The 576,716-nt window shown below is 37.8% G+C and overlaps 2 protein-coding genes and 1 long non-coding RNA gene across 4 annotated transcripts; all 3 read right to left on the reverse strand.

The window, feature by feature from the left end:
* Positions 1–38,859: 38,859 nt before the first annotated feature.
* On the reverse strand, positions 38,860–316,884 carry MYO16 (myosin XVI). The gene is made up of 35 exons (XM_059465978.1): positions 316,751–316,884; positions 296,069–296,332; positions 272,384–272,454; positions 268,615–268,758; positions 246,445–246,553; positions 233,455–233,579; positions 229,556–229,681; positions 216,308–216,383; positions 214,828–214,981; positions 207,899–208,049; positions 202,081–202,191; positions 199,307–199,372; positions 196,437–196,564; positions 191,525–191,630; positions 189,567–189,684; positions 181,982–182,129; positions 157,319–157,430; positions 153,311–153,428; positions 152,466–152,537; positions 151,706–151,847; positions 142,578–142,650; positions 132,947–133,099; positions 132,171–132,371; positions 123,578–123,653; positions 120,799–120,974; positions 116,462–116,542; positions 116,007–116,212; positions 98,889–98,991; positions 86,450–86,546; positions 80,746–80,992; positions 78,586–78,893; positions 75,581–76,780; positions 58,344–58,502; positions 55,096–55,187; positions 38,860–39,774 (listed from the first exon to the last, which is right to left on the reverse strand). The coding sequence occupies exons 1-35, from the start codon at positions 316,776–316,778 to the stop codon at positions 39,541–39,543; spliced, it is 5,775 nt and encodes a 1,924-aa protein (XP_059321961.1). The 5' UTR covers positions 316,779–316,884; the 3' UTR covers positions 38,860–39,540.
* An 83,004-nt stretch (positions 316,885–399,888) lies between these two features.
* Positions 399,889–403,713, reverse strand: LOC132070177 (uncharacterized). The gene is made up of 2 exons (XR_009417898.1): positions 403,617–403,713; positions 399,889–400,101 (listed from the first exon to the last, which is right to left on the reverse strand). It is a non-coding gene; the product is annotated as an uncharacterized LOC132070177 (long non-coding RNA).
* Positions 403,714–539,463: 135,750 nt separating this feature from the next.
* On the reverse strand, positions 539,464–558,521 carry MXRA5 (matrix remodeling associated 5). 2 transcript variants are annotated; one of them, XM_059493210.1, is made up of 7 exons: positions 558,206–558,521; positions 555,849–556,064; positions 553,430–553,559; positions 552,703–553,093; positions 545,191–550,164; positions 543,654–544,554; positions 539,464–542,132 (listed from the first exon to the last, which is right to left on the reverse strand). In XM_059493210.1, exons 1-7 carry the CDS (start codon positions 558,388–558,390, stop codon positions 540,221–540,223), a joined length of 8,709 nt encoding a protein of 2,902 aa, XP_059349193.1. In that variant the 5' UTR covers positions 558,391–558,521; the 3' UTR covers positions 539,464–540,220. The 2 variants fall into 2 exon arrangements, with proteins under 2 accessions (XP_059349193.1, XP_059349195.1); XM_059493212.1 differs by lacking the exon at positions 555,849–556,064 and having other exon boundaries at positions 553,430–553,518; positions 558,206–558,349.
* Between the last annotated feature and the right edge of the window lie 18,195 nt (positions 558,522–576,716).

Consider the following 576,716-nt stretch of genomic DNA (forward strand, 5'->3'; position numbering starts at 1 on the left):
GAGATTCTCAAATTAACGTTACAGACTCAAAATATTTGCCTTATGATGCTCATTCCAACTTGCCTGAATCTACCCTTTGCATAAGAATCAGCTTAACTTGAACTCTATGAACTCTATTGGCAAAACTTCTAAGGCATAAAAATATCAATAACAATCATATAAAGAAAGAAAGGAGTTAGCTCAAGAACATTTTAATAAAGCTATTTATTTTAAAAGAGAGTGATAGATTTTTAAGAAATAAAAGAAATAAAAAATGAACTTATGTAAGAGTAAAAAAAATCCTTTCAAACCGGCAAGAAAAAAATATTTCAGCAAAAGATCAAAAGTTTGTTCAGGAACAAAAACACAGCATGCACATTATACTTTTATACTTACCTTTCCATCTTTTTGTCCTAAGGGATGGGTGGGAGGATAAGTGTGTGATTTTATGGGCTGTTTACTTGGATAAAATGGATCCCTATAAGCAAGACAAGTGTGCTGTGATAACTACAGATTAATTACTTGGCCAAGTCTATCCAATAATTATGTTTTGGACTGACATTCCCTCTCCAGGTCCCCATCTCTAGGAAGCAAGCCAATCGCATCATTCATGGTACAGTGGCATTGTCACAATATATAAAAACTCTTGCACTCCTAAGGCTTAATTACAGTACTCCTCCAGGAGAGGTTTTATACTCAGTGGTTGCACAAAGATGGAACATGCTTTCTATTCATCTTAGGTCATATTAAAAATGTATTGTTAAATCACAGCACTGTCCTTTAAAATATCCTAATCATATTTCTGAAAAGGCAAACAACAAGGCTAAGTGTTATGATTAGAGAAATGTTATTGGAATTCTCCAGTATTGAAACAATGAAAAATATATCTCATGAGAAGACCAAAAATTACATCATATTGAGTATAGATAATGCAAAAATAAAATTAAAAAGAAAAGAGAGAGAGAAGAATCATATCTCGAGATTAAAATCCCTAAAATTTCCTGATAAATAGGTCAAACATGGGAATAGAAATAGATTTTTTTTTTTATTTTGCAGAGGGCCTATATCGCAGTAGCTATATCCCTAAGTATGTAGCAAATAAAAGGAGTGAAAGTAATACCATTTATTTTTAATACACTTGTGTGCCAGTTCTGCCATTACACTAATTCTGCCATGCACTGATTCTGTCTCTAATTTAAATCAGTAGAATGGCACTTCTAACACTTCATCTTATTATTAAAACCCTCTAACATTCTCTATTTCCAACCCCTTTTAGGTCTGAATCAGCCTGCCAAGGAATCAACAACAACAACAACAAAAAAGTATCTATCCTTATGTATGGTACACTTACAAGGTCAAAAACTATTTAATTACTTGTCTTATTGAATTGCTCCTGTACAGCTGAGCTGTGGTAACTGGCAAAGTGCATACCCTAGTAGAATCCATTTGGTGAGTAAAGCCATTAGCTTAAACCACTAAGAAACTGTGCATAAGAAAGTCACCATCAAGGAGTTGTGGTTTAACTGGTGGTTTGATTTAATGTGTTTCACTTATCACAGCTTGGCAGAGAAGCAGTTGCTTGTTTAGCCACAATAACATGATAGCTTCCATTCTACAGCCATTTCCTTATACATTTTCCATTAACTTCATCAAAGAAGGGCCTGGTTCTACCTGACTTACATTAAAAGGATGCTATTTTTAAATAGGCATGACAGAAGAGCACCCACACACAATTTCTTTCCCTAGCATCTTTAATTGAGAGCAAAATAATCTTGCCTTTCAAGCTCTGAAGAACCCTGGAAATAATACAGACTGTTAGGTGGGTTTAAAATGGCAGATATGTCAGGTTCAGAGGGTAATAATCAATGGTTTGGTGTTTGCTGGGGATCAGCAACTAGTAGAGTACACCATAAGTTGATACTGGGGCCCTTATTATTTAACCATAGTCATTAAAGACCTGGATGATTTTGAAATGTACCCTCAGCAAATTTAAATCAGAGGGTAAGATTATCATAACAAAGAGTAGGTCCTGATAAACTGGAGAATAGGACCAGCTCAAAACTCATGAAATTCAGCAAGGAAAAGCATCAAGTTTTGCATGCCAGGTCATACAGCTCTGTGCAGTATTATGGTCTGGCAGCCAGGTGATCAAGAAAGAGTCCCACTGAAAGGGAACCTGAGCCAAGTCGGATCACTGTCATCATGAGGAAGGCAAAATGTGTGCTGAGCTGATGTATGGTCAATGAACAATAATCTGATCTGTAGATCTTGTCCTCTGCTTGCTGTTGGTGAGGTTTCATCTGGAATGTTTTCTCTAGTTTTGCACCTCCCTGTTGAGGTGAGGCAAAACTGAAGAGAGTCTAACTAAAGGCTGGGAAGTAGGACATGATGTAGAGAGAATGAGAGAGATTGGCTTCTTTATCCTGGTGAAAATGAGTTAAGATGATCTAAAGGAATTAATTTTACATAAATGTAGAGTAGCTTCAAAGATGAGAGATGAGGTACTCCGTAGTACCAGGTGATACAGTAGGTGCAACCACAAGAGAGGTTCAGGTTACCCAAACAATTTGTGAAGCAGACATCACTAGAGAGCTTCGTAACTTGGCTGAAAAAAGTTGTGGCTGACCTGACCTGATTGCTTCCTACTTTGACTGTGACTTTTGAGTAGAATCTCCATAAGTCCCTTCTACCCAGCATTTCAATGTTTCCTATGAACACTATGAATCTATTACAAATCTGGCAGAGGAACTATGTATGATTCAGATAAATATTTTGGAGTTTAGTATCAGTAATACAACCCTTTTCAGTGCACACAAAACTCATGACATCAAATGTCCAACAGCAACTGGTAGAAGCACAACCAAAAGGAATTTGGTCATATACTCCATGGTATATAGATAAGAATAGTTCTGTGGTTCAAATATAAGAATACCCCTCCCAAAATTAGCCTTTTATGTATTAAGTATAAAAATTTTAAAATTAAGAAAAAAAAAGAAAAACCACAAATATCTTCTTGGATTTATTTCCTGTGATGTTAAAAACAAGCACGCAAACCCTTCATTAGATTTTCTGTTATCTAAAGATACTCACTTTCTTCTCTGTCCTAAAAATCAGTGTGGATTTTTAGGATAGGAAAAACCAGTTCTGGGAATTTGCAAGAAAATTTGATCTAATTGCACACCAAATAGCTAAAAATCTATGTTGCTTTTAAGTAGAATGTGACTATAAAAGGATGTTTAAATATCTTCATGGTTTTGGACTGTACTTGTCACAGTAATATTTTTCCTCTCTAGTTCCTGTTTTTTAAGTGTAAATAAGTTGATAAGTTTTTATAATAGAGTCTTTGAATGGTTTGCTTCAGAAAGGACCTTTAAAGACCATTCTGTTCAACCTAGATTGTCTAGTCCAACTCTATGTTCTGTTTTAATATGTCTTGTGAAGTGTTTTAGCTTTAACTTTTTCTTGTCTTTTCTTGTCTCTTGTCTTTCTCTTGTCTTTGCCAGTTGGTTGCTTCCCCGGTTGGAGTTTGCTCTGATTTCTTTTCCCAACACTGCACAGAGAAGCAATGGTTAAGAAGTGCTTATGGAAACACCAAAATCTGGTGCTTGTGGAAACACCAAAACCTGGGGAAAAAAATCATTAAAAAAAGATATCTTATTATGCCAGCCTGTGGGAAGTATTGGTGGAGATGGGAGGGAGGGGAACCTCACCTTCCTTCAGCCTGCTCCCCATGGTGTATCATGTTATACTATTCTCCTGTTATATTGTTCTCCACTGCTGATGTGAGAAGGGTTTATTGCATAGTACGTGGGTCACTTTCCTACTCCTCTCTTTTGCTAACCAGTTCAAAGTCAGCTGCATTCCATACCCTGGCCTCTCTTTCTTTCCACACAGGCTATTTGAAGCCTTCATGATGCAATGTTTTGCCAAAATTTTTAGTCATCTGGATAATTATATGCAAAAATGTAAGCTTCTCTAAAAATTGTTGAGACCCTACAAACAATTTTTTTATTGTTACAGATGTTGTGGCTCAGGGACAAAGCTAATCTTCATAAAAATAATTAGGGAAATGTCAGCTTTAAAAAAATATTTTGAAATTTGGAAGATTTTGAGAAAAAAACAGTTTTTATTGAAAAGCCATCACTTCTTATCAGAGGTAAGATGTAAAGATTTCAATATCCAGATATGATTAGAAAGCAAGCCCAATGTTTTCTATGGTTCAAGCCCTTCTGTAGTGAGTGTTTTGTCCCTTACAATAGAAGCTCTTAGCACTTCACAGAGAAATGGCCAGAATCCTGCTGTAATTCTTGGCCTCAAAACATGGTATGGATTTAGAATCATTAAAATAAAAATGAAAAAAAGCCCATCCAACCAACTTATACTGTAAAGTAAAGCAAACACAAAAGATCCCTTTGAAATACTTTTTCAAAAGCAAAAGTAATGATCTGGGTTCCTAGCACATGGACATGTTCAACAAGAAACAAAAGAATGTTCGTGTGTATAGTTGTACAGGCAAGCATGGCAAACAGCTTTATGTGACTGTTTGCTCAGGGTTTGTTGCCTTTTCAGCCTCACTTTTTCTCTTTTTGTTCTCATTTTCAAAAAAAAAGTATGGATTGTTAACATACATCTTGGCCTTGAGGCTGCAAGAGTAATTATTAGCAAAACTACTTGACGCATGAGAATTTGTGAATTCTTCTAATCTGAGAACAGAAACAACACCATATGACTTGTGTGACCAGTCGCAACTAATCAACACAATGAGAAAAACAAATATCAGGAATTGAATAAACACAGAAAACTGTTCACAAGAAGTCTCAACATTAGTGTTGCATAACAAGCACTTATGATCAGCTCATAGATTGTTCAGTATTACAAAGAAGGAGCCTTACGATGATGACAAACAGAAATACTTACTTTCTGGTTTTCTTTTTGATTTTGAACATATATACCCTTAAAGGAAAATTGCCTCCTTCATGAAGTCTTCTCCATTAGAAAAATAACAATTCTAAAAGAAGCTTTGTGCTAAACTTTTGATTTAATATTGATTAAATCAAACATTCCTTGTGCTGAAGATCACCTTGCTGAATTCCTAAGTCTGGTTCTTACCTTGCTCACATTCTGTTTTGATGCACATAACTGTGTATTCACAATACATGTAAGTCAGGAAACCACTTTTGGTATAATACAGTAGAGCCACAGCTTTGCCCTGTCAATGCAGGGAGTTCGCTTTTTGAAAAAGTGGTTTCTCCTAAGTACTCTAAAATCCCCACACTTCCACGAGTCTTGCTCTTGGAGGCAGTGAAAGGTGTGGATAGAAAACCGAAGATAAGAATATCTGAGAAAGAGTGACAAGGTAAATAAAGCTATTTTAATGAATTGTGGATTTTCTTTTTTCTTTTCTTTGGTTTGCTTTGACTTTCTGTTTAGATATTACTGTGCTATAATGATTGTTCTTAAAATGGCCTCACTTGCTGAATATGTGCCTCATGCTTGGCATAAGTTGAACCATTGGAGAAATCTCTAAGAAAATTGTACTCAGACACATATTTTTCCACTAAAGGAAGTCTAAAGCTAACTCTTATGAACCAGATATTCACCTCAGAACAAAACTGCCCTCTTCTCAAATTCTCTTCCCTTTTGAATTGGGTGTATCTCCTGTGGCTTGGGAACTGAGGACCACATATGAAATGAGGTAGATTACTCACCTGTATTAATCTAGGATCTGGAAAATAACACCAATGACCTACATTTTGAAACGAACATGGGCAGATGCTTGGAAGGCTGGAGAGAGCCTCCCTCTGCAGGCTTTGCAGCGTTAGAGTTCACTGTTCAGCAAGGAAAGGTGCTTGTTATTTCCCCCTTTCCTCAATGTCTGTGTGAAGTATTTTTACAGTGCTCCTGATTGTCTTCCCAGACAGGGGGAAAATACCATGACAAGAAGTCAAGTGTCTGTTACTTTTTACAAGCAAAAAATAAGCATAATTGCTGATTCAGAGCTGTTTTCAGTCCAGGGAGCTGTCAGTACCACGTTATCATTAAATATATCTAATATGACCTGTCAGTAACAGGATGCTGAATTTCCCCTTCCGCAGCACATCTCTCATATTCTACTTCTTTGTACTCTCAAATCCAGTTGGACAAATTGCAATTTCCTCTTTTATGGGAGAAGGTTGCACCTTTTCAGGCACACATAACTCAGCCCTTGGAGCGTCTCCAACAGATGAAAGAAGCTGACAACCAGCTCAGGGGGACTCAAAAGTCAGCAGACAGGAACCAGTGTGAAAGAGCTTGCCTGCTTGTACGTCTGTCCATCACCATGAATCTGTGAGGACAAAAACATTGAAGCTTAAGTTTTCAATGTGGAACTCACCTAAGTCTTTGGCATTTACATTTAGGGCTGCTACAAATGTGACCATCTTGTTTAACTTTCCCTGTATGTTTACTTGGAATTCAAAATCTACATATCCCTGTATATGGGTTTTCTCATGTGCCTGGTCCTATAGACAAACTCAGATGGTGCCTAGCAATTCTAACATGACTAATTAAAAACAGGTGCTTTGATCTGAAAACAGAGCGTTCGCTTCCCCACATTTTTGATAAAACAGTCATTAGGGCACTCCTCAATAGAAAGCTTTGGTCAGAGAAAAATAATTCCTCTGCTTGTTATTTACAATAAGCCCCAAGCTAAAGAGTGCTAACCATATGCAGCCAAAACCATAAAGGCCATGATGTCATCTGGGAGGCCAGGAAGCCTTTGTAACCTTTGGTTGCACATAAAGCTCAAGGCCTGCTGTTATAGTCACACTTGCATATCTGGATCTACTAATTGATGTAATTTAGAAAGAAAACCATAAATGTGGGAAAATTGCTATGGTATGTGCCCTCTTCCTAAAATATCTTTTTGTCATTTACCTAAAATTTTTTAACTCTGACAATTTCAATCAATTTTAATCTTTTTTAATATTTGCTATAGCTCAAATGAATTCTATAAAACAAAATATATCTCAAGCACATGTCAGTTAATGAAGTGTTATCAAAACCCCATTTTAAAGTAAACAAAGAATTTAATTTTGAGATAATTATTCAAAGTTTCTTAAAAAAATAGATTTGTTTCTAGTGAATCAGTATATGAACAATAACCCATATTTTCAGAATTTTGCATGTTGATTTACACTTCCTTTGTCAGAACTGGTTCAAGACAGTTTCACTTGTCTCTGGTGTTACATGGATATTTCTTGAACAGTTCACATAGAAAAATATAAGGTTTGTCATCACACTGACTGTAAAATTTATTCCCACTGGTGCTTCCACTCACTCCTTTGATTTGAATGGTTTAGCACAAGTAGCTTTGGTTTCAATTTGACAAAACATTTTGCTCATAGGATATCTGGCAAAGCTACCTGAGTGAATGGAAATAACCTTATTCTCCCTGTCTGACCTGATTCTCCAGTCTTGAAGCAGCAAATAGCAGGAAAAGTCTGTTCAATATTAATATTGTGATCTCAGGGACCTGGGGTAAACATAGTGAGGAGATCAGATGTACAAGGAGTTGCTGTTTTTGCATATCCACTGTCAGAGCAGAACAGGACTTCAGCAACTTTAAACAAAGCGTTCACAACATCTTTGTGAATGCTTGGCATTCACAGCAAGCTTGACTCACAGAATATACTGTGCATTGAATTGAAAGACACCCATCTAAAGAATAATTAGTAGGCAATCCATCTTTGAAAAAAATGAATGAATAAAGGGTACCATAATACATTTATTTGAAGTGTGTAACAACTAGATCTAGGGATAATTTCTAATTGCTTGTTTACAAAAAATTTAGTTTAATGAATACATTTTGAAATGGGCTATTAATGTCACTACATATGTGTCACCTATAAAAACTGGTTGAATGCAACTATGTCCACTCATTATCTCTAGAAAAAAAAAATAGTGTTATAATTTATCCATTTAGATGCTAGCGCACAAAATATTTGCTGACTGTTCCTGCAGTTCATTTAGTCCATTATTTAAGAGAACTTAGCTGTGCACACTTCTTGTGCCTCTTGGGTAGAAGAGAGCAAGTGTTCTACTAGGAAAGAGAAGCTTCTTATACCTACCAACCTCATCATTAATACACTGCAGCAGTATTTGTTTCTCCTTCGTGTACCAAAAAGTTTAGCACTTCATGATGAAAAAAATCATTACTATCACTGAAAGCAAACATGCATTTCTAAACTACACCTAAACCTACAAAAACACTAGGTATAGCTTTAAACATCAGTAAACCTCTTTTCTGTGCTGCCATGCAGACAGTACTATAAGCCAAAGACTGGGATCTCTAATGGCCAGATCAGCAAAAGTGTTTAAGTCCCTGCAGGAGGGCCCAGGAACAAATTCCCAGAGATCACCATGGAGTGTGTATTTAGGCTTCAGAAAAAGGCTTTGAACCCCATTTGGGTAAGAGAAAGATATGATACTCACCACTTAGTCAAAGGCATTCGATAAAGTAGGGTCTTGGCAAGAAAGCAAGGGAGAAAGAAAATTCCCTTTTTCTCTCAATCTCTTCTTCCTCTCTAATTTCCCTTGCTTCTTTCTGTCTTTCTGCATGATTGGTGTGCTCAGCTTTGTCATTCTCTCCATGTTTCTCTTGTTCAGTCAATAACATTCCTGACCATCTAGATAGCACTGGCATTTCTGTGGGCCTAATTACCACAGACTGCAAGACAATGCCCAGAAAGCTTGTGTCAGTCCTCCTCAGATGCTGCAATCTAATGAAGTCCAAGGTGGAGCTTTCAAAAAGACCTGCTTAGGTGCCATTATAAATGGAGATGTGTCTAGTTTGGTTAGCACCCTGCTGCGGTCATTAACACCTTCCTTGATTGCACTGTGTTTTCCTACAGCCACAAGTGTCTGGATATGTGGAGTTAGGCATACAGCTTCCTTTGAGGGTGCTGGTCTGAGTTCTCTTCCTCTATTAACTGTTTTAAAAAGTCTTTTCAGCCCTGGGCAGTGGGCAGGATATTACATTCTCAAAGAGCCAGAAGGGAGTTTCTATGCATGGATTGTTCACAGGGTGTAGAAGCTGCCTACATTTTTTTTCTGCTCTTGAACAAAGATTTTTTCCTGTCATGTTCTCTATATGGTATAACTGGCTTACTATATATATATAAATATATATATATATATATATATATATATATATACAAGTTGCTGTACTGTTATCTCTTGCTCTCTTTTTTCCCCTCTTTAGGATAACTGTATGCCTTTATCTTGATATTTTCACTGAGTATATTTTAACTAATTTTGGTATGATGTAGCAGTTGTTAGTGCCAAAGGCCCACTGGGTATGTAACTTGATTTCTTGATTTGAACTGTAGCAAGCCTAGAGCAGAATTGATATGCTGCATGTGTTAACATATAGAACACAACTCTATGGAAAAAGGTAATTCTCTAGTTAGCTTAGGTCTTAGCTGGGATATTACCATGCTGTGAAAAAGAACATCTTTCCACATTTAATAGTTCTGAAAGCCTTTTTTCTTTTCCATTCTGGAATGGAATAACAAAAATGGAAATCGTTATAGAATCATTCTCTGAAAATAGCTGAAGTAATAACATGGAGATGAATTCAAGTTCCATAGCAGGATAAACAAACAAAATCCCCAGGAAGCTAAACCTGACAAACACTAGTAACGTTGCAGTACTTGCTGTTACTATTAAAGCTTTCTCTATGTGTTATTACCTGAGCTATGTGATTCACTGTTTAATTAGGCATACACAGAGCAGCAGATTATATTGTGTCTCCCATGAAAACTTTGAAATTTCAAAATATTTTCTGTTCCACATCAGCATAAAAGCTACAACCTTTTGACAATTCTCGTTTAGGAAACAGCATACCACCTCAGTGAGCACTCACACTGAGATGAAGGCACAAATCACCTCGCTTATTTAGGCTGACTTATCAGCTTTCAACTTAAAGACCCACAAAAGTGCTCCAGGCATGAGGCTCTGCAATGTTCTTGAATGGCAAGCCAGCAGACATACTCTTTCCTTTCCACTGCCATCCCTAGCTGGGATTTTCTCATTAATGTGTTTGTTTACATATAAACATATATATGTATTTAAATTTTGACTAGCTATAAGAGCATATTTTCAAAAGGCTTCTTTAGGTTTTGTGATCTATTTTTTAGCTGGGGCTGTGTGAGGCAAAGTTTGCTTCAGCAGAGTTTTTTGCCAAGGACTGTTGGAGATGACATTCTAGCAATATTAAATTAAGGTTTTCTTTGTTTTGTTGTTATTGTTTTTGTTGCATTCATCTTTCTTACATAGCCATCCTGGCACATTGAATTTCTTGTATATAAACATTTAGATTCAATTAGCCACAAGTAGATATTATTTCTAAAGGTCTTGGTTTCACAGTACAAAAACATTTCCACCTTTGGATATAATGATGATAATGAGAGGTCAAGTCAATGAGGAAACTTCATTTTGAACTTCTGCTTTTAAATAGTTTGAGATTATTTATTTGGGGATTTTAAAAATAATTTTCTGGTGTTTTTGTCTATATTAAACTTTCAGATCAATCACACAGCATTTTGGAATATACCTAATTTATGTACACAGTAAAAATATGTGTCTTTTTAAGAACCACATCAAAAAAGCCTGCATGCAAAGTAATCTGTAATTTACCTGTGTAAAACATAACACCTGTGGCAATCTTGCATTCTCCAGTTTCCGTACAGAGGCACTAAAGTAGATTTCTGTTGTATGTCTCACTTGTCACAAGATAAATTTGTATTTGTATTAATTTAAGACACTGGAAAACAGTCTTTCCCCATGTATCTATTTCAGTTGTTTTGATTTGGTGCTCTTTTCCATGAAAGGAAGAAACACTTAGGGAGAACTGGTGAAGAGGAAACCTGAGTGATCTACACAGAAAAGTCATATGTTCCTGTGTTTGTGCAAACAAGCTCATAAAGTATCTGACAGTGAAAAGTCGGGGTAGTTTGCCACATACCAACCTGTCTTCAACTTCTACTGACGTGGCTCAAATAGCAAATAAACAAATCCAATATCATTCTTCTGAAAATAAAAACCGCTTAAACTGCTTTATCATCTTTCAGGAGGACGTCTATGATTACCAATCATGAGAGCTGAATAAAAAAATAGAGTAAAATACCTATGATATTATTAACATAGAGTGGCTACAGGGCTTGTTTTCCCAGAACAACCCACTGTTTTGTGCATTTCAAGCAGTTGCTTGCAAAGTCCAGCTTAGTAATTAGGATAAAAGAGAAGTGCAGATTTCTGAAAATATCAGTAGCAGTAAAGGCAAGAAAATTATAATAATAATAATTATGATGATGATGATAATAATAATAAATATACATAAGAATAACAACAATAAGCATCCTGACTAACTATAACTATAACTATAACTATAACTATAACTATAACTATAACTATAACTAACTATAACTATAACTATAACTATAACTATAACTATAACTAACTATAACTATAACTATAGTGAGTAAAATTAATAAAAATAATAATCAGCTTGACCAAAAAAGCCCCAAAAAACCCCATTAATAAAATTATTCAGAAATGGTATGAGATTGATCACATGAGTGAATTCAGAATGGTTCTGTGGTATCAAGACTACATCCATGCTGGAAATGTTCTAGAGCACTTGTTTGTCTCGTTTACATTCATTTTATCTCTGAATAGTTTTACCAGCTTTAACAGTTGTACTGGGTCTGGCTGGGATGAACTTACCCTTCTTCACAGCAGCCTGTGTGGTGCTGTGCTTTGCCTTTCAGGAATTCCATGACTGTTAACACCCCAAAGTTTTGCTTGCACAGCATCGGGGTTTCCACTCTTCCCATGCACAGCCAGCAGTGAGTAGGCTGAGGGATAGGAAAGAGAGGGGACAGCGCAGCAGACCCACAGGCAGACTCAAAGTGACCACAAAGTGCTTCATACCATGTCGTGCCACTCTCAGGAAGAAAAGCTCAGGGCAGGGAGGAGGAAAGAAAGATAATTGTGGTGATGGAGCTCATCTTCCTGAGCAAGCATTACATGTGCTGAGGCCCTGCTTGCCAGGAATTGGCTTCACATCTGCTTGCTCATGAGAAATAGTGAACTAATCCCATATTTTGCTTGGCTCGTGACCACAGCTTTTGCTTTCCCTATTAAATGGTTATTATCTAGATACACGAGTCCTCTTGCTTTTATTCATTTTTGCCCTGTCTTGTGAGAGAGGGAGGTGAGCAAGCAGCTGGGTGGGTGTTTGGCTGGGCTCAACCCACCATAACAATATTTCCAACACTATACAGACTCTGAGGGAGTAGAAATAGAGAGCAAACATTTAAATCACCCCCTGTTTTAGATGCAAAACATGGATATCCTTTAAGACCTATTTTGAGCTGAGAAAAATAAAAAATATTTATCATCTCAAGTCACATTACTATGTAATTTTATCATATGAAAAGATGAGAGGCTTTTGTGAACATGTCTTTTCTAAAACACCTTTAATTAAAAATATGGTTGGTTATATGGGTCTTACCAAAATTATTTTTTGCTGTTGATCCAAAACTGAGCCTGGCTTTATGATTATTGTGGCTGTGGAATATCAAAGCTGTCCTTAATTCTGGCAGTGTGCATACACAATTGCATCTGAACTGGAGTAGGTGTGGGCAGGCTCACCTCCGATCGGACTCCCATGGGTTCAAGGGCAGAGTTGGCATCCTGCCCTAAAATTCTCATCAGCATAGTATGGCTGTTTCTGTACCTCAGGTAATTTGTTTAAAACTGGTTTTGGAACATTTATGCGTAGGAATTTTGTATTGAACACCAAATATACCAGTGACAAAATGATTGTGAATCAAAAAAATAAGAACAATATTTACTCAGTGTAGATATGCTCAAAGTGTGTCTCACTAGAACAAAAATGATTCATTTAGATTCCAGAAAGATAATGAAATTTCCCCTTTGTTCTACAAGGTAATGGCATATTGTCTGACTTAGAGTTAACAATATGTACACTCATAGTTAATCATTGACTACTGAGATGCAACAAAGAAAAGAGAAGCTGTCACATAAGCAAGACTGAATTTTGCTGTCTAATGATGTCAGAAGGCCTTTTTGTTGTAGCAGATGGTAAAAAAGTTTGAATTTGAGCTCAATCAGAACTCAGTGCTTTTGAGTCCTTTCAATATTACCCACTGGTTATTTTTGTCTCGCCAAATAATCTTATTACTTACTGTCCATCCATGCTCTACCTGTTTTTTCTGTGTAAGAAAATATATATATTCTGTCTACTGTCAGGAGTGGGGAATTAGAGACATATAAATTTACCTCTTTTCATGTAGATGTGGGTATTCGTTTTCTCAGATTCCAAAACTCAGAGATTAATTTTGTCTCTTGAGCAAATGATATGATTCTCTCTTCCTAAGCTGCTCATAAGAATTTTTGGCTTAGATAATCAAATCCATACTTAACCACCCTGACAGTTTGCCTGGAATTCCTCAGTCTGCCAAAAAAATGTCAAATAGCATTGAGTGGTGAGGGGCTCTGAGATCCATCTACTCATTCCTCTTCTGAACCTGAAGGCAATACTGAGAGAATTGACTCTTCATTTGGTGCTGTTTGCTCTGTAATGGCATCTATGGTGCTCTGAAAATAGTAAGCCAATTTTGGCTTCTGTAGATACAAAGAGACCCATAAGTCTGTTTTTATAGGTTTTTACTCTGATCCAGAACCTTGAGATCTTTTAGAAAGCACAGGTTGTTCTTTACCTTTCAGCACAGGTATCTGAACTGGTGTTCATGTCAATGTTTATTTGAATTGTATTTCACCTGGCATGGTTACTGCTATTCATCCTGAGGTTCTTTTCATCTTTTGTGAACCAAATGGACGTTTAGTACTAGTACCAAAGATATTATCAGATACACAGCTGACATGAATCACTCTATGGAGCTGCTCAATTACTTCTGTCAAAGTTAAGATCTGAAACTTGTTGACAGCTTCCTTCTGCTCTGTGTCAATATCTACATAAAAAACCTATTTCCTGCTGCTGTTCCATGGAGGATCCTGTAACCAAACATAATCCCCTCGGCAGCAACTAATCACAAAAGCTTCTTCACCATGGCATGGAGTCTTCCTTTGTTGGTGTCTAGATGTCAAACTGAAACAGAGATTTTTTGACTGATGGGCTCTGCTGTATGATGAGGAAGAGTTTAGATAAGCCTGTTAATGTGGATATGTTTATCTAGGAGTTTCTGTTAACTCGCCCACAAGCTTCTGAAAGTAGAATGTAATAGAAGGAACCACTGCAAAAGGTATTCATTTTTGTGGGTAAATGGAAGTCAATGTTATGTCATGGAATTCCTATGTACAGCTTTGAATCCTTCTAATGCACAAACAGATATTTGCATAGAGTATGAGGGGAAAAGCAGAGCTCCAGCTTGTCTTGCAAATTCTCTCAGTCTGTGACTGGGGAAGAAAAAGGACCCCTCAAAGATATTCCTTCTCCCAGCTGCTTCCTAATCAGGCAAACCAGCCATGCACACTTTATTTATCATTAGTTTTCAGTTAATAAGGTTTTGCTCTCTCCAAATTGTTCAGAGCATCCCTAGAAAAACCAAATAGAGCAGCAGGTTTTTATTTTAATTCAGTGTTTGTTATTAGTAACCAGGGCTTCACATCCAATTGCTCTATTTTTCCTTAAATGATACTTGTAAGATTCCAATTTAAATGTTTACACAAGTTACAAGCACACTGTAGTGATAGCTCTTTATCTCAAAATTATACCTTAGGACCTTCAACAGCTGGCAGTGAAGTTTAAAGATGCATCTAAACTGGAAAAAAAAATCAGAGATACTTGTTGGTTGTAAGTAATTATGAATGCTGTAACTGCAATATTTAGGGAATACTGTGCCTGGATATGTCTCCTTTGTTCTATAGCTTGTGAAGAACTTTGTATTGCTCTGGCTGGAACATTTTCCTTCATGAGCAACTATTTTAAATGGAGCTCCAACTTTTTGATGCTTTTTCATTGATAGCAGTAGTTGCACCACAGAAATATTCAAGGGGTCCGCAGTGGCCCATTCACAACTCTAAAGGGATGAGCAGCTCATCACAAATATTGCCCCTGCTCTGAAGGACTGCTTTTGTAGCAGAAGGCCACCTCTAGCAGAGTGAAAATATTTAATAGAAATAGATCATCGTCATACCAGCTCCTACTCACAGTGACCCTAGCTGCTTTCTATTAGAGGTTTGATCTTCTTAAGGGGACCTTCAGGACACTGCAAGAAGTATTGCTCCTGCTGCTTTCACTTTCCAATGGTAATTTCAGCCATTTGGTGTCACAGAGCTGAAAGAGACTTATCTAAGGTCCAAGTACAATCTGCTTGGTGCTGTGGCAGATGAGGTGACTGTACTTCAGTCACCTTCCTTGTGTGACTGTACTTCACATCTTCCTTGTGTGTTTTAGCTACACTGATGTTGACTGGAGTTCTGGCTTCTTGCATTTCTATATTCTTTGGTCCAGCTTGATGAGCTAACTGTATCCAGGATCCTAGAACAGCAATTAATGTAAAAGGTTTCCTATCTTCAGCCCAGCTGGATTCAAAACTGGGTGAATAGAAGGATAGATCTACTCTTTACTAAGGACTGTGGACTTGCTCTGAGTGTGCATTGTTATTTTGTGGACAAAAATGCCCACAGGCTTTCAACAACAACAACAACAGATGGTCCTAGGGGCACTAGCCACTTGAGGGTGTTTGCAACAGGTAATTGTATGTTGAATAAGGCACAAGTATTTTCTGCTCTCCTTTAATTGCTCATGTCCCTGCTTTATCCGCCTCCAAATCATGGCAGCAGGTCAAAAGAGGCACAAGTTCTCAGGGTTTTGTGTGAAGAGTGCTTTGCTACTTGAATGTTTCTTTTGTTTTGTCCTTTTTTTTTCTTCATCAGGCCAGCTTGGGAGAGATTACCATTTCAGTCTTTTCTGCTCTGCCCTTGGGAGTGTTCTGAGCTCTCCTTTCCTCTTGATAGAAGGGGAACTGTTGAAGTGGGGTAGTGTTTATAAACAAGACATAAATGGAGGTATGTTTCAATTCAAGTACGTTTCCTGGGAATATGAAATAAGTCTATTAAATGGAAGTAAAAATTTTTGATACCTCAGACTGTGCTTTTCAGGCTTAATTACATACATTTATTTGACATGTTTGTAATGTCTGCTCCTGTGTGAGCTCTAGGAGTCTACATAATTCTTTCACAGTCTGTCACCTCTGTGTGATCTGCGTAACTTCTGTCAGGAATGCTGACCTTGTGCTGTCCTCATGCGTCTCTGTCTGCCCAGGTCCATGGTGACCCTTTGCTTTCACATGGAGAGAAACAGAGTGATAAGGAAATCTATGACATATCCATCCTACTTAAAAATGTCAACAAATAATAAGAATTTACTTATCAATAAATAAATTATAAGCAATTTTTTCCTAAGATAGTGCAGCACATACTGGGCTAGGAGACTGCATGGTGTGTTCCATGGCTATATTTTTTGAGAAGCATTGCTTTTGGATTCCTTTCTAATTATTAAGATGTCAAGAATAGCAAATCCAAAAGGTCTCCTTCCAAAGCCATGGAATCAATGCTTTCTCCCTCCCTTTACTTCCTTACAGAATTACAATGAACTGGTCATGGATCTATTAATATATTTGCATCTTGTTTGAATATGTTGAATATTTGTTTCACATTTACTGAGTAGTCCAGTGCTGTAAATTCTGCTAAGTCAGGAACAAATGAACTAATACATCTATCTAGAAAACAAACATGTCCAAATGAACATTCCAACCAGTATCCTTGACAACTGGCTGAATATTCAGACATTTAATTTAGCCCCTTTCTACCTGCTTGTGGTAGGCACCAGGAACACAGTGCCTTCTGCCTTATGGACTCCTACCCAGCACCAAATTTGCTTCTCTGCTTCAGACAAAATCATGTCTGAGCATCTTGCCAGCCCATTAATGCTCAATGCAATATTTGCTGGACTACAAAATAAGATTTCTGAACACTCTCTGGAAATGATTTTATGAAAAATCTAGCCCAAAATGTCAAAACAGTTTGACAAAAAAAATCTTTATAGCTAGAACTCTCATAAGAAGCTTATATCTGAGCATAAAACCTTATGTTTTCAGGTATCTTGCTATAACAATAATATTAACAGGAAAAAAGTGTTTTCGGTATCCTTTCTATACATTTCTAGAATTTATGAAAAAACAAACTACTCTTGGGGTTATCCAGTAGAATGAGTGAGGCTATGGGGGCTGTTTTCAATAGTGTGTTTGCACTACCTTAAAAATGGCTAAGGAAGCTTCAGAACAGCTTGCTCAGGTAGGGGAATCCATCTATCGCAGGCTCAAAGGCAGAGGAGCTCAGATTCCTGCAGGAAATGCTTGGCACAGCATGCCTGCGCTGCAGCTCCAGCACTCCAGGTCCCCAGAGGGCTCCCAGGGAGGGTGTCCCCGCACGGCCCTGTGGCTCCGCAGCAGGGCGGGTGCCCGGGCATGAGGGCAGCAGGCACCGCGCCTCCGCCTCCAGCACAGCTTTGGCAGGGCTGCAGCCCCAGGTTCCACACTCACATACAGCCCTGCTGCCTCAGGACCCAAACCAATGTTTGTGCGAGGAGTATCTGAGACATCCAGAACTACTGGAGCAGGACTGGCTCCATTTGTGACACACCAATGCACAGCCAGGCTGAGCAGGTACAGCGCCTGTCTGGGTGCTCTTGGAGGCAAATCAGGCTCACAAGCTACATGCAACTGCATGCTGTCAGTCAGCCCAGATGTTACCTGGGGACTGGATGTAGCATTTTGCCTCCCTGGTTTTCTCTTTTTAAATTAGGTTTTAATTTTAAATTAGTGAAAGAAAACAATTCAGACAGTATGGGTAAAGCAGTGCCTCCTATTTATAGCCTGTGCTTGGAGGTCACTTTTCACCTCTTGGATAAGTCAGCCTTTCCCTGTGTCCTTCTGGAGCTCAGGTGTACCTAATGATGGACAATTGCATCTGGAGGGGAGGTCCTTGGCTGGCCATTGAGGCATTCCCTGGCTACACTGGGGAAGTTGGGAAGGTGCCCATAGAAAACCCCTAAGGAAAGAATTTTCAGAGACACCTGTAGTATGCGAAGCATGTGTAGTTGTGTATTGAGAAGAAACTTTGCCTTATTAAGGTAATCTTTTGACATTAACACTTTTTCTATAGTAATTGCTTGTGCATATTCTGCTAAACATTAGGAAAATTGTTTTCACTATGTTGTGGTTTCCTTTTCTGTTTTTCTTTTACTTTCCATCCTCTCTTGCTACTTTTTTTTTTTTTTTTAAGCTCACTAAAATAGCTAAAATAGCTCATACATTGTTTTGGAACTTGTAGTACTTCTGTTATGCAGCAACTTGCCTTTAAAAAAGGAAGCTTGACTGGCCCAGCCTTCGAGGAGCTGGAAAATAAGGACTTCTGCAGTGCAGCATAAAAAAAGAGATCCAGACTCAGCCTCGTAAAGAAAAACATCTAAACATTTATGTGATTACCAGGAACAGCGTATTCTCCTGCACCCATGTGCTTCTGGAAGCATTCCAGGATATTAATAGCAGTAGTGGCAGGGCTGTACATTATATTGTTATTTCCTCCTTGGAGAGAACAGAATGTTAGACTGTGAGAATATGACATGGAAACTATGTGAGTTGGCTGCCCTCTTCTACTTTATTTACTCCTTCTTAGATCTTTCTGACTTTGGGGCTTTTGCAGTCACTTGAAAAGGGATTCGCTTTTTGTCCAGGAAGATTTCTGGAACTGCTACTCTGGATCAGATGATGGATATTAACCCTGGTTTCTGTCTCTATCTCTTGGAAACAGAACAGACCTGAGTTGTCAATAAGGTGTCAGACAAAGGCAAGATCTTAAATTTACTTCCCTCTTGAGTTACAGTAGTGATCAACACATGTCAATAGGTAAAATATCTATATGCTTCATTATTTTTCATCCTATTTGTACAGAAGTAAACATTACACCTTCCAGTAAATGTCCTTTCATTTTATCGCCTGTCTCACTGAACTATTCAATGACATTTTGTCTTCCATGAGATTGATCTAGGACTCAGGTAAGAGCAGGCCAAATACTGCAAAGAGACAGGCTTAAGAAGCCAGGCAGAGAATAGTAATTTACTTTTTATCATTGTTAGAGCAATGGCTGTCCTCTTCCTGAAAATCTGCCGTTCTGTTGCTAAATGGGAACCCGCGTGTCTGTTGAATTGCCTTAATCTGGATGGTGTGTAGCTTCATTTTCCAAGATTAGGTTTTCAAATTTGTGGTTTTCCCAGCACCCCAAAGAGGAGGCAATGCTCCTGTCAATTGCAACTTCCTCTTTTCTGCACCTTCTTTGCTTTCCCATGTTTTCCTGCCCTTTGCACCGTGCCGGCTCTGGCACCAAAACAATCATCTGCATGGTGTCGTGAGAAGGCAGATCAGGGAATTGATCCAGTTTGAAACTAGTGTTAAGAGAGCTCAAGCCTGTTTCCTGCTGCTTTTCACCACTCAGTCACACCAGTTTGCACTGCTTGGGTGCACAGGGTGGAAGTGAGGAGGGTGAGGGAAGGGAGGAGGACAGAACTGCATCTACCTGCAGCACTACAGATTTATGCCTTTTAAAGTTTTTTTTATAGGTATGTGATTTGACATTGTCAAAATTGCATTTATTGACAGAAATTTTTTTTTGCCTGGAGAGGACAGATTTTTTACCATTTCATGCCCCTAGTCCCTCCAGGTTTAGGAAAAAAAAATCCATGTATCTCAAGACAGACAAGTTTAGGATATGTATATTCTCTGTGATTGGTAGCCAATGTAAGCTTAGAGGATGTGTTAAAGCTAAAGTAAAATTACTTCAAACTAAAGGCAATGAGGAAGGGTTAAAGGACGTTGACAAATTGTAGATGTATGGTAATAGCTGATAAATTTATTTCTACCCCAAACTAAAGGATTGTTTCTCTTGATTGCAAGAGAAATCTGCAGATTAAGACAATAGCACCTGTTAAATGTTGAAATAACACTGCATATCAGGGGATATGCATTCAGTAATCCACATAGTACCTCTCAGTTTTCCAGGCAATGCTATCTGTTACAAGACAGTGACACTTTGAAGGGCAGATGCTGTCTCACCATAAATTAGCAATGGGGTGGCAGGAAAGATGCAAACATTTGATTTTCATTTCTCTCTGATATAGATAGGGAGCAATCAGCAGCTCCCATTCTCTGAAGACTGTGTGGCTTGTTCACCAAGGGACAGATGGTACAAGAAAAGTCTTCCCACACCGTTTAACAGAAGTTGTTTCCCATGGAAAGATTTTGCTATGGATAGAATCAAATTGTGTAGCCCACTGGCAGAACGTGTAAGGCACCAAGTTTCATACAGTTGTGTTTACACAGCTTATTGGAGGTGATGTTGGCATAACCTATCCCCTCACTCCCTGACCTGTCATCACCATTCTAGATTTAGAAGCCTAGAAAAAATTGCCTATGTTGGTCTATCTGACTCTAAAATACTTCTATATTTTGATTTAGAAGCTGAAGATGCTCATTTTTTGTTTCTAGCAGAAAGTACTACAGATGCAAAACTTTTGCTTTCTGAAAGCAATCAACTTTTTCTTATCAATATTTCATTTTCTCTTGGTGTGAAATCAGAGAGTCCTACTCATTATTTGTGTGATAAAACAGTGCTTCTGTGTTGCCTTTAAGATTGTTCTGTTAGAAGCACTTTATTTTTCTGCTTGAATGAAAAAATGCCTGAAGACAATTGGATCCAAGCTCTCCAATGCAGTTTCTCAAGGGATCTTGCTTCAGGTTTCTTTGCAAAAGCTGGTCCAAGACCAGAAGTTGAGTTCTGCATTGCTGCTGAAACAATTCAGATGCTTGGTACTACAGGGCAGTTTTGAAAATAGCAACTGATGTGTGGGTTTAACACCTCATGATGTCTGTCTCAGAGTGCCAGGAACTATAGAGCTGATGTACAGGCTCTTGCCAATGGAACAGAAAAAGGAATCCCAGGCATTTATGTGTTTCAAATCTTGCTGATGAAGGTGCCCATTGAGAAGATCAACCTCAAAAAGCCAGACTTTCTCTGAAGATATTAAAGGAACTTAATTTCCTCATAAATCAAAGAAGGTCATCAAGAAGATTTGTGAAATGATGATACAAGATTTAGTCTTGTTCATGGCATTGTGCAATAAATTTTATTGCCTTTTTTACCCTTTTGCCACTCTTCACAGTGTCTGACAGCAAGGGAAATGAGGTGGCATATATGTGGGACAGTAAAGCCACTTAATGAAGAGTATGTATTTCCAGTTTGTTTGTTTTAGAGGCTCTTTATTTTTATTTTAAGTGAAGTAATATACTCAAAATACATTTTTAATCTCTAATTGTCATGGTACCTTCACAGATTTTGCTGTGGTATCTTCCAGCAAATAAAGACAAAGTGTCACCCTTGCACAGTGACCTCATCAGAAAGTTACTTTTGGAGCAGCAGCTGCAGTAAGTGTTAATCTAGAGAATTGTCAAGGAAATAAGGGGGACTAACTCACTTTCCTGGAGTGTCATTTAGGATTATATTAAATATTCTAATAATGTGCAGACCCCAGCATTCAGAAGCTGTCACAGGAGTATCACAGGAATCAGGGTTTGCATAACAACGGGAGGGGATATCCTTGCTATGTTTCCTCTTGTTCTCTTGTTCCCAGCCCTCCCTGTGACTGGAATGTAAATGCTGAAGCAGGGCAGCAAGCCAGCCCTCAGCAGGCAGCTGGCAGGTGGGCACAAGTGGTCAGGCAGCAGAGAGCACCAGCACATGCTCTGCCCAGCACTCAGCACAGCTCGTTGGGTGTTCCAGAGCACACTCTGTACAGGGCACCACGGCTCAGGTGTCCGGGCACACGAAGAGTGAACATGCAATCTTGTGTCTGCACATCACTCTGCTCTCCTGGAGACTCGGGTTTTGAGTACTTACAGATCTGTTCAGTCAAGCGAAGCCTCAACTTACAAGGTGTTTCTTCTTTTTGCATGGAAACGGAATGTTCATTAAAGACACTTCTGTGATGGTGTTGTGGCCAAAGTGATTTTCATCTGCACAGTTCATTCATATGAATTCACCACATAACCTTGTTTGACCTTAGATGGTCCTTTTGAGGGAGAGGGGATACTGCCTGCCCAGTAACCAGTCTAGTGCTCTGCAGAATTAATTGTGTTTATAAGGTAAGATAAAATATTGTGTCTGTGATTACTATTTTTTTAAGTAAAAAGAATTTAGAAGCAGCTAAATGGGAAGAAGCCAAAAATCATGAAGAAAATAATATCCAAAAAGCTTGAGACATGCTAGAAAACCAGCAATCAAACAGGAACAATAACAAAAAAAATCAATAGGAAGAAAAAGGACATATACTGAATCCAATTAACTTTGAATTGATTATAGAGAGAAAAACAAAACCAAATTTTAATCCTTTCTCTAATATTTGATCCTGAGAGCAGTGCACTTATTTAAAACATCCTCATAATCAGTTTCCTTTATACTGTGCTTTTTCCTCTGAGAATGTGCATTACACCACATTTGACATTTATGTCAGAACAAAATAAAAATAAAAACAAGAAGCTGGTAGTTTCAGTTTTGAGAACTAAAATAACAAAAGCACAATCAAAGGACTGAAACGATAATTAGTAACAATGAATACAAAAATGGCAGCTTAAAAGCTCTTTCATATTTAGCAATATGTCAGAGCAGGGCTAAGGAAGCAGAGACAATGAGAAGAATGTTTCTTCTCAACAGAGTGGAGGACAAATTCAGACCACAGCTACGGGCCTAACCAATATTTCAGTCAAAATTCTTGAGGTTAGAGCCTAACACTGAGTATAAAGAGGCACTTTTATTTATTCACCTAACTGCTTACTTTGCTATTGAACCTTTCCAGGTGATCAAATTGCTCTGACTGCTGTACAACTTTTACATCAAGAAAAAGGTCCATATAAAAACCGGGATCAGTCAAGGGGGTAAAAAAGTAAAAAAATAAGGCAGTGTCCAGACCTTTTAGGACTTTAAATTTCACAAGCAAGATAATTAAAACCACTTAATGACAGACAACAATTGGCTAGAATGATGAAAACATCTGTTCTACCTTTGACTTCTTATGTTACTGGTCTTGAAGATTCATTGACTTTCTAGGCCGAATGAAGAAGATGTCGTATTAAAAGTAAGTATCAGAAAATGAGTAAATTTAGGATGTGCAGTAGTACATCCTAAATCTCAGTGATATTTAGCAGAGAGAGCTCTGAGAATGCTGTTCTTTTGTTTCTTATCAGTTGTGAGGTGTCTATTATTAAATTAAATTAACATACAAAAAACATATTAAATTAAATATGTATTAAATAATACATATTATTTCTATTAACTTACTGGGCTGAGGTTAATCTCTTCTCACATCTAAAAGCTGAAAGTTGAGTACAATCTAAGCTTGTTGTCCAATGTGATTCAGTTGTGAACAGAAAATATTGCATGCCTAAGGTGTGTATCCAAGAAAGTGAAATAAATTGTCCTTTAAATGTGCTTGCTTCTCAGCCAGTGTAAAAAGCTTGACGTGTCATCTCCCTATTAGACAGTTAAACTTAAATAAGAGGAATCACAACCTGACATCCAAATCTGCAAAGGCATCTGTTGGTGTAAGCAGTATTACATTGAGAGATCTGACCTCAAAACGCTGCAGTTCATAAACTCAGTGGCTTTGGACACTGTGATAAAACATGCAAATCCATGAACATTTCTTGCAAGACACATTCCTGAAATATCTCCTCTCTTGGGTTTATTTCTTTTTTGTGTCTCCATCCTCTCACTCAAATCATGTTTCACCATGATAACATATGCATATAAAGGCAAAAATAAGCAATGAACCTGTGTAGTCACGAGGGAAAGCGTGAAGAAATTACCTTCATTATAAAAAAAAAATATTTTGTGCACCAGAAAGACATTCTTACTTGCTAGAAGTATAAAGGGAAACTGGAAGAAAAGGAATATAGGAAAGGAAACTGGAGTTGTAGGAGTGTATAACATACTAGTTGTGTGTAACAACAGGTCCTGCTCTCCTCTGCACTGGTGTGGCCTTACTCTGAATATTGTGTGCAGTTTTGGGCTGAGATCACTTGATTTGTTCAGCCTGCAGGAGACAGAGGGGAGACCTCATTGCGGTCTTCAATATCCTCATGAGGAAAGTGGAGGACAGGCACCAATCTCTTCACTCTCATGACCAGTGACAGGACTTGAGGAAATTGCATGAAGCGGAGTTAGGGGAGGTTTTGGTTGGATTTCAGCAAAAGTTGTTTCACCTAGAGGGTGGCTGGATGCTGAAACAGACTCCCCAGGGAAATGGTCACAGCACCAAGCCTGACAGAGTTCAAGAAGTGCTTGGAAAATGTTTTCAGGCACATGGTGCTATACCTGGTGTTGTTCTGTAAAGGGCCAGGAGTTGACTTGGATGATCTTTGTAGGTGCATTCCAATCAGGCATATTCCATGATTCTGTGATTCCATGATTCTATTTCCTGTCAGTGAAAACCTCCAGAGAGTAGATCTTACTGGTCCTGACTCAGTACATGAAAGGATCATTTGGCATTTGGCTTGCTGACCTCCAACATCCTATTTCTTGCAATATTTTGAAAGGTCTTTGCATTTGAAAGAACTCTGAGCTTGCAGAGGACACATATTAAAAGGTCCAGCCATATTTTATAAATCTCTGTCAGTACTGCAGAATAGAGACTGTCTTATTTCCATCTGCCAAGACTTGAGGAGGGCTGTGCATGAACTGAGGTGTTACTCAATGTATTTGGAAAACTTTAAACTGAAATATTGAAATGGAGTTTAGCAAAATTTGAACAGCTGAGCAGGATCACAGCTTTAGCCTTGGGTGTCTGTGTGTTCTGTGCAAGTCCCAGTTTTGGTAAGTCCCTTTGGCTCTGCTGAAGCTGTGGGATGTGAAAGTGCCTGCCAGCTTCTGCATCCCTGAAACTGAATCTAGTCACATACCATCTGCCTTTCCTCCTCAGGCTGTGGTCTTCAGCCAAAGCATATTAAGACATACAAGAACACAGTGACAGCAACAAATCCCCTGAATGGATGGGGGGTTCAGGACTGGGTAAAGGAGGGCGCCATGAAGGATATCCAGCATGGAATAAGAGGTCCCTCAGGCCATATATGAGTGGAGACAATATATTCATTGTTACTCTGCAAGCCAGAAGTGGATATTGAAAGAGGGACACCCTCCCTGCCTTTTGGTGTAGGCATGATCTCTCTGAATCTTGCACAGCCAGCTGTCCAAAATTAAATATGCAAGTAAGTAAAGCTTCTGCCCAAAATTAAATATGCAAGTAAGTAAAGCTTCTGAGGAGAAGAAATGTTTTCTAATCAATTTCCATTAGATAGAAAGATGTTATGGATAATTAAGTGGTAAGATTTTCTGCCAGTGAATTAATACATCTATGTCATGACCATCAATTGTTGTCAGAAATGTGTGCGTGGTCTGGAAGACTTTTCACAAATTGGCAGTGACTGGTCAGGCTGACAACAGGTGTATCTATTTGAATCTATCCTGACCTTTGGTTCATGGCATATGCTCATGTCATGTCACATTACCTCATCATATCACAAAAGCTAAATGTCATGCAGTGTCACATCTTAAGCTAAGGCAGCTCATCAGCCCCACTGGTGTCACACCATGTACAATAGAACAAAAGCACAGTTAATACAACACCCTGTGTATTGTTTTAGCAGTTATCTGTCACATAAGAAGTTGAATGCAATATTAATATAAATGGAAAGATACAGCATAATTTCTTTGGAAACTTTTTGGGGCTTATTTGCTGTTATTCCCATAAATAATTTTGCTGTGTTTTTTGAACAATTCTTTTCAATACTCAGAACTGCATGCCCTTGGAAATCTGCTGTTTAGGACTCCCTGAATTATTATCATGTTTAAGGTGAAAATTGCACCAGAGGGCAACTGCCTAATAAACCTGTCCTTGTCTTCTGCTTGTGGGATTGCCCTTCTTATCATGCTCCTACTTTTGTCAGCCTATGGCTCAAAGCCTGGTAACTTAATCAAGCTTGTGTTTATAAGGTTTATGTAATCTGAGTAGGAAACAGAAGCAATCCTTTGTAACTTAGGGCACAGTCACTTGCTTCCAAAAATGACTGACTGTGGAGCTTGACTGCCAGGACGCAGTCTGTTTAGATGAATGGCTAACAAAAAACTGAGTGATGCACAAGTTTGCATAGATTATCATCAGCCTATGGGAAGCTCATAAACTGGGAAAGAAGTCAGGCAAAGGATACATTCATGTTACAAACTGGTTAAGCCATCTCTCCAGGCATACACAGCCCATGAAATGCTAGTGTGTCACATTAGGTTGCATGTGGTCAAACCAGTAAAGGTTTAATCCTCTAAGGACAGGTAGTTGCATGCAGCTGCAAAATGACACCTGGTGGCCTTTTGGGAGAGTGGCTGTCATGCTTTCTCAAGACAAGGGCACAGGGGTGGGCAGGTGCAGCTGCTTTCAGAAGACCTTTGCTTCTGGGGACAGATAAGTTGTGGAGATTGAGACACAGCAAGTTTCAGAGTAAATGCTCGTGACTGTTCATCTGACTACTCACACCTAGCTACCTGTGAGTGCAGGCAAATGCCCTTATAATGACCATGATTTTGTCAGGCTGCATGACACAGCTTCATTTCTTTCTCCCCTTCTCTTCCCACTCCATGCTGGGCATGTAAGGAAGGAGGGAAGGAACCAGCAGGATTGTGTCCTTCCTGCTAGCCTGTGTGCTAAGATATTCCCTTTTCTTGTCCCTTCTGTGCTCATGCCTTGCCAGCTGTCTCACACAGAGAATCACAGACTCATCAAGGCTGGGAAAGACCTCCAAGACCACTGAGTCCAGCCTCTGACCAAACACAGCCTTGCCAACTAAGTGCCATGTGCTGATGTTTCTTGCACACTCCCAGGGATGGTGGCTCTACCACCTCCCTGGGCAACTAGCTGCTAGGTCTGACCACCTTGTGATGGGAGACAGGGGCTATGGAAACAGGAAATGAGAGATGGGATTCAACAAGGGAATGAGGATTTATGAGGTAGCAGCCTTAAGGACCAGCTCCCTTACATATCAGATCCTTCTGTGGGAAATGCAAAGCATCTGTGGGCTCCTCAGCAGCCCAAGAAACAAAAAGGATTTGTCAAAGACTCCTTGGAGATACTCAATTTCTTTCTAGACTACAGTTCCCCCATCACTCCCTCATTTTGCTTTCTTGTTCCTCCTTTAGTTGAAATGTCTGATACTAACTAAATCATTAACTGAATCAAGCATTTTAATAGACTAACTAATTATAACCCGTGGCCATAATAAATGATATGGAGAGGGGGAGTTTCAATTAAGAGATATTTTCCCACCCCTGTGTTGCAGATGACCTTCAATGTATAGGCCATATTTCTCACTCATTCTGCCACCCTGAGGGAACTGCTTCCCTTTATGTATATATTAAAAAAATTGTTAATGGTGCACTTGTAATCACATGGCTGCATTCAAACTAATCTCATTCCAGACTTTCCCTGGAGGGTTTAATTATTCTGGTTTGTGTAGAATTACACCCAGTTTTAATTCTGTGTTTCTGACTGCAGCTGCTGGCTCATTTGAGCATCCATTCTCCAAACGAAGTGCACAAAGAAGTGTGATGCAGCAATCAAACAAACAGCTTAATGAACAACTGTAAGCTGAACCTGTCAAACAACAGCTATATGTACCTTTCTGCAGAATTGCAGGTCATAATTCTGAGCTATCCCTTCAATGTGGGAAAAAAACCCCATGGTGTCAGTTATTTTCATTATGCATATTAATTAAGCATTTTCTTTTTTGTCACAGACATTTAAAAAAATCAAAAATTGAAAAGCAGTTCCTTCCCTGATATCCTCTCATTAAAGGACTGGGTCAACAACTGACATCTGCTACCTTTCTATAAATCTAGAGATGATACCTGGAGTCCAGCAGAGCAGTTCAGGATTTATACCAACTTCAGTGAGAGCTAATTTGGCCTTCTAAATATATAATTGTTCTTAGAAAAAAAAAAAATCTATTAATCCCTCAGAGCAGTCAGTGATTGTGGGATTTTAACAGTAACAGCCAGCATGATGGAGTGTTTTCTGTGCTTACTGACAGATGGTCATTGTGTTACAAAACAGCCTCCAATAAATAATGATCATATCCACATGAGAGGTGGAAAATAGTTCTCTGTTGTCAATAGAGAACCTTTTTTGCTGCACATAATGAAGCAGAAATGTTTCTTCAATTCCACTATATTCTGATACTGAAAATCAAAACCTTCCATTTGAATGAAAAGTGATAAGAATTTGAAAGCAGAAACATTTCAAGTTGTTTGCATTTGTTTGCTTACCCAGTTTTTTGCATCTAATAAACTTTTTGGTTAATGTTATTCAATCCTTATTTCATAGTATACATTTCCCTTCAGGTGCCAGTGAAGCTTCTCATAAATACACACTAGTAAGCTCAAAATGAAGATATTGTTTTATATTCACAATATGATGGGTTTGAAACATTCCTCATAACATGATGAGCATGAGTGCACAGTACTCTGGATGGCTGGGAAAGAGGTTTCATTCTAATCACAATGCTTCAGAACATAATGTGTACTAACAATTTATGTCAATCACAGAGCTGTGAATTTACTGCTGTTACTAATGATTTTACAGAAGTTACGACTCTTATATTGTAAAATAATCTGAAGCATCAAGTGTGTTCAATAGGTACCTCAAACATATTTACTGCATGTCCTGTTGTGCACTAGGAACAGCACAGTAGAAGTGTGATTATTTCTGACTGGGTAGGAGGTGAGAGTCAAATGAGGGGAACAAGTTGTCTTGTATCAGATTGCTGATGAACAAAAGGAGTATTTTTTCACAAGCACCAAGACTGGCTTACTGAACAATGCAGACTTCAATTTTTGAGAATAAATTGTTGATCAGTAGTTATCCTGATTTGCACTGCAAAAAGTGTCAATGATACAACCGAGCTGAAGTAGAATGATGAAGCACAACTAGAAAAATGTTACCTGTTCAGGAGTCCTAAAAGTAGCTAAACTGTTTTTTTTCTTTTGTCTTGAAAAGAGCAGGTAAAGCTAAACATATGGAATGAAGCAAGAAGGATTCCTGTCAGCTCTCAGAACCAAGCTTTCCTTCAATAGTAATTTTCAGCCACTTCTTGTACAAACTACAACAAAAACACTGATGACTTCCAAATCTTTATCTGTGTGGGACCTGCTTGTTCACCTCTTCACATTTGCACTTGACTACGTTTGAGGTTTTAATCTGGATTATTTTACTGACTCTTACTTTGCAATCAGGGGAAAAAGTAAAACTTAAAAAAACACAAGCATCTTGCCTACAAAAGTTTTCAGGGCACACTTTGCATAAAGTTCACTGCTGTGGAGGCCAATGATCAGATTGAAATCAGAAACTTCTATGTGTCTAAATGACCCCTTCCAAGGGCAAGTGCTCTTGGGTCATAACCCATGGGCTTTATATCCCTCTATGTGTTTACATGTGTTTAAATTAGGAATTGTCTGAACTAGGTTCTACAATTAGAAACAAGGAGCTGTGCTTTTATTAGAAGCCATAATGAGTTCTCAGAGCTAGCCACTTGACCCCAACAAGGTGTGGGAAAGATTTTCTATGGTGGTTCCCACTTGTTTCTGATAATGATGTAGCCCTTCAAGACCAACTAATCTCAGTAAAGGTGACAGACATTCTCATATCTATTAAGTAACAATTTATAATTCAGAAGAACATTTATGAAAGCAGCAGAATGTCTTTTGTCTTCTATATATAGGGCAACATTCAATGTTTAAACTAAGTGAGCACTTTTGCAACAACTTGTTGGCAGTTTGAAATCCTGTGGGGAAATGAGTTCATGGCTTCATCACCTGCTAGAGAACTATCACAGCTCACCCATAGCCAGCAATCTCATTAACCTTGAAAGCTGAATGATTATAGAGATTTTCCTTATTATATTGGAAAGGCGGTTTCTTAGAATCACATAATGGTTTGGTGTGGAAGATCACCTAATTCCAACCCCCCTGTCATGGGTAGGGATGCCTTACACTAGGCAAGGAGCACAAATACTCTATCTAACCTGGCCTTGAATACTTCCAGGGATGGAGCATCCACAGTATCTCTGGGAAAACTGTTCCAGTATCTCAACAATCCTCACAGTAGAAATTTTCCTAATATCTAATTTAAACTTGCCCTCTATCAGTTTAAAGCCATTACCCCTGTCACTATAGCCTTTGTAAAAGTCCTTCTTCAGCTCTCTTGTAGCCCCCTTTAGGTACTGGAGGGTGCTATAAGGTCACCCCTCTCCAGGCTGAACAACCCAACTGTCTCAGCCTGTTCACACAGGAGAGGAGCTCCAGCCATCTGACCATCCTGCTCTGGACTCACTCCAGCAGCTCCGTGTCCTTCCTGTGCTGGGGACCCCGGCGCTGGATGCAGCACTGCAGGTGGAGACACAAGGGCAGAGTAGGGGGAGAGGAGCACTTGCATCCATCTGCTGCCCAGAATAGGATGGGCCTTCTGGGCTTTCAGTGCACATTGCTGGGTCATATTGAGTTTCTTGTTAACCAACATCCCCAAGTCCTTCTCCTCAGGGCTGCTCTTGATCTTATCTTCATGTGCTTTCATGTCAAGGCTGCAACAAAGCAAAATGGATCTTGTAATAGCAGTATCTGGGTAAAAAGATGACTCCTGGCTCTTGGCAGTCTCAAGATGTTTTTTCTTAGGTCTTTTCCAGCCTAAAGAATTCTATGATTCTAAGATTCTTTGTCATATTTTAAGTTATTCTTTGTAAGTTGAATGTATGAAAAAATGTATGAAAATACCTAGCCACAAGGAGAGAGATAAAATCACTTCCTTCCTAATTTTCAACTGTCATGATTTTATGAAACTACTTTCCTGTTCAGTGGTACCTTTGATACGTTCTCTGATTGCAACCACACAGAGTTAAATCTTGCTTTATCTTCTTACAGAACTCTCACCCACCAATTATTTCCATGTATGAAAAGGAGAGGGAGACATAGGAAGTATTATTTCTCCAAATAAAAGGATTTGGAGCTATCATGGACTGTACAGTGAAAGGAAAACATTTCTAACATGTGAAGACATATACTGGAATAGAATTTGCAGAGTTTTTGTGAAGTTTGAATTGTGAATCCCAGTGTTCCTATAAGGGATTTATTTGTAGTAACACCTAAGGAGAACATGTTAAGTTTACAGACAGCAGACACATGTGCACACACATTCATGAAGTGAATCTCATGCAATGCCACACCTATGACAATACAGTTTGCTTCATGCCAAGTGCTGTGTGCCATAGATAGCTGTCTCAGCACAGTACTCACAGACTCCACCAGACTATGCTCAGTTCCTAGACATGCTCTTCCAAAACTGATTTTTCCTCTCTCTAGAGAGCTTTAAGCCTTGAAGCCCTGTCATGTCTCATATTGTGGGCATGCTTTTCTCCACTGAGGGCTAAATGAGCATCTCTTACATTCCCACACTGTGGGAGAACGTTTGGCAATTTTTCATTATAATTTTAAATTCTGACCCAGAATTCTTAGAAGCTTATTTGAGTTTGGTGCCATCCTTAGTTTTACAAGTTCTTCAAATAACAAATATTTGAGCTCTCAGATGACTCTTAAGAGCTCTAATGTGGAATCTCTGCTTCCTGCCAGTTTGCCAATGATTACTTTCTTGGAACTTATTTTCAGCCATCTCTTTCTTTACTTTATTGTGAACCAAAGTTGTTGTCTATGAGAGCAGCCTACACTCTAACTAATGAGATATGACTCAAGTAGGTGGACTTCATGTTTGGTCACAAATTAGTTGGACCACCTGGTTCAAAGTGTATTACAACAGCATAAAGTCGAGCTGCCAGCCACATAATAGCTTTCCTTCAGGGTTAACACTGAGGAAGATAGTATCTTTATTAATGAGCTGTACAATCAATACATTTGTGCATAATACACAGCCAATTCTGTGTATGCAGCAGGATGAAGAGGAGTCAATGCTTCAGTTAATCTCTGGAGGACAGGGCTGGTGTGTCAGGGGATGCTGGCAGCCTGAAGGAATGGCCTGGCAGAACATTAACATTGTTCAAAAACAAATTAAAATTTTGGATCCCCAGTGGAAAACCCCTGTGTAACAGAACAGATTGGGGACTGATTGGACATTGAACAGGAAGCAGCTTTACCCACGGGGGCAAGAAGTTTCAATAGCCTGCCTCGGCAGTAAAGGAATCCAACCTAATCACCCTCTCCAAGTCCCTGGAATGAAGTTGTAGTGAGGTCTCTTCTCACAAGTAACAATCAGTGTTAGGATGAGAGGAAATGGCCTCAAGATGTGCCAGGGAGATTTAGACTGGGGGTATTTAAAAGACTTGTAGATGTGACATTTAGGGACATGGTTTAGTGATGGACTTGGCAGTGTCTGGTTAACTGTCAGACTCGATGTTGGAGGTCTTTTCCAACCTAGACAAATCCATGATTCTCCTTTTCTCTCCTGAATGCAGTGTCTCTTTCATGATCAGAATTTAGAGTCAGATGGAGTCAGGAACTGGAAGCCCAGAACAGCCAATATGGAAACCCAGTTTAGTCCTGCCTACCTCTCCAGAAACAAGGCACCTAAAAGGCAGGTGTTGTGAAATTTCCTTATAGGAACTGAATCCTCACCAGATCTGGATTTTTATTCCTCTACAGGGATTACATAAAATATTAGACAAATACATTCCCTTTTTTCTTTTTTTTAATTGGAATAACTTATTGGAATGTTTCGCAGGATTCTTGTACATACATAGGATAAGTAAATCATCTGTGGGCCACAAAAATCAGCTGGGGTCAAATCTTGAGCTTAACTGAAGATCTTTGTAAAATCATGGACTTAAACTAGACCCACATCCCCCAGCTACAAATCAACCTCTCTGTTGAGAAAATAAGCCTGCTACAGAGTGTTATATCTTTTCCAGAAAAGCAAGCACACTTATACAAGACATTTGATAGGAATCATCCATCATTGTGCCTTTGATCAACTAAATAAAATGTCTTTCCCACCTCAGAGAAGCTGAAGTCTGGGCGTTTGCCTCCCCCAGGAAACAAACTCTTTCCAGGCTGCATGATGTCTGACTTTGGTAACTGCTCATGCCTGGTGAGAACTCAGGGATTACATAGGACAGGAGCTTAAGGCAGAAAGAAGTCTTTAAACTTTGAGAGCTACTTTTGGGACACTGTCTTGATCTTTGATGATATTGAATCTACCATGTTACTTATTATAATTCTAAAGCTTGTTTCAAATCCACTAATTTCCATATTGTCTCTTTTTTTTTTTTTTTACCTTTTCCCTCTTCTAACTGCTCAATTAATATTACAGACATGGCAGCTATGTTAGTAAAAGCTGGACGTGAACAAATACTTTCAGTCATCATGTTACTAAAGTAAAAATTTAGATGAGTAGAGAAGTAATTCATAGTCAAGATATTTTTAACTGCATTGACTGATTGTGACTACATTTTTAGGCAAGAATTTAGACCAACGCTATATTCAGGCTACTGGTCAGAACCATGAGGAAGGTCATGATATCTGGAAAATTCCAAGGCATTTACCCAAACTTACCCATCCACTGAAGAATGTTTTCCTATCTTAGTCCTGTCAAATCTGGGAGCTCCTTACCTGACTGTCTGATTTGTAAGGCTCTGACAACTCTTTTAGGGAAGGTCTTCACTAAAATCAGATAGAGTTGGTTTTAATTCAAACAAACCACATGGAGTTGCCTTCCCAAAAGGATTCATAGTCCCCTAGTTTTCTGACCACCAAGTTGTACTATGCTGTAAGACAGAGGAGCTATATCTGCATAAACACTAATTTGATAGGTCTGGTTGTTTCATTGCCACAACTCTCTAAGCTAGTGGGATGGCTAAGTTAGTCATACTTGGACAGTGGCAAAGTTGCATTCCAATGCTCATTTTTGGAAACATGGAAGTAATTTATATTAAGCTGTAATTAGAGAGAGTCTGCAACACATTTCTCCCCTTTCTCTGAGAGTATATGACAGATTCAGCACTTTTCTTTCTGTACTCTAATGAGTATCAGGAGACAGGTGACTACACATCCAGGTAGACTGAGAAGGGGCTAGAGCCCAAATAAAACACAGTGAGGGCACAAGCATTAGCTAATAACTATCACATGAACATTGCTATGGCAGCAACATACTCATGCTTCTCAAATTTTCCCTGTTGGTACTTCAAAAGACATCAGCAATTCTCCTGCACTTCACAACAATTATCCATTAGTGTGTTTTTTTGAGAGAAGAGTGGATTTATGGAAATTTATGTTTGTGGAGAGTTGAAATTATGTGTAAATTCAGACTGGATCCAAGACATAATTTCAGCTAGAAAAGGTGAAAAACATGTTGAAATACTGAAGTATTCTATTTCAGTCTTTTAAAATATTTTTTTTCAAAATAGAATCATAAAGGTTATGCTGTAATTTCATTTAACATTTTCTTTTTTATCATAAAAGTCTGATTAAAAATTAGGCTAAACATATATGAGAACTAAACCAAGTTAATTAAGGTCGAAATAAATACGTCTAATTAATTCAAGAGGGGGTTGTTTTGTTTAGTGTAATAAATCAAAAGTCCTCAAAAAGTCAAATCATGACTTGATTGAACTTTTCTATGACACTTCACAGCAAAATGCATGATTTGACCAGATCCGGCATACATTCATGGGTTGGTGACAAGGCCAAACCACAGTGAGGAGAACAGACAGTCTTTGCTAATGATCTAATTCTCACAGCCACAGTATAAGCCAGCACTGAGATTTATTTATTTCTTCTTAAAAGGCAAGTCCTGAGTATACAGAGAACAGCAGAACTGGAAGAAAAGCATTTTCTTATATTTTGTTCAGCTATTGTCAAATAGTTATGCTCAGGTGGTGTTTTCTTTTTAAAAATTATATATTTAAATCACAAAGCCATGAAATGTTTAACACCATTCTGGAAAACTGATTTGTACAGAGTTTAGTTACATTTATTATTTAACAAGTGAATGGCAAAACTTACTTAAAGTTTCTCCGAGCATTTCAGATATTAGCAGGCTTTATAGAGATAAGAATAACAGGATTACTAGGGACGCTAATACTATACAGCAGAATTAAAAGCTACATCTAATATGGCTATTACTATCACTTTAGAACTATCCTACAATCTATTATGCTTTCTTAGCAAGTTAATGAAATTCTTTGTCCCACACACAAAGGATCTGCAGTATAATAAAGTTATTAATGAAAGTAATTAAACCTGTTAGAATAAAAAAGGATCACTGGCAAAAAATAAAAAGGTAAATGCAATTCACTTACTCAACAATCATACTATTGTTTTGTAAACAATGCAAATTTTTAAAAGGCTTATCACTTCATGCTGTACACAGATCATTTGAAAAATATCGGTGCATGTATTTCTTTGAACATCTAAATCAGTGTTTAAAAACAAGGTTTTGCTTAAAAACTGCAGCAGGAATGTAACTACAGCAACTAAAAAAACACCAAGTGCTATTTCAGAAGTAACAAGTAAGGTATACAAGCTTTAAGAAATTTCTCCTACCAATAGTTGTTTTCCTTTTATTGTGGCTTAATATGGTTCATAATTTCCTTGGCTTTAAGACCAATGACTTTTTAAAGTGTAAAATGTATCTGATTATTCTTACCTTATGCTGAAGGATAGATTGATTTGTTAGGCATTTCGGTTTTTCACATATTAAAAATTAAGCAATAAGGCACAATGTGGAGGAGTGATTATCTGATGATAATCCCAGCATCCTGAAATTGCTTTATTGCAAATATAAATATATTTTAGATTTTTCACTGGATATTAAGGACATTAGCATGCCCATAGAGTTTAATCTTCCCCTTCAGAATATTAAATTCATAAGGCTTTTTTTATTTCTAAGCTATTTTTAATGCGCAAGACAGGACTTCATATACTCAAGAAATACTGTAATTGGCTGGTGCACACTCCACTGGGGAGATAAATTTACAAGCACTGTACAGTTCTGCTAAAACTACTTCTCAACCTTTCAAAATGTCAATAGTATATTTTCCCAGCCCTGTAAACACATTTTGATACACAATATAAACTTTAATGGTAGTTTTAAGACGTCTCTGGGGGTATGGTTATTTAAGCAATAAGACACAGTGGGGTGTGAATTATGGTATAATAATTCCTTACCAACTGCATTGTTAGGCTCAAGGCCAAAGGCCAAGAGACCAATGAACACACTAGTTGTGAATTATGACTTCATAAGTCACACTCTAGAGTGTTTTACTGACATTAGAAAAATATTTAAAACATGTTTTAGAGCAAGTACTTTACTCCTATGGTACTGTATGTTAATGGAATATCATGAAAAAATCTTTCCAAGTAAAAAGTTAGCCATTATGTAACCTGGAATTAAAAAAAATTTAAAAAATTGAAACAAATAAAAAAAAATCTTCTACCTTTGTCTGTGCACTGTGGTGACATGCTTTAAAGAACAACCCCAGAAAAGATATCTTACCCAAGTTTGCAAAAAATAGCATGAAGGCCTTCTGCACAGGGGATCATAATCTGCTTTGCTTATTGTCTGTAGAATCAGACTGCCAGAATCAGGGATGTACTGGCTTCTCCCATGTAATTATGTGCTGAAACTGCTAGAAAATCTACACACTTCTTTTTCCATGCTTGTCCATACCACTGTAATAGGGCACAATGTGGACTTTGAACAAGAAGCAAAAAAGTTCCTTAAGACCTCATTTGAACTCCTGCAGTTGAGTTCCTGAGGCTGCTCACAGTTCTAACACAACTTTTAGCAAGGACTGCAAGTAGGATAATGTATATTTATACTGTTTCCCATTTTAAACTCCCTTTGACAAATGCCTTTTCTCCCCTCTGGGTACTCCTGCGTTCCAAGTGCAGCAATGACAACGGTGTCATCCAGAGATCCAGAAGCTCACCTTACAAACAGCTCAGTGACTTGGGAGCAAGCTCACTGCAGCAGCAGGGATTCTGGCATCATCTAAACTGGCTCCTCAGTCAGTTTTACAGCTTGTCTTAAACTTCCAGGCTGCTGTGGATTGATTGCTACCAGTGGCTGAGCCAGCTAGGGAGCATTAGGGTTAGCAATAGTATAGAGTTTATGGGAGGGCTGCTTGCCAGGCCCATTTGGGGAGTGATAAGCCTCAGGGCATGTCTGCACGTCTCAGTGCACTGAGGTGCTCAGCGCTGCGAGGCTGCCTGGGGAGAGGCTCTTGTGGCTATGGATAGGGATGCTGTGCCATGTCGGGATAACAACCTGCATCCTGGAGGCAAAATAGCTGCAAGGTCAGGTTAATTAGCTATTCTGCATCCAGTTCTGGAGCTGTTGCATTTTGCAGTCACACTCTCTGTGTGTCCCTGGTTATCTGAGCAAAACCCAGAACCCTCAGTTCTTCAAGGCACAGCCTCATTGTGACATACTTTACTAGCAGGTGAGAGGGTGAGAGTTGTTTTCTGCATAACCTCTCTCACAGGGGTTACCTGCCCCTCCTGTATAAAGGCATTGTCTGTGGCCATTTACATCAGTCAAAGGTAAGGTTTGGACTATAGAGTTCCTCATTCTCCATGAAATAGAAATGGATAATCTTACACAGAGGACTTCTCTGAAGCTAACAGTGGTAACAAGGTAGAATTCTGAGCTAACTTGGTGTCTTCCCTCCGTTGTCCACTCAAAATGTCTGTTTTAATCTCCAGCAAGAGAAGGTGCTTAATTCTGCTACATGGGAACAATTTGAGTTTTGCTGCTTCCTTGTATAAACAATCAAAGAAGCATGTGGTTGCTTTTTACTATTCAGCCTGATTGAAATTTTGTCAAACATGATGGAAAAACCTACACCTCTATGGATTTTTTCCTTTTCCCACAACTTCCAACAAGAATGAGTGCACCTTTTTAGACCTAGCTTATATTTGAAAATATTTGTTTTATATCCACTTGCAAAACTGGTAACACTTTTTCCTCCATCTCAATAGGAATGGGACAAGCAACCAAGAAAAGAGTTCCACACTGGCTCTACATACTCCAAGAACTTAAAATAAGTAGCCCAGAAAAGTACCTTTAAATATAAATTACACCTTTTAGTGGCAAAACAGTATTTGAAAGACTGCTAGGTAATAACTGACAAGTTCCCAGCAGCATGTTTTCCATAAATTAACATTACTGCTCAGAACTCATCTACACTAACTAGAATGCTGCAATTTCTGAAACCATTTCATTACATGAAATTGGAGGTATAAATGCATCACTGTGCTACCATAATAAGGACATAATACTTTGATATACCCATCTCTGCAAAGCCTTCTGGCCTGTAACAGTAAATCACAGACCTATTTTCATACCTCATTACCACTATGTATCTTTCCACTGACACCTGACCTTATGCATAATCAGTTATGAATTTCAAACCACACTTATAATCTAAATGAATGCCTCATTATTTTACATAACCCAGAATGGAATAAGACTTGAGATGTAATTTCAAATTCACAGTTCACACATTCAGAAATGCAGGTCCATCAAAGAGAAGTAATGGTCTCTAATTCATGACTGTGAACAGCACCAAATCACTCCTGCACATAGGAGCTTTGCAAGAATTTAAGGATTGGATTTTAGAAAGGATATTGCCAGTTCTGAAAAAAATAACACAGTGTTGAAACTGTTTGGTATGTTGTTAAAGATAATCTATAAAAGAAAAATGCAAGTACTGAATTTATTACCTGTATTTTGAAGAAAGAACGACAGCACCAATTGCATGAAGTTATAAAACACCAGAAAAAAATGTAAATAATCTCCATGAAACACAGACATCTACAAAGAAATATATATATATATATATGTATACATGTAAGATAATAAACCCATTCATTAGGGAACAAGAAACATATTTTTGTACTGTATAAAACAGCTGTACAGTGTGCACACAGACTTTCCTGATCTCTACAAAATGTCTGTCAGTCACTTCTCCCCATCATCATTTGCTTAACATATTTTCTTCATTGTCCATGGGAGAACTCCAAGTGACTGTTTTGTACTTTTAAGATAGTGCAGTTTGTCTCCATACATATATACACATGCATACATATATATACTTGCTGGTGCACACATATATGTATACATGTATATATATGAAAAGAACAAACACACACATGTACACACACACACACGACAGACCTAAACAACTCCTCCAGCCTGTGCTATTGAATTAGTGCTTGTAAAAAATCCCTGCACGTTTTGTGAAGGGAAGGAAACTTGCTGATTGTGCAGATTGAAGTCATTAGATGGTTCCATTCCTAACAGTCTGCAAACACACATCTGACTCATATGGTGGTATCCCATATGCCTGAAGAGAGTCTGTTGCAGGAGGTATCTTCTACCTTCTTCAGCAGCGTCGGCTTCTTACAAGGGGGTGGAGGTGGGGCTGAGATTCTCTGCTCAGTATTGTGCAATATCTGCTGCCAGTCTTCTCTCTCTTCACACAGCTTTCTCCTCCAATCTAGAAGCTCTTGTAGAGCCACGCTCTCATTTTCGGAAAGTCTAAGCTGATGAATTACCTGTGAGAAGAAAATAATAATAATAACAGTAACAATAATAATAAAAGTGGGTAAGGAAAACAGATCAAGTAAGCCTGTGAATAATTTGAAGCAAACTTGTCCTCCAAAAAGGTTTTAAATTTTTACACTGAAAATAAAGAACATTAGTGATTTAGAATTACTTTATTGCAATCTCATGGCTGAAAATCACAGAGTCTGAAGTCACAATGTCTGAAGTTGTATGAAGCAACTGCCAAAAATGAAATGAACAGAAAAAACTTCCCTGTTTCATCAAGAGTACGTGAACACAATTCTTTAAAACACAAAAAGCAGACTGCCTACAGCTGCTGCAGGAGTTGCAAGATTTTTCCTCTAAATGTAAATACCCAAATAACCATAACCAAGAAACAATAACCTTTGTTGCATATTAGAATCAGTAAAGCTACTTGTCTGAGGCAGGTGCCATCCTCAGCACCAGGGGCCAGTCCCTGTATATATGAAAAACTTTAACTGTAGTTTCAGTTGGCCTGAATCTACTTATAAATTCATTCTGAAGTAGTCACAGTTCTGTACTGGATTCATAATCCACTTACAAGAAAATGTTCCCTTCCATTTAACTCTTCTATTACAGTGATTATTTATTTTGTTCAAGTCAGTTTGAAGCCCTCATGGTAGCACAAGTCCATGAAGCAATGAAGTCCATCTCACCATCCTTTAAGACTTACGCGACACCTATGTAGTATAGCAGCCCCTAGAGCAAGGATTGAGATCTATTGTATTGGGAGCATTCTGCAGCAGCAAAGGCTTAACTGGAAAATATGAAACAAGTCCATCATAACATCTAATAGTCCACAAGCCTTATCCTGTTACCTTCTTTCTTATGAGCCCCAGAGGAGCATCTGTAAGAGGCACCCGTGGCATGACTAAAATGCCCACATTTCACCTCATACAATGGGCTCACACTGAGGCTGCATTTCTACTTGTCATAATGAGGGATGGCTGCATGTTGGTCATGAGAAAGGAAAGGATGTGCAGTGCTCATGAGACACCCCCCACAGGATTAGTTCCAGTTGCAAGGAAAGCTGAGTGACACAAAGGGCATTTTTGTCACTGATAGACAATGAGGTTCCTGGGGCAGAAGAACTACCTGTGGCCTCTTCCTGCGGCGCCTGCTCTTGCCTCATGGAATGGCAAGTGGCTGGGTACAGAGTTTTACACTGCTATTTCAAATGTGTCCTGTGCAATTCAGATCTTTCAGATGCACGTGGTGTCAGAGAAGGAATGAGTCCTTACATGGATGTGCCTGAATATGTACAGGGAATTTGCTTAATTTCTGGTAGGTTGATACTTCAAAGAGAAATGCATTAACATATAGCATACCTGTCTTAATAACAGGTATAATAAAAACAGTTTAAAATTCAGAATTTTTTTCTAAGGATGAAAAAATGAAAATGTTTGAAAGACTTAAAGTGTATCTCAATTGCATATCACTATAAAATTAAAAACCCTCTTTGCACAAAATGCAACAGGGCATCTCAGCAACTCATATAAAAATTAAATGTTTCCCATATATTGCTAGAGGGACATCAGAGACAAAACATACTACCTTTTTTTTTTTTTTTCAGCAGTATATAGAGGATTACAAGACAAAAGTTTGCACTTGGAAATAACTTATCAAGAAAGGCTGGGTGTCTTTATCCTATAGAACAGTTGGGTAGTTTGTGAGTCACCATGGCTTACTCAGTTCTGGCCATTTTCTGTAGTTTTTTGTGGATTTAAACTATGAGCATAATCCATTTTAGAACATACATGGATTGGAATACAGTCTTCCCAATTTGGACACCTTATTTGTCCCAAAATTTTAGACATTTCATGAATCTGCACTAGAGATGCTTCTTAGAGAGGTGCTGGAACACACAAGAACCAAGTTTTGTTAGACTGTCATTGCAAGAGTTTCATATGAAAGAGTTTCAGAGATAATTAGTCAAAGACATGCCTGAACAATGGAGGATAAATATAGTTATAAAAAATAGATATTTTGAAATTGTGTAATTGGATGTGCTTGTGCTCTGGTGACAAACGTTTGAAAGCATGACTAACGAAGTCTGGAAGAATTTTCAGACTTAGAGATGGACAGAGTATTTGACAAGAGACAGTGCTAGTGCCATTCCAAGGAACCCAAAGGCACATAGGTGCAGGTGAGCAGTGAGTACATTTTGCCTGGGCATGGAATTGACAAATGTATCCTGCTTATACCTTATAGGCATTGAAGAAGCTTTTTTATACTGGCCCTGCTCATGCAAGCTGTAAATTAATATTAGCTTATCAGTTAGAGCTCATTTTCCAATGTATAGTGGAAAAAAGTTGGTCCAGTTCACAAATAAGTGTACATATTTTATCTCATTTTCTACAACAAGGATGGAAAAATATATTAAACATTTATTCACAGTGAAACTGATCTGGTAAATAAACTGGAAAACAGCCTGGATGAAAGACATGAAATGAAACTGCAGTCAAAATGAAATGGGTGAAAATGCATGAAAAGTGGCAGAGCTCTAAATGAACCAATTAATTTAATTAGATCTATTTGAATAACATGATATCTTTTCTCTTTTCCATTTATGATTAGACCCATGACAAGCTAAATATCTACTATACATATTCATTATAGAAAAGGTTGGCTGAATAATTTTACATGAAGCACAAGGTAAAACAGTAAGCTATGTGTCTTCATTATTATTCCATAACCTGAGCAGGTATTTTGTGAAAGGTGAATGATTTGTGTAGGAATTAATTATTTTAAGAGTACAGATATTTTAATGGACACTCAACAAACAACTTCCACCACCTGTTTTAGCAACTGTAGACCGGGATTTTTGTACTGAAAGCCAAAGGTCAGTCAGACATGGTAAACAGCATTTGGGTTAGACCCACAAAACATACATTGGCATTAACAGCTCTGCCATTGGGTGGAAACACCATCCCTGCATTTAGTATCCAGAGTTCTTTATGAGGAAACAAGAAAAGCTAAAGTGTCTAAGTCACACACAAAAGAAGAACTTTTCTGTGGAGTTACCACAGCTATAAATTGGAAACTGCAATGGATTGAAGGATTTACACCAGATCCATATTTTTCACTGCAAAATATGGCAAGATGGACAAAATAAATTTGTAATGAGCAGGCCAAGGAGGAGCTTTCAGGATTAATTCTTTCCACTTCACAGCCCAAACTCTCAGGCTGTAAAATCAAATTCTCTCTTACTGGCATCAGGGATTTTGGTTGGCGACAGAACACCAATGACTCAGTTCCATCACAAGATGTATGGAAGAAGTTTCATCATTCTTTAGAAGTTAGAGCATATTGGAAAATTAGAAGATATGGATTCAGCTTCTCTGTGTCAGTCCTAGGTGGGATGAAAATAATTTTCCTCTTTGCATTGGGAGCTAGAAGAGAGCTGATAGCACTCCAGGGTTTTGGCTGCTGCTGAGCAGCACTGGCACAGCCTCAGTGCTGTCTCCAACATTTCCGCCTGACCAGTAGTCTGGGGATGGGCAACATTTTGGGAGGGGACATAAGTAGGCCAGCCTACCCAAAATGACCAAAGGGATATTCCATACATTATGAGATCTACACACCTAAAAGAAAAAGGATGGGCAAGGGGGAACATTAATTATTTACAAAGTTTGTTTTCCAGAACAACCTTCACATATGCAGAAACCCTGCTTCTCAGGAAGTAGCCAGACATTGCTTGCTGATCAGAAGTAGAAGAATAAAAACTTTCCGTTTTCTTTTCTTTTTACTTTACTGCTTGCACATGCACAACCTTCACTTTTGTTTTAGTAAACTGCCTGTATCTTGACCCATGAATTTTTTCATCCTGTTTTTTCCCCCTGTCCTGTTGCAGGTGGGCGATAGAGCAGCTTGGTGGGTACTTGGTGTTCAGGCAGGGCCAAGCCACCACAGTTCTTTCAGGTTAAGGAAGAGAGCAAGTTCCCACATGGTGCAATACAAGGGGTGGACTCCGAGTGCAGAGCAGAAGGACTCTGACTCCTGTGCTCTGTGCAGTCAGATAAGTGTGCTAAAGAGAGAGTCCTTTGTGGTTCTAACGCGCAAAAAAACCATTGGAGACAAAGCACTTTGGTCACATGCTGGCAGTCATGTAAGTCTTAGAGCACAATTTTGCCTATACACATTTGAGTATTGCATAGCCATTGGAGAATGAGGCTCTGAACTGCCTTTTGGATTTAGGCTTGTAAATTCTGCCTAGATTTGACTTTGCAGCCTAAAGAAGACATACTGGATTTCAACTTTGTCTTAGAAACAAGATGAGTTGCTATAAGGTAAGTCAATAAATTATTTTAATGACAGTCTATTTCATATGCAAGTTAAAAATTCAGCAAGTTTTTAATTATAGAAAGTAAAAGGTTTCATATTTTAAATAATTTGTGACAAAAAAGTATGCCATATAAAGTGATTAACTGGCACATTTAAAATTAACTTTGAGTTATTTAGAGATTTTGCTCTAGAATTTCAAGAAATTCATTCTGCATTAAAAGATCAAACACTGTAACTTTATAGAGGATGTTTTGTAACATTCAGAAGCAGAGAACTTACATTCTCTGTTTGTGTGTCAAATGCAACAGTCTTAATCATCAGCCTATGACTAAAGGGCTCATTACACAGTCTGACAAACAGAGATTTATTATTGGTAGATTCTTTTCAGTATTGTACCTCAGTTTGCTCCCTCACTGATGAAATGTAGAGTTTATCTTTCAAAAAATATGTGTATAGTACTCCAGAAAATTTTTCATTTGTGAGTGCATTGTTTTTACCAATATCCACCAGAAATGAAGTATTTAATTACATATGCTAATTACGTATTATTTAAAACGTACAAATAATTTTCTGTGTGAAAAATGTAGCACTTCATGTTTTATTACTAAACTACCAGAACTACCAACTAAAAACAGTTGCTTCCTTAAGTTCTAGTAAGGTTCCTGCTTATAGACATATAAGCACAACAGAGAATTACAGAGCAATGTAAGGACCTGCAAAGCATATAAACCTGTGTTCCTGAGACATTTGCATTTTGTGGCTGGTTCATATTTTTAACTTGGAGAAATAATGTCAGTTGTTTTCTTCAATAGATTTATCAATGTTGGTGCTTTGAAGTAAATGCTGTCAGTAAATGCTCACAGTTAATTATTACATCATTAATTTTTCTCTTCCATTAGTGAAATTGAGTTCCCATCACAAAGTCCATGGGAAGACTGAATTCAGGAGAGCAATGATTATATCTTTTTAAACTTTTATCAGGATCTAAACTGAATTATGCAATAAATGTATATTTCTGATAAAATTATCATAACAATTTCAGAAACTGCCTTGACAAAACCCCTGTTTACAATCTCTTTCGGTTTGTAGCCTGCCTAAATATGAAAACCAAATAAATTTCAGCCATGAGGTGAAGCACAGTCAACCTTATTACAGTCCTCAAAAGCAGCTCACAGACCCCACTAGATCTTCTGTGGATCCCCAGTTTTAAAGCAATAATGATAAGGACCTATTGTTTCAAAATTAAACACCATTTCATTCAGTAATTCAGAAAATAATTCTTAATGCATGCAATTATTAGCAAGAGCAACATATTTTGATTCAACTTGTATGCAACTCTCACAAAAATGTTTCTAACTCATTTTAATGGCTTTATTTTTTTTTTAAATCTGACAAGCCCCTACACTGACTCTTTCCAAACATGAATGTCACAACTTTATTTCCAAACTGCAGAACAGGCACACTGCAACCTCTCCAAAAATCCTAACCCTTCAGGTACCAACAGATATATTTGGGGTTTTCTTTTATGTTAAGAAAAGAGCAGAAAGCAGGAAAGGGTTGCTTTTCCACCAACTACTGAATCAAGAAAAATTAAAAATTTGATAGTCTACATGTTTTTTATCAATAAAATACTCATTTAAATATATAAGGGGAAAGCACACAGTAAACCAAGGGTGTGTTAAGAAGCCTAGGTAAGCGTTCAACATAAATCAAATCAATATGTAAATTTCTTTTTGGTTGGAAACCCTACATTGATCATGAATGACCCCAGCACGGAGCAGAGAGCAGCTATGATAAATGAGCTTACATGCTTCAATGTTCCAATTAAAATCCTCAAATAGAAACATAACACTGGGATCCAAACTGATTCATGTGATTGTCATGTGAGTGCTGGGATAGCAGACCCACTGACTGTAATACCTTAATATGCGATATACAAAAATAAAGTGATTTTAGTTAATTATTTTTTTTAACTGCTGATGGCATTTCTTTGTGTTGAAGCAACTTTACAGTGTCCAAAAAACAAATGGATGAATGGATTTCAAATGGGTTCATTGGAAAAGAAAAAATGGCAAAGAAGACAGGTACTCTGTCTGGTGCAAATCTAAAATTTCTCTGGAGGAGGTATGCCAGCAAAACATTAGTGTAACTGAAAATGCAATGCATTTGCTTTTTTCTAAACATGAAAATACTTTTTTCTCTCTCAGTTAAAATTTCTAATTAAATCAAAAGAATTAACTTCTTTTAGAAGAAATGTTGTTATATAGATGATATACCAAAGGAAGTAATAACTTGGCTGACCTATAAAAAATTTGGGATAATCTTAAAAGGAACTTCGTACTTAAAATGAAATTTTGAAAGAACAACATTTACTAACAAAAATGCATTGTCACGTGATTCAGGCAGAAATGTCTTCTCTTCTGAAGAAATTTATGGCTATCTCTTGGACAGTTTTTTCAAGGGCAAGATTCAATTTTCTTCCGAACACCAGCTGTGGAACGATTCTAGAAACGGGATGGTCTCATGTCAGAGATCATGCAGACACAAGTGTCTTTATCTTTGATTGCCCAGTCCAGCCTCTGCTATCACATGGCACTTGGAAAGCTCTCAAACCTCATCCTAAAAAATTAAATCCACTATTTGCCTTAGTTTCACTTTCTGATGGGATTTTCCAGAAGAATGAATGAAAGAAAAATGTACTAAGGATAATTATCTACTAAATGAACTCTGCTTCCTCACAGACCACTGGAAACTGAGAGATCACTCTTGCAAAAGGGACATCTCGTATCCCTGACTACCCTGGGTAGCAGAGGCTTCTTGTTTTTATGAGAAAGAGAATCTTGGGTTACACACACCTATACTGTGCCTCAGGCAGGATATTTTACATTCCTCATCTAACTGCAATTCTATTTTGGGTGGAAGTTGTTTGATTTTCTGCCATACTGTTGTGGTTTCCCGTAGGGGTTTTTTGTTTGTTTTGGATTTTGTTTGTTTTTGTTGTTTTATTTGTTTGCTTATTTGGTTTTTGTTTTAGTTTTTGTTTTGTTTAAGGACGAGAGATGGTTGTTTGGTTTGGGGTGATTTTTATAATTATTATTATTTTTTGAAATAATAGATTTTAGTTACAAAACAGGACCTGTCTTCCATAATTTTGCACCTTTTAGTGAAGTAGTTATATCAATATTATTAAAATGTATCAATAGTAGTATCACAGTACTTCCAATAAATTTTGTTAGTCATCTTCCTTACAGACTGGAAGTATCTCAGCAATCAAACAAAGACAACATATCTTTGTGAAAAAAAATCAGCACACAAATCTTGAGTACAACTGTAATTTGCAATCTGGTAGAAAATATTAGTACAAGGTAGGCAATGTTCAATAATATATGACAGTAACATCAGGCACACTGATTACCATAGCTGGGAGTAGAGTTGGAAAAGTCTATACATTCAAACAGGAGTGTACTTTCTTTATTTGGATCTTGTGGCTTTCAATTTTTCTTTTTTTTTTTTTTTGGCTGAGTGTTTTTCAACTCTAGATTTCAGATGTCAACAAAAAGGTGACACATTCCTAGAGTGACTAAAGCATCAACCATCAATAAATATTGAATTTGATTTTTTTTTCTTTAAGGTAATATTTATCTCCAGATAAACAAATTATGCAATGCTCTCTAAAACCTTCAAGACATCCTCCCAATTTGCCTCTAATGCTTGAGAAAAGAATATGTTCAGACAGAAACTGTCTTTCTCAATATGAGTTCTGAAAACAAATCATTTATCACAGAGGTTTTTTTGGAACAGCTCACCTAACAATGCTAATACTGCTTTTCACCTAATCTAACAAAAAATATATGACAAACTAAGTCATGTTGCTACTTAATTAATCTCTGCCTTTTCATGACATTAATGGAGATATTTTATTTGCCTATATACAGACTATGTTTGCCACAAAGCTTTCAAAGCAATTACAGAAACAATCAACTTATATTTGCTGTAGTTGGTTATCATCCTTTGTTGTATCAAAACACTGCACTTATGGTCAAACAATGTTAGAAGAAAACATCATTTAATTTACGGTCTGTTAGCAATCCAAATCTCTGCTATCTGCATGCAGCAGCGTGTGCCAGCAGGAGAACGAAGGGCAGAGGAACCAATTTATTCCCTCTCACACCCAGCACTCCTAAGTGCAAAGTGCAGTCACTGTCCACAGTGGGGTGGTGGACCCCACTGCCCGTGAGCTCAAACTGGAAGCAGCCTTTTAGGGGGAGCCACTGGCCAAGAGGGATAATTACACCCTCTAGCCAAACACCAGAGCTCAGGGAGGCCATGGGGATGCTCAGGAGGCTTCTCTTCTACAATCTCATTTACCAGGGCAAATGCAGTGAGGATGAAGCCCTGGAGACAGAAAAGGGGCCTGGAGTGTGTAGGGAACTGGCTGTGACATGCACTGGTTCAACGAGGAGGATCTGTGCTCTCACCTGTGGAGGTCACAGCAGTCAGATCTGGGATAGAGCTGCTTAGCAGAGGGGCATCAGCCCTCCCAGAGCCCTTCAACACGAACACAAGATAGTGTATTTACTGATGAATTTACTCTATGCCTTACCTCACAGCATTTAATCTATAAGGCACATACTTTTGGTTTTAAGTCTTCTAAAAATAAAGCCACAATGCTTTATTTATCTAAAAATAAAGCCACAATGCATTATAGGTCCTGATTTTCATTGCTGAGTGTGACATTACAAAGAATATTCTTTGTGCTACTGTCAAAGCAATGAACAAAACACAATGCAGGGGGGTATACTGATTCACATCAATAATAAGCATGTTCTATGTCTTCTCTTGGATGCTACATGTTTACAAAGGTGTTACTGGTTTTCTACTCCACCAGACCTGTTTGATGGCCACTTTTTGCTTCAAAGATGATCAAAGATTACTTCCAGCTAATGGGCAAACATGATGGACAGTAACAATGAAAGTCAGAGCTCAGTGTTTAGAACTGTGACAAAAGGTGGGGGATAGCAACACATTGCAACACATTCTTGACTATTCATTTTTTAAACTTTTGAATAGCCAACAAAAGAAGTGATTGGCAACAAATATTAAATCAAGTAGGAACAAAGAAGACCTTTGAAACCATAACGAATATGCAGCTCTTTCTGAGGGAAGAGACTGCTGAAAGCAATGAGATTTCATGAAATAAGAGCTATGGCTTAAGCTGTAATGAAACAATAAATACATACTTCACAAATATGAAAAGACACTTCCAATTTAACATTGTTAGATGTTGGCTTCTATATTACTGCAATCTGCCAATCTGCACCATGGGGTTTAAACAAAATAGAAGAGATAAGACTGTGGATTTTCTAATATAGCCATATGTGAAAAAGTAACCAGGATTTTTTATCTCACCTCTTTGAACACAAGGCAGATAAAACACATTTCAGAAGTGGGTAACCAAAATCCTACACCAGGGTATGTCATATGTCTGATATTACTTAACCTACCAGAATGGAAAGCTGCTTATTTGTGCTCTTGTTCTTTCTATAGGATTGAATGCATGTAATCATCCGATTACAAATAAGCAAATATGCAGCCATTCAAAGCTAAACTGGACAGAGGCTTTGCATCTATCAACAGAAATTTTTACACCTTTCTTCTGGTACAACTGAATCATCAGGAGACTATGGTTAAGACCTAACTTGCACAGAATGCAACCCCTATAAATGTAGGCAATCATTATAATTATTTTTATTTTATCATACATAAAAGATCACATTGATATATGTATGGATATGAATATCAAATCCAGAATATCACATAGGCTTTCGACTTTTTTCGTCCTTAGTCCCTCTTTTTTTTACTGTACTACCCTCTGCTCTGTTCTTGGTTCTTTCCCTCCTGTTCTTATCTTCCTTTTAATTTTTTTTCATCACTTCAGGTTGATTCCTTCTCTCTAGCTCTTCTATTTTTCGTCTTTCCAAATCCCTTGTTCCATTTTATTATTTACCTTCTCTCTCAGTTATTTTTATTCTTTTCCAGACTTCTTAGAACCATCCATTATCTGTGCCTGGTTCACTCCCCGCTCCTGCTCCCCACGCATGCTTATTATCACTCTAATCTTGAATGTGTCCCTCACCTCCCATCTGTTCATTATCTTCAGGTGTCCATCTCATCCTGTTACAGACAGACCATATTGCTTCTTGCTGCCCACATAAGAAAAAAAGGAATCTTTTAGCTGGCTGGCTTTTCTTGATTCCACTATATCTTTCTCACACCACTTCCCACTTCATAGTGAATGGCAATACCAACTTTAAAGTATCATTGAAAAAAAAAAAAAAAAAAAAAACCCAAACCCAATCCACAAAAAAACCTCACAGTCCTGGATCTGTGAAAAAAAGACATGGCCACATAGCTTTTGTGAGAGGTAAAAAATATAGAGGTTTGCTTTTACTGACTCTATTTCATCTTGCTGCCATTGCTGACATTACAAAGAATTTATATATTTTGATGGTCTTTATGCCCTTTTAAACATAGACACTCATAGCAGCTGTTGAGAGCAGAGGAATCACTAAAAACAGTCTGGAGAGAGCCTATTGGATTGGTTAAGGAACTGAAAAATACTTTGTGTAAAAGAAAAAGAGCACAGGATCAATATTTTAGCTTTTTTATTTTAGAGGAGGTTTTGGGTTTTCTTCTAAGCAATTTCAACATTTGTGGAACAGCCAATATGCTTTGGGGTCACTTCCTAGAGTGTGACTGAATAGAAATGACTCTTAGTCATATCAGAATTTCCTACCTAAGCAAGTTTATGGCAAAAATGACCAGAAGAAGCATCTCTTTCATTTTGGTGGGGTTTTTTTACCTCTGGAAGGAAATCACGGCATATGAATTTGAGGCTACAGATCCAGGCACACTTGGAACTGCCAGAGTGTTTAGACAAACCACTGAAGCAATTTGAAATAATAATAATTTAAATAATTTTAAATCTGTAATTTAAAATCAAGCTTGCAAAAGGAATATTCCTAGTTTTCTGCTGTTTGGGGAGCCAATGGCTACCATAACACTTTCTGTTCAAATTGAGTTAGAGGCATCGCTGCTAAGAGTAAAGTTTTCTTGTAAGGTTAGGTTAGGATATTGCTTCTTGCAGGACCATTGTACTGTAGATTTTTGGTTTTCAATTTTGAAAATTTCCTTGGATAGAATGTTTTGGTTTACAAGAAAAGCAGAAAACACAGGAAAGCTATTGTGCTGGGTTGGGGAGGATCTACTGTCTGAACAAACGAAAGCACATGAAACTTTTCAATAACTGGTTACACCCCCAAATTCATGCTTCAACTTTCATCTTCACAGAGAATGAAGATGAAGTTACAGTGCAATATTAGATGTTAGGTTCTTTATGTTTTTATATGATATTTTACAACTCATTGATAAAAAACACTTGGAAATCTATAGCTGTAACATCACAAAACAATCTGAAGAAAAAGGTAGTAGTTTAAAAACCCCAGAGTTTGTTGTTCTTTTGACATGCAAAACTCTTATTTTGTTTTGACATATGTTCTTTCATTCCTGAGGAGACAAAAATTAAACCTTAATATTTCTCCACTTTTTCTAAAAGAATAAAGTAGAATTTTTTTCCATTACTTTCCAATGAGAAATATTTTGTTAGTATCTGAATTTTCCAATTTTTATTCTTTTTCATTCAGGAAAAACTGTAACCACTGCCCTAGAAAATTAGCATTTATGGCCAACAGTAAACATTTTTATTATTTTTTTTTCCAGCAGACTTCATTTTAGGATGATCATCTGGATGATGCTTTACGCTTGGTAACTACTGTCAAAGAAGTTTACTAAAAGATTGATCCATATGCTGCAGGTTGACAGACACTGACCTGAAGAATTGTCTCTGGAGTGTGTAGATTTGCAGTGTGCAGAACTGTCAGGCAGTGATGCAGGTAATTAGCACCTGATGTGACAACACAATGGTACCATAGCCACAATGTCTCAGCTTAATGGAATGGATATTCACCTTGCGATCCTGTGACACAAATGCAATGAACTAACCCTCACTGTCACTTCAGTAAGGAACTAGCAGGGAGATATTTAAAAATCCATAAATGTTGGAAGCTCCTGAAAGCTAGAGAACAAGTTTCCTTTAGCTGAAGTGACAGTGGCTGCCAAGATATTCAAGGAACTAAATTTTTCTCTTTAGAGCAATTAGTCAATCATGGACCTGTGAAAAAATATGTCCCACTTCATACAGCTGTGCAGGAATTATTTTAAGTGATAAGGTTACTACAGTGAAGCCTGGCAAGGATTTTACAATCAGCTTGTACGCTGTAAGAGTCTCTAGCAGCATGCTAAGAAATGTCAACAGTAATTAAACCCAGTCATTTTCAAATATATGCCATGCTTTGGCAATGCTGAGGAAGGCTTTTCACAGTAAGAATTCTCAGCCCTGTGAGCATAGATTTTTTTTAAGATTTTTTTTTCTTTTTATGGGAAGAAGAACATTTTTCTCGTTTTCTTTTGGCAACACCATTTTGGAAGATGTTTATTCATTAAAGGAATTGTAACAAAAATCACAGAACTACAGGTTTCTTCTCTCAATTTGTCACAGTTCTTACTGAGCTTGAATTTACGGATTGTCCCTGTGTGCAATTCCAAGTACATTGCATGGAATTTATTTTAAAAATTTGTGAAACACTTTGGCAAAAGATCTGAAAATTTACGGAAAAGTGGCATTTCAAAATACTGGAAAAAAGTTGTGTTCAGGTTTTGGCAAGTACTTTTGGAAAAATAAAAAGCACAAATTTGCAAATTGTTAACAATTTGCTCCAAAAATAAAACATTTAAATGTTGTTTCCATTTGCAAAGGATTGAAGAAGAGGACAGTGGCTCCCCTATATCCAGTTCATTTAACTTTTTGTACTGTACTGATGCAGCAATTTAAACATGACCATCTTGACCCAGGTAAGCTCATTAGCAACAGAGGTGTGAGGTGCTGCAGGACAAAAGCCTCTCACTGTGTGAGGTTTGTAACTGAAGCAGTGTCAGAGACTTGGACTTTTCATTCGCTAGAAAGGTCTCTTTGGCCACTCTCATAAGTAATAAGTACTTGGTTGATGTAATAAAAATGTAACAGAGACAACTGGAAACACCCTCATCCAGAATACTCCTCTGGAGACAGAAGAAAGGATTTTCTTTCACAATAGGGTCAAAGACCATTTTTGAGAGTCTGAGAGGTATGGTGAGGTGTGGTGTGCAAGATGGATTTGTTCCCATCTATGCTCCAGTAAGATTTAGCCAGCCTTACTCAAGGGATAAGTGTAGTGCTGAGTGCTGTCTTGGCACAATTTTTCAGCTCAGAATAGGCCCTGTAGTTACACGCTTCTGACAGTAAGGCAGAAAAACAAAAAATGAAAGCTTTTGTACTGGTTGGCTCACATATTTATCCAGTTGAAACCTATTGTTTTTCAGAGCTGCATTAACACCGAGTATGATGTTGAAGGTTGAATCTTGCTCCTGCTGGAGTCAAAGGCCAAACATTCATTTAACTTGGCTAAGGCCAGTGTTTTGTTGTTATGAAATGTCAGCTGTCCCCCACAAACAACAAGTGATAAAGCACTTCTCTTACCTTCTGGTAAAATAGTTTGGAAATGGTAAAATTGGTGAATGAGAGGTTTCTGTTGAGAAAAGTCCTCTTAGCTCCAACTTGTTTTCTATTTGGACAATATTTAGCTTTACTGTAGACTTCTTACAATCATCTCAAATAAAAAAAAAAAAGACTTGGGACTACCCATTTAGAAAAGTGCACTGAAGACATAATGACAATAGGAGTATACACTAATGCTGTTTAAGTGAAGTAATATAATAATAAAATTTTTGAATCCTCCCATGCCAGAATTTGCTACTTAGAAGGTAAAGTGATTAACATTAGATACAAAATATTGAAGAAAGAACTTTAAAAAAATCTTATGAAAAAGTTTATCCCTTACTGTATTTGGGTTGCTCCCAGACAAAGGAAGGAAGGATGAATCTGACTCCATGTTCTCAGAAGGCTAATTTATTATTTTATGATGCTATATCATATTAAAGAATGCTATACTAAACTACACTAAAGAATACAGGAAGGATACTTACAGAAGGCTAAAAAGATAATAATGAAAACTCATAACTCTCTCTCCAGAGTCCTGACACAGCTTGACCCTGATTGGCCAATAAGTCAAAATAATTCACAGCAGAAACCAATGAAACAATCACCTGCTGGATAAACAATCTCCAAACACATTCCAAAGGAACATAACACAGGAGAAGCAAATCAGATAACTATTGTTTTCCTTTTTCTTTGAGGCTTCTCAGGTTCCCAGGAGAAAAATCCTGGGTGAAGGGATTTTTCAGAAAATGTGAATGCCACAATGCCTTTTTGTTCATTTAATGCACATCAGAATTAATCTATGTTGCAATTTTAAAATTACTTTAGCTCATTAGAAATGTTAAGAAAACCAATGCAAGTGTCACATTACCTTAATACCTGCTGCTGTTTTAATTGATAGATATTTTGATTTCATTACTTATTGGTATTTGTACAAAAATTGTGAAGAGCATTTTTTAAGTCTTCATTGTTTTTAAATTAAAGGTATGATACAATTATGCATTTAATTCTACCAGGTTCATGCAGGTATTTCTGGTATGAATGAATCAGTACCTTGAGAGAGATAATATCTTGGTTCTCTCAGGGTTAAAAGACATATTTCTTGCCTGGAAATAGCATCCTCACAACCAGCAACAATATGTTTCATAAATTTTGAGCTCACTATAAAAACCGTTCAGTGGAAAAAAAAGGTAGTAAATTCATTATTGTCTTTAGCTCAATACAAACCTGTTAAAGAAGTCTGCATTTTTCAATGTCAATACCCAAATCTGAATCAAGAGAAAGCTTTCAACATGTGCCTACTATGATCTTTTTCTCTTTTAGTGATTTAGCAGGCTATCAATGAAATATTTACCTGACTAGTGTGGCTCTCCCTGTGCCTTTGAATCGATGAGCCTGCTGTAGTGCTGGCAGACAGTCTGGAAAAGTCATTTTCCTCTGGTAATCCTAAAGCAGAAAAATACTAAATTATAATCTGAGATTTATGCACTGGTTGACTTCAAAATGAGGTTCAAAAGACCTTGATATGTTTTACTAAAAAAGAAACAAAAAAACCCCCCAAATCACATATTTCCTGAATATTTACTATTTCCATGCTTACTGAAACAGAAAAGTTCTTTTTTGCCATGTAGGGATAGTATAATAGGTATGCATGCTGGTTGACAAGAAGGAGCAATTGAAACTAAAAAGCCTGCAAATATCACTTTACCTATACACTGGCCAGGGATTCCTCCTGCAATGCAGAAATCCCTGGTTCCTCTTCCCCTGGCTTGTTTTCATGGCAGAAGCAATGCAAAGGGGAAAAACCATGTCTGAAGCATTCTGCTCTCAAATTATATCTCTGTCACACAGGAACTCAATATTAGGTCCAGGATTCAAAACTTCATCCCCTCAGTATAAAACATGTTTTTTGGAAGTCTTGTAACTATAATGCACTCTCGATGTGGGAATTAGCTGTCCAAAATTTATCTGTGTAAAAACCAGTTACCCAGTGTAAAACAGCCCGGTAATCTCCTTTCCAAGAGAAACAAACACCTCTGCAAAGCTGATCCTATCGTGAGGCTCACAGCTTGTGCTTCCCCATCACTTCTGCAGCAGTGGGAATGGCATTCACTCAGCACTGCAGGAGATCTGAAAGGTGGGATGAGGGGAAGCAAAGGCAGAAGCAGAAACAAAGGGAATCCATGATGGGCAATATTGAGGACCTCACAGACCAGAATCACAGACACCATGGTAGGTCTGTGTGTTGGGCTAGCAGAGCTGGAGATCATTTTTCCCACAGCAGCCCTCATAGTGCTGTTCTTGTGGTGGGTTGACCCTGGATGGATGCCAAGTGCCCACCCAAGCAGCTCCATCACTCCCCTCCTCAGCTGGACAGGGGGAGAAAAGATAACAAAGGCTTGTGGGTCGAGATAAGGACAGGAGAGATCACTCACTGGTTGCTGTCATGGGAAAAACTGACTCAGCATGGGGAATTGAACTGAATTTATTACCAATCAAAATCAGAGTAGGAAAATGAGAATTAAAACAAAGCTTAAAACCCCTTAAAGCCTCTCTATCCTCCTTTTAGTTTCCCCCTTATAACAGTCCCTTCCCACAACTTTGTAACTAGGGACAACAGTTTTTAAATTTTCTTTGTTTTTCTGAATAAAGCTCATGTAAGATATTCATAAATATGGATCTTTTTCTACATCATCTGGACTTCCTCTGAACACACAGACAGTGAAGAAGGCAAATCCCTTATTTGAAGCTCAGAACCTCGTTTGAACCAGGTCAAATCTGAGAGAGTCCAGCATTTCAGTTCTTTACTGCTTGCTGCAAAGGGAATCTGACCCAGGCCTCTCAGTAATTGGAATTATGTGTTGTTTTGAGGTGAGATTACACTTTTTGAAGCTGGGAAATTATATATTAGGTATGTACAGGGGAAAGGTGTGACATCCAAGGTCTCTAGTGTACTGCTAGTCTTGTAAATTATATGTCAGGTACCACTATTGCATTCTTGTCTACATTAAATTCTCTGTACTCCAGGTAAAAATTCTCCCTTTGTAAGATCACGATTTTTGGTTGAGTGAAAGGCTTGAAATAAATTTCTGTCTAAAAGATCTCAGTTTTTTGTGAATGCAAAACAACCCCCTTTTTCAAATAATTTCCTGAACTAAAAATTTATTTACATGGATTCAGTTTGGATCCATGTCAAATAAAGTAGTAAAAAATTACCAAAATTTTAATGCAAAGTACCTTCTAAAAGTAGGTGCTATTCACTTAATTCAAATAAAAGGTAAAATGTAAAATATTTTCATAATTCTAGACCACCACAAATGAATAAAGATACTTTTCTAAGCCAAACAGCAAGTTCTGAAAAATATATTGATTTTGTACTATGTTAATACACTTTAGAATTGACTGCCTAGGACAGCCTTGAGCTAAGAATCAAGTTATCAATGATTTTCTGTTTATTTCTGTAAAAAGCACTTTGATAACTGGCCTTATCAAATAAGTAAAGTTTCCATGTACAGCAACAGCATGTTGTCACAGACATGGCAAGCAGAGGCTTGGTAGAGCTTGGAAAGACAAATGGAGCTGTTGATTACATCCTAAGAGCTTTCCTTTACGTACACCCAAGTAAATATTAGATATCACAGTTGTGCATTGAGTAATACCTTGTTTAATTCAGTCCAAGGTTGGCAGCATCAGTTTAGCTGGGCCAGAGGCAAAATTACAAGAATGTAAGTTAGGCACGGGTGCAGTCTGGAGTACAAACTAAACCATCTGGATTGGTCTTTTCTGCAACTACTCTCAAGTTACCAAAAGTAAGTTGAATTTGGCTTTTTTTTTTTTCTTTGTTTTGGTTCAAAATTAAGTTTTTTATACATTATTGCTGCAATTATACATGGCACTGTTTTGGGTGATGTAGGATCACAACTTTCAGCATTGTAATGCAATGTAAAAGGTTATTTCAGGCTGTTTGATTACTTTGTCTATTTGGCAAAGAGCTCTTTCTTTCAGACCAAGAATTCTGCTAAGTATGGAAGATTTGTGGTGAAATCACTGTTTTATAGCACAGAGATGTAGAAAGTTGCTACTCCTGTCAAAAAAGAAGTAAAAAATAAGAGCAATTAAATTCATTACACAAAATGAAAAAGTAACTTCTATGAAAAATCTGAAATCAGAGAAGTGTTATTTCCTGAGGATTAGTGCTTTTAGAACCTTGAAACATATTCTGTCACTGCTCTTGTACCATTTTGTATTGCAATAATAATAAGCATTTCATTCACTCGTAAGGCACCTACAGCAAAGGGAGATCATGATTTCCTATTTTCTGTCCCATTTTTGTTGATATAGGATCAGAATCTCAAACCTCAGACCTCCATACCTTAGGCTGCTTATAGACTTGGAGCTGAAGGAATTACAAATTCCTCAAAAGAGGCTGTTTTATGTTCTTCACATTCAGCTTTTATTGGAGAGGGACTTATCAGTTCACACATACAAAGTTAAGCCAGTTCCAGAAAGAGATATTTCACAACTCAGAAGATTCCAGCCTCATTCAAGGAAATACTTCAGCAATTTTATGTTAGAAGAATTTTGGGATTAAAAACTACTTACCATTTGATACTGAATTTCCATTTTCAGCAGTCACAGAACTGGACAATGGATTAGATGACTGAGTTCCATGATTATTTGCATTTTTATCCTGTGTTTCTGATCCAGGATCTGATGTATTTGGATCTTCCCTGCTCCTCAAGTTCAGATTAGTTTCAGCACCTGACAGAAACAGAAAATATGATTGTTAGCTTCCTATTAACTAGTGCCTTCCACATGTAATTAAATTAAAACTAAACTAAAACAGAGAGACCAAGTTACTTTATTAAATTAATCACTAAATTCACAAGTCCAGTGATAAAAGTGAAAGGTTTAAATCAGTGATTTTTGCAAGTTTGGCTTTTTTTTTGGTTGGTTGATTTTTGTTGTTTTTTTTTTGTTACTGCTACACTTGAAGCTTTTTAAAGTTTAAGGGAGTAAAAGGCATTACAAAATTTCATTTGTATTGTTTCTTCCCACAGAAGTATCAGTGGATATAGTTTACCAAGTGTTTGTATTGTTTCTATTTTTAAGATTCTATTTCACTTGAGCTTGCATAGCACTGTCATCATTGCAACGTCTTTCATCATTGCACTAAATAATACTAGAACAGATATAATGTGATCTTATCCTTTTCTTTTACCACCTACCACAAGAAACAAACTGGCTTTTGAGATTAAACCATAGTAGCAATATTCCTCCCAGCAGATCCTCCCTGTGGCCATTGTTTACCAGCCTCAGGGCTCTCCAGCCATCAGTTGTCATTTTCTATAAAGTGCCAGCTATTCAAGACAGAGCCTTTTAGCTAAATTTCCTCAAGACATCAAGAGGAGGTCTGATCCTGTAGGAGTTCCAAAGCTTTTTAGCATTTGTTCAAAGAGAAGGGCAAAACAAAGCCCTTATCTTTTCTGCCTCTGACTGAGTGCACGTCCAGGAGAATCAGAACAGCTCACAGCAAAGTGCCTGGAGCTGCCTCTGAGCTTGCCTGGCTCTGTCAGCCCAGGGCTCCACAAGAAACAGCCTCAAGCCACTGGCTGTGCCCGAGTGGGGCTCCCACTGGAGCTCAGGGCCAGGGACACGTTCAGAGCTGCAAGAAAAGATGGATGGGGACAGCAGCAGGGTCCCCACTGCGGTACCTGTGTCCCTGTATCCCCACTCCTTTCCAGTGTGACAGGGCTGATGAAATGCTGCACTGGCAAGGTTATGCATTTTCTTAAGGATTTATCTCTCTTTTCCATGTTTTTTTTTGGTTGTTTGTTTGTTTTTATTTTGTTTTTGATTGGTGGGTTTTCTGTTTGTTTGTTTTTCTTTTGCATTTTTGGGGGGTTTTGTGTGTGTTGAAGATATATACATATTCTTTCCTCGCCACAGTCGGGTTTGATTCATATAAGACAAAACTGAATTTGGTGCTTTCTCCATTTCAGTCTTCCAAACTATTTCTGCTCCCTCTGAGGCCTGGCCTTTGCTGCAGGGCCGATGTGTTATGGTGACCCTGGTGCAAAGGTCCTCCTGTAACACTCTAAAATAAAAATGTTCTTTCTGTGACAACTCTGAGAGAGTTATTCCTTGATTTTAGTTGTCATAATTATAGCAAGAACCAAGAGAGGTCAAAAGGCTAGCAATTAAAACCAACATTTGAGCATTCTTCCATACTTCCAAAAACATCCTCAGCTCTCCCAAACATATGATATATTCTTATAAATCTCAAGCACATGAAAATTTTTCAAGGGGAAGGAAAAGGATTTTTTTTCACCAGGAAAGAGATGCTTAACCTGAAGATTTTACAGCCCAATGTTAAGAGTTCTGTCAATTTTTCATTTCTATGACTAAATTAAAAAAAAAAAATCCAACTGACTGGGAAGCCCCAACATTAAAAACTTAATTAATGAAATGGAAGCTTTAAATCCATTCTGGTTCCCTCAAAATATTTAATTTAATTGAAAAAGTATTTCCTATTTTTGTTTAGCTTTTAGTTATCTAACACTGAATTGTTCTTAATATTTCCTTGTCTAAAAAAAAATCTGTCTTAAAAAGTCAAAAAGTTAATTTTCAAACTGTCAGACAAAAGATTTCCATGTTAGTTTGATTTTTGTCCCTTCCTCTCTTGCCCTCTTTCCTTGATCATTATTTTTTGTGAGATCTGATTGGATTGTTTCCGTGACACTGAAACATAAAATAAAACATTTCATCAAATGGATCTTCAGGCAAATGTGCTTTTTATTGCAAAAATTAGGCCAGCTCCACCCACAGTAACTGACTTGGGAGAGGCTGAGATGGAAAGTCTGAGATGGAAAATGCATACGGTACAATTATAAGAGCACGCCTGATTTAGCTTTTGTACAAGCAAGTTGACTGCAAAATGTATCTTTGCCGCTCATTTTAAATTTGTCTGAAAAGGAAATGTCACTTTTACATGTTACTAGTCAGTGCACTTGCCTATAGATCATAATCCACCTACATAATTATTGTGCCACTTTTTACATAAAGCTTCTTGTGGAAGTGGCTGGGATCTTTATTTTTCTTGATATTCGAAAGATTTATTGATTTGCCTGACATGTGTAATTCATTTGAGAATGAACAAGTAGAAAGAATTTTTCTTGTATTGGTGTTTGCAGAAGCCTTTTGTTTCATAGGTGCATTGATATTTTTTCAGGGCATTCACAAAGGGCTCTTGGAAAAAAGAATCTTTTCTTCTTTGTATCTGTAAAAGGAAATACTACAAAGAATTGTGGATAGCTACTATGAAGCTAGAATATCATAATAAATTGGCAGAAATAAGTAGTGGAATATATGAAGCATATCTTTGGGGACAAATATCTAGACAGAAATTTGTTATCCCATTTGCTATATTCAATCATGGTAAGAAATTCACCCTGTTAGTTTCTGAACAGAAAACTATATAGAGAAAATATATTTCATAGTCCCTTATTTAGCTGATCTTGGGGGGTGGGAAAGAACCCTATATTTTATTTCAAAATAATCTGGGTTATATAAAGGTACTTGAACTAATTTCCTATATATAGGCACCTTCAGCTCCTCACTGGAGGAGATTCATGTAAGCCTACAGAACAAGTTTAACCGTGTACAGCAAACTTCAACCAGAGGTCAGGAGAGCGCCCCTGAAATCAGCTCTGCCCCACTGGACAAGCTCCCCCTGGCCCAGCCTCTGCTCACAGGACACGCTCCAGCCCTGAACATGCACTGTGTCCAGTTCTGGGCTCCTCAGCACAAGACAGACAAGCTACTGGAGAGGGTCAGTGCAGGGCCACAAAGATGATGAGGAGTTTGGAGCATTTCTCTTATGAGAACACACTGCAGGAGCTGGGCCTCTTTAGTCTGGAGAAGGCTGGGAGGGGATCTCATCAATACATATAAATAAATATTTCAGTGGTGGATGTCAAGAGGATGCCAGGATCTTTTTGGTGGAGCTCAGTGGCAAGGAGCGGTAGCTATAAACTAAAACACAGGAAATTTCATCTTCCACCTTCTGAGGAAGGACTCTACATTGAGAATGGCAGAGCACTGAACAGGCTGCCCAGGGGTCCTGTGGAGTCTCCATCTCTGGAGACACTAAAAACCCATCTGGACATGCTCCCGTTGTAGTGACCCTGTTTTGCCATGGGGTTGGACTGGGTGATGTCCAAAGGTCAATTCCAACCCTAACAATTCTATGATTCTGTGATTCTGTGATGCTGGAGTAAACTTGCTCCAGGTTCTCAGCATCTTTCTGCAGTGAGAGGCACAACCGGGTATAGTCTAACAATGGAGGAATGACTGACACAGCCCTGGATGCAGCTGGCTGCCTCTGCTGCCAAGGCTCACTGCCAGCTCGGGTCCAGCTCCCAGGGCCCCCAGCACCCTTTTCCCAGGGCTGCTTCCCCCAATCCCTATGTCATTGTACTTTTCAAGGTGCAGCACTTTGCATTTGCTTTTTCATTAAATGTGCCAGAAGATCCTGACTTTATCTTCTGTGCTGAGGTATCCCTCTCTGTCCTGCCTCCATACTATTCAAAATGTCCCTGAGCATAACAAAGGTGTACCCTGACACGTCATCACATTATTTCTATTTAAAATTCCTACTGATTCCTATTTTATCTGTCAAGTATTGGTCTGAAAAGCACTTTCCCCTCATGTTTTCTTAGTCACTTAACAAAGAAGTTTGGACTTTTCTCCACATGGATGCCGATGTGCTCCTGCTGCCATCACACCCTGCAGGTACAAGTATGCAGTGCTCTCTCATCCCTTATCAACATTCTAAAACTATCAGAAATATTTTAAGACACAGGAAAAAACCCCTTATGGTTCCTACATTTTAACATCTTCACCAACATGACAAATCTTTTTTTTTTCAGACTTGTGCTCTGCTGTTCTCACTAGATGGATGGATTACCTACCATTACCTATTTCAATATGTTTTTTTTAAGTAATGACATCTTTAATAGTTTTCAGCTGCTAATAAATGCTATTTGTAGAGACATCCATGCCTACTTGCAAGAGACTAGCTACAAAGACATATCAGCTGTAGAGCATGGTGGAAGTTCATGATTATAAGAGGAATACAAGCTTAAAGTGAAAAATCTAGAGTCTGCAAAAGTGAACACTGTTTGGATTATTATTTCAGTAAACTGACTTTGCCAAAAAGGTATCTCTGACTCAGTAAAGTCCCGCTCTGACTTATCTTGCAGCTAATGAGGATGTATGGACTAAAAGCAAGCTCCATATTCCGAAAAATCCACAATTAATCACATCAGCATTACTTGAAAAGTGCAAGAGGAACAGTATGCAAAAGAGGCAGCTCATGAAACCCACAGTTGCTCATTATTAGTGGTCTTGGAAGAGACTGAATTTAAAACTCAAGATAAAATCATAAGGCACAGGATGGACAGAATTGCACTTATTTTGTAAAAAAAAAATTCAGAGTATGGCAATGATGGAAATTAATGTATTTGCTTCCCCCCATTTTTTAGTCACTGTCTCACTTTTAAAAGAAACCAATACACTGAAAGTCTACATGCTAAAATTTTTGTCAAAAAATTGACTTAAAGTCTTGATTGAGCTATGACTTCCAAATATACTATTTTAAAACTCTTTTTTCTCAAACAAAAAATGTATGACCCTAAGCATCATAGTTATTTCATAAGTAGTATTTAGCCTGAACTAATAATTTATCACCAAATTAGAAAATGAGTCAGTATTAGCTCTATTCATATGACGGATTCAAGTACAAAACCGAAATATTTTGAGAGATTATTAGTTTTCTAAGGAAATCATATACTTAGCCTATTTTATAAAGACAAAATATACATTGATGACTAATATCAGAATTTAGGTGGAATCGTCACAGACTCGTTGTACAGCAAGATATGAAAACCAGTATGTTATTAAAGGTCCAGCCGTAATTCACCTGAGAGGGTTGCATTTTTCTTTTCTGTCAAATCCCTTATTTTGCTCTCCTTTCTTTAAATGTAGGTATATCCATAATGTATATGGATACGTTTGTCCCCATATGTTCTTTTTCAAATACTTCTCCATTTAACATTTAGTGCTCATTTACAGTCTAACTGAGAGCTCATTAATAACAGAAGGCTTGACTGCTTTCAGCAGGTTTTGGATCCCATTCATGCTTACCTTGGATGCTCTGTGCAGCACTGCTTGCTTTGTCTACCCTGGTTATTCAAATGTGATCACAACTGTTCTCTGGCCCTGAGGCAAATGGTAAGAGACCCATATCAGTACTACTACCCTTTCCTTGCTTTCCACGGCAGAGAGGAATCCAAATCATCTACTGGGAATAGTCCCTGGAGCTGTGTCTTTCCCTGAACCACTCCCAGATCTGTCTGGAAGGGAGCCAGCCTGTCAGATCCCAAGAAAGGCTGGGGATTGCTCTGCACTTCGGCTGTGCCATTCCAGGGACATTCCCTGGCATTGGCTCACTCAGTAAAACAGATACAGCCCTTCACTTTGACAGCACTAGTTACCACAACCAAAAATCAGTGGTCAGTATTAATCTATCTCAGAAAAAAAAGGGAAAAATATGGAAGAAAAACTGCCTCAAAATCATATGGAGCTTGTGGAGCACTGAACTGTTGCACAGCTTCTACTGAAGCCACATGTAAAGGTTTCATTGTGACTGTACAGGGAGAGCAGATTCTCCCTGTTCTGCTCTGGTATAAATGAAGCCATACATTCCTCTCAGTATGATTTGACATGACCATTATTTCAAGGCACACATTTTTTTTCCAGAGAAATAATGATGAGTTTCCAGCTCAGGAAATTCACACTCACAAGCTAGGCAGGACATATCTCAGTCCTAAAGCTGAAACAATCTCAGTATAAAATCAAACATTATTTCCTCACTCATGGAAAACATGACTTTCTATAACTAATTATCAATACACAGTTTTAGGTATCAAGATCCACAGTTATACATTCCGTATCAGCAACTATGAAAACAGGAAAATACATAAATTCTAGGAGATAAATTCATGTAGTACAGAAGGAGAAGCTTTTTGTACCTGTGCTACCATGGAATGTAAAAGCTAAATAGCTCAATTTCCTTAAAATTTACAGCTGGTATCCAGCAAAATGCAAATTTCAAATCAAGCAGCTTGTTGTTAAACATGTTAATAAGAGAGAACTGATGGATCCTATTAACCAGCATCTGAAAGTCAAGACTTTGCAGACAGAAGGGATTTCTAATCTGTGCTCACACTCTTTCCTGGGAAAGTTAGGAATACACTGAATCCTAATGGCTGACCCTGGATATTTTTTTACATTTACAAGTGGATGTTGTTAAGTGAGGGGAAAAAATAAAATATGGTGATCTCAGAAAATTTGCAGATATTATTTGATGAAAGAAAGGGAGAAGTTTAAATAAGAACAGGCCATTTGATTTTGAGTCAAATGTTTACCCCTGTGTTTTCTTGTACCTTTTCAATTACACTTGGTGTTTCCTGTTTTGCTCTGACTTACTGTTGAGACATTCTTTGTCTGTGGCATTTGCTAGCTACCGTCAGCACAGGTTGTCTGGGGTGTCCTTTTGCTGGATAAATGTATATTGCCTCAGAGTAATTCAGTTTACTCACACAGAATTCCACCGTGACCCTCTGTAACATCACTGTTTACTTTGTCTGCTGAGAGCCGGAGGCAAACAGCTGCATCTTATTTGCTGAAAGAAATGGAGCAGGCTGAAAACTGTCAAGACAGGATTCCCCCAGCCTATTAGCATGTGCTGCCTGTCTCACCCTTTTAGCTGTGCTGCTGGCTGCCACTGCCATCAGAGGCAATAATTATTCCTTGGTTTAGTTCACCTCACAAAGCCTACCCATACAGCAGCAATTGCCTAGGATTCTCCCCCCACCAGTGATGCTCCTGGGAGGGCAGCAGTGAATTTGTACTGTCACTTCCAGCACCCTTTCTCTCTGAGCTGTGTAAGGGGAGCTATCAGACGGTGTTATTCCAGAAGCCACATACACATGGTATTTACCATGGAGCAGGTAAATACAGAAACAGGCCACTTATTTTGTCAGGAAAGCTGCATTTGTGGAAGCTTTGTGTAAACACTGGGAGCAAAGAGAGGAGACACAGGCCATGGAGAATATCAAGAGACAGAACTCACTCTGCTTGAGGAAAAAAGCTCCTCTGAAGAATTTTGTGTTAGTGTGATACCAGTCAGCCAAATTTCAGAGGAAGAGGCTGGTAGTAAGAAGGAGGTTGCAGAACCAGCTGCGGAATTCCTAGGTCTGGTTCAGACCTTAAGAGCCATCAGCTCAATTATAATCTGGAAAGAAGAGAACAAGAACAAGAAGGTTTCTTCTGCTTTCTTCTCTGATGCATTTGTGCTGATAGAAAGACAGTGCTCTTATTTTACATTTATTTCAGTGTCAATCATTACAAGCTACAAACCTTTCCCTCTTTCCTAGAAGCAATGTCAGGGACATCCCTGGATCAGGTAAACTCTCAGAGCTGGTGTGGGAGGGACAACATTCAGACTTTTTTTTTCCCTGTCTGAAGGACTCTGGCTTGTTTGAATTATTTTTTTTTTCCCAGCACGAGACTAAGAATACCATTCTGAAATGGAGAAAAAAGCCTTCTCCTACAGTGGTAAAGGATGAAGAATATCTGGATAGGCTGCCATCTCTCCTGCCTAGTAGTATCTGAGCAAGAACTTGGAACACCTTTTCAGTGCAGCGAGTTGGACTCCAGACAGTGCACATGTTTCAGAGACTGGGGACTTCATTCATCACATCTTCTCTAGGAAGTGATCTCTGAAGGCCATTCTGAGATCCATAACAAACCACACAGGGCAGGAAGCAGGACAGTCCTTGTCCCACTGCCTGGGACAATATTCTGCCTGAGAAGAAACATTTGTTCCCCCCATGTCCCCATGTTCCCCATATTTTCAAGTCTAATATGGAAAAGAAGTAGTTGACTTTACTCTGTTAATAGCTTTATTTACTACTAGGTGTGTTGATTGGCTGACCAGAGCCTACTTTTTGTATTTGCACATTTAAAACCTGCTGGTGCGCTGGAAAAGGCAGAGGCAATTTGCTAAGAAACACAGCTTCCCTTTTTTAAACTGCTGTCTTCAAGTTTGTGTGGATACAGCAGTTCTTCTTGAACATTTAAGTCTGCTTAAGTCTCCGTGTGGTATCTCAGTTGTAGAACAGCCTTTACTGCTGGGCTTTAGCTGCTGTTGAAAGAATCTATGTGATGAGACGCTGTCTCAACCTTCCTCCCCTCAAACATAGTTTCAAATATTGTAAAAATAAACCTACAAAACCCCCAAAAAAACCAAACCAAAACAAACAAACAAACAAACAAACAGGGGTTTGATACTCCCAGAAGCATCACATCAGTTCTAATTACTGTTCTCAGAATGCTTCTACAGATATTTTTCAGGATTTCTCATACCAACTCCGGCAGTGACTGCAACTCAGAAGTCTTGGCATAAGTGACTGCACTGGACTGAGCAGATAAATTGTTTGAGCTGCTCCTGAGGAGCAATCCAAGAAATATTTTTGGTTCACCTGTACCATAATCCTGCCCACAAAATAGGGATAGCTGTTCTGGAAAACTTCTCAGAAAACATTCATATTTTGCTTTCCAAGTGAGCTTCTAAGAACAATGAATGAATTTAGATATCTATTTAGTTTGTTTTTAAGTTCATTTTGAAAGGATAGAGTGATGGTCAATGACACTGTCACTAACCTCAAAGCAAGAACATATGGCTATTCCAGATGCAGTGTGATAAACATCCATACTGTGCACAAATACAGATAATCAGTGGCTAAAAACTGTCACTAAATGCGACTACGTCAGAATTGTTCTGCAATCAGCCCCTAAGGAAAGAGCTAAGAGAAATAATGAAATGTAAAACTTCAGGCCTAATTTAATATGTTTTTTGTTTTAAAATTTTCACCATACAAAGGTGTGAAAAAAACTAATTTTCATGCCTTTCATTTTTAATGAGAATGAAAGCTCAAGCCAAAAGAGCCCTGAATTTAAGGTTTCTACATTTTCACTAATGGTGCCAGGAGGAAGGCAGATGTCCCTTACTGCTTTAAATGCTACTCCTGCCTCCAGTACTCCACTTCAAAGCACTTGACTACTCTCTCACATCAGAGTGTAGCAGTGTGGAGACAGCATGAGAGTCAGGGTACCCTCACATTTACGATCAAGTCTTTTTATGAGTCTCTTTCAAATTGTCTTCTCTTGCTTCTCCATCCAGCGCCACAAAATTCCAGTGCTGGAACTAGAACTTATTCCACACATCCAGGTCTGTAGAGTTGCAGAGTTTCATGATGAGCTGCATGGGTCCTGCCAATAACTCTGGGTCATCCTGAGGGGCTGGACTTTGCACAGCTCTTGGATACCTGAGCCAAGGAGTTTGGAAGTAGCTTGGCTTGTTTACAATACAGTCATTCCCCTAAATGCCAGTCCTTGAAATGACTACTATTGAACTTATCTAGGTCTAGAAAAAGGTCAACACATTTAGCTGCTAACATTTGCAGTAAGAAGCATTTTACTTTACTTCAGTAAGAAGCATTTTTGCCATCTTTGAGGCAGACTGTTTCAGTACTTTACAAACATTTTTGGAAGCCTGGACATGAAAGAATATTTACTTCTGCACAGAATTTTGGAAAGCTTGATTTTCATTTAAGCCTAAAACAAATATAAATGTCACAATCTTGACATTTTCTGTGAAATGGAATTATTGTTCTCTACTGAGGTTCTTCACCAAAGATAATTTAATGCTGAGATGGATGTAAAGAAGTTAAAAATATCTGAAGAGATTTCTCACTCAAGCTGAGAATTTAATTAGAGACCTTCACTAAAATGTATGTCCATATTTCATTCTTCATTATGTTTCTAATGCTGGAATTCCTGTAAAATGAAGTGACATGACATTTACTGCCAAAAATCCAAATTCTTCTTTGGTGTCAGGAACATAAATGTGGTACAAATAATTTTTTTCTCTTAGATATGGCCAATTTATCACAATTGGGTTACAATTAATGATGTAGTGGTTCCTTAACAAACTAATTTGTGATTCTGCATTGTGAATTACAAATAAAATTCTTAAGGTGTTAAAGAAAAGATGTTGAAGAAAAGACATTGCTATGAAAATAAAAATCCTGTAAATGTCTACCTGATTTATCCAAGTCACAATTAAAAGTGGGATATTATTAAAAACTTTGGGTCTGAAATGCACTAATATGAACCAGTATGGTGTAGTTATTGTACTCAAGTATCAGACAGGATGAAGAGGACACAAAGCAAAGCCAGCTCAATGGAGAGGATCCAAAATAGAGTAATTAATTTAAAAGAAATGCCTGCAGTTCTCAGAAATGGACGATATAAAAGGAAAAGTCAGTGCAATTACTTTTCCTCAGTGCCCCTCCTCTTCAGCAGTGACTTGGTGTCAATATGAGAGAGTCTACAGTAGGTCTGACCAAGGTGCTGCCTACTCTAGGATTCCTTTCTACTAGCCATAAATAGATACAGTGTAAGGTCATTGGAAATCAAAAAGTGCAGTGATATTTTCCTCTGTGGTCAATACAAGTACTTAAAATGCAAAATAAATATGAATTTTTATGATAATACCCCTTTTTTTTCCACTTGAAAATTAGACTTAATTTGTTCTTCTAATAATCTTTGGATTAAAATTATTTATGGTAATCACACACAAAGCCTCTTTCACATGTTGGAACAGATAACCAAATAAAATTCCATATTATTTGGTTTTAGGCTGTAACAGCAAACGATGAAGTCAACCAGAAATTGAAATGCTTTGGTGAAAAAAACCTCAGAACAGAAACCCGGAACAGTCTTCAGCAGCAAAATATACCAGTTTTCAGACGTTCTGAAATGGAAAATTATTCTTGGGACATTGTGTTTATCCAGAAACAACAGGTCTTTTCTGTGATACATTATCCAGATAATGGCAGACATCTAGATCAGGAGAAGACTGTCAATTAAGGTGGTATTTTTACAGGCTATATAGATATTCTGAAAATAGGAATCAAGTGTACTTTCTCTAGACTCTTCTAACCTTTATCTGCTGCAATAATAGAAACCACAATTATTTCCTTGGAAAATCACCTAGCATGGGCTGAATGGCAACTGTATTGCCAGCAGTTCTGCCTCCTCCTGTGTAATTTTCTGTATAGGGCATCTGTGGCTAGCCAAGAAAGGGCGTTTTTGTAATGAGTTGCATTGAACTCTTACTAGCAGCGCTTCTTCCCACTTTGCACCTACAGCAAGAGATTCAGATTGAGAGTTGCAAGTAGTCTGTAGTGAAAGTGTATATTTGCCACTGACACTAAACTGGCAAGAGCTGTTGACTCCCTTGAGGGCACAGAGGCCCTGCAGAGAGATGGACAATCAACAATTCTATGAAGTTTAACAAGTGTTGTATTCTGCACCTGGGATGGAGCAACACTGGACGTGCAGACAGACTGGGGAACAAGAAGCTGCAGAGCAGTGCCCCAGAAAGGGACCTGTGGTTCCTGGCCATTGGCAAGCTGATCATGAGTCAGCAGTGCCCTGACAGCCAGGAGGGACATCCCTGTCAGGGACAGCATGGCCAGCTGGGCAAGGGAGGGGATTGTGTATCAGGAAAAGCTCTCTTACCCAGGGTTGGGCACCAGAACAGGCTCCCCCGGGAAGTGATCACAGCACCAAGCCTGTTTTCACTTTGAGTGTTTGGAGAACAGCCCCAGGCACACGGTGTGATTCTTGGGGTGTCCTGCACAGGGCATGGAATCAGACTTCATGATCCTGACAGGTCCCTTCCAACTCCACATATTCTATCAGAGGTTGATGACTCTCCTGTGTTTAGAGATCTGATCTGAAAATTAGTCACAGAAAGTCACCCTCACTCCCTATTAATTAAGGCAATTATGTAAAATATATTAATCTCGTTCTGAGAAGTGTGCTGAAGCTTAATTGACTAAGTTTTAATGAATTGAGAATTTTACTTTAAAGATATAGAAGTTTTATGCCTTATGCACTCATTCCTCCAGCATCTACAGGTAAAAGATAAAAAGTTGAAAGCACAGATTTTTGTATTACTCATGCTTTGTAAGTTTTTTGCTTTTGTCAAAAAGAAAGTATATCTATTTTGTTGTACAAATAGGAAGGAGATGGAGATATGATTATTATCTTTATTAAGTTGCTTAAGACAAAAAGCTGAGTTGCTTAGAGAGAAAAGGCCTGGGATTTCATCACAGAAGCGCAAGTAGGGATTTAATTTGCAATCCACAGTTGAGATGTTAGCTGTGCCATAGCCTGCTCTACCTGATGATAAGGGAAAATTATTTACTAGATATCAAAGGAACACCTGCCTTTGACAGGACAGTACTTTTCATACATATACATTACATTTTGTTTTTCTCCAAGTTTGAGTCAATCTCAATAGAGGGTATTTGGCAAGCTTTAGTCCCAAGGTACATCTAAGTATTTGTATTATTTGTCAGTTGTAACTATCTTCCTGTGACTTTCAATGCTTAAACTGGAGAATGTGGGATAAGACACTGATATGTGAAGCTACCTGCTTCACAAATAATATTGAAAATATGTCACTTAGGAAGTAAATGAAGAAAGTGGTCACATAATGAACAGATATCAAGGGTTCCGGACAAATGATAACAGTATTGGTAACAATAAATTGTTAACAATCTAAAGTTTCCACATCTTTGCTGTTTTTACCAAACCATTTGGAAAGGAATCGGTCACTGAAGAATGGGTAGATTTGAATATAGATACTTACTTGTACTGAAACACTAACATTATTTTACAAAACTTGATGCCTATACATTGGGGACATATATAAAGGAAATATCTTCGTCATTTTTCTTCTTAAGCACCTAGATGTGGGGTTGCAAACTTGTGTATTTTCTTTTTCTCAGACATAGAAGTTGTTTATGTCAATTTTTCCTCAACAAGTGGGAAAAATAGGAAACATTGTGCCTTCATCTCAATGGACTAAAGGTAAAAAATTCACCTTTAGTGAATTAAAGTAAAGGTAAGGTAAAATCACACCTCCTTGGAAGGAGCATACTTCCCCTTCAAAATCCACATGAATACTCTGCCAATCTAAGCATGGGTGATTGGTTAGGATTTATTCTACCTTTTGTTCTGAAGGTGAAATGATTCCCCTTTGCGTGGAATAATTTAATATCAACTATACCAATTAAGAGAAATAATATCACGACCTAGCAAAATCTGAGTATCATTCCTCAACGCTGATGAACAGAAAATTCTGTCCTTGCTCATGAATATTTAATATGAAATGCTTAAACATGTAATTGTCTCTTCCTTTTATAAGGAATGTCTTATATGTTGAATAGTCAAAAATATTTGGATATCCTGCTAAGGAGTGCTGTTTTGTGATTAAAGGATTGAATTCGGTATCAAATCTAAGGTCTTGCCTATTTGACAGAGCAGGGGCTCTGCAGATGACCATTCAGTTTCAGTCTGTCTTGCAGACTAAAATTTTCACGTCCAGAAATCACAGAGAACAAAAAAGACTTATGTGTCTGTGTATTATCACTTATCTGCTCTCAACTCTCATTTTATATGGTGTAAAAACAAATCCCTGTGTAACAATACAACTGCAGTTTCAATGACAACTCTTCCCAACCTTCGAGAAATCACCTTACCTAGGTTCTCACCTGTTACCGCTTTGCAGAGCAAAAAACTTCTCTTGTTACATGTGAAGTATTTTTCATGAAATTGAATACTATATGATCTGGATCACTGTTTGAACCAGCAGGGGCTAGTGATGTATTTTAAAAAAAGGACAGGCTCAACCACCAAGAAAAGAAAGTTGTTGCCATTTGATTTTTTTTTGTTGCCCTTGTGAAAGACAATGCTCTCAGTTCAGTTCACAATAACTCTTCAGCACATCAGAAAACCACAAATGTGTTCTACTGTAATTCTGGATGAGTTTTTCTCACAAAGAGGTCAGGAGCCAAAAGGACATAAGTGTTCTCAGGCCTTGGAATTACTCCTCCAGGCGAGAGGGAGGCATGCTGGGGGACCTGTCTGCATTGCTTTTATATTGCCAAGGAGGCTTTCCTCTCCAAGGCTGATGATCCCATACAGAAACTCCCTGATTCTCAGAAGTAACTCTTCCTGACTTCAAAATGGCCCACAATTTTACTTTCTAGTTTTAGTTAAGATTGTCAATGGGTTATAACTTCTGAAAATGAAGGAAACTGCACATGATAGAGTGCTGTTCTAGGCCATGTCTTCAACTGTCATGAAATTTTATTTTGGTTTTTCTTCACCATATAATTGCCAATAAATAAAATACTAAAAATTATAAAAAGAAAAGGAGGATTCTTCTAGGAACTTAATATGCATTAGGCAAGAGGTGGTAAAAATATCAGAAGTAGCACATGACAACTTCTAGTTTTACACAACTTGTAGGGAGTCATCTCTGATGACTGCCATGTTACTACTTTGCATGAAAGGTTAAATAAATTTTTGCCAGCTGCTACCCTAGAAAATAGATGAACACTTGAAGTATGTGAAAAAAGGCAAATTGTAAAAACACACACATATGTTCACTCGTATTTCTCAGCTACTTTCAATCCATCTACTTATCCCTGAACTATTCATATATAACTGCACTTAGTATACACTAGCTTCCTTGCTCATAAAATATTGATTCAGGTTTTTTATCGTATATCTTTCTTGAACTTTGATCTTTCATACTTACTGCTCCCTTGATGAAATATTTAGAAGTACATTTTCCATGTGAAAGGTAAATTTAGAGGTTTTTTATGGTATCCTCTGTTAATGCACTAGCTTCAACCCACATGAGACCCAAGCTGAACTCTATCTTGGTCACATTTAGTTGATCATTGCATTTGCAAAAATCTTCCATTCCAAAGCAACTTTTATTTTAAGGTAAAGGTTTTCTTTTTTTTTTTTACCTGGTGGGAGTGGTTTACAACACTTTCTCACCAGGTACATTGAGAGAGACTTGAGAAGATACATCCAAAGAACTAACTTTAATAGTTACTTCCCAGCAGATAAAAATGTACAAGCTTTATGATAAAACAACACTCCTAACTTAAAAAACCAACCAACCAACCAAAATCAACCACAAAACCATCAAAAAACCCCATAAAACATTCTACATATATTTATAGACAGTGAATGTTATTAATTTTGTCAAAGTAAGCAAACTACTGTAATAACTCCTTTACCAATTTCATCAATTTGAACACTTAGCATAAGAAAAAAACATTCTCTTGAGGTAGAGAACTGATGAAATCTCAGTTCATAGCTCATTCAACATACAGAATTGAATTTGGCATACAAGAACAAGCATGGTCCAGCTAAAGCTTTTCAAGGGTCTGGAGGACTCAAGGGTTCTGTCCACCATAGTTTCTCTCATACCTGAATGTTTCTTGTCTCAACCTAGACACTAACTTTCATAAAGCTTGTAGAAACTCCCTTAATTTTGAGACCTTCATCTCCTTGTTTTATTTTGGCTGAGGGCTGACAAGGTTATAAGGAACAGAGACATAGGGTGGCACACAGACATACATGTATATAGAGGAAGAACAAACACCTGCTTCTGTTATAGTGTAGCTGTGTAAATTAGAATATGATACTAAAATCAGTGGAGCAGTAGGTACTTAAGAAAATGGACAATGAATAATAAGAGAATGCATCCTGTTCTCCACAGGATTGTTTTGTATTTCAAATGTACGACTTGGGATTCTTCCCAAAGAGGTGGCACATCAATAGGCCAATGGAAGTTCATCCACACCAAGGCATGTAGCATGGGCAACAAACAGGAGGAGCTAGAAACTGTGCAGTTGGAAAACTATGATTTGTTGAAGTTATGAAAAGTGTTGGTTTTGCAGCTGGACTCAATGATCTTAATGTTCTTTTCAAACCTAAGGAATCCTATGATCATGTGTTGCTTGTTTTGAATATGCTGCTTACAGTTCTTGATTAAGACAAGCTGTTTGGACAGATAGAAGTGAAGAAGCAGAGAAAACAGTATAGAGATTTTCTCACTCCAAATTTTAAATTCACAAAATTCTGTGTTTAGGAGATATTACTATGGGGAGAAATTTCCATATAAAGTGTACGGAATAATTTCAATAGGAAACTTCTTTTTATTATAATTAGAAAAATAATGGAGTACTCCAAAAGTATTGGAGTTGGTGCTGTTATTGAGGTGCAGAACCAGGATTTAGTTTAATTTTTTAAATATTGTTCACTGTATGACTCTCTGTCCAAGCACTATTTAGGGGAATAATAAAGACTTTATTCCCAAATACAGAATTTCATGGAAATGAAATGATCAAATTTTAAAAGACAGTCTTCAAAGTAAAGCACATCTACCAGCTACATATTTAATTCAAAGCATTTTTATAGTTTGATAACATAAACTCAGTTTTCACACAATGTAACATCTGTGTTTATTTTACTGAGACAGCTGGAATGTTAAAAGAACTATTAAACTTGTGTCAAACAAACATTTTGGTAGAAGAAAAGTTGATATCTCAGACAACACCTGAAGACTTTTATCTCAGACAAGTCTTATCTCAGACAAAACCTGAAGTTTTTATATGTCATTTATATTATATATGAGTTTTTAATGACCTTTAAAAAAACCCCAAACCAAACAAGGTTTTCATTCTGCATTTTTGCTCACTTTATCAGTGTCCAAGGTAAGAAAGTTTTGATGCAGAAAAATTACAATACAGAAGCACAGAGAACTATCTTACCTTCTGGCTCCCTGATCTTGCGTCCTGCTGCAGATTTTCGTAGCACACTCCTTCCTGAGTTGAACAAGCTAGTTAACTCATCAAGGGGACTGGTCAATGACCTTGAGTTTGTAGGGCTGTATGAAAACGAAGACGAATTTGAGTTCAATTTCCTGTGCTCTGCTCTTGCCACCTTTGGGGAGTAAGGCAGTTTGGAAAATGGAGAAGACGAGCCTCCAAGCTGAGCAGGAGTGGTTCTCTGAGGTACTTTTGGCAGATCTGAATTTGTACCTGTTTTCCCCGCACTAATCAGAAAACTAGCACAAGTCTCTGGAGGAGATGCAAAATGTATGGAAGCCCTGTAGGAAGCAGGAGGTGGTACAGGAGGAGGGGGTGGTGGCAGTGGAGGAGGTGGTGTGGAAGGAGGAGTCACTTTGGTGGAAACACTGAACACAATCAGGCCTGGAGATACTGGTCTGTCACTCTCCCCTTTCTGGCCTTTGGAGTACTGGGGTGATAATGGACTTGAACCTTCTGACTGCACAGGGTATTTTAGGTTGGTTTCCAAAACAGGAAGCTTTTTGACCTCCAGTGGTGTTAAAGGTGATTCATCAGAGGCTGGTGAACATGTGACAGGGGTTGGAGGGAATACAAGAAGTGGTGGTCTGTGGGGGAGCAAGTTAGGGAAAGGGGCTGGAATGTCACATGAGTCTTTATAGATCAAAGCTGCTTGACTGTTTCCATCCAATGTTCCGTCTTCAATGTTAATTTTTTTTTTGCTTTCAAACAACAGAGGAGGAGATCCAGTCACTACTGGAATTATTCCATTACCATTGCTGCCTTCTTCTGGTAGAAAATACTTCATTTCTTCATATACAGACTCTCCTTGTTCTGGACTCTCCACTTCAGCAGAACTGCTTTTCACTGCATTCCCTACCATTTCAATATAGACAGGCTCATTTTCCTCCTCTTCTTGTGACATAAAGAGATTCAACACGCCGTGTTGTGGTCCTTCAGTAGAAGCTGTTCTCTGTACTGTCACAGTGTCGTAGACACTTGGTTTAACTACTGTGCTTGATTTTTTTACATCCCCAGGCTTTTGGCCAGGTATTTCTTCATAAGAACCACTAAGTTTTGTATTTGGACTTCGCTTTGGTTTTCTGGGAGGTATTTTTTTCATGGTACTATAGTCATCACTGTGTGGTCTTGGACGGGTCAGTACTAGGAAAGTGAAAAAGGTCTGTGTTATTAACAAGTTAGTCAGTTTTTTACACTGGTCTAGTACTTTAAGCCCTCAAATGTTGCCCATTTAGTTCTACAATGATCATCAGTCACAAATACAGGACTCTAAGCAAAAGTGTAAATACTTCTAGGAATAAAATGCAGAATTTTCAGCTGGCCTTTGTTACCTGGGCATATAATCTCCTTTGGTAAACTCTACTGCCACTTAAAGATGAGAACTCACACCTGAGGAAGTATATTTTGAATCCAAAATATACTTGTGCACTGCAAGATCTGTAACACATGGGAATATGAGCTTGTTTCTCCTGTTGCTCCAAGGGAGAGGGGCATGCTTTCAACTAGGAGTCAGCACAGTGCTACTTTGACATATATGTGACTGCCAGTAACTGAAATACCCCTCTTTTGCGTAATATCTCTAAATCTCTAATTATGGGATGATATTATGTCTCTCTTTTCTTTGGTACTGCAGGTGTGGAAATAATTTATAACTTTAGGGAATACCATAGCCTAAGGGCAAATCCCCAAGTGAGTACACATTTAACTAAACTAGATGTCTCTTTATAGCCTCCAAGCATGTATGTAGTGAAGAGACTAGATACGTAGAAGAGTGGTCTTTCAAGACCAAATTTAAATGGTATAAATCAGAGCTGGTTTTGGACAAAAATAAAACTGATATAATTCTTGGAAAATTAGTATACGGCAGAGAAACTTGCCCTATTGTTTCATACATATAAGAGCTCTAAAATTGTTTTGTGAGTATATGTAAGCAGCATTGTTAAGACCACACATACATAAATAAATTTTTATTCTTTCAAAACACCTCTGCTAGAACTTCTTGGTTAAATCTCTTGCAGATTTGTACACAGAAAGATTAAATTACTACAGACCTCCTTAAACCATCCTAGTTTAAAAGCATATTGGGCATAGTTCATGTCTCCTTACATAGAGCTTGAAGGAAGAGTTAAAGAAAATGGACTTTCACCTAATGAACTGGACACGAGAACAGTAATTATTGTGAGAGACGGAGCTCTGAAGATTTCTATCCACTGTATGCAGGACTAGGGAGTTACAGAGAGCTTTAAACCCAGCCTGAAGGATCTTCCTTGATAAAACTTGGGGATCATTTACACACAACATGACAAGTCAGGTTTATCAAGGAAAGCAGAATGCATTTCTTTCCTTCATCTTCTACCCATTGATTTCAAAGCTAAAGGAGACTAGAACAAGTGAACTCAAAACCATGCTATGTTCACCATAATACTTCTGGGATACTTCTGGACACTTGCAGCACTTTTCTTCTAAACAAAAATCACTATAACCAAATTATGGTCAAAAAATCCACAACAACCTAAACAAACAAACACTGAATGCATAAATTATTCATGTGAGCATAGACACAATGTAGGAGAAAGTTTAATGTTTAAGTCTGTGAAATTCAAGATTCTAGCATTTCTTTAGTGATGCAAGATATTCTAACAATTTAAAAGGTGAAATAAAATGGTCAGTGGGGTAGAATAGCTCGTGTTGACACATTACTAGTTTCTAGAGAGATTTCTCCAAAGAGGTTTTGATTGTCGTCAAACTGGACAATTAGAACACATGAATATTATTTGCTGATTTGGGAACAAATGACAAATTGGCTCATTTTATTTACTGCCACTGAAATATTTCAAGGAAGCAGGACCTCTCAAAGGCATTTGACTGTGTTTAAAAGGATCAAAGTGAGGAGAATAAATCAATAACCCAGAGTAACATTTGCGACTGTCTCTGCCTTTATGTCTAACCTTCATTAGCGGTTTCCTTAGAAGCTGCCGACAAGCAAGCACTAACAGCCTCGTAGGAGGCACTCAGTCGTGTGTTGGGGTCCCTCTTTGGCTTGGGAGGAGGCTGTTTCCTTGGAGATGGCAGGCTATTGCTGTCGTCCATGCTGAAAACAGAGTGCAGGGAGGGGGATCTGATGGATGACCCGGCGGCAGAATGCACCAAGCCATCCACTGCCATGGGGACAGGCACGGAGCTGGAGTGAAAGTGCTTAGAGGTTCGACAGCCGGCAAAGCTGTCCTCAGAGACCTTCCCACCCTTGTCTTCAGCTCTGAAAACACAGAAAAGAGGCCCAGATGCATTATTCAAGCAATAACAATGAACCTGTTCATGCAAATGTAACAACAGCTTTTTGGTAAACAATCTCACAACTCCCCTGCCGCGCCGAGGGGATGTGGGTAGTAATCTTCTGACAAACAAATCCAGATCAAGCTGCTAGCTTTCTTCCATTTCCTGTTTCATGATAAATCAGGACACCGGCCCTTTTTCACACAAATGCAGCCTTGCTTAAGCAGTCTCATATTGTTGACCAGACATTCACTGAATGAATTGTTCACACTTTGATTGCTACACACAATCAAAAGCTGGGTTTTTAATCTGAATGATAATTTCTGGGAAATCCATTTTAATAGAAAGTTACTGAGGCAGCAAATGCTGAGTCTTTATCATTATTTTCTAAAAAGACAACTATAATTTCTATTTAGATAATGCAAATCTTTAAAATATTAGATGGCCTTTTTAACCAGCTACATTGGCAGCTTGAGCAATTCCACCCAGATATCCCTATATCTTCCAGTTTAAACTTAATTATTAGTTATTACTTTTAATAATAATTTTTGTTATTATGTTATGTTATGTTATGTTTAGTTGTTTCAATTACAATCCAGTTTTTCAATTTTTCCCTTTTTTTTTTTTTTTTGCTATTTGAATACATATTGAGAAATAACCTTCCAGCTGCTTCTGACAAATTGATTTTTAACAAAAATTCTTCTAACATTTTATTCCTCCAAGAATCAAAACATTGAGACCCTTTTAACTTAGAGTAGTAATGTAATAGATAGAAGATTTCTATACTGACATTTTACAAACAAATCCTCAAGCATTTGTTTTTTTAAATTGTATTTCTGCATGGCAAATCACCAGCAGAGCTGAAATTCATACACAGGATATAGCCAGCTGCCCATGAAGCAAATGAAATAGCAAAAGATGAAAGCACGGTGCTCAGTGGATAATTTGTTTTCACTGCAATGTTTAATTACAGTCTTTCCTACAAAGGCATTTCCTCCAATATGTAATCACTGGGATATTTGAAGCTAATTAAGCAGATGCACTGCCATTTTCACTTTTATTAAAGTCACTGACAAAAGCAATGATAGCAAAGGGACCTGTTCTGGATGAAAATTAAGTTCCTATGGAAAAATAAACATTTATATGTCCAGCAAGTTATAGATGAATTATTTCTATTGACACATATGGATTAACTGCAAATGCTAATTCTGAGATAGAGCTGACTATCTCAGCTAAGAGAGAAATCAGAGACTCAGTTCCTAGAGAATGGCTCTCCAGCATTTACTGGGCTTGTAAAATAGGTACTCCTGAAAATTCTGACAAGAGTTAAAAAAACGTAATTTGCCCATTTTTAAATAAAAGCATCCTCCTCACAATCAATCTGCTTGTTTCAGTGAGAAATCGTATTTATTAGTGTGGACTTTACTGTATTTTAACACTTTCCTATCTGTTTTTCATTACCTTGGCAATTTCTCAGTGTTGGTATTTTAAGTCAGAGGAATTTTTCTTTTGCTTGTTTGGTCTGGTGAAGTTAAACTATAATCTATTTATCATAGAATTAGAAGTATTTCTGTAAAAAATAAGTGTATCAGAGACTTGAATAAGTTCCTCTAAGCTCAGTGCCCCTTGAATAGGATATGGTGGTCTTAACTTTCTTGACTTAATTACCTGATATACAGGAAAAAAATATGATCTAATATTGATTTGGGTTGAGCATGTACTTGAGAATCCTCTCGCAATCCTTTTGTCATTTCTATTGTTTTCTAAACAGGGAAGGAATTCACAAAAACTGAAGAGACTCAATAATTCTTCACAGCAGGTGTTTCTCATCCTACCTTTTCTGGCCTTCTTCTGCCCTGTTTCTAGCCTCTCCCTTTTCCCTGTGGTGAGCAGCGTTCATCTCGTTGCGGAGCCGGTCATTTTCCCGAGCAATGTCAGAGGCATTCTGGATCACCAAGTTATCATATGTTTTCAATCCCATATCCTCAGCATTCTGCAAGAAGCTTTTGATTGAGGTGACCTCTTGCTGTTTGATGCTCATCTTCTGTAGCAAGCGCTGGCGAGCTAGAAATCCTCTTATAACTACCATAGTGGAAGGAGAAAATATGGATCAGTGAAAGACAACTAGTTGGGAAACTAACTTAATATTAGTGTGAGTTCTGTTTAAACATGAGCAAGCCAAGTTCAGTCAATATCCTATACATATTAGGAAAGAAATCTGATGGCATATAAATAACATAGTAAAACTCTTAGTGGAGCAAAACTAAGATTCCTCTTGGTAGAGTAAAACTCATCATTGAACTCTTTCTATTTTCTACTGCCAGTGCTTAAAACAATGTAGTGACAGTAAATTATTAAATATGAGCTATCAGAACTCAAAATGTTTATTTTCACTGAATGCTATTTTTTATTACATTACAACACAGATGTAATAAAATGTATACATCTTGCATATGCATGATGTAAGATGTATACATAGATGTGTACTACACATTGTGAAAGCATACATTTACACTGCAAAGGTCAAAAGATTGTTTCAAAATAAAAGCCTGGATAAATGAATTACAGTGAATGCAGTAGGAATTAAATGATTGCTGTTGTTCTGCTGTAAAAAATGCTGTAAGCATTTCAATGTACCTAATACCCCAACAAAATCATACCAAGTACAAGGGGGTTTTGTTTGACTTAAAGATCTTTTACTGCTCATTTTCTTTCAGCTAAAACAATTAGGTTAATTTAATGCAAATTTCTCAAATCTATCTGTCACATCATATCTCCATTTCTCAGTTACAAGTTTTCATCTACATTGCATCAGCTTTATCTATTAGACTTTTTCTTCACACTCTTTGTCAGCTTTATGCTGGGAAAAGATTTTAGTCCATCTCCTGTAATAGCTTTTTCTATCTCTTTGCTATATAAGTACATTCATTACAAAAAAACTACCCAAAGACCACTCAGTCTTCTGGATTTTCTGAAGTACAGTTGATCAGAAACACGAGGCACAGGGGCCACTGTGGCCATAATAAATTGGACACCATTTTAATCCCAGTGCCTGCAACAGGTGGTGTCATTATTCTTTGAACCTATGTTTTGACTTAGAAGGCAGAAAGATGCTGACTGAAAGTACAAAGTACTGTGTTTGTGTGTGTGTGGTTTTTTTTTTTTTTTTTTTTTTTTTTTAATTCCACAAGATCATGTTTCCTTCCAGATGTCGAACCATGCTCTGTATCTCATAGGCAAAAACCTGGTTTAGAATTATTTGTCTGTTGCCCTAAATACTCTTGGTTTTCATCAATTTATATGTATCAAAACCAAGTCAAACTTCATCACTGCTTCTTATGGTTACTCTTTTTCTGGTCAATTGAAAGTTTTTCATCAGTGAAGTTAGGAGACAATAGCCTGGGTAAGAGTTTTGTTTGAATTTGGAGGAAGTTACCAAGAATGTTGATTGCAGGATAAAAAAGTTGAAATGCATTAGGTATTTACAATAACAAAGTTAAATTTCAGATTTAGGATTACTGCAAAACAACATTAAATGATGAAGAGTCAAGCTGAAATAATATAAAGGGAAAATGTCAACAGAGAAAAATACAGTTAGTCTTCTATGATTATAAAATGTTATTGAATAAAATAAACAGCTAAAGCATAGGGTAATGTAAGGTACATTCTATCATCTTCTAGTGCCTTGTTTAGACACTAAAAAAAATTTCTTTTATAGAGATGCTCAGTGCCTAGCTGACAAGATGTAAGAAAGGCTAAAATTAATAATAATAATGTAATACTGCTTCTATCCAAAATTCACTGCATTTGAAAACCTTCAAATTCAGGTAACTTGAAATAATTTCTGATACTAATTTATGATAGACAGCTTTGAAGGTTTATACTTTTATAATCACATCCAATCAATGCCTTTAATTACATTCCATAAAATCTGACTTCTTTAAACTCTGAAACATTATTGCACATACCCAATTTACTTGAAAAGGAAATTAATAGTACAGTTATTGTTGACAATTTTATGAGAGTATTCATAATAAAGATGCTATTGAGTCTGAATCTAAGGGTTACTGTTGCAAAAAGAATGAATACATGCATAGAATATTATCAGAGTTCACTGCTCACAAATATAAAATTTTTGAAAGAGCTTTAGATGAAACAAATGCTTTTTCCTGAAATATTCTCTTTAGATCTATCTTCTGCAGAGCAAAAATAAGCATCAAATCCTGGGTGACTTTGGAAAAAAATCTGAATTTTAAAATAACATTTTTACAATGGTCTGTGTATCTGTTTGTGCTTTTAACTTGAGAAAAAAAAATCTAACAAAAAAAAAGATTGTTAACACCACCAAGGTTGGTTAAAATAAAGAAATTAAGAGATCAGGTCTCTGACAGGATTGTTAGCAGGCATGAATGAGTAGCTTAGAGTAGCCTGCTAGAATGGTCCAATAAAATGAGATCCAGTAGAGCTAATTGTAACATTGAGAGACTGTACAGCTACTCTGAATTATGCACTTTCACTAAAATGAAGAAGAAACTTTCAACACAGCTTTATTAGGAAGGGTTGGCAGATAGACATCCCTTTTTTGCCCACATTTTGATGAACTGAGTAGTTCAGGTTTTTCATTAAATGATATACATTTCTTCACACTTTTTTCTCTATGAGAACATTTGAAAGGTTTTGGTTTTGTTTAAACAGAGCAATTTTACAATCTAAAAACTGCCGTGAAATTAAACTCTCAGATCCTAGAATTTTACTGCTCAGTTTCATCTACTACTGTTGAGTACTGGGTACTATGATTGCCTTGTGAATTTGCTCCTCATTTATGTAGATCTAAAATAATTCTCATTATGCAAATTAAAATAATTGAGGTTAGCACCCCCAGGGCCAAAAAATATCTAGCGTTTTAGAGTTCATGTAAGGATGAGGATTGGAATAACCAAAATTCCAGTAGACAATGGATCTGGGTTATGTCAGGAATTTATTAACTATTGTGTATACAATGTATTCAAGTTAATTCCTCATCTACATTAACTCTAATGGAAGAACTTTCAGCATGATTGCCCTTCCTATGGATACAAACAATTTTCACAGTGATTCAGGTCAAAATGTATCATATGTAGCTCTCATACCTGCAGAAAAAAATATGACAAAGTCTCTAAACTCACAGATACATTTTTAAGCAAAAGTGTTTCAACACAAGCTTTCACTTTAGTTTGACCCCTTTCTTTGCTTGTGTAAGATAAGTTTCAGGATACCAGGAAGGACTTATATGGTTTGCTTTGTTTTGGGTTTTTTCCCCCAAATCTAGAAGAAGGGATTGCTAGTTAGGCTTGAAGTAAAAAGAATTAATAGGATTTTGGAGCAAGACTTGCTTTCCCTTAAATCTAAGTTCTTATCTAGGTATATGATGTTACATTTAAAGCCTGATACAGAAATTAGAATCATAGAATCAGAATATTCTGAATTGGAAGGCATCCACAAAGTGCCTTTGGATCATCAAAGTCCAACTCTTGGCCCTGCACAGGACACCCCGAGTATCACACCTGATAGCATTGTCCAAACATTTCCTGAGCTCTGTCAGGCTTGGTGCTGTGGCCACTTCCCTGGGGAGCCTGTTCCAGTGCCCAACAAACCTCAAAATTTCACTGTGATCCCCTGGGTCCTGTCACTGGTCACGACTGAGCAGAGATCAGTGTCCTCAACTCCTCCTCAAGAGAAAGCTGTAGGCTGCTGTGAGGTCTTCTCCCAGTCTCCCCTTCTCCAGACTAAACAGACCAAGTGACTTCAGCCACTGCTTGTACAGCTTCCCCTCAGGGCCTTTCACCATTCATAGCCCTCCTCTGGATGTTTTTAAACAGATTTAGTTTTTGTTATATTGTGATTATTGACTAGTTTGGCTACTATTTAACATGTTTTCAGGAGACATATAGGTTCCAAAGTCCCCTGCATGTAAAGGGTGAGGGGACAGAAGTGCATTGGGACTGACACCATTACTCAGTAAGCATGACTATGTCAGTGTAAAGTATTTGGATACCAATTTTAGGATCATATAAGAACAATGTACGGGTACTCTATTCTGTTCTAAATTTGCCAGAGCCCTTTGGCATGCTAAATTCTACAAGTTTACAATTGCACCTGTTTGCAAAAGGCAGCTTCTTTCATGAGCTAATGACACGAGGTTGATGTCTAACTACTGCTTACTCATCCAAGTTCCTGATTTTCTCAGGTTTCCCAGATCATAAAAAGCATGCAGATGAGACTTAGCTGTAAAAACACTTTCGGCAGAAATTACTTTTCAAGTTACCCTCATTAAGGAGGATAGAAGCAAAACCAAGAAAAATATTTTGTAATGAGCCAAGAAACCCAATTATCTTCATTCTTTGTGGAGGCTTTGGTGATCTGTTCTCTTACTTCTGCAAAACATACACATATCTGACGAGGTTTTAAGTTTTGGTGGAGGGTTATATTGAAGCATTCTGTTTGCACATTGGATTCTGAAAGTAAATATTTCCTTTCTTTTATAAGTCAGCATAACAAGGGAAAGAGCATAAACTATTACTGCTTTTCAAAATGCATTAGTGCAATAGGGTAATTTGCAGTAAAAAATCACACCCAAGTATAAACTCAGCTGAACTGCAGTGTCTGTTACCTGTCCTTCTCCATGTTCATTTCTGAACTGTTACCATTTGGATTTCACTTGCTTCAGATTTTCTCCTGACTTCCTCTTTTTCACTACATGCTTACAGTGATGAACAGATAATTAAAATAAAAGGGGTTTATATTTCTTAAGTCTGCAATATTGTGTGTCTGATAAAAAAAAAAGATAAGATTTTGTATTTTTAATTCCCTTTAAAGAGGTGAAAATTGGAATTGTTGCAGACATCAGCCAATTAGGTAAATAATGAATGGTGTGAAGGAAGCTTCTTCAAACAAAGCAATATTCATATTTTCAGCAGTTATTTGAGACTGATAGAAAATGGAGCATAAGCAACAGGAAATCAGGAGGTAGTGGATAGTACCTCCTTTTAAAAATATGTTTAAAAGTGCAGTGACCTTAGGAAAAATGCAGGAGTAAAATGGGGAAAAATAAACATAAAATATAAAACAATAAAAAACTAGCAGTCAAATAAGAAAGTAGTAAGAAAAGGGGGAAAATAAGTATGACTAAACACACTCACGTATTAGCATTAGTTTTTAGTGTTGATATATTTGAAACTATTCCAATTTTGTATCACTGTTACCATATTTTATGTGAAAAAGAAAGTAAAAGTGATATTAATGCCTTGAAAAATCACTGAACTTACTCTAAAAAGAAAAATATTCAAGATTTTACCAGTTTTAATTACATTCAAGACTGCTATAAAATTATGTTTGACCAACAGAAAGTGCAATGCTATTATCTCAAAAAATCTGTGTATATCTGTAGGGAAATGTATAAAATACAGCAACTGTTCAAGGTGGAGAAAATCTCTTTGCTATGCAATGTTCTGCTCCATGTACAAAGCAACAGCTCAGGAGTACTTGCTCTGTAATTGTTACCTTTTTGGCAGGTTATAATTTTCTTCTGAAGCTGAAGGCACAAATCGTTGAGATGGTCAGCTTGCCAGTACTTAAGAAACACTTTTCGAACTCCTATCTAGAATACAAACAGCAGAGAAATCATCAACAAATAAGGCCAAAACAAAGACAGGTAAATAGAGATTGTACGTTAACAATCCAGCAAAGGGTTGAAATAATATCTGCAATTTAGGAACAGTACAATGCCAATTCTGTTACAGAAATGCAGTCATCACTTGGTTGAAAAAAAGATGTATTTGTAAAGGATGAACAAGCTGTCAGACAGATAGTTCCACTTCAGTTCCAAAAATATCCAGAACAAATAGTACAATCTTCAAGTTAAATACAAGTTGGGGAAAAAAGCATTCTGAATTTAATGTGTTAGACAACATAATAGAAAATAAGGTTTAGGTCTTATAAAGCAGAAGGCTGTGTGCATGGGGAAAGGTGACAAGTCAAACCCATGTAGAACAGAAAATGGTGAGATAGCTGCCATACGTGGAACAGGAAGAACTTAAATGAAGTTGGAGGATGGGAGAAACTCACTGTCATTAGTGAAAATGACTCCTAACATCCAGTAAAGTTATGAATCCTAGTTCCCAGCCTTGCTTACTGAAGCTGTGCTTTGGGTCTCCTTTCAGGATCAAAGTAAGAGACAGAGGGACTGATTTGTGAAAAATAATCTACTAAGTATTGATTCTGGTGTTGTGTAGTATCTTGGTTTAATAATCTAATTCTTGAAGGACAATCATTAGATGTTCTCACTCCTCTAGAGGCAAGTTTATCTAGTTAGACCAAAAGAAAACACCTTTCTTTTGATACCTTCTGAACAAGCTGGAACAGTCCTATAAAATTCTTTGTATCATCTTCAAAAGCATTCCTTTCTAATAGACTTTAAAAACCACACAACCTAGCAACTCTAAAACCGGCAAGTAACTGGAAAAAAACCCCAATCAATAAACCAATCATTTTTCTCAGGAATTTTGCAGAAGTAACTTTCTTGACTTCATAAAAATAAAAGCAGCAGTGCCAGAAAACTGTGCTATCCTCAAAGAGTCTAGCTTTTGCCTAACTATTAATTTTTTTATGGCTAATAGGCATACTCATTATTTCATACAAGTCTGGCTAAAATTACAGAAATTCTTTCCAACTCTTGTTTGTCTCCAGCTTACAAGCTCACTCTCTTCTTACTGAACCATCCTGTTCCACTGGTGTTTTTTACTTTAGATCTGGGAGACAGGTATCTGGAGGGTTAATTGCACACTCTTCCAAATTGTTTTTGATCCAAACATTGTTAGATGTACATCCTTGTAGGGTTGGATGACAGAAAGCCAGGATATATATTTCACGGCTAAACTCCATTAACTAAATCAGAAATTATTGTGGCAAAGTTTTGTCCCTTGGCTTCACCTCTCTCTACTGTAGAGAGCAACTTATTTGAATCAAAAGTTTTAAAAAGTCTTTAATCCTGAAATTTGAGCTAACAATGATGGTGCAGTTGTTAGTCTTTTAATTAAAATCAGATGCACTCAAATGGTAAAACTAGAATGCTTCCTAATTTTTTTTTCATTAGTCTCTCTATTCCCTATAAAATAGTCACTTCGGAATTATAACTAGGTGTGTGGAAGTAGGTGACTAAAATGACGTGTTACTTGTCTTGCCATTATAGAGTCAGAAATAGAGAAGAGGCTCTCTTTGTGGGGTGGTGAATCTGAGGCAATCTCCCTGAGATCCAATTGTGCACTCACGCTGCTCTTAGGGCCACATTCTCACCTTCATTTTTTTGACTTCCAATAAAATTTTTTTACTTTTCTTCCTCAGCTTTCAAAATTCTCTATTCACTTGGTTATCTTAACTCTTTGCTTATTGAACAGGTTTTTTCCAATCCATCTTGTCAAACCACATTCTGAACTTGAATTGTCACTAGTTTTGGCTACTAATACCTTCATAGTCTTGCTTACATTGTCTTGAATACAGAATTCTCTCAAAAAATAACTGAATTATTATTCATATAGTTAACTGTAATTAAATTATTGTGTGGTTATTATAATTACCATTCCATCTGAGCAGCTCTCAGAAAAAGCCTGAGAACAAATACTTAATAAAATTATATTCCTCTACTCTGATTAAATTTTCTCTTTATACTCCACCTTTCCACAAAGCCTCTACATCACACATGTTTTTTTGTCCTGTCTCAGGCCTATGCCAAATCATCCAATTTTTCCTTATTTCTGTCCTTTGTCCTTAATTACTCAGAGTTCTAGTTTCTCCCCTTACTAGAGCAATACTGATACTCTGACAGTAGAAAAGGGGAAGGAAATTTACTCTTTAAAACCTTAAAAAAGCTCTTATTAAGAGCTTATTAAGCTTTAAAAAGCTCTAGCAGTGCCCATGGCAAAATTAACAACCCCATTCTCAATCAGTCTCGTTATTGACACGCTGGTTGGTCACATTTAGCTATATTTCAAAAGTGTAACAACTAACTGAGTTGCAATTTATTGTGCAGTATGCAGTCACAAAATCGCAGTCAAGACAATTGCTGAAGCTTATGTTGGTTTAGCTACAAGTGTCTGACACTGCAGTCACAAAGCTATCCAGGGGACATGCAAAGCCTTATTGCTCTTTCTTTTCATCCTACACCCTAGGAACAATATAAATGGAGTTATTGTGGCATCACTTATGCTATGAACTTCATTAGTAGGAGCCTGCTACAATTTTTAAGTGAATGAAGAAATACAAAATGTCAATACAAATCCATTTTTACATTCAGATAAAAGCTATTTATAGATTTTTACATCATATGACAGGTCTACAGAGAGCAGAGCTCTAGACTGAAGCATGTATAGCAGAAACTACTATTACATGTTTGATTATGTTAGTACAGATAGAAATCTCTGTTGCCTAGTCTTTGAATTAAATCTGAGAGCCTCTAAGGATGACCAAGAGAACAAGATAGTCTCACTGCCCTTTTTATTGTTCTGGTGTTCAGTGAAAGCAATAATGCTGAAAAATGTTGGAATTTCACATGTCACATATCAAAACAGCTTTTGAGGTTGCCACCTGTCTTCATTCTGGTCTCTTTAATCACAAAATGTTTCCTGCTTGCCTAGGGGAAAAATGGTTCAAATGTTCTTCCATCTTCCATCTTCTCACTTTTCAGTATTTTTTCTGGACAACAAAGTGCTCTCATCTGAGTCTAAAATTTTAATGTCATTCAGACTCCTGTAAAAGTAAACCATCTGTGAATTACAGTCATAGTTATTTTAATTAGGAAAGCATTAGGGTTTAAAATGTTGTTTTTCAAAATGATACATTTTTTAAAGACTACGTAAAATTGTTGTTGATGGCTACCAAAGATTCAATTGCTGCTGTGGGCCAGCTGGTTTTTTTTTTTTTTTTTTTTTTGAGGGAACTGTTCTTTCTCTTTCTTCTTATTTTTATTTATTTTTAAAATATTTTTTAATTTCTTATTTTTTAATTTTATAGAAAAGGTGTAGGATGTAGAAGTGCAGACATTCAAAACTATGGAATGGATGCTGAGATCGTGTGTAGGTGGCATGGAGGCAGTATTAGCTCATACTTAATAGGTGTCAAGGGAATCTGTAAAGCTGTTCTTTAGTTTAAAAAAGGCAATTTGTGGGAGTGCTGTGTGTTTCTGGCAGTACTTTGAAAATAGCTACCTACAAAAGACAGAGAACTATAGTCTAATGATATTTTACACAATGACACACATTTTCACAGAGCATTAATGAAATTTAGAAAAAAGCCTTAATACAATTGTAAAATGTGTCTTCTTGCAGTGTGCATGTCTACAAAGATATTATTATGACAAACACAGGGCACTGATTTTTAAGGACTGAGATTTTATTTTTAAAGGTTTACTCTCTCTGCTTTGCTTTGTACATTTTGATAGCCCTTCTTCATAAACTAGTAACAATGCACTGTGGTACATACTGAATAAACCTACATTTTAGCATACTTTATTTGTGACCTTAATATAAAGTATGTGAGTAATCTGGTATTCAAGCAAGTGACATCAGGCATTTATATACATTATTGTCAGAAGCTGGAGTTGAGGGAGAAAACCTGTCACTCAGGTCTCTGGGAAAGGGCAGAATAATGGTCACTCCTTTTCCCTAAACTGTACAAACCTCACAGCTCTTCATACCTGTGAGGCAACATGAAGAAGTGCCTTAGAGAACAGGAAAGAAGTGATTAGGAAATGTAAGATACATGTAAGAAACACTCAGTAAGGGAAACCCTACACCAGTTTTACCCCATGGGATCTTGGTATTTACCAGACTTATTATTCCAGTTTTCAGAATTTTAGAAACAGACACAGCACCAAAATGTGGTGGTACATCCTCCTCCACACCCCCTCCTCAGGCCTGCTCTATGATCTCACTGCTAACCTGAGCCAAACCACTCATTCACAACTCAGAATAAACAATGTGAAAGGGTCTCTTGGCATGAATGAGAAATACAGGACACAGGTGACAGGGAGAGCAGTGGCACTGAGAGCAAACCCTAAGGCAGGAGACCGGAAAATGAATCACAGACAAATAAGGCATGAAGAGTGGGACCAAATATGAAGCAAAGTATCTAGAAAAGTGTCAAAAAGGAGAAGTGCAAGGGGAGAGATGAAGAGGAAGACATGGAATCCAGATCTGAGATGAAAAAGATAGCATAAAGAAAATTGAGTTAGCAAGACTAGTGATCCTAAGAAAGACCTGAAAGATAGATAAACGGAGGGAGGAATATATTCCACAGGAAGAAAAATAATTTTTCATAGAAATATGAACTAATTTTTTTTTTTTCATAGAAATAGGAACTAAAAACAACAAAACCATGCTTTGTCTTAAAAGAGTGAGAGCTTGTGAGCATTTTGAGCTCAAAATCAACCATCTGTCCTATTCTCTGGCTGAAGGGAATCATGAGTTTGACCAGTGTGGCACAAAGTCACTGAGTAAATTTGGGGGCAGTGTCTGGCCCAGGCCAGTCTTTTGGTAATATTGGTGAGGTAGAAAGTCACTCACTGGTGGTTTCTGCAACCAGCAAATTATTTCCAGTATATAATGGAGTGACAAGATGAAACAAAAATATAATGGGACAATATCACTTTAATAATCCAAAGTATGAGGGAAAAATAGATGCTTAGGTTTTAATAATTTCTGTTAGTATGACCCCACACCCTCCCCCCTCCACCCCCCACTCCCAGAATTTTGGTTTTTAATTGCCTAAAAGAAAATTGACTTTCAAAGTAAGATATTCAAAACAAACAGGAAATTGACTTGAGTTAAAATTACTAAATAACAAATGAATGAACTGTTATAGAATTTATGAAGCCTAAAGTTTTCTTACTTGAGGGAAATAAAAAAGTTAAGAATTCCTTATATATTAGATTGGTTGCAAAGTACTCCAGTACTTCAGCGTATCAGGTAGAAAGCAATTTGTGTAGCATGACCACTTTAATTTTAAGCCAAAATAAACAATTCTGTTTAAAAAATAATTTAAAACTAAGCATGAAATTTACATATGTATGATATCATACACTTCTGCTCATTCCTCTGATTTAAGCATATGCCACTTATGTTCTACATTCTGCTATTTAATCATAAATATATATTTTTTCCCAAAAAGGATCACAGTATGCTAATATTATATACTGGTACATTGAAATTTAACAGTACTTAAGGACAGATCTATCAAATCCAATAAATGAAACACTCATAGAATAGCAATAAAATATGATTTTTTCTCTGACTGGTAAGAGCTGTGGATCAGACTTGTTTTCCCTTTGCAGTTCTAGAAGTGTTAGAAGAATTTAAAATCTCTAAATGGACTTCTGGGATTTCTCTATATTGAGGACTTATGCTCTGTCTTAACACTCCTGACTGCAAGTTTGATAATACAGCTCCTCACTGGCAAAGATAATATCTCCACAGACACTGCTGGCTCCTGAAACAGCTTCAGCAACATTTGTAGTTGTGAAAGTGTGAACTGGCACCACCGCAGCATCTATCTCAAGCAGTTACCTCATTTGGAGCTTCATTAAAACCTTCCAACCAACTCTCCTGTACTGCTTATTTCATACCTGGGGAGTCTTTGGATCATCCCATTTGAAACTTAAGACTCAGTCTTTGACAAATTTGTGATCTCAAAGCTCCTGATAAGAAGGAATCATTGTGGATTAGAGGAAGCAGGCTAAATATTGGAAAGATAAAGACAAAGCTTTTATTAGAAGTTTTTAAGGATTGCCATCTTTTAACCAGATAAGCATTTCTAGCAGTCAATGGCTAAAATATTCAATTTCAGTGAAGTCTGACCTTTGCAGTGCTTGTATTTAGCAGATGCACTTTATAGTAAAAGCAAATTAAATGGATGTTTTCTTTTTCTTCTGGTATGGCACTAGTTTGCATTTCAGCAAGCTCCATCTGAAGTAACTCAGAAGGGTTAATTGCAGACTACTGATCTTAGATAAACAAAATGTAGAGCTACACGTTTTGATGAGAAAGCTCAGTAAGCTATGAGCTAACAGCTAACTCTTTTTTATTGAATTTATATTTGCAGCTTTACAGTGTGAGGAATGATAATCCAAACAAATGAAAGTTTCCTTATGTCAGTTAAAAGAGCCAAGGACTGTTTGTGCCCATACTTTTCCAAAAGCATGATAATGTTTGCAAATTAAGTCATGCCATTGGGATGGTAGGTTTTGCTCAGCTAATGCATCACTGTATTACAATAAATGAGCACAGCACTGAAAATGGGGACTTCCTAGTATAAAGACCTTAACATATTCTGGAGGACAGGAGATTCTTCTGCTTTACATGGACCAGCCAGTACTTCTGCTCAATTTAACTCTAAAGTTACTAAATATCACCTCACTGACTTCTCCAGGGGCTAAACAAGTCTATTACTTTCTCTTTGCCTGGAGTAGAAATGGTTTGTTTTGATTTAGCAATCTAATTTTCTCTTACATCAGATGTGCTTAAAAGTCACAGCAAGTAGCTAAGCTTGTAGTGATCAAGTATATATTGAAGCTGAAAGAATACCTTATCAAGACTGCACACAGAGTCAGGATGCAAAAATTGCCTTTCATTAGTAGCTCTGCACTTTCATAATTCCAGTGCTTAGGTGCATGACTGAAACTGCATGGTATGTCAGCTTCAATGAAACCACTATTTTATTGTCCTAGTTTAGTTATCTCCAGCTCAGTTTACTCAAGGAACAGCAACATTTCATAAAGCTATCAACACTTCCGTCCCTATGTGACAAAAGACAAGTCAGCAGGGAAGACCAGCCTGGCTGAATAGGGAGCTTTCACTGGAACTCAGGGAAAAAAAGAGAGTTTACAACCTTTGGAAGAAGGGCCAGGTAACTTAGGAAGAGTACAAGGACGTCAGTGGGTCATGTAGAAAGCAAAAACTCAGCTTGAACTCAATCTGGCCACACTGGGAATGATAATAAAAATCATTTCTATAAATACATTAGCAAGGAAAACAGGCCCAAGGAAAATCTCCATCCTTTTTTGGATGCAAAGAGGAAAAGGTATTTAATGCCTTCCTTGCCTCAGTCTTCAGCAGAAAAACTAGGTGTTTTCAAAGCAACCAGACTCCTGAGCTGGAAGACAGAGCCAGGGAACAGAACAGACTCCCTGTAACCCAAGAAAAAATAGTGATCTGTTGTCCCACTCAGATTCTCAGAGGGCACTGGATGAGGTCCATATGGGGGTACTGAAGAAGCTGGTGGAAATGTTTGCTAAGGTGTTCTCCATGATCTATCATCAGTACTGGCTAAACAGAGAGGTCCAGACAATGGGAGCTTGGCCAATGTGATGCCCATCTGCAAGAAGGGCCTGAAGGATGATTTGGGAAACTACAGGCCTGTCAGCCTGATCTCAGTGCCAGGGAAGATTATGGAACTGATCATCTTGAGTGCCACCAAGTGCAGCACTTACAGGACAATCAGTGGATCAGCAGCCAGCAGGGATTTAGAAAAGGCAGGTCCTGCCTGACCAACTTGGCCTCCTTTCATGACCAGGTGACCTGTCTAGTGGACGAGGGAAATGCTGTTAGTCTACCTGGACTTCAATAAAACCTTTGATACTGTCTCCTACAACATTCTCCTGGAAAAGCTGTCAGGTCATGGCTTGGACAGGTGCACTTTTTGTTAGGTTAAGAACTGGCTGGATGGCTGGGTCCAAAGTGTGGTGGTGAATGTGGCTGGTCCCATATCCAGTTGTTGGCCAGTCACTAGTGAGGTTCCCCAAGGCACAGTATTGAGACCAGTCCTGTTTAACATCTTTATCAATGGTTTGGATTGAGTTACCCCCAGAAAGTTTGCAGACAACATCAAGGTGGGTTGGAGTGTTGATCTACTAGGAGGCTGGATCGCTCTGCAGAGCCTTCTACAGGCTGGATCAACAGACCAAGACCAATGATATAACATTCAATAAAGCCAATTGTCAGGCACACTTTGCCCACCACAACCCCAGACAGCCTTTCAGGCTTGGGTCAGAATGGCTGGAAAGCAGCCCAGCAGAAAAGAGTCTGGGGATGCTGGTTGACAGCTGGTTGAACATGGGCCAGCAGTGCCCAGATGGCCAGGAAGGCCAATAGCAGCCTGGCCTGTATGAGCAATAGTGTGGCCAGCAAGGCCAGGGAAGTGATCATCCCCCTTACTCAGCACTGGTGAAGCCACACCTCGAATTCTGTGTCCAGTTCTGGGACCATGACTCCAACAGAGAAACTGATGTTCTGGAGCATGCCCATCCCAGAGAGGGGCAGTGGAGCTGGTGAAGGATCTGAATGAGCAGCTGAGAGAGTTTCCATTGTTTAGCCTGGAAAAAAGGAGGCTCAGGGAGGACCTTCTCACTCTACAGCTATAATGAAAGGAGGTTGTATCAAGGTGAGGGTCTGCCTCTCCCCCAGACAACTGGTGACAGGACAAGAGGAAATGGCCTCAAGCTGTGCTAGAGGAGATTACATATTAGGAAGAATTTTTCCACTGTAGGCGTGATGAAGTATTGGAGCAGGTTGCTTAGGGAGATGTTGAGGTCACCATCCCTGGCAGTGTTCAAGGAACAATTTCACATGCCACTTAGTGCTATGGTGGTGGTGTTCAAAGGTTGAATTCAGTGATCCTGGAGATCCTTTCCAGCCCTAATTATTCTATGATAATAAATACTTGCTTCTAACACATAAGCTGGTGAAGCAAGCATAAGACATTGGCCAACTAATAGTGTTTGCTCTTATGCTCTGCTAAACAGTAGAAAATAAACCAAAATTGGACCCTAGTATTGGATCTTCTGCACTTTTTGTCTACTTGAAAACAGACTGCAGTATTTATAAGAGAATAAAGAACATGTTCTGTGAGTAAGGTCTGAGCTTTGTTGCTTTGTGTGTTAATAAAACGCTCTTCAAACACAGCTTGTGTAAGAAGGAACAGAGAAATTGTGAGGCAGGAAATAAATACAAAGATACCATGTTCTTTACTCATTTTCAGGGATTTTAATTTAGAACACTTTTCCATCCCCAAGGTTAATATCACCTTTCTCAAAATGGGATGGTGAGGTACATTATCAGAAGAAAGCTTAAAGCATCATCCAGGTTCACTCAGATAAAAAGTCCAGATCTTTATTTTTCCCCCTCTGCTTTTGAGCCTATTGGAAACTTCATCTACTGATGATGACATATGAGGTGGAGTTTGATTTCTGATCTGTGTTGCTTTCTCCTAAATATTGTCATCCTTGATGAGGGTATTTTAGTTATCTTTTTTGTTCATTTTTCTACCTGAACTTGCAACAGCTCTTCAGGGAAGTGCATGTAACATTTTGGGGAAGACAATTTTTGATATATTCATGAACTCCTGCAACAAATAGATTTTCAGTTCCAGCAGTGACTCATTTGAAGTAGTTACTGCTGGCAACAGTGGCTGAATAAATATATATGTGTAACCCCCTGCTTTTTTGGATGATTTTTAGTAATGCACTACAGATGACTCCTTTCTTCTGACTTTGCTGCCTGACATCATCCTTGCTTCCTAATTCCTTTTTTCCTTTCCTTTCCTCCTCCCTCTTTCTACCTTTTAAATATTTTCCTTTTTCAGAGTCCTCTACTGTAAAAGCATAGAGGAGAGTATCCATGACAAATGCAGATTGTGTAAGCTTCTTCATTTAGATTGTTATTTAAAGTTCAACTTTCATGATTAGTCAAATGAATCAAAAAGATAATTGAGAGAGAGATTATGTGACACAGACATTAGTCATTACTGCTGATAGTTGGGTATGTGATTTTGTATCACCTATACAAAATAAGTTGGTACCAAGCTGTTATTCACTGGACATTTAAAACATTTGACTTGGAGTGAATTTTCTTTTTAAACTTTCTTCTACACTTTTCACCTTTCCATTTGTTTTTGTACCTCTCTGTGCCTTGAAAAAGGTGTATGGAGAAGGTCACCCATTTTTTCAAACCTTGTTCCTTGCAGCTTAGTCTGTTGCCATGTGCTTCTTAGTCACTGAGTGACAATGGTATCGCTCTCACCCCCAAACTCTCCTATTGCATTTAACTTATCAGTGTCTCTGAAGAGTTTGTGCCTTTCTGGTCTGAGGGATAATGGATTATGCACTGCTGTAGTTTTGCACACCTGACTTCTCCTGGAGTTAATGAGATTCTGAAATTCTGGATTCAGAACTTCTAAAATCTGTTTGAGATCACAAGCTTCAGTCCTCTGCATGATGGAAAGTTTCTGTTTTGCGATTTCCTTTTAAAATTTTTGTCCTCCTAGGTTTCAGTCCTGTTAACAAATGTCTATCACTACAGAATCACTAATCTTGAGCTCTAGGCTTTCACTGATGACCAGCTGCTTTTTTCCTGTGCTGTAACAACGGTTCTTCTCCAGGGAAATAAATTTGATAGGCATCCTGCTCTGTGTTTCTTGACTGGAGCACACGGTGCAATTACTGTTGCACAGCTTTTGTCAAATGTTAAGCTTGTAACCCCACATAAGTTCTAAAAATGAGCGATTCTCTCATTTCCAGGTACTTGTAAGTGAAGGTACAGTTTCTTGTTATTAATGATTGGGATTTTTTTAATAGGGAACCTTGTGGCAATGATGCAGAACATACATCAGAACAAACTTACAAAACCTGGGTAGGAAAAGCAAGTCCAGTTTAATATTGTTATCTTTTCCAGTCTTTTGGTCTTTTCTATTGGGGGAGAGGGGAGCTATATGGGCCTTCTACTTTGCTTGGTGACTAAGCTGAGGCTTTAAACAGTATTTTGATTAAAGAAAAATTTTCTTATATGTCTGAGTGCAGGTGATCATGCATGTATGCTTCCAGCCTAGTGGGGGCCTATTTTTGTTCCTGTTGATACTAAGGAATCTGGGCCACTGAGAAATATCTATAGCACACATTCTGACTTAGTCCTTGGCCTTTATAAACAGCTTGCAGAAACTTTTCTGGGCATCTTAATATTCAGAGGTCATACATTAATTAGAAAACCTCATCCTTTAAACAGAAGAGGCCTATAGGAGTGCCCTAACCACTGTCCAGTCCCTTAACTTCACAGCTGTCTGTGAAACTGGTCTGGATGCTCTCTTGTGTAACATATTTCAGTCCTGCTAGGCTGGAAAAAGGCCTGAATCTGCAGCTCACACTGCCTGCAGGAATGCTCTGTATGTGAAGCCTCCGAAAGCTTCATTTCTATTCAATAGATTCTATACTATGCAAAGAAAAACATTTTTCTTTTTAAAATGCACATATTAAAGAAATCAGTCCTACTCAATTACAAAGCTATCCAAAGCAGATAACTGAATACTCTGGACAAATGCAGACATCCACCTTGCAGTCTTCATACTGTTGAGACTTATACAATATAAGTAGAATAGGGAGAAAGGATAGGGAGTTGACAGTTTCCTGTTTAGTGCTTGGTACTTTTTTTTAATTTACTTGATGTATGGCAGCCTCAGGTTCTCTGGTGGATCTGTGGATCAGCATGCTGGCACCTACAAATGCACTGACTACCTGGGAAATCCTAATTAGCTGTTTTCAGTCTGCCCTCTTATGATAGTAGATAGAGCATTTAGCATAGGATTTTAAAGAAATAAAATAGGTTATTCAGGAACCATTCAACCACTAAAATATACATATCAAATACCTTCAAAAATCTTGAAAAAAATTACATAGTGTGCATGGTTAATTGAATCTTTTTCTTCCCACAAGTATACAATGATTTTTTTGACACAATGATCACAGCTACTCATAGAACTCTGAAAATCAGTTTGATAATTTACCAAAGCATATATTAAATGGCAAAAAATACACCACTGCAAAGTATGTGGTGGCTTGTCACCAATGGAAATGACTCAGCTAGCTTGTTTAAAGAATGATATTTTAATTGCTTTGTAGATCACAAACCTGCCAGCCTTGTAATTTACACTGCTGAAGAACAAGACGACATCTCTCCTTGGCACTCAACTTCTTCTTGTCTCCTGCTGCTGTATCAGCCAAATCTTTATACCTAGAAAAATCAGCAGAAGTAGAGTTACTCTAATGTTGGCCTGGTTGATGACTTTGTAGAAATTGTCAGTTTTCCTTTGACTCTCAAATCTTTGATATCCAAACTGGAAGCTTGGGATTCTGATCAGGTTGAAGAAAACAAGAAGGCAAATCACTCAAAATCTTGTATATTGTTAGACATGACCTTGGTTAATAACAAGTGATGCCTAAAACCCGAATTTGCTTCTTGTCTGTTCTTTGGATGCCTCACTGAAAATCAATGCCAAAGGAATGAAAAGCTTCCCCTGCAACTGAACTGGGTCATTGAAAGGAGGAAAATATGTTTTCAGTATGTGTCATACAACTTATGCTTCTTAAGGCATAATTCACAGAAAGAGACATTGACAGAAATTATTTTCATCAATCTGAGATAAATTCTCATTTTGAACAGAAAGTCCTGTAGCAAAGAGACTTCCAAAAACTGGATCAGTTTTCACTACTGGAAAGAAGTTCAAGAGGAGACTTGATTGAAGCACTGAGTACCTTCAAAGACAGAAAATGCTGAATATTAAAGGGTTCTTTGATGTACCAGATAAAAATATCTAGGGAGGAAACTTAAGTAATACAAAGTCCAATAAAGTATAAAATTCAAAGTTTATTATGGACTTATTAAATTTATTGTAACTTATTGCTAAAGAAATGGAATTTTATACATCTTAATGCTACATAATATTACTATACTTTCCTGGAGGTATTCCTTTGTCTAGATTTGACTGCATGTAATGAGTCAGAATGCTTTTTCATTACAGAAAGCCAGGCTTTGGAAAGGATATACACTTTGTAGACATGTCACTTTTGATTAAACTCCCAGTGAAATTGATAAGTTTTGAAGTTTGCAAGCTAATTACATTTCCTGACATTTTATTTATTTATTTATTTATTTAACAGCTGAATTCACCCAAATCTCTCCTTCAAGCCAAAACTATGCTGATTTGTTGTCTTTCACACAACATGGTAGCCAAGGCTGCGGTGCTGGAATGAGTCCAGGGCCCTCAATTGTATCCAAAGCTGCGGCAAGTCTGGAGCAACATCTGCAGGTAAACTGCTATAGGACCAAATTTCATCTAGACTTCTTGTTTCCTGTAGCTGCACAGACCCTTGGGTTCCTCAGCTCCTGCAGTCTGGAAATATTCCCTTGTCTGGGAGCAGTCCTGCTGAGGACCCCATGGCTAAGTCTACGTTAGTAAATGCAAAGTGAGAGGGACTGTTTCCCTGGCATAGAAACCATCTGGCAAAACCCTAGTCTGATGATTTATTTATGCATTTAATATTATGCAATCTGTTCTGTTCTATTAAGCTCTGTCCCCTTCCAACAGAGAGTAACCATGTCTAAGCTGCCTTGTTTGACAGGTCACCAGCCTGTCCTAGTTCCCAAGTTGTGCCCAGGAACCGTTTGGAGGAATGATGGTAAGAAGGGCCCAAACCTTCACCACAGCTCCTTCTATTTAGTCTCACACTCCAGATTAGCATTAGAAAACTGGGGATAGCACTTTCCCAGTATTCCACTAGCTGCATGGTCACAAGGACATTTATTTTACAGGTTTCTATTAAGGCCGGGGTCACCTTGTTTCCCTACTTGTATCAACAGTTTTTTCTTAGAAGTCATGGGAAATCAGAGGTGTTAGAGAAACAGCTGCTGGAAAGCTTAGCAACTGCTGACTGGAGCGAAGATTCATGACTAAGCATTGACTCACAATGCATGAAGAAGTATCTGCAAAAGTGGTCAGCCTGAAACTCCCTTACAGCAGAAACCCAAAGAAACATATTTCTCTCTTGAAAAAAAGACAAACTAAAATTGAAAAGGTTGAAGTTCTATATTTGGCTCAAGTTTTATTTAAAGACATGCAAATGAAAGAATTCAAGGATAGCCAAATGTTCCTTACAATCTATTTTATACAGAATGCCAGACAAAAATGATCCACCATTTTCATCCAGCTTTTAAAGTCTCTGAAATTCCATCACATTATCCTGGAAGTCTAATCACAGTTCACAGTCCTCTTCTATCTGTCAAAGCAAGCGCTAACTTAGAAAAGGAGGATGGCTTATGGTAATAGAGAAAGAGGAAGCTATGGAAATTTAAGTCTGCCATAAACTTCCTCTGTGAACACAGCAGGACATTTGGAAGATGATCTACTTTCCCTATGTTAGACACTGAAAAGCTGTGCTCCTAGCCTGAGTTAGTCACCTTGTTCTCAAAACAGTCTGGGAAGGGAGGTATTTTCCACAGGGTGACATGTTCTATGCATTCTAGATGCTTTTGAAAAAATGAGAAGATATTGCCCTCTGGAGGTGCCTTTCTCCACTGGCCACAGATGGACTCTGAGGAGAAGTCCAGACTGTATGCTTTCATTTGGGTGCCTGAGAGAAAGCTCACCTTTATGCCTACTTGTCTGACTGAGCTACTCATCCTGCAGAGTAACTAACAGAGGGTCTGAGAGACCTTCCTTATTTGACCTGTCACTGGTCCAAATCTACTGGTTAAGCACCCAAAATGAGAAAGTACCTTTATGTCCTGTGTAATCATCGGTTACTAACCATTTTAATCTTGTATAAAGATAAAAAGAACAAAACAACAAAGTCTGCAGCTATTTTTCAGCCACAATGGTGCCCCAATTTGGTTCTCAGTCCAGTTGTGCATATACAAATTTCAATGCCAGGGAATTAATGGAAGTTCCTGAATGCATGGAACAAGAGGACTACACCTGTTGGTGGGAGCCAAGATTTCTTCTGAACAGAAGGGATGGTTTAACCATAAACTTACATAATTTCTTCTGTACTTAGTTTTAAATGAGTGAAAAAACTAAAACCTTTTTCTTTAAACTGACAATGAGCTAAAATATAAAGAAAGAAATAAAAACTTACAAGTGTGACATTATTATCAAAATGCCAAATATTTTTTGGGTATCAGATACTTTTTACTGTGGATTGACCTTATGTTTCCATGCAGACACAACAATTTAATATCATCTTAAATTTAATCATGCTCAGGATGAACAAAATAACTTTTTTTTTTTTCAGAATTTATTCTATCACAGAAATTAGTAATAAGAATACTGAAATTATGGTGCAGGTTTTTATAAATAAACTTGAATTAGTTGCGACAATGGGGCTTGCTTCTGGGGAAATGCAAACTGGGGAGTCTTTGAAACTTTCCCTTACAGAGAAATTTCCCCCTAGCACTCCAGCCTTGGTTTACTCTGAAGTGAATGAACACACCCAATTAAGTACCAGGCTTCTCCCCACCTGACAGGTCACACATTTTGCCCCCAGTAGATAATGCAGAATGTTTGGAGACGATCCTAAGGAATTCAGAAAGCATACTCAGTGCTTCCTTGCTAAAAAAGTGAAATACATTTCAGCTAAACTTGGATTGACAAGTCACTTGGCTAGACTTTCTTAAGATTCAGTAGAATAGAGTATTCTGGTGTCATATTCCTAACTGTAATATTGGTGTTTGCAATAGCTCATATGAACTGTGCACCGTCATGTCTTTCCACTGAGTGTAAGCATGCTCTTGCCTCCAGCCTGGACATCTAATATCAGACAAAGTGAATCTCCTTCATAGCCAGGAAGCAAAGAAAACCCCATTATTTTATGGCTAGCCAGAGCAACTCATTCACTAAGGGATCCAAAATAAAATACAAAACAGGGAGGTCTAAAGGGCTAATTTGAATCAACACCACTCCACTGCTATGCCAAGACTAATGTACTGTTGATTAGGAAGGAAATTCAAAACGTCTTCTAGTTACAAGTTGAGACAGTGAACACCACTATCAGGGTGAAGGAGAGTCTCCCCAGCACCATCCACATGACATCAGTGTGAGAGAAGATCCATTTTCCCCAGCTTTTTCCTTTAGCACCCTCCTTGTCCTAACTTGTCATTTTCAGAAGCATAAACAGAAGAAAGACATTCTGGCTAGACAGGCTCACACTGTGAGCATGTACAGACTGGCCAGGATTCTCTGGTGTTGCAGAAATGTGCTCTGACCTCTCTTCCTTTGCTTCTGAAAGATGTGCTCTATCAGGGAAATTTTTTGTTTGTTTGGAGTAGAAACTGCTGCCAATAGCTTGTGAATAGGGAAAACTCGATTCTTGTGGGTCTTCACAGATAAGGATGTTATCTAATCATTTTCTCCCTCACCTCCCTAAGTGCACAGCTGACAAGATCCAGCAGGCTGTTTTTCCGCAAGACAGAATATTCTGCAGCTCAGGTTGTGGCACAGTAACCCACAGCAATATTCTAAGGCTCAGCACGCTCTTTGATTTACACAGAGTGTGCACAAACGGGCTGCAGGGCTGTACTCCCAGTTCTGTGTGCACAGCAAATCTTTAAGCATTGGAATAAACATGACTCAATTTCAATAGCACAACGTGACAGAAGACACTAAAGCAAAAACACACGGCGAGTACAAAGGGCAGAAAAACAAGCAGCTCCAAATCAATAGCTTGAAAAAAGATGTCTTTGAACTGGAGCCACAGAACCACTTTTGTTGGTAGGTGGTTTGGCTGCTCTTATTCTCAGGTCTCTCTCTTGCCTAATTAAGAAAGAAACACCAAAAAAAAATAAAGTTAGAGGTAGCTACTGACTGCAATCCAGTGTTCTCCCTAAGAGGATAGTTTGTAATTCCACAAGTCCTATCTTTTCTGAAGGAAGATCCTTCTTTCCATATCTTTGTCTTGCTGCTTAAAAAATAAAAATCACATATGGCTGGCATGTAACTGCTTTAAAAGAGTGATAAGTTATGCACTTTTAAGTTCTAAATATCCAAACACAACTTATGTAAGGAAAAATGAGTGACACACTTGTCAGTATAATTCATTATGTTGTAGCCTAATTTTCTCTTTTTTTTGCTTACTACAATGTACTCTGTTTGCCAAGGTAAACTGGTATGACCTAAAAAGATCTATTCAAAAGATAGTGAATAAAAGGCAGCAATCAAAATTAAATTACGTCCTATATTTCTACAAGAAGTGAAAAAAATGCCATCATAATGGTTCAGGTTTTGCTGTCTCAGGAAATTGTCTCTTTTCCCCTTTCTATATTCATTTTCTCTTTGACAATCATTAATTATTGACATCTGAAATATGTGAAAGAAATGGACTTTGTTTGCCAAACTTGTCACTGTGTGCTTATAAGTCAGGATTTTTAGTTTTCTTTGTTTGGATTTGGGGAGGATGGGAAGAGTGGGTTAGGTAAGGTTTTATTTGAAAAGTCCATCAAGTGAAAGCTGACACATCCAGAGAGCCTATCTACTGAAGAGGGATTGCCTGAAAAATTTTCAGTAGAAAACTTATAAAATCAGTGAGTAGCAAAGAATAGGATGGATTTTTTATTAATGTTACCTTTATGTAAAGAATAAATATTAATTCATTCATGCATTCCTTTTCCCTCTGTTATATTCTTTTTGTCTTGAAGGAATAACCTAATTATTTTTGAAATATGAGGAACATGGGAAATTCCAGATAATTAGAAAAGAGGAAATAGATTATTGTAATTTCCAAGGAAAAAAAAGGCAATTCTGTCAATCTGTGTACAATATATATGATATAAATATCTTATTATAGAGCATAAATATTAAGAACCAAGGCACATATACAAATTTTTTTGGAGAATAAATCTTTGGATGTGAAGAAGAAAATAATGCTTGTAGAAATAACAGATTACATCAGACAAACTGCATTTGGGACTTCTTTTGTAGAACTTCAAAAATTCAGTATAAGATTATAAGGTTCACATTAAATGAAAAATTTTGCACCAAGGCTGCTTCACAGAGACTTACAGAAATAATTCAGAATATTATAAATGTGAGCATGAAGTGCAAAGTACCTGAAACAATTAGTAATATATATGGCAATGAACCAAAACTTCAAAGCACCTGCCTGCAATAGTTTTTTTAATATCTTAATTGATATCAAGAAACAGTCTTAAATGACTATATATGCAGACCAATAAGAATAAGGTGAAAAAAATAAAAGTACAGCGATTTTGGAAAATAACTAATGCTAAAAGTGATCTTACAACAAACCGACCAGTTACCATACATTTATCTGGTTTCTATATATGCCTCTAGATTTTTTTCTGGTAAAATATACTGATTTTTTTACTTCAACAATTAAAAATTCACTTCCTATACAAGGAGTAATAGGGAAATATGCAGCATGCTTCAATGTGTCTGTGGAAAAAGGAAAATATACTCAAGAGTGACAATAAATGACACGTAACTGAGATAAAAGAGCAAAATTTAGGACTAAGAAATAAAACTGGAAGAATACTCAGAAAATCCTCAAAACAAAATTTTAGAGTGGCTTAAATGTGAGTCAGCCACTGGGCCAGTGTAGAGCTCAGTACAGACTTTTGAGGAGGGTCATGGCTATGAAATCCACTGAATCAAAACACCTTTGCAGAAGTGACCATTTGGGATGTTTTAATTTAAACTGAATAAAAATTAAGACAAATTTCTCAGATAAATATACTACCTTATGACAGATGATAAAGAAATTAATTGGAAGAATTAATTTTTCCTGAGTTTTATGGGGTTTTCTGCATTAGGCTTTGAAACCCTTAATCTTTTCTAGACATCTGGATTTCAGTTTCTGAAGAAAAGAAGTAATGAAGATATGTGTGTCTTAGTCCTGGATTATTTATTCATATACTTCCTGTAATTAAGCAGAGCTTCCTCATCTCAGACAATGTGGCAGCAGAATAGTGAGTAGAATATAAATTATAGTTCAGCTCTTGGGATTAGTGGATTCAACTATGCAAATACAACATATGAATTCGCAACATCTACTAAAGATTTGCTAAAGATTTACAATACTTTTGCACCATCTTACTTAAAGCTGACATTCCCATTTCATCTTGACAAAGCAATGTAAAACATATTTACTTTAAAAATTGTCAAAAATCACACATTGTCTCAGAAACATGCTAGCACTGAGCAAACAAACAGCTCTATTATATCTACAAACATATTCATCTGACTCTACTTCAGCAAATGTTTACCTTTAGCTCTTGCTAGGTAGGTCTTTCCCACAGCTAACCACCTCTCCATGCTTGGGCATCCCACCAACATGCACAGGGGCCACAAAATGCTTCACTGTACACAGAATATATGGGCTATGTAATACATTTAAATGTCTTTGTTAACCTGCTAATTTGATTCTGTTGAACACAAAGATGTGTGACTGGCATCCACTGAAGCTCCTCTTCTTTCTCTGCAGACACAGCCATATGATAATAGGGCATCAAAATCAAAATTTCAATTGAAACACTGAAGTGGGCTTGTACAACTTTCCTGCTTGGTTTCCTGGTGACATTGCCACTTCACTGTTTGCCAAGAAGGCACTGCCCAGCTCATTGGGAAATATACTGAGAAATATTTATGTTGCAGAAGCAGAAAGTAAAACCAGACTCAAACATAAATTGTGATATTAAAGAGAAATAGGATTAGATTTGCTGTTCCACCTAGATAATGCTTTATTTCTTCATTTCTTTTGGTGTTTTTTTTTTCTCCTGTGTAACCAGTACTCAGCCAAAGAGGAATAGGAACATATAAAACCCTTCCCACAACACTCACTAGTAGCTTAGACAATGTTTATTGGGATTATGGGGAAGGATTTTTGGACCTTTTTAAATCATACAGGAAAATAGCTTCTCTGTGAGATCATTTCTGCTTCTGCTCTCTTCTGTGGGAGCTTCCCTTGTGCCTCTGAACCCTGTGAGTACTATCAGTCTGGGTAACAGGGATTCTCCTGGCTCTGGATTGCATAATAGTTAGACAAACCACACAAAAGCATCATTTTTCAAGATATACTAAGGTCATGTGCCAAGAGTGGACCAGATTCTCCTCTCATTAAGAGTGCAATACAGCTGGAGCAACTCTGCTGAAACAGATGATGGGAAATTAACACCACATTGGTCTAAACAAGAAAGCAAAGTAAGAGCCAGTGATTGAGATGCATGAAAGGATTTTATGTGCATGCTTGCATAGGATTTTGTGTTTGCTCTCAGATATCACCAGGATAAATTGCCTATTACTATTCAGCCTGACTAGGAAATCTAGCTTTAGGAAGTGTCATTCCAGGTTCTGCTCCTGAAGATTAAATGGTTGTAAAGAATATAAAGACACAGATCAGGAGAAAAAGGGTGCCCTGAATATCTGAGTTGAGTGGAAAGAATTTAACAGCTGCATAGTCATGGAAAGAAGAAAAAGCAGGAGGGTCACAGTTGTTTTTGAGTGTGAGGCAGCTGGACTGCATCTATACGAGTCCTATGACCTATACAAGTCCTACGACCATAAAGAAGCAGCGCTTAAGATCAACTAATATTTTTCTAAACAGTGAAACCACACAGACATATTTAATTAAGCAATAAATAACACAGAATTATTTAAAACTGTACTGTAAAATTTATCTATGTGACAATTTGCACCTTAATCTGATAATTCAAAGTTCCTGCATAAAAACTAATGTGTTACACACTTACTTCTTTAAAATATTTACTTTAAATATATGCTGTATTAATTTAAGAGGTCAGTAATTCTAATAAGCATTTCTTTAGAAGAGTTGCAATGTATAAAGATTAGTGAGAATATTAGTGGTTGATAATATTTTAAAAGGTTTATTTCTATGGCAGACATTTAACTGAATTTCTTACTACCACACATAAATCTATGTCCATTATCTTTGTCATTATGTGATGTCAGAAAATTATGAAGCACTCAATAAAGATTTTTGTTGGAACCTTAAGGTTCTGAAATAAAGTTATTAGCTGCCTGTTATATGCCTGTTATACACTATCACATTGAACTCAGTTTGTGAGATATGGGTTAAGAACTTTCATTACACTTATTTGTGTAAAAATATAATTCTATTTATTTTTATAATCTATGCTTTTAGAGAAAATCTAGTGATGTGGTAGGTATTTCAGCACCTTGTGACAGCATTTCTCCATGTTTAGAAATAGCACAAGCTTTAAAATTCACAGATGTAAAACAGGCATAGCTTTTTATAAGGATTGTAAGGGTTATTTAGTGATCTAATAAACATTTTGTTAAATCTGATGGATTAGAAATGTCAAGAGCTAGTGGAAAGCAGAGGTACCAAGGGTGGCACTTTAATCTAGAAATTAAATAAACATTTTAAAACTTCACAGATATTGAAGTTAAAATAAAAAAACCCCACAAGAACTGCTGAAACAGTTCAGTCAAAATTATACTTGTGTGTGCCCAACAGATCTATGATTGCCTAAAGAAATTAATGTAGTTGTATGCACCTAATAGTGGAGGGAGAACAATACAATGACATTCTCACTGAAACAGCCCAAAAACTGGGATATTCTCTATTGCACAAAACAACAGACTCTGCAAAAACTTCATTCAATTTTATGCATTCTATACTAAATGTAATATACATAATGCTGAAGGTTATTCAGATTGCACATCAAACATTTGAAAGTTAGGAGCCATCAGACTTAACTGGCCATGTCATCTGTATTTCCCCGTATCTGGCTATTTAATGACCTAATTACATCCTCCTGCTCAAGGGACCTCTTTTCTTGTCAATCTTGTAGAAACGTTAAGTGTATGACAGATATGAATAATTCAACTGACTTCAATTGTTTACACACATTTACACATTTGTAATTGCTTTAGCAAATGAGGGTTGCATTGTAAGCTTCTGAAGATGCCTGAGCAAACAATGCTGATATTTATTTTTGCCTTCAAAATATAGCTAGATGTCTTCTAAATAAAGTCAGGTGTCTAGCCTTCCACTGAAAACTCCAGTCAAAAAAGAAATTCTATTCTCTTATAGTCAGTCATTTGTGCACTCTCACTAAGCCCGAGAAACACCAGCAGCTTTACCATCCTCACAGTCCAAACTCTGTGACATGTAATGTAAGCACTGATACTTTGTATTTACAAGATGAATTCTGTGGGCAAGAGAACTGATGATGCCACGGTATAGCTTCAAAAACTGCATCTGTCTTGTCTCCAAAATGTTGTTCTCTGATTTTTTTAGAGCCTGTTACAAAGCATTAATTCATTCCCTTGCCATAGAATGGAGTTACACTGATTCTGGAAAATAGCTGCAAAAATGGATAAGCCTAAGAGTAATCAGTTGAATCCCATCCCAAAAGTGATCACTTTTCTTTACACCCTACAAATTAAGTCGTAGTTAATTAGGCAAGTCACCACGGGCATATGAAGTTACCTTGTGCATTTCTTGTTTTTAAAATATCAAAAAGGATCTAATGGGCATAATGGGGCAAACAAGCTAAATGGACACAAAGAAACAACTCCAAAGGGGTAAAACAGAAGATTCCATCAACAGTCAGACTGTGTGGAAAGAGCTATTTTGTTTTTCCATAATATGAGTAGCTTGTAACTCTCACTACACTATCACATTGTACAAGTAGATTTGAAACGGTCTGCAGCCCTTAAGACAGTCTCAAATATCTAGTTACACCTCAGAAATTCCCCAGGGTGATTTACTCCAATTCTAGGCTTGTCAGGGAGACTGCCAGAGCATTCTGGGTTCTGGTCATCTACAGTATAATCAATCCCTACCAGTAAGGTTTAATGAGGAATTAGTAATTTATAGTAACTCTGCATGCTGTAAATTATCCTAAACTGGGTTTCCCTATCCAAAGGGTTGGTGAAAGGAAAAGAACAAATAAAAGCTGAGGGTAGAAAAAGGTAGAAGGGACTTTCAGAGTGATGGTGTTTGTCTTCCCAAGTCACCAGTATTAATGATTAAATACTTTCCTGTCTGCCAATGGGAAGTAGAAAATGAGTTCCTTATTTTTAATTTGTTAGTTTCTCTATTCAATTATATTTATTTCAACAAAGGAGTTTTCTGACTTGTCTCCTAATTGTCTCCCCCACCCTACTGAGGAAGGAATGAGCTAGTAGCCACGAGGGGTTGAGCTGCCAGCTGGGGTTAACCAATGACACTTCTTTATCCAAGTGCTTTATTTGGGTGATGGTGGATGAGAGGCTGGCAATGTGCATTTGTAGTCCAGAAAGCCAACAGTATCCTGGGTTGCATCAAAAAAACTCTGACCAGCAGGTCAAGGGAAGTGATCCTGCCCCTCTACTCTGCCCTTGTGATTCCCCTTCTGGGGTGCTGTGTCCAGCTCTGGGGTCCTCAGAACAAGCCAGACGTTGACCTATTGGAACAAGTCCTGAGGAGAGCCAGGAAGATATTCAGAGAGCTGGAGCACCTCTTCTGTGGAAACAGGCTGAGGGAGTTGGGTTTGCTCACCCTGGAGAGGAAAAGGCTCTGGAGTGATCTTACTGTGGCCTCCCAGTACCTAAAGGTGGCCTACAGGAAATCCAGAGGGGGACTTTTGAAAAGGCCAGGAGATTAAAGCACAAGGGTGAATTGCTTTAAACTGAAATAAGACAGGTTTAAATTAGATATTAGGATGAAATTCTTTGCTGTGGCATTGGAAAGGCACCGGAACAGGTTGCTCAGAGAAGCTGTGGATGCCTTATGCCTGGAAGTGTCCAAGGCCAGGTTAGATGTGGCTCTGAGCAACCTTGCATCGTGGAAGGTGTCCATGACAGGTCATTTGGAGCAACACGATCTTTAAGATCCCTTCCAATCCAAACCATTCTATGATTCTATAGTAATTACCAAAATTGCCAAGGACACAGACACTTAATCACAGATACATAAATCACAGTTTTAAATTTCAAGGATGACCTTCACTCCTCATGAGAAGCTGTTCATTATCAGGTTTATGAATTTGTTTAAAGTGCCCTCAAAACTGATGACTTTAAGATACTTCATTTACTCACCTTTGCTTGCATTCTGAAAGACAGACAAATAAAAATGATTACCCTCAATCAGAAATATCACTTCCAGATCTAGGTCTGAAGGAACAAACTCCACAGTGGCAAGACTGCCATTTGATATAAATTGACATCATTACATCTACTTTAATGAAATACTGCTTTTGTAGCAGCAGCCAGATTGCCTCTTGCTCTCCTTGCAAAGATTTAAGGTATCATGGCACATATCAATGTAGTGCTCTATGAGATTACTGATGCTGCACAGCAGACAATAAAGCTGAAAGGGCCAGTGTGATGATGGCCCATCACTTTGCAATCTGCTTTGTACATCATTCTCACTAATGCCCTAACTTACTCATGGGACTCGGAAATATTCTGCTGACTTTTTAAATTCAAAAGTTATATATTATAAAATATTATAGCTTCCCTGCTTTCAAGAGGAAGAAAAAGGGAGAGGGGGAAAGAAAGAGAAAAAAAGTCAACAAAATGCTTCTGGACGAAGGGAGTATAGATATACAATGATGACTCATGCATAGGATTTTACAAACATAAACAACACATCTGTGCAACATGTCATCAGTTAATAGCATAAATTTGGTGAAAATATTACAACAGCTATTAAAAAGGGCTTCATAGGAAAAAGACAGACAGTACTTGACAAAGCAATGATATCAGCATTAACATAAACTTTCCTGAGAAAACAAGATACCTCTTCAGAATGATCTCTTAGCAAAGTCAGTTATTTGAAAGAGTTAATAATAATTTAGTACTCTGAAGCACTAAAGTTTTGATGTAAAGACCAATATTGGAGCATTTAATTATCAATGAATGCTGCCCTGACTAGAAGAACAGAATTCAGGATCTGCAGTTTAGTGCAGCTTGAAGAAAAAATTAAGAACTTCATACCAAAATCAGAGGAAAACCTGTAATTAGAACAATCTTTGAACATACTTGTTTCACCCTTGTTTCATTTGCTATGATTACCATAAGAATCCACTATCATTGTGTTTCATATTTTTCCTTCCTAATATCGCCTATTAAAATGGATGTTTTGCCATCTTTTGAAGTTACTTTAAAACAAAAAAATCATCAGAATGTTAACTCTTTATTTCCTTTTTATTATAAACTTACAGATTTTGATATTTTTACCTTACTCATATAGGAGAGCGAGGTTAGATTACAAAAAGAGGAAGAAGAAGGAGAAAAAGAGAAGACGGGAAAGAAGGGGGAAGGGAAAAGAGGACAAGGAGGAGGAGGACGAGAGAGAAGGAGCCATGATATTGTACCTCCAATACAGCATCTGGCACTGTTTAACAGGATAAATAACTACTTATAAAGCTTCATAGCTGCATTAGCCTATGTAAAACTAAAGATTAGATTGGTGTAATTTAAGAAATTTTAAAAGATTATTAGAAATAGTAAATCATAATATCTAGTGACTTATCTCTTCTTGCCACCATACTGCAAGGAATGTCTCTACATACAGCCTTCATGTTCTCTTTCAGACTATGAAATTTTCTCTGCTCTTTCTTGAGCAGCAACAGAAGGCAGGATGGGACCTCCATGATGGAAAACACAAGGATAAATTGATAGAATTAAACCCAGGAAAGACCCTCTAGAAACCTGAGAGACAGTAATGAAATTCCAAGAAACACCCCAAAAGTGCAGAAATGAATGCAAGGAACAGGACACTAGAATTTGGGCTTTCTGAACAACAGGATTTTTGCCAAAGAAATCCTGCTGTTCTTATTTGTTAAGTGAAAAGCTCAAATTTCTTATCAGTTCCAATAATCCACAGAGGTTATCCTGAGCTTCAACAGCTCTGAGTGTTTCCTGTAAACTGGCAGGGAAGGCTCATTTGAGGACCTGTATAATAACACAGATGCCTCATTTAAGGACCTGAGAAACTGGACCTTGCAGTCTCCACATGTCCCAGACACAAGAAACCAGGGCCATGTGAACCTCAGTTTCTGAGTTACTAGTGCATAAATTCTTCCTTGGGCAAGGAAACTGAAATACAGACAGAGAAAAAAATTTTGTATAGTTTAGAAACTCAGTGAGCAACATTAAAGTAGGAAGGAATTATTTTAATTTCTATTTCAATTTAGAGAACATGGAGTATTTGCAGAGGAGGATGCTGCCAAAATAATATTTTTCAGAGAGAGTGAAATAAAGCCTCTTAGTACCTCATTTTTACCTGAACATCCCTGAACAGCTGTATTCTTGTATTTTGCTGAGGTCACCTCATGGGTCTTTGATCCCTATAGTTACTTTAAAAATTTATATTCTAAATGGCTTTTGCATGTCCTCCTTGAGCACCACGTGTGGTGAATGACACAAAAGTCAGCCAGGATCTATTTTATTAATTGATGCAAAGAGATTAGATTCTAGATATTAACCTTGTATAACGAGGCTCTGTCTGTGCCCCAGAGTTTCTGAGCCCTATTGTTCGGCACTGGAAACAGTGCAGACACTTGATACTTTTTCTGTTCCATGGCACCAACTACAAAAACCAAAATAAATTACTGTTTCTACTAACAGGCTTTTTGTATATCTTATTCTAAATTAGATATATTTTAAATGAGAATTATTTTAAATCAGAAATAATTTTAAATAAGATATCAAAACACTGGAAAGAAACAGCAATGTTGCTAATTCCATGGCTATTTTACTATTTTCTTTCTTTCAAGAAAAAATATATTTGAGGATACTTTACCTATGTGTACAATCTATACTGCAAATTGGAAACATTCAACCCTTTAATATTTTGTTTGTGCCACTGCCTTGACTTAAAAAGCAATGCTAGAATTTAGAACAATAGTCCACTGAGAACCATTCTGAAGATAATAAGCAAAATATATGTATGGGCAAACTTTTCCAGAAGTGTAAAATGTGTGTTACTCAAGGCTTTTTGTTTTTAAGTTGAAGTAAAAACTGATCCCTGTCTCTCTGCTCACAGAGCTTTAGAAATTGAGCCAACGCTGCAGGTAAATTCAGCAGAAACACTGCATCTGAAGTTGATAAATCTGCTGAAATCACGTATATGATTTCTTCATTATCCTACTTTAACAGGATTTAATAGCATCTGATGTTATGAATTCTCATTTTATTATATATTCATTGAGAAGAAGTGTCACAGCTTCCATTTAAAAATGAGAAATTCCACTTATTAAATGAGAATATTCTCCACTTAAATGAGAAGATTTCTCTTCTGATCAGCAAACTTTGATGATTGAGGGGCTCACCTCACAGCTGGCAACTTTTACTTTGATAAGACAGAAGCAGAACCAGTAAATCCAAAAAGACAGCAACAGAAAAAATGATTAAGCTTGGTAGCCCAGGAAGATATAGTCTTGCAAAATATGACACTTCTTTATCTACCTCTCTCTTAAGCCATTGTAGGAGTTCAAATGGAACTCATAAATAGGTTAAATACAAGTCTATTAATCCCTAATTAGATAGCAGTAGAAATTTATTCAAATTCATCCAATTAAGAAGGAACTGCTACTGCCTGATTGGTGATAGAAAATAGGTTTTCCAACATTCCATTCCTTTGCCACAAAGTCTCCTACTTCAAACATACTTTCTTCTTGTAAGAATGGAGAAAAAAAAGTGTTTTAATTTTTAAATAACAGCTATTTTGAATTCTGACCCCATTACCTATATGATAAGGAAGATCCAAAAAGTAAATGCAGGGATGGTGAGGGAGGATAGAATTTCCTATCTTTTGGGAATTCAGGTTGGGATTAGGGCCACAAATTCTCTTTAGAATACTAGAAATACCAGTTTGACAGCGAAGGAAATAAGAATTTGAAAGGTGAAAAACTCCATCAGGTTCAGGTGTACAAGCCTATATGGAAGTATGACAAAATCATTTCTCATTCCAGTCAATGAATAGTACGACAAGACCAGAGTATGGCTGAACAGCCAACAAAACCAATACAGTTAACAAAAAAATCACCAAAACTAATTATCTGGTTTCTAAAAACATCCTGTTCAGTTACCAAGGCAATATAGAGATGTAGCACAAATGAAGATTTTTAGGAAACATTTTGAAAAGGTAACTCATAAACTCTGAAAGCATAATTTCTTTCTTACCTGCAGTCTATTGGCTGAAAAAAAACATACAGCAGAGATTGCCCATACAAACTCAGAACATGAAAGCTTTCCCAAATCTCCCATTATGTACATCTTCTCCTCAACCAGCCTGCCCAGCTTGATTCACATTTGAGGATTGTAGTAGGGCACAGATGGTTTATTTGTGAAAGAGATAGAATTATAAACTCCTATATTCCTCACTGTTTGAGTATTATCAGAGAAAAAACTTGCTGCCCAAGCAGTAATTTAATATCCACAACTTTTTCCAAGACAACTCAAACTTATGCGTAAGCAGCTAATGCTGTTTTTCAGAAGTAAAATAATAAAGGGCAGATCATGACTGGTTGATATACATCAATCAAGGGGATTGGAACTTGTCTTGAGTGCATGAGGCTGCCAAACAAACAGTTCTTGGGCAAGACAATCCTCTTTCTTTCCTGAATCTTTTAAGAATTAAGTGACCCAAAACCCCAATACTGAACTGGGAATGGGGAACAAAAGTTTGCCTTCTAACAGAAGCAGACCTTTTTGTCTTTTCACATTAATTCTATATGTCACTGATTTCTAACTATAACAAAAATGGAGTTGTGTTTATGAGCATTAGTACCTCATGACCAGGCGTAAACAAATCATAGCCTATGAAATACAAAAATTGAACCCATGACATCGACACCTAGAAAGCTGAAAAATTAGACTATTCTCCTTCTCCTTTTTAATTATCTGCACACAATATACAATATTTCATATATCTTAAATCATACTAATAGAATAAATTGTAAAAAAAGGCCTCCTTTCTGAGGTCATACTTTTAAGACTTAACTTTTTCGATGATATTTATAAATATATTTCTACATATCAATATAAATTTTATAAATTTATCAATTTATAAATATATTTCCAAATTTCATTATTTGTTCAATTAAAAAGTAACAGGCCTATACCCCTTGCAGTCAGGCAAGATTTTCTCTGAAAAAAGTCTGAAAGACACATAAGCAAAACAACATGGCAAGCCCTACCAGAACATGACAGAAGGCTTTGTAGTGTAGGTAAGAAAGGTTTTATGAAACTTGAAAGAATTTACCTTGACAAGAAGTCTGCGAAAGAGAGACGTACTGGATACCCATGTCGGATAATTTTGATCATGTCTAGGACACCAATATACTGCAGCTGAGCAGACACATAAAAATGATCAAAAGTATCTGGCAACTTGGAGTTATTAGGCTTTATACAATGAACACAATGTGGTGTGCAATTCTGCAGCTTCCCAATAATATCTGCAAGTGATTTCTGGAGAAAAAAACAAACCAACAAAACAGCAATTATCAATCCTTCTTATGAAGCTAAGACAATTGTTCAATACATATGCTCTTCCTAACTTTTTAACATTATTTTCTCAAAAGGGTTGACCAGGTCATGCAAGTTGCTCCTTCAAACATAAGATTTTTCTTTCTTCTGTTGCAATCTGCAGAGGGTGATCCTGCTTTTAAAACACCTGGAGATTCTTTTGCAAATTCTGCCCATAAGACGTTCACTGACCCTGAGCTGTACTGCCACAGTGGTTGGGCCCCCTCGTTCCAGTCTCTGGAGAAATGAGGATGTTCCTTTCTTTTTCAACAGCTGTGGAAGAGAAAAGCACACACTCAACAGTTTTATCTCAAGATGGGCAGTAGACCTTTATTGTCATTGTTGCAGTTGACTAATGAAGGCAAAAATTTGTACAAACGCTGTGTCATAGACAAGGACTGAGTTTCAGAAAGAAATGGGAAGTGGATAAATATCCTCAGGTATTTGCTGAGCCGTGATTGGTAAGTTTTGATTTCAAAAGCAACTACATACATTATAATGATAATACACCTTTTACAAATAACTGGGCAAATCAATATGTTTCAGAAGTCTGTGGCAGAAGTAGGACTTGTGCACTTAGTATCCCATAGAGTCTAGAAGCAGCCTAATTCTGTAAATCTGTAAGAAGGTGTCTTATGCCTTTGGCAGGTGTTTAAGTCAGTAAATCTAAGAGTACAGATCATTTAAAACAATCTCAACAGCAAAATAATAATACTAGTATTTAAAAAAAATCTTCTAATTTCTTCTTGCACATGTAAACACAGTTAAACTTCTCTTTGCTAACACATTTTCACCAATTTGAGACATAAATTATTAACAACTTCCTATCTCATTAGAACCAATGTTGCCCCATACACCAGAATTGGGAGGGGAAAATTAATTAATTTTTCGCTGCTCTACTTCCTATCTTTGAGACTGAAATGGAAATAATCATACCAAAAGTGATCCCAGAACTTAGGGTCTTTTGTTAAACTTTCTACAGAAAGGCTGGAAAAATTATTGCATTCCAGGGTTTGGCAAAGCTGTGAGATTTAAACCCCCTTATCAATGACAACCTTTTCACCTCTGAGTCTCCATTGCCTTTCTTCAGTCCACTTACCCCATAAAAATCCCTTTCTATTGAGTCAGCATATTCTGGCCTACTGCTTTTTCCAGTTTTATCAAAAAAGCTTACATCTTCTAAGCTTGGCCCACTCAAGCCAAATGCCATTAAAAATATTGTATTGCAAGCAATTTTCTACTCACCATGCTAAACTTTGGAGCTCTTTTTTATTTCACTTACTAGGATGCAATAAGATTTTAAAGGCAAATTCCCCCTCAACTTCAAAACTAAAAAGTAAAAAAGATCTGCTTGTTCCAGTTTCTCTCATAAAAAGGACCACTAGCATGCCAATGACACTTTTCAGTAAAGTTTAAAAATAATTGTGGAATATAACCAAAATAGAATTTTCTCCACCTTATGGATAATGCTGTCACCCCTTCCTCCCAATATTTAAATCAATAGTTCAAGATTGTTTCTTGACTTAGTGGGAGATCTAAGAACAACACTTCCTACTTGCTCTCCCATGTTACATATGAGTTTCCATGGGAAAGAAAAATTTGTTTCAGAATGAGAAAGAGAAAACAAATGAAAAATGAAAAAAAAGACGAAAGAAAAAAATAAATTTAATTCAAACTGTCAAAACTTGGACATCTTTAATCTTCAGCTATGGGCTAAGGAAAAAGGCTATATCACACAAGCTGTACCTCTCTATTGCCCTGTAATATACAGCTTTACATTGGAATATCTTGTACCTCTAATCTATAGAAAAAACCTCCACATACATATATATTTGAAATCTCTCTTAAGAAGCTAAAAATCTCCTCCTAAAAATATCTAAAGACTTTTGCTGTATAAACTGTGAAACATACCAATTCTTCCAAAGTAAGTCAGGAGAAGACAACAGAGCCAAAATATGCACCAGGAAAAAAGATTAGAGAAAACAAGGGAGCAAGAGTTGATGTGAGCAAGAGTCATGAGAGTGTCAATGAAGGTATCTTTTATTTGAAAAGGCCACATGATCTTCATAAGTCACAGAGGCTTGAGCTGGCATCCCCAGATTCCTATGACTCTTTATGTGCCCCAAACTCCTAGCCAGTTAAAAGATCTGTTCATGTGCGCCTTAGAATGGATGCATTGTTGTCTTGGATCCTACCACACTAGCATTAGCTCAAAGAGGTGTCCTTACCTGTGCCAGCATGCTCAGCATCAAGAGTCATGTATGGAAAGGTAAACAGATATATATGTATCAGATGGCCACATGGAGAGAAATTTATAATTATATAAACAAGCACTTAGCTAGGATTGCAGTGACAAGATGAAAGAGGAGGAGACTCACAACAAAATCCTATTTGACTTTAACATTCTCTAATTCCCTTTCAGGGATATGGTGGAGCCTAGGTTACTGCCCATACACAGCACCATATGTACCTCCCATTTCAAGATTCCTACTGCCTACAGTATGATGTATGTTGTGACTCAAACTCCAGATATAAATAAATGTCAGTCTCTGGTTGATAATTTTTGCCTTAATGTCCCTCCTTCTCTCTCTCCTCTATTCTATTTTTTTTCTTCTCTTTATTGCCATTAACCTCTGAACAAACTCCAATTAAAATTCAGTGGTTATGATTTTCCAACTCATAATAATTTAAATTTTAAGCTGACAAGAAAAAGCCCCTTACATTGCATTTGCAATTGCAGTAAAAAAAAAACCAAACCCAATATTATTTCAGTCCACCACAGCATATTTTCAAGGCTATATTGAAGAAGGGAAGGAATTATTTGGGACTGCACAGTTACAGATGTGGGCTTGATCCACAACAGAATTTAACAATTTACCTACTTCCAGCTCCTGCAACAAGTGCCTATTCCAAAAAAAAAAAAAGTGTTGCTTTTTGCCAATGGAACAGCTTAGATTCCTAAAGTTCTGCTCCAGTCCTGCAGGGCAGTATACCTTGCTCAAATTCAGCCAACTTAGTATTGACAAAGAGCTCTGTCTCACCTGCACAGCTGCTCTCAAAGCCTGTGTCTGAGAAGCAAAGCCATCCTTGTCTCTGCAGACAGATGAAGGATGAAGTTCTTCCCACCTTCCAACTAATGCCTAAAGGTTTACAGCATTTTCACTGAATCTGAAATTTCTGACTTCAGATATCATGCTTCCCAAGGGAATTGAATGTCTTCTGTCTCTCAAGAGAGTAACTAAAGGTTAAAAGCAATTCTGGACATGTCAAAACCAGCATAATTTCAGAGGTCTCAACTGCGCAGTGTTTTGCCCTGGTTTTTAACTCACAAATGCTTTTCATACTTCCTCCCATGTATGGGACTAGGATCTTTGTCACATCCTTAGGAAACTTCCTTTAGGAAGCTGTTACTACAGTGGAAAGGCACCTAAAGGCACCTTGCAAGGCCTCAGCTGTTTGCTAAATATAGCCTTAAACCAACACCATTCACTTCAATCTAAGTTTTTCCACAGAGATTACTGACAAGAACAGTAGTCAGGAATTATGCTGTTATCAGCACAGGGACTATAAGGAAAGTCCCATTGCTAAAGCCTTCCACAATGACACATGAGTACAGGCTCCTTAATCCCATGACAGAATCAATTTTATGCAGCTGTAAACCAAAAATAGAGTTGTAAGATTCAAGAAACCTGGTGAGGCAGCTGATGTATTGTGAGAAGTGTGTGCTTCTTTTCTAAAAGGATAAATTCCTAAGCTCTGTCATGAATTAACTCACTAAATCACATTATTTCTTTTCAAGAGAGATGTTCCATGTGACATGAGCAATTAATTTTCTGATAATCTTCAAAGTTTCTCTCCCGCTCCTCTCTTTTTTTGCTTTTGTTTGTGGTTTATGGATAATGTTTGTTTGGGTTTTTCTTTTCACTTTTTTGTCTGACTTAGCGGGAAAATAAGTAAGTTTAGAAATAAGGCATATTTGATCTGATTTAAAATTGACTGGAAAAATTTACTATAAAACACCATTTAAAATAACAATGGTGGCCAAAATTTACATCTGATCTTCATATGAAACCAGAAATCTTCTCATTATGACATAATAAGAACATTAAGATTTTACTTTTACACTTCCTATGTCTGAATTTACTCAACTATTCACCATAAAGCCTTTCAAGGAGAAAAAAATGAAGAAGTGCTCCTATACAACCAAAAATTGGTAAGACTGCATTGAGTCCTAGTAAGCCCGGGAACCAGGCAATCCTGGAATGATTCAGACTTGAAGGACCTTATCATCTTGTTTGACCTTCTGCTCAAAGAGTCCAAGAAAGAGATTTCTGGACCAGAATTATTAGTGTTCATAAATTATAACCTTTTCTCACTTTTGCTGCTTTGGTGTTGGGATTAAGTACTAAATTATTTTAATAACGCAATGACTACAGAGAATGAAGCAGAGAACAAGATGATCGCAGAAATGACAAAATAGCAGAAAAATCTTCAAGGAGCCACCAGCGGAAAGAATCCTTAATTCTTACCTTGCTGAGTTCCATATACTTCTTTGCTTCTCCACTTGCACAGGTTACAGATGGTTTTTTACTGAGCAAAGCTGCTTTACACCCTTTGATTTTAAGGGAATGATAAGGAGGAACAAGTGATCCTGTTTGTGTCAGTTTGGACTGGAACAATTGATTGATGACAACATTTTCACTAGCTGGAAATAAAAAAAGAGAAAGAAATGCATGACGATAAAATATAAGTTAAAAAATTATATTTATGATGTTTGTCAGTAAAAATACACACAATAGAAGAGAAATAAATAAGTAAACCTAAAACAAATGGAAAAATCAAAAAATGAGCATTATCAAAGTTATCAAAGACATTCAATGTCTGAAAATAGTAACACTATTTTGAACATATGCAGGTCCTGCGCTGAACCAATAGAGGGCATAAACCAAAACCCTTCAGACTGATCTGTCTAAACTTAATTACTTATGGGATCATCACCTCTGAATTTTGTTCCATTACAGATTCCCAATTTATCCATCTATTAAAGCAATGTAAGAGATGAGTTCTGCACAATTTCCTAAGATGTAGTATTTAGAAACAATCAAGGCACTTGACAGAAATAAATTATACACACTCATTGCACTGAATTATATATACACAAAACATGAGCAGGGATATAAAAAAGGTAATGCAAAGAACAGACTGTAGAAAATTTGGTTTCTCTATATCAAGATCACACTTAAAAACATTTACAGAAAAAAGACAATGGCATACAGATGTACATATGCTTCCAGGAGGTGCTTTTAAACAAAAAAAAAAAAAAAAAAAAAAAAAAAAAAAATTTAAGACAGATAGTATACTTTCTCCAAATTTCATTTTAATAATCCTTTATGGCCACAGGCTTTTTAAGCTGAACATGATAATTACATGCTGCTTGTACTGCCACAGCATCAATAAGTGTTAAGAACCCATTGGATGATACATCCTTAACCATGCTGAATTCCAGTTAATGTATTTTAACAACTAGCAAACTGGCATTGTGATCACATACATCATATGAACAAACAAAAAACACAGAAAGACGAATGGGATAAGCATCATAAACAATAGCTTAGCAGGCAAAAATCTTCAATTTTCTCTTTAATAAATGCTTACAGGTTTCTTACTATACGATAAATACAATAGATTTGTTTCTCTTTTTCTGTGGAGGTTGCTATTCCTTACTTAACAAGAACATTAAATTTATGAGGAAGATATGGAAACAGATAATTGAAATTATTTCAGCACAATCAGTGGGCATAATATGTTTAAAATGTAATAAGCAGGATTAGGACATGCATAGAAATTATGTCTTTCAAATTAAAACAGATACATCCTATGTCAAAAGTCTCTTCTGATATTTTTCAGGCAGGTATGTTTCACATTCCTACACATATATACAAATTACTTTAATGTAATTATAGTTAAAAGTTTTGATTGAGGAAATGAAATCAATGAAAACCAAAGGAAGAATGCACTTAAGTTAGACATTAAACAACTTTTGAAACTGAGTCCAAAGAAAATATGTCACTGACAATCAACAGGTTTTAAGCCTAAGTCACTAAAAAAGAAGGCACTTAGCCCTTAAATGACTTACATGTTTTTAAATATTCTAGCAGAATTTATTGTTATTATTATTATTACTCCTTAGCTGTGTATATACTCACCCTCACCATATGAAACTTTTGATATCCAATCTCTTTATATCCATCCCCCATTCTTGCTTTTTAACAGTTACATAGCTGATTACACAAAACAGCAATGAAAGTGCAAAAAGGGATTATGTGAGAGAATGGAAGAATGCTCTCTCATCAAACATACTGGAAGTTATCATACCTGCTCTTTGGCAGAATATCATCTATGTTCCAAGTAGTGAGAACTTTAATATCTCTAAAACTACAATCAATGGGCTTATATTCAAGGTAATTTCTTTCATTTCTTTCTTGATTTGGAATGTACATTTTTACATCTAAAATGCATCAATAATTTTACTAGGGTGCTTGCCTAATTTTACAGAAAAATTGCTAAAATGAAATAAATTTTAACAAGAGGCCTCTATTTCTAAGGAAAGAACTAGAAGTATATAATACATTAAGTGAAAAACCCTACAGTGGTTGGAGAGATGACAAATGACATCTCAGGGTGACACAGGTATTTCCCTGAGGAAAATGTTTTGTTTTTTCCTCTCCAGAAAGGGGAAATGATAGAGGTTTTCATTAATCATATTATGAATCATTAATTATGATTAATTAATTCATTATTTGGTTGCATTATTATTATTAAGCATAATTATGCAACATGCACACTGAAAGGCATTTAATTTTGCATTTCAATGGACATTTATATCTATTCACTGAAAAACCATAAGAACGCCCACAAGTTACTGCTTTTAGAAAGGTGCTCAAGCAGTGGAGTACATCCCACTGCTGCCTCTATGATTTTGGGAGCCCAATTTCCTTCCCCTGTTTTCTGAGTTTTATTTGTGCTGTAGTTCATACTCATTGTCTTCTGTAAGTCATTCTCACCCATCATATTACATCTTCTTTTTCTTTACATCACATGATAAAGATGCTCTATGTTCATGAATTTAAAAGCTTTTAAATTAGAGCAAATATCAAACAATACTGTATGCAAATACTTGATAAAGACAGGGGTGTTTTTTTTTTACTGGAAATAAAATATATATAAATATCTCTTAAAACTAAAATGAAAATTAAAGTCATAATATCTTGATTTCTAACAACAGTAGCCACAAAAGCATTTACTTACTTTTCATTACAAATATGAGATTTTGTGAAAGGGAATCTTTATTTTTTTCTATCGCACCAGCAATTTCATATGTAACCTATAATAAAATATTGCAACATCATTAGTAATGACCAATGCATCTTTTAAAAATCTTACAGCAGTAGAAATGAAGCTATGGGTTTTTTTCACTCAACAGTTAAAGGCTGGCACCAGGTAGTACCTTTTGGCATTTTCTAAGTGCCTACAATGCTGACCAGAAGAACTGGTGTTGAACATTATGCGCCTCTGTAGCTATACAGACATTTCATTGGACTGATTTAAAAACATTCCCACAATAAAAGGCTTTGAATCAAATATGTACTGTAAAGCAAGAAACACTGACCTAAACAATGCTTTCCCTGTAGGATGAACAAATCACTCCCAGCTCACAGAACTCCTTGTCAATGGGAAACTGTCCTCACCAACCATCACAAAACAATCTGAGTCCAAATTCACACTCAGGACAAATTCCAACCATTGATGCATCCTTTGGAGGTAAGTTCAGTCAATAGGTTATACACAAATCCCATTTCCATTTCCAATAACTACGCCCATGAGGATTTTGGGTCACCTCAGTTGCCTGATGTTGTGATTTCAATAATGGACAGCTGGATTGTCCCTGCATCTGTCATCTGACTGCAGATAAATTCTAACACATGTACTAGACACTCTAAAAATTGAGCAAAATCTGAGTTCTAGCCAGAACTGAGGGTACATCCAAAATAAAGAAATACAACCAAATGTCTCTTTTAATATTGAGTATATCCCTGAAGACACTGTATAGGAAAGGACCACTAAGACAAGAAAGCAGTTTTGTGGTTTTTGGTTTTTTTTTTTTTGTTTTTTTTTTTTTTTAACTTTGTATGGGGATGGATGAAAAACAACGAGTTAATTTACAGAAGCTATGGCTTGCATTGTAGTAGAATCCAAAGAGAATTTTTAAGTCAAAAAGAAAGAAAATTATAGATTTCAGCATTTGCAAGATTAGGCAGGTATTAATGGGAACTTAGAATACAGTTCAGTTTTATTTACCTTGGGACCACGTTTCTATCTAAAACCTTCTTTAATTTTTTTATTGGATCGATATCCTAAACCCCTTAGGTGTTTGGGGAAATTTTATCCTTGTACATTTAATAAAGCTGTATATATATAATTAAGATTAGTAACACTAATCTGTTCATTAATTTTCCATGGGGTCACTTGACAATTATGCAATGCTATCTTGCTCACAAAAGAAATTACGTGTATTGGAAGTGTATAATCTGTTAGAGTGAGTAATTGTCAAATTATGTAATTACTATGGCATCTGACATGAACAAGGTATAACAAGAGAATTATGGTTCTTTTCCATGACAGATCCAATGTTATGTATTTTCTAATTGCATTTCCTAAGAACATACAACACAGTTAGCAAACTATTAGTGTTCTTTAAGTATACTATTAAATGCTTTTAGTGTACTCTACATAAATGTTGTGCTGTCTTGGTCCATAAAGGGTAATTAACAGAACTTATATGACAAATCCATAATGCCAGTTCCTAATTGAGTGTCTTGGGCTTTCACTAAATTAGAAGAAGAGAATTAGTATTGGTGGGAAGAGTAGGTAAGTATAGCAGTGGGAGATACTGTATCATGATAAACTGCCTAGATTAAAACAGTATTAATGCTGGTATAATACATCACAAACTTCTGGAACTACATTCATAAGACATATTTAATATCACATAAAACAGATTAAAGTTAGGGGGATTCCCTTTTATGAAGAAATTGCTAACACTCTAAACAATTTTTCCATAGACTTGATAAGTTAATTCGCTGCCTAAAGACATGAGAACTGACTCAATGAAATGACACTCTAGGGTTCCATAGTCATTGCCAGTCCCACAAAATAGAAAAAGAAATAGGTCCTCTTCCAGCTGTCAGTTTTGTTGATTTAATCTTGCCCTCATCAGAGATGGCAAAATACATGCTACCTAAAGAACATCTATTTCCCTCGTTTTCTTCCATTGTGTTTGTAAAACAAACCTGGCCCAAACTTTGCACTGGCTGGCACTCAAGCACAGTGGGTAGTTATTCTGAGGAAAAAAAGCAAGCAAATATTGTATGCTCTAGACAGGAAATGTGCCCTCAGATAATGGGTCCAGTATTATAAAACATACTACTTATTGTCACTTCTATTTATCACAACTTGCTTTCTCTTGCTTTATATGATGACTTTTTAGGGTAGACAGTGTGCAAACCTATATGCCTGTGTTAGCCAAAGGAAACAAGACTTGTAAATAGTATCTGAATAGCTGAAATATTTTTTATTTAAAAAAATATTGTTCCACACTATGTTTTATTTGATTACAAGAGATTAAAACAAAATTAAGCTGGATTTGCTTTCCTTCTAAGTTTAAGTTCATAAAGAAAGAGAGCTTAACATAAGCCATAATGGGTATGGCCAAATATTCATCTAGTCCTGAATATTTCGGGAAAACTATTGAGGAGTATTTCCACTCTACCAGCACCAGTTCCCTTCTCAGCTTTCAGGGCTCTGCCCATGAAGGAGCTCTTGTCCTGCAGGCTGAATCTCACCTTTGAGTTTAGCATCTCTTGACTCTCATTTCCTCCTCAAATCTGTGTTTCCAGATCTCACTAATAAGACTCTGTGTCAAGGAGTTTCAATAATTACTAAGTTTTTAAAAAACCCAAAAAACCCTAAGTTTATTTGTTTTGAACCTGTTTTCTGTTTGATTAAGTTAGCATAGCTGGTTTTAATATTATAAGAACTACCAGATACAATCAAGAGCTAAAACACCCAAAGAACAGGAGACTCAGCAGATATGCACAGATCTGACTTTGGGAACTGAGTATTTCTCTTATATTTTCACATATTCTTGCCTCTTTGCTTCATTATCCTCATGCCAGAAAATCACAAGACTGTGTATATTTTCTTCTGAATAAAAATATCTTCTCTCATAACATCTGACTTGCTTAAGGGATTTTCTGCAAGTTTATTGGATATCCCAATATACTTTATAAACAGGACTCCCTTTACACATAGTTTTCATCAATTCTTTAAAATACTCTTTTTTTTCTAAATAATTTTCATATCTTGCGATAGGCCAAAAAAGCTCGTGGTTAATGGCAGATTTGGCAGGAACCCTAAAACAAGCTAGGAAAACACCACCTCGAATATTAGGAACAATTTGGCTGCATTCCCAGTTAAAAATGGGAATTTTATTATTTTAATAGCAAAATATAGCTGAGAAATTCAGTTTTGCCTGTGTTGTAAATTTTAGGTTATAAGACAATGTAGCAAAGGAGAAATTTTTGAGAACATGTCCAAGGACAATTTGGTGCACAGGGAGACACTTGTAGTTGCTAATTTTCTGCCAGTACTTGAATGTGAGTGATATGCTTGCATGTACCATTTTTTAAGTATCACTGGGTTTATAAACCTTCCAAAACAAGTCTTGTTAAGCAATGAGTGAGTTAAATAATTTTATAGTCTGCAAGCCTTATTCTAACACTGTGATAGAATAGCATTTTGAAAGAAGGAAGTATTTTGCAACAAAATACATGGGTGGGGGAAAGCATTTTATAATTTTCTCCAGAAAGTGAAAATCCCAAATCAAGACTACTTAAAGAAAGCAAGAGAGAGAGAAAGGAAGAAAAAGCAAGACTGTCTCGTCTATGTAAAAACCAGAATCTGTGTCAAATTGCCTTTATATGCCTTGGTACAGTTTAGATTAGATTGATTTGATTGTTCTGTCTGGGGATTCAGCCTGGGGAAAAATAGTGAAAATGAAAGCATCCTTATTGATTAATCCACCTCCTTTTGTCTTTTGATTTAGAGGTTCAGTTTCAGAGTCTGCCTGGGACATACAAGGCATTTGAGAGAAGACTGCCTTGGTGAAGGTGAGCTGACAGCTGAGAGGTATTTTTGATATGCAGGTAGCTGAGAAATGAAAGATCTACACTCAAAGGAACATTGAGAAATGAAAGATCTACACTCAAAGGAACATTAAGTGCACTGATTTATAGAGCAAAGTTGTTGATCTTTAGGTCCGCTCAGTTTATTACAGTACAAGAAGTCAAAACAGTGGCAATGCAAACAGTGACAAGGGGTTTATTTAATCTGTAAATTCAAGTTTAATTTAAACAGCATAAAGTTTAAATTATGATGATGTATTATTCAGATCACATGAATAATGAGGCAAATACCATTATCTTAAATACGACTATTAGGTAAAGCTGTGTTTCTTGGCACTTACTAAGACAATATATTTCTTATTTACTTGGTGGTATATTAATTCTTCCATAAAATTTAAAAAAAATAAAGAACTTTGAGTCCTTGAGAAAGTTCAATGATGGAAATGTTATTCTTCAAAAATCACAGCTACAGATATGCCTAACAGTTCAAAGATATAATTAATGTGAAGCCCTTCCTTAAGTGAGAGCCCACAATGTAAATATTAATGTTATCAATAAATGAACCTAGAGATTCAGTATTACAGATTCTTAGGATAGTTTCAGCTGAGGGTCAGGTGCACCCATAAAACTCTTTGCTACATCAAGGCAAGTTTGCAAGGTGCTGTGTGTGCCTCTTCCCCCACAGACAGTGTCTGTGAGAAGCACCTCAGGATACCCACAGTCATACCAGGCACCAGAAACAAAGCAATGCCCTAGATGAGCAAAAATTTTCTGGAAGAAATTAGACTGCCAGTATTTAGAGAAATGTGTTAAACAACCTCCAGATAAAGCCGTTCACTAGAATCAATTTTTTTTTAGTTATAAAACACTTAAATCATTCTCTTCTACCTTCTGCCTGAGCAAAACAGATAAGCTTTTTGTCTTACAGCACTCAGATACCAAGACGTTAAACAGCTCTTAGAAAAGACTTACAATGTGTCAAGGCATTGTGGGATTCTGTTCAGCTGTAAAATTAAAACTAGGAGATAAAGTAAAATACTTGATATGATAAAGTACTGATGCTCACAGTGGCCTTTGCTAAGCATGTGTTCATGTGTGTTCACAAGCAATATATCATATTGCCCATGCAGAAAAAGACAGATTTAATCTTGTTCAGGAATAATAGCAAAATTCAAAAGAAATGAGGCAAAATCCATTTTCTCTCTTCCACTGGATCATTCTGTCACATTTGTGTAAAACCATATTCACTCTCAGATTCCAATAAAATATCTGAGCCCTGTGCTGATTTCTTCCATGTGCAGAAGTTAATTTGTGCATATTGTTCCTCTTTCTTCCCTCCAAAACAGACAAGAAAATAAATTAAAAAAAAAAATAATCTGAGGTTTCTCAGAAGGGTATCATACACGCAGACTTCCATGAAATATTGATTCAGCCAGAAAATTAAGCAAGGATTCCAAATTATTTGGATTTCTTTTCCCCCTTACTTTGAGCCTCTTCTGTGTTCTTTGTCTCAATTCAACATTGTGCTGTCTTTCTTTAACTTCTGACCCGTTCTGTCTGCTCTTTTTCACTCAGTACTGCTTTTTCTGGGATAGTTTAATGCTCATTATGCTTGGATCAATAATATGACATATTTAGTCTTAAGAAAAGTTGCTGAGCATGAAACTTAAGGGAATGCACAATGTCTCCCAGTTAATGACACAAATTCATTCAACTAAAAAACTTGATAGTAGAGGAAAAGATAATTTTTCTACCTTTATCCTGACACAAAATTTCACCAAATAAGAACATATTAGAGAGGCCTTTAAAATTGCATGGACACATCTGTATCAGCTGTAATTATCTCAGAATATAAAGCTGGATATAACACTTTTGTTCACAAAACTTTGTCTGTCAATCTCAGTTAAATATACAAAAGTAGGTCTTTTCAGTGAGGAAGTATTTTTAATAACTGCATTTTCCAGTTTAACTGCACTTCTGACTTGCTAAAATAGCTACTGCAAGTGTCTGAGAAAAGAAATGAACCTAATTCATTCTGGACTTTGACCTACAACCATACACTACCGTTGAAAAGAAGCCCAAATTATAAGGTCAAAAGTGGTTCATACCAAGGGCCAACACAGAATATTAGCTTTCTTTTTTCATTTTTTTCTAATGATTCAGAGTAGCCTTTTAACACTGGCTATGAAGTACACTGCAGTCACAACAGTTACCTAGAGAAATCAGGATGTGTGCCTTCACACAGAGCCTGCTGCATCCAGTGTGGCTTCCTCCCCAACTGCCAGCCTGGACACATCACCTGAGCATCAATGATTAATGCCAGAAATGAAGACTTTTCTGTTTGATTACCTGTCACAATTTACTGGTAATTCTTTCTCTACCCTCTGGGTCTGATTGATTTCCAGTTACACTCATGTAAATACAGAGAAGCCTTACCAAGTTAAAGGAGAAAAATCAGTGAAAAATTGTGGTGAGAACAAAATTGGTTTAAATTGGGAGATCTCTGAAGGCAACAATCAAGGGTAAGATTGCTTTATACTTCACTCATGTTAGACCCATTTAATTGATATCAGACTATAAAAATGGGTCTCAAAATCTGCCAAACTATATTGATACTTTATATATTAAATTCTTATTTTTGAGTGCCAATAAATCCTGATATACTTAAAACATCCTTTAACAATTTTCATAAAGCATATATCACCAATGACCTCTATAAAGAGCTACTAAATGTAGTAATAGTGCAATATAAAGAAAGCATCAGCAGTTTTAAAATCTGAGTTTTTATATTCAGGTTCTCAACATATGAAGATGCACTAGTCTCAGAATAAACTCAATTTGTGTCATTTAGTACAGTCACACTACAATAAAAGTTTTATATAAATACATATCATGAAATGCTGTCAATTTAAGTCTATGATAGCTAGATAATAGTCCCACAAGACACCAAAAATGCAAGTGTCTTTAAGGATTTAACTCTATTACTATTAAAGCGAGCAGAGTTAAGAAGTTGCAAGAGACCTTTTCTGTTTTGGCAGGGCTAAGTATTTTACTGATGTAAGGATGCAAGGAACAACCTGACTGGAATAGTTCCTTGGCCAATGTAAATCAGAGGATCTCCACTGACTTCAAAAGAATGTGTGGATTTACATTTCTTCGAGAGCTGTCTATTTGTTCATGCTTTTAGATTAAATGTCATTACTATTATTAGGAAAAGGTCAAACCAAATGTCTATGTTATGAAACAAAAAATCTAAACAACCATGCAAGACTAAAACACATGTTAATGAAAAGTGTCCTCTTTACCACGCACAGTTTAACTTTCAGAACGTGAAATATTGGTCTTTACAAATCTTCTGATTGCTTCTTCAGAAAATAAGACAAAAAAAATTTCTTCCATTTTGAAGAAATTTGCTTATTATTCTGATTGTGATTTTAATGTAGATGCCTTGATGCTGCTGCCATGTCAAGTTTTGGGGTGTGGAACCTTTTTGAGCTCTTATTACAAAATAGTATAAGCAGAACAGCATTAAAAATACTTGTGTAATAAGTGTTAAAAAAGTTTATAAATTAAAGTAGACATCTGAAGTTCATGGTCAATTCTTTATTCCATCACTTGAAGTACTAGTAAGTTTCACAAAATCTTGGTTGTACTGTTATCTAATCTCTGTGTGCCCACATTCCTACTGACAAGTCCCAGTAGTGGAGGTATTCAAACCACTTAACTTTGGCAAAAAATTTGATTCTAAGTAGAAGGGTTTGTGATGAAAGAAGAACCTACAGAGAGTTATTCAGAGTATTTGGGTCAGGAACTTAAGCAATACTCAAATAGTCCTTTCCATAATGACCACATTTCTGTCATTGGGCAGGAACAAATTTTGCAACTCCAGACACCCCTCAGCTTAATTTCCAAATGAGAGGCCACAAAGTAGATCTGTCCCTATTTATACCACTGTCAGATTATTTAAAAAAAGAAAAGAGAACCACACCAAAAAACTATCCCTTTAAAAACATATCTAACTTGCTTGCTTTGAGTTTTATGTGATTGTGGGGACAATATGAAAACGAAGTATTGGAAAGGAAAGTGTAAGAAGTCTAAAAGAACTGATTACACTATTCCTGTGAACATTGCAGGCAAGGGAATAAAAAAAATATTAATCTAATTTTACAGTCATGCTGAAAGACATTAAGCATGTTCTGGGGTTTTTGTGGGAAAAAAAAAAATATTATGACTACTAACAGAAAAAGTGGGGGGCGTTTGTTTTTGATTGTTTTACCAGACTGATGCTGGTAACCCAGCTATCTACATATACAACACAGCAGCTTCAGGGAACCTGTACTGTTCTGGAACCACATCTGTATGCAAAATGGAGCCAGCTAGAGCAGCATTAAACATCTGTGCTGAGGGATCTGAATCACCTCCTTCTACAAGGAAGACTGAACCAGAGCCAGAACTAGGTAGCCCATATCCTGCATGTTGAGATGTAAGCTACACATCTTATACACTAGATATGCCATTGAGATTCTAAGCTGTCCTCTGAAAATTTAGCACTTGACAGTGAAATCCTATTTATGGCCAGGAGTTGGAGAAGCCAAGTAAAATTTTGTTGTGTTAACTTTTTTCATTAACTGCATGTAAATGACATTCAAACAACTTACCCTCCCAGCATAGTGCATAACAGTGAAGGTAGAGCCCAGATCCTTTGGGGCAAGGTTACCATTTCCATCTTTTGTAGAAGAATAAACTGTATTTGTATCTGATGTATCCAGGTAAGACTGAATGCGTTTAGAAAGACTCTGTTCCACTGACCAAATAGATTGACTTTCTTCATCCAGCATTGACAAAAAGCCTGATGGTTTCTGAAATGAAAAATAGATTTTTCTCATTTTATACAGGAGAAATAGAATTTCAGTTGTTCCTTGTAGCATAACACAGCTTGTAATTTAGTAAACAGAAACATATATCACCTCAAAAACCAGGAAAAATAGAAAAATATTGAAATATTTTGGTAAGTGTCCAAGGCTGGTCCTTCTATAAGAAATGTAGGGAACAGTATTTCTGTTACCAAAAATGGTCACTATTGATGATCTGTTAGAAAGTGATTGTGTTACTTGCTTCTTAGCAGTTGTCCAGAAAGAAGCTTCAGGCACTAAAGAAGCTGCCAGGCTCAGGACAGAGCCTCGTCAGCCCTAGGGCAGCACAGTCACAGTGCCAAAACACACACAGAGGTGACACGGAATTGGTACAGGCAGGGAGAGGCTGCTGCATCCTCCTCAGCCCTGCTCTCTTAGTGAGCCCTGTGAGCCACTGAGCCACGGCCTCTTTGACCCACAGCCTTGCCACAAATTGGAAAATGCAAGCAGAAGTTTTTATTAGCCTAACATGCACAGAGTGTGTATAAATATACATGGTGTAAAACGGATCTGGAAAGTACCTGAAAGAAAAAATCCAAGACTGTGGTATGGTTACCAGGAGAATACACTGTTTCCATGGCAACTCCCTCTTGTACACATTCTGCTTGCTCTTGTAGGAAAAGCACTTCATTGATGTACTGGTGTATCTTCTCATTGGTCATGTTGACACACAGCTGTTGTAAAATGAAGAAAAAATTAATATTGGATGTTTACTGGATAATTCATCGATGTAGGTTTTACTGCATGTCTGATATTGAATTTGAAGAAATGTCAATCCACAATATGGTATCTCTTGGTAGACTACAAATTTAGGAAGACCCTAGGGAAATTTAGATTTTAACAACCATTATTGTTAAATTGGGAATACATAATTTTCTGCCTGCACAGTTCATTGTGAACTCCACATAAGAGTTATCAAATATAAGCATTATCAATACAGTATAAATCTACACGCATTCCATTGAATGAAGAAGGATAACTCTATATATTATTGGCATATTTAATATTCTTCTGCATTTCATATTCAGGAAGGTTATGCAAATACAATGTGCTTTTAGAAAAAAAAAACAAAAGCAACAAAAAAAACACCCTACATATTTGTTTAAGATCCTGAGTCTGTAGTTAGTTCAGTGCTAGCAAAAATAGAACTCTGTTTCCACATACAATGTCACAGAAGTCTGAAGTCTCTTAAGAGCTCATTGTGTTTTACCAAAACATATAAAACACCCAGAGACATTCTGTTAGATACTGCTCTCCATTTTATACATATTCTAAAGGAAGGCTGGGGAGAAAATGGTCTTCAATAGAAAAGTTCAACGTTTGGGGACATAAATAGAGTAGACACTTCTAAAATATTTTTTTTTGATTGCCTTATAGGATATAAAACTAAACAGATTCACAGAGATATGATTTTCAGTTAAAAACAGATGGGATTTGTACCAGCTTATTTCTATGTTTTTGTATTTTATTCAAAGCCTGCCTGCTAAAATAGGTAAGTATTTAATAACCTTGTGGAATAAATGTTTAAACTGTTTTTTTTTGACATTAAAGTGGAAATTTTAGTTGAAAATTTTAAAACCTCCTCCAATGCTACATTAACTATGACTAGGAATTAAGAAAAAAGAAACTCCTAAAAGGGTGTAAGAACACTTCATATGAAGAATGATACAAGGAATGCCTGCATGCATTTTCTTTTCAGTCTAAACTATTCACATATTTGTGTTGGCCAGTCATAAACTATATCTCCCATGAATAAAGTGTGTAAAGCAATTCTCCCAGGAAGTCATATTAAAAGGTATGAAATATTTAGATCAATCCTAAAATTACATGGCGTAACATCCAGATGAGGGAAGAGAACCCAAGTAATATGTAAGAGTTGCCTGAATTTTCCATTAACATCTCCTGTTAGCACAGCCAACTTGTACTCACTACACAATAAAATGGACTAGTGTGAAAAACAGCAAGAAGAAATGAGACAAAGCTCATTTTACAACCAAATGTCTATTAACTGCTTTTACTAATGCATGACAGTGCAGACAAAAGACAGCCTCAAATAAAAGCAATATTTCTTTAAAGTGGGATTTATAAACATTCAGATTGTTATCTTAGCAATAGAAGAATGCAATTGACTTCCAGTTACATACTTCAATTGTTATTTTATGCAAAGACAGCTTTTTTAACTCTGTGGCAGGCAAAATGTGCTTTACTGATCACTTCTGGAATTCTAATTACAAAATTTTTCCAGAAGCTTGTTAACATTATTTTATAAGGCAGACAAGCTTACACTTTGCAGAATATGGTAAAGCCTTAAAATTATGCATGCTGTATATATCTTTATTTGCAGATGACCTATTTACAGAACCAGGTCATTCAACTTTACAAAGGTGTATTCTATAATAAGAAAAGCTGTCAAAATTCCCATAAAGCTTACTTTTAATCATGAGCCAATCTCTTAAAATGCATTAAAAAAACTATTTGAGAGCCTGACTGTGCAGCAAAACTATTGAACTACACAATTTGAGACAAAGGAAAGATTGTCTTAGACATGTCTTACAAAGATCTGATAAACAGCAATGGTTTTAAGTAGCAAAATAAAAGGAATAGTATTTTATTAAAATATTCATGATGGTAAAGAAAAAACCAATTTTTTAAATTTTACCAACCAGTGCATTATGGCATACACTGGGGTGCTTCTTAGCAACAAAAGCAACATCGTGACCCAGACTGGCAGACCTGCCACAGCAGCACCAAGGTTCTGCAGACCAGGGCAGAAAGCAGCTCAAGCCCTTGTGCAAAGTGCAAACTGCAAACCCAAAGCTGCTCTCTGGAGCAGTGGCTGAGAGAACAGCTCTGCAGAACGAGAACCAGGAGAACAGCCAAGGGCTGCTGGAAAGCAACGCATTCTGATCCGTTCTTTCTCCATTTCAGCATTTTATACAACCTGCTGGGAAGAGGTAATGAAAGGAATGTTTCAAATTAAAAGCTTGGCACAGGTCGACAGAATAGCTAAAGCAGCTGAAATGAAGAAATGGGATGGATATGAACTAAACTAGCTTTGCAAACCCTAATTCTTTTGCTTCAAATCTTCTAAGTATTACATAAAGCAATTATATACTTTCTGTCTAAAGATTTGAAAAGTTCATAGAATCACATTTTTAAACATGTATTTACCTGTACTCATGTAAATTAGATTGAAATATAACAGTTATTAAAAACAAACAAACAAACAAACAAACCAAAACCAAAACATTTAAATAGATTTTTAAGTAAATTTGGGAAATGCCTTTAAGAACTATATTTGCTTTAACTAGCAGCATTACTCAGCATTACCTATGGTACTTTTTGACATTAAACATTGTTAAACTGTTCTTGATATGCATCTCATGGACTCCATATTATGTCTTCTAAGTAGTTCTCTTTCTACCAATCTTTTTTACATTAACTCACTATCTCATCTCAGTGAAAATAAATACACCATGTATTTGTTTCTCTTCTCCAAAAAGTCCTGTCAGAATATTATTAGAAGAAAAAATATGCTTGTTCAAGTATTTAAAAAACAAAAACAAAACGAAAAACCCAAACAAAAACAATCATAACTTGCAGCACCACCCAAACTTTAGATTTTGGAAAATAATAAAATGGCATTTAGTAAAAGCAATAAGTATTCATCACATTAGACTAAGTGCCCTTCAAATTAAAATTTAGGTAGAATACCAAAATTGTGCTGTGCCCTGAAGACAGAAAAGCACCCATGACTAATGAAATTTTCCTGCTCTTTATTCAATTTTCAGGCTCTTATGCCTATTTGAAAAAGGCATTACAAAAGAAGGAAATTTGTGGAAAGCAAACTTGGTGACTGTCAATCAGTGAAAGAAAGATGGATGCAAAGACCCTTTGGAAAACTCATTTACATCCTTTGTTCATGCAGAAGGATTAACCCTCCCAAGGAATGTGTATTCAGAACATGGAGTAAAGCTAACAGCTGTCATTTCAACATATCCATCAGGCCCTAATTTATGGGTTGAGATGATGAAGTTACAATGTCAAATTTCACCTGCAAGAAACTGCCCTAGCGTTTCTCAAAAACATAATTTCTAAGATAATGAAACACAGAATCATCTTTTTTCTAAGGTTGGACTCAGAAAATATTTTTAAATCTAAGCTTGACACTTATTTTACAGAAGTATCTTGAATGCTGTTCCCCTTTGTGTCTGCTACCCAAACATTTCAACATCCTTTTCTGTATGTATAGTACCCATCAGAATATTTCTGAGGAATTGATAATAAAACCAGGACCATTACATTTCTTCCTTTGCCTTCTAGGGCTAACAGAATCTAACACAGATTTCTTGTTCTCCATGCAGCTCCAACACAAATTCAGACATAGTCCTACCTCTGTCAGAAGATCTTTAATTCACTGGGACTCTGTCATCTCTGGGATCAGTTGCCATTAGCTGATTTGTGTTTCTCAAATAATGTAAAAGAGAGCCTGGTGCTATATTTAAACTTTGCTACAAGTAGCTGTCACCTGAGAAGTTTTCCACAAAGGAGGGTCTGAAATGCCCCTCAAAAAAGGGACAATTTCAATACAAAGTGGAATAGTCCCCCACTAACTTTTCGGAGGTATGAAAGTATTAAACAACCAAACTAAGAAAAAAAACATGGTAACAACAATCTTTCCTTGAAAGAGTTTGGAATTGTTCTGAAACTGAAACAGTTCTAATTATTTTTTCACTTGTAATGCTGGCCAGAAACTAAGTACTATGGGATAAAAAGGGTGCTACTGTGGAAAAGTAAGTATGTATGTAAGTTCAATGTTGTTGTACAGTATTTCACCACTCATAAACTGGGGATCTCAATTTGAGATAGATTATTTTATTTTTGGCTACAAAAAATCTACTGTAAAAGAATTTTAAAAAATTATTTCAATGTCATTCATGATAAACCAGCTTTAAAGTCAAGTAACACTGGTTTTTCAGTGGTTGACTGGAACACTGGAAAGATAATAGTGCCCTGCATAAAGAGAAAGAAATGTGTGCGCTGGGAAGAAGAAGACCAAAGAGTCTAAGAGGGAAGAGGGAGGAGTACACCCTGACAAAGGCCATGAAGAGTATAAGATCTTCTGGAGCTGGACTAAGAAAGTAAAACACAGGATTGCCAGGCCCCTGAGGGAAGAAATAGGCTATTACAGCCCTGCTCAGCTTTCCCTGGGGCCCCCACCCACTCCTTGCTGATGGGCCCAGACCCAGGTGGTGCCTTGGCAGTGCCAGCTTCCAGCTCTTTCTCCAGCTGCCTGTGACAGGGTCCCAGCTCCATCTGGCTGCTTGCCATGTCAGGGGTGCTGATGGGCACTGCTCTGTCCCCCAAGCTCCAGGGATGCTGCCCTGCAGGGAGGGCACGGCCATCCTCTGGCTCCTCCTCTTGCCTGGCTCCCTGGTGCCAAGGATCACCTGGGCTTCACTGCTCCACAACAAGGTTGTTAAAACCTTCCTGTGTATGGAGGCCAGCAAAACTCTGACTTAAAAATATCACGTCATATTTCCTTTTTAAAAACTGAATTAACGTAGTAAGCACTTTCCATCATCCTACAGGGAGTAAGGAATACTCCAGCACTGGGAACTGCATGGAAGGTTCTGCATTAAGTCCCTACACAGTAATAGAGCTCCGTGTGCACCAGCAGCTGCCTATTCCACAGAGGCACACAGCAACCTCCACCTATGCTCTGCATAGACAAAACCAAAGAAGGTTGATTTCTTCTGCACAAAACAAAATCTTTAAATGCTCCTTCAGACTGTCCAAATGTAAAAACCTGTGTGTGACCTCTCCTCTACTGTCACTGAGGCAGCAATGACTGTAGAAAAGTTACATCATGTAACTTTTGTCTATTCATACCCTCCACTTCAAAATAGACATCATGACCTCACATTTAGACAGCTAGAAACAATCTAATGGCTGAGACAATGCAATTTAACATAAAATAATCTGTTATGGTTGTTCTGGCTAGGAAATATGTGACAAAAATGTAGTGTCAACTGAGTTAACCATAGAAATAACATGCTGAAAAATTAAAATCTATCACACCTAATAATAAACATAGGTGAAAATTCCAACACAAATGGATTCTATGACCTCTTCTGCTTCACCACAGTGACTGGAGTAGAGTCCTGAGTAGGGCAGGCAATGCTCTCTGCTCTCAGAGCCAGGTGGTTTCTTTTGCAGGAGGTGTGCTGCACAGACCTGCCATAGAAGCTGTGCCTCTCCCAGGGCTCTACTGCATCACACAGATAATGTGCATGTACTTTAACGGCCACGGAGCTGAATGGGAGTCAAGAGACACTTGGCTGTTGCACTGACCTGCAGTACTAATTTAGACAAATCATTTTATTTCCTATAGAAAGAATAATATGTAGATACTTTCTACCGCAAAACTTGAGAGGCCTACAGACATAAAATACCATGCAAGAGATAAACACAGAATTTACCAAGAGCTAAATACTTTTTTCAGTTTCTCATTTGAATTCTATATTGGACAGGAAAGACTGCTAGCATTGTCCATTTAACTTTCTTGCATTATTGTTCTTTTTGGTGAATCTACAGGTCCAGACTTCCATTTCTGTAGAAAGACCTGACTTTCTGCAGGGGGAAGAAAAACTACTCTTTCTCCTCCACTTTCTGGTTCTTCCTCTATAATACATTTTTCTTAGATACAGCTGGGGGAAATTGGTTCAGGCCACTATCAATCTGCTTATTGCTTCTTATATTCACTGCTTATGAGTTTGTGGTCAAAAATATCCTATCATAAGTATGAAGGTTGTAGCCTTCCTTGACTGTACTATTTGGATTAGTGCTGTGAAGGAGCCATGAATAAGATCTCATTTAGTTTTAAATTCTACTAGAAGAGGACATCTTCTAGTTTTAAAGGGGTACAGAATAAACTGGAAACAAATACAGCCCCTCTCAAATAGGAAGCCTGAGAAAACATTGAATTAACACTGGAAACTGCCATTGGTATTTTTGGTAGAGAACTCATATTTCCTGAAATGACCACAAAACAAAGGCCATTTACAGAATAGGAAAGAGAAATTCTGCTCACTTCTGACCATGTTCCAGTGTGGTTGTATACAAAGCTCTTCTGGCACAGCAGGTATGCAGCTGCTCCAGGAAAATGCTGCTCCCAAGCTAATGATCACTGCTAGGAAGTGATTGTAAATTGTTATTAGGGTGAGCTCAAAGTGTACTGTAGTCATTTACCATAGCTCAGCTGATGAGCAGTAAAAGCAGTAACTCACTGGGTCCTGGTGATTCAGAAGCTTTCAGTCTTTATTGAGCAATGACTCCTTCAGATTGTGCCTTCTAAAAACAGTGTTCCCTGCCTTTCAGCTTTTAAATTTCATACCAAAAATCAAAACTCCCCTCACTATTGCTTATTCCACACACTTATTTGCTTTTATTTAAGTATTACATGTCCAATTTTTGCTCTTATATCACACGTTCTATGCAATAAAGGCTTACCAATACTCACCCAATAAAAGGGAAACAATTATTAATGATTTTAACTTCTAACGCCTCTTTGTTTACAATGGCCTATAAAAGTTTTCTCTCTACAAGCTGTCAGTCACATCTTTTTGCCTGTAAAATTTATTAGATCTTGGTGTAGGCATAATTCATCTTACTTTTCTAGTCCCTTGACAGATGTCTTCCTTTGCATTGTGCATGAGTTGTTCCTAGACCAATTCTTCATTTGACTTTGATATTTCAATACTCTAATGCCTTGTCATTCCAAAACATACACTGGAGTAAACAAGTTATTCTACCTAGTTTATCCATCTCTGTTTGCCTGAAGCATCATCAAACACAGTTTATTAAAACTGACGTGTGATTTACTATCTTATTACTCTCTTAATTATGATATTACACTGTCTATCTACCAGCCTGATATAAAGCTCCAGGAAGATTCACACAGCTACTTTGAATGTCCCCAGTTTTGGGCAATCAGGAGATTTTAATTTTTATTGAAAACAGTCATAATTTTTTCCAAGAAACAAGGAAAACAGATATTAGAAAGAATGCCCTATTATACACTAACATGAAAAAAATTAATTTTCCCTAAAATTAATTTTCTAATGACATTTTCAAATATGCTAATCTAAATGTGATTAAAAAATAATTTTTATGGCTCCAATACAGTCTGTTTGAAACATTTAATGCTAACATTCCGCAATCACAGCCCTTGACTCTGGGCATGTTTGCAGACATGATGCAATGTTCTGCATGAGGACCCCATCTGGGCTAACAAGACTGTTTATTGTTAGGGTTAATAAGCCCAGGCAGAACTCTGAACTAGACTACATTGCTGGAGAGCTCCAGCTTTGAAGTTCAGGCTGTCAGGGGTAAGTCTGCATGATTAGCATGTACTACATGGAGATACAAACTGCTTCTCTTCACTGATACTAGAACCCACCACTTCAGGAATCAGATACGTTAACTGCATTATAGAGTTCATATAAAAAACTCTCACTTCTCTTTGTCTTTTCAGGAATGCAGTTAAATAGATTCTGAGATGACTCAGATTATTAGTTCATATTATTCAACAAAATGAATTCAGTACAGGTGGAGGGACAGTAAGCGTCTCTTGAAATATATTTATTTAGGAAAAAATGAAATAGAAATTCAAATATGACTTTGAAATTATCATGTTTGCCACACAGAAATAATAAAATTAAGTCCTTTTCGCTAATTTTTCTTAGATCTTGTATTTTCACTTCAAGTATCCTTTGCAGATATTAAACAGAAAATTACTTACCCCAGAAAATTGAATAAATGGTATTTCATGATGTCAGTTGCAGATCTTTTATGAGTTTCAAGACAAAAAATACAATGCAGAACAGGATCAAAGGAAAATAACCAAAAAGTCCCAAGATGAACCTCTCTCTTTTGAGAAGTATTCAAATTGCATAGAATACTTCATACTTATTAATCAGGAGGCTTATGAATTTTTTTTTTCATACATTCAATCTCTTTTTTTTTTTAATTTTTCACTTTATATTTCCCCCTGAAGGTGGCATTCACAATGAGTAAATACTAGGAATATTGGTACACAGGAAGACTCCTTAATCCAGAATAAAGTTCAAGCAAGGTAGAACTGTAACAGCAAAAAGAATTTTGTGAGAGGGAAACTGGAATTTATTTTATTGCCTTCTTACATGCGCCTTTGATGTACAAGTTAACCTTTTTTGTGCTTTCAAACATTTGGAAATTGGGTAGCAATGTAAACATGTTGTACAAGCTGAACTGATGTGGCTCTATGATTTCTATTTCACTACAAGGAGGAAGCTGAGCCACAAAAGAATGGACTGACTGGGAAAAAGGGGCAAATCCCAATTTCAAACAATAACAAGTCCTTTGTTGCTGCTGATGCCTTCTCAATTCTTTTCTCTGCTTTGAGTTTTGTTCTATGCTTCAATTTTCTTCCTCTGCATCACAGAATGAATGAAAAACTGAACAACAACTTAAAGACCTCTTTGAGTGTGTTGTGTAGAGTCACCAATGCTTTCTGAAATATGTAATTTCCAAGAGCTCTGGTGTTCAGTGATTAATGCTGAAGGTAGGCAAACCTCTTAAAGAAAGTTTGATATTTAAAAGGATTTTAAAGCATTAAGTGACATAAATTTCAATTTCTTTTCCATGGATGCAATTCAATTTTTTGAAAAGTCACATGTTGTGAAGTCACACAGAGGTGAATTTGCCAATAATGGCACTTAGCATAATGCAGGATTTTAATTTTATTTTTTCTCTAAGGTATCTGAAGATCTTTTGATCTTTCTTCCAATTCAGTATATTGTCCTTCTATGCATTGATCTAGTTGAAGTATAAATACCACAAGAATGTAAACAAACAACACCATTTCCCTCAGATTGTTTTTCAGAGCTAATACTACCCCTCTTCAAAATCACAATAGACATTTACTATATAATTTTAAATTGTCAACAACTGTACAAAACCCAGGATATAATGCATATACATATAGGTATAATGGAAAAAATATTTTAAGAGAAAATGTTCACCTTCATGTGTGTTTGTATTCTGATCAAAACTAGTTAATTAGAGAAATAACAACAGGTACATTAAATTCAGCAAAGCATCCACACTTGCCTGTTCAAAAGTATTCTTTTGAAATTCTTCAAATCCAAAAATATCTAATACTCCAATTTCAAACACCTGGTCACTGGGGAAAAAAAAGATATTACAGATAATAAGAATTCAAGCAAGTGAATAATACATCTGTTGTTTTTGACAGAAGTATTTCTGTTCTAGGACAAAAGCAGTCTGTATTTCAAAAACATGGATGAAATACACAAGCAGACCATGTACAGAATAGAATCAAAATTCTACTCAAAACCTATTATACGGAACAGAAATAAAAAAGCAGGGTTCAAGATTGCTTTAGCAGCTATGCTAAAAACTTAATTTGTAAGAGAAGGAAAAAAACTTCCTAAAGTCCGGTTTCTAAGAATATAGGTACTCATTTTCTGATATCAAGGAAAACCATTTCAGGGAAGTTTCAAAAATGCCTGGTTACAATCAGTTATCCTTTCCCATTTATATTTCTTTACAGTCAGGATTGCTTCTACAGAATGTACTTCAAGGGAAACCTGTTAAGCACAAGTCCTCTCTGTGTCAGCATCAAGTGAATTTCTGGGCTCAGGCTGCCCAAGAGGTTACAAGTCCCAGGGGAAAGAAAGTCGGGGGTCAGGCCTGAAGAAAGCAGATGTTCCTTCTCTGTATAAATAAAAGAGTAGCTGCTGATGTTGCATCTGATTTGTTGTCTGTCACTGCATGCATTCAGGGAAGGGATTTTATTGTGGACAGGAGTGGAAGGATCAGGGTAGAGCAGTCACCTAGAATTTGGACAGAAGAAATGGGATAAGGACAGAGGTATTACTATTCTGTACTTGGGACTGAGTCATTGTAAGCCTGATTTGGAGGAGAAACTCAATTCACTCAGTGAGCAAATTGAATATTTTGGGTATTCTGTTGCCTACTTTGCAACAATAATACGGCAGACTGCTTGTTGTGAGATCCTTCCGTATTTTTTTTCTCCATATTCCACGTTTCCTTGATGTCTAAAGCTCTGTGCATATCAGGCTACAGATGTAAGGGAGAAAAAAGTGAACCACTGTTGAAAGACATAAATATGTTTCCATTGCAGTCATTGTAACCCCCTACCATGCCATTAGATGAGGATCCAGCCCTAAAAATAAATTCCTGTAGAGCAAACAAACAAAGTAAAATCATTTGAAAAAACCGCATAATTTAAAACAAGCTGGGAAAAACAATCCTCAGGGGCAAGCAGAGCCTTTATCAGAAATCATGCCCAAGAAGTTTGTCTTCATTTCAAAAGCACACTAGTTCAATGCACTACTGATTGTCACAGGACTGGCTGTGTGCATAAATGTCAGACATGGATTGTTACATAATAAATCTAGTCCAGAATGGCTTTGCTGGGCAGGGGAGGTTATCGGGAGGTCGATTAGCCTCCAAGGGAATTTCTACAAGAAAAAGCATAAAGCTGTATCACCACATCCATCTCTAGCAATGAATGCAATTTAAATTGGGTTTTAAAATGTAAGCCACATTCACAACTGCTCCTGATTAGAGGGGGGGTGTACATTCCTTGTCAGAACAAGTTTTCAACAAAATCTGTCCATTTATAGAAAGAAAAATTAATTTTTAAAAAACAAACTGCTTCAGAGAATGAATATTGAAAATCCAATTGTTATTTAAATTTGTTTTGGGGAAAAAAGAGAAGCTTGAAATTTTAGAATACTTTATGGGTTTTCACCCTCTTTTTTTTTATTTTCTTTTCTTTTTTCCCATTTGTATGTAGCCTTCCTTGTAGGAAGGCAAACCACAAACTGCTGTGTAGCATTGTACAACAGCTGAAATATTGCATTATATTTCACAATTTTTGAGAACTACTTAATGCAGACAAAACAGCTTATCACTTCTCTGACTGAATTCAATTCATAATTTGAGACTGAATTGTTTACATCCCTGTTGAGTCTGGGACTGTTATTTTGTCAAATTAGTCTCTATTACTTTCCCTCAAGGAATATATAAACATTTGCATTAGGAAAAGACCAATACAAACTGACTTAATGAATTATTAAAAGTCAGGCAAAATGGGAACCTGATCCTAGCTTCCAAAACTGGGTAGAAGCCTTAGTGCATTCCTTATCAAAACTCTGATATTTGTGACAAATGTACAGGCTTGCAAATATACTGGAGATGCATTTGTTGACAGAAAAACATGTAGTCTCAGTGTTTTCATGAACTTCTCTTGATAATTTTGGTCTAGTATTATTAGGAGATGCACACACCACATTAAAAGAGCTGGAGGTTTTACATAATTAATATCTTGCCTACGGGGTAAGCACAGAACACTAGGCTCTGTATCCTCTACAACACGGACATTTTACTATTACAATGTGCTTTTTATGTGCAAAATCTCTTCAACCATGATAGCAATTTTCTGTATTAAATTATGGCTCAGATTTTGAAAACTAAATAACAACTGACAATACAACATCCAAATTAAAAGCATTGCTTTATATGTGGTTGCAAATTACTTTGTTCTTTTAATCTTTCTTCTTGTCTTCCTCTTTTTCATATCACTTTTCTTGCCAGAAGGAGGGGCCATATATCTTTCTACTGGTTAGCTGTCAATCATGTTAATTCCAGCAAAATTACTTTCCTTAAATAATCATAGCAGAGATTCCCAAGGCAAAATAAAGCATGAATGATTGCATGTTAACAAATGAAAGGACACGTCACCAGGGTCTAAGAGAACAAATATTAGAAAAAGGCACTTTTTGTTCTGAAAGATTTTCTTATTTTATGGTTACTAATAATCACTGACATATTTCTTCATTGTATTTCAGATATTAACATTACTATGTATAACTAAAAGAACTCTGGTTTTAATGGGGACTGAGACTTTGATTTCAAGTTTGAAAATATTTCCCAGAATATAAAGTAGAAAAAAAGAATTTGCTGATGTTTGAAAAACATTTTATCTCTTATATCAGCACACAGGTGTAAATACTTTTAAAAAAGCATGGATGTTCACTATAGGTAATTTTGGTTTTCTGATACACAAAAGAGCGTTTCAGCTTACAATATTTTGCAATGTCTCCAGCTTTGCCTTTTTTCCTCACAACATCTCTGTAAAGATATCCTTATGGACTAGAAATATCTTTTTAGTTTTGTAGACCTAACAACTATATTATAAAGAAACTATATAAAAATTCCCTGCAACTCCTAAAAACAACACATGTACAGAAGATATCCTGTCAGATAACCTCTACCTTGGCAGACATCTTGTCATTCATCAAGAGATGCTCTCAAACCATTTGCCATTCTTGGCAAGGTGAACAAAACTCCCTTTACAGTACATCTGACCCAGTGCTTCAGACAAACCTACAGAATGTTATTTGTTCACTTTTATTTCATTGCAAATGGTACTTAGCTCCAAAAACCATAGGGTCCATTCCTTTTGTTATCCTTTGCCATCTGCCAGCATAGAGCAGTGAGATGAATCTGTTGGGGGAGGGAAACGCACCTTTTCATCCGCCCAAGACACAACAGCTCTTGCTCTTCCTCCAACTGCTGCCAGTAATGAGGAAGGCTTATGTCTGATCTGGATATACTGGAAGTGATACCGATTAATGAGGAAATATTTCTCTGATTAGAGGAAGTATATAGCCTAGTCTTCAAATGAGGTCCTTCAGAATCCTAATTAAAAAGCCCTTGGTTTTCCCAGGGGAACAGATTATGCCTGTTGTCACAAACACAGTGCTTGAAGGGAACAGGCTGAATACTTCCAGTTGGATAGGTTCCTCTTCATCTCAAACAATTATAAAAAAAAATTAATTTCTGAAATGTTTGAGGGAGATTTTTCAGTAGTCTGAAAATTTTGCTGAGATTTGATGACATTGCCATGTCTCTCAGATATCTTGCTCAACAAGTGTAATTTTTATTTTAATATTAACTTACCCAGGTATGAGTGGTGCATACAGAGAAGGTGGCTGCACACAACAGAAGGAAACACTGGCTCCATATCTGACAGACATTTTTTTGAGTGGCTTGACAGTTATGGCAGGAAAGAAGAAGTATATTTGCCAGTGGACTCATGATCTATAGCTCTTTCATTAGTAGCACATACTCTTCCTCAGCTCTTTTAAGTGAAATTTGTTCTGTGCTTTTAAAAATGGCATTATCTAGTTAAATGAAACACTCGAAATTATCCAGAACTAAGCAGATTTCAAATTATGATATTATGCACCTAATTATATTACATGCTTTCAGTTTGTTTTAAAGACTTCTTTACCTCCAGATATAGAAACAATTCTCATGATGCTGTGGGTTAAGGCTTTGAACAGGAAGTTCCTTTCCCTCCTTCCTGCACTCCCAGCAAGCTTCTACTGAGTTTTGTAATAGATAAATAAATGTTTTAAGGTTTATTTTCTGAGTTTTTTTTTTTCTGAAGTTAGGAAGATTTCTATTCCAGAGTATCATGTTCTATAAATCAGATAATGTATTAAGAATTTTGTAAATGAGACATCTGAGGTCCTTTCTTCACCCAAATAAGTGTTCCTATTGCTACTCTTTGACACTACTTGAATTTTGATGGATATGAGTATACAGTCAGAATATAAAAGCTTTAAGAAACTACCTCTTTAGAAATGATCTGTATGCTCTGTGTACAACAGAAATCTTTGGCTGACCTGGTGGTACAGACAGAAAGCACGACTGAATGCCAGCTTTCTTTGTTTGCCTGCAATGCTGTCACATAAGAATCTCAGAATGGGTCAGGTTGGAAGTGACCACAGTGGGGTCATCTGGTCCAACCGTCCTGCTCAAGCAGGGCCATCCCAGAGCACATGGCACAGAACTGCATTCAGATGGCTTTTGAATATCTCCAGTGAAGGAGATTCCACAGCCTCCCTGGGCAGCCTGTTGCAGTGCACGGTCACCCACACAGTTAAAAAGTTGTTCCCAATGTTCAGGTGGAACTGCCTGTGCATTAGGTTCTGCCCAGTGCCTCTTGCAATGCTGAGCAGAGCCTGGCTCCATCCTCTGACACTGTTCCTTTAGATTTTATAGACTGAGATGAGGTTCCCCTCTCAATTGTCTTTTCCCAAGACTAACAGGCCCAACTCTCTCAGCTTTTTCCTCATAAGAGAGATGCTCCAGTCTCTGAATCACCTCTGCAGCCTTCCATTGAACTTGTTTAAGGAGCTCCACGTCTTTCTTCTGCTGAGGAATCCAGAGTTGGATACAGCATTCCCAATGTGGCCTCAGCAGGGCTGAGCAGAGGGACAGGATCACCCCCCTCGAGCTGCTGGCACTGCTCTTCCTGATGCACCCCAGGACGCCATCAGCCCACCTGGCCACAAGGACACACTGCTGGCTCACAGACAGCTTGTTGTCCACCTGTACCCTGAGGTCCTGCTGCCCAGAGCTGCTTTCCAGCAGGTCAGCCCCCAGCCTGTCCTGGCACAGAGGGCTGCTCTTCCCCAGGTGCAGGACCCTGCCTTTGCTGAATTCCAGGCAGTTCTCCCCTGCCCATCTCTGCACCCTGCTGAGGTCCTTCTGAAGGGCTGCACAGCACCCTGGGGTATCAGCCACTCCTCACAGCTTTGTGCCCTCAGTGAACCTGCCGAGGAGACATCTATCCCATCATCCAGGTCAGGTATGAATATGTTAAACAATACTGGCCCAGTAATGGACCCTGAGGGTGATTGCAAGTGAGAGGTCTCCAGCTAAACTCAGGCCCTCTGGGACCTGCTGTTCAGCCAGACTTTATCTACAAAATATTTATCAGCGTTTAACTGGTCTTATCTACAAATAGAGACAAGCTTTTCTAACTAGCTGATAAAAAAACATGCCTTAAACTTACTAGCAGGCAAGAAACACAGTATCAAGATTTTCTCAGGGATATATACCTAATCAGCTTGTTTTCCATGAGAAATGGAAATCAATACATCACAAGAATCCACACACATTCTTAAATCTCCATAAAGAAAAAGCCCTCTTGCAGAATGAGTCAGGAACTGTTAAAATATTACCTTAAATAATTTAATTACTCATTTGGATCACCAGATCCAACTTCGCCAACATGCAATCAATTACATTGAAATGCCACATTAAGGCAACCATGAATCTACAAAACTGAAAATCAGCATACTTGTCTGAGTAAACTTTGAAGAGTTAGGAGTCTTAAGAAGAAATTCACTGAGACTATCTTGATAATAATAACATCAGTAGAATGGGAAATCCTTATATAGATGAGTGAAGATAAATATCAATAATTAAAAAAATAATTATAAGCACCTGTGAGAAATGTTATTAGCTTTCTTCTAATCCCAGTCTAGGGGCCAATTATGGCAAAATAATTTCTCCACAATAGATTTTTAAAAAATATTATCAGAATGAATAAAGTAAACAAATTTCAGATCTCACAACCAGTCTAAACTAAAATCCTAAAATGTAGGATTTTAATTTAGTTAAAACTTGACAAAATTATAAGTTTTTGTGAAAGAGAACAATGTTTATAAAGGTACATTATCTTACTTAACAGAAACATTAAAATTCTTGTTTTATACCTATTGAGTAGTATTTCAAAGTAATTAATTTGCTGGATTCTGGCAACACTTTTTATTTGCTGTACTTCATACCTTTAGAGCTCGGTCTTTGAAGTTTTTCACAGAATCATCTACCCTTTGCTTAGACCTAATGATAATAATTCCTTTTATTTTGCCTAAAACCTGTAACAAGCTTTTCCTTAGTAAATATAAATCAACATTTGAGACCAAAATCAAGTATTTCAACCATAAAAGTTAAACATGGATAACCAGCTTCCTCAAAAATGCCAATAAGAAATGCTTCTTTTGGAGTTACTAAGCCAAGAAATCTAATTTTATTGCTTCATGAATTCTCACTGGTGTGATGGAAGTACAGCTAAGCTGCCTCACAACAGAACAGGAGAACTGAGTTAGAAACTTTATTCCAGGTTTCTGATGAAGGCTTCATCCCATCTGATAAGTAGCAATTTTGTCAGTTTCCAACGGAGGAATAGTGTGGCCTGGAATCTATCAGAGTTATGTAGTCACATAGGTAAATGTTGCGGTGCATCTTTCAGCTGCACCAAACTGGAGATATATTGCTGCTAATTGATAGCTGCTCAGATGTATTTGAAGTAAATCTGACCCAATAATCACAAATTCATTGCAGTAGTCCAACTTGCATCTAGAACTATTCTATGCCTTGATTTACTCCTCCAGTTTAAACAATATGATTAGGCTGGACTAAAACAAAAAAAGAAAAAAAAGCTGCATGTGAGGTACTTTAACTGAGGTTGAAATATCAGCAAAGGATGATAAACCTTATTTCCACTTAAAATAAGCTACTTAGCTTCAAGTTTGGAAAGGGAATGAAGCTGGTTTTGGCCTGATAAAACTAGCATACCTTGTCAGTACTGCCAATTAATCCTGAGCTGGTTAGCTTTCTATACCCAGCCTAATTGAAGAACTCTCCTTTTTCAAGCATAGATCTAATGTGTGGCCAGAGGAGACCATTGCAAATTCCTCATTTCTGATATATCAAGCTGGTTTTAGCTGGACTTAGAACCTCACACAGTCTTCAAGTTACCTCATAGGTAGAAATAGTTTCACTGAGAAATATTTTCATAAGATAGATGTCACCTCTTCTACCTAGGGATTGCACTAAAAGGAGACTTCAAGGTAGACAATGTACAAACAACTTTGACTTTCATTATCTGAAGATCCTATGATATCTAAAAATATAGGTTTATATTAACAACAGAAGTACACAACACCCTACTCTGAAAGAATGTAAAATATCAAATTGTAAAATTACACACTGAAAAGTAATTTCAAATAATTTTAATATTTTAAATATATCAATTCTAAATTTCTTTCTCAACAATCACTACAAAAAAGCTCGCTGTAATTAGAAATGCCTGAGCTGGATTGTTGTCCGTCACAGACATGCAGTGATCTAAGCCTCTGTTCCATAAATCCCAGGAATGAATGAGGAAGAATTGTGGCCTCATGCTACTGCCCTTCCTTGCTATATAGAGAGTATGTCAAATTAGGCCATGAACTGGAAAATTGCCCTAACTTAGTGTCACAAAGAGATAAGAAAAATCATTCCATGTTACTTCTGTTTGTTGTCAGCAGCAAGTGAGATACTTCTGGTGGTGTGTATATAATGACAGATAGATTTAAGGTGCAGAAAGGTGAGTTACTCATGCATGGTACCTTTTTCTCTTAGCTACACTTATAGAAGAGAAGAGATTTGCCACTAATTGGTCTATGAATAGGAATAAAAATAAGATTGTGAAATCGTCAAACTCTAAAAGAGGGTACCTTGTCCTATGCAGCCATTGAGAGATGATATAAAGAAAACATACTTAAGAAAGTTCCACAACAGCCATTAGTGGATTACCATTTACCAATAATTCCAAGCCACTTGTATTTTATGTTCATAAGAAAACTCAGCTGAGCATTTGAGCTGCTGAACTTTGATTAAGTCACATACATATGATCATCTAATTAGGTCTACTGTCTTAGTTTGTTGTTTTGATTCCACTGAGATTTCAGGTTTTTTGTTCCTTTAATTTGTTTCTTGACTGCTCCACTGATGCACATTAATTAGCATTCATTTTTCCAAGAAGCCATGCTGGATAGCAACAGCATCAAATTTAGAAGATGTCAACCTAGGGAACATTCTTAGAACATTTCAATCAGTTAAGTTTAAACATTCATTTGAAGACCTTTGAACAATATTCTGGTTTTAATACCCTGTGCTAAGGTCGCTTGACTTGGGAAGAAAGAACAAGTATGTTCTGCATTAAAAAAACACCAAGCAACATTTTTCATGTTGAAAGACTTAGCTTATTCTGTATTGTCAAATCCTAAAAGGCCATTAATTGTAACCACCAATCTAGATTACCACATGAAGTACCATGGCCCCCTACATAAGCAAACAAATAAACAAATATGTTACAGTAGAAGCAGTTAGAAGGAATAGCCAACGCTTTAAAGATTCAAGCATTACTGTCATGCTAATTTAAAGTTCTTTAAAACTTTATCAGGGTGCATTAAATTCCACCATTTAAAGGAATCATGTTTCTTTTAGGGTTCTGAGTTTGAACAGACAATGGAACACCTAATAGTTTCCAATGACTCTCCTACCTGCCACTCTCATCTTGATTTTGAAGGTAGCAGTTGATTGTGTTGACTAAAAAGCTAAATAAACGACCATAGAGAGATTTTGCCAAGAGATCCCGGTAAAATTCTGCAATCTCTATAGTGTGCCTCCGAACAATCGTGTCTCCTAAGAGAAAGAGCAGAAGATGGAGATGAAAGTGTGCTGTAAACTTTGCCTTAAGTAATTTTAGTCACAGTAAATTTAGCTACAATTGCTTCTCCTTTGCCAAACATTTACATGGTGTTAGCTTTTTTTTCTGAAGCCTCCAGTGCAAGATGAGAAGACTGTCAACACTTTAAAGATTTAAAGTTTGGAAATACATGCCTTTATACTTTGTTCAAAAGAAATGTGTATGAGTACTACACAGAACTAATATTTTACTGAAAATATTTTTTTCAGATTTTTTTCCCTAAGACACTCCTGTTGATTACAGTTCTTACTAATATTTTCTATTGATATCTAATCTGTTATCTTGACACACTTTTGTAACATTAATCAAGTTAGGAGCCCATCAGCATCACAGTGTGAAACTGTTTTGTTCCATATTACAAAGGCATTTCTAATTTAGTGGCCCAGTCTGATTTACTGCATGGCAGATAAGCCTACATATTCCTCAGAGGAAATATTTACAGGACCATACAAGAAGTAAGAAACAAAAAAATTGACAGCTTTTAAATTTTAAATCAGGAGGCTCAAAATGCCACCAGGCCTGATCTATGAGAATGTAAGCTTGGAAAAGATTACCTTTAAAATACTGAACATCAGTTGTTAAGGCTGAAGCAAGCTCATCTGGTGAAACCTGCAGCATCCCTGCCACTGAAAGGAAAAGAAAATGTAAAGAAAGACTGATTTATGGCATACTGCATATTTCATTTTTTTACAACAGGTTTGCTTCTGCAGATTTCTTTTTGAACAGTGAAAGAATTCAAACATTAAAGAAAAGGGTGCTGTCACAGGAGTAATCAAAATCAATGGACACATAAAATAGGATTACTATAATCACTATTTTGTGAAGTATTAATGTAACTCTATATTACATTACAACTTTCTTTCCCCTTCAAAGACTACTCCAGACATTCCCCAGGGTTTGGCAGACTTTCTGTGGTATTAGAGTGAAGGTATGCTACTCATTGACATTCTGTATCCATAAGCCACTTGAAGGAGATTTGTTAGTGACCAAGAGGGCAAACTTTAAAGCACAGAAACAAGAGTCCCTTTTCAGACATTGATTTTGAATGTAAGGAATTCAATTCAAGGCAAATTGTTCAGCTGTTGACAAGCAGCGCAAAAGCATTTCAAAACAAGACTGCACAAAGTGCACCGTACAATTTCTTTTGGCAAACGATAGCATTAAATATGACATTTAATTAGCTAATTTGCAATACTGGCATTTTATTTCATCCCATAAAAATCTGTAATTTATAAAACACCCAAGTCAATTGGATACTGTCTTCCCACAGTAACTTATGAATTTTCAGAAGCCATTTCTTTTTGTCTCCCTGGAGCTGTGTTTCCATCTGTCGGTGGAACAGTGCAATTTCCCTGCAGCGGGAGCAGCGGGCGACGCTCCGGGGTTGTGTCCCACTGACCTTGCTCCAGGAGCTGCAGGTCTGACACGAACGCTGTCTCAGCATCTGTCAGGGCTGTGAAGCGAATGTCTCCAAGATGCAGAATTGCTGACAGAATCACAAACAGGTTCTCCACCTCCTGCACATTTTTTTTTCAGAATTAAAGATAAAGAAAAGATCTGTTGGACACACCAGTGAAAGGCAATGCTTTATATAAATATAAATTCTGTTAGTTTGGATCATTAGCATTTGATAAGTTGAAAAGCATTCACATTTGAATTATTAACAGGAAATTTGAAAACAAACTGGAACCTAGCTAGGACATGAACCAACAAAATTACTTTTTATTTCCTTGTTTTGATGTCACATTAACCACTGGTTTAAGAAAGTTTTTCCCAATGTTATAAAAATACTGAAATATCTTTCATGGATGCACTGTTTCTGCAAGAAAAAAAACATATCTTGTCCATAGAGAATTTTCATTGAGACAATTTCTGTATCTGGGAACAGCAAGGGTTTTTTTGCCTCAGCCAACTGAATTCACAGTGTCCAGCTCTATAGGTTCCTGGTATTAAAAGCTGTAATTAAGGTCCAAAAGAAACAAAAACAACTTTCCTTACCCTCACACTTTCCCTCTGAGATTGCACACTCTTCTGCGATGTCTCAGATTGGGAAGCAGTTATCTTTAAGGGTAGATTTCTTCTGACCTCATTTTTATCACAGCAAGAAGAGAACTAACTGTCTTCAGTTGTTTTGGTTGGTTAATTATATTTAAAATATTTTTAAATTCAAGGAAAAATATGCTCTGTGGAATATGAACCTTAAATCCTAAAATATGGAAAGCATTGTGTGTTTTTGGAAGTTTTTTATTTTAAGGTCAGTTATATAACAATGGTGCTTCTTAAAACAGGAAACCTGATATCCACTATAACATTACATGGTATTATGTACAACAAAATTAATTGATAGTTCTTGAAATATTTTTTTTAAATAATATTTAGAGCCTGATTCTGCTGAAACTGCAGAAGTAACAGTGAGAAATTTCACTTATCAGAATTTGAAGACTAAGATTATACATACTCTACTAATGAAATACTTCGTTAATACATCCTCTTTTTTTTTTTTTCACGTTTTCTTCTTCATTTCTTCTTTCCCTGATAAATATGCTAGTCATCAAAGGACATTAGAAAAGCTTAAAGTCTTTCTGGGATATATTACAGCACCTCCAGTCCTGTTTAAGCAAGTTTGCTTTCTAAAATACACTTTAAGACAAGAATGTCAGTCTCTTACTGTATGAGAGAGGTGTCAATAGTGCAACAGTGTATTTTAGTATTACATGGTACCAAAGCTGAAGATTCAAAATATCCAATATATACAGAGAAAGTCTGAACAAGATAACTCTTAAAATAGAAGCAGTCATGCTAATATAGCATTCAAACTAGGGTGCTATACTCTGCTTCTTGGGATGTATCTCAGGCAAGATGAAGTGGCACACTGGCAGTGCACACTCCTTGTTTGTAGGTTAACTCTTTCAGAACTGGTTTGGGGGTTCGTGCGCAGCACTGAACAACAATGGGCTGGGACAGCTTCTGATTGTGGTGATTTTGGTAAGGTCTCGGGTATATTTCACATTCCAGATTATCAAACACTTTATCATTGTGTAAGATGCATGCTTCCCCACCTTTAAATCAGTAGCTGGTTTTAATAAACACTAATATTCTTTGGAAGATAGCATTAATGACTGCTAAGGAATTTTTATGTAGTTCTTAAAAAAAAATTATCTACTCTATCATTAAATTTGGCTAGGTAGTCAAAGAATGATACATACAGATGTCTCCCTGTACCTCAGAAGTAATGGGTAGAAATTTTAGGAATGTGTTTTATCTACATATTGCCCTCTAACATTCAGCACAGGAGATCAGCCTGCAGTACTTGAGAGTTTCACAGATTTCTTGTCCCCTAAATATTATTCTAATACTGCCTAAATACAGACCAGGTTTTAAGATGTTGACACTTTTCTGAGAGGTAACTTCTTTTCCAGAATTTTGAGGGAAATAAATTATAGGACTCAAAAGAATACTGTGTATGAAGCATTCTCAGAAAGCTACTGCAGGCTTATAAATCATGATTCATTTAGCATTCATTTATTTGGTTATGGGCTGAACCTTATCGATTTCTGGATTTCTGGGCCACACACTGGGCCCCTCCCTGGGGGTTCCCCTGTCAAGGGAAACCCTCCTGGAGTGGTTTGGTGTCAGGAAAAGGAGAAGCACAGGACTTTTTCAGCCTTCAGCTTCTTGTTTATTGTTATCTTATCTAGAGTTTTGCATGCTGTCTATACCAGACTCTGTGTGCTGGAAGAGCACAGCAAAAATGGCTAGTAGTCTCTTGTTACAAGGTCTTTTAAGACTAAACTATCCAATTAAGAACTGACATCAAGGTTATTTTCCCTTCTAACCCAATGACTGATCCCTTGAATCCCACAATGTGGACTTTTCTGTCCAATTACAGAACATCACCCAAACCATGAAGAAGAAGGAAGAAGAAGCAGCTCAGGACGACACCCTATATCCTCCATCTTGTTCCCACCTACAACATACTAAAAATCCCAAAACCTAAATTTCTCACCCAAGTGACACACTACACTACTCTCTATAATCTATTTCACACTTTTGTGGACTCTAGTCTATCTTGAAGTTTTGGAACCTTTCTCCATGAATGAGGGTCAAAGTCAGTGTTTCTCTGGGGATCAGAACCTCTCAGAGCAGACAGAGAAATATTCCCTGTGCTCTTGCTTTCCACAGAACCCCTTCCTCAACAGAACAGAAACATTCATGAAAGAGCAAGAGAGATCCAACAAACTGAACACTGGGCTTAATCCAGAAGTGTCTGTACCTTTTGTTATTGAAATTTGCTAGTACAGATCCGCTAAAAGTAAGGAATAATATTGTCATATATAGCCATGTGTGTTCAATTTTGTACATGGCCTCATGAACATTCATGAAAATAAACCCTACTCTTCCTTACATTGAAAGGTGACACTTTTTACTCCCTTAACTAAGAATGCCAAACAGCTCCATGGTGTACCACTACAACCACAGAAGTCTAAATTTCCCACCTAAAGAACAGCTTCAGCAGATTCACAAAATTTTTGCTGATCCTTTTTTATTACAACTGCTGCCCGTCTGTCATTTTTTATGAAGTTTTAACTTAGAGTTACATTAACTTTTGGTCCTCTTCTTTCTAATGATATTGTACAGGAGTAAGTTCTTACCTCCTTCTAAAACTACTGTTGCAGAAGTGCTCCAGCTACAGTGTGCAAGGTAGCATCCACATTTGTAAGAAAAATGGGGAGTTTGTTAAGCACTGCAGTATCCTGAAGGGATGCACAGTTTACATGAATTCTTATATTCATCCCTCTATTTCTTCTGATTTCTGTCACACCTCTCTCCTCTAAAACCTCTTCTTGATTAATTTTCCAAATTATCGTCTTTAGTTTCATAGAATTAAAGACAAACAGCAGGCCTATCTTCTTGTTGCTTTTGGGGAATTAAGTCAGCTCTTTCAAGTTACCTGGCTCTAATTTTGTTTCCTAAATAGGTATTTACTTCTTTTCAGGTGCTGTTAGCATATGTGTGTTTCATGAAATTAATAAGGATGGGAGATAATAAGGAAGAGGAAAAAATTTCCGTGGCTTTTATGAGGTGTCATATGGGATTTGATTGCTTCTTTTTATCTATGTAATTTAATTGTTCAGAGTATTGTACCTTGAAGCTGTTTTGTGAATCTTTAAAAACGAAAAAGATTTACATTGTTGGTTCTGTGTCTAATTAAAAGTGATTACAGTAATTTCCCTGGAGTGAACTAGTGCTGTATTTGTTTCAATGTCTTAACTAACAGGAAAAAAAAAAAAAAAAGACAGAAAGGAGCTTCTTCTAGCCACAAAAGGTTATCTGTGAGTTACTTATGACCTGATTTCAACTAATATGGTTATTTTAGCCAAAAATAACATATGGTCATGTAACTTACCAGGCTATTGAATCCCAGAGCACCTAGAGCTTGCTTTAGTATGGTTAATTTCTCCCTGTTTTGAGGGTTGGCTGCTAACATCATCTCTTCTAATGCAGTCTGGCTTAGATACCTGCACAGAGGAAAAACAGCATATCTGGTATTTACAAGGTGGTACATGATCAAACTTTTGAAGTTAAAGTCCAGCTTTACATTTCTAGCCAGAGGTTTATTGCAGATTTTTCTCAGCCTTTGGAAGGAGCAGTACCAGTGACAGAATGTTCTGTATTTCCTAAACTTTTGCTTAAGACTCCCTCCAATCCCAGCTTTTGCCCTACATGGCAGCTGAAATTTCAAACTGGGTTTATACCACTGCCAGTTTGGCCACTCTTGCACTACCAGAGATTCCCCTTCAGAAGGCAGATTTGAGGAGAACCTCTGATAGCTCTGACTGCTCTAAATTCCCCTCTTGCTGACGAGGGAATAGATCAGCCCTTAACTGCCATGATGATCATTCCCTCCCCCAGCAGCTGCATGGGTGATAGGTGCACTCAACCTCTCTCAAAATGAAGCAGTAACCAAGTACACAGAGTGGTAACTGTACAGCCCTTAAGCTGTACTGCTTTGCACACTGCAAAGCAAAAGGAAATTTTATGTACCTACCCAAAAACAATGATTAGCAGAGAAAGAGACACTAGTGCAGCAGCTAACTCAGGAAAGGAGAAAATGTAAGCAACATAAAGAGTAATAATACAAAACAGATTAATCACAAACTGTAGCAGAACAGATTATTGAAAAGTGCAGCAATCTAGCCTTTACAACCATTCATTTTGATCCTCTTGAAGTAAGTCCACATTTTTAAAAGTATTCAGGCATCTTCATAGAGCTGAAATCACTAAGAATGAGGTGTCTGAACATCTTACAGGATTGGACTTCTAATTACACAATGCTGAGAATGTAAGATATTTTCTTTTATTGTTTGCATTAAATTATCATAATCATCAAAATGCACATTCATCACACAATCTGCAATCTTCCAAATGTCACTTAAATAAAAAATTCTCCACACCTTAATCCAAATAACAGTATCACTACACCAACAAAGGTAGACAATTTACACACATTTCAGCCCTCACCCTTCACCACAATTACAACAAAAATTCCCCACAATTATTCTGCTCTCTACTGATGTTCAGATTACGATCCGTCACTTAAATATGGGAAACAATACTGGTTTAGTTTTTTACAATTCTTGTGTACAATCATGTTCTCATACCACTACAGAGACATAGTTCCAAAATAAACTCCTATTACCACAGAAGGTCTGGCAACACTCGAGTAGGGGTGGTAGTTCTTATAAGGATGCCCTTTTACATGAACGTGTGTAGGAAGAATTATTTAGTATTTGCACTTTTCCAACAGATGAGGTTTAAATAGGACCCACAATGAAACATAAAAGGCATTTTTAGTGAATCTGTATCAGATTTATCAGTGTGGATTCCCCTTGCAGTGATAATGGCATAATTTACCACAGCAGGTGGCCAGAAGAAGAATGATGGAGTTAAAAATGTGTGCCTGGGAACATGAGTGCCTTTTGCACCCACAGGAGGCCTAACTCAGCAGTTATCTCAAGTATGAACAAGCCTCTTAACTCAGTGGATAAAGCTGGTGGTTCACAAACCATCGAGGACATGTGAGCATCCCTGCCAGAGCTCAGCACTGGCTCCTCAAGGTTACTAAAACAATAATTTTGTCAGACTGAGGTAGGTACAAATGATAGCACAGCTGTCAAATCAACTAGAGCAGATGATACAAAGTATAGCCAGCTTTATGTTTTGTGGGGTTTTTTTCCTTTTTTTTTCCCTGAAGTTTTTTACATTGCCTGTAGGTTCAAAGGGAGCCTAGAATACATCTAATACTGAATCTGGCATAGAACCTTGTGGTGTAAAGGTTAATCCATCAGAAAAAATTCCACTCTTCTGAACTGCTGCATGAGCTTATGCCAGTAACATGCTATGCATCATAAGCTGGTGGCACTTTTGCTCCATAATTAGGAGATTTACAGCAGCAGCCACTCTGCTGTCAAAATATTCTATTGTCGAATGTTGTGGGAGTTGGAAGCATATGGCCATTTCTGCAAAAAAAGCCTCCTCCTCAATGGTTTTGTCCCTAAATAACTCTTTGTCTCTCCCTGTGCTGAGCAGGGAGTAATCTTTCCTGTTCTGTGAAGAGAATACTCCACACTCCTTTTTAAGGCACCCCATTTAAGCAGCACTTTTTAGCACAGCTGAAGTGCTGGTGGGTTCTGCTGCTGCAGGAAGCTATGTGAGCACTAGAGCCCCTCTGCAAGCAGGCTGCAGCACAGCAAGGCGGTGCAGAGCCCCCACTCCCCGAGAGGGAAGGGCTGAGCTGAAAGCACATGTGCCAGTTCTTGCCTTCAGCACAGCAATGCTGATTCAGCAGGGGGCAAACTGGGAACCTGCCAAACCAGGTGCCACGGCTCCACAAACCATCCACAAACTGCAGCATCTGCTGGGACGTGCCTCTTGGAAGAGAATCTGACTTTCCCAGCTACACACATCCTGAAGACTTAATCAGCAGATGTGCTGGTGCTCTTGGAAAGAGATGCAGTTGGACATTTTCTAAGGTGCACTTCAATTTAGTTTCCCCAGTCTAAGAGCAATTAAATTATTTTATAACATTTCATGAGGCCCACTCATTTTTCCAAACGATTTAAGGACTAATGAAATATGAAACATTGCTTTGAAGAGTTGCACATTTGACTGTTATACATTTATAATATAGAGTATACTCACATTAAGGACAGATTAATTGTATAGAGCACTTAGAACTGCTGATAGGTATCATACAACCCTCACAAAATGTAAGAAATATACAGTGTAACATAATATAATGTAGCCATACAATGAAACATATTTTCCTAATTATTAAGTACGGTCTACCTCAAAAACACAGAAACATTTGGATAGAATCTTATTTTTCTTTTAAAACAGCTCCCTGGCAGCTCATTCTTTCCACCTTAAAGATGCTGAGGACTAAAAGGGTTTGGGACATGATTTGTGTCAATATTACTATTGTAACTTATTTCTACTGCAGAACTAGAGTTCAGAACAAATCTTAAATTGTCCCCTCTTCTACAAAATTAAAGAAAGGGGAAAGAGATGTGTCACAGTGCAAAAGTCCTTAATAATAATAAACATCCCTTGGTAGAAGACACATCATTTTTCCATGAAATGTAAACTTTTTTCTAGGATGTGTATCTTTCCTCACATTTATAGTGCATTTTTGTCTTTTGACATTCAAGTGGCCTGGGCAAAATGGTATTACTGGTGATGAAGAGGAACTAAACTGCTTAAAATTTATATTTTGAGCCTACCATGGAGATATTTATTTAAATTTATTATTTTTACTTAGATTTTTGTCATTGTGAACTATACCCATGAAAACCCACAATATTATTTGAGTGTGTGCAATGTTCCTATAAGTTTCCAATAAAACAGTCTGTGTTCATATGTAAACCAGATCTGGTGACTCCTGAGCTCTTTGTTGCTGATGATTTTAGTAAAATAGGTATTACTTCTATACAATCCAGAGCCGATGTTCCATAATATCTCACACACACAGGCTGAGCACCAGTTTCATTCTTACTTAGTTCAGTTTTACTAGCCTTACTGTCATACCTCTGTGTGCAAATTCATTCTGCAAATGTACCGGCAAATTAGTTTACTGAAGATTTAGAAAAAGATTCTCAGATTTTGGATGAAGTTGAGCCTCTTAACTGAAGATAGCTACTCAGAAAAATGATATTTATATTTCTTGCAGAAGTCACAAACCAAAGAGTTTATGCAGTTGTAGTGATTAATCCCTTTCTGCTGACTGTTTAACTATTTGTTTAAATGATACCCCATGCTGACATTGGCATCAGACTAATTCTTTTAACAGTGTATCAGCACACAAAATATTTTTAAAGACATGGTCAGTGATTTTCATTTAAAAGAGAAGAAACTGACTGAGTCACAAAACTTCTTTTCCTAAAGAAGATAAACTAATTGAATTGCAGTACAGTCACTTTCAGAAAAGCACAACGCTATATTAGACAGACAATTTCTTGAGAAATGCAAGGGACTATCTAGTTTTCTTTTTGATTTTTTGTCTAACAGTTCTAATTTGCAGCACTGTAGCAATCTCACCTATTCTAGTCTCTAAAAGAAAAAAAAAAGTACTATTTAGAAGAAAAAGTCAACGGATGTAATTTTTTAGTATTTTTTAGTAAATTGTTTATCATAATATACAATTTTTGAACCATCATTAGAATGACACCATAGATCACATTTTCAGGTAGGGGAGTGACTAGTACAACCAAGAGAAAAAAAATGTCCCTTAGTGTGACATTCAATTCTTAAACATTATTGACCCATCTAATTCCATAGTTACCTTATCTGTTTACCTTATCATTCTCATTATAATGGTTACACAGCATCATAATTATTCAACTCATATATATGGTACACAGATGTCAAATATGAAGAAGAAATATGTATGTCAGCTTACCTGAACAACACTGAACTTTTGTGACATAAGCATATTTCAAAATTTCCTATATAACCCCAGCAGTTAAAAACTTTGTTCAAGTAATTAATCCTCTGCTCAGTTGATTAAAAAAAATAATGAGACTAAAGCTACAACTAGCTAAGACAAGTAAAGATTAAAAAGAAAAGTTTTGATTATTAGTTTGCCACTGACAGAAATTCAGCATGATAATACCTGATTTACATTAATTTCTTTTCTTTTGAACCGTAACCCAAGATCATTTAGTATCAAAATGATCTGCCTCATTCAACATAAACAATTCATATAATTTCTGTTTATTCTTAGAACTGCTACATTTACATAAGATCTGTGAAAAGACAAAAAATAAATTTGATCATAAACTTTGATATTTCACTAACAAAGTAAAACATTACCACAACACGATCCTAACCACTTTGCATTTGTAGAATCTGATATCTGAAATGTTCATGTATTCTGTGAGAGTAGCCATTTTAAGCTATGCACAATATTACATATTGCTCTGTAAGGTACAGAAATAGCTACTTCATTGCAGTCATGAAACAGTCTGAAAGAGATTCCTAAGCTGCAACCAGTTCCCAGAAATTCCCTTTTGTCAGGACTGTAAGAATTGAGTTTCAACTGAACCATGGATTTGCCAGATGGACACTGCTTTTCTGAGGGATTTCCTGAAGTAAATACATCTTTTAGTGAATAATTAAAAGAACTCTTGGTAGGATTATATCCTTAAGTGGTTCTAAGTCACTGTAAAATTTTAGGATAAAGCTCTAAGATTTAAAAAAGGGGGTCGGAGTTTTTTTTTAAGCTAGCATTCAGCTGCTTCCCACTTGACTCCTTTCCTGATGGAAGATGAGTGATGACACACCTCAGTTTTGTTCTACAGCTTTCTGGGCTCTACCAGGTTTCATATAAAGGAAACAGTACAAAATCAGTACAAAACATCTTGAAACTTTATTACAGAAAATAGTGAAGTAAATGCTGCTTCTGGTAATAAGGATTTCACCAACCACAGTCAAGATCTGTAGTAAAAAATCCCCTCAGGTTACAGGCAAAAAGCTTCATTTTCTGATTGTTTATACTCAGAACAATCTGATTAGATTAGAAACAGAGGACATATCTTTAGTACCAAAAAACACCAGAAAAACAACCCAACTAAAACCTAACAACCAAAACCTCACAGAAAAGCAAGGGGGTCAATAAGGGTATCCTGCTTTATTGGTCAGAAAAAGTGATAGAGATCAGATGAAAGCACATTTTGTCCAGGAATTAGGCCAAAAAAAAAATGGATATTAAAAAGATACAATTCAACAGCAAACAATTACAGAATAAGACAAGAGGATAATTGAAAGTACAAATTCAAGGCGGGTAAGGCTGATTAGACAGTGGAGCATCATAACAGCATCTAGTATAAACTAAAGGAGAGTAAAGTATGCCTTGATAATGCAAAATATTAATCATCATATACAACAGCCTTATTTGTATAGCACAACATAGAAGCCATAAAATACTTAGCATGGTTAAAGCTTGAACTGGACTACTCTGTGTGATTTGGGGCATCCCATTTCAGAAAAATCAGGATCAGGTAAGTGAAAATCCAGGGGAAAGCAGCAGCAAAAATGTATCAGAAAATAGACTTAGGAGCAAAACAGTTCATTAAATATCACCTACAGAAGACTGAGAAAGATATTACAAAGACAAAAAATTCCCAGTCTGGAAGAATATACCAGAAGGTCTTCAGGATTTGACAAAGCTTTAAATAACCTGATTTCATCTACCAGCTGGTCCTGCTTGGAGCAGACAGTACAGTAGAGACTCCCTGAATTATTATTACCAAAATGAATTATTCTGTGATCCTATGAAAGACATTAAATTTATTTCTCAGATAAGTTGGGATCTCTTGTTTTGGTTTATTTTGTGTTTTGGTGTTTTTTAAAATCTCATTTAATATCAGTAATTTTGGCCCCAGAGTCCCTAAAATGTAAAAAATCACTACAGGTGTTAGAGACATAAGATATCTGAGGATGAGTAAAATTTGATCAGAAATTTATATTGTTCAATATCTGAAGAGATAACAATGTTCTAAAATCAGATCAGTCTTAAACACCAGACTCCTACCAAAGGATGAGTAAAAAAGGAAGATAATATTTCTGCTCTTCTGCTCAGGTGAGCAACACTTTCCACTAGTCTAGCTAGTAGTTAAAGAAAAAGCACTGCATTATTATTTTATGAGGAGGAAAATTTCTTCTGATCTTGAAAACAAATATTTTGACACCAGCTTCTAAATCATCTTTCTTTTTTAAAATTTTAGAAAACTAAAATTTTATAGAAATTTACCTCAAATTTTAAGAAAAAATGATATGCCCATTTTTTTATCAGGAAATTTCCAGACACTTTAATTACCTTTTATGAGCTAGAAACCAAATAAAACCTCTTTTAAGATTTTTTTAAAATACCTTCAAAATACCTGGACTTTTTTTTTAAAGACTGGGGGCACACGACCAAACTCTTGGAATTGATGAAAATATTCAATGGAAGCTGGACTAAAATAACTGCCACGACACATGCTATGACCAACACATCTCCAAGCAAATAAAAGCTTAGCTTGATTTTGTATCTAGACAGTAAATGGTTTGTGTCTTCCACATGAAATTAGTTATTAATAAGGCTACCAGGATGGCTGAATAAGAATCCTTTCTTGCACATAATCACTCAGGAAGGATAAGATCTTTATTCTTCTGGGCTCTTGGGTAGAGGTGTACAGTAAATGAACTCAAACTTTATTTAGACTTTAGTTCTTATGCTTTTTTTTTACTTATGAAGTGAAAAAAAATATAGGGCTGGAAGTCAGAACAGAAACTTTGCTTATTCCAAAAACCATCCTGAGGCAGAAAATCACAAGTTTCAAGATCTGGGAATGATAGAATCGTGGTCCTGATAAGAACTGGGAACATGAATGTGAACCCTGATGAAACTGCTCTGGCTCACAAATCAGTTGTATTTTCTTTCTTTTGTGCTGCTGAGGCAATAGATTTTCAAAGGGCCACTCTGTTTGCACAGTAGATCCTGTCTTGATACAAAGGCTTGGACCTTTGTACACCAGATCTCTGGAGGCCTTTTTTAAACCAAGAGCAAAGGAAAATATTATTTTTCTCTGTTTATATTCCTTTAGTTGGTTAAAGAAAAAAAATAAAAAAAAAAAAATGCATGAGAAGAGCTGAATGTCACAATCTATTCTTTTTTGAGACACTTGGCCACCTGGTTCCTGTGAGGAATTAAAACTTCCCTGGTGTGCTTTCTTCTGCTGATCCACTTGCCTGCATGCCATTTCTCTGCTATTAGTAGGATACCTCTATAACTAACCCAGAGAGAAAGAGAATAGTATCAACTCCTACTCTAGCACAATTGAACACAAAATACAGTATATTTTGCTTGCTAAAAGGAGTTTAAAAATATTGGGTAAAGAATTTACATGGAAGGAGCAAAGAATAAATACTTAAGATAAACTACTCACTAAACACAGGACTCTCTATCAATACTTAATTAGGTAGTACAAGCCTCTGCAGATCATGCTATGAATCAGAAATTCTGGATTTTGTTTATAAAGTCCTTATTTCTTTTACAAAGATGACATACAAATAAAAGCCTTGATATTCTTTCACCAATTAAAATATTAAAAATATTTTTAAAACATATAAAATATTAAAAAAAAGAAAAATTTTAAAACTGAGATTCTGATACTTAATATCTATTTATCCAACCCAGAAGGTTTTTGTTCCAACTTTTAGGACAAAAACTCCATGTTTTGGGTTTTTTTTTTCTGTTGTTGATTTTTTGTTTTTTGGTTTGTTTGGTTTTTTTGTTTGTTTGTGGTTTCTTTTTTTTTTTTTTGTTTAGTTTTTTTGGTTTGGTTTTTTTTTTTTTGTTTTTGTTTGTTAGTTTTTTTAATATATCATGCTGTAAGCCTATGGAAACCTGTCATGCAGTAGTTCTCCAAAACCATTATGTGCTGTCCAGTTAAAGAAATTTAGAAGAGGTGACTGAAACCAGGCATTTCAAAACGTCACCTTCATCCTGGATATGATTTCCTGCATATATCTCCCCTCACACAGAGGTGTCCAAATTCTTTCTCATCATGATGATAAGCAGGATATAGAACTGACTTGTCACTTGCTATGCATGAGCCTCTCCATCAGTCAGCTTTATAGGCAGCTGCTGGGAAACACTGTGCCCATAGCTCAGAGAAGAGCACATCAGTCAGGTGGAATGGATTCAGAAATACCTACTGGAAACATTAATTTTCTTTGAATGCTGTAAAGGCTTTTCTTACAGCTTGACCTTAACTAAAATGTGTCATTAAAAAGCACACACAAGTGTGCTCTCAGTGCCAGCTTCTATAAAATGCTGCACTGGTTGTTCCAAAAACATACACAGACCATGCCCGTCATGGCACCAGATACAGTGATTTTAGGCCACTGGGAAAACAAGAAGCTGGTTTCTCTTCTTGCCAGGTTTACAAGCACTATGAAATAGAATAATGAATGATTTCACCACTGTGCATTGTCTCAATTCAGCAAAACACTTCTGCCTAACTTCAACCATGTGCTTTGTCCCACTGATTTCAGTTGAATCTTAGTATCAAAATACATATCAATAAGTGGAGGTGAACACCCTCTGCTCAGCTCTGGTTCCCTGAGAAAGAAGGTAAGGCAGACTAAGGTGTGTGAGTCTGGAGGAAATAAGTAGTACTGGCATCCTAGACTTTAACCTGTCCCAGGCATTGCTTACATAATTATTAGGCCTTAATACCACATGATCTTACACTTATTTATACTCTATGCAATGGAGATTCCAAAGATACACAAACATTCCTGAACTGTAACTGTACAACCTAGTCATAGTGCAGAAAACACAGCATTTAGCTATTTAGCTTAGATGAACCTGCCCCAACACAACCATTTTTGCTCAGCACCCTCTGGGGAGTCTGATACACTTCACAAAGAGCCACACAGACTTATCTTTCAGCTCTACTTGTCGTTATATAAAGTCTAAACCACAGCATTATTACAAAGTCTTCATTAGTTGATGCTTTGTTGCTTGAAAACTCCCAAGAAAGCCAATGTCACAGGAGGATGGAGCAGCATTTCATAATCAGGTTCCAGCTCCAACACAATCGATATGCATGTTATGGGTGTCATTTAATGTGACATTGTATTCAGCGGCATGGATTAACAAGCTAAATCCCTTCCTTCCCCTGATTAGTGCTGCCCAATGAACCATGCACTTGCACAATCATGTGAAAGGCACATGGCTTTTTCCTCTGCAGTCCCCATTCCTCCTTCCCATCCAGTTCAGGGTACTAGCCCTAAATAAGCACAATGGTATCAGTAAAAAATCAACATCAGCAGATAAGTTTTTTTTTACTTTAACTTCACACAGAAATCATAACATCTCAGATATGGGTTAGTTACAGAAAAATTATAAGCATTTAAAAACCAGTTTTCTTACAACTAGGTCAGTTTACTGCTCTCATGTTAAATATTTGTGAAGTATTTCTATGAAATACTTTAAATTATTGTAAGAGTTTAGCTATTCCTGTGACTACTTACTAAATCCCAAGATGCAATTTAGGTGTAAAGGATTGTTTGGCCTGACTGAAAATTAATGACTTCATAGTTATACATATGTTTTAAAAAATGATTCTACAACTGTTGGGATGAAGGGTATTGAGCATTAAAGCAAGGCATTATCTTTCAAAAATAAATTCCAATAATCTCTACCATACTTAAAAACTCACAGAGTAAGAAATTTCAACAAACATTGTTATTTCCTTAAATATCTCATATGAATATGGGAGGGCAATGTATTCTGCTTAGTGAGGAAAAGCTGCTTTGCACTTAGCACTGTTTGATATGTAAACAGGAATGAGATAAAGACAAAGCAAAACAATTGACATCAATGAAGTAAATGACATTTCCAGAACATGATAATGAATAGCTTCTGGCTTTTTTTTCTCTCAGGGAAAAAGGGCATGCATTATTACTTTTTTTTCCCCTTTGTCCCCAGTTTTTAAACGTATTCGAATCTGAACAAATTTTATATCCTTTGAACTTCGTTACCCTGTAGCACTGAGCTGGAGTTACTGCTTATCATTTAAGTGCACATATTTCTGTTCATAACTTGTGCAATAAAGTACCAAAAGCAGCTCTTAAAAAATGTGAATAGCTTTGTTAATGTCAAGAGATAAGGTATCAGCATAATATTAATCAACTAAACACTGCAGACAGATTTGATGACAGGCATAACACAGCTTTTATTTTTAGTTTTCTAAACTAACAAAATGACAAGTTATGTATGTGTTTTGTAAACTGGTTTTAGCACAGAAAGCTTATATTAGCCCATGTGTTATCCAGTAAGTAGTTTTGCCTTGATATTTTATAAAATTAAATTTCAAATAATTCTGTAAGAAAGACTATGTGTACTATGAAGTACAGAAGTTTTACAGACAGTGGATATACTGAAAAGGAAAGCAAAGAAATACATATTGGTCTTTAGCCTCAAAACGCTAAATGTTGTAAAGGACTTTTTTTCCTAATTATATCAATACTGCTGTGGACTGGGTTGAAATCAGAGACTCAAGTATTCTGTTCCTAAAACTACACAAAAAAAATAATTTAGAATTATTCCATTAAAAAGAAAAATGAATGTGCAACAGGAGTGACTCAAAATAGAAATTTTCACATGTCTGACGGTAATACAAGAATTAATACAGACAGTATACATTGAACTGTTTGTCTGACTCATGATGCAGATATTTCACAGGACAGAATAATGAAATCTGTGAACTACCACTCTAAAAGTATAATTTTTAAGCTTAATATACATAAAATAAGAAGCATAATGCTGATGGCGATGAAAAGTAGCAAATAATAGGCATTGTTGAAGATACAGAAACAGTAAGCCAGTCTGCATGCAAGCGCAAACTTGTCCAATCTGCTTCCTGAAATGCTCCAAAAATTGTTTGAACTTTGCTCCTACAACTAAAAGCAATTTTGTATTTCTGTGTTCAGACTTTGGCATTGTTTACCAGGAAGATGTCATGAAGTTTATGAGCCTCAAAGGCATTTCTCCACCAGCACTTGCTACTTTTAAAATGCTGATTCATTAAATAAAGCTGACTGTGTTAAGAGCCACAGTATCTGATCTAAACTACAAAAAGTGCTTAGGAAACCTGCTTATAACTTTCACCAGGATCCAGTTAAAATACTGTTGATATGCTTCAAAATTATTTCTTATAACACTGGTCATAGCTCATTAATCAGTTTCAGATAAGCTGATTTACAAGAGGAACTCTTCTTCCTGTATATGCAGGTATGACCAAGTGTATTCAAGTGTGTATATTAAACAAATAACAGTAAAATCCATTAAAAGCACTTTTAATTTGGTCAAAAATAAAAGGTAAGGTCCCCACAAGACACTAGGAAACTTTTGAAATACTGGGAAATATATATATATATATTTATAAAATTATACATATAATTTACTTAAGAATGAAATTTCTTTTTAAAAGTATTAATATAATTAATTATTCAATAATGATTATTCACCTTTCATGAGCTAAGAAAGTATCATACACTACACAAATATGATTTGGTGCAGTACCAAACTTTATTGTCCTTACTTTTTTTTTCTAAAAAGCAAGAATATTCTTATATAAAAGGAACAAATTCATGTGTTTTTGCATATGCTATCTATTTAGAAATCAACAATTCACAATCAACTGTTGCCACTCCTTTAGTGTAAGAAGAGTGTTCTGCTTTTCACAGAGCCACCAAGCTACATGATGCTGGGCACAGGGCTCAGTAATGGAGAACTGCCATCTGCTCTCCCATGCTCAGCAAGACCAGCTTTGCTCCCCTGCCTCAGGGCCCATTTTTGTCCCAAATGCATTCCAGGACAGTCTAAAATGTGAACAGTGTGGATGTATGTGCCTGTTTCTCTCACATCTTTTCAGCCCTCACAATAAAATCGTGCTGGATGAGAGGTCACAAATGAAATACTTCTGACATGAAATCCCCTTCAGTCTTCCTTTGCCTCTCACAAGGCACCAAGGACACAGAAGCTCAGCAAACCTGAAGTTAACAAACCTCAGAGGTTGCACACCAAGATCTCAGTTGGTGGGGTGTATCTAAGGCACATATGAAGATTTACAGTACTTTCATGGTTTGTGTGTCAAAATAGGACAAAGAGACTCCCTACTAGGTCTTAGTGCTAAAATCCACACTACATAGGGATTGCAAAGCTAGGTTTTATTCAAATACATTGCTTTCTAACAATAAAAACAAATCCCATTTTAAAAGGTAACAAAAATAAACAGAGAAAAAAGATGAACACAGAATAAATTATGCTTTAAACTAGTCCTCTCCTTCCTAAAATATATGGGAAGCAGGAATGGGAATAGATTGGAGTGGATTGCAATTGCATGTTTAAACAGGCTCCAGAATAAACTACATCACCAAAGAATTCGAGATGTTCCCATTTGTTCCAGTTTTGTCTTAGAGGCCAACCTAATTCCATAACATATCCATTGAAGTTCAGTTCATCATAGGACATATTTTAATACATGCTGCTCCACTCCTCTTAATTGCTACCTGATTTAAGAGCCCTGTTTAAACAGGAGATTAGGTCTGAAATGTGGAAAATATACATAATGGAGCTGAAAATATACTGGGAAAGGAATGTCAAAGAGCATGATGAAAATGGGGAAGGACTGCAGCTACAGGGAAGTACAGATGCATCTCTGATAGCGAATTCTGATTTCTTTAAAACCAAAGACGAGTTATGAGTTATACAGAAGCAAACACAAAGAAATACTCAGAATACTAGGACAATCTCTAGCAGTGCCAGTGTTAACACAACTCTATTTGAGACAGAAAAGTGATTAAAAAAATTAAAGTGAACAATTATTTACATAGAAAAATACATAGAATCATCATCACTATTGAAAGGCTTGGGCTGGAAGGGACCTTAAAAACCATCTAGTTTCAACTCCCCTGCTATGGGCAAGGATGCCACCCACTAGATCAGAGTGGCAATATTTATAACAAAGAAGGGTCATACAGATTTTTCTGGGTTTTATTCAATGCTGGAAAATTCTAATGACATAGGATAATCTCCAATTGTTTTTCAACAAAATTATTCTATGAAATGACTTATTTTCCTATTTCAATTATTTACAGTGAAAGGCCACAGATTTATTTTTACCTGTGGTTAGTTAGTTCTTTTCTTAGTCTTCATAATTCTCTTCTTGGTTGCAAACAAAACACAAAACTGGTGTCAGTGTACCAGCATCAAAATAAATACTGCAATGTGTAGGTTTAATACTAAGCTGTAATGCCAGCCTGGTAAATTGATTTCTATCAATTTAGTGATTTGATTTGGTTAAAATTCCACAAAGGTTAAAGTAGAAATTAGAAAGTGCCAGCAGTTGTCAGAAGCCATACATTACACTTCTCAACAATTATGATTACAAATACAGTTTGCTTGTCAAATGGTATTTCAACATTGTTTCAGTGCCTCTTTCCATCATTTCAGTCAGTAGAAAATTCATACTAAGTTTTTTATTTCAGAATGCTTTCTTGATTTGCATCTCTCTTTGTGCAAACTGCATCTGTTCTAATAATTTTTCTCACCCATATTAATACTGTTCAAGAAATGTTTAAACTTACAATCAGAAAAACATAGGGCTTATTATCACAGACAGGCCACAGATCAGAGAATCTTTAATCATTAGGCTGGAAAACATATTTTAGATCATTGAGTCCAAAATCCAGAAACTTGAAACACACTGGAGCTATTCAGCTCTCCTAGCCTGTTTCCTTGTCTGATCCAGAGCTCCATTTACTCAAGTCTGGTAAAAAACCAGATTTCCCTGGTTCAATAGGCTAATTTTTGTGTGAATTTTATATATATACACAAATACACACACACACACATACATATATATACACATATACATACACTCTGTGCCATGGCACTCTGTGCCAGGTGAAATGAGAAGTGTCATAAGCTAACTGGATACAGACAAGACCTATTCACAGAATTTAAAAGATCCAAAGATCATCTGGGTAATGGGTGATTCATTGAAGGAAATTCACACACCATTCTGTCCCTCATTATATTGCATAAAATAAATTCAGAAGCCAGACTGATAGAGTTGCCATTCTTAGGAGCTGTATGAAACTAAGATACTGACATCCTCTGGTCATTAGCAATCAACTAGCCTATTCGGAAAATTTTAATTAGTTACTTATTGGCTTTAGAAAAAACTCAGTTTCAGTAACTAACTTTGGAAAATACTGTGGAAATCCAGTAAATGGAGACTGTAAATGGCACTAATCTCACACAATCAGGTTTAACCTCAGAGCAGTGCTAATTTTGAATTACGATTAACAAAAGAACTAGAGGCAGAAAACTATGCTATACTTTGAGTTGACCTTGCCTGAATTTCCTAGAGAGAGCTGGCTACCAGGGCAATGAAAAATACACGGCAGCACAGGGAGCTGAGTGAAGGCAGCAGGTTCAAACAACAGTGAAGGGTATCAGCTCCACCAGATCTGACACTGAGATGAGCTGGGTTCAGTGACTGGGGTTCTGTATGTCAATAACAATTCCAGAAACACCCAGTCCTGACTGGAAATTCATCTACAATAATTGTATCAAAACGATTCTAAGAGTGATATTTGAAACATAAATTGCAGAACTGTGTTATCACACTAGATTTATGTAATGTAATAGCTAAGTGGTTTCAGGAGCTGAATCCACTGAATCTCCCTCCACAGATGAGATGAGTAGCAACCTAGTAAAGTGCAGAGACATATTTTGTACTTAAAGTAAAAGCCAAATTAACTTTTCTACCATTTATGTGAGTAATCACATCTACTTTCAAGCAAGGGTTTCTTTGCCAATTTCACCTCTCAGAGCTACATCCATTTTCTGTCTGATGTGAAACACTGGTGGGCTGCTTAAACAGTCAGGACTTAATTTCTTTAACACGGGATCAAATTTAACCTGAAATATATGTATATCAACTATATCTATATCAAATTTTCATAACTCTCTGGAGATATCCATCCCTTTTTTCTAACAAAAGGTTGAACTTGGCCCAAAAACATTAAGGTATAAGATACTCATCAACAGAATTCACAACAAATTGGAGAATCATCTGGAACATGTTATGTTTATTTTTGCACTTGCTTTGCCCATTTAAAGCAATTTATTCTCAACAATGTTTTATTGTATGTATAGTTTTCTGCTAAAATTAAGACAGATGTGTTCAGTAGACTCTAAAGATCCCACTGCTCTTAATTACCAAGTTTGTTTGTTTCTTTTGAATTAAACAGATTTCAGTTTTTTCTTGCCTCCTATTCTTCATCTTTCATGCCATGCCATACCACGGACATGAAAGACAGAGTATTCTTCTATTTTCTGCACCTGTTTCTATATCATACCAAAGAAGACAAGAAAGACAAAGCTCTCTAAATCAAAAAAATACCAAATGGTATCAATGGTAGTCAAATGATGTAAATGCAAATTTGTGGAATAAAACTAAACATGCAAAAGTAAACTGACTAAAGCAATAAAGAGGCAAAATACAGAGCACTTTTGTATGGTCTGATACAATTTTTTCTATTCCAAACTGACGCCAAGGGAATGTAACTTACCAAATATTACCAGATATCCGAGTTCATTTAGGAAAACACAGAAATACAAAGAAGCATGCTTTGGCTTTACTCTACCACTATAAATGTAAAATTCATTCCTGAGAAAACATGATGTGTTCATTTACACATAGTTTTACAGGTTCAGCTTGTTAGAATTATGACGGAGAGAAAAAAAAGTTGTTGAAACGAGAAGTAATCAAAATGAATGATTTCTCTGCCTCTCAGAGTCTGCCAATGGGGGACTGAACAACCTCTGCCACTAGTCAATCAATATGTATGAAGAATAATACAATGAAGAGGGGATTGTTAACATCAAATGAAAGAAAATACCCAGAGGAATATGAGTTTCAGATTTGCACTCCTGAACAAAGCAGAATTTCTACAGCATTTATTCCAAAAGCCAGACAAATAACAATTACACTTGGGACCTCAGACAAAGACCCTGAGCTGTCTCAGAGCAATTTTACTACCTTTACCTTGCTAAATAAAAATTCTCTTTGAATTTCAAGTAAGTTAATGATTGTTAAACATCACTGGAGGTGTAATTTTTTAAAGTATCCTTTGGGAATAAAGCAGTAATATTAAAAACTGCTAATGTCAAAACTGGAATAAATAAATTATCATTAAAATCCAAAGCTCAGTTCTTTCTGCTTTCAAGAAGAAAAATGCTTTGGATATCTTGACATGCAATTATAATGCAAGTGTGTAGGTGTGTATGTAACTAACCCTGAATTCAGGATGAACCACTCAAAACAACTGCACAGCCAGATACTCAAAACAAATATAGTGAAATAGAATTAATAATACAGAGGTATACCTTATGTATGAGGTGTAGGTATCTGATAATAGAAAAATAAATACTTAATTTGCAAAATAAAGCAGACAAATAGCATTTCAGTTTTGTTTCGAAAACCTAAGATGTGATCCTGATTATATATTCTGTAATTGCAATGCCAACCTCCTAGTAATGTATTTTGTAGGACACAACTATCCACAAATGTCTCACAGAAAGGGAGTTTAAGATAGAGGAAATGTAGTCAATTTTCAGAAATAAACTGTATATCAACTTCAACACTGACATTATTGTCAGGTACTTCCTGAATATTAACATGCACAGTGATGATCTTAAGGAAGAAGATTGAGTCTATGTGGTTCACTCATCATATTTCCCCTGCTAAAAAACACCAAAAAAACTCTTAGCTACTGTACACTAACAGGCTTCTGTGGTTTCTATCTAGTTTTCATTAAAATATGGCAGTCTCAGCCTAAAACATGAGACTAAGCCTAAAAGCTAGTTGAAGAGAAGTGCAGCACACAAATAAGGAAAATGAGATGGATTAGACCACAGAGGAAAAAAATCAATACTTTTGAATATTCTTTTTTGGAAATCAGTATTAAATGAAAAAAATTTCCCAAACTTACACTCTGCTCTATTTTTTTAATCTCAGATATATCTGAAAATAAGTATTGTGAAATGTTACATTAGAATTAGATAAAATTAGTTCCAGTCAATCAATATCACTTTGAAACATGAAGTTGCATCTTAATACAACATATAACCTAGTTTCTGGTGTCCATCCTCAATAAAACTGAGTTCATCATGATGATTATAACAAATCACACACATCACTCATTTGTTGGTGTTTTCACACACCTCCTTCTCTGAAGTGCAAAGATCAACACTGACACTTGAAGATCATGGTACAAGAGATTAATGGAGCCTGACCTTCAAAGAAAGAATAAGAGAAGAAAAAGAGCCTAAGAACTTGACAAAACCATAAAAATTCCTTTTGGTTCAATTTCTACTAACATAAAGCATAGACCAAGTTTAATAAACTCATGAGCATTATTTGCTCAGAAAACATGTATGAATGAGAAAAATAAAGGAAAATTGAAGAAGGTAAGAGCATTGGGATAAAGACTATTATCTATTGAAATAAATGGGAACTGGAAGCTGAAGTTATAAGAGGATAGGGAAAAACATTAAAGAGAACAATGTGAAAGCACATTTTGTTGGAATATGCATATGTCCTACACGCAGTAAAGGTGATTCAATCTCAAAAAAGAAATAATTTTTAAAGTTCAGACATCAGTAAATACAGTGTAAATAGGAAAAGAACAAATAGTAAGCAGCAAAAGTAAACAAGCAAAGCACAAAAGACAACAGAAAAAATTTAGATAATACTTTTGACATTGAAAATATTCCAGATTACATAGGTATTAAACTCTCTGAAACTGAAGTTTAAATCTGCTCCAGAATCTCAAATACATCTGCTTTATATCTCTCCCCATTACCTTCCTGATAACTAGCCTGGTTTAGTTTAGCTGTCAGACCTCACTGGAACCTAAGTAAATGGAATTGCCTCATTACATTCAGAATGCACAAATCTTGCCCTTAAAATAGTACTACTCATTGTAAATCAGATTTTCATGGTAGCATTGCATGAAGATAGTAAAGAAATAAATGTTCACATTTAAAGCTGTTCACTAGAGAGCTGAAATAAAAGTAAATCATATCAGGAAGATTTAAACTGATGGAAGTATACAAATTTTTTTACTATTTGCTACCATAGTTTACAATTTTTTTACTATTTGCTACCATAGTTAATACTTAGTTAAAAAAAAGCAACAAAAAAAAAAAACCCAAAAAACCCAACAGACAACACAAACTATCTTCTATTTTATTTAGGATTTCAACTACCCATATTCTCTAATCATACTGAAACAAATTCCAGCAAAAATAACTTAGACTTCATTTTCTTGTTTTTGAAATCTTCCATGTGTTTGAAGCTGTATCTTCATGCTATCACGTTATTTAGAAAGATTGTCAAGTGTGCTCCAAAAGTCTTTATATCCTTTGCTCTCTAGGCATGCTACTCTACACAGCCGGATCTACTATTATCCATGCATTGTTTTATAAATGCTAATGTACTTAAAATGCAAGATTTTTGGAGAAAAGGAACGTACTGCATATAATCAAGTTAGGACAGGAAAACCTGTAGAAAACAACTGTGCTGAGCCTGCCCATAATGCAAAAGTGGAATACAGCAGAGGAACCTCTGAGTATGATCTTTACCCTGCTCCTAAAATTAAATACAATTAATTCCAGTTTCCTGATAGCCTAGAGCTTTATTTTCTGTCAGCAGGACTTTAAAACTAAGTTGATCCTCAACAGTGAAGTTCAGGGATTATCAACACCAGGCTTTATTTGGGGGAGACTCGAAATTTTCTCATGCTGAGAAAATACCTCATGCTGAGTTTCACCACACAACGTCTAACAGCAGTTTGATAAAGTGCTGTAACTTGGCACTTCATACTGAAATTATGATTCCAGCAGGATGGGAAAATCTGATGTAACTCTTACAGATCTAGCTGTTTCATTCACAACACTTAAACCCACCTAATTTTGTAACTCAAGTCTAATGCTTGGATTTTCTCTAGTCCTCATACACAGATATCAGCATCAAGCAAATTGCGAAGCAAAGGGATCAGAATGGTCCTGCATGATCACCTCTGTGAACTGAGCTTTTGGCCATACTGAGAGTTTAAAAAAAGTCAATGTGCACAGGAAAAAAATATCTATTAGGCTTGAACACAAGGAAAGAGCATGGAAATATCAGAGGACTGCAACATTCCTAAAATGCCTATTTTTCTAATTATGTCGGGAAAATGTAAAAATAACAAAACCCAAATCACACACAAACAAAAACAAATAGCCATCAACAAAACAAAACAAACAAACCTCTCCAAACAAAAAAACAAGCTCCAAAATAAAACAAACACCCCCACACAACAACAAAAAAAAACCCAAAAAAACAAAACCAAAAAAAAAACCCGAAAAACAAAACACAAACCCCTACTTTTCTCTGTGAATTTACTGTTAGACTAACACAGCAAGGTTTGTAGACAAATAGCACAGGTATGAAAAACTGGTAGTTTCAAGATACAATTTCTTTCTGTTGCACTTTAAATGAGAATCTAATTAAAGGGATGGAAAAAAAAAAGGCATCCAAAGACACAAGGAAAGAAAAGGAAGAGAAAAGGCATGGAAATGTGCAGTGCCTTCACGGTCCATATCTACAAGAGTTAGAAAATAGACAGGCTGCCACCTGAGTCTATTGAAAAGAGGAAATCTGTGGTCACAGACTACTCATAGTCTTAAAAATTCACATCTTGGACTCCTATATGTAAGGGAAAGGATGAGTGGGGATGTTACTAGAATAATCATTATTTTTAACACATTGTATTAGTGCTTGCTAGAAAAGATGATGACTGGAAACATGAAAAAAAATCATGCATAAGGCTCTCTTTACTGGGATCTTTTCTATTTCATTCACTTTACCACACTAATTTTTAAACCTTTTTTTTTTTTTTGAAGAGCAGCCTTATAATTTAGAATGGGAAATTATTTCACGGGTAATCAAGATTCAGATTAGTTCAGACTTTAACAAAAAAATCAATCGCTTTACTGAAATTACTCCTTCATATATTAAGTTCAAGTTTTCTTAATGAGAGTGAAGAGGGTGCCTGCACTGAAAAAGTGAAAAAGAAGGTACATCAGTTACATGAAGATGTAGATGTTCCATCTACATCTGTTGGAGCAGAAGAGTTTTACTGCTTTTTAAAGGCTGTGAGAAACAACACAGACAGAGAGAACACACAGTGCAGAGCACACCATTTTTCTAGGGGAGAAAGGAAAGTTTTACACATGTGGGAACAGCAGTTTGATAATGCAAATACAAGAAGTGCATGCCCTGACCACAGTTCAGCTCAAAGTTATCACTCGTTTTTACAATACAATGAATTAGGAGAAATAGGAACCTTTTGTAAACTGAAAATGGTGACATCAAGTTGAACAGCTCTCAAAACTACCATCTTTTCTGAAATAATTTTCTACAGTTTAGTGGCCTTAAGCTATATTTTTAAATATAAATATACACATGTAAAGACATGATTTTTAATAACAGTATGTTTGAGTATCTTACATATACATATTACACAATGACATTCTTACATTGTTCTATATGGCACAGCTTTGAAATAGAAATACTAATATGAAGCAATTGGCCCAAAGCAACAAAAGCAGGACTTTCTACTTATTTTCTGGAATATTTTTCCAAAATACTTTCTTTCCTATCGCTATTGTTTCCTATCCTTCCTTCCTTAGCACTGAAGATCATTTACAAATCAATCTATCACCACTGTCACTTCTCTCACTGTTCTCTGTTTCACCTTGGTTGCAAAATTTGCACCTACTGTAACTATGAGGCAAAACTAAATGTGCTGGAAAACTAGTAAATGTTTTTTGTGTGAGGCTAAACTTCAGAGACCACAAAAGTACTGCTTACAGTCATGGACTGCAATCGGCACCCAGAAAAAAAACTGTAACCCAGAGCAAATCAAGAGCAAATTGAGAATATAATTTCAAATTGCTAATGTCTCTGTATTACACATGATTATCATCATCAAGATAAAGAAGTTCTTTGAAACAAGATAGAGTTCTTTGAAACACAGTAAATTAATAGAAATTTTGGAATTTTTTAATCAACCATATGCTGATAAAAACCAGTTTCCAAATATAATAAACACACAGGAGTAGCTGTCAATCAAAAAGCTTTGACTTGCCCTTAAAGCCTCTCTCTTCATTTCTGACATACTTCCCTTGCTCAGTCTTGAAAAATGATCTTACCTTTCAGCAATTTCTTCTGTCTTTATCCATCATGATCCACATGCAGATACGATGGGAGATGCATTCATTCAGATCCTTCCCTATGTAGATCAAACCCTTGCTACTTTAAGATCTTAGTTGTGTCTAGGCTCAATGAAAAGTGTGCAGCTATTTGTCCTGACATGATGCCTCAGCAATTACAATGCTTGCAAGAACACATATTGAAGTTTCTGAGCTCCATCTCCCTCTCAAAAGAGCACCAAACAGCAGAGGTTTAGAGACAAACAACTTTCCCTACCCAGCCTTACAGAGATTCTCAGTGATTCCAAAAGGGAGGGATTTCCCCTTTAAGCAATTTACATGAACTCTCAGCCCAGGGTTATATATTACATAAAACACTATCTAAATCTCATCTTTCACAGCATCATATCGACAAAATTACTTTAAATCTTTGAGGTACTTTTATCTAAAATAAGAATAGAAAAACCCATGCTACATCTTATTTCTTACATTGCAATAGCTTAAGAAAGCAATTTTTAAATAGGGGTACTTTGTGATCTTAATAGCCATTATTTAATAAGATTGTTAAATCTTCTACATAAAAGTACAATATTAAACAATTCAAAGAGAAAGCGAAAAATTATGAAAAAAACAACTGGGCAGAAACAACCTGCCGCCAAAGGTTTTAAAAAGCCTATTATCTAGTTAATTTTACTATTTGAATCAAGATTACACTTCTTCAAAGAAAACATTAAAAAATCACTTATGGATGTTACCAGAATAATGTGATCTCATCAAAACTTGACTAAGCCAGAAATAATGAGCTTATAAAAGAGGTCAGATCCTGCCTTCCTGATTCATGAGTGAGTTTGATGCAGTAGAAATTCATCCCTAATTTAACTTTATCAGCTGAGAAAGATCTAGCTCACTGAAGTACTGCACTCTGGAGTTTAAGGTAAGAAAAAATTGGCCCAAACACTCTCAATAATTTAAGATACAATCTACTGTACATAGGCAAAGCAAAGCTTTATTGATTAAAGCAGGCTTATGCAAATATTCAGCTATAAATTACTTCTAAAGCTTGGTACTGCAATGTTCAGACATCTATTTAGAAGTACCATTTTGTTTTTTGGATGATTATCAGATATCAGATAAAGCTTTGTTCATTGAATCTAATTATTCAGGTTTACATTAGGTTCTTTCCTGTCTGAGCTTCTTGCAAAGGGACTTTAAACTGTTTCATTTTCTGAAAAAACTGTGTGCTTCCAAACAACTTATGCTAGAAGAGGAATAAAACAATCATCAGGAACTTAGACTATTTTTGGTCTTCAAAGTCATCAAATAATTTAAAATATAGAAGTTAATTCTTCTTCTCCCTGCTTTGAAGTGAATAATTTCTAGCAAAGGAATTTAGCCTGAGGTTTCTGCAGAGCTAGTGTTGTATGACATCCTGTATAATACAGAAATAGTAACAGCTCAAAACATTACCAATGTTAGTCAGAAGACTTCTGTCTAAGAAAAAACTCATAATCAATGAAGCTTTCTCTGCAAAAATTAATGTGGTGTCTTTCTATTTACAGGTTCTGTATCTAGAACTGCTATTCTATTCAACTAACTAGCCAGAGAGGAAAACGAAAAAGTTGAGAAAAGAAAAAAATCCATGGGAAAAAGGCTTAGATGTATAAACCTGAAATATTCTTCTTACACAATTTTAATTACTATTGGTCTTTTTACAGTTACTCACTATACCCATTTTAAAGTTAGTTCATTTAAGAGAAGATCATTAAATCACTAAATAGCCTACTCTCATTTCAGTGGCACTTAGGAAAGACTGAAGAGTAAAATGCAAATTAACTGAGGAATATTTTTTCATTCTAAAATAGTCAGAATGAATAAATTCTGAGATAATCACAACATTTACTGAAAAAACCCCAAAACCTTCTCCTATAGTAAACATTTGGAATATATTAAGCCTTAGACATGCTACATTTGGGTGTCTATATTCAGCTCTTTATATTTAACCTCTCTCTATTAAAAGCAACGTGATCAGCACAGTTTATGAAGACAAACACAGCTCTGTGCTTTGGGTGAACTGAACCACATTTATAAGTCACTATACAGCTGAGCAGGAACTCAACCTCCTTTGATTGCAAATGGGAGCCAAGACAACCAGCTCCTGTGGAGTCATACAGAAAAACATAATTTTAGGTGCTGGGTGTTGAATCCTTTCCTTGTGTTCAAAACAGTCAAAACTTTTGTTTCTGTTTTTCTCACTAATTTGATATAAAGTAAGTATCAAAATGAAAATTGAGATATCAGGTTACATTTAGTGACATTTCATCAAAATCAACATATTCCATAAGAAAGTTACTAATAAATCAAATAGTTTTTACCTTAAGAAACAACTTTTCACATGGGAAAAAAACCCAAAAACAATAGACCTACTCTAGTCCACAAAAGACAGAAAAAGAGCTAATACATTTCTTTCTCCTTTAAGGCAACAATATAAATGGATATAAAACTCTTGTTAAGTGGCTATATATGTACTTCAGAACTAAATACTCATGAGCAAGTACTCCATAATAAATAATTTCAGAAATCATTGAAAAGTTAGAAAATTTTTAAGTATTAGAAGAAGGACCTCAACAGCAGAGAGGCATTAATATAAGAAAAGTATTAATACTAAATATGAAGTTGTTTTCCTACCTGTGTGCAGATAAATTACTGAGATACAGGGTGTATTTTTCTTCAGCAGACAATCCATCCATCATCAAGTAAAAAACATGAAAATTACTCTGGTTGAGAGGTTGGATAACAACACGAGACTTCTCCAACATGTACGTATAAATCCTAGCTGATTAAGAAACAAACACATAAATTCATAATTACACTGATTGTTCTAAACTTAAATGTCTTAAACCATTCGCCATTGCAACAGTTCAGAATAAATCATGTTTCTTACAAAATGATCTGAGCGGAGCATATAAAATACAGTATTACCATTTATACTCCATGGTTTTCTATACAAATCACATACAAAACCCCAATTCCATTAGAATTGGTAGAACTAACATAGTACCATACTTATTACTGTTTGACATTACCATCAAAATTACTTAGTTTTGAAGATACTGATGTTGATTTGTATAAGTTGCTGTATTTGACAAGATTTTTCTAAGAGACAAGCTATTAGTCATCGCACCGAAATGGAGCTATCTGACCACTAGCATCTATTCTATCCTCCTCGTAAACAGAAAGATGGGAGAGAGATTCAAGACCTCTTGAAAAAACACACTTGGAAGCATTTCTTCTTTCTCTGCTGGTAATCAGACCCAGCCAGCACGGATTTAGGAGGGGTAGGTCATGTTTGACCAACCTGGTCACCTTTTATGACCAGGTAACCCAGCTAGTGGATGCAGAGAAGGCTGTAGATGTTGTTTACTTGGATTTCAGCAAGGCCTTTGACACTGTCTCCCATAGCATACTCCTAGACAAACTCGCAGGCCGTGGCTTGGACAGCAGCACTCTTTGCTGGGTTCAGAACTGGCTGCATGGCCGGGCCCAGAGAGTGGTGGTGAATGGTGCTGCATCCAGCTGGCAACCAGTCACCAGTGGTGTCCCTCAGGGGTCTGTGCTGGGGCCAGTTCTGTTTAATATTTTTATTGATGACATGGATGAGGGTTTAGAGTCCTTTATTAGCAAATTTGCAGACAACACTAAGCTGGGAATGTGTGTTGATCTGTTAGAGGGACAGAGGGCTTTGCAGAGGGACTTGGAACGGTTGGATGGATGGGCAGAATCCAATGGGATGAAGTTCAATAAGTCCAAGTGCCGAGTCCTGCACTTTGGCCACAATAACCCTCTGCAATGATACAAGCTGGGGACGGTGTGGCTGGACAGTGCTCAGGTGGAAAGGGACCTGGGGGTGCTGGTTGACAGTTGGCTGAACATGAGCCAGCAGTGTGCCCAGGTGGCCAAGAAGGCCAATGGCATCCTGGCCAGTATCAGGAACGGTGTGGCCAGCAGGAGCAGGGAGGTCATTCTTCCCCTGTACTCAGCACTGGTGAGGCCTCACCTGGAGTATTGCGTCCAGTTCTGGGTCCCTCACTTTAGGAGGGACGTTGAGATGCTTGAGCGTGTCCAAAGGAGAGCAACGAGGCTGGTGAGGGGCTTGGAACACAAGCCATATGAAGAACGACTGAGGGAGCTGGGGGTGTTCAGCCTGGAGAAAAGGAGACTCAGGGGTGACCTTATCACTCTCTACAACTTCCTGAAGGGTGGCTGTGGTGAGCTGGGGTCGGTCTCTTTCTCCGGGCAACAACAGACAGAACAAGAGGACACAGTCTCAAGCTGCACCAAGGGAGATACTGGCTAGAATTAAGGAGGAAGTATTTTACAGAAAGAGTGGTCAAATACTGGAATCATCTACCAAGGGAGGTGGTAGAGTCACCATCCCTCAAGGAGTTTAAAAGAAGATTGGATGTGGCACTTGGTGCCATGATCTAGTTGAGGTGTTAGAACATGGGTTGGACTCGATGATCTTAAAGGTCTCTTCCAACCTAGAATTTCTGTGATTCTGTAATCAGGAACAGAGAGATTAATAGTTTTGATTAACCACCTAGCTTCTAGATGGCTACAAAGAGGCAAATCCTCTGCAGAACAGGTTATCAACAGGCTCACTGACCTGAGCCAGGGGGAACATGGGCTAAGATGACCTGAATAAATGAGACACCACGTGAATCAGAAGTCTGGGGGAGAAGGTGAAGGAGGATGAATCTGAGTGAGATTTGCCTACAGAAAAACAGCTTACAGGATCATACATAACCTCAGTCTCATAAAGATTCTGAAAGAGGCAAAGCACAGATGCAAAGGAATTATTGAGCCTCAGACTGATTTACCTTTTTGCAAGATAAAAGACATTTTAGAGATACATATGAAGAGACAGGGATATTCACTGTTTCGGACAGGCTTCTCTTAAGCTCTGCCCTGGGAGTACACCACAATGTGGTTCCAGATGCAAGAGACTAAGAGAACAAGGCAATGTCCAACTGCAGCTAGAGGGCAGGGCCTTTCTGGTAAATGGGAATCTAATGCCAGTTCCCACTTACCCAGCTGCTGGCATAAATTCTCTCAATATTTAAACACCAGCTGTGGTACAAAGACCAGAAGCACTTCTCTTCACACATAACTGATCACCTGTACCATATGGACATGGTCCATGCTGCAGCTCTAGTCTTTTCAGTATCTGGAGAATGGCAGAGCTTTCACAGAGTCTTTGCAAGCATCCTCACCCTGGGCTCAATCAAAGGCTCTTGAATTTAGAGCATAAAGTGCAACAGAGGACCTATATTTTTGAACCCAGTAAGCAGATGAGAATATTAAACTATAGCCTGGCTTTCACCCAACTTATTCAGGACTCCTTTCTTCATGAACTGGAGGTAGTTCTTGAACATATAGTCACTGTAAATATTGGTGCATGCATTCTGCAGCATGGATGCTGCAGGAAGTATGCTCTCTAAATGCATACCACTCGCACCTTTTTAGAATTTTTCTCATTTTTTACTTTTTTGAAGCTGGCTGGGATTAAAGCAATATTTTCAGAACCAGTTCTGGACTCACAGCTGTTGCCCAATGCAAAGTGAAACACTTTGTTGAATGACAGTGTGTATCAGAGGTAGTTGCACCAGCCTAATGAGGCATTAGGCCAGCAGGCAGAATGTCAGTTCCTGTCACCATACAATTGCTAATGTCCACTGCTAGGTTATTGCTGTATCATCTGTATCTGTCTGGTCATTTCATTTTAAATTCCACTTATCTTTTGAAGTTCTTTAAGTTTCTGTTTATACTGTTGAAATAAACACAGCAAACCTGAGGTTACTCGAACTAGTGTGTATAAGAACACAGCCTTTGAGAATACTGCTGAAACACAGCATAGATGGGAGAGAAACGAAATGGGTGAATCCTGAACATATTGTTTTGAGAAAGGCCTCAGCAGCTAAATACTGTCAATGAACTAAATACAACTATGCAGGGTCTCAAAGAACCACTCTGCACAGGCCAAACCATCCTGGACACATCCCAGTTAAGGAGTGCAGAAGGTCAGTGGTACATCAGCCAGGGACATCCTCTATGCTCTCACAGCACAGACATGTCCTGACATTTGCTGGCAACCAAAACCGTGCCTGGGAGTCTGGCTGAGAGACAGCAGGACTGACAGACAGGAGCTGTACCTCTGACTTGCTGAAGCAAGGAAACATGATCTGGCCCATTTAATCATCCTACAAAATGTAGTAGTGAGCTGCTATTATGGAATCAATATGATGAGAAATTGTGTATCATCCATCTAATCCTCTGCTGCCACACTATAGAAAAAACTAAAAAACCCAAACTTGTATGGGAAGTAGAAAGGCACACTTGGGAAATCATGTATGTTTCTGGCTCCAGTAACTTTGCCACACATTATAAATTGAAGCAATGTAATCATGGCAGGACTGGCCCAGACACACACTTTAATCAGAATCAATCATTACCTGGCTGTCATTTCTACAGGGTAAAACAGAATAGATGAACCTGAAGGATGATTTCCATCTTTTATTGTGCTTGTAACTTATTTCACAGTAAAACCAATCCAACCATCAATTAATTTGAAGAGAGTTCACTGCAAATCTTTAATCACATTTTTGTGTGCAATATTATTCACTAAGGCTTTTATAACTACCATTTCAGGTGTTTTTAACATTCATTGATTAATACAAGCAGGAAAAATGTTACTAAAGGTCATCTATCATTTAACTTTAATGATGAGCAACATCACTTATTCAGATGACACAAATTAATTCAGCCTTTTCCAAGTACTTCAAGTCACCTGCACTTTAATAAGGCTAAATACATTCCATCTCAACTAGCATCTCCAGCAGTGGGAAGAGGTGTTAAGAAAAGCCAAGCTTCCAATCAGCAAGAATCAAACACAGCATCATCTTAATGGTGCTAAGAGTCATAAAGAAAATGATCATGGTAGTATGCTTTTCTACAAAGTGAAATATGCTTGTTAATCTATGTGCGAAATAAAAGGGAGAAAATTTATAAAGTTCCAAAGCAGTGTCTGTCATTTTTGTGCAATGGTAATTGTGCCTCCAGGCACAAACAAATTTTTACTTCCTTTAACAGCTCACTTGATCTACTCAGCAGCTACACAGCCAGCAAGCAGATTCTGTATTCAAAGTGTGGCCAGTGAAATCTGTCTTTCAGCTATGCTTTCCTAGAAACTACATTGCTCCTTCTCAAAAACCATGCTGTCCGAAACACAGCTATTTGTAAAGACAAGAAAATGTTTGTTTGTCCATTTCAATGTAACTAAAAAAAAAAAATTTAAAAAAAAAAATCTGTCCTTGGTTTTCAAAAAGTGAAGACTGAGAAAATCAATGCCTGAAAAGCAAAGCAGAAAATCTGGAGAATAAATTTTTCAGACTTTATTTTTTCTTCCTAAGTTTCTTTCTGAGTCATTTAAGGAAATGTATAGAGGCATTCATTTTCACCTTAGGAATTATATCAACTTACCTGAAAGACCATTCTGAGGAAAAAAAAAATCAGTCTTCTATAATTATGTTGTGGGAGTTAGAAATTCACTAGGAATTTTTTTTTCTTTTGCCAGAAGATCAATCTTTGATTTCTTAATTTATTTTAAAAACTTAATGAAATCACAGGCCTGCAGTTTATTCTAAGTGTTTGTTCTAAAATAAAACTTTGTGTTATATAAAACCTCTTCAGATATATGTACTGGCTTTGAGTAGAGCTACACTAAAACTCTCCATCCTTATTTTCAAAACATCATGGCAGAAATGCAGTTTGTGCTAAAGAACAAATCGAATTTAATGATGAAAATTATGGGGAACATTTAATTAATTTCATTTCATTTATTTAGGAACATTGTACTTTCTGCCAGAAGAATAATAATGTGATAAAAGTCAGAGCATTTCCAGGGTCTAGAAGAACTTCAGCATGAATAAGAAGTTGTCACAAACTTCACTGGTGTCCCCTCAAAACACAAGGAGTGCCACCTTGGGCTTGCTCTCTGTAATAAAAGTGTGCACACGTACTTTGCATGTCCCTGCCTTAGTAAATTGTTCCAGATCTCCACCTGTAATATCTGTCTGTGGAGCAGTTTAAACCACCTAAACCCTTTGATGGAGGCAGCCTTGTGCCACTTGGGTTTTTGTTTACAAATCAGACATATTTAGCCCCATTAGTATCAATGACTTATAAATTCAGGGCTCAGCAAAATCAGATGTTCTGCATACTTAAATTATTCATTTATGTTTAAACAGTGCAGGACAGTAAATACTGCTGCAAATGATCGTGCAAATAAATACAGAGTATGCCTGGGTGGAATTGAAACCTACCAAAGACAATATGCATTATTCTTTTCTCATTTATGGTGGTCTAAAGCTGGGACAATTTCACTCAGATGTGATGCTTAGCAGTGGCCAAGAAATGGCAACATCCACTATGCAAATCAAACAGCAGGAACAATTACCAATTTCAGAAATATACAACACATTTCTACTGCTGTAGCAAGGCATGTCTCTCTTGACCGTAAATTATGTAACTTTAAGCTACCTTAGAGTTGGCAAAAATAATTAATTCCTAAATAATTGGGGAATAGCAGGGTAGATAAGTAATTTGTTTACATTTGTTAATTGACCTGTTTACCTTTACATTTTCTCATTTGATGCCTATGGCTTGAAAATCATAAAACCACAGAATCAGTGTATCATAAAACTGACACAAGAACCTGTATAACTGATCCTGTCATAGGCAGTGGCTGTGAATTAAACTGTCAGTTCTGAGTAAAGCTGTCCATAAACCCATGTCTCTATAGACACAACATACTAAAATTAAATAGGTACAATACAAAGGGTCCATAACATTTTAGCTTTAGAGATGGAGGTTTATTTTTACAAACTGAACTGAGATGCTCTTCAGTCCATGTTAATGTATATTTAAATTTGCATTCCTCCCACAAGAGCTTATAAATGAAAAACAAAATCGCACATTTTTAGTTTTGAATTTCCTTTGCAATTATCCTACACTCATTATAAAACAAACCAGAAAAAAGTGTTGGCAAATTCCCATGCATGACATTTCCCATGAAGGAACTACCATATTTTCTAGAGTATAGTGAACTGTCTCAAGAAAATGTAATTGGAAAGATTTCCAAAGAAATTTTTTAGGAAACTCTTCAGAAAGCACAAACACATTTAAAATTACACAAAAAAAAAAACCAAAAAAAACACAAGGGAGTAGATTTGGAAATGCTTATCTAACAGAATCTAATTTACTTGGACCAAAAGTGTGTCTTGCCATACAGCTTCTGCATCCAGGAACAGTGCAAGTAGGAAACTGTGTGTAGTTGTTTCTGCAGACATACCTTGCTTTGACAGTGAGTAGCTTTATGATGACCTATGTGGACCAGAAAGGAAAGCTCTCTCTGACTGCTTTTGAAGAGAGAGTTTTCAGACTCAAACTGAAAGTTTGCTCAATTTCCTTGTTTTTCTTTCTTTTTTTTTTTTTTTTTTGGAGGTTTTTGTTTTTGTCTCTTTTTTTTTTTTTTAAAGTAAGGAATTCTTACTATGGATCAGAAGACTCACACTCTGAAAGCAGGAATGAATTTCACACTATCTTGCCTCTAAGAAGAATAAACAACAATATGGTTCCTAATTGTTTTAAAAGAAGCTCTAAGTTGAAATAAATTACTTCTAATTTCAGTATTACAGAATATACTTGTTGTAGGCTTGTTTGGTTTTTTGTTTTTGTTAGTGGTTTTGTTTGTTTTTGTGGTGTTTTTTTTACTAAACAGATTATATTACTAACTAATTTAAAGGATACTTAAAATACCCAATACAATACTAGGCACAAAAGCACAACTTAACAACTTAATCCATTTTTCACTCTTATTTCACAGTGTTGCACTACACAGCTCTCTCAGTTTGTTGATCTGTGAAATAAAACAAAACGTGACCTCCTGGGAAATATAAGGAATTGCTGTTGTCCATTTGTTTCTTGTCTTTTCCTGCCACCTTGTGGTTGCTTAGGACAGGGCACTGCTCACTCCCGACGAGTGATCAATTCACAGGCTGTGAAATCTGTTCCTCTGACACTCCCGAACCCCCCGGGCCTCTTTCTTGCACCTTGAACCCCCCTTGCTGTCCAATTCTGTGCATGGCACACTGGGATCTCTCATCTGACACTCTGTGTGTGTGACATCAAAATTTACAGATTAAGTGATACTTACCGGCAATTAATGTTTTTTTTCTCTCACAAAACTGTAGTTCAAAATACTTTATAAAACAGCTGGACAAAGCATTCAAAGGTGTCTTAGCATGTCCAAAGGCCTCCAAGATACAGTTTACCTGCAAAATAATATAAAAGAAGCAAAAAGAGAGGAAATAAACGGGAAGATATTTCAAGAAGCATCTGTAAGGTTTGCTTGTGATTAATAAATTGGGGGAAAAAAAGAAGATAATTTTTAATCTTGGAATTTAAAAAATACTTGGCAGGTTTCTTTCCAAAATAGAAATTTAAGTGAGACAGGTCAAAATAAACATATTCCAAAAAATCAATGTCAGAATAGTGGAAGTTTTAAGTGAAAGGTTCACATATGAACCTAGGAGGTTCACTACAGTGTTCCTACAAGTATTTTGGATACTAGTGACTGGAGTCATATTCCTGGAGCTGGCATACTTCGCAAAAATATTAAAATCTTTGAAAGCTTGTGAAGCAACAGTCAGTCAATACTAATAACCCAACAAAGGAATTTACAAGTTTTATATAATGTCAGAAATGGCATAAATTATTGATTTCAAATAGAATTATTTTAGTATTATACTAGTGAAAAATGCAGGGGAAAGTAGATTCAGACATTTTTTATGGTATGGCTCACTAATGCATTTGCATGTTAGGCTTTCATGGTCACAGCCATTGTATTTAGCTTTTTTTGTGTATAATTAGTTGCTTGCACCCTGACAGATTCCCTTCAGAACTTTCCTCTGTGCATCCTTGAAGCTGATTGCAATGTGGTGCATATACACTGTTGTTCTGACATCACTCTTTTCATGAAGGTGGATGAACAAGCTGAGAAGGAAAAAAGGGTGATGGAGTGGTACAGAAGCTCTAAAAATTAAACCATTCACAATTATTAATTAAACCAGATGTCTGTGCAGTAGGTGGCAGCAGAAAACTAGCCAGCCAAGTTTTGGTTCCAGTCCCACTCCAGTAGTGCTGTTTAGTATGTGTTTGCTTTTAGGCTAATTCAGCACTTGCTTTAACCTCTGTAACTTTATTAATTTAATGTGCTATGCATAACTGCAGCACGAATGAATCCAGACAACTGTGTTCATTAGGGCACCTTACAAGGTAACAAAATTAGAATCTCTACTCTATTCCCTATAGATGAGATCCAATACCTTTACCATCTAAAGTCAGATATCCCATCTAAGCTAGATTTAAAGGGTCTTTCTATACCCAAAATTTGATAATGCTCTTCCACCTCCATAAAGACCCATTGATAGCTGTCTCTGAGTTGGTATCTCAGATGAAAAGTTTCATCAGGAAAGGTAATTTCTTTAAAAAATTTGAATTGGCAATCCAGGGTTCAGCATAATTTAAAATTTCAGAGTGAACCTTTCTAAGGAATTAAATATGGGTATATATTTTGGAAATTAATTATGACTGAAAAAATATTCAGAACTCTTATCTAGTTCTTAAATATATTTAGTACACAGATATGGAGCCATATGACTTCATTCAATCCTTGTAGTTCTCCTGCAAGTTTATAGTTTCTGTCCTGCATACTGTTACTTCAGATGTCTCAACTTATACTGTCCATAAAATACCATACAGGCAAATTTATTTATTTACTGAAGGCAATTAATTTCATGTATAAGAAACAGTTCCTTATCACGGAAATTTTTCCTATTCACTGCAACACTGATTTTCAAAGTCACCAAAACTTAGAAACAAAACTATCTCCACTTTGAAGATGCTTCTTATCAGACCAATGTGAGCTTAATCCCAATACCATTTCCATTCATGGAAAAAAAAAAACAACTTTGTTTGACTTCAAAGGTGAAAACAAGCCATTTATGAATTTCTACAGAGCTGACACCTTTTTCCATACAATTCAAATATCTCTGTCTATCCAAGAGGCCAAGGTTTTGCTTCATTCCACTCAGTGGTCAGAATGCTACTTACATGTTTTATCTTTGTATCAAAGGCATTTCTGCTGCAGCTGGCTCTGCAAGTGAGGTGTTTCACTATCTGTTTGCAGGCTTCAGTCTTCCCAGAACCACTTTCTCCACTGCAAGAAGACAGGCAAGGGAGAGAGGGAGGAATCAGGGCTAGCTACACGACTGAAATGCTATTTATATTCTCTGCTGGCTTTGTTTGAATGGATTGAAGGTACCTCCATCAAGCCTTTATTTCAAATAACAGAAGGTTTATAGATGACAAAGAGCACAACACAGGAGACAGACTGACTGACTGTGTATATACATGAAGGCTGTCAGAGCTGTCAAGACACCTTGTCTTGTACCACAGGTCAAACCAAACAAATCTAATGCTTTCAAGTCTTTTTGAAGGTACTTACAGCACAGATTTTATGTTTTCCTTTATCTTTCATCCAGTAAAGGAGCTCACTAATGCTGCCTGGTTCTCTTTGCAGATGGGAAATTACTGTTGTGGTAATGATGGGGAATCAGAAGACATTGAAAGTGAAGAATACAATAGGAAGAATGGAAAGAAAGTACAAAAGGAACAGGAAGGAAAATAAAAAGTTGATTGATTTTACAACCTGCCCGCTTTCTGCAGTACATTCTGACTTTAGTGATTCTATCTAGATTGCTGTGATTTCTGGTTTGTGGTGTAGAATAAATATTCAAAAGAATGAGAATTTCTGCCAGGGAAAGTGTATAGGGTGAGTAAATAGGGTGAAAGGCAATAGAATGACCAATGTTGAAAGAAACAATAGAAAAGTGGTGGCATGGAGGAAATAAGCAAAATCCCCTGCAGGGAAGCCAAAGTGGGACTCTTAGTCACGAACTGTAGTGACAGGACAAGGAATAATGGTACAAACTGAAAGAGGGGAAATTTTGGTGAGACTTCAGGAAGAAACATGAAGTTTAGTTAGTTAGGAAGGAAGTTGATGAAGTTTTCTCACCTTTCCTCCTCTGGCTTTCTAGCTTTTCTTTGTAACTACCTGCTGGAGGGCCTGTTTCCTACTATTGCTTTATAAATATTTTGTTAATACAGCCTTAATTACAGCTCAAAACTTCTTTCTTCAAATACTACGAATAATTAAAAAAATAAGTTCTGTTTCGAAATTAAGAAAAAAAATTAAAATCTAAATTTGTTAGGAAAAAGACCAATTGAAAGTGTGAAAATACAAAGTCATGTGAAGCAAAGAAGATGACCCATTATACACCCAGGGGAATTAAAGAAGCTACAACTGTCAAATCTGCAGCATTTGGATTATCATCCATTATCATATATATTGCATAGAGGGGGACTTTTGCATAGACATAGCCATCACATGGAAACAATTAATCAAGGAAGCCCAGATAAAAGAGTCAGAAAGCAGCCAACCCCAGGCACTTTTTAAGAATTACTTTCTGCAAGTACTGAGAAGTACTTGCTTACCCCCAGTTTCTACATCTTAGGCATCTTTGTCTATACCTTTATGATTTCAGAACAGTGGATCATGACTGGATCATTACTGTTAGATAAACAACAACTCCATTGTAAAGAAATTCTATAAATCATCTATTTAGGGAAAATATGACAAAATACAGAACTTGTAAGGAGCAATATATCTGTCATTTCAGATGTTATAAATGGCAGGGTTTTATTTTTTGTGCTTCATTTTCAATTCTGACCAACGATACCACACTCATACCATACTTAACAAAAAAAAAAACCCTTACTCCTGCAGTACTTTAACTATAATCAGAAGTGATGGAAAACTGCTGACAGAATGTGTCATATAAGATTTCCACCAGATTTAAAAAAAACTAGGTGTGCTGTTCTACATCGACTTTTGAAACAAATCTCTTATTGTACTACAGGAAGCATTACTACTCCAAATTCCCATTAATATAGTAAGGTACATCCAGGGAAGAGTGACTAAGTTTACACACTTTTGGGGGTCAGAACAATTTATTTCTTCTCCATTTTCAGAGTAGGTAAGTGAGACACTGAGTCTTGCTCCCAGTGACTGAAGTTTCTAGATTTGAAACAAATATGTGCAAGCAAAACTGTTAAATAAAAAAGAATGAGTCTTGTATTATCAGCAATGTTATCTGTAACTGATCAATCTTTCATTTTAGTTGGAAATTATATTTCTAAAATTAAGCTGAATTGGTCAGTGTATTTATAAACAATGTTTCAATACAAATATGTAACTGTACTGCAGGAGCCCATTGCATTTAAAACACATGGAATTATACTTAAAAAGTTAAATTGAACAGAATACTTTTAGTGATGCTAAACTGAGGAAATCCAAAGCTTTCAATGAATTCCATTGTAAAACACAAGGACTTCTCCCCATTCCAGATTATTTGGCTTAAATATGTGATTTTGTCACAACAGTATCATTGGATATTGACACTCCTGACTGTTAACAAGCTAGACCATTTCATTTTATGTATTCATTATGACTTTTTGACTCACAAAATTAGCAATCAGCATGCCATAAATCTTTGGTTTGATTTATTAAGGATCCTTAGCTCTTAACAGGGCTATATTTAGGCTCCCTGGACAGCTCTTTACTTCTCTTGTCAGTGCTTAATGTATTTTCATATCCTGAAAAGCAGGAGCAAAATGCAGTCAGAAAGAAGCTAATAATGAAAAGTCCACCTACTGGCTATTTAACAGCATAACTAATAATATAATTTTATTCCATAATTTCCATTAGAAGTTTACACAAAGACAGTTCTTGGTGTTAAGCATACATGAATAAAGCTGGCTTGCTACAAACCGAAAATAATTGCAAATAATAGATAGTAGGTGCTTCAGTGATTTGGCTAAATGCTTTCCTGTTGTAAAATGCTGTATTTCAATGAGTGAGCTTTTGATCAGATGTGAATTGACTGGGGGAAAAAAATGTAAAAGGGTAACAAATCTGGCTGCTCCTCAAGTCCCATGTCCAGTTCTGGTCTCCTCACTTCATGAATATAAATTCAAGTGCTGGAGGCAGTCCAGAGAAGGGCAATGGAGCTGCTCAAGAGTTTGGAGCACCAAGTCCTAGGCAGAATGGCTGAGGGAACTGGGGGTGTTTAGCCTGGAGAAAAGGAGGCTTGGGAGAGACCTGATCGCTCTCTACAGCTGCTTGAAAGGAGGATGTAGGTGGGGATTGGCCTCTTCTCCCAGGCAACCAGTGACAAAACAGTGAGAAAATAGCCTCAAGCTGCACTAGGGGAGGTTTAGGTGCCCTAGACTGACTTTATGATGCCCATATCCCCATTTGTTTGTTTAGCCCAGAAATAAGTTTTACACCTTTAAGGCTGGTTCCAAGAGGGAAGGTGGGAGTTTGTAGTCAGGGACTGCACTTGCTCCCCTGTATCTTTCTCCTGGACTGTGTTATCGGCAGCACAGGCAGACGGTGGGACAGAGCTCTCCTTTGCTTTTGGTTAGTTTTAGCTAGCTGAGGCAGAGAAGCTCCCTAGACTGTTGTTTTTTCTTTTCTTGGAACTGTTTGAACCTGCTCTGGGCTGAACACCAGCAGAGCACCGGCAGCTGCACCTGTGGCCCACCGGGCCGGGCCTGGGCTGCGGCATTTCCAGCACTGAGGGACTGACCAGAGACTGAGTGAGCTGAGCACAGCCCACCAAGGGGACTTTCTGAGTTTGTCATCTTTTCAGAGTGGCAAGAGGTTTTATTGTTTTATATTATTCACATTTTGTGCTAGTGAATGCTTTACCTGTTAAACAATTTAACAAAAATAAACTTTTTTTTCCACTTTTCTCCAAAGAAATCTTTTCTCAAACCAGTTGGGGGGAGTGTCCACTTAAACTTACTTTCAAGAAGAACCCCTTTAGAAGTTTTCTCCCAAATTTACCCTAAAGCAGGACAGTTGGACATCAGGTCTTTGCAGGTGGGGTGATTAGACATTAGAATGGGCTGCTCAGGGAGGTGGTGGAGTCACCATCCCTGGAGCTATTCAAGAAATGACTGGAACTGCACTCAGTGACATGGTCTAGTTGACAAGGTGGTGTTCAGTCAAAGGTTGGGCTCGATGATTTCAAAGGTCTTTTAAAATCTCATTGAGTCTCTAATCCCAAGGAGGATGTTAAGATTAAAGATTGACAAGATATGAAAGTATGTAAAGAGTGAAAAGATTGAAAAGGGATGAGACTGAGCAACACATTTCTTTGACTGAGTACATCAAATTCACCAGACTCACTGTTTTCTCACTGTTTTCAAAGAGTTTGAGAAAAGGATTGGAATTATTAAAAGGATTTATTATAAGGATTTATTTATTAAAAGGATTAATAGATTTGGCGATTTGTTTAAAACATTCCAGGTGAATGCCAAATTTCCTCATTATAAAACCAGAATATTTGGATGAAACTTTTTTCACAGATTACTAATACAATTACTCACAATCTTGAAATATTTTATCATTGAAACAACACTGTGAGTAAGGGTTAAAGTCCATTTTAAAGTCTATTTTGAGCTTGGAGAGCTAAAGAACAAACTCACGGTCACACAAACAGAGGCAGATTGCATGCTCCAATGCAGGCGCCTCACCACAGAGGTTTATAATTTAGTCAAGGACTTATCATTTTATTGTCAATAGATTCTGTTTTTAATCCTGATTCATGTAATATCAGCAAACACACACAGCAGTTTTGAATTCTTTACCATTAACTCTTGTTCCTAATTAGATGCAGCTGCATGGAGGGGCAATCGCCCAAGAGAATTTATGAACTTGAGATGTAATTAAACCTTTTTCATTTCTATTTTGCTCTAATGTATGATACAGAGATCAGTACACAGAAAAAAAATCAGTTAGAGAAAAAATAAAATGGAAATCTCAACTGCTGAGGCCCAAGGGAAACTGCTGAAAGGCAGGAGGTACAAATTAATTAATAGAAAGATAAATTTTCACCTGAGGATAAAGCACTGGGGACGCTGCTCCTGGAATAGCATGTGGTAAGCTCTTTCAGCACAGGAATATATGTGTGGGGGAAGTGAGGAACACAGTTTTCCAGAGTTACTTAAATAAAGCTGAGTGACCTGAAAAATTGCAGAAAATTAAAATGATAAATGCATTTCAAAACAGTTATGTTTCACCCCTTTAATCCTGGATCTTCTGCAAAGCTTTCTAAGCATTATGAACAGAACTTCTCCATGTACAGAAGCGATACCTTTACAACAGCTATGAAAATCTTAATTACAGAAAATAGATCTTTAAACACAGAAGGTCTAATTAAGATACAAAATGAAACGTAACTAGAGGACTTAACAGTGCTGCTTTGTCCATTAAGTAAAAGAAAACCTAGTAAGCTACTTTTTAATGCCTTACATTTATAGTTTTTCAATGTCTTGACTTGAAAATTTACAAAATTAAATATGAACATCCCATGAAAAGTTAAAGGAATAAGTTATAAACTAATAATTTATTACATGGCAGAGCAGTCTCCTACGAATAGGCTCTCTGCAATATAGAATAACTCCTGACACACATAGCTGGCAAAGTGTACTACCCTTGAAGCCTGAGTAAATCCAATTATCTGTTATAGAAACCACTTCTTTTTTTTTTTCTTTTTTTTTTTTTCTGAGGATATCCTGATATGTCACCCCTTTCTGCCCCTTTCTGTCCCATGCTGTCTTATTTAATTAGATACTAAACTATTTAATCCTGGTGTATCTACAACAGTGAAGCTGAATGAATCCTCCATGGTATCTTCTCAGTCAGGCCTTAAGGGCTACCAGACAAAAAGGATTAAATCCACACCAATTCTCCAGGAATCATTTCAGAATGTCACAAAGTACAAAGAAAAACCCTCACACAAGTATGCTCAATGCAAAATGTGGCAAATTTATGTATTTTTCTAACATGAACTTCAAGAATATATTTGTCTTAATTGGGCACAAGTAAATTCTGCAGGAATGTAACAAAGCAGCAAGACTACAGCTCAAGCATTTCTACAGTCACTATGATACCTTCAAAATTGTACTTGCATGTTCCTTGTATAATGCTATTGTAATGTGCAGTGTAGTTGTACAGTGTATTTCTATGTAGAAAAGCAGTAATTTTGTCATCTTGCAATTACATGGAATTTCATGAGGAGCAAAGTACATCAGTGTCCATTAATGTGTGATTCTTTATGTCATCTCAGAGTGAATGATTTCTTATAAAATATTTATTTTGGTAGTATTCTATTGGAAGAAAGTGTGGGCAATCACTGCACAATAACAGAATTTTCTGTCAAAAAGTTATATATATTATTTTTTAAAAAAAGAAGGAAACATAAAATGTGGTTCTTATTAAAAGATATAGATTATAATATTTTCATTGCTTCATCCTTGTTCCAAAAATAGTATCATGCTCAATACATGTTTGCATTCCTTTTCTTTTTGACAGCTAACAAACTACATACCTGAAAAAAAAATGCTAACTAATGAGCCACATCATATAGCATGTCAGCATTTAGTGAGGAATCGAGCTCATCACTTTTTATTACTTTAATACATAGACCATCTAACAGAGACTTTAATACAACATCAGCTAAGCTGCTGCACTATACTATAGCATTTCAAAAACAAAGTGGTTTTACAGCCATGGTTTCTTGATCATGTGGGAAATAGCTGCACAATTGTCTGCAGATTACAAAGATGAAGTGAAAGCAATTATTATCCAAGGTGACCCAAACAATTACAGGACAAAAAAGTGTCTCATGATGAATTTAATTAAATAGATCTATCACAGAGAAGTAAAGATGCAGCAAACATTCAGGAAACATTTTAATATGTAAACTCTTCCTCTTTACAGTTCTCTCTTGGTGCACAAGATCATGTATCCAATATAAAATACACAGTGCCAGGAAGAAATACCATCATCTAAAACCTTGGGGATGATGGATGATTTCCATTTCTAGAAATAAATTCAGACGCCCTACTTAGAATCTGCTGCTTCTGCCATGAACATCACTGTGTTTCTTTCTCTCAGATTTACTAGTTACACACCAAGCCACATGATGCAGCAAACAGCCATAAATTACAATTTGCTTCCCAAATTTTTAACCCTTTATAATTCCTGTAGGTTAAATAGACATATTTGGACACTCTCTGTCAGGGAGGCTGAGTTCTGTGATCTCTGTGCATCAATGAGAAGATAAGAGGGGAGGATAAATTAAGTTACACCAACGCTGTATCTCTAAAATGTCTGGGTGAAGATGAAGGAGAAATCAAAACACTTGGATGTTTTCACATGGCTCAATCCCCCTTGCCCAAACGCTGCCTGTGCCTGGCACAATCCCCTTCCCTGTGCCCGACCCAGGGCAGTGCTCAGCTGGTGCTCAGCGTTTTGATCTCCAAAGTGCCCAAGATGAGGAGCCTGGTGTGGAGCACAGACAGACATTTTGAGCCTTTGTGCACCATCCAAGGTTGTTATCTCCATAATCATGCTTTGAGCAAGGGGTGTGAACTCAAACAACCACTGTATGAAGTATGCATCTTTTTCTATAAGTTTGACAGCAGCAGAAACCACCAAGGTCATCAGGAACTATTTTTAAACAAGCAAAAGAGGTCCTGCTCATTCACAGTGTTATCAAAATGGCTGTCTTACCAGAAAGATACAGAAAAAATAGTCGTATCTTGGAAGAAATTTTTGAGGTTTTGCTAAAATATTAAAACTGAGATGCCCCCCTTATAAAATGTGCATATACATTAATTAATTTTAGGGGTTTGACCGGTCAAATGAACTATATGAATTGTGAAAAAATATCTGCAAACTTTTTAAAAGAGAATGCTTACCATGGTGGAATAAATAGGAAGTTCTTTAAACGGGTTAACAAGTAACAGTATATCACCAATGTAGGTCTGAAAAAAACAAGGCATAATTGCTTTATTAAATAACAAATTAATTTTTTCAGGAGGTTAATGGCTTTCTTCCAAAAAGAACTCTCAACAAAGCCTCATAAATCTAGCTAACAACATGCTAAACATAATTCATGAATTCTGAGCTTTTAACTCCACAGTTTGAATTTGAAATCTAAATTTACATTTTGAACAGAATTAATTAGTATTTTTTGTAATAAAATTGAATTCTTCATAACTGAAAATTATGCAGAGAAAAATTGCACTACATATATTATTGGTAGATTATTTGAAAGTTAATTTGTAGCTTACCACTTGCTAAACTAAAAAAAAAAAATGTCAGAGAATCCCAGAAGCTGCTGAATTGGAAGGGACTCTCAAGGATCATCGAGTCTAACTCCTGGCATGCCTACCACATAAAAAAGCTCCTCAAGTGATTTTTATGGAATAGACGACATAATTTAAAAATGCTTCACTGGTTATCCAGAGCCAATACATTAAAATATGTTGCTTGTGGGGTAAAATGGAGCAATTGATACACATGCAAGTCTTTATGCAAGTGTATGTGTATAGGAACTTATGAGCATGAATCTAGGAAAGCTATCCTGACCATATCAGAAAGAGTAAATCATCTAATGATTGCATGTTTGCAAGATTTTTCTATTTCATATTGGGGCTATTGATGGATGAGAGGCTGGACATGAGCCAGCAGTGTGCTCTTGCCGCCCAGAAAGCCAATTGTGGCCTGGGCTGCACCACAAGCACTGTGAGAGGGGATTCTGCCCCTCTGCTCTGGTGAGAGCCCACCTGCAGCACTACATCCAGCTCTGGGTCCCAGCACAGCAAAGACATGGACCTGCTAGGGCAAAATGAGGGCCACAAAGATGATCAGAGGCCTGGAGCACTTCTGCTGTGAAGATAGGCTGAGAAAGTTGAGACAGAAGGCTCCAGGGAGAAATACTACAGGAAAGATAGGGAGGGACTCTTTATCAGGGATTGTAGGGACAGAATGAGGAGAAATGGATTTAAGCTGAAAGAGAAAGAATTATATTAGCTACTAGGAAAAAAAAATCTTAACTGTGACAATTCTGAGGCACTAGAAGAGGTTGCCCAGAGGATGCCTCATGCCTGGAAATGTTCAAGGATAGGCTGGATGGGGCTCTGAGTTTAACATCTTCTACTGGAAGATGTCTCTGGCCATGGCAGGGGGGTTGGAACCAGATGATCCTTAAAGGTCCTTTCCAACTCAAACCATTCTACAATTCTGTCCACTTAAGTGTAAGACTGTAGGCCAATCTTGCTGCTATACTTTTCACTCCACATAAATAGCTACTGCTATTAGAATGCAGAAATTGCCAGACTTCTGTTTCTGAGGAGCTCAGACAGCAAAGCATCACGTGAACAGTTCCAGCCACGTTGTCTTTTTCAAGATGAATCATTGTGATTTGGGGAGGTGGAAAATATTGTCTTTCATAGTAAATGCACTGGCTTTCTTCTAAAATGCATCAATTTCTTTCCCTTCTCTCACCAACCTTGAGTTCACTGTTGGGTTTTCTGGCAGAATGAAACTTTATAAAGCTAAAAAAGAAGATGAAGCAGGAAGTGTTTAGTGGTAATGAGGACTTTGGCTGGGACTTTTCCTTCTAAGTCTAAGAACCAAGTCAAGATGCAAGCATCTTCAGCACTGGAGCTGACACTACCAAAGCACAGTGGCTGCTGTTGAGCAGAACACTAGTGATTGCTGCCTACAAATTCTATTAAGCTAAGAGAATTCCAGAGTACAAGATCCTTTCAGGTGAAATCTTCAGCATCTTAAAATAAAAGACTTCCTCTGTGGATCTTCATTAATTCAGATTAAGTTATCTGGTATATTTGAAAGTGAGATAAAGAAAAATAAATACTCATAAAATGAGTATATTTAGCATTTGATCCATGACTCCAAACCCCAGGATTTTTTTTACCATTGAATGTCATAACACCTAAAACTGAAGTTCCCATCACAGCAACATAACAGTTCCCCATATTCCCTTAGTCTAAATAGTGTAATCAACTTATAAATTTAAACATAATATACTCGTTTCACATTTGCATTACACTCAGCTGTTTAGTAAGTTAGTAATAAGTTATGGGTAAGGTATGGACAGGGATACAAAAATTTCTTTTGGTATCTAGATGATTAACACTACAATATAATTATTTCTCTGATGCTAGAAGAAACGAATAATTAACTCTCCCATGCAGAATTCTAAGCTCTTTAGATCCTAGTTTCTTTTACATTTCCAGTACTCATGCTCTATTAAATTAACATAGCATTGAAAATGGAAGGCTCTTTTGGTGGTGTGAGAAGGAAGATTATAAATCATGGTGGTGCATTCCCACCCCACCACACTGTGATTGGAGTGACCTTAAAACACCCATTCATGACAAATGCATTCACCAATGTTTACCAACTTACTTCCTCCATGAAATAAACACACATAAATTCTATTCAAACCTGTCTGAAGTGATACTCTATTTTTTATTTCTCCTTTTCCTACACAATCTTGAGGAATTGCAGGGCTAACACACACATACATGCCCTCATCCTTTTAAAACTAAGCATGAGTTTGGAGCAGGTTACTGTCCAGTAAATATGTTAGCAATCCTATTTCTCCTGTTCTCTCTTTGGTCTTTTTTGAAAGCTTACTATTGATAGGTGAATAGCAACTCACATATATCTGATTGTTGTTGAAACGCTTCTGAATCTCGTAAAGCAGGCTGCTGTCTGTTAGCTCACTCAGAGAGGCCAGGTCATCATTTGGAGCTGGAGGCATTAGCTTGATCTAGAAAACAAAAATTAGAGACATAAAGTAACTTCACAGTGAATCATTCTGTACCATAATGTTCTAACTCTACAGTATAAACCAAGACCACTAGAATTTATGGGAAAAAATGCATTAGGAAACTGATAAGCTGTGACTCCCAATAAATCCACATCATTAATGAAGAGAAGAATATAAAAATTAATGTCAATGTTATGGTGTATAACTGCATGAGTCTGATGGGCTCTTTAGAAGATACCAGAGCACAATTTTCAGTTCTTAAACTCATAAAGATTCTTGGATCAAATGCAATTTTCCTGCTCTCTTCATTAAATGTTTATAGCAGAAGAAATCAAGAAATTAGCTACTGGACTTGTAAAGTATTTCTTGCAGTATTTAACGAAGCTCTCAGACCACTCTTTATCATATGGGATTTGAAATTGTACTTGAATTTTTCTTGCAGAAGAGAAGCAAGTTAGTAAGAAATTAGAAATGTGTTGTTAGGGAAACCAGAAGATAATCAGAAGAGTCCACTTTAGCCAAAACTCGTGAGTGAAATTGTTTAACACTTCTGCGATTAGGGTGAATAATAAAAACTCTGAAAGGGTAAATAAAAACCTAATGAAACAAAAAAGATCCAAAAGACTGAGACAGGAGACAGAAGAAGAAAGAATCAGTGATAATGGAAATTTGATTAAAGACAAAATCAACACTGACACACTAAGCAGTGTGCTTATAAATAATGGTCTATGCTTCAAATGTAGTTTGATTCATTTTTTATGGCAGCAAAATACCCAGAAACAGAAAATTCTCACATGAATGGCAGTAGAATTAAGTTGTTTGTTCAGAGTTTACTATAATAACTTAGGGTCTATTTTGAGAATGGACAAATAAGATGATACTTCTTTCTTCTATTGCTCTGCTTAAAGTGAAGGCTCAAGAGAAAAGCAGGCACTGCCCTGTTTTGATGAACACCTCAGCACCTTCAGCTTTTGTCAGTAACAGGAGATCAGAGACAGAAGCAGACTGGGAGATACTGGAGAGATCATGGAGCTTGCTTCTACCATGGGGAAGAGCCCAAAGACAATGGATACTTGTGTTCAGTACTGGAGATCTGACACAGAACTTCCAAGCTGCAGCTCAGTTGCCATAGGTTTAAGGTCACGTTCAGAAAACCTGATACTCAGATTTCACTACCTGTGCCTTTCAGGTGTAAGGCACCCATTGTCTACCTATTGAAGAGGTTTGTTCCTCATCCCATTGAAGTGAATGAAGATCCCTCTGTCACATAGAAAATGGCATTTCTTGCCCTTTTTTGTTTTTAATTATGGCAGTTGGACGTACAGCTGACTAGAAAACAAGAATTCTACTTGGCAAAACAAAAAATTAAATTGCATTTTGGAATTTGTCTTTGATGATGTATATTGGAATAGAGAAAAAAAAATAACCAAAGAATTCCAAGAATATTTTTAAGTGTTGTAGAGAGAGAGCAGAGAGACAAATCTGTGGCATTCTTTCTTTAATAGTGTGCTTACCTGGCATGAAAGAACAAAACAGGCAGTGGCATTCACTGCACCCCCTTGTGTGCTATCAAAACTCAGAACACCTGTGCCATAGAATGAGCTTCTTTTAAACTATCCCTACAAAGATTAAACCTCTGCTAGGTATTTGTAAATAAAAGCAAGGCTTGGATAAAAGTACTGCCCTGGGATTCTTCATGTTTTTGAACTTTTTAGCACACTTCCTTGTACCTTCCTGGTTCCTATCAGCTAGCACTCATGCAGATGAAACCTGGGTATCATTCAAGTCAAATGAAAATAATCTTTTTCCATAGGTCATTTGGACATGGCCCCATCTCTGGAGGGAGAAACATTTTTCCTTACAGATGTCTATGGAGTCATCCCACACAGCCCTAGGCCAGGAACAGGCACTGGCTGGCATTTATTTCATAATCTAGGCATGGCCAAAAATGCTCATTCAGTAAGTAAGGTTAGAAATGTGAAGTGCTCAGTAAAACTCCAGGTAAGGAAATCAAAATCTTTTCAACATTTTTCTACAAAATTAGGATTTGGAGTTTCAGCATTTTCTACCTGAATGATTGCATCCAATTCCATTGTTCAACAAGCAAATAATCACATAGAAATACGAAACTCTAAATCCCTTAAACTAATCACTGATTTGCCTTAACACTAAATGATATTTTTAATATCTTATTTATGGGCACCTTAAGCGTCCATTCTCATCCACTTTTCTGAGCATACAGATGTGTTTTTTAGCTCAATGCATCTATCTGGCTGTCATTTTAATTGCATCATGTATATGTTATGAGACATAAAATAAAAATAGCCATACATACAGCAGAAGTTCCAACATAACCATGCCTCTGAGAGTGATTCCTTTTTAAATTTTTGTAATGCTTACAAAGAAGATTTCTATTTACTCTATTCAATTACATACTTAACAACGTTCAGAATCTGCTCATAGATTAGTTATATCTAGTTACATAGTTATATATATTATTTAGTTAAATATATTTTTTACATACTTGTGTCACTGAAATATATTTATAAATCCCAGCTCTTATGTGTAATATTGTATTATTCACAGCTGAGCCTTGTCTGTGTCATAATTCATATGGGAACAATCAAAAGGGCATCGGGGATACTCTATCACACATTTCACATGGCCAACAATACATAAACAAGAACCAAAGGACAATTTTACTTTTTTAAAGACGACTCAATTACGAGAAATAAAATATTTCATTTATATTTATTTGCAGCATGAAGCATGTAATTCAATTCCAAGCTATTAACTTGAATCTGTTATCAAAAACTATCTTTCCCAGATGAGAGGAAGAGAAATTGAGAATATGATAAAATTCTGAAAATTATTCATACTGCTTTCTTTGTTTGGCAGCACAGATCTTGACATTACTGATGATCAAAGAACACCTTTTAAATAAGAAAAAAACAAAAGCTAATACAAGCCAAGAAAGGTCCAAAAGGCTTTATTGAAGTAGTCACTTCATCACCATCTCCTATACTTCAAATAATAAAAATCTATCTAGGAAATAATATTTTCTTAAGGCTATTTTTCAACATTTTTACAATTAAAGAAATCTGAAGTGATACATAAATTTGAATAGTTATTTCTTTCCAAACCAAAAAACTTAAAGGCTTTTTCTATTAAAAATGCATGCCTGAAATGTGCTAGGATCAATTTTTTCTTTTTGACCTCCCAATAAAGGCCTAATCTGCATGCCAGATTGCCTAAGAATGTGTGGTGTTTCTGACATAAAGCATACAAAATATCATCCTGATATATTTCAATAATATATGAACATAAAATCCAAGTAATGACTCCACATATCCTACTGAAAAATTAAACAGAACATGATTACTTTGAGTGTACTTTGAATGCAACTAGTAAGAATAAAAGACAACTCATTAGACAATCCTTAAGATTAGGATACCCAAAAGGCAGGAACAGCAGGAAGGGATTGTTCAAAGATTTCCTTTGTTATCAGCACTAAAACAAAGCTTTATTTCCCAAGTTGTGAAATTAAAAAATAATAATAATAAAAAGTGTTAAATGGAAAAATTTTGTCTTTGAAAACTGAGATCTAAATATTATTAAGACAAATACAGATATGATACACATATACCTACAGCTCATAAAGCATGGCAAGTAGTAGAGAATACAAACCCTCTACTTCCAGGATCACAATTACATCAAAAGAAAAAATATTACATATTTTAATTTGACAAAATCTAGAGGCTCTTTACTTCCTTCACAAGAGCTAAAGCTCATTAAGCTCTTGCCAACTGAAGAGTTTTATTAATTCTTTTCTAATGCAACCAGTCATTTTAAAACTCACTAAAATAGCACTATTTTTAACCTATCCCCTTCTAATGACAATTTCTCAGACAGGCCTCTTCCTATCCATGCACTTCTCCAAATTCAGCAACTAGAGATATTTTCTAGTTTACTCTGCTCTTAAAAAAACATAGGATACACACTCTTAGCTAGATTAGAGTAGAATTTCAGACTGTTTCCTGCAGCAATTTCTCAAATAAGAGTTAAAACAGTTTCAGCTTTAAGTCTGCTCTCTTGTCTTTGAATTGTAATTATTGTGGGAGGTTCCACTGTAGTAAGCAGTGAAACAACAGGAGTGCTTTTGAAAATCTGCCCTGAGACCCTGAAGAGACTCAAGATCGTGGTGGGCAATGAAACTATCAGCATAAAAACTTCTGTTTGTTCATTTTCATCTGAAAGACTGAAAATTAATCTGTTAATCTTATCACTTTCTGCGCATGTTTTAGTGCACAAACTATAAAGCAAAAGTTTAGCTTAGCAATAATGAAAACCTGAATAATTTTGACGAGGTTTACATCAAAATTATTCAGACGCAAAAAAAGTATTTGTGTTCTTGTACACACTTCTGTTGAACATCTAGAAGCAAGCAATAGTCTTGGCAAGACTGTAAGCAAAATACTCCCCTCTCTTTTCCTGCAATTATAGGAGGATTCCTCCTTAAAGGGTTGCAAGCATTCACTTTTCTGACAAGCAGCGCTTGTCCCTTTGGAAAGGCAGTTTCTACCAAATCACATCAGTCAGCAACATCAGAAACTGCACGACATGAAAACAAGATGTAAGCCAAGTGCAAAACATGCTGTGGTATCCGCTGACTGGGTAGGGAACCAGCACTCCACAGGATTCCAAAGCTGAAGTTCTTTCACAGATTGACTCATATCATTTACATATGGATGCACTGATTGATCTCGTATGATCAAGCCATTCCTCTGAAACACATCCAAATAAAAAGCAGAGGAGCATGCATTCTTCTGCCAAGACAGAGATGCAGTTTCTTTGAACCAAACGTGGCTTAAATCAAACCAATATCTTGCTCCTTTGTTATGCTTCAAATTCAAATTAAATTATTTTTAATGGAAATGCTACCCTCCCCCATCCCTTGTTCCTAAAGTAGCTTTTTCTTAAATGGCTAAATATTTCTGGAATATGTGTTTCCCAAACGCCTGTAACAGGAAAAAAACCAAACTCTTTGTATCATAAACAAATCCAAAGAAAACAAAACCCAAAACAAACGCAAAGAACAACCCAAAAAATTAAGTCCTAAACATTCAAACCTGGGACATGCTAGATTTATAAGCAATAGATAATTGTCTCCTTTTGCATCCATCCTATCTAATGAATGAGATTGTCCTCCTGTTGAGAAAACTGTAAAGTGTATCCAAATAATCAGTGCTGATGATCTAATACATTATCACAAGTAAGGAAGTTAACACTGCAGCTGTAAATCCGGCAATTCCTAGCTTTGAATTACAGTCACTTACTGCAACTTGATATTCCTTAGACATTTATTTGTTTTTTCAGTCTCCCAGGCTGTGTTTCTTTTGTAACTCGAAGTCTGAGACAAGCACACACTCTGGGCAGCACCAACAGTTGTCCCCCCCCTGTTGTCACCCATGAATAGAATTTGAGGGGCTCGGAGCCCTCCCCACAGCCCCTGACCAGCAGCTGGCAGGAAGCAGCTGTTCCATTTGCAGAGGAAACAGACAGACTGCAGGGAGTGGTCAAGGCTCCATAATGCAAATGATAGTGCTCTATGGTGAGGGAATAAAGTACTATGGTCTTCAGCTTCATTAAGTTTACAACCTCCAGATCTAAGCACTAATGAAAATTTCAAGACACAGCATACTGATACCTGCTCAAGTTTGGTTGTGGTGTTCACAGTGATATTTTCAGATGCACTGTCTTGAGATTGCTGCTTACACAAGCCTTTAGCTGCATCTTTGAACATGGTATCTTTCTCCAGCAAACTGTCTTGCTTGGCAATTGGTAATGCCAGGGGATTGCTACAAAGAGAATCAATAAAGCAATTAGACTCCTACTGAAGATGACAGACAATCAAATTGTGGGTGGCACAAGCACAGAACTGAGACACAGCTCAGGACTCAAACACAAGCTCCTGGTCCAAGTACTGAAAACAAATTGGTGAGAAATAAACTGTTCACATAGGCTGGTCTGTTCCCAAAGACACAGAGCAACATACTTTGATTAAAAATTCACCTTTATGCATGTCTTCCTGAAGCAGAATTGAGCAAGCCAAAGTGAATATGCATGAGTCTGCTTTTGACACCACTAGGCTGGCAAATCAATAGCCAATTTTGCAACTGAATTTAAAAAGCACAATTAAACTACACAATACTATTTTGAAAAATAGCGTGTTTAAATGTAACAATACATATATCACCATTGCAGTTATCAAAATTAAATTCCATCACTTTTTAGCTCACCTTTAGTCTGGCAATATTGAAGATGCATTTTATCTAGCTGCTCTGAAATTGTGCTAAGGTAAAAATAACCAAACAAACAAGAAATCAAACAGCAGACTCCTGAAATTACTTGAACAATGTGCATTACTTTTCATCTACATAAGAGTTAAAACTATTTCTATTATACACATGGACTTGTTTTCCCTACTGGCAGTTCAGACAATATGACACTTCTGAAAACAAAACAATGCCAAAATCTTGGATAATTTTTCTAAGTTGTACATCCAAGGAATTAGCAAGGAATCAGCTGCATGAGCTGAGAATACAAGTATCTTAAAAAATATTAGTCTGGATTCTGACTGCAAATGAGACAATCTCATGCAGTGTACATCAGCTCCTTGCCAAAATGTGTACATAATCTCTTTGAAAGCAAATGTGGACTTAATATGGGAATGTGAGAATAAAGCCCAAACTTAGTTAAAATAAATCTTATATTTACTCTAAGTAACTTGAGTTTAATCACTGATTATTAAAAAAACATGATTACACAGTTAACTCAAATGAATAATCATAGCTAACATTGATAGCAACTCAGGATAAGAGTTGCTCTTGGAAACAGAACTGAAATACACCCATCATTTTAGAAATAAAGTTTACAACATCTTCTAGACAGAATTAATTGAAAAACAAGACAAAGTCATTTGCCACAGAATAAAAGATGGACAAACAAAGCCTTTCATGAAACTGTAAGTCTGCAAATATTGAAAGAATTAGTTTAAACATCATATAGTGAAATATAAATTATTTTTGCCTCAAGATGTTTTGCTTCAGACATGTAAATGTAAAATATTTAGAGGAACATAGGTAAAAATAAAAATTTCTATTTGCTGCTTAGATTTACCATAGATAATTGTGTGACAAATTTACCAAATATCACATGGACAAAAGATATACCCTCTTTTTATTCAGTTTGAACTGCAGAGCAGAACTTGGCAATTAGAATAAGATATATTAGTGATTAGACTGTAGAAGAAATTAAACACCTGTGACACAAACATGAATGACAAATATTAATTCACATTTTACCCAGATTCAGAATTGAGCAAAACACAATTAAATATGAAGTCTTCTTTCTGAGTAGCCCTATGCTACTGTCCAAAACTGCTCAAATTTCTTTAATTACATACAAAGGAAAGATTTTAAGAAAAGTGTAAGCAAAATTCAAGTATCAAAAACCAAAGCACTGCCACTTATATCTTTCTTAATATTAATTTGACATTTCTTTTAAATTGTGACGATCCAGGATTTTTTTGCTGTGAAGTTGAACCTTACCCATTCAGTCTTGCCCTTTTGTGGTAACTACACAACACACATTAGAAAATTCAGCTTCTTAAATCTTAAAATTCAGCTATAAACTCCTCACAACAAAATTAACCTTTCAGGTGTCTCAGAAGCAGGTTGTAAATCAAAGAAAACTGTGGGGGTAAAGGAGTGTCTACTGTTTTGACAGATGCATTTTGAACTTAAGAGGACAAAAATAACCTCATTTCTCAGGCACTTTTCATGTAATGATGTACACAAGAATAGCCTTTGTATTATGTACATTTATGAGATATTAATAGGACTTCATGTGATGGAAAGGATGACATACAATTCATATTAAAACAAAAAAGTGAATGATTCTGTGAAAGAAAAAAAACATATTAAAATTACTCTAACAGTTCATTATAACTCAGGTTCAAGAAGACAGTATGAAAAATAAAACAAAATGTTTCCAGAAAACACTGGCTTTTTCGAAAAGTATTTCTACTAGTTAAAAGGTTAAGTCAAGCAATGCCTCTGAAAGCTCAACTATAGAACAGAGCAAGGAAAGATTGTATGTTAATATAGGCAAGTAGATTAGCATGAACTGTCTTCTTTTATGAAAATTAATGGATAATTAATAAATAATTAACCACAAAGGAAGACTTATGCCAAAATAATGTTGCACAGTAGATAAGAAGTGTCATCTAGGATAATATTATTTGAACATGGTAGGACTTTCTACCTGCCTAACTGACTGGAAAAAAATATTCAATGTTATATGGAGGAACAGTGATTTTAATTTTTATGCCAAGAAGACTTCATGTATGGAATTAATTTGAAATATAGTGTATTTTTTATTGGACATTTTTTAAGATAAAGTGAGATGTTTTTCTATAAGTTGCCATCCTCTACCATGTCATTTAAAAAGAAAAAAAGAAAGAAATAACATGAAACATAAGAGCTGACAATCAAAAAATTGGAAGTTTTGTCATCAATATTGGAAGCACTTGGACAACTTCTAATTTGATAAAAGAATTATATCAAGGAAGAATCTGCAGTAATATTGTCATAGGCCCTTTGAGCTTATAGCTTTTGTTGGAGAAAATTTCTGTAATCTTCCACAGGCAATTCTGAGATACTTCAAACAATTTCTAGGCCAGCTGACACCTGTAAAGTGCATAATCGCTGAAATTTCAGTCTAAAAACTTCTTAAAGTTGCATAAAAGAACCTTCAGAAGAGATTAAACATTAGACGGGTGTTTGAAAACACTAGAATAATTGAAAGGCGAGTGCTAAATAAATGGTTACATAGAAAAAAATAACTGAAATGTAAAAACAATTGAATCTCTTTTCTGTTCTACTGTCTTGAAAACATCTATTTCAATTTTATTTCACATTCTTGTGCTGATTTTGAAACACATCATTACTAAAATTAATATTTACTTAAACATGCATTGGAAAATATACAATGTGATTAAGTTAGCATTACTTTGTGACTAAGTTCTTAATTTTTTGGTAATTATCACTACCAAGATGAGTGCACTATCTGTGCTCTACAGGCAGATGTACTGGAGTAGAAGTACAGCAAACATTGTGACCATAGCATGAGCGTAAAGTCTCTTTTAAACAGATATGGCCAATTTAATGTTCTGAACTGTAAGCTATGTCAACTAATGTATTCTGTGCTGGTATTTTTGCCAGTGGAGTAACAAATTTTCTTTTGAATGTACCATTAGAATTAAGACTGGCTAAACTTTCCAGCATAGACCTTAGGTTTGCTGCAATGGTCAACCTTCAAATAACTTCATGACATTACTAAAATTCTGTCCTTCAGCTAATTTACTTGGTCAATTATGACCAAAGAACTATGCTGAAGCAGGTAGGGCCTCAAAGGTGTTGCAGCTTTTGGAGGGCCTGTGCAAAGCACAAGAAAAGAGCAAGACAAGAGGAGTGACAAAGAGAAATAACTGCAACCCTGCCCCGTGCCACCCACACCTCACTGATGAGATTGAGTGCAATGCAGAAAGCCAGGTTTGCTTGGTAACAGCATACTTCAAATATACTGACTACTAAATTTTGTTTCCTCTCCTAACTTCAATTCACCTCTTTACAATGTTATCCCAGAAATCAATGCTGTAATTTAAATTTCAACCAGCAAAACTAGATTTGCTGACAGAACACATGCTATTTATAATTGTTTGTTCATCATTTTTGAGTCTGCTTTTGAATACTGTTTTCTTCTGAGACATGGCCATAAAGCAATATGGCCACAGTATAGAATTACTAGGAACTACTGCAAAACTTTCCACCTCAGACTGCTTTTTTGCATCGAGAGAGTTGATGAAGAATGGATGCAATGTATACTAAAGCAAAGGTATATGTGGATTATTATTGTGCACTCCTCTTCACCACTAAAAAATTGGTTTGGTACACAAGAAGAGCACAGATATTTATCTTCAAACTAGCACAGTACACATTTTTCTAAAGACTGTTAACAGAGCATGAAGGATGAAACTCTGTTTTCAACATTAGCCATTAAAAAAAAAAAAAAAATTGAAACCAGGCATCTAGGCTGCCTCTCCAAAATGCAGCATGGTGTCACTCTGGAGGATAATTCACTATATCTTAAGAATATGTGTACTATCATTTGGAATAATACCTCTCTGCAAAGGTTTTAGGCTTCACAATTATAAGCATGATACTGTAGAGCTTACTATGAGATGACACCTGATTTTCAGCCACTATAAATTAAGGTTAGAGGATTTATAAGTAACATGCAAGTCTGTGGGGTATGGTTCACCAAAAATTTTACATATTCAGTGGTGATAGCTGAGACATGCATGAGAAAAATACATAAATAATTTTGCCTTCCGAGAATGCTCCAATGTCAGAAGGGCCAGCTGATACATCACTGCACTGACAGCAGAACTGATAGATGGATACTGCAAAGCTCTGGCTGAGGAAGTCTAAACCTAAGACTGCTAAAAGTCTCAAGAATGTGCCAAAGTGTCATTACTTCAAGCTTGCTGTATCCTAATAATGGCCCCCTATGGGTATGTGCAAAGGATCACTGCCAGAGTCAGTGCACAGAGCTGAGCAGGGCTTTGGCTTCACCTGGTGCTGCATTCTCATGCAAGCACCACAGACTACATGCAGTCCCACACTGGGATACATTGGCAATAGAAGCTAAACTCATCCAATCCCACACATACATTGATTTTCTATGATTTTCTCTTCAGTGGGCTTTGCTTTCTCAAAACTTCCAGTGAAGGTTTTTACACATCAGGTCGCATTACTGTCATATAAAGAGTCACTATATGGAAAACTGTCAAAAATCAGCTATCTTAATCTATGCATTACAGGAAGGAAAGAGTAGAGAAAAAAATATTTTCACACCACTTAAAATATGTGTAGATCATGTCTTCCAGAGGTTAATGGGTGTTAGCACTGAAACCAGTTTTCAGTACAATATGTGCACTGCAGTACAAACTTCTAGAATATAAAACACATGGAAATGCATCACCTAGATCACTTAGTCATCACAAGAATGATGACTGTTCTCAAAGTCTCTAAAACCTCTATGAATAACTTTTGCTAGGCATCATTACATAGGTACAAGAGTGACCTACCCTCTACTTCTAGTATTAAAACATATCAATAATTAAAAATAAATTTTTTAGTTACATTTCAGAATCTAAAGGCCTCAAGTGATGCCTCAAGATTAATTTTTTTTCATTTAAAAGACAGTTGAAGGCCACATAAATTGGAGGAGTATGATTTATGCTATTGAAACAGTGGGTCAGACTAGAGGACTGATTATTTTGTAAGGAATTATCAAGCAGGAAAAATTTTTAATTTCATAAACAGTAGTATCATATATTCAGCATGTATTAATGACTACAAATGACGAAGCAACACACTGTGTTTACCATCCATTAAATATTAAATCTTTACTAAATATCAATGTATCCCACAGAGTTCTGAGTTTAACAGATTGATCATTTCATGACAGTTGCTCACCTCTTCCAAATTTTATGAAATGGAAGCATATATGCTTTATCTGTCTCTCTATGGGAGGTTATTGTCTTCTCCACACACTATTCAGTGATTACTACAGAAAAATTATTGTCAATGTTTTGCAAGATTATGCAACTAACAAATATATACTTTCAACATATGGCAACTGCACACTGTATAAATGCATTACTTGTAACTTTTAAAATTCCCTGGATCACAGTATCTGGAAAGAAGAATTTGAAATATCAGTATGTCTTGTACTACCATAACACAGCCATTTATGCTTCATACCTATTGTACATCTCTTTTTACATACCCATGGCAATCTTTTTTTAAGGTTGACAAAAAAATACAAAAGTACCAACATTTCAATTTAAGACAAAAAATTGACTCTTCAATATTGAGTTTTAAGTCCTCACTGCTAAATGCTACTTGATTCCACTTGAATTTTAAGCAGTACAAATCTAAATATAAACTTGTAAATATAATTTTGACCAGTATAAATTCATCTGCAATCATGTATCTGATTTTTCTCTTTTCAGGATTTTTCCTTGCTTCTCTCATAGGCAATGATAGTTTTACTCACACTATACCCATCTACCTTAAGAAAAGGGTGTTCAAGTCTACAGTATTAACCTCTAATAATTCTGCTAAGGCAACTCCAGGTAATTTCTGCTGGCAATTATAATATTTTATTATTCATAATCTATAACTATAAAACAAAGGCTGACAAAAAGATATGAGAGATACAAATGCAAAAGATTATTCAGGAGATTTCAAAAAGGAAAGTTACTTGATCCATCAAATCACACAGAATCACAGAATGGCTGGGGGTGGAAAGGACTTCCTAGAGCGCACCTGGTCCATTCATCCTGCTCAGGCAGGGACATGCAAAGACAGCTGCCCAGGACCATGTCCAGCTGGGATTTAAACATCTCCAAGCACATTCAGCTAGGATTCACAGATTGACAGATATGGTTCAAAGGATAATATGACTGCAGGGAATTGCTCTATAACACCACCAGCACTTACTTACAGTTTATTGGAAATTGTGGGCAAATCATGGACGATCTCTTCATATGGCTCTTCTTGAGATAAAGAAGAAGCAGCTAAAGGGTCTTTCATTTTTTCCTCCCAAACAATTTCAGCCTTCAGAAGCATTTCCTCAATAAAATCAGAAGCTGCAACATCTAAGACATTGGAACAACAGCATTTCAGACAAGAAAATGGTGCAGAAAAGCTCCTTTGAATTAAAATCTCTACATTAGATTAAGACTAAACATGAGGCTAGACAACCCAAAAGGAATTGCTCAGATATCAACCATAAAATAATACTTGAAATTACTGGGAAAACAAAGGCAAAGTAAATTCAGTACAGACTTAAGTTGTCATATGCAAAACCTCAAAACTATTCTTGCTGTGTAGCAAACCAAAGTATTCAATAATTTACAGGACTTCAGGAAAAACAATACAACTCTTTTCAACTTTATTCCTGTGAAAACATGCACTTAAATTCTTTTAAAATGTTTTTACATTTCTACAAGCTAGATTTATATGCTTTATACATACAGAAGTGCTGAAAACAGTTCTGCTTGCAGACCAGGAAGACAGTTAACTCAACTGTATTAAATACCTACTGAATATGGTTAGCTAACTGCATAACAAGGCAGTTGTTATTATAACTCAGATTATCTGAGTTTAGTTCACAGCCTTTTTTACAAATGAAATCTCTATCTAACCACAGACAACACTGCTAAGGTTAGTATCATGAAGTTCCCTGTGTTTGTAGGCAGTACAGCACTTGAAGCATAACATATTTTGCTTTATTATGCAAGGGAAGTTTCACCCATAACCTGACAGGAAGTTCCTATTATCTACATTACTGAGTTGCATCTTCATCCTAGGCACAGAATGTAGAACAGCCATGTGTTTCTTCTTCTCCACACTGCTAACTAGCATTGCTGACATCAGCTCTGCTTTGATGTCTGTGCTAGACCAATTGATCTGAAGTCCCTTCCAACCTAACAGAGTCTACAACTCTATTACCTTTACAGCCAGCGCTTCAGCTCCCTGTTGCTCTGTGGTTTAAGAAGGTGTCATCTGCAGTAAGCAATGGCAGCTACACTTCAAAACAAGGTGTTGAATTTGTTTTCAGACAATAGCTATAGATATCCCAACTCAAGAGGCCATGTACTACAAGCAGTTGAGAAAGGACCTCAGTGGGAAGTCACCAAAATGTGTAAATGCAGCTACCACCAAGGCCCAGAAGAACTCTCAAGTAAGAAACATAGCTAAAGATAAACAGGGAATGAAACAAGTGGAAGGACATGCTGTCATTTGATATGATATCCTGTGTTACCATGACCAGCAGTTTTCAGCAATGTGTTTAAGAAGGTACACATGTGTATGTGTATATAACTCTACACACTAAATAAACAATAGCTAAGAAAACACGAAGGAAAGAAAATGTGTCACAATAGCTAATACATACACCATGTACATGGATTTTCACTTACCTGAAGGCTTTTCATTATTGCAGTTAAGAAGATTGGGATTTGCCTGGTGCATCAAAAGCAGCTTCACAAGATTGGTCTAAAATGGGCAAAACCAGAGGTGTTTGAAATGAGAGAAGCAGGACAGGTGCCTGTCACTCAGTTTATTCCTTCCTTCCTGCACTATCTGAAATCATATGATAAACCACACCCACCCCCACCCACCTTCTCAAGCCCACTTTCTTCAGCTACTAAAAACATTTCTGTAAATGTGGCAGAGTAAAATTCAATTCTTCTACAATTTCTGAATAACCTTGGCAAAACTCCACCCCCAAATCACCTTTTACACATGTGCAAACAAATTCACAAAGGAAAAAACCTACCACCTATTACCACCTGTTAAGACTTAGATCACAAAAATTTCTTTGTATCTAACTAATTCAACAATGGTGTGCCAGCACTGTCAAAGGGCTCTGACTCACAGCCACCATCACAGAAGTAAATCTGTTCTCAGTCAGTTGTCGAAATTGGCACATTTATCTTATGTTTACCAAAATCATCTAATCTAGCACAGTAGGGGAGGGTAAAGTAACATATAATGAAAAAGCCTAAAACATATTTTTCAATTCCTACAAGGAACTGGTTTTAGTGAGTTCTTCTATGGCTGCACCTAAGTCTCTAGAGATGCTTTCCCATCAAAGGCTGTAGCAATGTCTATCCTGACAAACTGGTCAGAAATAAGTGAAAGGCTGCAGAAGGAACAAAAAATACTTTTAGAATATGAATTTACAGCCCAACTAAATGATAGAACTATATGTATTTTTGAATATATTTTAAAGAAAATAGAATGTATAATGCAAGTGCAACCGACAGGAGAGACGAGGATGAGCACAGGGGGAAAAATGCTGTGAAGGAAAGAAAAGATTCTTCAGAGAAGAACAACACATCTAGAGATAAATGAGACCTGACCTGGAAGTCAGCTAAGCGAAAGCTGGCATAAACACAAGCAATAAATAAATAAATAGGAAAAATTCATTGCAATAAAAAAATCAGTTTGGATTCAGTACACAGGAGGAAAATTACAGAAAACACCATGATAATGAGGAATCCATTAAATGCAAAGAAAACTCCAAGCTTCAAATCATAGAAAAGCAGAAAAATATTGTTGCAAATGTCTATAAAATAAAAAGATCTTGCTCTCTTCAGATTTCTAATGCTGGTTTTCTTTTCTTGCAGTAACAGCAGAAAATTCAGCAAATTCCAAGAAGTGGGGAAGCCATAACATGTTTATTTCCAAATCCAATTAGCCCTGCTTTCCACTGAGAAATCGCAAGTCATGTAAAAATATACACATGTATATGTCTTTCTTTATTAGGAAAAAAAGGAACATGCTTAGTTATGGAGCCATTGAATAATCTCTGAAAAGTGATAGTAGCTGTATTAGAGGAAGGAGGCTTTGAATGCATTTTCAGTATAATAACAATACACAGCTTTTAGGATTACCAAAGGTTTGGATTTATTTCACAAGAAATACCATGCTCCAATATCAGTGCTTCCTGCTGCCAATGAAATATTTCCAGCTGGGATTCCTTGATGCATGTCACCAAGACTAAGGTATTTGGGTCACCAACAATTTCAATAACCTGCTTTTGGATACACAACTCTCCTGTGCTGGAATTTAACTCATTCACTAATGCTTTAGAAGGAGTATTTTAAAATACAATTTAGGTTGTAATGTAAAAATACATATCTTCAGAACTGTGTCTAACAGAAGAAATATTTGTAGAATAATTACAGGAAATTACCACTAAGCAGAAGTATTTCAAATGCAGAGTTACAAATAAAATATATATGAGTACGTCAAGAAATAACATAAATACCTAATGAATTATTGTAGAACCTATGAATAAAATTAGTGTGCAGTATATATATATGTATATTCCTTTTTTCCCAGTGTAGTATTTGCAAATTCATGTCAATTAAAAAAAAAAATAGACAGAGTCATGACTTACTATACATAAAATGCCACAATAATGGCAGTTATTTAAAATGTCTGCTTATAAAATAACATTTGTCTTGCTTCTCCTTTTTTACCCTTAACTATTTATTCAGTACCTTTAGAAAGAGCACCAGGAAACATCTCAGACTTTAATTTTCTCCTTCCAGATCTTATCTCTGAATATCCTCCTTCGCAAAATACAAAATTAGTTAATTTCTGTATTCATAAAGCATGACTGTCTTTCTTTTCCTGGTATTCTGCTCGAATTGAAACGAACCATCAGGTCATCTGTTCACTAGGACGGATCCTGACACCAGTACATGCCGAAGGCTACCCAACTGGAAAGGAGCTTTGCAGAAAAGCACTTGGGGGTTCTGGTAAATACCTTGCTGCACAAGAGTGAGCAATGTGCTTTGGCTAGGCAGAAAGCCAATGGCTCCCTGAACAGCATTAGGAAGAGTGTTGCCCATACCTGACCTATGGTGAGCTTTGCTCACTACTCAGTGCAGGTGAGGTTACACCTGCAGTGCTGTGCCCATTTCTGAACTTCTCAATACAAAAGAGACATAGAAGAGTCTAGAAAAAGGGCACTACACTAATTAAGAGACTGGAGAACCTCACATATGAGGAAAAAACAGGAGAGCTGGAATTATCCAACCTGGAGAAACAAAGGTTAAGGGGAATGCCATCCATGTGGGTAAATACCAGAAGGGAGGGTATAAATATGACAGAGACAAGCTTTTTTCTTAGTGTTGCTTAGTGACAGGTAAGTAGGGTACTGAGGTATCTCCCTTGCACAGATGGATTGAGGGAGTTGGGCCTGTTCAGTCTGAAGATGGGATGACTGGGAGGGGACCACATCATTCTCTGTCAGCATCTGAAGGCAAGGCATCAAGAGGATAGAGCCAGGCTCCATGGTTCTGAGCAACAGGACAAGAGAAAATGGGCAGAAAATTATTCACAAGAAGTTTCACCTGAACACGAGCAATAACTTCTTTATATGCAGGTGACCATGAAGCAATCACCCACAGAGGTTGTGGAGTCTCCCTCACTGGAAATACTCAGTGTGTCTGGACATAATCCTGTGCCCTGGGATGATCCTGCTTGAGCAGCAGGTTTAGACCATGTGGCCCACTGTGGTCCCTTCCAGTCTTATCCCTTCTGTGGTTCTGTGACATAAGGCAGCATAAATAAATTTACTGCAATACACATTATAAAGCCTCCAAATACAATTGCCCTGTACTGAAAAAGAGGCTAAGTTTTACCACACATTAAATGCCAGTGAAAAAAAACAACAAAACAATTCTGAGTTTCATTTAAAAAAGGCTCAGGAGCACCATTGTTGGCAAGACTGCAAGGCTTCTTGCCACAGATAAGTAACTGCAGTGACAGAGTAGGAAATATGGGGCATGAAGGAGTAACAGATTTTTCAAGAATCTCCCCATGCACTTGAGGCTGCCAAGGCATCTCCAAACTGCTCTCAAACCATGCTATTTTTTACTGGTAATTAATTAACTGTAGAGCAGAACCAGTATTCCTGAAAAGTGTCTTCCTTTGTTCCTTGTCTGGTCAGATACTTTTCCTCTGAAGCCATGTACAGGACATTAGATGTGTATGAGCACCTGCAAAGGATAAACTGCTGGCCCTGCCTGAGCTTTTTTAGCTCTTATTATCCAAGTCCCAGTCCCAGAGCCACTAACTCAGATCATTTATTCTCTTTTCTTTATCATCAGAGGGATACCTGCTTAAATCCTAAATTCAAAAAGCTGGAGGTTTTATGCAAATGTCCTCATGTGCTGTTTTGCACAGCAATGAATATGCATTATCCAATTTGCATGAACCCCCAACAGTAAATTCCTTCAGTCTTTCATTTTCTTCCCTATCATCACCAAAATTTCTCTCCACTTCTCCACTCCTCTCTGTTTCAACATTGGAAATATTCTGTAATCTCTAAGGGACCTGGTTCACCACCAACCTTTTGGTTCCTAACCTCCTTCTCCATTTTTTGTTCTCCATGCACTTCTTCATATCCACTCCTCTGTTCTCTCAGGCTAAGGCCTCACCACCTTCTTTTGGCAATTTTGTTCTACTTCTTGACCCTTCTCAGTTTATCACTGGATGTGGTCCCCACCATGTGCTCATCCACAGTGAGGCAAAGACATACGATAAGAAATTAGTGGAACAATCTTAAATCAAAATCAGTATTTTTTTTGGCCATCAATCTCATACTATTGTGTAAAATACAGTAAAATCTCCAAACATATCTAAGGTGTATGTTCATGAAACACAGCAAAACCTCTAGACAGAACACAAGAAATATCACTGGTTACACCATTATACTCTGCAGTCTTCACCACTGAGCAAGATGATCTCTGTACTCCTAAGGTCCAGTTTTCTATTGCTCATATGAGTAAAATTTAACTTGCTAGGTTGAAAAGTGCATGTTTAGCTGTGTAATTTTTTGTTAGGAAGTTGCTAGGACTGCTGCCTGTGAATGCTTATGATTTTTCAGGTTTTTTTGTTTTGTTTTTTTTTTTGTTTGTTTTGTTTGCTTGTTTGTTTTTTGTTTTCTTTGGGTTTTTTGTGTTTTTTTTTTTTTAATTAGACAGGAAAAGTAACTAAAAATTAAGCCCTTCTGATGGCCTGGTGTGGAAAAATATTTTACTTATCCTTGTGAGCTCCTGTGTTTGTATGATTTGAAGACTTTTCTTAGGTAGAAAATGAATTCCATAGGCTGAGAATATTTTGTTGTTGTTGTTGCCTGCTTGGAAAATCATCAAAACTTAGCCAGGTTTCAAAACTTTAAAAAAATCAGCTACCCAATTTTTTTTTTTTTTAAGACAGTTTTTTAATTATAATGGATAAATCAGGGAGCCCCCTTTTTCTAGTACAGTCCACTAAAGGCCTACATGTTAACAGAACCAGTAACAGCTGCTCTATTTAAATATACAGTTGGATGTTCAAAATATTTGCAATAAAAAGAATAAAAAATCAGGAAAGTAGTTGCTATTTTTATTACTTCTGTTATTATTGTAATTACTAAGCTTCTGTGACAGAAGTGCTGTAGTTTAATGCTAACCATATATTCCATAGACTGAATAAATAAGATCAGATAAGTCATGGAGCAATATAACTCCTTAGAATAATACTGGGGACTATTCAACTAATTAATGGGGTGATAACAGGCCCTTTACCAAGCATCAAGGACATAAAAAAGAAAAAATGTAGGTTAGGAACCTTACTCCTGGGGAGTGAAACAAATTCCAAGACAGAGACTCCCAACATTAGAGAGTTAAGATAGCTATTAAGCCACTGGAGTTCCTGTGAACTGAGCTTCTAAGATCACGTATTTGTTCTCTATTACATAATGGCATGCCTTAGATAACTGCGACTGTTACAGACAAAATTTCATAGGTAAAGCCCTAAAAAAGAGCAATCGTGTTCAGAGGCTAAATAGAATTTCCTCTGCAATTGGAAGTCTGATCCACAATACTGTTCTAAACACAGGAAATTAAGTCTGCAACTCATTACAGATCTCTATTCTTAACAGAATATAGATTAGGAAGATTTTTTTGTTTTCTATTTGAGTGCAGAGAAAAGGGGACCATAACTAACCGTGGTCAGCAAAGAGGAACAGATCAGGAAAAGTAGGTTGTGGGAATAAGACTAGCAGCAGGGTAGAAAGCATTGAGGGGGAGCGTGTGGAATGGAAGAAGGCATAGATAAAAAGCTGGAATCTGGAACTAACAGCGTGAAATAAATGAAGTGAAAGGGAAGAAGAGAAATGTGGCAAGGAGCCAGGAGGTAGGTAGAGACAGACTAATCAGAAAAATGAAAGAAGAAAGTGACATGCGAGGAAAAAAACACTGAGATTGAACAAGGGAGATTAGGACTGTAAGCAAGTGGGACAGAAGGGCAGGAAGGTTGGCATGAAGTCAAAGTAGAAAAAAAAATGAAAGCTTGGATGAGAACCAGGGAATGGAGGAGGGGCAGAAGCTGACTGTGCAAGGAATCAGGATTCAGACAAAACTTGTAAGGAAAGGACACGAAGCCAGGCAAATGAATCAGACAATAAGGCAATAGAATAAGGACAAGAATGGAACAGACTGGAGGCAATGTCAGGGAGGAATGAACCGTAAACACTGCGGCTGTTCAGGCACAGAGCCTGGAAGGGAACCCAGGCTCCCCAAGTGCCACCACCACTACCTTTCTGCAGTCAGCAAGTTTAACCTATATGCTTTAAGAAGATGCCTCCTGAACCTCTGGAACAGTTCCAGCAAAAAAAAGGGAAGCCTAATGCTGTTTTCAGCCGTTAAAGCAAGTGACAAAGGTCATATAAATGGTTTTCTACAGCTGATGTAAAAACTGCATCAGTCTTTACTTGAAGACTGATAACCTACATTTCTATTTTTCAATACACCAGGAATTTAGACAGAGAAAAATAAAATAAATCAGGGAAAATATTATGTGATCTTGTGATTAACGATGCTTGTAAGTTATGGTCCTACAAGTTATATATTTATATTACAGAGATCAGAAATCCACTTCCCAAAGTTTGTGCCTGAAAAGCCTTGTAAGACCTCTTTTTTCATACTTGCCTCTCATATATGAAGGTCACTATAAATGGTATTTTAAGGAAAATGAAATTTATATTGATCAGAGAGATCCTGCAATAACCAAGTATATTGTGCAGACTATGCACACCTCAGCTTTAAAAGCACACATGTAAACACTGAGAATTTTGTAGTAATTTTGTAAATTGAGATTTTTCCTAGTCTGTAAATGAAATTCAAACTCTTTTCTTATCATTTGGTATTGTGTGAATCTAGGATTCCTTATATTCTCTGCCCACAATTAGCATTTGAATCATCTATAGAAATCTTGTGAATATATTGAGAGTGAAAAAAAGATATCACAAGCAGAAATCCCAAAGTGAGCTCTGTTTGAGGAAACTGAGTGTAATTTGATCTGAAGGGAAATAAAGCTTTTCTACCTGAGTACAATCAGATATGCCAAATATCTGAAAAAGACTAAAGAAAAGAGAGTGAGACATGTCTGGATAAAACATGCTCTAGAGGATTTTCTGACCATAAATTAAAGACTCCAACTACTTGGCAGGGAAAATATTTATTCCCTGTGTGACAAAAATTATAATCTATTCTTTTTGAAACAAGCACCTAAATAAGCACCTCCTTCTTTAGGCTCTTCTCACTGAAAGCATTTGTGGTTGCAGAAGCTCAGATACTCCATTCAAGGGAACTCCTGTAGCAATGGCCAAACTTCATGGGATTAAGTAACATTTCCCACAATGGGTTCACATATTCATCTATACTGAAGTAAATTCTAGCAACAGATGTGGATTTTTTTGTTGTTGTTGTTGCTTCAAGTGCAAGATGCACTTAAAGAAAAAAAAAAGAATCTACAGGTCATAGTTGAGTAAAATTACTAATTTTTTTTGGTAACGATGAGCAAATTAGTTCCCAATGTAAGAGAGTATATAATCTGAATTTAAGCAAGGAGCAGAGTCCTTTTATAATCTGAAACAAATGTTGTGTTTGGATGAACTAAGTAATCAGAGGGGTATGATTCAGGTCAACCAAATGTGTGTAAGGGAGAATATACTTACAGAATGACAATTTCACACATTTGAAAATGACACAGGATGTATATAATTTGTTAAGAAACATGAGGTAGGCCTGATGACATCTATAAGTTTGAGGTTTTTTATGTGAAATATTCCCAGTTTATATTGGAAGACATCCTTGCTAGTACAGGAGTTACTCTTGCAGAGATTCAGTCAGCAGTTGAACAAATATCTTATCAAGTTTTTTTTACATCATGAAACCCTTTAAACCTCAAAGCCAGAGGCTAAATCTGTTTTACTAAGCAGGAGAGTGCAATGGAGCAAGCTTAAGTATCCCTTATAATCCACACTGCTGAACTGTTAGCTCTCCCCCTGACTCTCCTTTGGACCACTCCAACCAGCTCCCTACAAACATGACTAATCTCCTATAGAGGAAACTAGCTTTAAACAATATTAAACAATATGAATGTGGGCCAGGCTGTTGCCTGGCCTAATTCCTAGTCCTCTTTTATTTAGTGATTTAACAGTTTAGACATAGGCATCATCCCCCAAGGATGAAATTTTGGGAGAGGTAGCGCTTCAGCTACTGCGGAGTCAGCTCTGACCTGCATGTCTCCGATAGCTGTTTGAAAGGTGACATTTCTGTGATAAACAGCAAAGAAACAGCTTGTGCCTGGGAATTGTGCCAAAGTACCCAAGGCAAATGTCAGAGCTGCAGCCTATTCCCACCATGGGGAGGGCGAGTGTGCGCTCTCCTGATCACAGCAGCTGGAAGATGTCCAGCAGGAACAGCACTACCAATGCCAGATTACTAGCTGTCCACAAAGTAAATTCAAATTAAGGGGCCGGCCTGAGAAACACAAGTCACCCTTCTGCAGCTGGCACCAGTGCCAGCAGGGGCAGGGGGGCACCCAAGGGACAAGGACGTGTGCCCTGCGCTGGTGTGCACAGACAGCAACCACAAACACACCAGCACTGCCCCTGCTGCCTGACAGGGACACAAAGGGCTCCAGCTGCCATCCAAAACAGGGTTAAACTCGTCTGTGTCCAAAAGGCCCTGGTAAATTTACATAGGCAATTCTGAGATATTCTAATCTCTTGAGGCTAGCTTTGTTGCCTTAATAATCTTATTTTGAAGAGGTTTTTGTGTGTCGCAGGCGCAAATTTGGATGTGTATTGTAGAGGTTATTATTTTCCATCATTTTTTTTAGAGTAAAATGATTAAGGTAAGTAACTCTGATCTTAATACCTCATTAATATAAATATTTTGTTATAATGTTAATATGCATTAAAAACACAAATTGCCTTTACCCTTAATGCTTATATGGGAGGGAGGGAGAAAATTAAAGCAGGAACTGTCATTTCTAGGAACTAGAAATGGACATTAATGCATTAAAAATACAAAATTGCCTTTACCCTTAATGATTATATGGGGGGAGGAAATGACAGCAGGAACTGTCATTCCTAGGAACTCAGAATAACATTGTTTAAAAATAGGTCTATTTTTTAATGCTTGCAGACTAGTAGTGTTTCAATTAATAGTCTATTACACTCATTAATAACCTAATCTGTTTCTGTAAAGCAGATTCTTGTCTTACAGAGACTGACCTTCAGGCAGTGGCTTCAGCTGCCCTATTCTGTACTCAGTAGCCATATCCTGTACACAACTCTCAAACTCACCAGCTATATCCTGTACTCCTATGCAAGAAAAATATTCTACTCTGGATCTACACTTTCTGTCACTTACAGGACAATTCATTTATCCTTCACCCATGCTCTGTTTTAATAGTCATAATGGCAAATTTATCCATTAAACTGGTTTTCTTTACAAATATTTGTAAAGATAAACATAGATAATATTTTTTTAACATCAGATAATATGTACTGACACTTAAAACTCTTAATTATTCTCTCTATGGAGACAATACAACAGGATTCTGCTATGTTTTGCTTGTGATCAGATTGGTTTTGTTTTAAATATCTAACTCTACTCCTCCTCCAGGGTTCCCTCTGTACAACCTTACGTTTTCTAAATAAAAGGCATCAACTCCATGCCCCCTTCATGGTAACTGGGGAGACCCAGAACACCAGTGGGCAGCTGCCCCATCCTTTAGCCTCACACTTTGATCTGGATCCCTCATGAAGGATTTAAAGACGTTCAGATTACACCTCTGACATATGCTAGCTGCCCATGACTTCTATAACCAAGGAGGGTCAGACCTACAAGCAATGAATCATCATCCTTATTTTAAATGCATCCCCTAGAATTCTCTGAGTTGTCTTCTAAAGGTAATTCTTCCCATTAGATAAGAAAAAGCTTTGATTATGCCCTTAAGTTTAATTGGCTAAATTTAGTTGAGAGGAACCCCATCTGAAATAAAAATGGATTTGTCATTACCAAGGAATCTCTATGAGCCAGGTTTATTAAAAGGTGTGGATGCAATGTCTTTCACATGATTAGTTCACTCAGACTGATGTATCTTTCACCAGTAATTGTACATATAAATTACTGTGCAAGATGGAGCAGTAAGATTTTTATAATCCACTTCATTCACAACTTGAGATTTGTAAGAAGAAGCTTACAGTGCCTTTATTATTTACAAGTTTCCTCCTGTGCAGAAGCAAATTAAATTTTCTCACTATAAATTTAAAACTTACACGGTTCCTTGGGTGTTTTTTTTGGGGTTGTTTTTTCTTTTTTTTTTTCCTCCGAGTAATGTAAATTAGTACTATTTTCATTATTGCTATGCTCTTGCAAATAGCCAATGTGTGGGGTTTTTCCCATTTTGTGGATTTAAAAATACAGAACAGTATATGTAGAGAGCTGAAGTGCTTCAACTTAGTCTGGATGTTACTCTAAAATAGAGTAACAATTGCTTCATATCACAACTTCTTTTTGGTAAGATAATATGTAAAATATACATATGTAAGGAAGGTATGTACCATAAAATAGCTCAAAAACTAAATCTGTAATTTGTATAACTAATTTAATAGCATTTTATTAAGGTGAGAAGCTTCTCCACATGAAAAATACATCTGCAGCTATTTTATAAACAGGAAAAACTATCAGTCCTTAAGACTCCTGGAATATAACATTTTTCCAATATTGCATGGGGTTTGGTTGCAGGCAATGCAGAACCAGTGCTAGAAACCTATTCAATGACAATGATTTACAACAGGTTTTCTGAAATTTCTGTGACCACTCATTAAAGGATCATTGCTTAGTAGACAAGCCCTAAGACAAGTAAAGGTTATTTTGCTGTTTAAATACATTTCTGGAAGGACAAAAGTCCTCCCAAGAACTTAAAAGGACATCAAACTAAAGCAAAACAGACTTTATGACAGTCTTCCAGTACAAGATATTTATCACTGTAGCAAGTTTTTAAAGTGTGACTTTTAAAAAAAACATGCCACAAATATGTGTTAGAAGAGTGTGAAAATGTAAGGGATCAAGTCCAGAATTTATATTAATTGCTTTTTCAGGGAACATTAAAATTTTCAGCTAAAAAATAACTATTTCCTCATAAATATACTTTAATTTAAAAGAGACTATCCAATTCATGTCTTGTCTAAGGTTATTTCCTTTCTGCCAAACTACTTATACCAAAAATAGGAACAATGCTCATATTAGTCTATAATTAATTACTCAAAATGGAATTATAAATACGGTATGCATGTGAATTCATTCTAAGGCTAAAAGATATTTCAAAATTATCATAAGACAGGAAATTTTAAAAACACCCTGATAGTGTAGTTACCAGAAAGAAGTAGAAGATATGCAATAAATCCCTTTAATAAAAGAATTTACATTATTTACTTGTTTCTTACAAACAGAATCACACAAAAGCTGTATTTATCTGCTTAATAACATTGGCAAATTATATATAATGCTAATTGGATATTTCTAAACTTTATTATTTACTAACACTACAAAAGGAAAATATTTGGCCTGTATTTAGCTAATTTTAGTGAAGAAGAGCACAATGTCCTTTCATAGTCTTTGTCTGCGTGTGCCTATACTGCTGTATAGAGACTAGAGCAGCTGGTCCCTGACTCCTCACTGAAAACTCCTGAAATAGTAAGAATTAACACCATTGTCATCTGGGATATAAGGGAGATGCAGTCCAACAAAAGTGCCAACAAAAAGAATAATTTCAAAAATAGCAATCTGAGCTCTTAGAATTCTTCAAAAGGAAAGACATTTTTTTTCCATTAGCCACTTTCAACTACAAACTTTACACGTACAGGCCTGTTTCTAAAAGAAAAACACCTATCTTCACAAGAAAAAGACTATTTCAAGTCATCCAGAGTTAGTGGTGCAAACACATGCATGCTACACCTATATAAGGAAAGGTAAGTCCTTTCCCAGCCCTTTCAAGTCCTCTTCAATTAAACTCAGGTTTAGCTTTACAAGAGAAGAAATGCCCAGCTGTAGTAGAATCACATTGTTGCAGTACAAAGCCCTAACTCGTAAGCCATCCTAAAATGTGAGAATAAGAAGCTCAAGCTCAAGACTGCATCACTACTATCCCTTATTTCTGAATAAAAGCTTTCCTGCCCTACTGAAGTCTGAACAGGCAGAGTGAGAGCAGAGGGATCAGTGAGAGCAGTAGAACTGAAGCAGAATTACAGAACAACACAGGGTAAGACAGGATGGGAAAATTAAATCTACAATAAATTCAAGAGATCCCTGATACCTCACTTGCTAACAAAATTTTGGTTCAGCATATCTCTGTGTGAAATTTTTCTCTGTAAATTTAAACTACCTGAAGTTATTGAGGATACACTTCAGGCCACATATATGTATTTTTAATATATATATATATATATATATATATAAAAACCACTATCTTAATTTGTTATGAAAATATGCAGATCTTTGACATTCTATAAAAGAGCACGCACAGGGTATCTCAATAGGAGAAATCTATTACCCAGCAGAACTAATTTACCTAAATAAACATATCTACTTTTACTATTTTACTATAACTTTTGCTCCATTTTTACTTTTTTCTTGTTATAAAGTGGATTCTTTATTTTCTGAGATGTATCACAGAGGTTTTTATAAGACACCTATGGGTAAGTGGTGATTTGTGAGCCCTGAGGTGGATGGAGAGCTGTGAAGAATTCTCCTAAAATGGTCAAACTGTAAAAAGACTCACTGAACATGTCAGGGGAGACCTAGGATGAAGTAGAACTGAAAAGGTAATAAAACTGAAAACTGAAAAAGTATTAAGAGGGGCAAGTCATGTTTAGGCATGGCCCCTAAATCCCAAACCCAGGACACCCTCCCAGAACTCAGTGAATGGAAACTTTGAACACAGCTGCTAGATGAATCCTGGACATTTATTCACAGAAATACACACAGCAAAAATCTAAATAAGCTTTGATATTAGACTGTAAAAAATATCAGACAAAGTATTTATTTTGTCTTCCTTTCAAATGTCAGTGCAAACCTAGTTTTTGCTGCAGACAAACTGTTGCTGGTGTTAATAGCTGTTTTGGGTTAATAGCTTTACAAGCTTCAGTCTCAAATGGTCTCTGTTATTTCAGATGCCAATCTGTACCACATGAATGAGGAAGTTTTTTGCATTAAAGTAAGAATAGTCTCCCAGACTTGAAAGCATTTGCTATTGCTACAGAAGACTACCACAAAGGCAAGAGAAGCAGGTGAAAAATCATGCTTTACCTGTCCATACTTTGCAGCCAAATGTAGGGGTGTCCAGTACTGATTATCCACTGCATTGAGATCAGCCCCATGATCCAGTATCAGAGATGCAACATTCTTGTATCCGTTAGCACAGGCCACATGCAGCTGCAAAATACAAGGTAAATTTTGCATATAGTAACAGTTCAAAGAACTCATCCATGGTGTACTACTTCATATCTTTTCTAAATCACAGTTACAGCAAACACAAAATGTGCATGTGATTACTACAGGTTAGAAAACATCAGCAGAATCTTTTTTAGCATTTATAAACAAGATGCACATGAAAAAAATAATTCTAGCTTTTTGTGAGCTACTAACCAATCTAGTCTATCATTTTCATATAACTTCAAGCAAACATGCTTTCAAACACATTCAAAGACTTCACAAGCCAAGGTGGAATCACAGATTTCAACAGAGCTTGAGCTCTCTTCAAGCCTAGAACTTTGTTTTCTAGCAGTTCAAGTATCCCAGATTTTAGCTGACACTACTCCAGAATGAATTCATTAGCACATAATCAAACCAAGCACATTGACACTGCAGCACGAAATTAGACAAAAAATACTTTCTCAGGCTTAAACCACAAAGATTTTATTTTCTATACTTGCATTGCTTACCTAGATATTTTTTTTTTTTTTGTAATTGTTTAAACAATTTTAGTTGATTTTCTGTATCTCTAAACTTCATTTAAGAGTCAAAATGAAACTGGAGGATGGTGCAAAATGCAGTAACAGAGTGACTAAAACTTAGGTCAGCAGGAACCTCAGGAGGTCAAGTAGAGCAACTTGCTGCTAAAACAGGGATAACTTCAAAGGTGGCTGTGTTTGATCAGGGCTTGTCACTCTGAGCAGCAAATAGTGTAAGAATGATAAAGTGTGAAAACTGTAATGGCAAGAAAAGGAAAAAAGAAATTTAAAAAATATCTTTGAGGAGATTTGAGGAGCTAGACATTATATTTTGCAATGTATTATTATTTAAGACTCTGTATGTGTTTGGCATTTATATCAGCAATCAGTTCCACCATATGCTATTTATAGATTTAGATTTTTTAATATAAAAAATGCCAACAGCCATGTGGGGTTTCATTTAAAACAAATAGGAAGTGTGCGAAATAAATATAAAAACAATATAATAGCAAACAGGTCTTGTGAACAGAGAAAAAGGGAAAGATATAATAGGGCAATAAAATTATTTTCTCTTATAATAATCAAGTAGAAGAAGAAAATACAATAAGGAATCCTATATCAGGGAAAACATGTAATTTGCAGGTTTTGGTGGAAATTTTTTTATATGTGGTGAATAACTGTTGAGGCATGTATTTCATATGATGAGATTGACCCAGGCTACAGTTCAGTTGTCTTTACTTTCTCACAGTCCTCTGTTGTAATTTCAAACATTCCCTTCAGTTCTAGGAATGCGGGGGACAAGGCCTGAATTTGGAATTCGGTAAAATAGCACTGATCATCCCCAGTCAGAAGAACTTAATACTCACACTGGTCAGTAAGAATAGGGCATAGGAATATGGCAGAAATTGAGAAGTCAGATTATAGTTGGTCCCTGTATCCCCAAACCCCACAGCCCCCTGCGTGACTTTTTCTCCTCAAAGCACTGTTAGCAGAAGATATTCTTTTTCTGGTGATTGAAATAGATCAATAATGGCAATAAAAAAGTTCTTGCAATAAACCTGTTACTACAACTGTGTATTCCAAAGTCACTGTAAGAATAGGAGAACCTAAAATGAGATTTCAGGATATAATTTCCCTTACCTGCTGTTTCTGGTTCAGCTGCAGACACAGAGCATACATAAAGTTTTCACTATGAACATGATTGATGCAGAGGGAAAAAATACAGTCATTCAAAATCTTCCCCTGGAAAGGGTGCAAAACTCCCCTGGGGACAGAACTTTGATTCTGCATGCTATGATTTCCAATGTACAAAACCCTCAAATCTTTCCTGTAATTTGACACAACTTCATGGTAGAGGGAGGACGTGTTTTAACAGAAGAAACTATAGTTTCTATCCAGACATCAACTTGACAAGTGCTATTTTCAAGCAATGTAAGAGCTCCTAGGAAATATTTTATGGCTGAAATCTTCAAAGAAAAACTATTAGAGGAGAATACAGCAGAAAAAAAATTCAGTGTCTGTTGGTACCACATGTGCACAAATGTAGTTGTTATGAGCCAAGGAGAATGTGTCTATTTATATTTACATTTAAAACAACTTCTTGCTCAATTCATCTTAATTTACTCATGGATATATATATATATTCTGTCAAGAGAAATTTGAGATTTAAGAATTAAAAAATTGGATTTGAGACTTAAAACAAATGTATTTGTCTTTTTTGTAGAGATAGACGTAGAGGAACAAAACCTTATTTCCAGAACCCTCTGATATCCATACAACATTCACAGAGTGGGTGACTCAACACCCATGAATACAAAGATAATTGTTAAAGAAATTCTGGATGTTCCACCAATTTGTCAAACAATAGTTTCACATAATAGAAATCTCAAAGAAAAGTAAAGTTACCTACTTTGTGTCTATTTCCTGAAAAAATCAGATTTCAGCATAAAAACTTTTATGCAAAAAGTATCCCTTTTGTCAACATTCTACTAAGTAAACAGCAAAAATCCCAAAGTACCCACAATGTTATTCTCCTAGTATTTGCAATTCTTTTAAACATCTTTCAGAAATGTATTTCAACTATTCCAGCTAACTACAGGAAAGTGTTTATACAGTTGGATTTATTTAAGTTCATAACTCAGTTTAACTCAGACAATTCTGACTAAAATAGCAATAGAAGTTAAGTACAATGGCTATGTGATTTAGCAGCTTAGATAAAAATATCAGGAAACTGGAGGGTAAATTAATGCTTTTATGAAATAAACTAAAACTTGTGCTGTTTCTTCCCACCCTTCCCTGCTGTCCTGTTTATAAATTAACTGCCTTGGGGTTGTCACCCCAGAAGTCATAGTGTTCTGTTCCTAGAGAAAGCCTGTGGCTGGATTCAATCCAGGGATGAGGCTGATCACTTTTTCAGTTATAGCTTAAACACTCCACAGATATTAAAATATACAATGACTTAGTATATTAATTCAGTATCGGGCAATGTAATTCAATGCAAATGCAGAAATTATAGTAATAATTATTAGTGCTCTAATTATAGTTGTACACTATTTGCAAAAAACAAACCAAGGAACTCTTAAAAATGTTTTCAATATATTAATGCTGCTGATTTACCATTTATTGATTGATAATAGTGTTGAAGATTTCATATGCAAAGGGAACATTCCACATACATGCTATGGAACTACACATGAAATTAGAATTATTTGACAGCTGAAGAAATTGAAATACTGACAAAACAAATGGATAGAAGATCTATTTGAAGAAGAAAGTATAGTAAAATCCAGTGACCATAAATAACATGCAAATTTGTGAGTAGGAGTACTTTTCCATGTATATAGTGAATGCTTCAGTACACTGAATCAAGATTGGATTGCTACAGGAAACAGTGTTTTAGTAGGGCTCAGCCAGAAGATACAAGCCAAAACCAGGGATCACTGAGTGAAGTTTCAGCCCCTCTCTCACACAGAATGTCAGACACCACATCTATCTCCTGCAGCTTTAAACTAAGGTGCTAATAGTTTTGCTATTAAATTTAATGTTGCATATTTGTTGGCTGGGAGAAAAAAAGTTGTCATTGAGATGTTGCACTACCTTATTTTAAAATTCATATTATGCATGGAATTAACACATATCTATTTTCAAAACAACAGGTAGAACCAAAACCCTCTTAAGAGAATTGCCTTGCAAACATGCTGAACTTGTTGCAACACATGCATATTCCCAGGGTGATGATTCCATGCTGCCACTCACCAGGGTAACTCCTTCATCATTCTTCTGGTTCACACTCCCTCCACTCGAGATGAGCTGTCGAACGTCTGTAAGCATTGTCATAGCTCTCTGAATCTTCATTTGGCGTAAGGAATTCAGCTCTACACCTGGAAAAAGAAAAGGATAAAATTCTGCTGTTTTATTCATCAATAAAGAGCAGATATATGATTTTGTGGTCTGGGTTTTTAAAAGCTTAACCAACGTTTAAATAGACTTAAGTATGTAATTTTGAGTATTACTTATCTACCATTACCAGAAAGTCTACTCCTATATTTATCAGTCAATGCATGGATGATTTAAGTCAGTGAGCAATATCCAATAAACCACCCTGATCTCCTACTGACTGCAAGAGCAGTTGCAGGTAAAGGAGCTGCAATATCATGAAACCCACTGAGAATGTGAAATAGCTGTGATTGGGAAAAGAATTAAAAAATCTAAGGAAGATACTCAAGTATTTAGGACTTATTTAATTTTTTGTCGTTGTTGTTGCATTCTTTCAGGCCTGCAAATACATCATAGTATCCAGACCAGTCCCCCAAATTTGGTGGCTGAACTGCTTGAGAGGTTGTGAGTCAAGAAAATGACATTAAAACTCAACACTTTTTTATGTGCCTGGGTTATTTTTAACTGAGAGTAGCTCTCCAGTTGAGCCTAGACGATTTCAAGGCCCCATAAACCAAGAGGAAATGTGGTGTGGCAAGATAGGAGGGGATGAGAGGAATGAAGGCTATGGGATTGCTTGTGTCAGCATTGCTCCTGAAAGAATAATTGTCGAAGAACAGTATCAAAAAGAAGATAAGCAAGGCAGTCTATAACCAAAAGAAAGCACAGTCACCAGTCTGAAGAGGTTTAAAATAAGAACCAGGATACAACAATAATGTGAAGTGATTAAATTAGCAACCAGCTGTGGTTAGATTGGAACAAATAACCTTAATTTGCGACTTCATTATTTTGCTTCTAGTTCATGTGATTATTTAAATAAATATATAGAAAATGCAATTTGAGTAAAAATTTTTCTATTCTGGAAGAAATGATTTTTTATTTCTCTTCCATATTTGTCACTAAGTTTAAAAATGACAAACTATAAATAAATTTAATGAATATGTATTTAATAATGTTTTACCTTCAACAGTTCTTAAAGTTCTTTACATTACTAAAAAACTGAAGCATGTTTCAGGATAAAATCATATTTTGAGTTTCTTTGTTTTAATCTGCCCAGTAGAAATGGGTGCAAATATGTAGTTCACCAAAGAATTCCAGTTTTTTCCAACATGCCACTGTATGTACAGCTTTATGTTCTGTTGCCTGCAACACTTGTAAGAGTTTCAGCTCTGAAGTGAAATGTTCAGTGTGAGCACTGTCTTCCTATTATCTTATTTTTAGAACTAAATGATTTTTTTTATCTGGATCAACCCCATAATCTTTCACATGAATGTAATTTAGACAAACACATACATACATACATATATATATGTATGTATATATATGATACTGATGGATTAAATTGGACAATGTCCCCAAAGGACAATGTGTCTAACATCCTACTGCCTGAAAGTTGCTAGACCAGAACACAATGCCAATTTCACAGTATGTCCTCAGTGTCTCCTAACAAACAATTTTTTTGTCAGAACTAAAGCTTTTATGCCTTCATCACATTTCAGATTAATAATTCGAAAATACCTGATGTCGTTTACAGACTGACAATGTTGCATAATGTCAATGAATTTTTTTTCCTTTCTGTTTCTACCTGTTTCCTGCTTTTTGCAACAGTAAATTAATGGTTTAACACTTTTGTGCCAGTGACAGAACTCTCCCAAATACTTAAGGGCAATATGCACCCAAAATTAATCATCGTTTGCAGTGTTGACATTTTAAACACTCAACATTGAAGACTGAGCAGACAAAATTAAACTTCACTGGTTCAGATGGAGTTTTTTCTAATGTTCTCAGGTAAGGAAGATTAAAGTTTAAAAATAGATGAAACATTTGCCTGATGAAGACAGGCATGCTTAAGTACTGCTGACAGAACTCATGTCAATTTTTTCTTTCTCTTAATATATCAGGTAAACAATAAGAAAAGGTTTTGGGTTTCAAGTAGAGAGAAATTGGGTGGAAATTATTTTACTACCTCTTTCTCTGAGAATAAAAAATGAAAACTAAGTTCACAATTCACAAACTGGAAATACATTTTCTGATTTTCCCAGGAAGAAAAAATGACAAAAAAAAACCACTGAGAGTGAAACACAGCTATTATGAGTTTGTTTCCTTCATCATGTTTAACATAAATTACAGTAATGCCTACAAGTTGAGGGCAGAGGCCAGCTGAGTCTACTCAGCCTTTTCTAGCAAGTTACTACTGACTTACACCCAACATAGTCAGAGAATTAACATATCCGTACACTGTGATATTAATGGTGAAATATTGATCCTTACTCCCTGTAAATTGCCTTTTATAGAAACTTGGTATGACTTAGTTGGGGCTACAAAAAACCCTAGCCATTGAAAGATTAACTCTGGTCATATTTAAGGGAAAATCAAGAAAGGCATTCAGTTGTATTAATTGCTGCTTAATAATTATTTTCTCTCATAAATGTAATGCAGCCATGAGCTCAGAGAAAACACATAAACCACAGAGCAATAAAAGTCACAGTCTGTGTGAATATAAAACCTATTCAAGACAGCTTTACTAGCTTCAAACTAATACTTGCATAAATGAATGATACATATTTCAATAAACAAACAGAAGTAAATCAGCCCAACAAGAGAGGCAACAAAGTGACATGCTTCCACAGACTTCACTTTTTAAATATTCAGAGTAGGTTTGAAAATGCTAGAGAAACAATAGTTTCTCTTTCTCTACCTTTACAAAAAATATAATGAATACACGCAAAAATAATCTGTTTCAGTTTTAGAAACATAGTTTTGAATTCCAAGAACTCAGGAGCTATTTAGCTTCAAGCAAAGATTTCTCTGCTGGGGAGCTGGGAAGCAGATTTGTCAAACATGCACATGTACATTCTGTGAGGCTCAAACAAGGAGACCTTGTCAATAAGTGCTTTCCCTTAATCAAGTTCATAATTCTGGGGAGTTCGCTCTCCCTCCCCAGGGTGCGATACTTTCCAGGAATTTAGATGGAACAAAAAATGCTACTCATACAGTATGTAACTCTCACTGCCTGAATTAAAGAATGACCTTCACGTTGCTTTTCAAAGGCAAAATGTGCTTTAGATATTCAGCTGAAATGGGACAACAGCCAGCATGAATAAAAAGAGGAAGAAAAACACACTGGCATCTACTATGGGAATGGATTCACATTTCAATAAGTGGAAAGTAAAAGAAATAAAAAAGGCATATAATGGAAAAAACACTCAAAAAATCCTGTAAAATCAGAAGAGCTACACAGTCAAGAATTCTGCAGGAGATAAGATGGAGAAGGAACAGTTATAACATCAGCGACCCTGCAGGGCACACATTTGGTGATGAGTATCAGCACTGGTGTCAGGCAGGAACACACCTGACAAGGCTGCTTCATGTACTTTGGCTCTCTCACCTTCTCTGGCACATGGTTATACAAGTGACAACCAAAAGGAATAGAAAAACCTCAGATAAATAATGCATTAGTAACTTTCCAAAAATGTCAGTGATAAAGAAATACAAGGCAAACAGAACTGAGGGTTGCTATTAAACACCTTTCTCTCACAAATGTCCAGTACAAAGAAGCGTGCATTGTTCAATAGCCCTTGTGCGTATCACTTGGCATTATGTGAGTCTGATTTTCAAAGGTCAGCATATAAACAAATACACACCAGCAACATTTACTATGCAAGAAGGGAAGCCAAAATTTTCAGATTCTGCAAAAGAACATATATTTGTAAAACTACTGAATCCCATAGCTCTAACTCACTGCAGCAGTACTGACTGATTGTTGCTGGAGGGTTTTTTCTGTCTGCCTTTAAATATATCATTACATATGTTTAGTGAAGCATCTTCAGTACCATAGACTGACTTGGGTTGGAATGAGCCTTAAAGATAATGTAGTTCAATCACTCTGCTATGGGCAGGGTGACTGAACTAGAAAAAAACCTTTCACTAGACCACATTGCTCAGAGTCCCATCCAACCTGGCCTTGAGCACTCCCATGGATAAGGCATCCACAGCTTCTCTGGACAACCTGTTCCTGTGCCTCACCATCCTCACAGTAAGGAATTTCTTCCTAATATCTAAGCTAAACTTACTCTTTCAGTTTAATACTGTCCCTGTCCTGTCACTACAGGTCCACGTAAACAGCCTCTGTCCATCTTTCCTATAGGCTCCCCTCAGGTACTGGAAGGCTGCAATGAGGTCACAGCAAACCCTCTTTTCCAGGCTGAACAAGCACAATTCTCTCAGCCTTTCCTCACACGAGAGATTTTCCATCCCTCCAATTATCTTGGTGGCCTCCTCTGTACCCATGGAGAAAGCTCTGTGTCCTTCCTGTGCGGGGAACCCAGGAGCTGATGCAGCACTGCAGGTGGGGCATCACAGAGTGGAGCAGAGGGACAGAATCACTTCCCTTGACCTGCTGCCCACACTGCTTTGGATGCTGTCCAAGGCACAGTTGGCTTTCTGGGCTGATTAGGTTTATCTCCTCCTAGTCTGAATATGCTATCAGAAGTGAAGTTCCCACCTCCTCCTCATGTAGATATCAGAGTGACAATTCTCCCACTCTAGTGAACATGCTTTTATTCCTCTCTCTTCTACAATAAGGACATTGATGATCCTTTCAGCTAAAATTAGTTAAGTGAACTGTCTCTTAACTTTCATGGAAACAAAAATATTTTTTGCAATTTATTTTAAAAGGCTGACACAATTTCAAGGCTTAATATTAATGCATTCATTTGTGGATATGTAATGCATGTTTATTATTATTTTATTTTTATATTAATACTAGAACATAGAAGCAAAATAAGTATATCACGGTCTCTGGCTACTTCTGGTACATATCATGTCTGAAATGAGATCATCACAGACGGTATTTCTACACTACAGATTTTACTGTAAGGTTTTAATATGCTATAGTTAATTTTTTGTGAAAGAGCAGTAAAAGCAGGCTACTCAACAAATGCAAGGCAGGCAGGAGCTGAGGGTGAACACAGGCCAGGCAGGTCGCCATCCTTGCAGGGCACAGCCCCACAATACCCAAAAAAGAAAATCAAGCAGGTCTGGTGATGGGAATCAGAGCTAACAGAAGTTCTGTGGCTGCCAGAAAAACCTCCAGTGACAAATCCAAGTAAATCAGATGAAGCAAGGAGTCAAGTCAGTGGTCCAGGTTTGGGGTCAGCGAGGATCATGGCTGGGCACAGGACTGCCTCAAGCAAGGACCTGAGACTAAATGTGGCTCCAGAGACAAAGGATGGGTGAAAGATTACGACAGTGCTGCTCCCAGCTTTGCCTCCCAGCTCAGCTCCTTCCCATCCAACAGCTCCCAGGTCACAAGGCCGCCACAGCCGGCCTTGAGCTCCGGCAGCCAAGGCCCTGGGAGAAGGGGCAGAGGTCACAGGGCCTGGGCATGCACTGTGGGCACTGACATTTTTTCCATCTTGATTAAGTTTATAGCTTTAGGAATTCTATAAATAGTGAAAATATGGTTCTCATGGCAATGAAATTATTTATTGTTAAGTTGTTTAAAAGGACACTGAAAGCACATCCCTGTTTCCTGATGTTCTTAACAATCTTTTTTCAAATCTTAGCAAAGTCTATTGGTCAAGGAGATGCCTGTCTTCCTTCTAGCATCTGTTAGAAAACTAGATCATAAAGTACTGGCTATAAATTTAAATGTTAATTTCAGTGTCAAAAATTGACTGCAAAGTGAATTTAAAGGTTTTCCTTTTGATAAAAACATATGGATGACATGCTGGAAACACAAAAATATTAAGAAGAATCTAAGACTTCAAAGCCCCCAAGAGCTATAAAAAATTAAAAATTATGGTAGCTCATTCACGCTTATATTGGAAAATATAACGGCCAAAGGAAAATAAACATTGTCAACTATGAAACTTTCCAATGTGCCACATTTTCCATGTGCTTCATTTTTTGAAAGGACCTACTGAAACATTTCATTTATTCCTCTGTTCTCGCTGGCAACACCAACACCTAACCCCTCCCTTCAATTAATCAGGTTCTCAGAAAATAGATTTTTTGTGTGTGATGATCTTATGGGTAGGTGGTTCCCAATCAACAATAATCAAAGGGAAAAAACTTTGAGCTACCCTAAGGCTGTTTTGTTTTAATTGCCTATTTTTCTGTCAACCTACTGCATCAATACTGTTGAAAGAAAATTTGTGAGCATAAATCAAGACCATGGTACATATGGTTCTGAAACAGAAAATATATTAGGGAATTTAGTTTTAGTCAAAGCTTGCTGATCTTTAGTGCTAACAATCTGTATGTGTTGGCATTTTAGTGAGTTTTTACTGGAGTATATTAGCAATAATTCCTTAGTATCGGTGAAATAGTTTGGAATATTAAAGTCTAGACCAGTATTTTGCTGAAATAATATTGATTTATATCCCTTTATTTTCTTAACTGCACTGAAGAAAACCTAAGAGTTTTTCTCCCCTCACTGGATTACTAGGTCTGTTCAAGGGTTTCTGCACCACAACCTCAACACTGAAACATTTTGGTGTACACATTCATTCTTTTTAACTAACAACAAATAATCCAAATGTAAAATGCACACAACTAGGATCTTAATTTTGATCTTATTCTCACAAAAAGTGCCAGAGTACTGAGAAACACACAAGGAGATGTACAGCGCAGGTGTCGGCAGTTGTGGGGCTGCAGGGATGGGGTGTGTGGGGAGAGGCAGGGGCTGTCCCATCAGCTCTAACAGACCCCCAGCAGCACACAGCTGAGCCTGCAGCCAGTGTGGCAAAGCAGACAGACACTCCTAAAGGAGCTCCACACCTGAAAGGAAAACCCAGAATGGAGCAGAGGAAAGCGTGAAGAAGAAAAGGGGCAGAGAGGGAGACTGCCAGGTACCAAATCCCCAGCTCCATGTGCTGCTTGTGATGGTAGAAGAGTTTGGAGTGAAGAAGTGAAGCCTGAAAAGAGGGGAGGAAAAGTGTTGTTCTAATGTTTGTCTTTCTATTTTTCTCTACCTGAGCCTATTCCAGTTGAAAAAATTCCACCAAGTTGAATCTATTTAGCCTGTGACAGTAACTGGTGAGCAATCTTGCTGTCCTTGTCAGGAAGGGAATGGGTGAGCAGCTTTGTGGGAGCTTTTACTGCAACCACACCAGATTTTATGGATAACTTCAAATTACTTACAGTTTAATTTTGGTATATCTTCCTATCACATTCTAGGTTACTGTAAAGTGTCAGGTTTGCAGTAAATTTTTCCTTAATCCTTGCCCACTACTTTTCTAAATTAGATTTTTCTGCACATGTCATATGTCCCATATGTTGTTAACTGTTGGCTTCAGGGAAATTCTCCTTATTGTAGTAATTGACAAGTTGGCTATTTCTGGCTAATGTTAAAAGCTGTCTTCTGTGTAGGAATCTGTACTAACATTTAGCTTCATTTTTATTTTCTACCTACTGCTGCAAGGCAGTAAAATAAATTTATGTCTTCTATTTTGCAGCTGAAGAGTAAGGCTTAATTCCCTTGCTAGTAAAAATTTAACAAACAATGGTCTATATTTGCAAAATCTGCACAATATTTTAACTGATTTAAACCATACAAAGCCACTTAAATGGATGGGGCTTGCACATGATTTTTGCTCTATATGCAGTTTTCTGAGACACCTGAATATGATCCTTTTAATATTCAGGGAACAAGCCAGACCTATTATTCCCCCAGCTTGGAATAGCATAATAGATTTTGCTTAACTGCATGAAGTCTCTGTTACCATCAAAGGTCAATAACCTTTAACCAGCTCTTTTAAATTCATTTGTCCCCACAGAAATGGAATAATACTGTGTAAAATACTTTGCAGAAAAGCAATACTCATTTTTTCTCCTGTACCTGTGTCACAGTAGAAAAAGGAGTACCATCTGTATCTTTGGATAGATATGTTATTTAAATATAGTTAATCTTCAAAACATAAAATCAAGACAGACCGTTTTCTATTGCTTAATTATCTGCTACTGCATGAAACTCTCACTACACAACAGACAAGAGAGCCATTAAATTTGCTTTGAGATCCCTGCAATATGTAGACAGTTCTTTAAAAAAAATGTAAACGTCCAAATATTCTTTTCTCAGATTCAACAATAAGGCTGATGTTCTTGGGATGCACAGTTATCTTACTGAAAACTGAAGCCTGAGATCTTGGAGGACAAAAGAGAATATTTTCTTTGGAAATGAATTACAGTGAATGTGTCACCTCCTATGACTTGGCAAATACAGAATCAAGAACTATCTGTCAGTCAGTTTTAGTTTATAGCTGAGTAATGCAATCCACTATACAACTAAATACCAAGTAACAAAATAAAAAAAATGCTGCCTCAAAGTATTAAATATTTTAAACAGCCTAGTGGAAAAGGAAGAAACAAGGATCAGAGTTTCACTGACAGTTCTACAATAGAACATTCTGCCTCCAGAAACACTGGTAGTCATTCAAAGTTTGATTGTTTTAAAATGCCATAAATGACTCAATAGGTTTGCCTTAAAATTAAAGCTGTAATTAATCAAAACAAAAGTTATGGAAGGTGCTGGGTGGACTTTCTTGATGATTTCAATTATCAATCAGGTAGGTTTAGAATAAAGCAGGACAAATAGTGAAAAAACTATCACCTTTTGACATTATGTCCTAGGGTGACTTTATGATGCTGGTATCCCCAATTGTCTGCTCTGTTTATGCTGGATATTAAGTTCTGCACCTTAAGACTGGTTCCAAGAGAGAACAGGGAAGCACAGAGTTTGTTATCAGGAACTGCACTTGTGCCCCCACATCCTACTCCTGGACTGTGTTGTCTGCAGCAGGCAGTGGGAGGGAGCTCTTCTGTGGTTTTTTGTAAGTTTTTTTAACTAGCCAAGACAGAGAAGTTTCCTGGATTTTTTTTTCTTTTTCTTAGAACTGATCAGCCCTGCTCTGGACTGAAAACCCAGAAGAACACCAGGAGCTCACACCTGTGGCTCATCAGGGCCTGGGACAAGCAAGAAGTTTTCCAGTGCTGGAGGGATAAGAGACTGAGTAAGCCAAGCTACACCCCATGACAAGGACTTTCTGAATTTGCCATCTCTTTAGAACAGCGAGAGGTTTTATTGTTTAATATTACTCATTTCATATGTCTCTGAATACTTTGCTTGTTAAATAAAGAGGTTTTTTTCACTTTTGTCCAAGGAATGTTTTCCCAAATGAGTTGGGGGAGGAGGGCTGCTTGAATCTGCTTTCTGAAGGGACCCTTTAGAAGTTTCCTCCCAAATTTGCCCTAAACCAGGACACATTATTATTTTCATTTCACCTCTGAAGGGAGACACTTCCTGAAAGTAAACAGTGAATGGATTTGAAGCTGAAGGTGTAAGAGGCAACAAAGAAAACTTCAAATGAAAAGAAATTACATAAAGATGGGTTAGCACTGGAATGGGAGCCCAGAGAGAAGCAGAATCTCCAGTCCCACCTGGCCTCCGTTGGCCTTGCCTCAGCAGATATTGAAATCCTTAAATAAGTCATGACTTTATTTTCATAGCAAAACAGGAACACCAGTAACATGGAAAACCAATGACATCTTGGCACAGAACAAATATAACAGCTTTTACTGGTGCTCTCCTTGTAGCTGGTCAAATTAACAACTCTTCCCTTCTCTACAGTCAGCATTTCCTAGAACTGCACTGTTGTTAATAGTAGTATAGACTACTGAATAGGGATCTACACAGAGACCTGTAAATTTAAATATCCTAAAAGTCATCCTACACAGCAGACTGCTGTGTCCCAGCTGGCCATTCTGGGCTCCCTCCATAGCACATGGAAAGAAGTAGGCAGTTCAGATCCTAATTCATGTGCCTCATTACAGATGCCTACCTTCAAAGCATCGCTTTTGCTCTAAAAAGGTTTGCTATAGAGTGGCTACCAGATATTAGATTTAGATAAATCAATCCAAATGGAGTCCTTGAGCTCATGAGCCCACCAGGCTTCTGAATGCCCCTTGGACATAACCTAATATGATACAGTTAAGCTGTTCCACACACTTTCCTAAGCATAAAGTAGGCTGCTGTATTTCCCTTCCACCCTCAATTAGAGATATCTTAAATGAAACTAACAACATGCCAGTTATTACCCAACAGAAACAATGCTCTTAATATACAGAGAATGTGTACCTCAAATTGTGTTCTTAGGTAACTCAAGTCTGCTAATTCCTTTCTTCAGTCAATAAATACTTAATACAACATAACATTATTTAGATAATGTAATATAATAGCAGAGGAAACTAATTTCTGTACAGGAAAACAGAATATTTTAATGAAATAGTATTAATTTCATTAGACTTCAGTAATAAAATCTCCACAAAACATCCTTATATGTTATATTCCATAATAGTAAAGTACATATCAAAGCTTTCGGGCAGTTGCTAGATGATTACAGTATTTTGTACTTGTGGTACTCCTGTGCCCTAACAGATCATTTACAAGCAGAAATCAAAGAACTAACTCCAGTAACTGTTTTAAAACATATAAATCATTAAAGGTATCCAAGGCTATTGTTATCACTTATGGCTCCAGGCCGTCCACAGAGTAAATTAAATTACTTCAAACAATGAAGAGCAGTTGAGTCACTAAGATCTGTAGTAAAATTAAACAGATACAGTGAACTACCACAGTAGTAAAATCTGTAAGAAGTCGTATAAACACTAGACTTCTAGAACTCTGATGTTTCCAATTAACAATGTTTTCTGTGGCTTCAAAGTTACTTGTTCCAATCTTTGTTTCATCAACATAAATTGATAGCTTCTGCTTTTCTCATTAGCTAAGCTATAAGGCACCTAATTTTACTTTGTGATCTCTGCAATTAGAGGCAATGATTAAAGTATAGTCTACTCTACACACAAATCTCTTAATATTGTAAACCAGGATGCACAACTGAAAGGAGAATTGAAACATGAAAATGAAATTGAACCATTTTAGGAATGTAGGGAAGTTCAGAGAATAAGGAAATATTCCTTATACATTGTATTTAAAGGCTGAGACTTTGGTTGGGTGTTTCTCAATACTACAGGCAGAAGGTGGTATTTAATACAGGATCAGCTAATCTTGTATAAACAGGCTTGGTCCTGACCTTGCTCTGTGTTGAGGTATTCATTTGCAGGTGTGCATGGGGATTGCTGCCATGAGGAGAACTTCACCAAAACAATGCACAGAGAAACATTGAGGCTGGGAAATTCAAAGTAATTCATACTTATTCATACAGCTTAATTTCCTTCAAGAATCTCCTCCTCAGTTACTATTGATCTTGGTAGGCTATACAAAATTTCATAGGTACTAAATAAATTTCAAAAGTCAAGTGCAAAATAAGGATACTTTGAGCTGCCTATTGTTCCAAGAATAATACCAGCACACCAAGCAAAGTTGATGAGCATTTTGACACTGATCACCCCAAGGCCAGCTCTTCATGCACAACAGCAGTTAAGGGGTAGGATTGATCTATCCTAGCAATCTAACCCTAAAACTTGTCAAATTAAGTTCTTATTAGTCAGCAGAAAGAAACAATCCTGGAAGCCAGTTCTCCTCACCTAGCCAAGTTAGAAAGAGATGAAACAATGCATACATTTCCTCTTTCCCTCTATTGATCTAAAGGTCTGGATGATTAACTTAAGCTTGTCTACCTAAAGTCAGTAGAGGTAGATATCACCTTCAAAATAATTAAGTTTTTTAATTTGGTAACTTCCAACATTCACAGAATCACTATTTAATTAGGAATAGTGCCTCTCTTACCTACTGTAAAAGAGATACCACTATAAGCAGACTACATCTTGTACACTACAGGAATTTTGCATGTTACCTGTTAAATGCAAGTCAAAATATTTGGAACATTTAGACAACAAATATCTGTATTTTTCAAGGCAATCAAGCTTTTAGAAGCTAATAGCTGCTTTGCCATTAGAAGAATCCAAAACCAGAGCTGTGAAGACACTGCCACACACCGAGGAAACAAAATTATAAAACATGTAATACAATGGATGCATGCAGTATAGGACCTGACACTGTGATTTCCTTGACATTTAACTTAGTTTATGTTAAAAAAGATTCCTTATGTAGAAAAAATGTTGAAAACACAAATTTTTACATTATTGCTCATTATATTTACTTAATGCCCTTTTCTCAGTGTTAGAATGAGCCACACACAATATTAAGACAACACCTCATAGCCAAAAACAATGCTAGAAATCTCACTTCAGCTCATATCTAAGTTTGGAACTGATGAGCAACAAATCCAGTTTTTCACTACAAGTCCTGTCATCTATAACATATTAAGCATAATTCATAATAGAAACCTCACTAAAGTACTTTCACAATTTAAAAAACCCTAAACCAACACTAATATTCCTGAATGAGAGATTAAGTATCATATGCATTTTCATTCAAATCATTTGCAATGATTTATTTATTTAGCAGTCTGTCACTTGAAAAAAAATATTGAGACTATAGATGGGAAACGAAACAAAATGTAAAACCTAGTCCTTGAATAGTTAAATTAACTGTTTTAAAAGCTTCTGTATTGCTGCAGTTTCTCTACTTTGAATTTAACTTCTAACATCTCCATACAAAAGGTCAAAAGCAGTTTTGACAACGACAACTGCCATTAACCTTTGTTAGTTGTTCCAATTTAAACGCACTGAAAACATTTGTGGTTCCAAATCATCTTCCTCCCCTTCATCCCCAAACTGATATAGTTCAATTGGCTTTGGCATGACTTCCATCAGATCAATACACATCCTTATTATTTTTATGACATGTTCAATAAAAGCATTCCAAAAGCTAAAGAGCTGACTTACCATTTTCTTCCAAGTACATCAGAAGGATGCTGCTAGATTCAGTCCCTTCTACAGCATAATCAAGTGCAATATTTCCATTAACATCTTGCAGAAGCACATTTGCTCCAGCCTACAGACAAAAATTAAAAACACTTTAGTTTTTTTGCACTGAAATCTCAAAACACAACTGGGGTTCTTACATGATCCTATTCAAAAACACTTCAAAGCTGGGGTTCTTAGGCAGCAGGCTGATTATAACCTGAAACAAAACCAAACACACAAAAAGGCAGAGACAAATGAATGACTCATGATTGTCAAAAAGGCTGCCTTTGTTTGAGACAGCTGACACTGTTACCACACTATCTGTCCAGTCTGGCTTTGCTACACAGATGTCTGAGTTGCTCATCGGTGAGTTTTGGAACCACCACCATTTGCAGCAAAACACTTTAAAGTCAGCTGTCACTGACTGCAGTCTGCCTTAAAACACTCCACCAGTAGCCAGCAGTGGCCAAGAGCTGCCAGACAAGCAGCACAGACACCCTGCAGCAGGGATGGGCAGACAGCTGGCCTGGGTAACCCTGTCAGCTGGCCTGACCTCCAAAGGCCTCATCCATCAATCCAACCTCAAAGAGAACCATCCACTTCTAAATGAAATTGCCATTTGTCACCAACTGGAGACAATGAAAATGAGATTGATAATTTCAATTGTAGTCTCTAAGAAGCCAGGCTGAAATTTCTCTAAGTTTCATTCAAAATTCAATATAAATGAGTGACAACTAAGAAGAGCCCTTGGGGTTGAGGGGTGGTAAAATGAACAGATTCATGAGAAGCTTGATTGTATTTTCTATATTAAAGATTGTTAATGTAAGAATCTGTAGGAAAATACATTTTTTTAAGTAAAAAAGCTGTCATTCTTGAAAATATCATACATGTCTGGTGGACATAGAAGCTTACATTACTAGTGTTACAGCATTAGAAGTTACATGACTAGTGAACTGCCACGTATCTTCTTTAAAAAGGGTTGTAACATTAATTAATTTCAAATTTCTCTCTATGGCTTTTAATGGCAAGTAATTATGAAATAAGTGTGACCTCAGGTAAATTTAATTAATTTTCTTAACAGCTTGTATGATAAAGAGTTTAATAAAAATGAGAAATGCCAAGGACTGCCTTTCTTAAAAACACATCAGCAGAGGTCAAATGCAATATCAAATTATTAATAGAAGACATGACTGCTTTTTTCAGGAGCTTTTTTTGTAAGTATTGTATCAAAGAAAATCTTGCAGTAGGCTCAGCTTCTGGCTCAGCTGGTAATATGATACAAAAAATGAACAAATTCATGTTAGCTTTAGGTTATCAAACTTGAAGCTGAACTGTTAGTCTGAGGTGATCTGAGTTTCCAACACAGTGGCCAGGGGACAGACAGGCATCAAAAATTACTCACCTCAGCTGTCTCAACCATCTTACATCCTATTAGACCACATTCTATGCAGCAAAATAACCTGTCCTCCTACAAAACACACTACTTTCTTCTGGCCTTATCTTGTTGCACTGACTGCAAGGGGAGCCCAGAGAGCAAATTTAGATTAGATGTATTTCTTCGGAATTTTTAAATGAAATTAGATGAGAGGATTTGTCTTTCATGCTTAATGAAAAGGAATGAAAGGAGACTTAAGTGTAAAATCTTACATTCATTATAGTGCTATGAAAATAAATTTCTACTGTCTGTCCTGCCAGATAAAATCAAAAAGATGGTAGGAAATCAAAGGGTGAATTTGAAGATCATAGTATCTTTAGGGGATAGCTTAACAATTATTTATTGCACTTGTTCCACTACTAGGAAGTATGATTTTTGTTTTGCTTTCTACTCACTGACCCATGAGAGTTTGTTGGTGAAGGTAGAATTATGAAAGCAAAACAATTTCGTATCTCATTACTTTGCATATAACAAAAACCCACAAAATCTTTCAGGTATAGATTCTTCCTTGCACATAGATAATCTCCAGGTAATGCCGAAAGAGCATTTTATTCCTTGTTAAGAAACCAAAAGACCTTTGACATACCAAACTCAGGAAAAGTAGAATAATTACTTAGGTCAGCAGCACACTTTTAATTCATTTCTAAGATGTAATATCACAGAAGGAAGGATGCAATATGGAATTACTCATCTGCAAGTAATCTTTATTGGATATTTCTATATTAATTTCTTGAGAAATGCTTGGAATGCTCCCAAACAGTTAATTTTAAGGGTTTAATAATAGGCATGTTTAATATGGTGTATTATCATCCCTGCCTCCCAGCTCTGCACCATCTGTGATCTTACTGGGGCTGTGCTCTCACTGCCCACACCAGGAATGAAGGCCTTGAACAGGACCAGACCCCTACTAGCTAGGGCTACACCACTAGTGTGGAACACATTGCAAACATCACAGATTTTGTACCTTGGTTTAGATTCAAATGGCCAGAACTGTGCTAATGAACTTGAGTGCTCTGTTACATATACAACCTTGTAGGTCAGACAGTAAGAAACCCAGATGTGACTAGAGACAATTCAGATTATCCAAGTGTAGTCCTACTTTGTTTCTGCTCACAGCTCTTGAAGGAAACATGAGGAAAACTGTCCCCATGCTGCTGATTTTACTTTCCAAATTTACATGCATACCTTATTTATACTCTAAATGCTATTCCATATTTATTCCATTTCAATACAACCCACTTGAATTATGATGTGGCACTCAATGTACATAAAAAGCTTACTGGCTTAATTATTCTCAACACATCCTCATTCTCAAGTCATTTCTCAATAAAAATGATAAATATTTTGTAAAATTTATATATGGCACTATATGCCATATATACAAAAATATTTTTGAGATAATTATTTGTCTGCAATGATACATTGTTTCTATTTTAATAAGACTACAGCAGGAACATCTTTAAATACCTTAAGGTGTTTCTAAAGAGACCAGGTTAAATAACACCAAATGCAAAATGCAACTGAAGTGCATCTGTGCTATGCAGAGTGACATCAATGTGTAGATACAGCAAGAAAGATTGAACTCTGGTGATTAATAATAACTGAGTAGACTTCACATATTTACATAATATCCCCCCATTATCAGAAATCTAAGCCTGCTGCGAAAGAGAAAATGACTTTAGCTAGTGAAAGGACAAAAGATTTCCTTTCTAGCTCCAGCAAGGATGATTGAAAAATACTTCATCTTTTATTAGGATCACACTAGTTTGTATTTTTTAATTCTGTTTTAATTTCTGTCTATTTACCGACCTGTAGAATCTCTGATGTTTTCAATGTGTTCATTTCAGAAAACCAGAGTAGAACAGATAATTTCCAAATAAAGTGCTGTTCCTTTAAGATTAGCTAGAGAGCTCAGGAGCAATGTTGTTGAAGTTAGATGTGCACAGTTCCACAGTACTCATTTATGTGCATACCCACATTTTTTACCAACATGATGCAGTTTAAGATGGTTTCCCACTCAGTGGAAGAGAGACGAGCAACTTCAGACTCAGTGTAGAGTACATGACACAATGTACATCTCCACTGCAACTTAAACCATGATCACATCTTTGTGTAAATAAACTTGGAGCTAATGTAAGATAGTACAAAGAACACTGATTTTGCTTAACAGGATGCTCTAGGAGCTGAACTCTTCCTCCCCAAATCATGTTCCAGAAGATGGGGAAAGAACCAAATAGCTTCTGAAGTCTAGTCACTAGTGGAAGTTTTGATTTGCAAGAATTTACAAGAGCTAGCAACTGCATGGCATCATCACATGTGAACAGTCCTCTACAGTGCTCTGTCCCTATATAAGCTCCCTTTGCCCCTTGGGACACACATCCAGGTATAAATGCAGCCACAAACTCTCAAGACTGTGTTGCTGCAGCTGTATCCAGTGGATCAATGTCCAAACTCCCACTGCTAAGCTAAAAGTTGAGTTTAGTCCACATTCTATGGTTAGGAAGCCTAATTAGTGATATTGTTAACTCAGAGGCAATCAATAAACAATCTCTCAACCTGTTTTTTTTTTAATAATTAACTGATTCTAAAAATCAATTTGTCATGCACAGGGGTAGTTTTTTCATTCAGCATTTAATTTTTTAGAAAGTCTTAAAACTTCGTTTTGTACTATTTATTATCTGGCCAATATTACTTCCTACTATTTCTTATTTCTAGTGCTGTGATGCAACTTATTATTCCCAAATGAAAAACCAAATCCCACAAATCTAGCTGGGTCCTCTTTGTGGCTGCTATTAGACTTGTTGAATCTCATTCCTTAACAAAGCAAAAGGAATAAAGTTTCTCTACACAGTGTTGTGGTTTAGGTCATTAGCACTGGATACCACATTACACAAATCCACAATGCTGAACAGATGAGGAATAGTTCTCAAGGCAAAGCTAGGAAAAAAAAAAAAGCTGAAGACTTCACATTAGGAAACCACAGACAAAGAAATAAAAAATTAAGTGAGATTGAGCAGCTGCTCTCAGTTCAAAAGCATGTCTTCCTTCCAACTCATTTCAACAACAGATTTTCTGCAGGCAGAAAATTATTTCACAGAAATCACAATACAGCTACTAAAGAGCTGGGGAAAAAAGTGATTACAATTATAGATCCTCCACTGACAGTTCCCCTACCTGCTGCCATCATAATTGAGTTTTGCCTACTTAGTAAGAAGAAAACTGACAGACACAAGCTGAGTAACCTCTTCTATATTCTCTTTATGAGCACAAAACAATCAAGAAAATATTTCGCTAAATCTAAATATTATCTCTCAGAATACTGATTGTAGACTCAATACTTTGATTTTAACTTTTCTCCACATAAACCTTTAAGGAAGACCCTTCCCCATGACATCACAGATTATGAAGATATTTGGGAGATAGATAACCAGTATCTACACACTCCAGAGTAAATAAAAGATTCCTGTTCCGGAACAAAACATCAAAAGAAATCCTGATTCAGGACTAGAAATTTACCACGAAGGAAATCTATTTCTAAATATTTACTTTTACTCTTCCACCCCCTAGTCTTGACAAAGAAATGGAAAGGGATCACAAACATTTACAAGCTATCTACAAAGACATGGAAGTTCAGTACAGCCCATGGCAAACATTACAGCCACCTCAAAGCTGTTCTAGCTGCAGCTTTGGCTTTTTGACCCTTAATATAGCTTGCCAGAAGTAAAAAAAAAAAAAAAAAAAAAAAGACAGCATACTTCCCCTGCAGAAGACAAGAGCGCATCTGATGGAAAATCATTCTCCAAATAGGAATATCTTCTACACAGCTAACCCTAGTAGCCTCCTTCCTTTCGTACAACTTGAAGAAAAGCAAGGAAGTGGAAATTTCACCTTACAAAAGCAATCCTTTAAAACCCCTTTCTTCATCCTTCATCAGGCAATTTCCATCACTGTAGTCTGTGGGGAACACAGCTGATATTTTATTAAATGGGAATTTCAGTAACTCCAGACTGATGACTTGATCTTCAAAGTATTATGTTTTACAAATAATAACCCATATCTTCTCTTGGGCAGTTATGTTACCTGCAGTTAGTTAATGTTGTCATTATAATACAAAGATTCTATTGCCATTACATTGCACGGGTACCATATTGCTAGAGTTTTGTACCTCCTTGATAGTTCTTGCAGGCAGCTCCTCTAGGCACTGACTCCTCCTCATCCTCACAGCAGCCAACTGACTCCAGTTCCCACCAATCCACTCTTTTATAATACTCTTCTGATAGGCTACAGCTGCAACCTGTTAACATCAGGCCTGCTCCTAATCTTTAGTAATTGGTTCAGCTGCAACTCTTTAGGGGATAAGATTACATTCTACACCATCTTCATTCACCCCTACTATATCTCCCTACAAGTTAAGTTCCACATCAAAACACCACTAGCCCTCAACCATAAAGTATGCCATAACTTTTCTAAAATAAAAGGTTTTCATCAACAAATTCTTATGCATTGAAGCCTGAATTCTAAAAGCATTGAAGAAATGCAAACAGGGACCTCATTAAGTCTGAAAATATTTTCTTCCTTTCTTTACAGAGCGTCTCTTAGTAAAGTAACTACGACACAAACTCCATATCTATACATATAAATTCAGAAGTAAAATCTGTGGATTACAAATCTAACAACTGTTAGGTGCACTAACAAATGTTTCATGCATGCCTTACTTGGGCTTGTGTAGCTATAGAGAAAATGCAGGGAACAAATCCTCCTGCTCAGCTGATTTCCTCCATAGTAGGGAATCATATTGAGGTGTACTCATGAAAACAAAATCTCCCTTAATACAAATAGAAAAGCCTCTCACTTCCTTTTACATGGACTTGCAGAGGGCACAGCTCTGCAAACTGAGCTGACCCAGCACACCATTTACAGGACTTCTTCCATTACCTTGAATCAATGCTTAGATGCAGCAGGAATTTCCACCTCTCACACAGGAAAGGCTGCAATATTGCTGTCTGCAATATTTGCTCTATTTCAGGGCTTTCAACTTTGTAAGAGTTGCTACTGTCTATAAATCCATGCTTGTCACATTACCAAAACTTTTCTTTCACAGGGAGTAGGAACTGTCTGCCATCTGGATGAGCTTAACTTGTGATATAATAAAGGTCTGAATTCATTTTCAGCATGCCTGATCCCACCCACATCATAAAAACACAAACACAAAGCTCAATCCCTTATGTCTGTGACAACGCAGCCTACAGAATCAAAGCTGAATTCAGAGCTGTATAAGTGCCCTCCAGACATATAAAATAAACTAAAAAGGATAAAACACATATCTCCAAAAAAACACTCTCAATAAATCAGGAGAGAATGCAGCGCTGAAAATTTTATGCTAACACTTTTATGTAAATGCTAAAATAGATGCATTTTTATTAACACAAATTTATGTTATGCCACTATTACTCACTTATTTCTATCATAGGTACATGCTAAACCAGTTAAGGAATGATCATATAAATCTAGTTTGATATTCACTCATCCTTGTATAAGTAAAATATTTCAGCTGCACTGAGGATAAAATTTCTTTAATTCATGGCTCTTCTGGGTTCCATGTTACAAAAATGGGCACCAAAATCTGAATACACAACTTAACTGCTCATCAAAACAGACTTACTTTCCTGTTATAGTCTAGAAATTAAGATTTATGGGAGCATGCCAGTGTGCATAATGAACATCATAGTGTTCCAAAATTCCCAGGCGTGTATCTCTATGACATGCTGGGTAAAAGGGGATAGAAGTATGTGCCAATACAGTATCTGTTCATAAAAAAAACATCCTGTAGTTGTACATATAGGATCACCGATGCCTGCAAAAATCCCCAATTTTATTTGAAAATGTGCTTCTTGATTGTTGCATTACTCCACAAAATAGTAAAAAAGTAGTACTTTAAAATTGTCCAAGTTCCACTACCATTTTGGCAACCATTTAGTTCATGAATAAAGCATTTTCCTCCTTAAACTAATAGAATGTAGGCAATGTCAGTTCAGAGAAAAGATTTTCAGTAGAGTTAAAAAAAAAAATAAAACAAGGCTGTCATGGCACATATTACAGATTGCTTGACAGGCATAGTCTGTTTGACTAATGCATGCAGAAGATAAAAGAATTAGCACTGATGACTGAAAATGAAAGACCAACATTTTCCCATCTGTTTGTGCACCATGGGGACTTAAATTCCGCCCATCAGCTGGAAGGCATGAAAAAGGCAAAGAAAATCCCACTCAGTTCCAGTGCTGAACACTTCTGAAAACACTCTAGAAGTGTAGCATGCTTGCAACAGCATCTTTCAAAGTAAAACACAACTAAGCACGCAGTTCCAAAATAAAAAGTTAAAACCTACTTATCCAGAAATGGTCAAATAAAAAGTAATGTACATTTCTCAAGTTACCACTATTGCCGTGTCCTAGAACTACAAAATTCATGAGGATTGGGGAACACTCTATTAATTCTAAAGGCATACAGATTTGTACTTGGATCTTAATCAGACAGCAAATTGTCTTTCATGGTGGTTCTTCAAATTCTGAATCCTAATACAAACCCCCAAGGTTTCTTGGAATTTAAGGTCTTAATTTCTAAGCTAAATATAATCTGATTTCCTTGACTTAGCTTTGCCTCAAGCAATTATTCTTATTTTCTCTCTTCTCCCACACAAATATCTGGAAACGCTGAGTACCATCCAGCTAGTTTGACTAGAATTGCAAGAACAAAATTATTTTTGTTATATCCATTTCTGTTTCTTAACTTCCATACTTTATTCTGAAGTTTTTTAACAACTTCAACTGATCATTCTTAATGTCATGAAAATCTCCACCTCAAATGCATGACTGAATTTTGCCATACAATTTGAACACTAATTGCCTCAGCCTCAGTGTGTCTTCATATGTAATCACTGCTGGTTTTATATCTGTGAGGAAACAGGCCCTAAAACCAATACTTTTTCTCTTGCTTTTATTGGCTAGATGGGCATTCAGGCATGAGACAGTTTAGCCACAGTGTAGGGCAAATGAATCTACACTTTCTGGTGTGACAGGCCATGGGCAGGACACTTTCAGTTCTAGGGCTCTCACATAAGTACAAGTTTAAACATCCAATTCTCCAGTCTCTGCTCATATGCTTTATTCAAACAGAAATTACAGGAACCAATCTTACTCTCAAGATATGCACTTGTCTTCATACAATATCAATATTTCAATATTTTATCTGCCAAAAATTTTCCTTCCATTGAAAAAAAGAACAGTTACACTAAAGAGCAGCTAATGAAGAATTATATATTTATGATTTTCATCTCCAAAGCCAAGTATGACAAAAAAGAAAACAATAATGGTGTTTCTTTTTACTTTCCTACTTTATGAAGGCACCTCTTGGTTCAAAATACATGTTGCACATTTTCAGTAAGGGCTTCTCAGAAGAGAGACGAAAAGATGAAGCATTAGGGTATCAGAAGGTCTCTAAGAGCATGAAGACACTCCTTTTAGCTTAGTATGCAAAAAAAGAATTTTATTTTGAAAAATTACATGAATTCAATGTACCTGTTTGAATGTCACAAAAATAAGTTGATATACTTTTAACTCTTTTAAAACCATTTTATCTGAAAGTCTGAAAAAAAGAGAAAAATTTTCAGAATGTATTTTCTCACTGAAATTTTGTATTTTTATTGAAAGTGGAGGTAGACTGAAGAATTGAAGAAATTATAAAAAACTCAACTTGCATGTTATATATCACAAAAAAAGGTTCTTTTTGCCTGGAATAGCATTCCCATTCTGTTCTATTATTAAGACGCTGCAGCAAAAATCCAAAAGATCAGAATGAGGTCAAGAAAAGGATAGTTGAAGTACAGAAGGAGGGGTATTTGACTTGATATTGCCAGCACTCAAATTATTTGGCAAGAAAAGGGAATTAGAAAGGAAACTTCAAAGAGCATTGATGACTAAAGACTAAAATTTCCCCATCTGTTTCTGCACATGGGACCTGCAAACTTCCCATCAGTAGCAGAGCTCATGAAAAAAAAGAAATTATTCAAGCACTGAATGTCTCTGATAACAGTATAGAAGCACACTTTCTTCTAATTTTACTTTAATTGTAATTGTTAAAAATTATGACAGGCATACAGAAAAATTATCAGTTCCTGTCTTATATAATACTCCAGCAAAAGGTCACTTTTTGAAATTATTGCCTTTTATTTTTAGAACAAATAGAAAGAAAATCTCCTTCACAAAGCAGGGAATGAGCCTTTGGAATTGTATGTCAAAAAGTCTTTTAATCTGACACCACAGTTAGAGTTAAGAGTTACTTTATAGCCACTAAGCAAGACTGTAATTACATAAGGTCAAAAAAATCTCATACTTTAGGAATTAAAAAGATCATTCCCTGGGGTTAGCAAGAGCAGTCACCTGTGTACAAAGCTGGACAGTTAGCAAGGGACAGCTTTATTGTAGGCAAAATGGAGATAAGAAGCATCCTCTGATGATCCACTGCTGTACTGATAAGTACAAATAAAATATGTGATAACAAGGTTCACGTTTGACTAGTACATTTCCTTACGAAGTTCTATGTGTTTGTATGTTTGTACATGTATATATGCATGCATATATATGGGAGAGTAGTCAGACACACACAAATAGATAGATAGATAGATAGATAGATAGATAGATAGATAGACAGACAGACAGACAGACAGACATATATATTTACACACACATACACTCCAAACAAAACTGCAGGAGAAAGTTCTGCCTGGCAGCTTCACTCAAAAGTGTTTCCACTCCTGGCACACCACAGAAGAGGGCAGAACAAAAAAAAAAAAACAAAAAAACAACTACAGTATGGCTGCAAAGAAAGGAAGTTGATTTTGATGGCTCAGTACAGATTGAAAGTTGTTTTTTGAAGAGCTTGTAGTTAACATGTTCAGTGTAAATAACATAAATGTAGAAAATCTAACTAACCTTGAGGGGCAAACCTCAAGGCCCTGTTTAACCTGATGGTCTTCTCCTCAATCCTCACATTTTGGGGGAATTTTTCCCTTCCTGTCTATGCACACTGCCATATCCATGTCTATGTATTTATGTTACTGGGGAAATCCAGATGCTGAATGTTTTATATTTCGTTCTCCAGTCCATTTTAAGGTTACATGCACACATGTGTGTATGTGCATAATGTGTATATATGTGTGTGTAGGTGTGTGCCTGTGTGTGTGTGTAAATTAAATACACTTGAACTGGCACAAATGAATAAATAGCACTACTTCAGGTGTGACATCAGATCTTACAATTTTATTAATGCAGAGAAAAAAGAGCCCACATTAACGTATATAGGCACTCAGAGTAAAAAGAAAGAAAATCTGTGTTACATGTCTCTGGTGTAAAAAGCAGGAGATTAAACAGCATGCAATAAACAGTAGCTGTGTACAGCATAGAGTTTCTGCAAAGATAAATGCATCATGCAAGGAAGTAAGAGTACAAAACTGCTATTTTAACTCAGTTAATTTGCATTCTTGTTATGAGAGATTAATTGTGTTGATTGATAACATCAACGTGTTCCCAAGTGTACAGGGAAGGGACTGTACAGCAGCTTAACCTGCACTCAGGGTGATGCTGTCTTGCTGGTTAGTAATTAAATCTAGATCTTCTAGAAACAAATCATCATGTGAAATACCAAACCAATTTAGGGAGTTTAGTATGCCAGTCACCTTAACACAAACCTGGCTTCTCAGAACATCAGCATATAATTAGAGAACTCACCAGAACAGCAGAAAATTCCATTATTTTCTTGTGCTTGGGTAATGAATAAAGTGCCGTAGACAAGAAAATCTTCCAGTCATAGTCAATAGTAACTTGCTGTGTGGGACTGCAGCAAGTTAGTCCCTAATATAGCTGTGGGGAAAATATGTGCTCCATGCCAGACTTTGAAATTGATTATATGAAAAGAAAAACATATAAATCCTAGCAATAGAAGTATAACCACAGCTAACATTTATATATTAACCAAACATAAGACTCCAGGTCTATTTGCAATAATTGGTCTCTGTGGATTATTATATATATATATTTGGAAAAATAATGAAACTTTACACAAAATTGAAATAAATACTTCAAAGAAATAATGGTGTGCCATCCAAGGACTTGTCTATATGTTTTATCAGACATATTTTTTCCTCATGTCCATAAAGTGTAATATTAGCAGTCAATGTTGAAGTAATAGGCATTAATCTATCAACTGCCTATCACCTTGCAAATAAACAATTGTCCATCCCTTACAATTATCTGGTCTTCATTCCAGAAAATAAATTTTTCCACCTCCCAGTACTGTCATAATTTTAAGGAACATCCTTCTTCTCAAAGAATGCAAGTTGGCAATCTTGCAGTATTCACTAATTCAACAAATACTTTCCATTATTTAACGTTTGGAAAAAATAATATTTAGTGTGTTTTAAAAATTTACGATATATCACAGTTTCTAATGGGAGTAATTTGAAATTTAAGAAAAGGCTGATTTCATAAACTTCAACTTCAAATAGCTGAAGATACAGCTGTCATTTAGAAATAATTTAAAGGCTAGTTTTCTCCTGTGCTTTCATAAGCTGGCTTTTATACATTTTCAAACATCTCTTTAGCCTTTCATCCTTACAAGCAGCAACCACATCTTGCTCAAACTCATTATCAAACCAGAAAAAAATAAAGTACATCCAACTTTCCATTATTTTTCTTTTCATGGCTTTAACTCCTACACTTCACTATCCAACCCAGTCTCATTACTTTATATTGTTCTATACTGAACTGAATTACCTAGTTTTTCCACACATAGTCCACATCAATTATTCTAGATTTGGAAAATCAATGCTTTTGCTCCACCTTTGCTATTCTAACTGAAAAGTCTTCAAACTCATGTGCAAACCTGAGTCTCTTAATGACCTTCGTGCCACCTCATTTATTAGCCCCACTAACCCTGCACTGTTACAATTTACCTAAACCATCTGCTTTCAATGTATAAGCCAGCTTTTCCTGCAGCAGTTTTCTTTCCAATGACTTTGCACATCAATCTTTATGGCGGCATATCAAGGTAAATTGTCCTTGAACTTTTGATAAATTGTATCAGCGCTGCAATTTCCCCTACTGGCTCACTCACAAATTCAAGAATTCATGGACGTTCATCTGGTGGCTCTTTTTTCACTGGTTCATGCTCCCAAGCCCTTCTAAATTATGCATTACAAACTATGCCATAGTAATATTTCATTCCAGTATTTCTGAAATGAAAACACATAAAAAGCCATATACAGCTGGGAGGAGGCGGCTGGTTTGAGTGGTTTGGGAATTTTTTTTAGCATTCAGGGAGAGCTCTTATTGAAATAAATAATATATTAAATAATATAATAAAATATTTTTTACTTTATTCATGAATGGTGCAAACTTTTAAAAATTATTATATTTTTAATGAGAAAAATTTGGTTGAATACTTCATTAAAAAAAAATGTTTAAATCCTAATGACATGGTGATTCAAGGTCTGGTTCTAAGTTCAGATTGCTTCAATACTTGATGTCAAAATCTGTCACAGTTGGAAAACATTGCTCACAAAGATATATATCTAAATTAAAGAAGTGCATTGTTGTCATGATTACTAAATTATACTGGCTTTCCAATCCTACATACAAATTAAACACATGCTTTTTATTTAAATTTGGCTAGGAAATTTCCATCTTCCCTGATGACAGTATTTCCTAGCATTTTAAAAAATAATAAAACATTCTTCTTCCCACTGAAAATCCAGAATTCTGGTTTTTAAATAGTAAGTACTTCTGAGGAACACAATTAATTACTGACCTAAATGCCATTCTCAGCTTGTTTCAAGAGACTAAACATCTAGCTTTTCTGGCCTTGGAGATTCTTTTCTTGAGGAAAAAAAAAAGGCTTTTTCTTTTTCCTTTGATTTCATGCTATTTAACCATTATGTATTTTGCTTTTGAATATGTGGAAACAGTATTGAAAAAAACAAACAGAAATATTTCAAATGCTTGAAAAATTGTATGTTTGCCCAGTACTTAACTTTTCTTTCTGAATTGTGTTCTTCCATGAATTTTTCTCCTGGCTCTTTTTGGGCTACAGAAATTTAGCATAGTCTGACAGGCATCAAAAATCTACTATATAACTTTACTTGTTATTTATTTTTCACAATATTATGTTTTTAATATCCTCTGTATGTTACTTTATTGTCTTAAGAACACAATGAGAATAATTATATCCACACCTTCTGAACAGCTGTTCATGAGGAAATAAAATACTAGAATGGATCTCCTGAAGCATCACTTTGGTAATGCAGGTAACACATAACACATAATCTCATTGATGACTTTAAGATCAATTTTAAAGCCAATTAGGGATCAGGTTTGGGGTTTTTTAATCCCTATTACTCCTGCATGGAATGCTGCTTTCCAACATATGTCTCCTAGCATTAAGAATGCTTAGTTTCATTCTGTCTTAACTTTATTGTTGGACACCTTTGCAATCACTTGCTTTCATGCTAGCAGTAACTTCAGGTTTTAAAAGCTTCTTCTTACTTCTTCCTCTATCCTGATAAATTTACAGAAATTTTTATAACCTCCCTGATTTGATTTTTTTAAGTACAACATATTATTTTTACTCCCTTTTCTTAAGATAAGCTTTTTACTCCCTTGCTTATCCTTGCAGGTTTCCTTGGTACAATTTCCCACTCCTGAAAGTGGCTGTAGATAGCAAACTGCAGGCTGTCATTACTTGGACAGCAGCAAAACCACTCTTCCCTTTCTCCTGGCAACATCTTCATTCTGACAAATCCAAGAATCTGGTTTTCCCCAGCTGCAGTTACATGTTTGCAGCAAACAATTGTCTTAAAATTGACTGAAGCTCTGAGGTCTTTTTCCAGATTTCCAGCTGATGGTTCTTGAGAATATCACAGAAATGTCTGTTGCTCAGAGCATGACCTTGTATTTGTACACTGAAATTTCAAGCCATTTTAATTACTTAAGTTGTCAAAGATACCTTAGGATTTCTCTGTGACATTAGAATCCTCACCCCAATAGAGAAGACATTGCAGCATTGTCTTCAACATATTTCATTATCATACCTCTATTTTTCTTCTCAAGGTTATCGCTGAAAACTCTAAATTAAATAATGTCACAGGACCAATCCTAATGAAACCTCAGCAACTCTCAGGCCCATTTCTCTATTAATAGCTAGGCTGTTGTCTTGTTATCAAGTTCTTCACTACCAAGCAGCTTTTCACCTCTGCAATTTAACTAAGAGTTTTCCTCAATTCCCCAGCTACTCTATGAGCAGCTCTCAGAATAATTATGTCAGTGATTCAAGTAGAGGCCACTTGGCATGAAGAATGAATTTCACCTTCTACAAACATCCCCCCGTGGTGGAACATCCCCAGACCATCTTCTTCGTAGCACAAAAGTATGCTTACTGAAGATCAAAGCCAGATGTTGATTTTCATTATTTTGTCATTCCTTGATCCTCTTTCTCTGGGGAAAAAGAGAATATGAATGAAGTTGATCCAAAATTCCCCATTTTTGTGCTTGTTGTCCATCTCTCAGCATACTTTTTCCTGATCTGCTCCAGCCAAAACTAGGGTTGATATTTTTTCCAGCAGGTCTAACTCTCTTTTACCTCCAGGAGCTTTTGTTTTCTGGAAATGCTCTAAGAACTCGAGTATACAGATCTGCTACTTAATAGCCATAGTCTGTGTCCTAAGTCTCATCCCCAACCACAAATGTTTTCCACCTGAACAGAGGAGGGAGAATGAAAGGGGTGGAGGGACGAAGGGAGGCAGAGAGGGAAAGTGTCTCTGTTTGTGGGTGAGATTTTTAGACATCAAAGGAGTATTTACAGACTTTTACATCATACTTTCTGTGTCTACTTCCCATGTAAAAAGGCTTTGATTTCTGCCATGATTTAATGGCTTTTATACAGTGAACTGCAGATTCTATTTCACTGGCTATTTCTCCTGTCAACTGAAGTTCAATGCTACATCTTTTCTCTTTATATTATTCTCATTTCTTCTCTAGGCTATCTCATTACTTTCATGACAGTGCTCAAAGTTAAATGCTTTGACCATTTTGCTGTATCCAGTTAAGTTCCTGTTCTTATGTCTCCTTAAATAACCACCTTTAGTGCTGCATGACTAGCTAGCTTCATCACTTTTTGCCAGCCTTTAATGGAGAAGGACTAATATTTCTACAGTTTCCCATGAGTGTTGCCATCTGGTGTTCAGCAACTCATTAAAAGGCATCACCTAGATTAGTTAATTAGTGGCCTTCATCTAGGTTAATTTTATGTTATCTCAGCTAGGAATGATGAAAGGCTATAAGCCAGTAGTACACACTCTCTGGAAGTTCCCTCCTACACTTCTCACACATTCACCAGCCTCTGCAAACTGAGTGAATTCAAATAGATACCCACAGCTTTCACAGAAAAAATGCTATTTAAATTTCCTTACTACAAATATTGGTAACAATATATTCCGCCTCTAGGAATACAGAAGAATCATTTTTCTTTTGGGCTACATGATCATTTATACTGTAAACTGTTAGCCACTGTCTCCTCATGACCTCTAACCACTCTTCATTCTTTCCCCTTCCCTGCTTCCTCCCATATTGACTCAAAGGAGGAAGTCATACTGAGCAAGATTGAGTGGGAGGGCAGACTTGCTCCCTCTGAGGAAGTAATTGTTTCTGGAACTATGAAATAGAAAGACCTTTCTTTAAGTTTAAAGATAATGGCATTTTGATAATTCATCCCTGCTTGCTAACACAGCCTGACTCAGTTGCAAAGAACAAGGGCAAAATAACTATGTAACTGCTGCCTGATTACATGACTTCAGATATGTGCCATTCTCAACTGCATGGGGGAGCAGAAAACAGAGTTACAGCCCCACAAAGACTTCCTTTCTGCTCCCACCAGGAAGTCAGTTCATGTAATTTTTTTTTCCAGTACAAATATATCTGGTTTTGGAAAGGGGATTTTACACCAAAATCAAAAGTGGATTACACATACAGTGGATAGTATTATCTACCTGACATTGCTCATCTATTCTTGCTGTAAATCTAATGAATGATTTTATGGTAACTCCTTTTTGCACACTGCCAAGCACAGATTTCCCTAAGTTCTTAAATAGGGGAGTGAAAAAATACTCAGCCTCTTTTTTTATTTTTTTTTTTAATTTGTACTTTTAGCCTTCTTTGCCAGATTTGCATTTTGTGCTTCAATTCTAGGTTTCAAAAAGTACACGACGAAACATTTAATTAGTTAGCAGACAGAAGGTACACTTACTTTTCCTGGTAAGGTCAGTTAAAAAAAATGTTTTAAGAATGTTCTGAGGATGTAGTACTGCTCTCTGCTTTTCTAATTAATTAAGTGCCAGGTTTATCACAGTAATGCTATCAGTTCTATGAAAGAATAAATAATAAGTCTCTACTGTGCCACATATTGTACAAACACCAAAATACCACCTCCACCTTCCTAGTTTCATTTGAAAGATCTGCCTTGAAGATGGTGAAACTCTAACATTCATGTTGCCCACTAAAAGGTGTCTCCTGAACATAGTAAAATGAAGTGAAGTACACTATAAAAACACAATCTCATCAACTTTCTCTGCTGCTCTCAGCCTCAGGTCAGTCCACATCAAAAGATTTCATGATTCTCTGGGAGTGCAAGGAAGGAAAAACTACCCTCAAAACCAAAATCAAAGTACAGTAGAAAAGAAAAATCATAGTTATCAACCTGTAATGTGCGAGCCAAACTGTACAGCTTCATAATGATTACCTGTGCTATGCTCTGAAATTAGTGTAATAAATAGCAAGTCATAAAGAAGCCTGTGGTTTGCAACACAGCCACAGTTATCTTGAAAAAAGAACCAAATGTAGGAGCTCAATATGACTGTGAACCAGTGCTGATCCTCTAAAACACAGAATTCATGATGAAAAATAATGAAGAGTAAACAAAAATAATAAAAAAACCAAAGTATAAGGTTCTAAAAAGTGGTATTTTTAACTACCTACCCTACTGCCTGAGTAGCCAAGGTTAATATACAAAACTGCAACAGTATCAATGTTTATTCCACCACATGTGTGCAGTTTCTGGCTGGGATTGAGTAATTTTCCTCCCAGTACCCAGCGTGTGTTTTGGATTTGTGTTGAAGTGGGTGTTGATAACCCCGGGATGTTTTAACTATTGCTGAGCAGCACTCACACAGATCCAAGGCCATTTCTGTTCCTCACCCCACCGCTGCAGGCTGGGGGTGCAAAGGAGCCGGGACAGCTGGCCCCAGCCCTTCAGAGGGATATCCCACACCATATGGCCTCATGCTCAGCACATAAAGCCAGGGAAAGGAGGAGGGTGCTCAGAGTGATGGCATTTGTCTTCCCACTGCACTGTTACATGTGGTGGAGCCATCTCAGCTTCCCTGGAGATGGCTGAACACCTGCCTGCTGATAGGACAGCGTGAGTCAATTTTTCTTTTGCTTTGCTTATGTGCGCAGCTTTTGCTTTCCCTATTAAACTGCCTTTATCTCAACCCACTTTTTCCCCTTGTGATCCTGACCTGGGGCGAGTGATCGAGAAACTGTGTGGGGCTGAGCTGTCATGACAAGAAGGTAGTTTGAACAGTGCACAAGTAAAGTGAAGGCTACCCACTCTTATGTACCAGTTAAAAGTATTTGAAGCTAAAAATTGTTTTTTGTGGAGGAACACTTAGACTGCAAGAGATGGGTACAAGTTTAAAGCTGTAGCCATTTAAAGGACAGTGAGATGATTAAACACCTGCTACAGCTAACAAAGCAGGAGCAGCAGCTAATATGCTGGTGCTTAGACATTCTGCAACTCTGGTACCATGGGACAAAGAACTAACGTAAAAATCTTGGCTAGTGTTTCAATTCAATATAGAACAAGTGTAGGGATTAATTAAAAATACAATGTTGCAATGCACCCAAAATGACAAAAAGACCACACCCCCACCAGACAGAACTGCTGTCAGCGCATCCACTCTTGAGCCTTCAAAAGGCAGTGAGACAAAACAGAGCAGATCCCTCCAATAAATCTGATTGCTCTTCACACTCTTAAGAAATTTTATGCGGGCACAAATGTGTATAAGCCTACACATCTTTGTTCTTAAATAAAAGACACTTCAGCATTCTCTTAACCTGCAACAGGAGCCTCTTTCACCCAAAATCCACAAGGAGCAATTCCCTGTGCCACAGGGAGAGCACACAACGCTGCTGGGACCGAGCAGTGACTGATGAAGGTGACCTGTCCCCCATCATTGCCCATGGATCACCTCTGATCCCTGCACACACCAGCGGCACCCCAGGCCAAGCTCCTCACTGACCGACTGTTCTGCCCAGCACACACGGGCTGGCTCTCCTGGCTGCTCAGTCCAGGGCCCCCCTCCCCTGCTGACAGCTCCAACACTGAGGAGACATAAATACATCCCTGGAAAGCTGTGCCACCCAGGGTAAAATGTTGGGAACTATGGAAAGAAATAGCTTCAAGCATTTCATTCTGCATCCATTTCAAAACCAGTATCTACAATTCCAATAGCCTTGCAGCAGGACACGACAGATTACCACATAGCAAACAGCTACAGCCCCTCCTAGTTTGCAGTGAATGAGCTTGGATTTTGTCATTGCTATCCACCAGAGCAAAGAAATTGTGAGTCACCACAGTTTAGGTGATGAATAACAAGTCACTGCATTCATCTGAGTCTCTTGTCTCAGCCAGAGAAAAATGAAGACCACTAAAAGTGGGGTGAAGTCAGAAACTGGGGGTGTTTAAGCAAATCTTCTTTGATAGCCTTCTGGGATCTACATAGGCTTTTTTTTCCTACTTTCCCCTCAAGAAATGTTTTAAGTTCTTAATGAGCAAATCTCCACTGGCTTCTGTGACAGTTCTCCAGAAATCTGAATTGAGCAATTAAAGGATCATGCTGTTACATTTTAAATCACATCTTTAAAACAGAAAATATGGTGTTGTCTGGGCTATAAATTCAGTCCAGAAGAAATATTTATTTAAAAGTAATTCCTGAGGTTACAAGAAGTATTATTTTTTCTTCCAATGAAAAACTGTGGCATAATAGAAGCTGACTGTAGCTCATATTGGCATTATCAAGGTTCATGATACACATTAGACATGGTCCATGAAACACTAACCTCAAGGCAAAGTAATTTCTAATATGAATTGCTCACGCAAAGGCAATTCAGAATTGTGAAAAATAAGTCTCTCCAACCTCAATTTTCATCTTCACATTGTCAAATATTATCAAAGAGAGCATTAATGTGATGTTTCAAAACCTAGAGTTTACCGAAGAATATTTTCCTTCCTCTGCCATCTCTTTAAAAATCTTTAAATCACAAAAGTTTAAAACCTTTATTTTGAATCTAGAAGGGAGAGTCTAAAGATATTATTTATCTAGTCAAGGAAACTCTGCCTTTAGAAGTTCTGACCCCCTAAATGTGGGCAGATTTACTGGAAGTTATCAGAAATAATATGGACAATTCAAACTTTATCTGCAAAAATCCACGTGTACCTCTTTATTGGAATTTTAATGTATTAGGTAACCAAGTTATCAGAAAATAATTAGAACCTTCAGATGAAGGCAGCTTGTAACAAACAGGGACCAAGTCAAAAACATTCAAATGATAGGCACAAGAAAATTATTTTGGATATAATCCTGTACAGCAACACTTGAAGCTTAATTAGATTGAGCTTCTTGAAAAAATGGTCAAGGAAAATTTTACAAATGCCCTCTATAACCTAAACTGTTCCCATTGATGACAACAGCACTGTAATCAGAATTTCTGAAAAATCCCCCCATTACAAGAGTTTCTCCACAGTAAAAGAGCTTTTTATAAATAATCTGCTCTGTTCTAGTTTGTTTATCACTCTAGGAGTACATGCAGAATGCAAAGGATACATAGGCTTCAGAGATATCTACACTGGACAGATTGAGGTAATACAAGAGATAAAACATGACTGGAAATTTTATCCTTTATTTGCCAGGAGTAATGACAATGTTCAAAACCAGATGTATCTGATCTTTTTTTGTTGTTTTGGTTTGTTGGTTTTTTGGGTTTTTTTTTACTGTGCAGGTTGCCCAGTGAGTTTGTGGACTTTCCATCCTTGAAGATTTGGGCAGGCTGGTGTGCCTAGCTCTTGTCTAGCAGAGGGAATGGACTAAATAATCTCCCAAAGAGATTTCATGAAATGTATTATCAAGTATACAGTTTAAAAATATATCTCTCTTACCTTTACATGTAACAATGAAATAGAATTATAAGCATGACAAGAAACTCTGACCTTGCAATGACCTATTTAAAACAAAAACATTTAAAAACTCTATAAACAGACTAAAAAGCTTTAAGTCAGACTGTGAACTGTTTCTGCACTACTGTTTTAAAGAGCAAGATCACATTAACTGAGAGAAAGAGCTGCATTATTACCATTATATAAAACTAGAGGTATTGGTCCTAGGAAAGGAAGCACAAAACATAACCAGAGAATCATTTAGGTTGGAAAGGGCATTTCAGATCATCGAGTCCAACCATAAACACATCACAGCCAATTCCACCACTAAACCATGTCCACATTTGTCACATCTGCACACCTTTTCAATACTTCCAGGGGTGTTGACTCTGCCACTTCTATAGGCAGCCTATTCCAATGTTGACTACTATTTCAGCACAGAAAGTTTTTCCAAGTATGCAATCTAAACTTCTCCTGGTGCAACTTGAGGCCATTTCTTCTTGTCCTGTTGCTTGCTACGTGGCAGGAGAGGCCAACCCCCACCTTGCTACAGCCTTCTTTCAGGTTTTCTCTGGGCCTTTTCTCCATCCTGTACAACCCCAACTCTCTCAGTTGCTCCTCATAGGACTTGTGCTCCAGACCCTTCCCCAGCTCCATTACTCTTCCCTGGATTCTCTCCAGCCCCTCAGTGTCTTCCTTGTAGTGAGGGGCCCAAACCTGAACACAGAATTTGAGGTGTGGCCTCACCAATGCCGAGTACAGGAGGACAATCACTGTCCTGGTCCTGCTGGCCACACTACTGCTGATACAGGCCAGGATGCCTTTGGCCTTCTTGGCCACCTGGCACACTGCTGCTCTTGAAAAAGGCTGAATGCCAAATGTATTACTCTATTGTGCAAAATGAGCATTAAAATGTCAGTTGTTTATATAAATATTGAATTTGTCTCATTTTGACCATGCCCACAAACATTTTGTTTATGACTTTTAACACTTTTTAGATACTGAGTGTAAGTGAGCCAATACTTGCTTTTCAGAGGAAGCTTTTAATAAGATTGTCTGAAAAGCGAATCCTTAACAGAAAGTGACAAGGAGAAAAGAGAAGAAATTCTCTGAATATCCCATTTGGGACTGAGTGCTTATCAGAGATATAAGCTCGGGACCACAGAGGAGAAATAGGAGACACTTGACATTGATGTTTGCAATTTATTCTCATTGAAGTCCTAAAAAAGCCTTCTAAAATTCCTGAGCACCAATGCAATGTCAAGAAAAACCAAACACTGTACATGTTTCACTGATATGATTAGCAGCAATATGTTACATTCACACAGCAGTTTCAGACCTTAGGGTGCTCCATTCTGTCTCCTTCTCAAGCCCACAATGCATTGGCTTGCTTTACTTACTAGTAGCAGTAGCAGGACAATATCAGGATTATCACAGGCACAGGCTACATGCATTGATGTCCAAAAATCCTCATCTTGATGATTTACATTCACTCCTCTGTCAATTAGAATTTCTGCAGCAAATGCATTATCATAGCGAGCACACTGGAAGAAAAACAGAGCAGATTAGGGATGGTGTTTTCCTCGGTGTACAACTAAATTTGTTGCACACGATTTAAATTGGGCAGATGACACATTGTAGTTAAGCTACTGTGTTTGTAGGGAACAGCAGCTGAGGAATCTATAGAAATAATTGTGTGGAGATTTCCAGTTCCACGTGCATGGCTCACAGAATCCCCTATTTCCTTATGAAATCTGCTGAATCTACTATAAGGATGAGGCTTTTTTCCTGTTTAATACTGCCATTCCAAATCAGTGCACAGGCATCTGTGCAGGATCATGAGTAGTGGTATCTAAGTATATGTGCGCCCACACATACATATGTCCATGCATACATGAATTTCTGCCTTTTATGCAGTTCAGAGTAATATACACCCCTCTTCATACCTCACTTCTATTTCCAATCCACTAACTATACTGATTCCTGTCTGAATCTCTTTGCCAGATGAATACTCTGCACACTGAGAGTGTTATTGTGGGATGGAGGGATGCAGGTGTGTGTACATGCATGCATGTGTGCATGTTTCTATACCTTGGTCATGGTCACAATTTTGGTAGAGAAGAAGAAAATAGCCTAGAAATTGTGTTGACCTTACTCCTCTGTCATATCTATGACTTTTTATGCATAAGGTTATGGATAATACCTTTAAAGGCAATCAGGGCACCTCAAGTTAAGATCCTGACTCTGGCCTCACATACAGTCTCAGTAACTCTTTAGAGAAGGAACCCATCTCTTTCCCCATGGGGGAGAGGTGATGGGGAGACTAATTTTAATCTGGCATGGAAGCCAGGATACAAAAGGAAGTGAGGAAGAAGGAAAAGTGTGACTGGATTTTACTGTCAAGATATAGTTGAGATCTTCAGCAGGGTGCTGCAGCTGCATGTACCCCTGCAATCATAAATATAGATAACCCAGAAGATTAATATTAAATTCTATCAGGATAAAAACCAGTCCCACCTAAATGATTTCCAAATACACCAACCATTAAATTATAGAACAGAAATTAAATTCTGATGTATTTCTTTTAGCTCGTGTAACTTATCCAGCAGCTCTAGTAACAGTTTTGTTTTGTTGCATTGGTATCATTCATTGTATCAGTACAACTGAAATTGATGTGTTCTGTGCTGAAATGTAACAAATCAGAGGTAAGACATTTTATATTGCAGATCAGCATAATGTAACACCAACCACATTTTCAAGACATTGTTAAGCAAAAAAGAAAAAAACCACCACCAAAAAAAAACCCCAAAACCAACCAGTTCTAGAGATGACAGGTATCACTGAGCCATTTTGTGTATTAATAATAGACACAGAGCCTTTGGTGATTAGTTGCAGCTATGATTTGTTGCTGCTCCTTGATTCTTGTTTAATAGATTTTGTGAAATAATTGTCCAAGCTCAGTTAAGGCTCCAGAATAAAACTGTGACACCCATACTTTGTTATAAGGGTGGGAGTGTGCGACTGCCTGTGTGAAGTGACCTGACACCATGTGCTTTGCACTGCACAGGCAGCTCAGGCACCTACTCCCTTTTTATTGTACTTCTCCTCTCATGGAACCTAAAGAGAGTTCAGTGAATATTTCTGAAGTGCCCACAGCTTGCCTAGATTAAACCATATTGGGATACTCTCTACACAGACAAAACCAGAACCTTTATCAAGTGTCACATTTGGTTTTTTTTTTAGAATAATATCACATTTTGATATGAAAAAAGAAAAACAGAATTTTATAAAGAATCAGATTTTAAGAAGAATGTCAAGATATATATATATATATTTTCCACCCATTCTGACACAAAAACATTTAGCCTACAAGTGGAAAGAATAAATACCAAGCTCCCCTTTGGACCAAGCAATCTCACAGTTGTAAAACTAACACTTAAAATGGATCTGAGTGGGCTTTAAGAATATAACACAGGTGCATGTTAATTAATAGTTTCAATTCTTGCTGAAAAATAAATTTGGCTTATCTTGTTTCCCTGTATCATGATTCTCCTCTCCTGTCTGTACTGCTCCCAAATCAGGGTCAAATCCAAATTTCATTGAATTCAGGTTTGCCTCTATCTCCAGTAGGATGAACATTCCTGTAAATGAATTATGAGTGCTTGCAAGTACCTCTGACTAAACTCAGGCAGTAGGTTACACATGGCTCTCTAATGCAAATTTCTTATTGCAAAAAGCTTTCCTTTCTTTGGAAGCATATGTGTGCCTGTGAAGCAGCAGGCACCAGTTGAGAGATGATGATTGTGACAGTGAATTTGGGCGTGATGCAGATCAAGAAACCTAAAAAGGCACAGCTCAGCTGCAGATTTTATCAGCAGTTAAAAACTGTTCATCAGCTAAACTAGATAAAGCAACTTAAAATCCCTGAAGATGAATTTTTCTGTCTTTTATTTCAAAATGCCTGACACTTATGTCAAATCACCCACACTGAAGATAAAGATTGTCTCCTAGGGCTTTTGGAATGGTGTAAGATTAGGGATGCCTCTGTTTTGGGAATCCCAAAAATAACATTTCATTTCAAGTGCATTTTTAAAGAGTGGTTGAGCATTTTTACAGCAGACAAATAGCTGGAGAAAAGATAATTAAAATTTTCTCTCTTCCAAATCAGTACTGCACTTTACTTTGGCCTCTATTTCCTAAAGTCCTTGGTTAAATAGCATGGCTGTGGAGGATGGAAAACAAAGACAAATTACATAACAAAAATGCTGTATCTTGCAAGACCATGGCCACAGGTGTACTGGAGTCCGGTAATATTACAGGGGCTCTTTCTCATCAAGAGCTTTTGCACATAGTATGTATTTTGCACACATACTATGAGAAATGTAATCCAACTGTTATAAAATGAAACACTCTCCCAGCAGACTTTTCGTTACTTTGCTCAGTTGCATTTCTTTCAGCCACAGTGTGCAGCAAAGTTGGATCCAAGTGTCTTAAAATAGTTTCAAAGAGAGCATGTCTGCAACTGAAGCATCACAGACCAGGATGATAAGATGCAGGAATTATTTATGAGTTTTTCTACTGGCTTCAGCAATGCCAAAATTCTACTCCTATGGTATTTTCTGTTTGCCTGTCATGTCCTTACCTCTTGTTTTTACTTTCATTAGTATATACAAACTGTTTTTCTTTTATCTTCTTGTTACTTAATCTGAATTGCTATGCAAATAATGATAAATTAAATGTAGATAATGTGTTAAATATCCACACGTAGGAAACTGGTGCAAGAAAGTATTACAAAAAAAAAAAAGGAAAAATGCTAAATCATGGGGTTTTTTTCATACTGGATCTGTGAACCTTTGAGCCATATAATTCTGTATTTGGAATCAAGCAGTCTTTCCTTTGCTGTTTCTTGCTGCACAGATAATTTATAAATAAAACAATTCTCCTTTGTTAGCTACCATTCTACCACTATGACATGATCCATTCTTTTGTAAGCAATTTGAAAATGACCATTTATTTAAAATGAATAGCTGGACGTAATCACAGCCATGGTAGAGCTCAATACAGATTAAATAAAACTGCTAAGCCTTTCTTTTTTGGATGAAAATCTGCCACTCACTTTCCCACCTTGTTTATCGACAGTCACTAACAATAATCTTCAATCACTCTTACCAGATGGAGCAAGGAGCCTCCTGAGGAAAGAAGCATGTGAGGATCAGCACCATCCTTCAACAGTCGTAGCACTGAAATATCAAAGAAAAGAGGAACAAGAGTTAATATATCTAATATAACGGCAGTACACTTAATTCTGAACTCTTAATAGGCTGATTCTTAATAATCTCCATCAGGGGATTTAATAATACATTAAAATCTCTTATGCAACTGCAAAACTATCTTGTCAGCATTTGCAATCTCACCTGTTTTAATAGCTAAGCCTGTAAAGCAAAAGACCTTTGATAATGAACAGTAAATATCAACAGTACCAAGGACTTTTCAAGTGTACAGATGAGCCTGTCAGTTTTGTACATATGAGAGGGGAGGGCTGGAGGAAAGAGTCATGTCAAGGTCACAATCGCCTTAGTTTATTTGGGAGCAAAATCACAGTTAACTGCTTCTACTTTACTTTTTAAAGATCCCATGCAATATACTGGCTTTTTCAGTAAATACTTGAAACTAGTATTCATAACTAAGAGCACTCAAAATTAATCATCATACCAAAGCTAAATGATCTGCACTCAGTTTAACCTTTCCAGTGCATTGTCAGATCACTGATGCAGCATAATCTTTAAAGCGATATTTGGAGCCACACTCTACTCTGAGTTACATGTATCAAACCCCTTTGAAATGAAAACAGGCTTATAGGTGCGGGCAAACCCACAGCCCTTCACATTGGTGCTCATTCAAGTGTGTAAATTCAGCACTTTTCCCCATAGTCTTTATTGCCTTTATAACCTTTTCAGTCTGAATCAAAGCACTGACTAACTCACAGTGCTCATTCCTTGAGCAGACCTGCCCAGCAGCAATGCCTGGCAGAACCTGGGGACTCCACACCAGCACTGCAACCCTGCCTTCAGCAAAATGGCATGAAAAACCCTTTTAAAAGGCCTCTCTCCATGAGAATGGCTGCCAATATTATTTCCTGAGTAGGAGCACAGGTGGCCCTGTCTTCATCATCTGGAAATCTTGAGCTTAATTCCTAGTTAAGATCTGGGATGGACTTGTGCAAGCAAAGGCAAAGAAATTTTAAGTTGTGAATGGCTTCCACTGAGATGTCTGTCCTACAGGAAGGACAGAGATTTGTCTCAAGGCTCTTCTGTGAATCTGTCAACAGTCTCATGACCACCACCTCTTTCCTTTCTATACATTTTCTGTATCTGTTTTCTTTCTCCCAAGGATATATTGAAATTCCATCATACTGAAGCACACACTTGTCATCATCCAAAAAGGCCATTAAAAACAGAGGCTCAGAAGTACGAACCTTTTTTTTTAATACCTAAATTTCTGACCAAATATGGAGATACTCTCTCTACTTCAGGTTTAAAGTGAGTAAAGACTTATAAATCCTCCTTCCTTAAATAGGCATGCAACTACATCTTCCTCAAGGATTAATATTTCTAATATCCCTATGTTACGCCATTTCTTTAGTAGGGCAGAAAGTATTATTTCCATATCACAGAATATTTCTTAAGGCTCTGAAAAGAATTTCATTCTCCCAATCCCATCAGAATTTCACCTGAAGAAATTAGCACTCCAAAGTGTTCCCTTTCCTCCATCCCCTGTTTTCCAGGGAAAAAAAAAAAATCACACATCATGTGGTGGCAGGGCAAGCACACTGTGGGTTAGTGGCAGAAGTCTTATATTGAATAGGACTGATATGAAACAGCATCCTCAGTCTGTGTTTCTGCTGGGATGCTGTTTGTGTTTCCATCCTCAGTCTGTGTTTCTGCTGTTTCTGCTGGATGGGATAAGACAGGTAAGGCGTTAACCAAAGGAGTCTGTTCCTTTCCCCCATTCACTAAGGAACTTACACACCTTTACCTCTGGCTAAATAACACCATCAAAAATCAAATGTGGAATTTCTTGTTGAGTTACTGAGATGAACTCCATCATTTTGAGCCTTGGGATCACCAAAAGAGGCTTTAGGATAGGCTCTTCTATGCAAAGACAGAGGATGAAAACTTCTCTCTTTTGGCAGAAGGAGGACACATGGAAAGTCAGTGGGTTGGGAAACTGCATTTCTAACAGTATTACACAAGAATTTCATCTGGAGCCTAAAATAGTAAGCAAGAGACAGAAAGAAACTCTAGCTACTCAGGTATTAAAAATATGGGCAATTTTTTGGATATCTTCCTCCCTCCAACGTCCAAAGACTTGGTTCTCATAGAGAAGCTGTGCAAAGTAATGCCTTTCCAGATCCATTTTGGAACTCCTTGCAGTTGAAACCAAAAGAACATCAGACCATTTCTAGATCTGAGTTTGAAATCCATTAGAATTAATTGGTTTGTCTTGATTTTTTTTCCTAGCAGCAGAAATGCAGACCAAGATTACAGCATAAAGAATTAATATGTTAACTCTGATCTTCAAATAGAGTATTAACTAATTGTGACCATAAACAAGTTACTGAGTCAAATACAAAAACATTAGAGAATGTGGATAAAAGATTAGTAGCTTTTTTTCTTTTTTTTGGGTCTGGTGCCTTTTTCCTCGTTATTGCTTGATCAGTTCTTCATGAAATTCCCATCACACAGACTAGCAGGGCAAGATATGCGAACTCTCCTTTCAGCTGGGCAAAAGTTTGTGTCTTAAATCAGGATTATGTGCTACATGCCCCTGTATTTAAAAATAAGTAAAAGAAATACATACTTTCCTTGAATTTATCCCCTTTGCAAAACACAATTAAAAAAGAAAATCAAGAAAAGAAGATCACAAAAACAAATCCCCTTCCTACTAGACAACTCACTTAGATCATTTACTTAAGTCTTGTTCATATTGTCCTTTTGATAGAACTACTACCTAGAAGTAGTTAGATAGTAAATATACTAGCTGCTGCTAGTAGTTTGGGATTTAATGCCCTAATGAGGACAGAAAGTAATATAAAACTCTATTAAAGAAATGCTGAATATCTCTTAATTAATGCAATTTTAAGGAAACTTCCACAAGACTTTCTTTTAAAACTTGTTTTACTTGCAATCTTTCATGTAAGGAAAGTTTACAGGAAAGATGAAAAGCTGAGACTAAAAACTGGCTTAAAAGCAGGAAGCTGACATTTACCTAGAAAAAAAAATCAACCATCAACCCCAGAGTAAAAAACTTTCAGCAAACTCTGAAGCCCTTCTTGTGTGTGTATAAACAGGTCCATCCATTCTTTGACATCTTTTAGAATTGACACACAAAATTATTTACAACTTAGAATTTCATACCTAATTTCACATCTAATAAAGATGTTTTAAAAGCATTGGATGCATTGAAGTCTCATCAGAAAAGAAAGGTAATAATCAATGGAGCTTTTTACGTATCCTCAATGTTGTAATTTTAACAAAATTATTCCAGAGAGCTGAATACCTTTTCACTTGCCATTGATTTTATTGACTAGATTATGACATATAATATAGCCTTACAATGCAGTACAGTCATTACTGCTGTGCTGTTACCACGCACAGGTCTTGTACTAACTTTGCCTGTGGAAATAGGGCTGTAAGGCTTTACTTTCTCTGGGCTTGTCTTGGCTTGCTTTGAGCTTTTAGTTGTTATAGCAACTGGTTGATGACAAGGTGACAATAACCTAACAGAGTTTTGTTTAGCTTTTTTGTAACTGTGGTGCATAATGCATTAAGGATTTTGATATACATGGCAGCAACCAGCATTTACACTGCACTGTGGTTATAATCCAGCTATGCTGGCATAAAGAGGTATCTGTGACTTTATGTCTGCTGCAGACAAAAGGAATACTGATCTGAAGTTACAGATCAGAATTTCAGAGCCTGAAAGGTGAATGAATTCAGAGGGCTCAGGGCTATCAGTATCTCACCAGGGATCTGCTACTGATGGCAACACAAACTTGGGCATTGGGCACTCTTGCATTCACAGCAAACTCAGCTTTAGAAGTAACAGAACAGACAAAAATAAAGGCACCTAACATATGTAAAACCTAACATTTGGTCATCTATTGTACTCTATATAGAGTACCAGTGTATGGTCCTATTAACAGTTCCTCTGGGGAATAGCAGCCACCAAGTGTAGACTTTGTTTCTGTTAACATCTATTTTTGCTCTCTTTAGTTTAGCAGGAATAACTCCATCTGGAAAGCTTTACTTGTTCATGATGTGCATAAACATGACTTACTGCTGCAGAAGCATAGCTAAAATGCTGCTGATTCTGGAATGGACTGTCACATTCTCCTCCTATCCCAGGCTGCATGTTTTTGTCACTTGGCACACAGCAAAGATTAGTTTCTCAGCTAGACCAAGGATCAGGGAACATGGCACTGGGTGATGGGTATGAACAGGGAGAATGGTGTAGCCACCACTTTCCATCAACAGCTGAGAGAAGTTTGGGCATAAACTGACCATGAAATTGAATCACAACAGAAGTGATACTGAAAGATGTAATAGCATCCTTCCACTCCATCCTCCACTAGTCAAGAGTCATGTTTTTCCCATTATTTCAGTCAGATATTTGGCCCACAGATGGTATCTTATACTCTGTACAGATTAATCACAGAATCCTCTCCACATTCATACCTCTTTAGTTCTCTTTTCTCACTCCTCAGCAGTCACTCTATACTTTTTAGCTTGTACCAAAGGTGTTTATGAGAAACCTGCTACACAATTCAGCTACATGTGAGAACACATGAATCCTAGTCTCTGGTAATTTCTTAATCATAGCATCAAATGAAATAATGCAAGATGTCATAAATGTTTGGTTAATGTAGTAGAAAAAATATTTTCCTCTTGCCTTTGCTATGAGTAGTTAAAAATAAAGTTTTTTAATCCAAGTACCAGTATTAGTAATTTTATAATTCTTTTATGGTGTCTTGTTTACCTAACAAGGACATTTGCTATCACTAGTGCAATGTCTCAGGCTTTCCTTCAGAGCAAGCTTATCAGTTGACAGTGTTTATTCAGAGCAGTCATGCCCTTAATGAGCTTTGCAAACAACTGATTTGTAACCCTATTGCTTTTTACATGAAATACATTCAGAACTCATTAGCAACATCTGTCAGACTTGTTCAGATCTCCTAATTTTCAGGAGAACTCTTGGAAATAAATTCCCATCTTTGCTGCACAAAGATTAAAGGCAGCAAACCATAAACAAAATATTCACATTTGGGCAGATAAGTGTGCCATTCACAGACTTCAGAAACTAAGAGAGGGAAATTACTCTTTCCATACTGGTGAAATTTGAGAGTGCTAACCTTGCATATCCATGCTATAATTCCCACTGCTAGAACAGAGCACTGCTAAGGACAGGGCTGACATTTCCATCCTTCCTGTCGGAGTTCCCCCAGTTGATAATTGTTTTTTCAGGTAGCCAGGAATCATAACACCATGACCCCAAAGCAAATGGGTCATTGATTCTCTTCTGAAATTAAAAGCATGTGGTGAAACATCAGGCTGCTTTCTGTGCTCCACTGGACAAATATTACCTTTAAAAGAAACAAACCAAGCCACCAATGAAAGAGACTGACCAAGGCAGTCCTAGAGCCCATCTCAGCATCTCTCCCAGCTTTAATGCCAGAAGATCAAAACACATGGTAGTTCTTTCCCATATTCTCTTTGTGGAGAAATCAGTCAGAACCCAGCCTTGGAAACAGCTGAGGGGCTTGATTACTCAGTGTGGGAGCGAACTTCCAGCAGCACAGGTCAGCATGTGACAAGCCCCTTTTTGGCCTATTCTTGTGTGGCTTTCCCACCAAGACACAGCAAGAATAATTTATGAGTTAGGGACTTCTTTATCCAAGAACTGCTACATTTAAAACTTCTCCTTCAGGCAAATTCCCCCTCTTTCCTTTCTGTGTACATTAAGTTTAATGTAGTCTGTGTCTCCACTGGAAAATATTAAGTCCACAAACCCAATGGTTTAAAAACCCTAGTGTGTGCCTCTTACAATGCCCAAGCAGTGACAAATTAACCCATCTCCTTACACAAAAGTGACAATGGGCAGCAGTCAAATGTAAAATGTTTGAGTTAAGTTGTGATGTCGAAGGCAGAGCAGTGGTGTAAATCAGTAATTTTGAGAAGACTGGAAGTAGCCATTCAGTTCTGTGGCCCAAAGATATTGCTGCAAGGGGCACACCCAGGATCAAAAAGCAATCATGGTGACCCATGATTTGCCTCTGTTTAGAGCTCTGGCCAGGCCAGAGGCAGAGCATTGCTGTGGTAAGGTCTTAATTGCTAATAAAACTGTGATTTTATTTCACTGCACCTAGAATGTTACTAGAATCATTCAACACCAGCTTACAAAATAACACATGTTTAGCTAAAAATACTGGGTCTATCATCACAGCTAATAAAACAGCCAGGGTTTGCCAGGACAGCTACTTCTGACGACTAAATAGCTATGTCAACAAAACCTGGTAGCACAGACCTGACTGAATCCAGAATGTCTGTTAGTGACATAAAATTACAATAAAACAAAGCTTTGTTTACTGGAAGTTGAACAGTCTGAAATTCACCTTAGGGAAAAGTAGCTTATCATAGAGTAAACTTAAACATAGCTTTTCTTAAAACTTTCACTTCCAGCTAGTTAATGAGATTTAGTTATTTCAAGGTTATGGGGAAAAAAAGGAATTAAATATTTTAGCATTTAGGTCATGTATTTAAATTTTTTCACATATTTTATCTGTTTCCCATGTATGGATTCTCCTGGAGTTCCTGACAAAGGTGACTGAAATTAATAAGAACTTTATCATCAAGCTCCAGTCAAGTATTGAAAAAGCTCACAACCCACTAGGTTCACCTTAGAGATATGTTTGAAAGCTCTTTAAATTACTAGAATAATTTTTAGGCCAACTTTTCAGCTACAGAAATACCTGTTTGTACATTCAAATGTTTGTAGAATTGAGTAAAAACCTCATATCTTACAGCATTTTATTAAGAAAGTTAAATTTACTTCAGAATTTGCAAATTTCCAGTTCTATAGTCATTAAATTATAAACATTAAAACACACATCAGCAAAATAACTCATTCTGTGGTCAGTACCTTAAATTGGAAACCATTGTCATACCCATGCTTTTTCTTTGTTGTAGCAGTTACAGAATTTGCATACAATACAAATTTCCATCTGAACAGACTGTACACCCCCTCTGTTTTACCAACATTTATGTTGATCCTATGCCAACGCTACTTAATTGGCATAAATCAGATTACTGCTGACTTTTATTCCTTATGAAGCAAAAGTCAGTCCCTCTTTAACTCCCGCAACATGCAGAGCAAGTTTATGCCAGCTGGCTTAGAAGCCTCCTAAGGAACTCATTACAATTTGCATTAGAGATCTTCAAGGGTAACAGACTACTCTCCTGCTCAGCAGCTGCTAAATGGTACCAATTACCAGCTGTGGAGCACTGGCTGCTGCATCCCGTGTGTCTCCTGGAATTCCCAGGGCGTGCAGTGCACAAGCAAGCAAACTTGAACCAGGCAGTATAAAGCAAACTAGGGGCATTGTGACAGTGTTCACAAGGGTTCTTGGACGAGGGAAGAGATGAGAATGTTGACTCCATGTTTAGAAGGCTTGATTTATTATTTTATGATATATATATATTACATTAAAACTATACTAAAAAGAACTAGAAAGAAAAGGTTTCCTCTGAAAGCTAGCTAAGAATAGAAAAGAATGAATAACAAAGATCTGTGGCTCAGAGAGTCTGAGCTATCTGGTCTGTGGTTGGCCATTAATTGTAAACATTCAAGATGGCCCAATCACAGACAAACCTTATGCATTCTACAGCAGCAGATAACCATTGTTTACATTTTGTTTCTGAGGCCTCAGCTTCTTAGAAGGGAAAATCCTAAAGAAAAGGATTTTCACAAAAAGATGTCTGCAACAGGGCATTACCAATCCATGCATTTATCCAGAATAGTTGTGTGTGTGGCATATGAGTGACCAAAATGATGAAGAAAATGTGTAGCTCCAGGAATATCTCACCACTAGACATCTGTGGCTCAGGCACCACCTTTCACAGCATATGAAAACCAGAGCTGCTTCCCTCTTGCTCATGCATTAATTCACACACTCCTGCCTTGATCTTTGCATAGCAGTGCCGCATGTCATGCTGCTGGGATGGAGAGTTAAACCAGCTGCAGACCAACCTTATGAAAGGCAGTTTCCAGATGGTTCATCTCCCTGCCTCATTCCAAAATCAGCATAAAGATGGGAGGACAAAAGGGTGGGACAGAAGCAGAGCCAGACAGAAAGGAGAGCAGCCAATGGCAGCCTCAATTTTCGCTTAGTTTCAAACTGTGTTAGAAACACACTTTTTAAGTGTCATTTGGTATAAGAAATATCCTCAGAGAATCATTAAAATCAAGTCAGTGTTTCCAAGACATCTGAATGTTACTTCTTTTTCTCTGCATCAGCCTCATCAGCTGTGCACCAGGACAGTGAACTGGTTCAGAGAGGTGACACAGAATTTAGCTGTCGATTCTAGGGGGTGATGCACTTTCTTTGGGATCAGTTTGCTGAACTGACTCACTCTGCAGCCACACAATTACTAAATCTGAAACAAAGAGCCTGCAGGAAAAATGGTGGTAGGAACAGCATCATAAAATCATGAATGAAATGTTTTGAATTAGAAAAATATAACATTGACATAACATCCAGCTGGGGCAGTGGGACAGGCCCCAGCTGCCTGACCCTGTCCAGCTGCCCTGGGGTGGCCTCCGTGCTCCCAGTGGCTCACACAGCATCTGGGGGCAGCTGGCCCTCACAGTGCCCTTACAGCATTTACCTGTACTTAATAAATTTTGAACAAAATATCACCTCCAGAAGGATTTCAAGTCCCTTCCACACTTCCATAGGTTTCACAGGAGCAGAGACAAATCTCAGCTGTTTTACCTTGGCACTTTGAATGTCCACATAATTTAGTTTTTCTGACTAAAATCCTCTATCTATATATGTCATTTTACAGCACATTAAAACTGGTGTGCTGTGAAGCAATTTCTGTTTGAGACACATCCTGCTGTATGGTAAACCCTGAACTATCAACACACTTCAAACTACTGATACCAGCATCCTCTGTCAGACGTCTCAGAGGTGGTCAAGAGATGTGAAGAGCAATGGAGATACCCCACGCACAAATGAAATCATTCCCCTCTTCACTTTTACAGAGTTTTAAGATAGACAGAAAGCAATTGGATTTTGGTGTGTTCATGTCACACATTTTTCAATAATATCAGCATTCAGTCACATTCTTTTATGGTTTGCCAAAACCAATGGAGAATGACATATTAAACTTCTTAATGGTCCTTTTCTACTTCACATCCTCACCTCTCAATTTCTTTTTCTTTTCCTAACACAATTCATGAGGTTTGTAAAGACTTATGACTCTTTGCACATATGGACAGAATGACACCTCCTACTGGAGGTGATGGAATAGGATTGGCATTCTTTGTCTACTCAGAGATGGAATCACCACATCCAGGAAACTGAGCTTCTGGAGAGGCAGTGTGAAGCTCCTCCTACTCTGCTAAGAATTTGTGACTGAGAAACTGTACAAGAGGTCTGGAGAGATTATCTGTGCTGTTCAGTCATGATCACTGCAGGAAAGCAGCATATGGGGTCCTGTCATGAGTCTCCCATGTAAACATGAACATAAAAAGCGTGCATGCTGCACAAATGTTTCAGTTTGGGTAAACTCATCAAATATTACCTTACAATTCTATTCAGCACTTACTGAACTGATTGCAACATGAGGTTACCAAGTCCTTCTCTTAACCTGTGCACTACATACAGTAGATATGAACATTTTCGCATATTGGTTACATGAAAGGCTTGTGCCACAAGTCTTCAAAGAAAATAACTATGCCTGTGTACCTAGCTCAAAGATGATTTCATTTCTCATTACTTGTTCTCCAGAATTTGATTTGGCTGAATTGCTGCCAAATTCTTTGAAATTAATTATATTTTCACTAAAGGTATTTCAAGCTGATATACCCGCTGATGTCCAAGTCTTCAGTCTTTTCTAATTTTTCACCTCTTCCCATGATATGAAGGGTCTGACAGTTATAGCTAGAACTTCTCTTACGTTTTGTCTCCCATCCTGCAAGGAATTCTTTCACACGTGGCAAAGGGCAAACTTGAAACATTTCAAAATATAACACAACAATGTTTTTAGTTCTCGTTCATTTCTGACAAGGGGCCCAAATAATAACTTTCACACTTGCCTGCTGTGTATTCTTTGTTCAGTCTAGAAGTCTTCTGTCAGAAGTGACCACAACAAAGATGCAACCAAAAGACAACTGTTAAGTGTTCTCATATCACTAAGGGACTAAGGGTCATGTTTTAACTAAATTTGTTTTAATAAATTCTGGAATCATTATTATTCTCCCTGATAACTGATGGGTGGCCTGGAGGTCCAGCAGGGAGAGCAAATTGCCCACAGACAAGTCCAGACAGGAGACATAATCTCTTCCACTCAGGGCTGCTCTGACTGTACAAGCACAGCCTCCTGGAAATCTTCCTGCTTCCACTCCCTCACATCCCACAGCTGTTTCTGGAGGCTTCCAACTCCAGTGCATTCTGGCTAACACCTTCATTTTCCCACACCAGTAACAGCTACAACCACCACTACCAATATGCCAACAACAAAAAACAGTTGAAAAATAAGCAATGAATACATTATCACCCCAGGAACAACAGATCATGTGTATAAAGCCAGCACAGAAGAAAAGAGCTATCAAACTAGAAAACTGTGGCTCACACTTAAACCACCTCAGAATACCAAAGGAAAACATCTCCTTGTATCTGCTTTGAGATAAGGCTGTCAGACTTGGGCAGCTGAAGATTGCAGTGATGTAGACTTCACTTGATTTCAAAGTTCAGTATGAAAGGCAAAAACCACACCAGGACACAGGGGACTGAAATGACAGATTTATCTTATCCTAGGACAGGTTCATCCTAAAAAAATATGCAACCAAAGGGACAAACTTGGAGCACAAACCATTCTGCATTCAATACCACCAAGCTTACAGACGGCTAAATCTACATATCAATCTTATATAAGGTGAACCTACATGGGGTTACCAGTGAAGCATTTGAGGGTCTAGGGAACACAGGAGGTGATGCATGACAGACTCTTGGCCTCCTCTTCTCTGATTCCAGTCAGCCACCAGAATAGCAAAATTATTATTCCAAAGCTGGAGCAACCAGCACAAAGCAAATTTTATTTATGTTTTACTTCATTTTTTACAGGTATGGATTGCTACTGAAGTGTGAACTGGAGTTATAGGCCAGCACAGAGAGGAGAAAATTACACTCGTACAGTACTTGGTATAATCACCTCTTCTTTATAGTTTGTGGAAAGCAAAAGTCTGACATAAAAGCTGATGTTTTAATTTTGCTTTGAAGCAGAATTATCGGTTGCTCTCCACAGGAATTTCTCTGCTTTGCCTAATCTGCTCTTGCACTACAACAATAAGAGCTGCCTTATTTCAATACCTGAGTTGTCTTATTCCATACAAAGTCAGCATGATATTGGACTATTAGACCTTCTGAGGTGCTTCTAACCAGACTGACCTTTTAACTCTGTGAATTCAATCTTGATGTCAGCAAGGGGAAGGAGCAACCAACATCACCTGACAGAAGAGGAGCTCTCAATTCTGAGTCATACCAATGAATCAATGTTCATATAGAGCATCATCGTGGGTTTGGGATGTAGTGATGAGCTACAACTACAGAGGCTCAAACTTCCCCAGTGATACCCAATGCCACATGTTCTCATTTGCTCAATCAATACATCTTACAGGTAGCTGGTACATAAATCTTGTAAATCAGGGAGAAGTCAGAGAGAACTCCACATTAGAAGTGCCTAAGTTAAGAAAAAGATATAAGGACTAATCCAGAAACATCAGTAGACATACATATATTTGTACTTTACATCTATCCTTTCTGTTCACCTTACATAGTTCTATATATGTGATCCATAGGATTTTTAGGGAGCAGCTTGAAAGCAAAAGAAATCTGATGTTCACCCTGTACAGGAACTGAGAAGCCAATGAAGTTCAAATGGCCATTATTAAAAGGATAGTGGTACCCTCTTATAGGATGTCCTTTTGGTAGACTAAGAAACAAAGCAGTATTTCAAATTTCACACAGGTACTTCCAGCTTTAAGAGCACTTCAAGGCATATTTTTTGTACTGTCAATGGGTAAATGTGGATGTCTGGAAAAAACTACCATTTTATGACAGCAGTAGTTGTGATTGCTAAAATTTGGAGCGCCAACCCTAACTCAAAAATTTACTGCTACAGCTGTCATATTTGTCTTTTGAGCCCAAATGTAATCAAAACCCTAAAAAGTGCATGGTGTGAGAAATTACCTCCTCTTACCATCTCATAGTCCTGTAAAATCTCTGCTGCTTCAAGGTCACCTTTACACTGCTTTGTAATAGAGAGTCATCAGAAAGAAACATAGTAAGAAAGCAGTATGTTGTTCCAGGCTGACTGAACTCTACCTTGAATCTTTTGGATATGCTTAAAACCTTGAACCTTTTTGCATATGCATATGCTTGTTCAAAGGAGGACATTTAGAAATATTGTGAATTTCACCTTAACTACTCACATTTACACCTTCATTCTTGGATGCAATTCAAACAGAAACACAACCTCAATTAGCCATTCCCTTAGATTTATTGACTGTATTCTTGAAAACTTCAATTCCTCCACTGTTGCAGCCTATTACTGCAAAGGCTGCAATTAATGGTAATCAAGAAGAATCAGTTTTCTATACATTACACCATATAAGCTTTCTACTAATTTCTATCACAGCTATAGAGTTTGTTCACTGTCAATTTGAAGTGCAAAAGATTTTAACAGCTAAAAAGCCTTGCAGACCTCAGTCTAAGTCATTAAGATGATACCTCAGTGCACTGAGAAGAATCCTCCAACTCACGCCTCAGAGAACAAAAAGATGACTGAAATAATAAGCAGTATTTTGTGCTTTGAATTTGGAAGAAAAGGAAGGAAGGAGGAAGGACCACTAGGCACTATATAAATAAATCTATTTTGTTCCCAGATATATTTGTATATTTCCCAGATTTTACTGGGAAAGGTACTACGATGAGTTGGAAAGGGCCCATAAGGATCATCAAGTCCCACTCCTGGCCCTGCAGAGGACACCCCAAGAGTCACCCAATGCACCTGAGAGCATGGTTCAAATACTTCTTGAAATCTGACAGGCTGGTGCTGTGACCACTGCCCTGGGGAGCCTGTACCAATGCCCAAACACTCTCTGGGTGAAAAATCTTTTCTTGATATCCAACAACTGCTCCCAGCACTCGAGGTGAGGCCACCCCAGCTCAGAGCAGAGCAGGACAATCCCCTCCCTTGCCCAGCTGGCCATGCTGTCCCTGATATCCCCAGGACAGGGATGTCCCTCCTGGCTGTCAGGGCACTGCTGACTCATGTTCAGCTTGCCAATGACCAGGACCCCCAGGTCCCTTTCCATGGCACTGCTCTGCAGCCTCTCACTCCCCAGTCTGTACTTACAAGCAGGGTTGCCCAGTCACAGGTGAACAACATGGCACATGCTCTTGTTAAAAAAGAGCAGAATAACAAAAAAGCCCTAAAAATTTAGCAATTAAAAAAAAATATTTGCTGCATTCAGTGGCTCTGGTTATATTCATTTAGTTATGGCTTCAATGGTTCTAGAGAAAAATACTCCACATAGTTATCCCACTCCACAAAACCTCCAAAAAAACTTCACTTTTTAGAAATTCTGAAGGAATGTTCTTCTCAAACTGGCAACTAATTTGATAGTTAATTTAAAGTCCACAAGTTGCAAGATATCAGAATAAGGTCTTTTCCCCGTCTTATGCTTAGGTATTCAATTTTATTTTATTTTCTGCTCCAGTGTAGCAATTTGAATATGCCCTGGTAGAAAAGTGTTACTGAAGTTGAATTCAAACATTGAAAACATTTTTAAAGACTCATTTAAGTTCATTTTTGCAAAGAACTGTATTGTTGCTATGAAGGTTTGCTCGTAAAAAAGAAAAAAAAACAACATAAAAGGTTTTTCTCTACTGATTTCTGTAGTTCCCCCTCTTAATTTCTCTCATAGCGTAATTTGCGATTGAAATGAAAGCATTTCAAAGTGATATTGAAAGATAGATAGAGAAAAGTTTTCCCTTTGTACTGAAATATTATTGGAAATCAATATGAAGCACAATAATTACACTGGAGATTAAATCAAAAGTAAATTGCATAGAAAATACTCTATTCTTGTTCTCTCTCTATTTCATAAGAATAGACTAGGAATACAGCAACATTTTTTTTTTAATTGGTCACTTATAACAATAACCAGAGAATGTCAGCAGTACCTGCTACTCAGTGGATAGCATCTTTCACAGAGAGAATAGGCTTCTGATTGCTGCCAATTTAGAGTCTTGCATCCCACTGTGGATCCCCTTTCAAAGGAATAGGAAGAACTGCCAGGTGCCAATTTGTAGGTTGCTAATGGCTTAACGAACCTTTATTGGCATGACAGCGAATTTGTGAGTGATTAGTCCTGTGTTTCTTCATACTTCATACTGGAATACTGGAGCATGCTGTGCTGGTTTCAGCTGGGGCAGAGATAATTTTCTTCACAGTGGCTGGTGGGGGGCCATGTTTTCGATTTGTGCTGAACACAGGGTCAGTACCACAGAGATGTTTTTGTTATTGCTGAGCAGGGCTTGCACAGAGCCAAGGCCTGTTCTGCTTCTCATACAACCACACTGGGGAGGGAGTTTTTGGTGCATGGGAGGTTGGGAGAAGACACAGCCAAGATAGGTGACCCCAAGTGACCAAAGTGGTGTCCCAGACCATATGCTCAGTATATAAAAAGGGGGGAAGAAGGAGGAAAGGTGCGCATTTAGAGTGCCAGGATTTGTCTTCACAAGTCACCATTACATGTGGTGAGAACCTGCTCTCCTGGAGATGACTGAACACTTCCCTGCACATGGGAAGCACTGAATTAATTCATTGTTTTTCACTGCTTGTGTGTGTGGCATTTGCTTTCCCTATCAAACTGTCTTTATCTCAGCCCACAAGTTCTCTTCTACTCTTCTAATACGTCTGGTTAGAAGTCACGAGTAATATACACACTGACTTTTCAACTGCAGAAAATCTTCATATCATAGTCCACCAAAATAAATATTTGAGAATTTTCAAAATGTGTTCAGAAGTAAATTTTAAAAAAAGGGGAAAATGTGTGTTTTCACAGTTTATCTCATAGATATGTTTTATGCTTGCAATTGAAGCAACATTTATGATTTCTAGTTAATTAAATGTGGCTTTGTTTGCTTATGTAGGGTTAAAAGTTCAAGAACAGACTTACCTATATAGAAAACAAGCAACTCAGTGCCTACATTTTAGAAATCTGTGATTCAAAGAAAAATCTGAAAGCTGAGTTTCTAGAAACTTTTTATATCAGTAAGAAAAAAGCATGCTTTTCAACAAATCCTTCAGAGTGAATTTATAGACATCCAAAACCATCAGAAGGGAACCACAAAGTTCAAACACATATCTCAGTTTTTATTTATTCAGAGCTTATGCATGTGAAACAGGACTGCAAATAGCCCAGAATATACTCCTGTTTTCAAAACACAGTTAGTAGCAGCCATAATGATAATGATAGCATTGAGATTTTTGTACAACAGTTTACTATTAATTCAACTTTCTACAGTTTGCTGGAACGTAACCAGGACCAGCTGGATCCAATTTGCCTCCCAGGTCCTTCCCCAGGAGAAAGCCATGCCAGGATGGACACTGTTCAAGATACTTGAGGTGTGTGGAGAGTGGGCACAGAACAGGCAGTGGGACAGAGAAATGCACAGACAAAAATGGCTCTCATAGCAACACATGGGTAAAACCTGTGGGCAAGCAAAAATGGGTGGCTCACAGCTCCAAGCTCAGTTTTTATGGAGAGAAGGATGGCATCATAAATCAATTTGATCAAAAGACAGATAAGTTACACTTGGTGTAAATTTCCTTACTGAGGGTGATCCAAAATGGATGTTTTTTCTTTATTTCCCCACTTGGTACAGGCAGAGGATAGCTGTTCAAACCAAGGTAATTTTGGGCATATGCAGAGACAAAAACTGCAGCTGAAACAAGCCAGGAAAATTTCACGGCTAAGAGAAAAGTAGTCATGGAGCAGAAGCAGTCCTGTGATTAGACAGTCCACATGAAGAACAAAATGATAGATTAAATCTATTGTGTCTTTTTTTTTTTTTTTTTTTTTTTTTGGTGAGTCTTACCTTTTCCAATTAAATAAGTGTTGTATATTAGCAATCATACATATTTTTATCAACAGCAAAACATTTAATATTCAGTTCTCAGCTTCACCAAATTACTAAAAATGTAAACACATGGACAAAAAGCACATATGGAATCCTATAGGAATTCAGATGTATTCAAATTTCATCTCCCTGTGATTTTATGATTGCTTTTGAAATGGCCTGCTTTAATTACTAAACATCTGTTACCCAATAACTAAAGGCATTACGTTTCCCTGCACCACAACAAAAAGATGCCCTGTGTTGCTGAATTGATCACACATGGAGCCAAAGAAACTTAGCAACCATGTTGAATCTATAGGGTGGAAGCCTTGCCCTGGTTTGAAATGGCTCTACCTTCTGGGCCTTTGGAAAAGCTTCCTCATCAATGGGTGGATTGAGATGGTTGATTGATGCTTCATTTTCCTGTACAGATCAATCAGCAGCAGCTTGTTGGACAGTCAGCTGCATTAGTGTCATCCAGAGTTACAGACATGGTTCCCACTCCAGAATGCAGGAATTTGCCTTGTGAAAGCATTCATTTACAGTACATACTTTTCCTTCTTTCCAAAAGCCCCAATTCACAACATTTCTGTGTACTTCATTAATTTCATATGCTCTGATTAGGCTCTTGACTCCACGATTCAGTGTCTAGTGCTCATGTCTCTTAGGGATGGGACAATAAATATTAAATTGTATCAATTATCATACATGCGTGTTGTGATTTCTTCTACAATAGTTCCCAGAAAATCAACATTTGTAAATAGTTTTAGATTACTGTCTAATGTACATTTTCCTACTCTGATTCAAGGGAAGCATTGTAAAATACAAAATAGCTCTGTCTGAGGAAGTCTCTCTATTATTACATGCATAATGAAATCCATTTGCTTCCCTGGAAAGATAAAAAATAGGCTTTAATTAAGTTTAGAGTGAGAGTAAATAGTAATCTGAAATTAAAATATATTAAATAATGCTAGAGCAATCTGAAACGAAGCACTATAAAATCTGAAAAATCCTTAATGTAAATTTTAAAAAGGACTGAGCATGCTAAAATAAAGTAATACAGAGTATTCAATACATTTTAGTTCTGTTATGGATGTTCTTGATCATTCAGAGTTTTAATTTCCTCACACTGAAATTAGATTAAATTGATTTTTTGGAGAGGTTTCCTCTTCATGACTATGCAAGACCTAATTAATTTCCTATTAATTCAGGTTTTGACCCAAGGCTTAATTTTTTTTTTTTTTCTGGGAGCTTTCTTTTGTCATGAAGGTTACCTGTGCATGTTAAACATGCTACAGTTGTTTGTCATTTTATCCTTCTCACAGCTGGAATAACTGATTTGCCAACTGTGTTTATATGTCTCAGCTTTATGCCTTTGGTATAATACATGTATAAAAAGTGTGTGTGTGTACATATATATATACACACTTATATATATATATATATATATGTATATTCAATATATATTTATATAATATATATAATATTATATATATAAAAATATAAATATCCCATGCATTTAATTTTCCTCATTTATTATAATTTATTATCCTTCATTATGATTGTAGCCCTGCCTCTTCAGAAGGCTGTAGCTACAACATCCAGTATATAAAAGAAATGCTAATTAAAGTACCTTTGGGAGGAGAATGGAATGAAAGAAGGTGATATTAAATATTAATCATAAGAAACAAGGCAGGAAGATTTTTAAAGGTGGAAGCAAATAAGAGTGGATTATGGTAATCTGTGATGGCACAGAAGATTAATTTGCACTTTCATACAGAGATTCTTCTCTTTTCCAGAATCACCTTTATTTTAAACTCAAGATGGAGTTATTTTTGCCTAATTTAAGGAAACTCTGCCTTTATGATGAGGACCTAACAGGAGAGACTTAATGTTACACCTTTTTTTTCACCTCTTTCCTAAACATTAAGCATAATATTGTGTTTTATGACTTTGTATTTCTGTAAAACTCTTGTATTAAAAAAAATTTCTCTGTCTTTAGTAAACATATATTTTTATCTTTCAGTCTCTTCTAGTAGCAAAGATTCCTGGCACACAAAAATGCACTCTTTATCCAAGGGTTTGGTGAATTTTAAAACCCAGGCATTGCCATGCTTGGAGCCTTGCTTTCTCACCATTCATCCCTTAACATGCAATACATAAAAATCAGAAAAGCTGCCTGAAATCAGTATGACAAAAGGAGGTGTCATCAAACATCTAAAAAGGTAGTCTGAAAGTCAGAATCCCAAGAGCAGACAGGCCACCTGAATATGTTCCCATTCTTCTTAGTTATAAAGGTGTTCGCCAAGAAGAGTTTATGTTACACACTGTTGCCAGACAACAGGTTTCACACAATGGAAATGGAAATATACCAAATGCTCTCACCAGCCTGTCACTACTGCCCACATCCTGCCTCTTCCAGTTTCTCAAAAAGACTGCTGGCAATGTTAAAACTGGTTGTTGAGGATCAGTAAGTTTGCCCCGAGGTGTTTCCCAGACACAGTCAGTGCAATCCACTGTTTTACAGAACATCTTGTATGTAACCAACCAAGCTGTTTCTACTGGAAAAAGGATATTAAAGCATAACTAAGCCTAATGAAGAAGAGTGCAAAAATAAGAAGTTGGTTAGAAGATTTGAAAAGAATGCAGGGAAATAATATAAAATTGGTTTATTTCTGCTCAGTTTCAGCCTCTGTTTTCTGTTTCAGATTATTTGTCTTTTTTCCATGAAGAAGAAGGATTATTATAACATCTCTGACACATTCTCCTAACGAAAGTTAATCGGCAACTCATCTGCCACCTTAAATTAAAGATACAATCTTCTTCTGAATAGATTGTTTCCCCTCCCCAGAGCCCTCTTTATAGCCCAAAGTTCTTTAGATGTAAATTACAGCTCAGCACCAGCCCCACCTGTACCCCCTTTTATCCTCACTTACACACTCTTTTAATTAATATAACTGAAATTTATCATAACATGGTACATTATACAGTGCTCACTGAAATAACTAATGGCACTAAACCCTTCCAATATATTGATTATTCCAGCCCTTTCAAATATCATGATACTACCAATCTCACAATAATATTACATCTTTCACACAGCTAGAGATACTGGCATCAGAGGAAGTGAGATAAGACTCCTGTTTTCTTTCCTACACTATGAAACAGCTGGGCAGTCAATCAGCTGGGGCTAGGACCCAGCCTCGGGAGACCTGCCTTGGCAGTGAACACTGCAGGAAAAGTGGGATATTGGTATCATCTTCTTTTTAAATCACCTTTCCCTGACCTACCCTGGTGAGAGAAGGGAGAGTAAGGCTGTCCCAGCCACCATATCCCAGCGTTCTATCTCTAAAGACAAAATCACACCTGCAACTCTGTAGGGTTAGGGAGAAGCTCTGGGAGAATTGAGAAAGACTGACTAAAATGGAGTCGCTACAAAAGGACAAAGAATCATTACTAGAGACTCAGCATTATGCTAACACGCACTCACCCTGGTATTGCTGCTATTCAGAATCACAATGCTGTCACAGAATCAGCATATTGCTCATCAGAAGGATGAAATGGGCTTTAAATAGGTTTTGGGAATCTGCATTTCCCTTTTGTAATGCTGATTTTCACAGGAGTACCTCTTTTGTCTCCAGGCTGAATTTGATGGCTCTCTGCACTTTGTACCCTGACCCAGCACCACCTGCCAGCCCGGCAGACTTCATGGTACACATCATGCCTGCACCACAACTGAGAGGTTTTACAACAAAAGATACTTACTGCATACAAAGACTGTCTGACAATCCTAGATTTTGCGTAATTCTGCAGGATGACTGAGAAGGTGGGTTACAGAATATACCAAAAGGTGATACAAACTAAAGCCAGTCCTTTAGTTTCCCCTGTTAGATTTCAGGTACAGGACTCTCACGTCCACTTTCAACTACTGTTTTCATTGTAGCAAGATTATCTATCAGCTCACGTTCCAAAAAGCACATCTTTCAAAGCAGCCACTGATTCTCAGTGCTGTCAGTGCCAATAACTGCACCTTTGCCTCAGGAAGGAAGCACACCCTTTATCCTCAAGAGGCCCAAATGCTAAGGACCCTTTTGCCTACCTTGAATTTGAAGCAGAAACTCAGACTGAGACTGGCTCAGTTTATTTCCTGAGTGCTGGGTTCGTTTTCTAATCGTTTGTAGATGGGTGTCAGCTGATGAGCAGGCTCAGCCCATACCTATGTGTGGTTTGTGTGTGTACTAGAAAAGATCTGAGTCCACATGGTGATGCCACATGTAGGTGCGAGCAAGCCTAGTTTGCAATGGGAAGGAATGGGTTGCAGAAGCCTCCTTGGCTACCTCTCCCATTTTGCAGAACATTTATATGACTGATGCCAGGAAGACAAATTGCCTGCTGTCCATTTTCATTAGGGATTTAATATCTCACAGAAGCAAAGTATATAGTTTTTAAAGAGAAATTAACAAGAGGTATTCCCTTGCCAGCAGTAAAGATGTACAAAATCAGTGTGAAAAAACAGTGCACTCACTTATTCATCACCTTCTGCTTCTATACATCTCAACACTGAGAATAATAGTTGCAGAATCTCCCAAAATGCTCACTGCTAGTATGTGGGTGGATGTGGCCCATCAACAGCAGTAAAAACATATTGCTTTAAAAGAGAGAAACTACAGGGTGCTGCAAGGAGACAGAGAATGAGGATTCCCCTTCAATCTCCCCGGGTCAGATAAAATACTAAAGAACAGTTACTAATAATAAGAAGAAATAATGAAAAAGAGCAAAGACACATAATTTCACTAATTTTTAACTTATTGAAAAAGCAAATGGGCATATATTTAATTTATAAATTTGATACAAAGCAGGTCACTAGTAAAAATTTCTCAAAGTCAATTCTAAAATTAATTTTAGAGCAAACTAATGGTCACTCTTGTTAGCATGAAGTAACAGAAATGGTTTTTGTGCTCAGTAGCAGCTGGTATAGTAATTCTGGAGAAGATTTTTCATGAATAACAAAGACAATGAATTTGTAAAAGTGAAATTCTGACCAGACTCAATTGTGAAATGTCTCTGCACCAGCCACATCAAAAATTCATCTTTCTATATATATTAATGGTATCCAATTTATCTCATGTACAAAACCAGAACTACAACTCACCACTTCAAAACGTGCTGTCCGGTGTATATAATTTATGATACTTCAGAAAAACTGAACCCCTGGACTTCACTTGGACAACTACTTCTATCCCCTTGCTGTGCCCTCTTTCCACTTTCTAAATGACTTTGTTTTTGCATTTCATTCACAGAACTGCAAAGCACCTTTCTTAGCTGTCTTTTACACCTACTCAATGCTGTTGATTGCTGAGTACATTGCAAAATGTGATTAAATAGAGAAGAGAAAAAGGTTGTAGTAAAAGCCCAACTTCCCCAGCTATATCCCATTACTTCCATGGGATTATTCCAGGCACTGTCTAGCTGAGCCTTACAAATTCAAAGCTCATTGCTGTTTTGGGGCACTAGCTGTACTTCCAGACCACATCCTCCAGTACAGCTTTGCCTAAAAGGAATCTATGTTACATGCTCCACAAAAGACCACCAAACACAGTAAATGGATGTGGCATTATTACAAAAGAATATGTCTAATTTGAATAGAGATTCTAATGTAGGTATATTCACTGAAGAGTCATGGTTGCATGTTTCACTCAACAGCAATAGTAGGAAAACATCTGCCATGTCTGTGAGTATACACTTGGTTGTTGTTGTTCTGGTTTGGGGGTTTTTTGATGATAATAATTCTTAATATAACATTTTTCACCCCAAAGCAAACAGGCTCTGGGAACATTTGGCTAAAAACACAACAGACAGGCACAAACAGCAGGTCCCCAAGCTGCCTAAAGACAACAATCACACATTTTCATAGTCCTGGGAAAGAACCACAGGCAACAAATTCAAGACTATATTATCTGTGGGCTATTTGATCTCCTTGCTTCTGGGACCTGTTTTATCTGTTTCAAGTGCAGGACAACATTCCTGGTTTTCCTCCACTTTACTTCCCTCTGCCTGAGATATCCTCCCTTTCTGGTTAGGTTATTCAGTCTCAGCAGCTGCTGAACTTTATGTTCTCATTCAGGTGCAGCTCAAGGCCAAGTATAGGTAACACAAAACACTGCTGATGCCCTTCCACCACTGCAATAAGCAACCTACATTTCTTCAGTGTGAATGTCAAGAATAGCCTCAAGGAACTGAATTTTACAGAATGTTAAGAGTCATATCTAGTGTTCTGCTTGGTTTTTAAAGAAAGCTAGCTATGGGAACATGGAGGAAAATCTTTGTTTATAATTCCTGCTAGGAAGAAGCAGGAGAGAGGAATGAAAAGTTTTGAATTTTATGTATTATATAATTATAAATTATGTCCTGTGCATTCACTTTAAAAGTAGAGCTTTTTGATTAATTTCTTCTAAAGATTTAAATGTATAGGACTACACCTGAGTGATAAGCAATAATGGAGCAAATGGACAATAAAATGAAGATTCAGGAGTAAGTAAAAAAGGCATAGCTTATCAAACTGATAGAAACTAGGAGAATCTTGCCAAGTTCATTGCATGATGTGTGTCTGTCTCAGAGTCTCCCCTTTTTACACTGTGATTACAAAGAACTGACTTAAACTCTGTTTGCAAAGGAGTTGCCAACACATTGCATCAGTTCTTTTCTTACATCCCTCCTGACCACACAACAGTATGGGAATTTCTGGGGACTTCTAAAAGTTGGGAGATTCTTATTGCAGGGTTTGGTTCACTTCTGAGGAGTAAATTACAAATTCCTCGGGTTACTATCAGCTGCACCAGGGATTCACACAATGCCAAGAAACTAAAAACAGAGCACTAAAGTGTGGTTACATAATTCAAAAGGACATAAACATAATTTCACAAGCAGAAAGATGACCTTCTATCTAGTGTGACTATGGATCAACACCATTTCCTTGCTCTAGATACGTCAATGTCACCAACAGTAGCATCCCTTACTCCAAATTTTGGCTAAAAATGAGAGCCTAATTTTCAAAGTAACTTGTGTTAAATTCTATGGCTTATGTAGGTATGTAAGAGGCCAGGCATAATCATAGATTCATAGTCCTTACTTGTTTTGAAATATATTAGTTTATATTAATCTCAAAATTAATTCATTAGGTTTCTGAAGGTTTACTCTCCACACATTATTCATTTCATTGAGAAGTTACGTGTTGTATGCAATACATGCCTGCATATTCCACTGAGACAATCCCTTTATGATTAGTATTTTGTATTGTACTTAGAGACAGATGAGCAGGACAAGAAAGCTTTTCCTCTGAAACTTTTACTGTACAAAAGAAAATGTCGTATAATGTTAATACGTACCTTCTTTATCATCGTGGCGTATGACTGCATCCTGTATCATATCAGCAAGACTAAAGCAAACTCGTTGATTCTTTCCATGCTTCAGCTTCTTCCCGTGGCCCTCCCGTTTCTGGAAAGCTTTTTCCCGCTCGTAGTACGCCTTGATTTGGTCACAGCGCATGCGCTTGACCAGCCGCTGCCGCTGGCCCAGGGGGAGGGACTCCAGCAAGCACTGCTCAATTTCCATCTCATGGGTCCGAAAAACATTACATAGCTGGAAACAGCCTGCAAGGAATTAAACACAAGCAACTTTAGATCTTGCTTTCAAATGTGCCACGAAACCTCCAGCAATTATCTTGTTGATCTAACCGTGTGCAAGTCCATCACGTAAGCTCCTCCTACTCAACTGAGGCTGACCACAGAGAGTCTATGTCATCATCATTTACTTTTTGAAAACAACACATAACTCATTCCATTAAATCACTGATGCATTTTTTTAAAAGCTGGCTCAGGCCATGTGAACAAATGTGAACAGAAAGAAGTCTGAAAGTTCACTTGTGAAATGGGCAAAATACCTAAACATTTCAGTACAATTCAAGTGGCTAGCATTTTGCTTACAAACAAGAAACTACTAAGGAGATTAATTCTAGTTTGATGCCTGTGTCTCTTTTTTATTCATTTTCATCTTGCTTTAGGTTGGCAAATTTCTGTATTCAGTGAGAAGAAAAAACATCGTATCATAATTTTAATGAGTTCACTAGCATGCAATGGGCACTAAGGTAACTATCTCTTAAAAACATCAGTCACTTCAGATTCTAACCCTGTGTAAAACTTTTTTCTAATTTTTAAAATTTTTTGATTGTATAGAGACATCAAAATTGATCCTTCTAATTAAACCATCAGATACTAAAATCTTCATGAAGAAACAATCACAAATGTGTCTTTGAATCAGTTATTCCTAACATTCACAGCACTTCCTTTAAGTCAGATTCCTTTTTCAGTTTTACCATTAAATATGGAATTTTTGCTGACATTGCAATAACACTGTTTTCTCACTGGTTTTTTTTTTTTTTCTCTTTTCCACTGAGAGCAAAGACTGAAGACCACAGGAGAATTGAGTGCTGCTACTTACTTTTACTGTTATGTTACAAAAGGAGGGCAATGGATTGTGAGATAATTTTATTGCCAAACTCCTTCAGTGTGAATTCACATCCATCAACAACATGCCCACCATCCCTCACTAAGTTGATTTGATGTGGTGACTACAGACCACCCCATCACTTCTGATTCTCATGTTCTACTTTATGAATTTCCTTCATATGGGGCCTAGGGGCTCAAATTTGTAATTTCTAAGGGCTGACGGCAGCCCCCATGGGGCAGGTTTTCTCTCCACAGTTTGAAGCAAGACCTCTTGAAGGAAATGTGGACACAATTCACCTTGGGTAGTTAAGAAATACCAAATTAGCTTTACTCTGCAACATAAGAAACAGGTTTTTTCTACCTGTTTTGTATAGTCACATCATCAAAGGATTCCTCCCTCACTGAGGGCATGCCTGAGTACTGCTGACTTAATGACCACTTTGTTTTCTCCTTGTGGTTTGACATGTGTTTAATCTATTGAATTCCACTCAAACCCTGCTCTGAAGCCACAATTAACAATCTCCTGACAGGATTTTGTAAAGCTCATGTCATCACAGCACATAAAAGCATCACAAATATTTATTTATTTTCATTTTAAAAAGAGACAACAGAGTATCCTTATCTGCATTCTCTATCAAGGAAGTGATTTTCTTTTTAAAGTTCTTTTTTTAAAATGTTTTGGTTTGCTTTAAAGCCATAGTAGTCTATAAACTATAATGTATCACAATTCCATAATAAAATATAAAATTGTAATCTGAGGTCTGCATGCCAATAATTTTATAAATTTTATTTATAAAATTATATCTTTATTTGCTAAATTATTTGTTATATTATTTCATAAATTACAGATAATACAAATATTATATATTATATAAAATATTACATATTTTATAAATTTATAAATTTACAACTATAAATTGCAATCATGGTCTCAAACCAGACTTCTCAAAACTGAGGAACATACATTAATCCAAAAAGCGCCCAGAGAGTGTCTTGTTAGCAAACACTATGATAGAAGCAGACACAGAATACAATACTACAGGTCAATTTCAGTCAATTATTTTTAACATAGGCTACTCTCTCCCTATAATTTCTGCTCCTTTCTTAACATACCCTTCTAGTTAGAAGAAAACGAGTTGTCAAACTAAAAACTGGAAACACGTATTGGCTTGCATTAAGGCAAAACACACACCCTTTCTTCTTGCATGTCAAAGCAAATAACTTCTGCTGTATAAAACAAAATTTTCCACTTGACCTTAAATTATATGTTTAATTCCATAGCAAAAATTATATGTTTCATTTCTTTTATTTCCTTGTTGGAAGACACAACGAAATGAATGGGTAACTCTGTAAAGCTGCAGAAGATGTAACTTTATTCCTGGGTTCAATCCCAGTGTCCAGAGCATTCAACCCCATAGAAGAGCTACATTCAGACCATTCTCCTCAGCCTGAGGTAGTTTTCAACTGTACCTTTTTCTCATGATAGGACTGCAAAATAAGCAAACTTCAAATCTTTGCTATCAGAATTGTTCTGCTGTATATAAAATATATATAAATATGTATATAAAAATGTATATAAAAAGCCTTTAGCCTACACAGGCCTTTTGTTTCTGCCACAGACAGAGACATTTGTCTATCTATACCCTAACACTTCTAAATGTGACTACAATGCCTGCCAGCAAGGCTCATAGTCACAGAGGGAAAACCAGTTCATTGTGTTAAACTGTGTTTGCCTGCAGCTGGGAGCCCACCCCTGCTCTGCTCATTCCTTCTCCTTCAAGAAGGGAAGAAGGAGCAGCCACGCACTTGAGCTCCAACAGGCTGCACCTTAACTTGCTATTTACATTCTGAAAACTCACCTGAGACTGAGAATTGTGGCTACTGTCTTAGTCATGGCTGTAAATCTGCACTGCCTGCTAACCAGACTTTATGGCATCTTTGCTTTTCCTCAGCTTAGCTCATGGGCAGTCTCTGTTCTTAGGAGGAACTCATAGTGTTTGCTGCCATATCGCAACTGAGACTGATGCAAGCTGTAGGACGTCTTTGCCATCATACTGCTCTCCTCTTCCAAGGCAAGAAATCAAAAAAAAATCAGCTCAGTGTCTCGGTCAAACACAGCACAACAAAGATGCTGTCTCACAGGCAGATACCAGTCTCAGGAAGGATGTTCCTGGCTTAGTGTCCTCTGCCTCTCCACTGGAATGACTTTCAGCTTGTATGAGTCTTTATCTACTTGCCCTATGAGGAACAGTGCTTGACTACCACAACTGGCCGCACATAGCAGTTCACGGTGTGTGGCCAGAGTCAAAGCAGTCCAGGCCAATTGAGGAAAGGACTCTTGATCCATTTGGTCACTTGTCTCAGCTAAAAATTAATGAATTGAAGATGAAATTTCTTTCCTCAGCTCATCTGGAACCTGATACATCCCAGATGAGATCAGTATCTGACTGTGGATGTAACAGCTGCAGGTCAGCAACCTCATTAGATTAAGCCTAGATTAGGAAACACAGTATAAATGCAGACAAGGCAAACTGCCTGAATCAATCTTTCAGGCACTCATCTCTAAGGAATGCACCATTGAGTCCAGCATCCAGTTTTAGAACCAGGCAGAGCTCTCCTCTGTTGTCCCACTCAGCAGAGGAACCGATGATGGCACAAGAGGCAGAGCTTCCTTCACACATCAAGAGAGCTCACCTCAAACACAGGATAGACATGCTTCTGGAGAAAATTCTGTGGATGGCTTAATACACATGAAGCATGGGGTAATTCACCAAAACTGCATCAAATAACTTTGTGTTGTCTACCAGTCTTGAAAACCTCTGTTAACAGATTCTACAAATTGTCTGGGTAAACTGTTTAAGTTGCTTCACTGGCTTCTATTAAAAATGCCGTGAGTTCTTTTGGTGGCCATTATCCCTTGGTACTAATTGTCACTATTGAGAAGGTTTCAGCTTTTTCACTTCTGCTAGCAATCCTGGTTGCCTCCCATTGCTCTCATTCTATTGCCTCAGTGTCCATCTTAGACTGGTGGCACCAACACCACGTATTTGCAGGCGCAGTTTCAGTAGCCCCAAGTAGCAGCAGACAATAAGTTCCCTCTGTCTGCTGACCAAACACCTCTGAACATAGCCCCTGTGTGGTTTGTCTGATTTATCATCAGCACATACAGCTGGCTTCCATTCAGCTCTGTGTCCATTGTAACCCAGCACATTCTTCAGCAGGACTGCAGCTCAAGTCAGTCAGTTCCCAGGCTGCACCAAGGTATAGGGTTAGTCTGCCTCAGGTGTGAAAATATCACTTCCCCTCTTGAACTGCCCAAAGTTTCTAGCAAGCCAATCCCCAGGATTAAGCTCTCCCTTTGAAGTGTGCCAACTACTCTGTCCTAAGTGAGCATTGCCAACACCAATAGCTTCCCCTGCAAAGAAACCTTACAGGAAAAAATAGCTGCTAAAATCCACAACTTTATTAGGTGGATGCAAACAGTTACTGCTTAGAGAATGACACCTCAACCACAGTCAGACTCAAAAAAAAAAAAAAAAAAAAAAGGCAATTAGAGCCTCCTAAAAAGGTAATGTGCAGCAAGTCTGTCCATCCTTTCCTTCCCCAAATATGGGAGGACTGGCACAAACTGCCATACTGATTTGGTACAAGAACACTGTATGACCCCCATTCAACAGCAGAAAATAGATGGAAAACATGACCCCAAACAGAGCTGGTTTTGAGTGTGCTAGTCAGGAGGGAGTATGGTAAAGATTTGTGGGTAGGAAAAAAGGTTGCCTTCTGAATACATTTGCTTAAGAGTTTGTATCTCATTACATAATATATCAGATTTGAAGATTATTTCATGCAGTTCTTGGCTCAGTGCATGACAAATTACACTAATGTGCAGGGATTCAATCAGGCCACTGTGATGGTCATGGCAGACTGCACTGGAGAATACCGTGGCAGTGTCACCCATGAAAAAGCTGGCAAGGTTTACTGGTTTATTATTTATTTAATGGGATGTTCTGGACAAAAATTACTAGATTAAACGTGATTGTCAGTATGCATATAGTTTTAAGGTCTGCATCTTCTGTATAAGCACACAATATAGAAACCTCTAAAAAACACTGAAATATCAAAACCAGAGAAACTTATACCATGTAACATTGATTACTAATTAGTACAGGACAAAGGAAATCATTACCACTGTAACCAACAGAAAAAAAAAAGTTTCAATGATGCTTGCTAGCAAAAAGTTGCTTCATTGACTGGGACCACCATGAACCACAAGAAAGAGAAGAATCACTACTTTAAAACAACAGCTTAATAAAATTGTAGCAATTTACTCACAATTGGAGAGTATGACATCTGCATCACAAGACAAATTACAGTTTTGATCCTGCCTGTACAAACAAGAGATTTCTGAGTAAAGAGGAACAGTTTGTTTTGAATTGTCACTGGTTCTCACTGCGAAGATGAGAGAAGGAATATTTTGTGACATTACAAGCATCAGCTCCTGAACAAAATGAAGAGCAAAGGAAGGGTGATGGGATGTAAACAGAGAGGAAGAATGGGCACTGTTACAGAAATATTATTCCATCTTCTGAAGGTGATTTGAGCTCAAGTAACTTTACAGTATACAAGGAAATTTTTTGCCATATCTCTTTTCAGAAACCATACTGATATAGCTTTCCCTTCTACTGCTTCTTATGGCTTTTTTGTCTATCAACTTTAGTCACTTGGTCTGGCATTTAAATTAGGAGACTAGTCATCCTAAAAAATGCACCTCAGATGGTAATTCACATTACAGGGGGGTGATTATGTCCCTGGGGGTTTATGATTATGTCACAGGTCAGGAGGCATTTCCAGAAAGTAAAGCTGAATGCCTACATAATGCACACACAGGCTCACCTCTCTGCTCAGACGCATTTTGACATTGCATGTGACTTTTCATTAAAGGCAAGCACACAATCAAACATTGACATTGCTTAATGCAGCAAGCCTCTCAAATATGGTGACATGGACTAAGGGTGCATAATGCTTAACATTACAAATTTCGAAATAATAAGAGACATGCTTAGCTTTATTTATGCAAACATGTTGATTTTTATAATATTTTAAACAATGAATAATTAAAGTTCTGGGTATTTGAAAAACCCCAGTCCTTATAGCATTGAAACAAAATATAGAGGGTTTATATAGCTGGAAAAATGGTAATCTGAGATTCTGAGAATGTATACTGCAGCCAAAACAATAGTCTTTAAGCAGTTTAATGTCACTAAAGGAAAAAGAGTAAAAAAACCCTCCAAAATATATACTGTGTTTAGTTTGGGTCCTCTGACACTTAGCCCCTATCTTGGTCTATTCTTGCTAAAGATATGATATCAGCCCATTTTCACAACTGCAATTAAACATCTGCATTCTAATTTAGATAACTGAAATTGTCCTGGATTGCAGAAAGATAAAAATATATCAAAATTTCAACAACTTCAATAAACGTTTAAATAGATTAGCATTCATTCAACAAATTTTAAAAGGCCTTTTTTCATAGAGTACCATTGTACAACACTTTTGAAGCTGGCTGTCTAACCATAACCACACTATCAACAAAGATATGTGGGAAAGGCATGCAAGGAGCAGCAAGTGCTTTGGCACTTACACATTCAGATACATGTATGGTGTAAATCACACGATGGTGTAAATTGGTGCAGCTTCATCCAGTTCAAAAAGCTACATTAATGTGCACTCCATGTTTGCTACAGAAGTCAGACCAGAAATTTAGGCACTGGCCTATTCAGTAATGCACTTTGCTGTTACACATAATGACATTATTATACAGAAGGCTTTTTTCCTTCTACCAACAAAGTATATTATTTAGATTTATTATGTTGAATTAGAAATAACAATTTATGAGTTTTTATGAAGCTGAGATGAATTTGATATGAAATCAGTGATATAAATACTAAAGCATAACTGAAGTCATTGTGTCTGAACTGTAGATCAATGCATTTTACAGGTGCTCTCTTCAGAAATCAAAAGTTATTATGTATTTTCTACTGATCTTACAGTTTCTAAAAGAAATGTGGCTAAGAACAGCCACAGGAAAGGCTGGCTTAGATTAAATCCATCTCAGATTGAAACACTAAGATCAGCACCAAAATACTTGGATTTGAAAATCCTTTGTTCACCACAGGGAAAATTACTTACCATTTGAACAGCCTCTCCATTACATTTATTAAGCTGTGAGTGGTGCTTGCAACCACTCAGCCTGACTTCCACAGCTGAAACCCTTCCATCAGGTCAGTACAGACCTGCTCACTGTAGCAATGGACTTCATCCTTTTTCCTCTTTTTGGTTTCCCTTCCCACCCCAAAAGCAGATAATCATGAGGGAGCAGTATAACTATTTACCTTGTAAAGAATGTAAAGAATTCAATTGATGCCAAGTCCTCTGAGAATAAATTACATTGCAGTAAAGGAGCTGATGTGCTTCTCCTATTCTTGGCTCCACAGAGCTCCTTTTTGATGTAATTAGAAAGTTAGGGCTCTGAAATGACACGATATACAAAGCTTCCTCAATTCCTGCTTAACACCCAATTCTGTCTTTGCTGAAGAGCAATCCTGAGCACATTCAAGCAGCCACTCTCTTATAAAACCCCACTCCTGTACGCTGCTCTTCAAGAGCCTTTCGATGTGACTAGACTGGTAAGTAGGAACTGCAATCAATTTCCAGCTTGATACCAAGGAAAAGTTACTTATCAGATGTTATTTATCAACTCTACAAGCTTCCTAATAGACTCTATTATCTATCTATCAGCAATTCAGTGAAGTTACACTGGCATTTTCTAAAAATTTATTGTATTTAAATCAAAGAAACCACCAGTTTGGGATCTTGCCATTGTAGTGATAGAAGAGAGTCTGAATAATACCTAATTAAATATAACAGAGGGCTCTGCACTGTCATTTGTGATTTATGCCATGTAGCAATCTGTGACATATGGAGATTTTATGTTCTAGGTAAAATTCATTAACTGTTTGCCAGCTTATTCAAAAATGCAGCCAAACTGCTTGCCTGTACATTAGCCTTCAGTGTAATAAAACACAGGTTTCAAATACATATGTATGGGGTTCTTCTCATTCTTTAGAAAAACAAAAAAATCATTTTCTTTTGTCTGGTTTTGATGCACAGGGAATTGACAAGTATGAATGGTCTGAAAGAAAGTCTGTTTGCCCCAGAGCAGCAGTCCTCATCTGTAGATCACATCCAGAAACTACAGGAATGCAAGCAAAATGAACATACATGATCTGGTCAGGCTCATACTGTTTATTTGGTAAAGCTGCTATCTCCTTCTTCTCTCTACAGCCATTATCCTTCTCTACTCTGGATTCCCACAAACCAAAGCAATTTCTGGCAAAACCAAGTAATTTCTCCGGCAAACATCAGAACCTTTTGTGAAACAAACTAAGACAGCATTGTCTGCTCTGGAGCACAGGAGTTTCCAACCAGAAAGACTGCACAGTCTGAGTAAAACACATTCACCCATTCATCTCATAGAATATCTCAGGTGGGCTTTTTGGAGATGAAAGTCTGTGCTCAAGGTGAATTCAGGGCTTTATTGTAACCTCTTTAAATAATGAGTATTCAGGCAATAGGTCAAAACACTGCTCTTTTGGAATTTAAGTAAGTTTTTAAGAAATCAGTCACAAAACCTAGGATATAAGTATTCCCTGACCAAAAAAAAAAAAAAAGAAAAAAAAAAAAAAAGAAATGAGAAGGAAAAAAACAAAGCTTGTCAGTTAAATGTTGTACATCAGCTCATGTTCACTAGTGAAGGTTCATGAAGAAAAAATGAAACACATCTAGACAGCACAGCATATTGTCCTAGTTCTCCTTTGATTTTGCTGAGCTCTTGTGCTCTAAGATATAATTATCTATTTTTGTGGCTTCTAAATTTCACAGTGTCTATAAAGAAGACTGCACTGCAACATAGGAGAAAGGTATTTTACAACATAAACCCAAAGGTGTTTATAAATGCTCTAGAAAGTAGTAGGAGGCTATATGTAGGCAGGAAACAGTATTTGAGGATAAAAGCCTTTTGAAATAGACGAACGATTGCACAGGAGACAGAACACACAATCTGGGGCTGTTTCATCTGCCTTGTCTTTTGGGAGGAGTCTCTAGATATCATCCATAGCCTTTGCCATAGAGAGAACTAGTAGGGACACTTCAAAAATGATCCAGTGAGCTAAATAACAATGCTGTAGAGCATCAGCACTCCAACGTCTTTCATTGTTTATGAAGTGTAGACACACCCTCTGAAGCTTGTCCCACCAACACCTTATCTTTTGCTTGCAGCAAGGTAAGTGGTGCCAAGTGTGCAGGGCATTGCTTTTCACCCAAACACTGCGGTTTGACTCCAGCCACCAAACCCCACATAGTCACTGCCCCACCAGCAGGACTGGGGAGAGAATAGGAAGGGTTAGAGAGTAAGAAAAGAGAACTCTTGGGTTGAAATACAGTTTAACAGGAAAAGCTAAAGCTGCACAGAGAAGCAAAGCAAAAAGGAATTAATTCACTGCTTCCCATGGTTGGGCAGGTGTTCAGCATCTCCAGGAGAGCAGGACCCCATTCATGTGCAATGGTTACTTGGGAAGACAAGCATCATCACTCCAAATGCACTCCCTTCCTCCTTCTTCCTCCCTACTTTCTATTATGAGCATATATTCCTGTGGTCTGGAATACCCCTCTTGTCAATTGAGGCTGCCTTTCCTGGCTGTGTCTCCTCCCAGCCTCCCATGCACCAACAACTTCCTCCCCACCGTGGCTATACAAAAAGCAGAAAAGCCCTTTGCTCTGTTAGCCCTCCTCAGCAATAACAAAAACATCTCTATATTATCAGCACAAATCCAAAACAAAGCCCTGTACTAGAACACTGTGAAGAAAATTAACTCTACCCCACCTGAAACCAGCACAAGAAGAAACTTATTTGTAGCGTGCTTAAATTTCCTTGCAAGACTTGACTTTACTTGGTACCTTGTGTGACAAAAGATAACGGCTTGTAAGCTAAACCTGACACCCATATGGTAGAAAAGCCACACTATAATTTCCAACCATAATGAAATAGATGTACAACACTACTAGGCAATGTAGTACTCACCTGTTTGAATAAATCATGTCATGATTAACCTGGTTTTGAAACATTTTCCTGCAACTGGGTAACGGATTTGGAAATTATCATGGGGAGAAAACCAACAAGATGCATAGACACAAGTAACATAATCACAAAGAATTTGTTTCCTTAGAAAGATCAAAGCAAAATATGCTTATGTGTTTCCCAGAGCTTAATGGTAAAGCAGCTAATTTTTTCCTTTTAAGAAATAGTCCAAGTCCTTATGTCAGGATCTGAAGAGAGAGTTTAAAGCAACCATAAAACAAAAGTCATCTGATTAACACTGACTGCACTAACACATTTTTATTTTTAATATATATCTATATATAGACAACTCAGAAGAGAAAATAAAATGGTTGCTTGCGCTAATTCTTACAACTTTTGGATCTATGAATTTATGTCACCTTTTATTTGGCATTTTCATAAGCAAGGAATGTATACTTGTTAGAATAATATACTAATTAATGCTTGTCACTTGCAAAGCCTGGGAGGAAATAGCATCAGAATAGTTGGTCATATTTGAAGAATCCAAATTGCTGTAAATCATACCAAGAGCAAGTAAAACTCCAGAAGCTCTAAATCAGAAGGTAGAATGAGAACAAAGAAGAACTGGGTTTGCCAAATGACAAAAAAGAAAGATAAGAAGGAATAGATGAGAAGTCCTCCAGAAAATATAACTCCTTCTATGCCTTGCACAGACCAAGCTGTCTTTACTTGACTGCAACACAAGATTTATGAAGTGACAATTAAGTTTTGGCAATAATAGTTATTTCCTTACAGTACATTAAATGGAGATGTAATAATACATGGATCTCTAGCCCACACTTTCAGTTATAGGACAGAGAGAAGGAAGCACGTGCACCTGGGAAGAGATGCACTGGAAAATTCTTCCTGCCATCACAGTATAATATAAAAGTTTTGTTACACAGCTACTTAACAAAGTAGACAGTGAAAAACACTAAGACTGTTGTTAATACTTGTAAATCCGAAATTTGGGAAAGTGAATTAACACATTAGTGCACAGTGAGGGAAGCCAGAATTACAGCCACTACACCTCAAGGGTACTGAAAAAGTTGAACAACAGCAGCAACAACCAACTACTTGAATAAAGAAAAAAAATCAGATTGTTTCAAAACCTGGGGCCATTCTTTTATCATAGACATTCTCAGATAACACTGTTTTAGTCAGCAAATATGCCAGGGCTCAAGAGTCATCCAGCATACAAGAATTACAGAAACCATAGGAGAAAAACACACATATCAAAATTTGCAAAAACCTGCATATATAAAAGCTAGTTTAGCATGATGTGAATCAAAACAAAGGGGATATTGAGTATCATACATCATAGGGAGTTAAAAGTCAAAAAGGAAGCAGTGGTTCACAGACCCAGCCATAAGGACTGGCAAGCACACAGGAAAGGAAATCCTATGCCAAGTGAACCATGGTTCTACATGCAATCTAATAATTTAAAGAGGTTACTGTAAAGTAAAAGCAGATGGAAAAGTAGTTTACCACACAGTGGAGCTAACAAAAATTCTGCAGCAGAGCTAATATGTAGACCTTTGGTCACTGTTCTGTGCACATCAAGGGGCTGCCATCTCAGTTTTCAAACAGCAAGAGGATTGGAAACTGGCCCTCCTCCATTCTGCAGAAAGGCAACTTATCTGGAATATTGCATTCAATTCTAGACAGTCAAATTGGAGCAGTTCAAAAGAAACTACCACAAATAGTTTTGAGGCCCGAGGGACTGATTTATGAAGAAAGATGAAAAGAATTAAATATGCATAGCTTAGCTAAGCAGTGACTAAGGAGAGAAAAGTTAACAGAAATTTAAAGAGTGAAAGGGGAAAAAAAAGGTTATATACCATAAAAATGAAGAGAAGTTGGAGCAATAAAATGAATTTAATACAGTGCAAATTTAGGCAGAGTACCAAGACAAAAATAATATATATGGATGAGATTAACAAGTAAGATCACAAAATTCCTTGTTTGGTGTTCTGAGTGGACAGCCACACAAAAGCAACAACACAGGCATAGCAGCTCTGTGTTTCTGGACACTCAGGTCAGCTCCTTCACTCAGTTCTGAAATCCCCAAATGACCCTGCAAAGCTCCATAAAGAGAACCTCTCAGTAAAGACCCAACCCATGAGAATTTCTAGTGGGTAAAGCCACACCAGTGGCATCTGAAAGGCTTCTCTCCCTCACACTGGCAGGGTAATTATTGGGTATGTCCTAGGTAAGGCTGGCTATGGCTGGAAGAGCAAGGGTGATTGCTAGTGAGGGCTGGATCTTCATGGGCAAGTGAAAATAAAAGCAGTTTAATGGCTTTTCTGACACCAGTGTTTATAACAGTCTCTAAGGTCACCTTCCACATCCACCATCAAGAATTACACTTGTGGCCATATACAGGACAGCTGTAGGGGCATGGAAGCAGAAGTGAAGATAAGCATTATAATATTTGATTGTTAACATGTGCAGCAATGTCCTTTCTGGGTTAAATTAAAATGGGGAAATATGGTTGATAATTTGAAAAAGAGGAAGAGGAAGAAGAGGAAATTGAAAAGCTTGATCTCACTTGACCAACTGAAAAAAAGCAGTATCAAAGGATGGACTCCTAGTCTACACATATCTTCAGGCGCCTGTACTGAAGAAATAACTGGATGAACATAAACGGGTTTTAGAGATGTTGAAGAAATTGAAGTAAAAATTAAACAGAAATTATTATTCCAACTCTGACATTACTGCTCACGAGAAAGAAAAATGTCACTCCAAGACAAAATAAATCTATATATTCATTGCTGATTAAGAGGAATTAAATAATTTAGTTTGCCTTAAAAGCCTTACTTTTCACAACTATGTCTATATGATTTACACATGCCACTTCTGCAACTAACATTAGTACTGCAGCTAACATAATCAAATAATTGTGTTGAAAGTAAAGCAACTGAAAAACAAGTTGTTCAGTTCATGTGCAATCTGAATATAAAATGTCTCTCCTTTCACATAAAATGATTGTTGAGCAAGGAATATATTGTTCTAACATTTTTTAGAGCTTTCTGCAGTAAGCTATCTACAAACAAAATTACTATTCTTCTCACAAAGACAGAAAAAAGAGGAAATTTCTATATGCTTGCTTCCCTCTTTTCTCAGTCTAGATGTCAATATTTACAAAACTTTTCACAGGAGAAAGCTATGATTCCTTTTATGGGAAAGAGATCACATTTGAAAGCTATCAATTAACTCTCCAAATATGACCTTAATACATTGCTCTATTTTCTGTAGATGCCTTTACAGGGTCCCATATATATTTTATGTGTTACACTTCATAACAGGATTTGCACTGAAGGGGACCACAGCAGGAATCCACCAGCCTGAGGTGGTATGGCCCAAATCTCCTGCCTGTCTGTGTGCTCTGAATCTCCTCTAAAATGGCATATTGCATGAGAGACATTCACAGTAGCATTTACAAGAAAAGTTTTCAGGTTTTATCTCTTTTTTTCTGAGAACAAGATTGTTTTTTGTTTTAAAATCCACTATGAAATGAAAGAGAGTAAAGTACACTTCCAACATGAATGTCCATATTCTAGCTGCATAAAAAGCACAGTAATCAATGACCAAGTGCTCTTCCACTGTCTGTGGTGCCCTCCTGTCCACATTCCTTGCCAGGTCCTATCTTTACATCAAAAAGAGATCTAAAGTGGACTAAGTCAGGGCTCTCTGAATCACCTTATAGATGGGGGGAAGTTGTCAGGGACTGTTGTCTTTCAATGTACAAGAATGGCACTGGCATGAAAACCAGTTCTGGCCATGCTACTTGCATTTGTGTTTCTGCAAGGATACCACACTGACCCAGCTGTCGGCTGAAGGGATGTGCAGCAGCCAAAACTTGCAGATCTCTCTTAGTAGGTCTTATGTTGCTGTTGTTTTCACTAAAGGCATCTGCTCAAAAGCAAACAAATGGAAAGTATCTCTTGTAATAAACAAACAGCATTTTTCTTTAATTGGTGGTGTTCTTCTTTAATATATTAAAAAACTTGCATTAGGACAACTCTCTATTTGCTCCAAATCAAACTAAGCTTTTGCTGAATTAATTATTTTCATTTGTTTAAAAACAAATTAGAATTAGTTCCTTCTCAGATTTCACTTGCTTTCAAATATTCATGTTTATGCTGTTGCAATTTTGATTGAGGTGTTAATTGGATTATCTAAAAATATTTTCTGTTTGGTTTTATAACTTAAAAACGGTGCAAAAATCAGCATGATGCAGTATAATAATTTATATGAAACAAGAAAAATAAATAAATGTGATTATTTGCAGCAAGAAGCTACATCAGGATTGAAAAGTGGCTATATTGCCATAATTTCATACATGGAAATAAAGAGGTTGGGAGGGTTGTGTTGTTGGTGTGGGGTGTTTTTCTGCTCTGTTCCTGCAGCAATCTTCTCAAAAAATGTAATATCAGAGTCTGAAGCTTCACACATGCTGTGCCAATATGGTGAGAAAATGTGGTACTTTGACCTTTATAATCTTCTTTCATCTGATTTTTAGGGTGGATAGCTTTCTTAGCTGTTTGCAGAATAACTAGAAGAAAAAAGCTCTCTAAATACCAAAATCATAAGGAATTTCTTATAAGCCCTCAGTAAAGTTTTCCACAGAAAGTGCTGATTCTTCTCTTTACTGACAGATTTTTAGAGTAGCAAACAAAAAATAATTGGTGGATGACTGTGATTTCCACTAAACTACTATAAATAAAAACTATTCTTAGTTGAGTACGAAGTTGGAAATGTTATAGTCTTCAGCTGTCCAAGTTAATAATGCTCCTTTTCCTATTATTTCAAAGTGTAGTTTTCCAAAATTAATATAAACTTAATATAAAAATGCATCTTAATAAAATTAATAATTGCTATTCTATGCGGTTGGGAAAGTTTCTACTGTGAGGTAAGTTTTATTTACTGGAAACACACTAAGCAAATTATTAGACTACTACTACAAATGTGCCAAGCTAATTGGCTTATTGACAGCTCAAAATACATTTTTCTAAGTATAACTTCCTATGTCTACATACTGATATAAAAATTTATTTTTTATCTCTTTCCTTGCACTCAGTGTCATGAAAATTTGTCAATATTTAGATTAGGTAAAAAATTAGTTAAAATTTAAAAATTAATGTTGCATTTCTGTCATTGTCACATGAGCACAGGAACTGGAGAATAAAAATAGAGAAACATCTAACTAGTAAAGACATACTGGCATTCATAGGTGGTAAATAATATCCTCGTTTCCTGTTGGCCTGCACTTATCCTGTGATGACAGTGAGAGACATGGAGCTAAAAAGCATAATAGAAGCAAAAAATATTCTAGCTGTGGCTCTATTTGTATTAAGGTTAGTAAGACAAAACCCATTTGTTCTCAACCGAATAATTATAAACCTAGTTTTTTAGGTATCTTTCATGACACCTGAATTATCATATAACTATTTTTAAAAGTTTGCACTGCACATCACTGATACATCAGACATATTCAGTCTGTCAAAATGGAATACAAAATATCGTGTATTGCATTAGCATTCTCTTATACATTTTTACAGTATAAGCTTCTCAGACAAATACCTTTCATCAAAATCTCTTTACTCCCCCAGACTTGCTTTATGTGCTTTCACAGGACCTTAAAACTCCCAAGCAGTGGTTCATTTCACAAAGCCACTCCTCCTGCTCCCTCGGGATTTCCAGGGCAGATGACTCCTGACTCTGCCTCCCAGTTTCATTTCCAGCAGGCAGGATCACTCAGCCATGCTAAGCATCTCATTTCAGTAACAATCTTAACCTCATGCCACAGGTCACAGTGTTATAAGCATGTACAAGGAAAAGGAATTTTTCCCTGCAGCCATGGTGTACTTAGCTCTGTTATTGCAGAAATAAACCATGACACAAGAGTTAGAAGATGCTATCATGAATTATCAACGTAGATAAATGGGATAGGGGTTGAATAAGGACTGTCACAGACATCCTGCTTCTGTTTACAGCCCTCATTTCCACCACCTGCATATTTTTACTATTTTGTCTCTTGAGCTTCTCACTGGAGGCAGAAGACATGCCCAAAAGGATGTGAGAATTCTCTGTGACACCAGAATATACAATAAATAAATTATTACCACCTCCTGCCTAACCCTGGAATAGAAGAAATCCTGCTCTTGGGAAGGAGAAAACACTTCAAAAATTTTCTAGCTCTCTTAAGTCACCAAGAATCCAGTGTGACAGAACACACCTATGTGTCACTGTTACTTGGGTCATCACACATCCATGCTGCCACAGAGGTAAAGGGTTCCCTATGTCACAGACTGACTACAGGTCTCCAATTTTTCTTTTCAGGCTCCTCTTCTCTTGTTTGGTCTAAACAGTAACTCACTCTACCAAGGCACAGATCAAAGTTCCACAGGCTGTCTCACAGTAAGAAAGCTGATATGAAGGTATCACATGTTTCACCCCCAGTATTATTTCTTCATCTATGGGAGAATCAAGTTCAAGTCTCCATCCTCTGAAAACTGAAACTAATATATCATATCACATCTTTCCCCCACCCTGTCCAAGCTCCATAAGGTTCAGGTAGAGCTACCACTTCATAGACAATCCTTGCCATGTAATCAGGTCCTGAAGGTAATAAGGAATAGATATTGAAGAAACTTATTATGTTAATTTTCTATCTGCTTTCAAATCCGGAATTAAATTTATCGATAAACATCTAATTAGTATTTCCATCCCAGATCACTGTAGGTACTGGTCTGTCACATAGCACAATTCAGTGGGTTTTAATTCACACAAAGGATTTAAAGGAATTTGAAACAGATAAACCAGAAAGAAGTAGAAGGTGATGTTCAGATTTTATGATCCTAATATTTGGATACATTTACTTGGCTTGGACTTCCACCAGGCATGACTGTAACTCCTTCTAGCAAGGTTTTTATTCTGTTTGCACTCATGCACCTCTACAGCATTTGCAGTGGAAAGCAGACTCTGGAGTAATAAATTTAAGCCTCCTTGCTAAAGTACTGTTTTTCTTAGCTCCCTTTGCAGATCCCTCAGAGGCAGTCCAGAGCAAAGGTAGAAAACCACTGCCATAACATGTAAATGATGATATTTATATAATAACTAGATTTAAAAGGGACAGAAGACAGCAGCAAGGTGCTGTCTAATTTGCAAAATTACATTCATTTGTACAACCTGTCACACAAATCATCAAGATAAAATGGTATCCTGCAGCTGGCAGATAATATGTGATACTCTCCTACAAACCACTGTTCTCTTTTCTAAATATTCACACTCACAGATTGCCAAGGATAAGCTACCAGCACAGACAGGGACAGCTCTGAGCAGCAGCAATACTTGGCTGCAAAAGGAGATGGGCATGAGTAGTGACAACACGAGCTGCTCCAGCAGGCAGACGCTCATTCAGCTTAGTGTTAAATGCTGCAGGTGCCAGCTAAAGACAACATGATGGCTGCAGCAGGCACACTTCCAGAGCATTACTGGGATGAAAGACCTCACTGGGCATGGCCCCAGAAAATCTGGTTTGACCACACAGCTCCCCCTGCTCAGAGCAGGAGGGAGTATCCAGAGAATGGCAACAGAGCTGGAGAAGGGTCAGGAGCACAAGTGTTACAAGAGGATCAGCTGAGGGAGCTGGGGGTGACTAACTTGGAGAAAAGGATACCCGGGGAACACCTTATCACTCTCTGCAATTGTGTTAAATGAGTCTCCTCTCCCAGGTAACAAGAGATGGGACAAGAACAAATGCCTCAAGTTGTGCCAGAGGAGATTTAGATCGGCTATTAGGAAAAAAATACTTCACTGAAAGTGTGGCCAACACTAGAACAGTCTGCCCAGGGAATTGGTCAAATTGCAATCCATGGAACTGTTCAAAAAACATGTAGATATGGTGCTTGGGGCTGTGGTTTTGTAGTGGATATGGCAGTGCTAGCATAATGGCTGGACTCCACGACCTTAGAGGTCTTTTCCAACATTAATGATTTTATGAGTCTACAGTGGACTGAAGAGCTTTCCAAGCTGGAGCTTTCCAGACAGAAAATGCTTATAACTAGATGGTGATTTATATGGTGAAGTATACCTGCTTTTCACAGCCTTCTAATGGGAGCAATGCCATGAAAAAATGAAAGAATATTAATAAAATTGTACTAACATCATTGGAGAATAGCTATAGCCCTTCTCAGCTCAGATCCCCACACCCAACTTCTGCAAAGATTTAAAAAAACCAAGAGGCAAACATATGCAAAAGCCAGGTACATAGCACTGTAGTTCATAAAACACTGGCTTTTAAGTGTCATTGATTTGTGCCTTTTAGATATTTCCTCTCTACCCAAAGTAGTCCCAGAGACAGTGCTCTGCCACCGTGCTTCCTCTGGATCAGTGTCTTTTCTCTGTGACACAGAAATCACTGGTGAAATAGTTAAAAGCAAAGTGGGGTGTGAAGAGTCACGTTCCAAGCACTGTGAGTGAGATTCAGCTGTTCTCAGCACATCTCAGAGCACTGCTGGTGCTGCAACTGCGCACGCAGCCCTGGCCCATCTTTGGTCCCAGCTGTCTGCCAAACACAAATATCTGCAGCATATTGGCATGTGAAGTCAGATAATAATGCTCAGGGGAGCATTGCAGAGGAAGTGCTTCTCCTTCACTAATTACAGGTGGAAATGGAAGCACTTCTGCCAATTCTGAGAAGCACGGGCAGTGAAAAAAACTCCTGTCAGGCTCCAGCCAGCAGCGGTTGTCTTCTAAAGGACACAATTTGGAAAGAAAAGAGCTATGTAGTAAACCACCCCAATTTACCGAGAATTCACTAATCAAAACTCCAAATCTGAAAAACAGGAAACAAATATTATTGACAAAATTGATGCTGTACATTCACCTTTCCCTCTGCTGTGTTTTAGTCCTTCATCTCTGCAATCAATGCAATGAACGTCCCAATTAGTCATCATTTGCTTCCTTTTAACAGAAGAACCTCAGGGTCATCCTCATATCTTTCCTGTAGTTTCACTGAAGAGTTACTTATTTAATATGCTATTGACTTTCAGATGCCTATCTAGATTTGCAACAACTTCACTGTAAGAGTAATTTTAAAGTGAATAAAAACTAAACAATACTTTTTGGACATCTTCAAGATATTTACATTGTAAATTCCTCATTTGCATTTATCAAATCTCAGTACAAGCTCAAAGATTTATTCCTAGAATGCACCTCTAAAACTGTGCAGTAAAACTAATCTCTGCTTCTCTGCATGAACAGGGAACTGTAGCTCCCACTAGTATTAAAGGCAGTCCATACACCAGTCCCATTGAATGCAGACAAGAGGAAACCTATATAAATCATTTTTACTCGAATTACTAAAATACTTCCAGGGCACCTTAATTTCATATTAAGACAGCAAAGAAGCACACTACTTATTTATTAACTATAACACAGTGTTTTAAAATAGTTCCAAAGTGTCCTTGGTACACTTAAGTCATCAAAGACCATGATCTAGAGAGAAAAACCTTTTGCAGCAGTCTGCTATTTGACATGTAAAAACTGTGCCATAATCACTAAAGTCTGAAGTTTTCTAAGTCCTTCAGTAAAAAAATATCTATGGCTATTGAACTACTGCTGGCTGTTCAAAACAAGTATTGAAAGAATAATTCATTTCTCTGGTGTAAACACAGCAATATCCACTCAGACCCTGGATGCTTTCAAAGGCAAATCCTGTAAGACTGAAAAATGTGCAGCTAGAAAGACAAGCAACCTTGAAAAAGAAAAAAAAGCTGTTAGGAACTTCCTCTGCAATGAACCAAATGCATTTAGCATAGATCCCAATTTCAGGATATCTTTAAGGAGGCAAGCTTGCATGATTCAAGGTTAAAAGTTCATTGCTATTTTTTTAAGTCTGTCACACCAAATAGCTAAATATTCTGACAAGGAGGGGATACAAGCATTTGATCTACAGTAGAGGATGAGCTGGGCTGGCAATTATAAAGCTATTCTCACTTGTATATCCTTGCCAAGTGTGAGAGCCATGTTCCAAGGTTGTCCTTAAAAGCGTCCTTAACATAATGCTGTCAATGACGTTTCTTCTTTTCGGACATTACATTCTTTGGTGATTAATTTAAACAAAAGTTTTAAAAGCTGATCATTATGAAGTTCAGAATGAGAGCATTATTACACACACAATGAAGTTATCTCTGAACAGAGGAGAGAAAGAAACACTGGGCTCTGCCTGTATATCCACATGCAAAGTAACAACTCCCTTTCCCCACTACTGTGTTGACATCATGCAGCATCTGCATTCGACTTTTTGCATATGTAATGAAAAGACACACCTCAGAAAATAAAGACAGTTTTAAAAGCAAAATAACCATTTTGTTACTTACAGCATTTGATAAAATGGTAATGAGACATTCTTTCATCTCAGGCTGTAGTCTCGCTACAGGTTTCAGCATTCTCTTCTGCTACAACTGTCATGCCCAGAAAATGCATTATTTAAAGCCCTTCCTCAGGTATCCAGTGCACCTCAGAATACATTATTCAGCGCAGTTTCTGTTCCAGGATCTTGCAGAGGCTTCCAAGTCACCCTCACCCGGCTGCTGGAGTTACGATAAACCTCAGTGCGTCTTGAACCATGACTGCTGCACGTGCTATTGTAGCACAATTGATTGACAGCGCTCCTAATCCCACATCCCCAGGAATAGAAGATTTAATTGGTGTGCACTTGCAGCCACATTCTTCCAGCACTGAGGTGTGCTGCTGCACTGCGGCTTTCACAGTCCTGCCAGTTAATGGCTTTTCAATAGCTTTCAAATGGCAGCAAACTAAGCTTGATGAGTGGGCTCGAATGAAATAGCAGAACAGGGGATCTTAAATTTTATTTGTGCATGTTGTTCGTGTGCCAAATGCGACCAGATTTTTAGCTAGTACTAAACCGGGATTATTTTTAGTTGCCACCAGTTGCTGTGTGAATAGGAAATTGATATAGGTTTCCAAGAATAACCATCTTTTAGCATCACAGATCATTTTTCAGTATATTATAAGGTAAAAAATCAGGATAAAGCTTACAGCCATCTTCAGAGTCTCATGGTTTATGCATAGAATTATTCACATTGAGCTAAAAGCATGCTTGTGTGTACATTTCTTGATATGTTCCTGTTCTATCCTTTCTTTGTATTGCAATGCATCTTTTTCACAGACAGAATATTTGTGTCAGGAGACAAAAACTGCAAGCTCTGCATGGTTTGTATCATGATTATGCGCATGTTATCTAATGACATTTAAATCACTGATTGTAAGAGAAAAAGCCTAAGAAAATGCATCACTAGGAGCAAGTCCATACAATTATTTATCACACTGTAGAATAACAAGTCAATGTACACTGACGCATTACCCGGTTTCAGATTAAGGACACACAAAAGGCAGACCTGCACTGTATTTTAAACACCCAGGCTGCAGCATCCTCTGAGAACAATTTCTGCATTACTTTGCCAGGAACAGTTATCCATGAATTTGGCTACCTCTTCTGTGAGAAACCTACAGCTGAACTGCAGTAAAATATTTTTATAGTATCAAAAAATAATTTAAGAAAATTGTACTTATTGAAGACCTCCATTTGCTTACCATGCATCATGCTTGCCACAGCCAACACTTCACTGAGTGAGAGCTCTTGTAAAGGAAAACTGATAGCCCAACCATATTTAAATCTTTTATTCATCTGAAAGGGTTCTCACCTACTATTTTGTCAACATAACATCCTAACAGCTACAAAGTGTTAAAAGGACTACAAAGGAAAAAGGGTCTTACTAATTAGTGAGGATCACTAATTCAGATTCTATTAACTATTCTGCAAAGTTCCCACAAGAGCAGAAAGATATATATTCACAGGCTTCCAGTGATCCATTAGCAAAACCCTTAGGTGAAATCTCTCAGCTCCCAATAGCCACACATTTCACATATGGTTTAAAGTTAAATATGCATGGCAATTATTTTATTTATAGACAAATCTTTATATCAGAACTAATTATTTAGGTATTTTGGTTTTCTTCCTGAAAACATCAGTTTTCCACAAGAAAATGAAAAAAAAATCAAGAAATAATCAGGGGGACATAGGGATAAATTATATAAAACAGAATACAGTAATTACATTACCATGGAAACTTTTTTTGCTCTAAAGCTCACAAGTCCAAAGTAATTAAATCTATTCAGACTGCCTTTCACACCTACACAACACTAGGCCAGTTTGAGCCATATGGCTTATAAAATAAACATATAGAGTGTTTTAAGAGGCAATGTTAGTCATAGTTCATGAGCAAGTGTCAAGTAATCTGACAAAAAGGCCTTTGAGCAATACTTTTTGGTAGAGACATTCCTGACAGGTTCATCTCTGGTGGCACTGTCAGGCAAACAGGCTGCCGTGTCTAATAACATCACACTTCACCATCCCACACTGGTTAAAGCCAGGAGCACCTTGGTAAACAATGGTGAGTGAAAGAAATGGACAAAGGATGCTTTTCAGCAGACAGACATGAAAGGAAGAAAAACTACCCGATTTTGGCTTGAACAGAATGTGAAGAAAAAGTATTTGGATCTGTCTCATTTTAGATTGCAATGTATGTGATTATGTATTGAATTGCCATAGTAAAAATTTAGGATGGTGGAACATGGTAGAATTTATGTCACAGGCTAGAGTACATCCTCCATCCTGCAAGGAATGAGGGAAAGAATTCAAAAATGCTAAGTGCAAGATCCTGCACCTGGGTCAGGGCAGGCCCTAGTATGAACACAGCCTGAGGGATGAAGGGACTGGGAGCAGCCCTGTGGACAAGGACTTGGAGTTACTCATGAAAAGCTGGACATGAGCCAGCAATGTGTGCTTGCACCCCAGAAAGCCAACTGTGTCCTGGGCTGAAGTGCAGGTGTTAGAATGGTAGGTGCTGCTGTCTATCCCTTATCCCCAACAAGCCTCTCCTGTCCAAAGCCAAGCTGAGTGAACATTCAGGCAATGCAGCCAAACCTCCACTCAACACTCACCACAGCTGGCTCAGCGATAAAGGCAAGAAAGGCTCTTTTGCAAGGTTTTATTCCAGTGGAGCAACACAGTAGCTGAAACGAAACCAGGCTAGAAAGAGCAAGGAACCACTGTGGAGCAGCAGCTTAAGAAGGGGAAGGGTTGGGGGGCAGAGCTGAGGGCTGGGCAGGGGGCCTGGCCTCCAGGGGAAGGGGAGTGGCCGCCAGGGATGCCGGGCCAGTGACAGGGGGAGGAGAAACCAAAGGAAGCTGTGACACAAGGCCATGGGGGAGTCTGTTTTTCACCCTGGGAGGCTTAACTCTATGGTGAGTAGTTACTGATGTTTCCAGGGCTGGGGGCTTGGGGATTGACCAAGGGAAGAGAGTTCATGGGATGCTACACCGGGCTGCTTCAAAAGAAGCATGGCAGGTCAGGAGAGATGATCCTGTCCCTCTCCTCTGCCTTTATGAGACCCGCCCCCAACCCTGGAAACATTCAAGGTCAGGATGGACAGGGCTCTGAGCAGCCTGATCAAATTGAAGATGACCCTGCTCATTGCAGAAGATGCTTGGACTAGATGAATTTAAAGGTCCCTTTCAATCCAAAATGTTCTATGATTCTTCATCCTTTACAGAGAGCATTTAGGTACAGGACAGACTCTCGAATGCAGCAAGCTGTTGACTTGATGTCTGCATCAGACAAACTGGGAGCAGAGTTGTTCTGTATATGCTCTGATTTCTTCTCTCCTAATGTGTGCTGGTCCATGTCATCAGGGAAGAATGAGGTGCTGTTTGACAAAGGAGGGCTGCACTGCTACACCATAGCTTGGGTCTGTGCCCTGCAGCTGGACTGTTGGACTAATCAAGTCCATTAGCAGCATGTATCCACCTGCAGCAGGGCACTGTGCCCTTTCCCATTCTCCACAAGTCTGTATGCCAAAAATATATGGCCAGTTACTCAAGTAGAGTGTGAATAATGAATGGAAAAAAGGCACAAACTTTTCAAGAGGTGGCACCTGGCAGATGGAAACCTCAACAGGCCTTTTATTTTAGAAAACTGTGTGGATTTGTTTTTTGTTTTTTTTTTTTTTTAATTTTGTAACATAACTAGTTTAATTATGTGGGTAATTATCATTAAAGGGTTTCGAAAAAGTGAAAGCATAAATGGAAGGAAAACATGGAAAACAATACATATTGCTATCAGCAGGAAGTTCTGACATATTGAAGGGCAGCATCAAAGAGAATTAAGAACAATAGATAACTGCAAAGGCAGAGACAGCATGAAACTTCAGGAGAAGGGGCAGCTGAACTTGAGGTAAAGGAAGACACAATAGGAATACTTAAGAAGCCAAAATCTTCTTCACCTGCTGGAAAGACATTATTTCATTTCCAGTGCAAAATTTTGCTAGGTCGGAGAGGAGAGGAGGAACAGAGAAGAAACCACAATGGTGGTGGGTTGTCCATGACAAAGATTTCAAGTGTAAGGAAAAAAAAGAAAGATTTAGTTTTTTGGAATGAGTCCGAAGGAGGGAATACTTCATTGCCAGTGATTTTACAAAAAAAAAAAAAAAAATACTATTGGTTTATTTACAAGAAAGGGATATTAGGCACGTTAGGTATTCTCTTCTGACTCAACTCCAGAAAAAAATTCAAAAGAGAAAAAGCATATTAGCAACACTTACAATCTGACCATATAAACTATGGAATTATACATAGACAGGCTCTAAGGCCATTGTATACCTACTTTCTTTTCTACTTAAAGTAAAGGCAACATTGGCAGCTTTTCAATCACAGCTCCAATGGTTCTCTAAAGACTACACCAGTGTTTAAGTCTACAAAAAGGCACAAATGCTTTTGAGCTGGGGACAATGACTGAGCTGGTACTAAATCTGGTGATAAACACTTATTGTATTTGATTTTCTCCAGCTCAGCAAAAATATAGATAAAATAGAAAACAAGATCTATTTAGCTCTTCTAGAAAAATTCCTTGCCACCTCTCCGTATAGAGAGAAAACAGCCAATTTTCTTGTTTTCAGAAATTCGGCATTCCATGAAATTGCAGAGTTAATTAAAGAGAATCTTGGAACAGGTCAACCATCACTAGGACAGTTCTATTTCTTAGGATAAATACCCATCTGGGATCACCATCTCAGAGTAGACACTGCTTTCAGATCTCGGTTTCCAAGGCTTAGACCTTCACTTAGAAATGCACCTATGAAGTGCTTCCTAAAACAACCGAGCAAACGAGAACACTTTAAAATAAGGTTTTGCTGTCAAGAACTGACACACCGTATTGTACTCATGTCATGTAAATATCTTGTTACTCTTCCAGTGTCTCCTGGTGTCACAAACAATTGAACATTTAATAATTTTACCATCTTAGTATTTTGCAATTCACATATACCTGAAAGATTTGATAGAGGTACTCAGAACTATCCAAAAGCAATTTGAATAATGAGAAAAGCACCGTGACTACTGGTTTTAAATACATGACAGATGCTCCCCATTTATGCCATTTTTGCTCAGTGCAGCAAAGCTTGTTGTATTCCTTCAGATGTTACAACTTCATTGCACTACTTACGGGTTTAAGACTGCAGACAAAAAAAGTGGAATGCAGAGGAACATTGACATGGCTCATATGTTTTGACAAGTGATACTGCTTAGCAATCAAACCTCGGCCATTCTATCCAGCTGCCAACAAGCCACTCTTCAGATAACATCTGGTAGCTCTATGCTTTATCAGGAAGCTGGGATGAGCCCTAGCAGATGTAGATACTCAGCAAGAAGGACTCTGTACTAATTTTCTCTACATGAGTCACAGCAGAACAAAACACAGCAGTTTCTCCAAATAAATTTTTCTATGAACTTGCATGTCAGACGGATGTGAGGTTTGCTACAGAAATTGCAGCAACAAATCAAATCTAATCACTCAATCATTCAGCATGGTTGACCTCTAGAGGACCAGACGACTTTATTTTTCTCTTCCCTCTTCCCTTCCGCCAACTTTTGCACCCTTTCCTTGTTTTCCCATTTCACTGGAAATGCATCGATTTTTCAGGAAGCTGGCAATCTTCCTCCCATTCTTCTACCTAGAGACTGAGAAAAGTGAAAAAAAAATCCTTTTTCTTCTTACCCATGTACTATTGTAACTGAACGTATATGGGTGGAATAATCTGTAACTATTCTTTAATGTATTGAAAACAGGAGGTTAAAATCACAGGACGTTTTTACCCACTAGTGATGAAGTTTGCAAAATTACCAGTAGAAACCATTTGAGAGTCTTACTCTCTTCCTGCCACACCCAAATGACAGTTTTTCAGGCTGTGAGTAGGTCTGTCTAGCAGTCCCTTAACTGGATGAGATGAAGAAGCTCTCACTTGTGAGAGAGCCTAGAACAGGGGCAATAACAAGGCCAAATACAAGAAAAAATCCCAAAAGTCTCATATATATGGTTAGGCTTATGTTTGGCATCAGTACTGACTCGATAATTAACTTCTTCATTACAATGTGTGAATATGCTTTTTTAAATTAGATTTGTTAAGAGATTTGATGAAAGACTGCTACAGAGAGAAGCTGCCGACATTTTATGTGCAAAGCCCCTTAGGAGACTGAAAAGACACCACCAAGACATGATAAAATGATAAGCAGAAAAACATGACAGCCATCACAATGCCCAGACATAAGAAAAAAAACCCAAAAAAATCCATTAATTGCCACGTGAAAAGTTATTATATGGTCAGACTATTATATGGTCATAGATTTTTTAAAAGTTTATAATATTTGGGAAAGAAATAGGCAAGAAGACTAATTCAATTCAACATGAAAAATGTACTGCTATCCTCTTGATAATTAGCAAATGTGATGACCCTGCATTGTATCCCTAATTTTTTTCTCTTCTAATTAATTTGATAATTTTAAAACTAGGAGACAAATAATTACAATACTATTAGATGCATAGAAAGTCAAGAGTAGAGCAGAGGAATTGTGTATCCTTTATCAGAGAAAATGTTACTACAACATAAATCTTGAAGTATAATTAGGAAAAACCTGAAAGGACTGCAGATGGAGTCCTTGAGATAAAAGGTATTCCTGATTTAGGAAAAAATTAACTTGGACAGCTGCAAAAGCCAAAGAAGTGATAGAATAAGACCCTTCTGGGACTGCAGGACAGCACAGAAAATAGGCAGGCAATTTCAAAAATTTTAGAAATTATCCTGCTACTCAGTGTCCCAAAATGGGAAAAAAAAAGAATTGATGTTGAAGATTTGTAAGGGGTGGTGAAGTGATAGTATTTTAAATCTGTCAAACATGTCATTCAAACAACCTACCAAAACAAAACCACATCTACCATATGCTGTACCACGTGCTGTAGACCAAGACCAGAATAATACCACTTCTTTTCCCCAGCCTTTCTGCACTTCATTCTTAATGTAACTCAGCACAGGTTGTTAATGCATATTTGTCTTACAGTTTTTTTCTTATGTAGCACAGAGAAAAAGGGAGAGAAGGGGTGTAAGGTATGGAAAACCACAAGTAACTTTTATTAAATTTACTGTGCTGCCATATGTGCACAGTGTAGCAACAAGCAGCTGGGTGGTTTCTGCTTCTGCACCTTCTTCAGTTCCTAATGCACATATTTACTTATTTCCTCTTTTTTCTTTGTCTGTGTCAACATGTAAAGAATTCATCATCCTGACCACAAAGCCCAGGGGAGAGTCCAACTTGATAAGAACAATAATCAAATCAAAGTGTAAGATGGTAAGAGCTTTCGACATAAGATAAGATAACATGATATTGCTTGAAAATTATATGGAGAAGTCCATAAGCTCACTGAACAAGAGAGGCATGCAGGATTTACTGCACTCTGCTCAAGTGAGAGTTGAAGAATCTGCTGCACTCTGCTTGAACATAATAGAACAACATCTCATTTTCAAACTAGCAAAGAATGGATAAGAAGTTAACAAGAACTAGGCAGTTGCTTTGGAAAGAAAGGGGTAATAACAAAAATATATGAAGAAGCAAGGAAACGGAGGTATAGTAAGATAACTACTAAAGGCACTGATTTATAGATGTCCAAGCAACAGTGAGAAAGAATTAAATCTATATAATTTTAATTATATTATCTAAGGTAAAAAAAAGGGCATTCAGTGAGGCAAGTTACAAACAAAGGCAGGCAGATAGTGGAAAAGAACTTCTTCCCTGTGAGCAGTGGACAGGTCACAGCTGAGATGCCCGGGATCAAGAACAATAAAAGGGAGGATTCCCCAAACGAAGATTACGAATGATGTGAAGAGCACTGAGGATTAATCAATAAACACAAGATTCTTGATAATCAGTTCCTCAAACAGAAAAAAAATTAAGTAGTCAGTTCAGATCTCTGTGTTTTATACAAACATGAATAATAAAGGCAAAAGCCATCAAGTCAGCAAACAGCTGGTTTACACATGACCCAGTAAAGAGTAAGGCACCTTTTTGCAGTTTACTGCACATACCCCTAGAGCATCAATAACATTCAGCACATTTTGAGCTGCATTTTGTTAAAATTCAGATAGCTGAAACACTGTTTTCCTTTTTTATAATAATATACTCTTTGTATATTTCATTCCCCATGGTCTGAAAACCTGTGGAACTTATTCTTAGAGTACATTCACTTTTTTCTCCAGTGGCTGGCTGTTCATAAGAAGCAGAAGATTTTGTTCTTTGCTCTCAAATGAACTTACTCTTTTAATCAAACACTGTATTACAAAAGTAGTTATTATTTTAACTTTGTTTTCTTGAAAATACAGTAGTAATTAACTTTAATTCAAACAGCAAAAGACACATGAGAAGGTAAGAAAAAGAAATGCACAAGTATAATAGGGTAAAACACATCTACAAAAAAGAATTATGAAGCAAGGTAAATCATATAATCTCAACCAATTTATAAGGCTTTTTTGTTTGATTGTGGTTTTTGCTTTAATTTATAGCAGAGATTTCCTTCTGGAAGAAAAGAAGCATTCACTACCTTGCCATCCTGGCAGAGGGCAAAACTGCACAAGAAATCATTTCCTTCACTTGTTAACCAAATACCTTATGCTGAAATCTCCATGGATTGCTCTTTCTAGGCTGTAAATTCTTAGAAGAGAAAGCCACACAAGTTGGTGTTGACTATAAACCACTCTTTGATTCTTAGACTTTGACCTCAAAACCAGCAGGGGTTCTGTCACTGCCTTCAAAGGACACAAAGTGAAACACTTAAAAGCGAATGACCCAAGATTATTGGAAAATGACATAAATGAGCTATCTTGGAAAAAATAATTAGCAATTATGCATAGCACACCAAGACTAATTTGCTTAACATCTCCCAAATGCTCCTGTTACAGTTGGTGTTAACTGGAGACCATGCATTTATCCATTTCTCAGTGTCTTTGTCATTTCAAAACCAGTTTTCCTTATCATTACCAACATATTTCTGTCATATTTGAGGACAACATAGCAGTAGGTAATGCTGATTTGACTAGAGGAATCAGTGGGATTTTTTTCACTAAATCTAGGTTGAACATTTTATTGCCTTGGCCAAAGTCAAGAGAGGATCAGCACCTTTTACAATCAGTCCTTATGGATAGTCCATATGTGTAAATTAAACATTTAGTTGGCATAGGCTTATTGAGTTAGGTTCTGTATATCTTAAGGAGAAAAAAATTACACCTGCTAAAAAATATCAACATTTGCTAAACATAATTATAGTGTCTGAATGTAACACATATTCAGAGTATTTGCTAAGGACAGTTTTGAATTAGAATGCATTCAAATCATCAGAAGCAAATTTCAAAAATGGACTTTGAACATATGAAAACAGATATAAAGGCTTAGCACACATGCACACCAATAATAAGATGGCAAGTTCAAATGCTTTGTGATATTAACGAGTTTTTTATTGTGTGTTTCTGACGTTTTTTCTCCTTTTGATTTGAATACTATACAAAATACAGAAGGTGAGTTATAGACAATTTTTTGAGGTTCAATCTAAAATGGACAAGCATATTTAGAATACTTCAAAATTGGCATACCTAAAGAGTGAGTTAACAGGGTCCTTCAGAGACTAACTAAGAAGATCATATAATACATATAAAGGATGATAGAAAAATATGATTCAGTAGATACAGATTATTTCACAGTGAGCCTGGGGGTGACAAGGCAGGTGAGAAGATTTTCTTCACTGCATTAAGATGTTGCTGATGGACATAGGAAAGATAGCAAAGGGACGCTGTATCTCAGGAGGGCTGAGGAACTACAACCTGCATAAATGACATTAATATACCTCAAAGAATTATAAATCTGACTGTGACCCCTGCAGAGACAAAAAAATATCAACCGACCAACCAAAAAAAACTAACAAACAAAAACCCCACCAAAAACAAAACAAACCCCCGCTAAAAGCTGGTGCAATTTCATGAATGCAATCTGAGACATTAGGCAAAAAAGTAGCACCCTTAACAGTGCAGCTCAGGAAACCTGCAGCAAATGAACTGGATAGAAGGAAGGAGGGTTTTCAGATTTCAACTTTTTTGAGAAAATAAAAATAGCTAATTTTTATTGCTTGTTGTTTCCTCTTTTTTTTTTTTGAAACTAAAACCTATTTTGCATGTTGTATTTCTGTTTACAATTATCTGAAATTAAAAGCAAGCTCATGGTAGTTACCCCATGTCAAAAACTCCACATTAGTCAGCAACGATTATGACTTGAATACAGGAGGTAAGAGGTCTCTGTTGAGAGCACCTAAGTTGCCAGCACACCACCACAAGCCACGATGGCTGCCTCACATTGTTCCTCAGAGGAGCTGCACCCCTGGCTCCCCAGTGATCCTCCACCTGTCAACTGAGAGCCTGCAGCTGCCCAAGGTGCTCTCTGACATCTTGCAATCAATGAGTGGGAAAAGACCAAGAATTCAAAAACACTTTCCTTGAAACAGGTGCATGAAAGGTGCAAGGTGCACCCAGATTGTCTCAGCTATTAAACACAGAGATCCTACTACTCTTCTCCAACAAATGAGCCAATGATAAACAGCTGGAAATTACCACCTTTTTCATAGATCTTTCTCTTGATTGTCCTCACACTGCACAGTGGAAAAAGAAATGCTTTCCTCCCCATTTATGGCCTTTTAAAGTCCAGCTTCTAAACAACCAGTGTTGGGGGTTTTAGCTATTCTCTGATTTGAGGCAGTCTGTATTGTACTCCTCTGGCTTTTTTTCATACAATCATGTCCTGGGGAGTCAACAGTTCTTTCTTCCTCTTTTATCAGCAGGATACCAAGAAATGGTGATAGAGAAGAACGCTGGCAGGAATGAGGATGACTGTCAGAGAACTGAAGGCAAGAAAATGAGAGGGCACTCAAGGTGCACTGCTTCCACTCCTCCTGGTGAGCATGCCCTCAGTCAGACACAATGGAAGGGAAAGGCAAATCCGCAGCTGCTCGCTCTGCCCTGCCACCAGCTGCTCCAAACACATCAGGGGTAGAGAAACCAGAGAGAAGGGTGAGCAGCTGCTGTCAGCTGTAGGGCTCTCACAAGCACGTCCCTCAGCCCAGCTCCAGTTGGCCACCCCTGTGACACAGTCTGGGAGGGCTGCCCCAGGACTGCAGTGTCAGACACAGCAGCCCTCAGGTGCTGGCTCAGCCCACACGCAGGCACTCCCGACACAGCAGCAGCTCGGGGAGGGCAGGCAGGGAGGTACAACTGAGATCTGCAGGTCCATGGCTCACAGTGCAGCTCTGTGCATGGCAGACTGGTGGTGTCTTATCAGTCCTTGACAACGTTTGATGGGAATCTAGCTGAAAGACAGAGGAGCAAACTCCTGTCCCTACCAGAGACCTCCTAGGGCAGTGGGAGGCTGGAATATAGGAATAGGCAAGACTGAGTGACTGCAAAAAGCCTTGGTGGATAAGGAGGGGCAGAGCTGAGCCTGATTGAAATAATATCAGAGCTGGACAGCACAGCAGTGCCACAGCTGGGGAGCTGCAGCAGCAGTTTCTATCCTGATTGGATTTTTTTTTTTTTCTCTCTCCAGTGAAAATCTGGGAGATAGAATACCAGACATTTGACGGCAGTAAGGTGAAGAAAATGCTGCTTTGACATGCATCAGCCTGAGACAGTCTTTGACTTTGCATGGTATTGCCTACACGTTAATAGTATTTCCTTTTCCAAGCTTCATTTTCCAAAAATGTCTCTTAAAGTCTTCCAAAATCCCTGACCTTGATGCCTGCACTGAGATCTTTCAGTGGTTTGATTTCACTGAATTCTGAGTTTTATTTTCATCCTAGTATCCCTCTTAGCCAAAGAAGGGGGCAGCTCCTCCCTGGTAAGGAACACAACACTTCTGCTCAGCTGTTTTGGCCACTCACTGTGTGGCTCCGTACCAAGGTCATTCATGGAATATTCCTGCAGATTACAATGTTAAGTTAATAACATGCTCTTCTAAAAATGAGCATCTCTACAGCACATTTCCTGTATCTCTTTGGGCCTTTTAATAAATATTCATACACATAAATTACAAGGAAACTCTTAAACAAAACTTGAGGACAAAATCTCTTGTGTAACTTGCTCAAACAGTAGGTTTGTTGTGTAGAGAGGATTTGCTGGCAAATACAGGCTACTGTTTGAATAGGTAATGTCATGGTCCATCTACTGCTCTTGGATGACCCAATTGTACTTATTTCCCTGTAGGAACACCACAAAGAACATCAGTGTTCATTTTTATAGAGTATGAAGTATTCAAGAAGAAAATCAGTGTGGGAGCGAGACTATATTCCTTTCAGTTTCTGTTTAGATCTACATCTGAAAGGAATAATAACCCATCAAGGAAGACAATTTAACTATGACAATACTGAAGTTTTGAAAGGCAGAAAAGATTCTCTATGGCATTGCAGCTTCTCTGTGGATAAACTAGGTAAGGAAATCTTAGTTTTTTTCAGATGATCTATGATTTAACTATACTTGCGAGATGAAGGACAGATGATTCACAAATAAGATTTACATATCAAGGGTTGGCCTTGCAAAACAAATAACTGACATCAAAGTTTTACATGAAAGTAGTGTTAAAATATATGGGGATTTCAAGAGGAGTACTGAAGAATTAAATTACATTTTACAGGGATCAAATATTATCAACAGGACATTATTTTCAAGAAGCTGACAGCAAAAAAATTAATAGAGAGCTACATATAGAAGACATATCGGTAATCACAGAAGTTAATATATAAATCATAAGCAATGGAAAGGTGTACCCAAAAATTTGTGATGCTGCTAATCCACTGAAAATTTCTCTCCTGTATTAGCCACATGACTGGAAAAAAAAAAAAAAAGTAGTTACCCTGAAATTAAGTGGAATTTTAAATTATTATTTTAATTATTATATGTCTCTCTCACCATGATTGGTATTTTTCATTTCATGGATATGATCTGATACACAGCAAAAGCATACTGAGCTTGAAACTTTTTGGTGGCATAATCTTTCTCACCCCCTCTCTGAAACTTACACGTCTCTCCATGCATCTTCCACAGAATTTATGATGACATTTTTTGCTTCTATCCTTAAGGAACAATGCAAATATTTAGGGGAATTTTACTGATGTGGGGATGATCCTGGATGTTGTTCCCCTACAGTTCCTCTGCCTTGCCTGTCAACACCACTGGCACACGCAGTGCCAGTGTTGTTGCAGCCTCCAAAGAGCACGGGAGGATTCATTTTGTTGTTGTGCTGCCAGAGCTTCAGCTGAACTCCCAAACTGATGGACTTTAGAGTGTGTCATAGTTGCAACCCACCCCATCCAGATGTCCCAAGAGCCTGCTGAATTCAGAACCCCATCAGAGAGTTTTACATCTCTGCCCGTAAGTACAGCACCACAATCCCCCTCTGATTCTGCACGTGGGTGCTCTGGCTATACCTGGGCAGGGGAGCAGCTGCTCCAGTGGTCAGCCCATCCTGTTCCTCATGTTTCACTGAAAAGGCTGGATAAAAAATCACCTGAGACATATGAACAACCACACATAAGTATGAGGCACCAGATGAATCCATCTTCAAGCCCTTTAATCTGTTTGACCATGAAGGAAGAACACAGACCAATAAAAAGTTATTTACTTCTTCATAGAGAAGACTGCTGTGAATTGAGTACAGCTTCTCCTGGTGCAGGTATGAACATTTGCAGTAATATGAGAAATGTTGTCAGTGGGAATATTTCACTCCACAATAACCTTGACACAAAACATGAAAATCATAAGCACAAGGACATGGACAAAACATGAAAAGCATAAGCATCTATACATTTACAGAAAAAATGGGGTTCCAATCAGCTTCAATAATACTTTTGAAAATCTGAACAGCTTGAAGAGCTTTGAAGAAGCTTGAAGTTTCTGAAAATACAGGTTTGTAAAACACCCACGTGTTCTTAAGCAAAATCCCTTATGTATGAAATCAAAGAAAACACCTTTAAATTGTGTAACTTGATTTTCTAGCTTTATTCTTTTTTTTTTAATGAATTAAAAAATCATTTCCTATTTCAAAACTCACTTCATGGGTCCAACATATGATCTGTTCCTATAAAATATACAAACAGCTGTGTCAGTGGATTACCACCGTCACTTTCTTGCCACAAATCTAAAATATTAGGTATGTTTTACCCATTGCTGTAAAAATTTAAATATTTTATAACATGAAGTTCAGATTATTTGCTATATTCCATTTTGTACAGAAAGCACCAGGCATGAGTCCAGCTGATAACAGGAGTAATACTGCTTCAGTTTATTTGACACTTTCCGCTCTGCCCTTCAAGTGTCCTCAGCCTGCTTTCTATGTTCTTAAATGTAAGAGCTCAAGCCACCTCCTTGCAGAAACAACACTCTTCCATTCAGCATCCCCTGCTTATTTCTCACATGCTTAGCTCCCTTAAATTCACAAAGACTGGGAGAAAAACACAAACCACCATAAAAACCAGTACATTTGCATTTCATTTATTTTCACCTCATGTCTGACATTGCCAGTATCTTTAAACCTGTATAAATTAATTTGCTTTCATGAATTATTGTTGTTTACAGTGTTGAGGAAGAATGTTTTATCTGATGGGATAGAAGTCATTACCACATGAGCAAAGGAAATGTTCATAATCTGAAGGACAGGGCAATGATATCAGAGAGAGACTTTTCTACCTGACTAGGAGATTATTAGCAACCCTTGATAAGAATCATGAATGGTGTTTAGAGAGCATAAGAAAAGATCCAAGAAGGAAAGAAAGATGTGCAAAATTCTGAGAATAAAGGAGAAAAAGGCATATGGGTGAAAATTTGTTTTTAATATACTTCATCAGAACTGGGATCGGGCCATTAAAGAGAAAGAGATGTGTCTGCAAAGACTAGAAAATACCTTCAGGAAAGAAAAGGCTTTTGAGTAATTCTGTCTATAGTGGGTCCATGTATTGGGAAAGATTCTCTACCTCAGATCATTAAATTCAGACTTTCTAGGATGCCATTTTTGTAAAAGTGAAGGAGTTGTTTTTAGCTTGTTCTCTGTAAGAATATCTTATTAGAATATGCAATAACAGCAAAAATTTTAAAGAAAAGTTCATATACTGAAAACACATGGGCAATTATTTCACTTGGAGTATATTACCTTGGAAATCATGCTTAGAATTGCTATGTATAGAGGACTGGAGTCAGGATAATATTAAATCAAATAAGTCATAGCAGCAAACATAAGGCAAGAATGCTAGCGTATACTGCTGAGGGGATTAGGTACAGCCTGTATTACACAAAAAATCTTGAGAAGTTGTTTTACAGATCAAATTAATCATCACTATTTGCTCTTATAAAAACAGTTTCTTATTTATTTGCTTGTTTTTTTTAAATCAAAATCTCTTTACAGCCAAAGAATTACAATGGAATGAATATTCAAGAATGGCCTTATTGTGTTCAGTCTCTAGTGTGAAATTCCCACAGATATACTGAGAGATCTGGGGTTGTGAGGGGAGCAAGGTCAGGCTGTGTAATCAAAAGGACAGAGATATCACCAGGACACCAGCTGTACAGTGTACAAATTATTCTAGATAATTGGTCTTAAAGTGAAAACATTTAACTTTTTGGTAAAACAAACAGCAACTCCTACAACATAACCTTGTGACTTACTTAATTTTTAAATAGACATTTTGTTTTAAAACATAATTACTAAAAGCCTGAATCAGTGTCAAGTAAAGCATCATGAAAATGTTTCCACTGACTAGTGGGTGTTAGATCCAGTGCAAGGTTTCTCAAATGTCTTACTGAAGACAGTTCCACTCCTAATATATTATGCAAGCTTAGCAACCACAGATACTGTCATTAGGGGTATGTAAAATTAAAAGTTATCTTAAGATTAGGGTGCTGAGATCTAGCACAGGACTAAAGAGTTTGGAGAAAGACACAACTTGGATTGGGAAACCGGTGTCTAAGGTAGACAAAAGGTTCCTGAGATGGAGAACCTCCTCTTGGTCTGAGAATACAGAGATCTGTGGGGTTAGATGAACAATTTGGTCTCCAGATCTGCACAGGGCACAACCTTGATCTTCATGGAACAGATTATGTGCATTCACAGCAGTTACACTCTTCCACTTGCTACACTTGGTACAGGTGACAGCCACCTGAAACACATTGTGAAACCACCTTTCCAGACCATTTGAGTCTCTGCAAATGACACCCAAAATTGTTTTACACCCAGGATGGAAGACAGGGTGATGAGGTTGGTTACTGACTAGGTTACTGTCTGGATGTCATCTTGAGGCATTTAGTACATTTTTCCTCAAGTCCTTTCCCATCACCTTTCCTGACCAGTAACATTGTCTCAGTGAGGGAGATAGAAATGATTGTGTTAAATGATAGAAAATGTGTTCCCAAAGGTGTTATAATCTCAAAAGGAAGAACAAAGTCTTCATTTTATCAAGAAAATGAAAATGTGTGGCCTGGACTCTGCGGTGATTGGCAATGGTAGCTGTGACATACTTAATGTATTTTGCCTTCTGGTACCTGCCCTAAGTCATGGCCTTTCTTCAGTTCTGGGATCCTGTGCACCAGGCAAAATGGCAAATGAAATAGCACCAGCAAAGTCTGGTAGAGGAAATCCATTCCTAGGACAGAGGGAGACTGACGCTGCTAAAATCTGAAATACAGGTACCACAAACAGGAAAATGGAAGAGGGACTAGGAGTGTGCTTTTGTTCTTCAAAGCCTGAGACTTGCCAAATCACTAGAGCTGCTGCACTAGGTATTTCTGGAAGGGTGCTCTGAAGGTTACTTCAGCATTCCCAAGACCACCCAAAACTGTCTTAGCAGACTGAAGCTGTTGGCAGGTGGGCTCATAGAAGGATGTTCTCCTGAACTCAAGGGCAATAAAGATATGAATAGAAACAGCACAGAGGGAGTTTACAGCATTTGGTCAGTTTTCCAAGGCACATGTCACATGCTTTTCTTAAAGTCTGACAAGAAAATCTGCAGCACAAGCTCTTTTATGCCACTATGCTGCTCAGAAAATTGTAATTAAAAATAAATCCAAGAGGAATAGGCTCAGTTACAGTTAAAGAAGCACTGCAGAGATTTTAGGCTGCCCACAAGCAAACCACTGAAAAAAACTAAAAATACATATAACAAAGTAAAACAGTAATGTCCATCTGCCCAATTAGAAAGAACTTTATAAATTAATTTATGAGACTGTACATTCAAACCTTTGCTGGCTATGTTGGCAAGAAAGTGATTCTTGATCCTGGTAAGACTTGTATGTGGTCTAAAAGACAGCAAGAAATTATTTAAAGGGAATATAAAAATCAAGACAGAAGCAATGTCTATATAGATAGACATTCTCTATAAATGCAGTAAAAAAAAAAAAAAAAAATCCACAAAAACCAGAATCCTGATTCCTCATTACAAAGTGTATATAAGGTAAAGATTAAGAAGGAAGTAAGAATGGATTTAAATATAGGTTCCAAAACAATTTCTAATGTCTTAATGTTAATCTCTCTGGCATAGTAAGGACTTGCTCACATAAACAAATTTTCATTGTCAAATATTGATTTTTATGGAGTTTGTTTAAAACATGTTGGCAATCACGATATTTTTGCAGCAGCACAAGTTTTAGTTAATTGTCAGTTAGGTGTTTTTTCCCCCTGGCAATCAACAAAATCCATTTCCAACATCCATTCTAGCAACCATCACAGTACCACAAGCATCAGATATGGTTTGCCTTTGGGCTAGAAGCCACCTCTATAAAGAGAATTTCACAAAAGGAAAATATCAGTCGCTGGCACTCTCATATTTGGGCCAACCCCACAGTTACTGGACTTTTTATCACCTTTAAAATTTCATTAGCACTCATGAAAACAAACAAAAAAACCCAAGTCTATGGCTCTCCTGAAATTCATGTCTTGTAGACTGTTTATACAACTAGAGTTCTGACTTCTAACTTCAAGTAGAAGTAGTGTTAAGTCTTAGAAAAAAAAGTGTGACCCTGTGTGTAACACTATAAATACATAGAAGTGGAGGGGAAAGTAAATATGAAAGTTAAATTAAGAAAATTGAGGGCTGTTTTTTGTATGAAAATTTAAGGTAGCATAAGAAGCCTCACCAGGAAAGGTCAGTACTTTGTTGACAGACAGACACATCTGTACAGACAGCAGCAGACCCAGGGATTACTTTCTGCCTAATTTCCAGATTGTTCAAAAGTGAGTTTTTGAAACTGGCCTTTCCTTATTGAGAACTGTAGGGGATGTTCATTTATATATCCATTTTAGGAACAGGATAAAAAGGAGTCTGGTAGGGTTTGGGTACAATGCCAATTCACAAAAACCGGAAAATTTTCCGGAAACTTCCATATATAAAAGAACCTCTTTTTAGGAAAGGATTTCAAGTCCCAAAATAGATTTCCTGGTCAAAACACAACACAACACCAGCACAGACAACAGGGTGATGATCAATATATGACTTGGCTGCAAGAGGGGCAAGTCCTATCAAAAGCCTGCCAGGTTTCCTGCCAGCTTGGCTGGTGACCTGAAAGGGAACAAAGCCTGCAGTGTCTCCAGGCAGTCCTCCCATCTGGACTGCCTCCACATCATGAATCCTGAGGTCTCTAGTGACTGCAGTTCCAGGAAAGCCCTCCCACAGAGGCATCTTGCAGGTCACTGTTTCAAGAATTCCCTGTGCTGGACGTCCTGGCTCCCAAGACTGACTCCCACTAGACATGACAATGAGCAAGTGGCCTGGGAGAATAAGAAGACAAGGGCTGAGCCAAGAAACTTAGTCTTAGGCTTGAAGCTTCCTACAGAAAGTGAACAAATGATCTTATTCCTAAGTAATTTTATCCCCTCTGTGGAAGGCTTGCTTCTGAAAGGTGCCTTTTTAGAAGAATTTTGTGGAAAATGAAAGTTCCAATGAATTATTAAATCTCATCCAAGCTAAATATTGTATTAAACATCCATACTGTATCCCTAACAGCATCACTGAATCACAGAATATGCTGAGTTGGAAGGGATTCTCAAGGACCATCAAGTCAAACTCCTGACTCTGTACAGCTACATCCTCAAGAATCACATCCTGTGCCTGAGATCATAATCCAAACACTTCTTGAACTCCTTCAGGCTTGGTGCTGTGACCACTGCCCTGGGGAAACTGTTCCAGCACCCAATCACCCGCTGGGTGAAGAGTCTTTTTCTAATATCCAACCTAAATCCCCCTTGACACAACTCCAAGCCATTCCCTTGGGTCCTGTCACTGATTACCACAGAGAAGAGATCAGTGCCTGCCCCTGCACTTTCCCTCAGGAGAAAGCTGTGACTGCAATGAGGTCTCCCCTCAGCCTTCTCTTCTCCAGGCTGGACAGACCAAGTGCCCTCAGCTGCTCCTCGCACAGCTTCCCCTCAAGGCCCTTCACCATCCTTGTTACCGTTCTTTGGACACTCTCCAACAGTTCAATATCTTTTTTATATTGTGTACCCAAAACTGCCCCCAGCACTCGAGCTGAGGCTGCCCCAGCTCAGAGCAGAGGGGACAATCCCCTCCCTTGCCCAGCTGGCCATGCTGTGCCTGATGGCCCCAGACAGGGATGTCCCTCCTGGCTGCCAGGGCACTGCTGGCTCGTGTTCAACTTGCCATTGACCAGGATCTGTAGGTCCCTTCCTGCAGCCACTGCTTTCCACTAGTGAAAAATTTCCATTGAGAAAAAGATGGAAGATCATGACAGAGTAGCAAAGAAATTCTATTTGTGTGAATAATACTTTTATTCTTTGTTCAATGGAAAAAGAGGAAATTATGCCAAGACTAATACACAAAAACGATTTAGAAAACTGTCCAACAATCAGATTCTTCCTTTTTACTACAATTCACTACAGCCTACCACTTCCACCCCTCTCCCATTTAGGGTACAAGCATCACAGTCAAAGGCTCTTTTCCCAGGAAAAAAGATGCTTTTCTATAGGATGGTGCAAAATGGACATATCTTCACTGTAATGTGGCTTGGGTTTCTCTCCTTTTCAAAATCTAGTGATCATTTTTGTTAAAGTATCCCAAGCCCAGCTTTTTAGCATTCATGTCTATCAAGGAAATAAAAAAATTTGGTAGTCACTTTGTGCTCTTAGAAATTATCTCTGCTGATTTTTCCTACTCTTTCTCAATACCTGAACAGGATAAGTATGTGAATCCCTATGGCATTTTCTTACACAAAACATTCAAGTCTGTTCAAACTAGAAGACAACATGCTTATTTTCAGATTTATATCACTTTCAGACTCAAGTGAAATCACACATTCAAATGAAAATCACTGCAAAATCAGAGACAGGGTTTAATTGAAACTTGGGAGCATGTACATATTCCTTCTGCAAGCTGCCTGAGGCCTTTTGTTCACGCTATACCCCATCAGATGCTTAAGTTTGCAGTCTGTTTGCACACCCATTAAAATTTTATTTTTGGCTGGTAATGATGTCCCCACATACATGGGCCTCCAAAAGTATGCTCAAGGTTATGAAAAGATCCTCCTGCTTTCATGAAAGAATATTCAGAAAGAGCAAACAAAAAGTAGCAGAAGAACGAGAAAAATATACTCCAGCACCACAAAAGTTGATTATTATTAAACACTGGTAATCATATCCATTTCAAATGAGGCCTCAAGAAGTGATGAAAGCCACAGGGTATGGAAGACTACAAGCACGAATGGGAGAGCAGCCTTTTACCCTGATGTGTTGGGGGTCCAAAACATGACAGTGTGCTAGATATAACCAAGTCCAAAGGGCAAAACAGTGAAACTGAACATAAAAATCTTAAACCACAGCAGAGCAGCTGCTTCCAACTGCTACGTGCCCAAAATCAAAGCAACTTTGGGCCTCTGCCTGTTTCTAAAAATTTAACCTGCATTTTTCACTCCTTCAGCCGACAGACACCAAGTGTTAACTACTGCACAGCTATGAGGATTTAGCACGTGGGATCCTCTGAGTTCGTGGTCATTGCCCCTTTTTAGCTCATTTTCTTTGCCAGGACCTGCTGCCAACCTTCCAGAAGCCAGCTGTTTCATCCCTACTATAGAGCCAGTTGCCAAACAGCTGCCATGGCAAACAGCATTCGAAACTCTACTGCTAGTGAGTTAACTATTCAAGTATTTTTAAAATGTGGGAGGGGTGATTTAGAACTATACATAATGCAGAACCACACACACTTATGTTTGCACTGGAATTATCATGCTTCAGAGACGCTTGACAGGACATTAGGTCAGCAGCTATAACAAGTCATGTCATTTGCTTTGCTGATTTTAATTCACATGCAGTGATAGATATTCCTTGTCACATGGCTTACTAGCTATTTTCCATCTTGTGTATGGTAAATTGCAATGTAATTCTCAATCCACATTAATTCTATACCACAGTTAATGACAAATGAGTTAATCATGATGAAATCTTTACAGAGGTTCCTTTGGGTTACCTATTTAAGCTACTGTCAGCATTACACAGTCATCACACTCAAATTAAAGATCATTATGGCATATATTGAATATTTGGCTTCACAGCAGGTAAATTCTATTCAAAACATCTAGGATGCTGAGAAACAGTCTCCTTGATCTCCCTCTCCAAAACAGCACCAGCAGGAGAAAACCCCATGGTATTACCACATTAAAATATTCCTACAATGACCTGCTTTATATTTACTTCTAGAGTGCTCTTGAGACTGCTTCCTATTTCACATCAGTGCCTAGTAATAATATGATCACTTGGTACCCAGTAATCAAATCACTCTCACATGGCCACTCTTACAAATCCCCAATTCCCCAGTGCGGAAGACATTATAGCTTGTACTGCAACAGCCCCAAAAGAAAAGACTGTGAGTTGTTTCCTTTCACTATCATCACCACCAACTCTATCCTGACACACTGAGCAACTGGATGCTGCAGGAAACACAAAGTCTGTTCTTTCTTCTGCCAAGTGTCCTCTGCAAGGTGCTGTTAACTAGAGGTGCACTGAAACTCTTTCATGACACGCGCTAAATAGTATCCTCAAGTGCAATTCCTAGGAGGCAGGTTACATATACAGATGACTGCCCTCAAGGACCCTCAGGCAACACTCCTGAAGGTGTTGCAGCACCACAGAAATAAATGCTAAAATCCTCAGTTTTGGGGAAAAGTTGTTCAATTATCTCAATCCTTAGGGGACCATGGTATAATGTAACTGTATACTTCAATTCACTTCCCTGTATACTTCTAACTTCACCTACTCTACATCTGTACAAAGAAACAGGAAGGGTGTAAATGTCAAGACTTGGCTTTCTGTTCAGCTGGACCAAGCAGAAACCATGACAGTGGTACAAATCAGTGGAGGGAAGAACTGGGACCATACCCATACCTGGGACCATAACCAATTCTGAATTCCACAAAAGAAATACCCAGATGCATGTGCAGGCCTCTCAGGGCTCATATTTTTTATGACTCTCATTGAAATGTTTTGTATCTGACTACATATGGAGACCAGGGCCTTCAGCTCCCTGAAACATGAGCAGCTGCTCTGGCACCTGCTCCAGCATCACTGCTCTCCACTTGTCCAGAAGCAAACCTTGTCCCACTCACACTCTCCCAGGCCTCACTCACAAAGCTGGTGCCCAGCACCCCTGGGACACCCTGCATCCACTGGGCAGCCTGGTGCTCACATCCCTTCCCTTGCCTGATACTGCACCATCCCCTGCTCTCCTGATGACTGACTGCCACTCCCAAGGGTCTGAAAGGTTATTCTGGAAATGAATAAAAATCCCCACATTGCTTCAAAGTATAGCAATCATGTAACCCTCCTAAATCTACCTGTGTCACAGACTGCAAACAGCAACAGTGAAGGGTAAGACTAGGAAAGTAGAAAAGGTGAGGAACAAAAAATAAAAATCAGTGGTCTTTTTGTTTTTTCTCTCACTTGGGGATACCCTCCAAATTAACAAAATTTTCTCTGGATAAGATCAAATATTAACAGGAAGGCCATACTGAATTAACAGCTTATGATTTAGGTGTTGCAGAAGTACTTGGCAGGATGGAAACACAGCAGCTAAGAAACCAAGGTGAGTGATTTCTCCTTAAATATAACTTGAGCAACAAGGTATGACTCTATAATCAGAATGGAGTTGTTTGAGAATGGCACACTTTAGTATTTCTTCCTTATATAACAAATACTCATGCATTAAAAATATATTAAGCTCTTGTATGTGTTTGTGGGTATTTTATTATTTTGAGTTTGTTTGTTTCTTTTTGATACAATGTTGAAGCACTGGTATGAGCCTACTATGAACAACACAACACTCTGAAAAAAAATATTGGATTAGAAGTGACCTGCTTACTGTGTTCTGGGTGAGTAGATTTAAACAGAACACAAATATTCCCATTGGGAACTACTTTCCTGGCTTAGCTTGAAAGAAAGTGTCCAATGCCTGAATCTTGTTAAAAAAAAAAAAATAGACCAAAGTCAAGCGTACTCAAAAGAAAAGAGAATTTAAAAATAAAACAAAACAAAGACACCCAGCATGACCCATGGACTGCCCCAGTGACAGTTTCACGGCATTCTACAGTCACACTGTGACATTTTGAAAGAGGAAAGTTCTAACACTTTTCATTAATGAGAAGATACTATTTTTTTTTTTTTGTTCAATTGTGCCAAAAGAAGAAGAGAAAGAAGTTTTGGCTTTGAAAACATGGCTGTGAGTCCCAGACTGAGCTATAGCATGAAGAACACTGCAAACACAATTGTACCTGCATTAGATGTCTACAAAAAAAAAAAAAAAAAAGGACCAGGAGATGAACTAACTCTTTAAGGTGACTGAAATACACATGTAATCACATTTCCTTTGAGAAGTGCCATCACAGGAAGATAAAGTAATAGAACAGGTAAGAGATCCTTGATTTGGAAAAAAAATAACCCAAAAACATACATCTTATCCCTCATTAAAAACAGTCTTGCAGAAACAGTCTTACTTCAAAGCTCTGTTTACACAGTAGTAAAACTTGCATGTACTGTATTACTGGTCCACAGTTTTATAACTACCAAAAATATTCTTTTATGAGCTTAAAAATCCACTTACATACAAAATTACTCATCTAGATGCGAATTTATTAAATAACAATGAACATCAAAAGCCAATGTAACAAAACAAGCTTTTCAGCTTGCTATCTAAAGCAAAGAAAATGGAGGAAAGTGTTTGCCAAAAATCTGACAAATGTCCTTTTTCTCTGCTATTTTTCTACAAGTATTATTAACATAGAAAGCAAACAAAGTCTTAAAATATGCCAAACAACATCCATGTAAGATAACTTTGCATTGTGTAGGACTTCTAAGACAAAACTCCAGCATAAGGCTGTCAGAATAATAGCTCCAAAGGGCCCATTTACATTTTCCCAGCAGCTAATGAATTGCCATGGAAAATGGCAGCAGGCAAGCTAATGGGAAGCATCTTTAAATCTGTTTTTTCCTCTTTCAAAACTATGAGCCCAAGTGCCTTGCTTAGGAGTGAAACACTCCCTGTTGGCTTCTAACAAAGACTGAAAGAATCCTAGTGTACCTTTGGAAGAAGAAATCATGGAAGTAGCATTCATTTGTCACACACAAAAGGAAAATGAAAGGAAAAGGGCATGGACAGTTTAGCCTGCATTTTATAATGTCTACTATAGGTGCTTAAAAGAAAACTATAGGCAAAAGGAAAGAGTATTTACTATAATTTTTATGTGCCAATAGTTACTCTAAGACAGCAAACCTGATAGAATTGATGCAGTGCCTAGATTACAGCTGAATTGTACTCAAAAGCCTTTGTACAAGACAATAACATATCCTAATTAGCTCTAATAAAAGCCACTTTAAAGACACAGCTCTTCATAGCCCTCTTTTTACCTCCAAGCAAACAGAGGAGAATATGAATACTGGAAACAAATTAATTATATGAAACATTATTTGCTTTCTATCCAAATAGTATAAACCAGTTTAGTCTTAATAGGGAAAACAGAAACTGACCTTGCATAGTAGGAAAATGGGGTATAAAATAAAGACTGACTGCTTTTTGTATGCTGACATGAGATCTGGGTCTCAAGTTTACTTAGTACAGGATATCTTGATAAGATGATTGCAAAACTGTAATAGTGAAAGTTAAATATCATTAAACTCATGAAACACAGTTGATTAAGCCTTTAACTAGCCAGAACAACTTGGGATATATGAGTGTTGGTGACAAAAGAAAGCTTATGGAAAGCTGATGACCTAGGATGTGACCTAGTCCGATTAGTAAAGAAACAGCATAGCACTTTTACAGGGAAAATAAAAAGAAATTTGGAGGGAGCAACTTAAAAATCTTCCTTCCTGAGAGTTTCCACTGTAATTTAACAGTACACAGTGTAACTCACTCCTCACTCTCCTCCCTCCCTCCCCCCACATTAGCTTCTATTGTTCAATCATCCAAAACTCCCAAGAAAAACTTTCTCACAACAGTTCCAGAGAAAGAATCCAACAAATGAACAAGGGTCTTACTGTCTGTGCTTCTCTTCCACAGTTACCATTGCCCCTTCCTTTCTTAATCATAGGCAACAGACAAGATTCAAGTACTAAGGAATGATCAAATTATCAAAGCAAATAAACTACATCAGAACTGCAGAATATCAAAGCATGTCATGGCACTTGGGTCTGGGCAGACACCTCTGCCAAATCATTGCTATGCAATGGGATAAAACCTGAGTGTACAATAATCCTTGCCCTCTGGAATAAACTCAAGGCCATTGTCTGCATAGGAATGTCAGTGTATTGTGGCCAGGTCACTAAACAAAAAAATTAAGAGAGCAGAACTGTAGACATATTACAACACCAGAGTATTCACTTAAGTACAACATCAACAGCTTGACAAGCCATGCCTCGTTGCACCTTTGTTCCTTTCCACCCAATCTTTCCTCACAGCCAAAGTGCTTGTGAGGACAGCTAAATCCAAATATATGTAGGAGCACCCAGGTGAGACAAAGTTAGAGAGTACTGAGACAAAAAGATGACTTAATGCCATCCCACTGCTGTTTCAATCCCAGTTTTGCAATTACAGAGAGCATCATTTCGATTATATGGTCACAAGACCTGGGATTCCAAGCCAGAGACATCTTTTATTCTTTCCCTTTTCTGTTTTTCACATAAAACCCCATCAAGTTTCTAGGGACTGCAGCATCAATTTCTAATGGCACGGGCATCTTTCTTTCAGCTGTCAAAAAAAAAAAGTATTCTGCTGAGAATTTGTGCTTCACTGCTTCCATTCTGTTATTTAACAATGATAAATAAGGATCAACATTTGACTCCACAGTCTGACTGAGACCTTGATTATTGTCATGCTATTTTTCACTGATAATTCTCCTGTAAAAGTAAGAATCCAAAGTGGCACAAGTACACCTGAGGTCCAAATTGATTCATGTCCTGTCTTCAGCCACATTTCAGTGGACAGGAATTTAAGCAGTTTATATAAATTACATACATTTTATTCTCCACTAACAATTTTATAGAAAACTACTTTGCTCCCAGGCTGGTATTTGCCTTACATCCAAAAAGCATGTACTTTTGGAGGAAAGATTATACACCTAAAATTTTGAGCAAAATACTTCTCTCAAGACCAGCATAAAAATTTTTACACTCCTGTACATTTAAATGCATCCTCTAACATCAGTTCCTCTGGATAATATCTTAGAAATTGCCACCTCAATGTTTCTAAAGGAGATCCTATTTGTTTGAAAGCTCCCCTTTAAATTAACTTCAGGACTGGGAATGTATTTTCCACAGTGCTTGCTTTTTCAGGAAACATCATCTGAAGGTCCAACTCTATTAAACGCAGTTCCTGTTTTGCCTGAGACTAAACTGGCCATCCTTGTTTTATTCATCAGGACTCATTCCCAGAAGCCTGCTTTAGCCAGCACCTCAATTACAGCCTACCAGCAACGTGCTGCACAAGAGTAACGGAGTTCCAACTAGACTTGGACTCTCTACACTTAAATACCCTAATTCCTTCAAAGTGCTGCAAACCCTCTGAATGACTCCAGGCAAGTCATTTCACTGCACCTTAGTCATCTTCCACAAAATGGAAGTACTTACACAAGCTTCTACATACGAGTTACACACGCAGCAGAAGCTCAGAGTTAAGTGCTCTGAGGCAGTCTCAGGGATTATCTTAATAATGCTTCTGAGAAAATTCTATTGAAGAACAACTTCAGAGGAAAATTTTCATCAAAAATTTGTATTCTGAACAACCCACACAAGAAAAAGTATGCTCTGACAAATCAGAAGAATCATTATCCCCCAACCTCTCATAATTATCCTTACTTCTTTTGGGGAAACACAGGTTTCCCCAAAACACTGTCACTGTATTGATCTATTCAGCCCATTTAGCTCCAGCTGGGGCCATTAGTCTAAGAAAAAACAAAAACATTGCAGGCATTAATTCTTTACCTGATACTTACCTTATCTCCAGCTGTTTTCAAAGCTTTTCCTGAACCTTATATGATGTCTCTTACTGCTACTGAGTAACCTCTAGAGATTCCTCCTCAGAGCACATGATCTGCCTCCCTTTAAAGTCACGCAGTTCAAAGGTGGGAGGGATATACTCCTCTTGCCTCCTCCCCTCAAAAAAAAAAAAGTTATTTCAAACACATTGTACTAGTACATGTCCTGCCTTAGCAGACTGTTTTGAGTTTTTCCACCTAATTGCCAATATCTTTATGCTCCTGACCATAGTGCTCTAGAGAGAAGAATAAAGCCCCAAGTATTCAGGGCTGGACCCAAAACTCCAAAACCTCCTGAACAAAAGATAATAACACCATAGTTAAAACCATGGTAAGTCATTAGAAACACTTCACTACTACTATGACAGAAAACTTGGCATAGTGTTAAAGTACAATGAACAAAGCAACAGAAACACTCCCACAGTATTAAACAGTGGGAACAAAAACACACAGACAAATGATGGATTGTTCACGAAGCAGATTGCAATATTGTTACAATTACAATCTCACACCATTCTCCAAATGTTCTTCCTAGCACTGCTGGCTGCTTGGCACTGTGTTTATAACAAACTTTCTTGAAGGCTAAATTGTACCAGAAAACTCTCCGGGTATTAATGGATGTTTGCATATTTGTTAAGTGCTTCACATCTCACACCACTGATTTATCAGAAGAAAGTTCTGATAAAGAAGAATCCCCTTCATGATTTTTCTACTTACAGTGATATAGGTTCAAGTTCAGTTAATGTAATGTAAATAGCAGAATCTGATTATAGGCATGATTGTAAGGTTAACTTTTCAACCTTTAAAAAAAAAATCATTGGGTATAGAGCACAAATGCATCAAAAACCAAAAAAATAAAAAAATCTTTTTTCTTTTCTTAACTAAAATTCTTATTGAAAGTCAAGAAGTCTTAAGAAAGGGTAATTTCCATGGAATATTGTCATTCATATATTGTCAGTCTGATACATAAGTTCTCTTTCTACTGTGAAAAAAACTTACAGATATGCTCTCTAAGCCATCACATTGCATCTTGAGCTCTTCCTTGTAACCAAGACTTAAGGAAAATGTGTAAGCCTGATTTATATTTCATGAGTTAACTAAATGTCAATAGAAGGAAAAGAAATAATTTTATTCAAGGAGAATTCAGGAAGTAAAACCAATGAAAAGTTTTTAGAAAGCATAATAATGCATTCAAAAAATCTATTAAAGTTAATCAATGAAGAACCTTTTAACATGTCAGCAAACACAAAGAATCTTGGGCATCCAAAAATATATAAAATGATCCTCTAGGGGAGTTGTGTACAATGTGTAGCAGTTATGGCTGATGGGCTCATGTGTGAAAGGTAGGAAAAAGGTCTTTTGATTTAAAACCGAAAAAAATAGTTTTGCAGTTACAGAATCACCTCTGGGCCACAAGTGTTTTTAAAATTTATAAGAATCTAAATTAATTAGAGCAGAACATACAGAAGTAAAATTAAGAAACAGAAGAAAAAAATATCTGGTTTACAACACCATATTGCAGGATAGTTATAAAAGGAATGAATGAAGAAAAAAATGTTGGGCTTGGGTTTTTTTTCAATTTACAATACACTGCAATTCTTTTCTTTTTTTTAAAGCCTGGATGCCTTTTCCTGGTGCATCCTGACTGTAGCATTCTATTTGAGTTGGTGATGAGTTAAGTGCCTTCCATCTGGCTTTGCCAAGACACAGTTTTCCATTACTACAGTCTCATATGATAACAGCCCATTGCTGTTGTGCAACCTTAAGAAAAGTAATAACACAAGGGAATAACATGCATGACACATATATCACCTGGTCCAATCACCAGGCTTTATTATAACTTCAAGTCACTTCTTCCAACCTATTTCCTCCACTACTCTATTTTGGCAGCCACTTCAGAGTAGCTTGAGGAATATTCACTCCTCCATTCTGCTCCATTCAGAAATGGAGCCACTGAGAAACTCTCTGGCAAAACAAGAGTCACACCAGAAAGAGCCATCAGCTGATTCTAACCTGATTTAATGAATCACCTTTCGAAGAACTGAAATGAAATCTTGCCTGACTTCCCAGTAGGTGGCTGGAAGTCCTGAGTACCAACATGTCCAGAGTTGGAATAGTTAGCCATGAGGAGGCACTTTGGACATCCCCATTACTTAACCTGTACCAGTGCCAGAGATCCCAAGGCTTCTAATTTTCTTGACTGCAGGTGTCCAGAGCTCTGACAGCTCAGGGAGCCTCTCACACCATGAGAAACCTGTTCTGGCAGCACAACCTGAGCCACTTGAGGCTCCATTTGCCAGGCCAAGTAGTTTCCCAACTGCTGGTGATGTTCTTCATATAGAATTAAAAGTTGCTACAGAGCAGGCCTGGCAAGCAGGCTAACACTGGAAAGGCAATTTCCCGGTTTTCTTTATCTGCCTTCTTTACTGGATTTACATGGCAAGATGCTATCAGTGGGACATGCTACTGCTCTGTTTTAACTAACGATGGCAACAGATATCCCTGTCCTTATCTAGACCCCCTAGATTTGTCTTATTTTCTTCATTTTTTGTTGAAAAAGGCAGGGGAGAGAGCAGCTGGGTGGGCATCCAGCAGGCAAACAGGGTCAACTCACCCCATCTTCAGTGTGTTCTTTCCCAAAAATCCATTTTTAAGAAATGAGAGAGTTGTTAAAGAACCCCAGTTCCAAGAGAGACAAACAGCATCACTGAAATTTTTCTTTTCTCCTCCTTCACAGCTAAACTTTACCAATTTCAATCATCTTTTCATGAAAAATGGTAACTTTATAGTGGAAAGCATATATTTAACAGTCCTAGTAGAAGAAGTAGTACTGCTGCTTATATTTACTAACAATAAATTAGTAAATAATTGACCAATAACATTTACTAAGAATAGTTAATTTCTAACAAGTAAAAAGTGATGACTGAAAGCTATTAACCAGGACGAACAACACAACAGAACAGTTCTTAATAATCAAAATGGTCCTAGCTATTATTTTTATGATATAAGATATCATTTTCTTTTGAAGAATCCACAAGGTGGCCACAGTCGCGTGGGAAACCCAGTTTCTAAAGTGTACGTTAAAAAAAAAATCTAATACATGATGTACCTAACATGAATTATACACCCAATGCACACCCACTGCAATACCCATTCATTTTGAAATAGAACCACATAAGAATATCAAATCCAAGACTACGAAATGTTTCCCTAAGTCTAGTCTTGCATCTGGCCAGGTTCAGATATGCAGACAGATTCAAGAGCCATAACTCATTCTGGTGCATAGAGTAGCTGGCTCCAGCTGCTGGCATCCACTGACTGAGAAGCTAACAGACCTAGAGGACCATGTGGACATAATCATAGGATTGAAACTTTATTCATGCCTGTTTAAGCTCTTGCACTTAAGTTTTATGCTATTATTTCAACTTAATATTCTGGACTTACACCTAAGTCACTCCGTTTAAATTGTGGGTTTTTTATTATTTTTGTGCAAATCTTGTGTACTCCATGAAATTGGACCACTACAACCACACAAACATAGCACAGTTATACAATATTAAAAAAAGGTACATATAGTCCCAGCACAATGCAAATCCAATACTGAGATAGAATAAAACAGGGTAAGATGTTTATTTTAAAAAAAGATGCTGTGAATATGGAAAAGTGAACTGTGCAAGCATCCTCCCCAGGTTCCACTGCTGCTTTCCCCTATTTAAGGGGTGGCTTCTTTCCCAGATCTTCACCATTATACCCTTAACCAACATAACTGCAGGGGTTGTCTGCCTGTCATACAAGGCAATCAAACAGGCTATTTTATAAACATTTTGGAAAAAAAGTTACAAAAACTGGTTTAGACCACCTTGACAAAATTCAGCAAACAACTGGCTACAGGTCTGTCAGCTGGCATTTTGGCAGTGAGCAGTGGCTGGTGTAACTGGCAAAGCCATCTCCAAAATGGTATGAACTGCAGGAGTGCATGCAGTCATTTTCCTGGTCTGCAGGACAAAATACATCTCCATGATAAATGAGCAAACAGATTTTATGCAGGTGAAAGGAAAAAGAGGAATGATGGCAGAGAGCTGCAGTGAAGTGGACAGCAGGTCCCTCAGGCTGGGAGCAGGCAGAGCTGGCCATTGCCATCTGCTTTCACTGGTGGGAGCAGCAGTGGGGATGCTGCCATCTGTGTGCAGCCTGTGCAAACCAGGGCAGGGAGAACAATTCCTGGAGTTAGGGGCTGTCCTGCTTCCAGCACTTCCCTTGGCCACCAGCTTGACCCCAGCCTTGGAAAGCTGGTTTTGTGATGAAGTGCATTTACCCTCATGAAGGAGTAAAATGCACTGTATTACATGAGTCTTGGTCAACTCCTTTTCCTCACAGCCTCACAAACACTGATCTTGTTTCAAGCTCCCACACAGGACCCTATAGGATCTCCTTCATCTCCCAGCAGAGACACATGCATAGTAATGATACCTGAACATAACTCTATGAAGACTTTAATGAAAAATGCTCATGCTAATATTAAAATGAGCCTTATTTTCCTCTCAGTTATACTTATTTAGTTCCTACTAAAACCAGCATCTTGTTAGTTTTACACATCTCTCCTTTTCCCAGTTTCCTACAAGAATGGCAGTCACAGACCACTGCAATGTACTAACTACACCCTATGGTTTGGCATGGAGAATTCAAAGTTCAAAAGTACCCTTTTCTTAAGTGACAATCTGGTTCAGTTGTCTGCTCTTTCTTTGCATCTCTCAACATGCTTTCAGGTATGTTTATACATAACACCCAGGCCTTTTTTCTTGCATTTCCTTTGATTTCAAGCAAGTTAAGCATAAAACAACACAGATAGGGAAAGAAGAAGAATTTTAAACCTGTCCTTTTCAAACCAGGAATGAGGACTTTTTTTTTGTCTACAGCAACCTAGTAATAACTTGGTTATTACTATTATTGTTCACCAATAACTATTGGTGAATAAGAGACATGGGAAAGTTAGAAAATAAAAGTATTATACAAACCTCCATCAAAGCTAGCAAGAAAACCCTTATGCACAATTAGGCTTTTTGTACTAAGATAGCAGTGCACTCAGTGAATAGTGTCATCACCAAAACTAGCTCTTTTTGCACTTGGTTTAAAGCAGGTAAATAAAGTTATAATCTCACTGTTCAACTGACACTATAGATTGTATTCTTTTACTATATACGGAACCCAGGTAGATGGTTAATATCTCAAAACATGTCCCAAAGGATAGAGCAAAACAAAATAGTGAGGGATAGAATTGCAGTTCTGCATCTCATAAGTAAAATTCTATTCAGTTAGTTTTTTCAAAATGTATGTATTGTCCTTCATAAAAACTTGGAAGTAAAACACAGACCTCAATAGACTCAAATGATCACATTGGGAAAATATGCAGATATTGCATTCAACAGTAATGTCATAACAAAACTTAGGCTGTGTGGGGAGGAAGAATATAGAAACGAGGTGGTAATAAGGAAATTACCTTAGTGATACAAAGAAAACATCAGTTGCCTCAATAGCCTATTTCTTTTTAAGTCAGTGAAAGGGAGGTGCGGTTGGCTCTAGACTGTACTCTGTTTTCTACTGTACAGGAGCTCCCAAACATGGATCAAGAAAGGTGATCCCTAGTTCATGATGGCTTTCAGACCTCTGGGTACTTCACATCACACTGGGACTTCAATTTCCCATACACATATACTCTGATGACAACAATTTTCAAATTTATTGAACAAAATTTTGCTAAACAGGAGGTACACACAGCTGTTATCTTCATCCTAAAGACCCAACAGTCTCAGCCCAAAGAAGCACCCTGAACATAAATATCCCAGGGTGACTGAAGAAGTCTCTGCAAAACAAGAGGGTGGGGGCTGGTCTGAGACATTTGTAACAGTCTATTTTAACAAAGGGCATACACTTCAGCCACCCATACTTGGTCACATTTCTGGGGATATTTCTTCCACATGAATAAATATGCCATGAATTCAAATGCTGCAAACCACTTTTTTTTTTTCCTCTTAAAAACACCTGTGGATTTAGTTACAAACAACTATCCTCCACTTATGAAATTATTTTAATCAATTATAAGACACCAAAAACACTGGTTCAACCAATATCACATAGAGCAAAGAACTCCTTTAGAGTTTTGTGTTGTTGAAGTCTTTGTTGTCAAGTGATGCTAAAAGGTATCCAGGGGAAAACCTATTCTTAAGCAGCTCCACAGCTGAAGGAATTCACAGCTCCTTGTTCTATATTCCCTTCCAGAGAAGGATGTTCATCATTTACCAGAATTTTGTTTAGATCCCAATACTCTCATACACACATTTGAAAGTAGACATCTCATGGCCAGCAGTGTGAATTGTCATCACAATTCACTGTAGGACAGAGGTAGCTGCCTCTGGTACATACCAAAAGTAAAGCAAAACAAAAACCCACCCCCTCACAAACAAGCAGAAAACCATCAAAAGCCCCCCAAAAATAAATTAGTATCTTATTCTGGCATGAACATGTGATCAAAATTATTAAGTTACTGTAACCTGATGCTTGTCACCTAGGTAGCTGTATGTGCAGTTTCAGCCCTTCACACTGACTTCCAAGGCATTTTACTTTGCATTTAGAAAGCCTAGAAGCACGTACACTGATTTTGGCTGATGATGCCTTTCTTTACTACTGCAATTGGATCATTTGAAACTTCATGCTCACAACTGCTGATAAGTTAACGTAAAACCTTCTTTCTTTGTCTAGCTTGTTCGTGAACAGAAGGATTGATATTTTGAGGTAGGTATATAGACTGCAAGCAGTGAATCTAAGGTGATTTCCTTTAGTGTCTGGAATAAAGTAGGTTTATAAATCACTGTGTTTCACTACAAAAGGCAATGGCTATTTTGGCCAAAAGTGCTATCAGTTGTTCATTATTTGGTTTTGTGAATCAGTAAAGAGTGTGAGTTAAGCTGAAAGGTTTTAGGCTGAGATTCCCTTACAGAGTAATCATGATGTCTGTGAAAGCCCCCCAGATGCCTGTAATGAATGTCAGTCTCCTGTGCCAATAGAGAAGTTCTGAATTTGTAAAACCTCTCTCCTCAACTATTGTAAAAGGTTAGCACCACAGGAACCATCTAGAAGTCTTGGCATCTTCCTGAGCAGTTAAAAGGAAGATCACTACGTCTTACCGTATTCTCTCAGCAGTATTTCATTTCAAACCCTTTTTTTCATCCAAACAAATTTATCATAAAACCCTTGTGACCCTTTTGTCAGCAAACAAAACAAAAAATCAAAAAAAAAGTTCAGACCACCTAGCACAGCACTTTGTCTCTGCCACTGACAACTGAGGAGCCATTTTGGCCTCCTGCCTTCCTTTCTCATACCTACCTCAGCTTATTCCCTAAAAAATCCCCTGCATTGGCCATCACATATCTAAAATTACTAAAGTGTATTTCTGTCTATTCCTTTCAGTATCTGTTGGCCTGCTGCCCATTAATTTGCTGATATTCCATTTCTTTTGGTTTTCTTCTCAAATAATGTTACATTATCTGCATTCACAAGCTCTTACAGTAAGGAAAAAAAAAGTTATTTTCCTCTGTTTTAAGCCTATCTCCTCCAAGGTTCAAATGCCATACAGCTTCAGTAATAGCCCTATGATGTTAAACTTCACTCATCTTCTCCCTGTAACTCTAGTCCTTAAAGACAGCTGCTTCCCCTTCATCGTTTTAGTGGCCCCTCTCTGTTCCTCTACTGCCCTTCCTGGGGTGTGAAACTGGACCTGCACACAACAGCCAGGATTTGGACACATTAATGTTGTACAGCACAGCAAAGCACAGAGCAAACACTCTGTCTTGTTCTCAACACCCTCTGGGATGATGCCAAACATTTTAACAACTTTTTTGACTGGTGCTGCTCCAAGCAAAGCTAATGATATTAGGGAATTGTTGATGATGATAACTCCAAGACTTTTAAAAGGGCAGCTGTCAAAACCCTAGCAGAACTCTCCAAGGGTGACATGCATGAGATAGTTCATGTTTGTAGTAGCCAGTAAATGGAATAGTATCCTGTGTTCTCTTTGGCTCTGGTTTTCCTTGCCAGACAAACAAATTCAAATAAAAATGTGATTCCTGACACAGGGATGTTGTCAGGAGAGGTAGCTGCAGTGTCACCTGCCTTTGGACCCTGCTAAGAGCTAGCAAGATACACCATACAGGTGCAGAAAGCTGAAACAAGTTCTTCAGGACTGGCAGGATCAGGCAGGAAGGTCTTGATGATGAGGTCTAGATGATGCAGGCTCAACAGTCTATGACAGCCCTTTCATGAACTGCCATCAGCTTTCTGCATTTTCCTCTCTGAATTACTGAGCACAGCTCCTATATTAATATATCACAAGGCATAGATCATAACAGTTTTAAAGTTACCACCTGTAGAGATTGAGGATAATAATGCTATTTCAACTTTCAATATTGTAAAATTTTATCAGTGTTTTGTTTTGAATATTAAATAAATAAAACTGAAGTTACATTTAAAATTTCTGCCTTGTCACTGTCAGTCAGGTTGACTGAGTATTACCTTTGGATCACTCTAAAATGTCAATGGCATGGTGTTCTCCCTCCTTTGTGTCATCTCCTTGCTTTCAATTACTCCTTTTTCTTCATTAGGAACAGAACACCAAGAAAAATTAATTCCTTTTACTAGAGTGAAAATAAAAATCATGTCTTTAAAAGGTCACTGTTTATAGTGATATTTTCTTATGAAATTATTTTAATTATTTCTTATGAAATTATTTTAATCAATAATAAGACACCAAAAACACTGGTTCAACCAATATCACATAGAGCAAAGAACTCCTTTAGAGTTTTGTGTTGTTGAAGTCTTTGTTGTCAAGTGATGCTAAAAGGTATCCAGGGGAAAACCTATTCTTAAGCAGCTCCACAGCTGAAGGAATTCACAGCTCCTTGTTCTATATTCCCTTCCAGAGAAGGATGTTCATCATTTACCAGAATTTTGTTTAGATCCCGATACTCTCACACACACATTTGAAAAGTAGACATTTCATGATACTTCTTACAATCTCAAGATACTTCTTACAATCCAATCACTTAATAGGAAATTGAACCCATATAAAAAAATCTGATTCAAGGTATTTATATAGTATGCATTAACAAAGCATCCAATAATTTAGCTGTCTCCAGAATGGTGGAACTCATAGTAAAGCAAGTCAGATCATCATTACAGCAACATCCAGAGGATTAGCTATCCCCTACCTGCAGCTCATCAAAAAGTATTATGAGGTTGGAAAAGCCATCCAACAGCTGAGCTGAACTGAGTCAGTCTGTGTAAGAAAGTTAAGATGCATCAGCTACAGGCACAAAGCTGACAACAAGGAGCAGAAGCGAATTGTGAGTCAAAGTGAACAGAACAGAAACCTCTGGGCAGTACAGATGGGTCTTCAGCAGGAGAGGCAAGGTTAGGAGAAAGTCTTGACTGGTTTTTGCACAGCCATGTGAAAAAGCTGAAGCCCAGGGAAAAAGAGTCTGGGCATGGTGCCATGCCTTCCTGAGCTCAGAGGGCAGCCTGCCAGCCTACACTTCTGAGTCACAACAGATCTCTCTTGACAGCATGTCTGTGAAAGAGGAGTATTATTAATTCTCTCATTTTAAGAAGGCACAATCTTACTCTCCTCAGGGTAAAAGGAAAGGCTGTAGGGAAATATGATTAGGATCTTATATTTTATTCAGTTCTGAATAAAATTTGCTATTTAAACTAGGTCTCCCAGGATGTAAGATCGGGGGAGGGGAGTTCATAGGGAGCCTGGTTTTGGTGGTAGAAAGGGAAGATGGAAGAAGAAACCTCCTGAGTGTTTTTTCATTCAACCTTCAGAGAGAAAAATTGGCATCAATTTTGACTTGTCTCTTTGGGGAAAAAGAAATAATTGTGTTCTGCTACATTATTTCAGCTTCAAAACTAAAATGCCCACTTTCTTCATCGGTAAGTACCTATAATTTGATTTTTCACACTACCAACACTTTGTGCAGAAAAAAAAAAATCAATGCCCTAAGAAAACAGAAGGAAGAGGGAGAATTAAAAATGCACATATAAAATATAGTTTTACAGAATAAAACAATGTTGTTCTTCACTATCAACAACTACAAAAAATATCTTGAGAAGGAATTTTATCCCTCTTATACCTCCAGAGCAACATAAAGCTCTGATAAATATCCTCAGTGGGTGCTTGATCTCTGCAGCTGCCCTGTTGTGGTATTGCCACTTCCTTGGAGAAGCATTTCCTCCCAGATGCACTGAGAAACTTACATAGAGGCTGATGCAGTTGTCCCAGTTTCTGAATTACACTTTGAATATCTTTCACAATAATTAGAAATAACTTTTATGCTTTATCCATAGCTAAAATAATCAGGGCCCGGGATCACAGAATTGGGGAAGGGTTTAGGTTGGAAGGGAACTTTAGAGATCACCCAGAGCAACCTCACTTCCATATTTTTAAGTCAGGCTGCTCAAAGCATCATCCAACCTGACTTCAATCAGGTCCAGGGATGAGGCTTCTGCAACTTCTGTGACCAGCCCCAAAGCAAGTACAAAGGGGATTAGTGACTAAGGACTCTCCCAGAATTGCTTGGTAGATACCACAAAACACATTTCCCAGTGAAGCAAAAAAAGCTTCTTAGCCTTCCTCAGAAGCCTTCTCACTTCTGCCCTGTGCCCCCTGCCCACATTAGACAGCTCTGACCAGACATGATCAGATGGCTCCAAGAAGAAGAATGGTGGAGACTGGGTCACAGGTACAGTTCTTATTCATGGTCACAGCTGGGTGTCTCATCCTGCACTGAAGTGAATTGAAAATTGCCTTCACTTGAGTATCTGTAATCCTAAAAAGCTGCTCTTGAATCTTTCTAACACCAAAAAGTTTGCTGAGGTGCTCAAATAAGATAATTTGTATTAAAATATTCCTAAAGAAATGAATCTCCATTTTTAAAGAAAGAAAGAAGTGAAACCAAAGAACACAGAAAATTTACCTCTTACTCTTCAAAGTAACTTATGAAGCAGCAAGATGATGTCTCAGTAGAAACTAACCCAAAGGATACCCTCTATAAAAAAAAAATCTCATGGTCAGACTCTGTTTTTTTGTCCTTTCTCTATATACCAAAAAATAAAACCCACTGAAAATACACAGACTAACTGTATAAGAGACAATGACTTGTACATCAGTAAGGGCTTTTAGCAGGTGTGATGTTGAATTATGACACAGAACAAAGTGGTTTTGCTGTTATACAAAACTACATATCAACTGAGGTTAAAATGCTATGAAAGAATTTGACTATACAGCCATATTACTCAGAGGAATTAGTGCCTGGTAACATTCTGCTTGCACTGAACATGTCTCCATCCTTTTCACCCCTGGGCTGAGGTAAATGGTGGATGCTGTGGAGGCAGATAGGCTCTTCCTGCTGCTGCTCCCAGTGCCCAGTGCTCCCAATATGCCAATTGCTGGCATATTGGATTATGTGAAGAAAGCTGAAACCAACCCCAAACACAGAAAATGTAGAAGAGAAGAAATTTACTCAAAATGCCACTTCCATCCTATTGAGTCTTGCAAAGTGTATACAGATCAGGATTTTCTGGACTATATATGTAGTTAGCTACTGGGGTAAAGATAGCACTTTTTTTCCATGCATTCATTATTCTCATCTCCATGAGTTTAATTGGATGGACTGACACGAAGGTAATTGACAGTGCAGAGCATCACACACCCAAAAACAGCTCAAAAAGGAGAAAATTTCCAGGTGGTGTCCAGCTCCACTGCTTACCTGAAGTGGAGGCCTGGATGCATTTCTCTCTTAGGGACCATACGGCACTCACCACATCAGGAGCACTTGAGATGATACAAGAATGGACACAGGCTTCTGTTAAAATTAACCCTTGTCACCATCTGCTTCAGAGGGCAGGAACAGGAGCCACCAGCAGTTGGACAGAGTTTTGTCCATTCGCAAAGGGGGGCAGAAAGCTATCTTGGCTTTCCTACTCAGGGAAGATAACCTAAAAGTGATGTCATTTTCTAGGAGATAAAAAAGCTGAAGGTGTAGTAGTTTGCATTGTTGGGAAAAGAAGCCCTTGATCTAGAGGGTTCCTCTGGCCTGCTGAAGACAAACTTCTTCCTTCCCTACCCCAAAGTCTTGCTTCTTAGCCATATCTGTCTTGCAAAGATCTTGGGCTTTAAAAAATGCTTTCAAAGATTCTGTGAGCAATGGTTCAGGGGTTATGCACACACTGGATTCCTCACCAAGCTCTGCTGATAAGGAGACTTTCAGACACCCCTTAAAGGTGAAGTTCTTTTGCTTTCAAAGTAAAAACAAGTCTCTGCAACTTTTGCACTTTATGCGCCAAAAGTGAGGAAGTCAAAGCAGCAAATGGAAAACTGAACATCTTCTGAAAGCACCTCTCCTCAAAGAGAACATTGTCCCTATTTCAGTTGTGTGCTTGTCCTCATCCAGGCCAGCCTGATAATCAGCATAGCTCAAGGAAAGCTCACCAATGGGCTGGGACAGAAGCTTCAACAGCGACAACTCTGCCTTTGCCAGGTCCCTGCTGAATATCGCCCGGCTGGACCTGTCTCACTAAAATGGTCAGTGACAAATGAAGAAAGACACTTCATATGCAAATGGTGCACAACAAAAAATCGATCCTGGTCTATACTCTCCTTTTGCATCTGTTTAGCCTTGATCTATCTAGGTTTGATCAATTAATTTAGGGATTTCATTCACATATGAAAACAACACAATGAGCACTCTTGAGATGCAGCTGCTTATCAGCACATGCACTGTGTTTAGAAATATTATGTAGTCAGAACTTAACACTAGCAGGGAAATGGTGGAAAATGTAACTGAAGGAGTTTTTCAAGATGTTATTTTAGCACAAAAGAGTTTTATTTCCATCTTCAAAACTCCAAATCATAAAAGCCTCAGTGTTCAGACAACATCCACTGTGTTTGTCTTTGCCTTATCATTCCATCCCAATGTAAAAAGCATCAGTCAGCAACTTCTTTGCCAGTAATTTGGCAAATGTTGTTCTCCAAAAACTAAGTCAAAAGGTTAAGTGCAAACAAATATTGACTTCTGTTCCATAAATAAAAGTTCTACTTTGAACTGAAGAAACCAAGGCAGGACCACAGTGGCTCTTATGTGACAGAGTAAGACTTCAGACAAACTACAGTCTTTATTTTATTGACTGCACCTGATAAGACTATTTTGGCCTTTTAGAAAAAGAAAAAAAATTTAATTTAATGTTGTTTAACTTAGAATTGTTATCATACGTGTTTTTCTTCAGGAACAAATAAAATAAAGAGGGCTTCAACACAGAGATACACTCACAAGGGGAAATGGAATGAAACAAAAGCACATGTAAGATTCTTTCAATGCTATAAATAAGCAGCAAATTTAGATCAAATAAATAGTGTATGAACTAGAAGCACTGAAACTCATGGATGTATGCTTCCTGCCAGAAAGCCTAAAAAATGTTCTAAAAATAGATTTATGTCTTAGAAAAATATCAATTTCTAATATTAATAACTCACATACAAAAAATAACCTTTCATTCCTCTATAGCAGGATCTTATCTAAGAATGAAATCTGTCATTATTTGATCATCCAACTGAACTGAGACAAATTAGTGAAACTAAAATCCTAATTAAAAACATGCCTGGTACATATTTTATTTTCCATAGATAACAAAAATATACTGCTGATATCACATTTTTGTGTAATTTTTTTTACAGAATGTTTTAAACCAAATGGAAAAAGAAATCCAAAATATTTTCTTCCCCAGACATTTCAAACACCGGTCACATAAATCACAAAATGGGGCAATGAAGCATGATCAATATTTGTGCAATCTATTTATAAGCACAGATATCTGTCTTTTGTTATATCAATGTGCTATCCAAAATGCAGTGTTTCTAGGACATTTCTGTGGACTCTCTCACTATGATGCACACTGAGAAATAAAGATCAAGTTTAAACCTGGTGTATGTAAAAACATGCTTTCAAATATGACTACTACAATATTAGCTTATAGCTGGAAATGAAAGTTGTAGTCAACTTATTTTATCTTACTAAGACTTTACATAACTATCAACTAAATTAATTTCTATTAAAAATTGTGTACTTTTCATATTTAGTTATATTCATTATTAATGGATTAAATGCCTTATATATGTTGAAACACACATAACATCTGATAAAAAACACACAAGAGTTTATGGTCGAAAAAATACCTAAAGGATTTCAATGTTTTAAAAAGCAATTATAATATATTGTTGAAAATGTGAAAAGAAATAGATATTCCTACCAGAAATTTTATCTTGACCAGATTTGCTCCCACATACTCCTGTGTTCCACTGAATCAATTTCACACTTACTCACCTCCCTGTCTCTGTGATGTGGTTTATTCATTGGTTTGATATTGCCATAGCAACTCGGCAACATGGAAACATGTTAGCCAAGCAATGCTGCTCACCTCACACTATATGGTGAATTGCTGCCTGGTACATACAGCGTATTTTAATGTATATTGATCTCTGCTTCTTACTATTAGGCTACTGGTTTAACATCACCATTTTAACTCTGCATTTAGCAATCTTTGGTCATGACCTTCACAGTATTTGACTTGTAGTGGTCTTAATTACAAAAATTATCTAATTCCTCAAATTAAAAAAAATAGGATATATTTTGACTACAAGTCGAACTATCCCATTGGAGCACACTTAACCTGAAAAATAAACAGCACTGTTCACAACCCCTAAATTCAGGGCTTCCCCAACATTCTTGCATGTTTTCCCCACATAAACAAGCGTGTGCAAATCACAGATAAGGCTGTGTTAGCATGGCTGTGCATACATGCTCCATTTAAGAAGTTTTCCTTTGGTGCACATGCCCTGCAGGGATTGGGGACCCTCTCAGCCCCACCATGCCTCCCCAGGAGCACACCAACAAAGTGGATGGTGCCTAGGGAGAGGGATGGTGCTTTGCCTTGAGAAGAGACACAGCACTGGGTGAGCCTGTCATGAGGCAGGCAGGGATGCTCCAGCAGCTTCTGCTTCCACAACCTCCCCACAACCAGTGGGGGCTTGCAGCGTGCTCCGAATCACTAAAGGGAGGTAGTATGGCTTCTGCATTCACATAAAATGAAACTCCAAATAAAACAACACGTGAGAACAAAAGCAGGATCTCTAGTGCAGCAAGCAGCAGAGTCTCTAAAGCTCCAAAGTCTTACATAGCATCAATGCTATGTAAATCAGGGCATCCCCAAACACAGATTTGGATCATAGTGAGGAGACTAGGCAATCATCCAGGGCAATAGTATGAGTGGGAGCTGAAACTGTCTCATTGACTGAGTCTTTATCTTCACAAGCTGGCAACTGCTTCACAACTGTGCTTACTCACAGAGGAAACATACTTCTGTTTGAACTGGCTTGCACCACATCTTGACCTAAATGGTTTTTAAGAAAAGTAATTCATCTGCCCTCAGACACTCTTGATAAGCCACATAAAACATTTTGATTCTGACCATTCTTAACACATGGAGACCAGCAATACCTTAGGACTCAAAACATCTCTGAACACAGGTATGTACCGGGACACTTTTTTCTGCCTACTTAATACATCACGACTGTTTCAGATCTCACTGGGCTTAAGTCAAAAGTTAAAGTGATTGGGAGCTTGGTTTAGACCAAGTGTAAAACATCTGTGAGACAGTATGGGGTTCACAGTTGAAATTCAAGTTACTGCCACATTGGTGTAACACAATGCGGTTTGTGATCTGAGACATACCACAACACATCTGTGCGGACTAGAAACCAAGAACTTTAATTTCTTCCCCAGCAGAACTGAAACCAGCATTTTGGTCTGGGATTTAAGCAGGCTTGTTCAAGAAAAAGGTGTGGAACAAAGGGAAGATGAAGGAAGATATTTTTGAGTAAAAGTTGCTTCGGTTCCTGACTGTGCTTTCCAACAAACAAGCAAGAGTCACGAAACTACTGTAAGATGAATTCCATTGTGCCTCAGCACAGCAAAAGAATTACTTGTTCAGAATGGGAAAATGCGTTTCTATTACTTAGCTTTGATTTTTTTCTCAACCAAAAAGTAATTGCAGATTCCAGGAGACGTAAGTGCTATACACTCCGTAATGATCCTACAATTGGTGTTTCCACTGAGAGCATTAGGAGGCCAGCTTCAGGAGAGGGAATGTGAGGTGAGGAGGGAATCAGGTTAAATAGGGAGATAGGACGAATTGGGGGTACTAAAGAGGAAAACAATTAATTTATATCAACACAGTGCTAGGAAATAACACCTTCCACCTTTTTGACTACGCTTGCACTGGTGCAAAACGGTAGGTAATTGCTCTGCTCCCCTAACAAAATTTGTGATGCTCTACACTAATAGGCAATTTGGAATATTAATTCTCTTAATAGATTTAGTTTTCTCTTTGACAAATAAGGAGCTCTGAAAAAGTGTTATAAAGAAATATTTTATTCTGCTTAACGTGAGATGTTATTTCATCTAAGTACACATTCAATTTATTATGACCTTTGCTGGAACTCTTACAGGTATTACACTACAAAGGCATCTAAGTAAAATAAAACATTAGCAATTGGTCTGGTGTCTGCTGTCCCCTTTATCCTTTCCATAAAACATTTGAATCTTTGACCTCAGAGCTGTTATCTGCTTCCATCTGAAGGACTTCAAGTAGGGTGCAGATGGGAGCTAACTTTACACATATGGACTACAAACTCATGGCCAAAAACAGGGCATGAATATGTGAAGTTACTCAGCATCATTCCCACAGGCATGTATCCCATTTTAAAAACAAGGAATAGTACAGTAGCAGTAGTACAACTTCTCCATGAAGTTAGAGTAGTTGTACTACTACTACTACTTAGCCTTTACATAATCCCAAAATTAGGAATCTGCAAAACGAAACCAAATCCTACTCATTAACACCAAATCTAAAAGTCACTAGCAGCTACTCTAAATCTGTATGAAGGTTCAGAAAGAACACTGATAAACACCAACCTCACTTCCCAGATCTCAACAACAGCACAATCTTCTTCAAACTGAGTCCTGTCCATGGACTGTAGTTCTTCAAGGACTGCTCCAGCAGGGGATTTTACAGGGTACATGCAGTCCTTCAGCAGACTGCTCCAGCAGGGCTCTCCCATGGGGTCACAGGTCCTGCCAGCCAACCTGCTCCAGTGTGGAATCCTTTCTTCATGGGGCAACAGGTCTCACCAGGAGCCTGGCCCACCCCAGGCTTCACATGGGGCCACAGCCTCCCTTGGGAATCTGCCTGCTCCAGCATGGGTCCTCTATGGTCTACAGGTGGATATTTGCTTCAGCATGGGTCCCCACGTGCTGCAGGGGCACAGCTGCCTCACCATTATCTGTCTGCACCACAGGCTGCAGAGCAATCTCTGCACAGCTCCTCAAGCACCTCCTGCTCCTCCTTTTACACTGATTTGGTGTCTGAAGGGCTGTGTATTCTCACTCTTTTGGCTGTTGCTCCACATCAGCTTGCTTTTTTTTTCTTTCCTTTTCTTAACTAAGTTATCCCAGAGGTGCTACCACCATCACTGATGGGCCAGCAGCAGCCCCACCATGGAGCCAGCTGATGTTAGCTCTGTTGGACAAGGGGCAACCTTCTGGAGAAGGCTCTCAGAAGCTGCCTCTCTCTTCTCCCTGCTAGCAAAACCTGGCTATGCAAACAGAATCCAGCTCCTAGAATAAAAGCAACATTTTACTTTCCAGACTGTAACACTTATTTCAAGTCAGAGAACTGTCACACACAGCCACTAAATTGCAACAACATTAGTACTGCTTTGCTAAGGGCAGATGTCACCTTGGGGGAACTATCATGGGCTTCTCTCCAGACTTGGCATTTCCCAGGGCCACAAACCCACAGATGTAGTGGGTGCTTCACAGACCTCAGTGTCAAGGGCTACATGGTCACACTAGAATGGTTTGACAGCTTTGGGCTTCATAAAATGCCAGGAATACTTTTTTTTTTTTTTTTTTGTCTCCATCATCTGAGCAAGGCCACATCTCAAAACCCATTTTATATCCAGTCACATCTGCCCCATGGGCTGCCAATCAGACTACTCTGAAGTAAAACAAAAGGTCATACAATATGATTTTGGCTTTAATTTCAGTTATTTGTTGATTTTGATCAAATGAAAGGAATGATAACTCTGATTTTACATAACATTTCCAATCCCTATATATAATTTTTTAAAATGCGCCCATGGGTACTTCTATTCTAACAGAGATGCAGCTCTATACAAGTGGAATTTTAACTTGCTGAGACTCTCAGGAATTCAGTCTGTAAAAACCAGCAAATATACCCTTGAGACTTGTAAAATGCCCCAGATGAAAAGCATTCACAAACTGAGCAGCCTTTTCTTCTGATTTATTTTTTTATTAAATCAGTGGACAGTATCACAACAACAGAAAATCATCTTGATAAAATGAGTGATTTAAACAGACAAAAGGGCTTGTCAGCAAATAAACTGATTCCAACATAAGCAATCATCAGGTCACATAAGCTGACGCAAGCAGAAAACAAAGAGAGTGCAAGTTAGTCCCTACACAGTGGAACAACTGGTGATATCTTTATTCATAATTCAAGATTTTTATTAATGTTGCTATTGTAGGCCTGACATGTATTGTTATGACATTATATTGGTTTTGACTGATTGCACCCTTTTCTTTTCATTAAGATGAACCAACACTGACATGCAATGGACTGTCTTTAATGGCAAACAAGTATTTATGGTATCATCAAAAATTACCATCACTTCATCATGTGGTCTTGCTTAATATCTCGTAGTTTGGGGTTTTTTTTTAAAAAGTTGTCTTAGGGGAAACTGATTTCAGAGGGAAGAAAGAAATAAAAATGCATCTCCTATAATGAAGTCAGCTGCATCACAAGGATTAGGTAAAGTCTTACAGAGATTTTTAATGAGAACTTTTACAAAGGCTCAATCAAAATAAATGCTATCTACTCTTGCAAGGGTTTTAGCACCTTCATTTTCTTCAGATAGGGAAGGTCCTATACCCATCACATTTTTAGTTATAATGATTACATTAATACATTTAGGTGGTTTAATACTACTACTACTAACATATAAAAGTATAAAATAATAATTGCCTGTGTGGGACAGTCATGGTATCATCAAGTTAACTAGTCAGAATTGGAGTGCACACTGCTTACTTTCATGTTTCAAATTGCAATCATATTAATTTTAGATATTACTATCTAAAATCATACTCAGCCTTCCTTGCCACATCAGTTCTTTCAAAATTTTAACTTGCATATCTTTATTCCCTTACCTATGTATGCTAACAGTAGAAGTGTTATAAAGAAAACAAATGAAGAAAAGGCCATACTGTTTCACATTTATGTTTGTCAATTGTCAGCAACATTACATAGGCCTTTAAAATAAGAGTACTTTTCTCCAAAAATCAATTAGTACTGCATAATTTGTTTATATGCTAAATTAAACCAAAATGAGTCTGAAAAAATATACTTCCTCATAGAGTCACACTAGAAAGGAACAATTAGATTATTATGTTTGGCATCTAGTGCTGACTAAACATTAGAAGAGTTACTAGTTGCTGTTACAATTGTGAAAATATGTATGAAAAGCAAGATCCATTTTAAAAAAGCCCAATTTTCTTCAGGCATTGGACAAGATAATGAAACAGATAATGTAACAACATCCCTGGTTTATATTGTTACTGGGTCTTTCACAGCTGTACTCCTTGCGCTTCTTTCAGTGGCTTTATTTATTAGTGTTGTTTATCAAATATATATTTTTTATTTGTGTTTTGATGTAGCAAAGTTGCTACCTTGATTGCAATAAAATGATATGAACTTAGCCAGCTTTGCTCTGGCACAATTAATATAATTTGATTCACCATTCTAAAGCTCAAGATTTTGACTGCCCCTCATAACATACTGTGTGTGCCCAGCATGTCTTAAACCTATCCAGGAGTTCATAAATATTTACAGACAAAATATGCTGAAATCAACTTCAAAAATCACCACACCTCATATCCTGTCTTATTTTAAGTAATGAGTCTGATCTGAGCATGACTATAGAAAACAAGGAGTTTACTTGTGGAGTACCTACCCAATATGGGCAAAACAAGAATTTAACTTTATTCCAAAAATAGTTTAGCCCAAAAAGAAGATTCTAGTAATACATACATGTTGTTTGAAAATAGCTATACCAGACTGAAAGGAGATATTCATGGGAGTTGCTTTGAGAAGATGAGTGTGTAATTCTTTGCATTTCATAATAGATACATTATGCCCTTTTAGTGGCAGACAGCTGAAAGACAGGGCAACCAAAGCCAGGCAGAAAATACACAAGGTGAATAACAGGCAAGGAAGAAATTGTTAAATACACACTAGCAGCTGAGCAATTGTAGGGACTGATAAGAATAATGATATCAGATAAATTCCTGACTCAAAAGTTATTATACTCGCTGCAGAAGTGAAGCTACAGATCTGTTAATAAAAAGAGAGGCACTGTAAAATATGAATTTATACCAATTCTCTGGTTTTCTAGCTGTTTGAGCAAGATGTTGATAAATAAGAGACCACTATAATTATGATTTTTTTTCTAACAGAGAAAAAAACAACAAAAGCAATAGGACACTTTTTCATATGCATTGTTTTCATCAGTTTGATTTTGATGGTAACTTTGTGACTGCTTTACCACACACAGCAGTAGTTTAAATCTTACATCATTCTTTACTTAATGTATTCAGGGGTTTGGTATCTGTTTGGTGTTTACACAGAACAAAGCCCTAGAATCAAAAATACTTGCCAGGCCTGATTCCTTCCATTAATGAAACTTTTGTCATTTCACTAATTTCAGCCTTGCTTAAGTGATACCTATAATATAAATATTATATATAAATCTATAAATACCTGAAATTAATTAGGTAGATTGATTCAAATTCTTTATGAAGAGCAGCAAGAAAATCCGAGTATTTTGACTGAAATGTCAGGTACTTCATAAAACCGTCAAACTATATAAAATTCACAACACAGGGACTTGGTTGTGACTTGTGCAGTCATTAAAATGTGGTTGTCAGTTGGTGTATCTTATTTCCATTACATTAATTAAGGAAGATGTTTCGCTCCATTGTCTCATCTCTATTTTCCATTTAAGTGAAGAGTTTTATTTTTTCTTCTAAACTTGAGAAGGGAGTGCCAAGAAATGAAACAAAATTCACATTGCCATAATTGCACAAGTCTGATTTAAAGCACAACCTGGATTTAATTACCGTCTTTCATTCTGTGTACAGTTTCATTTATTCAGAAAATCTACCCTCTCTGTAAGCTCCAGCCAACTCCTTATATCCTAAACTTACAAAACAAGTAAATCTTCAAGAGCTTCAAATGCCACACAACAGATTCTTAATGCATCATTTTTTACAGGAAAGGTAGTGGAGATGTATCTGTTTTGGAGTCAGCCTCTTAACTTAATGAACTGCTGAGTTTCTTTAGGAGACAGAGAAAACTCCACAAAAGTCTTGTATTTCTATCTCTCTTTCTAAAAACTCATAACCAATGAAACAAAAACTTTTTGTGAAACCATGCACACAAGGCCCTCCAGGCAAAGTGCCATGAAGTGCTAGAGTCCCTGAAATGCTGCTAAATCAGAGCACACAGTTGGTCATCACAAACTAAGTGATTTAACTGTCTAAAACATTTGCGGTTTTTGCTATTGATAAAACCATTTGTTCTTGTTTTTTAAAGACATAGTGCTCCTCTCCACAAAAATAAAACAGAGTTAATGATTTTCCCTTCTTCACCTCGCTTACACAAAAGAAAGTCTAGATCTTGATTCTGGATCTGGCCTTTATATGGTAACCAAAGGAGATCACACTTGTGCTGCATTTTTTGTTTTAATTATAGACAGATTCTGGATTTGTCTGAAAGAAAAAACAACATCTAATTTCACATGAGCCGGATTAGCATCACCACAGTTGATACAGCCCACTTTAATGAAAAAATTTCTCCTGAAATTTGATAAGACAGAAAAGTTATCTGCAAGATCTGTCCCTTAGACAAACATGGACATTTCTCTGCATACTGGGTATGTTTTTTTCATTCCTACCCCACACCCCTGCAAGTCCTAAAGCTATACATAAGACTTTTGAGGCAGTAGGTTACCAAGGCAACTCATGCAGCTTATCATTATCTAGATCTCATTACTGAAAGATTGATTTTGGACAAATTGTAATCATGTAACAGGGTGTGCTGATGGATCACTTTCTTTTACGTTGCTAAAAACCAGGCAAGCCCAAGCATATGGCTCTATTTTGGGTTTAATGAGTTGAGGAAATGACTCCATAAATGTCTTTTCAGTTTCCCTAGATACATGGTACCTATAGATGGGTTTCTATTACATAGATCCTACCTCATTCAAGATAGTAACTTCTCTGATTCAGAAATGGCAGGGAAAAATCAAGAACTTACAGACAGTGGCAACATAACCCCTGGGGTACAGCCAAGGTTAAACTCAGATCTCTGGAGACCACAATAAGGCAATTCCTGGTTTTCCAGCCCAAACACTGAATGAACAGCAAAATTGCTATGTAGCCCTAATCACCAGGCTCACACAACCTTATCCTGACAGATCAAATTTCATCCCCTTATCTAGCATATAAATTCATCCTAATTCAAGAGAGACTTATCCATATTGGACAGTTAGTAAATATTCTGTTGTGGTTCCAGGCTTTATTTTCAATTGCTTCATACATTGTCAATACCACTTATCTTCCTGGTTTTCATTAACTTAGCTGAAGCAGAGTCTTCATTTCTAGTTTTTGCACCTTTTCCTTATGCATTACATATCTGAACCTTTCTCTTGCCAGAGCATCCAGTACTCAGAAAGACAGCCTGGCCAGGCAAGAGTCTGAATATCCTCAGGTCACTCAAAACTTCTGAAGTTTGCTCAGTTTAGCCATAAAAACTACAGCACAAAGCTCAGGCAGAGATCCTGTGGGCAGCACCCACAGCAGACTCCCATTAGCAACATGTACAGAGTAGTGCACTACAGCCACACGTTAGTGCTTCACACTAAGGGACCTGAAGCAGCTGTTCAAGAATACTAAAAAGGCTGAAAATAGAAAGAAGAACATGAGTGACATGCTTACTTGAAGCAGGATAAGCAAAGTGCTCTGCTGTGTGCTTGCTGCAAGGTTCAGTGTGTGGAAGAGCTGCGCCCACACAGCAATAGCAGGGAGTGCTTGTTTCCTTTGAGGAAAAGAAGCCCACAGGAAAAATCCAGACCATCAAAGGCACCTCAAGAAAGGAGTAACACTGCTCCTTGTGGACCTTGCTGTTTCCCAGGGGGCACGTGAAAGGGCACCAGAAGGAGCAAGGAAACAAGGCACTACCAGCCCAGCACTATCCTGGCTCTGTAAGCCTTCCCAATCTCCATTCGCCAATCCTTTCTGGATGCATGAGAACAGAGTGCAACACAATTTGCTAACAGGGGTGTCATGAAAAATGGACTTTATTGTATAGAGAAACTTTAATTATGAGTAAACACATTATTCTTGGTTATAAATTACAGCAGCACAAGCAAGTACTGTTGATTTGGCATGGAAAGGACAAATCTGTTTGAAAAAAAGCTGCTGTGGAACTCAATATGACTATATTACTCTAAAGGCTGTGGAGAAAAGGCCAATTCCAAGTTCATCTAGGATTATAACCAGTTTTAAGCTGCATGAAGGTAGACATTTAATTGAAATTACTTGCAAGAATTGAACAAAATGGCTTTCAAGAAAAATATGGACAATGGTGAGTTTTCTTAATAAACATTTATCTCCTTGGGCATAAATTAAGTATGTTATATGACCTTTTGGAATAAGATATGTCTGCAAACCCTTCATTAGTAGGTTATTAGGTTGATCAAACAAAAATATTATGGATATTTTTGTGCATTTTTATTCATTACCCTTCAGCACATCAGCTTACCCTGGTTGTGCTGAAATCAGTAAGAGGTTTAACATTGACTTTTATAGGATTACCTCAGGCTAAGAGTATACAAACTTAGGCCTGGTGTGAGGTTCTGTGTAACTCTTAAAATACAGCTTCACTGAAAGATCTTTTTAAACACAGCTAAATGAAAATGCAATGCTGCTTTGTTTCTGTCAAAAAAATATAATTACAATGCCCCAAGAGAAGGAAGCTGGCATGGTGCTTTGAGATATGAGGGTAATGGAAAAAAGCAATATTATACTAAAATAACAGATCAAGACTAAGTAAAAAAACCAGTAAGATACTTAAAAATAGAGCTCAAATGTAAACCTAGAGCAGTCATTAAGCAAAGATGAATGGAAAAGTCAGTTGGTTTTGAGGTTGGAGGTGGGAGGGTTTCCTATGTGGAAAACATGGTAATAGGTAGATTAGAGAAGCATTATGTCAGGAATTATGAGCTCTCCTACATTGCTGTCTACACCTCATAAAAGGTGTTGTCAAGAACAATGATGAAATGAGCTGTACATCACCATCATTTCCTAAAAAGGCTGCTTAGCACTGAGGACAGTTCATCACTCCATTGGATTCAGAGCCCCATGAGAAAACCTTTATTAAGAAGAGAACCACAGAAAACCACAGTTCTCTGATACAGGACTATACATTAGTATAGTTCTTGTGAGGTTTTGTCGTGCCTACTCCTGCCTGCATTTCTGGCTTTGTGTACCACTGGAGTGACCAAAATATATGCAAGGCCTCTTTTTACACCTTTCCTTTTCAAAATTTCTTTATGGAAGTCATACTGTAAACTAATTTCCCCATATTTCCTCCTCATCCAAAAACTTTAAGGCAAGAGCAGCACATTACAAACTCAGGAGGTACAATTTTGTGTCTCAAAAACAAGCATTTGAAATTGAAAACAAGAAGACAAACAGAACCATTACATTAGTGGCATCTACTTCAGCACTAATATGAACAAGTTCAATTATGTGAACATAGTCAGGAAACAATAAAGAGGATTAGATATTCAAACAATAACTAAGAAAATCCTTGAGAAACCAAGAGAGTTTAAAAATGCAAACTATATAGGGTCCCATAGTCTCCCATAAGAGATTGGAAAAACAAAAGAAACTCCCAAAGTAATATAATTTTTCATATTCTAAGATACAGCATTCACAGAATATGCAGGAATTAATTTCACAAATACATCATGCACCGGCAGCAACACTTCCCTCTGAACACATGGAGATGCTTAACTAAGCAGCAAAAATAATCTTCAGAAATGCTGATGATGAGCTGATGTGCTGATTTTGCAGTGGGGTCCAGAACTCATAGGTCCAGATTCTCCAAGTTTATCCCATGCACAGAATCAGGCCCATGAACCCAAACAAGGCAAAATTCCCACTTCTGGCATGGGGTCAAAAGCAGGTAAGGTAAGGCATCCATGTGGGCTCAGCTGCCCTCTGTGAAGGAGGCTGGGGATGAGAGGAGCAGCAGGAGAAGGGCAGGACTGCCAATCCCATGGGAGAGCTTTCCCTTGGGATGGAGACAGTCCCAGATGCCCACCAGTGTGACACTGAGCTGACGGCACCTGCTGCCAATGCTGGCTCTAAGCCCATTGCTGGTGACCCCTGAACAACTTGATGCAGGAAAGCCCTAAAGAAAAATGTTACAAAAGTGCTAGTTCTGAGTCAGAATGTCCATTTGAAAACTAATCCACAGCATCTCCTATCACTTTTCTGCATCAGGCCTGATGCTAACCTTACATCCTTCTTGCTGCTGTTAACAAGTGTTAACTGCTTCAGATTTACATCCTTTGTAGTTTTTTCAGACTGCTATTCTGTATTTTCTCCCCCAAAAAAATCTCTCAGAGGAAGAAATATATTTGTTAATTGTCTCCGTGAGATGGTACTCAAAGAACCAATGGCACTATACAGAATCCAAATGCCAGATTAAGTGTAAGGGCAGTGTTTTAGTAATGAATTTCCCAGGTAAAACATCACTAATTGCTACAGAGCACAACAAACAGCAAAAGCCAACACCAAGCTTTAACATACACAGCTAATTAAAAAGAGCACGGCACAGATCAGAGAAATTATTATCAATAGCAGATGAATCAATATCATGATGTGCAAATGTTAACAGATATAAATCCCTTCTAATATGCTGTGGCCAGTCTCTTATCATCTCCAACTGTTCCTGCTCAGGCACCAAATAACTGTCAGGGTTTAACCTCAGCCAGAAACTGAGCACCACACAGCTGCTGCTCACTGCCTCACCAGAGCATCACGGGGAAGAGCAAAAGTGAAAAATTAGTTTTAAAATTAGTAATCAATTGATTTTCCAGCATGATGAGCCGGTATGCTTTGACTGAAGCCTACTTGATACCTTGTGCTGCTCTATGTGGCACCTTGCTCCAGGACAGCTTTATTTTGGACAGAATCTGCATCCAACAACTTCACAACCATAAAGAATACATGCTGCTGCAGCTGCACCCATTTCTATTTGCCTGCCAGCTGGCCAGGAGGCACAGACAAGACAGCATATTGTGCTTTAAAGATTTCTTACCCCTTACCAGCCTAGGCACCATAAAACATTTATAGACTATTTTGGGCAGCATTTCATTGCAAATTCCATATGCTTAGCTGAACTCTTCAATGCCCAGAATGACAATAAGGAGAAGATTACATTTGAATGCACCATGTAGCAAGTATTCTACCTTCTAGCTGCTACAGCCCATTATCTCCTAAAATAAACAACAGACAGCCCGTTCCAGCCATCAGCTGAGTTTTGCAGTATTAGACACCTCTGTACAGCCTAAGGGGGGCTCAGACATCTACTCCAGGGTACAGTCTCATCTCCATTCATAGATATTTGCAAAAGAGAACACAGCCTGAAGGGTGCAAGTTCTTTAGTATGTTGTATAATGTGAAGGGAAAGAAGAAAAGCAGCTACAGATCCTTTCCCCAAGCAAAATGTGTGGTCTTGCTTTTAGTTACAGATATAGCCACATGATGATGATGATGCACTTAAAAAGAGAAAATTTGTACTAGTATTTTAAGGAATTGAATAAAAACAGTGTCTGATCTACAGAATAATTTAATGCCTACTGAGGGGAAAGAGCCCTTTATTATGGAAAATCCTTCTAAATAATTTGTCCTTATATGCCATCACAAATTTACAAGGAGACTGAAGTAAGATATGTAACTTCAAGATATGAAGTAACTAATTTCTTCTGCCCTATCATGCATTTGTTCTTGCATACATGGCCCAGCAAAGTGAGACAACAATGCTGTCTATAATTTTACCTCTGCAGGGACAGACAGTGCAGACTGGCACACAACAAGAAAGTGTCAGCTAACTGAAGGGGTTTAATTCTTCTCTCTTACCTCTCTTGCAAATGAAACTCTGTCTGCCATATTAAGCCATGGGTAGCCAGTCTGGAGGAAAGGATGACCTCTTAGAGGCCACTACAATATTTAGGACCCTAAAGCAGCTCATTGGATCAGCAACCTAGTGATAAAGTAGTCCAGATAATCTCAGCTACATCCAGCAATGAGCTCTGGCCAAATGTCAGAGCTTTAGTCTGCTCTGACTAAAACTGGCCAGGCACCAGCCTTGAACAACAGCTCCAGCACAAACAGAGCTTCACACTGTACTCCAGAGTTTTCTCCCTGCTTATCCTTTGTGTCACTTCACTGGAAAATTTGCAATCTATGCAATTTTAAAGAGTTTGAGGGGTTTTTTTGCCTAGGATTCGAACATTAAGTCGTTCTCTTGAGATCTATTTTATATCACTTCATACATCCTTCTTTTGTTCTCTACTCACAGCTCATAAAGTCTACTAATGTATCCTTTAAATAAAGAAGAATCACATGTTTTTCTTCTCATTTCCCTTCCTGCTTTCTGCTTGTTTAGAGCTGAAAGACAGCACCTTTTGCATTAAATCATGACCAGGCCATTAACATTAGGGAACCTTTCCCATTAAAAAGGCAGTATATATTGACATGTGAACACTCCACTCCCAAAAGCTTTTTTCCCAACACTTCATTAACATTTTTCACTGCTGAACCATTATATCCTCCCAGAGCATGTCTTTATTGTCCCGTTTCCTCAGCATACCACTAATAATGCAACAAAAGGAGAGGAGGCAATTGCAGATAAATCAGCCCAACTTCCCATCGGGTTTCCCTTCCACCCTCCTGCCATCTGTGCTGGCTGCCACAGCGCTACATGTGCTTGCAGACAATGCCACAGGGTCACACTCCACACTCCAGCCACTCGTGTCTGCTGCTGTGATTGTCCCAGTTCAGTATTTCTGCTGTGATTGTCACAGCCCAGTACTTCTGCTGTGATTGTCCCAGTTCAGTATTTCTGCTGTGATTGTCACAGCCCAGTACTTCTGCTGTGATTGTCCCAGTTCAGTATTTCTGCTGTGATTGTCACAGCCCAGTACTTCTGCTGTGATTGTCACAGTTCAGTATTTCTGCTGTGATTGTCCCAATTCAGTATTTCTGCTGTGATTGTCACGGCCCAGTACTTCTGTTGTTTGCCTTCACGTGTTCGTCTGCAGGGACAGCTCCCAGCCACCAAAACTGGGGACACACAGCTGAGTTCCCAGCATTAGGAGTTCACCCAGCACTCAAGTTCATGCCCTTCTCCTCAGGAGACCTGGAGACTCATCCCCTGGTTTGTACCAAGTAATTTACAATACACAGATTTCAAGACTCGAGAAGCAACATGTTGTATTTTGAATGGTTTACGCCCAAGAAATTCCCTGGATACAACATTATCAGATTAAACTTGTTTCACACAGAAAAGTACTATTTTCAAAGAAATAAATATGCAGGAAGCTTAAATCATAAAGAAAGTTAAGAATATGTGAACACTTCTTTTGACTAGATGGACATCAGCAAAACACAGGATCAAATATTGATCTGTATTTCTGGATTAGCTTTCTGAGGTGTGCAACCACCTTTTCACAGCTGTGAACACAGCACTGCAAAAAATTGATCATCACTCACTTTGCAATCTGAACTGCATGAATCATTAGTAGCTGACTTGTTAATTAAATACGGTAGCAGAATTCTAGATTAGTCCTGCCTTTATAAAAGCACCATTAATAAATCTGTTTTTCAATTTAGGAAACATCATCTTGTCACAGAGTAGCCATTGTATTTTTCCTGCCTAAGTATAATATTTCATTAATTACTTTGACAGGTCACATCATTTAGTCTATCCACAAGAATAAATTCCAGCAGCTTGAAAATGTTATCTCTGTGTCCACAGAGAAGCCCCAGATGCACGTCTCACAGAAATCTCACAACAGAATTTTCATAAACCAGTGGACACACAGAAAAACCCTACAAACAGGTTGTCAAACCCTACAAAACAAGAGGTTTTCTCATTTATTATTGAACACCACATAAAGAAAATGTTTGGTTGAAGAATTCTCTTCTTCCCATTTTTTATTCTTCAGCCACTTGCAGTGTATGCAAAATGGAAAAATCACTTTTCTCCACATATTCAACAAGGAACCCAAACAAATTAATATGTTCTTAATCCTATTACATTGCTTATTACAATATGAACATGTGCATTGTACAATATAGTGCAACATCTGTGAGTGTCTTATTTTTGATTTATCAGTAACATTGATACAATCTATCCCTGTTTTCCCTCAAGTATGGCATCCATGGCCAACACTTGTTCTTTCAAAAGACAGCTGGCAAACACTCCTGGTAAAACTACTTAAGAAACCCTCAGAAAACTGGTAGTTTAAAAGGGATTATTTTTTGAAAGTTTCTGCAAAACATCTCATGCAATCAAATTCCCTAGCACTTATTTGATAGATACATATGCACGTCTTTTATATATACATGCACAAACAGTAGCATCCTTTGAAATCTAAAAATATTTATTTAGGGACTGCCAGACTGAACACATGATGATTAAATGACTAGCACTTTGAAATGCTGAGGTAACAATACTGCTAAAATACCTGCTGAGATTCCACTGTGGCTTCATTAAGCAGACAAAGTCATCACTGTGGAAGTGCAAGATTGTCTTTTTGGCTAATGCTTAATCAGACTTCAAGTATGTATTGCTAATAACTGTGAATAATAAATTAATTCAAAGACCGGTTCTTACGTGCATATAGAAGTCTGATGAATGGCTGCTGAGAGGTCTGTTCTAGAGACAGGAAATATCTTATACACATTTACTAAGTGCATTTATTAATTTTCACAAATCCCTAATGAGAACTTTGCTATTTTCTGTTTTAAGTATGCACAAAAGGAAATTTTAGAAAATAGCAACTTACAAAACAAAGCAGAGACCAAATACAGAATAGACACAGTTCTTTTGTACACACTCTAAGGAGTGTAATTGATCAGTGGTGCTTTGCTAGTGCATGTTTCTACATAAACAAGACAGTTATTTTACAACAAACCTGTGGTATTTTAAAAGACTTCCTTTGCCTCCTCTTCTGAGGACAAAATTTCTCACCTACAGTATGAGTCTGACCAAAATTCTGTCTTTGAGGACCTGGTATGTCATATCCGTGGTATGACAGCTCTGGAATGATTAGATATTGTACCAATGAACCTAACTTCTGCTCCTTCAGTAATTAGATTATTTTGCCACCCCTCCCCCAAACCCATTTTAATAAGTTGTCTATTCTATTTTACTACCAAAACACATCACAAAAAAAAAAAAGTCTAACCAGTAATCCATAATTTCTACATTAATGCTCTAAATGTGAATTATGTAAAGGTATGGTGACCTACCTGCGAGGCAGAAACAAGGAGCCCATCTTAAATTGGTACAAGATACAGGGTATTTTTTCTTACAATAGTTCTTTATACTTTTAAGCCAAACAGAAAATTTGAGAGTCTGCTACAAAATATATGTACTCAATTTCAGCGCACTCCTACAGGATTTCCTCATATAGAATATTACTAGATTTGTACCATATTTATTACTAATAAACATTACTATTTATTACATTAGGATTGCAGTAAATGCATTTTTAGATCCTGCCTTTTCTTCTACAAATTGGTAGGGCAGCACTGATTTACCCTGGAGCTAAACTGAGTTACACCAGGAGCAGTGTACTTCACTCTAGATTTGCAGAGCTGTACACAGAAACACAACATCAGTTGGGTTGGAACACACCTCTGAGATCATGGACTCCAACATCACCACGTCACCTAGACCATGGCATTCAGTGCCACATTCAGTCTTCCTTTAAATCCCTCCAGGGATGTGATTCACCCCCTCCCTGGGCAGCCCATTCCAATCTCTAATCAGCCTTTCTGGGAAGAAATTCCTCCTGCTGTCCAACGTGCACCTCCCCTAGGGCAGCTTGGGGCTGTGTCCTCTTGTTCTGTCACTGGCTGTCAGGGAGAGAGGCTGATCCCATGTGGGTACAGCCTCCTTTCAGGTATTTACAGGGAGTGACAAGGCCAGCCCTGAGTCCCCTTTTCTCCAGGCTTAACACCCCCAGCTCCCTCAGCTGCTGCTCATAGGATATGTGCTCCAGACCCTCCACAACCTTTGCTGCCCTTCTCTGGGCAGAAATAAATAGCATTTACCTTGCATCCAAACAGAGAATTAAATCCCTAATCTCATCACTAGCACAATAAGGAAATCAAGGATGCAAACCTCTACAGCTCAAAATCTGGTCAAAACAGAGAGAGGTGTGACTCGAAGCCAAGGCCAAAAGGCTGTGAAAGCCAGCTCAGTCTATGGTGTCTGCAATTGTTCACACACGTTTTTGTCAACTCTGCTGGTTTTAGTAGACATGCAGTACAGGGGAATGTGTGCATGAAAGAAAGACATCAAAAGGGGGAATTTTAGCAATAAGAATAATAATATGGGCATTATAGAATATTAATACCTACATAAAAAGGGACATTTTTCCCTCAAATTAAGAGGTTTTGTCAAAGAACTCTGCAGTTCATCTTATTTTAATGGATTTTGCTTGCTACTTTCTATCATATAATAGGTCATGAAACAGTTCATAAAGTCCTTTGGCAGAAATTAACCGCATTTGTTGTGTTACAGTGGTTGCAATTAAAAAGACAGTATTTCCACACTGCTACAAAATAAAGTATTAAACAATAAACTGCAGTCTTCTTTGTGCTTAAAGAAGAAGCAAGATCTTATCTAATGAGGGAGAAGTCTGCTTCTTTTGAATTACTTTAAATAAATGCAATTTTCTTGGTTAAAGACACTGAATAAATTATACTAGTGATGTGCTTTTTAGATTAAATTAATCTAAACTCAATTAATATCCTATATTCACAGACAGTGTAATAGACTAAATCAAGATCAGTGTGATGTCCATTAAAGGACAAGTAATTTTTAGCTGCAATATATACAAAAATACAGGCTTACAGAAAATTTTTCTTAAACACATAGCTGGGGTTCCCATTTATTCTGAAACCATTACAATACAGCCTTAAATCTCAGCCTACAGCAAGAAAAAAGCATTCCTTCTTTTCCAGAGCAATGTTTAGTGCTGCACACCAATCTTTCACACAATTTATATATGTAGTAACTCATTATTTCAAGGGAAAAAAATGCATTAAACATGTATGTCCACGAAGATGCAAGAGCATTTCAGCTGCACTACATTCAGTGCCAGAGATTATAGTTCCTACTTTGCCTACAGAGGTTGCAATTTGGAGGATTGTTTCAATTTCAAAACCAGCCCTTAATTAGTTTGTGTTACCAATTGACACATTTTTCTCCTTAAGCTCTAGCATGGTTATTTTTGCCACATGATAACATGCACAATGCATTTAGTTTTACTATATATTCTTAAAATCGTTTTATTCGTTTTACAAATAAATTTGCCACCCCTCCCCCAAACTCCTTTAATAAACCGCCTATTTTTACTGCCCAAACACATCATCATAAAAAAGACAGATGCCCACGCATTAATCCATAATTTCCACATTCAGCACTCTAAATGTGAATTATGTAAAAGTATGGTGAGTTACCTGGAAGGCAGAAGGAGCCTTCCTTGTGGTTAACCATGTCACTTATACACACAAATTATTACAATTAATTCTTTAAAAGGTGAGCCCAAGAGTTGCATGATAGCATGGGTTCAACACTTAGTCTCCAAAACTGAGAAAAAGAAAAAACCTGCATATACTTCAGTCCATTATTTTCATAAATGTTGTAGATCACAACCCATAAAATGTATTAGATATTCACAATCTGACAGTTCAGTGGCAGATCACAGGATTTCATATTTATGATTTGGTAGTCCATATGCAAATAATTGTAGAGGTTGTTGCTGAAGGTTGATGTTGGCCAGCTTTCAGGCACCCAACCAACTGCTCTCTCATCCTTCCTCCTCAACAAGCAGACAATAAGATGGAAAAGGTCATGGATCCTGATAAAGATGGGGAGATCTCTTACCAATTATCAAAATGGACAAAAGAGACTTGACTTAGGGAAAATTATTTTAAATATTTGCAAATTAGAGCAGAATGATGAGGAACAAAAAAGACATAAAAGAACATAACCCTTCTTCCCAGGCCTTCCATTTCCCTCCTTCATTATGATTCTTCTGGTTCCTTCCCCCACCCCCACAGGAAGATGGGGAATGGGGTTTGTGGTTAGTCCATGGACCACAACCAGTTTCTCTGCATCAGTCCTTCCTCCTGAAGCTTTTCCACTGATCCAACATGAGTTCTCATAAATGGCTCCAACATGGGCCCTTCTCAGAGGCTGAAGGCCCATGTGGGCCCTCACTGGCTGCCTAAGTTCCTTAAGGCCAGATCTGCCCACTCCAGAATGGGTTTCTCCATGGCTGCAGTCTGGACACCAAGCTGCTCTGGCATGGTTGGTTCTCCATGGGCTGCAGAGAAACACCTGCTCCACCATCACTGCTGCCTCAGGACGCAGGGAAGTACCTGCTCTGTCACTGTGCACTTCCTCCCCTTTTGTCTCTAACCCAGGTGATCACAAGGTTGTTTTTCACACCCTTTTCCCCTCACTGCTGTTTTCTGTATTCTCCTTTCTAAAATATATTTTCATAGAGGCACCACCAGTGCCCAGCTGAGGGGCCCAGATGTGGGTACAGAGGGTCTGTGGAGTCACCTGGAGCAATGTTTATCTCAGGGCAGCTCCTGTTCTCTCCCCATACCCAGCACCCCTGGCAGCCCCACCACTACCAACACCCAGTGCACTTATTTACTGACAAATAGGTTATTTCCATACATCACACCACTCTACTCAATTCCTCTCTCTCCCAAAGCAAGAACTGAATGTACAATACCTACATTTACTAGGAAAAACAATAAACTAAGTTCCCAGTATAACTGGGGACAGCTTTTCCCTGGTACAAGCCACTACAGAACACAAAACAGGACAAAGAGATTCACAAGCATTGATGTTGGCAAGGCTCATGCTAAGAAAATTCCACATCATGCTTGAACCAGGTGATTTATACAGACAGTATTCAGACTGGAATAAAGACTACAAAGAAATGTTTTTGTTTATTTAGAGAACAAAATGTATACAAAATATAGAAATAGCTTAATGTATTCATTGAGGAACTCTAATACATAAATTCATTAGGGAAGCAATAAACATAATGCATAAATTAATTACTTTATGCTTATCCTCATTAAATGCTGCACAATGAGTTAACAAGCTTGAAAAGCAATGACAAATTGTGAAAGTACATGCACAGGATTTCTTTTTTTTAATAAAGCAGCATGGTAGCTCTGGATAGAGGCTGGTGACATTTATGCAAGGTGGTCACTTTATCTTCTAGCCTTCATGAGCAGGCACCTTCTGCCAAAAGTTTTGAATCTGTCAGAAAAGCATCAACTTTACAAAGTTTGATTGCTGAAAGTACTTTTAATAAGTTTCAGAAATCACCTCCTCCTTAAAATTAATTTTGTAGAAATTAATTTGTACTACAGGACAACTTAGAGCTTCGTGGGAAATATTAATCAGAAATCTATGTCCACACATGCATGTGTATGTGCACACACAGATACACACAAAATGGGAATATATTGCCACATTTGAGAATTATACTCAGGGTTTTGTGGCCTCTCATTGTTTGAGAATGAAGAACATGTAAATTCCTTGCCACAGTCACAAACTGAAAAGAGGCCAGGTAGCACTGAAGGAAGTCATATCCAACATCAACACCAATTTGTGATGGGGTATGAGCATTCCAGAATTAACTGAGCTGTGTTATTAACATGCTATGGAGGACTTGGTGGCCCCATTTGTCATGTCACAGATATAGACTGCTTACGCTCTCATTTTCTGCAGCACAAAGGCTCAAAGTGCCATGTTCTATCTTGTGATTTAAACAAAAGAAAAAAGCCACAATATCCATTTTTCACTCGCTCTTTTCCCATGCCAAAATTGACAGAAGAAGGCAAACTGCATCCCAGAATACATTAGTCATATTGATATTATAAATGCCTTTATTTTAAGTAAAATATAACATCTTCAAATTATTGATGCATTAACTAAGCATAATTCAGTGAATGTTTCAAAACACAGTCCTCTCACCTTCCCAGGACACCCACCATTCACAGTGAAACTACCAGTGCTACCTTGATAAAATATTTAAAGCAATCTTTGACCATTGCATGAGCAAATATTTTCCAGATAACCTTGGGATATTAATCCAGTTTTTCAACCCTTAAATTGTTTTTTGCTAACTCTTTAAAAGTTAATCAAAGTAATCTAATTCCTCTTTGTAGGGACAATAAACAGATAAAGCAGTATTCTGAACAAAGACTGTCAGTTTTTTTCAGAGATTCTCATTCCCTGGATTATGCTCTTTTTTCCAGGATATTAGTGTGCCTAATTCCTGATTCCTTGAGAATCATGAGCAATATCAAGCAAATTTCAATGCCTATGATTACATACATACACACATCAAAGCATTTTTCAATATCCTCCAGCATGACCAACCCACACAAGTAAGATCTCACTATCAGTTATCAGCATGAGAACACTTTTGAAACAAAAGCCAGAGGAAATCAGCAACCAAAGCAGCACCAGAGAAAGCTACAACATTAATCTTGGATCATATAAAATATTTTGCATTGCTGTGACAGCATCACATCATAATAATAACCCCAACAAATACAAAAAGAAATACACTTCACAAGAAGGTATGTGCTGATAGTACACTGCTACCAGAAATTCCTCCCTTAAAAGTAAATAACTATGCAGCCTGATGTTTAAGTAAACCTTCAACTATTTTAAAACCTAGTCACTCTGCAAACAAAACCCTATGTCCATCAATCACACTAAGTCTTTAGACATTTTCAATTGATTTTGGTCACTTAAGACTAATTCACAAAGGATTCGGAAGTCACAGCACAGATAAATGCTATCTCCATGATTGGATAAAAACGTGTATTAAACAAATCAAGACATACTCATGTTGCAAACAGGTCCTCAAGAGTTTTGTGCTGACACTTAGGCAATAAGAGAGCTAATGAGAACAGCTATATTCTGCTCAGCACTGTTTAGGATACTAACAAATTAACTTTAGATGATTTGTCATCAAGCTCCTGCAGGAAGAAGCCACACTATTTAAGGGGGTGGAGGAAGAAGAAAGGCAACATACTCATCTGTGGAAGTCCTTGATCCCAGGCTAACTACTGTGATAATAGTAAAAATGACACTAGAAATAACACTTAACAGGAAATAATTTAAACCATTTATCTCAGTAAAAATCATGTATTTTTTATTTATTGACAGGCACTTTAACCTTCATTCATGCCTTTATTTTTATTAGTCATGATATGTTTTAAAAGAACAATATTGAAAAGGAATTTAAATGCCAATTGAAAGAGAAGGACCACAACTCATGGCTTCCCAAATTTACACCAAATAGCCAATGGAGTCACAAAATAAAAACCAGGTGGTAAGGGATGAGAGTGTTTGGGGCTTCTTTTTCCTGTTTTTCTTTAATATATCTTGTTGTCTCACTTGTGAACCATTATGTCTGTGGAAGAGAAAAGGAAAGGTCAACAGTGGCCAGTGGCAGCACCAGCTGGGAGCTGGAAATGGCTTGTAGTTTTCAGCTGTCAAATGTTGGCTAAAATGTAATAAGTGCCAATATGAAATGATCTGCAAATCTGTAGCTTTTTTAAAATCAGCAAGAAAAAATTAAGGATTTTGAGAGAGCAATTCGAAGTCTGTTATAATATTATAGTTACACAAAAAGTATTGCAAGTTGTTCAGTCTCACTGGTTCCCAGGTTAGCAGAACTCCCACCCATGTTCTGTGCTTAAACACCAAAGCAAAACAGCATTCTGCATCACACTTGATCCACTCCCCCTTAAAATACCCTCAATGCCTTTTTTCTGTGGCTGCAAAGTCTTGTGAAAGTAGACATGATCAATAAAAGGAGACTAAATAATGTATTTGTTTTTTCAATGGTATCCATGACTTGACAATGTCTTACCAACAATGAAAGACAACAAAAATGTAGAAACAATACTGGAATGATGCAGGAGTCACCAAGTAGCTGATTGTGTAGCAAAACTACACAAATATTTTCTGCCTTTGTGTCCAATCTCATGCTTTATATACAAAACTGTAACTTTTGTAAAATGGATGTGTCCTTCTCAGCAGCAGGCTCCCTTGTGAGAACTGTGTGTGCTTGAAATGAGAAGGAATTCACATATGCACACCCAGCCCACTAGCAGGACCTAAAAAAGAAGAGGATATGTTTCGTCCACAACTGTGAGTTCAGCAAATGTCCTGCAATAGCAGCCACAACACTGCTGTCCTTTCTGAGAAGATGAGCTAACATTTAAGCATGGAAGGGCCTACCCACCCTTAGGCATTCCTAAGTGCCAGCCTCTTTAATCAGCACTGATTGAAACCTTTTGGAATGCACACAGCCATCCTACCAGTGCCACCACACTCCACCACCTCGCACTGGCCTCTCAAGCATTCTCATTCCCAGTGTGGAAGAGGATGCTTGCATTGAGTCAAGAGCCAAGGGTAGATGACATAAGTGCCTATGCTTGTCTTTCTGTGCACATTTTTTGGATTTCTAGACCAGACAACTGGTGCAAACAGCTACAGCACACTGCTGTGGTCCATCACCCTCATCATGCATCACAAACCAGACCAGCAGAATTTACCTGCCATGCAGTCACTGCACTACACAAATGGGTATGGCCATGCATGGCCTGACACACCTACAGACAGCCTGAAGTACTGAATAACTGGCTTTGTCCCTCAAATATAGACCAGTATTTTCCTTTCATCCTGTTTCGAAGGCACAGTATGTTCTGTGGTACTTGCTCTTGAATTGCTGACAAATTCAGTCCTACTAACTGGAACTGAGCTGACTCTTTTGAATCCTATGGATTTGTCTTGAATTACAGTATTTAAAATAATAAGATCTAGCTAGTACAATGATGGCTTACTACATAAAACAAAAATGGAGTGCATTCTTAGCTAATGAAACTCCTCTGACTTAAAATTTGTTTTCTATCTTATTTGTCCCTGTGGACACTACCTAGTTTCCCCTCACTCTTCTCATCTGATGAACTGAAAGCTTTTGGGGAGCAGGGACTGCCATTTATTATATGCCTTTAAAGGACCTAGGCCACCAAAGCCCAAAGGTTCTGAAGTACTACCGAATTTCAATGTCCACACCAAATAATGAGGATCTTTGACTGCTCTTTGTAGCAGACACAATTTGCAGTAGCTGTATTTAAAACTAACAATGAGAAGACTGTTTGAAAGTAGTGTTTTCCTTTCTTGGAAAAGCTTATAAAGAACATAGTCAGACCATCTCACACTGTCCTCTTGCACTCTTGGGAGCCAGATTAATTACTGACCAGGTACTCAGGTCCACTGGAACACAGCTTCCCCCTGGCCCATGGAGAGCTTCAGCAGCAGCAGCGAATGCCACAGCCAGCAGGACGCTGCCCAGCTGCTGGGGGCTCTGCCTTTGCGTGCCCAGGATTCCTCTTTCTGCAACAACTGCACAGCTCCCCTAATCCAGGGCCTTTTATTAAAGCTTTGTAAGGGAAATGTTACATCAACCTCAAACATTCTCTGTCTGACTAGAAGTTGAGGAAATATGAGGGTGGGACATGGAGAACATCACCAATACAAAAGCTACCAGTCCTGCACCAAGGAAAAAAAAAATCACTTTTTTTGGAGGAAACAAATAAACAAAAAAATCCCTCAGGATTCTGGACAGAAATAGCTGCAGGAACTAAGTATTAATGCACACATAAATTCAGAAAGCCTGATTAGTAGTTACACCAAAAGATGAAACACACAAAAGTTTTACCCTGCGAATGAAAGTTACCATGAGACAGCCTTAACTCACTGGGATAGGATTCTCCACCCTGATGAACAATTTTGGTCTCAAGGCACCAGCTGTTTATTGCACTACCTGCAGATCCTGGGTGCTGTTTGTGCACACATTTCCTTTCACAGGGGGAGAAAGTACATGTCTGGAGACATAGAAAAGGTTGTTAGATACCAAAATCTCAGTTGATACAGATTTGGAGTAAAACTATTGATGGCTGTCATCATCCACTTACCCCTCTGCATATTAAGGTATAGTCACCATCAGGGCTAGGGTCTCTTTACTGATAGTGCTCACATTAAAGCCCAGCTAGATCCAGTATTCAGGAGTGGTTCCAAGCCATTTCTATCAGGAAGGAGGGGTTAGTTAAAGGCAGAAGACCTCCTGTGAGAGTGCTAGAGAAATGCCCCAGGCAGAGGAAGCCAAGCTTGGCAGGGTCTGTGCCCATATCATTGGTCCAGAGCAGACCCTGAAGCAAATTAGCCAGCCAGCAATGCCTTATTTACTCCCCTTCTTCACAAGGAAATACTTCTCCAGCCCTGGTAGGGATACTGAATTCATTAGCATATATGTGGCGTGAACAATCAGGAGACTTGAACCTGGGACTAAAGTGAGAGCCAAATTATTTAACACTAAAACACACTCAGTGAGGAATAGTGAAAGGGCTCGAGGAAGTACCAGGCCCCTTGACATCAAAAACGTATCTGTGGTAGGAAGTAGAAGCAGAGCAGAGTATTGCAGTGTTTTTATATCCTTTCCTTTATATGGCTGTGTTGGCACACTGGGATGTAGACGAGCATGTCCTGCTGGGAAAGGAAGAGATGTGACAGGACTGAGGAATGGTGAGCCCAGGGCACGATCTCACATGCTGAAGCGGCTCTGGCTGTTTTGCATTAAACGCACATGTCCACACTACCAGGCACACAGCAGCTCTGCCTATGCAGGAACCATTTTCTTTTACAAAGACAAATAAGCAAAAGATTAGTTTAAAAGCCTGCTACAACTGTGGCACAATAAAAACAAGTGGCAAGCTTTTAGGCTTAATTGCTTCGTCAGTTCAGTCAGGGAATGAGGTATTCTGAGCCTGAGAGCTTGTCTGTTTCTTTTCCAGTTACATCTATTTAACTAATAAGCAGATCTCTCTCCAGACCTTATTTATATTATATTATTCCAATGTGGATACAAAGCTCCCCATCTTCCAAAACATTAAAAACCTAGCATTTAAAGAGAGAAGATTATTAAGTCTTAGTTCTGCAAAACATCAACTGCTTTCCAGTATTAAGAATTAGCCAAATTTATCAATCTCTGGGAAGAACAAGTTTGCTCATCAAAACTGAGACAACACATGAGAGACTTTTTCTGAGGAGAAAACTGTTATGGACAACCTCCTTGCTGGGCCAGGATATTCTCCACCAGGTTCTCTGCCCAACTGAAACACTACATGGGTTACCTGGAGACAAACTACCAAGAACATCTTTATCCTTGTAAGGCCACACTACATTTCAGAGCAGTCTTGTGGCTGCTCCAAGTTGCACCTTATCATCTGTGTTTATAAAAAGCTGCCTTGGCTATAAACTGCAAGAGCATACAGCCAGTAAACCCTGGCTACACCCCGAGTCCTCCTTTTCATCCTCTAAAGGCCAAAGACGACTGTGATATAACAAGATTCAAGAATGCCTTTTCCACTAGGTAATATCTGAGCAGAATTTGATCCTACAGATGCACATTCTAAGGCCAAAGTCATTTGGGTTTCAAAACCTGACTATAACTTTTTTTGGAAAACACTTGACACGTTTTGTCCTTGCCACCATGTAAAAGTACTACTATTTCCTTATGGAGATTGTCCACACAACAATGTCATAGAAAGCTTTCTATAAACACTACAAGTTAGTGGCTCTGATATCCTTAAGGGTAAAAAAAGTCTTGCTTCAGCACTAATTGCAAAATTAGCAAGAAGCTTACGAGTAATTAGATTGGGGTGTTAAATCATGAATGTTCCTTAAATAAAACTCCTAATTAGGACACACCGCATATTTATCTACAATCTAGATCTGACAAACAGCAAAAACTTTCCTTTTCTAGCTGATATCCAGGACACTGCCAGGAAAGTACCAGGCACTCACAGTGCTCCCTTCAGGAAGACTCCTTTGACTTTGACAATTACAGGCAAGGATGCCTGTGCCCCTCCACTTTGTACCAAAGCAGACTGGCTAAGTAGAGGCAGTCACAGCTGTAAATCCAGATACCTACCACCACAAACGTATTAATCTCTCTCTTCTGATGGCATAGGAAATTTGGGCACTTGCTCAGATTAAGCTTCTGTGGTGGAATTTAGCTGCTGATACCATAAAAATGTAAATCTATCAACACAATCCCACCTTCTACAAGGTATTTCTCAGACTCTAAGATAAATGCAGTTGGATAGATGCTTTTGTTTTATTACACCTAATAAAACACCACCTGACACAAACACATCTCAACTGAGAATTGATCCACAATAAACTAGTGCAATACAAACAGTCAGTTACAAGTTTGTTTACAACCCCTTTACACCAAAGGTAATTAGCTGCTTCAAAACAAACCCCACGATTACACTGACATTCCACACATCCTGCAGGCAGTCTTTCCAAACATTTTCTACCTTGTTCTAATTTCAAAACAAAATAATCCATCTACCTTGTTCTAATTTCAAAACAAAATAATCCATTTTCTTAGAAAAGCAGATGCACAGATTTTTAGGTATCAGAACATTTAGGTTTACACTAGTTTATTTTAAGTCCACTGAAGATCATGTCATGTGAACACGAAATTCCTACTTGGAACATTTCACCCCCAGTTTGACATTGACCATCATAAAAAATAATGTCTTCTGAACCACAAGCAGTATCTTTCAATTACCTGGATTTTACTGTCTGAAGTGGTTCTGTTCTATGCTCATGCTGCAGAACTTTTTCTCTTGGCAACTCAGCTGAGAGGAACTTAAGCCTAGTAGCAGCAGAAAAATTAGCATGGCTACCATAGTGCCTGTGAGGCTTTATTGGTGAGACTGTTTAATTAATTTTTAGTGCAACTTTAAGTGCCCCTTTTTATGTAACACCACAGTAATGAGCCCATTAAAAAGATACATATTTGCTATATCCCTTAGAAGAAAACCTTAGTGATCTCTTCCTACAGCACAAGGCAGCAAACTATATTTTTGGTAATATTTTTATGCTGTTGCAACTTACAATAAACTCAATTGTTTTGCAGTGGATACATTCAACCCTTTGTATTAAAATATTGATTCAGGCTGATAGAGATGTTCTGACTGAAAGCAGGTTGGGTGTTTTTTCAGAAAGAAAAAGTTTTGCTGAAACAAAAGCCTTTCTGCAAATGGTAATGCAAATCTAGTATGTAATTTTGGGGGAAAATGTAATGATCACAGATTTCAGCTACATTACTCAGTAGCTGAGTCTTCACATTGACACCATCAAGACCTGAAGCCAGGTCCAACACTTCAGGTTACACACCTTGCTTTTATGATCCCAAATATTTTAAGGAAGAGAGAAAAATCTTTCCCTGACCAAACTGATATAATGTTTGCATTATTACTTCCAGGAATGAGAAACTGATATTTTAAAGTGAAACATTTAGAATGAACAAAAGCTGAAATCCATTATCCAGCCCTCCTCTTCTGCATGTGTAATAAGACATGCCAGGAATATACACACTTATAGCCATGAATCAGAACATGATTTATTAATAATTGCTCGACAAACAGGCTGTGTGAGTACTTCCATGTATACACAAATATTAATGTTTATTTGATTGCTGTGAAATGTCTCAAAAAAAGATAAATGCATTAACAGCTATGCTTGGCACCACATGAAACACACACCTTAGGGAAGATTAACACATCTAAGTGCAAAGGTTAGAGTTAGATGTCTGCCAGGATGGTTTTTTATATCTTGTTGAGACAAAAAACATTTGTCATCTTTTTCAGAAAGATGCAATAAACTGTAATTCACATGAACTTGACAGAGTTGTAAACCAGCAAATCTGCCCCAAAAAATGGGAAGACTCTCCAGCAGCTGTTGTTGTTGCCAGCATGTCACAATACAAATTATTTTAATAACAGTCAGTAGCAGAAAGAAGGTGAGGTGGCAAAACCACTAAGAATGTGCAAGTGATGTTTGCTAGACTATGACCAGAAAGACATTAACAAGTCAACACAGAGGACTGAGATGTAACTGACAGACTCTACAAAGTGGACCACGCTGCTTTTTTAAGATTGAGTTTTTTCATTGTTGGTATTGTTTATTTTTTTGTTATGTTTTGTTGAGATCAAGTCAGATGAGAAAATCTCTATTTTGTCACTTTTTTATAGAACTGGACAAAGAAATCATGTTCATGAAAATCTGAATAAAAGCAGTATTCAGATTGGAAGAATTTTTTTTCTGCTGCATCTCTCAATTGAACAAAAAACCCTTTTCTGTGTAAATATATATTGAAACTTCTTATTTAAAGAAATCAGCCTGAAGTAACTTGTTGGTTAGGAAAATTGGGTGAAACAGAAGAGGCTGATGTTCAAACCTGTAATTAATGTCATTCAAGTGTCCCATTTATAATGGCCATTTACCTTATGTTCACTTTGTCAGAGCTCCATTGTCTAAGGTAAGAAATCATTCCCTTCCAAAAGAGTAAAAATGTGGTTGAAGCTGCTGTTTCATGACAAAAATATTTTAAGGCAGCTTTAACCTGGATGTCCATTTTCCTTGATATGACACCTTGCATAAGCACAGTATTTTATAAATGCCTTCAAGTAGGGATCTGAATTTAGCACTAAGATTTTATTTTACAGGGGTGAATGCCAAATGCTTTTCATCTCATTATGCTGGTTTGAAATAACAGTACCACTTAAAAGTAACATAATGACAACATAAAATGCAAGAGCTCTTTCAAAGCAGTGAAATAAACCATGATGGTCAGTTGCCTCAACCAGCACTACAAATTCCAAGCAAATCAAGCTCCATTTAATTCCTACTGTACAATTACAGAATATATGATACCCTGTGTAGACATATTCAAATAACTCTGTACACTTCCAGCTGGAATTATTTAGAGCTCCCACTTTAAAATATTTTGATGTTTACTCTTGTTACACATTAAATACAGGTTCTGCATACTATAAACATTATTGCTAGTACTTAGAAAATTATTCCATAATCAGGAAAGATTCAATTCATAATGAAAATGCATTATTACAGACCCAAAATATATAAAGCCAGTTGCTGTCTGGAAACTGGCCTAACCTATGTAATATTAGACAACTGGCTTCCTCTCTGTTCCATCCTCTTACAGATTGCTTGCTGTACCTGTGTCATCTTTTGAGGCCAAGGACTGGCTTTCTCTTTGTGTAATGTGATTTGCAGCTGGGATTTCTGAATGTTGCTACAACACAAAATCACTGCAACGGTTCAGAGCTCTGCTCTACCGATCACCCTAATCCCAGTCTTTACTGGTACTTTTAATGGCACCCCTGCTGCTACAGAACAATAGCCCACTCAAGAGAACTTGTCCCATCGCTTTGAATCCACTGTAAACACACACATATATACATGTACTTCTTACATAACACCCTTTTTTTTTTTACATTCAGATGCTGACAATGGAATCTAGAATGTTTTTACACTCACAAAATCATTCCTGAAGCAAAACATCACCTAAAAGGGCTACTACTTCAGCACTGCCCCCTCATTTTTGGTGTAACGTACTGACAAAAGTGGTAACAGGACTGTAAGTGGAATACATAGGAGAATAAAAAGCTCAACAGGAGAATAGTCTCTTATATAAAAGTTGAGGGAACAGGAGTCGAGGGCAAACACGGTCTGCCTGAGATTCTCCCCAGGAACAACCCACAGCAGGAGACAAAGTTCCTAAAGTGACTGTGTCAACACCTAAATTGCATCATACCTCTCCTCCTGAAGCACACGGGATTATCCTGACACGCTGTTCGCTCTCTTGCCAGAGGGAAGGAAAAGTCATTTTTCCCCAGAGCGGTCCTCCAGATCAGGATCCCGCTGCCAGCAACCCCAGCCCTGGGGCAAAGCCAGGGCTGCCGGTATCCAGCCTCGTACCCGCAAGTTTCCAATGGCGAGAGCCGGCAGCAGGAGGGGATCCAGCCCGGCACGGCGGCGCTGGGGACAGCGGCTGAGGAGCCACCTGAGGCGAGCTGGTGCTGGAAACCAGCCCGGCAATGTCACGGCTCTGAAGTCCTTCTGTCACCCACTGGGGAGGCACGCTCCCACAAAAGATTGGGACTTAACCCACTGACACTACCGATGGGAGAAAACGTTTATCAGAAAATCTCCATCCAGCTGCCTGTCAGCACAGATTTCCACCAGCGGGCTGGCAGGATCCGGGCAGCCTCTCCGCCCCAACCGGGGGCTCGGGAAGGGCATCCACAAAGGGGCTGGTTGAGCCAAGTGCCCGTCTGACGGAGCCCGGGCTGGGTTCTGCCCCCAGCACACAATGAGCCCCGCGCTGACCCCGGGCTCCCCCGGCTCGCTGCCCGCCGGCGGCGCGGGCGGGTCCTGCGGAGCCCGCCGGGGCCGGGCACGGACACACGGACAAAAAGCAACACGGAACAGATGAAAACGCTCACACACCACCACCCTCCTCGCTCCGCTAATACTCACAAGACAACACCGACCAAGCCCGTCCGCAAAAGGCGCCTCCTCACCAGCCCGCTCCCGGCACGGGAGACCTGCAGGGCATCACCCCCGCTGCGGTGCGCGCCCGCCGGGCCCCCGCCCTCATCCCTCCCTCCCCAGGGCGGCACTCACCTCGGGGGGACGAGGCCAGGCTGAGGGGCCGCCCCTGTGCCGGTGCCGGGCAGCGGCGGGGCGCGGCGCACTTCCACTTTCTCCGGGGGTCTTTCTTTGCCTTGCCGTGCCGAGCCGAGCCGAGCCGCGCCGCCTCTGCCTCCCCCGGCACTCCTCCCCGCCCGCCCCTCGCCGCCGCCTCCCCGCGATGCGAAGCGAAGCAAGGAAGGGAGGGAGGCAGGGAGGGAGGGATGCGGAGCGGTGCCCAGCGGCCGGGCCGGCTCTCCCGGCACCGCCCCGCTACCTGCCCGGGCAGACACCCCGCACCCCGGCAGCCGCCCCGCCGAACCCCGCTTGCATCCTTCTGCATTGCTCACCTGCCGTGCTCGGAGCTCACCGGGGCCCCCCGCAAAGGGCTGCTGCTTTTTCGGGGTTTGACGGGCTTTGTCCGCCCCTCTCCTTCGGCAGACTGCTCGAAGGAAAAGGTCCGGGAAGGCTGTGAGTGTGGGAGCAGTCTACGTGTACTTCAACACAACAAAGCCCCCACTTGATTGCCTACTGGCACCTAATGCCCAACAAAAGAGAATCGCTGGCAATGTCATAATTATCACCCCGTGAGATGGATGCAAAATCAACAGTTCTTACGAGGTTGTAGTTACAGAACAAATGGCAGCTTGGATGTATCTGTTTCTGTCCCGGTACTATGAGCAGCTTGCTCACGCCCTACTGCTTTAGAGCTGTGTTTCCTAGCACTGTAGCTAGAAATCTTGCACAAACATAAAGGCAGGGAAGTTACAAGCCTCAGCGACAGTCTTTTGCCACCTAATTGACTAGGGAGACTGGCTGTTAAGATCTTTCGCCCACAGATGAGAACCCTGCCTAAGTTCTAGCTAAAGTGCATATCAGAGCATCGTTTTTCAATGAAGGCTTAACAGGAAGCATCCTATCAAAGTCCTCACTAGAAACTGCCCTACACAACGCATGCTATGTAGTCTTCCACTACATCCTCTCAATAGGAGCCATCTTTTCTATCCTAGCAGGATTCACCCACTGATTTCCTCTGTTTGCAGGGTATAGCCTGCACCCCACATGGGCCAAAAGTCACTTCAGGGTTGTATTTACAGAAAAAAGTGCTACCTGCTCCCACAATCCTTTCTAGACCTAGCTGGCATGCCAATGATACACAGAATATCCAGATACGTACGCGCTATGAAATGCTATAGAATATAAATAACTAAATATTAGTTTACCCTTCACTTTGTCTCGAATGGTCCCTGCTTACCTGATGATAGCACCTGCACTACTGATGCAAGTTCAGTTGTATGGGGTATAAGCTCATTTAAAGCCCAATTGTGATCCACATGTAACCAGTCCACATCTGAAACACACTCCAGGTTTTCCAGAGAAGCTCAAGCTATGAATCGTGGATCTGATCACAGAATTATTCACATGAAATTATAGGGATCTGGTATGCAAGTGATTAGCTACTGTCCCTGTAGACAGATTAGATACAGGCAGCAGGGTGTGTGGAGTGCAGTGTTGGGGGCAGAGCACACAATTCCCCACATCTGGAAGCTGAACCAGCACTCAAGAGTGTGTAGATCAGCACACAAGCTACGAGGACTGAAAGAAAGGAGAGCCTGGTCTTTACCTTCATAATTGTGTAATCAATTAGGAAATATGCTCCCAGAATAGTTTTTATCCTGATATCGCACACTATAGATATCAGAATTAAGACCTTCATTCAGACTTCTGAAGGTTAAATCCTTGAATGATGCCTTCTGGTTCCTTGACTTTGAATTCTGGCTGCCTTCTCTCTGAAGCACTTTCTTCAAAAGTGTACTGAAACCTTCTGGGGCTGAGGAAAGCCTTCAATGGCTCTTTGTTTGTTTACAAAGCCCTCTAAATAATCAACAGTTATGCAAAAGGAAGGCAATTTCTTCCTTGTGCTCTGTAAGCAACTTTCATGTATAAGATCTGTCATTTCCTATTGATTTTAACTCAGTACAGAAAAGGCCAATGTCTCAGGTAGAAAGGATCTCCTAGATTTGTGATGTCTGATTTTTCCTTTGACTTCTTCTGTAATGCAGATTTATTCTAGAGACACCTTCTCTATTTGAAGGACTAGGGTCTAAACATCTAAAATGAACATAAAGTGATGGTAGTGTAAAGTACTTCAGCAAAGGTACTTTAAAGCCAGTATTTCATGACAAAGTGAAATTGTTGCCAGTAGCACCGAGGTAAGCCCCATTATTGCAAACACTGACATCCAGAAGTTTATTTACAAGGCCAATTGTGTTTCAAATCATTGAGGTGTCTCATGTGAGACAAAACATAGAGGAAAATCCCTGCAACCTGAAAGACTTTCTCAAAACCAAAAACTGAAAAAGTTACAAAACAATAACAACTATGTATCTAGAAATGAACAAGCAATCCATATTTTGTCCTTGGAAGAAGAGAAAGAGGAGCACTGGTATGAAAAAAAAAATGTTTATATCTTAGTGTTTTCTGGTGCCTACTTCACTCTAATGGAAGAAATGTTTAGATGCCACAGAACTCCAGCACTAAATTAGTTTGCTGTTTCCCCTGTAGGTGTACATTTACAATGCAGCTAAGCTGGTTTGGGAGCTATTTGATGTCCTAAAGGTGGCAGTCCTGATCCTAATGCTTCCTCTGTTGGAGCAAAATTTGAAGAAAGCTAAACATTTCTTCATAGCTAGTTTAGATGCTTGAAAATGTTCTGAGAGTCACTGCTGGGTGGATGGGAAGGAAGCAGAGTGCAAGCAGCTGTAGGGCCAGCAAAAGGAGATGGGGATTGCCCTGGGACTGCAGCAGGCAGCCCCCAGTTTGACTGAGTTGTCTTGTGAAATTCACCTTCATAGGAAGAGCTCAGAACAGACTGTACATTAAATTTGTTCTTCCTAGGGTATTATTTTACATAATTCTGGCTCAATGAGCTGCTAAAGAGCGAGAAAGATTTTGTCCCTTTGTGGTTAGGGCACACTATCAGGCTGAGGGAAGACCTCACTTCCGGTGCTTCCTTGAAGAATTGATTATGGATACTCAAACAAGGCATCAAACCAAGGTCTCCCTGTTTCCCCAGCATCCTCAGTCATTCCTCCTGTATCAAATTCCCTAGCTCCAAACTCCAGTGCCGCACAGAAATGCATGCCCAGCTCTCAACACATTGGCACTGATATCACTGGCATCACAACATAATCCCAGTGCTGCTCTGTGTGGTTCCTGTACCCAAGCTTCCACTGCTGGCTCTGCAGGACACAGAACTCTGCTGGGTAGATGCACTGTTTTCCAGCAGGCAAACCATATGAAAATACAATTCTAACAGTTAATAAAATATTGAATTACTCCACTAAACTGGCAACATTTCATTAAAATAGCAATATTGATTCTGTTTCCAAAGATGATTCTTCTTCTATTAGAAGGCCTCAAAGGTCAGTTTATCATCTGATGCATATAAAGCTTTCCAGTTTTTTAGTTTTCATTAGTTTGCTGATATAGAAACATGTCCAACTCTTTTTTTGTAAAGTCACAAATTAGAAGGAAGGCAACAAAAATTCCCCACATTGATATTTGAAGTTAGTGATGTTCACTGTAAAACTAATTTGGCAGATTAAAAAAAGCCCAAAATTTGGATAAAATCTTTGTAATGGTGAACTAAAGACCCACTGATGTTAACTGAATCTATACAAACCCCAATATGAGCAGAAAATTACTCAAGCATAATTTCCAATCTTTGTGTATTCTACAAAGAATTATATTGCAGTTCATTCATTCATTCTTGTATTGATAGTTATGAATCTAATTTGCTGTCACATTTGACACTAACCTTCAAACAAATCATCGCTCCTTGCTTCTCCCCCAGAGCACTGTCATTATATATCATCAGGGGATGAAATTCTGAATCAGAAGGAATTTGAAGTAGTTTGAAATAATCAGTTCATTTCTGTAAGCTGCTGTTGGTAGGAAATTCTAGTGTGGGTCCACACAGTATTTTTACGAGTAAAAGCCTAGGGAGATTCTGTAAGAAAGCATGGTCATTCCCATAGCCTGAGCTCTACCAAAATGCCAAGCATGCCACTGGAATAACATGAATAAGAGCAGCATTCCTTCTGCAGCTCAGAAATTCCTATTTCACAGGAAATGGAACTGAACCTCTGTGGTTGATTTAAAGCTGCCTTCTTATGTTTAAGTGGATTGCCTTTCACTTTTCCACCTTTTTTTAAGTAAATAATATTTTCATGCTAACTCTTCAATCTCCTCAAGATGTGCTCAACTTGTGAATGTCTCATCCCTGCAAGTATTCAAGGCCACACTGTGTGGAGCTCTGAGCAGCCTGGTCTAATGGAAGGTACCCTTACCCATGGCAGGAGTCTTGGAACTGAAAGATCTTTAAGGACCCTTCCAACACAAGCCATTCTATGATTTTATTAGACTTAATGATTTTCACCAGAAATATAATTTCAACTATGTACCTTGGAAAGAACAGACGCAGGAGACTGTCTCTGCTTGTCCCATGCAGATACAACACACACTCTGGAGCTGTGTTGGTGGCATTTTAGTGGAGTGCTCAGTTGTAGAAGAAAAACATCTCTAGTTTGACAGCTAAAAGCTTAGGTAGGAGGTGTGAATCATTGCCTCAAAGCTGGGAGACACTTGTTCATGCAAATTGCATGAGGTGAAGTGAGGACAGTAAAAGGTTTCTAGGCAGCCAGAACCAAAGTGGTCTCAGAAAGGAAAAGTGGGTATGAGAAGATTTGAGTCAGGGAAAGGGAGAAAGCATATTTTTAATCAAGCCAAACATACCTAATTTTATAACTTTGAATGCAATCCAATTTTGCTGCATGAACACAAATGGACAGGTTATGCCAAAGAAAATAAATGCACAGATAAGTAAATAATCTGCTATGGCTAGAGACATGGCAGCTGATGTAAAAATATGAAATGAAGAAACTGACTTAGGATCTACACATCAAAGGATAAATCTATTGCTTGTTGCAGAACACCTATATTAAACACCATTCTTTTTACAGGAGAGCTCATGCAGTGTAACAGAAACATCAGGAAAAGTGAAAAGGGAACAGAGAAAGGAACCAGGGAAATGAGAAGGAGTCACCCTTTCAGAACAGAGATCTTTATTTATACATTACCAATACACAGCAGCCTGGCTCGCTTCTATTGAACAAATATCTTTGCTAGTCTTCCACCAAGGTTAATGAAACATTATGAAAGTAAGTCAAGGATAAAAATTTTGTATCCATTGAAGTGTGCATGAATTTCACAGTATTTTTGTGTCTGTCATTTCAAATTACACTCATCTGTGTTTATTTATTTTTTCAGGTAAGACAATAGCCTGATCAGATTGCTTTCTGGCTCCAGCTCTACTATCTAAATTCAGCAATAAGGACTTTGTTTTCCAGTTTAGATTTCTATATCTTAACCTGGAGAGTCATATGTCATTTTCTATTCTGCCAGTTAGCTAATTACAGTAGAGAGAATGGCATTTTAAAACTGGTAAGAAAAATTAAAAAGAAAGTGTCAAAGTTTATCTCACATTTTGTATTGTGAGGTTCACTTTGAGGCCATAGTGGAAAGCACAACACAAGAACACCTAACAGTTCTGCTCTGGATTTTCCCTGTATCCTGATCTATTCTACAGAGGGGACCAGATGCTAAGCTTGACAAAGACATTGATTGCTATTCATGGGTTTGCATTAATCAAGGTACATAGCATTTTAATATGCCACATATCTTCTTGACAATTAGTTTGTGGAAGCACAAGACTTTAAATACTGGAGCAGCTACAAACCTCTGAATAGCACCACTGCTGATCTGAATTTATGACTCCATAAGGGCCTATCAGAACCATAAAACTACTAATCGTTGATGTGTCAATGAAGGATTGGGTTACCAAGAGCTTCAGCTGCTTGGTCATTGCTGCATGTAAAATATTGAATTGGGTGTCATTAGCTTTTCAGAGGGAGATATGTTACATTGGCAGAAGTAATTGTTCAGAAAACTCTATACTTAGTATTTCAGCCTGAGTCTGTGAAATGCCTAACCTGAGATAATCGTTCTGTAGATTGTTATCATTTTCATGATTGTGTGAGTGATTTACATGCTGGGGTTAGGTGCAGAATTTTTTTTGCTTCTAAGGTCAAAACATTGTTTCTTCAGCCTTGTTGTTCAAGGGTAAAACACATGAACTTCATGTCTGTTACACCAATTCAAGGCAGTGAATATCTGCATTTAGCTTTAGTTCAGTAACAGTGTGGCTCCAGCTACTTTAAATTCTTAGTGAATCATTTTTAGAAACAGGTATTTTGAGACAAACTTTTTATTCATAGGATCAATTCCTTCATACTGCTGGTTCAAAACCACATTTTTTTCAGGAAAAATATTTCTCAAGAGAAGAGCATGCAAAAGTGCAATCAGTGAAGTGTAGTAAATAATAACATGCATGCCCATAGCCTACCAGAGTTACTAAATGGAGAGGTAGCTGGTTAGAATGAGATCTGTTCCTCATAACTCCAATGAGGTTTAGCCACGAGCCTGAATAAGGCAGACCCACAAACTAAAAATGGGTTTCTGACACACCAAGCAATGTCCTATATACTTCTTGGGTTCTCTGTGGGTCAGCCAGATAATCTTTTACTGCACAGTTCCCACAATTTCCAAAGGTTTTATTTGCATCCTGGTGATAAAATGAAGAGTTTCTAGTGGTAGTAGGAAAAAATGGTGATAGTCTTGGCAAGAAATCTATGAGGTGTAGCCCTGAGGTGTTTGAAAGGACCTTGACAACTTGGGCACAATCACAAAGGAAGCTGAAGGTAAACAGAGGGGAGCAAGAGGAAGAAAGGGAGGAGCTGGATAACAGAAGGAGTTTCATCCTTCTGTCCCTATCCTTTCCAGAAAAGATGACAATGCTTAACTGGCACATATCTCTACATAACCTTAGGACTACGCTCATGATCTTGGATGAACAGATAAGAATCCCCTTGTTCAGGGCCACAGCACAAACCCTGACAAACTCCTCTCCTTCTGCCTTGCACAGAGCCACAGCTGAGGACAGTGTGTGAATGTGTTCACAGGGGTCTTAAGATGAAAGAAGAGATGAGGATCTGACTCCATGTTTCAGAAGGCTTAATTTACTATATTATGATATATATTATATTAAAATTATACTAAGATAATACAAGAAAGGATTTCATCAGAAGGCTAAGAATAGAATAGGAAGGAATGATAACAAAGGCTTGTGGCTCAGACTCCCTGTCCGAGCCAGCTCACTTTGATTGGCCATTAATTAGAAACAACCAACATGGACCAATCAAAGATCCACCTGTTTCATTCCACAGCAGCAGATAACCATTGTTTACATTTTGTTCCTGAAGCCTCTCAGGAGGAAAAATCCTAAAGAAAGGATTTCTCATAAAAGATGTCTGTGACAGACAGTGCCTTCAGTCAGCAGTGGTATTCCTCCACCCCACAGGAAAAATCAGCCTGGCAGTCTCCACTGGCTGTTGATTAATATCTTTCATGGAGACTTCCTGAATTTCACCCATGGTTCTAGCAACAGCTCAATATCTGCTGGGCATTCACACTCTAGGAATAGGCTGAAACTGGCTTTACAGGTTTTGTGAAGCTACTCAAATATAATGGATGAAACTCATATATCCAGAAAAAAAAATTAAAATTCGACCATCTGCATCCAGTTTCCTTTGAATCGGTCTGAAGGACTGGGAGTAAAGGTGGTTCTTGTTGGAACTTCTTAGATTAATCTACCCATGTCATAACCTTAGGTAGTCTGAATAAAGTGAGTGATTCTCAGTAGTGCCACTAATCATTTAGTCAAATGAACCGCACCAGCACTCTCCATTTTGTTTGGAAAAAGAAAAAATATTGTTAAACAATGTTTAAACAATATTGTTTAACAACATTGTTTAAATATTGTTTATCCTGATTGTTGTCCAGCATGATTTTTTTCTAAATTTCTGCCAAATATTGCTTTTTAATATTACTTTAAAGCTTCTTTAAAAAATAAAGTGTTTGCTAGCCACTTTTATAGTCATTGGGAAAAATGAAAAAGAAGGTGATTTACACATTTTTCTGGCAGGTTCCTGAAATTTTCTGGTTACCACTAGCACAAATGGAATTTTATCTGTCATCCTGGATAACAGAATGCTTTTCATTTCATTTTTTACATTAATAATGCAAATAGAACATACATATTCTTATTTGAATTAACATTTCAGGGCAGAAAATTTTCCACACAAGGAACAGAAATTCCTCAGATGGCTTAACCAATCAATTAGGCATATTAAAAAAAAAAATATATATTTCCATTTGTTTTACTAGATCTCTGAAACCTCTCACAAGCCATTTAATCCCTGTTCAAATGTCCTACTAATGGAATTAAAATAGTAGTGGCAAGGCTGGGAAATTCAGACCCTGATTTAGTTAAACTTTTATACATGCACAAAATTCAATACTTATTTTTAAAGTAAAACAGATAAAGATGGATATTATACTTCTGTGAGGTAGTGTTGAAGTTTAAATCAGCAAATCAATATTCATTTAAATTGTATGATTCAAAGCAAGTGACCTTAATCTACAAATTTAAAAGAAATTATTGGAAACAGCAAAGAAAACACTAATGAAGAAATAAGAAGGGTCATTGTCATTTCAGCTCAACAAACTGATACCTTTACTGCATACAGGGACCAAGGAAAGATTGATTTTACTAATAATATTCTTATTACAACACCACCACAGCTCTGGTATTCATGCTCTCTTCAACTACAGGCTTCTTTACTGGTAGGCAACAAATACAGGGTTTAGACTGAGTCAGCTTGTCTTGTCCACCATTATCTCCATTTCCCTGAAGTAAAAGGCAAACACTTTCAGCACTGTTGGTAATTCTCAGCTTAGATTTATGCTTATTATGACAGCCTTGACAAAATCACCCAGAGATCTGTTGTACTTGACCTTGCACCAGCAGAGTGGAAGGTGTGCACCTGAGATTAGACAGCCCATACACAGCAATACCGATGAACTCTCCTGTTCAGTTCATCTGATAAACACATGATGCCATCATTGGTATTTCAATGAAGAAGTGCTGAGCCATTGCTTTAGTTATAGACCTTCATGCAATTTGTTGTGGTGCCTTGCTTAAGTTTTGGATGGGTTTTGCCCACAGAGGATCAGATTTCCCTTATCTAAGAAGAACCTTGGTAAAGAACCAGCAAACATTCTATAGAACTGTAGAGAAAAGTACAGTAGACTTTATGCTTCTTTGAGTAAGGCTGTACTGGAGGGGATTTCAACAAATCCAGTGGAACCAATCTCTAACAGGTTTATTTCCATGCCACCCTTGTCTCCCCTTCTAGCAGTCACACAGCTGCACTCAGCACAGCAAGGGAGGCTTGTTTCTTCTTTTCTGCCCCTTCAGACTTTGACACAGACAGTCTCCTTCTCCCTGTGTTTGTGTGTAGATACTGTGGAAAGGGAGAGGAAAAAGTTTGAGGATAATGTCTTTCTACCTCCCTGTCCTTGGCCTGGAAGTGATTAATAGCCCTTTGCTACCACACCCCCCTCCCCACACCGCTGCACCTGAGACATGAAGTTCAAAGACAAGGGATTTTTTAGAAAATACCAAGGTTTCTAGGTTATATATTAGTACAGATAAGATAAGAGTTGTCTTCTTCTACAATTTGATCCTATTCCCACTCCAATCAAAACCAAATGCCTAGTTTTGTGCTAGTACTTCAATAACAGAGTACCTGAAGAATATGTTCAAAGAAAACCTATTAAAATTTTAGATTTGTTTAATAAGCAAATGTGTTAAAGATACTTAGAGAAAAGTTTTTATTTTACAATAGCTACTATTGGTAATGATGAAGAATGAAGGAATTTTAGGTGAATAGTTAAATAGAAAAGACTGCTAAATTATTTTTCCTTCAATAGGTTGACCTGCAATACTGAGATGTCTGAGAATAAATAGGACTACTGCCTTTTCACTTTATTCCAGTATTATGCTAGACAAATGTGCCATTTTAACCTTTCTCCTCAGCAATACCAAAGAAATACTAAAGGAATTAAATACATGTATATATCAAATATATGTACCTATTTATCTCCAGGAAACCAGTGAGGTAAAGGGGTTAAATTGTGTTTAACCAGAATGTATACTTAGTGTTCTTTATCTCCCTGGAACTTGTTAGCACTTTGAGGACCAATTCACTGAGAATGAATAATACCGTGAATGACATCAGCTTCCGCCAACATGCAAGAGGTTACTATGGTAATGGAGAAAGTTTTTCACAGTACAAAACAAGCACCATACTCGATATATTAGACAGCCAAAGAAAGCAGTCACATATAAACTACAGCATCTTTCTAATGAATAGCCATTTATGCAGCATGCATGCTAGCAATTCTGCCGAGTTCCTCTGAACATCAAACTGTTGGCAGTTATATTGAAAATCTTGGCAGATTTACAAAAGTGCTAACATTTTGTTTTCAGCAGCTTGTTTTTTTCTTTCTCAGAGCCCATATCTTCAGCATATTCACAGAGTCTTTAGCCAATGCCAACCAGGAAGGTCTCTGATCTGAGCTTAAATGTACTGTATACGCACACTGAGAAGGCAAGATGTACAAGCCATGCAAGTGATTCAAAATAGATTTTTTATTTGTGGCATTAGAACAGATGGCTTCTTTGTTAGGTAGCACTTTCTTTTCTATTTGCTCACCACCTTTTCCATAAGAGTTTAATCCACAAAACAATACAATGTATTTGATAATATGCAAAAGTCAGAAAACACTGAAACTTTCAAATCATAGCCATGCATATATGTATGGTTATTTCAGTGGTAGATCAAGATCATATCAAACCACATAAATATCCCCTAATTCTAAACAGAGGCAATATATTATTTCCTTACTCCTTCTACTCTCTGAAAAAAAAAATCAAAACAAGCCAGTAACTTCTTATTTCGGATGGGGTCCTAGGAAATCCATTCTTTCTTGCAGTACATTGAGAGATGAAAAGAAGAAATCCAAAAGCAGTTACAGACCATTGATTTCAGGAGTCTGCTGGCAGATAAGTCTGGGGTTTTCTACTGATGTAAATTATTGTAAACCTTATCCCAATACACAGGGGTATCATCTGACAAGACCTTCCTCACAGCACTTTTTCTATGCTTCTCCATTGCATTCCCCTTGCCAAGGATGAGGAAGTGAGTAAAAAGCAAAGGAATGAGTTAGAGTGAATGAACTTTCATGCAATTCCAGCAAAAAGCAGTAAGTGATCTTGGATCCTGTCTTCTGCCACCTATGTAATACATTTTGGCTGAGGATGTTGCCAAATACATACATTTAAAATGCTGCCAAAATTAAACTTCACTTTCCAAGTCTTTCTGTGTATCATCATCCAGTCATTCGACCTGACATTGTTTTCACAGACATTAAAGGTTTTTCCAATCACTCCTCTGCACTTCTTATCAACTTTTCAAGTGAGGTTTTAAAACAGATTTTAAATTTAAAACACCTTTTACTGCATGACTTATTGTATAAATAAATGTATTCTTAATATCAGAATTAGAAAAATATTCCATACTCTAAAATTTGTATCCTGCTGGCCCTATATTTTCAGCTATGGCATTTCAAAGACCTTCCATTCTTGACATTTGAACTAAATATTTTTAAGCTTTTATTCACAGTGTTTTAACATTTTAGCTTCTTCTTCTCTGTTGTCTTATCTACTACCATGCCAGTTGATAGGTTGGTAATGCTTTTTGTTTTTTTGTTTGCCACATACTGGAAAAAGGGTAAACAAGAAATGGAAAAAATATAGGAAAAACTTTTCGTTTTGCCTGAAGGTCCATTCCTATATTTTTATGGCTTTGCTTTATCTTTTCTAAGACATTTCATGTTGAATTGTGATTCTGTAATTGAAAGGTATGGCAGTTCCAAGAAGAGATAGCCTGTCTCTAGAAACAGAGGAGACAGCAGCACACATTATGCATATTGGCCTGAGACCTGCAGCCTGACCAGTCTTAATGGGCCAGCATGATACTGGGGGCAGAACACAGCCCACTATCCTGAGCAGGAGTGTTCTCCTATTTTTGGTATTTTTAGGCATTGCAATAAAGATGAGAGATGATCCTTTGGGTAGTACTTTTCCATACAGCTCAATGGTATACTGTATAGAAATACCTGTATTTATCAGTATTCTACCATAGAGCTCATACAGCTTTACCTGTATTTTGAAAACCTTGGTTTTTCCCTCTGGTCATACTTTTTGCATCTCAGGGAGGAATGTAATTAAGTTTCTTCTTTTTAGCAAATTATTTAACATGTTAACACAATCTCAGAGGTAGCACTAACTTGAATTAAGGAAAAAAATCAAACCCCAGTACTCTTTCAAGTACTGCCCCCACATAATCCTGAGAGGATCTGATCTGCTGTTTTATGAAACAAAGCTTGTTAGATTTGTACTTGTAAAGATGGTTAAATAGCCATCTTCTTTTATGTGAACACTGGCCTTAGTACTGATATTCAGCTGCTTCCCCAGCAGCACTACACTAACTAGGAGGACTTTGACACCTTTCAAATTACTCACCACCTACATTCATCATTGAGGGTATTTCCTTCCCTTGGACATACAGGAAAACAGCACCTGACAGCCTGTTAGTCCCCAAAAGACTCACTCAGTAGGACTTCGGAAAGGCCTTACAGTTGTTCATGTGCTTTGAGTTAGTCACACAGGAGAAGTACTGACAAGATATTCCCAAGAAGCAAAAAGAAATTTTACTGGCAACTTCAGAAAAACCAAAGAGCTTTGGCAAAAATTAAGAGTAACATTCAACCAATGTAAAAAACTTCTTAACACATCAACACAGTCCATTCAATTTAGCAAACTCTAAGCCCATTTCATTTTAAGTTACTCAAAAATTCCAAGAAGAGAGAATTAGAGGAACAAGAGAAAGAGAACATATAGCAAAGGACTTACACGGTCACAGAGCATGTTACAACTGAGGTGGCCATAAGGCACAGAGTACTAGCACATAACAGCAGAAGACTTCATCTCACACAGAGTTACACCATACCACTTCAGAAGACTTCAAGCATCTGCTTGCCTTCTTCTTTAACCTTTTATACCCTCATGTTGATGCATTGCACCTGCGTGCCCTCTGCTCCCTTTGGTGGTTGGTCAGTGCCCCTGGCCCTCCATGGCTCATTGCTGTCAGTGCTGCTCACCTGCTGCTCACAGCTGTGGCCCGTTGGGGATGAGGCTCAGCCACAGCCCCACTCCCAATTACCACAAACTACCTTACATAACTACCTACATTACACAATTACCATTCCTGGGTGCCAGTGGCGTTCAGCTGATAGAAATTCCAAGAGGAGGCAAGGTCAAGTTGTGTTCTTGTGGAATGTTTGGCCTTAAATACTCCTTGGCCAGCTTGGGCTCTTCCCCTAAGGTGGGACTCCAGTAATGTGGGCACTCAGGAGCTGGGTTAGGGGCTCCCAGATTTGGGGTATGGATCATTGCCTCTGCTGTGCCAGGGATGAGCAGCCACTGCAGGGCTGGAATACAGGGCTGGGTTGGAGGGGGGTGAGTGTGTGAGCAAGGCCAGGTCTGCCTCCTCCCCCACACACCCAAAGAAATGTTTGGAAGCAGCAATCCTTCCATCCTCTCCCACAGCCCTGGGGACAAGGCATTGGAAATTCATTCTGCATCCCACATATTCTCCTGGTTATGATGTTAGGAAGCTGGAGCAGGAGAACTGACCACAACCTTGCACCTGCAAATTCTTCACACAGATTTCCATCTCAGTGGGATCTCAGCTGAGCTGCAACATTTATAGATATTTTATATATTCAATGGAATCATGACATGAAACTTTATTCTCTGCTTCACAAATTTCAGAAGTTAAGCACAAATTCAGGGTAATGATGAATAGAGTACCTGACACCGAAAATAGCCACTTGCCCGAAAATAGCCACTTGCTGAACAGTTTTATGAACAATAAATTATTTTTTCATTTTCCTATTTTCAAAGGATGCTGACAGCAATTTGTTTCTTATGTTGTATTTATATAGAAAGAAACAAAAATGACCAAAATAATAAGTCAAGCTGAAAGAGAGTTCTAATGATGAATACAGAAATGAACTCCTCACACTCCATCGTTCTCCTCTGCCATGATGGTTATTTATCATTGGCACTGTTTGCAATAACTGTTTTTCTGGCTTAAAGCCCAAAAACCATTTTTTTCCTACTTTATTTGAAATCAAAGATACACCTCTATGGCAAAAAAATTTAAATGTTTCATATTTTCTACATCCTTTTGCCCAAGACTGTTACAATAAAAAAAAAAAAAAAAAAAACACAAAAAAACAAAGAAAATACAAAAACAAAAAAAAACCAAACAAAAAAAAAAAAACCCAAAAAAAGCAAACAAAAAAAAGGCAAAACCAAAAACATATAGGTAGTTGTAAATTAAAAAAAAATAAATTAAATACTGTCTGATATATAGACAGTTGTAATTACACTGCCAAGATCTACCAAAACAATTTATAGCATTTAAAAAGACAAGTTCAAAACAGCATGACTTTACCTCTACGCTGGCAGAATACAAATGAATGTGCAGAGGAAGATATAGTATCAAATATCACATCATTATTTCTTGTTCCCTCATCAGCTTTACCAGCATGAATTATTTATACTGACTGAGCAACTAGAATCAGTCTCATTCACAACTACACACAGGTGACAAAATGTAACAGTGATAATGATGGTAATCTTCTATTGCCCTCAGTTATTTTGCTACTACTTATGGTTATGAACCTGCATTTTTGAGTCTTCTGTTGCTTCATTTACATAGCATAAAATATCTGGAAAGGTGACTTGCTAGATTTTTTGAGTGTTTGGAATCCTGGGACAGTTTTGAATTCATGCAGTTGAGAACAGTACCATTTTCTCATCCCTCAACTCTCCCTCATGGCTACTAAAACAGCCTCTTGATGACTACAGAGTTTTGTAGCTTGGACAGTGCTCTAAGCTAACTAGAGTGATTATACTTGAATGGGAATTTCAGAGATAATTTTGGAGTAATTTTAAGTTCCCTTACCCTGCTCTAGCCATTATTCTTCCTCCTGCAAGCATCTGATTTAAATCTGCTCTTTGGAAGCTTGTAACCCTGACACTGCATTAAAGGCCTCAAAATCTCAACACAATCATGTACAATTTCCCTCATTCCTGGTGTGTTATCTTCAATCTCCTGTTCTGCCCACAGTGCCCTCTTTCCATCATAACCCAAATGCATGGCACATTTGAGCAAATACACAGAAATGCATACAGACCTCAGGTATTGTTGTCTTGTTTCTGAATCTACTTTTCTTCTTGAAGCAGTGCGCAAACGAGATGACATTTGATGACTTGACACTAGATGAACAAAGGGCCAGGTAAGTGAATAGCTGGGGAGAAAGGGAGGCAGCAGAGTCTGGCTGTGAAATCCCACAGTATTTCAAACAGTTTGTGCCTTCAGCAGAAGACAAATCATTGTGTATTAGAACGTCAGCGAGGAAAGCAAAGATGAATGTGGGATTCAGTCTCTGACTGTGTCTTGAGACTGACACTTATCTTATAAGTAATGTGCAGTGGGTGAAGTGGATCCACTGTGCAACTGCTAGGCAGAGAGCAGCGCTGTGAATGGAGTCCAGAGCAGGAAGAGACTAATCCTGAAAGGCTGGCATTCAGGGTTTCAGCAGAGTAGAATTTAAAGAATAGGCAGAAGCTGGGCAAGAGAGGGAAATAGAGCACTGACTGGTGAAAAACTGGTGGTGAGACAAGAGCTGGAAAAGAAAAATGGCTAGGAAGGAGAAGTGGACCTGCCCTTCTCTGGCGCAATCAGAAGGCAAACCCCGGTGTTTCTATTCTGACTTAAGTCTGGTTCATTAATTTTAACATTGTTATCCTTTTACCACTTCTGGGTGCCACATTGGAGGTAGCTATTCCCAGCCAAAATGTTCAGGAGAGCTCTATCTTTTTTGTCTTTTTCTTCTCTACCTGAATTTTGAGATACTCTTGACCATCCTTCTCTTTTACTTGTAAATTGCCTTCACCTGCCAAGTATCACCTCCAGAATAGGAGTAGTGTGGCACTGAAGTTTTTAAGTGTGGCTTTTACTAGGGATGTAGCAAAATGTCAGATCTTTCAGTGAGGAATAGAAAGTAGGTTTGGTAAGCGAGTAACAGAGGACTTGGAAGCCACATTTCACATGGCTGATTGAGTGCCAGACTTCAAAACTCTGGCAAAGAGCTTGCTGCTACACTGTACTGCATCTATGCCCTAGTTTGAGTTTTAAATAGGAATTATCTGCCAGCTTTCAGTTATAATAAAACAAGCAAGAAAGCAGTCTCAAGCTATATATAGTATTTGGAATTTAGGCTCAAGCAGTAACAGGAAAGCCTAGTCTGTGATTCTTCCTCTGCAGGTATGAGAGAGAAAAAAAAAGATGGATTGACAAAAATGGTAAAAATGTCCAGAAGGACATCCTGGGCATATCCCTTCTATTGTCTTTCTCTAGATAGCAGCCTCCCCATCCCCATTAGCTGCCTGACCCTGTCAATGGGAATTAAAAAAAAAAAAAGTTTTACCTAAATAGATAAAGCAAATTACTAGAGAGGGAAAAAACAATGACATGACCTTCCACCACCTTGGTTTCCTACACTTACAGAGATTTTAAAGTTTCATTTCTTGTGATGTCTCTCATTCAAATGAAAGCAAGAATTCTGTGGTTTGTGGCTTCATCCAGATTCTGGGAGATGCAGCTTCAATACTTCTTTTGGCTGAGGGAATTTAAATTTATATCTGCTATTAAGGATCCAAGCCATTAGACTATTTTCCATTCTTCATAGGTTGAACTGCTCTTCTTTGCTTTTCCTTTTTTTCTCAGAGAGATTGGTGCTTCAAACTCACAAAATCCTCTTGTTCTGCTGACCACCTCTGGCTACTGAAGACTGCCCCTGGAATGGTGGCTCTTGTTAGATATGGGAAGGGTTAATGAGGCCTTCCATTTTGTAAGATGATTAAGCTTGACAGTCTGGCTCACGAGATCACAACCTAGCCCCACGAGTTAATCAGTCACATAACTAACTGCTGCCAAGTCCATGCCAGTTAGGATTGCATACATTCGTGTCAAGAGGGCATCCATGTGTTCCCTTCTGGAACGATTCCTTGCACATTTACACCTCATTCAGATGAACCTCAGCAATAACACCAGGCTAAAATCAAAGGTGAATTGAAAAAAACTGAATTAAACATTTCCTAGAGGTTACAGGGGTAGACAGCCATACAACACCATTGAAAGTAAGGAGGAAGCCAGACTAAACATCTCCCAAAGAGAGGGCAGAAAGTGAGTAAGACAGAAAATTTGTTGTGGGAAATGTTTCAACAGCTTCTTTTACTTTCAGAATAGCCTGGGATATTGCTTGCAAGAATCATAAAATGGTAGTGCAATATATTTATTCTGATAATCCATTTCTTAGATTTGGCATAGGGTTATTCTAAGCTCTAGATTTACACAAACCCATACAGACAGTTTTCCATGTTTAGCTGCAAAAATCCAAACTCTGCATAGGTTTCACACACTTCTTGAGGTATAGGCATTCACACAGGAAGGTGTGAAATATAACAACCACATCATGAAAGTCTGCATGTGAAGAACTAACAAAATGGCTGTTTTCAAGGATGTTGTAAAACACTATGTTCACTACTGCTTCATAGTTGTACAAAGAAGTTAAAAGATTCAACAAAGCAGAAAAAAAATGTATGCTTGTGTTGTATGCTGGGTTTGCAAGGAAGACAATGGAATAAATCTCAAAGTTTGGGCTATATATCAAGGTTTGCTACAGGTTTTGTGCCATGCTGTCATTTCCCCACTCTGCCTCTTGTCTTCATAAGACATGTAAAAAACAAGGAAATGGAATATCTATTAGTGAGCTTATTTTATTGTAACACTGCTGAGTACTGCTGCTATGTATACAGGCACGATTATTCACATGTAAAAAAGGGATACACTTGTCCCAGAGAACATTAGTGTCTGATTAGATCCTCTGGGGCTACTGCATTCCAAACAATTAATCAGATCCATAGTATCCAAATTGGTCAGGAAGGCTACAGACATTAAAAATGGGAGGTTTTTGGCCTGCAAGCAAACAGAGGTTAACATGAACTAAGAAGACCTGTCATCAGGCCACCCATTAACAGGGATTTCACCATTAATTATTTCCTCTCAATACACGACTGGCACAAGAAATAAAAAGCAACTAACATGGTTTAATGAGTTTATTGCCTAAATGTAAACTTTTTCATTTTGTGCTGCATTTTTATGTATTTTGAATCATTAAAAATTAGGTGGAAAACATAAAAATTGGAAAAAACAAGGATATAGAGAAAAAATAGTTTAAAGATACATAGAATTGGTAGAATAGTAACAGAGATTTAAGACACTGACATTCCATATTAACGTCTTCATTGTATTAACAGTGCTAGAATGAATAGCTGTGCTATTTGCAGGGCTTTAACGAAAAAGAATGATCATGTTAGCTCAGTCCCTGTGAATAATGTATGAGGCTGAATTCAACTTATTTGCCTCATCTTGCATTCAGTCTAAAACCCCTACAAAATAAAGGACTACACTTAGCATTAAGTAACAATTTCTTGTTTTAACTTCCAAATCGTTATTTCTGTGAAGTTAGACATTGGTTAGAAAATTGCATATGGAATGGTTTTCCATTTATTAGAATTTTCAGATGCAGTCTCAGTGTTAGATAGAGGCCAGTCTGGGAGTTCCTCTATTTTACCCTTTTAAATCCTTTAGGCCCTCAATGCATTTTTAATAGGCCATAGAAGAATCAATTAAATCTTGTTATTTGTATGCATTACAGGGTTATGCTCTTGTGGGTATCTAGCCAGTGTTAATTAACCAAGGAGGAAAGCATTTTGCACTTTTAAATGGTGTAAAATGCTATATTCACAAATTAAGGATCTAACTACAGTTTGGAATGGTAAAGTCTTATTAATAATAGCAATTTATTGGTCAGTTATGGCTTCCAGCTGAAGAAAGTTACATGGAAAAGAAGACTTCATTGTCACCTCTGTTTAAATCAACTTATTTTTCTAATTTTATTCTTTTAAAGAAAATTGTACTTTATAATCACTTTGAAAACTTTAGCTACCTGGGACAGTAATGACCTTGAAGAAATGAAGTCACCCACTCTCCCATAGCAGACAAAAGACTTTCTGAGGAAAATACCATGGAGTTCTGAGGAATTTTTCTAGCCCTGTTTATTCTAGGAAAATCAACCTATCCCTGTCCCAACTGGGTTAACTTAGAAACTATATCCAAAAGAAAACAGTGAGGATGAAGAGTAGGGGAAAAGAAGACATTTAGGTAATTTCATTCAGTTGCTGTTATAATTTTTCTAATCTACAATGAAAAGGGGCAATGGCAGAGTCCTGTCATCGAGCAGCCCTTAGAAAATCAGGCTTACAAGGATGCCTAATAGTCAATTTTGTCTGCAATGAATTTTTATTGTAGCAGGAGAGCAGAAATGCATTTGCATAGCAACCCAGGTAGTACAAGGGATGGGGGGAGTACAATAATCAGGGAAAATGGAACTGAGAGGTGGTAAGAATGTAGAATCATAGAATATCCTAAATTGGAAGGGACTCACAAGGATCATTGAGTTCAGCTCCTGGCCCTGCACAGGACAGCCTCAAGAATCACACCACGTTCCTGAGAGCATTGTTTAAATGCTTTTTGAGCTCTGTCAGGCTTGGTGCTGTGACCACTTCCCTGAGGAGCCCTTTCCAATGTCCAGTCACCTTCTGGATGAAGAACCTTTCTCCTGATATCCAACCTAGACCTTCTCTGACACAATTCAGGCCAGTCTCTTGTGTCCTGTCACTGGTCACCAGAGAGAAGAGATCAGTGCCTGCCCCTCCTCTTTCCCTCATGAGGAAGCTGCAATGAGGTCTCCCCTCAGTCTCCTCTTCTCCAGGCTGACCAAGTGACCTCAGCCCATATGGCTTCCCCTTCAGACCCTTCATCATCCTTGTGGCCCTTCTTTGGACATTCTTTAAAAGTTCAATGCCTTTTTTATATTGTGACACCCAAAACTTGAGGTGAGGTCGCCCCAGCTCAGAGCAGAGCGGGACAATCCCCTCCCTTGCCCAGCTGGCCATGCTGTCCCTGACACCCTCCAGGACAGGGTTGGCTCTCCTGGCTGCCAGGGCTCTGCTGGCTCATGTTCAGCTTGCCAATGACCAGGACCCCCAGGTCCCTTTCTGTGGCGCAGCTTTCCAACACCTCAGTCTCCTCTCTGTTTGTACACTCAGGGTTGCCCCATCCCAGGTGCAGAATCTGGAACTTGTCGTTTGTTAAATTTCATACAGCTGGTGATTGCCCAGATCTCTAATTTGTCTAGGTCTCTATGCAGGGTCCTTCTGCCTTTGAGGGAGTCAGAAGTGAACATCCAGTTCACTATCATCAGCAAACTTCCTTAGAGTACCTTTGAATATCCAAGTCATTTATGGACAAGTTGACTTAGTGAAGGAGAACCAAATGGTATGGTAAAAGATATCTGTCCAGCAGGATGACATCCCCATCTCCTGCTTTCTCACTGCTGGGGAAAAGCAACTTCTTACTGAATTAATCCTTCTGGAGATGAGCAACACCTTTACTCACACTAATCTGCTGATGAACTTCTTCCAGGCATGGTGCTCTAGATCTCCTGCATGAAAGTCCCTGCATAGCCAAAGGCTTTTGCCTTAATCCTTCTGTGTCATTGCCTGTCTAGAAAATGAAGATTTGTCACAGTGTCCATGAAAAACATCATCCTGGAGTTGTAACACTGGTTACAAGAGAACTGCAGGACAATGTATGCCTGAAGACCCAAATGGAAAGGGAAGTAAAACTCAGAGGACAATCCAGAAAAAGTCACTGGGTGGGATCCTTTATAATGAAAAGGAGAGTTGGTATATAGTTTAATATTTTTAAAAGATAATATAATGTTTGAGGATGTAATTAAATGTTGCACATGATGAAGAAATGATGGTTGCTTTCATTTTGCTGACACTACCCTTATTTTATGCAATGACTGATTTTGTTTGTTGCTTTGGGCGGGCCATGTTGTATAAAAAAATCTGTTCCTTCAAGACAATGCTGAAGACAGTAAATAGTTCTTTGAAGTGGAATTTAGCTCAGAAGATATTCAACAATATTTTTGCCTTGAAATTTTCACTTGGTGTGTCTTCAATTACTTGTGTTTCTCACTACAGCCTTTGGTAGGCTCAGGAAAGATTAATTTGGACTAAGCACTATTATAAATAAGCTTCCCTTCATACTAATATGAGGACCTTTATCTTGTCCTGCTATGATAGAAGAACAACAACATTTTCCTGGAGCAACTGGCATCCATTAAGGGATCCTATTATTCATCAAGCACAAACAGTTTGCTAAGCCAATTCCTGTCTGTGGGAACAAAAACATCCCCATATTTCTAAGGAGGTAGGGCACATATTGTCATGTCTCAATAAGGAGCTGGATGAATATTGTAAAATATTGTTTCAGTAGAGCAGGTGGTCAAACCATATTGACACCTACTAACAAACTCGGACACCCTGGGGCAAGAAACTTTATTTACAATGGAATTGAATTATTTCTGAATGTATGAGCAACATCCTACCTAAGGCAAAGAATAAGATTACTTTATTATTTTTTTAAATAAACCAAACCTAAATACAGACCCACAATTTCCTTGTTCCTGAGCATCAGTTTCAGAAAGTGAGAAACCATCTACTAATCCTTAACATAAGCTGAGAAAGAACAACAACAACAACAGAACCAAATTGCAGACATAAACTTTTTTTAAAAGCTGTAGTTCTATTTATAGATATGTGGACAAGTCTGCTCTCAGCTAATTGTTTCAATTAGTGCAAAGACTGTCATCTGAAAAGAAGATCCAACAGAGGACAAGATAAAATCTATATAAAGTAAATGGCATGTGTATTTTGTTTTATTTTAAGGAGCAGCATAAAATAGCTCCAGGACATCCCTCAGGGCTTTTCTAAATTATCATTTCCTAAAAATAGTCACAGTACTGTTGTGCTATAATCTGTGTTTCAACCTGCTGTGTTTTAAAACAGGAGTCCTAGAATCACCATGAAATATCTTTAGCAGGAAGCTGCTGGGATAGAGAAAGAGCAAGATTAACATTTTAGGTTTTATATGAACTCCATGAGCATAGGACCTACACTGCTGCTGAATCAACTTTTTTTTTCTGTTTTAAAAATACACAGATTTTTCATGACCATAAAAATAAAATCAGACACTTATTTTATATAGTGAGGAAATTATAGGAAGTTTGAGCATTCTAAGACCATAAATGCACAGTCCTCAGTAAGATCTAATTATTAGAAAAAACAGCAGACAACATACATGAATCCATGACACTAAATAGAATGAGGTGATGAAAAAGATAAAGTGAAGCCTCAAAATCTAGAGTCAGAATGGCACAGATCCCACATTAAATCTTAGAATCATAGAATGGTTTGGGTGGGAAGGGATTTCAAATATCATCTAGTTCCAGTACCCCTGCCATGGGCACCTTCCACTGGACCAGGTTGCTCAGAGCACATCCCCCTCTACATTTTCTAGATTTTCTTTTTATTAAGTTAATAAAGCCTTGTGAAAAGTAAAAAAAAAAAAAAAAAAAAAAAAAAAAAAAAAAAAAAAAAGAAACAAAAATAAAAGAAGTTTAGAAGCATCAGTTTTCTGTTAAATATTAAGGTCAAATAATGAATTGAACATTCATTTACTTTGCTGGAAACTCTATCCTTGATTGCTACATTCTACACACTAATCTGTTCACCCTGACAGTGAGCTACCCATAGCTACTACAAAATAATCAGAGCCAAAATAATCAGAATTTATTTATTTATTTATTTATTTTCAGAGCACAATTCACCTCTTTCCAGTGAGTAAGTACATTATTTATAGCTCTTTATTCTTAAATTCAAATTCCTACAAGAGTTCAAACATAAGGTATAAACTGTCTGTAAAGAAAAACTCACCAGAAGCTGTATTAATCTGCATTTTGTGCATATTAGGTTCTATATTAAGAGCATTTATACCATTCAAACAATCTCAGTAGCGTCAAGCCTTTGGCTGTCAAAGACAAAGATCCTGTGTAAGGCAGATAAGCTCCACCAAAGCCCTTATTTGTAAACATAGTGCAGCTGCCAAGTGCCTCAGAATTCTCTTACGTTACCTGATCACGTAGTTGGGAGCAGGCTGTAGAGCAGCCTGTCAGCTTGCAAACAGAATGTGTGTCTCCTGATCTGCAACAGATCTTTCAAGTATCAAAAATACATAAAGATAAGGTGCTTTTCAAATCCTACATTTACGGGTTTGCAACTTATAAAGCCAAATTATTTCTCAGGGCAGCAACTCCATCCTCCCTCCCTCCCTTGCCTTCCTTCTTCTGTCTTTAAAACTAATTTTTATCTTCTTTTTTTTTTTTTTTTTTTTTTTGCCAAACTCAAAAAAATAGAGAATTCAGAAAAATTGGGGGAGAAATGTTTAAAGCAATTGTTCAACAACTTTGCTCTGTAAAAAACAGATGAGATAATAAGGAAAATAGGACTGGCAGTCAGGCATTAGCTGGCAATCAGAAAGGCAACATAGTTTTGGTCACATGAATTCACATGTCTTCTAAAAGACACACTCTAATATACACTCTAAAAGAGTGTATATTAGAAGTGATATGTACAAATGATGAGGACACAGGAGCTCTAGAATAATCCATGCTATTAATAAAAAAAGAGAGATAGACCTACCAAAACTTCAGCACGAACATTTTTTACCATAACTTTACTGTATTTTTTTCCCTGTAGCTGTACCTCTGTCTGGTTAGACAACTGTTATTATCCCTTCCCCTGTAATCCAGCTTCTCTCCTTAATCAGAAAAGGAGTACTAATAATATTCCTGTAAATGAGTTTACTGAAGGAGTCTCATTTTGAGTGACTTTTGTCTCTCAAGTGTGACAACAAATTTCACATCTTTGGTGTGTGTGATCACGGGTTCACACTAATCCTTTGCCCTCAGCAAACTGCCTGAGGTGTTCTGCTCCCATACTCCCAAGCACTGCCTCTCTGGGAACATTTTTCTTTCTCCAACAGTGCTCTACACCATCTTGAAAGCTGTGCAAAGTGTTTGTGAGAGGGATAGACACAATGAAGAATCATAATTTATATGATCTGATGCCAAAATCTGTCAGTGTGATTAAAAACATCAAGTTCTGGTTGAATATGGGTAAATTACTAAATAAATGCAAGTATTTTCTTAGCATAGTTTTTTATATCTTAAAAGTAAAGTAAACCATATAAATATGGTGTACCAGGGAAGAATTATTATCTATATCTGTGGTGGGCTCACCCTAGCTGACACCCACTCAGCCTTTTCTTTTTCCCATTTTGCAGATGGGGAGAAGACATAAGAAAGGAGGAAAAAGACTTGTGGATCGTTGTTGTGGCATTTTTACAGGAAAAGCAAAAGCTGCACACATAGGGCAGACAATAAAAGGAATTAATTCATTACTACCCCTTGGCAGAGAGATGTTCAGGCACTTCTTGGCCAGCAGACCCTCAGCATGAATAATGCTTGCTCGCACAAACACTGTCACAGCAAATATTCTCCCCTTTCTGCTTCTTGGCTGGAGCTGTTCTAGCTGAAGCACACCACTCTGTGTGTGTGTGTGGACTGTCCTTTTGTCAGGTTGGGTCCCCTGGACAGGTGGTGCTCCTTGCCAGCCTCTTGCACCTCCAGCTTGAGGCCTTCTGGATGGGGCTGGGTAATGGTGGGAGAGAATCCAGTAGGTTTCATTTCCCACCCTGGGAATTAAAGTTTTGTCTCTCTCCTCTACCCCAACAGTGGGAGTGGTGAGAGGCTGACAGAGGACCCTGCCAGGGTGGCCGACCCAAACTGACCATATTCCATCCCATGTGCTCATTGAGAAAAGCTCAGGACAAAGAAGAAAAAGGGAGGGTTTAGTAATGGCATGAAAGGAGTGAAAGAACATAACTGGTGTAACAAAAGACAAATCACTAACACAGTAACATAGTAAAGCTTGCATTTCTCTGTTTGAGACACTGGATTTTGTCACTCATCTGTTTGTGGTCTTGGCAGGCTTTTTGCCTGTGAAAAGACCCTTTGATAAGTTTCATTAAAGTATCACCACAGGAATATGAAATCTTATGTTCCACCATCAGGATGAAAAATGTCTCTTCTTCCTCCTCAACCTTTAATCAATCTGTACAACACAAAATCAGCATGTCAGCTTCTTGCCCACAAGTACTTTTCATCTTGCTACTGTTTTGTAGCTGAGAAAAGTCTTAGCAACTACCACATCTAATTTGGAAATCAATTTCCAAAGTGGATCCTAGTCTTCTTTCCAAGAGAAAGTCAGATTTCCAACAGATTGAACTCATTACTATGTGTTTCTTAAAAGAAAGATATTTCAATTCACCTCAGTGAACCAGTTTGCTGGGTTCCTAACATTGTTACTGGGTGCTTCTGTACGGGGAACACAGAGAGTAAGAGGCTTTTTCAATGTTTTTGAATCTTCCTAACTTTGATATTAGACAATTAATATATAAACAGGAAATTAATAGAAGCCTATAATTATTTTTTGCAGGGCAGGCCAGAATAACTGAAGTGTCATGCTGGTCACAATAAGAAAATTTTACCACATAAAACTAGCAATGTCATTGTCTAAGCGCTTCTGCAATACCCTGAAACAAAATGCCTTGTTCTGCAAGAGTTGCATGAATTCCTTGTTCTTCTTTGGCTGCCTTCATGGCTTTAGCTTTACCTACTAAACTCTCTTTATCTCAGCCCCTGAGTTTTCTCACTTCAGCCCTTCTGGTTCTCTCTTCCACCCCAGCAGGTGGGAGGGAATGAGCAGCTGGGGTGAAACCAGACACAGGGCCATGATCCCAGGGGTTGGTGGAGCTGAGGTGGGACAGGTCACACAGCACAGCGGTGATGCCAGGCATGGATGCAGCAGGCTCTTTCAGGAAGGACAGTGCCAGGGTGCTGTCAGGGGCGGGGTTCCCATGGACCTGGAGCTGCACGGGATCACCATGGGTTTTTCCTGGACAGTGTTGAGCAGCCTGGGCAGCCCCAGCCCTAGGTATGTGTGGCAAGGTCACAGTGACAAGAAAGGTCTGAGGTTACCCTGGAAAGTCTGCCACTGTAATAGGAGACATTCTTAGTGGGTCCTCCTCATACTGTTTTTCCATGTGTTATAAATTCCTACTCTTTGCAGAGATGAAGTGTCACTGGTGTTCAGGAAAAGGCCAGGTGGCTGTCATCAATCCTGACTAGAAGCCATTAAAATCACTGAATTAGGGCTGGAGTGAAAGAAAAAAAATATTGTGAGCCACTTGACTTAATTAAAAACTGATCTGTCAAATACATGGATTGAACTTTACATTTCAAAAAAGAGAGAAAGCTCAACAGTAAAAAAGCACTAAAAGTACCTTTCACATACATTCAATTGCAATATCATATAGAAATTGGTTCTGGATTTAACAAAGTAGATTTTTTTCCCCTGCCAAATAATTCAATTCCCCTGAAATAATTCAGACTGTGCAATGTTCCATAATATTACCAGCAGAAAAGAGTAAAATGTAGCCACCAGGTTCTGGTCTGGGGGAGTTATTCAATCTCAAGGATGAGAGCCATTGTGAGATGATACAAACTTCTCTCTAGGTTCTGCAGAGGAAGAATGACACAAACACAAAGGGAATCAAATCTCTTTCAGTGCAGAAACTTCTCAAATCTCTTTCAGTGCAGAAATTTCTCAACCTTTAGTATTTAATCTCCTGTGGAGTGTCTAATTTCTCCTTTAAGAAAGTCAGCCTTTTATTTAAGAGCTCAATATTAATGATACAGTTAATCAAATGCTGTAAAAAACTAGGGAAAAACCATATTGTTCCACTTTTGTTTCCTAGGGTTCAATCTGACAGAGAGTGGTTGGTGCTGGAATTCAGTGAAATATGATTTCCTTGTTATTAAGCAAGGAAGCATATTTCTGTGCTTGAGAGAAGAAAGGTGTTAGCTACAAATCTAGGACTTTCTTCAATTGAAAAGACTTAAAAAGTATGCTAAAATTTCCTACTTGCTCAAATACCAGTGCTTGTTTTCAGAATGTCTGTCATTTCATAAACAATTTGGAGACTGCCTGTGGTAAAGTTGCCAGCTAATTCACCGTGGTACTTAACCCTACATGTCATCTAAGTTTCACTGGGATTTCTTCACTAATTATGCTGTAGTTTCTTGCAGGGAAGAAATTCTTCCTGGGGGGTGGACATAGGGTTATTGTAGTTTTGTCACAATTATTTGGGTTGCATACAACAGCCATTCATGCACAGAAGAGTAAAGCCACAATAGTAATACTAAACTATTTCTGCCAAGGCTATTATTTTCAAATATGAAAAAAAAATCAGTCTGTAGTGCTTAATGTAGAAGAAAGACTGCTAACACAGTAATGTGACATTCTAGATAAAGCCCCACGTTGCTAGTGTAGCTTAGCTGTGTGTTTTGTACTGAAAGTATGTAGCTGAACATGGCTGGCAATCAGTGAAAATCAGAAATAAAATAATACAAATGCTCCTCACAAAGTAAAAGAGCTAATCTTTGCAATGTATTTGCTTGCAATGCTGACTTTGTTCTCAGATTTAAGTAGGAGGACCTATTAACCTGCCTCTCAGCAGTAGAGAAAATTAATCCACCCAGTCTAAATAAGGCAATTGTAAATGAAAGGCTTTCCTGTAGATTAGTTACTCTCCTACAACTCTTCAGCAGACAGATGGATACTTACATATAAATAGCAAAATGTGGAGGATGCTGATGTTGCTTGGGACCACAATTCACTTAGACTTGTATTAACCAGCAAGCTATTTTTTTGTATTTAGTGACAGTTGTTATTTTTTTTCTGTAGATTCAAACAATCAGAACCAGCATGGGCTTTGAGGTAATATTGATTCCTTTTGTATGGAGAGGTTATTTTGCACCAAACATAAATACATGCATCTGAAAAGAAAAAGCAAGAAAAAGAAAAACAGAAAAGGAAAATCTTTGAAAGAGGATTCGCAATCCACAAAGTACAGTGAGATTGTCTTTTAAAAATGACCCAGAGAGCTGCAGTAATACTTAACTCTGAGAGGCAGTGTGAGCAGCCCTAGAGCACAGAAATCAGGAGACCTGGCACGTTGCTCTGCCCACAGAAAGAAAAGCCAGCACGTATTTTACCTATACTGGGGCCAAAATGCTGCTCTGGTCTCTTCCTCAGCAGCTCCACCATGGCTATCCCATGAGACTGTGATTAAAATGTTATTACTCTGTGCCCATTTTTTCATTTGTTGGAAAAAAAAAGAATGAAAGACCATTTATTATTTCCCAACCTTTAATCATTATCTAGCTATGAAAATATCTAAAGATGTTTTAACTAGCCACACTATGTGAAGCAAGTCCTTCCTGCTGAGTTTTATTAATTTGCAATGAAACAGGAATAATGATATCGCCTGCCTTTGTAATATGTTTTCAGATCTGTAAATGAAATGTTTAATATGAAAAGCCTAATGAAAATTAAATATTTTAGAAATAAATATCATGTGAGTACAAATGCATGAAGGTCATATTAAAAAATGCAATAAAAAACCTTGCTGTAATTTATTTGCATGCATATTAAGTCTCATTTCATATGTGTTTTCATGCATAGAGATTTTACCACACAAAGAATTCACACAATTCACACATGACATATTGATGAGCATAGACAGTAGACAAGTTAATATGTACTTGTTTAAATAGAATACACTGTTGGGTTTTTTTACTATAGTTTAAACTTGATGGAAAAAAAATTGTGGCTGATATTTCACTACCAAAGTGAGTATAGCTGAAATTTTATTTGAAAAATTCTGACATTACAAAGTGCTTATTTTTCATCAACAATTCAAATTTATAAGGTGAAATACCATTTTTTGCTAATACTTAGGAAATAAATAATTATAATTTTGATAGCCATAGCAATAATTTGTTCTTGGACAATTTCTCATTCCTCCTGAGAGCATCAGTTTCTCTTCAGCATCTTCAACTCTAAGTCAACCTGTAAAGTTTAATTCAAAAGATAGTTCTGTCAGCAGCCAAATTAATCATATTTACTTTCCTTCATATCTTGTGCACACAGATTCTTTAGCACCTAAGAAGACGTTTGTAAGCCTTTCACCCTGTGTGGCCAGCAGTAACCCAGCAGACTGCTGCCCATTTTCAACAAACTTTAAAGTTCTGACTGAGCTTGACATTCCTGTACTTTTTATCAAGACTGTTAGAAGTTGGCCAGCAGGTTCAAAATGTACAAGGTCAAAGAACACAGTACTACAAACCCCACTTCCTTTAAAGAGTACACTTTAAAATACTCCTTCAGCAGGTGGGGACTTTGAATTTGTTATTAGCTTGCAATTATGATTAAATCTTAGATGCAGAAATCAGTTTTAGTTTCCTCTATGACATACATGAAATTTTCACACTGCATAGACCATGACAAAAATAATTGTATAAATGCTCATGGGCACAGTATCTTAATATAAACAAGCTGATGATTCCTCCTTCAAGCAAAACAAACACCTAAAGTTTCAGTCTTCCATAAATGCACACATCAATTCAATCCAGGGAAGTGGACCATTGTGGATAAAATGACACCATTTCAAGCTAATATAGAAACTGTGTAATTTCTAGCAAATTATGTTCAGCATTGCAAATCCAATCTAGTGTGTGATACAGTACTTCAGCGAGAATGTGCATTGCATGGTAAATATCTGGGGCTTGTTTTTCCTGGCAGACTTGCTAAGTATTTTCTAATTTCATGCAGAGGAATAAAAGGCCAAAATTAACATGATGATCTCTTCCAATTTAAAATCTAAATGTTGCTTTTGTTTTGGAGCTCACTTTATGTATACCAAAAGAAATCATAACTCCTTAACTCATCCGGCAGTATTTGTCCCAGTCTTCACATACATATTTAAAGATGTGGAGGAAGTATCTAGGCAAGAATTTACCATAAATAAATTACAATTCTTACAATGGAAAGGTCTATTTTCTGGGAGGCCTACAAGCAAATTTGTTGAACTATCTTCTTGTTGTGTTAATGTTGGATTCTAATTTGATGCTTTTGCTGAATTTGGCTGGGGTAGGATTAATCGTCTTCACAATGGCTATAAAGGTTGGATATTAGGAAGAAGGTTTTTACAGAAAGGGTGATAAAGTTCTGGAATGGTCTGCCTGGGGAGGTGGTTCTTAAAAACATCCAGGGATGTGGCACTCAGTGCCATGGTTCAGTTGAGGTGTTAGGGCATGGGTCGGGCTTGATGATCTTTAAGGTCTCTTCCAAGCTACTCATGCTATGAATTCTGTGGCTGGTATGAGGTTGTGTTTTGGATTTGTGCTGAACACAGAGTTGATAATACAGAGATGTTTTTGTTATTGCTGAGCAGGGCTAACGCAGAGCCACGGCCTTTTCTGCTTTTCATACTCCCACACTGAAGAAGTTGTTGGTGCATGCGCGGTTGGGAGGAGACACAGCCAGGACAGGTGACCCCAACTGACCAAAGGGATGCTCCAGACCACAGAATGTCATGATCAGTGTATAAAATTGAGGGAAGAAGGAGGACAGCAGAGAAATTTGGAATGATGGCATTTGTCTTTTCAAGTCACCATTACATGTGACGAGGCCCTGCTCTCCTGAAGATGGCTGAACACCTGCCCAGCCATGGGAAGCAGTGAATTGATTCTTTGCTTTGCTTTGTTTATAGGTGTGGCCTTTGCTTTCCTTATTAAACCATCTTTATCTCCCATGGGTTTTCTTACTTTTACCCTTCCAGTTCTCACTCCAATCCTGCTGGTGAGAGTGACTGAACAGCTGACTGGGGCTTGGCAGCTGGCTGGGGTTAAACCACAACAATGCCCTTGGAAACTGCCAAAGTGAAAATGGGAGAGGCACTTAAAATCTTAATGCTTCCCCTGCACCCAAAAAACCACAGCACTGCACACACTTTTTTACTATGTCTCAGTAAAAGAATAACTGGCAATTTTTCTGGTCAAAACACATCGTTGTGGTGGATTGTATCCATGTTGGTCTAGTGCTGTAAGTTATTCTTGGTTCTGTATGTTGAAGAAGGACAGAACAAATTCCCAAAAGGAGACTAGGGAAGGACAACACAGAGGGAAATAAGGCATTGGTCATTTTGTACTCTTTCAATATGCACTGTATACTGGATGAAACCGTCTATTTGTAGAAGGTGGTATTTGATAAAAATGCAATTCACTGTTAGATGGCAAGTCAAAGCAGGTTCTGTGTACGGTTTTACTTGAATGGAAGTTTTACAGATACGTAATTAATTGCTACATAGCTTCCTTCACACATTGCTGTAAGCATTCAATTTTTCCTACATCTCATACAGAAAGTCTTCCTGTATAATCTGGCATCACAGATGACACTGAAAATCCTGGGAACACTGAGCTACTACTTCAGTTAGCTGTGAATTTATTCTCAGGCTATATTTTCCTCAATATTTTGGTAAAGTTTTTGCCAATGGGAAATAACTTTTTTCTGTACTGTGGATGTATCTTAATATGAAAGTGATAGATTATGCAGAGGAAAAAAATACTCTGGAAACTGGTACTAAAATTAATTAATTGAAGGCTCATCTTTCAGTTGCCATGATCATCTATGAGACTGAGACCAAAGCCTTTGTCTAAACCCTATTTTGGTGGGCTTTTTTTCTTTTCATCTTCAGAAAGAGAACAAATTATAGACATACCCTTTGCATGCAATCACATTTGGGGCATTTTTATGTACTTTTACAAAATCTAGAATGACATATTTTGTTCATTTCAGTGTTATATTCAAAACATAAATTCAAGACACTACACTTACAGGTAACTTCATGCATGACAGCTGTGTAAGCTCCTTTGTAGTCAGTGGATATCTAATCAGAAAACTTGAGCAAGTTGAGAATTACTCAAATGACCTCATGATCATCTAAAGAGCTCATTAGTCTTACTTGATTTTAATGGACACCTGTATACTGAACACATATGTAGACACCTGCATTTTAGACAGGTAAATGTAGATATTTGGTCAGGAAGCCAAATGCCACACATAACACACAGAGTAAACTTGCCTTTGCTGTCATGTTCATTTCCTAAACTGTACCTTCTGGAATTTCAGTAGGAAGGTTATTGAATTGTACCAAGGTGATGAGAGCAGTAGCTGCTTGTGGTTTTGGGTTGAGCCATGCATAGGCACAGGACAAAGTATCTGCCTGTCTGCATTGTCTTCTACCTATGGAAGCAATTATCCTTCTACCTGAGGAAGCAATTCCTGGCAAGATTTGTCAGAGCCCTGCAGCTCTGTGTGGTTCAGACTATTCACAAAGCTGTCTCTCATCTCTCCCAGGGAGAAGATGGTAGAGCAAATTTCTGTTTCTTACTGAATGGGGACCCTTGACACACCTAGATGGAATGACTTATTCCTGATTATTCTGTTCCTCCAGGGAAAAAATTTACCTTGATCAGATTACTCAGATATGCTAGAGAATGAAAAGACCTTTTAAGGCTCTCAGGCCCACGAGATGCTAACAACAATCTAAAGGGCTAAACAATAACTATGAGAAATCTGTGCTACCATAACTTCTATTCTACTCCTAGCGTGCAACAGCTACAAATTTGGAAATGCTTTGTGATCTGTCTTTGATGGACATGGAGAAGTTTGCAGCAGGGATCCTCCACAGGCTTCCCCTGAATAGTCTGACTAATAGTGCTGCATCTTAGAAATTATTCCCCTATGAATTATGTATGAGTTCTTGTGTGCTTTCCTGTACAAACCTTTAGCATCACAGCATAAGTCTCCCATTTCTGTGGAGTCAGGCAAACTCCAGCACCAGGTTGCTTCTACAGAATAATTATTTTTAGTCAAACAGTTCAGAAAAGGAGTAGGTCTATGATTGGGGGTACAAAGCAATTATTACTTGCTATTAGCCTCTACTTCCTACACATCCAGCTCCACACCCCCATTGGTTAGAACTGGTCTGAGATGAAACTACTTTGCTTATGATTTCAAGTTTGGAAATGATTTCTGTCTACACGAGGCTAGCAGAAGTAAATAAGCAATGCAAAATCAAAAAGGTGCTGAATTTTTAGATCTTTAAGCAATCTTGTTAAAACCTTCTCTAACCCTTGACATGCTGGCCAGAATCAGATTGAATTCAGTGGAAACCTCTTTCTGCTCTTTCTGACAATTTCTCAAGAGGAAAATATTTCTTCAGAGTGATACAGTTCCTATGAGCTGGTATTTTCATCGGGAAGTGTCCCAGCCAGACCTCAGACCAGACTGAGCCAGTATCCTGTGTGCCAGCTACTGGCAGACTGAGGCTGCAGGTTAGTTTGGCAGGTGGGATGATCCACAGGGAGGATCATGGTCATTGTCACTGCAACTCCAGGTGCTTCCTCACTACGGCAAGGAGACACTAGGGCAGAACTGAGGGAAAACAAGAAGTTTGGTGTGGTGATCTTTGTGCATTCAAGTGCTATGGAAAGAATCATGAAGAAACATCCCTTTCAGAATGTTTTGGGGACAGGCAATGAGTTAAAGAGAATTTGGTTCACCAGTATTTTAGAGCTTCCCAGAATAAAATCTGTGGGAGGTAGCGATAAGATTTCTCTCTTTTTTTTTTCCCCCAGAATATTCCCAGAATATTTCCTAAATACCCATTTAGAAAAAGTACACAGTGAGGATAAACAATCCCACACTACAGTACAAGAAGAAGGTAAGGTAAGGATAAGGTAAGAACAGTTTTATTACAGTGTTTGCTAGAATTGGCACAGAAAGCCATGGGATTGGGACTTAGGGACAAGCACTGGGGAATATGAGGACACAGACTCACATTACAAATTTAGGAAACTCTGACAAATAAAAACTTTGTGATTCAGAGATCAGAAAATTTTTCTTTGACAAAGCAAAAAAATTATCAGAAACTAAGTTACTTGTAGTAAAATAATCCCTGTCTTCTGCTATCCCATTTTTCCTCCTGTCTGAATCTCATTTTGCTAAGTAATTTTGCCTCATTTTTGCTACAGAAGATTTCAGAGAAAGGCATATTGCTGCAGAATTGCCAGTGCAACCTTCCTTGTATGTGACTTGTGAAGCAGCTACTCTCAAGGGAACATGGTTTAATTTATACACCAATTAACAGTGTAAATTAATGCTTTACCGTTCATCCTCTCTCCAAAGATTTTAAGTGCCAGTGGAGAATTCCTTCTGAACAAAGATGAAAGACTTCAGAGAAGAGCAGAACAGATGAGAAAACCTCCAAAAATAAAAAAAAAGCAAGCATATAAAAAGCCTTGAGTGCAACTTGATGCAGCTGGTGTGGATACTCTCATGAATTGTCCCATTTCCACATAGCTGGCAGACCAGGACAGAACTAGCTAGAAAACAGGCTTTTTTTTCAATTAAAAGTTTCAGATTTCTTAACTTGAGATCCAAATTTGAATGTAAACCTAAATAGTTTCTACAAGCCTAAAATTCCAGTTTGGCAAGTTCAAACCCCACTGTTCAATTTTTGGACCTGGGATAGGAAGTCTAAGGATGAATTTGTATTAGTGTTTGATTTCAGATAAGAGGTGATATTCGAGGAAATTTCCCAGTTATCCCCCACTTACTGTGTTTTGAGTCATGCCAGAGAGGTCTGAGACAGAGCACACAAACTGGATTCCTATTGGAAATTAATTTTCTGAAATTAAATCAAAGGATGTACTCTGAACATGTGCCAAACAGTAGTGAACCTCTAGTGCCCAGGACTGGACTAATGCTAGTCCAAAGCAAATGTTGGAATATAAGGTTTGTCATTATTTTCTTCCTGGCTGCTCCTACTGTGCACAGGACTCCTTAATGTTCACTCAGTCTAATAATCTAAGTCACTGACTTTGTTTTTCCATGCATTGGTGTCAGGTAAATGCATGGAAGAGGACAAATAAGAGGACAATTTTTATGAATAGCAAAAGTGAGGACTGCTGCATGAACCAAAACTTGAAGAGTGGAAAGAAGAAATAAATGGGAGAGGGAAGAAGAAAGAGTCTCCTCAGAGCTCGTAACAGCACTGCAGACCTTGGAAGCATTTTGCAGTGACATCCAGGTGTGGTGGCTGCTGGGTACCAACAACCCCGAGTGCAAGGTAAAACCTCTCCTATCTCTGCAATCACCCAGGGTGCTTAGAGGGCCCCTGAAGCAATGACCAGCTCCTGAGCTAGCAGAGCATTTGCTTCTTACCAACTCCTCAACGGAGTGTTTAATCCCACAGTCTCATCAGAGCCTTGCTTGATGAAGAGAAAATATGAACTACCTCAAAAGTGTGGCAGTATGCCAGAAGAATTGCAGATATTGGCTCTTGGTGCATCTTAATGCCTTCACTTTTAGTAATAATGACACATACTCTTCCAGATTCCTAAGCCATGGAAAAAGATAAACACATATTTTTCTATAATTCCCCAATACGTGAGGTCTTCCAAATTTCTTAAAATGAAGGATCTGAAAGGTGCAAGAAGGAAACAGGAGGAAAAAATTAATTACTACAAATGTAACAGGTATTCCTTTGTAGTAATTCAAGAAGAAAACATAGATAAGCTTCATTATTTCTTCAGTTACAGAGCTACATAAGGTTCCTTTAAAGCACTGTCTAAATCATGCACAAGTATGAGAATCTGCTTCTGCTGTGTTACCTTATCTAGTAGCTTGCCTTTAGGGTGCATGGAAGAATTTATATCAGCAGCTGAAGGAATCTGATGTCAGACATAAATCACAATATCTGTGTTTATCTTTGCTAATGTGGGATTTAGATAAAGTTGCTCTATCAAATTTTGTGCTAATAATTTAATGAAGTTTATCTTATCTATTGACAGCTATGGCTTTTGAAAGCTATTATGATAAAAGCTATGCATCTCTATATGTTCTTCCCTGTAATTCAGCAACAGTTTTCTAATGTTGGTTTATCAACACAAGGTATATCAACAGATATGTTTTATCTGCACCAGGCTATTTAGCTTTGCTTCACTGATAGTTGTGTGAGAAGACACCTCCTTTCACAATCCAGCTTGACAGAAGCATGTGGTAGAAGCTGCATATCTGGCACACAAACAACATTTCTATTTACAATGTTCCAGAATTATATAAACTATTTACTTATAAGAAAATAAAATAAAAGCAGTATTTAATTAATTTCAGTAACCTGAAATTGTTTTGCAAAACAAACTTCCACATATCCACCTGAAAAATACTGAAAAATGCATTATTTGACATGCAAAAGCAAGCCACAAAATAATGTCGTGTGATGTGCATCACTGTGTAACTGGTGTAGATTTCTTGAACTTTGAGGGATGATTTAAACAAATTTTTACCTTTTTCCTAGCAGTCATGGTGCACTATTTCTCAGAATCTTCTGAATTTGTATGTGTTGCTTAAAGCTAAATTTGAAATTGCATCTGTTATGCAGAAGATGTATCCAAATTCAGTGTGAGGAAGAAAATTAGATATTTCACATATTTTATGTGAATCTATCTCTTTCTCATATTTTAAGCTTTTTCTCTAACCTTTTTTTGTTTTCATGCCTTTATTTTGCCTTTTCTTCCCTGGATATGTGCTTTTTTTAAAACCCACAATGTTCTTTAAATCTTTTTCCTTCTGTATTATATCCAGAGGCTGATTTCGTCTCCAACACTTTTGTCAGGCGATCTATCATGAAACATATTCCAAATCTTCTCAGAGAAAGTACTTTTTTTTCTTTTAAATGTCAATCTTTCAAAAAATTTCTAGATTCCTACCAAAGAAACCCTAATGCATAACTAAATCTGTGTTTTCAATACCAAAGCAAAACTTCCATTGTGCTGTATAGAAATAAAACATTGTAGAGTTTTGAAAAACACAGGGTATACTGGACAAAATAGTGGTAGCATTAACTGGAACAAAAGTGTCCAAAACACAAACAATACTCAAACTTGAATATGCTTTTAAATGCTGAACAGAATGAAGATTCTTTTGTAGGTGTCATACAATAACACCTGCAATCAGAATTTTCATTATACTGTAGTCCTCTGTCTTGAAGCAAAAATTGCCTCAGACAATGTTATGATGTTTTAAAAATATAAATTAAGTGTATTAGCAAATAAGTGCATATTTTATTAGTCACTAATCCACAGATCTCCTCTCTTTCTGTGATAGAAGATTAAAGACCATTCCTTTAAACAACAAGTATCTCAAGTAATTTTATTTGACAGTTTGACATTTATGCTATCAGTATTAAGAATCATGTTTAAGCTGAGAGCGCTCTAATATCTCTGGTATGATAACTCACTTTTTGCACTTTGAAAAATGAGTATTTTTCATCATTCATTGTCATGCTTTAGTAAGATTTTTGACACATGATCCTACAGTTTTTAAAATAAATTCTTAGAAGATTTGTCCCATGAAGGTAAAAATTATATCAGCTTGAGTATTGTGCTGGATTTAGGAATCCATACTCAGTCTTTGTTTTTCATTACAATGGCACACTGGCCATATTAAACCAGCTTACACTACAATCTTGCATTCAAAACAAGTTCTGCATTATTTTGCTTAAAAAGAAGGAACTTTGCACACTTTGTTCTAAAAGTCTCCAAAGATTTCAGATATTGAGACTGTCACACCTCAAAGAGGAGCAGGAGACAAGACAAAAGCTTCTTTAAATACTGATGCCCAGTCTAATTTTATTGATATTAAATCAGAGTTAAATTCTGAAGACTAAGATATGTGGGGAAATATCTTCCAGAAGCTGGCAGAACCTAGGACTAGGAACAAAACAGTTTTTAAAATTTCTTGCTTTTAGCTAAGGTTAATCATGTCTCCTGAAAGTGTAATGAAGAATCCTCTGTAAGAGTGTATTAACCCTGCATATACAACATAAACTGAGTCAGGATACCAAATGAAATATGAAAATTTTGCTTGAATCAAATACTATTCAAGACAACAAACTTTGAGCTAGTCTGGCATTTGTGAATAAAAATCTTTTCCCAGTCAGTGCTTTCCAGTAAAAGTGAGAAGCTTTTGTAGAATTACTTTACTCTTAAATAAAATTGACATGAATGCCTATTGAGATGCACAAGCAAGCCACTACATAACCTTTCCAATGAAGTGTGAGCAAGCCACTACATAACCTTTCCAATGAAGTGTGAGGGCCTTGATTGCTGTTCTTGCATGCTGTTGGCTGAGCAACACTGAAAGCTTGTGGATTTTGATTTAGGTTTCTGAAAAAAGGAGATAAACACAAAAGCACAAATGGTTTATGAGGATGTAAAACACAAACATGAATTATGCTACTGAAATGGCAAAGGCAAGATAAAAAGAAAAGGCAAAAAAAAAAAAAAAAAGGAATTACCACACAGAGTACTCTGAATTACCCAGAGGTTACAAGTTTTTTACTGTTGGAGTACACCAGAAAAGCAGCTACAGAGTTTTAGCCAATGTAAAGCAGTGACAGTCGGAAATTTACCAAGATATATTAAGTTATTGTAAAGACCTGTAAGGAATATTTTGTATCTTCCAAGAAAGGTTTATATACTTTGATCTTATTTCCATTACCAACAATCTGAAATATCTAACAGCGAAATGGATTAAGCCAGCTCCTTGTAGTACAGGATATGAGATATGAGAGTGAACTACTGAGCTATGACAACTTGCCAGAGTGTACTTTGCTCCACTCCTGAAATTAATTTTTCTAAATGTAAAGTTTCAAGTGATTCTGAGTGTTGCAACCTAAATCTAAATTCTCTTTCTACCCATATCTGTGCTGCATATGCAGCTTCTGTGAATATTGGTACTGTAACTAATGAATCATGGCAGCATGAGAGCATAGTTAGAGTTAAAATTGCTCTCTTGATCACTTTGATTTGCTATGAAATTACATTGGAACTGGACTGACATGCAGTTTGCCTGGTAAATTTTAATTATACAAGTGAAAAAGCAGCAAACTTTTGCTGATGCTGAAAAAATAAGTGGGCCGATTTGAATATTTTTAAACGCCTCAAGGATTAAGTTACTGAATTACTCACAAGGTCTTGAGATTCTGCTGTAAAAAACCTGTTAAAGCTTGGTCTGTAGAAAAATGAAACTCCAGATTTTCTGTTCACACTCCAAAAAGTCTTGTATAGTGGCTTATTTATGCTGAACCTCTTTAATTATAAGGTCACGGATTTTTATGGTTGCATACATCAAATAGAATATTCAATTTACATCAAACACTATTCTGCCAAAAAGGACGAATTAAAATGAGCTGGTTTTCTGCCTGAATTAATACCAGAAGGAAAACTACAAAAAATGGTCCCTGAAAATCAGAAAAGGTAGAAACAGGATTAAATCTGTCAGTACATCTGGGAAGAGTCCAGAACTAAATGAGGTCAAGCAGGAGTACTTTAATAGGTTTTAATAGTACTTTAATAGGTTTCACTGTGTTTTGGATGAGGAATCTTTGTTTATCCCTTCTACCAGTGAATTTTTGTAGTTTCTGATTGACACCTTGCTTTCAGCTGTCCCTGCCCTGCTTGCCTGTACATAAAAAGTCCAAGTGAGGTGACACCTGAACAGTAGCATCTGCTGCAATGTTTCTTGCCAGATGTGGAAAGACCCTTTTTTACTGCAAAGAAAAGTTATGCTCCAAGAAATCAGTCAGTCTAACCTGACTTAATCTAAAACAATTATTTAGATTTTACGGCATACCAGATTTTCTGAGTTCTGCTTCTGGGAACCCTGGAAGAGTCAAGAAGTTGAGTGATTCAACCAGGCCTAAATTTCTGCAGAACAACAGAACCAGGCCAGGGTTTTTTCTTTCCTAAATATATGTCTGTAAGCTTACTGTCTACATATGACTTTGAAATTTTTAATTTTTTTCACAGTTTGTAGATATTTACAGAGAATATTTTTTCTGACATGGTTTGCATGTCTACTTCAAGATGTTTGTCTACTTCATCTGATTCATCTGGGGTTTTTTACAAATTCCTAAAGGAGCCTTACGTAGCCACCTCTGATATGTGCTATTACATACAAATTTAAGTGTAATTAATTCTCTTCTAAATATCTTTTCACTTTCAAAGCGAGAGATTAAATATGGGAGGTTACTTTGGAAAAATCTACTTCCAAAAAGAAAAGAGTAAAATAGTTGCAGCTGGAAGGGACCTACATCGATGATCTAGTCCAACTGCCTGGGAAAATGCTAAAGCACATTATTAAGTGCCATGTCTGAATGCCCCTTAAACACTGTCAGCTTGGGGTACCCAAGGAAGTCTGTTCCCATAGTCAAACAACCAGAGTGTTTGTTCAGTTAGTTGCACACATAAATCTACTCCCTCTCCTTCCCAAAGGATAGTTAAACTCATGTTTTCTGCCTCTCAGAACAATACTGTCACCTAGATGTAAACATGATATATCTTTCTTTTAGAAAAGATTCCATTTTGTTTAATAGGACTCAAAACTTGCTGGATAAGACAAGATGTGAGCATCTAACCTATGAGGAGATGGGATTTTTTATTCTGACTTTTATTTACATACAAAAAAAAACCCACACAAAGTTCATGGCAAACCCTCTCAGATTCTGGAATACTTTGGAGAAAGTCTGCAGTAAACTTCCTCTCTGCTACTCCTTTGACATTAACACCTGCATTGCAGGGAAGAAGAGAAAGGCTTGTGAAATACCTACCTCCACCTACAGGCACATAAAGATTGCTTATGAAGACTAGTTGTGTTTCTCATCTTTCATCTTTTGGCAAGAATATTTTGAAGACTTAAACATTTCCCGCAGTGTAAAGATACCTTTGCATCATGCCATTGCTTCTAATTTCAAACAATGCTCTAGACTGTTAATCTCAGAAATTTTAATGTTATGCACATTATGATAATTTCCTTTTGTTTCTCATTAATGTGAACCATCTTCACTTCAAGCTTTCTACTAGGCAACTCACCAGAATTTCTCTACATTCAATGTCATAGATTATTCTATGATTTCTGAACTAATATTTTAGGCCAGATGCTCTTCTCAAAAGTGCATACTCAGAAAGAGTCAGCATTTCACTAGCTTTCTTAACTCATGCTGTTTCTTTATTCCAAAATTAGCAATGTCAAAATAGCTTCTGAGTAGATCTATTTAAAGAAGATATTGCAACTAAGGAGACAGAAGAACCAGAAGCCTCATTGGAAAAGATAAATTTAAAAAATTAGGCAGTCTAAACAAAAATGGTTTCTTATATGCAAGTGCAAGGTGGGTACAGAATTACAACATTACTGTACTTCAAAGTTTTGAGTAACTTAAAGATACTTCATTCTCATGTTTTACTAATACAGGTCCATAAATAGTGTCAAGGTCATTCAAGGTCAGGAAATTCATATGTTCAACCACAGCTTTGTATGAAATCATGAATCTGACAAGGGTGGATTAATAGTAACCAGTCATGTATTTCAACATTTCTTATTTTAAATTTTATCAGAGAAAGAAAAGATCACAGATTAAAATTTTATTGTGATTAACTTTTCCCATGAAGGGAAGAACTAAAAACCCAGTCATCTATTTGCTATAACTGAAGAGTTTTGCAAGACCTCTTTTTGGTTTTTTGCAAAACCTTTGAAACTCCTTTGCATTTATTCAAAGCCAATGTGGAAAGAGATGATGATCACTCAGAAATTAAAAACTATTTAAAAGACATTAAGAAGTTAAAAAAAAAAATAAAAGCCCACTTACTGTAAAGAAATGTCAAGATGTTAGGTCATCAATCTAATTTTCGTTAATATTTTTATGATGAAATTAAATTATTTTGGGAAAATAAATTTACAATGTTACCTTTATTAAATATTATAAGGTATTATGGGGAATGCCAGCAAAATAAGGTAAAAAAATAACATAGTTGCAAGTAAAATGTGCTATAAACAAAACCAGAATAATGCATCTCAGAAAGAAGGCCTACTTAGCTGTAATATGTCATAAAAAGAGCTAAGTTTCTTCTTGGAACAAGGAAAAAAAGCAACCTCATATCCAATTAAAATAACTTATGAAGAAGCAATTACACCAGAAATAAACACAAAAAGTGGTGTCAGAAGAGGTGATTAAGTGATGTACTCCAAATTCTACAGGCAGTTTTTAACATTAATTCAGGCAAAAATAACAAAAAATAAATAACCGAAGGTGCAAAAAGAAGAATACAGATTGTGCATATTCTAAAAGGAAACATTAAAAATGGCTATATTGTTTTGATGGGAAGGATAAATATGAAGACTGGAAGGGAGAGTACATTTTATCTCCAAGAGCAAGGAAAGTTTTGTTCTAGAGGACAACAGGAATATGTTTTCAGCAGCTACAATAGGAACACTGTAATCAGGAACAAAAAGCTACTTCAGGTAAAATTCCTATCTGCCTCTAAAGAATGGCTACCCCTGATTTTGAGGTGAGGGCACACAGATTTATTTTTTGTAATTCTGGGAATGCAAAGAAGGAGGTGTAGGTTTCATGATTTACTCTTAGATTACCCTCATATTATTATGGTGGGCATGTTTACTTTCATATGCAAGAATAAGTCAATTGCTGTTGGATGCTTCCAATAAGTACATTCATATGTATTTTTCCATATCTGCATTTTAAAGATTTTATACTTATATCTATACTTAGTGTACGAGTAAATATATGTATACCTTTATTTCTGTGTTTAGAAACTTTCTAAATTTCATCTATGTTCATCAAGGTCTGATTTCTCAATTTGCCGAATACTTATTATACATACACTATTATTTCCCCCTTCCTTTTAGCAGTATTAGTTAATTGGCAGAAGAGTGGACCTAGATCCTTTAAGAGTTTATGCTTTTTCATCAGGTTATGTGGTGTGAAATGACACTTGCTACTGGTTGTCCCATCTGTGTTCATTATTTTCTACTGCTGTGCTGAGATCATTTCTGAACTCAGAACCTGTAAAAAACCTGAACCTGCCGGCATTTAACTTAGCAAGCATTCTTATTTCCACTGAAAGGTATAAAACTGAAGGAAATGAAAGCCCAACAGGAAGATTAAGCATTAGTTATAATTTTGATTTCACTTGACAATAAGTTTGACTTGTAAGCCATTGAATGGTGTCTTTTTGACACATTCAGAGTCATCTTCTGTTCCCCAGTAAAGCTTAAAAAATAAACTGTATAGAAATAATGCAGTTGTGTTCTATGCTTTTATTCATAGTCTATTTAAAGCACACAAGGTAAGGAATATACATAAGGAATATGCAATTGTGACAGTGGCACATGACCTAACTTGTTTTAATTTTAAATTCAGAATAGCAGGTTGTAAGCATTCCCACATGCTTGCATTCTTTATGTACACTGGATAGCTTTTGAAGTTTAAAAATGAATATGCCAATAACTTCAATCAAATCTTTCTATGGCTCAACACTATAACATAACTAGAATTGCAATAGGCTTCACATTCTCCTGTACCATTACAGTACCATCAACAAAAAAGATGGGATGGAGGATTTGACTTCTCAAAAGAAAATTACAGGCTTAGAATACTGTTTAGCAGAATGTCAATAACATTGACATGGGAAGATGACTACAAATATTGATTACGGACAGGAATTATACCACAGTGAAACAGGTAACCTTCAGCATACAGAAGCTGTCTTGGATTTGTGCATATCATCATTGTGAAGTCCATGCAGTGTAATTGTACAAGGACAGGAGGATAGAAGCAGTTAAGAAAAATCAAAACAAAACAATGAAAGGAATAAAACAGAATATGTAAATTCTTCTTCTCTTTTACTAACTGAAACCATATTCTTGGGTTAGCAGAGGATTTCTACTTGGCAAGTAATCCAGCTCAAGGGAAATGGTGGAGCACCCCAGCTGGCCATTCACAGGTCCCCTAGAGCATTGCATGCACTTTTGTGTCCCCACTTCAGCAGAGGCACCAGCAGACTGGAGCGAGTTCAGCAGAGGCCATCAGGATGACAAGGGCTGGAGCCTTGCCCTGTGCATAGGGGCTGGGGCAGTGAGACTTCTCCAGCCTTGTACAGGGACAGCTCTGGGGACACCTCACAGCCACCCTGGTGCCTACAGGGAAAGGACTAAGAGGAGGCAGTCAGGCTCTTCAGAGAGATGACAGGCAACAGCAATAAGCTGAAGTAAGAGATGTTCTCAATACATATAAGGAAAACTATTTTTTGCTAACACAGCAGGCAGGCAGTGGAACAGACTGCCAGGGAGGTTGGAAGCCTGTCTTTGGAACTTTTCCAATACCTGACTTGGTAAAGCTGTGATAAACCTGGTCTGATCCAACAGCTGGCCCTGAAGTGATAGAAGAGAGACATAAGGACCTCTGTGGGGGATTCTGAGGACTCTCTGTAAAGAGAGAAACCATTAGCTCTGAATCAGTCAGCTCTAAGAAAAATAGAGATGCATCATGTTAACCACACTAACAGAAGATGACTGGACAGTCTTGTTTTATGACAGCTGGCATCAGACCTGAAAAAGAATTTGTTTACATATAAGTGTAAACAGTAGAAACCCCAAATCTCTTTCTTAGCATGGAAAGTGCTTTAAATTTGGTTTTTGATTTCGAAACTGTTCGTATGTGAGCATGCCTGGCACAACAGTTCTCTCGAACAGATCAATGCCACAGTTCCACACAAGCACCATTAGATCCAAAACTAGGAAGAATCAGCCCTAAGATGCAGGTTCTTCACATATTTCTTCCTAACATGAAAATTTAAAACACAGTAAAAAGATCAGGCCACTCACAATACATATAGTTTGTGGCTATTTCCCTATAAAATCAGCAATCTTAATAGCATCCACCTTTTCCCGCCTAATATGATAACACTTGAAAGGCTAATAAACATTTCTTAGAAATTTGCCTACAATATGAAATAAGGTTACATTAGACTTTTCTAGTGTAAAGGAAGAAAGAGAGGAAAAAGAAAGTGGAGAGGGCTAATATAAAATTCAGAATTCAAAGTTAATTAGGGTAGAAGTACTCAAAAAGAGAAGAATCATTTAAAAAAATGCCTAAAGGATTCATTCACGGAATGGGAAAGAGAGTTTATTTTTCTCACCTCCTATGATTACTTCTAAGGCTTTTTGGTAACAACTGGTAAATGTAAAGTAAATAAACAGCTTTTTTTTTGTGTAAAAACTGGTAAATATAAGAAATCTCCAGTTCAAAGTTCAGGTGTCACTGAGAATTGCCTAGATTTTGAATTTGTTTTTCACTGCAAAGCTAGAGCTTGCTAGGTTTGATGTTGTACCACGTGCACCATCTTTGTCACAGAGCCTGGATTTTGTACCCAGAATCTTAAAGCTTTTGGGATCAGCTCAGTATTACAAGGCCCAAATGACTAAGATGGCCTATTTTCAGGTATATCAATTAAAATACATCTAAAAATACTACATTAACAGTAGTTTAAAATTACAAAGTCAAGGTCTTAAAAATGGGATGAGCTAGACGTGAAAGTTATGTAACCTTAATCAGGTTTTTGTGAATGCATTTTAGGATGCTGCCCTTAATTGAATCTATCCCAGCTGTGACCCTTCCTTTTCCTTAGCTCCCCTAGGTGCTCTTGTTCTGATTCTTTGACTTCATTCTTTGTCCCAACAGGCTGTGTTCCATGCTTAGAGAATGGAACACTCTCAGCCTTCCTGTGGGCTGCTTATCCAATTTCAGACTTCTATTCTCTGCATGACTGGGAAGCAAAATATCCCTCTCCCTGTGCTTGGGGTGGGGGTGATTGGCAGGTTTTTTAAAAAGTGCCTTACACCCAGATTTTTAACCTTCTTTCATAAAGGAAAGAATGTGTGGACCCATGTGCATATCAGGCAGCCCTCCACTCTGCTACAGCTTCTGCAGGACTTTATTTCAGGAATTCCACAGGAAGGTAGCAGCCCCTGAGGAATCAAGCTACTACAAAGTTTCATAAAACCATCTGTTCAGAAGAGAGGCATTCTTAATGCATGTAAGAGAAAAAGGATCAGTGTTCATTCAATGCTTACAAAAGATCTGAGGATGCATTTGAGTTACAAACCACAATATTTCAAGGGGCTTTAGTGCTCACAGAGCAATGTGTTTACCTTGGACTTTTTTCTTATTCTTCTTTTTCTCTTGAAAATAAAAATTGGTCTGGAGCAGACAGCCACCATGGAAAATTTAAGCCTAAATGGTTAATTTGATTTGGCAATATGATAAACAGCATGGAACAGGGGCTTAATAATAGGCAGCACTAGAGTCCCACATGTAATTATCCATTATTTCCCAAGTGACAAACCACAAAATGTTTCCTTGAGATGTAGGAAAAGTAGCTGCATCCAGACAATTAGGGTTTTGAGTCGAATCCAGGCTAAGGTAGTGTTTACAAATGAACAGTGGTTAGAGGAGGATCTGAAAACTTTCCATGGTGTAGGGAGGAAATGTGCTACCATAAAATTCTCAGCAGAAGTCTCTCATCTTCAGCCTGGTAATGACACAAGTACTATTTCTGCTTTAATTGTATATGTGACAAGACTGGTTTAGGGCAATAATTATATACCATTGCAACCAATAATGCTTTACAAAAATAGAAAAGGAACCAATTCCCTTTTAAATGCCAACTGTTTTTAGTAAAAGCAAGATGACATTGTGGATTTCAGAGAGTATCTGACTACTCACAACTCCACAAAAATCTTGGATAGATTTCAAAACCATGGTTTCTCACATAGGCTGAGCAGTGTCGCAATAGTGCAATTTGATCTGCTGCTTCATATTTCCAGATACAGTTAAGTCAGTACCCTTTTAAAATTTTGTAGGTTGCCTTTTTAATCCTTTTCGTAAGTATATTCTCAATGTCTTTGATGCAAACTTTCTCTGTGCCACACTGTACTAATCTTGTGTACATGTTCTTCTGCCCTGTGTAATTACATTTTGGTCAGCATTATTTTTGTCCTCTTGGCTTCTGTAACATAGTCACTGAAAGATGGGTCCCATTCCTTACAAGACAGATAGAAGTGCTTGGAGTGGAACTTATTAACCAGGATACAAGCAGCATATTCTGGCCAGGTAAAAGGGACAGGGAGTGGGAGATGGAAGGGAGAAAAGATGGTGCCAGTGAGTAGTAAGAATAGCTGAGTCCTGCTAGAAATTGCTTCAGGGATAGAGGGGCTCCGTGGAGAAATGGAACGAACACAACTCTGAGAAGGCAGAGTTCTTCAATTGTACAGAGAAAAGCTGAAGTTCCCAGCTTTCAAACCATCATAGGCTGGTAGAATTCTTCTTTTTTATTTATTTAGGTCTTCAAAGGAAATCTTGTTTTAATAGAAGGCAAAGTTTCATGGCCAGCCCTGGTGTGCAGTGGGAGAGATGCTGCTCCATCACTGTTTTCTCTCTAGCTGCAGTGGTAAGGGATAGGATGAACTGTATTCAGTCACTGGTTGATGCAGCTTTGCTTTGCAGACTAATTGTATGACAAATGTTACCTGTGATTACAAGGAACTCATCACTAATTAGCAATCTTTCCAAGTAAACACAGGCTGTTTTATAGCTGTGTACCACACTCACATATGGCTGTTCTCACTTGACTTCATCGACTAAAGTTCAAGATACTACAAGTTAAACCATGTGTTTCCCCTTTGAGCTCAAATAAACAGCATTTAGTACTATAGATCATGAGACACAGGGATGACTTCATTCATCCCTGATCACACAGGGTTTTTCAAATTATGTATTCTTCTCCATCAGGGCCTGAAAAAGTCCTATAAACTCAGAGAAAAGCACTACCAGCAGAGACAAGCAGAGTTGAACTCCTTGAGCTGAGATGTTTCTAGGATATGCAGTTTGTCCTGGCTGGGTGTTTGTTCAACCTACCAAAGCAAATCAAAGACACTGCAGAACTACTCTAAGAGAACAGTTCCATGGTGTCACAGTCCTTGCAGCTATGATATGTCCTCCTGTGTATAACCAAAGATCCTCTCTTGCCAGAAAGAGGCACTTCTCTTGCACTAAACTTCGTTCTTTGTGAATAGAAGGTGAATGCAAATTGATCATGAAGCTTCTTTATAGCAAGGTTTTGTACTTGAAGCTATTAGTTTATTTTTCAAGTTTTTTTGAATCTAATTCCTCCAAATTTATCTAACAGATGGCTTTTTCAAAGGCATTTCCCATTTCCACTGACCTCTAGATTCTTCCTAATGCTTATGCAGTTTCCTTATAGTAGAGTAGCCAAAATCTGGAGCAATACCTTGTAAGTGGATGTACAACACTGATTGTCATCATGGCTACATCATGGAGAAGATACCTTACACCATAAAACACCATAAAACACCACACTCCTCTGCATCTTCTAGAAAGTGTATTTTTTCCCCTCCTCTTCACAGCATGGATGCTGAGGTATAAATTGTTGAGAATAAGCTTTTATTCTTAGGGGTTGTAAATGATTTTAAAGAAGGGTTTTAATATTTATCTCCAAGGAAGTGTTCAAGGAAAGAGAAAATCTCTATCTTGTGTGACAATGAAAGCTGTCTTCCAGTCTACATCATGGCAGATGCTCTTCTTGTTGAATAATGTGCCACAGCAAATTATGCTGGATGGAAGGAGATCCTCTTTTTGATACAGATCACCTGGCATTAATTCTGTTTCCTCACAGAACACTGCCATTTCATAAAAGCTGGCTGTAGGTTACGGTCAGGATATATCATCATTCTCTTTGCAAGCATGTAAGAAATTAAAATCCAATATTACTAAGCAGTTTGTTCAATTTTTTTAATGTGTTGAAATAGCTGGAAGCGAGACAGGCCTACCCTTCGTGAGGGGAAGGGTATCAATGAGTAATTGCTTCATTACTGCTCTTAGAGGATATTTGACTTTAAAACTGGACTTGGTTTTAAGTATCAGAATAAATGGTTCTATTCCCTCTTCCTCCAGACTGCCATGGTTGGAGAGCTGACCTATCCTCTTACCGTGAGCATGTCTGAAAAACACAAGAAAACCCACCTCTCTGGTATAGAAAAATTATCTTTCTGCTTTGTGTTAGATGAATAACATTTTACAAAATGCTAATCAACTCTGTATCTTTCTTGCCTTTTCCAGACAGCTCAGAGTGTGTTCTGATGCTTGAAAAGCTTAAATGAAGAAGACTTTTAGGAAGAAATCTCTTAGTAGGGTTTATTAGTTTGGATAAAGTACAAAACATGAACACAGTCACATGGGTAGGATTCTGCTTCGAAGTGACTCAGATTCAGCTGTTTCATGGTACCCCAGTGTAAAATGAGGCCTTTTTGAAAATATACATCTAGGTATTAAATGTTTTACAGGTTTGTTATATGCACTCTTACTGTACATTTCCTTAAGAACCATATAATAAACACCCTGTAATTAATATACTGAAACGATTTTCAGTCGTCAGTCTGTGATCTACTTCTAAAGATTTGGCAAAAAAACCCCTTCAATAAGTTTCCACTTGTTATGGGAAAAAATTGCAAAATTTGCAATAGATTTCAATCACTTCAGTATGTATGAAGACTCAAAGCTGGTTTTGTTAGACTTAATATTATCTGTTTGCAAAGGCTTATTAAAATTTTCTTTCTCCTTGACAAGAGAAATTTAATATAACATTTCATGTGCTTGAAATTCAAAATATGACATACACTTTCACTGTCCCACTCTGAAGCTGGATTTCAATATTTGTGTACATACACTGTTATTTATTACTATAGCTACTACTCCTGAAATAAACATGGTGCAGCAGGAGTATTTGATTTCTTTTGCTGTTTTCATTTAATGCATGCCAGACACCCAGGCCTGTGTAAAACCTTCTGATGATGAACATCACAAGATTCCATTGGTAAAACCTGAATTTATGTCGAAGTCAGTCTTGCTACATCACTGCTATCAGTTCTTTAACAAATTGCAAGGCTGTCTGGGTTTAGCTGAACTGCAATCTTATTAATCCTTCCTGGTGAAGCTGAGATGTTTTTCAATATGACAGTGAAAAATTTGTAATAAAAATGCCTGTTCAATTAGCATTTGTTTTGCTTTAGCCCCCATCTCAGCAGCCAATAGAAACCTTTATTTCATTTTTCATTTTGAGATAAGAAAATATCTGGGAAAAAAACAAAAGATCCAGCAACCTCCCACATGCCAATCCTTTTCCTTACAGCCTATTCAGCTAAAGATATATGCAGTGCTTCCTTGCTTGGCATACATGCCCCAGAAAATTTGGCATTGCCTCCAACAAAAACTCAGTGAGAAACCACCATGCTAGGCAACCAAGGCAAATTGCTGCATAGGACAAAACACACACTGCCAACAAAGCTTCTCCTTTGTTGCTGCTGCTGCATCATCCATGTACTGTTTGCTTATGGAGTTTCCAATGAGTAAAAGCTATGAGACAGTAGGTCTCATTCTGTCATTTTCTCATGCTAAAGTCATAAACATGAGTTCAATCTTATAAAACCTTTCAAGACAAGAGAAGGTCTACTTTTAATTGGAGAGAGACTATTTACAAGGGCATGTGGTGACAGGAAAAGGGGAATGGCTGAAACACTGCGTGTTTAGGTTAGATATTAGCAGGAAATTATTTACTGTGAGGGTGGTGAGGCACTGGAGATATTGCGGGTGCCTCACCTCTGAAAGTGTTCAAGGCCGGGTTGTATTGTAGAAACAGGCGATCCCCCAGCCAGGGAATAATGTGCTCCCACTCCATGATAAAGAAGGCTGAACAACTGCTTTATTAAGCTATACTATATTACACTAATACTATGCCAAAGTACATACTAAAGAGATACTATACTAGGGAATTCTACGGAAAAACCCATGGCTGTCTGCAGACAGTCACACCACACGTGGATCCCATTGGCCAAGGAATCAAAACAACCTTCACCGGTGTCCAATTAACAAATTACTTTGGGTAAACAATCTCCATAACACATTCCACATGTGCAAAACAACAGGAGCAAGAAACAGAGGTAAGAATGGTTTTCTCTTCTCTGAGGTTGCCACCACCTGGGAGGCAGTTGTGCCTCTTGCTCCCTGTGAAGGTTGGATGGGCTTTGAGCAACCTGCTCGGGTGGAAGGTGTCCCTGCCCACGGCAGGGGGTCAGGACTGGATGATTTCTGAGGTCACTTCCAACCCAAAAAATTCTGTCACTTTATGATTCTGTGATTCAATCCCCCAGCAACTCACACCCAGCAGTAATAGTCCTCATATTGCTGCCTTCTAAGCTGCACTTCTTATCAGGGCCTAACAGTAAGATATATAAATATGAATTATTATAAATTAGGCTGGTTAAAAAAAGTTTGCTCTAACATTAAGAAGTTAATTGGAAAGGCCTAAAAAGGAAACTTTATTTTTCTTATCCTTTCTGCATCTATGAATGACTCCAGGTAGTTAGATAGAAAAATAGATATGAAAGCTGAAAGAGCAAAATTCACTTTAAGACCCTTCCATTCCATGCCCATGAACATACTCTTATGGTGCAGTTCTACTAGGTCTCAATTTTTTTTTTAGTTTTGAAGACTGTGACATTTTACTAATATATGGAACACTGTGGAGCAAAACTTTTTAGTTTCAGTTTACTGTTTTACACAGAAATAAGCTATTTTCATTTTTTATGGAAAAAATTGTTTAACATCAAAACCAGTTTTAATATAAAAATTTCAGCAGAGTCTGCATAAAGGAATAGGAACCAAGTAAAAGATATTTATGTACAAACAGTTCAAACACCTGAATAATATTTCAAATATTAAGAGACAACATATTATTTTAAACCTTAATTGTCCATTTTTTCAGTTAAAGACATTATCATCTCCAAACAATAATTTAATAATTATTTTAAAATTATTTTATAAGCTTCTTTTCATAAAATGCCACTTCTAAAAATTCATTGAAAGTAGAAGCAAAATATGTCTGAAAACGCAGTAGTAAGCACATTCATTAAACATGAAATATTTTTTTTACTACAAACTTATTTTGAGTCAACCTAACTGTTGCCTAGGTTATGAGGAGAGATTGTTTTACTCAGCAAACATTATCTCTTCCTCAAGGTGACTGCAGCATGATGTGGTGGAAGCACACCATCTTCTGGCTCTAAAGAGCATTTCAAAGAAAATCTGTGGCCCTCAAGAAATCAGGAAGACTCCTCATATACACCAGGATTTTTTTTCCCTTGAGTCATTCTAAAGTGGTTTTTTTTCCTTTTCCATAAAAAAAAATGTATATAAAGAAAATTTCCTGAGTTTTTTTAAACGAAACACTTGCAAATTAGCAATTTATTTCCAGCTGACTGGCTTTAAAAGATTAAACTTCGCCTTACTCAAATAACTGGAAGTCAGAAGAGATAGATGATAATTCTGTGATGGCATGTCTGCTAGGAAATTAGCTTTTTTGTTGTTTCGATTTGGGTGTTTTTTTCAACTGTATTATGAAGAGTAATACTGAGCATGATTGTTTATAAACCATTTTGCAAAATGATTATTAACTTCATTTACCCTGAAAGAGAGAGAAATTATGCCAAAACCTACAGCTAAACACTGTATTTAGAGGACTGCATAACTGTAATTAAACCCTGGTAAGCCGATGGCCTGTGCAGAGAATTACAATGCAGCAGAAGCAGCTCCTGCTGAAGTTCACCAGCACAGGTTGCTGACAAATGCTGCTCATTTCTGTGAGCCCTTTAGGGCCTAATGCTGTGACTTTGCTTTCTCCAGCACAAACAATGGGAGGTGTTTGGGACCTCCATCAGCCCCAAGAACTGGAGCTGCAACCAGGAGGACATACTGTGCTCTGGCTCCTTTTGGCTGGAGGCCCACATTTTCCCCAGCCCTCTTTTTGTGACCCATGTACACAAACAGGCACTTTCTTCTTCCTTTGATATGATTCACCAGGTACAAATCAGACAGGCTTTGATTTTCCAAACCCTGTGCCTGAGCCTGATGTGCTTGGGTGCTCTGTCTGTATTCCTGCCATGCTGTCAGCAGCTAACAATGGAATAGGTCAGGAAATGTGGTCTGGAGCTGGACAGAAGGGCCTTAGGGCTTGGGATGAGAAATATAGTGCAGCAGGTGAATATGCTCCATTCTGTAAGAATCATGGAATGTTTTGGGTTAGAAGGGACTTTTAGAGATCATCTAGAGCAACCCCCTTGCCATAGGCAGGGACATTTTTCACTAGACCAGGTTGCCCAAAGCCCCATCCAACACGACCCTGAATAGGTTCAGGAATGTTCTTTGGGCAGCATCTCACTACCCTCACCCTAACAAATGCTTCCTTTTGTCCCATCTAAATTAATCCTCTTTTGGTTTAAAACCACTGCCCCTGGCTCTGTTTATCTACCTTGGTAGAGGGTCTCTCTCCATCTTGCTTATAAAGTCCTCTTCATATACAGAAAGGCCCCATAATGTCCCCAGAGCTTTCTCTTTGTGTTGAATAATCCCATCTGTTGGGGTTGTCATTTCTGCTGTGAGAGTTTTGTTACCTCCAGACCCTTCACTCCCGTTAATGTGGATTCTTTTCCAACCCCATGCTTTGTGTTGCAGAGAACAGATGTTTCCTACTGTCAACATTAGGTCTAAAGGAGACACAGCATCAAGTGAAAGCAACACAAAATTAGAAAAAGAAAGAAAACTGATCAAAATTGTCATGGAAACAGAAGAACTTGCCAACAAGAGCAACTTAAAAATATAACTACATATAAAAAAACCACTTTGGCCTCTGGGTGTAGCTGGGTGCAGCTGGGAAGGGAAGGGAAGGGAAGGGAAGGGAAGGGAAGGGAAGGGAAGGGAAGGGAAGGGAAGGGAAGGGAAGGGAAGGGAAGGGAAGGGAAGGGAAGGGAAGGGAAGGGAAGGGAAGGGAAGGGAAGGGAAGGGAAGGGAAGGGAAGGGAAGGGAAAGGAAGGGAAGGGGTCCCTGTTTTACACTAGAGGTGTGCATTTTTACTGAGTGTTTTTGTGTGTTACAGATGTTGTTCAGCGTTTTCTGATGGGAAAATGTGGGAGTGTCAGCACATTTGTGTGCATTGGTGGTGTGTGAGAGTATGAGTGTATCAGTGAATGTGAGCGAGAGTGTTTACACATGTGATTGCTAGTGTTAGTGTGTGGGATTGTGTTGAAGTGTTTAGGTGAGACCAAGTGCTGAGTCCTGCACTTGGTCACAGCAACCCCAGGCAGTGCTGCAGACTGGGGAAGAGTGGCTGGGAAGTGACCTGGCAGAAAAGGAGCTCAGGATGCTGGCTGACAGCTGGCTGAACATGAGCTGGCAGTGTGTCCATTGGCCAAGAAGGCCAATGGCATAAATGGTGTAACCCAGACTGTTTCTCTCAGCCATACATGACCTGCAGAAACCTCACTTGCTCCCACAGTGTGCAGCAGCTTCATTTGGGCCGGGCCAATCAACTAGAAGATCCTGTTATGTTTTCTAAAGAAATGGCTTCTGTTAAATTTGTATCCCAATGCTTGAATGTCCCATACACGTTAACAATTCACTGTAGTGTTCAATGATCTCAGAGGCTGGTGCATGACAGGGTATGTGATACACCCAGTCAATGCCTTGTTCTTGGCCCAGGTGTCTATGAGATTGTTAGTCACATTCACAACTGAATCAGCTCTTTTGGAGGTGCAGTGTCACCACAGAAGTCGATTTTCAATGCCAAAGATGGTGTTCTGGCCCATGGCATGTGTCACAGAGTATGTTTCCAAGCATCCAGTAGTTGCTTCAACCTTTGTAAGCACCTGGTGCTTGCCATGGGAAGTTTGTGGTTGTGTGATATAATCAGCCTGCCAAGTTTCCTCCTATTGGTATTTCAGATCTCCTCCCCTGTGCCAAAAAGGCTTCAGACACTTAGATTCTTTACTGTAGTGTTATAAATAGCTCACCCTTTTGTTCTTTGCCCAAATCCATCCCAGCCACTTCACTTCTAGCACTCTGGTTGTGGTTGAGACAGAGCCTTTTTTTCTTTTTAGTAGTTGGTATAGTGCTTGTGTTTTTGTGATTTATTATGAGAATAATGTTGACAACACACTGATGTTTTGGCTGTTGTGAGGCAGAGCTTACCTAAGTCAAGAACTTTTCAGTTTCCCGTGCTCTGTCAGTGAGGAGCTGCTGAAGGAGTTGGGAGGAAGCATAACCAGGACAGCTGACCTGACACAGCCAAAGGGATATTCCCTACCATAGAAACTCATGCCCAGTATTTGAACTATCTTTATAGTTGCCCAGAAGGGTCTGATTGCTGCTTGAGGATGGGGAAGGCACCTGTCGATGGGTTGTGAGGAACTGTATAGTATGCTGCTTGTTTCACTTGTGTTCTGTTACGCTATCCCCTTTTCCTTGCAATTATATTTTGTCTCAAATATTTTTTCCTATGTCAGCTCAAGAGGTTTAACTGGGATTCTCCTCCCCATTGAGGGAGGTGTTGGGGGAAAGAGCAAGAGGCTGCATACTGTATAGTTGGCAGCTGGGGTTAAACCATCAAAGTCCTTGTTTTGGATCCAGCATGAGGCATGAAGAGTTGAGATAATGAAGATCTGAGCAGAGATTGTTAAAACAAAGTGCTTATAAACATTTATTATGTTAGTGTAATAGCTGCTGGTCATCACGTAGCTTTGTTTGCTCTCAGAGTTCCCGTGTGTCCGCTCACAACTGCAGCATATACTTGTGTTCCTGCCGGCTGTGCACCCTGTGTGATGTTCATGTCCTGTGCAGTCTGGGCGAGGATTATCGGTGCTGTGTGCCACATTGGGTTGTCTGGGACCGAGCCGTGCCGGGACTGAACCGAGCCGGGACCCAGCCGTGCCCGAGCAGCGCCGGGACCGAACCGAGCCGTGCCCGTGCCCGTGCAGCGCCGTGCCCGAGCCGTGCCGTGCCCGAGCCGTACCCTAGCCGAGCCTTGCCGTGCCCGAACCTAGCCGTACCCGAACCTAGCCGTGCCCGAGCCGTGCCCTAGCCGGGTCCTTGCCATGCCCGAGCCGTGCCCGAGCCTTGACGCAGCCGAGCCGTGCCTGAGCCGAGCCGTGCCCGAGCCGAGCCGTGCCCGAGCCGAGCCGTGTCCTTGCCATGCCTGAGCCGTGCCCGAGACGTGCCTGAGCCGAGCCGTGCCCGAGCCGTGCCCGAGCCGTGCCGTGTCCTTGCCGTGCCCGAGCCGAGCCGTGCCCGAGCCGTGCCGTGTCCTTGCCATGCCTGAGCCGTGCCCGAGCCGAGCCGTGTCCTTGCCGTGCCCGAGCCGAGCCGCGCCCGAGCCGTGCCGTGTCCTTGCCGTGCCTGAGCCGTGCCCGAGCCGTGCCGTGTCCTTGCCATGCCTGAGCCGTGCCCGAGCCGAGCCGTGTCCTTGCCATGCCCGAGCCGAGCCGCGCCCGAGCCGTGCCGTGTCCTTGCCGTGCCGGAGCCGTGCCGTGTCCTTGCCACTCCCGAGCCGTGCCCGAGCCGCGATCCGGGCGCTGCTCCCGCTCCGCGCTGCCCGCGCCATCCGGTGGGCACTGCCCGCAATTACACCCCGCGTTCCTCGGGCCGACACAAACCGCTCGCGGCGTTTCCTTCTCCTTCCTTCCTTCCTTCCTTCCTCTTTTCCTTCCTCCCGAATTCTTCGGGAGCCCTCCAGCCCTCTAGGCTGTTACAGTAGCATTGGAAAATTTCAAAGATTTTTAGTATAGATTCATGGAATGTCCTGGGTTGGAAGGCACCTTAAATATCATCTAGTTCTCCTGCTGCAGGCAGGGACAATTTTCACTAGATAGGATACTCAGGGTCCCAATCAACTTGGCCTTGAACACTTCTGGGAATGGAGCATACAAATCATCTCTAGGCAACCTGTTCAAGGGCTTCACCACCCTCCAAGACCAGCCTGTGCTGGCAGGAGTCACTCCTATATATAACTGAAACTATAGAACTGCCTATGAAAATCATTTCATCCCATAAAGACAGACAAGGAGGGTGAAGAGGCCAAAGCAGGGTCACCTCAGGAACATGACCATGACTCAAAACCAGAGTTTGCCACCACTCAATCCCAGTCACTGAGTGAACTGCATTAACATACCAGTGTATGGATGGGGGCATATGTGACTACTGAAATTCTGGTCCTTTTTATCAGTAGGATTACTGTGTTAGAAAGAACATGCATATGTACCTACATCACCCAGGCAGCCTGTGACTTTTCCCTGTCTGACTGGACAGGGATGACATTACACCTATTACCTATCCTAACTACATTGCAATACCATTCCTGACAGTGCTCACAAACATTTTGCTATAAGACCTCTAAAACCCCAAACAGTAACAACAATAAAACTATAAAAGATGAAGTCCTGATCACCCTCCAAGGTAAACTTACACAGGTTGTAATAGAGGTAAGAAGACAAATAGAGGCATATTTGTATAAGCATCTGTCATTATGTTTATACAAATATGGTAGTTACATAGAAGAGCTTAGAATTACATTGGAAGATTTTGTATGTAAATATGTATGCAATATGCATGCTTTATTATTGAAAGAAAATATGTAATACAAAATGTTGTTTGTCTGAAGAAGGGAGAATTTTCATATTAAATTATGTTAGATTCTACATTCAAAGTGTCAGAATAACTGGAGGAAATTTGTTTTGCCTTATTATATCTTGGACCACAGGCATTCAGGCTTCCATGTGAAAAGTTACAGAAGCCATAGGGAGGCTCTCTGGTATAAACGAAGGTGGCAGAGGATTACAAAAAAATTTCTAGTAGAGGTGCCTTAGGGAATTCATTACAGACAACATAAAAGATTTAAATAGAAACTCAGATATAAGTTGTATCACACTGCTGCCTGAGTTCAGTCATTCTGAGGAATTCAAAGGAAAGTAACATTTCAATGCAGTCTGTCTTTCCTTCTTTCTGTATATCTTTCTTTTCAAGCAGTTGTGTTTATATCAACAGAGGTAATATTTTCCTTTTGGAGGGCTGAGATCATAGAAGCCTTAGACATGCACTCAGAAGGCTGCTGCTCACAAGTCTCAGAGAATGATTCAGATCACTTACACACCATTTAACCTCTCAAGGAAATCTATAAAATTTTCATTTTTGCCAAACTGTGCTGCCAGCCTACTTTGGCCAGTATAAATGGTCAGGACAGGAACCTGCATGTAGGCATGATCTAACTCTTCAGTGAAATGTAGAGGAATAAGAACCTAGCTAAAAAATTGGAACTTTTTTTCTGTATCTTGCTCCCGTGATTTTTGGAGAATTTATAAAGAGCATTTTTGAAGGAATCATGGCTATGGATTTCCCTTGTAGGAATCCCACCTAGGGATTCACACCTTTAGGAATCTCCCACAAGAGATATGGATATTAACTCTCTTGAGAATAGCTTGTACTTTGCTATAACTGAAAGCAAAAAGAGGCATGATCAGCCTGTCAAGAAAAACTTCTGTAGATGATCTTAAATGGAAAAGAAACTCCTTCCTATACGTACTGCATAAAAGGGTGCTTAATTCAGACTCCTGAGGTCCTGCTGCTGCCTGTGGTCATGCACCTTTTTTTGTCATAGGTTTACAGCTTCTTTTTTTTTGGTTGGCTCATGACCCCCAGGAGTGCCCTTGTGCTGTCCCACAGAGGTGGCCCTGTCACCTGTGCCACTCTGGAGAGGCCCCTGCCTCCCAAACACTGCATCATCAGCCCTGCTGTGAACCTCTCAGAGCAATGCAGGCCATGAGTGCCTCCATGGCATCTGCATGGACACAGGTTTTTAGGAATAGTCATATGTAACCCAAGTGCTGAATAACAGGAAAAGTGGTCTCTCATACTGTCTTCATTCTAAGGAAGTGAAGGTAGTCATACCTTAATGTGCATGAATATATGTGTATTACCGCGCCTGTGTGGGCGCTGGTGGTGAGAGAGAGACGGTGAATCTTGCATGTTGATCAGAAGGCTGAATTTATTATATATCATATATAGAATACATTATAACTATGCTAAATAGAATAAAGAGAGGTTTGCAGAGCTGCTAGGCTAGCTAAGAATAGATAGAAAGAATCTATAACAAAGTTATCTCCAGGGACTCAGTCCCCTAGCTTGCACTGGTGATTGGCCCTTAATTATAAACTTAGAAAATGAGCCAATCAAGGTGCATCCCATTACATTCCACAGCAGCTGACAATAATTGTTTACCTTGTCTTCTGAGGCCTCTGGCCTCCAGAAGACACAGAAATCCGAAAGAAAGGATTTCTGTGAAGAAATGTCTGCAACATCTCACCTTTCTAAATTATATAAAATAAAAGAAAAATGCTTATGTGGAATGAACAGGAAATTTCTTCACCTATAAAATATAGAATACTAACAAATCACTAAAACAATCCTACAATCTAAGAAAAATGCCAAAAACAATGCAAAGAGAATTCAAGTCCATGCAGCTGAGTTTCAGGAACAGTCCATCAGCTAAAGTTGTTTCTTTTGGACATCTGAGAGTCCTTTTAGTCCTGAAACAGCATAACACAATTTTAAACAATTTAAAACAATTTAAAATTTGAACAATTTTTAGAATGTCCTTTTCTGGCCCTTCAGTGCTTCAGCGCTTCAGAGCTGCTGCCTGCTATTTTCAATCTTTTTTATTTAATCTTTTTTTTTTTTTTTTTTTTTTATCGAAAACAAAGGAGCAGCAGCCGAGCAGAGCAGTGCCAGAGAAGGAAAAGGTCCTGGGGGCCCTGGCCCATGCTGGACCAGGAACCCCACAACTGGCTCACAAAGGGGGACCAGGACCGGTAGGAGAAACCAGAGTCCCCAAAAAATTCAGGAGGCCACGCAGTGGGGCCAGCCCAGGAACTATCTGAGCCCAATGGCCCAGGCCAAATCGGGTAGTGAGATGCTTCCTTTCCCCTAAACCACTGAGTCATGCCAGCAGTAAGGAAATAGAAACCTTCCCCAGCAATCCCATCTGGGGTCTGGAAATGTTTGTTTCCCACAGTATCACGGCACCACCCCCACTGGGCTGGGGACCAAAGGCAGAACTTTCGGCAGAACCCACCTGCCCCTCACCACTAGGGTACAAGAGGGGCGGCAGAGATGGCAGCCTCCATGGGACAGCAACCAAAACACCACCCCCCAAACCGCCACTGATCTTAAAAACCAGCAGCTGGACTGCCGCAAGAGTCAGCTGGTGGGCAGCCCCCGCTCCACTGAAGGAGAGACCCCCCCGCCGGGGTGGCTGCTGGGGCAGCCGGCCCGGGACGGCCCGGGCTCGAAAAAGCCGCCAGTGCCATGGCAGTCTCTGACGCCGACCCGGAGGGCAGAGCCCCCGACAACGGCAGAGCCGCTGGAGCAGCCAGTCCGAGCGGCGAGGGGGGAGCTGGAACTGGGGAGGGAATCACGCTGATTGTAAGATCAGCCGTGGGCTTCTCCGAGGGTCCCGCGGGTTCAACGCCATTTTCTGCCGCTGACTCTGGGACTGTCTCGGCTTGAGGCGGCGGGGATGCGCGGGAACATGCCGCTGCCACGTCCCCCGGCCCTGAAAGCAGTGACAGGCATGGCACGGGGCCGGCGCCGTCCCCCGCTGTTGACTCCGGGGTCCGCTGCGGAGGCGCAGTCGCAGTCTCCGTCGGAGCGGATAACGGCAACAGTGGAGGCGGGAGAAGCGGCAGAGGAGCATCGCTGTTGCCTAGCAACAGCTCAACCACCGGAAGTGCTGTCTCTTCTGCCTTCTCCGACACAGGCTCTGGCGGGGGCGGGGAGGCCGGTGAAACCGCGGGCGGGACCTCCTGGAGAGGCGGAGACTGGATCTCCTGGAGTGACGGCTCTGGCAGGGGCGTGGAGGAAGCCTCAGAGACCGGTGCCGCCCCCATGTCTGAAGGCGGAGTCTGAGAGGCCGGCTGTGGCTTGAGCGGCCACTCCCATCCCCCTGGCGGGGGAGAAGCGGGGGAGGAGAAGGCTCCATCTGAGCATGCTCCGGAAACAAAGTAAAAAAAACTTCTTCACGTGGCGCAGTTTCGCCCCCCCCCGCGCCGTGAAGCAGGGGGGGCTGGGAAGCCCAAAGTCATCACCCACGGGGTCTTCTGCCAAGGGTGATGGAAACGGAGCCTGCCCATTACAGTTAGAAATCCATTGAAAAGACGCTGCTCTGCATTTCAGAACTGGGAAAAGCTTTATAAATGCTGGGTAGATAGAAGGCAACACGCATCCCTGACTGTAGATGCACTGGATAATCGAGTCCATGCACTCCCAGACAAAAACATCTAAAGCGTACAGGACATCAATAAAAAACCCAAAAAGCTTTGCCCAGCTAAAAAACTTACAGAGGTCTGTAATTTCCAAAAAAATCCGTCTTCTCTGCACCAATGTTGCCAGAGGGCAATGAGCTTCTCCTCTGAAGGGGAGAACTGAATCTCTTCTGGCAAGGCATGTGTCTGCCATACGAACAGCCACAAGCTATGAAGGGCTGAATCCTCAGGGATAGAAAAGCCCACAGTACCTTCTGAAAGAGTCCAGCTTGCTCTGGCCAGCTCCACAGGTCTGCTGCTCTTTTCCATCATCTTTCCTGAAGGTTTTCCAGAAGGTTCTCTTTGTGGTCAGCCTTGGCTGTGAACTCTGTCCAAATCAGGATCTTCAGTTCTTCAGCTCCTGGCTTGAATCCACTTGTGTGGTCACTTCAAAGCAACCATCAAATGCTACACATACAGGATTGTACCCAGTGCAGCAATTTTGCTCCTCTGGTCTTATCAAATTAATTTTTGCTCTGACACGTCGGGTCACCAGATATTACCGCGCCTGTGTGGGCGCTGGTAGTGAGAGAGAGACGGTGAATCTTGCATGTTGATCAGAAGGCTGAATTTATTATATATCATATATAGAATACATTATAACTATGCTAAATAGAATAAAGAGAGGTTTGCAGAGCTGCTAGGCTAGCTAAGAATAGATAGAAAGAATCTATAACAAAGTTATCTCCAGGGACTCAGTCCCCTAGCTTGCACTGGTGATTGGCCCTTAATTATAAACTTAGAAAATGAGCCAATCAAGGTGCATCCCATTACATTCCATAGCAGCTGATAATAATTGTTTACCTTGTCTTCTGAGGCCTCTGTCTTCCAGAAGACACAGAAATCCGAAAGAAATGATTTCTGTGAAGAAATGTCTGCGACATATGTGTACATACCAAAATTTATAGAGATAAGTCAAATATTTTTTTTCATGGGAAAAAAGAGACAAATATATTTAGAAGAGTTTTGAGGCAGTTGAGACTGCTTGACTAAAGCTTACAATGGAGAGATTAAAAAACCCAAACAAAAAGAGTGTTCCAGAAGCAATAAGATTAAATCAGGGTGGAGAGATCAAAAAAAAAATTCCCAGAAAACCAACATGGTTTTTTTTCTGACAAGTTACACAAAAACTGCTTTTTTTTTTTATTTTGATAGCTGGTGCAAGCAAAGCACATACCTAGAAAGTCCTTGAAAACTGGGTCTTTAAAACTGCTTAAATGTGTAAAATACTGGAATAAGCCACAATAGTGTATGAGGGTGTGAAGGTATTACCTGATCAAATGTTCTGCTGACTTATGATTTTTTCATCACTGAAGTTGTTCCTTCAGATATCACAAGTTATATGTGCTATTACAACTACAGGGAATGATTAAAAATCTACAGTATTTCACTTTAGACTGTTTTCTGCTGCTGATATTAAATACATTCATGCAATCAGAGGCTATTGAGAAAAATCACTATGAGAATTTCATAAAAGGTTTAAATAGCATGTTAATTTATAAGATAACATACTGAAAACCACAAACCATCAGTGTCAGTAAATACATAGGTAAGACACTCACAGGGGTCACATGTTTTTAATGTTTTTGTGAACTCAAGTAGAAGGAATACTTTTGTGCAAATATATTTTATCAAAGATTTTCAAGATCAAGAAGTAGAGGACTATTAACTGGAAATTAATACTAATGGTTATTGATATTTGAATATTATATAAAACTCTGTTAAAATAAATGGCATAACAACTTTTAGTGCCTCATAGTAATTGTTCTTTTCTACTACACTTCACAAGTTAGCTTAAAACTATCTTCAGTTATTTTCTGAGTTCAGCATTTCCACAGCCATGAAATATTTTCTCTTCAAGCCTACTAACTTTAATTTTCACCACTGAGGAAAAAAAAAAAGAGGAAAAAAAAGGAGAGCACTGACCTAGAAACACAGCATTAAAAATAGTTCTTGTTAAATTTAAGTCCTTTAAAATAGTGTTTTTGCATTAAAAGCTTGTACTTGTCTTTCAGAATTGAGTGTTGACTTAGGAGTAGATCCTCTTGCCTATTTAAAGTCAAATCTCACAAACAGTATCCATTTCACTTAGAGCAGCTGAGCACCAGGGTGGCTCCAGCACTGCAGAAAAGAGACAGCCAGGTTCATCACAGGGGTATTGTTTGCAATGTCAGGGAATGCAGCTTTACTCCAGAAATCAATGGTGGGAACATTTCTAATGAAGTCACAAAGAAACAGCTTAGACAAAACAGAAACAGCACAGAACAAAAACATGCATGATCAGGAGACCTGAAATACCTTTATATCAATTGCATTCTGAAACCAAGTTGTGCTACAGACTTCTGCAGGCATAGCTATGTTGGTCAAAAGTGTGAAATGCATTTTTGTCACTGTGTTGGGAGGAGAGTAATGGCTACAGTTAAATAAAATGCTAGAAGATGTGTTTTTTTTAAACAAAGTGCATCTTCAGCAGAGCTGATTGTACCATATTCCACTGTGCCATTTAAGTGCTCTGAAAATGGATGTGGCCTCGTGGTTTTCACTCATGAATGTACTGTGTCTTCTAACATCTCACTTCAATATCTATAGGCTTGGAGGGAGGTGAGCAGACAAGTGTACCAAAATATTTTGGGATTTTTTGCTTGTACTTTACAGGTTGTGCTCTGGAATCCACATACTGTGGCATCTGTAGCCTTATAAAAATGATGAGTACTATATTTTTCTCTGTCAATGCCAATTACTTATCAGTTTACAAAATAAAAAATTCTTGCAGTTTGTAATTGAATACTGTAATGCCCCCTTCCTGAGGGCCAGTGAAGTAAATTCTACTGTGCATGTAGCTTTGGGAATGTCACTACAACAGAATATTCCCACAAATGTTTATCTATTGAGTCATTAAAAAATATATTTGAAATTGAAAATTCTCTTTTATTTTCCTGTTACAGAAGTTTAAAGAGTGATTTTACAGGTGGCATTGTATGAAGCAGATTTCCAGAAGCAGAACTAGGATCCTCTTATTTTAAAAGAAACATGCCTCTAAGGCCTAATAAAATACTTATACAGAAAACAAATGAAATTTCCTTGTATTTTACATGCCACGTGTCTACTAACTATAGAATTCCTTTAAAAGTCTCTCTATTTTCAGTTTCACCTTGGAATTTACCAGCTGGGCTTTATCAACAAAGCAGAACAGATTGATTTCCTTCCTTCCTTCCTTCCTTCCTTCCTTCCTTCCTTCCTTCCTTCCTTCCTTCCTTCCTTCCTTCCGCCACTTCCTTCCGCCACTTCCTTCCGCCACTTCCTTCCGCCACTTCCTTCCGCCACTTCCTTCCTTCCGCCACTTCCTTCCTTCCTTCCGCCCCTTCCTTCCTTCCTTCCTTCCTTCCTTCCTTCCTTCCTTCCTTCCTTCCTTCCGACACTTCCTTCCTTCCGACACTTCCTTCCGACACTTCCTTCCGACACTTCCTTCCGACACTTCCTTCCGACACTTCCTTCCTTCCTTCCGACACTTCCTTCCTTCCTTCCGACACTTCCTTCCGACACTTCCTTCCTTCCTTCCTTCCTTCCTTCCTTCCTTCCTTCCTTCCTTCCTTCCTTCCTTCCTTCCTTCCGACACTTCCTTCCAACACTTCCTTCCGACACTTCCTTCCGACACTTCCTTCCTTCCTTCCGACACTTCCTTCCGACACTTCCTTCCTTCCTTCCTTCCTTCCTTCCTTCCTTCCTTCCTTCCTTCCTTCCGACACTTCCTTCCGACACTTCCTTCCGACACTTCCTTCCGACACTTCCTTCCGACACTTCCTTCCTTCCTTTCGACACTTCCTTCCTTCCTTCCTTCCTTCCTTCCTTCCTTCCTTCCTTCCTTCCGACACTTCCTTCCTTCCGCCACTTCCTTCCGCCACTTCCTTCCACCACTTCCTTCCGCCACTTCCTTCCTTCCGCCACTTCCTTCCTTCCTTCCTTCCTTCTTTCCGCCACTTCCTTCCTTCCTTCCTTCCTTCCTTCCTTCCTTCCTTCCTTCCTTCCTTCCTTCCTTCCTTCCTTCCTTCCTTCCTTCCTTCCTTCCTTCCTTCCGCCACTTCCTTCCTTCCTTCCTTCCGCCACTTCCTTCCGCCACTTCCTTCCGCCACTTCCTTCCGCCACTTCCTTCCGCCACTTCCTTCCGCCACTTCCTTCCGCCACTTCCTTCCGCCACTTCCTTCCTTCCTTCCGCCACTTCCTTCCTTCCTTCCGCCACTTCCTTCCGCCACTTCCTTCCGCCACTTCCTTCCGCCACTTCCTTCCGCCACTTCCTTCCCTCCGCCACTTCCTTCCTTCCGCCACTTCCTTCCTTCCGCCACTTCCTTCTTTCCTTCCTTCCCATATTGTATTAACAGTCAGTTTCAGAATGTTACACAAGCCAACAGTTCCCCTTTATAAGTTTTATAACTTAACTGGTGTCCAACAGTACCGGGTACTTTATTCCCACTCTGCTGCCAGTCAGTGTTTTTCTCTAGGAACTCTCTTAGCTTTTGATCATCAGGCTGCATCTGTGCTCAAGTTTTCCGAGGAGATGCCTAGACAAAACACTCTATGAAGTAAGTAACAATAGCAGTTATTTGAATCAAGACCAATTTTCTGTTACTAATGCACCCTCTAACTCACTGCACACCTCATTTGAAGCTGGGTTTGTTAATATAGACAACTTGCTAATTATGAAAACCCAGTATATTTTGGTGCTCTAACTGCTCTGGTAATTTCTTTCACTGTAAAAAGGTGTTTTGTCTTTCATTAAGGACTTCTGAATGCTTATAGATCTCCTAAAATATTGGTCATATTTTTTTTTAGCCCAGTAGTTTTTTCAAGTGTTTTTCACCACTAGAGGGTAGAGAAATACAGTATTGGCCAGGAAGTGAAAATTCCTTGCTCTGCAAAGAAAATATCAGTTTATTGCTGTTAGGATTCAGAGGCTCCTCCAGCATTCCTTTCAACATGACTGTTCAGAAGGACTAAATGTAAATTAATACAGCTCCCAGAGTTGAACCAAATCCAGATAATTACTTTGATTGCTTGCAAAGAGTCCTCTGCCATCCTACATTTGAATATCAGGATTCACTTTCATCTGAGTGCTAAGTTTGCAACACTGAGCCCAGGTATTCTCTAAAGTGGGAGAGCTGAAGATGAGTTGTGTTTTAAGTAGTTTAAACAGCTTATGAAAGTACACAAGTACTTTAGTAAACCTACTTTCATATTGTTGGTGGTCTTCTTGATGAGTAAGTGTCCTCTGAATCTCTGCTTTGCAATCCAAGATTCTTGTGATCATGATAGCCATTTGTGTGATGTGTTATAAAATTATCTGAGAGAATTTATCTGTATGCAAGATATCCCAGTATCTGGGAATAGGTAGATGGTAGATGTTTGAAATACAATTATGCTGATTTCTAACCATTTCGTAATTTAATTGAAATATGCTATATAATTAAAATATGATATGTGGAGTAGCACGTGGTGTGCAGCTCCTCAGGGTTAAACTCAACTTCTTGGTTAAATTTATCTGAAGACTGATGCACTGTAATTAAAGCATCTGTAATTTATCATGTGCATAATTAAATTCTAGTACAACTTCTTTTGAGTGCATACAGTGGAAATAAAATACATTAAATGAAGAATATTTTGTGACTCAGAAGATCTTTCTAACATAACCCATTAAAATTTATTCTCTGCTGAAAACAACCACAGGTCACAAAATTCTGTTGCAGACAGCTCAGATAGATTTATCAGCTTCCTTAACTCTTCAGAGATATACATAGAGTACAGGCTTTAGGTGGCATTCCTGTGTTTGTTCCTGGGTCTATCTCTTTATCCACAGAATATTGTGAATATTCTCGAGAATTCTGTGTTTTGTTCTATACTTGTTTGATTCTTTTCTGTTTTCTTCTATGCAGTAAAAAACCTGCTCAGAAAAAAATTTTAAAAACCCAAACAACAAAAAACACAAAAAAGCCCACCCCAAAAAAACTCAACATTTTCTTTTCCGAACAAGTCATTAATTGCCAGCTGACTTCTTAGCAAAGAAATTATAGAAGCAAGTTAACACTGTTTTGGAAGCCCTCCTGTAATTAAAAGATAGAAAAAGTTTTCCTTAATTTATATGTAAAGTAAAAGAGAATAAAAAGAAAAACACATCTTTCCAAAAAGCTGAGTTTTCATATATCCAGAACAGATTTTGACTTCCTTAAAGTTTGCTAAAAGCATTAGATGAAAAAACCCCAGTCTATTTAAAAAACTGTGGTAAAGAATTCCTCCTTGCAACAGTCACCTTTCATTGCCTGCTGCCATACACATCAAGAGCTTTGCTTCAGCTCAGGCTAAGGCAAAGAAAAACAAAATGAGAACAGACACAGGCCTGATGTGAATGAATGACCTGAACCCTGTTTGTTCCATACTTCTATTATGAAATCATTTATGTTGAAAAAGACCTCGAAGATCATCAAATCCAACCATTAACCCAGCACTGCCAAGTCCACCACTAAACCATGTCCCTAAGCATCACATTTACACATGTAGGGATGGGCACTTAAACTCTTCCCAGGGCAGCCCATTCCACCCTTTTGGTGAAGAACTTTTTCCTAATAAATTTTTCCTCTAAACTTTCTCCTTGGCACAGGCTGTTTGATAAGGGTGAGGGGGAAGTTGAACAGCCCAACCCTCTGTATGTGGAGCACCACCTGCGTATGGAGCATTACCTATAGCCAGAGCACCACTCCTGTCCTATCCCCTGCAGCCTCTCTGTGCTCTGGGGAAGAAAGGGTCACTCTAACCTACCCCTGCTTTGGGGAAATGCTGATTGCCACCTACTGGGTCCAGTCAGCTGCACTGACACCAGCGCTGCTCCTGAAGCACGGCCAGAGGAAAGCTCTGTGCCCTGTGTGCCAATGTTGCTGCAAAGGAAGAAAAGGAACATGATACTGAGGCTGTTTGAGAAGGATTCAACAGTCTTTCTGGCTTTCTTGCAGTCTGAGCTTGTGGATAAGGAGATAGACCCAGAGAAAGCTGATGATTTGCTCTGTGCTGTGCTTGTTGAAGAGATGTGTTCACTGCAGGCATGATTTGAGTGACTGGCATCCCACTCACAGAGTGCATGTTACCTGATGCTTCAATTTTCTCAACTGTTATATTCTTGACTTTGTCCTTTTTGTGGGTTGATGTCTCTGGAAGACACCTCCTCTAATTCTGTGTACTGCAGCTGATGAACAGATCCATGTGCACTGTGACTGGTGGTAGTGGGAAAAGTGCCCTTTCCTGAGCACTCACAAAAACTCTGTGGGTACTAATGGACCATCAGCTGTCAGGCACAGCTCATCTGTGACCTTTTTGTGAAGTGGGCAGCTCTGTTATGACCCAGACTGGTTGGGATAATTGTGCAGAGACATCATGCCTTCTGTCTGTCATTGACTGAAAGCTATATTGACTATATCCTTGAACAGGTGTCAAAGGAAATCTTTAGCTTGAGACTATGGTTTTAAAAAAAATACTGATAATATCAGGAAAGTGTCAAAAAAGTAGGAGACTGCTGATGTGATGGGGGTGTTTAAAATGCACAGGAAGACTGACCTAAGGAATCCTATACTAGCTATATTGCCAGTTAAACAAGCCTGATATTTTCCTTTGCAATTACTAATTTGGGAGGTCATAACTACTGGATTGCAATCTACCTGGGGCTTTGAAAGCCTTATTATAACATGGAATAAATTCTAATTTTAGAGGAAAATACTCCACAGCACCAGAGAAACATAAATGAAATGGATTAAGAATAGAACAACTGGCATATTGTGAATAAGGCAGTCTTTTGTGAGCAAATGTTATTTTAAGACCTGCTTATGTGCCTAAGATCTGCCTTAGCTCTAGCACAAATGACATTGTCTTTGTGACTTGGAGCAAAAAATTACAGCTGGACACCTTTGCTCCAAGGACTGAAGAAAATTAAATAATCATCAAGACAAGTCAATCCTACAGTGACTTTGGGCTGCTTTTTAAGTTGGTTCCTTTCTACAGAAGCAGGGCATTCACATGTTGGACTGAAAAAGGCAAGCTGACAACCAGGGGGGATACCCTGGAGACAATGACTGTGAAAAGGGACTAGGGACAGTGTCCTTTTAGTCATTAACTGCCAGAATTACAGTCTAGAGAAATTATTTTGTGAATTTATGCACAGAAAGAAGGAGTATCGAGGGCTAGAAAGCTGTTGTTTTGATAAGTTTTCAAATGACTTTGAGAAACCAAGTTAACTTCAACTTCACAGAAAAACAGGATCACAGAAGACAATTTACAGAGGGTTGCTTTAAAAGCCTTGATTAGAAAATGTACCAAGAGGTGACCTCTCAGTACATACAAGTACTCAGGTTTCCTGGGTGGAAGGGGGATACTAGAGTCACTAATATATCAATAAATACCAGTGGCTGTCAGCAGAATCTGGCTTGATAACTATCAAGAGGAAATAAGCTACTATTTTTATCTCACATTGGAACAAACTATTGAAGAACACTTCTGTAGAGTTCTGTCTTATCTTGTTCAGCTCAAGCTAGGATGCCTTTCTGGTTTAGTACAAAAAAAGGGGATGAAGCCTGAGGTCTTTTGGTATCTTTCAGGTCAGATTAGATGATGTAATTGTCCCTATGGACGTACAATTCCAGGAGTCTCTGGAAAGGCCAATATCCAACATGTTTGAACAGTTCAGTGTGGGCAAGACAGTCTGGACTGAAGCACACAGTGTTTTTAAGCTGTTTTGCAGGATTTTTTTCATTGTAAAACTCGTGGATGCAGTGTAGGAGAAAAGCCAAACTGGCCTTGAAGTAAGGATGACCTTCTTGGACCATTTGTCCTTGGCAAGCTTAATGCCTAAATAGCAAGTAAGGTGTTTTCTAGTCAGGGAGCAATTGAAAGCGACTGATGCTTCTCTGAAATAGTCTTTATTTAGTTTTTCCAACTTATTGTACTTTTTTCAGTCAAGTTCCTGAGCATATGAAAAAACAATTATGCCATATTTCTCATGCTAATACAAAATGTTCACTGTTAAAACAGTGTATATTTTGTTCTCCATTCATAAAATCTAGTCCTTCCCTGTGATTGATTTTGCAGGTTAACAAAACATCTGAACTTTTGGTTACAAACAAATTTTTCATTTCTTTCTTGCTTTTTCTCTTATATTAATATATGAATTTTAATAATCTAGTGTAGAAAAAATATAGAATCTTTTATGTTTTTTAAAGATCTCGTACAGTTGTGTATGTGTCACTTTATATGAACTATAAATCCTGTTACATTCTTTACCTTTTTAAAGTTATTTTGGTTGCAGCTGTAAGGGCCTGCTCAAGAACAGGACAAACTGACTTTATAAAGAGCAGTCCTTGGTTTTTACAAGATGCAATCAGGTCTGTTGAATACCCAAGTTCTAAGGGCCTAGGACTTGCTCAATAAGATCTTTTTGTGGAATGCAATTTTTTCATGGGTTATAAGTCTAAATCCTCCATTTATTTTCAGTATAAGCACTAGACTTGTGTTTGTAAATAGAGAAATTATCATAACCTTTCTGCCGTTTAACCATCTGCAGATATAAAATGTAAGCACAGTTAGAGCTTTATGTATTGTGCTGGTATAAAGACATTGTAAAAAGGGACTCCATATTTCTTATGCTAATCTACTTTTTATGCTAATCCCTATTTGTCCAGATTTGTGACTTAGGAATCTAACTTTCTATGGATAAAATAATTCTCTGGCTTTCCTCCAGGCTCTGATTCCTCTAACCAGCATTTCTTTTCTGCAGGTTTTGTGCATATATTATATTCCTTAGGCAAATCTGAGTGCACAAACAGAAACCCAGACTGATGCCAGTGAGCCATTATGGTCTGTCTGACATGGCTGAGCCATTTCACATGACTGCCAGTATCTGGTGGGTTGTTATTGCAGACCCCAAGCAATCCTCACATTAAATGCTTGCAGATTTTAATGTCTGATTCTTTTCAGGCACATGACTGCATAAGCAGTTCAGTCATCAGAGGCCAGGAGCTTTTGCACCTCCAGTTGATCTTAATGTGGCAAAGCAAACTTTGCTTGATTTCAAAACAAGCCTCCAGTTTCTTTGTCATGCTGTTTACAGTAGGAATGTTTGCACATGCTGATTCTTCCACTATTAGAAGCAAGCAGAAGTTTCTCTCACAGCAATGATGCCATGAAGCAAAATTTGCACAGAAATCTCAGAAAATAATTTAGTTGGCTGGGAAATAATCTAAATGGTGTGATTGATTTAAACATTGTCCAGAAATAAGGCTTGGTGAGAAAATAATGCTCCCACACACACTCATGAGGTTTCTCTATTCCAGCCAGTGTTTTTCCAGGTGCTTTACTGTTTATTAACACTGTTGAGCTGTAACTCTCAGATCCTTGTGTTGTTTTGTTTTTGTTTTTTTCTTTCTCTTCCCAAGAATTCCTCTAGGGAAGCATGTCTTTACAGCCTGACAAGCATATAGGTGCATTCTGCAAGGGTTCATGAAGACTGACAGTGGGTACAAGGTGGAGAGAGGTGGTCATCAGTCAAGCTAACGTGGACAAATAAATGATGTGCCTAATAGGTATAACTTATAAATTATCTGGGTGTAGTGTCTTCTCCCTGCTTTCAAGAAAGTTAGACCTGGAATGGCTCCTGTTGTATGTTTCATGACACAAGTTCTCTTTCTCTGAGGTTGTGTTTTTAAGTATCATGAAAACTATGTCCCTTTTTTGTTCCTCCTAATGCTGGTGCAGTATGTCCTACTTAATTTCTCTGTCACATATGATTATATGAAAAAAAGAGCAAAGATAAATGAGATACAGGGGAGAGAGGGCAGTAATTGAGCAACATTTATTTTTCCTGCCTCCATGCTATCAAGGGATGTGTTTTCTTCCCTGTTAGGCATATTTTACTTCTCTCCATACAGTAGAATTTATGTTCACCCGTTAAGAAAAATACATACATGACCTAGGGGTATATATGGCAGCAAGTCAGGAATAATTTATTCATGAGATCATATGTGAAGGGAAGTGCATTGCTGCTGGAAAATGTTCTGCTAATATTATGAAAACACTGGGACATTTGTATTAAAAGACACATTACTGTGATAATGCAAAATAGTTAATATGTTAGTGAGCATAAGGATGAGAAATAAGCAAAATTAGGAAGTGACAAGTTACCAACAGACAATGATGAAGTTGTACTTGAAACTACAAGTACTTGAAACTGCCAACAATAAGGCTAAAAATTACTCTGACAGAACATTTCATTTACAGGAGTGCTGAATTAATCACTGCCCTTAGCTAATGCACTTACCAGACTTTGCGACAATATGGATAAAATCTAGATTCCTTTATGGTTTTTTTTCTCCCTAGCATCTACATGGAAAAATGCATTATGTCACCCTAAACGCTCAGCTCAGCTAGTCTGTGGTGCCAAAGAGCTTACAGAATATTCATCTCACATTCTTCAGGAAGTTATCCACCAAATTTTGCAAGACTCCTTCCTGATGAAAGCAACATACAAGCAACATAGTACTTGATAGTTCATTGTCTGCAACTCTAGAAATACTATGAGAAATACTGGGATATGAAAGGGATATAATATGAAAGGGATAAAATATAAGCAACCTAAAATGGGACATAAGGAGACAATTGTGTTCCTTAAAACTGTCATGTGAGATTGCAAGGCAGTAAAATATACCATGGTGTAAGGCTATTTTACAAGAGGAACATTACACGCAATCTGCATTATCCTGTGTGGAAATATGAGTTCTAAATATATCATGGTATTCACTTCTTTTTGAAGAGTGTCTTTGCATCCTTAGAGAAAAGGGTAAAATTTGGCCAAAAACTCATCTATAAGGTTGTATAGAGACTGTCTATCCTAGCAAGGATCAGGAACAAATGCATGCTCCATTTGCTGGATCTGCAGTGGAGGCAGTTGGTGCTATAACCTCACAATACCTGAGCGTTGGTTTTTTTGGTTTTTTAACTTCAAACTAAACTCAGACTTTTCCCAGACACTGAAATCTGAAATTGTGGGAATACTCTGGAAGTGGTCCTCCAGGTTGTCTTTCAGTTTAATTACACTTGAAAAAATATCCAGTTTGTGCATGCTAGATCCACTAACACCTTCATGAAAAATGATGCATTGTGTACAGGAAAGCTCAGGGGAAAATATTTCAGAAGAGTAGATATATCCATTAAAAGCATAACCATCACCTGATGTATTGATGGCTACAATACAGGGGAATGTAGTGCTTGCAAGTAGCAAAACCCTATATCCTTTAATATGCAGAAGAAAATTCTTAATCTATGCCCAGCTTTATGATTTCAGAATGCTTGCATGTTTGCAACTTCCATGAGTTCACTTAGTGGATAGGACCTATGTGGAAAAAAAAAAATGTTAATGATTACAATCTTATGCTGTCAATTCTTCTGTCAGTTACAGAATTCCTTTTTGTAATGCTAATTAAAACAAGGAGCCTCAGCAAAATGCACATCTCTTAAATATATTAGTTTAGAAGTATCTAAAAACATGCCAAATGCTGAGCTATCCAACTTCAGCCCAGAATTTATGGCAGGTGTGCTTAGGTGGGGCTTGACGAACTCCAGCTTGTCCCTGGTGTGCTCAGGCTGCTGCAGGCCCACCTTGGACGCTGATGGTTTTCTTGGCCTCTGGTGGGGCTCCGTTTAGACAGTTACAAATCTCTCCTGAACATCACAGCCTTTGGGGTAAAACTGACTCAAGTTCAGCAGCCTTGAACTGTGGGATGGACAGAGTTTTTTAGGCTGACCAGCACTGGGTGGGTGGGTACATGCCTGGCACAGGCAGGCCCAGCCATTGGATCAGGGTTCTCAAAACTGCCAACAAAAACTTGCTTGGCAAACACAGTGCTGTTAATAGATTAGAGGCTTTTTTCCTCTGAACAAAGGCTCTGTTGTGGTTGCTTCAAGCCTTAACATTCTTTACAATGCTCCTGCCCTCCCTCATTCCCAGAAGGATATATATCAATGATGAAGTATTTCCTGCATACACAATATTTGTAATCAGTCTTGTGATCTTTCAGAGGGAAAAAAGATATTTGAATGACAGCTGTTTTAACTCATCTGTAATTTACTTATTAGAAGGAAACCCATTGTCCTAATCAGTTTGATGTTGTTGTACAGAAAAAAAAAAAGTTATGATAATCAATGTAGCTTACATAATTAAGATTGATTACCTAAGGGGAATAAAAGTCTCTGTTATGAAATAAGTAGACAAACAGTTCAAATTCATTATTTGAACTTAGAGTGTTTCTGTGCAGTCCTCTACAGTTTTTAAAATTAAATTTCTATAATTCATAATTTCAATACCATAGTTTTCATTAATGTTTTAAAAATATGCATATAAAATAACAAGTAACTCTTAAGACATCTCAAGTTTACAGTAAATTATTTCTTATAGATGTATGCAGAATCTTTGTGCAATTATAGAAAAACACAAACAAGTGACACAAACAACTGGTTTTGATTCCTCTCCAGGAGATCTGAACAAAATTAATGTGGGAGGTAATTTCAATATTTATTTAGAACTGAATATGCTTATATATGAGTAACATTTGTCCATAGGTAAAATCTGGTTGAAGTTTTAAAGGAAAATGTTTTTGTTCAGGATCAGGATGATGAGGCTGAAGAAACCTTATAGTGGTTTCTCAAGGAAGTCTTGGGCTGACAGAAGCTGGTCCTCACAGGTGACTTCAATTTCCCATACACTTGTTGGGACAACAGCAGGGCAGGGCACAAGTTTTGCAGCAGGTTCTCAGAACATGCTGAGGACTGACTCCTGACAGATGCTGGAGGTACTGACAAGGAACAACAATGTACTGCCCCACTTACTGCTCATGAACCAAAACAACCTTACAACCTCCAATGTTACCCTTGAACAGACTAGCCAAAACGCCGGGGAGTTTGAGATCCTGCTGAGCTCTCTGAAGAGCAATTATAGGTCAAAGACACATGATTTTAGAAGAGCCAGGTGCAATATCCTCAGAGCCAAGCTGTGAGGCATCATGAGCAGTAACCATGAGGAGATCTTTTCTCTTTCCATCTACAAATTGGCAGAAAATTATATTTGGTAGGAGGTGGATTCATTAATAAATCATATTAATTTCTAGAAATTGCAGTGAAAGTAATGAAACAAAGGGTGGCATCACTCATAAATCCTTTGTATATACGTCAGGCAGGCAAACAGAAAAAGAATTCCTGATTTAAGGAGAGAGATGTTCAAGGATAAAACAGTTAAAGATGGCTTTAGGAGGGTAGCTTCTAGAACAACCATCATAGAATAATGAGACTTATAATTAATTCAAATAGGTATTTACATAATTTTATTTCTTTTTAAAAATAATCGTATGATATATCTGCCTGTAAAGGCAGACAATCAGACTCTAGGACCCAGCAAGTTCTTTCCATTATTTTGTGCAAAGTTACCTGGAATATTATTAAGACTTTTATATTTGTATTCAGGGCTAGACAAAATTCAGAACTGAAAAAATAATTATGAAAACCATCTAGCAATCAAAGTTCATAATAATATCTCTATCATATGTCTGAATATGTGCCACTGAAGGAAGAAGGAGTTATGAAAAACTAAAGGGAAAGATTTACCTTTGTGCATTGTTCTGTTTCTGCAGCATTAAATAACAGGAGGACACTCTTCTGCCATGAGACCTACTGACAGCTGCTACCAGAAATGCCTACAGGAGCTGATTGTGGATTGTCCATTGCTGAAGGGAACATATTTGTGCAGTTTGTGCTTTTAGTGTTTTTACCAATGTGCATGATTGTCTAGAAAAAAAACTGGGGCTTGATACCTCTAAATATTCCCAGCCAATTTAATATTCACAGGTGTTCCTAAGGTTTTAAAATCAGCTTAGCATTTTTTATGTGCTTTTAGGCACATAGCATTGTTAGCTTTTCTTTTCCCTCTTTCCTTTGTGTGTCCAAACAAAGTAAAAAGATGAGCCCTTATTCCAGGAAGCAAACAGAGAGCAACTGATTTATTTCCTTGTAGAAGCTGCTCTTTCTCTTTCTCCGTTGTCAGTTTTCCTCTGTTTGGAAGAACACTGTTTCTGTTGGAGAAGAGTTGATGTTGGGAAAAAATGAGCTCTCAAGGCCTGTGCTGTGCCTGGAGAGTGAGACTTGGCCTCAAACCAAACAAGAGGAAGCTTCCCTGCGTGCAGAGATTATTGCAGATGGACACTATGTGCTACCCAGAGAAGGCTACAATTGCTCATTGAAGTATTGGAGCAAATTAGTCACCTCTTGTAGCTGAGGAAAAATTATACTCGGAAGAGAAATGCTGTAATTTTTAGAAATGATGCAATTGCAGTTTGTCTTTCCCTGCTGTTTCATGTGCTTTAGCACTGTCTCATGCCAGAGACTAAAGCATGAGATGAGTGAGAGGAATCATTATTCTTCTTTATTTTAAGTGTACTCTGTGAATGCTGTATCTGTAATGATCTGTGAAATATATACAACTCACATAAGCAATAAAATAAAGGGTTATATTGTATTAAAATAATTTTTAATATTATAGATGAATATGAATGTATTACAATTATTAATACAGTGCAGATAAATGCCAATACAATTATATACAGAATAAAAGAATGCCCATGCTTACTACTACTCATACAAAATGCGAATACAATCCAGTTGCAGCCTTAGCTCATCTCTGATTCTGCTAAACCCCTGATGTATAAACTGATTCAGAGGTGGCATCAGCCACAGTAACAGATTATCTATTGCAGTGAAAAAGGGAGAGAGTAGATTGGATAAATGCTTGTACAAGTTGAAGTGTGAAGGAGTGCCACTAAATTTCCACCTCCCGAATACAACTGTTCTAGAAATAGAAGTTTCAACTGTGTTGAGCAGAAAGGGGATGTTGCCATGTGAGCTGTTTCTGCAGGTATAATTGAGGCATTTCTTAAATATCCTAAGTGAAAGCTACAGAGCCAAAAATGGGACTTTAATAATAAATATAACTCTTTTAAAGACAAGTTATACTCTTTTTTAAAGCTGTTTCCAGCTTTATAATGAGATTCTAACCTTGTGTTTGCCTAAATGTAGAGTGTCTTCTTTATCCAAGCACTTATTTGATAAACCAGTGGCCAGACAAAGGTGATGAATGAGGTGATTTTGCCTATTTGGAGGGAAAAGATTTAATATACAAGAGCGTATGCCTTCAGACCTTGTGGAGCTCCCAGACTGACGTGTGTACATGTCTAGGGACTTTGGCCCAATTCCTGCTGAGCCTGGGGAGTCTGGGTTTTGGATTTGCCAAGTCCTGGAAGGCACCTCCCCTGTGAGGCCCAGATCAATCCTGCTCCTGGAAGAGACAGGAGGCAGGGAGACAGCTCACCCTGGGCAGGCTCCTTGCCTATCACACCTGTCTCACAGCTGTTATTGCTGGACTCTCCAGCTTAAAAATTGGATATCTTACAGGTGTTCCAAGGCAGCTGAAGACTTGGACTATCAAAGCTCTGTGCCAATAAATACTACACAGTGAAAGAGTGATTATGTCCCCCCCCCCCCCCCCACCAAGTATTAAAAGGAAAACTACTTCAAACTGCATCCCTTGGAGACAGAATTTAGAGGCTATGTATTTACAAAACAGCGCTAAAGAGAAAGAGACTTATTTATTTTTATCTGAGCTGTGCTCAGAAAAAGAATTGTAGATTTTGATAATTATGTGTTCACTGAAAAGCTTTTATTTCATATGTGGCTGCACAATTCCATGGCATTTCCCACAGAGATTATAACAACTGTTTTGGTGGTTGTAAACTTTGACTTTTAACTTTGATCAAAGCCATTCTGAATAACAAATAAGCATTTTTCACTCTATTTGATTCTTCTGAGGTTCTGGAAAAAAAAAAAAGAAGACATTTCAAACTATTTTTAAAGAAAAACATTAAACTTATGAGCCTGGAAAACTCTATATGGATCTCATCTCATGACACGTAGCGTTATTTTTCAAGAATAATAAGTTCTTCGTTGTAATAGATTGTGGATAACCTGGTTGGTACCTAAATTCCCTAAGACTGTTTGACTTTGGTTATATTTTGGGTCTAATGCACTAGCAATGAAATAGTTACTTTAGCATTTCCTTTAGCAGCTTTCCATTACAATGTATGTGAAATCCAGATGTATTTGTTTTCTTCCAAAGAGTTATCTTGGGATACAAAATCCCGCCTAATGAATCTGAATATGTTGGATCAGATCCCAGTCCAGCCCTCTGAGAAACCTAAATACCATTACCTCAAAAAAACTAAACCCAAAATGGATTAAAATTGCATTGTATGCCAAATAATTATTCTTATTGATCATATCAAAACCTATTGTTTTTGCTTGACAGGAGGAGTCAACAGAGTTGAGACAGTAGAGTAAAACATTTGCTTGACAGGAGGAGTCAACAGAGTTGAGACAGTGGAATAAAAAATTTACTGTATATGTAATCCTTAAACTATTTTTTCTCTCTTTACTTTTAAGAAACAGTTCAGAATAAATAGGCTCCCCGGGACTGAACGTTTTGTAGGTTGAATTTTATCCCTTCATGCCCCAGAAAGTTTTTTCTCCCCACTAAGTTCTAGTTTAGACATCTGAAAAGAGATCCTTACAATGGAAAACTTGACTAAATTCTAGCTGGTTTATGACACTGCCGATGGTGTTTTATATTAAAATTAGTTTTGGAAAACAACAATTCAGAACAGAAGTGCTGTCGGTAAAGCAAGAGATAATTATACAGAGGTGACAACAAACTTACTTCAGAAGGAAATTATACAGAGGTGTATCTATACAGAGGTAATATCAAACTTCAGCTCCTGTTCCCCCCCACCAGTACAGAGGATGCTCTCCTTTCTCCATTACTGAATTTCTGTTACTGCTGCTTTGGTCATGGTGAACGAGCCTGGTGCTGGTGCCGTAGCACTGCAGACCCTTTTCTAGGAAGAGCTGCTGAGGATTCATCTGCTTGCAGTTAGGAGAGGTGAAAGCTCAGAGTGTGATTAAACTCCAGCACGTTCAGAGCACACAGCACTGACCTCCTCTGCCTCCCTTCCAATATCCTCCTGCTTCCAAAGGGGCTAGAGACTGGCTTTTCCAACTAATGTTTTTCAGAGCAGAAACAATAAATCAGTGAAAAATGCATACCAAACATCTTCTTCAGTAGTTCTGGGGTTTACAGTATCCTTTATTACTTATAGGAAGTGGTTCATGCTCAGCATCTTATAAAATAAAAGCTGAACTTTCTTTAATACTATATTAGATAAAGTTGCATATTCTTTGTGCAACTGTCAAATCAACTGATCACTTCATCTTTCAGCTCCATTAACCCATTTCCCACCTTCCATGAAGAAACTGTAGGATTTTACATTTTAACATAAAACATATTACAGTCACTAAAGATTTATTATTATCACTTCCAGTAAGAAAGAAATTATATTATACTATTTAGTGCATCCTCTTGGAAATCAAAAGCCAAAGACCACACCTCTACGAGTGTAAATGATGACATGTCACTGAAATTTAGAGATCCAAAGGCCTGTTCTACCTGCAAGTCCAGAAAGGTACATAAAAACTGACACATTTTTTTCTTTATAAATCTTATTCTCAGAGACAAATTCCAATATTTTTTGTACTATAATGTCATACATATGTCAATGTAAATGCAATGTCAATAATGTCAATACAATGTCATTACGGCATTGTAAGAATGATAAGGTCAATGTGTGAATGTTCCAGAAAGAATAATAATTTACAGTATTTCACACAGGAGTAGAATGCAGAGGCAAAAGGGCAGTGAATCAGGTTTGCTTTGACCAGCTAACTTTCCCAGTGTTGCCCAACATTACAGTGTCCCTTTTTTGACTTCCAGAAGTGTATATGAAAAAGGAGACATCAGTTTCCAACAAATCTGTTTGGGATGAACATGGTTTTATATATACCTATTATACATCCTGAATAAAGATTTAACATTTTTGGAAGGTGATAAATACGAGGGTTAAGAAAAAAAAGAAATGGTGGCAAGAAGGAGAGGGGGAGCCTTTCCTGTTTCAGAAATCTTAGTTTCATTCCCTCTGTAGAATAGGAAGGAGTCTTATTTTTTTTAATATTATTATTTCCTTGATTATATTCAGTTTGAGTTCTCTGTTTGTGTTATTTTAAAATTAAGTAATATTATATGCAAGCTTCTGTCCTTCACACTGGAATTCTTCACAAGCAGGATTAAAATTCCAGACAGATGTGATTATCTGATATTGAAGAAAATTATTTGGTTTTGACATTTCCTCCTACTTCCTTTGGATGATTTCAAATTATTCTGTTGATATGTTACATTCCTTTCTGGAGAGCAGAGAACATAAATGCAATATGATGAATATTATATAAACTTTTGTTGACTGTAAGGCTTTTGGATCAAGGACTGTATTTTGGGCTTTGGTTATACCCAGAATATTGCTTGGAAATATCTTTATTAAAGAGGAAGAAAGAATAAACAGTACATAAATTAGAAGCAGATATTGAATAGTAAACATCTCAACAATTTATTGGATGCAGAATAACTCAAAGCTTGGGGATTTTTAAAGCAATTTTCTTTCTGCTTTCTAAGTGTCCTTGGATTAACACATGTGTGAAAAATTAGAAACAGAAAATTGTTTGGGGAAGTTTTAACAGAAAGAAGAGAGGAGATGCTGAGATTCAGCCTGAGTACAGATAACTACCATCCAATGTGCATAACCATACACAAATAAACATATCAAATAACTAAGGTGGTAATATAATTTGTTTATATTCATAACTATTACTTGGCTTTGTCAGCCAGGCAGTCAATTCAAGTCTGACCTAAGCAGACCCACCAGGGCTGCAGGAGTCCAGCATGCCACAAAGGGATTTTGGAGTTACATAAAAAGAGCCTTCTGGATTTTTAAAGATGAAAAAAAACATTTTCTGCTTTTTAAAACATTTTCTTTTTGACTTTGTGGTGTTAAAGCACAATGAAAAGCAGACGATTTTGCAAGAAACTGGGGAATTACTTTAGCATTTGCAAAGGAGTTTGAGATTTAGGATTTTTAGTGACCTTGCCTGTTGCTTTCCCAGTCACCCAGAAAGACTCAAACAACCAGCACAGCCTGTGGAAAAATAAGGTATTTTGCATTCATGGTACTCTCAGTAATATCTCTAATGAAAGATGGTCTTGACTCAGAATTTAAAATCACCCATATAACCAAGCTACTCAATACTCCTATTGAAGAAGAAGATGAAGGGAGCTGGATGGGACAGCTTGCCTTTTAAACTATGTCAGGGAGAAAGATCTGATATTCTCAGAACTGTGTGTGTGTGTGTGTGTGTTGGTAGGCAAGATTCAAAATTTTCCTTACTATCTGGCCTGTTTGCACTCCAGTGTCATTCTATAATTAGAGTAAAATGGTCTTTAGGGCAGAATCCATGCTGAGGGTTTTACTGTATTGACCCGTCTGGTGCTCCTGCAGACCAAGTCAAAGACATTGGAATTACAAATATCACATTTTCTAATTGTTTTCATGGTCACAGCTGTGAGAACTGCCATTCAAAAGCTTGGTATGGATGAAAGAAAAGGGATTTCTTTCTATTTTGAATCAGAAATCTTGCAGGAAATCCTTCAGATTTTGATATGCTTGGCACTAAATTGGTTTATAAGTGAGTTGGATTTTCATTAGAAAGGACATGAGACCTTTGTACAGCCTAGGATCCCCTTAAAAATACTTCAGGCCTAATGCCTTAGGTTTTGAAATCAATGAGAGTGGAGAATGCTTGGTATCCTTGGAATTATGCAGTGCTTCAAAAATTATTTAAGGTACAGTGTTTTCTTTGTTTTATTCTGCATGAAAAGCATTAATTTTTAGTAGAGTCCCTTTCTAAGAAAGCAACCATGGCATGTGCTTGTGTCTAATATAAATACAAAATGTATCCAGGTCTTAGGTTAGCTTTGTGTAACAGTGCTTTTTATTTTCTGAATACATTGGTCACAGAAATTCATTTTTTCATTTTTACCCCAAATGTCTATTGAAAGAAAAACAAAACCAGCCAAATTTCATGCTTTTAAAAAGTTTATCTAAAATTTCAAAATTCTTGAAAGCCAGCTCTCCTCCCCATCAACCCTCACAAGTTTCTCTATCTCCATTTTAAAGAAATGTGATCAGAGTCTGCATTCATTTGTATTTAAATACAGCTCTTCCAGAAGGGAAAAAGTACACTGTGGAGAGAGTTTTATTTACATGGGAACCACTTCTAGCTGACAGCCATCGTTTAATGACTGGCAAAAAGCCCTACAAAGACTTGCCTCCTATAATGCCAAATTTCGCTGCTTTTCAGAAAAAAATATTTTCCTCCTAGTGAGACCTGCCATTTGCACAAGTCAGTGTCAAGGATGGATTTCAGCACTACGATGACAGATTTGGAACCCATGGTGTAGTTTACATGTCAAATAAAATTATGCAGACATTCTTTACTTCTCACAGCAATCATTCACAAAATTCAGGAACATCAATAGACTTATAGCCTGCAGAGTGTGAAAATGTTTTGATGAGCTGTGTCATACTAGATCATGTACCCTTAATAATGCAGTCCCACATTTATGTCACAAACAAAACCAGCTCAGGGCAAAACAAAATATTGCACCAACAGCTACTGGCCTTCCATGTAGAAGGGCAGACAGAAGGCATCAGACCCTCTAGCTGGCTTCATTTGCAAAGCAGTCAATTGCAATGAAAGATTATTAAAAGTCCCCCATAGAATGAGACAAGGGCTTAAAACCCTGATGTTCCTGCAGTGAAAATAGTTTGTCTTGCTTAGTCTGGTGGTTCTTTGAAATTTTGGGGGCAGCTGTTTCTGTCACCAGGTGATTTATTTATTTATTTGCTATTAAAGGAAACAAGGGGTCAGTATAAATGCAATATTATGCTGTTCCTTTTGAAGACATACACATCTGCTTCTAACTATTTTAGTCATAGAATCATTTAGGTTGGAAAAGACCCTTAAGATCATTGAGTCCAGCTGTTAACCCAACAGTACCAAGTCCACCACTAAGCCATGAACCTGAGATGGATCAACACTCTCTGGAAGATGAAACAGAGTATTTCTTGGGTTAGGTGGGTCTCACTGATCCAACTTTCCCGCCCCCTTCCCAGCCTCTCCCATGCCATCCCTTCTCATTCATGGCCCTCAGATCAGTCCTGTCACTCCTCAGGCTCTATAGCAATCACCTGGCCACATTGCTGGCTCAGGTCCCACTTTCCATGACAAAAGCTTCAGGCTGATGAGATTAGTTAGCAGCATTTCAGATGGCCACCAGCAGAGACTCTTTCCTTCTTTCAAAGAGCATCTCTCACTTCTCAGGGAAATATTAATTCTAAGATTTCATAATGAAATTTTGTGACAAGAATGCATGGTTAAGTTACAAAATAATCACTGCTTTTTTAGGTGTATAGCAATGCAAGATGCTATCCTCATCTGGATGATTTTGGAGAGATTCTTGTGGAGACCATGCTTGCCTTTTTTCCTGCATTGGAATTGTGCTTTTGTTACTGGTCATCCCACTGCCACAGCAGGGCAATATGAACATCCTTGGGCTATCTCTACCTTTCTTTGCTGCAACATTATTAAACAGCTCCTCAGCAAGCACCTAAATCCTTCTAAAACATTAAATTACTAGTTTGGTTGATAATCTTAAAAAGAACTTTTTCCTCATCTCTCTTTTTGTTCTTGTAGTGCTCAGACACAGATTTCCTGTTCTGCAAGGGACCACATTCTTCCAAAATCTTGGATTTGCTAAGCAGGGAGTTCATTTTCCTAAGAGAAAGTGAACAAAGCCACAGTTAATTTTTGCTGCTTATTGCAAAGATTAATGGATAAAGTAAGAAGCTTTACAAAACAACATGAATACAGCACACAAAAGTGCATACAAATGACATAAGATTACCTTGTGCAGGAAAGATATTGAATTTAGTTAACACATTAAAGTTGACACTCCAGCCTGTGTTCATGACCACTTCCTACTTGTCAGCAGCTTCTGCAAATAATTAAGAGTCGAGTTTCAGACTAGAGGTGAGAGAACCATGCTGCCTGAGTGCTGTGTGGCATTGTTTTGGGGAAATCAGGGACACCTTGCCACACACTCAGCTTCAGCAATATCAGAGATGGGTTATTCTACACACTGCTGAAATTGCAGACAGCAGGTGTGATGCCACCATTTTCAGAGTCCTACTTTTGAAGCTAAAATAATATTTAAATGTGTATTTAACTTCCAAAACATAATATTTAAAAAAACCCCAAAAACTTGGTAATATTAATGAAGATGTAATTTAATCCTGTATCCCAGCTTACAGGTGGAGAGGTAGTAAAGCAATCATGCTGAGTTATAACTTCATAAAACAATTTTATCTGAATGAGATTGTTCTTGGATCACCACTAGACTTTACAACAAACATGAAGAAGGCCAGATGAAAAAACATACCCTCTAAAATTTGATTTACACATTTGACTTACAGACTTACACATACCCTCTAAAATTTGTCTTATTTAGCATTAACAAATTTTTTTTTTTTTTTTGGTGCAAAATGAAAACAGTTGTTGAAAGGGCAAAAATTGTGTGTGAGAGGTTTTGTGTATGAAAATAGGATTTATTTCTATATCTAGATGGGGTTTATTTTAAAGGAAACATACCTAATTTCACGCATTATCCAGTAACTCATAATGCCAAGTACACAGCATTTGTTAGATAGTTTGTGTGAGCTGAAAGAAACTCACAAACAGGCTGGACTTCTGCTGCAGCAGAGCTTTCAGATACAGCAATCCTGGGAGAGCCGGAGCCCTAACATACACACAGAAAATACATACCATTTAATTGAGATATCACACACAGCTTACCTGACTCTACTATCCCTCCTAGGCCTCCTCCAAGACAATGAATTCAAGAGAGAAACAGAAATTATGCTGGCTCTGAAGCAGTCTGTGCTGTCAGGAGGAGCACATCTGATGGTCTCATTTTCTTGCTCCATTTTGAGACTTCTAAGAGTGAACACAAGTCACATGAGCTGGAGATTTCTGTGGCAGCCAAGTAGGTTTGCCTTTCCTTAGGTTTGTTTGTTTTGGAGGGGGAGGAGAATTAGTGGGACTATAAATCAGTCCCTTTCCAGCCAGCTCAGTTGGTTTTTTCTTGGTCCCATCTGGGCCCCATTAGTTGCAGAGCACAAGGGCTGCAATCACCAAAGCATGGGGCACTGCAGATCTCCTTACTACCTAGCTTCAGAACAAATGCTATTGGGGGAAATTAGGTCATAAAATAAATTCCTGAACCTGTGTTCTGTAAGAAACTGCAAACAAGAAGGTGTTTCAAAATAGAGCTCTGTTAGGATGTCTCTCACTTTTTTTTCCCCCCCCATCTCTTGGTCATTGGTGTTGAATTAATTCTATTTTAAATCCCATAATTGAGATAATGGCAGCAATTTGTAATTGGGTTTGAAAGACCTTGTTATTGTCTACAGTCATATTAATGATCTAATCAGATAATGTTGGTATCTTAGCCATTTGTGTATTGTGTGCTTGGATTTCTAATCAGATGCATTAGCCAAGAGTACAAAAATTTCATTCAATGTAAGTGTTTGAGTAGAATGCAGAAAGGAATGCAGAACAGCTACTATTAAGTCACTTATAGTGTTTCAACTGACTGAATGGCAAACCATAATACTGTTCTTATTTGAATCTAATCAACAGAACTTGCTTTTAGAAACCTGGTGTCAGGATTTTGAGGAAGGATATTGTTCTACAAAATACACTAAGTCACTGTAAATTGCATGTGCATGAAAATCAATGTAAGCTGTTGTATGACATCAGATCTTCTAAGAGTGCTCTTGACACACATTTAAGCCAGAGCAGCAGATCTTGCTGAAATCAATTCATTTTAGAGTCAGTTTGAAGAAAATACTGGAAGTTACCTAGTCCAAGCTACCAGAAATCTAGCACCACCAGCACTGCAAGAGGTTAACCATAGCTTTGTCTAGCTCTCAACCTCTTGATATTTTCCTCCAGGGCTCTGCATTTCATTTATGTGAACAGAAATTTTTTATGTTAATACTTGACTTGAATCTCTCAAACATTCAAATTCCCTCTTGCAAACAAGACCAAGATAAAAAGGTTGAAGCAGAAATAAGATTTTCTGATTATCAGTGTTTTGGGACTATGCTGGTATTTTATGGCAGGCACATACTTTATATTTTGAGGTTTAGTTTTTAGTTATTTGTATCATAGTTTGTTTTGCGTTTTTTCTAAAATGTTAGACAAAAAATATCAGAATCATCATCATGGTTCAGGTAGCTCAAAAAAATCAGCATGATTTGCTGCAATAAACTGGGAAAATATGCAGAAAGACATGCTTTAATTATGGCAGCACTTATTTCCTCATGTTCTTGCTGATTTGTTTAATGATGACTGGAGAGTTTGGAAACCTGTATAAAGAATGAAAGAAACTCACAGCATTTTGACTATTGTGTTGTAATAAATTAACAATCTATTTAAAATGTGAACTAGAGAGCTATTTTTTCCCCCATCAGGGCAACCTTTGGTGACTTTCAAAAAAAACAGCATAAGAATGTCTAAAGCAAAGTATTGGAAATAAATGTTACAAACTGGAAATTTTCATGCTAGACTTACATTGCTAGCTAATTCTCTAGGAAGAATGAAATAGTTTTAAAACCCTCCCATTGATCTCTGTGATGGAAAAACTGCAAATTGCCCACACCTCTCTGCATGCCTTGCTTTCAGATGTAGGATTGGTAATTAAAAAATATTTATTTCATCTGGAGATATTTCTGCTCATTTCCTTATTATTCTAGGTGGCTGTCATCATTTTATAGGAAAATGATCGCACTTGTCATGCCAGTAGTGAAATACCCAGAACTAGGATTGATATTCTGTCCATAAACATCTCTCAACTCTGAATACTTAATGGGAGAGCAGCAGGACAGAACCAGACTGAACTAGTGTGTTGTTGCTGTTAATATACTCCTTTCCAGTGGTCAGAAAGGTCTGACCTGCCTGTTGTTAAAACGGAATGGAAAAATGAAGTGCATGAATATGTATTCCTTTATGCTAGTGGAAAAGACTGAATGTAGGATGAGGTCATTTTGTTCATAAAAAGGGAGGTATGGGGAAATGCATTTCAAGCACAAGACAGGACACTCTGAACAGCCTGTAGAACTGACACGCTCTACCTGCCAAGCTGGGATGCATTAATCAGTTAGATTCAGCTCCTCTTGACCACTTTTCTGTCCTACATGTGTATCTTCCACAAGAAGTGTTATTTCTGGAGGTAGCTCTATATATATGTATAATGAAACTTTTTTTTGAGGTTTGAATTAACAGGTAGTGTTTAATCTGGTGGGGTTTTTTTGATTCTGCACGTATTTTTAAAAGTATGTTTTTCAACTTTTTCTGACATGAGCACTACTGGAAAATGATAATAGGCACAAGCTGAAAAGGCATGTTAGGTAATGACATACACATTCCTGAGTTCAGTCCTGTTATACAAATTATATCTCAATGTAAATTTTCCTAGGTCAGACAAACTAGCAGGACTCCCTTAACATAAGATTATGAATTAGAAATGACCTGATAAAATGTTTGGGAGTATATATATGAAGAGAGGAGGCTATCTGCTTTGCCAGTACCAGAACTGCCCATGACTCACTGATTGATCACAAGATCTGTAGTGAAAAATACAAAAAGTTCTCAAAACAGATGGCTTAGAAGGATGGACCAAACCTTCACATTAGGGTGGTGTTTTGATCTCATAGGAGGTTTCAGACTTTGGGTGTTTGAGGAATGAGATAGAGGAAAAATGTCAGTGATAATTAGCATCTCTAGGGAAAGTGCATTGATTAAAATCTAAAAATATTTTATTTTGATTACTTGGAATTGTTACAGTTCACAATTAGTTTCTGCAGTGGTCCTTTCCTTAGATTCAAACCTTGCTCATTTAAACCCTTTTAGTGAAAGGTAATGACTGCTCTGCTTTGACTCACTCTTTTCTGCAAATGGCATTCAGTTCTTGTATTTATTTCTTCTGCTTGTCTGGTTTAACTAGCAATGCTTAGGTACAGAAGCACTGCTCTACAAAAGCCCATAAAGAAGTAGTTTTAAGAATGGACACTTTTAATCTATGCAAAGAGCTTTATCGGATTTGAAATTGGATGATGCAAGAAAGTCATTGCAGATGTTTAGATTTTTGTATACTTAGTTTCTTACATTATCTAAAGTGAAAGTGAAAAGATTTGGAAACCTTTGTAAAGCCTGCAGGTTTATTTTCTGTGATTATTATAAGTAACTGAGTAGGTGAATCATAAAACCCGAGGTGTCTCTAACCATGAATCTTTGGAAAGATCTTATTTGAGCTATTACTATGTCAGAAAGTTGCACTTAAGTAAGAAAATTGTAGACAGAATTTGCTTCCTATGAAAAATATGAGCCTGTATGAGTAGGAGTAGACACATTGTAGAACTGCCTTTCTGAGGATACAATCAAGCAGTTTTGCAGGGCAAAATTATGGCTTTCATCTGGCTAACTGGTATTTTGAACAAGCAGTTAAATTTTTATTTCACAAGACTTTGGATCTCAAACAGAACCAGTAGCATTCAAACTTGGTAGAGTTGGTGACCAATTCTTGCAAGTTTTTGCCAGGACAGAGTTCATTTTTTTTGTAGTTGCTGTGAGTTGGCAGAGCCTGGAGTCATGTGGGCATGACTGGGTTGCCATTCTCTATCATTCACATCAGGAGTGGAGGGCAGAAGCAAGGGATTCTCACTTCCAGGAAAGAGGGGACTGTAGCTTGCAGTTGGGAACAAAGAGGTAGTTTGTTATCTCAAGACTCACTCCTCATGGGTTCCAGTCAGGGAACAATTTTTGTATGTGAATATTTTTTTTTTAATTTAGTTCTTAACATTGTTGCTGTTACTGTTTCTGATCTCACTGTTGTTTCCAGTAAATTTTTCTTATTCCAGCTCATGTTCCCTGCCTTTTGTCCCACTCCCTTGAAAGAGGTAGTGGGGAAGGGATTGGTATGTGCTTTTCATTTTAGTGGGAGCGCTGAGTTAGGGAGTGCCACAAGCCTGACTTTTGCTAAGAAGAGAGTGGAGAGGCTGCAGGGAGCAGCTTTTTGGGTAAGCTGGGCCCCAGACAATAAACCTCAAACAGCAGCAGGGCAGTCGGCAGCAGGTGCTGGGCTGGGGATCTGCAGCCCTTCAGAGTGCAGTGAGGTACCTCTGAATGTAATCCATTACTGTCAGTTACTTCTAACTTCAGAGAAAAAATCTGATCTGTACTCAAATTTTAATTACTATAACTTTATCTATGAAAAACGTCTGTGTTTATCACTGAGAAACAAGCTCTGCTTTCAGCTATAATCCACTAAAAATATTAAACTGTAGAACTTCCACAGTATAAGTACATAGGAAGGAATAATTAGTTATCCCTAGATTTATGATATCTGCTATCAAATAATGTATCTACTACACATGGATGAGGACATCTTTGTAATTTTTTAAAGTATTAGAATATTTGAATGTGGTATTTGGAAAGAAGGAATGTTTAATCTCATTTAGCTTTAGCTCTAAGAAAGTAAGGTGCCCAGCCTCCTCTGTGGTCAGTGCAAATGGCATGTTAAATGCAAATCCTTGGACAAAAGGAATCCAGATTCCTGGATCTTGGTTTGGAGGAGAGGTAAAAAGGCCAACGTTAGTTGAAGCCCACTGTGAAAGCACAGATGTAACTTACATCTTCTTAATGTATCCACCATAGAATGAATCTCTTTTCCTAACAGCATATCCATATGTTTGTGTTTATTTCAGGGGAAAAAAAGAAGGAAGGAAGGAAAAAATTAATTTATTTCACATTGAGAGGTATGAATAGCATGGTGCTAACGCATTAAAATAAATGAAAGAACCAAGTTCTGGTTTGATATCCTTATACATAAATATATGCTATGAAAACGTCTCTAAACTTCTGTGAAGACAAATGTGGTAGTGTAATAATATCTTGTATTTTCCTTAGCATGTTGAATGATTTTGTAAATATCCTGGCACCATTTTTGTTAAGAATTAAAATTCAAAGCTCATTTACTCTAAAAATCAAGATGAACTTTCACTTTAATGGCTATGTTGTTTTTGATATTTAGAAAGATTCCTCCCTGCCTCACATCAAGATTGGTACCTGCAGGCTTTGGCTCCCTTGGCTAGACAAAGAGTAGAATCAATACATGAGATAATATTCTCTGCTTCAACAGAAAGATGTGATGACAGCCCACACCAGCATTCTTAGTGTAAATGTAATGTGTGGGGCTCAGGAGTAGTAACCCACATAGCTGGTGTATGTATATGGTTTCAGATGCTACAACTGTATATTCTGCTCCCTAATTTGCTCTAATATATTTACACCTTCAACCCATACCTAAACAGGCCTGTTATGCTGCTATATACTAAAATCACACCTTCATTTTGTACATGTGATATTAGCAGATAGATAAAAGATCTGTGATTTTCTTCATCCAAACTACTCATGAATATGAGTCAAACTTCCCAAATCATGGAATTCCTTTAAATATCATCTAAAGGTAAGATATTCTGGGCTTTTTTCCTCCCCCTTCTAGCTTTCAAGCACTAGAACGTTTATTTCCAGATTTTTCTGCAGTCAGGAGAAGGAGAAATGAACTGTTACTTTTTTATGAACTCTGAGAAACGTAACTGCATCACTTTAAGGAACTGTGACAATTTACCAGGAGTTTCAGGAGACTTTTAAGATCTGATTTCAAAGTGCTTTGAATTTAAAAGCCTGAGAGATTGGTTAACATAAATAAATTGCAGCTGGATTATTAAACTTCTAGACACTAATTACATTTGAAAACCCTGTGTATTCTGCAGGGCAGCAATCTAATAATGGTTGGTTTTGTACATTAATATTTATTCCTAACCATTTATCTTTTAAATTAGCCTTAACTGGACTTTGATTTAAAAATATTTGTTAAGGCGTATTTTGAAACAACATATGACCATATCAACATTTATTGGTTTTTACAGGGCTTATAAATGATTTATTATGCTGCTTTAATCAACACTCACTTTCTTCCTGTAAAAAGACTGTGGCATACAGCGAGAATGGACATTAGAGAGATAAGAAAGGAATTTAATATAAACTGCAGTCACAGGATGTGGTAAGAAATACAGCTGCCCCAAAATAAAGTCCACGTCTGTTCAGGTAATAGCGGCAGAAGAAGTCAGGAATGCTTCCCTAGTTACTTTAGTGGGAGACTCTGGATCTCTCTTTGTTGTGGATTCAGGAAATACTGATATATGAGGAGCTGTGACAGAACTTTAAACAAGAGAGAGTGAGCTCTGATTTTAGTAGTGACATTGGAATTTCTACAGCAGTGAGCAAGCAACCTTCCAAACACCTTGGGCACAGAAGAGAGTGGAATTTTAACAAATTAAATGTTGTGTATTGACTGACAGCTCAGCATGCAGTCAATGGAGTATTTTCATACACAAAAACCAGGGTGAAGAACTAAAAAGGCTTACCCAATGCAAGAAATATAACTTCTTTGGAATTTGCAAATTGTTTGCTGTTTTAGGCTTGCACTATGTTTCTGGTAGTGACATTTTGGGATTTTTTTTTTCCAGTAGCAGTATTGTTCATCACTGATTTGAGTCTTCACTAAAACCCAAAGGACTTTTACAATGATTTTAGTATTTTAGTGTTATTTTAGTTTTCCTTGTGTGGCTTTCATTACATTGGAAAGTCTATTTATTTACTGTTATGATTAAAGTATTTTCTATGAATTTTTGTATCTTTCTCCAAAATATAGATAGGTCCATATAAAGAGCCACACAGAATCAGACTAACGATGATCTAATTTTTTCCTGTTTGTGTAAGTGATAATAACAGCTGTATAAGAAAAAGTGTATGAACAGGGAATGAATAGCAGCATACTTTCTCACCACCATCAGATTTCCTGAGCTTTATAGTTAATAGCCCTGATTGGCCTCTGCCATGAATTTGTTTGATCTAATTTTGAATTCATGCAGGCAATTAGCATCCACAACAAACTACCTAGTTAGATTAATTCCACTTGCTGGCTTTGGGACTGAGTCTCTACGTGCCAGCAGAGCTGCATTAACTTGTTCTTTATCTGCAGAAAGCATCCTAGATGACACTGGGAATTAGATCTCAGGAACACATATTAAACAGAAACATATTCAATGTTAATGAATAATATGCAATAACATGCTCTGTCTTCCAAAGAACTTAGTGATATCATAGACATCTGTGCTCCATCAAGTCAGATGTCTGAGTGAACTGTTCAAATATGAAGATTCAAAGCCCCTGGAGTTATGACACCAATGCATGGAATTTCATGGATATCTTGTTTATATACATTTTAATTCTCTGAGTGACAGTAAAACAAATAAAGAAGAAAGGTGCAGATTTCCAGAACAGATTTGCTTGGGAAAAAATTCTGTAACTTATTTATTAAAAAGATGAGGCAGTCTTTGAGCTAATTTAATACCCATAGTAAATCAAGTTGTAAAAGCAATTAAGTAAAGATCTACAATACTGCATTTGACTCTTTGCATATATGAGCATATAAATCACAAAAAATGGAACTGTCATTTAAACATAGCTTTTTACCAGAGCTAAAACAGAGCTATCATGTGCACAGACTTTTATCTGGCTTCATAGTTCCTCAGAATTCAAATTCAAGGAATGTTGTCTTTCTCATGATTGGCACTGAAGAATGAAAGGTATGGAAGACATGAATGGTTATTAATGGCAAAAAAATAGACAAAAAATTTTTAACTAGACTGCATCCAAGAAAATGTAATGATCAAAGACGCAGGTAAAATTAAGTGAGAAATATATGAGGCAATTTTTGGCTATAGGAAATGTGGACTACAAGTGTGCACCTTTTATTATTATTCTTGCTACAGATTGGGTAACCACCCAAATGACTTTCAATAAGTTTTATTTCTGAAGAAGTGTCCAACAGTCAGGGCACTGCTTGGAGCAGCCCTGTGTGATCAGAGGCAGCCTGAGGATTTCACAGAGCCAGGAAAAGGCTGCCTAACAAACCTGGGAGCCAAGGTTTGAACTGGGAGACTTTTTGGAGAAACCCCTGAAGAAATACAAGGCTGTAAATGTTTTCTGGAGAATACTTGATCACTTCTAGCTTCTTTTATTTTTTTTTCCATTTATACCATACCTATGTAGCATGTAGAGATTGGTTGCACAGTGGAAGATGGTTTGGAGCTATTGCCACTTAAAAATAACAAAACTTGCATCTTTAGATACACATGCAGAAGCAGATTTTCAGGAGTATTTAGCAACTAACCAGAGGCAAATAGCCACAGATTTTTCAGAGCAGTTTATTGAAAAATTCTGATTTGAAATCAAGGTCCCAAGTTTACTCAAAGGCTTTAGAAAACCCCATGAGGGACAGAACCCATCTTTAAATACCCGTAGCAAATGATGAGCACATAAACAGCCCTGAATCTCCAGGAGCACACCTGAGCATCCCTGCCTGAATAAAACTGCAAAGTGATGCAGGACTGTGGTACTGTAGATGCTGGTATTGGCATGGCTGCTATGATTGTATTTATGGCTCCAGGAAAACTATGCAATACTCAAACATGGGTTTCTGGAAAGGTCTTGCTGGGCAGTTAAGCCACATGCTGCTGTCTTGATTTGCATACTCAGAAGGCTTAAAGCTCATCTGTGTACAATGGTAATGATTCTGGAACTCAGTACAGGAGTGGTTCCCTTCATTCCTATGAGACTTCTCTGTGAAGTGCTCTTTATTGTACCAGAGAGCAGTGAAGACAAGAAAACAAAGCCAGATGGCTTCACACAGATGCAGCAGGTGCATACTATAAAATGTATCAGAAAAAAGGAGCTGGCCCGCTCATTTTTGGTTTTCAGTGACCAAATTTTTTGCTATTTTGTTTTTTTCTTCTGAAATTAAATTAAGTGCAAAGATATTTCCCAGTGTATAAATTAACTAGATCAGTTTTAATTCCAACTTTGAGACAGAAAAAAGATTCCTTTCTTAAAATGGTGGAGGCCTGCTTATCATCATTAGGAGTTTTGCCATTCATCCTTAAAGCTGCTGAATTTTTTACTTTGAAAACTCCCACAGTCTGCAACTGACAGGAGCAATAAGTATCAAAAAGCTTGCCAAGATTACCATGCCCTTTTGTATATTTTTTTAAAAAGTGATATTTGGACCAAAATATGCAGTGCTGCCAGGTGAGGCAGTTGTTTCTTTAAGCTTATGGAGTAGAAAGCTGTTGGGGAGTGTGTTACTCATGTCTGAGCTGGTTCTATTTACGGGAACCCAGTGCACTGGAAATTTAGGCATAACAGCATCTGGAGCTTGCAGAAGTGCTCCTGAGATTTGGCCAGCTTAGACGAAAAAATTGAGCTTTCCTTAATAATATATAAACATTTTGAGCTATCCCTGCCTGAAAACCTGCACAACCTGATGAAGAGCTGCAACTTGTACTTGATACTGCCTCAAAAGACACTGATATTCTCACAGAACAAGATCTGCCAACCCATGTGGAAGTTTGGCTCTGCTTTTAGATCTCCAGATCTAGTCAGGAAACCTTTACCTTATGAGCAGTCTCGGTGGAAATACTGAAAGTTATCCGAAGAGCAGGACAGGATCCAACTGGAGTAAATTTATCAGAATAGAGACTCAGATTTTAACTATGGAATTTCAATTATTTTTTACTTATGGTAACCAGAGAAATATCCTTAAAAAAGTCTCTGAGACTGAAGAAGATCATAGATGGAGGGTAGATCCTTATGTAACCTGCATGCCCATACATTTGCTCAAATATTTTTCAAGTATCCTTGCTCTCTGAAAACACTTTGCTGTTGTTGCTTATGGTTTTTATGCATAGCATGTATTTTTAAAACTTTTCTTCCATATTCCTGGTATTGTCTTTTTTGTGGTATTCTTAAATATCAGATTTACAGCTTTATATGAAGGGCAATCCTTCAGTGCTGATATTGTCGATTAGTTTTCTACCCATGCAGGGAAGAAGTGAGCAAGTGCCACACACAGTTAAACAAAGTTGCAGGATTTGTGTTATCTACTGGATAAATGTAATATTAGTACTGACTAGAGTATAAATTACTGCTTTTCTGTTCATCAGTAATGACTTACACTGGGAAAAGAAGTGCTCAGTTCCTTAGACCTTCCTCTCAGTCCTGGATACTCTGGCCAAAGTGTTGTACTAATTTTGACAGAAGCCTGTGTCTCAATGTCCTCATACTGTGGGTGGCCATTCCCAGCAGATTGTTTTTTTCCAGTTAGGTTAATGCTTTACCAAGGCATCTGAATTTTATTATCTGCTGTAGGTACATCTACAAGGTGCAGCACAATGAGCACTGTGCTGTTTATTCACTAGAATTAGGATGGATTATCATCTCTATCACACCTACCAAAGAGGCATCAGAGGGCAGCAGTCTTCACAATTTGGCCAAAGAGCCAAATTAAATCATCTCACCTGTAGCTAAAAGTCAGGTGAAAATTCGTAGGGTTTTTTTTCTGCATGGCCTTTTGTTTTGTTTTGCTTGTTTGTTTGTTTTTTCCCTTCAGTGAATATTCTGGGTGTGGAACAGATTCTCATTTTGGATCAAAATCAAGTCCCTGAGATGTAGAAATCAGTATTCCTTTTGAGTGAAGGGAAATCCAGTGATGCTACAATTTTACAAAAAATAAAATGTATGCCTTTAAATCAGCAGATGTATGGACTCTGCATGAATTAAATAAAATACTAACTGTTGGTCTAAATGTATTATAAGGACTGATCTCTTTTTCAGGAATACATTAAAAGGTCATTTGTAGACTCAATTATTTTATCATTTGGTCCAATTACTGAAGCAGAAAATAATATGACTTCCAAGTGCCTACCTGGCAGAGCTGTCTCTCAGTTATTTTAAAGCAAAAAACCCCCAAAAATTTGAATAAAATTTATGCCAAAAATTTTTTTCTGTCATTCAGATAAAATGATATTATACAAGGTTTAGCATATTCTAAAGAAAAAACCCTGCAAGCAATAATTTTTATGCAATATATCAAAGTGAATTGTTACTAGATTTTGAAGTTTTTAAAATATGAGACTGCTGTTACATGGGCACTAAATACACTGTAAAACAGTCAGTTGACCGAAGGTGAAAGGAATGTGGTAGTAGACACTCATTAACTTCCTTTCTATGGTGAAAAAATTCAGTAAATTAGTTTTGAGTCTGCAGGGTCCACTTAAAACTAAAAACATCTGCTCAAAAGCTGTTGAAATGCCACTCAGAATTAATTAATTTTATCTAGAGAAAAAATGCCTATGCAGTGGTCAGGAATGGGTTTGAAAGGATAAGCTAATATAAATTTGAAAGAACTGAACTGCAAAAGCAGAAAAATATTGGAAAAGACTGTTTCATTTACTTCTTTTATTTCTTATGCTCACTAATTTGGCTCTGCTAACATGACAGAATGCTAGTATTTGGATTTCATCATTGACTAATATTTTTCTATTTCCTTTGATGGGAATTTTGAAAAAATGATGACATTTGGATTTCTGTTTGGCATGATTTATCACATGGTAAAGCAATTTGCAAATTGATCAACATGACTTAAATGTATGTTCACCTATATATGTTAAGACACAGGTGTTTAAAAAATATTTCAGCTACATGCCAGAAAAAAAGTCACTTAAAATAATTGGACATATTTAAGGTTTGTCTTATTTTGGCCAGACTATAGTCTAGCACTGAAAAGTACTCATCTTCTGCAGAATTAGATCTAATGTATTTCTAAAGAACTGAAAGTGAGTTGATTTATATAAGGAATAAGGAAGAAATTCTTAACTGAGAGGGTGGTGAGACATTGAAAGATGCCACCCAATGAAGCTTTAGATGTCTCATCCCTGGAAGTGTTCAAAGACAGGTCGGATGGGTTGTTAAACAACCTGGTCTAGTGGGAGATGTCCCTGACAAGCATAGGAGGGTTGGAATTAGATAATCTTTAAAGTCACTTCCAACCAGACCATTCTGTGATTCTATGGTTGTGTGAAAGGTCTGAACAGACACAGTCCTGTTAGCCAAGGCCACCCCTGAGCTTTACACACATCACTGCCATGAATGTATCTTTGCAAGTGTTGGACGTGCATTGTACCGTACAAGGTATCCCTGGCTGCTTGTCTTGCAAGGGCACTTTGCTCAAACCAAACTTAAACAACTTTAACAATCTGCTTCAGTGATACATTTCTATCTAAGAAAAGGTTCGTTTGGATTTTGTGCTGATCATCAAAGCCTTGCCTTGGAATTTGATTTGTTTCAGTGATATTCATACAAAATCGTACCCATGAACCATAAAAGAGACTTTATAAAGCTCACCTACATGAGAGTGGCAGCAGCCAAGTGGTGATGCATGTCACTCTTGGCAAATTCCAGAATAATATTTACATTTCCTTGCTCTCTGCTGCGTTCAGCATAACATCTTCATTCATACTTCCTTTTCCTGAAATGAAAAATACTGCTCATCCAGAAATGAGGAGAAATTGGTGAGGTGGGAGGACATCTTCCTTTTTGTTTGTCCTCTGAATGGGAAGGCAACATAAGCACATGTAGAAATACCAGTTTTTATTATGAAAAATCTCATTAATGTCCCTCAAAAGTGCAAGAACCAAAATTATTTTAAAGATGAAAATATTATTCTGTTTAGATATAACCCATACAGGTAGCTGATATCTATTTCTAGTTTCTCATAACTATTAATGCTTCTGTAGACCTGGCAGCATTTCAGCTTGATGCACAGTGCCCTCATGGATCACTGGCATCTGAGTGTGAAAGTGCTTTTGAGTCCAGGAAAGCCCTCAGTGAGTCCATTCAAATGACAAGGCTGTAAGCTGGTGTTCACAAAATAAATAAAAAGATATCAAGTACCTCTAAAAACTCACTTGGGTGCTTATTTTCAGTTCCCCAAGTGGAAAGTTATTCAGGAACTCCATTTTCCCTCTCAATTCAAGCCTAATGGGTTTGTAATCCTTTTTGTGAGCCACTGATGTGCACAGAGTCAAGAAGATAATGAAGAAGCCGTGGAGGCACAGATACAGCATTGATAATTAAAGATGCTCAGTTCTCAGTCTAAAAGCAGAAAACCTCTTGATTTTCAGGGCTTATCATTCCTTTTAAAAAAAGGCAATGCATTTCAGACAGAAAAGAAACATTTTTTATGATCTCATTTACATTTTGGCTCTGTTCCTACCAAACTCCATTGTGCCCCTTTCCTGTTCCCTCTCAATGAATCTCTTCTGACCTTTAACTCAGACATTTTCTACCCCCTTCCCTACCATTTTCTCTTGTCAGGTACTTCAGTCCCACAGACTGCAGCTCTTTAATAAAAAGAGCTGTCCTTTGACTTGTCTCTATCTTTGCTGACATTACACCTACTTTCCCAGTTCAATACCTTCTTCTTCCCTGTCTGTGGCAAGGTTCAGAAAGTTGTCTTTCCCATGGATTACAAATCTTGATTGCAACTCCTCACCCCTAAATTCTTCACACATACACAGACAAATTGTACTCCCTGCCATTGTACTTCTCTTGCCACTTCAGTCTGCAGTTTATGTGCTTTTCAGGGCTCTAGTCAGAGTTCTGTGGTTTTATCTGCAGCTAAATCTGCATTTCCTCTGTAGCACTGTCTCTGCCTGCAGTCTGCATGCATTCTGTAAAGAGCAGATGTAAGAAGCATATTTAGCATCTACAAATCATTTACTCTGATTAATAGAGAGGCTGTAAGGACAGCAGTGCTGAGGTAACACAAGGAGTGTTATATGGGAGTGGATGTTGTCAACAGCTGTCTGAACATGAGCCAGGAGTGTGCCCAGGTGGCCAAGAAGGCCACTGGCATCCTGGCCTGTCTCAGCAATAGTGTGGCCACAGGAGCAGGTAAGTGATTCTCCCCCTGTACTCGGCACTGGTGAGGCTGCCCCTCATGCTGTTCCATGTTTGGTTGTGGGCACCTCACTACAAGAAGGACATTGAGGTGCTGGAGCAGGTCTGGAGAAGGGTAATGGAACTGGTGAAGGGTCTGGAGCACAGTCCTGACAAGGAGTGACTAAGGGAGCCAGTGCGGTTTACCCTGGAGAAAAGAAGGCCCCTGAAAGGAGTTTGTAGTTTGGTGAGGGTTGGTCTCTTCTTCCAAGTAACAAGTGAGGGGTTGAGAGAAAGTGGCCTCATGTTGCAGCAGGGGAGATTTAAATTAGATATTAGGAAAGATTTCCTAATGGAAACTGTAACTGTTGTGAAGCGTTGGAGCAGGCTGTCCAGGGAGGCAGTTGAGTCACCATCTCTGGAGGGATTTGAAAGACATAGCTTAGTGGTGGACTTGGCAGTGCTGGGTTAACAGTTGGATCTTAGAGGTCTTTTCAGCCTTAATGATTCTATGATTCTATGATTCCAAGCCTCTCACACATTTCCCAGGAGGTGTGAGGAGTAGGTCACTGTCACACTACTCAGGAGAGCTGTTAGCACATTCCATTTATCAGTTTGTTCAATATGTTTATTTCCATACACTTCTAAATCTGACCTAACTTCTTTTTCCATCAAGTTCTTAAGAAAGATGCTGTGAATCATCCATTTAGATGAAGTCACCAGTGGGCATCCAAAAAGGAAGAGATGGGAATTCTTTGAGCATTACTCCTAGGCCCTGGTGGAGGAAAATACGTCTGCAAGGGAGCTGAGACTCATGCAAAGGGCTGGAGTCCTCACTTCTCCTGCTCATAGCCCATCCCCATCAAGGGCCTCTGACATCCCCTCTGTGTGATACATGGATATTCCTGATATTCCCTGTCCCTTTGAGATAGGTCAAAGAGCACATGCTTCATCCACAGCCTGGATCATTCACTGAGCCTGGAAGTTTCTGGATACCTCAAACTTAAAAGCTCTCAGAGTCCACAACATTTTATTCATGCTGTTGACAAATTTAGAAATGGGAACATACTAACAGGAGGTGGAACAGCTTGCATTATAAAGAGAACTCCTTATGTGCAAAATATTTGATTTATGTGATTCACTAAAACATCCTACTGTTTTGAGTTCACTCATTTCTGGTGTATCTGGGTAGCAGACTTAAGTCACAGAAGGATACTATTGAAAACACTTACAAATCTTTAAAACAAAGCAAAACAAAAACCCAAGGCAAAATGTATCATATTCAGAGACTTCTGGCAGCTGTTGAGAATTGAGTAAAACAGCTTGATTCACTGAAAAAAAAAAATTGGATTCTGACTTTATAAAGGCTTCACATGTATAGGTCCAAGATTATAATTCTGAAAAAATATAGTCAGTTGCTAGTCCAGTTGGAGATAGCCCAATTTATTCTTTCTCTTTTGGTTTGTTTGGGTTTTTTTGTTTATTTGTTTATTTATAGTTTTATTTTGCTTCAAATTTTGGGAATTATTCAGCATCATGTCTTTTTTGTGTTACCAGAACTACCTTGCTCATAAAACTTGTGGAAATTTTCCTCTGTACCATTGTATCTATAAAATTTATCTTCAGATACTTATGCATTCTGCTCATGGATATCTTCTATTTTTAATACTTAGATTGACGGGACAGTAACATCCAAACTGAATATTTTCCTCTGTAAATTGTTACATTGTTTTTGAGCAGTGTACAGTACAAGTAGATAATTGTTCATTTGGTGTACACATTTCACTGTACTGGTTGCTCACAGGTTACTTTTGTGTTGTTGAGTTTTTCATTTCATCTTCTCTAGACCTCATGGTTGCTTTTTTGGTACCTTGGTTGTTCTACTTCCTGTAATTTCTTTACATTATTTGATGAACATTGAATTGATAGGGATACTTCTGCCTTTGTTTTCCTTCCGTGAGTTTGAATTGCTTCTTTTGTCTTGCTGTATGTCTGTTACTTTTCTGTCTCTAGTCATGACTTGCTGAACATATCAATTTCTCTGTAAAAGTAGAACAAATTTTAGTCTATTATTTTTATAGTATTTAAATCAGCATAATAGAGAGGAAAATAAAAACATGTCAGGAGAGGACTGAAAAATTTAAGGGTCTGTGATACTTAAATATCACTCTGGTTGTATTTAAAGATAAAGTTTTTAGTTTGGCCTATATTTTCATTAGATAGGATTCACACTTTCAGCTGTGACTCTTGTAATTTCAGGTGCTGATGTCACTTTAACATCAAGATAATTTTACAGAAACTTGCTCATTGTTTCTCTTTTGCCATCTATGTCCAGCACGTTTTGTGAGACTGGGAACAAAGTTAGGAAAGCAGTACATTTCCTAACTTCTTAGTTAGACCTGCACAGCAAATTTTGATTTTAGAATTATGTTTTGGTTGCAAAATGTCACTACTTCCACATCAGAATGTCATGTGGAAGTCCATTGCTGCAGAGGAAATTGTTACAGTGCCACTGGCATGCTAGGATTTTTTGCCACCCTCTCCATTGCAAACAGCCAGCCAAAAACATAGGAAAAACACAGCAGAATTCCAATGTTTCTTCTGCCTTTGAAAAGTATTAATGCTTACTCTTAAACTGAATAGCAAATAATCCTCTCATTGAAAAGAGCAGCACATATATTAGGAATGCAACATGCTGCTAAAAGACAGCATTGTTTAACTGCTGAAGACGTTCAGTTTTGCACATACACTGGAAAAGTGGGGACACATTAAGACATTTAAATACTAACCCATGAGATAAATATTTGGCAGATTGTGCCAAATGCACAAGGACACAGCTGCTGAGCACATGGGCTGCCGTGGCTGTGGCTGTGGTGGGTTTTGGCAGACAAATGGGAAGGTCACAAAGAAGAGGGAAAGGGTGGTGGGCATTACACCACAAAAAGGGAGATGCAGGCACTGGGGAAAGCATTTGGGATGAGAGGCATCTGACTGAGTCTGACATTCATCATGAGGGATTCAGCAATCTCAAATTACGAAAAAAAAAAAAAGTGTTTATCCCAGCATGTTCCAAATACAATGAATTTTGATGGACATGATTTGGAATGAGAGTTCAAAGCTCTGCTAAAATGCATAACCAGCTCCGTGCAGTGCTGTATGGACCTAGATTTAGTGTTTCACTGGGTCCATTACCTCCCAAAATCAGATCTTTGCTGAATGCACAGTATTTTCCTGACAGCTGTGGAATTTGGTTTTGGAAGACAAAATAGCAGTGAATGTTAGAGCTGTACAAAATCTTTGCTATAATCCAATCTGCTGCATAAAAGTAGATGCAAGCCCTTAAAAAGGGACTTTATTGCATTACTCATGAACTCTGCATGAAATCTATGATTCAGTTTTGAGATATGACTTAAATTTCATACAGCTAACTAACCTTTATTAAAAATTCTGGACAACAATTTCACTGTATTGTTAACTGTATCTCATCATGAGAACTTTTGGATAAAGTGTAACTCCTTTCATTTCACTTTTGCTCTGAAGAACCACAAAATTTGAAACATTTATATTTTTCTTAGAAAATGAAGACCAGACATTATATCAACTTGGGGATGACGAGAACCAGGACCAGTCAGAAAAGTCAGATATGAAGTTACAGTTATTACATATTTGGTTTCTGAGAGGCAGGATTTTCTTCTAAAGAAAGATTATGATCCAAGATATGACCGTTCTGTTATAAGGCCAAGAGCATTATTTTGTACTATGTTAATCTCTACTACTAAGGGTGTAAAAATTTTTATTGTAAAGGCAATACTGCTAAAATAATCCCCATTTCTGTTATTTTAATTTTAGTCTGGCAGTGTTTTTCAGAACCCAGTGCAATTTGTGTGGAAATCAAGTTAGCCACTGCATAACTGAATGCTTGTTTAAGATTTAGGTTTATGTGCATTTTGAGTGTAGTCTCGAAAGTGGTCGGAGTTCAAGTATGGAAAATTAAGTCAGCTGCTATTGTAGAACACAACAAAAATATATATACAAAAATAACCATTTTTTTATTATTTCAAATTAAAATTTAACTTGAACAAATTAGAATGTATGTTACAATTCAGATCTTCACAAAACTTTGTTTTTCCATCCTGCTTTTAAATATAGATTATGCTAAAATAAAGGCCTATTAAATATCAAGGCCAATCTTCTGAATGATAGTAAGGTTAGGTCTCTGAATCCACTGATGAATACTGGATGTAGTTTAATTGTTGTTGAATAGTTTTTTCCATATTTCAAGTACCAACCCCTGATAGTGATGGCTCTAATATCTCGAGGAACTCTACCTTAACTTTGGATTTGATCAACGCATGTTTATCCTTTATGAATACACAGATACACACGCTCAATAAATAATAAATGAAGAAAAATGTATGCATTCTTAATGGGTAGCTGGGAACCATTATGAACATTAGATACCCAACTGCATAGCTGCTAAACGTCATAGTGTCAATTGTCCCCTTGAGAGACTGGTGTTTGCTTCCAAGCCTGTACTGGGATTAGAACAGGTTACAGTTTGTGGCATGGTGGAATTAGTCAGTAGCCATGGCTGTATTGTTCCACACTATGTCCTTGATGCTGTCTGTGCTTTCACCTTGGAACCCCCTATGGAGATGAACTTTCCTGCAACAACTTTTGATGTAGAAAGGGTTCTCAGTAAATAATTTTGGCATAGATCTATTGACAGTCATGACATTTTTTCCTTTATTAGGATGTACAATAGGGACTGTAAAAATTATTAATATTAATGTTTAAAAAAAAAAGTCAGGTGTTTTCTTGGGCAATAGATACAGAAATACTTGGGTAATTTCCATACTATATGGAGGGGAGCTTGTTGGAAGTGTCTGCCATGAGAGATGTTCTGTACTGAGCTTGCACTTTTAGGTTCTCATTTGCAATTACTCAGAAAATTAAAGATTTGTAACCCACATAATTTATGTATTTCTGTGAATAAGTTACTATGGGCAGGGAGAGGAAACATTGTTCAAAAATGAGGAGTTAAAGTGGGAGGTAGGCTGCTGGTGAGAGACCACCATCCCTCTGTGAAAGGCAGCCTCAAGGAAATACAAGGCACAAGCAGCCCAAGTAGTTTTCACACTAATCTGACATTAGCTATGGTTTTCCTCTGGCAGAATTATTTTATTGAACCAGAAGATTTTTTTCCCCACTTTTTGTTTATCCTTTAAATCACATGCAGGAGTTATAGCCTTCATTTTGCCAAAGAGCTTGTCTTTGGAAAAAATATTAAATGTGAAGAAATGTGGTATGGTTTAGACATTGATTTCTTGAGGAGAAAAGTGCTACACAATAATTAGCAACAAAGTGACTTATGAAAGGTACAGTTTATTTTGCATTTTGTTTGGTTGGTTTTCAGAGCTGGCAAAGCTCATGGAATAATGAAGTGGTGACACCCACCATTCAAAATCAATCAAAATTCTGATGCCTAAAAACCCTAGAAAGTTCAGTCTGTGAAACAAACTGATTCACAAAACCACTTGTCTCATGCCAGACAAACTTCATAAGAAATTAAATCAGCTTGTGAAATGGAAGAGATTACATTCTTACTGGATAAATAAATAAAATTCCTCTAGCTGAAATACTCAGTTTTTGTAAAGACACAGTGTGTTTTTACACACGGAGATGAAATTATACAAAGACATATGACATTGCTGTAAAAACCTAAAGTGGTTTCTTTAGACTTTTTTAGACAAGGAAAATATCAGAGAGACTAGACCTGTTTCCTGTTAACATAGATACATGAGGTGAGACTGAAGAAAAACACAACGTTCTGGAAGAGGTAACTAAGATACCTCTTATATTATAGTAGTTTGGGAATTCTAATGAACTTGAGAACAACTGGGTTAAAAGTATTTTAAAAATGCGTAACCAATGGAACTGTAGGCTATCATGTTAAGAGCATAAACCCCTCAAGCATTAAAATGAAAGTCAGCTCCTTGATGGTGTCAGTCCAGGCAAAGTTCTCAATGGGCTCTGTGTCTCTGACTGCCCATTGCGTGAGTGTGTGTCAGATGCACCCAGAGCTGGCTGCTGTCAGAGACAAGATGTGGAGTCACTGTCTGATGTGGGGTGAGAAAATCTACGCTCCACTGCTGTCTTAAGAGGAAGAAAGAGTGCATTAAGACACAGGAAGCTGCCTTTGAATCACTCTTCACGGGAATGAACTTTTAAGCCCTCCAGTAGCTGTTCCAAAGGCAGGAGCTCTCCTCTTAATGGGAAACAGGTCTTGGAAAATACAGCCAGATAAAGCAAAGGAGGAACAGAATCTCTGAGATGAACTGAACAGATAATGGGATCCAGTTAAATTGTTGCTTTTAATGCTTTCAGTAAGGAATGCTGGGATAAATTAAGTATGCAATGGAAATTCAGATTTCAAATACATGTGTGATCCAAAGGGCTTTTGGGTGTCTAAAATTATTATTTTTATGGGAATTACCAAAAAGGCAGAAATTCTAAATTATTAAACCACACTATAATGTGTTTGAGACTTCATAATTTTATTGCCTTATAAGTATGAGATGCCTTCATATTCTTAGCATTTCTTCTTGTGAATAACAATAATAATAACAATAAGAATTACTTTATTATCATGATCTTTTTTTTTTTTCAGGTGGGCAATGAAGTTATTTTTAAAGCAAAACTATGAATAGAGCTGTTTCCCCACAGTCCACAGCACGAAAAGAAGAATAATCTCTGACTTGCTCTTCTTTCTCTCTCTCTATTGCAAATAAATTGTTTGGCTTGCAGCTCATAATTTCCTATTTAAAATAAAGTTTTATGGTTTCTCAAACCCTGCTATAGATACTGATCCCAAAATCAACAGAAGCCAAAACAAAAATTGAATCAACTTCTGTAAGCTTTGGATTGGCTGGATAACACACAATCAGTCACTTTTTCTTTCTTTTTCACAGGCCTACAGCCCCTTTGCTACCATGTGGAGGATATTAATATGGAAATATTTTGCAAAGAAAAATAGTAGAGAATTTAAAAGATCTTGAATTAGAACCCAATTCAAAGAAAAAAAAACAAAAAAGATAAAATACTGTGCAGGTTATTATACAATTGCTTTCCATATTGTTACATTTAGTGACCATTTACATTTACATATATGAGAACAAGTTTGCTACCTCTTTCTTTCTCCTGCAGAATTCCATTTAGAGCACTGGAAATATTAACATTCTGACAATACATGATTGTTATGTAAGTATGTCACATGAATATTGTGTGTTGTAATTCTGTAACTGCATTGTAATTTCTGTGACCTTTTTCAGGAGAGAAGATCAAACTAAAAATGAAAACCAAGGAATAGACATAAAGTTCCAAATGTAGTACAAGCCCCCTGTTTCTGGCAAGCCTTCCAGCACAACACCCAAGGGGTTGATCCCAGCCAGAATAACAATTTGGCAAAGAGAAATCTCTAATAGCAGACGCATCTGCTGTAAAATTTTGGCTGTTGTTAAGCCAGAGAGACCTGGTTAAGGACCAAGTAATTTTTATGTCTACTGAAATACATATATTTCTGAGCTGGTTTGGGAACTGGGGTATTTCACTGTCAAACTGATGATCTAACAGTGAGGGTGTACAAGAGAGTGATATTTCCATCATTACTGTAACTTAATGAACATTGTAATATCATTATTAATAAAAAAACCTACTGTGATGACTTGTGAAGGAATGTAGCCTTAGTTACCAAAATACCCTAAGGTCACTGGATTATTCAATGCTCATGTGGAAAAAAATATCCAAAATTCTACAATTACTTATTTTGCAACAGCTACATGTGCTACATAATTTCTTTGCAATGCTTATTTTGCTCTGGAGGGAAAGTCTATGTAAGACTTTATGCTTCTCCAGTTTCCTGCTCCTTAGAAATCAAGCAGTTGCCAAATATTTCTGAACTGTGCGTCCTAGCCTCAAAATCCATAGTAGGAGGCAGTGTTGTTGTCTCTGTTTTTCATGGCAGATAAAGTGAAATATTCGTTATACAAGAACATAATTTTCAGGAAGAACATAGCCTTTTTAGTGCATGAGTCATCTTTTTGTTACATGTACATAGAATGAAGGAGTTTTAAATTATCTTCTGCTGGGGGAGTCTTACAAGGGTTTAAATAATAGTAACTGGTGAAGAAAGCTGTAGCAGAAACTGAAATGTAGAATTTGGGATTTTCAGCATCCAGCATTTCCTTGAAGAAGATGACACATTTTCAGTTTTCCGGTTAGTTAGTCAGATCTGTTTATTTTTTAAATATACAAGTACACTTCTTTCTTGGAAGATATGTTAAGGCTGTCCAGTAGCATTTGTTGCAGAAGATGCAGACACTCCTTTTAAAACTACTATTCATGACTTTGCTGAAAATAACTCAGTTTTCTGTGAATCAAAGGATGGACCTTTGTGTAAGTTCTGATCACACTCATATTATTCTCATTAATGAATTTAAAAATGTTTAGGTGCTTGGGCCTTTTTGCTTAGGTGTCCAGTGTCAGACAGACTTGCAAAAAGATACATTTGACCTGGGTTTCATTAGCAGAATGAAAAAGAAGCTTACCCAGCTGCCCTGCTGGGAAGGGCAGAGCTAGTGCAGAAGGCCACCCTGCAGTTCCTGCCCATGATTTCCTGGCCAGTTTTTCCAGTAAACATTGGAAAACATTTTTGGAGTTGTTTCATTGCTCAGTAGGTTTCTCTCACTAATGAGGGAGTCTTACTAGGCAGGAAATCTAGAAAAATAAATAAGCCATGTCCTACAGCATTCAGTCAAGGTGAAGGGACCTCTAGCCATGAGAAAGAAGGACCTTCTTTTGCTTGGCTTTGTATCCTGGACATTAGTTATTTCTAGGGGATTTTATTCCACTGGTGGTTGAAAGGAAATTGCTTTTTGCATGCTTGGGAGAGTCTTCCTCTTGGCCAAGTATTACTTTGTCAAGGTGCATTAGGTAAATAACTTACCAGGGTGTAATTATGGGCTTTTGAAAATTAAGGCAAAGTTCGAGTTGTGTTATCCTGTTGGTGGGGAGTGGAAGGGCTGAACAGAGGTGATCAAAGGTCACAGCTGTTTTGGGGAAATACATTTTATTCCTGTAGGATTATACACTTAGGCATTCTGGAGAAAACTCTTTTCCATGAAAAAATACTTCAGTTGCACCAGTTTGATGTCAATGACATCTTTTTGGCTCTATGACCACAACTTAATGTTTTTCCCCATCCTCAGGTACTGAGACTTTAAATCAGTTGCAGTTAGATCCACAGCAGCCCACTCACCTTAAATTTGAAGGAAATGCTGGAAGATCAGAAAATTTACTTTCTATCACCTCCATAATGAAAAGAACTGTAATAGTCCCTTTGAGATTCTGTACCTGCCATAAGCCTCTAAGTTTCTAACATATTGTTTGAAAGAGAAGCTTTGAAACATGATGCTTGCTTTGTAGCAATCACTATAATCATGCTCTGGAAATATAAAAATGTGCACTTGGACATTACCTTTGACCATCCCCTAAAGGAGTTCTACAGATGAAACTGCAAGAGTTTCCTCTCTCACACTCACATAAGCAGCTAGCTGAAGAAGGAAAGACGAATGAGCACTCCAACATTTGTTACAGAATAAGCTGTATTTGCACACCACAAGTTTTTGCTAAGTCTGAGATTTTGATGTGCTATTTCTGAAGCCATGAAGGATTTTACAGACAGCTCTACCTGCCATGTGTTGGCTCTGCCTGCTCAGATCTTTTGGAACTTTCACAGGGTCAAAGGCTTCTGTCTGAAAGAGCAGTTCTGAACTCTTACATCTGATATAAGAATATATTCATGCATATGGTAGCAAGGGTTTTGCTACAACATCTTGCAGGCTATTTATTAAAACACCAGTGTCTTTTACTGAGACATCATTAATGGAGCAATAAAAGTAGTGTATATGCTCAAGTGACTCATAGCTGTATATTGACACAGTCTTCTGTGTTGTTTTCCAAAAGAAGATGGCTGGAATGCTGCTGGAGCTGCTGCAGTCCACCTGGTGAGTGGGGAGTTTCAGAGAAACACCACCTTTCACTGCCAAGACTAGTAGAAGCAGCATTTTAGTGTAAGTAAAAAGAGCTGGGCCCAAGCAGTTCCTCTGGGTTATTTCATCAACACAGTGTTCACCTGGCTGAAGCAGGGCAGACGTACTTAATGAGGATCTTCAAGAGGTGCTGGACTTGTGCCTGTCAGGAGGATTAAGTAGAAAAAAAAATTCGGCAAACTGCTGACCTGTGCTTTGGCAGGGGCTCATTACAAATTTGAAACAGCAGAGGAAGGGCCCAGAAGCCCTTTCAAGCACTGGGAAAAAGAACCACAAGTAGAAAACACTTGCATTTTATTTGGCCCTGAGCTTCTTGGAGGAGGCCATATCACGGAATGAGCAGAAGGAGGAGTTCATTCCCCTCTGAAACGGCAGAAATCACAACTCTTCATACAGGGAAAGAAGGGGCTTCTATTTTAATTTGCTGAGAACAGCCAAGAAATTAATAATTTATATAATAATTATGCTGGACAGGTTTATGCTAGAAGGACATTGTCTAATGTTTTATAAAACAGATTATAAAACTCTTCAGCACTTCAGCACTTTCTCCTAAATGTATGAAAATAATTCTTCCATTACTAGTTGCAGCCTTCACCATTTGGCATCAATCTGTCCCCCTCCCCATTTTAATTTATATTGAAAAATACCATTACACATACATTACACATTGAATCAGTTCTTTAGTGGCTTGTAAGTTCATTTCTCCCTGTCTGCTCCACAGAGAACCAAGATTCAGGACAGAGAAATTATATGAAGGGAGGAAAAAAGTGGTAAAGGGAAAGAGAACTAAAATACTGTAATTGCATCTGTTTGAACACTCCTTTAGCCATGACCATCAGTACTGAATCTGACATGATGCAGGAAAGACTATTACTTAAAATATATACTTTACAGCTCCGAAGGACAGGTTGTTAGAATCATATGTAAACAATAACTTCAGCTACAGGGATTAATGAGAGGGAGAGGGATGGTGACAGGGCCACGTGATGATTAGGAAGCCACTGGAAATGGGGGATTTTGTCTTCCATGATGAGGAGCACATCCTATGCCAATGTCCATGTGTTTCTGTGTGTGTGTAATGCAGGGGGTTGAAAAGGAGCAATGCAGCTTTCCATGCCTCTTGTGGTAAATATGTCACCACTAAGTGAATTAAAAATGAACTTTTGGTGAAGAGAAAGCTCCAGACAAGAGAGTTATCCCCCTGTTCCCAAAGTCCTTCATCCCCTTTTTGTCCTGACATGCTGCTTTAGTATATAAAAGTTTGCCAACATAGGGATCAATTCCATGCTTCTGTTTGCTGTTGTAAATTCAGTTATTGTGTTCTTTCCTTCCATGTCATGGCTCCAGGGAATCTGAACTAACTGCCCTCTTTGCTCTGCATTAATGGCATCCTTTGAGACATTAGATTTCAAGCCTTTACCTGTCCCAGAGTAGAAAAGCCGGATTCTCCTTGTGTTTGAGTCAGTGTGGTTTTCTGGGTCTGCACAGCAGTTCCTGGGTTCCTGAGCGGGTGGCAGCTTCCTTGAGGCCAGGTATTCTTTAGGAGCTGCCCTCTGCACCTACACAGGGTGGGAGGGAGCTGGCTAAGGAGCAGCTTTCTAACGTCAACAACAAAAAGGAACTGAGCTCATTGTGAAGGACAATCAGAACACGAGACAATGGTGTTGTGCAAAAGGCACTTTAGGAGGCATATTGTCTGCATGACACATTAAGTGATCCCTCACATCTTCTTGAGGATCCTGAAGCCTCAGCTGGAGCACTAAGTGTTATCTGGGGTGCTGTAATTAAGAAAGGATGTAAACCAGAGTGATTAGAGAAGAACACTGATGATAATGAGACTGTGGATAAAAAAAGAGCTTCAGAAGGGTGACTGAACATGGACGGCTGAGGTTAGAAAGCAAGTAAATGAAAGGGAACATAGTAATCCTTTTCTATGTATCAACTGAATACAGAAAGGAATAAAAAATCTTTTTATGTTCCTCCAACAAGAAATAACAGGTCTGTTAAAAATGTGGGTGTTAGAATGGTAGGCGCTGCTGTCTATCCCCTGTCCCCAACAAGCCTCTCCTGTCCAAAGCCAAGCTGAGTGAACATTCAGGCAACGCAGTCAAACCTCCACTCAACACTCACCACAGCTGGCTCAGCGATAAAGGCAAGAAAGGCTCTTTTGCAAGGTTTTATTCCAGTGGAGCAACACAGTAGATGAAGGGAAACTGGGCTAGAAAGAGAAAGAACCACGTGGAGCAGCAGCTTAAGAAGGGGAAGGGTTGGGGGGCAGAGCTGAGGGCTGGGCAGGGGGCCTGGCCTCCAGGGGAAGGGGAGTGGCCGCCAGGGATGCCGGGCCAGTGACAGGGGAAGGAGAAACCAAAGGAAGCTGTGACACAAGGCCGTGGGGGAGTCTGTTTTTCACCCTGGGAGGGCAAACTCTATGGTGAGTAGTTACTGATGTTTCCAGGGCTGAGGGCCTGGGGATTGACCAAGGGAGGAGAGTTCATGGGATGCTGCAGTCTGTATTGCAGAAAGTGAGATTGAGAAAAGAAAAAAAATATTTTTGTTGCCAAATGTCATAGGCCTGTGGAATCATTTATCCAGTAAGTATATAAAGTCATTCCCAATAAAAGTATGCGTAAACAAACACGTAAAACAGATGCTGATGAGAATCACATTATCTGCAGATGATGGAGTAAATGACATACCAAATTCCCTTCTGTTCCCATTTCTTAAATATCTTGGTTTATTATTCATCTAATTTGTAAGAAGAAAGCACACTAGTATGCAGGGCTTTTCAAAAAGACCATATATATGTATTTCACATTACTGTCTGCCCATGCTGTGTTAGAAAGGAAGGTATGCCCAAATTCCTCAGACTGCTGCAACGTGGATCATGGTATACCTACCTGAATGCCTTCCTCTCGGAAAAGAAGATTTTTTTCTCTGACCTGGCTCATTAGTCCTCTAAGTTCTTACATTTTTAAGTGAGTTTGGTAGACTGAATGAAAAGTCATTTTGAGCTATGGCTCTCAGAGGGTTTTCTTGGAACCAGCAAGTTTTCCCTGCTGTCTTCTCCTCATCTTGTGATGAATTGTAAGGTCTGCTAGAAAACTCACAGGAAAGGAAGACAATGCTTCTTTCCTGTATTTTTTCCTTGATTATCTATATATCATCTGGACAGGAAATCTCCTACTCACCAAGACAACATGTTCTGCACATAAATTAAAAAACATAACCACATCTGCCACTACAGATCTTTGAAATGTAGAGTTTTTAAATATTACTACACAAACCAGACCATGTCACATATGACAAAAACTGCAGGCAGAAAAAGTTAATTTCTACCTTATTTCTTCTCCTTTAATATGCCCTGTTTAATTGAGTAAAGTTTCCCTGAAAAAAAGGAAGCTACGAGGCAATTCTTTTCTTCTTATAAAATAATTTCTCAATCTAGTTTTTAAAAATGTGCCAATATAAATGAATAAATATGACATTTATTCAAACTACTTTAATCTATAGAAGATAAGTGGATTAGAGGGTTACTGTCAGGTCAGTTTAGGCTTACTGTTTAGCATTTGTGGAAAAACTAAATGTGACAGGTGTAACCAGCCTGTTGTATGTTGAATCATTGTGATATCTCCATTTACTTCTGATGGTAACATGTCTCCTTTAAGCCATAAGACCTGTTATGCAATGGAATTATATAGTGTACAAAGCTTCATAGCAATAGTACTTGTAATTTATCTTCATTTCAACATTCAACTTTAAAAGGAAAAGTGGTCAAACAAGTTATAGAAAATTGTATTTCAAAGCATTTTGTTAGGTTATACTCACCTATTGGATAAATACAGTTGATAGTTTTCTTGAAATATGCATTGACGTCTGAATCTGTTTTCTTCAAATCAGTCCATCCAGAGGAGAGATGTCAGCCAGGCCCACAAAGCAACTCCCATGCAGTCAGTGGGAAAAACAGGATATGTTTTGTATTGCCATTTGAAGCTTCCATTTGATAGACATACAGGTCAGAAATGTTCTGCAGCATTTATTTCAACTCTCTTCAGTAAAGTGCTTGTACTTTTTCCATTTGGCAAGTCTAAGATAGGTTTTCGTGATAAAAACCCTCTGATTATTAACCACTAGGTACTTCGATTCAGAAAAGCAACAAAACTGTGTCAATATCAGGTGATGAAAAGAAAATATTGCCTCTTAAGAAACTAGTAAGTCACACTCTGCAAGCACAAATGAAATCTATGCAGATATTCTGACAGAAATCTCTGCACACTATCTAGAAGCCATAGTTACTATGAAGATGAAAATGAGTTTGTGTTTGATCAAGCATGTATATATTTGACAATCAGAGCAGATGAGTCTTACACATACAAATTCAGATCCTGCAGTGTTTATTTAAAGCATTTATCACAACTTCTTTCAGTGGGACAACTCACATGTGTAGTATTTCCAGGATGAAAATTGCATGATGTATATTGCATAAAACTGCAAGACACTAGTTTCACATTTGATCATTGAAATCCAACTCCAGCCTTGCAAAGGGGACCCCAAGGCTCACACCATGTGCTTGAGAGCATTGTCCAAATGTCCCTTGAAGTCTGTCAGGCCAGTGTGGTGACCACTTCCCTGGGGAGCCCATTCCAGTGCCCAGCCACAATCTCAATAAAGAACCTTTTCCTGGTATCCAACCTAAATCTCTCCTGACACGGTTTCATGCCTTTCTGGTCACCACAGAAAAGAGATCAGTTCTGCTCCTCTTCCCCTCACAAGGAGGTTGTGGACTGCAGTGAGGTGTCCCCTCAGCCTTCTCTCTGGGCTGAACAAACAAAGTGACCTCATCTGCTCCAGATATGGCTTTCCCTCTTGACCCCTCATGATCTTTGTGACCCTCCTTTGGGTGGATAAAGAATCAATCTGAGCGGGGCAGCTCATTTGCTGGAGGGAAGGGATGTCTTCCAGAGGGAATTTAACAAGTTTGAGGAGTGGGCCTGTGCAAACCTGATGAAGTTCAGCCAGGCTGATGTAAGGTCCTGTGTGTGGGGCAATCACAGTACCAAGACAGGCTGGGGGATGAATGAATTGAAGTAGCCCTGCAGAGAAGAACTTGGAGATACTGGTGGACTAAAAATATTGTACAGGGATCAGCAATATGCACTTGCAGTGCAGAAATCCAACTTTATCCTGGGCTGCATCAAGAGCAGTGTGCCCAGTGGGATGAGAGAGATGATTGTGTCCCTCTCCTTCTCTCTTGTAAAATCCCATCTGAAGTATGGGATCTGTGTCCAGCTCTGGAGGCCTAAGCACAGGAAATTTGTGGATATTTTGGGTTCAAAGAGTGATCATGAAAATGATCAGAGATGTGGAGCACAAATCCTATGGAAATGGGCTTAGAGAGCTGGGCTTGTTCAAGGGACAACAGTTTTAAACTGACAGAGGATGGATTTCAATTGGATGTAAAGGAAGACATTTTTTACAGGGAGTGTGGTAAGGCACTGGAAAGGGTTTCCTAGAGAAATTGTGGACATTCCATTCCTGGAAGTGCTTAAGGCCAGGTTGGATGAAGTCTGGAGCAACTTGGTCTAGTGAAAGGTTTTCCTGCCCATGACAGGCTTGCTGAGCTAGTGGATATTTAAGTATCTTCTTTAAAAGGTGTCCCAATCCAAACTATTCTGTTGTTCTACGGTTCTATGATGTTATTATTCTACATACTTAAAGTCTTAATTTTCAAACATATTCATTAGCCTAAACTCTCACTTTGACACTTGTTTCATCTTACAAAGCACTTTTCAGAGACTGGGGAAGAACTTCAGATGCATCTCACATTGAATTTATTAAAGTACTGAAAGCTAATTGAAATCTTACACAAACTTAGAGATGACAGGAGTAGCTCTTCCCAGTAAACTGCAGAGCAGTCAGAATGCAGCCTCTGACTGATGTGTAAATATTCTCCATTTTGGTTGGTGGTCTGTTCCTAATGCTTGCATTTTGCTTAGTAACACAGAAACAGTGAAGTTTTTAACTGATTCTTTCTTACACCTTTTTTGGTGGGTCAGGTCAAATTATCTTTTCTATGCATCACTATCTCTTCTCTATTACTGAATGCAAAATTTGTAGGCTCCTCAGGTTGTGACCCCTTCCATACCAGGAAACATTGTAGGAAGTGCCTAAGCTATTTCAGGTACTGAAATTGCCTTTCTGTTAAGGTGATGCTGTGTCCCAGTAAATTGTTTTGGCACACGGCAACTGCATAGCTCTGCTCTGTCTGATCCTGCAGCATTAACTCTCTTCTGCTGGTCTGATCAATAGATATGCTTTGGCACTGCCTTAAACATCTGTGGAAAACTGTGTAGAAAACATTGAATTTGATTATTTAGCAGTCTCCCCTCCTTGCCTTAAAACATGCTTGGGCCTGTGTTATGAAATTAATAAAAATTAAAGACTTGTTGAATAGTAGAGGCTTTTCTGATGAACCTCTCCTTTTTTTCTTCTGATTTTAGTATCAAATAGTTGGCAGGAAAATCTTTATACTTTCAAAGATGATGAACATATCTCTCTAGAACTGAATATTTTTTGAGTTCTTCGTCTACATCATGAAAAAAACCAACTTGAAATTTTTGAGAGAGAAAAAGAGGAAAACAGGAAAACAAGTAAGAAAAGAGGGGAGAAACCCATTTACCCCAGCACTGACATATTGTTCTGTGATCATAATATCAGTGTCTTGTAGCTCAGTTAAACTAAATTTCATACGATAGACCAAGCGGAGGGAGAAACTGAATCTCAGCTACCCCATTGAAGGTGGATTCTGTCACAGTGGGGCTGCTTGCTGGTGCAGGAACTGCATCTTCTCTTTGCTGTTGAGCAGTCATTCCAGCCTGGGTGAATTTGGCTCATATAATGTTGCACAAATTGATTCTGCCACATCTCTGATTTTGAAGAAAATTGCCTTTTATTTGCTTTTGTGTTCAACAGTACGCACACTTTTCTATACAAGAACTGTGAAAACTGTTAATACTTCACCAGCCAGCCAGGGTACAAGCATCTCTCTGTGGTGGAAGAAAGTTATTGAGATGTCAACAGGGATTCAACAAAAATGGAGAAAATGATGAAATTGTGGCTGAAATCCAACTTATAAAAACTAATTACATGTGAAACCATTACATAAGGCACATGTTTCTGTTCATTTCCTTTGTGTACCAGGTCAGCCTGACTCGATTGTAATATTATGAGAAGGATTTTATGATCTGTAACACTGAGATGACTAACTCACTGTAGGGCTGAGATTAGAAAGTGGTTTTGTAACAGTTCAGTGAAAGTAATCCGTGTAATTGCTCACCAGAGAATGCTGTCATTTTAAGAAAAATGCAAAGTTCAGACGTCAAAGTTCCGTGAGGGCAGAAGAACAATCCCTTGTGGTCTGATCCTGATTGCTTGGGCAGAGTTTATGGAGGAGTGTAAAGTAGTCTACCTACTGAGAGCAATGCAACTACACATCGAAAATATTTGTAGACCACACCACTTTTGCCTTTTGTACAAACATCCATATGTGAGCCCTCTGTTTGGGAGGTACAGATGTACAGAGTAATTAATACAAGCTCCAAACAGTAGGAAACATCCCTTGATCTTGATTGGAAACACCAAGTCTAAGCAGCCTGGATATAGGCAAGAGTGACTTCTAGAGCAAAACAAGGAACCCTCCTTCAGCTCCCTTTTCCAGAAAGCATTTCCTGAATTTAATTCAAGAAAGAACTTTTAGCTAGTGAAATTCTTTTGACAAGATTTTTGATCTTGTAAGACAGAAGAAAGAAATAAAAAACTGAGTTAAGGAAAATTATTTATAAACTGGATATTAATTTATTTTCCAGAAATTTCATCTATTCCAAAAACACAGTATAAACATTTAATTAGGCACAAATATGATGACTACAAGATGGAAATCTAATGACATGTCTATTAAGTTAGATAATTCATTCCACAGATCATAGTCAGTTTCAGGTCTAAGTAATATGTTCTGAAGAGCCTAATATAAGCTTGATTTTATGCACTCAAAATAGCAAGAGGACATACAAAGGGAGGAAAAACATGTGAACTTATGTGTACATATTAGTGTATTTGTGTCTGCTTACTTTATTGTTATTAGCAAGTCAGGTGCACAGGCAGAATATTTGTCTTGCTGTGGTATCTTGGTTTCAAGATATGAAACCTTAAAAGCCTAAGCATATGTTAATTATGTTATATATATATATATATATATATATATATATACATGTATTTAGGAGAACATTTTAACATTTTACAGGAGAAAGTTTTAGCTTGACAGTTTACATGGAATATATTTTTAATACTTCATGATTTTTCAGAAGTCATTTTAAATTTTCTTTTGTACATTCCTTGACTAAATTTTTAAATAACTGATCTTTTTACTTTTACAAAGCCTTCTCACATTGTAGCTGTGACTTAACCTACAGAAATACCTCCCCAAACCTTAACAAAAAAAGAAAAAAAAGAAAAAAAAAGCTCACTATCACTAATTAATTCATATATGAAATTCTCCAGATGCCAACATCACCTCTTTCTTCGCAATAGTATCTGTTATTAAATTCTGCACAAAGAAGAGACATTTCCTCAATGTCTTTAAAGCAGCTGCTTTTTAATTATAGGGACAATAGACCAGTTCCCTAACTGAAGCAAATTTCTATTCCCAAGATGGCTATTATGATTATCACCTTCACAGTTTTCTTTTAGTACTGTTCTTGTAATGATAAACCTTGATCTGGAACAATACTTGTCGTTAAGCATCTCATTTGATCACTCACTGCCTGGCTACTTCAGAGCAGCAGAAAATCAATCTGGGACTTTGGTCCCAGATCAACACTAGTTACCTCCCTTAGATATAACCGAAGGAGAGATTCAATAGCCTTATGAAATTTTTGTGATGGTTTAGATGGTATGAGAGACAGAACAGTTTTTGTAGCCTCTGCAACTCACTGAAATAATTCAAAAATATGTCTTTTCTCTGAAATGAGGTATAAATTAGATAGAAACTTTGGCAAAGTTTCTATGGTAAATTTGGTATTCTATAAAAAAGCACAGAAGTGAGGTATCTGCTGCTAATAGTAAATTTTACTAGTGTGATTTTTTAAAATGTGCTATTATTCTATTTATTATTCTATGATTATTCTAGTCAACCACAATTAAAAGTTCAGCAGTGATTAGCAAACAAAATATGTATATCATATGAAGAATCTGAAACAAATATTTAAGAACAGCTACTGCTGGGGAGTTTTGCTTTTATTATGCTATTTGTGCCATTCATGACAGTTTGTTTTCTATTTCATTGATACTTTAGTATTCTGTGTTTAACCACATGGTTTGGAATACTTGAAATAAATGGAGCAATTTAACTTTGTCTATACTGCTTCCAAACTGGAAATATGTAAGACAGTGCACTGCGGTTCCTAAAGTTTCCAAGAGTAGGTTCAACAGGAATTTTCATGACCGATTGAGCTCTCATAAACCTACGGGTGCTGATGGAAAACAAGCCTTCCATGAGCCAACAGTGCCCATTGTGGCCAAAAAGACCAAGGGCATCGTGAGGGGGCATCAGGAGCAACACTGCTAGCAGGCAAAGGAGATCCTGCCCCTCTGTTCAGCCCTGGAGTGCTGTGTACAGCTCTGGCCTCTCCAGAACTTGAGAGATGTGGAGCGCCTGGAGCAAGTCCAGTGGAGGGCAACAATGATGATTAAGAGAGAGATCTCTCTTATGAGGAAAGACTGAGGGAACTGGACCTGTTCAGGCTAAGGAAGAGACAGCTGAGAGGGGACTTGATCCATAAAGAAGAATCAGTATAGAGGTATCTGAAAGAAGGGTGTCAAGAGAATGGAGCCATGTTCTTCTCAGCAGTGCCAAGCAAGACAATCTCCAGTGGTCAGAAACTGAGGCACAAGAAGTTTCACCAAGAGGAAGAGCTCCTTTACTGTGCTGGTGACCATGCACTGGAACTGGCTGCCCAGAGAGATTGTGGAGTGTCTCTCGCCAGAGATATTCAAGAATCGTCTGGACACATTCCTGTGCCATGTGCTCTGGGATGATCCTGCTCGAGCAGGGAGGTTGGACCAGATGACCACTGTGGTCCCTCCCAACCTGACCCATTCTGTGATTCTGTGATTCACAGAATCAGGTAAGGAACAGGTGAGAAACTGGCATGTACACTCTCAGTGCCATGATACAGAATTTGTGAGATATGTGCAGGTGCCTAAGCATTACCATTACAGTCTTTTAAAATTAAATCTTATTATCTGCAGTTGTTTAAGTGAACTTCCATGGAGCACACTGTGAAATTAACTTACTTGCATTTACTATTTAATTCAATCTGTTTAAGAGTTTAGCTAGATAAAGGAAATAAATGCAAATAAAACAAATAAACGTTGCAAAACATTCCATTCAGTTGAGAAAAGATTATCCCACAATTTAGATGGAAATTATTATTTTTTTCCAACACTGAGGAGAGCCTAGTGTTTCATTAACCACTGATTTGTGGTGATCTAATTTGGGAATTTATTTTCTAACCCAGATGTTTCCTTTATTACACATCTCTAGCTTGTTACAGACATGAAAGAGCAGATGGGAAGGTAATTTTCTATCTCCAACGTATGTTCAGAATTTATTCTCTCTTGTTTGTCCATTGGTTACAATTTTCAGGTCATCAGATCTATTGTACATTTTACTAGGTTTCCCCTTTTCTTCTTGACTCCCTCATCCTCCCACCAAAAGCAAAACCTGCTAAGCAAAACCTTTTGCTCAGACCCCAACAAGTCTATATGCACACTGAAGTTAACAACAATCTCATACACAAATATTTAGTAGGATTTTTTTCCCTATAAAATAATAAAAGAAGAAAAGTGGAAAAAAACCCTAACTTAAGATCTTTAAAAGCTGCAGATTAATGTGATCTTGTGGGTGAAGTTAATTCTAGGAAGGTTTTTTAAAATTTGCAATGACTACAGACTTCTTCTAGATCAGCAATTCTCCACCATATTACTTGCTGAGGTCTGGGCTCAGCTCATCGCCCTATTTGAATGGCAGATCACCCATTTGCTGATTTGGAACCAAATCCCCCCTTGCTGTCTCCCTTTTAAGGAGATGATTAATGCAGGTAATAAACCCCAGACAAGACCTGGTAGGAGGCAACTCTTGTATTAACTGAAAAGGAATAATGGTGTTCTAGGGTCTAGCCAGCTGAGTGAATCTCATATGAAAACCCTTTTCAGGAGAGTTTGGAAAGCTAAAGGCTGCTAACAGCACCTCTCTCCTTTCCAGTCCCATTACATTGTAGAAATTTGGCTTGGGTACATCACAGAAGATCAGAGCACATGGAGTCTTACATATGAGCACTTGTACTGGTTAGCATTTAAAATGCAAAGCCATATCCTAGGAAGAATAAGAGAAACTAAGATTTCTTGCTCTTATTCTAAAGGAAGAAAATCTGACCTCTTGAATGAAGAAAGTCCATCAGTTCTTGTGTCCTTGCAAGGCAGAGCAGAGTGAAAGTCAAACAAGCCATAGCAACTTTAAAAAACATTAGAGAATTAATATTTTTTTTCAAGAAAGAAGTTTCAAAATACCTATAAGATTTCATTTCCATATTAGAACAAAAATTTTTTTAAATTCCTTTCATACCTGGTTTTCAGTGGATTAACTTGTCTGGTAGAAAGAGACTGAGAGAGAAAGCCTTTTTCCCACAAAAATGAAGTTGAGAAAAGGAGACTTGAATATTCCTTTCAAAATTTTTGACAGAGTTAGGACGTTTCCCCTTTCATTCATGCACATAAAAACTTTCAGCAGCTTGCTGTAATGAAAAAAGCTGGTGGAATGTTATGTGTTCCTGTTTTGGTCAGGTTTGTTTTGGTTTGGTTTTTTAAGCCAGATACACCACAGTGTAATAGGCTTAGTCTGGGAGCAGTTTGTAGACTGGATAGGCCCAGGATGTTGTGCATTAAGCTAAATCCACACTGACATTCCACTGTGCTACTGGCCACGCTACCTACTAAGTCTCTTTATACACTTTAGGGACCACACAGTGTGGTTCTAGATCAGTCTGTGCAGAAAACATTGCAGAACAAGGTTTTAAGAAGGGGGAGAGGAAGGAAAAGGTTAGAGTGCATTTCTCACTGGTTTTACCTTCTATTCAGATGTATCAGAGTTCTAATAGTAATTCTACAATGGTCTTCCTTGACCAAGTTCAAACACTTTTGATGACTAAAATTAAGTGTAGTTTTTTCCAATGACCTAGTTAGAAAAGTTAATTAAATTGTTTTATTCATTTCATATATAATCTGTAGTCATTTTAGCTCTATTTTTGAGACTGTTATTAAAGAAGTGTATTTAATAGACCAGCAAAGAAGTCTATGATTCTATTCCTGCCTGTTAATGCATCTACACTGTCATGAGATTATGGGAATGCCTGCACTGCTTTTTGGGCTTCTTATGCACGTTAAGGATCCCTACCAGTCCCTCAAACATTTTTATTTGTAAAAGTGTTTTGTTGCAGATGCATAGGCACTTTCAGTTAAAAACTATCTGAAGTTGAAAGCAAGGTACAGTTCCTCCCAGCAGTATAGATTTTTCAGCCTGAGAAGATTGAGACTGTTCAGATCTAGATATTTTATTTTGCCATAGAACTAAAGGACTGACATTAAGAAATAATATGACAATGGAAATAATTGGCTAATTCTTAGGTGAATATTGTTACTTAGCCATCTCTGTGAACTTTAGCAAGGCAGATATCTGATGTGACTAAAAATGCTCCCTATGCTGCTTTTAGGTCATATGTAATTACCTTCAAGTCATTTCCAACAGAGAAAGAGGAAGACTGAATATCAGCTGGGACAGCTTAAGTTTTACTTCTCTAGGAGTTGTTGTCCTGGCATGCTGGTGCAGTTCATGAGTCTGGGGTGAGTGCCAAGGACCAGGTTCTTTGGGGCATCTTGGGTCCTAATATATTATTGTTTCAAAGGTGTTGAATTAGACTAAGTAACTTGCCTTAACTCCCAAACAATGAACAATTAATAATTTTTTTTTCACTTGAGACCTATCTTAGCTTATATCACTGAGACATTTTCTGTTATGTTTAGAGACAGCTCAGTTCATCTTGCTATCAGTGTGGGGAAAGAGGTCCTTTTTCTTATTTATTGTCAGATCATTTCTTTTCTTCCCTATCTCTTACATAGGAGCTGCTTATCCTGGTACAGAGAAGTCAGTTACAGCTGTAACTTCACATATTTTCAATCTGTCAGCTATTATTTTAGGCGTATGTACTAATGACCAATATGTATTGTATAGTTCTGTAGGTTACATTAATGGAATTTTACTTTTGCTTCCACTAGAGCAGAAACTTGGTTGCAGTTCTAGTATGCTCTGCTTGTAATTACAGCCTGTCCTGTTTTAGGGCAAATTTGTTAAAGAATCTGCAAAGGAGGGCCCCTCCAGAAAGCAAAACCCACACGGCCCCTCCCGCCAACCGGTTCGGGAAAAAATTCCTTGGAGAGAGGTGGAAAGAACCTGTTTATTTGATTGGCCCAGCACCTCCCAGCACACAAAATGAACAATACCAGCTGACACCGCTCTGAGAAAGATGACAAAATCAGAAAGTCTCTTTCGGGGGTGGTTGCTCTGTTCTCAGTCGCTCCGGCGCTGGGCAGCTGCTGCAGCCGAACGGTGCAAACCCTCGGTGTTCCCAGTCCCAGTCCGGAGCAGGTTCGAGATGGTCACAGGAACAGGAGAGGAGAAACAGTCCGGGAAGGAATTTGGACTGTTTAGCTAAACTAGCTAATAAGCAGAAGCAGAAGCAAGAGCAGAAAAGCAAGCAAGCAAAGCAGCAAGCTGAAAGCAAGAAGCCAAAACAGCCCTATGTACTGCCCGTCTCTGTGTCCCTGATAAGAGAAACCCAAACAAAACTTCCACTCTTCAGAGCTGGTCTTAAAGGCACAGAACAGATGAACGGGGATACAAGCATCATAACGTCACCCCAGGACACAGCCCTTCTTTGCCTTAGAGTTAAATTAAATATTTAAAAACTGTCCTCAGGGGGACAAATTTACCCAGCACAGCCTAAAATCCAGATTCACATCCATTCATTTTTGGTATACCATGAATTTTATAGGTCTTCTCTATGATCCATTTGCCTCATGTCACAGCCAAGTTTACTGCTGTTTTCATCACCATGTACACAGTTAAGGTAGATCCATTCAGAGGTCAGTGGATCACTGGTGTTAAGACCAGGCCCAGGAAATTGGTGAAGAAGCTGTGACCATGACACTACCTCTTTAAAAGAATTCATATGAAGATCCATGTGAATAGGATCCTTATGCATATTTGTACTTTATGTGTGTGGCTTTGTTTACTCTGATTAAATCTTGGCATAAGTGTGCATAATTTCTTTTAAAATAAGTCTGAAAAATTATTAAAATTTCTGGCTTGGCATACAGCACGTTGACATACAGTGACATGCGCTATTTGTTACTTAACAAACCTACTTTTGAATTTTTTCATTTATCTGGTAAACATTTGTGAATTTATAGCCTAGAAAATTTGCTTTGAAGACATTTTCATGTTAAAAAAAGTAATGATCATATCTCTAGTCAAAAAGTTAGCACACAGGGTCAAGCTATACTGCATAATGGTCCTCAACAGGAGTCTGCTGTGGAGCCTTTCCTAGCAATGGCTTTACTATTTTTTAGAACAAGTCTGTGTGAGTATGTATACACAAGGAATGGAGTTGGCTCAAGACACATACACTGTTTAGAAACAAACAGTTGCCTTAAAAATTTTTGTATTGTTACTGCTAGTATTGCTCACAGTATTTGTACTTGTTTCAAAAAACATTGTTTACACTTCTTGGACTCTTGTATAATCTTTATCTTTCACATCTGATCTCTCACATGGCTTACATAAGACAAACAAATTTTAAATTTACCTTTTACTAAAAGAATAATTACTCACTCCTAAAGAATGTGGTTTAGACCAAAAGGAGAGGGGAGATGATTAATAATAATAATTTATTGTTTCCCCCAAAGATAATAATTTTATTTAACATTGATGAAAATGTTAAGTCTGCATTTCTATGGCCAGTTATTCCCTTTCACGTTGAGTTGTCTTTTTCTTTCTTGTGAAGCAGCTCCTGGATGAGTTTTAGTGCAGAAACATAAACATGGGAGCACCTAGGTATTTCTGGCAGTACTTCCAAATGAATTGGAGCAAGGAATCCACAGACACCATCACCATCATTGCTCCTGAAGCTTTCAGGGTAGTTTTGCAAGATGCTTGGATAAAGTAATTCAGGATGGCTCCATTTTTCTCTGGTGTCAATGTTTAGTATTGTGGAATGGTGCTCTACTCAGACTGAAAGTGTTTACCCTTAAAAAATAAGAACCCTTTTATTGTTTAGAATTATTAACAAAATCTGTCAAATGATCGGTAATGATACTGAGAATTTGAATAAAGTTGCTTCAACAGCTTAAAAGATGGTCAAGAATATTTTAGATGTCTTACACAAACATCTTGTGCCCACCTCCTCTCTTTAAGCTTGGTCCCACATTTTGGCTTTAATACATTGGCAGGTATGCACTCATTAAATATAAACATCCTTCAAATATAGCTGCCCTTACTCCACATTGTCATCTCAGACACAGAAATTTTTTGGTTTCCTCATTTTCAATTTCAGATGGAAAAAATTACAATGTATGCAAATTTCACAAGTAAATTCCAGGTCATGGAGACTATCAAATTGAAGCCTAACATCTATGTGATCACTGATTTCTAGTGTTTTCTTTGTTTTTGACAGAAGAATATAAGTTTTGGGAGGAAAAGTCATGACATCTGGTTTGAAGTAAAACTTTATAACCCACCTATTCCCCTGACAAAGTAGTTGGCAATAACCTGAGATGATCATCTGTGAATGAACCCTGTCATGTTCATTACTCTGGAATGAACATGACAGGGTTCTGTGTTCTGTGACTGCGTTCTGTGACTGCATGGAACTGATACTAGTCAAATAGTTTTGCTTTCTTCTTTTTTTTTTTTTTTTTTTTTTTTTTTTTTTTTTTTTTTTTTTTTTTTTTTTGTTCTTTGATGGCACATAAAAACTCCCAGATGGGGACTGTGTTGTGGCAGATGCTCCATACAATATATGAACAATATATGATTATGCTTTCCATGTACCCCTAAGGATATTCTGGCTCTTGTCCACCCTTGGATGCTTAGTCAGCCAGAACCAAGCCTGAAGTTCATATTCACAGTAACAGCCTTTTCCCAAGTAGTGGAATTTAGATATATGTTTGTCTGCTGAGCAAAGATACATAAGAAATGGCGTCTAAAATTAATTAATTAAAGCCTGGAGTTTAAAATGGGAAAAAAATGGAAATCTTCTTAACTTGTCCTGAGGGCAAAATTAAAAGGAAACAAAAACCCCAAGATAAACTAGTAAAGTAAAATATCTTTATCAGACATGACTCTCAACCTCTTAAAAATAACAGCAAGCATCAGTGCTTATAGCTGTTAGTTATACTTTATGCCACTGGGGATAATCTGGATGCATTTAGCTCTGAGTACATCTAGTTTAAAGCAAATATATTGGAAATAAATAAACTCCAAAAAATTAATGAGTAGAAAGATAGCTTGAGGAAACAGAGGGTGTTTCATTGTTATATATATATCTACAATATTCTTTAAAATTTTGATAATTATTTAACTTAAATACTTCCATGTTCCCCATGTAATGTAGGGAAGGAATGCTGAAAAATAAACTGAAACATAAAGAATGGAATGCTTTTTATAGAGAACTTGAAAATATTCAATCTGAATAAAAAAAAAATCAAGAAAACTTAAACCTGCTATTTTCTATTTACTGATGATATTAAACATTTTGTTAAAGGGGAAAAAATTCCTCTCATCTTGATGCCATCCAGATGTTGGTTAATTAAGGTCTTATGTCTTGTTCCTACTTTAATTTAAATTTATTTTAAATTAAATTATTCTCAGTGATATGTAGTCCACGAAACACAACAGTAGGCTGTTACCTGCATGATGTGCAGGAAATCTTTCCACCCCTTTTTATATGACTTCTGTAAATGTAAATGAGACTGATGGAATATGAAAGAGCTGATATAGACAGGATGATATCTAGGAAAAATGTATGTGATTTCCTTTCAAGCTGCATTATCATATAAACCTGAGTCTAAAAGTCACACCTGTCTCCTTCTTACATTTGCTGCAGTTTTTTTAATGCATTTATACTTGGCAGATCTAAATAGCAAAACACAAAATGGTTCAAAAGGAGAAACCATTTTAAGATGAACTATGTTGTTAATAAAACACATAGATTAAGTAAGTGCATAGAAAAGAGAGAAGAAACACAATATGCTGAATTAGAAGTTGAGAAATAGTACAAAGAATTTTTAAGAAGCATTTCAGCCTAAATAGATTCTGGGTGTGCCTTCAGTCAATGTAGAGAGTTTTATTGTACACTAACATTTGTGAATAATCTGAGAAAACTTTTGTTCATATGAATGTTTTCAGACAGCAGATTCCAAATCTGTAAGTAATGGTTTTGTCTCAAAATGTGTTCCAATAAACAGGGAACCAAAATTCACTGTAGGTGGAACAGCTGTAGAGCTTGGCTCTACTAGTCAGAGAGCAAAAGCAAAATCCTGTGGCAATTGACAGAAAATATCTAGGGCCTTACTCAAAGGATGTCTATAGGTATAGGGTGAAATTTTAAGTTCAAACAGACCAGAACACAGAACAAATGTTCAATAGTTTTCATTATCTAATATTTTTATAATAAAAATTCCAGTTTATTGATGAATTAATGTTAAATGCAGAAAACATTTTTATTTAGGGACCTTAAAGACAATCCAGTTCCAGGCCCCATGCCATGGGCAGTGACATCTTTCACTAGAGCAGGCTGCCCAGTGCCTTTTCCAGAGATGGAGTGTCCACAACTCATTTGGGCAGCCTGTTCCAGTGCCTCACTGCCCTCACAGTAATGATTTTTTTCTGATACCTAATCTACACCTAATCTCTTTCAGTTTGAATCCATTCCCCCTGTCACAATCTGCTCTTGTAAATTTGGCTGTCTACATCCTTCTTGCAGGCTCTGTACAATTTTCCTTACATGTCTAAGAAATCTGTATTTCTATGGAAAAAATCATAACTGCTTCTATATGTGCATCAGACATTCATTCCCTATAAGTTATGAGGTGTCAGAAATATATCCTTGTAATTTATTCATTCAGTGAGATTTCTTTTGAACAGATGCAGGTATCTTCCTGAATTGCATGTAAATATAAGATCAGTGTTTGAAGATAATTGTAAGAAATTAAATTAAAAAAAAAACAAACTATAAAGCTATAATACCTAACCACTGAGTTTTATGAAACATTTATGGAGTTGTGAAATGTACTTCTTTTTGCCAGACAGCAATTCAAGGGTCAAGGGGCAATAGAGACATGACCACAATACACATGGGAGTGCTGTGTATAGACAGTTTGATGATAATTAGGGCAACAAAACAAATTTTAGAGTAGGAGAACAATGTGTATATAAATCCAAATCTACATGCAGTAATATGTATTTTAGTATAATATTGCTGCTGTTGCAAGTGACTAACCCTAACAGAACTTCAGAACAGAAAATTCTTTGTTGAGATAGCAATGTACATAATAAGTCCCATAATAAATAAAAGGAAGTTACAACACTACATGAGAAGAACTCATATTTTTTTTACATGCTTACCACGGGTCATTTTGTAAAAGTAAAGCTCCCAATTTAAAATTCAGACTTGCTTCTTTAGGAATGTAGAAACAATAAATACTTAATCCAAATAATGGAAAATAAACATGATGATAATTTAAAGTTCATGTTGCAGTGTTTACTTGTGTTGAGACTTTATTTGCTAAAACTGACCCTGTGAAGACTTTTTTTGAGACAGAGTTACTAAGCCCTGAAAGCAAGGGTGGAACTGCAGAACAGCTGGAAACTGAGGAATCACAGCTTTAATAATGGCAAGGCATGCACCAACGGAATATCTTGTATGGAAAACCCATTGGGAACCACATGGTGTTTCCCTGGTACACAAATAAGACAACAATTGCACTGTGGCAACTGTCCAGCAGGCAGCTGCAGCAGGTGGTGAGATGCATACTCTGCAGCTTGTCTGAGGTGAAAGAGCTGTCTTTTCCATTTGAAAATACAAATGGGACTGTGCCCTTGGAGTTTGGAGGCAAGGAAACTTCCCAGGATTGTAAAGTTTGCTTTGAATGTTTATCTGTAGTATCTATGTGTTTTGGTTTTTTTTCCTGCTGAACCTTGCAACCAGTTTCTTTGAAAGACATGTGTTCGTGACAGACTTCATTGCTGATAGAGCAGCCTCTCCTAAAATATTTAGCTCCCTGTTTCTTCTTTTTGTGGTTTATTCCATCTGTCCAAACACCACCCCACCTCAGATACTGTTGCACTGACTCTGATGTTTCCTCCTACACGTGGTAATACTTACCATGGCCACAGATAATTTTAGAATGACAAAATGGAATTTTTACCATTATGCACAGAATTTGAAATGTTTCTTTTTGTGATTGCACGAAATGGTGCAAAAAGCCAAAGGAAAGTTTGACAGGTAATTTGCCTTAAATGTATTACAAAATTGTTCCTTTACATAGTACAGCTTCAAGGAGAGAGAGCCTATGTTGATGTGCTTAATATACATCTCTGCAGAAGACAAAGGCACTTTATAGATGACAGGAAAATGTTTCATACAAGACTAATTGATCTTGTTTGGTTAATAAAATAAATCTCTTTGCAAAGACAAAGCTTTTAATATATAACTATGATATAGTTTAGATTGTGCTTGCTCTAGATTAACTGAGATTTCTGAGTTTCCTGTCTGATGGGAATAGGGAGGCACAGCTGGAGCCTTACCTTGGGTCAAATCCAAACAAATTCTCACATGGAGCTAGGATAGGGGGTTTTGAGTGCTCAGACCTTAGTCTAATTTTGGAATTCTCTAGCAAATGAAAGGCCAAGGTCAGCTGAACTTGTATGATTGCCATGACACACACTCAAGCTTTGCACCTTATCACTTCAATTAACTATTCAGTCCTGTATAAAACAAAAACTAAACATCTCTGTCTCTCTTTCTTTTGTCGAACTCCAAACTGACAAAGCATTTTTTTAAATCGTTGGCAGGGGGTGTGCAAGAGGGAAGATGCCTATTTTATATTTGGATAAAATTTTCTGCTCCAGGTGTCTAACCCAGCCCTAAAACATTGCCAGCTGAAATCCATCAACTGATGGCCCTATAAAAGTGGTGCCAAGAACACTGGCTCAGTATATGGCAGCCAGTCCATTGGTGAAGACCAGAACAGGGAGTGATTTCATCAGCTCTTGTGAGGGAAATAGGGAATTGCTTGATTTTTTGTATATACCAAACTTCTTACTCCCATCAAATGAAATTCTGTAATCACCATGTGACTTTTAAGGTAACCTATCAAATTCAAATATGTGAGGTGTTAATTAAATTCACCTAGCAGAAAAGATACACATGCAGTAAGAAATTGGTCTTATATATGATGGACACAGATATGTGAAATATTTTGCCCAAAAGGCTTAAATTAAAAATAAATAAAAAGAAATAGAAATTTCTTTTTCTGTTTCCCAGAGTAAAAATGCTCTTCCATGGCCAGAAAAACCTGCAAAGAAATGCTGATGGAAAAGTGTTTTATCATAATCCATTTATGTTTTCTGATGGTTGTTGACTAGTCAGACAAGTCAAATACTTCTGAGATGCATAAAAAAGTGCAGTCAAGGTCACTTTTCTTTGCATTTCTATATCACACAAGCAGACCTCCATGCACAAATGGACTTATCCTGAACAGCAGAATCAAAGCCCTGTATGAAATAACTAAATGCTCTGTATAAATCTGAAGAACTGCCAAAGCCAGGAATACAACTTTCCTAAAGTAACCATCAGATCCTGATGAAGACAGCTGTGCATTCTGAGTCTCGCTCTAAATATGAAATTTGATTATTTCCCTCTATTATTCCTTCCTCTGGGATTTGTCTTGACCCATCATTTGCAGTTAAAGACTTTAGCGCTAGAGAGGCATAACCTTCTATCCCTCCTAACAAAACAGATGGAGGAAGGTATGAAATACTTGATCCAGTTCTCCTTCCGTGCATCTCTATGCCTATATGCTCAGTTCTGAGAAAAACTGTGAAATAGAGCAGGGTCATCAACAAAGGCAGTGGGACCAAAGACAGACACGTTCTCAATGATACTCAGCAGAGCCAGCAGACTGTGTTACTGAGAAACATTTGGGAGAGCCAGCTGTTTCCAGCTGCTGACTGCTGCTGTCTTTTGTTTTTGGGGAGTATTTTCTAGTTCCTAAAACCACTGAAAGAGAAAAAATTTGGTGTGCCAAACTACTCTGGGAAGACTTGAATTGAGCCAATATGGTTTAGGACTAGGGAGAATATTCTCCTTCCCACCTGCTGAAGTTGCTCCTCCTTGCATGAACAGACTGGAGTTTCCCACTCTGTGCTCCCCCTCACCCTGCACAACCATGAGCACAAACATGATCCAGGTCATGATGTAAGCACATGCCAACATTAATGCACTGTCAAATTATCTACAGTGTCTGATAAGGAGCTCAAGTTTGTTGTGTGCCTTTGTCCCAGCCTGGATCTGGACATGCATGACCAGATAATTCCTGATAAAATGTTAGCCTAAACACATTCAAATCTCCTGGTCACATTTGCCTTGGATTAGTGATCTGTGCCCTGTGACTATGATGTGTAACACAAACTTGTAACTCTAATCAAAGACTGGTCCCATAATCTCTAGGTCCCAGAGGAAGTATGCTCATAATGATGTTAGCAATAGAAGTGATGACCTCGACTTCAGGGGATAGGGAAAGCAAGGCAAGATGGAAGTATTGTTGTCTAGGTCAAGTATTACCATGTAAAATATTTGCATAAGCAATAACCATGGATAATTCTCTCCTGCACACAGAGAAAATAGTAAAAGTTTATGTAAAATCTGCTTTTGAAGGGGAAAGACAACAATGTTTCTTGTTATCTTGGCCATAAATGAACTGTCCACCCAAAGATATTTGGTTTGATGCAGTTTACAAGGGATGCAGTTGGTGAGCAGTTTATTACTTTGTTGTCTGCTTGGGGATTTTGTCTTTCGTGACAGAGATCCTGAAGCTCAGCACTCAAATGAAGCCTCTGGCATCTCTGTTGCTTTGTCATTAATTTCAAAGCTCTTCAGACAGAAGGATTATCCCGTGGGAAAGGTTCAAACAATGAAAACACCAGCATCCTAGGAGCAGGAAACACAGTCATATATTCAGTTCCCACTTTTTCAAAGGTAATAGTCATGAGCAGCAGTGAGAGATTCTGAAGGATAAAGAGACAGGAAGAGGGACTAGATGCTGGTGTCAAGCATGTATGCAAATCTTCTGAGCAATATTTGCGTGCTTTACTTCATTAACAGAACATACAGAATAAAGATCTGAAAAATGAAACAGTATTGAAAGAAGTCTGATGAATGAGATGGCCAGAAGGATTTGCAGACGCCTCCTGAATGAGATGAGCAGAGAGTTATGTGACCTGAAAAATCACACTGACATATGGATGATAAGGGCACAGAAGTCAGAGAAGTGGGGAACTGAGTGGCAGAAAGGTTCTGGTAATACTAATGAATACAGAAAGGAAATGAAAGATGTAGATGTAAAGCAGAGAAAGAGGGCATCCACCGCCAGAAGAAAGAAAGAGCTATGACATGAAGGTAACAGAGACAGGACTCCAAGGAGGAAGAGGCTGATGTTTAGGATATCTTGAGCAAGAACGAGAGAAAACAATCTACATCTAGCAGGAAGAAATAGAAGATAGAAAGAATGTCAAATTTATGCCAGAGCCAGGAAGTTTGCTCACTTTATGAGAGCTATCTCCTTTTAAAGAAAAATTTTCATAATTTCTTTTGATGAAGAGATATTTATAAATAAATTAAACAGTCAGTAATATCCTAGACACTTCAGCATTTAAAACTAAATCAAACAAAATTAACAGTCAATATAGGTTCTGTCTTCATTGAAGATAAGTCACAAGAAATTATTTAAAAACTACAAAAAAAGGAAAAAATAACATTTAAGTAATGAGTCTCATCTGGGGATATTAACAGATAACATGGAAAACTAAACTAATTGGCTCAAAGTTGAGTATAAACAAAGCTTGATATAAGAATTTGCTGTACTTCCCCTGGGTTGGAAGTCAGTATGTTTCTCAACTATTGCTAGAGAAATACTATTGAGAATTAAGTAATTACAGAAAACACTAATTTCTCAGAAGCAAATGATAAAAGTAATATTTGTGAAGGAAATAAATACCTTCATCACTTATACATCTGGGAAGAAATGAAGCTGTTTGAGATTTGTTGGAAAGGGGTGAAGACACTGTACAGAAACAGTGTACAAAGAAACTTTGAATGTGACTCTAGAAAGACAATGGAGCTTAAGTGGAACAAAAACCCCAGAGGTAATTTAAAAACCAAAAAAAAAACCCAAACAAAACAAAACAAAAACCCAACAAAACCCTCCTAATTTAAAAAAGTATCTAGTCTTCAAATTTAAATATTTAAATATTTGACATTTAGTATTTAAAATAATTTAGTATAAATAATCTAACTTTTTTAATTGAGTCTTGGTAAACTGTGAGACTAGTTAATGAAATTGAGTAGAAGACAAAAATCAGGAACCTGTATGGGGTAGATCACAGTTTGTGCACCAGTGACTTGAACAAAAAGAGAAGCTCACCAAACTCATCTATTCAAACTTGTACTCAAATCACAGGGAAATTCTTCTAGAGAAAAGTTTTTGACAGAACTGGCTTAAAAGCTAGTGAAGAAAGCATGTAGGTATAAGAGAGAACTCAATCAAATGAGGCTACAAGGTGCAAACTACTCATGAAAGAAATATTTTAGGGAAATAAAAAAAATCTGCTTCAATTGATAAATATTCAATTCCTAAATATCTAACTTTCTTAATATGAATTAGAGTAGTTCTAAAAGGCACATAAAGTCATCTTTTCCTAGCAGAGCCCTTCTGTAAGACATACTTGCAATCCTATTCTGCAAGAGAGAAAACCTGAACCAAGCATCATATTTGTGAGACAGAGAACTCCCTTGACTAAAGTATTATTATAGGTATTTCACTTAAAGGTAATGTTGCCATCTTATTTCAAAAGCTCACATACCTTCTTGGTGATTTCTCACGGACACCTCCTTGCAGCACTGACCTCTTCACAGCACAGCCAACAAACACCAACTCCCTTCACAACCAGCTCACCCACTCTTTTGTAGCACTCTTCTTATTGGACACAGCTGTGGCCTATTAAGGACAGGCCTGTTCCTAATCTTTGGTGATTAGCACAGCTGCAACTAGTCAGCTGTGAGACTACCTTCCACACTATCTTTCTTTTCTTGCATTCTATCTCTCCACAAGGTAAACGAAGGAGGGGGAGTGAAGGGAAGATGGATGCAAGGATACTGTGTTTATCTATCTCATTTTTTTCCTCAGGCTTTGTGTAGTCTTTAATGAGTATTTGTCCTCAGAGCAAGCATGTTGGGTTTTGTTTTGGGACTAGAATTGAGACAGACTGGAACTGCACAGTATTTCTCATGTTGAGTTTTCTCTGGACAGAGTTTCTGTCAGCTAGAGAAAAACTGTTTTCTCAAACATAGATTAGATATGGATCCTGACACCAAATTTTCATCCTCTCAGCTGCAGTCTACCCATGAAGTAATGCAAAATATGATTAGGACTATATACTAAATCCTTCAATAGGTCTAGTCTGCAGTTTGAGAAAGTTTGCCTTAAAAGGTAAAGATATGAAAGCTCATTAAGCATTAAGCTGGCTCTGATTTTGCTTGTATTTAGATGTCTTTTTTAACAAAAAATGTTTTATTTCCTTCATCAAATTTGCTTTTTGTTCTGGAATAGGAAAAAAATTCAAAGGAGAGCTGCAAGCTTGTTAAGACTACTGGCCTGACTAATTGGTGAAATGATAACACGACCTGAGACAAACCAATCAGACAAGTTCTGGGGAGACTGCTGGTTTTCCTGGAGATCCATAGAGGTAAGAACTGAAAAGTTGACACTGCCAAGGAAAGCTGGAAAGAAAGAGATTTTCCAAGTCAAGGAAGGATAGCTCAGGCTAAGGCGGTTATTGCATTGCACTGAACTAAATACACTTCTGGCAGATTACTTGAAAAATGCTTAGGGCCCCAATCCAGAAAAGCACTTAAACGTATGGATACCCTCTTTGCAATGGTTGAGTAGACACCTACCTAAAGTTATAAGTTAATAACTCAATTGTTTTTCCAAGGACAATAATCTGATTTTTTTTCTCAGAACTAGGCTGAAGACAAAAGCTGAGAAAACTAAAGAATCTTTCCCTATTGCTGTGGCTGAACACACATTCTGTTTACTTTTATTTGTGATAGCATTTTAAACCTTAATATATCTTTATGTAATCAATTCTTGTTTATAACAGAAGAAAACCTCTCAATGATTATACTCATTATTTAAACCCTTTCTTATATTGTGAAAGGAAACAAAAGTTTTGTAAAAAAATGCATTAATCCCCTTGACATGTAATGTCAGGGACATTTTTATGGCAGTAAACAAAATCACTGCCTACCAGATGTGACACCACTTTCATAAGATACAGTAGGAGAAATTTAAATGAAAGCTCCAAGGATTTTTTCAATGGAAAATAAATGGAGGAAAAGCCCATAGGAGTCCACAGTGTGTAAAATAGCAAATACTTCAAAAGTGCTGACAGCAGGGCTGAACTGCTAAGGTGACAAATGCTCAGGAAGCTGTACAACATAAACAAATGCGTGCTTTAAGTACCCAAGTGAGGCCATACTTTGAGCACAACGTCATGTCCTTTCAGCCTCCAGCTGCCTGTGCCTAGTAACGTCATGTCCTTTCAGCCTCCAGCTGCCTGTGCCTAGTATTGTCTCAGTGCTGGTAAACCAGGTAATTACATTCAAGTCCCAAAGACACTAAGACCTCAAAGAAAAATTTAAATGCTCTGCATTACAACTCTGCAATTTTTCAGCAGTATTTCTTATATAAATATAGTCAGCAATATTTCTTGACTGTTGTTAAACCAATTGGTGAGAATACAAGCCCAGTTCAGTAATTACTGGCCCATTCATTGCTATGTGGCAGAGTTGCTTAACTGAGAATCTACATTAGAAATATGTCATCAGGAATCCCAGAAAAAGTGTATTTTGACTGACTGGGGTAGTGCAATACATCTCTTTTTACGACATCATCCTATGGTCAAGAAATAAAAATTTTTAAAAAAGCAAAATAAAAAGAACCCATAAAGAACAATATTCTCTTAGTCTGTTGGACATTGAACACATTTATTTATATTACTGAGCCTAGGAAGCACTCCAATTTCCCAGTATCCTGTATTCATTTTGAGGCAAGATATTGGCATGTCACCCACCTTTCTGCTTCGTATTCAAGTCCTTTTTATGGAAAGGAGGCCTGGACATGTGAGCTTGCAGGGATCCCTGGCAGATGTCTGAGTTGGAAGACCAGGAGACAGATCCATGGTTTTCACTGCAGTGAAACCCAGCAGGTAAGTCTAGACAATGATTTTTTTTTTTCAATTGCACATTGTTTTATAAAGCAGGAGGGATTTGATCACTCTAGTAGTTCTTCTTCATTTCTGAGCCCTCAAACTTGCTGGAAATCAAAGTAGGGCAGAGGAAGAAGATCTCAGTTGACATATAGTTGGTGGCATTTTCCTGAAAGAAGACATAAAATAATAAAAAAGAGATATTCTGCCAAAATAATTACTTCTCAAATATCTGAAAAAAAATTAATATGCTCTCAAAGCATATCATGCTTGCCCAAAATTTTACAACATGGCAATATGTGTTTACAATTAATTATCACACTATTTGGGGATGTAAAGCCTGTATTTCATCTTGTTGTCCCAGTTTCAGGTTTCTAGGACTGCTGGAAAAAAATGAGTATAATTATTGAATCACATTTATTTTCATGTAGATGTGGGAAATATTTTCAAAGGCTATGGTCTTCTCATACTTGCCTGTATGTCTGTTTTACTTAGATATTGTTGGTTTTTATTCTGATGACCTCTTTACCAGCTATGTCCTAAAATTGATTTCAATAAAACTACATTCATCAAAGTCAAATAGTCAAGTAGGTTAAATACTCAGTTCCTGTGCTGTCATGGATTCATCTTGATTTCCTATTTCAATGTTTGAGTTCTGCTGGTTTTGGTGATGGTAGTGGTAGTTTTTTTCCCTTTTTTTAGAATTCAGTTCTTCATTATCAAAATTTCCTACACTTCATAAAGAGATCAAATCCTTATTCAATTTAACTGGAGGTCTATTTCTGCACAGCGAAGAAGCCCAGCCTATTCTGAAAGATTCTGAACATCTGTGAGTGTGGCAACTTAATTTTAGGTTCTTATTCCCCAAGATGGAGTCTGTCATCCTTACAGGATGTGGAGGCACCACTGGGAATTTAGTTTACAGCATTTTCTTGCTGGGAGTCATATTAACCAATATGATGTTCTACCCATACCCACATCATTTGTGGTAAGAAGAAGCCATCTGAGATTGAGATTCAAAACAACAAACACACACACACACACACACACACACACACACATCTCCTTTGATCCTAGAATTATTTTCTTCCAAACATCTTAGTCTTCACCAAATGCTTCAATGAAACAGTTGGAAAATGTCTGCAATACTGGCGGAAAGTTTTTCCTTAGCTTCATTTTTGGAAACAATTGAGGCTTTTTCAGCAAAACCCGTTAAGAATTAAAAAGAAAAAAAACCCACAAAAAACTGAAAACACCATAAATCCTGCATCATAAGCAAAGGACAAGTATGGAAAATTTAAATTCAGCAATTAGTTTAACCAAGTTATAAATATCTGCAAGCTGAAGCTTTTCGTGTTTCCATTGAGTTAGACAGTCTTAATTTAGACATTACTACTTGCTATGCCTATAACACAATGCCCCTCCCTCCCCTGGCCTTCCAAAAATGAAACGGTCTCAGTTACAGGATTACTTATTTGATGGTTTCTATTTAAACTCTTTTAGACTCTTCATGCAGATAATGTAGAAATAAGAATCAGTGTCTGAATATTGTTCTAATCTGTCTGAGTATTTTTCTAATCTAATGAACACATGAAGTAAAATAATCAGACACTGGCAAAAACAGACTGTTTGGACAGTTCACTTTCAAACTACTGTGCAAATAAATCTTTCAAAGTTTAATTTGATTCAAGCAATCCAGTGGTTTCTGTTGCTATTCTTGTCCATCTTCTATGTTCACTTCTCTAGTTCTTAAAATTCTTCCCAAAATTTTCAGTACTTGTTTTTAATTTACTGTTCTTACACAAAGACCTGCCAGCTGCTGTCCTGTGATTTGAAAATTGGTGCCAAACATAATGATTGCTTCATACATTTCCTGAACTAAAAGCTGAGAGTATAGTCTTGATACTATTATAGTCATAACACAAAGTAACCCTCAAATCTCCCAAAAAATCTTGCTACCTGATATCTGAGATTCCTTAGGTTTCTGTGTCATCTTAATTTTTCTTCAATGGAGAAATCGTTGCCAAGGATTGAGCTATGTTCTTGTATCAGAGCTGAATACAGGCTAAAATCTTGCTTAATTTTTAACTATCTAATCTCATCAAAGTCAAAAGGATTATACCAACATGGAACAAAGCAGCATTTATTCACTTGCCTCCATTCTCTGTCAGACTGCCCATAACAGCAATAGTTCTTTTGATAACTTCTGCATGTCCTGCCTGTTGTATCTTGTAATCTTGCTTATTATCTTTCTCAGCATGTCTTGCAGATTAGTACAAAAGTAGAGGGAAAGGTTAAATAGGAAGTGTTGTATAAATATCCACCACCATCCAAGCATGCTTGAGTTTAACAGACACTGTTTCTCTCTTGCTGTGCTGGATATAGATTTTGGCAGCCTTGAAAACTTCTAACAGAATGTTGCAAGACTAAGAATACATTAAATTAAAAGCTTCATCAATGCCATTTTAATATATGTATTTTTAAATATGTAGTGTAATCCTCCTGCTCATTTGTGTTATTACTAAGCCAAGGAAAATCACAATGGAATTTTTAAAAATCTATTTGCTTTATTTAGATTGTAAATCTCATTCATATTCCATTAGCAGATGATAGTTATTGCTAGCTACTGCTAGTGTCTACTATGGATCATGCTGGCAGAATATAAGATAAAAGACTTCCAGAACTGAGAGTTTTCCTGAGATGATCAAAGCACTGCAAAATTTGCTGTTTCACTGTAGCATCTGCAGCTGGGTCATCAATTTCCAAAGCATCTCATGCTGGCTGAGAAGAGCAAAAAAAGGCTATTCAAAGAAGAGTTGGAAGATACTCCCCTGCCAGGAAAAGCAATAACTGAGCCTCTGAGTGAGGTGGAATATCTGGGCACTTCCAAAATCATAAAAAATGTTCCCTCAGCTAGCTTATGGTATTTCAGACTTTTGGAGCACTGGCTGGTCTTCCTCAAATCTAAGATTTCATTCCATATGACAGTAGAGTACTTCATGCTTAGACATAAAGAAAAATCATGTGTTATTTTCTTATCAAACAAAATTAATTTGTTCCATGAACCTCTACAATTTATTTCCCTCCTTTATTTACAGAGAAAGGGCAGTGTGAACTTAAACAAAAATTTAAATATGCACATCCAGATGCACACATATATACCAAGAGAACATATGTATGGAAACATAAAATATATGCATGCACAAAGAAGGAAAGACACACAAACACGTGTACACATACAAGGGTCTGCATGTCTGGAGAAAATGGATATATCTGCAAAATGTTACACTTAATTTACAATCAACTTGTTACAATGGTATAATCCTGTGGTTTCTATTCGGCTGTTTGGTCTAAGTGAAGATTAAAAGCAAATTATGATCCAGACAGCCACACTGAACAGCATGCCATAGGATTACTTTTGGAGTAAGTCACTCTGACCCAGGCTATTAGAAACTGGCCATAAGTGACACATCTCAATTCGCTTTTTTTTTCCACGGGTACTTAAACTCACAGAACAGCTGCAACAGGGAGATGGCACAAAGCAGTTGGACATTGTTGAACAGGAAGCAGACTTTAGCCATTTTGTTTCCCCATATCTGGGACCAAAATTTCACATTTCAGCCTCTAATTATTAATACCTTGCTGCATACATATGTTTATAAACTACAGTTATATTTTACAGGCAGGTGGTAGTAAGGGTGGGAAAAGCTAGGGCTCAGTAAAAGAAATTAAGCTACATTTTGCTCTCAGGAGTGGTCTGACTCAGTAATCTCTAATTACTGCAAGTTTTTGTTTTCCTCTGTTTGATGGAACCCCATACAATGTCAGGAAGCACAATTCTAATCTTCAGTAATTGAATTTGGCTGATGGGCTACATCAGCCTGTGTGGGGAAATGTCTAATGAGGGACAGCTCGAGACGGTCTGCTGAGTAAGTCTCCCATGATCAACTAGTTTTGTTTCCTATATTTCAAAAGTTATGTATCCATGTGTTAACATGTTTTATGCAAGGTTAATCGGAGAGAACAAAACCATAACTTTTCTGATTCTGTTAGCTAACAACTATTAAGCCTGTCACCATTTGCTGTGTGTGATTATGCAAGAACTGCCTGTTTCTTATTTGTTTCACTTTTTATGAGCTGGGAATCTCCCTCAGATTCACTGACATGTTGAATGAATCACCAGACCTTTTTTTATTTTAATAATATGTCTTTTATAAAAGTTCAGCTGGGTAAGCTGAATACTCTTAAACATTGTCCAGCAGTTTAAGAATGGAACTGAGGGCTGTAAGAAAAAACTGTAACAGGATATATTTTGTTTTAAAGGTTTGGCACAACATATTCCAAATACATTCCAAAGTGAATTCTGAAATACCACAAAAAAGTCACAATAAAGAAAACTCAAAACTCAGTCCCTCAAACCTTTTCTTGCAGATAATTTTGGTTATGTGGGGTTATATATCCAGAGGGTCACCTCATGCCTCCTCTATTTTTAACCCTTTATATGTCTTTCTCTTGACACAGCAAGAATCATTTTATATCAGTCAAAACACAATGATTAATGGAACAGCATGACATATAGCATAAGTTCATGGGGCCAAGCAGACCTTTATTGTAAGTGTGTGTCTTACAGTGCTTCCCAGGGTACACAAAATGTTCATTAATGAGGGGGAAAGGAATGAGACCCTTGCTTCTCTCATTATTGTTGGCTTCATGGCCGTTATGAAGAACAATTGTCTGTCAGTGTGTTGAGGTGACTAAGGAATAGATTAATGTTCCTTTTGTTGTGCAAGGTTATGAGAAATTTGAGGATATGGTCTGTTTGAGGGCAAGTCTTCAAGATGTCCAGCACACAGAGAAAACTGAGCAAATTCCTCTGGCCTTAGAAAGCAGCTAAAAATTCATTTGAAGGAGTTCCTCCTTTACAGACTGGAGAAAGCATAATTAAGCATTTCAGTTTGTGAAAAACAACAAAAATGTTTGTATAATAGATTTTACCTGAGTTTTCTCTTTCTTACCAATATTGCCTTTTATAAAGAAAACACTTCTCCCCTAGAATGATTATGATAATACACAGCTATCATGCAATCAAGAGGAACGAATACACTGTGTGTTGCACCAGGAGGTACTGCTTCATTGTGATTGCAGAAAGAAAGGCACTCCATAAAGGGTATTTTAAATCAGAATTTAATAGAACTAGCATTACAAAGAGGGGAAGAAAAGCATAGATAACTTTTTTTCCCTTCAGGTTCTGGAAACCCTGAGTTGTGCAGTGCCAAACAGGTCTCTAATCAGGATGAGAAATGCTGGGCAGAGCCCACCCATGATACAGTTGCCCCAGTTTGGTAATTTGAACCATTTTTAAAAAGCAAAAAAGTCTACTCATCATTTCTATTGTCAAACAAAGAAGATATGCATGTGTGAACTCACACTGTGAGTTAAAGGCAAAGCCATGCAGGCAGTGTAAACGCTGGCATTGAGTGGGAGCTGCCTGCAGAGCTTCTCTTTTATAATTACTGAGTTAATTTTACAGTCAAGGGACATGAGCAGGACAAGGTGGGTCTGAAGGCCATGCTGTATGTGTCACACAGCAGTGTAAGCTCTGCACAGGTCTGCACCTGCTCAGGTTAGTTCTGATGTGGGTCACCAACTCCCCAGCTGCAGTGGTCTGCCTGTCAGCATCATTACCTGCGGTTATGAAGGTACATATGCTTCAGGAAAACATCCACAAGGCTATACAAAACCATGCATATTGAACAGTTTAGGTATAAGAGAAACATCTTTTTATACTCTAAGAGGGTATTTTTCTCCAGTTAGTCACTGGTCAAAGACAGATGAAATGTCGGGGGAAGCTTAACAGTGTACTGCAGTTGGAGAAGGTGATCCTACTTTTCCTTGCTTCCTTTCAGATTGCTGCATATTTGCTTTCTTGCTCATGGACCTTTCACTAGTAACCTGGATGAGCCAGTTCAGCTTACTGACCAGAAAACTATACACTCCATGTGTCTCCCACCCCTCTTGATTAGATATTTTAGCAAATTAATTAATTGAACTGGCTGAAGACAGAGTGCACATTAATAAAAGAGCTGGCATAAGTAGATAATGGGGAAATTTACTGCTGAAACAGGGAAAGGAGAGTGTAAGTTGGGGGTTTTTTGGCAGCATGCTAATAGATCAGCTAATTCCACCTTGCTTAACTGTATTGTTAGCAATCTTCTTATCCACACACCCACTGCCCCCCTCCCCATATTGTGTTACAGATGTGGGACCTAAAGATGAAGAGAAATAAATTTTCATTATATCATTGTTCCAGCTTACAATACGAAGAATGTAGTATAAGATGCCTGTTATAGTTTTCCTATAACTACGCGTATTTGTTTATATACATTTGCTGTAATAACAGCGCAGGAATATTGTCACTAGGACTCCCTAGTAACACTTTGTATTCAGATTTCAAGCAATATATTAGCAGAATTTTTAAAAGCAACTGAGCAGGATAGTAATGCCTTTTTTGCACACTATAAAAAAAAAAAACTTTGACAAGACGTTAGCTTTCTAAAAGTATACAATTAGATATTTACCTCCATTTCTGTATAAGAAAGGCCCTTTGCATCACTTATTCAAGTGCCAATTGTCCTACTTTCCTTTTAATTTTTCAAAATACTCAAATTTTAATTTCCTTATCCTTTCCCAGTCTCACTTTACTGAAAAAAGATGATTCAGTTAAGAAACAGTTAAGAATTTCTTTGTCTAGACAATTTGGAGTCCAGGAACTTTCCCACTGATTTCAGAGAGATGTCTGGGTTGCTAGCTTCACAGGAGCTGCATGCATTTGTCATCCATGACTACCAAGGGATTTTTTCCCAGGTTAGTAAATAGGGTTTTATTAAAATGTTCCTCATTTTGTCCATTACTGTAATATTCCAAAGAAGCTCATAAAAGCACAGAGCAGTTCGTAGTAGTTGAGTACAGCGCCTTAATCCATTGACCCTTTGTGGTAGAAGCAAGGAAAAAAAATCTAATTTTGATTCAGAGCCTGGAATATTTTTTAACTTACACTGGGAATAAAGGTAACAGGGAAACCCATACATGTGTTGTTAATTCAAGGGTTATGGAATACACATATGATATCAGGTGTGCTTTGAATGATACAGAGCACTAGAGGAGGTACTTAGGTGTGACAGCACCACTTGTGCTTTTAATTTTATAATTTGACTATCCATCTCATGTCATTTTACTCCTCACTTGTCAAGACTCACACTGCTGGCTGCCATCTCCAGTCCTGGCAGCTGTGAGACATCATGTATTTATGCCTCTTAACCACTCAGTGATCTGCCACATCAAGCGTGGCCAGTCTGTGAATTCTTTGATGTAACAGCCAGCTGTGCTTGATGAATGGGGTCATGGAGAAGGGAAAAGAAGCAGCAGTACTGCTGCCAACATGCATTTCCCTTTGTGGAGGTCCCACATTCAAGGAAGTGCTTAGTAGGTGGTACACAGCTGCAGCTCAACCTCATAACATCCACAGTCCAACGTGATGGCATCTTTGTTGCTGCATTACCCCTTGTGTCTGAAGCATCACTCTCACCATATATGAAGAGTAGCAGTGGGTCTTGCATATGGGAAAGAAAGAAACATGAGAGGTCTACCTCCCAAGCAAAGAAAAGTTTTCTTATCCAAAAGAGTAAGCAGAGGCTCAGAACTTCCCATGTGCTAACAACTCTTGAAAAATAGGAGTGTCCTCAATTACCGCTACACTGTCTCTTTATTGTTTGCACTCTCTTTAATTCACTAATGTATCACCTATGAAATTCAATTTCCTTCCAAGTAAAAAGGTAGGGATGCTCACAAAACAGGTGAACATTTTGGGTGGCTCTTGAGCCAGGCTCAACTGATTTATGGCACGTGAGATTCTAACTCAGATAATTACAAAAGCTACTCAGATTTCTGCTAACTAACTGTTCCATGCTGGTGTTACTGGACTGATCCAGCAAGAAAGGTTTTCAGGAAAAACCAGTATCTTTTCTTAGGCCAAGAGAAACAGCAGTAAAAAGTATACAAACCTTTGGGGCCAACAAATTTTTAACTTTTTACATCAAGAAATTGCAACAGCTCTAGCAAAGCACTATTTGTTCCACAGGATGATAATCTGCCACAATCTACTTGATGTGCTTCCCCACTGTGTGCAGTGGCTTCTGTCTTATCATCTTTTGGAGGATGATTGAGGGTTGATTAACGGAGTGTTAAATGTCCTCTGTGAGAATTTACTCTGCCTTCTATCATTCAAAACCCGCTGTGGTCAATTTGCAAACAATAAAAGAGAGGAAATTATATTAAAAGCTATACATGTGCTTGTACAGCTTTTAGGATATTTTCAAGGAAGCTGGCTGCATTGAAAGATTTCAAATGCATTTTTGAAAACACGTAGATAAATAAAACCCAGGCTAGGTAAAAGAAATGCATTAAGTTCTCACAGTTCCCTATTTCTGCTCTGGACAAGCCTGTGAATGATGTGTTGTGAGATGCCTTTGTCAACCAAACTATTTGAATGACAAAAAGATCCTGTGACATAGCTGCTTCTAGAAATCTCTCCATGAGATTTCCATCATAAACATGTGGTCACAGTGGACCTATTTATCATGTTCCCATATCTGTTATGTACTAAATGGTTAAAAACCCCATAGATTATCATGAATATTACATAGATAAAAATCATAAGCCCAGATTAAGCTAGCAAACAAATCTTTTACAAATGCACCTAACTAATAGGAAAATCTAGGAAAGATAGGAATCTAATGAAACCCCAAATAAAAGTCATAAACTCCCCAGGTAAATGTAAAGAAACCCCAGGATTTCTCAGTGTCTTGGACAAGGATGTTGATTACCTGTTTCAGTTCTCAGACTAAACTTCTTTTAACTGTCTCCAAATATGGGAATTTCAAAATTTTCTCAAGAAAAATAAAACATTGTTCAACTGTTCTTACAAAGTTTTAGTATCTAGCCTAGAGCTTGCTTGGAGTAGGATTCTCATACTAAACCTCAGTGAACCTGAAAAACAACTCATCGCTGTTTTGATAAGGACTACACATTTTCTTAACTGTTGTATTTAATATTTGGCCTTTTTTTCTTAGGCAGAACAAGATCATCTAATTTAAATTAGCATTATAGGTTATTTTTTCTAAATCACTTTCTTGGATACTTTCCAATTTCTTTGTATTTGAGCCTGACTTCAAGAAAAGTATGTCCATTATGTTCATTCACACAGCCCTCTTGATCAGATTTCAAAGTGATCAGGTTTTGTTTGGAATGTCATGTTATTAACTTGTGCAACTCCTACACCTTCTTCACTCTTCACTGTTTACTGTATGTGTATTCATTGTCTTTCTTTTGAATATAGTTCTCATACTTATATTTACTGGAGGGGGGGAGTGATTAGTTTTTATTTCCAATAATTTCACCCATCTAGAAAGATCCCTCAGAACAGCAACTTGGGATGTTGTAAATGTACTTTAATATTTTTCAATTTAATAATATTTACATATTTTTGAAATGTCTTCTGTATACCTGATAGCCATTAATGAATGTGGGAAGTCACCAGAACCTAAGCTGGATTCAGCTGACATGTTCTCCTAACTGAGAAGCAGTTACTCATGACTTCTCTGTAACTTCCAACTTCCCACTTTACAGAAGACAAATTGCATTTCTTTAGTTTGGACATGAGGACAACCAAAAAACCAAACTGCTAAAGTAAGATATACTGTATCAACCCTCTCTTCCCATACTCTGGACTAACTATTTGTGTGAGAGGGTAACTAGATGGTTGTTATTTGATTTATTACAGAAACAGAGCAGCTGCTTCCTATCACTCTGTTATTCTACAGATGCTCTTAAACTGATTGTTTAATAATGAGCTAAACAAAGTACCTCTCTTAATACCAGAGTTTTACTGATTCATGTTTTCTCATCTACAGCTTTGGTATTTTTTTCCAGTCTTCTTGTACCACAATTGAACTTCATTAGCTTTTGAAGATAATCACTAAAACATGCAAGTGAACTCAACAGCATTTCAGGAATTTTGTCAGATCTAGACATGAATACCCTGTTTACTTCCCTGTTTATTGCTTTTCTGGTCTATATTCCTACATCCATTTCTGTTACCAGTTGCTAGTTGTGTTCTGGATATGGTCACAGTGAATCTCCTTTTGTGAAGGCTATTGCAAAAAAATATATCTACAACCACAGTAATTTTCAATCTGCACAGTTGTAATAAGTCACCTTCTTATTCTGCTTCTCCAAATTGAAGACAAACAAATCTTTCTTCTCCATTTACAAAGCAAAGGCAAGGAACGTTTTTCCTTTCCATGGAAACTATCCAGAACCTGCTTTGATTGATCAAGTAAAAACTTAGAAACCTACTTTCCCAGCATTCCCCAAATCAGAAAAGAATGAATTACATTGCCTTTGAATTCATGGGTCCTGATTGAATGAAGACTTTTGAAGAAAAAAAAAATTAATGAAGTGTTGCATCCTTGAAGTAATGTGAATTTGTCATTGATTTATTTAACACAACTTGCAGATAATTACCTGAAAATAAAGGAATAAATTTTGATTAAAATTCAGTGTCTTACAGCTGCCCTCATTTGATGGATGATTCAGCACATAGAGTGACACATAGATTCAGGCCCGAGAATGGAAATCCTAGAACAGACTTAGTTTTCCTGTGAATCTCTTTATTTTTACAAAAAGGAGAAGTATATCTATCTTGAGTCCAGGATAGATATCCTGGACAACAGGCATATCAGCACAGAAAGAGTATGACAGACACAACATATGGCCCAACACTGCTTGAGTGTAAAAAGCATTCATTTTATATTTTTAAGTTGTGGTTACATTTATTTTGGAAGAAAATGATATGCTATAGATCTCTTATTGGGAGCATATTTTCATAAAAAGGGTAAAGGCAAAAATAATGGAAATTATAACGCATTAAAAAAATGTTAAATCCCCTTTTGAAGGAATTTTGCAAGCATGCAAGTTTTGACTTAAGAAAATGTCTAGAGCCAAATCTTTCATATCTTAGCCTCCAAAACTTCCATTGGCAGCTGTGAAAATTCTGAACTGAGGAATAAAACATGATCTGATGCTTTCTTTGATCCTGAAAGATCAAATGTTTGAATTTGGGTTTGGATTCTGTTTTCTTCTCTTAACATAAAAAGAAATCTACTTAATAGAAATATGCAGAAATAATTCAGCACCCAAGAATATCTCTAAATTCCCATAACTGTTAAGTGAAGGCTGGACACATGATTAAAAGTGCTTGACTCCTACTACAATGCCAAATGCTGACTTCAGACTCTTTTACAAGATGTATTATTATTATTAAATACTGTATGACCGTTTTCCAAATTGGAAAACTACTATAAAGTTAAAAGTAAAGGATCTAAAGATGTGTCTGATATGTTCAAGGAAAATAGCCAGATTAGAAAGTACCACATGGGCAACCTAATTAAAAATCTTAAATGCTTCTCTTCTTTCTTCATTAACTGCTCTCACAAGCAGCTACACCCCTGCCACGTATTTAGGGACATGCTTCCCCTTGAGCACTGCGTGGTGATTTAAGGCCCAAGGGTTTAAACCATAAAAAAGAAACTAAGACATAATTAAGTGCTATTTACTTAGGCAACATATCCACAACTTTAATAAAGCTGTGTACAAACCACAGATTTTTAACCTGCACTGAATTTTTTGAAAATAAGTTTTATAAAATATTCTATAATACAAATTGTACCCCTTGTATCTTCAGCAATGCCCATCTCATTTAATTCTATATTGTTGTTCTAATAAAATACCTTTTACTTTAAGTAGCTCAGTTCTGTTTGCCATTATGATAAGTATACATTTTGCAACAGCTTACTATTTTCTAAACTGGATAAACTTGTGGGGTAGGAAGTCTTTGATTTCAGCTTTTGCAAAATGTAAATATTAGCAAAACACTTTACATTACTGACATGTTTTGATCAACAGAGAAAATAAAAATAAGGCTTTTATTCTAACCATATTCTAAAATATGACCATAAGTTTTATGAGCAAGCAGAACTTTAAGAATTCAGGAATATCTGAGAGAATCCACACGTTTAAAGGTAAGTTAACATTTCCAAAATTCTGATTGTTATACTTTGTTGAAACATGGGCATATTCAGCACCTTCTAGCAAATATTTCTAAAGCACAAGAGATAAATCTTCAGAAAATTATGCATATTATCCAGTAAACAATCCTTGACTGCAGAAAAAGTATTACCATTGCAAATATATGCTGAAATATTAATAAATTTCAATTAATAAATAAATTTTAAAAAGACAAACAATTATACTAATTTGTCTTCCCTAAAATATCTATAAATGTATCAAATAGAAATTAGGTCAAATACAAGTACATATAACAGTACATTACTTCAGGGTTTTTGACCTAACTCCATACTCCCACTGCTTGGAGTTCCTTATTTTCTGAAAAAAAAAAAGGGAAAGAAAAAAAAAGAAAACCAATGAATACATTCTTTGGAAAATATTTTATTTTTTTATTATAAAATGTACGGTATATTGACCTTAATATTATAAAACACTGTAATGTATCAGAGTCTTGTAAAGACCAATAATTTATAAAATGAGACCAATTTCATTGTTACTCTTTCTAGTCTCATAGTCAGATTAAAAAATATATATAAAATAGATAATGAATTAATTGACCATAGCATCCTTAGTAGCTGGCAAATGTATGTTCATATGTTAAGGCAGCTAATCTCTGCATGTATTTTTATTAAAATAGATCACTCTTATTTGCTAATTTAGTCTTTGATTTTGAAGAGCTGATAGAAGCATGAACAGAAAGGTTAATAATCATATTCTATAAGCCTAGATTATGAAAAGGCGCTTCAGGGTATAAAGAAAATTATGTTTTACTAAAGTACTTCTATCACTGCAGCTCACTTATGAACAGTTAATACTTCTTTGGTACTTTTAAGGTGCTTGTTAGAACAAGAAATAGCTTTGGACTATTGACAATAGAGTACTTTAGGTCTCAGATGCTATTGGATAGCATGAAAAACATTACACTGTCTTAACAATTTTAAGACCTTTTACAACATGTTAGTCTTCTCAGTTCCAGACTTACTACCATACTGAGTACAAAAGAAATGCAGATTAATTCCATTTTCTTCTCTTGTTAGCCATTGTTGCAAGCAGTACTCTCCTCATTGCACTCATTTGGCAGTGACTTGAACACGAGTATCCAGTCAAAGGCACTTGTTTTAATGTTAGAATATGTGTATGTAGGTTGTTTTAGAATCACTGCCTAGTATATTTTTAGCAGTGCATTTATAGAAGCCTGCATCCCTCTGAGTGGACTGCTGGATGACTAATGACCCCTGAGGATGGAGGAATTTGTTTCCATACAGGCGGGATTGAGCTCCTGTTGTCAGATGTGATTTATCTGGAAGCTCCCATGTTATTTCTGCTTTAGGAATCCCAATGGCCATGCAGTTCAGTTTAACTGAATTTCCAGGTCTGGCATAGATGACAGGTGCTGGCTCACTGGTGATCCGAGGAGGATAGGCAATGACAATGACAGGCACAGTCATAACAGAAGTGCCATACTCTGTTGACACTTTGCACAGGTAGGTGCCCCTGTCAAATACAGAAGCCTCACGCACTGTAAGTGAGCCATTCTCCATCAGGGAAAAGCGACCCACGGCCTGGGGGGCATCCATAACCATACCATTGGGCAGTGTCCAAGAGATCTGTGCCCGCTGGTTTGCCTGGGTGATGCAGTGAAGCTGCAGAGTTTCTCCATTGATGATGCTCACCAGGTTGTTGTACTGGTTGCTGATTTCTGGCCTGAGTCCCACCTTCAGGAAGACTACTCGTTCCACATACCCTCCCGCGTTTCTGGCTGTACAGCGGTAGGTGCCAGCATCCCCAGCAGATAAGCTGCTGATGTGTAAGATCCCATCCCTCTTATGGTAAAATCTGTGCAGGCGACTGCCACTCAGCACTTCAGAGCCATTGGGAAGGATCCAGCTCGTGCTGGGTTTGGGGTTCCCCTGGACTGAGCAGTTCAGATTGATGCTGTGCCCAGCAATGGCAGTGATCCTTTCACTGACAGGGTCCCTGAAGGAGGGCTTCTCCAAATGGTCTGTGATGAGGAGCTGCACCAGCAGTCTCGCTTCCCCGCCTTCGTTGCGCCCGATGCACACGAGCTGCACGGCGTCCGTCTGTCTCACCCCTCTGATGTCCAACGTTCCATTGCGATGCACAGTGATCCTGTTCCCATAGTAGGGAGCCGGTAAGATTACTCCTTCTGGAAAAGCCCACAGGACACGAGGAGCAGGGATGCCCTCAGCTTTGCAGTCAATAAGTTTCCGGCTGTCTCTGGTGGCTGTCTCCCGCACAGATGTTATCGCACTGAGATGACCGTTGATTCTGGGAGGCTGAACGTCAACATGGATCCAGACCATCTTCCGATCTTCTCCAGCACTGTTCCGTGCTACACACGTGTAGTTACCACTGTCAGACCTTTGGGCCTTTTGGATGAGGAGTGTGCCATCTCTGTATATCTGGTACTTTTCAGACAGGGCAGGAATAGGCCTGTTGGTTGGGGAAAGCCAGGTCACCTTGGGAGTGGGTTCTCCTTTGGCTTCACATGCCACTGTGACAACATCACCATAAGGTACGTTAATAGTGATGTATGTTTTGTTCCTGATGGTTGCAGGCTCTGCCACCACTTTGACCCGCACTTTCATTTCATCCTTCCCAATCTGGTTTTCAGCATAGCAGGTGTAGTCTCCCTCCTCTCTCAGTCCAACATCATTGAAATACAGGGTTCCATTATCAAAGACCACGTATCGCTTCGTCCGGCTGCCGCTGTCATCCGACTGCATGAAAGTATTGATCATGCTGCCATCTGGAAGACCCCAGGAGATCTCTGGGTTTGGCAGACCTGTGGCTACACAATCAACTTTCAGGTCCCCTCCATACTTGACTTTGTGGTTATTCTCATTCTTATGTTCTATTTTTGCTGGTTTCATCATCACATTCACTTTGAGGAGCACGTAGTCATCCCCTATCTTATTGCGGGCCACACACAAGTAGTCTCCTGCATCTTTGTCTGTAACTGAATGAACAACCAAAGTCCCATTGCTGAAAACTTTGATTCTAGTTTCCAAAGTGCTGTAAGGAAAGAAAAAAAGAACTTAACATGAGCTACAAAATCACATTTTGGGTATAAACTATTGAGAGAAATCTGTGGGAGAATAACAATTCAACAGTATCAAAAAAAAAAAAAAAAAAGAATAGGAGAGGAAAATTGCTACTGGTAAATAATTAGGTGGTCAGAAATTTCTAGGATATTCACCACCAAAAAGCAAATGGAAAAAAAGAAGTCTACTCACTTGTAACCAAGTAATTTTCTTGGGTTTAATGACTTTAATGCTGTTTTTGACCACTAAATAACAAATTATGGTGGTTTTCACTCTTCTGACTACTTGTACATTATTCTATAACATTGAAATATGAGACCTCTGAATTATATAATCCACAGGAGCCTATATGGACCACAATGGAGTCCAGTACTTCAGTCTTCAGCTGAAAACAAAGATGAGGCACTCCTTCTGGTATTGAGTATAAATATTAAACTTTTAGAAAAGTCACAAAGAAGCCAATTATTGGTATTTTCAAGGAAAAAAAATTCCAGTATGCTAAAAAAAGCTATTATTCCTTTCCACTTTGCTATGGAATTGGTGTATTGTGGTCAAAACCAACTACCTCAGTAGCCAGTTATCTTCCCGAAGTAGATCTCTAGTATTTGAAAAGCAGCTCACATAAAGATCATGAGGGAAAATTAAAAAGAAACACAGTATTTTTTTGTTAGCACTATGAGGCATAAAATGCAGTCTGGATTTTGTGCTATATATTTTGTAATATACAGGTTACCTAAATATATTTTTGTCAATATAAAAAAAATTATGACTATGTTCAGCTGTGAAGAAAGTTGTTCCCAATTATGCATTTTAATTACAATGCATTTATCATCTCTTTATAGTGCTCTAAGGTGAGTTACGAATAATTTATAGCACAGAAATTTGCTTTCAACCAAGTGTTAGGGCAGTTATTGTAGAAGTGATATTTTACTTGATATTGCAAACATTGGAGAACATATTGTTTTAGGCATTTATACACAACCAGGTTTGCACAGACCTTATTTTGCAGTAACATTTGTTTATACATGACGTTTAAATTATTGTGTTTGTTTAAGTAATTATAAGTTGATTTATTTGCCCTGTATTTACTGTGTGTAATGATTTGCCTAAGAGATAAAATTCAACAATCCCTTTTCTCCAGGAAAAAAGCAGGCACCTGTGCAATAGTATTCAGACTAAGCACATTGGAACAAGCAGTACACAACCTGTATATCGTGACTTTTTGCTACGTTTACAAGTTGCTGTAAAAGACAAACAGTGGCCGCTTATCCTAAAAACTTGAAGCTAACTTTTCAAGAGTAATACTTCTTTCTAGAAAATTATGCTAAAATATGACTTATATTTTTTTATATAATTTGAAATTCCTTCTTAAGGATTCAGAGGATCATTCAAAACCTGCAGAAGTCAGGAACAAAACCTCTGAGTGGGCTTTTCTCTAAGTTCATCCAAACTGCAATTTACCTGCAACACCTCAAATAGTTGATTCCCTTACCTGTGAAGGGAATCAATCATCCTTTTGGAAGGCAACCTCCATAATATCCGAGGCCAAGGGTCACCAGAAGCACTACAGTCCAAATGCAGGATGCCACCGTATGTTACATCTGTTCTCTGAGGAGAGCTCCCAGTGATCCTAGCATTAGATGCGTGCTTCTTCACATGGAGTTGTACTGTTCTCCTGGCAGCTCCCACCATGTTGGCAGCAATGCACTCGTAGGTCCCACTGTCCTTGGGGGACACGTTGCGAATGTAGAGAGTCCCATTAGGAAAAACAAATAAATTCCCATTGACAAACTGAGAAGGTCGGATTTGGGTGCCATCAAAGACCACCCAGCGGATGCTGGGAGCAGGTGCTGCTTTGGCAGTGCAGTGGATGTTAATACTGCTACCAAGGGGCAGGGAAATGTTCTCTTGCTTTTCCTGCTGGATGATGGGGGGTAAGGCTGCAATGTGCAGCCTCACTGCAATGCTGTCAGCTCCTGCAGCATTGCTTGCTACACATTTGTAAACTCCTCGGTCTGAAAAAGTTGCTTGCTTGATAGACAAAGTTCGGTTTTCATGAAGCATTATTCTGCTTTCTGTGGTTGTGACTGCCTGCAAAATCTTCCTGTCGGGGAAAATCCATGAAATTAATGGGCTTGGAGTCCCGCTAGCCTGACACTCCATTGCTATGGTATCTCCAAAGTACACCGTGACATCTCGATAGTGGGAAAGTAAAATTTTGGGCTGGTGGGCTACAATTGTGAGCATAACCATCATTTTATCTTCGCCATGCACGTTCTGAGCTGTGCATAAATACTGTCCACGATCCTGAAGCTGAGCATTTCGGATAAGGAGAGTACCATTTTTCCAGACTTCAAACCTCTGTAACTTGCTGTTGGCTGTCATTAGAGCTCCTGTGAAAGTGAGAGGAAAAAAAGAAAGATAAAGTCAAAGGGTTTAAAATGTACATTATTGCAATAAAGAAGTCTTTAGTGAGATTTTAGGTTTACTCAACACCAATTACAACTTTGGAGGGCCTACATGACATCTTCTGACTCTATCCATAGCACAAATTAGTCTTTGTTTCTATGGCAGAACTAACCACTATCTTGCAAACATGGACAGCAAGGAAATTTTTGAAGGCCTTGTTTTAGGATCCCTCTTAAATCTTTATGTAACTTTTCTGTTCCTTTTGCATATGGAGATGATACACACATCAATATTTAAAGTAGCAATGTTAACAAACCCATACTCAAAAGTATTGCTGTAATAAATTCTAACTGCTATGAATAAGCAGTTGGCTGCTTTTCACAGCCAAAAACTATTCTTCAAAAACGAACATATTAAATGGTAGAGGTTTTCTTTTACTACAAGAAACACTGCAAATCCATTATTATTTGTAATGATTAGTTGCAATTAATCATTTTCTCTACAGTAATTATAAGTGACAGGAAGCATTTTTTAGTATTTTGAAATATTCCTGTGACCATGTTGCACTTCTGTGCAATACCCCTACAGACCATGCAGAAGAAATTTTTTATCTGTCTTACCTGTAGAGACTTTTGTCCAAGTAATAAAAGGCTTGGGTTCCCCAACTGCATCACAAGGGATAAAAGCATCCATTTCAGCAAGGATGGATATGGTCTGAGATGCTTTTGCGATAATTTTAGGTCTTTCTCCGTGTACTCTAAAATTAGTGGAAGACTGAATTACAGTCGAATTGCGTGGCATAATGCCTCCCATGTAAGGAACAGATGGAAATTTTTGATGATGATAATAGACATTTTTAAAAGGATGAACTGTAGTGCTTATTTGTGGTTTTGTGCGCTGAAAGGCTGGAGGGGTGATCTTTAAAATCACCCGTGGTGATGCAGTCGTTGTGGCATGTGGCATTGGAGGCACTGGAATAGCTGTAGCCTTCTGCACTGTAATCCCAGTAGGTAAGACCTGAGCAACCTTCTTCTCATTTGTGTCTTTTGGCACTGGTTGACTCGGAACATCTGGTTTAGGATGCATATTTAAGTTAGGGAATATCCTTGTTCTGTTGAAAAGGAATGGTATTCTGGAACTGGGGTAATAGGGGATCCCTTGACTTGGAAGTCTCCCAGCTGTGCCTCTGTTATCTGGAACATGGTTATTTCCAAAAAATCTTGAATTAAAATTGTATCTGTTCTGACCCTGATTACTGAACTTGCTTTCAGTTAATGGATTTGTTTTGTGAAATGGAGAGGCTTGTGTTGGGGCAGTTGATTCTCTCTGGGAAGCAGAAGTTTTCCTGTCCTGGATGGTATGTGCTGCATAGGCTGTTATCTCTGGTTTGTTTGTGTAGTGAAGAGGTTGATGTGTTATAAAATAGCTAAGAGGGCCCTGTGTTACAGGAAGCTTCATTGTGCCTCTTACTGGAATGTGCTTTGGAGGCACAACAGGTAGTCTTTGGTTTATGCCTGGTATCATTCCGGCAGGTGGATGGGGAAGACTTGGATTTAGCAGTAAACTGTTGTTTGACTTGCTACTATACAACTCATTTAATTGCTGCTCTTTGGACTGTATGCTAATCCTGTTCTGGTTAGAGGAAGGAGTAGGGTGAACATTCTGTTTTGAGGTCATCACTATTTTGTCACCACCTGCTCCAACTTGTTCTACTTCTGGGAACCTTTCTCGATTAAAGGCATTACTCTCCTTGGCTGTATAATGAAAAGAAGGATGGGAAGTGCTTGAAATGGAAGGGGGAAGAGTGACAAGTTTTGTAAGCGTAATAAAAGCAGTGGATGTAGTAGGAGGCTTTTCAGTCGTCTGTGAATGATAAAACACATGTAACATAGATTCCTTTCTGTCCAAGGAAGATGGCACTGTCCCAGCCTGGGAAGTAAGAGATTTCTTTGTCTCTCTAACTGGAAAAGTCTGAGTTTCTGCAGTGCTGAAAGAGGAGGATAAAGTAATTATCTCATACTGCTGAGATGGCTTAGATTTTGCTGCTGTTTCTACAGATACTGTGGGCTTCCATGGCTCTTTTGAAACTGATAGGTGCTTATAAACTTCGACTGTGCCAACAGGAATACTTAAGTCACTCATAGTGGGATATGCCACCTGGAATGTTCCAGCAGTTGTTTCATTAACCACAACTTCTAAGTCAAATAGGTTAGGCTCTTCTTGAGATTTTAGTTTTGTTGATAGTATTGAGTATTGAGTATTTCTATATGCAGGAGAAGTTGTGGTCCTTGATTGTTCTGCCATATGATCCACAGTTTTAGAATCTGCTTTCATGTCCTTCTCCGCAGAGACGTTGTCTAATGAGTGGTATGCTGGCACTTCACTTTGCTCTGGTTTCAGAGATACACTTGATTCTTTCGTGGGAAGCGCATCATGTACAGCATCTGATGATAAAACTGTGATGGGCTCAGTCACTGGAAGTTCCAAGGTTTCAGGCTTAGTAGGATGTGGCACATGTTTGGCTGCAAGTGGAGAAGCAGTAGGCCCAAAAGAGAAAGTTGTGATCACATCTCTGATTTTTGTAATTTTCTCTGTGACACCCGAATCAGGAATTAAGGAAGGAGTGGATTCCATATGCTCCTCTTTCCTAGCCTGTATTTTGGTGTTTTTAAGATCAGGACTTTTAAGAGTTGCAGCAGAAGTTTTGGTAACAGCTTCAATTTCAGGTGTCCTTGGAATTATAGGCATTGCCTCTGTGGTTAAAACAGGACGGGGCAAAGGCTTTGGTCTTTGTCGGATTCTGTTTGGCCTTCTCCTTCTCCCATAAGGCCTTTTTCTACCATGCTGAGTAATAAGTGAAGGCATGGTCTTTCTATATGGAATTGTTGTTGTGGCCACAGTGGTCAATCTAATCATGGAAGAAGCTGTTTCTAACTCTGCTGTTTTATGAGGAGCATTAGCACTTTGCAAAATGAATATGGGATTTTGTTTTGGAATAGCCAAGTTTCTATGTTCCTCTGTCTGAGAATTGTCTGCATAACTGCTGGATATGCTTTCTTGAGTCACTGTATTCCTCTGGGTTTCAGGTTCTTCTTCACTCTGAACCCTAACAGGGGTGACAGCTAGAAAACTGTTACTTAAGTCTGCCATTTTTGTATGACTTGTGGATATTTTTTTGCGCTGGTATCTTGCATCATTGCTCTTTTCTCTAACAAATGGAAAAGTAGATGAAGGAGCAGTAGTAGTGCCAACAGAATCTGTTGGGATGATCTCAACAAACTGAGAAGGTGCTGAAGTTACAGTGTCAACACTAATTGGGCCCCCTTCATTTAACTTCAAGCTTTCCTCCAAGGTGCTATGAAGATCCACAGTCTGAGGCTCAGCAAGGAGAGTAGCATCAAGTGGTAGCTCAGCAAAAGCAGAATTTTCTTCAGATATAGAAGATACAGTTTTATCTACATTTTCCACTGTGAATAAACTGTTCTGAACATTAGGAAAGTTTGTCACAATTTTTTTGGCTAGAGGTTCTTCAGTAAGAGCAATTGAATCATCTGTCCTGACATCAAGATGCTGCTCCCCTTGCGGTTGTGGAGTTGGAGAGACAGGAGTCAAATATGGACCTGACAAAGCAATTTCTACAGTGTCCATACTTGCAGGTATTTCTGAAGCCCTGTGGTTGGAGAATGGTTCCGTTTCTGACCTTATTAATACAGGCTGGACTGAAAACACTTCCGTGTTCTGTGAAGCAGTGACTGACAATTGTTCATCTTCACCCACAGGTGATGCATCAGCAGAGGAATCCACCACATCAGCTCCTGTCTCTGAAGATGGAGGGCTGGCTAAAGGATAAGGGGCAGGAGTAGACTCCTGCATGACTGATGACAGTGAAGTTGTTGCAGAGACAGTTGTAGCTGTCGTTCTAGGAAGATTCTTCCCACGGACCTTTGCCAAAATGTCAGCCCAATGCTGTGGATTAATCTGTTTGCTTGCTACATTAATTCTCCTTCGAGATTCAAATACTCTCCGGCCTTCTGCAACATTGCTGTCTTGGGTTCCATCAGTACTTTTCCAGATTTTCATTTTCCTTCTGCCCTTCTTCCCCTTTTTAATTTGAGCTTCTGGCACTTGGTCACTTTTTTGTTTAAAAGGTATTTCCCAGTCTTTTAGGCGGTTCTTTCTTCGTGGGAACTCCTCCATCCCTCCTGCCCCTGATCCCTCTTCATCATCTATGACCCGCCCTCTTGTTTTTGACAAACCTTTTGAGCCTGGGCGCTTCTTTAGTTTGATTCGTTTAAATGACCTGTCAGACACCATTTTATTTACTGTGACCCTTACAACAATCTGATCTGATCCTTGCTGATTGACAGCCACACATCTGTAATGGCCACTATCAGTGACATGGCTCCTTGGAATAAGCAAAGTACCATTGGGCAGCATATAGCCTTTTGAGGAGTTTGATAAATCATTGAGTACCTGACTGTTTGGAAGAATCCAGCTCAACTGTGGGTCTGGGATGGCAATTGCATTGCATGGCAAAGCTATTGGATCTCCAACATTTTTTTCAACTCTCACTACATCTGAATCAGCTACCTGAATAGCTGCAGGCTGCACAACAAGTCTGTAAGGCATTATGTCCACATCATCTCTCACTTGGGCAATGCAGTGGTACACACCTCCATCAGTGTAACTGACTGCTTTGATTATTAGTTGGCCACTATTGGGAATGGAAAACCTACTCTCTTTGTCCTTAAAAGGTGCCTGCAGTTTAGTTCCATCTGGAAAAAGCCACTGAATGGAGGGGCTCTCAGAAGCTTTCACACTGCAGCTCAGCTGACACTCTGACCCTTCCACCACACTCTGTGCTGTCCTTGTGCTCTGATTTTGCTCTATCATTACCCAGTTTCTCTGCTGCCTGGTGGTTTTGGTATGAATTGTCTGAGAAAACACAGTAAAAAAAGATAGCACCACTTTTTTCCCTGTACTCTGACGCCTGTTCAATTGGATATTTATAAGAGGCTGCATCACCCAAGAAGGCTCAGCAAGTATTTGGGCTTTTACACCTGTGTAGTAAAGAGCATCATAATCTGAACCTTGCCTGTACTGATAGATTATTTTAGGCTCTTTTCTGAGCATAAGTTCCCTCTCTAACTTAACAGGTACTTCACTGTAGTAAGCTATAAGCTTCCATAGTTTTTCATAGTTTTCTCGATTCATTGGACATTCAAAATCCAGTGCAATTGTAGCATTTATATCTATCTCCTGAGTCTGGATTTGATTCCACTGAATTTTGGTAGAGCCTGTTGGTTTTTTGATTTCACAGTTCAGGTGGACTATATTGCCATGCTCATCAGTCATATTTAGAGTAATGTTCCATGGCGAGGACTGAAGTTCTTCCAGAGAGAGTTCGTAACTGTCACCATCTTCCTCATTTTGAGTGCTGCTATTTTGCCTCAGTGAGGACTGAATTACAGGCTTTCTACAGGAAATATCTTCCAAATTTTGAATATCTTCTTTCTGCAGTTGTTTTGGGCTGCTGCACTTAGCACACAGCTGTCCGCCTTCATAGGCTTTGTCCTTTTTGCATTTTAAAACACCTGGAAAAAAAAAGAAGAAAAAAAAATAAAAAGGAAAACAAGACATAAAAAAGCTGAAAAACTGTTCTAGTTAGACAACTTTCAGAAATATGAAATAAACTTCATGAGGATTTCAGGATTGCATTATAATTATAAGGCAAGACTTATAGAATGGCACCTCTTTGTTTTACAGCTGACTGGGCACCCAGTTCTCAATCTGACCATGATTTCTTTGATTTCTATGCAAAGTGTGCAGGGCAACATTTAAATCAGCAACAAACTACTCTCTGTGTCAAAAAGTTTGCATTTGTAGTGACAGCCTAACTTGTGGATCTAATATGAAGAGGCGTGGGGCCTTTCAGCTTTCAAAAATAGAGCATTTACCAGAGAAATGCTGGACTTCCTCATTAAATAATCCAGGAAGCTTTTTATTATTTCTCTATTGATGAACAGCATTGGCAGTACACAAAATTGCCAATGCTGTTCTCTTTAATGTAGCTACCAAAACAGACTGACTAGTTCTTGCACTTACAAGCTATTTATCAGCAGGAAAAAAACAGAGTGCCACTTCTTCCCTGACCTCTAAAACAACTGCAAACTTTGTAATAATAGAAAAAAGGTAAAACAGAGAAGGAGAGCTAGACCAGGAAATTACAGTCTTGACTCCTCTCTTCTGTCAATGCAGAATGTTGTCTGCAAAGTAACAATCATATATTTATTACATTGTTCTGTTCACTCAAATGCCAAATGTACATTAGGTATTCAGTTTGGAGCCATATAGTAAATAAAATGTATTACAGTTATTCTAGGAATAAGTATCATCCTGAAGAATGAGGGATCTTTGAAAGAATGAACAATATACCAGTGGGTTATAAGGCAAAATGTCAGGAGAAAGGGAAATACATGTCAAATTTTAATACCATTATTTTAATGGAAAATATGTGCTTTGCTAATCTGAAAAATCAATTTTCTGGAAAAGGTGTTTGTTAAAAATTAAATACATATATATGTATTTATATGTACATATATATATATACATATATATATATGCAGTTTGTCAGTTGCAGATTCAAACCGGATGTTTCAAAGATAAGGAAAAACTGGCCCACAATCAACTTGGCAGTGGCTACACTAGTCTGAAAAAATTTAATAACTCTTTCTAGACAGAATTTCCAAAGAAGTTAATGTTATAGTCATACACAGATACAAAATCTGTCATACATAAAAATGACATGGATAAATTATTCCTCCCTCCAAAAATCGCTACTGTTTTAGCATACAGAGGTAACCTAACTGAATAATCAAAGTACTAGCAAGCCAACAGTGCACTAAGGAAGGAATGTTCAGCTAATATATCATTATTATAACTTACAGTAAAACTTAAGTACACCCATTAGACATACGCACACAATTTGAATCAAGAACAGAATGTTACAATATTAAAATGTAGCTAGTGAAATACAGTATTTCAGTCAGATGACTCAAATATCTGTTTAGTCAGAAGACTTATATTACTCATTCAAGCATTACACATTCCTAAAAAGCACTGTGCTACAGTCAAGTGCAAAATTGCAATGAATTATGTATTCTAGGATTACAAGACCCATCATCATTCACTATACGTGCTCAAAAATAATTACATAAACCTTGGGACTCCATCACTTATTTGAGACATCTTCAGTTCCAATTGAATGCCAATTCCCTTTTAATAATTTAGCAGAAGCTCTGGTGTGACATCAGCTCTTCTGCTACACTGAGATACCCAAACTAAAAATTGACACTCAAACCCCTCCTTATTTAGTGTATTGCTGATACAGAAGCATTATAAAGCTCTCTTTTTTGCTTCTGAACACAATCAGAAGCATTCTAGCCTTGACATTGGGGTACTTTTCTCATCTCTAAGACTGAACAAAGATAGACAAGCTATTTCATGAAAAAAATACATGGTTGAAAATAAATACGTTGTAAGCACGCGAAAAAACTTAATATATTATTTGTTCCATCATAAAATGAAGTTGTGGTCAATGAAGAAATACAGATGGACATGAAGAATGCATATTACAGCCTTGATGTTAATAGATTCAAAATTAGAGGGCTTAATCAGGAATTTGGTAACCTGATTTCCTTCCTTCCTCGGACAAACAAGTTCAAATCCAATGTTACCACTTTCCATGAGAGGATACAGTCAGAAGCTTTGTTGGCTGAGGACAATTGGCAGCCCTTACCAAAGGCACACTGCTGTGCAAGAAAATGCAGTAAAAAGTTATAAACTTCCTTTCCCGTTATAAACTTCACTACCACTTCCAACATCCCAAATGTAATGGCTAATTTCTTTGCTGTTACATACATATTTTTATCTAATGAAAGAAAACTGCTTGTTTTTTATATACACAGTTTTTTTAAATACACATATTTATTGAACGGTAACATTAATTAATACTGCACTTAGACATCATGTAGGTAATAACACGAAATAACAAAACCATCAACACACAGAATAGGAAGACAAAAAAAATCAACATTAGGAGTTCAATAAATACTGGTAGCCTATGCTCCTACCTCCAGAAACTTCATTCCATTCAAGGAGCCACTTCAAACTGCAGTCGCAGTCCCATGGATTTCCATGAAGGTAAAGATTTTCCAGCAGTGGCATGCCTTGAAACATCCCTGCAGGCAAGGTCCTAAGGGTATTTTCAGATAGGTAGAGATGTCTTACTGTTGACAATTTGAAGTAATCAAGGACCATAAATGTTGAAAAGGTGTTGGGGTGAAGCTGCTGGAGCAAATTTCCTTCCAGGTGGACAAGTCTTAGAGAGGTTAAACCATTAAAAGCATTTGGATGAATAAACTCAATTCTGTTGTGGTCCATGTGCAGTCTCATTAAGCCTGAAAGTCCTTGAAGAGTTTGGCCAGTTATGGCTTTCAATTTATTGTAACTAATTTTGAAAACCTAAACAAAAAAATCAAAACAAACATCAATTAAAAAAAAAGAACCAGAGATTCTTTTTATTGTCTAAATCCAAATAGAATAGCAATCAAGTAATTTTTTTCCTCCCACATTCAAATCTTTTGCACCACTGAAAAATGATATGTTGGTCAGAGGTAGAATAAAACTGAGTGTTAGTTGGCATTATCAAGTTAGACATAGGCATAGTTAATAGATATCCAATGTATTTTGGAAGAAAACGGTATGTTAATCCTTAAAAGGCACTATAAAGAACATTTAGTTTTATTTTCAATTTTTCATTGAAGTTAGTTTTGAAATTTAGGAAAACATAAGCATTACCTGTAGAGACACAAGATCTTTCAAAGCACCATTAGGAATATTCTGAATATCATTTCCATGTATCATGAGCAATTCCAATTTCATAAGTCCTGCAAAGGAGTTTTCATATATAGACTGTATACTGTTGAACCTGGGGAAAAAAAAGTCACACATGCAGTTACAATTTATACGACTGTCACAGACTGAAAATGTAAAATTAGTATAATCTAACTTTCAGGAAAAACTGGAGGGACTTTAACGCATTGTCAAAAGGCCAGAAGTTACTGAAAGACTCTTACAAGGCCCAAGCATACTTAGCTCATGTTTACACTACGATTTCTTTCAACTGACTTTGTGACACTTTAACCATAAATTAAGAGTAAAAGTAATAGATAGGCGTTTAAGTTCTAATAGTTGTCAGTATATTTTTCCATGCAGCTCAGTTTATAGAATGGAAATAAGTTAATGGCCTGTGGCCAAACCATGATGCTATGGAGCCTGGCAAACTAGACAAGCTGCAGTGCTGCCAAAGCAGCATATAAAAACAAATACATAGAGATTTGGAGAGTAAACATTAAAAATGGGTTATCTCCCAAACAGCACAAGAAACAGTAAGTCACATCCTGCTTCACTTACTGCTACAACATGTAATTGGCTACATTAACTAAATACAGAAGATCTAGGAATTGACCTTCCAATTCCATCATTTGAGCCTTGAAACTCCTCTTAGATAAGGAATACAGAAAAATCTACTCTTTGAAAATTAATCAGTTCTGCTTTGGACAAGCAAATCAGGCTTTATTTACCAGTTTGGAAGAGTTACATTTGGTGGCCTAGCTCTACATTTGTGTTTTTCATATGTATACAGAAAATTAAATGTAGTATCTAATCTAGGCACGAAGTCTTAAAATTAAGCATAGAATTTTAGAGATTTTTTTCCAATTTCTTGCATTTTCTAGAAAGCAAGAGAAGACACAGCATGAAATTAACATACTTTGAATATGGAGAAAATACTTTTGGATCTTCACTATGTTATCTATCTAAAGATCCTTAATTTGCTAAAATTTTAATACTGTATTAATATTTTTAGTCCTTCTGCAGATCCACTAAGCTTATAGCAAACATCTTATTAAAACTCCTTATTTCAACATCAGTCCTTCGAAAAAAAATATTAACTTGTCTAAATAAAAAATTTTCCTGAATAACTAACGGTTAGAAAAAAAATCTTCACTCTCTAAATGTATAGCACTTAAAACAGTAATATGATAAAGGTACTCTTTCAAAGTGAAAGTGTAACAACCGGCAGTTCCCAGTTTCTTCCTGGGAAAGGACATAACTCAGAAAACGTCATTTGTAGTGATGAAATACAAAGGGAGGAAATGTTTTTTATGCTAATAGTATATCAAATAATGTACTTTACTAAAAAAACAGCCCAAATGCCTTAGTAACTTAGAAGCCAACATCCCCTTTTCAAAAGCAATTGAGGGATCTGAGTACATATTTCTTTAATGTAGCTTTAATGAGCACAAGAGCATTTTGAGAATAAAATTAGGCTTTAGGTGGATAAAATGTTGGTGGATAAAAATTTTTAACTATAGAGAAGCAAAAAAAAACCACTCTAACCAACAGATCACTATTGCCAGTCATTTGATCAGTTGCAGCTTAGGCTGCAGGCCATGAGGGTGTCAGGGTGAACTCATCATGGGTAGTGGGGCAGCCCTGACACCAAGCAAAGAGGACTACAACTCTTGCACTGTTCCATGTCACACAATGACCCAACATTGTACTTTTGTGATATGAAGCCCACCAACAGTCCCTGCCTTCTTGTCTCAAAATCTGACAGATGTGAGTTGGCAATATCCTGGCAGAGAACAGTGAGTTGGAGTCTGAGCAATCTCTTCCCAAAATAGGGTTATACTGCGCTTAGTGGCTTAAAAAAAAACTGCAACAAAACCACAACTCCAAAGGCAATGCATCAAATCTCTTTCCACTGTATTCATTTAAGATATGCTGTATCTCATTGTTCTCCAAAATGCTCCTGGGTTACATCATAGAATTTTACTCCTACTGTGTTTTTGTTTTTTTTAAATCAGGTATAAAATTCCATAATCTGTAGAAATCTCATAATACATTTAATTAAATATCTTTTTTATACAGTCTAAAAGTCTAAATGTTCTATGTGCCAAAAAAACCCTCACAACGTGATATAAGGATTTATTTGAAAATAATAGTAACTTTTTTTTGAAACAAAAAGGCTAAGCTAATTCCTCCATGCCAGCAGCTGTAGCGTTTGAAATTCAGCACCGATGGGTAAGCATCCATATCTGTGATTCTACCTGAGAAGCACACCCAGAGATCCTGGTTTGCCCCAGCTGCACGAAGCATCCCAGGCCCCCGCGCTGAGAGCACAAAACCGTTTGCCCCGAGCTGCCGTACGAACCCGAAGTTGATCCTTTCCACGTGTTTGGGGATCCGTGCTGGCACGGCTGCCAGGGAGCGGAAGGTGCAGTGCACCTCGGTGGGGAGGTAGCAGGCGCAGGGCTGGGGGCAGCCCAGGGCGCCCCGCGGCAGCGCCAGCCCCAGCAGCAGCACCGCGGACAGCGCCCCGGCCAACGCCCGCTCCCCCATCTTGGCGCCTCCCCTCGCCTGGCAACTCCTGCGTTGTTGGGGGGCAGGAAGAAAAGAGAGAGGAAATTACTATTTTTTAAAACTTTTATGCACTCTTTACATATTTTAAACCCTTTCTATACCTTGTGATTACCTGCATTGTCCAGAAAGTCTTTAGACAACCAAGGCCAAGTTCAGTTGGAAAGCCATTTTCTTTATTCCATGTCGTCTTCTATTTCAGTGTCAATTTCACCCCCATTACTCACTTCTACTAAATACCTATTCTAAAAAAGTTATGCTATCTCCCTATGGTAATCGATTTTATAAGGCTTATTCTGAACACCAAGAATAGTACTCATCTCACAGAAAAACTAGAAAACTTGTAGGGACATATCTAGTTCAAGCAAATTGCCAGGGCTCCCTCTACAGTCAATGAACAAAAAAAAAAAAAAAACAAAAAACCCAAGCCATAATCACTTGAAGATGAATAATATCAGTTATGTACCTCATCAGATGACTAGAAATAGTACAACTGAGGTTCATTAGGTCCCAAATTAGCAAACTCACATCACCTAGCTGCCTAATATTTAGACACATTACTAACTTTTGGTAGGGTAAAATGTGGCTCAAAGACTCTCATTCGTAATAGATATGGGGAATGATTGTGATAGAAAGTGAAAGAAAGAATTGGTTGGCCATAGATCTAGACTCTGTCATCCTTTGCCATGGGTTGCTCTGTGATGTTGGATATACTCTAACACTGCAATCTAAACCAAACAGATATTATGACCAATCAGAAATGACAAAACTACACAATTTGTTTAAAAGCATAAGCACAGACCTCAGAGGAAAAGTTTATAGTATGTCTACCAATACTCAAGTTCACATTTTTGGAACTGTGTGTCGAAGTCTGAATGGCTACAACCATGGAGAGTCATTTAAAGAAGCACAGACAAGAAAACACAGGTGTTACTGACTTGGAGCACTAGTAATTTCTGAAAATCAAATCATTTATGTCATGTCTTGTTACCAATTAAGCACCCCAACTCTGGACAAGTGAGTTTAAAACACTTCTATTCTTATTCCTATCAACGGAAGAATTTGAAAGCTTTTCAAATTAAAGTCATACAAGAACGCAGGCTGCTATTAGTAACAGACATTTAATATTCCTGCTTTTGTACAACACTGTGAAAATAACAGAATTCACTTGTACCAGGTATTATTAGTTCCATTAGTTATTTGCTTGTAGTATAAAATTCAGATTTTCTCAGATCTGCAAGCAACAAGATCGCACATTTTTTCCTTAAGATTACCATGTGCAAACTATTACAGTTCAAAGAAGAGGCTCGTTGGATGAAGAGTTTTCCCAAATATCTATGGTCAAGTTAATGGGATGTTTAGCATTCTTTACAAGACAAATAGCTTGTAATTTGTTTAAGAATTTTCAGGTGCTGTTTCCCTTATATTCTCCTTAATGAAAATCCTTCTACAAAACACTCCTACTCGTTCAGATTCCTTTTGTCCCTTTCAGGAGATGCTCACTGAGGTGAAGAGGGGGATGCAGTGCCTCGTGAGGGGCTGGGAAGGGCCGGCGGCCGGGACTCACCGTGGCCTGCCCGTGCCGGACAGATGCACGGCCGGCCCCGCTCCTCCGGGATCTGCCGCGGCACTCGCACCGCTCCGCCCCGCCGCACGGGGGCGCGCTCAGACCCTCCCTCCGCCATTGGCTGCCTCCACAGCGTGCCGGCCAATGGGCTGCGGCCCCGCCCCGGGAGGCGGGGCGCAGGCGGAGCCCCGAGCGGCGGCGCTGCCCTCACGGCTCCCGGCGGAGCGGGCGGGCCCGGCCGGTGTTGCGCGGCCCGGGCCGTGCGCCAGCAGCGGCTGGGCGGAGATGGCTGCGGGGAGCCGTGGGGAGCCGAACTCCCCCTCGCCTCCGTGTTTCCTTCTGCCGTACCGGAGGACAGATGCTTCCCATTAAGGAAGAATGTCCCCGCCGGACCGGGCGACGGGAGCGCCCGGGCTGAGGGCGAGCGCCGACACACGGCGGCACCGGCTGCGGGACGCCCGACGGCCGCTGGCCGGGCAGCTCAGCCGCTTCCCCGCTCCCGCGCAGCCCTGCCGGGGAACCCCAAACCCAACCCGCCCGCACCCGACCGCGCTCCGGCAGCGGTGGCGTGCGCCGCTCCTTACCTGCGGCTGGGCGAGGCGCTCTCGGCAGGCGCTGCCCGCCGCTCCCGAGGCTCCGGGCGGCTGCGGGCGGCCGGCGGCGCGGGGCCGGCGGTCACCTGGACCCCGGCCTCCACTCCGGCACCGGCTCGCCGAGCCTCATCGCTGCCTGCGGTGGTCCGCCTCGACGCCGACTTAGGACTCCTCATCACCCGTCATCCTGCGGGATCCGCCGCCGCGGCTGGGTCCCCCCGAATGAGCATAAGCGATGCGCGGCAGCCGGGCAGGCACCGCCGGGTGCTGGTTTGTATTGACTGCTATTGTTTCCGAGCGCTCCCCTTCTCCGGGTGCCGCACGACCCGCCGACACTCGGTACTCCGCAAGCGCTCAGCCCCGGCGGGAGCGCAGCGCGTCGCTGCGGGAGCTCCGTGGGCCAGCGGGCGGGCGGGCGATGCGGGCGGCCCCGCGGCCACGGACGGGCTGCCTGGGCGCGCAGCTCTCCCCGCGGCGGCAGCGTCCCGCCGCCCGCCGCCGCATGGGGACCGGGGATGCGGGTGCCGGGGCGCCGCGCTCCGCCCGCCTGCCCGCGCCGGGCGCTGTGCTGGGGGAGGGCGCGGCGCAGCGGCTCCTCTTGCGGGGTGGGCGGCACCGCCGGGCTGGGGGCGGCTGCGGGCGGGCCCGGGGCGGGGGTGGCTGAAATAGGCTCCGCAGCCGGCGGACAGGGGTCGCGGCAGTTGCGGTTTCTGAAGTTTACGGAAAGTTTGTCTCTGGGAGCTGGGTGCATCCAGCACCGTTGAAACTCTCAGACGTGCAGCTACGCATCTTGTGCGTTCGCACACACGTATACACACAGGAGTTCAGCGCATAATCCCTAACCGGACCGGCAGTTTGGGTTTCTTTCTCTTCCCATAGTGATATGGTGCTGAAGGACACAGTTTAGTGGTGGGCTTGGCAGTGCAGGGTTAATGATCAGACTCTTGATCATTAATCTTGATCTTGAATCTTTCCTAGCCTTAAAGATTCTTTGTTATAGATTCCATCACAACACAAAGAACCAACCTGACATTAATCCTTATACTTCGTACTGGCGCAATTCTGCTGCAGAGACCTGTATCCTGTCTTTGTGTGGGAATTTGGTCTCTGCAATCATACTCAAGGACAGACCAATAAATGCATGTGAACAGAAAACCTCAGAACTGGAATAGAGAGGAAATAGCAACAATAGAGGAAAAGACAGGAACCAGTAATTAACCAGACTGAACGTAGACCTGGTCATTAATTGCCTTTTAAAATCCACCAGAGAAGCAAACTTTAGTTTAAAGTCATTAAATCATTGACATTCCTCTTCTTAACTTCTCTCTAGTATTAGCAGTTGTTTCAGTACACAAAAGTAAGCCTATGTCTGGTCCAGTGAAAAATGCATGATTCAGAAGACCATGCACTAATATCTAATTGGTTCTGCTGTGTGGTTTTTGGATGTGCACAGTTTTCTGTTCCCTAGATAGCCAATGTGGCTGTTTCCTTCATCTGTTCTAAAAAGCCAAGAAACTGAGACTTTCAAGTTGCAGAAATGAGCATGGATGCCTCCTGGGTCATAAGAATGCCTCTGAGTTTTGATATGGAGCTTTCAGATTCCATCTCCAAGGTAAGTAAATATAGGGAATGGCATTATGTTCAAGGCTGTAAAATTGTGGCCAGTGGATCATCACCAAATTAAAAGAAATAATCAGAATCCTAATCAATTAACCATTTTTAACTTTGAAACGTGGGTGGTGTGATTATCAAAAGGGTTGGTGGGCAAACCTCTTTAGCTGTTTGCAATAAACTGTTGTCAGAATCTGGACAAGACATATCTTCTAAATGCATTAATAAAGTTTCACTTTCAAAATAAAAGCTCATTATCCATGCTTTTACCTGTAGAATCTTTTTTTTTTGTGTTGTGGTATGTTGTCTTTTATGTCATGTTGGCAGCTTAGCTCCACACAGCTAACTTACTTCAGTAAGTCTCCCTCACTTACCCAGTTTGATGTGGGGGAGGGAACTGGAAGGGGAAAAGTTTGAAAAATCATGGGTTGAGATGAAGACAGTTGCATAGGTGAAGCACAACAAATGCAGAACAAGGAATTCATTCACTACTGCCCATGGGGAGACAGGTTCTGCCACCTCCAGGAAAGCTGGGTGTCATCATGAACAAAAGTGACTTGTGAGGGCAAATGCTGTAGCTCCAAACATCCCCGCTTTGTGAAGCTGCCCCAGCGCTACATGCTGAGCATGACACCATATGGTGGATATCCCTTGGATCAGTTGGGGACTCACACAAGGAGCAGTCCCAGCTGTGTCTCCTGCCAGCTCCTTGTGCATTGCCAGCCTGCTCTCTTGGCAGGACAGTGTGAGAAGCAGAAAACACCCCACCACCACACCAGCCTTGATCAGCAGTAAGATAAAGCATCCCTGTGTTTTCCACACTGCTTTGGTCACAAATTTAAAACAAAGAAACATATAAGCTACATTTAAATAAATGCCAGAATAAATATTGCAGATATTTAGAATAACAACACTAACATGATGTTCACTATCTTCAGCATAATTTTTTTCAGCCAAGCAAAGCCAATACCAACCCATATTATTTTATCAACTCTGTATTAACAGTAAATGCATCAACAGTTCACAGGGTAAAAACCACACTACTTTAGTAACAAAGCACATCCAGCTCTAATATATATTTTAATTTATTGCAAAGTTTACCCTTTCTTAAATATAAATTGTGAGAATGAAAAGTATTAAGGACAGGATTTTTTTTTAACTGATGTGTAGTACTTACAGTTAGGGAGTTAGTAGTAAATATTGTTGGTGATATGGAACTCATAGATGTGTTGTCCACATGTGCATGGACAGCCCTGTGGTCACAGTATTTTTTTAGTTTTTTACTTTGAGATTTCAGCTATATTTCAAGGGGAGGCATTTACTGATATCTAGATAGCTGCTGCAGCAGTATAATTTCTCTGATGCTAGGTTTTCTGGCATCTGGTACAGTAAATGGTTGGAAAACATCTTTACAAACTGTTCCAAGTTTTTACACTGTTTAGGGACAGGCAGAGCACATGAATGGTGAAGGAAATCATCCATATCATTGATATTTGCCATTTCAGCTGTGGTACCTGCTGTTTACACAGTTTACAAAGTGGTAGGAAAATATTTCAAAGGAACTAGGAAAACCAAGTAGAAATACTTGAACTGTAGGGAGCACCAAGTGAGTTTCTGATACAGTCATTTCTGAAAATTAGTCTGAAGGTAAAAGGCTGTTCACATGAACAAGAACCTGTTTGTTGTAGGTAGCAGCAAATGACAGGCTTTTTGGCAGGACTGGGAGGCAGCTAAGGGTAAGTCAAGCATGAAAGTTTGAGGAAATGGTACAATTAGAGAGAACTGTCTTTCTTATTTTCACTGAAGTTCCCTAATTGTGAAATACCTTCACTTTGTTCAGATTGGCAGTGTTTGAGGGAAAATTCCATCACTACCACTGTCCTTGTGGTCACTTAGCTCACAGGCTGAGAAGTTACCTTCAACTTTCAGTGAGAGCCAACACTGAAGCATGGTTTTGGCAAACTATTGTAGCATGACTGCTCTCTCAGAAATGAAGTTTTGGGTTTTCTAGGAGCCAGTTATCTGTTCCTCTCTTTGCAGCTGCAGTGCCAGTATGTTCCTGCCCTTTGCAAGGGCTCTTCTCTATACCCTTTTTCAGACAACTTATCTCCTCCTTGCCTTCAAGTTTTCCTCTTTATTTTTGTTTTTTTGGGGGTTTTTGTTGTTGTTGTTTTTTTTGTTTTTTTTTTTTTTTTTTTTAAATATGGTTTAGCTGCTCTTAATAGTTTTAAGCTGAGAGAGAGTAGATTCAGATTGGATATTAGGAAGAAATTCTTCACTGTGAGGGTGATGATGCACTGGAACAGGTTGCCCAAAGAAGTCGTTGACACTCCGTCCCTGGAAGTGTTCAAGGCACAACAACTCCATGCAGCACTACAGGCTGGGGGCAGAGTGGCTGGAAAGCTACCCAGTGAAAAAGGGCCTGGGGGTGTTGGTCAACACCTGGCTGAACATGAGGAACATGAGGAACATTGGAACAGACTGCCTGGGGAGGTGATAGAGTCTGGGAAGTCTTCAGGAAATGACTAGACATGGCACTTAGTGCTATGGTTTAGTTGGCATGGTGGTGTTCAGCCAAAGGTTGGACTTTATGATCTTGGAGGTCTTTGTCAAACTTGCTGATTCAATGATTCTATTCTATGATTTTAAGGCCAGGTTTTATGGCACTCTGAGTAAAGTGGTAGAAGGATGATCTTTAAGGTCCCTTCCAACTCAACCTGTTCTATTATCCTATGATTATCCTTTTTGCCCCAGCTTCTGCTTCCTGGTAAACAAAGTGTACTGCCATAGTATACCCATAGTTCTTGCTGAAAGAACAGCTGTAGGTGCAATGAAACTTCCAGTCTTCTTTCCTCCCCTATTGTCTCTGTCCAGTGCCATCCTTCTCAGTTGGGATTCTCTCTCAGTTTCTCTTGTCAAGCAGCGTCATGCAGGAAGAAGAGAGCACTGAGATTCTGTTTATTAAACAAGACAATTTTTTTTGAAGTTGAAACTGATGTTTCTTATTTGCTATGGTTTAACAAAGCGAGGAATAGACCATCACAGTCTTACTGATGAATAAACTTGATGGACAAGTGGACTTTGCTGACAGCTGTCTCCAAAAGAGGAGAAAGAAGGAGCCCAGAAGACTGAAAATCCCATGAGTGACACACGTGAAAAAGCAGAACTTTTTAAATGCCTTCTGTTGGAGCTGGTAATAAATTAACTATTGCTTTTACCACTTGGCAGCAAATGGAGGATAAATTTTTGCAGATGAATTAGAGCCTTGTTTAACTTCCAGCAGAAAAATGAAGAATTCTAGAAAAGTTGATGGACTGCATTCAACTTTATGATGCAGAAAAACAAACTGTTAGCTTACAGAAATAATACCCATGTGCTGTCATGACTTGTTCACTGCTTGTCTTCAGGCGCTGAGTATTTGTATTGGGAGAGCATGCTGGGTCTACTGCCAGTGTCAGTATTTCCTTTATTTACTTTTGATCTTTCATGTGTTTGAACTATAATGCGTGACAAGTTATATCACAAACTAATTGGAGTAAATGCTGATTAACAAGAAATGAAGAAAAAATGAGGGTCAGCAGCGTGGGAGGGAAAGCAATGCTAGGCCGAGGCTCACTGAGGTATGCAGGAAGCACAGGCAGCAGAGGAGGCAGGGAGTTTGTAACAGAGGGTGCCACAGCCTTGGTGGGCCCTCAGCTGCCATCAGCAAAACAGAACTGTTTCTTGTGCCAGTGCAAACAAAAATGTCACACGGCTGTCCTTGCTTCCAGTGCCTTTGGGCATGTCTGGTGGGTGGCTGGAGCCCAGTGGCTGTGTCTGCAGGGCAGCTCCAGACGGGGATTGCATAGCTGTGTTAGCTGATCCCATGTCTGCCTTTCCGCAGAGTTTGTTTGCTTGAGCACAGCGCTGGGCTGACACTTCTGCCCATCACGTATCTCTGGATTGACTTGCATCCGGAGACCTTTGAGCACAGGACAGACAGTGCTGTATACACTGCCACAGCTACACAGGGCTCCTCAGTTTCCCCCAAACCAGTGTAGCCCATTTGGACCTGGCTTATCTGAGGGGTGACTTGGATGAAAACCCACGGGGCAAGTTCCTCTTGTTACCTCGAGAGATGCAATGCTGCTTTACCTTTGTTCTAAATTACAAAGCAGAAGGGCAGAAAATGGTGTAGCCTCTTAAAGTATTAACAAGTGAAGGAATAAAGAGGTATTGTGATTAAAAGGATGAATGAAAGAATCTACTTCAATCTGTAATGAGAGATACCACTAGAAGAAGGTTTAGTTTCCTCTGACTGTGTGCCAGTATCTCTTTATTTCTCTCATTTTATTTCTGTTTTCCCAGTGAAATGTTGTGAAGAGGAAGTTTTTCTTTTAACTGCATAGGATACTTCTAGCAGACTGTTAATAACCTGGGAGTAATAACATGGAAACTGTTGTTGGGCATTTTCTATGCCACTTCCACATCTTTCAAATGAAACATAACAGAGCCAAATTTTCTTCTTTATGTTGTCAGCTAAAGAATTAGCTGAGGAAAGAAAAATATTTCCCTCTTTTCAAAAAAACCAGCTGAAATAAAAGAGGTGATGAGAACTTTATTTCATTTGCTTTCTTTCCTCAGCTAAGAATTCAACTTTTATTAAAGTATTACCCAAAAAAAATAAGAAAAAGAATAATCTGTAGCAGTAGGTAGTAAATATTCTCCACTTGAGTCTTCTTCAGTGTACTGTGGTTTACACTGTATTATTTGGCATTGAAAATTACAAAAAGATTCTCCACTTCCTCAGTTTTAACCTTCTCAGCCTGTGTTGTTCATTTTATATTGAAGAACAACATTTCAAGTTGAAGAACAAATTCTGTCCTAAGAATGGTGCCAAACTGCTGCTCAGCTGTTCAAGTACCATCTGCCAATAAAACTTAGACCCAAATACTTGGCTCTTATCTTTAAGCTCTAAGACTTGCTACCCTTTTCGTGGTGCACACTTGAAACACTGCAATGCGGTGTCGCTTCTTGTTACCTGACTAGGAAGCACATATGACTCTTAGGCCAATGAGTTTAGTCTCCTAATAACACAGGCTATCCTGATGTATAACTATTTCCAGAAACTGAACAAGGTCCTCAGAAACACTAATCAGAGATGTTTTCCCTCTTTCACTGAACAGCTATTCTAGCTCCATTTTTTTATCTGTCCCTGCTTTCAGAAATGCTCTCTTGACTGAAACAAGTGCTTCCCCTACCATTCTTGGTATTCTCATACTGTGCATTTGTGCATCAAAAACTAACAGAGAAACACTTCAGAGTTGCTGGATTTTACATAGTGGAAGGCAAACTTTAATCCTGAAGTGGATGCCCAGGTCTTGACACTGAATATGTTTTAGCAGTAAAACTAGCAGTACTGAAAGAGGCTTTGTATAGCTGGTGCCAGGTGATTAACAAAACTCTAGGAGTGTTAACAAAACATGCCACAAACCCTGGAGAAATCATGAGATGTGTTCTGCTCCATCTTTTAAATATTCCTATAGGCTATAGATACCTCAATGCCCTCAATAAGAACAGAACTGGACGCAACAAAAATAATATATCCTTTTAGAGGTTAGAGGATTTTAGCAATTAACAGCTTTTTTATTTACTCATGTATGGATTTGCAGAATATAATCATTTCAGATCTGAGCTGGTAAGTGGCATAACAGCTTGTGATCAAAGACAAAATATGTTTTCCTAATGCTCAGCATGTCAGGACAGATCAGTGCAGAATTAGATTATGTTTTACTGTATCTTATTCAGTTTTATAATGTTTTTAGTAGTGCAGCATTAGACAGATCTGTGTGATCTGAATGTCTAAATGAAATCCAGTGGCCAGAACATTAGACATCAGTGGTTTTCATATGCTGCTCTGATAAGCAGACATAGCAAAATCTAGGCTTTCTGCTACAAATGACACTTGGAGGCCATATCTAGGGAGAGAGGTTAACACAGATGTAAAGCTGAGCTGAAAGTACTAGGTTAATCTTTTTAGAAATATGTTCTGAAAAATGAAATATAAATATTTTTTTTTCTACTGGAAAAGTAGACACATTTAAAATATTTCTTGTTTATTACTACCATTTTCTCTTCTTTTCTTAAAGAAAAAAACAATATACCTCCACTGTATTTGCATGACAGAAGTTCTTAACAAATATTTGTACAGACTTAGGTTTGTAACTTCCAAGACCAATGGTGCGACCATTGAATCCAGATGCAGGGACTTGGCCTTGCTTTTGTAATTGTTTCAGTTATAAACCTAAAACCCTATTTCAAAGTTCAGAATCTGGTTATAAAAATGCTTCCAGAATACAATTTGGCATCTAAGATATCAGTCAAGAAACACTTATTGCTAGTTTGATTTCAGTGTGGCTTTTTGAACTTACAGATTTGCCTTGAGAGTTTTATCCATGCTTTCAGACATTGTAAAGATTTAAAATACCTCTGACTAGCAAATGGAAATCATCACAACGTGTTTTGGAATGTTAGAATCATTTTTAACTAAAAATGCTGTAAAAACTCTAAGTGGTGTGAGTTTTTTTTCTAAATAGTAAAGTAGTTAATTCATGGCAGGTTTGCACTAAGGGTAAATTGCAGCCTCACAATGCTCGGGTGAATATGTTTTCACCTAAAGAAAGGGAGAATTATCCAGCTTCCTCAAGCATAGCAGCTCCACTGTGAATAGTTAATGAGATAAGCTGCTGATTCCAGTTATAGAGTGGAATATTGGCTTCTGTCTTTTTTCGGCTCATTACAGATAAACTGAGCCAACCCCAGCAGGCTTCTCTTGTGTCAGCTTGTTTGAAGACCGCATGAAGAATAACTTCTACACACTTGGGGAATGTGAAAATTTTGTCAAAAGCTTGTCAAGTTATTTTATGGATTGTAGAGCCTAAACAACCGAGGGGCATGGAACTGGCTCTTTGCCAAGGGTACAACATTAGCCCTACAGGCAGTGAGGTCTCTTAATCAGATTCTTGCCTCTTTACAGTGCTAGTTAAGTAAGGTGGTGAAGCCCACTTGGCCTGGTGAATTGCTTCCTTTTGGCACACACAAAGTTGCACCTGGAGCAAAGAAGGAGCTTTCTGGTATCACTGTATTTTATAACCTTTAGCTACTGAAACAATAATATTAAAATGCTTTTAAGTCATCTTACTGAGTGTGGCTGACCAATAAACCCTTAAAATGAGAGAAGGCTTAGAGAAGATGGTCAAGGACAACATGACTGTGAAGTTCAGCAAATAATGCAAGGTAAGACTAACCTCAGATGTTGCAAAGAAACTGACTATCTCAGCAAAAAGAGAACAGAAGGGTGACCTTTGGTTTGGATAACCAGCTATCAACAGTTGATTGCATCGAGCTCCCTGAGTTCCTTGAAAGAATGTGAATGACTTCCTGAGTTAGGCATGGAGGGAGTGAATACATAGCTCAGCCCAAGAGGTGGAGTATAAAAGGTAGACAACTAGCAAAAGAATTTTTAAGAGAGAAATGGTCTTGACCTGTGGGCCTAATGAGTTTTAGCTGTGAAGTAAAACAACTCCACATCTTGTGAACATCAAGTATAGAAGTCACTTATGAGGAGCCCTTGCTGCCAAACAGGCTTTGTTGTATTTTAAGATTTTCATAAGAACTGCTTCTTTCTAAAGATTTTCTTTTTTAAAGAAGAGCTAATAAATAATTGATGGATTTTGACCTGATATCAAAGTTTCTTGCTTGGAGCAGGGGTGCCTAGCGTTAGTGCTCTCTACTTTGTGTGACTGAAAGGATTTCCATGCTGCCTCCCAGGGATTAAATAGTCTCTGGCATATTAAAATTTATGAAGAGAAGTTAGATGTGTTATGGTGTCTTCATAGTGGAAAATAATTTGGCCAGGGCTTGTAAGTCATATTTAGACATCCAGATAAAAGTTAAACCCATTTTTTTATGGTTGATTTCTACTTTGAACTGAGGAAATCTTTGGACTTCAGCCTATTTTGAAAACCAGATACATCCCATTTTGGATTGGGTGCTTCACACCATCAATGTCTGAAGCTGTAGATTTTCTTTCACAGCAGATATTTTCAATGTTTGGTTGTCTTTGGTTCTAACAGAAATGCAATTTCTATGATGTAGGTAATAAACAGTCTGCTCTAAGTTGGAAAACAAAGGCTGTCTAAAGTTGTTTTGTAAATTAATTAATAAATAAATTATTTTTCCTTGGTTTTTGTTGTTGTTCCGTTTTTCACAGAATCACAGGACATTCTGAGCAAGGAGGGACCCACAAGTATCATCAAGCCTTACTCTCAAGTGAATGACCCATGTGGGGTCATTATGCACATTATACATATGTATAATTTGCTTGGTGATTAAACAACTGAGCCAATTAACATTTCCTGTTCTGAAATCTTGACAATTTTTTCATGGAGCTTCTGAAAGCTGGGGAACAATTTTGGCCAACCAGTAATATATTTGCTGTTCACAAATAGCTTTCATATAAATAATTTAGATACCTCTGTAGTTTAATGAAGCACAGGATTGAAAACTAAGAATGTAGTTATTATGAACGATTATGATGTAGTTATTATGAATAATGTAGTTATATATGAACCATATTATATATGGCTCAGAACTGAAAAGCCAAACTGTAATGTTTGGAACAATTCAAATGTTTCTGTGATATAGAAAAGATCAGTCATTCCCTACTTCCACATCCTCATCCTGCGGGAGCTATCTGTACTCATCACTACTGCAGCTGGCAGTCCTGAGAAAAAAGCCAAAATTATAGCCAAACTCAAAGTAATTAAAGCATCATAAAGTATTTTAGTTTGAACAGTCCCCATTGTGGATTTCTTAATGTTCAAACTTCTTTCCATAAACACTACATTTAGAAGTCAAACCTGATTAGCATCACGGTTTGCTCTTATTTAATACTCAAAGTGTAACAAGTTTGAGTGTCTTCACTTTTTTTTTTTTAAACTCTTACAGATTTCTGAATGTTTGCAAAATCTTGTCGCCTTTAAAGTCAACAAAAATTCAATTATGGCTTCAATACAAAGAGGATAACCTCACTTTAATAAGTTTGTTGTTGTTATGACTGAATAGCTCCCAACTTCTGTTTTTGTCATGTTTTTAATTAAAAAAGGGAATATGGTTCAGGTATAATAGGCATGATTAAGCTTGCCAACAAACCCATGTTTGTGGAATATCTGTTCAATGATCTTCCTGTGGATCTCTTCTATTGCTTAATGCTGCAGTGTTCTCATATGCATAATGTACTTGGTGATTAAATTCAGCATTTAATACAAATATGTATATTATGAGTGATCAGATGGATCCAACCCAGTCTGCCTCTTTTCTCTTTTTCTGTCTAGTTAGGTGCAGATTCATTGTTTTAGGAAGTATATATTATCTAAGAGGAAACTGGGCAATGGGGAAGTGTAGAGGAAGGAAGGAAGCTGCATTCAAACACATACACACTAAAAAGTCAAATGAAAGGGGTGCAGCTGTGATTTTTTAACATTTAATGCTCTTTTTCAAGGGGATGGCAACACAGGAAAGTGAATAATCCATAAATTTCATGGAAATCAAATATAAGCCGAATATCATGAATTGTGAACTTTAGGAATATCACTGGGTGTTTATTGAACATTGCTGAAACATGGGGAATAACTGAATCAGCTTTTGACATACATCAAATAGTTACTTTCTCATAGCTTTCGGTTGAATTATATCACAGTGGTATTTTGCATTCTCTCTTGCATAATACCCAATTCTGACAGCACTTGGATTGTGATGCAAAACCTGTAAATTTTTTTCCAATCTAGACTCACCCTAAATGTGATATTTATGTGCAGCACCCAGCTTTGATTGCTCTCCAGTGCACTGCTGACAAGAGGGTAGAGGACAAACACTTCTGTTTCCTCTGCATACTTGGCACCATAAAGTGGTGGATCAAAGTCTTGCTTCTGTGTGGCAAGCATGCTGGATCTGGGAACAGTGGGCCATGCAACAGTGCATTACACTAATAGATTTCCAAGGGACAACTTTTCCTGTGCTCTGAGCCCTCACTCCAGTGAAGCATCACCTGGGCATGTGTTTTGAAGTGGATGGATCCCAGGTTTTGGCATAGCTACACTTAATCTTAAAAATTCTTTGTGTCTTACCTAATAGACAAAATTCTGGGATTCCATTGCAGTTGGATACTAATTGTGTCAGCAACATACATTATATGCATTAGATACTCCATTTTGATTTTATAAAATGAACCACCTCCCTGCCATTTTTTAGATTATAGCTGGCCTTAAAAATTACACAGAACTTCATAGAAAACAAAGGAAAACCCAATACCTCAGGATATAAAGGAAAGGAACAAAGGAATATAATGGTGTAGCTGGGGGAACAGCTTAAAATCCAATTTCAGTAAGAAATATTTTTCATCCAAGTATCTAGACGTAATACACCAGAAATAAACTACTTTATAAAGCAACAGCCATCTTAGTGATTTATCATGTCATTCCTTGATTGTCAGACAGAGAGTTAAATTATCTAGATGGGATGCAGAGGGTTGTGGAATTACACATTGCTTTCTTCCAAGGTCTATGACCTCCCTGTGTTCTGACTTTCTTGAGAACCACACTGTGGTTAGGCCACTTTCTGGACTTTATTAGTTTCCTTGTGAGGAAAAAGTAGTCTCACAATGAGAAAGCAGCTGCCTAACAGTCTGGATTTTATAAGGTACAAATTACTAATTTCCTGATATTGCTCTTCAGTATAACTTTTCACCAATTTGTAAGCAATAGTGCGATGTAGCATCACAAAATGCCCGCAGAACAATTTTATACGTGGCACTTACAGACACAATTTAAATGCAGTGAGTCAATAAGAAAGCACATGTTAAAAAGGATTTGGTTCTGTATCCACTCAAGTTAGTGGCATAATTATCAGCCACTTAGGTAAGTCAGATTCATAGCTATGAACCTGCCAATTCTTTTTTTCAATAGAAATGCATTTCATATTAAATAAATCAACTAAGCAATTTAGTTTTTACTGAAAATGGGAGGTGAAATGTATACTACAATAATGTGGGAAATAGACACCTAATATAACTAACATTCAGGGTATGACTTGCCTTGCCTTCACTACCTTATTCTGTTCTGTCCTATCCTATCCCACAGCAACCTCCCTGCTTCATGTGCAGACTTTGAAGCTTACTCTGCTTTTCAGTTTGACCAATGTCTTTTCTATTTGATGGGGTGTTCCACAGAACAGGGATTGTCTGCAAAAATAGTTGCTGTCAAAAGCAAAATGTGAAAATAAAATGAAATATGTTTTGCTCATCTTTTTTGAGTACACAGTCATGACTTTTCTGCCAAATGTTCTCCTTCTAGGAGAATTAGACTGAGATGGAAGTCCTGAATGGGTGTACCTGTATCAAACATTAAACCTTGTCCATTCCAGCATATAGTTTTTTAGAAGACTGGAAAGATGGGAATATTTAAAAATATTAATCTATTTGCCTAAGAATGTTAGAAACAGGCAGCACACAATGCCATGTGGTTTTTAATGAGAAGCACATTCTGGTGGCATCACATCTCTGGGACTTGGGTCTGTGGCAACAGGGCCTCCCTTGAGCCATCTGGTTTTAGCCTGATGTGCAAGTTTTTATTGCCCAAATGCCGACCTGGCTAGATATTTTGAATAGGGGATCTGGTAATCAAAACAAATTGGTTACAGCCAAATTTTGCTGTGAAGGGTGTGTTCTCCTCCTTTTCCCCCTCCTTCACTGAAATTCACATGCAGGGTATGTTCATGAGCAGCTGGAGGCAGTTATGCATCTGTTTGGCCCATGCTCTGGGACAGCCAGATAAAGCAACCAGGAATTAAAAGCCTGTGCACGTTAGCTCATGCCCAGCACCGTGCTACCACTGTTGTTTTCCACATTTATGCAACCACGTCAAAGGCTGGGTGGTCTGGGCACATGTCCCCTGGGAGGCAGGCTTGTGGCTTCGTGACAGAAATCACCTTTATGCTGTGATGATCTCCTCCAACAGGGATCCTTCACTAGACTTTCACCAGACCAGGACGCTCAACTTTGCACTGGTTTATGGGCATGAGAGGCAGATTTATAAGTGCTGCTTTCCCCTTTGCTTTTTCAATTTTGACTTATGCTTCTTTTGAAGCTGTGACACTAATTACTTTGAGACAGCTTTCACCAAACAAAAGGACACATTTCAAATAAAATATAGTCTATAGCTTTTGACCCAGTCAGAACAAAAGGGTCCATGGGCCCCACACAATAGAACAGTTTGAGATGCCTTGGCATGCTGATTGTACAAATATTATCATTTAATTAAATGAAGCTAATGTTCATGTCCTGTAGAAGATTTTGTGCCATTTTAAATTATTCAAATATATATAAATACCAACTTGGAATTTTTCCATTCTTTAGTTATGGTATCTTAGTGTAATCCTATCTCTTCCCCTGAAGACTACTATATTAAAAAAAACCCAAATAACTGCAGTGTAATTTGTAAACAGAATGATAAATTTATTACAATTCTGTTATAAACTTCTGAAAATTATAGTTTCTATAATAGAAACAATGACACAATGTTTTCCATCTAAGCTTTTTTTGGACTAGCCAGAACCAGCATAGAAAAAAATAAGCCTAATAAAAATACTTTCTCGTTTTATTTGCATTATATGCTGTTCACTTACAAATTCATTAATTCTGTGATTCTATTACAAGTGCTGGATTGAAAGATTCTTTGTTTCTTATACAGCTGCTGAAATGGATGACTCAATCTAAAATTAGTGAAGTATCATTTCCAGAGAGTGATTGAAAAGGGAAATAAAGGATTGAAAAAGGCTAAATATCAGAGAGGTCACAGTTCTGTCACATTTTTTTATACATAGTCGGTTTCTACAATTTCTGAAACTGTTTCAGCACCTGAAACAAGAAATGACTCTTGTGGGAGACCGGGAAAAGGGATGGGCAGTAAATAAAATATAAACATTTGATAAGAAACAAATAATTGCCAAATGGATACTTTAAGATGGGCATTAATTGTAATATAGTAGTCAAGGTGAATCTTCCACCCATGTATAATCTCAACTGTTTTTACACATGGCAGTTTATTAAAGCTGTTTAAATTTCCTATAGTTCTGCCTGGTTTAGACATTCATTCACAGAAAAGAGTCATCTGAAACATTAATAACTGGAGGAAGACTTTTTTCAGACCTGAGGATAGAATATGTTTCTGCTGTTTCCATTTCATAAGCCAGGGAAGCTGATTGTCTTTGCTTTCGTAACACACATCCACTCTTTCTTTTTTATCTCTCTGTGAAAAAATATCTACATACACATATATATATATGTGTTTGTGAATTAAAGCATACATATTCCACATATTTTGTAAAATACATGATTTTCAACCAAACACAGTAAAAAATATATCATGTGAACCAAGACTGAAAAATAGGCAATAAAAACATTTTCACAAAGGGTAGACTGAGTAGGAGTGTGAAGACAATATCACTCATAAATTTTCCCTAGGGCAACTGAAACTACCAGCTCTGCATTTTCTTTAAAATTACTTTCGCAACCCAGCAATATTTACCTAAATTAGATAACATGTCAAATGAATCATCCCTGCATGATCTCCATCTCAGGTTGTTTCCCAGAATTCATAGTTGGAACTTGATTTTCATTTTGCACTCTCGATCTAATTAAGATTATAATTTTCTTAAGTGTTTATGAAACACACAGGCAGTTGTAGACACACAGTTTAGACATAAAACATGCCCACAATGGCAGTACTGCTTAGAATTTAAAGGACTTGACAGTTGTATTCCCAGAAATTACTTCTAGTAGGTGGTAGTTTAATTTATGTCCTTGTCCTCTTTTCTTTTATCTATTATTTTGTACTTTTATCTGAATTAAAACATTTGCTATTTATCTGTCCATTTATCTCACTGTTTGTCTGGGTTCTGTTTTTATTTTGTCTTAGTAGAAACATAGAAGGTATTAAATATCCCACATGAAACCAAAATGCAGACATTTTTATTTCTAAACCATATGAAGGCATTGAAGAATGGACTATTCCATTCTCTCCTGAGTAAAGTAAGATATACAGTAGCAAAGACTGTGGAATTGGATACTTGTCATTAAAAGATTTGAGACTAATTCAACAAACCTGTCTTTTAAAATAATAGTTTAAGTGTATTTGGCTTAGATTTATACTGTGGGTTGAATGAAATTCTCTCCCAATTACTTCTCTAGCTTTATTTTCCCTATTCTTTACTTCTTGAGGAATGTCCCTTCTATTCTGTGTAAGAAAGGTTGAGGATGATCAGAGGCCTGGAGCACCTGGAGCACCTCTTCTATCAAGACAGGTTGAGAGAGTTAGGCTGTTCAGCCTGGAACAGAGAAGGCTCCAGGGTGACCTTACAGCAACATTCCAGTGCCTAAGGGAGGCCCTTAAGAAAGCTTTTCACAAGCTCATATAGTGAGAGAACAAGGGGTAATGGCTTTAAAACAAAAGAGTAGGATTGGGTTAGATATTAGGGAGAAATTCATGTCTGTGAGGATTGTGAGACCCTGGAACAGGTTGCCTGGAACAGCTGGGGCTTCCCTGGAAATGCTCAAGGCCGGGTTGGATGGGGCTTTGAGCAAACTGGTGTAGTGGAATGTGTCCTTGCCTTTAGCAGGGGAGTTGGTGATCTCTAAGGCCCCTTCCAACCAAATGCATTCAATGATTCTATGGTTTCTGTATCTGATTATCTCTGTTCAGAAAGAAGTGGGGAAAGAGTGTTTCTTCCTCTTACATTAATTGGTTTGTCCGCATAGCATACCTTACCCACTAAGGCACGATCCAAACAGGCAAATCTGGAAATAAAGCAGAAAATGAAATATTCATAATCTTCAGTTCATGCTTGAAAAGAAATGTGATACCATCAGGCTAATTAAAAAAATAAAACTACAAACAACTAAAAATATCCTCTAATGTTTCACTGAGAAGCAGAACTAAGCAAACCAGCCTCCTCTTACCAGCCCTTCATCTTACCTCCCTACATCTTCTGCTGCTTAAAACACAATTCTTCACTTCCTTGTATGATCCAAGCAATCACAACATTTTCAACTTAGTACCATAACCCCTAAGCGCATTTTTACTGCTCTCTAGCTAAGCAAGAGGTAGTGTGCCAAGTCAGTACTTTAAAGATGTATGTTCCTGACTGGACTACCAGCCACTACCTCTTTAGTGTTCCTTCCCTTTTCCTTCAAGGGGGACACGGGGAACTCTAATCTTCTTACTGTCTTATTTTCATGGCAATATAAGAAAGTACTATAGCTTGGATCATGCACCTTCCTCTAACATATTCTTTAATAGCTTAAGAATTTTATAGGTTACTGGATAAGGGGACAGGGGAAATAAAAGGAATGCATGTGCAGACGGGAATTATTTAGATCTTAGAGATTTTTTAGATCTTTGTCAGAGAACCAGGTTGGGGAAATCAGTTAAGGTAATTTCCATTTAGTTGGATAAGAAAAGTTGCTAAAAACCATTTAGCATTTTTCAAGAGAAAAAGAAAGTATTTTCTTTTTTAATTTTTTTCCCCTGGAAAGATCATTCTTCTCATTTTACAATTGAAAAAGCAAGCATTCAGAATAAGTCATCCAGTCTCTTAACTTATTGTTGCTGTTCAAAGGGTTCCTTGGTGTGCATAAAATTTGTGATCCTTTGTAACAAGGCCAAGCATGAAAACAAAGGGAGAGACAGTCCATAGGTAACCAAGCTTAAGCATAATAGAAAAAAATCTCTTTAAGGGCTTTAGTATTATATAGAACATTTGTTCAGTAAAAATAACCCAAACCAGAAAAGTTTCTGGATGTATTTCTTTCATGCAAAGTAACAGTCTATAAACACCAAACAAATAAGATAAAAAAAAAAAAAATCCAAACGAAACATCCAGTGTAGCTCTCCCTCCACCTACAGCAGATTTTTTAGTGCTCATGGTTTCTAAGTTCAGCTGAACCTGACAGTATCTGGTGATAAAGCTGTAGTTATGGTCTCCAAGAATCCTCTAGCACTGGCACTGAAAAACCATGCCAACCTCTTCCTTCAAAAGTTCATCAGTGTGTGCCATGCAAAAGCAGAACTTATTATTTTTAGAGGATCTCAGCCATTGGGAGCTGTAGGATCTGTACACAATATAATGCTATATTAAATATTACTGAAGTCCAGCATCCTAGTCAGTGGCTAAACTGGAAATATTGGCATGGATGTTTCAAAGTCTCAGAATAAGAATTATCTCTCCTTTTTCCATTTTCTGGAAACTGTAATTTGAAATGGCTTTGTTTATTGGTGAATGTTAGGAAACCATTATGACTAAGTTCATGCCCACTTACTTAGAAACCTTTTGGGAATAAAAATTGTCATTTATGTATTGAAAAATGTGGGGCTTTTTGGTGGAATCCAATGATTGCATTATTTGCTATAACTTTGCCAAACTGTACAAGTGGCACATAAGAGTCCTTATGTGGACAATTACTTATCTGCCTTTTGAGAAATTCAGTGTTTTCTTGTCCATGGTGCTCCTTTTAGTCATATTTTCTTCTTGGAACATTTTTGTTACTGATCTTTTTTTCTTCAATGAGAATTAAATTTGAATTTACATATTTGCAGAGCATTTCATAGGCTGCTACAGAATTTTAAAAACCATATACATTAAATAGCTTTGCTCCCCTCAAGCAAAGATGTTGCCAATCAATTCACATCTGACATTCTTGAAAACAGCACAACAGATGACAGCAAGAATGTAGAGAACAAAGAGCTGTTATAGGGGCCATATTTTCTCTATGATTAGCTGTGCAGTATTTTATGTCTTT

Source organism: Ammospiza nelsoni, chromosome 2 (genome assembly GCF_027579445.1).
Source record: "Ammospiza nelsoni isolate bAmmNel1 chromosome 2, bAmmNel1.pri, whole genome shotgun sequence".
Lineage (NCBI taxonomy): Eukaryota > Metazoa > Chordata > Aves > Passeriformes > Passerellidae > Ammospiza > Ammospiza nelsoni.

What these genes read in the sequence shown, in the direction of transcription:
- MXRA5 (XM_059493210.1), bottom strand. Translation starts at nt 558,390, where the DNA reads ATGAGGAGTCCTAAGTCGGCGTCGAGGCGGACCACCGCAGGCAGCGAT. An exon ending in AGCGCCTCGCCCAGCCGCAG is followed by an intron (nt 556,065 to 558,205) that starts GTAAGGAGCGGC and finishes CCAACAACGCAG; the next exon opens with GAGTTGCCAGGCGAGGGGAG. An exon ending in TTGGACAAAAGTCTCTACAG is followed by an intron (nt 544,555 to 545,190) that starts GTAAGACAGATA and finishes TCACTTTCACAG; the next exon opens with GAGCTCTAATGACAGCCAAC.
- MYO16 (XM_059465978.1), bottom strand. Translation starts at nt 316,778, where the DNA reads ATGTCTCATTACCATTTTATCAAATGCT. An exon ending in TCAACAACAATCAGATATAT is followed by an intron (nt 199,373 to 202,080) that starts GTGAGTTGCTAT and finishes TGTTTTTTTCAG; the next exon opens with ACCTACATTGGTGATATACT. An exon ending in TTCCTATTTATTCCACCATG is followed by an intron (nt 196,565 to 199,306) that starts GTAAGCATTCTC and finishes GCAATTTTTCAG; the next exon opens with GTCACTCAGCTTTATTTAAG.